Genomic DNA, 563,699 nt, shown 5'->3' on the forward strand with positions numbered 1-563,699 from the left:
GTGTGTGCATCTGAGCCAATGGGGCCGTGGAGACAGCTCAAGGCACCCCCCACCCCTCCTGCAAACCCCTGTCTGGCTGTACTCCTTTTAGATTCAGATGAGCTAGGTTCAAATACCTGCTCCAGTGCCTCAAAGACTGGAGGCTGGTTTCCTCTCCTGTGTTGTGGAATATTAAAGATGTGTTAGACTCCTTTATGCTGTGGAATATTTGTTTAATGATGCAAAGATGTGGTGCATTCTTTTATGGTGCATTTGTTTAACTCTGTGAAGCTGTGTTACTTTGCCTGTCTAAAACACCTGATTGGTCTAATAAAGAGCTGAATGGCCAATAGCGAGGATAGGCGGGGCTGGCAGGCAGAGAGAATAACAAGGAGAAGGAAAGAGGACATCAGGGGTCAGCCACCCAGCTACACAGCAAGCTGTGGAGTAAGAAGGAAAGAAAGGTATAGAGAATAGAGAAAGGGAAAAGCCCAGAGGCAAAATGTAGATGGGATCATTTAAGTTAAGAAAGGCTGGCAAGAAACAAGCCAAACTAAGCCCGGGGATTCATAAGTAAGAATAAGTCTCCATGTGATTATTTGGGAGCTGAGTAACGGGTCCCCAAAGAGTAAAGAGTAAAAAAACAAAAAACAAAAACACTCTTGAGCTGCAGTCTCTTCATCTGTGAAATGGGAGCAGGCCTGACTACCTCCCATGGTCTGTGAGGAGGTGGTGGCTCTGTTTGGCTCTCTCTATGGGGCTGCTGGGTAGGGGCTGCTGGGTAGGAGCTGCCTGACATCAGTCTTCTGGATTCCAAACGTCCACTCATCACCCCTCTTCTCCTGGACTTCTCTCTTGCTTCAAGACAAGAAAAGAGTCTGAAGAATTTCTTTCCTACTCCACCTGTCAGAGAGGGCTGCTATCCACACGCCAGACTCACTGTAGTCCAGGGATGGGTGAGCTCAGTGTCCCCATGCTTTACTGATTGCCAAGAGCGTCTGTGGATCCCGCTCAGCCCATGCTCTCTCTCCCAGGGCAGAGGGCCCCAAGGACCAGAAAGGGAAATTCTCTCCTCTGGGTTCCCAGCTGGGAAATGTAGAGCCCCTGCTGGAGACTAGGGGGCTCAGGACAGGAAAGGACCTGAAGACATGCCACCTCCAGAAGCGCAAAGTGAGAGATTTGATCACCGAAGGAACTCATGGGACGGGCCCTCTCCTTGCTGAACACGGATGAATGCTCATTGTGCATGTTATGCTGAAATTGTTTTGAAACAGACAAACCTTGCGTCCCACGCCTGTGTGAGTATCTTGAGGGGATAGGTGCTGCGGCTGGGTGAGAACTTGGGAGCTGCCTCGAGAGTGACCACAGGCAGGGCCCGGGGTTCAGATCAACACCCTTTTATCAGTGGAGTGTTGCCCAAGTCATTGCTCTTCAAAGGCTGACTAACCCCTGGCCTCCTGTGGGGACTGAGTAAGGACCAGAGTGTCAATCTGCCCAGGGTGCATGTCATCTTATAACCCAGCTTGTGAGCTCTGAGGAGATGAGAGGATTCAGAGGCAAGACTTAGAGGATCCCAAAGGCTGCTGTAAAGTGACGGGAGACACCCTGGGACTGATAAGGGAAGAGGCTGAGGCAGGAATGGTAGGTAACTCAGCAGGGTCAGAAAAACATGGAAACCCCACTAAACTGAACTTTCAATAGTGAAGTCTTTTTTCCTAGAAAAATAAAGGAAGGAAGGAAGGAAGGAAGGAAGGAAGGAAGGAAGGAAGGAAGGAAGGAAGGAAGGAAGAAAGAAAGAAAGAAAGAAAGAAAGAAAGAAAGAAAGAAAGAAAGAAAGAAAGAAAGAAAGAAAGAAAGAAAGAAAGAAAAGGAAGTTAAAGACAAGAAAGAAAAAGAAAGGAAAATGTCTTTCTTGAATTCCCATGTGTATGGCTGCCCTGCCCTCCTGGCTAGGTATCTACACTTGACAGACAAATGGGCACAGCAAGGCTCTCAGGAGGTGCCTCAGGTCTCTCTCCTCCAGGGCAGCAGGGAGAGTCCTCCTTTCCACAGAGCTGAGGCAAGGGGGCAGTGTAGAAAGTCTGGGTCATGCTGAGGTCAGAACCCTGGGGCAGGCAAGGGACAGAAAAAATGGACCACTTATCTACCTGCAGGACAGAGGTCATAAGAGTGGGTGTCCGCCCTCCATCTCTCCCATCTGAGCTGAGGAGTTCAATGTGGACGCCAAGGGCGTCGGGTGGGATGTATTACCTTCTCACACCTGCGGTCAACTTCTACATCCGTGAGAAGTGGCAAGTCCCACTTCACTGCCTGCCTCATGGAACACGACTGTGAGGCCTGTGGGATGGCGTCATCTGTCTGTAAGATGTCACCCCCTCGGCCCCAAATGTCTTGCTAAAGAGTAACCTTTGGGAAGCCGTGGGCGCCTGCCTGCAGGCGTCTTCGTTTTTCTCGCCCCTTCTGGAGGACTTGGCTGGGCTGGGCGGGCACTGCTTACCACATCCTCTTGATCCCCACCCCTTGCCTGGCCTCAGACAGACAGCACAGCCTCTGCTGGTGGCCCTGTGCTTCAGGCGACTGCAGCTGTCTGCCCACTTCTGTAGTGTGCCTGACAGCCGCTTGCCTGTCTGACCACAGGTCTGTCCATCCCTGGGGCGGCCAACTGGCCCCAGCCCCACCCCCAGCCCAGCCCCAGCCATGCCCAGGCTCTATCTGGCTATCTGGCTGTCCCAGCTCTGCTGACTCTCTCTATGTAAGCCCTGCCTAGCTGCCCGGCTGGCCCTCAGCCCCAGGACTGTCTCCGAGGTGACTCCCTCAGATTCTGGACTTGCACCCGACTGGCCCCCTGCCTACCTTCTGGAACCCACACCTCCCACCATCACACTCTGAGTTCCACTGTGAGTCCCAGACCCAGGAGGCCACCCGATTGCCCCAGCCTGAGGAATGGCTTTCTGAGAAGGACTTGGAAGAAGCAGGTAAGTAGACTCTAGCCCTGGCTCTCTCTGAGCCCATGGTCTTTCTCTGCCTTTTACGTAGTAGCACCGTGCTGGGACTCTGAGCTGTCCTGTGCCTGTGTCACAGCTGGGGCCACAGAGGCACAGAAGTCTCTGCAGTTAGACTGAGCAGAGCCAAGACTGAGGTCCCTTGTTCAGTTGGCTTAGAATGTCTGGGGGCCTGAGTGTGTACTTGCAGGATGATGGAGGGCTGTGGCAGCAGGGGCATGGCTGGTATGATCCCTTGCCTGAGCAAACTAACTGCCTGCAGGAAGTGATAGAAGAGGACAGTGAGATCTGCATGGTAGACAGTCTGCCAGGCAGCTCTGGGGAGTAGGCAGGGGCACTGGGAAGCTTCCAGGGGGCCAGTGGAGGGCATCAGAGATGACCAACCACTGTGCTTTATTACTTAAACTCCATCTAATCCTTTGAGGCAGGTGGGGTGCCTACTTCACAGATAAGGAAACCTAGCACCACAGGGGAAGTATGACTTTCGGCCTGGGACTCGCCAGGATATGGCAAGGTGGGCAGTCCAACCAGGTGGTGCCATCCAAATCCAGGGCATGCATCAGATGATAAGAGGCAACACTTCTTACATGGGGAGGAGAAGGGGGTCCGGAGGTTGTTGGAGGCCTAGCCTGGAAGGATAGAAAAGGAGAAGGCAGAGGGCTTGGGTGGAGAAGCCATAAGAGTTAATGTCTGTACTTAGGACTTGCCAAAGGGACCCTAGCAGGTCCCAGAGGCATTAGAGTGTCATACGCAGCTCCTAAGAGAATGTCTGTGCTCTCTGAGGCAGCCTGGGTGTTAGAGCACATGGTCGCCTTTTGGAGAACCTGGGCAAGTCTCTCTGCTTCTTCCAGCCTCCTGGGTCCTTGTTTTCCCCATCTGTAAAATGGGGAATGAGGTGGCTCTATCTCTGTGAGGCGGTTTATGAGAACTCTAGGACATCAGATGTCAAGACTGTGACTTCAGGCGCTCCCAACCCCAGGTACCCTGACCTGTGGAGGAGGAGGGCTAGATGCTAGGAGCTGGGGAGAGGACAGAAAGGCTAGAACAGCCCTATCCACAGAACTATAGGCACTTGGAGACCTCCCAGAATCCTCAGAGTCCATGCAGCCCATTGCATAGATGGCAATGCTGGGTTCCTGGGGACACACACCTGTCCTTGGGTTAAGAATGATGTGGAGAGTCAGAACAGAAATTGGAACCCAGCCTGTATGACAGGGTCCCACCCCTTGGGAAGACTCACGAACTGGATCACTACTTCCTCAGAGGGCACCTGGCCATGTGATCCCCACAGTGGGGTGTTCTCTACAGTAGCCCTGCCCTAGAGACGCTGTCTAGTCCTCACTGGACCTCACAGAGAGAACGAGAGAACCCCTGCCTGACAGGCAGGGGAGATTGGGCCCTCACCCAAGGCTTCAAACGTCCCCACCTCTAGAGGCCACTTCAGGCGTCTTTGGCCTGAGAGAGGGAGGTGAGAGTTGGCACCATGGGAGGACAGTGTGGAAAGATGGAAGAGAGGCAGGCGTGCTACATGCTCCGGGGGAGTGATTTCCTTACTGGACCAGGGCCAAGCAGCACCAGATAGGCATGAGAAGAAGGGGTATGCTTTCTCCCCAAGCCAGGCTCTGTGCATGCACAGGGGGAGTAGCCATAGCCAGTCAGTGCCCTCAAGACGGGGAGGCCTGCGGGACTCACAGATGGTCAGCCAGGGACAGCAGCTGGTTTTCTTTAAGTACTAGGTGTCCGCTTTGTTGGCGCTGACTAACAAGGGAAGGTTCTTTCTCCATGCAACCTAGTCTGGTTCAAAATTGTGATTCTCCGGCCTCAGCCTCCTGAGGGCTGGCATTACAGGCGTGTGCCTCCTGCTGTACCACATGGTGCTGGTGGTGCTTCAGCACTTGCAAATGAGAAAACCGAGACTCAGAGAGGAAGGGGGGTTTTCAAGGGCCACCCAGGGAGCCACTTGGAGGGACTTTGTCCCATGAAAATGAGACAAAAGCTTCCTCAAGGAAGGTACTCTCACCCTGGCAGCCTTTTCTTCAACTGCTGGTCCAGGGCCCCCAAAACACGAAGTGGGGGGAGCTGGGAGAGGCCCCACCCACAGCCTGCAGCTTGCAGGTGTCAGCCCCTCCTCCCCCACCACTCTGGCCCAGGACGAAGGGACTTTTCAATGACGATTCAAACAGGAGCGCTGAGTAAACTTGGAACTTCTGAAACAACCTGAGAATATTCCCTGGCCGGGGCCCCTGAAGAACATCTGTACCAGGGCCTCAGTCTGCTGTCCCTGCGGTCCCCAGGGAGGGTCAAAACACTAGAACTGTCCCAGGAGGAGGGGCAAATGAACGGTCTGGCTCCCCCCTCAAGCCTCAGCCTTCTTCACTGTGTGACCACAGATGTGGCTCTGGGCCTCTCTGGGACTCTGTTCCTTGATCTGCTAAGTAAGTTTGGTGTGAGGACCAAGACTGGAGTCTCCCCCACCCCAATTCCCTCCAGTGCTTATTAAAAGCTCATGCCTCAGTCAGGCCGCCTCCCTCAGTCAGGCCAGGGTGGGCAACGGAATGGGCAGGTGCTGTCTCGGCCCAGTTCTCTGCTGTAGCGCCAAGTGGCCATGCTTCGAACCAGCCCTTGTCTGTGAGCTGCAGAGAGTGGCTGCACACCTGAGCAAGGCTACAAGAATGCTCAGGTTTGCACAGGTTGTCCAGGCCGGAGGAGGTTCTGGCCCACGGAGACTGTGTATACACAGCCGCCGGAGCAGGTCCTTCCTCATGTTCAGCTGCCACCCACTAAGCCATGGGCCTGATGTTCTCAGCTGCAGCCCAAACCACCACAGTGGGAAAAACAGGCACCAGGAAGCACACAGCTGCAGCCTGCCAGCATCTACTTCCTTGCCTCTTGCTGAAGCCCAGCCGCTGAGCCTGGTCTACCGATGTGCAGAGTTGAGCTCAGACAAAAGGTGACCTGAGAGAGTTAGACCTCTCTTCTGGTCGCGGCCAGCTGGGCTCACTCATCCACTTGCAAACTCTACGGAGCTGAGAACCTGTGGTCCCCGGTGGTCATGTCACTAATCTGAGGACAGTCTTCTCTATCAGACTCTGCGAGCCAGGATGGCTGCCCGGGGTGGGGGAAGGTGCCTCCTGGGGATAGAGACAAAGCTGATGGGAAAACTGAGTCTCCAGGGACTGCTCAGCGGCTGTTCCATCCCATGAACCTCATTCATCCGTTCACTCATTATCAATTCTGGGGATGTTGTGGTAAAGAAATCTGGTGATTTATCCACCTGTGGGACCTGGTGTGCCTAAACAATGATGGGTCATAAGGACAAAACAGAGACCATCACTATCCTGATATTCTGACATCTAGGAAGAGGGCCAGAGCGGACCCACTTCAGATGAAGCAGGCAGTCGTTCTGGAGGGTGACACTGAAGTTGAAATCTGAGGATGAGACTGCAAAGAAGCTGGGCGAGGGAGTCTGAGCCGAGCAATTGCATGTGCAAAGGTCCCGAGACAGGGGATACTGGGGCACTGATGTTCCCATACTACAGAAATGCAGTGACCTTCAGTGTCCGCTCACTGAATTTAAGAAACAGGAACCAGAGAGTCATTTTCCCACTGGAGTGCATAGGCTGCATGATTCCAAACCAAAGAAAGGGATCCCTGTCATTCAGTCATTTATGCAACCTGTGTGGGCACCTGCTTTCTGTGAGGCCGTGCTTAGCCACGGGGGCTCCGCAGGAACGGAGCCCATGTGGTTCCTGCTCGGCTGTTGCTTAGAAGGTGAATGGAAACATCTGGGGCTATGGGCTGTGGTGGAGGGTCAGAACCCAGAGGAAGAAGTGACTCACCCTCTTTGGAGAGATCAAAGAAGCCAGCCATGATATTTGAAGACCCAGTAGGAGGCTGACAGTCAGCTAGGGAACACAGAAAGTTCCAGCGACTGAAAGACCAGGTGTGAAGGGTGGGAGCTAGGCGAAGGGGACCTGTTAGTGACAGGTCCTGGCAGTCTGGTGTGCTTGGAGCCCAGAGGAAGCAGTGGAGGGGCGGAGAGGGGTGGGCGCTAGGTTTTTCTCTGCAGGTCTAGGTGAGACTGTGAAACGATGCAGAGAGAGAGTGAGTTGGAGGATACAGCCAGAGGTCAGGGCCAAAGAAGAGCAGCAGGCAGGTAGGACAGTCCATGCCCGGAGGACCAGAGGCCTCCATCTGGTTCCCCCTTGGGAAGTCCCTGAACAGACACACTTCTCCTTCTGGTGACCTGCTGGCTCTTGTGTATGGCTCTTCTGGGGAGTCCCTCTATGGCCGCTTCATTTCTTCTCTGTCAGGGTAGGGAATAGGACATTTTACTTTCAGAATATTTTCACCTTTCACTTTCAACCCTGTTACTCCCACCTGGTCTATAGTGAGCTAACTATAGTCTGGACGGATCGAGTAGATTCCGTTCCTTGATCATTCGTGGGAGTAGGGCAGGGAAGCAAGGACTCAGGGTCTTCCAGTTCGTGGGAGGTGGGATGCATGCTGTGGATGCACAGGTCTGGTTAGGTCCACATGGGGACATTGCTCCTTGGCATAGCACCTTGAAGAGGAGGTGCTGGGACCCATGTGGCAAGTTTTCAAGACAGCCACATCAACTCACGCCTCCACTCAGTGTAGACCCCAAGAATGCAGAGAAACCATGACAAGGACTGACTGCATGCTCTTCCTGGTGCTCAATCTTTTCTGTTTTGTGTATCAGGTGAGCTGAGCGGTGCACGCACGTCTGGAGGTCACTGTTGAGGGTCTTCCTCCATCACTCGCCACCTTGTTTATTGAGTCAGGGTCCACCATCATTTTAAATGCCAGGCTCCCTCCACCCAAATGCAATGACAGTTTAGTTGACAGTCCAGCGGTCACCAGCTAGTTTATTTGTACCATTGGGCAGTTTGGTTTCCTTGCAGCGACTCCATGTGTTTTTCATTCCATAAGCCTCAGCCTTCTTTAAACGGTTCCACTAGTGTTGGACTAATCTTATCAGTTTCCCCAGGGAACCCTGCTGGAGATGGTGTACATGCTGAGACTTCCTTGAAATCTCTTGCTTGGTGAGCACAGTCTGTTCAGCCCCTTAGTCCTCTTTCCTCTCGTTCATCTTAGCAATTCTGGCATCTTTTGAGCCATTCCTGGGTGACTGCCTTTTTGTTGTTAATGTAAGTTATGCCATTTTGAGTTTTTATTACATTTTACTTATTTATTTGAGGGGGGTGTGACAGGGTGTCCACGGAGGACCAAAGGCACCTTTCAAGAGTCGATTCTCTTCTTCTGCCTTGTGGGTCTGTCTTAGTTAGGGTTTGTTGTGGGGATTCATTACACCACGTTGGGTGCCAGCCGGTTGTGGTGGCAGATGCCAGTAGGATTTGCTGAAGGAGGCAGAGGCAGGAGGATCATGAGTTCCAGGCCAGCCTGGGCTACACATTTAAAAACTGAAAGCATGGTTGAACGGAATGAGTTCCCACAAGAAGGGTTTCTAGCTGGGATGAAACAAAAGCAACTTTTGGGGGAAGGGGTTTATGTTATCTTACAGCCTGTAGTTCATCATCCAGGGAAGTCACGGGCAAGAACTCAAGGCAGGAACCGGGAGGCAGGAACTGAAGCAGAAACCATGGAGGAGTGCTGCTCACTGGCTCGCTCCATCTGCCAGCTGCTGCAACCCTTGCTGGTCATCCCACGGTCCTGACCAGAGGTTCTTACCTGCAGCTGGTCTGCACTTTCACTGATAGTCTCTTCTGAGCTCCCCTTAGGGACTCTGATCCCGCCACACAGTGCCAAGCCTCATTCTCTCCGCGACCCCTTCATGCGTTCAAATCCAGTATCAGCTGGAGAACGCTTACACATTACCAGGTTTGACTGGCAGCATGAAGTTCAGCCTTGGGTGCCTCTGGAACACAGCTTCTGTGTGCTGACTCTCCTAGAAGGTTTCACCTCAAGGATGCTGGTATCTTCATAATCACAGCCAGTGCTTCAACCCCAGCTGACCAGAGCCACAACCTCTTAATTCATAATATCAAAAGGCCCCAGCAGAGGCTTCCACAGGCCTCCATTGTCTGCACTGCTCTCAGAATTATCTTCTGAGTTCCCACAACCCATTAGCTGTGGGCACTCAATGACTTTTCCAGCCCAAAGTTCCAGTCTTTCCACAATCCTCCCAAAAAATATGGTCAGTCCCATCACGGTACTACCCTGGAACCCGGCACCAATCTCTGCCTCACTTGGAGTTTCTATTGCTGGGCTAAAACACCATGACCAAGAGCAACTTGGGGAGGACAGGGTTTATTTCAGCTTATACTTCTCAGGTCACACTCCCCAAATGAGGGGAGCAGGGCAGGAACTCAGGCAGAAGCCATGAAAGAATGCTGCTTACTGGCTTGCTCCTCCCAGCTTGCTCAGTCTGTTTCCTCATACCACCCAGGACCCCCTTGTCCTAGGAGTGAGGCCTCACTGTGGACTCGGCCTACCCACATCAACCATCAATCAAGAAATGCCCTACAGACTTGCCAACAGGCAATCTGAATGGAAGCATTTTCTTAATTGAGACTCGAACCAGATGAAACTAGCTAGTGTCAAGTTGACAAAGACAACAACCAAAAACCCAAACTAGCCAGGGTCAAACTCAAGGATCAAACTCAGACCGTCTGGCTTGGCGGCAAACACCTTTTCCTGTTAAGCCATCCCTGAAATAACGTTATTTTAAAACTTCACATTTCACCTTTGTATATGAAACCGACTTTAAACTGGGTGGTGGCAGTGGCATTTAATTCCAGCATTCAGGAGGCAGAGGCAGGCGGCCTGAAATATGGCATCCTGCTTCAGACTCCTCAAGGTTGGGTTACAGGTGTGAGTCTGCCTAGCTTGCCTTTGCTTTTATGATATTTTTTTGGTTTCTGCCTTTGTCAATCTGGAACGATAAGGTGTGGTACCAAGCAGAGTCCTAGACTTGGGGTTCAGTGTGTGTGTGTGTGTGTGTGTGTGTGTGTGTGTGTGCTTGTGGAAGCCAGAGGTCACCCTTGTTTTCTTCTTCAGTTGCTCTCATTCTGAGGCAATGAACATGGAACTTGCTGATTTAGCTAGACTGGCTGGCAGGCGGGCTCCAGGGATCCTCCTGTCTTGGCACCCCAGCACTGGGATTACACATTGCTTCACTCAGCTTTTACATGGGTGGGGCCTTCAAACCAAGTCCCCATGCTTGGGCAGCAGGCACTTTACTGAATGAACTGCCTGCCACCCCTCCATGCCACTGTTTAAAGTGGACAGCACGGTGCTGCTCTAGAGCGGCAGTGCCAATGGAGCTCTAGCCCTCCTCCATCTTGCTTGGGTGGAAGTTCTAGATCGTCCAGACAACAATGCCCCAGCTCTCCTTTGCAGGCTGCTCCCTGTCTCAGACATGGAGTGGAGCCAGGCAGCATTTGCCTTTCTGTAACTGTTTCTTTCACTTCTTATTGTGTTTTGTCCTTAAGTTTCATCCACATTGCAACACATGACAGGAGTTCCTTCCTTTTTAAAGGCTGAGTAATATTCCATTGTATGCTTAGAACATATTTTGTCTGTGAATAGACTAAGATTGCTTAAGTGCATGCTGCTTATTGTAAATATTGGGGCAGTAAACAGGAGTGTGAAAACACATTATTGAAATGTCACTTTCAATTATTTTGGGTATATACCTTCTATTTCTAGTTTTAGTTAAAATTTTTTTCATCATTGTACAACCCCACCAAATGTACAGAAGTGTTGTGATTTCTCAACATCTTCACCAACACTTGTCATTTTATTTTCTTTTGAGACAGTGGTCATTGTGTCTGGTGTAAGACATGCCTTATTGGGGCTTTGATGTTCACTTCCTGGTGATCAGTGATATTGAGTTGACCTCCATGTGCTTGCTGGCCATCGTAAACTCCTCTGGAGAAACGGCCCTCATCCATTTTAACAGAGCTGTTGGGGATGCTGTTAATGAGTTGCACCCTTTTTTATATTTGGGGTCCTAAGTCCTTGCCTGATGTCTGATTTGGGGGGAGCATTCCTCTCTAGCTGCTTGAGGTTTGTCTATGTTTGCACTGGTGGCCTGTGTTTCATCCTGGGACATTCGTTGTTTTGGGTTTCCAACCATCTTGAGGTCTTTACTGTATGTGGTAAGACAGAGACCAACTTCATCGACACCTGTAGATGTGCCACTTTCCTGGTCATCTCTTTTATTTTCGTGTTTGTTCGTCCCAGGCTGGCCTCAAACTTCCTATGTGTAGCCTAGAATGACTCGCAATTCCCAATGCTCCTATCTCTACCTCCAAAATGCTGGGATTACATTCATGTGTGCAGATTCTTGAAGTCCCGCCCTTTCACCTCTGTGGTTTTGTGACCTCATAGAAGGTCATTTGATCACCTCATGTTGGCTTTTTTGGGGGCTCTCTACTCTTTGCTATTGTACTCTATATCTGTATTTATCCCAATACCAATTATAGTTGTGATTTAAAATTTTTAAGAGATTTATTTATTTTTATTTTATGTGTATGGGTGTTTTGCCTGCATGTATATAGGTGCATGTGAGTGCAGTGCCCCATAGAGTACTGAAGAGGGCATAGGATCCCATGTGACTAGAGTTGCAGCTGGTTGTGAAATGCCATTGGGTGCTAGGAACCGAACCCAGGTCCTGTGGAAGAGCAGTCAGTACTCTTAACCTCTGAGCTATCTCTCCAGCCTATTGATCACTGTAATTTTAAAATACGTTTTTAAACCAAAAAAGTCTCCAACTTTGCTTTCCCAACTGTGGATTGCTTTGGCTACTCAAGACCCTTCAAGATTCCATATGAATTCTAGGGTGGATTTTTCTGTTTCTACAAAAAGAACTATTAGTGTTTTGGTAGAATTTGTTTAACTTTATAGTTATTCTCAGAAATATTGACATCCTAACTATATTGCCTTTCATCCCATGAAGGGATATCTTTTTATTTATTTTTGTCTTTCTTAATTTCTTTCAATAATGTGTTACATTTCTCCAAGTAAAGTATTTTATTGTTTTTGATGCTATTATAAATTGAATTGTTTTACTAATTTTTTAAATTATTTTTAATTATGTATAGGCCTGTGTCTGCATGTGGAGATGTACATGTGAGGGCAGGTGCCTGAGGCATTGGATCCCCTGGAGCTGGAGTTACAGGTGGTTGTGGGCCACCTGATTTGGGGGCTGGGAATGTAGGATCCTCCGGGAAATGTTCTTAGCCACTGAGCCATCTCTCCAGCCCCTTAATTTCCCTTTTGATTATTGTTTGTGTATTGAAAAATGCAACTAATATTTGTGTCTTGATTTTTGTATTCTTCAACCTTGCTGGATTCCTGTATTCAATGTAACATTTTCAATGTGGAATCCTTAGTATTTTCTGTGTATAAGGTCATGTTATCTGCAAACGGAGATACTTGTACCTCTTTCTTCTTAAGTGCCCTTGATTTCTCTTTCCTTCTTCATTGCTCTGGCTAAGACTTCCAGCTGAACAGAAGCGGCAGGAGTGAGCGTTCCCTTGCTTCTGGTGTCAGAGGAAGCTGGGATTTTGTTTGTTTTACTGTGGACTTTCATAGATGCCTGTATCATGTTAAGATGATTTTTATTTGTTTGTGGCATGTCTTGGACTTTCCCAGGTACTCAGTCTTTATACTGTTGCAGTATATTTTTATACTGTTGCACTTAATTTTCTTTCTTTCTCTCTTTCTTTCTTTATTTTGGTTTGTTTTTTGTTTGTTTGTTTTACACAGGGTTTCTCTGTGTAGCCTGTCCTGGAACTTTCTCTGTAGACCAGGATAGCCTCAAACTCATGGAGTTCTATCTGCCTCTGCCTCCAGAGTGCTGGGATTAAAGTTATGTGCCACCACCACCTGGCAGGCACTTGGTTTTCTAATCTTCATGAGGTTTTTGTTGTTGCTGCCTTGCTGTGTTGGATAGGACCATTATCATAATAGACATCCATGGGTCTTTCCCTGTCCTCAGGATGTACATGCTTAATATTTGATTTGGACGTGTTGGCACAACTCTGTAATCTCAGCACTCAAGAGGCTGAGGCAGGAGGATAAGGAGCTTATGTCCCTCTTAGGAACATAGCAAGATTCTGACTCAACAAAACAAAAAGAAAATGTGCTAACTTGGCCATTAAGGACACTGAGAGCAGTGCATACTGTTTCTGTGTGTGTCCTTATCAGAGTAAAGAATAGTCCTCTGTTCCTGAGATCAGGGGATTTTATTTTTTGACAAGCTTTCAAAATCATAAATGGATATCTCAATTCATTAAATATGTTTTCTGAACTTACTGCATAGTCAGACAAAATTTTACTTTCTTCTGCAAGTGGAATAAAATAGATGGCCAAACCTACCCTCCATATTGACATAAATGACATGAAAAAGTATTAACTAAATTTGTATCATTATATCTGAACGTTAGCATTTTGTTTAGAATTTGTACATTTTACTTGTGAAATTTTACTTCCTTTTAACCTAAGTTGTTGACATCATGGTTGGCTTACATTCCAGTATTGAATTTATTAAGAAGTACTGATGTGTTTGGGGTTAAGTCAGTAAAAACAACTGTCTTGTTATTTTCCTCTTTTTGTTTTTTGGGTCCGATCTGTTCTTGTTCCCTTTTTTCTTCTTTTTAGATGTTCCACTCTTGAACATGGTTGTTGCTCTCAGAGAGGCAGGGTGGTGTGTGCCTGCAGTCTCAGCTGCACAGGAGTTGATGTAAAAGGATCACCTGAGCTCAGGAGTTCTGGGCTATCCTGAGCTACATACCAAGCCCTCCCATCTTTGAAAAACATCACTATGTTTTCTATTATCTTGTTTGTTACACTCCTTTATATAAGTTTGGTGCTTATCTGAGAGCCCACAAAAGGATATTTTTGCTAGGTATGTAAGTTTTTGCTAGATACAAATACACACACACACACACACACACACACACACACTTTAAAATTGTATGTTTACACTTAAAATTTACAGCCTTTAAGGTTTTTTTTCTATTGTTTCCTGTCTTCTGTTACTTCTGTGGAAGTCAGCTGTCAGTCACATATGTCCTCTTTGAAGATAAATGATTCTCTCTCTGCAGTACTTTCAGTGTATCTTTGTCTTTAATTTAACTTTATTATTATTATTATCATTATCATTGTTTGTTTTTTGAGACATAGTTTCTCTGTATAGCCCTAGCTATCTTGGAACTTGTGCTGTAGACCAGGATGGCCTCAAACTCAGAGATCTGCCTGCCTCTGCCTCCAGATTAAAGGCATACATCACCATTGCCCATCTTTGTCTTTAATTTTAGATATAGTTTTTCTAGGGCTCAGGATGTAGCACAGTAAGCAGAGTGCTTGCTTAGTAGGCATGAAGCACTAGGTTTGATCCCAGCCCAGTATACACCAGTGTGATAGTGCACAGCTGTAATCCTAGCCCTTGGGAGGTCCACCTTTTGACAGATCAAAAGTTTAGGGTTTTCCACAGGTACATAGCTACAGGATCTTAAGGCCAGCCTGAGCTACATGTACTTGGTCTGAAAAGAGAAAATGGAAGGGGAGGAAGAGAGGAAGCATTTCTGTGATATTCCCAGATGAACTTTTCTTTGCATTTGTCTTCTTTTTGAATCAATAGCTAAGTGTCTTTTGTGAGTGTGGAAAAATTGTTAACCAGTAGCTCTGTTATTCCTTCTGGCTTAGTCTCTTTCTTCTCTTTATTGACTACTGAGTTCCTTGCCTTTCTAACTACTGTGAGGAGACATCTGACAAGAACAATTTAATGGGGGAAGCTTTATTTGGGCTCACAGGTTCGGAGGTATCAGTCTATCATGATGAGGAGGGTACCAAGGAACAGAGTAGTTCATGGCATTGTGGCCAGGAAGAAGAGAAAAGGGACAGTCAGGGAACACAGGAAGGGGGCCAGGGCAAGACAGACCCCCTAAGACAACCCCAGTCACTGACTTCCTCCACCCCACATCTTACTTAGTATTATGTTGCAACAATGCTTCATATCATAAACCCATCAGGGGCTGATCCCTCAATAGCTTAGAACCTCAGGACCCCATCTCCTCTGGAAATGCCTCACAGCACCCGCGAAGGTGTACTTTCTCTGGTGTTTATTGATCTGATCAGGTTGACAGTTAAGGTCATCCTTGGCTGCGTAGCAAGTTCTGTTTTAAAAACTAACCAAGTAAAGGTCCTCAGGAAAAGGGATAAATTAATGCACTCGACAGTAATTCTACTTATGAAAGGTGTGTGTTGTTTTAAAATGAAGGTGGGATCAATACCATAAAGGGATCAGTAAGAATTCCACACTTGATGTCAGAGTGTTGAGCATGAGAATCTGCGCTCCCGGTTCTTGGACAGTGAGTGTGCATGGGTGGCCTGTCTTCCTTAGGATGCTGCAAGCGTGTCTTTTGCGATTTTCTCTGTGTTGAAAAGTTTCTTCCTCCATCTGCTTCCAGCTGAGCAACCTTCAGTTCACAAATCCTCTTCTGATGTTTCTAATCTGTCGTCAAATCCATTTCTTACATGCTTATAAATTTGAGGAGTTTTGAGACTTCCTTTTTAAATATAACAAGTAAAATTCTCCCTCCCTCTCTCTCTCCTTTTCCTCCCCTCCTATCATCAGGGTCTTCACACTTCAAGACCATGCTGTAGAACAGAGAGCTACACCCTCCCACCAAGAACTCTTTTTTATTTTTCTGAGAAAAGGGTCTCACTGTGTAACCTTGGCTGGCCTCAAACTCACAGAGATCCCCCTGCCTCTATCTCCCTGTTGCTGAGATTAAAGGTAGTGCCACCAAGGCAGACCCCAAGAACCCCCCCCCCATACAGGGTTTCTCTGTGTAGCTTTGGAGCCTCTCCTGGAACTCACTCTGTAGACCAGGCTGTCCTTGAACTCACAGAGATCTGCCTGCCTCTGCCTCCTGAGTACTGGGATTAAAGGTGTGTGCCACCACCACCCAGCTCAGGGCAACTGTAGTGATTGTAAAAGCAGTGCCAGACTCTGAATTACTATGCTGTTCTGGTGCCCTGTCCTCTGGCTTACTGGTCATGAGCTCTGCACACAGCTCGCCTTATTGCTTTGACGGAACCCTGAGCACCATGGATGAAGATGTGGAGCCTTTGGAAGAAGCTGAGGCTTTCCTTGGGGGAGCTGACTGAGCTATTCCAGATTCCTGCTTCTCAGCCTTTGCTGGGTGACTGAACACTGACCAGCCCAGGCCCCAATTCTTCCCTCAGCTTGGTAAAACTGCTGGAAACTGCTGTGGCCTCTCAGCCCATCTCCAGGTGCTTTGTGGCAGATTTCTGGCTGCTCATCTTCAGTGATTTACCAAGTCACGGAGGAGGGCAGTGTAGGGCCTTGGGACTCGTTCCTTCTGTCACTTTCCATCTCGCCTGGCTGCCCCACTTCATCTCAGGCTTGCCAGTGGCTCTCTGTGGGGGCATCAGCCTGATACCAGCCCCTCCAGCACCCCCACAGTGGAAGTCCTCTCATGCACATGGTATTTTACACAACTAATATTTGCTTGCACTTACATTGCTTGTCCTTAAATTGCCGTGAGATAGTTTGGACATAGGAAAAGGTCACACAGTGTTGCTGGGCTTTCCCAAACCGTGGGAGACCCTAGAAACACCTCCCCAGCTTCTTCTTTCTGCACATTATTCAAAATGCAGTGTTTCAGGCTGGGCACAGTGGCATGCACCTTCGTTCCCACCCAGGAGGCTGACACAGGCAGAACTCTGCATGTTTGAGGCCAGCCAGGTCTACATAGTTAGTTATAATCCTACCAGGACTGTGTAGTGTGAGCCTGTCTCAAAAAGAGAAAAAAAAAAAGTGATGCTTGTCTTCCCTCCCAGTTCCTTTCTGTCCACTTAAACAGTTCATAGAATTGTTTCCATGTAGCTTGAAGAAGGACAGAGGTGGCATCATCCTTCACACTCTCCTTTTTCTGTACACATTCCATCTCGGTGGTCACCTGCTTTGCTGTGGGTGTGGGCCATGGGAAGTGATTCATTCCCGTGTTTGGCCACCAAAGCCCCACTTGTTTTCTCCATGCCCTGCTAATGAGGACTTAGGTTGTTTCTAGTTCCTCACGATTAAACCTGGCGAGGCTTCTGATAGCTTCTCGGATGCTGGTGAGCATGGGCATGGCGTGGCTGGCTCTTAGGGAAGCCGCCGTCTGCGTTCATTTGGTCACCAAAAAAATACATATATATATATTTTCCAGACTGGTGGTGGTGTCACCTTTCCCTGGTCGTGAATGGCAATCCCTGTGTATCAGACTCTGAGTGGGCCATATGAGCTTTAGCTCCTGGCCGATCTGATAAAGTGTCCGCGGTAAACCCTTGTGGTTTTATTTGCATTTGTCTGCTTGCTGGGAGATTAGGCTCTTGTGTTCTCTGTGGCCCTCCCTTCAGTCTCATTTGCTACCCCAACCTTCTCTACTTCCTTCTGAGTTCCTGAAATGTGGTTAGTTATTAGTTTGCATCATCCAACCCCAGTGTTGGGGCCTGGTAGATAAAACACTCTGATAGGTCTCCCATGCAATTTGCAATCACAACCAACTCCAGCAAAGGCCCTTGACCTCCACTGATAGCAGAGAACACAGAATCCGAGAAGCTAGGTACCTGCCCAAGGACACATAGCCCGGATGTAGCAGATTTCAGGTCCCCTGCAGAAGCTCTTGGACACCTCCTGACTTTCTTGTGAGCCTCATGTGCATCCCAGGAGAGAAGTCAGAACAAAGAGGCCAGAGGGATGAGAAGACCTCTTGGGTGCGGAGAATGTGAGGAGAGACTCATGGGGACACCTTCAGCACTAAGATCCCTGTTCCATTGGTGCAGCGGCTCCTGGCATGTCCTCAGACCACGGAGCAGGGGTGTAAAGGAGCCCTCAAAGCAGAGAGCCAGCACCCCCATTTGGTGCTAGCTATTCTTCAACATTTCTGACACCTTGCCCCTCACTTTTAAAGAAAGACAGAGGTGCTCCCCAGCTCCTGCAGTGTTGGGAAGGTGGCATGGCTGGGTTGTGCTCCCCAGCTCCTGCAGTGTTGGGAAGGTGGCATGGCTGGGTTGTGCTCCCCAGCTCCTGGAGTGTTGGGAAGGTGGCGTGGCTGGGTTGTGCTCCCCAGCTCCTGCAGTGTTGGGAAGGTGGCGTGGCTGGGTTGTGCTCCCCAGCTCCTGCAGTGTTGGGAAGGTGGCGTGGCTGGGTTGTGCTCCCCAGCTCCTGGAGTGTTGGGAAGGTGGCGTGGCTGGGTTGTGCTCCCCAGCTCCTGCAGTGTTGGGAAGGTGGCGTGGCTGGGCTGTGCTCTCCTTCTGTCAGCTGTTTCCTCTCACAGTGGGGGGCTAGCTTTCCAGAGAGCTGGCTGTGGTTTGTTTAAGAAAGTTTAGCCGGGCGGTGGTGGCCCACACCTTTAATCCCAGCACTCAGGAGGCAGAGGCAGGTGGATCTCTGTGAGTTCAAGGCCAGCCTGGTCTACAGAGTGAGTTCCAGGAAAAGACGCAAAGCTACACAGAGAAACCCTGTCCCGAAAAACCAAAAAAAAAAGATTGTTTAAGAAAGTTTTATGTAGGCCCATGAAATGGCTTAACAGGTAAAGGTGCTTAGCTGGACGACCCAAGTTCAATACCTGGGACCCATGTAATGGAGGGAATCAACTCTTTCAGGTTGTCCTCTGACTTCCATATGTATGCTTTGGCATGCTCACGGGCATGTACGTGTGTGTGCATGCTCACAGACAGACAGACAGACAGACACACACACACACACACACACACACACACACACACACACACACACACAACTAATGTCATTAAAACAGAAACATGTAACATCTACCCTAAGCCTGCCGCTGGCTGTTGCATGGTGTTTCACAAACACCAGGTTAATCCCCAAGGGTTCTGAGGGCACGGGACCTTTAATCGTCGGCACTTACAGATGAGGGCCTGGGGCTTAGAATAGTGAAGTCACCTGCATGAGATCACACGGCCCGGGCTTGAACGGAGTCTGTGTCAGCTCCACAGTGCACTCACCCAGCATGCTGCTGCCCACTGCCTCTTGGCTTCACCCTGGTTTACTGTCAGTGGTAATAATGTGCTGTGTTCTTTCGACACAAGTTTATTGGAGTAAAACAGGGACCAGCAAGGTAAAGATAGGAAGTAGAGAACAGTGTCATGGACAGGTGATGAGTGAATGGCAGAAGCTCTAGAACATTCCAGCCCAACTGGATAGAGCAAATGGACCACAAAAGCGTCACGTTAAGGATAGGGAGGGCTGTGGTCCAGGGAGAGGACTCGGCTGGTGCAGCGGCAGCCAGGCAATGGGGCAGGGGGACTTGAGAGAGGGCATTTGTGCTAGTTAGTGTCCATCAACTTGACACAAGCTAGAGTCATTTGGGAAGAAGGAACCCCTATTTGAAGACTGCCTCCATCACACTGGCCTGTAGGCAGCCTGTGGGGCATTTGTTGGTTGATGATGTGGGAGGACTCAGCCCACTGTGGGTAGTGCTATCCCTAGGTCCTGGGTTGTAGAAGAAAGCAGGCTGAGGAAGCCCTAGGGGAGCAAGCAAGTGAGCAGCACCCCTCCATGGCTTCTGCATCAGCTCCTGCCTCCAGGTTCCTGCCCTGACTTCTCTCAGTGCTGGAGGTGACCTGAGAGCTGTAAAAAGAAATAAACCCTTTATTCCCTAGTTGCCCTCAGCGGGAGTGTTTATCACCGCAACAGGGGCAGATGAGAACAATGGGCCATTCAGACAGCTGCTCTCAGCTGTGAGGTTCAGGGGTAAAGAATGTGCCCATTTCAGAGACGGCAACTGAGGCCAGCAGACAGACGGGTCAGAGATCAGCTGGCTGCCAATGCTGGGCCCCTCCTCCACTCTGCGATGCCAGGCCTCTTTGGAAAAAGCAACAAAATTATAACTAACAGTGGAGGATAGGGGTGTTTGGGCTCATGTAAATGGAAGATTCAGATATGGATGGACATCAGATACAACCTGATCATGTTCTTAATGTAGCCCTCCTGCTGTGGCTTGAATCTGAAGTGTCTCCAACAGGCTCATGTGTTTAAATACTTGTTCTATGTTGGAGGGGATGGAGCCTGGCTGGATAAAGGAAGTCTGTCGCCTTTGAAGGTGATACGCAACCTGGTTCCTGCCTTGCTCCCTGTTTCCTGGGCCACCATGATGGGAGCTCCCTTTGCCTCACAATCCTGTCTGATCTTCTCCACCACACCTTCTTGTTGGGACATGCTGAAGCCCTGAAACTGTCAACCAAGGTGCATCTCTAAGAGACACCGAGGTGGCTGCAGGTTTCTGGTAGGTGCCCAGAAAAGCATCAGAGCCAGAGTTCTAAAGAGGAGGCCAGGCTGGCTGCCATGGGCTTCCCTGAGCTTGCGTCTTGCCCTATCTAGTCACGGGGCAGCGCGAATGGGCAAGTGGGTGGTTGGCTTGGCTTGGCTTGCTCTGTGGACCATGCCGAGGGGCTACAGTGGACCGTGCCGAGGGGCTGCAGTTTAGGAAGCATGTTGGCCACCAGTGAGAAGGGCTGCCGGTCCAGGCAGGCAGGGCAGCTGCTGTCCACCAGTGGCTTGTGCTGAGCTGTGGTATGAAGAGGGGGAGAAGAGGCTCTGGACAAAGGGCAGAGGCTTTCTACTTGCCCTGTGGCTGAGATGTGACACAGAGTTCTCCTGTGCTGGGGCTGGCATCATAGATTTGACACTGTAGAGCGGAGCATACTTGGAGCCTCCTGGGGTCAGAGGTCACCTCTTCAGACTGTCACATGAGCATGGCTCTGTTTGGTCTGATGCTGGAACCAAACACCCGAGACTGGGAAGTGAGAAGTTTGTTCAGCGGCGAGTCTGGTGCCTGGGAAGCTCAAGGGAACGTGCACCATCACAGCATGGTGCAGGGCTGTACAGGGGGAGGCACAATTGTGCCAGCGTGGATCTCTTTTCCTTTCTGTCCTCCCTGCCTGTCCTCCCTCACCTTTCTTTTTCAACGCTGGGGGCAGACTCCCATATGTTTAGGCAAATGCTGATCACTGAATTCCATTCCAGTCCATGCTCTGTTTAAAACTCACTAATGCCATGATGGGCCCCACCCTCACGACCTCAGTTAGCCCCAATCTCATTCAAGAGTGATTTGGGTATTAGTTTCTAACACACAGAGTTTGTGGGGACACACAGTCAAACCATACCACAGGACTTGTGAGGGCGGGGGCCACCCAAGCTCACTGTTACTCAAGGCAACAAGTTGAACTGATGTTTTCCAGAATCTTCTATTCCGATATTGATGTTAGGACAATGACAATGATTACAACACTTAGAAGGCTGAAGGCTGAAGCAGGAAGTTTGCAGGATCAAGACCAGCCTGGGTTACATAGTTAAGACTCTGTCTCGAGAGGGAAGGGAAGGGAAGGAGGGGGAAATATATTCTTGTGGAAAAAGTGTGAGACCATGAGCAGTAATTTTTAGACTGGGGTTGGAGTCAAGTGTTTAAGGCCATTTATAGAAAAACACTAAATAAGTAATTTTGAGAGTAAGGCATTTTGGAAGCCCCTTGGGCACACTGTTCTTCTTGGGGTTCTGTTCTAGAAGCTTCCGGACTCTGCTCTAGCTCAGTCAGCTCTGTGGTGTGTCGGAGTGCACATCACCTGGTTGAATTGTTTCAAAGCTCTGGGCGGGCCTTCACTGCTTCATTTTATGAGGCTCAGAGACAGCAAGAGGCTGGCCTAGCACTCACAGCTGGCCGTCTGAACCTTGGTCCTTTACACTGTTTCTTTGATGATGGTCAGGAAGGCCAGTCAGTGCTGCTGGATCTAAGGGAACCCCAGATGAAGCACTGTGTTATTGTGGGGTCAGGGGTGGTGTCTGGGAAAAGCCATAGGTCTGACCTGATCCGTGCATGGACCATCTTCCCTCAAGGACCTGGTCCCAGCTCCATGCTGGAGGAAGTGGCCTGCATGGGGCTCTTGAGCCCGGGCAGGTGGTCCTCCTGGGCTAGCAGTTCCACAGGCGAAGGGCAGGGGGAGCCTGGTGTTGGCCAGCTATGGTTTTCTGCCCACAGTATCATCACTTCCTTGGTTCTGCAAGGGTCTTTGTCCATCTCAGCCAGTCAGGGGCTCCGGACAGCTTTGTTTGGTGGCCTGGCTTTGTTGCCATCAGTGGAGGATAGAGCGGTTCAGGGAGAATACAGACCCTGTGGCCGCCCTGGGGGTGGCTGGCTGCCTGTAGGCTAGCTGGGCCTCCTATTGGAATAAGAAGCCCCACTGTGGGCTAACCCTATCTTTAGTATTCAACGGGGGGTGGGAGAGTGGGGGGGGTGGGGGGGGTGGGGAGGGGTGGTTGTTGTGAGCCTTGGACTGGTTCTTTGGTGTGGCAGGCACAGACCCTAGGTGGGGAGGTTGCTCAGTAGTGCATGGCCACACTGGTTCACTTCACATTCCACACACTTCTCTCGCAGGTCTGGGACACAGCATGCCACAGGGCCTGGCCGCTCCCTTGCTCCTGCTGATCCTCCAGGGAGGTAAGTCTCCACCAATGGCTGCAGGGGCCATGGACCCATGTGATGGGCTCCCACAAAACTGAGCAGGGGCCCACATGGTGTTGTAGGTTCCTGGTCGTGGCTGCAGGCCACTGACCCGCAATCTACAGCCCCTGTCTACTGTCTACTAAAGCTGAATGCTTTGATTGATTAGAACCCAGGGAACCAAAGAGCTCAGTAAACAGAAAGGCTCTCCACCCTCGTGGGAAGGAAGTCCTGCCCTTGGTCTAACCTCCATTCCTCTTTGTGCAAGACTCTCACTGGGGTCATGAACCTTCAGTAGGCTGGAGGAAAAGGAGGTGGGGATAGAAGAGCCAGAACTTTGTTAGCAGTCCCGAGGGAAGGCATCAGAGCTGCAGGTCAAGAGTGCTGTCGAGGGCATTCTCCCCATCAAGAGCCGGGAGATGAGAGGCTGTGCAGGCCACCCAGGGTAAGGGGAACTTGACCTTCTGCCGACTCAGCAACATTTGCTCTGGTTTTTACCGAAATATCCAGTACTTTAAATAGCTCCCAGAGGAACAGGCCGGGCTTTTGATTTCCCTTTCTAATGCCCACGCTCTGCCTGCTCTGGAAACCCCTATAGTGCCTGCACTGGGGACAGGGGGTAAGAGTGGGGGTGGGGTAACAGACCCCTGTCACACACTGAGGCTAGAATGTCCCCTCTGGCTCCTCCTGTGGAGCCTGGCTATGTTGCCATCAGTGGAGGATACAGAGAGAGGTTCAGGGAGAAGGCAGACCCTGTGGCCGCCCTGGGGGTGGCCGGCTGCCTGACTTAGGTCTGACTCAGTCCCATGGCACTAAGACAAAACTATAAGGAGCAGATACGTGGGCAGGGCGATGGCATCTGCGAAGTGCTTGCCATTCTAGCATCAGGATCCGCAGAAGGGACTGGGTGCAGCTGAGCCTATCTAGTATCCCAGCATTGAGGAGATGGAGGCAGATCCCAGGGGAATGTTGGCCAGGCTGCTTAGCCCGACTGGTGAGCTCCAGGTTGGATGGGAGAGCCTGTCTCAAAAAACAAAACCCAAAAACAAAACAAAAACAAAAACAACAACAACAAAAAAACAAGGTTGAGAAAGACCGCGGAAGACCTCTGCCTTCGACTCCCATGTGCACATGCATGTTCACAAACCCACAGACATGGACAAACATGTGTCTTTCACACTCCCAGGGTCAGGCGCTCAGGGCCATGATGCAGAGGCTCTGTGGCTGGTGAAGTTCAGCATCTGCTTCCAGTGTGGTGCGGGGCCTCCTGTTTTTATGGCAGGAGGCAGGATGGGGGGCAGAAAGGGGTTTGGCTCCTCCAGCCACCCATAACACCATTAGACCCCCTTAGGAGCTTGGCCTGGGGACTCCACTACCCTTGGAGACTCCACCTCCTCACACATGCTGTGGCCTAAGCGTTTGAGGGGACACATACATCCTAATTTTAGCAGGGCCCTAGGCACCTGCTGTGCTGCTGTTCATTCATTCACTCACTCATTCATTCATTCACTTTTGAGTTTTTGAGACAAGGTTTCCCTATGTAGTTGTAATCCTCCTGCCTCAGCTTGCTGCTGTATCAAATGACTGCTCTATGTGGCAGCGTATGCGATTCAGGCTTGACCTCCTCACTCGAATGTGGTCATGGAGGCTGGGGATCTGTGTAGCCAGCTTAGGGATAGCAAAGAGGCAATTTTAATCCTGGGGCTGTGGTCACCTAGTGAGATGCAGCTGCATTCTGCACTCTGTAGTAACCTCTGTGGGATGCCTGGGTGGCTGCCATCCAGTCGTGGGGTACTGCCTGGCTTGTTCACTCACTCTGGCCTTGGCAGCCTCCTCTCAGCAGTCCATGGGCTCTGCTCTTTCTGCCCCAGTGGCTTGTCCCCTCCCAAGCTAGGGCTATAGCTCAGGGGTAGTAAGTATTTGTCTAGAGTGCACAAAGTCCTGGGTTCAAGTTCTGGCACTACATACTGTTTCTTTCCTTCCTTCTCTTCCCTTTCCTCCCTCCCTCCCTCCCTCCCTCCCTCCCTCCCTCCCTTTTTACGTCTATGTGCTTTGCCTGTTGCCAAAGAGGACAACTTGCAGGAATCAGTTCTCACCTTTCCCCATGTGAGGTCCAGGGATGTTAGCCTTGGCAGTAAACACCTTTACCCACTGGGCCATCTCACTGGCCTGGTCTCTACAACTTTTGGTAGGAGCTATGTAAGAACTGTGAGAAAGATTCTGGGGCTAGCCTGGGAGAGAGTGTGCTGGGATTCACTAGTAGAGTCTGCCAGGCACATGACCAGGAAGATGCTGGTCCCCAGGGAGGAGAGCTCAGCAGCCCAGGAAAGCCATCTACCCTTGGAGCCTTGATGCTGTCCTCGACAGCCCAGGTCTGGCCTTGGAATCTAGCTTAGAACCCAGAAGCAAAGTCCACTGGTTCAGGGCTTTCATTGGTCAGGAAGCAGAAGGAAGAAGCCGTTGAAAATGGCACATTTCCAGTGTGTGGGGAGAAGATACCGGTGCAGTTTTACAGAGCAAAATTCAAAATGGCTCTGCTCATTTGGCCAAACCCTGAACAAGATTTGGACAACGACTGCATCCCTGTTTCATTGTTTTCTTATGTGTGTACTGGACGTTGAGCATAGTCCCCCTGCCTTGTCCCTTTTCCTGAACCCCCTTAACTATTCCCGTTGCTCCCCTAGACATCTTCCATAGCTACAAACCCCAGAGAGGGGGTGGTATCCAGAATTCTGTATTATTTCAGTTTAATAATTAGGTAGATACGTTTTCTTCCCTTTTGAGACAGGGACTGGCTGTGTAGCCCAGGATCGTCGTGAACTAGCAATCCACCTGCCTCCATTCCACAAATGCTGGGAAGCCAGATGTGCCCCTGCCTCCTGCGCCTGTCATTTGGAAAGTGTAACAAATGGCTGGGGTGGTGGGGGAGAGGCTGAGGGTAGAGGTGACTCTTCCAGCCAGCTCCTGCCGCCCTGGCATTTGTTTTGGTCACAGCTTGGTAGCCACGCTGTCATTGGCCACGACACAGCCAGCTTTACAGGAAGTCAACTGTAGAAGTCTTCCCCACTCTTTCACGGTCCTCACTAAACCCCTCCCCTCGATGAGGCTGGGGGCTCAGACCATGACGCATGCCACTGTCCCTGGCCTCAGGGATCTGTCTGTCCATCAGCCTGTGGGGAGTTCAGAGTGTCCCTACCCTCTGAGGGACAGTGGCCTGGGGACCAAATATGAGGCCCAGTTCCACATTAGAAGAACCTCATCACCATGCCCAGTCTTGACATGCTGGAACTCACACAAGGCATTTCAGGTGACAAGAGTCCCTGTGTTCAGGCTTTCATCCCAGCCTGCGACTCTGCCCAAACTTGTCCTCAGTCTCAGACAGCTTGCCAAGGCCTTCCGACTGTCTCTCACTCAAAAAGGCTTCTCTGCTATCCTCCAGCTTGGGGCTGCCTGGACCTCACCTGCTACACTGACTACCTGTGGACTGTCACCTGTGTCCTGGAGACTTGGAACCTCCACCCCAGCACACTCACTCTCACCTGGTGAGTAGCCATGCCTCCCGGGCTGAGGAACTGCTGGGAGAGGGTGGCAGGCTGGGAGGGAGCCCTGGGCTGAGCTGACCTGTGGCGTGCTCAGCAAGAAGCTTAGCTGCAAACAAGGGCCCGTCCCTCCCACCGGCAAAGGCACCCACCGGGACTGTGAGCTGAGAGCCAGGTCCCCATCCTTTCTGCCCCGTGGGAGTTAAAGAGCCAAAGCATTTACCACCACCCCACCCGACCAGTGTCCCTGGAAGTTCTGTCAGGGCAGAGAATGAAGCTTGCATGCCTCTAAGCACAGACCCGTGGGTGTTCAGTGGCGTTGGACAGAAAGGAGGGAAGGAACTTGCCCAGCCTTCCTACAGGACAGCAGTCTACTCTCTGTCCCCGACAGAGACAGGTTCCGGCCCAAATTCCCATAGCTGAGAGCTGTTGCCCTGAGCCAGGTAGTGAGCGCCTGGTCCTCTGAGGAATGCAAGCTGTGTCTGGACTCAGTGTGCTGGGTACTGCAGGGAGGGGACTGTCCCCAGGAGACCCTCGGCCCTACCTCCAGCCCCTCTCACCCTCATGTTTTGAACTCCTGCCCTGCCCTGGGCACCGAGTTCCACTGTCCCCAGCCATGCATGACTGGTCGCTCTGTCCCTGAAGGCAAGATGAATATGAGGAGCTGCAGGACAAGGAAACCTCTTGCAGCCTGCGTAGGTCGGGCCACAACACCACACACGTGAAGTACACGTGCCACATGCCCTTGTCTGGATTCATGTCGGATGATGTTTTCACCGTCAACATGATGGACCACTCTGGCAACAACTCCCAGGAGTGTGGCAGCTTTGTCCTGGCTGAGAGCAGTGAGTACCCTGAACCCCAAGCTGACGAGGACCCAGGACCCTTCTCTGACCTCAAAGCGAGGAGCTCTTCTCGTGCCCTCAAAATCTACTGTCCTTGGATCGTCCTTTTTTAGATGCACCGCTTTTAGCTAAGGTGTGCTGGTTTGGTAGTGGATTTGGTCTCAGTGCCCAAGAGGAGCATCAGAGGCTTGGAAAGATGTGAGGCGGGGACCCAGCTCAGCCCTCCCTGTCTACCTGACCCTGGACAAGGCATACCTTGTAAAGACCCTTTAAACATGACCTCCTAGGAGTCTGTTCCTAGCAATGAGCACCAGTCAGCTAACATGGAATCCTCCCAGCTAGATGCAAGGGGCCTAAAGTTAGGAGAGCCCCAGGGTGGACCTGGATGCAGCAGTCCCCAGGGGCTGAGCTGGGCAAAGGAGGGATTTGGGGCGGCAGCTTTGGCGCATGGCAGAGGGTGTATCTGTTTATATTTATGCATCTCTATGTGGCATGAGGCCCCTTCTTTTGGAGAGAAATTGAAAACAACCTTGCTTGGGGATTTTTCACACGAAGGCACTAACATTAAATCTTAAGAAACTTCCTTCAGCCCTCTGGATTTCCAGCTTCTGCTTCTTGCTTTTGCTTTTGTTTTTTTCTTTTCTACTAAGAAAGCCCAGAGGTTCTTGGTCTGTATGCCTGTCCCCAGCTGGGCTGGGCAGGGCCTGAGTCCTGGCTCCAGCCTTTAAGCCTGGGAGTGCCCTTTCTTCCCCCACAGTCCCCAGTCCTGAGTCACTGTTGTGATGTTTCACCCAGATCTAGTCCAAGCAACAGGGGCTGTGGCCAGGGAGTGCTTTGTTCAAAGCCACCCGAGGCCTTTGGGGGACGTCAGGAGGGACTCTGCTTCCTGCAGATTCTTACCCTGTTTCATCTTTCTGGGTCTTCCTCCAAGTCAAGCCAGCTCCCCCTTTCAATGTGACCGTGACCTTCTCTGGACGTTACGATATCTCCTGGCGCTCAGATTATGAAGAACCCGCCTCCTATGTGCTGAGGGGCAAGCTACAATATGAGCTGCAGTATCGGAACCTCGGAGACCCCTATGCTGTGGTGAGGTGGCAGGGCTTTGGGGTGGGAGCAGCAGGGGTATCCAGGCGGGTCCCAGCATAGTGAGGCAAGGAACAGGACTTGGCACTCCCTCGCAGCGTGTAGCCTCTCCTACCTCCCCTCACTATGTCTCCGCCTTGACTTCTCCCATGCAGTCCACCCCAGTTACAGCGGGGCAACTTGGGGAACAGTCCACTTGCTTCAAATGTGGGGCTACTTAAGAGGGCACAGCTGGAAGGTTCCAGAACATCCCACTGTTTAGACAGACATTCGGGCCTCTAGAATTATACATCTATTAGAATGGTCCTGGTTGAAGATTTCCATAAAGGGCATCATCTAGAATGTTCCCAGGGAGACTTCTATAGCCATCCATTGACAAGATGGCTTAATTAAGAACTTCCAAAAAGGTACACTGTTGAGGATGTCCTATGTCATCTGAGTCATGGAGCCCAGGGACTCACTGTCTGTGAAGCTTCCGGTTAATGATGTGCAGAAGTGCCCATGGTTACTCCCAGGACATTGTCAGTTTGGGGTGGGTCCACTGGCACAGAGAGGGAGCCCTTTTTCTAGGCAGATCTAGTCAGAATGCATGCTCCCTGTGGTGCCTGCCTGCTGTTACCCCAGGGGAAGTCCTCTGCACCCCATTGATGGCTTGGGGGACCATAGAATATCATGTTTTTTCCATCCTCCCAGAGGCCGGTGACCAAGCTGATCTCAGTGGACTCACATAACGTCTCCCTTCTCCCTGAAGATTTCCACAAAGGCTCTCTCTACCAGCTGCAGGTGCGGGCAGCACCCCAGCCAGGCACTCCATTCAGGGGGACCTGGAGTGAGTGGAGTGACCCTGTCATCTTCCAGACCCAGGCTGAGGGTGAGTGTGACATTGGTGGGAAACCTCACTTCTGGTACTAAATCTTGTCCTGGTGCAGCTTCATCAGCCCTGAGGTTCCCTACATGGCTGGGAGGTATGTGCTCGGTTATTCATCCCCTGATGTAGCCACTCATTGTGAGGGGAGCTGCTGCTTCTGGTGGTATATTTGACTCCCAACCCTGAGGGGTGAGTCATTGCCCCATTTTACAGAAGAGGAAACTAAGGCTCAGAGAGATGACATCACTTGCCTGCGATGAGAATAAAATGCCTGTTATAATCAACTTGACAGAGTAGATAGGTTACTTTAGCTTATGGTTTGGCTCAGGATTGCAAGGCCCTATTGCATTGGGGGAAGTGCAGGACACTGTTTACCTCATGGTAGTCAGGAAGCAAAGACAGAGGAAGGCCTAGGATCCCAATATTCCTTTAGTGTGTCTATAATGACCCAACCTCCTCCCACTAGGCTCTGAGTCCCAAAGGTCCTACCACCTTCCAGTAGCATCCCAGGCTGGGACCATACCTCTGGGCCAGGAGCCTTTTGGGGAGGGGTCGTTCCACAAACCCCAAGGAGAAGGATCAGTTCCAACTTCCTCCCAGCCCTCCACCCCACCCCACCATCCCCAGCACACCCACCCACATACTTCTGGGAGACTTTTCTGTTGGACCCACGGTTTGCTCTCTATGTAGAGCCCAAAGCAGGCTTGGACCCTCACCTCATGCTGCTCCTCATGATCGGCTTGACCCCTGTCCTGATTTTCATGGGTCTGAAGATTCACCTTCCTTGGAGGTAAGCCCGGGAGCTCAGGGAGGCAGGGAAGGGGTCAGCCTGGGCCACAGCCCCTCCAACCAAGACCTATTCTGTCTGGCTTGGAGACTTGGTGAGAGCAGTGATGTGAATGAACAGTGTGCGTGTTCCACGTGCTAGACACTGTAGAGCTCCTGCCCCAGCTCAATGGCTGCATGTGAGCTGGGCACACTGCAGACACCCCACTCTTCATACAGGAAAAACTGAAGAAGCCCAGAGTAGTCAAGCTACTTGCCCAGAGTCTCACAACTGTGAAGCGGCAAGGGTCGGGTAGAAACATTGTGTTCTTTGAGGGGATCTTGACTGCGACTTGTCCAGAGAGTGAAGTTGGAGGCCCAAGGGGTGATCGCTTACCCCTTCCCATCCCTTCATTTCAGCTTAGAGTGGTCTGGGATCTGCTTGACATATGGGGTTTCTGCTCTGCATGGCATGGAGAGGAAGGGGGCCGCTGATTCAAACCAGAACGTACCACCTCGGCACAAGCGCTGAGGCCGGCTGCTCTATGCAGAGGCCTTTGATAAGGGGCAGAGTGGGACTCTGCACACACTCGTGGGGCTCTGTGCACACTCGTGGGGCTCCGCGCACACTCGTGGGGCTCTGCACACACTCGTGGGGCTCAGCACACACTCGTGGGGCTCTGCACACACTCGTGGGGCTCCGCACACACTCGTGGGGCTCTGCACACACTCGTTTCGTTCCCCTTCAGTGAGATGCTCAAAGACAGAGACCGAGAATCTGGAAGGGAGAAACCAGAGTGCCAGTCACAGCTGATGGGGGCAGCCTGGGCTCCTCCCGGCCCCCGCCATGGTAGATGAGGAAGTCAAGGTCCCAGAGGGCAGTGTGTGCCTAGCCCACAATAGATGGCAGAGGCAGGAACTTGAGCATCTGCAGGAAGCTTGGGGGTAGGGTAACTGCTGCTTCCGTTTTACTGATGGGTGGGCAGGAAGGTGCCTGGCAATAGAAGCTGTTGCTTCTGCAGGAGAGAGGCCAGACCTCCTCCTTGCTGCCACAGGGCTTTAATCACCCCTTTCTTTGCAGACTGTGGAAGAAGGTGTGGGCACCAGTGCCCAGCCCCGAGAGTTTCTTCCAGCCCCTGTACAGGGAACACAGCGGGAACTTCAAGGTGAGACACCTTGGCTGCACCCTCTGGATTGTTGGCCCCTTTGGGGGAGCCCCACCCACTCCCACCCTGACCCCAAGACCACGCTGTGAGCCCAGAGTATTCAGGCCCAACCTGACCAGGAGCCAGTCCTCAGTTTCCCTATTCTGCAAGGTGCAGAGCTGGTCTCAGACTTAGATATTGTGATGTATTTCCAGCTTAGAATTCCATGCAAGTGGAAAACTGGGTGACCCCTGGATGCATGAGCTGGGTGCCTGGGGTTTCCTGTAGTGGCCTTGATCTATGGCGGGGAGCAAATCCTACCTGGGAAGGACCTGTCCTACCCCACAATGCATCCCTCTCCCTGCCAAGTACAGCTGCCACTACTGTCATTTCAGAGTATCTGCCCAGCACTGTTGCGCAAACCCAGCAGGGCAGGAGGCATCAGAGAGAGGATATGATGTCAGGATAGGGAACTGCCACCTGCAGCAGCCCCTGGAGGTCAGAGCAGCAGGGCACCCAAGGAACACCTGCTGTGCACCTGGCCTGTGGCTGCCTTTTAACAGTAGCTCCTGCAGTGGGTTCCCAGCAGCCCTGGGTCCAGGAGGAGACCCAGCCAGGCCTTTCAGAGCAGGGCAGGGGTGTGCCCACAGCCCTACCTTACCCCTGAAACTCAGCACTTCTGCCTGCCGGGCCGTGTTGATGTTGCTGTTAGTCTTGTGTGCCACACACTGTCAGCAAACAAGCATTACCTCACTCAGTCCTCAAGACACTGCTGTGGGTGGGGCCATTCCATAGCTGGGGGAAATGAGACACAGAGAGGGCAAGGATCTAGCTCAAGGCCACACAGCTAAGAAATGACTCCAGGTCAGGGATAGTGGACCGTTGTGGTTCTGAGATGTTTTTTCAGGGGACCTTCTCAGAACTGGAATCTTGCTCTACAGGACGATCTCAGTCAGCTCAATGGAGGCTCTCCTATTGACATCAATGTCCTGGCAGGCAAGGGGCAAGAGGGTTCTCAAGGCTGCAGGGCCACTGTCTCAGTCCAGATCCCCTAAAGGCCTTTCCACGTGGCTTGTTACTGATTCACTCCATCCATAAACATTTGGGGTAAATCTGCTGTGTGTCAGGTACAGAGGACACAGCTGTGAGCAGGGCTCACTCCTCCATCTAGTGTGGACACACAGCAGAACTACAGACTTCAGGAAGTGTCAGGAGAAAGGGTTTGGGCTGGGTCACTTAGACCTCAGGACACAGGAACCTGGCGCCAGCACCCAGCCGATCCTAGGCTGGGGCACTGGTTACTAGAGTGAATACGACACTGAAGGCAGTCTGTCCTTACTGCAGGAGGGGACACGGGCCCTGAAAGAGGACAGAATTGGGGCTCCCTGGACAGGGGTTGAGCATGGTCCTATCTCTCTCTCTCTCTCTGCTAGTGTCTTGTTCCTCTGCTCTCCCTGTCTTTGGCTCGTCTCTGTGTCTCAGTGTCCATGTGTCTTTGGCTCTGTCTGTTCACAACCAAGCATCTACCCCAGCCTATGACGATGTTTCTTTCTCCTAGAAATGGGTGGATACCCCTTTCACGGCCTCTAGCCTGGAGCTGGCACCACAGAATCCCACAGCAAACTCAGTCCTACAAGTGCATGATGGACATTCATCATCATACCCAGCCAAGGGAAAGAAGTTCCTGGGGCCACCAGGTCTGGAAGAGCAGCTGGAGTGTGATGGAGTGTCCGAGACTGGCCCCTGGTGCACAGTTCCCTTGGTAGCTGGCCCAGGGCACTCAGCCTACAGTGAGGAGAGAGACCGGCCGTATGGTTTGGTGTCCATTGACACAGTGATTGTGGGGGACGCAGAGTGTCCATGTGCCTGGCCTTGTAGCTGTGGGAATGATGGCTACCCAGCCCTGAACCTGGATGCTGGCCCTAATGCAGAGGACCTGCTCTTGGTCGCAAACAACACTCTTCTGCCCTGTGGCTGTGTCTCAGGTGGTGGCCTCAGGCTGGGAGGTTCCCCAGGCAGTCTCCTGGACAGATTGAGGCTGCCCCTTGCTGAGGAGAGGGACTGGACAGCAGGTCCACCCTGGAGAACTGGGTCTCAAGGAGGGAGCTCTGTGAGTGAAGCAGGCTCCCCCCCTGGCTTGGACATGGACACTTTTGACAGCGGCTTTGCGGGCTCAGACTGTGGCAGCCCCGTGGAGAGCGATGAAGGGCCCCCTCGCAGCTATCTCCGCCAGTGGGTGGTCAGGACCCCTCCACCTGTGGACAGTGGGGCCCAGGGCAGCTAGCATATGAGGGCCAGCTGTAATGAGAAGAGGCCAGGAGGCTGTTGTCTCTGGGAGGGCCTTTGAGCCTGACATTTACAGTGTGAATATGTAGGTATGTGTGTGTGTGTGTTCTTGTGTGGCTTGGGTGTGTGTTAGCACATCCATGTGCGAGAAGTGCCTGTGCATGCCTTGTGTGCACTGTCCTACCTGTGTGTGTCTGCCTGAGCTCACCGTGTGCATGCATGAGTGTAGGTGTCTCTTGGACATAAGCCCCTGACTCCTCCCCTGCAGACTCCCCACAGTCAGTGTCAAGAGACCGGTCCAGATTGCTGCCCCAGGGCACTGTCACCACACCCAACCCTAGCAGGTGCCACTGTCTTCTCTCCTGGGCAGGGGATGGAACGAGCCTCCAGAGCCCATCAGAGTGGGAAGGCTTGGGGGGAACCTAGGGATGTAGCTAAGAATCCCAGTTTGGGTGGCTCCAGGCCATGCAGCCTGGAGAAGCCACTTCTGAACTCTGCTGACTTGGCTTTCCTGGGCATTAGAAATGGCTTGGCTGCCCCGGCTCAGCCCTGTGTAGTTTGCAGGCCCTTACAGCTTCTTGATTTGTGGCTTCTAGGACCAGATGCATGCCCTGAGGTGGGGGAATGGAAAAAGTCAGCCTACACCTCCAGCCTGGGGACCTGTGGAGAGTCCTGCAAAGGGCACTGAGTGGGATTTTGGGCTGTGACATGCACAGCCTGGTCTCTCAGAAACAGTACCACCAACCAAGGTTTTTTTGTTTTGTTTTGTTTTGTTTTTTGTTTGTTTTTTCCTGGCTTCTTATTAAAAAGAAAATTCCTGTAAGTACTCAGAAAATATCAAGTATCAGGCATGGGAAGAGAGTACAGAGCATATTACCCACAGACCCTCTACATGACACCCACAGAGTGCAGGGAACACAAACGAGCCAACAAGAAGCAGCTTTTAGGGGCTGGAGAGATGGCTCAGTGGTCATTGACTGCTCTTCCAGAGGACCCAGGTTCAATTTCCAGCACCCACATGGCAGCTCACAACTGTATGTAACTCCAATTCCAGGAGACCCAAAACCCATGGCAAAACACTAATGCACATTTAAAAAAGAAGGAAGGAAGGAAGGGAAAGAAAGAAAGAAAGGAAGGAAGGGAGGGAGGGAAGGAGGGAGGGAGGGAGGGAGGAAGGAAGGAAGGGGAGAAAGAAAGAAAAAGAAAGAAAGAAAGAAAGAAAGAAAGAAAGAAAGAAAGAAAGAAAGAAAGAAAGAAAGAAAGAAAGAAAGAGAAAGGAAGAAAGAGAAAAGAAAAAGTAGCTTCTGGGCACTCTGTAGCCAGTACTTGCTCTTCCCCTGCCTGTCCTTGGTGCCGGTGCCATGTTTATCCTGGGGACTTAGGGAAGGTCCCCTTGCATCCAGTGATTCCTGCGAGCATGCCGCGTGAGGGAAGTTAGGAAGTACTGGGTGGTATTGGAACAGCTCTCCCTGGACAGCAGGGTAGTATAGGAGCTAGACAGTGCCAAGGTGGTCTTCTCTCCCTCTTTTCTGCCCCCTCCTCTCCCCTCCCTTACCCTTTGTCCTTTTCTTCTTGAATGGTCTGTTCTTCCTGCAAGGGTGCTCACCTGAGATGTGCTGTGGTATTTGCCAAACAAGATAGGGTTGAGGCAGCGGAGAGCCTGATCTGCTCTGGACACTGTAGGACGCCTCCATCCTGGCTGGGATGCCAGGATGTAGCATCTCCCCTCAACGGCCCAGGGAGAAAGGCTGTCTACCTGTCCAGTCTGCAGAGCTGGACTGGAAAGCAGTCAGCCGAAAGCTCCCTCAGACTCATGTGTAAAGCAGGGTAGCTGGTGGAATCACCCAGGGGATGCGTGAATGTCCTCAGTATCTGACTCAGGAATGGAAAGTTCTGGAACACTGGCAGTTTCCACAGTGAGACTGCACCTAGGACCAAGGTGTGTGTGAGGCTTTCGGAGCAGCAAAACCCACAGCTCCTTCCTGCACGTGCTCACAGCCCCACCCTGCTGCACCCACGGCCCCAGACACTTAGACCAAAGTGTGCTGTGGTTTTCACATCCTCTGGGAGCCACAGACTGCAGGTGCTCTTGGCAGCTCTCCAGGGAGCCAGTTCAGCCCCCCAGCAGGGAGAGCCCCTCACCGGGGTGTGGGCAGGAAGAACATTCAGGGCTGCGGGGCTGGCCCTCGCTGGCTCCATTTTTGAAGGGACACCCTGTGAAGAAACATGGATGCAAAGTTGGAGGCAGGAGCTGGACCGCTTAGGATGAGTTAGTAGTGGGTCAACAGGAAGACGGTCAAAGGTGTGAGGAATGACAGCCAGATGGAGAGACAGACACACTGCTCAAGAGGGGGTGGACAGATACCTCTATGAAGCTAGCTGCTCGGTCTGCTCCCAGTTTTATCCCTGCCCTACACACAACAGGTGCTTAATAAAGTTTTAATAAAGCCTGGATTGTAGCTCTCTTATTTCCAGGATCTCAGGCTATGAACTAGATGACTCTAGACACGGTTGGTGAGGGATGTCTTCTGGCTGGGAAGAGCTGGTCAGCTGCTGATGGGCACTGCATGAGGCCTTAGGAAGCCTCACCTAAGACCAGAGTTGCTAGTAAGGTTCTCTGGAAGGATGGGGGCTTCACACCACACTCCACAAGAGTGCACAGTCATTGATGTCCAGGCTTTGCCCGTCTTGGCTTTGAGGGGATGGGGCTATCCCTTGGGCAGGGTGAGCCGGGCCTGTCTGAGATCTGTCACGGAAGAAATCCAAGAGGCAAACCTCTAAGCAAATACCCATGGGGGTCTGCCACTTCCCTAGCTCTGGAGACAGGGTACTAGACTCCTCCCCCTAGACCCTTGGCCCCGCCCCCCAACCCAGACCGCTGTGTATTCAAGGCAGACATGTGACCTGAGCTGCTTCATGCTTTTCTCTGTAGCAGTGCTGGGGCTAGAACCCAGGACCTCACAGATGCCAGGCGGGTCTTCTATGACTGAGCTAGCATCCCTTGTCACCCTTCTACTTTTCCTATTTTGAGTCAGGGTCTACGTTGCCTGGGCTAGTCTTGAAGTCTTGATCCTCCTGGCCCAGCTTCTGACCCCCCAGGCCCTACTGTTCCTCTGGGAACACAGAGCTACCGGGAGGAGCTACGCCTGGAGCTGCCGGGTCGGGGATGGGGGAGCAACAGGAGAGAACAGCTGGCCTGAGGCGCTGAGAGGTAGAACCTGGGAGCTTCTGGATCGAGCCGCGCCTGACTGAGGCACATGAGTGTAGTCAGTAGTCATGGTGCGCTTCACAGGTTCCAGTGTTTGGCCTTCTAGGCATGTCAACATCCCGGCCTCATAGGGTCAGAGAAGATGCAAGCAGAAACAGGAAGTCATCCTGTCTGATGGAGCACTTAACCTGGGAGCCATAGTGCCTCCTAGTCATCTTCCGGTGCCATGGGCATCGGTGGTGACTGAGCTGGCCATCTGTGATGCTCCCTGCCTGAGGACAGGACTGAGTTTCCTGTACCTGTGACAGTATGACATGTGAGCCCCCAATGAACTCTTGTCATTTGATGCTGCTGAGGTGTGACTCTTACACAGCACACCCCACCTTGTCCTGACCCAATGGACCAGCTGACATCTCCCATTTGTGTGTGTAAGCTGGTTTGAGGTGGGTTCCTGTTGCTGGTGGCAGGAAGCGCTCTAGCATCCTAACAACTCACAATGAAAAGACAACTCCCATCCTAAGGACCTCAGGGAGAGGAGAGGAGGGGCCGGGGGCATGGTTCACAGGCACAGTGCTTGTGTGGCATTCAAGCCCTGAGGAAGGGGGATGAAAAGGACCAGGGGCCAGGCAGGGTTGCTTAGAGCTGTTTATGGCCTCACACTGAGCGGGCCTCTGACAGCAGGTGGCTCTCCTCCTCTGCCCTCCCAGATCATCTTGAAAGTCACATTGCCTCTGCCAGGATCCCAGCAACCTCCCCCAGTGTCTCCAGTGCATTCCTACTGTGACGTGGGTCTCCCAGGGTCTCAGGCAGGAAGGAGACAAGGGGAAATAAAACCCACCTCTCCCCCTGAGAACAGAAGCCCCAGGGAAGGACTCCCCAAGTCCACTGAGCCCCCTGCGAGCTGTGTTCCTCTTGGCCTCCCCATTGGATGGAAAGATCCTTGTGTGGGGAGCTGTGCTACCTGGATGTGGCTGACACTCACCAGGCCGCACAGCCCACCGCGGCCCATCCAGCCTGACACACCACAGGAAGCAGGTGGAGGACTCCCAGAGAATGAAGGGGCAGCCGGTGATGAGCTTTGCCTCCTTGTGGCTGCAGCTCTTCCTGCAGGTGCACAGACTGATGACTAGCTGGAGAGGAGCCCTGCTGTCTAGAGCCATCCACGTGCGCAAAGGTGTCAAGGACACGGTCCAGGTTGCATGTCACCTCCGTGTGACAACTAACTGTGGTGGTGGTGGGGCCTTATTCCCAGCTGCAGCACACACCTGCCTGGCTTTGTTCCCCAACACACAGGTTAACAGAACCCACCTTGGACTTTGCTGCCTGCCTGTCCCTATCCGTGGGGCCAGGACTGAAGTTGCTGTGTGTCAGAGCCCAGATGGGGCAGGGTTCAGAACAGACGCTCAGTATGGGAAGGGAATGAACGGAGGGATGGCAGAGGGGAGAAACGGCCCTCACAGGACCTGCAGAAGACATGAAAGGGGGCAGGGTTCCCAGGAAGCTTGTGGAGGCCAGGACTACTCATCTCTGTAACCCCAACCATGTGACAGCCTGAGGTCCTGTCCCCAACAATTTGGAAGTTTCTCTTTCCCTAGGTAGGAACTTTTGTCGTGTGCTCTTCTTCAGTGAGCATGGTGCTGACTCGCCTTCCCTCCGCCACAGGTGCTGTGGAGGGGGCTGAGGCAGGCAGCCTGACGGGAAAACCATCACACCTGCCCTACCCCCAGCTCCTAACTTTGTAGAAGCTGTTTTAACCTTGTGGGCCCTCAGTTTCCTCATACATGAAACAGGCACACAGTCATGTGACGCGAATTCTCTGTAGTGTCCAGAATGGCTGTGTGCTGTTCTCAGTAACACCATTTTTACAGGAAGTCACGCGGGCCCAGGGAGGTTTCGCAGGTTGCTGCTGCCCCCTGCTGCTGAGCAGGAGTCATTGACAGCTTTCCAGCTCTCAGCTGTGGGTGTTGAGGCAGTTGGGGCAGTTGAATTCAGCAAGGCCTGAACTGGCCCCTAACAGCAGGTGGCCTTCCTCCTCTGCCCTCCCAGTTTAATCAGCAAGGCCTGAACTCCAGCCCCGAGTGAATGGGATCACTTTGGGCACTGTGGGATGGTGAGAGATACCCACGCCCTGTATGGCCTCTTCCTGGAGTCTTTGTAACTGGTGGCTTACCATTCCTTCTATTTGAAATCGGAACTTCTCAGCAGCCCAGTAGTTCTCTGGTTTCTAGCTGAAGGCCTCCTTCCTCCTGTCTTCCCCTGGGACTCTGGAGTCCTCTTGACTCAGCAGCCTGCTGTGGTTTCTGGAGATCTTTGTGCAGCATTTGGAAAGGCTGCTGCTACCTAGCTGTTTGGGTGGACAGTCTGAGGGTGGACGGACAGGCAGATGGATGGATGATTGGGTGGGCAGACAGATGCATAAATGGATGACAGATGAAAGGACATGAACTGGTGGCTACAACCAAGAAGTGAGGGGCTTTGGGAACAAGTGTTCAGATAAGCCTTGAATCTGCTTGAGTGTACCCTCAAACCCCACGTCCCCTCCCTAGACACGCTTTCCAAATGGTCCATGTAGGAGGTCTTGGGGAAGACGGGTACTGCCAAGCTGAGTCCATGCTTGGTGCCCTTCAGCTCCCCAGGCCTCCCATCTCAGCCGAGACCTGGATGTACGGCAGAACCTGGCTGCTGGCTTCCAGCTCGCGTGCAGTGTAACAGGCAGGGTCTGCTCCTGAGCCCAGCACCTTCATTGCCTCACGTTTTCCCAGAATGTTACCCAGGTCAGTTTTACACTGTTGCAGCGTGTCTGTGCTCGGCTCTCTGTCTTGGGCCCATCCTCACCTCTTTTCACAGGGGTGTGGCTTATAGTGACCAGGGCAGTGACATGGAGGATGAGACAGGCTGCAAAGCTGGGTGAGGCCACCAAGTGCCCTGCCCTTTAAGTAAGCAGGAAAGGTGGACAGGGAGGGGCCCAGGACTGAGGAGGCTCAGGCCAGCTGTGGTGAGTGGTCTGTGGCTCTCCTGACAGTCATGAGGGCAAGTCTTGCTGCTAAGACTTGCTTGAATTTTTCAAAAAACAAGATGAAAATCTAAATTTTCTTTCTCCCATAAGGTGAAAACTCAAGGTTTTTAACCACTGCCAAGAACAAGTTAAATGTCTTGCTCGAGAACCCGCAGGGACCAGATCCTCCCAGGCAGGGCTAGGAGCTGCTCAAGGACGCCATGCTGCCCTCCCCAGGGCCAATGATTACCTCCCTCTCCAGGAGCCACCAACTTGGGCACCCACACTTGGCTGGGCCACAGCTGGAAAGTAGGGGAATCCCTTGGGGACCAACCATCATTAGGCAAACACATAAAACTAATGCATTTGATCTCACTTTAATTAAAAAATAAATAAATACATGCCAGGGGCTTGTATCTAATGAGAAAAGAGCAAAATAAAACAACAAAACAAACAAAAGCAAAACCTATAGGCCTTGCTTCTGGCAGGAGGGGTCCCCATGAGAGTCAGAGGCCTAGGCTTGGTTCAGCCCAATTGGGATGTCCTACCTAGAGAGGAGCAGACTCTGCTAGGTATCCCTGTGGCGTGCCTCCACAAAGCCCTTCCTCTCTGAGTCTGAATGGTGTCGTGGGTTCCAGGTGACCGAGGGCTTGGCCATCAGCTCTGCTGCCCAAACAATATCCACCCTTGCAGACACTGCTGATGCTGGAGCCTGAGTTCAGAGCAGGACATGGGCCTGCAGGAAGGCTGGGCACCTTGGAAGCAAGAGCCACAGAGTGGAGGGGACTGAAGTCACCTGGCAGCTGCTACAAGCGGGCTAGGCCCACCAGAGATGTAGTAACATCATTGTGAGGGATAGGGCTCTGGGGTAGTCCAGGGCGAGCTACAGAGCATGGGCAGAGGCTCCTCCACTGGCCCGGGGCAGCATCTATAAGTGGATCCACTTATTCCAGTTGACATCGTGGGGGAAGACACGGCCCAGGCGGATGGTACAGTCCAGCGTAGGCTCATAGAAGGTGACGGTGCTCTCGGGGTAGGAGAGTGCCTCAGCCTCACCGGCCTGGCCCAGGCCCTCCACCACAGGCTTGGAGAAGAGTGAGACGACCGCTGGCTTCCTCAGCAGGCGCTTCTGGATACAGCCGAGAGACTCCAGGCCCTGCAGATACAGACACGTGGGGTCACACAGGTGCTGCCCCGCTTGCCTGGGGACCTGGCCTTGTTACGTTTATCAAATCCACACAGCTGTCCCCAGGCAGAAGATGGCCAAACATGGCCTTGAGGGGAGGCAGGACTTAGCAGGAAGGTTTAGGTCAAGATGGGCAGGAGGAAGGATGGCAGGTATGGGTCTCACAGTGACAAGGACCTCTGGAGGACAGACAGGTACTCTTCAGCCACCAAAGGCTTCCCACCACCTGTTGGCCCCACATGAAACTCTGCCTGGAATGACTGCTAGGAAGTTCAGGGAATGTCACACTAGGTGTCCAGTTCCTTGTGTGCTAGGAAGCTGGGGCCCAGGGCACCATGGGAATGGGAGCTCAGGGCAGCCACCAGCCCAGGCTGGGAAGCAGCTGGTTGTGGAAAGTAGTGGTCACATGGTCCTCAGTCTTGTGTAGCATCCCATTTATTTAGGTTCCTGAGGATCTGTGCGCATGTGACCCCAAGTGAGTCTGGAGGACCACAGCAGGGCAGGTAAGACAGAGCAAGGGCAAGTGTTCCCAAGGGACAGGGAGCCTGCTGCAGGGGCGGGCTGCAGCAGGCCGAGGGAGAAGGGGTCAAGAGCCAGGCAGGGCCTCAGTGACAGTAGCAGACCCCTCTGCCAATGGAAGAAGGCACTGAAGGTAAGCTGAGGTGGTGATACCGGGGTGTAGCCTTCCACGGACCTGATCCCCCATGTGCCCCACCCCACAGCTGGGCTCAGCTGCCCTGGGCCCTACCCGGAGCAGCTCAAGCACGGCAACGGGCTGCAGGACCCCCTGGTAGTACTGCAGCAGGCAGCTCTCAGGAACCCCGGGCCTGGACATGATGTGGTACAGCACGGCTTCCATCATCCCTTTGCACACGGGCATATTCAGGCGCCCATCCACACCACGCCAGGGGCGGCCAATGAAGCACACTCTTTCGCAGCCACTGTGAGACGGACAGTGACATCAGAGACTGAGGGGACATGACGGTCACAGACAGGCTACTCTGGCTCAGGGAGGCCCAGGACTTGGCCACTATCTGCCCACGGCTCTCCAGCCTCTACTTGCTCCCTGGCAGGGCAATCTCTGGCTGAGTGCAACTGTAGCCTAGACCAGGGGCTCCTGCCTGCTGGCTCACTCACAGATCTCCCCACACAGCAGCTCTGCCTCTGGCACAAAGCGGACACTAGCCCAGGGTTGATGGGCTGTATGGGGCAGGTCTTGGTAGCTCTGGCAGCCATGGCTGAACCCTGGGGGCACATCCAGGGTACACAGCCTTGGTGGGCTGAGGCCACATACACATGGAGGGAGAAACTTCTGGAGGGTCTCTGTGGGCCCTGACCAGGGAGGGCCACTGCAGGTGCCTCTTCAAGGCAGAAAAAGTGCAGCCCTTCTGATATGCCATCTCTCAGCTACAGGATTGAGCGGCTGCCCTGGGCAGGCAGCTCTGAGTTCTGGTTAATGTGGTCACAGGCTGGGTATGAAGGCCCTCTCCTCATCTAAGATGGGTGTGAGGGTTCTGTGGGCCGTGGGAGGAGGCCCAAGAGAGGACCGATGAAAGTCCTTGGCTGGGAACCTCTGTTCAGGGCAAACTACCCTACCCAGGCTTGCACCCTATGAAGGAGCCTCATCCAGTGATGGACACTAGGCCACTAGCCTGGAAGCTGAGGTCACACTTTCTCCACACTCTGCCCTTCTCTGTCAAAGCCTCCCATTACCTCTCCCATGCTGCTTGGGCCATGTTGCTCTCTGTAAGTCCTGGAAGAGAGGAAAATGTGGCAGACTCTTAGAAGGCAAAGTGGGAGGTCATGTCCCTTGTCCCCATTCAACAGGTACCAAAGTGGATAAGCAGCGACCAGAAAGATAGCCTTCTACCCAGCGTATGGTACTCTAGTGGCTGAGGCCAGTACACCACAGATGTTGCCAGTACGTGGCAAGTGCAGAGCTGATCCTGGCCCAAGGGGACCCTGGTACAGTGAAGTCAGTAAGTACCTCATTTCCCAGCCAGGAGCCTTGACCACAGGGTAGAGTGTGTAATGCTCTCAGGCAACAACAGCTCATGGGAGAAGCAGCAGATCTCAAAGGGAAATCCCCTGCCCCTGGGCAAGGCTCAGATGCTTCTAGGAATAAATGTTCTCTGTCTAGAGAACCTCCCCAGTCACCACAGCAAACCCGGTGCTCCCACCCCCAGGCTCTCGAGGCACGGTCCTGTAAGCACACCCACTGAGGGCAGGGCAGGTTCCCAGTTACAGACAGGGCCAGAGCAGTCAAGCGAGGGACAGAAAATAGGGAGAGGTGTTGAGGTCAGTACCTCGGGGGTCTTCAGAGCCTTCTGGAAGCTGGAACTCACAGCCCAGCTGCTCCAGGCCGGAACCACCAACACTCTCTTGGTTCTCCTGCCTGGGGATCTCTGCACCTGCGTCCTCAGGAGGCGCAAGCAGAGCCAAGGCCTGGGCCTCTATCTGCTCTTCTGCCCCAGGCCTGGGGCTGGCCGCCACTCGGACATCCTGGAGTGTGGGTCTTTTGGCAGGGAGTCTTATGGCCTCCTCAGCATCAGTCTCATGGCTCTCCACAGAGCAGTGGGCACGCTTTTTGGTGCTATGGGAGCTGTCTGGAGGCACTGCTGTCCCCTCAGAGGTGTGGTCTTCGCCGGTAGACCCCTCAGGGAGTCTGGCTTGGGAGTCATCCCCTGAGGCCTTGGTGTCTACATCTGTGTCTCTCAGACGCATTGAATGCAGGAGCCAGGGATGGGCAGAGGCCATGGCCACCAGACGCACAGTGTTGCCTCCAACTTCCATCACTTGTTGCTGCTCCAAGAGGTCCTAGAAAAAGAGACACAGGGTCTGCCTGGGAAGAAGGCCTGGTTTTCACTAGGCAGGTGATGTGTGGATGGCAGCGAGTGTCAAGTATTCTCAGCAAGCAGCAAGCCCAGGTCCAAAGGGACACGCCTGATCCTGCCCTGGAGCTACAAGCTGCATGGGCCTTTGTGGGCTCTCTCTGTACCTACTGCATTACTCATGACATAGCCTGCTGCCCGAAATCACAGAACTACTGCCAATGGATAGGACTCTCTGACTCTCCTGCCTCATGTGTCCTCCTGTGGGTCTTGACAGTCCAGCTCTACAAAGGCGGTCACTGTTTCAATACAATGACAAGACTGCTTGTGCTTAGCTCTCATCTGCCCCCACTGTCCGCTTCTGTGAAGGAAGTGTCCCAGGAATCACCATCACTCCTTTTTCCTATAAACCCTCGAGCCCAGGCCTTGCACCTTGGCCATGTAGCTCTGCCAGGGTGCTGAGGTCAGCAGAAAGTGCCTGGCTTGCAACCCTCTCGTGGTCAGCAGGCTCTTTCTCCACAGCCTGAGAATTTCTGAGGTCTCTCAGTTAGTTCCCAAAGTTACAATAAGTAAGGGTAAGAACACTTTAAACCATGCAAACAGTATCCCCTGTGCCAAGAGCTCCTCAGAGACACATGCCAGCTTCCACTATGGCTGGGTTTCCTGGAGTAGCCCTGGAGGATATAGTCCCAGTCAGCTCCATGTCCTACACAAAAGATCCCAGATGGCAGACTCCACATCAGACCACTGTCTGCATTCTATTCCCAGAAGCTGCTTACAGAGACTAGAATGACATTCTTTAGATCCAAAGGACCAAACAAGTGATGGGAAGTCCAGGGGGTATGGGATGCCTGTGAGCTGGGGGAACAGAAGAGTCAAGGGGGATGTGGCCTATCCCCAGTAGGTCTAGCTGCTACAGGGCTCAGCCAGGTCCTGTGATGGAGTTAGGACTATGTCCTGACTTTTCAGTGAAAGGGAAACCCCACCACCACAGACATGCGCTTCTGCTCGGCAACTGTCGGCCCTGAGCCCACCTGGACATAGTCTGAGAACGTCCTGGTACGCTGGCCCACTATCTTCTCCAGGGCAGGGAACTGTCTGCTCAGCTTCTCCCTGTCAACCCCGAAGCAGTCAGCAGCTGCCACAGTTTGCAGGATCTCCAGGGAAGCAGCCACATCCTCAGGGCTGTAGCCGGACTGTGCCATGTGGTGGGCGAACTCTTCTGGGCAGCAGGTGTGCAGCTGTGGATCCACTAGGCTGGTGAAGGAATCAGGGAGGCAGGATGGCCCCGCCTGGAGCTCTTCCAGAGGTGTGCCTGTGAACCCTGAGACCACGAGGAAAGCAAAATCAGCAAAAACCCCAGCAATCCCTTCGTGGGACCAACACATGTGGAATACTGAGGCAAGATCTGCTCCAGCACCAGGTCACTGCTCCCCAAGGAGTCACGGCTCACCTTCTGGGGTCACACTGGGCCCTGGAAGTCAGACTCTTGGTGCGTGACTACGGCCGGCTGCAGACCCACTGCAGCTGTACTGAGCCACCCCTCCCTAAAGCCCATGTCCCCACCCCAGAACCCTGAGTGCCGACGCCTGGGCCACGTCCATGCAGTCAGGTTTTCGCTCTATCCAGGAGAGCTCCTTTAGCCGAGACAACAACCTATAGGTTGGCATTGTATTTTTGCCTGCTTCAAACTTCAGAAAAACAGAGTTCTGACAGTGGATAAAAAGTGACAGTGACAGCTGGGCCTTTAATCCCAGCACTTGGGAGGCAGAGGCAGGCGGATCTTTGTGAGTTCGAGGCCAGCCTGGTCTACAGAGCGAGTTCCAGGATAAGCTCCAAAGCTACACAGAGAAACCCTGCCTCGAAAAACCAAAATAAATAAATAAAATTAAAAAAAAAAAAGAAGTGACAGCGATAGCAAACACCATGTGCCTTGACCATACAAAGGTCAGCCGGCTGCAAGGGCAGGGCCTTTCCACTCCCATTCTATGGCAGCATGGACAAAAGCTCAAGCTATCTAGCACTCCCTAGAGCTCCTCCACCACGAAGAAGGTGGGTGGTGGCAATGGAGCTGATGTCCCATCTTCCACAGCAGAGGGAGAGCAAAGGGATAAAGGACAAGATTCAACAGAGTCATCATAAACTACGGGACTCAAGGCTCTGGAGGTGTCACAAAGGAGATCAGCTAGGAAGCATGGACAGGCCCGATGAGGTGACTGCTAGCAACAGCAATGCCGCTCTCCACGTCTCCAGCACTGTGTGCCTGGCCAGGGGCCTCAGGTTTCCCCGGAGCTGAACTGTGGCAGGACACTCACTCACCAGTGGGCCCAAGCTGGGTGGGCGCAGGGGTGCTGCGCAGCCGGAACTTCACCTGGCAGGAATTGACCACGATGCTGTCATTGGGGTTCAGGTTGCGCGTACTGACCACTCCTGGCATTGTGTAGTAACCCCGCATCAGCAGGTACTTGGTGTGTGAGGCCTGATGGGCCTTTACTTCCACACCCTGGCGCTTGGCCCCGGAACCTTCATCCAAGTCTTCCTCCTCCTCGTCATCATCCAAGCCTGCATCTTTCCCCAAGCTGCGGAAGAGAAGACAACTAGGTGGCTGGACTCAGACCAAGTCCACCTGCTACACGGCCATCTTTGCCTTCACCGAGTGGCAACAGTTAGCCGTCACAGACACCACTCACTCCAGGTGCCCTCTCCCCACCACCACGTGTCTCTGCTTGAGACAAATCTTTCTCTGTCACCATCCAAACCGCCCCATGAAGGCCCAGCTCAGCTCTGCCACAGTCCAGTACCTGGCTCACATTTCCTTCTCTGCAGCACTCCCCTAGCCCCTTGGAAAGTACCAGCAGGTAACTCACTGGACACTGCCCTGCCGATCCTAGTCACAAATCTCACAGATGCTGGCCCAGCAAGATCACGGAACACCAGTCCCCTCTGCAAAGGTCCCCAAAGATACAAAGCAGCAAAAGTCATGTTTGCTAATGACAAAAATCTGATGGGGGCTGCAAAGATGGCTCAGTCAGTAAAGTGCCCTGCGAGCAAGGGGACCTGAGCTTGGATCCCTACCACCCCCACCAAAGGCTGGGGTGGGGGCATGTCTGTAATCCGAGTGCTAGGGAGGTGGATCACTAGAGCTCACAGGACAGCCAGTCTAGCTGAGCTGAGGAGAAATTTGAGACTGTCTCAAAAAATGAGGAGAGTGGTAAAGGCACCCACTTCTGGCTTCTGCACCTGCATTCACATACGTACACTCCCATGAGCACATGTATATATACCATGTGCACACTCCCACAAGAACATGTATATATACCATGTGCACACTCCCACAAGAACATGTATATATACCATGTGCACACTCCCACAAGAACATGTATATATACCATGTGCATACTCCCACGAGAACATGTACATAGACCATATGCTCAGACCAGATGACTGAGCAGATAACCCTTTCAGTACTACAACAATGAGAAGAAATGACCACTCCTAATGGTTCAAGAATCTGTGTGTCCCCAAACTGTGACCAGAGTCACATGCACATGCTGCTCTGGGCTCTGACCTCTTCATGACCTCACTCTCCACCATGGAGCTGTCCACCACCACAATCTGCTCTGGAATTCTGACATCCACAGAGAGGAGGCCCAGGGAGAAGAGAGCCAGAACTGTCACACAGTATCCTCCAGGGCTATCCAAAGAAAATGCCACCAGGTCACTTGGAGGGTCACTGCTATCCAGGTCCTTGAAGGAAAAATGATCAGGCTGGTCTAGTATGCTGGCAGCCCGGAGTCTGTCGTAGAACTGGAAGGATTCAGTGCAGATGGTGGTGGGAAATCGCCATGTGAAAAGCCTGTAGGCAAAGCAGGAAGGAGATGCTATTGAAAAGCTGCTGTTACAGCCTGTGCTGGCCTGCACCCTTGTGCCCCCCCAGGCACTCATGCCCACTGTGATGGGAAACAGTGCTGCAGACCAGTGTTGTGGGGGCATTTCTTCCCCACTCACCTTGTACATCCAAAGTGGGGCCAGTTCATCTATGCCAAAGGCCTGGCAACGCCTCATGCCAACAGCTGGCAACCCAAGGAGGAGGAACCTCCTTTTGTGACAGTTGATAGGACACGCGTGTCCAATCTTACTGTCTGCAGACGTGCAGGCCAGTTCTCTGACAAAAGCCCAGAGAGCAGGGACCCAAGAAGTGTACCCTACTTGCCGACCACACCCGTACCTTCTGCTGCTTCACCCTCCCCAGATGCAAAGGAGCCCAAGCTCCTCAGGGTGAGGACCTAGGAGACGGAAAGGCCTGGAATGGGGAGAAGCCAAAAGGACTAGTGGTGGAATCATCTAATGTCCAAATGTGGCCCCCGCTGACTGGAGGCTGGCATGACATGCCTGGATGAGGGGCTTCCCCACCCTGCAATCAGAGGCTGGTGGTGCAGAGAGGTTCTGAGGGCACCCTGCCCAGCCCTGCAGGGCACAGGTGGTGCAAAAGGCCCTGAGCTGACTGGGGGAGGGATAAGGCTAGCCCACTAGGCAGCTGCACTGCTCCCTGGATTGCTTACACAACTTGGAACTACCTTTCCTCCACTTGCTTCATGGCAGCACTACCGCATAGGAGACAGGCAGAAAGAGAACCTTCCTGGACCAAGCCCTCTGCTCTTGAGGACACTCACTTGTAGTATGATTGGGAGAGCTGGTAGGACATGGGCACGAAGGGCACAGCACGGTTCTTCTTGGGACCCTGGGAATGGCTGACTCGGCGCCGGTTGACCAGGCTCCTCTTTTGGCATTCCATGAAGGCCCGCACTAGTACAGGCTCCCGGAACTCCCGGTAGAGACGGAAGATCTGTAATAGCACATGGCAGGGTGAGGTGCCTGGCCAGAAGGGGAGCCAGCCATAGCAGCATAGAAACTGCAAGGAGCCACTCACAGGAACCCTGGCTCAGCTGACCAGCCTGAATGTCTCCAAGAGGCTCTCAGGCTGTTGGATAGTACTGACCCTGGGATTTCCTAGTGACAGCGCACAGAGCGTGACAGCTAAGTGACACTCCGAAGCCTTGCTGTGAGGCAGGAGTGAGACCAAGAGAGGAGTAACTTCACTGCTGAGGGGCCAGGTGGTCCCAGGGGTGTGGGCCGCAAGGAGCAGTCTCTTGGAAGAGAGCACCTGAGTGTCACACAACCCTGATTCCTCCAGGCAGTCTGCCTGACAGGTCTGGGTGTGCACAGTCTGACTCCAGGGGGAGACTGTCTGGGGCAGAGAGAACGAGGCTGCAATGCTTTTTCACCTTTCCTCCTTACAGAAGTGCAGTAGAAGCTACAGCCAGCACGGGGGCTTGGCCGTCTACAATTCTGCTCTTGAGAACTTGCTGGGTACATCCTCCAGACACCTGCTGCTGTGTGCCAGATCAAGACAGTGGGGTCACCACTTGGATCCTGAGAGCCTAGGCTGCCACAGGAAAGTATCCTTGTAGCTGTCGGGCATGCCTGCAGTGTCTGCCCATTCCTTCTGTCTTCTGAGAACCTAGACTGTGGGGAACCTAAGGGGTACTGTATGAGCCTTGGGTGTCACTGATGGCCCTGATGTCCTCAGTGCTAGCTCCTGAGAGCCGCAGAAGCACCCTGCCTGCTCTGGGGGATGGGTGCTTAGGTGGTCTTTCTTAGACACTTTCCATCTGAGCCTAGATGTCCCTAAAGATGGAAGCGGAAGTGGAAGGGCAGCTGGTGGCTGCTTACTTTCTTCTCTGGGGCTGAGGAAGCAAGCAGGATGCCGAGGGCTCACAGGCCTGGGCTCCCTGCTGAGCATGAGACGTATCTTTGGCTTTCTTTTTAAACAAGCATGAGCCCAACGAAGAACTGGTATGGCCATGGCTGAAATCTTGGGATTTCTACCTCACTGTATACTCTACTGTAGTTCAGGCTTACACAGGGCTTCATGTTCTCCAGCTGCAGAATGCCCACGAGGCCAAGGGACAGGTGTTACCAATAACCAGGTTCTCATTTGGAACCATGCAGAAGGCCAAAGAGAGTTAAGTGTTGCCAGGAAACAAGTGAGTGTTTGCTGGCACTCTCAGATACGGGGTCCTGGGTGTCCTTGTGGGTGGGAAGAAACTGTACCAGGTGACTTAGAGCAGGACAGATCTAATGACACTTAGAGATTTGCGAAGGCACATCCATTCCTGCTCAATGTCCAGGGCCAAGGTAGTGCTCTGAGGCAAGATATCAAAAGCATCTTCCTGCCAGGCATGGTGGTGCATACTTTTAATCCTAGGACGTGAGAGACAGACCTTTGTGAATTCAAGGCTGGCCTATCTACACAGCGAGTTCTAGACTAGCCAGGGCTACATAGTGAGACCATCTCAAAAAAACAGGCCAGAGAGATGACATAGGTTAAGAGCATTGGCTGCTTTTCCAGAGGACCCAGGTTCAATTCCCAGCACCCACATGATAGCTAATAACTGTCTGCAAATCCAATTCCAGGGGACAAGACTCACTCTTTTGGCCTCTGTGGGCAACACACTCCATGTGATTCACAGATAGACATGCTGGTAAAACACCCATACACAAAAATAAAAATAAGTAAATCTTAAAAAATAGTAAGAAACAACAAAAACAAAAATTAAACATCTTTCTTCAGCAGTTCCACTGGAGCCCTATGGCACAGGCCTTAGGAGGAGGTGTCTGCAGCCCCAGCAAGACATTCACTAGCACAAAGGGGGGCTGTGATGGCTAGTGTCATCAACTTTATGGAATCTAGAATCACCTGGTAGACCTCCAGGTATGCCCACGAGAGATTATATTGATTACAATAATTGAGGTAGGAAGACTGCCCACTATGGGAGGCACCATTCCCTGGCTGTGATGCATGCTGAAAAGTACCTGAGCAGCAAACTCAGCAAGCACTCATTCCCGTTTTTTGACTGTAGATGCAATGTGCCTCAAGCTCTTGCTTCCTTGACCTCTCTTGAGTTGCTTATTAGAATACTTAGAATTAGAATACTTCATTACAGCAACAGGAAAAGACTAGGCAGTGGCTCAGAGCCTGAGTCAGAACCAGAGACAGGGATGCCCAGGCTCACGGGGTCCCACCCCTCAGTAGCTTGGAGTTGGCATGCCAGAGTGCTTGTACAGCATGTAGGAAGCCTTAGGTTTGATTATAGCAGCAATAATACACAAGAATGAAAGGCACTCAAGGTCCCCAAGACCCACAGCTGGGATGGCCAGAGTAAGCATCCACATAGCTCCGGTTCCCTAAGGCCCTAAGGGCCCTGTTGTGCTGAGGAGGCCAGCACCCACCTGGAAGGACTGGCAAGAGTTGGACTGGCTGTTAGAGAGGGACAGTGTGCTCTGGATCAGGTTCTGTAGCACCAGGAAGTGGATGTCCTCCACACTGAAACACAGTAAGTACCAAGACTGCAGGAGGCTGCTGGCCCACAGCAACCTCCTGAGAGGTAAGTGCACACACGAGAAATGCTTAGTTAAGACATTGCAATCCCACAGAAGTGCTGTGAATGCTGACGCAGTCACAAAACCCAAGTAAAAGGCAGTTCCTAGACTTACTAGTTGTTCATGTCTCACAACAACAACAACAAACTGTTCCCAGCTAGATGTTTGCCTATAATCCCAGAGCTAGGAGGCTGAGATGGGAAAGCTGGCCCAGAGCAGGTTTCAGGCCAGTGTGAGAAACAGAGTAAGGTACTGTCTCAACAAACAAAAGTATCTTCCCTTAGAGGGTAAGGGGCAATATGGTGTGTAACCAGCTTTTAAAGCAGCTAGTAAAAGCAAGCTTTTTCTTTCCCTGACTCTAAATGAGAAAAAGGATCATTTTGTACTACTTTATAGTGCTAAAATCCAGATGAATATTTCTTTACAGGATGCGGGGGGGTGGGGGGGTAGGGTGGGGGTGGGGGGGAGGAGACACACACCCAAAACACAACATTTTCTGTTGGGTTGAGCTCACTTAAGAGCAGGCGGGTGACATCTGAGGTTAGGCCGTGGCCAACTTCCTCTGTAAAGGGCCAGACCCCATGGGCTCTAGTAAAACCACTCAGCACAGGAAGGAAACAGTACAGACAGCACATCAAATGAACATGGCTTGTGTTCTAAAGTTATTCACAAAAGCAGGTGGCAGGCTGGATTTGGGCCTAGGTTCCCCATCAAGGCTATAGCTGAGAAATGGAGCTTACCTATTAAGTTCATCCTCCTTCCTGACACGGTCCTTCTCATCTCCAATTGCCAACACTCGGTATCTGCATAGGAGGCAGAAGAGTATGCCAGTGGGGCAGGGTGGCCTTCCACCGAGCTGGCACTTGCTCATGGTGGCCATTCAATGCTGAAGGGCTGAACAAGCCGAACTCAGCACACACAGAAACCACACCAGGTTTCACCCATCAAACAAGTCCATTCTTATGACTTGAGGATTAGGAGAGTAAGGGTCCTCTTACAAAGCATGGTGGGAACACATGGATAGACAGGGACAGAGGGTGTAAAATTGTGGGTTCACTATGAGTAGAAAACAAGCAAAGTGAGGACCGTGGAAAAGAACGCAAAGAAACGGTCTGTGTATGTTTATGGGTGTGGGGTGCATCTGCTTATTTGTAGGTTGCAATACACATATGTGCAAGTGTATGTGTGGAGGTCAGAGGTTGACCCTGAGTATCTTCCTTAATCACTCTGCATTATTTGTTGAGGCAGGGTCTCTCACAGGAGCCTGCAGCTCACCGATTAGCTAGTCTAGCTAGCCAGCTTGCTCAGGGATCCCGTCTCTGCCGCCTGTGCTGTGAGTATAGAAAGGCTGCCATGATCACCTGGCACTTATGTAGGTGCTGGAGGTCTGTCTGAACTCATGGAAACCAAACAGGAAGGTGCTATGAGGCTTAAGGCAGGAAGACAGATAGGCAGAGGGATGAAACTGATGGAAGGCTATGGTGAGGGTGAGGAATGAGTTTTAAGTGATTTATTGTGCTTACTGGTCTTAAATAATAACATACCACATATAACATTATGTATCTTATAAGTATATACCATTATCATCTGTCAACAGGAAATGAGTAAATTGGACCTGATGCTGCACACCTGTACTACAGTATCTGGGAGGATGAGGCAAGAGGATATGAATTCAAGGCCAGCCTGGCTACATGTAAGACCCTGCCTCAAAAAAACAAAACAAAACAAAACAACAACAACAAACAAACAAACACAAACCACCAATAACAAATTGAGGAGGGTTTGCTCTGAGGTACAGCATTTGCCTTTTATGTATAAGGTCCTAGGTTTAATCTCCAGCACTATGGAAGTAAAAATAAATAAATCTTACAAATAAGCAACAATCTTGATGGCAGAAGAACAGAACACTTCCTGTCTTTTCTGTGAGTGAATCTTATGCAACATCACTTTACATGAAATTGAAGTCAATATAAATTGAAGGAACTAACTGTTAAAACCTCAGGTTTAACCAAGTCATTCCTTTGGTTTTCAGAAAAGTAAAGTAAAACCTCAACTCTGCAATGGTAAATTTTACCTAAATTTTATTGACAGAAAAAGTGCCTTTTCAGTAAATTCCACTTTCATCTTATGGGGAGGGCATGGAAGTCTCTTCCATCCTGCCTGGTCCACAGAGCACTTAAGGCCAAAGTCAATGTTATCGGCCACACCTGCAACTCACTTTTCCTCCAAGTGTTTAGAGCTCTGCTTTTACATCCTTAAAACTGTCTTCATTTAGGATTACAAGCAGCTTCTTGTTTGAATGCACATGTGTAGGAACAAACCACAAGCATGGGCACAGACATTGAGATACCATCAAGAGTGAGCATAAACTGCACATCCACGCATGGAAATTAGACAGTGCTTTGCTGCCAAATAAAAACAAAATCCAGAAAACAGCAATGGGTGGGTTTGGTGACTTGTGCCCATAATCCTAAGGACCAAGAGGCTGAGGCAGGAGGAACGCTCAGACTTAGGGACTAGCCTGGACTACATAGATCTGTCCCACCACACACAAAAAAGGGCATTACCATGGAGGTCTCAAAGAGTGGACACTATATTCACTACTAAATGAACCTTGTAGTATGATTCCCAAACGAAACGCTGAGAGCTAAGACAGGAGGAGTGTGTCTCCATGAGGATGGAGGAGGAAGGATCCGTATCTGGATGCTGCTGTGGAAACAGGCCTGGTTCATGCCCCTTCAAACTAGTCTCATACTAGTATGTTCCTCCACACAAGTGGTGAGCCAAAAACCTAATCTGTTATGAGAGCCACTTGGCACAGGCCCTGGCCCTGCTTTGTGACCCTGGCCCAGGGACAGTGGCCTGTGCCTCCCTAGGACTGAAGCTGTGCAGGATGGATGTAGCTGTTCTGACACCTGGCTGTAGCCCTGAGGTAGATCACTGGGGCCTAGAGCCACCCCCTTCCCCCTCCCTTCCTTCCTTCCATCTTATAGTCTCCTAATTAGTAAATCAACAAACTCAGCAAGAAGCACACACAACACAGAGCCTGGATTAGTTAGGTGGGCAGCAGGGACTCAGTGGGAGAAGAAACATAGGTACCAGGACGTGCAGGGCCTCAGGTTACCTGGCATCAGGTGGTCCTTGGAGGGTCAATGCAAGGCCAAGTACAGCCAGGCAGGCACTCACTGTCCAGCTTGCTAATCTCTGCTACCCACCTGCAGAGTGCAAGGCTCTGCCCATTCAGGACAAGACACCTACTTGGCAAAGAGCTCCTGCAGTGTGTTGGGGATCTCAAGATTGGGGTTCCTCAGGCCAGAGCTGAACTTTTCTTTCAGCTTCTCCACAAATTCTTTAAACTCCTTGGCACAAACCTGTAAGATAAGAGCTTAGCTGTTACACCTTCCCATGGGATGGAGGCTGTGCAAGCACTAAGGACACTGAGCAAACTCCTCTGGCAGCCATGGGGTCCAGTGACACTGACAGCTCTCATGCCTGCTCCCCACCTTCCCCAGGCAGAGATGCAAACACGGCCTGCACTGTCCCCACCATGCACATGGACAGGCTGGCTGCCAGGCACACGTTGCTCTATTACCTCTTTTCTCTCAGCTTGGTTTTCCCTGGCTGCCCTGTGTAAGCTGACTTCTCCAACTTCTCCAGCCCCTCATGCTCATGTGGCCCGCTGCCTCATGCAGACCTATCTGAGAAGTCTCCGCTTGGCCTCATACCTTTCCTAGAGCTCAGGCCCAGAGAAGCAGGGTTAAAAGCTTGGGATGCATGCAGTCACAGAAGACTGGCTTCCTCTCTGGACCTGTCACACCTGGCTGCAAACCTGGGCTGTCGCTGTGCTCCAAGGGGGTTGTACCCCTCCCTTTTACTGTGTCCACTCGGCTGCCCCCAGCTTCCCAGTTTCAGGCCAGAGTAGATACCTCTAAAAAGTTCACAGGGGCAGACATGCTTACTGACTGTTTAGTACCCCGTCTTTCTTGTTAGTTAGAGGTGTTCTGGTTTGGTGTGACTGGCCTCTTAGGATTAGCCAGTGTGCCAATCCATTCATGTCACCTCAGCCTCTGTATGAGGGTCCACTGGGAGCTTCTGGAACTCTGTCTAGAGGTTCCATGTTCAAGATGGAGAGCTGAGCTCTGGTGATTACTCTATTTCTCTCTATTCTTCCATGGCAGCATGAACACAGCCCACTACGCTGACTGCTTTGTTTATATGACAGGCAAGGTCTTCAGCCTCACGAGGCTGGATTTGCTTGGTGCGTGCACTTCAGTATTCCTGGCCGTCTTAGACCCCTGTAGGCCCAAGCCGTCCTTCCTCACTTGGAGAAGACTTGTCCCATGTGATGAAGGCCAGGGCATTCTCTACCTGTTTAGGGGCAGACACACCCCTCCCTGGGCTTTCCTACTAACAGGTCTGACATGGGTATAGCAGGGTCTAGAATGGCTGACAGCAGGTCAACACTCTAAGCCAGGGCAGAAGCACCTGGGCCCGCATAGCTACCTCCTTCCTATCAGACACCATCTGGCCCACCTGACGGTAAACCCACACAGCACCTTTCAAAAGTCTCTGCTGCAATTTCTAAAGAGTTGCTTTGTTTTCTTTTTCTTCCTTTCTTTCTTTCCTTCTTCCCTCCCTCCCTCCCTCCCTTTCTTTTTTTTTTTTTTTTTTTTTTTGGAGACAGGGTTTCTCTGTGTAGCTTTGCGCCTTTCCTGGAACTCACTCTGTAGACCAGGCTAGCGTTGCTTTATTTTCTTAACAGGCCCCAAGCTCAACAGCATTTGAAATTACCAAGTCATACACGGTCAACTTTAAAATGGAGGCCTGGAGTCAGGGCCAAGGGTTCTAAGCACGGCCAAGCTGACTGTGTTTGTAGGGTCCTGAGGGCTAGGCAGTTCCTCAATGCCTATCTTCAGAGTGCACCGGGCCCTGCCACTGCATGGGACTTACCTTTGGGTCTTCGTAGTTACCCTTTCGACTCATGAAATCTCCAACGAGTGCCTTATCCTGGTACACCTCTGCCAGGCAGACCCTGTGGGAAGGAAGGTCAGCGCTGTTCAAGTTGCTCCCCCCTCTGCTGGAAGGCTGGGAGCCGATGGCCAGCTCACTGAGAGCTATGATCTACCTAAGCACTGGTGGGACAACTAGCTTTGGGGAATGAGCACCCTGCAGTGAGCTGCACCCAATGCAAGTCAGGCTGGTCAAGGCTCACATTTCCATCTTGGCTTCTATCTTCCATGGGGAGACTGAGGACAACAGCATTCTCCCTCAGCCCTACCCCATCACAGGGATTTGGATAGGACCAACAGAAGTGTGTGTGTGAATTTTAAACTACTGTACACCACCATCTGCTATCAGAGTTCCTGGCCGCAGCACTGCTGTCCCCCTGCCAGCCTGTCCCTTCCTGTGAGGGCAGTGGAACCTGGCTTGCCCAAAGGGAAGCAAAGGAGAAACAAGCCTGTCAAAGGCCCAGCTAGCCAGTCTGCCATCTCTGCTGTCAGGGAACAGAGAGGCCTGGGCTGCGAATGCTGTCCTTGGTTTTCATCACCTGACTTCCAGGTGAGCAAATGACTTCCATCTCCAGTCCACAGGAAGACAGGACCCCAGGGCTGCTGACTCTGGAACCCCCTTTTTTTCCTTGTCCCAGGGCATGCTGGGAGCAGGGAGCCCAAGCCTCAGATCCTCTTCCCTGACAACTCTCTACCATTTTGACACACCTCTTGACATGTGGGCATTTTTCCTTCAGAGAATTCTTTCAGGTAGGAAACAAGAACATTCTATAAATAAGCAAAAGTGGCTTCATACAAGAAAGGCCCTACGCATGCAATGTGGACATGGCCTGGCCGACTGCAGGTGACCAGCAGTGCAGAATCGCTGTGCCCTGGCTAAGCTGAAACTGGTACAGTACAGGACATTCTTCTGTCCCTGCCTCCCACCCCATCCAACTCTTGCACTGGTGGCATGTTGTGGGTACCTCCCAACTCCACAGACTCTCTGGCCTTCCCTCCGTGGTCCCCTGTGGAGGAAACTGTGGAAGAGCCTGAAGGCCTGTAAGGAGACAGTAGATCGGCCCTGCAGCCAAGAAGATGCTTTGTGATTCCTAAGTACCTGCTGTCCCCACAAGGCCTGGGCCTCACCCAGAAGGACTTGGGGACAACCGGTTCTGCCAAGGGGATACAGTGTTCTTTTCCCAAGAATGAGCTCTGTGAAGTTCTTAGGACTGCTCTGATCACAGCAGTGCCAGTCAGTCCCTGCCCTCCACTCACGGGGATACCAGGACAGATGCACAGTGAGCCTCACTCAGCGCCTGCTCCCCAAGGTGATCTGTAAGCTCACGTGCACAGAAGTGCCCAGAACCACACCTGCTCTGGAAGGTCATGTCTGTTTCACCTGCAGACTGCAACACCTGGACAGCCACTGTACTCACCACACTTTACCTGGATTCCACCCACACCCGAGTCTGAACATGACGGGTAAAGGGGTAGAAAAGGAGTTGAAGTGCTGGAATAAGGGCTGGCGCGATCCAGCTGCAAATGTGGCTTACTTGTAGTTCATAAAGGCCTGGGGATTCTTGACTATGTAGCGAGCTCTTCGTCCAACTGAGTGAGATGTCTTATCCAAAGACTCTTCAAAGGTAGCATGTAAAATGTCCCGCACAACCTGCCAGGTGACAAATGGTCCTTTCACCTAGTCCAAACACAGAGTGACAGTTAGTACCTGCAGAACCCATATTCAGGACAGCTAACAGAAAGGATTGGGAATGAGTGTGTCCTAGGAGCCTGTTTCCCCAGGGAGGCTCAGAGCGTTCACCTCATGTTCGCCTACCTACACTGTACCAAGTGAGACCTGGGTACAGAAAAACAGGACAAGTCCTCAACATCGTATGGGATTGTACTTTCTGGCACACACTGAGGGAGGCCCCAGTATCAGGTAAGGTTAAGAGAATGGTAAATGTGCTTCGGGAGTTTTGCTTCTTTCTTTTGGTACTGAAGTAGGGTCCTCTCTGGGCAGTCAGGGCTGGCCTGGAACTCCTGACACCTAGGATCAAAGGTGTGCATCACCTTGGGTAGGTAGAGAGTGTTAAACACTGATACATTCTGTGTTCTCAGAGGCATTCTGTACTGTGTGCCTTATATCACATCATCTTCCAATACATATACTGGAAGAAACAGAAAGAACTAAGATAGCAAACTCAGAACATGTCAGAAAATAATAATACACAGGAAAGGGTTAAAGACAGGTGATTTTCCTAACAATGCTAACAAGATGCCACCAAGTTCTAGAGAGGAGTGGGGGGCAGGTGATGGGGGAGGGGAGGCATTCCTGACCACCAGTGCTGTAATAAAGAGCCATGTGAGAGGTAGCAGACAGAGTTCAGGATGGTACTGGGCACCTCTCCATCTTCCTTAGGGAAAAATAGAGATGGAATTTAGGAAAGGGTGGGGTGCAAGCATTGGAGACAATGGATCAGAACAGGGATGGAAAAAGCAACACAGCCCTAACTGGCTTCTCCTGGTTGGTATGCTGGTGACCAGGACACAGATCAGCCGTAAGAACCACTCTATTTGTTGACATCACTGCCTGCAGTGGCCCTGACCCAGTCGGCATGGAGCTCATATCCTGTTGGCCTCTATAAAGAGCATGGGTTTGCTCATGCCTTGTTGCTCGCCATGCCGGCAGGAAGCACAGAGCCAGGGGTCACGAGGTGCTGTGGGAATGTGAAACACAGGAACTCTGGCTGGGCTGTAGAACCTGTCACCAACAGAAGCATGAAGGGTTTGCTGACTGAAAACAAGGCAGGGAAGATACACTGAGTGTGGAAGACAAATGTGTAGGGCCACGGCCAGGAAATGCCAAGTGTCTTTGCCATAGGGGTACAACTACTCTAGGGCCCAGGGGTACCAAAACTACAGAGCCAAGGTGGAAATCACGGTTCATGGTACTGAACACACCAAGCCACTACAGGCAGACAACACAGAAGGAAGGGCTGGGCAGCAGACAAGAGTGAAATGGCTTGACCTGCTCCACTGCAGCCAGGCAGACGTGCACACGCGTCTAACTGAAGGCTGGGAGAATGTGCAGGCTGGCAGTGCAAGCACACAGGATTCTGGGAAATGCTTTTCTGGGCAGCTGCTGGGAGTGGTAATGAGTCCAGAGCCATAGCTCTCACAGCACAGCAAAGGGCCTCTCCCAGGGGCCGGGGGTAATGGCAAGTACCTTGGTATTGAGGACATTGCTGGCAATTCGGCAGAGCATTAGCAACCCATCCTCCTGCATGGACCAGGAGACACGCAGCCGGGTCATCATCCGGAGGGCATTCTGGTCAGCCTCATCTTGGTAGCGCAGCTTTTTGCTTTTTGCTTCCGGGTGCTCTCCTAGAAACACAAGGGGAGAGGAGAGGGACCTTCAGCAACTGGCTAGAGGCAGCTTTTCTTCCAGAGGGGAAGGGTCCCAACTGCACTGGCAAGAAGTGACCAAGCCTACCAGCTACTAGACAATGCCCAATTCCAAACAAGCAAACCGGGAAGGGCAGTTACCCATTTCTCTGGCTGAATGTCATGGGTTCAGGTTAGGCAGTATGAACATGGCCCTCCCAGCCAGGGAAATGTGACAGTAGACCTACGACCATGGAATCCACTGGTTTTTACCATCCCGAAGCAGCCAGCCTGATAGAAAGATGGAGTGGTCTTTTGAAGACACAGCTAGAGCAGCAGCCTAGAGGGTTGGGGCAGGGTTTTCCAGAAGTTTTGAGCCAGTGTCTAATATATGGTACAGTTTCTCCCATAGCCAGGATCTATGAGTTCAGAAATCAAGGAGTAGACGGGGATAGTTCCACTCACTATCACTCTAGTGACCCACTAGGAAATTTTGGTTCCTCTTCCTGGGACCTTAAGTTTTGGTTCCAGAGTGGGGAGTGCTCCTGCCAGGAGCCGGAACAAACTTCCCGCTGAATGGGAGGCTCATCCTCCCCATTCACTGGCCACTCTGGACTTGTGATGCCAACAAGCCAAGAAAGGAGAACAGTGTTGATCTAGATTACCAAGGGGAAAGTGGACTGCCTCTCCACAATGGAGGTAAAATAGATTATGTCTCGAGTGCTGTGGTTCTCAATCTGTGGACCATGACCCCTTTGGTAAACCTCTTATCTCCAAAAATATTTATATTACAATTCATAACAGTAGTAAAATTACAGCTAAATGAAGTAACAATGAAAATAATTTTATGGTTGGGGTCACCCTGACATGAGGAGCTGTATTAAGGGTCACACTAGGAAGGTTGAGAACCACAGCTTTAGGGTATCTTGGTGCTACCACATCCTGAGGCTAAAGTCAATGGGAAACTACAACAGCCTGATCCAGGCAGGGTGACACAGGGCACAGACCCTTCAGGAATGAAGGTACAGGTCACTCCTCCAGGGAAAGAGCCAAGACCTGCTGAGCTGCTTGCTGAGGGTGGAGGAAATACAGAACCAGTAGTACAAGGAAGCTTGGCCCCTCTGCCTGATTGCTTTCATTTATCAAGGCCATTTCTTCTCCGGGATAAGAGCCTACTTCTTCAGGATTCCAGTGTATACTTTCTGAAGATGAGCTGAGACATCCAGCCTCATGGACTAAGCAACAACTGGATTCATTGGCAGACAGCCATTGTTGGACTAGCTGGACCACAGCCTGTAAGCCACTCTAATAAATCCCCTTTATACGCTCATTCCGTTCCTCTCATCATTTCCAGAACATGTTCAAAGAGTAAGTGGGGTGACCAATAGCAGCCTCTGAGCCCCCCAGTATCTGTGTGCCTGTGACCTCAGGGTGCATGTAGATTCTTAAACACTACAGGGATGGCAAGGCCTATGCTCTAGGGCTGTCTTGAAGACCAAAAACAATAGTATAAAAATTTGTCCTAGGGTCAGCAAGGTAAAAATGGCTCAGCACGTAAAGTGGTTTGGAACAACCTGTATTTCAGAACCCTATGTACATATACATAGGTAAGTGCAAAACTATTACAAGAACAGCACAAAGAGACCTCCTGCAAAGCCCACCTTGAGGCAGACCTTGACTGCCACTTGGTGGAGAAGCCCCTGAAAGCAACAGGAAAGCGTGCCTCTGGGTGTGCCCAGCATCTCTGCCTCCTGAAAGTGAGCCACTCTCTACCACACGCCCCTGCCACGAAGCTCTGCCTCATCAGCCCAGAAACAGACCATGGACCAAACCCCTCACACGGTGAGTCAATATATCCTTCCTCCTGGAAGTGGTTGGCACAGGTATTGTCAGTGACGACAATCACAGCAGCACAGACGCCAGCTATGTAACAGGGAGCAGCTGACTGCACCATCCCAGTCACACTGTGGGAGCACTGGGTCAGGATCCACATACACACCAGCCACTGCACTTTCCCTTCGAGGAATACTGCACTATATCCTGGTCTTTCATGTATCTGGAACAGGCTAAGTTGAGGACTATGTCAAGTGATGGGATGTTTATTATGAATGCCAGCAACACAAACCAATAAAGTAGGTTCCTGCTTAAGCACTTTTCTCTGAAGAATCTGCAGCCATGGTTGATGTTAAAACATACGGCCTACTTAGGGAACAGTCCCCTCGGCTCTCACTTCCATTAGAAGTACAGTTCAGATGAAAAACAAGACGAGAAAGCGCCAAGGAGGGCTGTGCTAGTTCTGAAGGAACAGTGCAGGTTTCAATGATTCCCAGCTTCCTCCTAAATACTTTTCAACAGGACTGAGCTTGGCCAGATGAGCAGAGACAGACACTCAAAGGCAAGCCAAGAGAAAGGATCTTGCTAGGAAGATTTTCCAGGTAGGATGAAATCAGAAGGCGGATAAAGAGAAAGGCTGGCAAAGCACACAGCCAGAGAAAACTGGAGAAATGGTTCATTCTTAGATGGGCTATGGACACAGCAAGTCAGGGCTACAGACTGGGGAAATGGACACTTTGCAGGATGAACCCAGGCCCTGTGGGAGTAATACTGCCATGGGCCATGGACATACAACGATAAGGTCACGAACACCCCCAGGTACCTCTCCTTCTTCGCTTGATCTTTCTGATGATCGGCTCCTTCTTCAGCCGCTTCCGCTTCTGGCTCTTCCCACCACGCACTTTACGGTTCCTGCCAGTGGTAGGTTCTCGGTCCAGTTCAAACTGTTCCTCCTTGTCAGCACAGAGCTCGGTATCAGCTCTCCCCTCTGACCAGAGTGGCAAACGGCCACTGCCTAGAAATAATCAGAGGATACAATTGCTTGGCATAGCCCTTGTAGAGGCCACAGAGGCCAGCAGAATCCACGGTGGTGGTGGTGGCTGGAACTAGCCTCATAGTTGGCACTGTTTAGTGTGGACGCTCAGCACACACACCTCCGGATCCAAGAGGCATTGGGCGCTTAGACAGGAACGTCTGGAGTCTTCCTGTGAGCCCATTCTCGGGGGTGTTGTTCTGAAAGGTAAGCATAGCACTGGGGTGAGCTGTGAACTTCCATGGGTCTCTACAGCCATTCAGTTCCTGCACGTGCCCTCCCTCCTGGAGGCATTATGCCACCAGACTTTCTGTGTGTCTCTAAAAAGGAGCACCCAAACCCATGACAGTGTAAGCCAGAAACCAATGGGAAAGCAAACTCTAGGCCAGTGTCCCCTCTTAGCAACGGTGATGATGGCTCCAGGTGAGGGGTGGAGTGTCCCCAGGAGCCTACCTTTCTGGCTTTGTTGATAATGTAGCTGGTCCAGACCCAGTTGCGCTTCAGGTGTGCATAGAAGCTAGAATCCAGCCCAGCAGCTCCCAGCCCATCTCCGGGGACTAAGCCTTCATCCACAACTTCTCGGCTCCCCCTGAGACAAGGCAAATAGAAAAAGAGCCCCTCCTTGTAAGTTAAGAGCAGGAGAACCTGTGTGTATGTGTGATAGTGTTCACTTTCCGGAGACAGTAATGAGCAGGCAGAAAGAAAGAGCTCGGAGGGCTATAGGCTGGGAAGCTGTTAATTTTCAGAAATCAAGAAGTCTGATTCTCATGTGAAGTTGCCAACTTCTAAATTCTGACATAAATTTCAGAAAAAGTTATGTTTAGAAACATGTCTAGTAGGGCCAGACATTGTCCATGGCAACCAAACTGCTGCCTCTGGCTTCCTGCCTAAGTTGTTAGCCAAGGCTAGGGCCACAAAGGTGGGTGTCACGGCCTTCAGGGGGTGGTACGCACGTGGTGTACTCCAGCATGGCACACTTGCGCTCCAGGTTGTGCTTATCCATGGCGCTCTCCTGCTCCTTCCGCAAGCTGCCTTCTGGGTCACTGCCCTGATCAGGGCAGATCTTCTGTGCACAGGGGCAACGCACCACACCTGGACAACCAAAGCAGGGCTCAGTGACATGTTCCCGGCCAGCTGCTGGCAGCCAGAGGGAGAGTGAGCCATGGTCCCAGGTGAAGCCCTTCTCACAGTGTTATGCAGAGGTAGGGAGAGAACAGAGAGAGGTGAGAGCCACAGCAGGGACTTGTGAGGGTCTCTACTGGTGCAGTCTGTTAAGGACTGGAGGGAAGCAGCAACCAGAGAAAGCCTCTGCCTGGTTGGCTGTCATTCAGGCGCTGGCTTGATGGCCAGTGAGTACAGCAAACTGGGACGCTCCGGCAGCTTTTCTTGGCTAGAATGGTATCTGAGAGACTGTGCTCAGCTTCACTCTACCCTACACATGTATACTGACAGCTTTGGTTTAGAAGATAAGGAACAGAGGCTCAGGGAGACTGCAAAGACTTTGTACAGGGCTACTGTCCATTTGAGTGGACATGTGACACTTAGGTCATTCTTGTCATGTACATATTAAAGGTGGCCACCAATGTATTTGTTAAAAATGCCCTCTCTGAAAGTAAAAAAAGGACCATCATGGGGGTGAGCAATAGAGAAAACAAGCAGGGTACAAGTGGGGGAATGGTAAAAATGGGGGGGGGGGTAACTAGGGCAGGGGAGGGGGATAAATATGGAAGGAGGGTATAATAAAAGTTGTCTGAAAGCCGGGCGGTGGTGGCGCGCGCCTTTAATCCCAGCACTCGGGAGGCAGAGGCAGGCGGATCTCTGTGAGTTCGAGGCCAGCCTGGGCTACCAAGTGAGTTCCAGGAGGGGCGCAAAGCTACACGGAGAAACCCTGTTTCGAAAAACCAAAAAAAAAAAAAAAAGTTGTCTGAAAAAGTTATAAGGAATTATCTAAGAACACCTACCATACATGTTCAGTCTGTATACATATACATATAGTTGAAATGAAAGAATCCTTTCTAGGCTGACAATGCTCCTTCCAAGAGCTATAGACTAACAAAAATCCCAACACCAGGTATGAGAAGCCCTCTTTTGAGGTGTTGGCCAGTGTTGTCCAAGAAACTACTAAAACATTTGAAGCTACTGATGTTGCCCTTGGTTACCTCTCAGAGGTGGAAGGTAAGCCCCTATGGCTGAAGACACCATGTACTTTGGACACAGGACCTAGAGGTCCTGAGCTAGATTTGATCTGAAAGCCTGCCCCCTGAGAACTAGCTTCCATGGTACCAAGAGGCCTCACACAGACGTCCAGCTCTGATGCCTAGGAAGCCCATCAATGACCAGCTGGCACGATAACCCTCCCTAAGGGTGCAGCAGTGGCACACATGCCTTTGCAGGAACCAACAGCTCTCTAACTGGACTTACGACCTGCTCAGCAAGAGGGAAACCATGCCTGGTACTGGGAACCTAGCTAACTACCCAGGGCTAGAAGTCATAGACCCTGGAGGAGAACCTACAAGCACTCCTTACTGACAGAATCCCTAACTACACTCTACCTCTCCATATATAACCACATATGAGTACAGTTCTCATTTCTCATCAAGGAGAATCTCTTTTAAACAAACAGAGAACATTATTGCAAACTACAACCAACCCCAATCAGACCCACTGACAGCACAACTCCTACACTGAGGCTCAGGGATCACTGTCGAAGAGGGGATAGAAAGACTAAGAGCCAGGAGAACAGGAGTTGGCTGGGAGATGAAGCCTCACCAACATGACTGCCTATAAAAGACCTGAACAAGGATGGCACCAATACCCACACTAACGTGGAGGGGGAGGAAAGCTTAGGAGGCCTCCACCCTAAGCAAAGAACAACAGGCAACTAAGGAGTGCTGAGAGGAAGAGAAAGCGTCTTCCTCAAGGAGAGCACCCCAACTTGGTTATCCAATACGAATGATCAGCCTGAGAACACACGCGTGACAGTAACATATAACCGAGCCCATTATATTTATATACTCAGGAATGAATACACACGTGCACACACACATACACCCACACAAGCATGTACTAAACAACAATTAAAGAAAAAGTAGTCATGAATTTGAGAAAGAATAAGAGGTGGGGTACAAGAGAGAGGATGGAGGAAAGGGGGAAAAGATGTAATTATAATCTCAAAAAATAAAAGTATACTAAAAATTACTAAATAAAATTTAAAAACAAACAACAAACCAAATGCCCTCCCTGGACGGGGCCTAGGAAGCAGCACTCTAACCTGCCATCCAGGTGACCTATGCGCACGCTGGATTTCAGACACCCCTACTTCACAGCCCAACTGCGTCCTATGACACAGTGCTTCTCCACATTATTTGGGGCAGAAGCTCCTCAAATGTTTGCTGAGGAAAGGGACAATGGATGTCTCATTAATGACTGCAATAAGCCTGTGTGACATCTCTGCTCACCTAAGAGGGACAAAAAGTGCAACTATCTGGCCCGAGAAGCTGATGCAAATGACATACTGGTTCATAAAATTGTATACAGGCATAAGCTACAAGGGAATTAGAGTGCTTTAGAACCCAGGAAGAGCTCCCTCACTTCTGAATCCCAAAGCATCACTGAAACAGACTGCAGTAAGATCTGCCTGGACGCCTTAAAGCTTCCGAGAGCGAGGGCACACTACAGTGTGGGCATTCGGTAACTCCACCAGCAGCGTCTCTCTCATGTGGAGAGAAAGCTCTGATGGTGACTGTGGGGCTTTGTAGTAGGAGCACCCCCTCCCCCCCAGCCAAGCCCGGGGCTGTTCTTGCCCAGGTACACTGACAGGATATCCACTTCAGAATGGCACTTTACAATACTCTGGAGATGTGCTAAAGAGATCGTGGGAGGAAACAGGATGGGGACAAAATGCTGACCAGGCTTTCTGGGAGATGACACTTCGACAGCCATGACCAGCATAGAAGACAGACATTCAGGGATGAGACTGCTGAGCCCAGCACAGTCGACCCACACAAGTTTCCCACTTGGTCATCAGCACACAGGACTCCCTTTCTGATCTCCTTCTTCTACTCCTAACTCTCAGTCCATCCTCCAAAGGGCAGTGGGGTGTTTCCAAACACAATGTGTGTAAGCATTCCATGGTTTCTTTCTGCTCTCAACTGACCCTGCACTTCCTACAGAGCCCACCAGTCTGCTCCCAACCCTCTTCCACTCTCAGCTGCCATGCTCCCTCCACTGCCTCCCTGACACACTCAAGGCACAAGCCACTTCCCCTGCCTGTGTCTTCTCCAGCCTCGGTGGCCTCAGGATACAGTGCTCAGCTCAGCAGTGGTCTCCTTAGGTGACTCTGAGCCCTGTGTGTCCCGACAGCTCTTATCACACTCTGGGTCTCTCTTGAGCTCCTCCTCCCTAGAACACAAGTGGCCTGAGGACAGGGAACTGATGACCTGGATGATGCTGCATAAATACCAACTCGTGCAGCTCTTGCGCAGATCAAATGCTTGGGCTTGGATGGGGCAGGGGCTTCCCATTTCAAGGAGCCCCAGGGACACTCTGACTTAAGGAGTGGTCTGAATGACGATGGACTCCATGGCCCCCAGGCTCTCTTCTCTTCATGGCTCCGCATCCATGATCACACCAAAGGGAAAAGCAGCAAGGGGCCCAGCAAGCCAGGATACCTAGTGGGGTGTTGAGGCAGATACACTGCAGGTCAAACCAGTAGCTTTCCACATCCTGCATAGAGTCCAAGACATAGAGACGTCTCTCGAAAGGTCGGCTGCTGTGGGCCAGGTTGTAATGTGGATCACAGATGGTGGTGTCGACAATGACTGCGTTCTTCTTCAGGAAAACGAAGACCTGCAGGAGAGGCCCGTCAGGAGATGAGGCACACAAGCATCAGCACCATGACGCCTGGGGTGGGTTGACAATCAGGCCCGCCTCACTGGGCTGGAAGGCACTACCTGGTCTTTATCCTGGAACTTCTCTGTGGGTCCAAACTGCAGCAGCCCCATGTAGCACAGCCGCTGTAGGTTCTCCACCACCGAGAAAACGTACCGCCTAGAAGAGAGGGCACCTGGTCCCCACCACACACTGCACAGAGCTCCGAGGCCAGAAGAAGGGGTGAGCTGCTGCTCTTCTACCCAGTCAGTCCCCCAGGACCCTGAGGTCCACAGTCACCTTGGGGCTTAATTTGGAAAGTAAACACAACAAGGGGACAGACCCAAACACTCCAGTAGCTGCAGCTCTTTAGCAGTAACTTTTACTTATTAAAATCAAGTAATAAATGTACCAGCTCACGTCTTTGGTGAATCAACTACCGAGAATCTTGAGGCTGTGGAGCCTGCAGACCAAGCCTTTTCTCTTCCCAGGATTGAGTGAACATGAGACCCCACCTTCTGGGATTTATTCTCACCTCTTATACAGGAGCTGCTGTCGGATGTGCCTGGGGAGGAAGCGGATCAGTGTGTGCTTCTTCAGAGGGTCATTTAGAAAATCCTCCAGGTTGTCCACCTACAGAGGCATCTGCAGGTTCAGTTCAGCCACAAGGCTCCCGAGAAAGCACTTAACACTATGACCTCCCCATCTCCAGCTTGGGTCTCTGTATCTCCCCTCCCAGCTGACCCAGCACACAGCAGAGGGCAACAATACATGCTGGGCCTGCAAGGAGGCACACAGCTGCTAAAACCCTTCCAGGAGGCAAGAGGAGCGCTCTCAGCAGGGAAGGATGACTGCTGATCCCGAGCCCAGTGATTTTGCCTAAGGGGAAGTTTCTGGAGGTGTCCACTCACACACCCACCATAACTGCATCAACATTTCATCTGCCAAAGCAAGAACTGGAACCTCAATGCCCCAAGTAGAAAACATTACTTAAATTGTGTCAGTGGAGAGGACATATGAGTATAATCGCAATTTAGTACACACACACACACACACACACCCCTAGAAGAAAATATACCAAAAACATGAGCAGTGAATGACTCTGAGGGATAAGGTTTGAGTTTCTACTCGCTCCTTCTGGACCAAGCTTCTAAAGTGTTTGCTGTTACAGCACACTCATTTATCTTCTGACCTAGCCAATGATAAGCATCCTCAAGTACATATAACTACCCACCCACCCAGCTGATTCCCTCACTTCTAATCTAATCTATGCAGAATAACAAATATTTAAAATGGTTTCCTTTGACTGACCATCTTGCTGCCAACCCATTATCCACTCATCCTTCTCCTCATCCATCACTTGGGCAAACTGGGTCACGTGAGTATGGGCTTCCAGTCCCGCTAGCCCCACATATGACATGGCCCAGTCACAGGTACCTTGTAGCTCACTTGAACAACTTGAACAAAGATGGAGAGGGGCAGGCAGAGAAGAATGTCACTGACGAGAGCCCAGCCAAAGCCAAAGTCCCTGTGGATTGGGATGGGAGGGACGTAGCGCATCCACGAGATTTCATCCACATATACTAGGAAAAAGTCAAGAGTCATCTCCAAGCAGACGGCATGTTCAGGAGAAAGCTGTCTCTCTCTGCCTTCTCCTAGTGCAGGCCTGTGGCTCTCACTTATTTCTGTCTCCCCTTAGACCCCCAGGTGCAGGCCTGTGGCTCTCACTTATTTCTGTCTCCCCTTACACCCCGACCTCCACCCCCAGGTGCAGGCCGGTGGCTCTCACCTATCTCTGTGGAGAGCTCCATTTCTGCCTCCCAGGAGCCGCTTTCTGTGCTGTCTTTGGCTTCCGAGGTGCCCCAGTCATCTCCCGAGGCGGGCTGGGCCCCTGGCCTGCTGGGCTCCTGCTTCCCTGCTTTCCTTTCACTGTGGTAAGTGGGCTGCTCCCCGGTGTGGCCAGCAGGATGCCCGTAGACCAGGTACCACAGGAACAGGTGCATCACCCGAAGGCGGGGCATCTTGGGAAGAAACCCTATGGAGCGCCCCAGTCCAGGAACTATAGGGAGAAAGGTGCGGGCAGTGCTTGAGCAACCCCAGACTGTGTCTGGTCCAGTTCATCCTACAGCTACCATGGGCTACACAGGGTCTAGGTGCAGGGAGGTGACTTATCTACCACTGTGCAGACCAAAGCTGTGACTGTGAAGCTGCTCTTTACCTATGACAGGTTTATAATTTTTGAGCGGGGTTATGCCCATTTTTTCATCCGTCTTTTTCACCCGTCCGCTTTCTGACTTTAAAGATGTGTTCGGTTCAGAGTCTGCTGATCCACTCGGGACCTCTGGCTCACGGCTTTCCTCTTCTGCCTCCTCTTGGGGTGCTGGAGTCTGTGGAACTTTAACCCTGCAGGCCAAACGTGCAGGGTTATATGTTGGAAGCAAAGACAAGACCTATCTCCCAGGCCTGGGGTTTCAGACTCAACTGATCACGGGTCCAGGCAGATGGCACAAGTGAACAGTGTCTAAAACATGGAGGTAATAATGGGGGCCCTCAGAGGTACTCACCAGCAAGAAGGGAAAGGAGCCCAGTGTGCTAGTCTCCTGACACTACACAGATGCCAGCAACCAGGAACATCAAAAAAGCTCGCGGCAAATGGTCAGAAACTGTGACCAACCACTGAGATTCTACCTCCAGGGTGGCCCTCTGCCCACCAGGAACCTAGCCACCTAAAAACTTGCTCCCTCACTGGTGTGCATTCAGCTACTTAGGGTAAGGTGAGCGAGACCTCAGGAAAGCAAGTGCAGTGACTTAGGCCATGATGAGACTGCGCTTCCTACACAGAAGCAGCAATGGGAGGTGCTCCGATTGGCTACACTTCCCGGATGGACAAGCATTAGGGCAGGTGGTGTGGGTCCGTGGGAAAGTGTTGGCCTAGCATATGCAAGGCCTTGGTCCCGTCTCCAGCACCATCCAAAGAAAAGGAAAATGATAAATTAGAGTGAAGAATACTTAAAGTTCAGAACTGGATGCCTCTGGCCAGCAAACCCAGGATCTCATGCAGGTGCACACAAAGCCTTTGGGATGCTGCTCTGCTGGCTGCAGGCTATAACACAGACCTGGGCAGTTTAACTGTGAGTTCTTCCACTTGCCTGTTTGCTGTGCTTGAGTTGGAGATCCGGAAGCGAACCTGCTCAATGGCACTTCTCACAAGAGGGTCATTCTGGTCCATGGATGGGTGCACGACCAGATCCACCTGTAGGGAGAGTTTGGGGTATCCCAGAGGGTAGGGCAGGTTTGAACTGAGGTTCCATAGCAGGATTTCCAACACACTCACAATTCAGAGAGGCAAAAGACAGTTTGCTGTTTCACCCGCAGGAGTCAGACCTCCTTTGGGGACCATGCCACCAAGTCTTGGACCCTAAGTCATTGGTCCTGCAGCTTCCCTGTCCAGGCTGTCACAGCTCACCAGCTCTTCTGATAGCTGGAGCAGCTCCCCACACCTGCTCCACTGAGATTCCGGACTGCACATTAATCAGGAGAGGCGAGCGTGGCAGAAGAGCAGTCTCTTGGCTGTGTGTTGCTAGGACCCTGGCAGTGCACCTCTGAATGACTGGCAGAGGATGTAGGGCTGCTTTGTGATTACCTCTCCCTGGGAATCCAGGCAGAATGGTTACAGTGGTTACTGTTTCTTAAGCTACAGGGCTAAAATCCCGGAAGTGAGTAGCAGGTGTGTACGGAGTCAGGACATTAACTTCAGTACTGGCAGAAGTGGCACAGGTCAGGGAGCAAGACAGGCCATGAATGATGAGACATGATGGACTGGGTACCCCAGGAGAAGCCTGTGCTGTCAGTGCAGAGTGAAGGGCAGCAGCTGTGTGGGGCTGGGACAGGCAGCAGCCCCACCCCACGTCCCAGCTCAACATACTTGCTGGTAAAAAGAAAACCCCACGCCCACCTCTACACTGCATCCACCTATACTACTGACTTCTTTGTGAGACCCAAATGGGAGCCAGTTAGGCAACCTCTCAGAGAAATGACAAGTACTGAGAGATGGCGGCTCCTACTGGCCCCGTTGTCCCAGGCCAGCAGCTAATTCTTCAACAGCCTCAGCTGAAGACTCCATTTCCACTTCTGTGACTGTGTGACCCTAAATACCGACCTGACATCCTCATCCCTCCCCCAGGCTTTGACTGTCACTAGCCCTCTAGACTAGCACTAGAGAAGTCAATCCTGAGGCCAGATAGTCTCCTCAGGCCCCAACTAGGGGAGGGTTTGTTGCCCTCAACAGCAACACCCAGGAAGTCCAACAGAGTAGCTTCTGGAAAACCTGCTGAAGTCATGGATGTCCCTGCTGATGGGGCCTCAATATGTCCTTCAGTGAGACAGGCTGCCACATGACTGTCTGCCACTTCTCAAGTGGATTCATAACAGGCAGTTGTGGAGGAAGGAGCTAGGTCAAGGGGACTTGATGGCTTTATTTTGAAGTGACTTCAGCAGATATAAAAGCCCACGAGTCCCGTCGATATGCAACAGCAAACTATTTCTTAAGTCATTTTTTGGTACTGCTTTCTATAGCTCAATAAAATAAGACACGTGAAAGCAGAAATGACCTTGCCCACTTACGAGGGAAACAAAGTATCAAAGCAGGGCTCCTTTACAGCCGAGATGGAAAATCCAGTCAGGAATTAAGGGGCTGTGAAGACAGCCCCATTGCTTTCAGCCTCATGTCCAGCTGTGCCATCCCAATTACTCTGACCCTGAAAAATTGATGCTGTAAAATGTGTGCAAAGCTGCTGAGCTACAGTTACTATGGCAACAGCTCCCATCACAGTACTACAGAATAGACTGGCCCCACAGACTGGCCACCTCCCTTCCAATGTCTTTGTGGAGAAAGTTCTTGCATTGCTAACACTGTCCTGCTTAACAGGCTCTCCAGGCTGGGCCAATGCACTCCTCTAGTGCTCAGGTGGTTGCTCCCAGCAGCCACAGGAAGTTGGTAAGAGCCTTGCCCTCCAGATTAAGAGGTGTAATGTGATGTCCCAATCACTAACAGCAAAGGATCAATCCAGATGCCACAATGACAAGGGACACTGGGCCAGAATGTTTCCCACAGCACGAGGCTGGCTCTGTGGGCATCCGGAGAGGCCCAAGAGATTACCTTCTTCTTGATGCCATCCTGAATGACCGTAGTCCGATACAATCTCAAGAGACCCTCCTCAGACAGGTTCCGAACCAAGCGGATAATGGACTTCTTACAGCACTTGGTGGAGACACCCTCTTGCTTTTCCTGGTCCATGATCATCTTCTGAATCCTGGAAATCAGAGAAGAACACATTCCCACTTCAACACAGAGGCATAGAGGAACCACAACAGGTCTGTCTGGCACAGGGAAACTCTGCAGGAGCTCTTCACACCTACATATGGGGGCCTCTTGGAACACGAAATACCATCTTTCTTGAGTAAACAAATTAGCGGAAGACAGGCCACTACCCACAGCAGCTCTACAGCACTAGAAATCACGTGATCTGACAATAAACAGGAACAAGGGGGGGGAAACAGTGCTAGGAAGGAGACCTGTCTTCCCCAGGTCTGCATGCTTCCTGTTCCTTGGTCTGAACTCTTCTTCACTCTTCCATCTTCTGATTCACTGTGACATTTCTAGATCATTAACCACAGAAGAGGAAGGCCAATGTGGACATCAGGACACCCAGACAAACTCCTCAGGGCACAGAAGGGACCAAGGTGAAGATGTATCTAAGGTGGCCTCTGCCCTCACAGTCAGCCTGAGACAGAGTGAAGAACCCACATCTGTGACTGCAGGGTGAGGCCCTTCAGCCCAATGGTTCCCCCACTGGTCTCAGAGCCCTGAAGGTGCTGCCCCAGAGTGGTAGCCTCAAGAGCTGCACAGAGCAGACCAGCAGCTTAGCTCCTCTTCCTCCTGTGCCTCTTCCGCACCACTGCCGGAGGTGTCTTCGTTTCCCTTCCCTCTAACAATTCCCCAGTGTCAGGGTTTGACTCAGCCATGTTGCCTATAACTCATGGGTTCAAAGGCTGGGACCCAGAAGATGGTGATCCTGGGAGGTTCTGGAAGGTGAGGTCTGGCCACTGGAGACAGACCTTGCCCTCTCTCTGCCTCTTGGCTGTCATGAGGTGAAGAAGCTCTCTGGCTACAGTCTTGTCACTACACACATGGAGCCGGGAGACCATGGAGAACCCAGGAACCCAAATAAATCCTCACTCAAGTTACTCCCTCACAAACCTGTCAGAGCTACCGGTAAGGAGAAAAGTCAGCACGGGCTCTGTGACATCTAGCATTTTAATTCACAAGATCTACCTTTCCCAATGACAGGTACCAAATCTACATCCTACTGACCACAACGGGACACCATAAAATGCACATGGGAACCAGGCAGCAGCTCCAAGGCCTTTCAGTCCCTTCTGTGGCTGGTTAGAGGGGTAGTCACAGACAGACACCAGCACACTCACGTGAACAGGCTCTCAATCAGTCGGAGGTTGGTGACAGCTTCTATGATCAGATTCCTGCGCTTCAGCAGCCGGTATGTTTTGTGAGGCTTGTCCTGGCCTGGGCCATGCCGTCCGGCTTTCTGGGAGCCACCACTTTCCTACGTCAGAAACCCAAGAGCAGGGGTCAGAAGAGTAGGACCAGACAGACACCATTCCTGAGGGGCACACTCCCCTTTCAAGGAAGTCAAGTCCTGTTACTCAAGGAGAGTCCACCAGGCCTGCACCCTCATTACTGCTCTAGTGCCCCCCAAGAGGAAAGCAGGGCTGGAGAGGCACACAGAAGGAATGTGCAAGTGCATGCGCGCTGGGACAAGGCTTCTGACTCTACAACCAGGATGGGAAGTGAAAAGGAAGGGGGACAGGAGTCTGTGCTTCTCCCCTCACCCTGACCAAGGGCCCGCTTCATTCTTTCTTTTTTCTCTTTAAGGTTTATTTATTAAGTGTATGCGTGTGTCGGCTGCATATGTACAATGCCCACGGAGGCCAGAAGAAGGGGTAGAATCCTCTGGAGCTAGAATTGCAGGCAGTTGTAAGCTGCCCACTATAGGTGCTGTGAAATGAACCCAGGACTTTTGGAAGAACAGCAAGGACTTTTAACTGCTGACTCATCTTTTCACCCATAACTTTCAATTTTTTAAAAGATCTTATCAATTTTTATTTTATGTCTGAGTGTTTGCATTCCTGTATGTCTGTGCACCACATGTACGCAGTACCAAAGGAGGTCAGAAGAGGACATTAGATCCCCTGCGACTGGAGCCACAGACGGCTGGAAGCTGCCACAGGAGTACTAAGATTCAAATCTAAGTTCTCTGCCAAGAGCAGCCAGTACTCTTAACAATGAACCATTTCTCCACCCCTCACGGCACCTCACTTCCATTCTTCAAGTCTTCCTATCTTCTAGGAGCTTAACATGCAGTGGGGTCTTTACAGCACATGCGGTAAGGCCTGACTATGAATCCGGAATGGAAAAAGAATACCTGTTGACATCATGCGGTAGCCACAGGCATGTTTGGCTGGAGGGCTATGGCTTGGAGCAGTACTTTTGGGGAATGGGAATACATCCCAGGAAGCTACAAGTTGATGCTGGGGTGACAGTATGAGAACAGCTGAGCCTAGATGGCTCCCTTGCCTACCACAGGCGCTCCAGGCCAGGCAGGGTTCTCTCATATTTAGGGAGGGAAGTCTCGAGGATTTCTGAAAAGTCCTAAGAGTGGCAGCCTATTGTCTGTCATGTTTCAGAGCAACATTCTAGAAGAAACCATCCCGAGTAACTGGAGGCTGGAGAAGCAGAGCTGGGCTCTGCCAAAAACCTCCAGAGAGCCATGGATATAGAATGAAGTGGGTTTTTATCAGAAAAAGCAGTGGTAGGAGAGAACACAGAACTCTGGCCTGGGAGGAAGGCCTGCTGTATCAGGATTAGAGGACCTAAAAAGAAGGTCTCAGCAGGCATCTGGCAACAGTAGAGTGTGGACAGAGTCTAGACTACCATCACCCAGTGCCTGTCAATTCTGCACTAGGGCTGTGCTCAAGGCACAGGCTGCTGCTATTCCAGCACAGGAGAACGGAAGCTGACAAGGTCCCCATCCTGTCCTCCTCTCGGCAGCCCAGTTTTCCACCCCATGACATTGCCTTTCATCCTCACAGACCAGACTCCACATTTCTCCTCTTGGGCTGTCAAGTCTGAATAACAGCAGCAAGAGCCAACTGGCCACAGATCCGGTCCACACCAGGAACCAGATCCTCTACTCTGTTTCCAAAGCAATGGCAGAATCTGAGGCATCTTCAGGCGACAAGGGACATGGCATGGTGAAAAGTAACTGAATCATGTAATAAGCAGGGGTTTCCTGTAACAACTGTCCTTTGTTTTTTTATTTTTGGTTTTTCGAGACAAGGTTTCTTTGTGTAACAGCCTTGGCTGTCCTCGAACTCAGAGATCCACCTGCCTCTGCCTTCCAAGTGCTGGGATTAACGGCATTTGCCACCACCGCCCAGCCTGTAATACACTTATGGAAAAGTATGGGTTTGACTCTGTGGTGTCAATGGTACTTGGACAGGTGACATCTAGCCAGAAGGTACTGGTACAATTTTTTTTTTCTTTCCATTTTATACCAAGTGATACTGGCCTTGCGTTGAAAGCAGGCTCTCAACTTTGGTTGTGGCCATTCTAAGTTACATGACATTGCTTCAAGGATGTCTTGAAGCTAAGGGCATGGCTCAGTGGCACAACACTTGCCTAGCATGCAAAAAGCCCTGGGCTCTACCTCCAGCCCCAAAATATAAAGAAAAATTTAAATGCAATTTAACTAAACACAGTGGCACCCGTCTGTAGTCTCAAGTACCAGGAGGCTGAGGCAGGAGTACTGCTTAAGCTTAGGAGCTGGAGGACAGCTGGGCAACAGTGAGGTCCTACCTCAAAATAACAACAACAAAGCATGCTGCCCTCCACCTACTCAAGGCCATCAACACATCTCTTCTGACGTGTGATAATCTAAAAGGTCCAAGCACTACCAACTGTCTTCTAAGAGGCAATACTGACTATGTAAATCAACCACACCAACTCTCCCCTCTGAACTCAAGTGAAAAGACCACCTTGTCAGAGGTGATGGGAGTTCTGGGCCCAGCATGGGGCAGAGGCAGCAAATGACACTCTGTCACTCCCTGTGGAGCTAGTCACCACTTGGCCCACAGCCTGTGCCTAGCAGGTGACATTCTTATTGCTATCGCCTGTTCCTGTCCCTGGGATTCAAGCCCAGCACCAGAAGACTGGAGTCCACCTGCCCTAAGTCCCTATGGCCACTACTGACCTTGGGGTTATCGAGGCGGACCTCCTCAATCACAGCGATGTCTCCACTGTGACTCTCCATGTTGTTAGGGTCAAAGGATGTGTTGAGCTCAGAGGAGCTGCTGGTGTTCAGGCCTTCCCTACCAGCCGAGCTTCGGCGGGCTCTTCCCTCAGCGCCGCCATGGGAGGCAGCCTTCGGCTTCTTCAGTGGGTGCAGGTTTAGGACTTTCCACCCACCTGTAATGAGAGTGGGCACAGCTGGTCAGGAGAAAACAAGAAAAGGCTTCTCTGCTTGACAGCCAGGGCAGGCTAGTCCGGGGGACTTCCTCAGGCTTTGTATCTAGGGATACAAAGCTGAACATGAAATTCACAAGTCTATCACCTGCCCACCTTCCATACATGTTTTAAAACAGGATTAAGCCATCCAAGGTAATGTACACTTGCAATCCCAGCACTCAGGAGGCTGAGGCAGGAAGGAGGCGTTCAAAGTGGGTTGCAGTGAAGTCCAGTCTCAAACGAGAAAACAATTCACTAGGTTGTAAAAACTCAACTGGGAGAACATTAGACAGAACATCCCTGCCTCCATAGTAGGTTCTATAAACTAAACCCTGAGTGGTTCTTGAATGGACTGAGGGGAGGAATGAAGCTCACGGAACTCTGCCTCTTTAATAGTAAAACATGCTGTAAGAAAGGTGTTACTCAAGGAGACTACAAGTAACCAGGGCGGGGCACATAACATGACTGTCCTCTCCACACCTACAGTAATGGTGTGAAAAGGACGCTTCTGGGCCCCAAAGCAGGATAGCACTTAGGGGATCTCCAGGATGGCTAAGCTGAACAACTGCTTCCTGACGCTTGGCCCTGCTGGCCCATACTCATCAAGCAGTCCTCACCCTTGGCTGGAGTGGAGTGATGAGGCTGAGAGCCAGCATTCCCTGAGGCTCTTGACTGGCCCCGGGACCCTCGGCCCTTCCGCTTGCCACTGCAGCTGCTCTCCTCCTCACTTTCTGAGTCAGAGAGGAAGGCCTCTTCACCCTCGGGCATGAGGGACTCATCCTGCACTGAGGCTAGGCTCACAGTGGTCAGCAGCTCTCCTCGGGCCTTTTCGCGTGCATATTGGCGGCTCAGGTCACTCTCCTCCGCAAACACGCAGGAAATGTACTTGGTGGTCCGCTGCCGGCCTTCATCTTCCATGAATCCCTAGGGTAATCACATGTGTTAGCGCATTCCAGGGGGTGTTGATGCCTATAGGTGTGCCAGTGGTTCCTGTCTCATAATGCCTTCCTGTCAGGACCTGCCATGTTAGGCCTACACATGATCTGGACTGTGTCTGTTCTCTGAAGCTAGAAGCCCCTTGGAGACAGGGCCTTGATTTGTTCTTACCATGCACCCTCCGTGCCTGACACTAGACCTGGCTCATAAACAATCAGGAATCAGCTTGTGCTGGTTACACAGAACCCAGGGGCCCATACGCTGCAAACAGCCACAGCCTTGGAGACCTGTGGTTTGGTTTATGGCTAATCCATGATCATCTTGCCTTCTAAAATGGGAAAGGGCTTGTCCCACGGCCTGTAGTGGGAGAAAAGTAAAGATCTTCTATGCATCCCTTCACATGCAAGGGATGATGCCAAGGCCCCAGTTATACTTAGCTTAACTAATAAAACCCTGTCTATGGCAAAATGTCCACAGTAGCCCACCAGAGGGTCTGGATAAGTATCCTCTAAAACCTGTGAGCCGAAGTTTAGTTCCCAGGGTGGTACTATTGGGAAGTGGCAGACCCTTGAGGAGGTGGGAGTCTAACAGGAAGTCCCTGGTCACAGGAGAGTGCTCCCAAAGGAGTGTGCCTCCCCCCACCTCCCACCTGACCATTTTGTCTTCCGTCTGACTCAGGAGATGAGTTTACTCTACCAACACGTTCCTGTGATGAGGCTCCTGCTGTCTCATTAGAGGTCCAAAGCAGTGAGAACCACTTGATTTTGGATTAGATCTCTAGAACAGGCCTAACAACCCTCCTCTGTATAATGAACTGCCTCAGCTACTTCACTCCAGTTACAGGGAGCTAACTAACACCAGCCTCAGGAGCCGACACAGCTGTGAATTACAAAAGGGGACACCAGGCCTACAGTCAGCTGCTGTGATGTTTCCAGGTGCCGCACGTCCCACCGGAGAGGCCCGGCAGCTCATTAGACACTAGCCAGCTCCAGCCGACTGTCCTCACCCAGGAGTGAGCTGCAAGGGCAGCTGCAGGAATGTCACTCCAGCGCTTCCATTTGAAGAAGCAGAACCAGACAATGCTCCGCGAGGGGAAGGCCTAGCATGTTAGCCCCATCTAGGTACTACCTCACGGACAGTTAGGCACCTGCTTCTCTGATGTATAATCTCACTGGCACTGAGATGAGGCACTGTAGGATGACAGGATGTTACCTTGACAACCTTGAACCTCTGAAGGAGCCGACACAGCATTCTCGCTTCCAGCTTTCCCACGTTCATAGCAACTCGGATCTCAGCCTGGGAAATTCCTTTCGTGCCTCTGCGCTCAACTGTGAACAACACCATATTGAACCCCACCGCTGCACAGGGCAGCTGTTCCCAGCCACTTCCCTGCTCCCTCGCTAAGCCAGACACAGAAAGCACTTCCTCCTCTCCTCCAAGGAGGGATCCACCGCTGCAGGCTGAACAGCACTCCGTGACCCCGAGAACACCAGCAGCTCATGTTGTGTCTGCTCTCGGGTTCTCCATGCTGAAACACTGAAGGGAACAGTGGCTATATTCAAATGGAGGAGGACCTATTAAGGTCTCAAACTTACCTCCATCACTCCCCCCTCCGCCCCCCACAAGACAGGGTTTCTCTGTGTAGTTTTGGTTCCTGCTCTGGATCTCACTCTGTGGACCAGGCTGACCTCGAACTCACAGAGATCCACCTGCCTCCTGAGTGCTGGGATTAAAGGCGTGTGCCGCTGTCGCCTGGTCAATTTTTTTTTTCTTTTTTGATGCTTTTTGAAAGGGTCAGTTTCATTTATCTGAGTAAGTTCATTTGTAAGGGAAAGCTAATTTCCTGCTGCGGCTTAAAAGTAATCCAGGACAGGCACCAAAATTACACAGGAAAACCCTGTTTCGAACCCCCCCCCCAAAAAAAAGCATCAAAATAACTTTTTTTTTGCTACCCTTGAACAGGTGATCATCTTGTCTTGGCTCCCAGGTACATGTGTGCCTATGTCTAGGTCCCGAAAACTTTCTCTCTGAATGTGCATTTTCTATGCTCCTGTGGAGACCAACAACTGTTCCTTTTCTCACAGCCAGGCCAGCAGGAAGGGGGGGAACAAATGATGGCAGCAGCTCCACAGAGAACCAGGAGAAGTTGCTGCCCGTTTTTGGCACCGTACAGTCTGCCGTTTCTGCCCTGCAGCTCATGCCCGCTACTCAGCATCGGCATGGACCCGCCTTTCACAGGCCCTCCCTTTCTAAATGCTCTGGACTGAACACTGCAGGGAGGAACTTGGTTGGAGGCTGCTACATGAACTGGAGGCAGATGATGGCAAAGCTCTTTGTCCGGAAAACACTGCCCTTTCTTTTTAATGTGTCCACACACTTGAGGCTGCCAGGCAAAAATCAATCAGGATGCAGGCTTTCTACATCAGCCACACACAAAGATGACCAGAATGAGAGGAGATGGCTGAGACGGTCCCCTCTACTCAACAGTGGGGACAAGAGGTCTATAGTCAGCGTCATGAGGAAGCAATCTGGGCCACCTGAGAACTGTCAATCAACTAGCCTTCAGAAAGCCTGGGAGATCAGCCAGCATGACCTGCTGGTGGAGGCTAAGATGGAACCACTTCAGAAGGCAATCGTGGCTCCAGAACCTGCATAACAGAACAGCACAGAGGTTGAGTTCTGTCACTTCCTCCCTGGAGCAGCACCAGGGTAGAGGCCTCCACTTTGCAGACAGTTCTTGTTCTCCATTGGGCTGGTCTAGAAGCAGCATGTGGTGCCCTCCACAGGTCTGCTAACCCTCTGCTTTTCTAACTTCTGCAGCAGCACAGGCCACCACCAGGAACAGCAAATACCAGCGCCTAACCTGAACTCATCAGCCCCTAGAGCTACAATAAAGATTCTTGTCTTTAAAAACTGCCTGCTCTTGGGTGCTTTGTTATAGTATAAGAAAACAGACTAAGAACCGCTAGCTAAGCTTCCTGAGTGTTTCTGTGGGGGGCACTGTTGTAGGTCATTTACTCCTCCACCTTTTACCTGAGAATGTGCTCACATGGGTTTTATCTCAACGTGATGATTAACTTTAAGTAGATTTAATGGTCAAACACTATTCTTGGAATGGGTCCATGAGGGTATTTATTTCTGGAGGAAAGCAGCCTATGAATAGTTAAAGGGTGACATGGGGGAAGATATGCCCAAATATGGGTGACATCATATCATCAACTAGGCGCCCCGTGAGAACAAACCAAAACAAACCAGAACAGAAGGCAGAGGCAATGACGACTCACTTCTCTCTCCACTTCCTACCTCCCTGGGTCAGGAGCAGCCCCTCCTCTGGCTCTGGATCATGAAAATCCATGGGTTCTCTAGTGGTTCCCCTGGGTCTTCCACTTGTGCCAGCTATGGTAGGCCTCAATGTCCACGTCACATGAAACAATCCCCTGATAAACCCTCATAGACACGGTTACCCTCAGTCTATTGGTGCATCTCTAGAGAACTCTGTTGTCCAAACACACCCCATTTCACAGACAGGGGAAACAAGGCTCAAAGGCCTAGTTAAAGTCATTTATCAAGGAAGCAGCAAGGCTCCACCCTGAACCTGATCCAAAGCCGAAGCTTGGAGAGAAGCCTGCAGCCTCCTAGGCTTTATGTACTGGAGCCCCATTTCCCACCTGGGGAGCACATTTCCTACTCCAGTGCTCACACAAAGGCAAGTGTGTGAACAGGACTCACTGAGCTCGTAGGTCTGTGTGAGCATGTCTCGCTCAAAAACGATGTCCACAGGAGGCACACCCTTAGAGATGACCTCCTCATCGTCATCATCGTCATGGTCGTCCTCCATCTTCCGCTTGAACTCCTTCAGTAGCTTAAGGCACCGAACCATGACATCAGTCCCTAGGAAGAGGGCACACATTAGCAGACAGCAGGCACAGGGCCTCATGGGAGAGCAGTAGATGACATCCTGAAAGGTCACAGATGACCTGGTATCACAGCACGTTTCTTCCCTATGTGGTGTGTTTGCAAAGTCTAAAACTACTAATCTTGGGGCTGGAGAGATGGCTTGGTGGTTAAGAACACTTGCTCTTACAGAGGACCTGGGCTCGGTTTCTGACATCAAAAGCGCTTAACTGCCTGGATCTAGCTCCAGCTGCAGGGCATCCAATGATCTTCTAGTCTCCAGGGAATCTACACACTTGTGGCACATGTCCACACATACACATGATTAAAGTGAAAATTAATATAAACAAAATGAATATAAATTTAGAAAAAAACAAACAAACAAAAATACCCGCTACCCTTAGGGACAAGACTATTGTGTCTTGTTAACTTTAGAGCAGAAGAAATATGTGTAAAAGGAGCAGAGAGGCACACTGACAGCCTCCCTGGAGGACATGGCCTATCCCTTCAAACAATATTCCGGGACCCACATTTGGGATCTGAAGAAATGAAGAACAATTTTTCTTTAAATTCAACAAGAGGCCCTTCTGGAACTCTGAGGGTGGGAACTTAGCTTACAAAAATAACTCAAAAAGAGGCCAAGGCAAACAGGACAAACGGGTCTGAGCTAGCACCCTTTATGATGCTAGCCCCAGTGATAAGTATAGACAAGGTGGGGCCCAGCTGCAACATAAGCCATGCTCTGGGCTCTGAGGGAAATTTGCATCTAAATTCAGATAGCCTACTGCAACCTAGCATATCAGGGAAAACCCCACATTTATGCCCAATGAAAAGGACAACAAAGAAGGTAAACAATGAAGATGCCTGGTACAGACATGTGCCAACTCACTGATCCCTTATGCATACGGGAACTGAAGCATGGAAGGGTTGGGTCACCAGCCCAAGCTCCCACTGCCTTGCCAATGACAGGAGCAAGCTACTCTGTCAGATTTCTTCAAGTAAAAGGAAAGAGTCAAGGGTGAGCAGGGCAAATGCCATGTGAGTTCAGAGTGACACCCACCCTAGTGAATGAACTCTGGGAAATTTATCAGTAAGCCCTAGCACAACTGGAGGAGGTGACAGCCTTCGGTGACTGCAAAGAGGCCTGACCCAAATCCGGAAGCCGGAGGGTGGTGGGGAACAACACCCTGATAGGTAGGAAGCCTCCTCTGCCAGCTCTACTCTTTGACTAAGTGATATGTTCTCTCTGTGCCACAGTTTCCTCAGCTGTAAAACCGAGAAAAGAATAGCATCGGGGGAGCCAGATGGATCAGTGGACAGAGGTGCTTGTATGCAGGCCTGATGATTTGAGCTTGAGCCTCAGATTTCCTGTCCAAGTGGTAAAACATGCCTACAGTGACAGAAGATAGGAGGCTGTGGGAAGATGGAAGTCCACGGCCATTCTGGGCTGCAGTAGCAAGGCTTTTTCTCAAAGAAAAACAGTCTTCCTAACCGATGCCCGCTCAGGAGACACTCACTGCTGCTTCTCTCCTTACTATCACCCTTGAAGGGCACAGCTGCTGAGGGCCCAACAGCACACCCAGCTGGATTGCTGGGACCTTAATTTCAATCAGATTCCACAAACATTTCTTCTGTGCTGTGTCCTGAACAGACACACACCAGACAGGTTTCCTCCACTGTAAAAAGAGACACAATGAGTCTGGGCAAGGCAGCTGGAGGACACTGGGCTTGCCGTGACACAGCCCAGGCTGACAATCTGGTTCTGCCTACCACAGGGAAGCCCCTTTTCTCTCTGAGCCTCGAGTTTCTCAGCCCTCAAGCAGAGCTAATTCTAAATGCATCTTAAATGGACTGAGCACTTTGTGGGGGAGGCTTGGAGATGAGTTAGGAGGTAGGGCGGAACAGATGTCTACCCACTGCATGGGACAATGAAGGATGAATGGGGTGGTCTGATCTGGCCATGGAGGACAGGCATTGAGGCAGTGAGGTAAAGAAGGGGAAGAAATGAAGACTGCACTCAACAGCAAGGCAGGCTGCAGAGGGATGTCTGTATGCCAGGCAAGTGACGTTGTGTTTATTTTGTAAGCAAGCTGTTTGGGGCTGTGGCGAATGTGGCCAGTGGCTTGATGGGAGGCCAGCAGGGAGTAGGATCTACAGACGCTGGGGCCCTGGCACCTCTCTTCAGCACAGGCCCAGGCTCACACACTTCCCTTTCCTCACGAACCCTGCTCAGCCTCTTAACAGTGATGGCATAAGGGACTGAGAGACCAATCATTGCGGACTCTGTCCACTCATTCTCTGCTCAAATCCCTGCACCAGCACCACCCCTCCTGATGACCTGAGCAATAAGCCACGCTCCCCATTTTCTTGGCAACGAAGAAAAAGAATAAAGAGATTAGGAATATTAGAGAAAAAGTAACTCAGAACAGTGCCTAGCATATTATCTGGATACTCCTTCCCCTGCAAGGCTGATCCCCAAATGAGACAATAGTAGTACTGTCTTGTCTGGTTTCCTCTTTTAAAAGGCCAGGACAAGCCCAAGGACAGGCTCTTCTTACTGCCCAAGGAAACAAGAGTACTAGTAACAACACACACGGGAGCTTAACAAAGGTTTAGAAACTATCACTGTTGTTAGGTTAGAATTTCAGAGTCACCATCAAATACCCAGTGCAAATATCACCTCCCCAAATATTTGGTCTGAGTTAGCACCGGGCACAATTAGGTCCCCTCGGTCCTAAAGTATAGAGGAGTGTGGGAAAGGCTGCTGGAGCTGCGGTGCTGAAAACATCACCAGGAAGCCCCTGAGGGCCTGGAGCCTGGCACTGCTCAGGAAGCTAACATGATTCAGTTGAGGCATGTTCCAGCCATGTTCACAGCCTCTACCTGCCCTGTTACCAGGCTGGCCATCTGATATAGGCAGCTATGCGACCATGAAGTGTCCAGGCTCAATCTCCATCCCAAGCAATCAGCTGGCTGTACCCTAGGAAGGGACACAGGCAAAGCCCTCCTTCCACACAGGGCCAGCCAATGGTGCAGAAAGTGCTGTTTGCCACCATCACTGTTGACACCAGCCCCCGCATTCCCGCTGAGCCCTACATAGCTGCCACCTCTGGAGAAGGGACAAGGGCCGCTCCAAGAGGCACTGCCCTAGCCCCTATGCAAGTGACTCAAGTCTAGGTGTTTACACCCTGGTAAAGGTCAGCCCTCACCCAAGTTTTCCCTTTAATAGCTTCTGCCATATTAAAATGTCCCTGCTTCTTTTATGTACATTAATTATTGACAGTGTTACTTTTAATTCTTATAGCTGGTGTCCTTTAATCACTTTTATTTAAATAAAACTGCTTCCTTTTAAACCGTTTTCATCATCTTCGAAATACATCACTAGAGTTCTAGCTTTTAAAACATGTGACAGCTCTGACTCTTTGTTTTCATGTTTATGCTTACTTTTTATCCTGTTTTTCTGGTCTTTATTCTTTTCTTATTCTTCTTGGCTTTGATTCTTTAGGCCTGAATATTTATTTTATTGCATTTTTTTATTTCTTTATATGGTTCATTTCTCTCCTAGGTTGTATACTTTAATCCCACTATAATTTTGTTAATATCCCCTTTCTTAATGGTCATGATTTACTTTGCTGTACCGTGTTATATTTCTTTTTTTTTTTTTTGGTTTTTCGAGACAGGGTTTCTCTGAGTAGCTTTGCGCCTTTCCTAGAACTCACTTGGTAGCCCAGGCTGGCCTTGAACTCACAGAGATCCGCCTGCCTCTGCCTCCCGAGTGCTGGGATTAAAGGTGTGCGCCACCACCGCCCGGCCCGTGTTATATTTCTTGATTTAGGTTTTACTTATTTCAAATTTAACAGCTTGAATGAGATTTAATTCATATATTGTATAATCTACCCCTTCAGTGGGTACAAGTCACAGCCCATGTATTAAATACTAGCCAACTTTAGAAAAGTTTTAATCATCTCCACTCCTATACCCGAGCTGTCTTCAAAGCATTCACAGTTCACTTCCAGATTGTCCCACTGGACTTTCCTACAGGTGGAGTCACATGAAAGGCCACCGTGGCGGCCGCTCTTTCTTCACCTGTCTTACCGAGAACCAACTGAGCCACCACACAGGGGCTTCTGGGTGCTGCTGACCAACTCACTGACCTGCATGCCCTCTGTGCCACGTCTGCCACTGTCTGAGTTCTGTTGCTGTGCAGCAGGGTTTGAAAGTAAAATGAGTTCAGCTTTCTGGGTTCCTTGCACTTAGATAGAGATTTCAGAATCAGACCCTCAACGCCCACAAGTCCGGAATCAGACATGGACTGTGCTGAATCAGATCAATCAGGGGAGTCTTACGATGTTAGCTGGCTTGATCCATTTCTGTTTACATAGACCTTAAATTTCAGCAGTGTTTTGTAGTTTTCACAGTAACTGATCTGCACATATTTTGTTAAATTTGTTCCAAGTTACTGCAAACAGAATTGCTTTCTCAGTTCAACTTTTAGATTCTCCACTTTAAGTATTGAAACCCAGGAGTGGGGATGCATATTGAGGTTAGTGTCTGCGGAACTGTTTATTTCTTAAGAGTCACAAGGACATCAGATCAGGAGGAGGACTCAATCCCAATCCCTGTCAGAAGTGGAAGTGAGCTGACTACCTTAGTCATCATCCCAGATCATGCAGAGGTGTTCTGCCAAGTGCTTCCAACTGTGATCCTGTTGGAAGGGATTGCCAAATTCACTTCTCTCTTTTTCCTTCATTTTCTCAGCACAATTTAATAAACACATGGTGTTTTAAATACTTGAGGAAAATAATTTTGTAAATCAGAGCAGTTCTGGGCAGCTGCTTTCGTTACAAAGTTTATTTTGCTTTTGCCAAATAGATATGGCAAAGTGTGAGTATAAAATATGCCTAAATCCAAACTGTTTAAGGGGTTTAAAAACAATTCATATATACCCAGACATGCCTATACATTTACATGAAGTAATACGTCATCTTTATTTATTACTTAAACCTCTCTATTCCATAATGCTTTGGAAGAAAGATTTTATGTGAATTTTTTAACAGAACTTGATAAAGCTCCAGGCATAAACCCCTGAAAACTGTATTCAGCTCTGGTTTCCTGCACAAGAAAAGCAGCGGAAGTGGTGCTTGATTAAATTAAATCTTCAAACATGTACCAAGCACTCACTGGCTCCAAGCTGATTTACCCAGGCACTAGGAACACAAAGCATGCAAAGGGTGTGGCCAGCTCCTCACAGAACTCAGGACCCAGCACAAGGTCACTCAGACAAGCAAATGAACCAGGGCCATGAGACAGAGGGAAAGGCTGGCTGTGAGCCCAGGTTGCAAACAAACCCAAGCAGCAGAGATGAGAGACCACATAGGTACCATGGCTAAGAACAACCTCTAGCAATCAAGATGGGCTTGGTGTGCACATGACACAGTCTAAATGTCCTGACTGATCAGCCTGGGTGTCAACTCTTATCATTAACTGTATTCTGAGTCACACTGACCACTCTGGGAAGTCCTGTCCTCCCAGGACAGGCTTAAGGTGATACCCTGTAGACAGACACATCTGAAGGTGATGACAGACCATACATACAGATTGATTGTGCTATGTAGCAGCAGGCAGGTATCACTGGTGAGTAGGGAGGTGGGCCCATTTGCCTGTCAATCACTATGAAGGAAATGTACTACTATTTGCTTTCCCTTTGCACATAAGCTGAAGTCAGACTTCCCAGGTTTAAAAAAAAAAAAAAAAAAAAAAAATCCATGTTTTAAATTCCAGAAACCAACTCAATGAAAACAAATGCTGCAGGCTAAACAAAACATACCTCTAGCCAGGCTTGATGATACACACCACAAACAGGAAGCAGTAGAAGATCTGGATGAGTTCTAGACCACCAGGGGCAAGAGTAAAACAGTCTCAAACAAAAAAACTCCCCTAGATCTATCCTACCTGCCACGAAGCTGTGGCCCTACTCAGAGCCCAGCAATCCCTGTGAGCACCGTGGCACCTTAGAGGTAGGTGCTATTACTCTTGTAATCCAGCTGAGGGAAGCTGGGACAGAGAAGTCAAGGGAAAATGATAAGCATGACTGCCTGACTTCAAAAGCACATTTGGCCAGGTATGTTAACACGTGCCTTTAATCCTAGCACTGGGAGGCAGAGGCACTGTGAATTCTAGGCCAGCCTGGTCTACAGAGCCAGTTCCAGGACAGCCCTGTCTTGAAAAACAAAAGCCCATTTGGATAGCTGTTAGTGTCAAGTGGTTACTTTGAATTTGCCGGAACCTCTGCCTGGAAGAAAGCTCTTGCCACAGTGGCCTGCATGGCAACACAAAGTCTTCCTTCATGGTTCTTCACTGAAGAAAACATCAAATTATTTAACATTCTTCTTCCAACATCCCAGAATGCTGAAACGTACCTCTGTCCACCTGGCCTACACTTGCCAGATCTCATCAGGGCTCCCCTTCACGAGTCCTGGCTTCCTAGTCCCCATGTTTCCTGCATCTTGGTTTACTGTTACTTTCTAGTTCCCAGGACATGTAGAATGTGGACGTGTGGAACTAGTCCCCTCCTCAGTCCTCACTCATGGCAAAACTAAAGAAAGGACTCTAGGCTAAATGGCCAATTCCTTCGGAATATTAGAAAGCCATTTAGTGTGTGTGGGGGGGAGGGGTGCAGGCATGGTGTGCAATGGAGTCCATGTGGTGGAGGTCAGAGGACAAGCTTTTGGAGGTCAGTTCTTCCTTGTTTTTGAGGCAAAGTCTGTGGTTATTTCTGAGGCTGCACTTTGTGCTGGGCTGCCCTGTGTGAGCTTCAAGCCAATTCTGTCTGCCTTCCATTTTACTGTGGGAGTGTTGGGCCTAGGATTACAGATGCCAGCCACCACACCTGGTTTTTTTTAATCAGAGTTTTGGGATCAACCTCAGATTATCAGGTGTAGTGGTTTTAATGAGAAATGTCCCCCACAGTCTCAGCCATTTGAGTACTGGTTCCCAGCTGGGAGTGCTGTTGGAAGGAAGGTTTCAGCCATGCAGCCTTGCTGGAGAAGTATGTCCTTGGGGGTAGGCTTTGAGAGAGAGAGCATGCCCTCTGCTTCATGCTTGTGGTTGAGCTGTGAGCACTCAGCTCCCTATTCCTGCCACTGTACCTGCTATTGCTGCCATCCTCCTGGCCATCCCAGACTCTAACCCTCTGGAACCATAAGCCAAATAAACTCTTCCTTCTATAAGTTGCCTTGATCATGGTGTTTTATTTATCACAGTGGCAGAAAAGTAAGTAATACATCAGGGATGCAAGGTAAGTGCTTCTACCCACAGATCCATACTGCTAGCCCCTTCCTACAGAATTCTGACAGCTCTGATCCAATGCTGTCCTTGCTTTAGTCCACTGGGAAATGTAGGGTTTCCTGGAGAAGTCTTACAGTGTTTATGTTCACTATGCTAGAAACATGACAGTTCCTTCAGATCTCAAAAGGTTCCATTTTTGACTTTCCCACAGCCCAATCCTCTGCATGTCTCTGTGTCCTTCTGTTCTCCGTGCTATGGTTTGGAAAAATGTCCTCAAAGGCCCATTGTTAAGGGCCTGGCTGGCAATCTGTGCTGCTACAGAGTGATGGAACAGTTAAGAGGTGGGGTCTACTAGGAGGAGAGTGGGTACCAGCAGCACAGCAGTACCCACTTTCAGGAGACATGGGACTCTTGGCCCCTCCTGCCCCGCTTTTAGTTTCAACTCGGCATTCTGTTTTCTTTAAGATCTTTCTCGGCACCTTTCTCTTACACTCTCTCATTGCACTTAGCTGCCAACAACCCTTCCCTTCCATTCCCCCATCTTCACAGCTCCTTGTTCTGCTTCCATGAACACAGCACCTGTTTCTTTCTGAGGATTAAATTTTATTGTACTTTTCAAGGTTTCTGTTTCCCTGAATTCTATTAGGCTTCGTTTCCCTCAACAATGTGCTTGCTTTAGGATGCTGCCTGGAGACCAGAGTTTCCGAAGGAGGAGGGAAGGGAAAAGCTAGATCATCTGGACTCCAGTGAAGGGTGAGCTGTCAGATGTGTTGGAAACGTGACGAGCTGTTTTCCTTAGCTAGAAAACTCCAGCATTCAGTACGCAGAGGACTTTGCTCTTGAACTGGTCACTTTCTTCAGAACAGAAGCCTCTAGTCCTGGGCCTAGGTTCTAAGTCTGTCTGTCAGTGTTCTAGAGGCTGGATAGTCCTAAGAGCTCATGTTCCCTTTTAGAATCGGTACTGGAGGGCTGGAGCGCAGCTCAGTGGTACAGGGCTAACCTAGCACATACAAGCCCCATGTCCTATCTCCAGTCCCTCTGCTGTTTTCAGAGGCTATGGCTGGAGACCCTGAAGCCTGCCTAAACCAGCAGAGATAAGCATTCCCGACCCACATTCTTTCCCTAGTTCTCACCTGCAGCATGTCACTGTGGAAGTGGTGCAAGTCTAGAAAACTATGGAAGAATGTTACCAAATGAGACGAACTAGCAACTGTTAGGAATCACATCTCTTGTTAACTACATTCTCCATTGCCAGCACTCCACCTTGTCCCAGGCCTGTTCTCATGCCCATGCATCTAGAAGTCCTCCAGGCTCCTGACATATGAGACACAGAGGGAAGTGAGGTGTGATGCTCCTCACGTAGACTGTCAGCCCGCCCAGTCTCAGCCCCATCCATGCTGTCCTTTCAAAGGCACCTGGAATCTTTGATTTCCAGTTCAGAGGTGTCAGCTCCTAGCTGCCATCCATCATGGGTATTTGGCTTTCCCAGTCTGCTCTGCTTATTACTACATCTCCAGCAGTTTTGAGCACCAAGTGTTGCTGAGAACCCCTGCCTACTTGTGCTTGTGAAAGTTTCTTTTTATGAACTTTTATGTGCATGACTCTTTTGCATACACGTGTATGTGTGCATAGTATGGGTGCTCTCAGAGGCCAGAAGCCATCAGATTCCCCTGATCTGAAGTTACGTACGTACATGGTGAAAGCCCCAGTTGGGGTGCTGGGAATTGAACCCGGGTCCTCTGAAAGAGCAGCCAGTGCTCCTAACCACTGAGCCATCTCTCCAGCCTCTAGCTTAAGCTTCTTTACAGTCTACCACTGTCAAATATTGACTGCTTAACTTTTGTGTACGTGGGGGAGGTGTCAATTTATGTGTGGGTATGCGTGCATAGAGGTCAGAAGTCTGTATCGGGTCTAAGTCGGTTGTTCTCTACCTTAATTCTTTGAAACTGTGTCTCTCACTGAACCTAGAGCTCTCCAGTTAGGCTAGCCAGTCAGCAAGCCTCATGGATCCACTTATCTTCACCTCACACCCCTCATACTTGGATTACAGCAAACTCAGCTTTTACCTGGGTTCTGGAGGACCTGAACTCAGATTTTTTTTTTTATGATTATTTATTTTTATGTGCATTGGTGTTTTGCTTACATGTATGTCTGTGTGAGGGGTGTCCGATTCCCTGGAACTGGAGTTACAGATAGCTGTGAGCTGCCATGTGGGTGCTGGGAATTGAACCCAAGTCCTCTGGAAGAGGAGCCAGTGCTCTTAACCGCTGAGCCATCTTTCCAGCAGCTCCCATGAACTCAGATTCTTATGTTTGTTCGGCAAACACTTTACCTACTGAGTCATCTCCCAACCCCACTTAGCACCTTTGAGCATTCTTACATGTAAGATGCTGATGCTAAGACCCACCTTGTAGGGACACAAGAGGATGTGCAGTGTGAAGCAGGCAGTCATGTGTGCTGCACACACAGCAGTGGTATCACAGTTAAATCTCTGTCCTTAGTAACCTTTTGCTGAGACAGTGTAATGGTTTCTCCGGCATTTGCGGCAAAAGCACAGCACAGTGACACAGTACATACTGCTTGATAATCAATGACCACGTTACTGGTTTACATAGAACTACTGTAATTTTAGAACACATTCTTTCTACTTGAAGAAAATGTTTATTTCAAGTAAGCAGTATGCCTGCATAACCAGCCAACCTTGAACACCTTGTCCTGACTGTCTGATGACACCTAGAGGCCACACCAAGTGGCTGACCCTCGTCATCTATGTGTGAGTCCATGCTGTGCTGTTCACACCTGGAACACATCTTCATGACTGTACTTCAAAACAGGACTGGGGAAACAGCTCAGTGATAGAGCCTTTTCCCCAGCATGTACAACACTCTAGGTTCAGAGGTTCAGTACCCAACAAAAAAAGGAACGGAACGAATGAACGAAAGAATGAAGAAGGGCTTGGTGTAGGAGGGAAGGCGGGGAGGCAGCCTCCCAGGAGTCTGCGCAGGGCTGCTGGAGTTCAGTGAGCACTTGTCAGGTCCTTTAGATGAAAGGCACTCAGCAATAAAGAACTGAATAGAGTGTGACTTTCACACTCCTAGGCAGTGTCCCCGAAGATGACAGCAGGGAAATACAGCCGGACACAGGCGCTGTTCTTACCTTTCTTGGTCTTACAGGGACCACACTCAGGGTGAATCTCCTGCAAGGGAAGGGACACCACCTTGGCCAGCCCAGCATTCAACATGTACTGGTACAGACGCTTGAATGTCCTTTCACACAGCCCCTGCAAAACACAAACCCACGGTACTCCTAAGCGAGACCCTGGGAATCCCAGCGTGGAGGAAACACAGCAGTGTTCAGGATGGGAATTAGCACTGACAGTGTATGAAGAAATGCTGCAGGAACTAATGAGACTGCCACACTGCATTCAGGGAGGTGAACAAGGTTTGGAGCACAGAGTAACTGCTGTGGAGACAAGAGGGGAAAGAGATGTACACGGAGACCCTGGAAGGGTAGACAGGGTGGGGTGAGACAGGTGGAAACAGAGATAAGAGGAGGATTTCCACCAGACACTTTCCATACTGTATTTTTTTAATTCAAGTGTGTGCATGGATTATTAACAAACACAGATAGTCCTCCCAAGGCAGTGGAGCGAAAAAGAAAACAATTTTAAACTTATCTCAGGAGCCAAAAAAAGAGATGGTTCAGTGATTAAAGGTACTTGCTACCAAGCCCAACAACCTGAGTTCCACCCCCAGGCCCCACATAGTAAATGAGAGAACCAACTCCAGCAAGGTACCATTTGACACAGCCTCTCAGGCATCAGCCAGGGAGAGGTGACCAAAAACCTCTGTAGACAGCAGGGCATGTGGTCCCCAAAGGGCTGTAGGTCTACACTCCTTGGCAGACCCTTGCACAGCACAGCTGGAGGGCAGCTGCTGTCTGTCACATGGGTGCCACTTTTCTCTGATGGCTGCTGACAACAAAGTTTTAAAAAATCCATACTGTATAAAATGTCCTGCCCCCCAGCCAATCAACTCCTGACCCTTGTTGCCACTTGGATGTATAATCCCTGGGCAAACAGGGTATGAACTGGCTAAGATAAGGTGCTCATGACTCAGTGCTGCTCTGAATCTTAAGGACTGCTGCACACACTGGGGCAGAGACAGCATATGCCTATGGGTCTCACACATCTGCAGCCCACTCAAAGGAACCAGCACTTTCACCGCTGGGCTACAGAACATATGGTTAGCCAAGAAATCCAGATGAATCCCATCTGGCTCCTTCAAACATGCTGGCTTGTACGTGGTGCCTGTCATTAATCTAGCTGAGCCTGCCAGTGGGAAAGAGCCTTTGGAAACTCATCCATCAAACCCTAGCCCAGGAATAATGGTGCTGAGCTCTGGACCATCCAGAATGAAGATGATGTGGTCCTGCATTCAGGGGACCTTCACATTCCGCCCAGCAGAAAGATCAGCAGGAGCCCAGCCAAGGACAGTCCCCACTTTAGCTACAGGCTAATTTAGTTGGCTCTCCTTGGACTCTACTGCCAGCTGCAGACTAGACCACTCCAGAGAACACAGAAAGCCTTCGTGTTCCATAAATCTCAGGCTCAGGTTCACAGAGTACCGCCCCCTCACCCACACGGTTCCTCTTTCCTCCTCTGCCCTTGGCTCACAGAACACACAGCAGCCCAATCCTTCTCACCACCAGCCCACTGTCACATTCCTGTCCACCTGCGTATTGGCCACTCAAATCAACACCCGTGTTGCATCCTCAGACCTTATGCCAGGCCTCTTACATCCTAGCTGGGCCACTCACCACTGTGCCACTTTCAAAATACATTCCAAATCCAAGGCCCAGTGACAGCCTTCTGGCCAGGATCCAGCCTGTGCCCTCCTTCTCTCAGGGGCTCATGCTCCCACTGTTTCCTTCTTCCTGGGCTTCTCCATGTGGCCACTGACACAGGCGCTTCCTGAGGTTGAAGCTTAGACTCTAGTCTAAGCCAGGCTGGCTCTCAAGACCTCCCTCATCTTCCCTCACCTTCAGCCACCACTATCTAATCCTTGCTGGCCTCTGAAAGCCCTGTCTCTGTTGGGGAAGTCTGCCCACTGTAAACTGCGGTGAAGCTGTGCACGCTGCCTAGGCCCACATCTCCCACTCTGCTTTCATCACGAGCTCTCCCAACTACACGGCCCCGTGAGAGGACCACCTGCCATCCTCACCCACTTCTGTGACTTTGGAGTTTGACCCAGCTCTGACTAAAAACACTCACTGAACCACGTGCTCAGAGATAACCAGTGAGGCCACAGTGCTGACCCGAGCAAGATTAGCCTGCTTCCTGTCCCAAGGGAGGGATACAGCAGTGTCCCAGTCCCTAGTGAATACACAGGGACCGAGAACAGAAAGGAACAAAGGAACAACCACTGGCTTTCCTCAGCCTGTAGCAATTTTCCTCACTTCCATTTAAATCTCCTGAAAGGTTTTTTTTTTCAACCTTCCTTTGATTTCCTATTTTTTGATTAACTGATACAGAGAAATACATTCTGATCCCAAACTGCAGGGCATCTGGGATGGCAAAGGCATTGATTCTCCCAGTATCTGGGAGGTAACAGGAAGTAGAGGAACTTGGCAGGGCTGGTCATCTCTAGCTGGCTACCATCATGAGCACCTATGGGGCAAGGTTTGCCTAAGCTTTCAAACTCAAATTTCTATCTGAAATCTCAAGGTGAAAGAACAAAGAAGTCAGGCGACTTTGAGGCCCCTCTGAGGAGATGGGGATGCAATGGATGTCATGATGGAAAGAGGCCCACTCCCTGGAAACGATGAAATCAAAGTCTAGAACAGCACAGGGTGACTCTTGTCTACTGTCCTGACGTATGTAATCATAAGCACCACTGAGCCATCCCTTCGGGGACTAATGACTGCACCAAAAACTCCAGATTCTGACGGGCAGCTTCCAGCTCTGTGGTTTTTAACCTCCAGGCAGTCTCTTCTCCATGCCCAATACTGGCTCTTGGCTACCGTTCCACCCAGAAGCATCCCCTGGCAGCCAGGCAGCGTCGCCACCATGAGCCTGCCTCCTTTCACACTCACCCCTCCACAGCTGCTACTCCTGAGCCTAAGACACAACAGGTCAGCAATTGCTTTTTTCTTCCTGTTACCTCAGCATAAAACCACTGGGAGTAAAATTACAAGTTTCATGATGAAAGGAAATCTAAATGTCAAAATTTACCATCCCACATGAACTCTGATGGCGGGTCTGAGAGCAAACCCCAGAGGAAATGAAGTAAGAATTTCAAATAAAAACAGCATTTTCTCACTGTGCAAAAGAAAGGAAAAGACCAGGGCTGGGGATATAGCTCAGTGGTAAAATGCTGAGCAAGTTTTAATGTTCGATTCCCAGCACTGCAAAAATAAAAAAGAAAGGAAAAGGCCATTTGCTGAGCCCCGGGAGGGGTGGCAAGTCTTCAGTGCACCTTTCAAAGCTCCCCAGATGGTGTGTAGCTTGCAGCTGCCTACCCAGCCCCGCCTCATGGGCTTACCAGTTCCTCCCTCAGCTTTCCCAGAGTCTCAATCTGGTTGCTCCGTGTGCTCAGCATCATAGACAGCTTCTCCATGAGGATGTCATACTTGCTCCTCCTGTAAGAGACACCAGCAAGTCACCTGCTGGAGCCTAGTACTGCAGACCAGCTGATCTTTAGAGATGACAATTCGAAACCAGACCCCAGGGCAGAAACATCATGCAAGGATTCTGCAAAACTCCTTAGCGTTGAATAACACTTTAAAGGTAAGGGGGCGTCTCAAGTTCTGTCTTGAAGAGGAGTGGGGGTTATTTCATGAGGAAGGCTTTTCCGAAATCCAGGCCCAAGACTAGAAGCATCTTTGTGTCTCTGCTGTTCCCTTCACTCCATCAAGCCTCTCCTGTTTCCCCTTCTGGCTCCCCTTCCCCCCGAGTGCGACTGACCCACTGCCCACCTCCCCTGTAACAGGAAGCTGGTGCTCTGCAGCCTATGTGTGAGAAGGGTGGGAGGAGGGCAGGGAGGAGCCATTCTGCCAGTTCAGCTAGCCATAGGCAGCTTGGCTTGACTCCTTGTTGGGTTGTATTTTCCCTTTCTTTTCTGTCTTTAGAAAGCCTCTGCCAAGCTTTCTAAATAAGCAGGACATACTGTCATCAGAAACAAAAATAAAATACCTCTCTGAAAAGTTTAGCTTTTGGCCTTTAGGAATCTTAAAAGTACAACGCAATTAGTTAGAACACGTAAGCAGTCAGATCTTTTGTTTTCTACAAACCGCACCTGTCCACGTGAAAGCGGTTCAGAAGCAGGAGGATGGAGTGTTGCTGGGCTCCAGTAGGTAGTCGGATCACATGGGACTGCATTGTAATGAGCCCGTTCTTGTTGAGAATTTTCCTGTGATAATGAAGCTTCCCAGCGTCCACCCTGCAGAAGAGAGAGTGTCATCCAGTTTGTTTTACTGGTAGCTTTACCCTCACAATGTAGTTTCTCACTCGCACATAAATACCCCCCCCCACACACACACACACTGTCTAGCCTGTTAGCTTACAAGAAAAGTCACAAGAGGCAATGGCCTAGAATAAAAAGCCCTTGCACTTGGGGTGCATATAATGGCCTTATAATTTCAAGTGGAGACACTAGGCTGGCTCTTACTTGAAAGCGGTGGTGTGAAGGTCTCGCTGCAGTTCTCCTTGCCACCTGGACCGGCCTAAGCGCTCCAAAATGCAGTAGGAAAAATCAGGAAGCTTCAGGTCAGGATCCCCCTCCATTCCTATTAAGGCCCGGTAGCGCATGTCCTGGGAGGCCACAATAATGAGCTTCTTACCCCACCTGCAAGTCACAACCACATGCAGAATCAATGCAACTGTAAGGAAACCAAAGCACAAGAAAGCAGGGTCTTTTGTTGTTTCTGCTTATTCTGAGACATTCACAGCACCCCAGGTCCGCTTCACAAGTTCAGAGTCAGAACTTCTGTAAGCTGGACAGATCAGCTGCCAAGATACATCCACATTCCTCACCACCACAGCACCCTGACTGAAGATCCACGAGGGCCTCCTTCTTGACACAGCCCCCAAGTTACTGCCTGGCTGTGGTTCTCATGGACCTTTAGATAATTCCTGATTTCATCCTTAACATCACAGTTCAGCTATCAACTCCTTAGGCTTCCAGAAGATGCTAACCCCACCCCAACCATGCCCAGATTCTTCAGAGTACTCAGTACTCCTCTAACAGCCTCTGTAACACTGTCTCCTTTATTTAGTACTGTCATTGCAGGCAGGTTGTGAGCCGTTCACCTGGTGTGAACCCAGTAACAGAGGCACACTAGGACACAAGTTGGTGATGGAACTGACCATGTGGCTTCTATGTCCTAGACTGTTTTTGAGGGAGAAAGGTGGAGGATTTGGACCTTTGGGCAGAAAAGCCATTGAGTACTCTGAGTTAAATGGGCTGTTGTGGGAACCTGGAAGACAATGCTAACAGCAATTCAGACAATAGAGGCCTGGCTTGTGAAATTTCAGAGGGAGCAAAGACTATCAGGACCATTCATGTAATATTTTGGATTAGGAATTCATGGAAGTAAAACCTTGGATTTACTGGGACAACAGATGCTGGCTAACTGGGGCTGAGAAGTCAGCTGTGATTTGTAAGTAAAAGAAAAAAATCACTTAGGCAAAATCTTTTGGGGAGTTTTCTTCAGAGCAAACACACAGAAGTGGTCCAGAGGGGTCCAAGGCTGCATCCCAAGCTGGAAGCTGAACCTCAGTGTGTAAGTATCCAACATCGTACTGGTTTTGAAGGCATGAAGGGGTCATGGAGAGCATTGAGGCTTTGCACTGTGTGGCAGGGTCAGTCTCTTTAAAGAGAGGCCCAGAGAGGCCACTGGTGAAGTTGTAGCCTCAGCTGCACTGGAAAGCCCAGGACTCAGAGGTCACAGTCTTAAGTTGTCACTACATGACACAGCTGGAATCTCTGAAAGGAAGACCATTGGTGAAGGTGCAGTCTTAATGCAATGGATAGATTCCCCACCACACTGGAGACGCAAGGACTATGAGACAACCACCATTGACAGTGGCAGGAGTGGAGTGTGCCTGGTCTGAATCTAGAAGTCACATGTGCTGCAGGGAGAGCTGGACTGCCCTAGGCCTTTGGAGCCCAGAAGATCATGAGCAGCAGACACTGAGCTTTGTACACTGTTACATTTTGATTTTGCTTTGATATGTTTGTAACTGTGCCTTAGTTCTTCTCTTTTGAAATAAGAAAGGATGTAACTTCCTTTGGATTTTACAGAATCACAGTTAAGAGACTCTGATCATCCCCCCCCCACCCCCCACAGGGTTTCTCTGTGTAACTTTGTGCCTTTCCTGGAACTCACTTTGTATACCAGGCTGGCCTCAAACTCAAAGATCCGCCTGCCTCTGCCTGAGTGCTGGGATTAAAGGCATGCACCACCACTGCCCAGCGACTCTGAATTTTTAAAAGAGAACTTGGACTGCTAATCACCAGAATTTTTTTTTTTCCCCTCGAGACAGGGTTTCTCTGTGTAGTTTTGGTGCCTGTCTTGGATCTCGCTCTGTAGACCAGGCTGGCCTCAAACTCACAGAGATCAGCCTGGCTCTGCCTCCTGAGTGCACATCTGGTTGGATTTTTTTTTTTAAACTTTCTTTTTATTTATTCTTTGTCTTTCACATCATGTCTCTTGATCCCACCCATCCCCCCCACCAGAATAAAACAAAGTGAAATGTAAGAGAAAAAAGGAAATAAAAAAAGAAAGGAAAAAATCTCATCATAGAAGCTGTAGAGTGACAGTGAGTCACGCAGTAAACCCCTTTATCCATACATTTTTACATGTAGGCGTTCATCGCAAAGTACCATTGGTCTGGTTCAAGGACCCTGGTCTCTGCAACATCATCAAAGCTGAGCCCTCCCTGGGACTTCTCCAGGACATCCTGTTGCCCCCCTGTGTTGTAGAGATTCTGCAGCCCTGGGTCTACAGGACTGACCCCACCCCACTCCCATGCTCCAGTAGATCACAGATGGAGTGATGTTGGGGTGGGTCAACATGTTACCCTGGTTTGGGGCCTGGGTAGTTGCAGGACTGGCCAGCCAGCCAGCTCTGCCCTGTCTTTACCATCAGGGTGAGCTCTCCAGCACTGCCCTGGCTAGGTCACCCTTGCAGTGACGAGCAAGGGGCAGGGCTAGTTCTCTGCTTTCACATCCTCAGGGTTGGTTCTCCCCTACCTACACCTTCAGGGGCAGCTCTACTGTGGTGTAGGGGCCACTCTCCTGAGTGTTGCAGCTGATGAGGGGCAAGGCCAGCTCTTCCACCTACCTCAGGCGTTGAATCACTGGAATTTTTAAAGGACATTAGGACTTTTAAAATTTGGACTATATATTATATTGTGATATTAACATGAGATCATGGGATAAACAAGAAAGGAAAGATCATGAATTAATAGTGTTATGGTTATGTGTCAAGTTGAAAGGGGGTCAACTTGACACAAACTAGAGTCATCTGGAAAGAGAGACCTCAACTGAAGAACTGTCTTCATGAGACTAGCCTGTGGGTATGTCTGTGGTACATCTTGATTAATGATGATGTAGAAAGGCCCAGCCTGCTGTGAGCAGCCCTGGCCAGGTGGTCCTGGTTATATAAGAAAGCAAACTGGATGAACGAGCTGGCTTTCTGGACCCCATTACCTACGGTCAGACAACCTGCTCACCCCTGATAAAGCGGGAGGGGCTTGGTCCTGCCTCAACTGAATGTACCAGGCTTAGCTGTCCCCCCATGGGAGAACTTACCCTCTTGTAGGAGGGGATGAAGGGCTGGGGGTGGAAAGGTGGGGAGGGGAGGGAGTGGGAGGAGGGATGAAAGGGAGATCTGTGGTTGATATGTAAAATGAATAAAAGAAAAAAGAAAAAAAGCAAACTGAATTGCAAAAGACCTAGGATTGGTTTCCAGCAACCATACAGACGCACAACCATCTGAAACTCCAGTTCCCGGGGATCTGATGCCTTCTTCTGACCTCTGTGGGCACCAACTACACATGTAGTACATACACATAAGGCAAAACACTCATATACATAATATTTAAATAAAGCAAACTGAGCACCCCCTAGGAGCAAGCCAGCATGCAGTGTTCCTCCATGGTCTCTGCTTTAGTTCCTGCCTCCAGGTTCCTGCCTTGTTTTCCATCAATACTAGACTGTGATTGGGAAGTGTAAGCCAAATAAATCCTTTCTCCCCAAAAGCTCACGGTGCTTCTCCTAATAGAGAAGTAAAACACCTGGGAAGGATGTGGCACTCTTAATTTTCCTTTTGAAGATTTACTTATTTTATGTATATAGATCTTTTGTCTGCATGTACATCTGCACATCAAAAGAGGGCACTGGATACCAGGAGACTAGTTTTAGGTGGTGTGAGCCATTTAAGTGCTGGGAATTGAACTCAGGACCTCTGGAAGTGCAGACAATGCTCTTAACTGCTGAGCCATCTCTCTCTCCAGCCCCAACACTTAATTCTCAAAACAATGTGTGCAGAGCAAGGCTCCATAGGTACCTGTAAAAGAAGGACTACCTTGTGAGCCACACCAGTAAGCCTCAGGGCTGAGAACGCCATGTGGGCAAAGAAGCAGGGGTCTGATTTTTTGACTCCACTACTGAAACATGAGATCTTCCCACCACTGGATGTGCTATGAACAATAATGTCCTCAGGAGACCCAAAGACTTTCTAGCAAGGCCCTTCAAGACAGCTCAAGCACAGTACTGTGAGGGCTGGAGAAAAACAGCTCAGTGGTTAAAAAGCTCTTGCTGCTCTCACAGAAGACCTACGTTTTGAGTTCCCAGACCCCACCTGTAACTCCAGAGGGTCTGATGCTCCCGTCTGTCCTCCATCACGCTTCATGCTGGGGCCTCTGGGTCCAGAGTGTGATGTTTAACTTTTAATTTCAAGTGTCAATTTGACAGGGGTAATTAGTACCCAACACATTACTGAAGCACACCTGAGTGTGTCTGTGAGCTCTTTTCTAGAGGATTACCTGAGTGGGGAAGACTTGCCTTGAACAATATGGGATGCATCATCCCCAGGCTAGTGTCCTGAACAAAAAGGAAATGAGAAGAAAGCCAGCTGAGGACCAGCATCCATCTGTTTCATGATTCGTCAAGATGTGCACAGTTTCATGCTCCTGCCATGCCTTTCTGAACATGAGGAACTAAGTGTACCCTCTCAATCCATGACAAAACAAATCCTTCCTAAGTTGTTTTCTGCCAGGTCCTCTGTCACTGCCGTGAAAAAAAGCAGCTAACACACTGTGTATCATCACACTCCAGCTAAACCTCACTGCCTCCTTGCCTACCATTGAAGACTGAGCTGCTCTGTTCACGCTCTGGCCCAGCTGCAGGGAGACCCAGCCCACACTCACAGCTTGGCTCCATGTGACTGAGCTGAGATGGAGGACTGCCCTCTCCCAGATTTACAGAAAGCACGGCTTCCCGTCCCTTCCCTCTAGAGCCACTGCACTCTGTTCCGTTCTACTGTTTACTAACATCTGTCCTTGAGGTCTTAGCAGCCCAAGTGTTCTGCTCAGCCACAGTTTTCCATGCTCCTGTACCTGCCAGATGATTTCACTTCTCTAAGTAAACAACAAAAAAAGAGGTTGTATTTGTACCATGTGAGATCTAACACGTTCGACGTCTATACAGTCTGTCCTTAAAGACTTAGACCTAAGCCATTTTTCCCTCAAAGCAGGCTCATAAGAGAAACTACAAGATGCCAGCTGGGTAAAAGACTGCAAACAGAGAAACAAGCTTGCTGCTTATTCAATCTTGTTCAATTTTCATCCTTCATTACCATTAGGCCAACAGCCTGTGTTAAGGACTGACTGCCATACCACCTGGATGTGCCTGATCTCGTCTGCATTAAGAACTGCCCAGCTGCTGATCCCAAGATTCCTGCTACTGCACATCTGTGGACTGTGACTACCACTCTGGTGTCTGATGCCGGGCAGAGTGTAAGGAGCCAGGACACCACGATAAATAATAAAAGAATCTACCTTCAAAGAGCTCACAGGGAAAAGCCAGAAAAGGAACAGTCACATCAGGGGCTCTAACTCCAGAGCTTCTGAAAGGCATCTGTGTGGTCAGCAATGAGTGCACACAGCAGTCCCAGAACCCTCTGAGGCCAGCAGGGAGGTGGAAGGGAGAAGGGCAAGGAAGCAGACCCTGCCCAGGGGCAGGGCAGGCTTGCTCTAGAAGGCCGAGGGTGGCATGGCTGGAGTATGGTACATGTCATCAACTAGACAGCTAAGGGAAGCTAACAAGGTCAACATGGCTGGAAACCCCAATTTGATAACACAGCTCCAAACCCAACAGCTAGCAGTGCACTGCCAAGTACTGACTGTGCCGAGCACACGTGAGACCTGAGAGGCTCACTGGTGAGCACAGTGAAGAGACTCTGCTATTGCTGAGCCAATGGTCTCCTGGTAAGAAAGAATGCTGCCAATGAACACTTAAAGTAACTCTGGCCCAATTTAATGGCTTCTGCTAGCTCTACCTGTGACCTTCCCACACATGGTCAAATTCTGGAGACCCAAATGCCCGAACTGTTCATTGTGCCACTCTCTCCTCACCAGACCACCAGAGTTATCTGATGGTGCCTGGGCAACCAAGACACTTGGTGAGGGATGCAGCTGAAGCTGGGGTGGGGTGCTGGTGTGAGGGCAGAACATTCTAAGCACAGGAACAGCACACACCTTTCCTTTCAGAAACAAGGGGGACCGGCAGCTCCCACTTGAAGCACAGGGAAAACAGGAACATGAGGGTGACTAGGTGAGAGAGAGAGAGCAGGGACAACGTCACAAGGGGCCTCTGGGCCACAGTAAACACAACAGGTGGCAAATAAGAACAAGCCCGCTGGTGTGAAAATGAGTGGCCGGTACCCAGCTCATCTGAAGGGGACTGTGGCCTATGCTGCCTTTAAAAACTGGCCTTTCATATAGCTAAATCTTGTGGGGCCCCCCCTCACCCCCGAAGAGATACTGGAAATTCACGTTTCTAGATGTTAGAGATGAAGTAATCTCTAAAATAAATACAACCTCAATCTGAGCAAACAAATCTGTAGATGATGTGGCTAGTTCAAAACCCTGACCCCAAGCAGTGGGAAAACCATCCATCCATCTCATTTCATCTTATGAAAGACCTCCCATCAGTATAGAAGGTGGAGGAGAGTCTGAGCCAATGGGGTGAGAGACTTCTGGATTACTGGAGACCAATGGACAAAGATAAGGCAGCAGGACATGACAGACAACCGAGTGCACGTGTCACAGAGAGAAGGGGTCTAGAAGAGACAGCCTGGTTCATGAGCATGCCTCAACAGGACAAGGAAATGAGAGTGAGAAATACAACTGTGGTGAGGGAAACAACAGCCACAGAGTCTGAGGGACTCATTACTGAAATACCTCATGAGACATGTGCGAGCAGCCAATCCTTGACAGGGCAGGAGGGGCAGGGGAGTCCCCCAAAAGCTGGTGAGCCTCAGTGAGGAAAACAGGAGACTGCAGGGAGCCCTGGGGCCAAAGCTTCTAGGACCTCCAAAGTTCCCCCTCAGGGGTTACGGACTTGCTGGTTAGGACCTTGGGAGGGACAGTGTTAGGCCAGAGCCAGATCTGCATGGAGCAGAGGCATAAGAGGGAGGGGAAGATGGATACCCAGAGAACCCCGTGTCTCTTCCAAAAAGCTCGCTCTAAGACAGACCCCATGGATGAAGAAAAGTGGTAGTCACCAGGTAGGTGAGCCTGTCAGTGTGCTCAGGAAAAAGCCCCAGAATGTGAGCAGAAGTGAAAAATCCAGAGAAAGAGCAAACAGACAAGTGGGAGAAAGGAAGAGGCACGGAGGCTGGGCCTACGGGAGGGGAAGGAGAAAAACATATCTAGACCGCAGCCTTGGATACTGCAACCAGGGAGAGACCAACCTTATGGCCTCAGATAAAGAGGAGAGGGCAGTGTGCAAGATCCCAGAGTTCATAAAGGCAGCTTCTCCCTGACCTGGACACAGGAAGGAGGTGGACCAGGGTGGAGCACTTCAGAAAAATGGCAGTCTGGACCGGTCAGCTGTGGAGGAATGGGATAGTGACTGAGAACTCGTAAAGGGAAGGCAGGGCGTGCAGGGCAGAGGCTGGCTACCCCCAGCTCCAACTGTTCTAGGGCTGTGGACACAAAGGACAGAAGTCAGGACCACTGAACTCAAAAGCCAGGCGGTGTGAAGGTGTGAAGGCCTAGGAAGCCCTGGCAGACATTGAGAAGATGTACCAGATGCTGCATCTGATTGCAGAGCACCCAGAACCAAGGGACGGCTGAGAATGTGAGTCAATTACCTGCTGAAGGCCTCTACCATCGTACAACGAGGCTGCAAACACTTGGTCCTGATCTGACTGGTAATGTCCTTCCTCTCCTTAAAGTATCGGCAGGAGCCCTGGATGCCATCCTTATTCTCTAAGATCATGTGAATGGGGTAGACGTCCTCCAAAGTGACCGGGTCCCTTCTGGACTCCAGAATTCCAGTTTCCAAGTCAATTTCTTCATATCTAGGGAGGAAAACACATACATGAAGATCTAACAAAGCTTCATCAATAACATGCACCTGGCATCTCCCACCAACTCCCTGCAGAGACCAGAGGGAAGAAGAGATGAGAGATGCTCAGTCGAATCGCTCACAAGCACAGTCTTTTTCTTTTTGAGACAATACAACCGTGCAGCCTGAACTGGCCTTGAATTTTTGATCCTTCTGCCTCAGCTTCCTGAGTGCTAGGATTACACACAGGCACCACCATGCCTGCCGCTAATCTTGACAAGCAGGTTTTTTCTTTCTTTCATTCTGAGACAGGGACTCATGTATCCTAAGCAAGGATATACAGCCAAGAATGACCTCGAAGTCCTGATCCTCCTGCTTCACCCTCCAACATGCTGGAATTACAGGTGTAATTCCACCATACCTGCTTTGTACAGTTCTAAGGCTCAAACCAACTGAGCTACACCTCTAGCCCAGGTTCTTATCTCTCTGTCACAGAGAACAAGACCTTCCTAGGATCCCAACCCACCCAGCCCCGGAGACCTGATCCAGTCTCCTGGCCAGAGCATTTGCTTTCCCTCCAGATCTAGTTCCTGGTCTTTAAATGCCCCCTGACCCCCGCACCACCCCCAACCCCCGAACCACCCCCAGCCCCCGTTTGTCCTCCTCGGACAGCTTTCTCCCTTTAGTCATCTCTCCAGTTCCCTTATCCATTTTTATGGTTTCAATAGTTGCTCTAATTCCACCCAAGCCTGTTTCCCTGCCTCCCCTCAAGTCCCTGGAGCCTAGTACACCCTCTCAGCTGCCTCTTATCAGCCAGCATCTTAAAGTTGCATTCTTGAAGCTGGTAAACTAAGGTAAGGTATTGTTTGCCTTTGGAACCTGGCTGGCACCCTTCTCTATCGCAGCTGAGGCGCCACATATATACTTTAAAACTTTTTTTTAAAACCCTTGTCCTTTCTGTAAACTTTGTCCTATTTAACTCTCAATTTTCAGGTCTTCCAGGGCATACTGTGGCCTGTTTTCTCCTCCACCCACACTTTATAATCTTGGTTGAAGGCAGTGTCCTCCATCCAGCCTTGAAATGTAGGTGTAGCTTAGGGAGGTGTCCAATCACAACACAGTCCTAGGGATGATCTCTTAATTACCAAGTGCAAGGAATGACTCACAAAGGTCTAGCCTAGTCCCTCCCTCTGGCTGCTTTACCCACCCGATTCTATTTACTAAACAGTCTTCTCTTAGACTCAAAGGAGACTCACAATACAGTTAGCACCTCCCTCAGACTCAACACTGTTCTTCTGTGTCCACCATTCAGCGAAGGGGATTAGTGTTCATTCAGGTGTCTCAGCAACAGACACAGAGTACGTGGACCTCCATTTCCGTCTTTCCACACTCCACATCACCAGTCACCAAATATCTACACTGTCTTCCTAAACATGTCTTTTTATGTTTTTTACATGGGTTCTCACCATGTAGCCAGAGCTGGTCTTGAATTCAGATCCTCCTGCCCGAGTCTGCTGGAATCACAGGCATGTGGCACACTATACCTGGCTACCTGGTATGTCTTGATCCCATGTTCTCTTTATTCCCATCCCCACCATGACAAACCAGTCTCTGAGAGGCTATGGCTGGGACTCTCAGTTGCACTCAGCCACTAGTCTTACTGGGTGACTTTCTATTGTCTTTATGGTAAAGGACGGCTTCTTCAAGTGGATTAAATAATCACAGGCTCCCTCTCAGTCAAATCTGGTTAAGGGCAGAGAGGACCCTGGCCCCAGATTTCCTGGATTCGATCGAGTTCTGAAATCTTTTTTACTAGTTGATGACCCTGACCACTTAACCCCCTGGAGCCTCCTTTCCTCTTCACAATACACACCTCTTGAGGGTGTTGTAGAACTTTCTGCACCTTGTGACTACCTCAGTCACACCCCACGATAAGCACGTGCAAGTGGCACTATTACTCCCCCTTCTTCCCAGCTCACACTCCAGGCACACGGAGCCTCCCTTCTGTTAGGCTGTCCTACTTGGTGTTGTCTGTTCACTCTTTGCCAAGTGGCTGCCTAAATCATAACCTTTAAGTCTTGTCTGGGAACCTCCTCTGACCTGCATAAAGAGTCCCGACTTGCCAGGCACGGTGGGGCATGCCTGCAATCCAAGTGCCAGGGTGCAGAGGCAGGAGGGTATGATGCCAGACTGGACTATATCGTCAGCCATTTCTTTCTTTCTTTTTTTTTTCCGAGACAGGGTTTCTCTGTGTAGCTTTGCGCCTTTCCTGGGACTCACTTGGTAGCCCAGGCTGGCCTCGAACTCACAGAGATCCGCCTGCCTCTGCCTCCAGAGTGCTGGGATTAAAGGCGTGCGCCACCACCGCCCAGCCAATTTCTTAATGTTAACATTGAAGAGGGGTGGGCTGAGGCTAAAGGTGTTCTCAGTGGTAGAACTCTTGTTTAGAACATGCAAGGGGCTGGATTATCTATTCCTGGAGAAGGACAGAAGGTAAAAGTGCACTTAGCAACTCCTGAATCCTGTGCCCATCCCTTAACCTCTCTGGGGTCAGTTTCCTCCTCTGAAAAACGAAAAGACAACAGCGTCTTGCCTACAGGTCACCGTACCGATCTGAGTTCTGTGGCTTCCAGAACTGGGTCTGGGACCAGAACCCACTTAAGGCAAGAGCCCAACACGCCTCAGCTATTCGTTCACGGCTATGTTTGGTGCTGTGCAGACCTCTACTTTGCCTTAGCTTTCCGAACGAACGCTCCCTAAAGGTCCCGGAAAGATCCTCACCTGGTTCCACTTTCCAACCACTTTCCTGCTCCGGTTCGACCACCCAACTTAAAGGAACTCTCTGACTCTCTGAACACACTGGGAAACAATTCGGTCTCAGTGGTTGCCCCCTCCCCCAGCTCATCACTCTTGGGCCTGCCAGGGCGCAGGGAGCCCAGGTTAGCCCGCCCCCCGCGCCCCTCCCCCACGTCCCGCGGTCCCGGGCAGGCGCTCTGCACCGCTGCACCCCGTCTCCTCATGGCTCTCAGCCCCCACCCCACCCTGGTGGCTGACCGGTCTTGGAGCTGCAGATCGGGTCGCTCTCGCGGCTCCTCGTAAAAACTGATGCCCGGGTGCGTGGCTAGGGCCCGCCACAGAAACTCCTGCGTGTAGGGCTCCAGTATCAGGGGAAAGGGAGGCGAGCGGGACTCCAGGCGACTCCACAGCGCGGGCAGACACAGGCCGTCGAGCCCCTCCAGGGCCACCTCGTCCAACAACGACTCGAGGGCGTCCATGGCCGCTTCAGTTAGCAGCGCCCGGGGCGCCTGCGCACCTCGCCGCCGAGGTCCGGGCCTCGCGCGCCTGCGCACAGCGATCGGGCCGCCTGGGGAAGGGGGGCCGGTCGCCCAGCGCTGAGGGGAAGTCCCAGCGCTCCGTCGTGACGTCACGAGGTCCGGAGGCGGGCTCAATGGACGCAGCTTCTTCGCCATTGGTCCGGAACCTCGTAGTAACCAGGGGAACTGCAAACAGTGTCAGGGCCGCTTCCGGTTCGGGCTCCCGGAACCGCCGCCTCTAGGGATGGACGGTTAGTGTCCGTGGGCCCCGCCGGGAGGTCGGGCGGCTGTCCCCTCATCCCTCGGAGGCGTCTCGGGGCAGAATGCCAGGCCGCAGGGCCTCCGGCCCAAGATGGTGCCTGGTGGTGTGGGATGGGGACCGCGGCTGGGGAGTGATCCTGTAGGAAGTCCTCTCAGACCACGGGAGTGGGGACAGGGAAGAGATTGGCGCTGGGGAGAACTGAGGAGGATCGCGGGGGTCCTGGGATGGGCACTGGGCATGTGGAAATTGGTTGGAGGTAAGCGTGCCCTCTGGGAGTATGTCAGCTACTGGCGTCAGGAGTGGACGGAAACTTGGGAATACTTTATGTGCTTTGGTGTTTGTGGTTGGTAACTCGTGTTAACTCGGTACTTAACTATTCGGAGCCAGGGCCTCTTCAACTACTGACAACGGCACGTTTCACAGCATTCCTTTTGGGATCGTCATTCGTTTTACAGACAAGGGAACCTAGGCCAGGAGGGCAAGCAACTTGCCTGCTCAAAGTCAGATAGCTAATAAGAGGCAGCGTACGACTCCTGGGCACCGTATCTGAAGTATGGGAGTTTGACATTTGAAGAGGGTTTTAGAAGCATTTCATTCCAGAGCTTGCCAGTGCACACGTCTACAGGGGCTAGTTTGGTGGGCTGTGATAGAAAACCAGTTTCCAATCTGTAAAGAAGCTGTTGCTCAGATCTAGTCAAATGTCTTCAGGAGCAAGTCTCAGACTGTGACAGCCAGCCAGCTTTAAGACCGGAGACAGCCTGGTTAGAATCACTATGGGTGCTCACAAGCCACCTGGGAATTAGCTATTCTGATATCCAGCTTTTTCAGATGGGGACACTAATGTCTGAAGAGACTGGAATGGTCTATGCTCTTCTGGGGAATTTGCATTTCTTTGATAGCCAGTGGATGCAGTATGGAGAGACATGCTACTATTGAATGTATTGTATGTGCCTAAAAGATGTCTTTGCCCTTTGTACTTGAGGCATTATTTATTTATTTATTTTTTAAAAAGGTGTTTTAGGGGGCTGAAGAGATGGCTCAGAGGTTAAAAGCACTGGCTGTTCTTCCAGAGGACTGGGTTCAATTCCCAGCACCCACATGGCAGACCCACATGGCAGTTCTTAACTGTCTGTAGCTCCAGTTTCAGATGATCTGACACCTTCACACATTTCATGAGTGCACATGAAATGAAAATAAATAACTTTTTAAAAAAATGTGTTTTGGCTGGGTGGTGGTGGTGGTATGGCACACCTTTTTAATTCCAGCACTTGGGCGGCAGAGGCAGGTGGATCTCTGTGAATTTAAGGCTAACCTGGTCTACAAAATGAGTTCCAGGTCAGCCAGGACAGTTACACAGAGAAACCTTGTCTTGAAAAACAAACAAACAAATACGTTTCACCGGTTTGCCCTGAGGGGAGATCCAAGTAGTGCTGCTATAGAACGGTTCTTAAACCTTAAACCTTTTAGGCCTGAATACCTTGGGCAGTGGTGGTTCATGCCTTTAATCCTTTAATCCCAGCACTCTGAGTTCAAGAATCTCTAAGTTCGAGGCCAGCCTGGTTTATAGAGTGAGTTCCCAGACAGCCAGGGCTACACATAGAGAAATACAAACAAACAAACAAAAACCCAAAAAAGACCTTTGCTAGCATGTATTATATCTGCTATGTTGCCATCATTTTGTATAAATACAAACTTTCAAAATATCAAGTCACTTAGAATTTACATCAAGCCGGGCGGTGGTGGCGCACGCCTTTAATCCCAGCACTTGGGAGGCAGAGGCAGGCGGATCTCTGTGAGTTCGAGGCCAGCCTGGGCTACCAAGTGAGTTCCAGGAAAGGCGCAAAGCTACATAGAGAAACCCTGTCTCGAAAAACCAAAAAAAAAAAAGAATTTACATCAAGCCAGGAATGGTGGTATGTGCCATTCCCCCCAGTACTCAGGAGGTCTCTGTGAATTCAAGAGTGCCCTGGTCGACATAGTGAGCTCCAGGTCAGCCAAAGCTACATAGGGAGACCCTGACTCAAAACAACAACAACAACAAAAAAAAAAATAGACTTTTACTCCTGAACTTAAATATTTTTAATGAAAATAGTTACATGTTCCCTTCCCCAAAATTGTAAAAGAATTGTATTGCTTTACATTTCCTCTCTCCCTTGTTGTTTTGTTTTGAGACAGGGTCTTATGTAGCTCAGGCTAGTTTCCACCTTGCTATGTAGACAAGGATGAACCTGAGCTCTCCTGATCCTCTTGCCTCAGCCTCCGAGTACTAGGATTACATGCAAATGCCACCATGCTATTTAACTCTCTTTCTCTTTTTCTTTTCTTTCATTTTTTTTAGGATTAGGGATTAAACTCTGACCTCACTTCTGCTAAGCAACTTCCCCTCAGCTGAGCTATGTACCAAGTGGGTCTCCCATTCCTTTAAAAAAATCTCAGTAAGTTTCACGGACTAGCCTTGAACTCTGTAGTCAAAGCAGACCTTGAACTTTTGAACCTCCTTCGTCAGTCTCTTGAAAATTAAAGGCATGAGAAACTATGCATGGCTTATTTTACATTTTCTCAAATCTCCATGTCCAGCTTAATAGAAAAAACAGCTAAGCCAGATGCACATAGGGGCTGCATGTCTGTTATCCCAGCACTTGGGAGGCTGAAGCAGGATCATGACCTAAGGCAAGTTTGACTTACATAGTGATACTTTGTCTCAAAGAGTCAAAAGGAGGCTGCTGAACTCTTACTTCTGCCATAGGATCCTAACTTCTACCAATAATTATGCTATTTTGGCTAATGAATATGAATAGATAGCCTCACACATATATAAGTGGATGGGAAGTGGAATATCTTTACCTTTTGAGATAACTGTAGACACTTTGGCACTACATCAAAGCTAGCGAGCGACAGTTTCTAAAAGGTCAACTACAATGTGGTTAGTGAACTTGGGACTCATATAATAAATTCCATTGGTCTGTCTTGCCCTTTGATCTATGGGCTGTTTTCTCCATATCCAGTTTTATAGTTTTAGCTATTGGTTACTTGGAAACTGCTGGCTAAGTAACATGTAAATCCTCCAAACGGTGACATTAGAAATGACCCATTATCAAAAAAAAAAAAAAAAAATGACATTAGGAGACAAAAGTGGTGTTTCACACCTGTAATCCTAGCACTTGGGAGCCAGAGACAGGAAAAGCCCAAGTTTGAGGCCATTCTGTTTTACAGAGTAAGAGTGTCCCAAAAAGCTAAGGAAAATGAGTCATATTATGACTGTCGTCATCTGCTCTGTTTTGTAAGAAAGAGATTAAGTCCTGGGAACTGCAGAAGCGGTGGAGGAACCTCGCCACTTGCTTTCCCTTGAAAACTTGATTTTATCACTGGCAAAAAATATTGTCAGTTGTTTCCCTGGTGACAGGCTCGCTTCATTTGTGTCTGAGAAAATATCTGCCAGATCCCCAAATCTGAAGAGCCATAATTAGTGTCTTGTTCATACAAGTAAAAATGATTTTCCACACAAAATACTGTTAGTTCATTTGGCAACTTCCACCATTTCCCGGTGTGTCTGGGAAGAACTATTGTTCTTGACTTGTAGCAGAGTTACTTGATGCATGCTTCCCATTTCTTCACCTGAAATATTAAAATGATACATATGGGCTGAGGGTTAGAAAATTAATATTTACTGTCTTACCAGGCTGGTTTTCTCTTTGTGTGTGTGTGTGTGTGTGTGTGTGTGTGTGTGTGTGTGTGTGTGTGTGTGTGTATGTGGTTTTGTTTTGTTGTTGTTGTTGTTATTGTTGTTTTTGAGACAGGGTCTCATTTTGTAGCTCTGGCTGTCCTGGAACTCAGTATGTGGACCAGGCTGGCCTCAGATTCACAGAGATCCACCTGCCTCTACCTCCTAAGTGCTGGGATTAAAAGTGTGCACAACTCTGCCCAGCTAACCGGGCTGTTCTTAAGTGAAGATTATTCTACTTTTGTTTGCTTGTGTCACAAAGTACACAGCAGTAAAGAATACAACAGCTGTTTGTACCATTTGAAACCACGGCCTAGATTCAGGCTAAAAGCATTTTTGCCCATCTTTGTTTTGCCTCATCAATCAGAACTCAACACAGGAGAAGTTGTAGAACTACGATGGAAGTCACTTTGCATTCATAGGCCCCCCTGTTGCCCAGGATCTGTGGACACACTTTGAGATGTATTGTTGCAGGATGTTTTGAGAAGTGACTTGGTCACTTCTGCTCCCTCAGCACCTCTGCACTCCTAGAGCATGATTATAGCCACAGAGGAATCTATGCTTTTTCAGCTAGGTTGCATGAGGAATGCTTTACTCTAGGAAGGTATTTACCTTAAGGTTAGTTTTAACCTTCAGAAAATCCTGTTTTCCATTCTAAATTTTAATTAGAGGGCCTGTGTGCCATAGCATGCTTGTGGAGGTCACCATGTGCGTCAGGGTCCAACTCAAGTCATTAGACTTGGTGACAAGTGCCTTTACCAGCTGAGCAATCTCACTGGTCCCTCCATTCTAATTTTTTTTTTTTTTTTTTTTTTTGGTTTTTCGAGACAGGGTTTCTCTGCGTAGCTTTGCGCCTTTCCTGGAGCTCACTTGGTAGCCCAGGCTGGCCTCGAACTCACAGAGATCCGCCTGGCTCTGCCTCCCGAGTGCTGGGATTAAAGGCGTGCGCCACCACCGCCCGGCTCCATTCTAATTTTTTAAAACTTTGATTTATATACTATTTTTCTTTTGATTTTTGAGACACTCACTATGTAGCTGTGGCTAGCCTGGAACTCACTGTATTGACCAGGTTGGTTTCAAGCTCTGTTTCCCAGGTGCTGGGATTAAGGTGTGTGCTACTGTCCCTGGCACATTTACATCTAATCTTTATATATGTCTGATCTGTGGTTAAAGAACAGCATGCTGTAAGTGAATTGTGATTTTAGCCAACTAGGTAAGCCAATGGCCTTACTAGAAAACAGTTGCTTTCTAAGCTCATAGTTTAAGTGTCTAGCAAGTCTCACCGAGCTGGGCTGGACTTTATTCTGCAGTTTGCTGTGCCTGCTTTACTCTGACCCGTTGGTTTGACTGACGCTATTCCATCTCTGCGTTGCAGTGTGTGTGATGCTCCTAGATTTGGTCTAAGTAGCCCTGGATTGCCATCTCAGCTGTGCCGTCTCTGAACCTATTTCCCTGTCCATGAGATGGATAAGACGGTAAAATATTTCTAGGCCAGGTGTGGTGGTGCACACTATAATACCAGCACTTGGGAGGCTGAGACAATAGGATTGTGAGTTCAAGGCCAGCCTAGGCCTATAGCGCGCGCACACACACACACACACACACACACACACACACACACACACACACACACCTCCTGTCTCAAACAAGGAAAACAAAGAGAAGAAAGTATTTGTAGTGGTAGCTGATGGTATTGGTACCTGCAGATGGACAGACTTCTTACAAACTGCTACTGAAAAGAACAGGCATTCTCTTCCTGTTTCCCTTTCTCCTTCTCTACCCAAGACTAGATCTCTTGTAGCCCAGGCTGACCTAGAACTAGATTTGTAAGGGAGGATGACCTTGAACTCCTGATATACCAGCAGTCTAACACGGGAGTGTACTCTTTGCTTAAAAAGAATTTTGTGTTTGCTATTTTTTTATGCTCATGAAGGTAATTGGCCATGTAAGCATCCTCTGCCTATGAAAATGTTCGCCTTTGTATTAAAGCCTAATTTTCTCCAGTGAGATGGTTAAAGAAAAAACAATTGTACTCAGTCTTTGGGGGACATGATAATTAGAGAAAAGCTCACCACATCAGTGCCATTGGAAAGGATTTTAAAGTTGGTTCATTTGTCTTTGCCGCCCTAGAAGCAAATATTCAACATTTCCCCTGTTGATACCAACCGTTTGCTTAGCAAACTTCCTCAAAGATTAATAATGTCAAGCTGAAATTTTGCCTGGCTTGTCTAGATGATCCCAAACTGCAGAACAGGTAGCAATGACCCCTGAGGCTTTGCTGGGAGCACACTGCCAGTCACCTAGATAGGAGTTCGGACCTTGTCCCGTGCATACCGGGCTCCTAGGGCTGTTTCTGTTTCTCTTACTACTTAAACCAAGCTTGAGATAACCAGAAGATTGGTCTTCAGCTGGCAAAATAAATATGTGCCTTATGTGCCACGTGTCTGCTCTTTTCTTCTTTGCTTCTTGCTTCCTCCAGGTGCTTTTCTCTTGTATCCAGCAACTACTCCACCCTATCAGTTTAGCTTCCAGGAACTTGGCTCATGTGTTCAGCTTGTTTTTATGGCATTTAGGTAGTGATTCAACATATCAGTGTGTTTGTGCAGCAGGTTCTAGAGATGGCAAAATAAATAAAATTGCATTCTGGTGAGGGGTGTGGGATTCATTATACAATTCCCCCCCCCCCCCATATAGCATAGACTGGCCTTGAATTTGCTGTGTAGTGAGGATGACTTTGAACTCAACCCACCAAGTGCTGAGATTAAAGATACATTTCACTTTTCTTAGCTTTGCTCCCATTTTCAGATTTTTTTTTTCTTTTTCCTGGGGCTCAGGATGCTGCTTAGTGGAAAATGATTGCCTAGCTTGTGCTGGATACTGTATTCCTTCTCTGGTACCACAAAAAAGGAAATAAAAAAAAACCCAAAAAACAGATAAATTTTCTGTAAAGGTGATTTAAAAAAAGATGTTGATCTTTTCGTGTGTGTGTGTGTGTGTGTGTGTGTGTGTGTGTGTGTGTGTGTGTGTGTGTGACATGCCATAGTACATGTGTAGAGTCAGGACAACTTAGGGGGTCAATTCTCTCCTACCATGTGGGTCTCGAAAATGAAAGTCAGGTCATCAGGTTTGATAGTAAGTGCCTTTACCCACTGAGTCATCTCACTGGACCCATGTTCAGTCTTAAAAGGAGAGGTAGGGATGAAGAGATGGCCCCTTGGCTAACAAAGCACTTGTTGCTCTTCCAGAGTGTCTTAGTTAGGGTTTCTATTGCTGTGAAGAGACACCATGACCATGATAACTCTTATAAAGGAAAACATTTAATTGGGGTGGCTCACTTACAGTTTAGAGGTTCAGTCCATTATCATCATGGCAGGAGGCAAGGCAGCATGCAGGCAGACATAGTGCTGGAGAGGGAGCTGAGAGTTCCTACATCTTGACCTGCAGGCAACTGGGTATGGCTGAGTACATATTTGAGACCTCAGAGCCTGCCTCCACAGTGATACACTTCCTCCAACAAAACCACACATACTTCAACAAGGCCACACCTCCTAATAGTGCCACTCCCTATGAACTTATGAGGACCAATTACATTAAAACCACCACATTCTGCTCCCTGGCCCCCATAAGTTTATAACCATATCATGATGCAAAATGCATTTAGTTCATCTTCAAAAGTCCCCGTAGTCTATCACAGTCTTAATAATGTTTCAAAGTTCAAAGTCTCTTCAGAAATTGTTGCAGTCTCTTAACTATATTCCCTGTAAAACAAAAATAAAAAAGATGACATCCTTCTAACATAATTGCACAGGATATACATTACTGTCCCAAGGACATAGGGAAGGGGACATAGGTGGTTTCAAGGAAAATGGTCCCCAAAGGGAGTGGCACTATTAGGAGGTGTGGCCTTGATGGAGTAGGTGTGGTCTTTTTTGAGGAAGCAGGTCACTGTCCATGGAGGCAGGCTCTGAGGTCTCATATGTATACTCAAGCCATGCTCAGTGTCTCAGACCACTTCCTGTTGCCTACAAAATGTAGAACTCTGAGCTCCTTCTCCAGCACCATATCTGCCTGCCATGCTGATAATGGACTAAACTTCTGAAACTGTAAGCCACCCAATTAAATGTTTTCCTTTGTAAGAGTTGCTGTGGTCATGGTGTTTCTTCATAGCAATAGAAACCCTGACTAAGACACTGAGGGAGTTTGGTTCCCAGCACCTATGTTGGGTAAGTCACCTCCCATGACTCCAACTCCAGGGGATCTGACACCCTCTGCCAGCACCTGCAAATACATAGCATGCATAGACATGTATGTGTGTGTGTGTGTATGTGTGTATTAAAAGATTAAGAAAAATAACTAAGAGATGCAGCAAGCCTGGGGACATTACTCAGCTGGTAAACTGCTTTCCTTGTAAGTGTGAAAGTCTAGGTTTAATTCTCCCAAACCCACATAAAATGCTGGGCATTTGGGTGTGTCCGTAGTCCCAGTACTGGGGAAATGGTGAGCTCCATCAGGGAGAGATCCTGTCTGAAAAAGAGGTGGATGGGGCGGCTGCCAAGCCTGGCAACCTGAGTTTGATCCCTCGGACCCAGACTCTAGAAAGTCGTCCTTTAACCTCCACATATAAATATACAAATGCATGCACAAAATAAATACAAATTTTGTAAGAAAAAAAGATGAATAGCTCTTGAGGAAAGATACTTGAGATTTTCCTCTGGCCTGCACACACTCGTGCACATACATGTACCCACACACACAAACAGGCACACACAAGAAGCAAAAGATGAACTCTGCACATCAAAAGCTGCAGAGTAAGCCGGGCAGTGGTGGCGCACGCCTTTAATCCCAGCACTCGGGAGGCAGAGCCAAGCATATCTTTGTGAGTTCAAGGCCAGCCTGGTCTACAGAGCAAGATCCAGGAAAGGCGCAAAGCTACACAGAGAAACCCTGTCTCGGGGTGTGTGGGGGGGGGGGAGCTGCAGAGTAGTCTGGTGGAGTCATTCTACAGACACACTTATTTGGCTCATAATGTTTTTATGTGTTAGCACTGATTTTCAGCATTGAAAAAATAGGGAGATTTCTCGTGAACAGCTAATTAGATGTTTTGAAATATCAAGAGACTGATAATACTGGACTGGGATTTTGCATGGGATTACTCTCTCAAGTAGAGGTACCCTGAGAGGGAGGTGTCCTTTCCAGTGCCCTTGTGCCTCTCACCTGCCTGAGCCCTTGGCCTCTAAAGTCTCAGAGTTCACGGGTGGCTGTGAACACCTTCAGAGGTCCCTGTGAACTGTTGTGTTTATATCATGCTATACATAGTACCTGAGAAAACGTAAGATAGTTTCTGCCCCGCTGAACTCACAGGCTAGTGAGAAAGCTATAAAAATGGGTGCAGCAGTCCAGCATGGGAATCTAGGAGAAAACATTTGTAAAGATCACTTCCTCCCCAAAGCATTTTGCCCACTGCCTGCTTTTTTAAATAAAGTTTTGTTGGAACATAGCTATGCCCAGTCCTATCCATATCATGTATGGTGGCTCTCATGCTGCAGTGGCAGAGCTGAGTGGTTTTGGCTACTTAACTGTCTGGCCCTGTCCAGAGTCAGTTTGCCAACTGCTGCCATAGAGGATCCAATCTTATTTAATTTCTGGATAGTTCAATATGCCATTGTGATTGTGCTTATCTTAATCACAGAAGTCTGCAGAGCTACAACTTATCTAAATAGTCTGCACCATCGAGTGTCATCACTGGCACCCACAGCTCAGCCTCCTCACGAGGCTGGGGAAGATGAGCTAATGAGATAGCCTCCACTGTGGAGCTAGCTTTCTGCTGCTCAGCTCAACTGCCTTTGGGCTCACAGGGGATGGCCCTGTGACTGTGCCTTTGTTCCCAAGTAGGAGAGAGCTGGAGAGGAGGATCAATGAGCTACTTCTAAGCACTTTAAGAATGAGGAAATAAGACTGCCAGGGAGCATGGTGTCACACACAATCCCAGGACATGGAAAACTGAGGCAGGAGGGTCTTGAGTTCCCAGCCAGCCTGGGATACATAGCCAAATCCATCCCAAAAAGCAAAACAAGAAACTATGAACTCCCAATGTCTTGTGGGTTTCTGGAAAGCCTGGCCCTCTGCAAGTGACCTATGGGTGTGCTACCTTTATTTGGAGAATTTCTCTAGAAAAGCAGTCCTGCTCAGTGCCAACTCTTATCTTGAGACACTCACTCCTGCCCAGAAGTTTTATACTGGGCCGTTTGGGCTCATAGCTATATTTTCTCAATTCAAAATTGTGATTTCACATAAATCCCTGGATGTTCCATTCTCATAAGGGGCTTTGGCTATACTGAGCCTGCTTTGTTACCTAGGCCCAGTCCTTCAGTAATGAACAGCGGCTCCCCATTGACCTTGGATGTGTGCTAATGGTTTGGCCCCCTTCTGGATGGTGGCGCCAGTCTACAGGAACGCACATGTGGCATCATACATACTGGCCTTCCCTTTAGGTACCTGAGATTTCACCCGAGCCACCATGGTCAGCTCTCCACTCCTGAGCATGTCACATTCTTTCCCAGCTTTCTGCTTTCCCTGTGATGCATTCCTGACCAGCTGTACCTTTTCAGGTCACTCCCACCAGACTGTGGTGATAGGCTCTGGCATGCAGAAGTACCTCTTCCTGTCTAGGAGGCTTCCACCACACTGTAGCAGGACTGGCCTCATGCCCTTTTCCCTGTGGAAGTGGAGACCCACTATTCTGTTGTATGCTGAGGCCTGGCAAACAAGTGTTTACTGGATTGACATTGTAACTAGGGAGAGATTAGCCTATTTGTCCCTTGGAGAATTTCTGGCTCATCTCCATTAAGCAGACTCACAGCTAAGTCTCCAAACATTTTTCATTCCTTTTTCTCTAATGATCAAATTTGGCTTCACCAGCCCAGGCTTGATACCATCCATACCTTGGCCAACCTCCCTTTGCTGTGACCTGAAGCCTCCTTCAGGTCCCTTGCTTTTCATCTAGCGTCCTGTCTCCAGTTCTCACCCCAGTGAAGTTGTGTTCACTCCTAACAACAGTCTTGCCATGGAGCCCACTGCTACCTTGAAACCCTTAAGTAACAGATTCTCTAGCAATGTAGTATATATGTATGTGTGTGTTTCCTCATCAAAGAAAACAAAGTCCTTTAGGTACATCGTAAGTTAAAAATCACAGGTTTTAGCTGGAAGAGACTTAACAACTCTATTCCAGAGTTCTGCTTTAGGGGCCTTAAATTGTCTTAGTGCTCAGAAGATTCCAGGGGTCAAAAACTGTGCGGTCTGCAAGGCGAGGTAATAGATGTGATATAAATGACTGCTGTGGCCAAGGTTTCTATTGCAGCTGCTCCATCAGTGCCTTGTGACTCCCAAGCCCACTTGGCATACTCAGAAATACTCATTGTCATGAAGATCTGCCTGTTAGTTTCTCAGAGCATGTGATTTCCTCAGTCTATAAAAAAGAAAGCTGAGCATGGTATTGTCCAGCTTGACGTGGTGGTAGACATCTCTAATACCAGTGCATGGAAGGTAGAAGCAGAAGAATCAGGAGTTCAAGGCTAGCCTGGGTTGCATGAAACCCTGTTTAGAAAATTAACAAAACAAAACAAGCCACAAGAATTAGTCACACACACATGCGCACAAAACCCATACTGACAATATCTCCCCATTAGGGCATTGTGCAAAGCCCCAAGGCAGAGAATCTGGCATGTGAAGTGTATTTGTGTTAGCTTCATTGGTGATGATGTTACTCTCTAGATCATTGGTTCTGACACAGGAGCCTTTGCATTTCTGAAACTTTGCTGGAGGCACCAACCCCCTAGACTTTGGACTTGACCTCAGCTGCAGGGAGACAACCAGGAAAGGCAGGAGTGGGAATGGGAGGGCACTGTACCATCTGGCAGCTCCAGCTCTGCCAGGCAGGCAGGATGACAGGCCTTGCACCGCCAGATCTTTTAGTTTTTCACAAGAGTACAGAACTTGAGACTTTTAGATGTGAATTCTCCCAAGTTTTAGCTGTTGGCTAAAACTAGACGAACATCTGTGCCCAGATTGAGCTACTGAGTGATTCTTGGATCTAGCCTCGTCACTGTTATTTATCAGATGTGAAAGCTTACTTAAGGCCCAGGGGAGGTGAGAGCCTGATAATGGTGACTTCCGGGGTGGGGGCAGTATTTAGCTAGGTCCCTTTCAGCCGGTCTCCCACCACTCTCCCCGTATCTCTATTTGTGAACTCTGCCTCTGCTTCTTTTGTTTTAAGCCTGTAGAAACAAGCTATGAAAACCCATGAAAGAGGGTCAGGCCTCCCCTCCCTTTATGGATGCTTCATTACCCATCATGCTTCTGTAGAGGAGGAAGTAGGGTCAAGCTTGTGGATTGGACTGGGGTATGTGTGCAAAGTCTAACTTTAAAAAAAAAAAGCTAGCAGCCGGGCGTGGTGGCGCACGCCTTTAATCCCAGCACTCGGGAGGCAGAGGCAGGCAGATCTCTGTGAGTTCGAGGCCAGCCTCGTCTACAGAGTGAGTTCCAGGAAAGGCGCAAAGCTACACAGAGAAACCCTGTCTCAGAAAAACAAAACAAAAACAGACAAACAAAAAAAACCAAACAAACAAAAAGAAAGAAAAAGAAAAAAAATCTAGCCTCTCCATTTGTAGAGATTGAGAGGGATGCTGGGCATTCGGCAGATGTTCAGTAAAGCCACACAACTGCAACCTCGGCTGTTTGGGTGGCTGGAGCAGGACAGTTGTCATTCTAAAACCAGCTGGACTTTATAAAGAAACCCTGTATCCAAAGACTAAACCAAACCAAACCAAAGTCCCCCAAAAGGGTCTGTCTGGGGAAGGCGTGCACCTTTTCATCAGGGTTCTTTAGGTGTTCCTGTACTGTTCAAGGCAGTTGTGGGCCGTCTTGTCTTGTGTGGTGAGCCCAGAGGTGGAAGGGGTCAGATAGGTTGTGGAATAAGAATGGATGTAGTAACTTCTGTGACCCATGTAGAGGTAGACCAGAATGCATTTCAGCCTGGGAAGCCTGTTTTCACAGAAGCCACTGGTTATGTTATAGAAGTGTAGCTTTTCCTCACCTTACACATTTCCCAGTGGTCCTCAATGGAGTATCAAGCACATTTAATTGCATTCTGTTTCACCACATCAGAAAGTGATGGGGGTGGGCAGGGAGATTGGGAAAGTGTCAGATCCAGAAAGCACTTCTCATAGATGATCATGGCCCTGCTGGCATTGTCCATTCATTCTAGAAACATCTGCTGATGCTGACTACAGTCTAGGAACCATTCCAGGTGTGGAGAATTGAGTTTTCATAAAGCCCTACAGGAGCCTTGGTGGAAGAGACAGACCATGAGCACATAAGCAAAGGGGAGCTGAGCATGATGATGCACGCCTTCTGTCCTACCACTCAGGAGGCAGAGACAGGCAGAGCTCTGTGAGTTCAAGGCAGTCTAGTCTACTTAGCAAGTTCAGGCCACCTAGGGCTACATGGTTGAGACCCTGTCTCAAAAAAGCAAACAGAGAGTGTTTGTGGGAGATTATGGTAGGAGGCCTGAGGGTGAGTTCACTAGAGGAGCTGTATCCCTTTGAGTTGTAAGCTAATAGGTAAGGAGGAGCTGAATAAGGCTCAGAGGATGAATGACCCAGATCTAGGGAATGGAGAGGGCCAAGGAGGAGTCTGGGATGTAAGGGGCAGAGTAAAGATGGATAAGATGGCAGGAGTGAGAGCTTGGGGACTCGAGATGCCTCAGGCCAGGGCCATGTGGAGTCTGTGCAGCCAGAGCATGGTTTGAGTTGTCTGCTACACACAAGGAACAGAAAGTAAGCTGGTGGGACAATGGTCTCTTTAAAAGTGTCTACTGTGTAAGCCGGCTGTGGTGGCACACGCCTTTAATCTCAGCATTTGGGAGCAGAGGCAGGTGGATCTCAGTGAGCTTGAGGCCAGCCTGGGCTACAGAGTGAGATCAGGACAGCCAGGACTGTTACACAGAGAAAACCTGTCTCGGAAAAAAAAAACAAAAAGAAAAAAAAAATATTTACTGTTTTCTGTCTGTGATGCTGAGGCTGGAACCCAGGGCCTTGTGCCTGTTAAACAAGGGCTCTACCTCTGAGCTTCTGTTGTTGTTTGTAGATTTTATTACATTTGTGTGTGTGTGTGTGTGTGTGTGTGTGTGTGTGTGTGTGTGTGTGTGTGTGTATGAAGGTCAGAGGATAAGTTGTAGGAGTTATTCTCTTTCTACAGTAGGTGTGCTTGTGTGTGTACGTGTGTGTACATGGCGGTTAGAGGGTAAGGTGTGAGAGTCATTTTCTTTCTACCATGTGGGTCCCGGGGTTAGAACTCATGTCTTCAAGTTTGGCAGAAAGTTCCTTTCCTGCTGAGCTACCTTGCTGGCCCTGAGCTTCTACTTAGCTGCCATTGGAAAATCTGAGCAAGACTGGAGGAGGCTCTAGCTGGGTGTGATGGCCAACACTTGGATTGTGAGTTTGAGGTTAGCGTGGGCTACAGTGTGAGACCCCTACATGGAGAAGGGGTCGGGGGGAGTTCAGAATCTAGAAGAAGAGCCAGGGGCTAGAAGAAGGACAGTGAAGAAGACTGAGTAAGTTTGGGGTGTGTTTGGGAGCCAGAGTTCCACAGAACAAGCCCAGACCCTGAATCTCAGTAGATGTGGGCAGAGGAATATAAACCTCTCCATTTATAGGTTGTTTATGCATACTCTTTCTTGTCCCTGACAGTGGCCTTCAGTGGAGTTGTGACTGATGAGACCCCTGGACAGGTGGACCCTGCCACCCAGGGCTGGCAGTCTTAGCCACCGTGCTGCCTTGTCCTGATCTCAGACATCTGGGTATGAGGCTGCAAGCCAGTGTGAAGAATGCTGTGCTGGTTATAAATAACCACTTCTAGCTGCCAGCTGCGATTTGGGTTTGGAAAAGAGAGGAGGGTCTTAGCATGACTTGTTTATCTCAGGTAATTTGGCAATAAACTGGGCCCTGGGAATTCCAGTTACAGAGAAAATGCCAAGGACGAGTGACAGAAATATGGTTTCAGGCTTTGAGAGTGGAGTGTCGCTTAAAGGCCCAGCCCCACCTGGGGCACATGGGGAACAAAGGGAGCCTTTACCTGGCTCCTGCTCTTGCTTAGTGGGTTTCTGGCAGATCCTTTTAAGTTTCTTCAGAAGGGGCTCATGGACTTAGAGGTAATGAAATGTCCCTTGTTGTCTAGAGGCTCCTGGTCTGGGCCCCCAGTGGTGAAGTGCATGGGTGATTGAGGCCTCTGGGTAGTATTCAGGTATAACCTCTGCTCCCTCCCTTTTCTTCTGAACCCACCCTAGATTACAGCACCTAGTGTGATGGGAACACTGTGGGAAGCAGTTTGTGCTGTGTTTAGGAAACAAGGAGAAGAAAAGCACTGCATGTTGTAAAGGTGCTTCCCCCAAATATCTTCTATTGCCTCTTAATTGGATCTGCACACATGGGCCTATGGATAAGAGGGGCTGACTGCTACCGGGAAAGAAGTGGTTTTCCAGTTTCCTGCCTAGTTACTGTTGTATTGCCGGGAGAGATACCATGACCACGGCAACTCGTAAAAGAAAGCATTTAATTGGAGGCTTGCTTACAGTTTCAGAGGGTCAGTCCATGGTCATCACGGCAGAAAACATGGCAACAGGCAGGCATGGGATTCACAACTTACAGCTTGATCCACAAGAAGCAGAGAGGAGGGAGAGAGACAGAGACAGAGCGAGACAGCCTGGTGTGGGCTCTTGGATCCTCCAAATCTACCACCAGTGACGCACTTCCTCCTGCAAGGCCACACCTGTTCATCCTTCTCAAACAGTGCCATTCCCTAGTGACTAAGCATTCAAATATATGAGCCTTCAGGGGCCATTCTAGTTCAAACCACCACAGTTACCTATTAGGTTGGAAAATGGAGACCTGTTTTGAATTTTTAGAAATCATTTATCAGGCCAGTGGGATAACTCAGTGGGTAGAGATGATTTCCCAAGTTTGACCCCTGGGACCCATAGGGTGAAAGGAGAGAACCAACTCCCACAGGTTGTCCTCTGACTTCAGCATTAGCCACCCCTCCCCCCAAACCTGCAAAATAAATGTCATAAAAATAATACGTCAACATTTAAAAATCAAAAGCCTTCTTGGAACACTGATTTAACAGTTTCTCTGGAAAAATCCAAACTGACAAAACAAGCCAGATATGGTGGTACCTACCAGTAATCTCAGTGCTCGGGAGGCTGGGCCAGGAGGATTGCCCAGAGTTCAAGGTCAGCCTGGGTTACAGAGTCTTCAACAACAAAAATCCAAAATAGCTAGCAAGAGAAGGCCCATATTCCTCCCTAGAAACCAGTGTTGGAGTTGAGCACCCTGTGAAGTTGGACAGCTGCTCTCCACACTGTCCCAGCCCTGCCTCACTGCCGCCTTATCTGCTCAACTCTGACGGGTGTTTACGGTGCAGTAGGTGGAAGCCAGAATCAGGGTTCAGAGGCACACAGGAAGGTGAAGTGGGCAGATGGTGCATGGAGCGTGGGTAGACATGACACTGGGTCTTGAGGGCTATGCTGGCACCACACTTGCCCCATTTCCTTCCCTTCTCCAAGACCTTGGGCAAGTTTTACTTCTTTGGCCCAGAGCTTGTGATTGAAAGTAAAGAATCCCAAGAACCTTCGTGATGGGAGAGTTGGTGCTAGTGAAACATCTCCAGCTGCCATGGGACAGGTCTTGACTGGCCTTCTTTAGTCTTTCCCCTTTTCCCTTCCTTATCCTCTCTAGCCAGGCCATAAAACCTTTGCCCTCAAATTAGTGCGAGGTCACCATAGGCTTAGCTAAGAAACCGTGGTGAATGTATTTTGTCATCACTTCATTCTTCTCTCCCTGCATTCCAGAGTGATCTCTTGAGAGATCTGTCCTTCTACAGAAGCTGTGCTGTTCTTTCAACAAGCTTCCAGGCACGAGGCTCATGGAACTGCTCCATGTCCTCAGCAGACTGCCTTCAAGCCCTCGCAGGCTTCCCATGGGAAAGCCTTTAGCACTTCTCATACGCTATATTTCCCTAAATCTTTATTTTTGTTTCAGTTTTTCTTGTGTATGTGTGGTGTGCCTGTGTGTGTATGCATGTGTGCATTTGTGTGGGTACAATGTGTGTGTGTGTGTGGAGGGGGGGCATTAGTTGCTTGTGTTTGTGGAGGCCCAAGGTTGATATTGAGGATCATCCTGGCTCTTCTACCTTATTCAGTGAGGCTGGGTCTCTCGGTTAAGCCCAGAGCTTGCTGATATAGCTGATCTCACTAGCCAGCTTGTTCTGGGGATCCTCATCTCTACCTTCTGAGGCTGGAATTAGAATCAGCCTTCCATTCTCACCTGGCACTTATGCAGGCTCTGGGAACCCAAAACCATTCAACCATTGACCCATCTCCCCAGACCACCCTTCCTTTCTTTTCTTTCTTTCCTTCCTTCCTTCCTTAAAGCAAAGGCTCTCTCTCCTTTTAAAGGATTTACTTACTTTTATTTTATTAGTGTTTTGCCTGCATGGATGTCTGTGCACCACATACATGTAGTGCCCCTGGAAGCCAGAAGAGGGCAGACCTGGAGTTACATTACAGACAGTCGGGTGCAGCAAACTGAATCTCAGTCCTTTCTGAGAGCAGCCAGTGCTGAGCCATCTCTCCAGCCCCTGTAGCCTATTAGATGTAAGAGTAGACCTTAGAAGAGGAAAGAGGAAATCATCTAGAATTCTAGTTACTTATTTTCAGGACTGGGCATTGAACTCAGGGCCTTATGCATACTAGGCAAAGGCTCTCTACGCCTCAGCTCCAACCTGCTTTCAGTATTTGACCTCTGCTTTTCATCCTGTGGCCTGCCATGCTAGTCCACCGATGCAGGTGCCTCAGAGGCCAGAAGCGGGCATCAAAGCCCCTGGAGCTTGCCTTCCAGTCAGTTGTAAGTGCCCGACATGGGTGCTGGGAAGCAAATGCAGGTCCTCTGTAAGAACCCCATGAGCTCTCAAACATTGAGCCATCTCTCCAGCCCCTCATCGGAGAAATTATGATACCATGGATACCTCATTCATGCTTGTGGAAGTTGTGGACTTCACAGCAAATTTCTGGGAAAGATGTTGCCAGCTTCAAGGGAAAATGGCCTTTGTGCTTCTGAGCATGTTGCTAACATGCTTTCCAAAGGAACTAAGCCATTTTGTGTTCTACTCAGCAAGGCCTTTCTTAGATCCTTTAAATTTTTCTCAGGCTGTTGGGTGGAAGGAATAATATTAATGTAAATTAAATTGCATAAACACACACAAAGTGCAACACGAACTCTTATACTTAGACAACAGAACAAATAAGTTGTTCTCAATGGTCACGAGGTAGAAGCACCATCATTCTCCTGGGACAAACAAGTCCTTTGTTCTAGTTCCTCGTAATGGAATCTGTGGCCCAGGCTTTCTGTGCCTGTGGGATTTGCACGAGTCACCTTTTTTCTCCAAAGCCCAGAAGGGAGAATGGAATGCCAGGCCTGCCCCTTCATGCTTGGCATTTGCTCCAGATCTTCTCAGGAAGCCATCTGGTGGGAAGGGAGTGCCAGCTTCACCAGGGAGCCATTTGCTTCTAATCTCCTTATTAATTGCTCTGGGAGCCTGAGACAGATTAAATGCTGCATCACAGAATGACTGCTTCTCTCGAGCACCTCCCCAGCACTTTGCTGTACTGTCTTTGTTCTAAGACTAGGCTTAATGACCTGGCTGAGGGACAGTGACACTTAGTGGTTAAGACAGTCTACCTCTGGGCTGCTCTACTTACCAGCTTCCTGATGTCGAGCCAGTGTCCCAACCTCTTCGGGTCTCATGATCTCATCTGACATTGAGTAATAGCGGTGTCTATTTCTAGGGGGCTGCGCATTGATACATGTTCCCAGCTTGGAGCCCAGTGCCTGGCACATGCTAAGCCCTGGTCACAGGTGCAACCCATGGTGATGGTGATCATGGTGCCAGTGATAGCAATGGTGACAACAGTTAAGTGCACACTTTTATGACAATGAGTAAACCTTTCAGTCACTCACCTGCAGTTTACCTCTCCTTACTTTATTGGTTTATACCAATGAGAATAATAGCATTCCTCTAAAGCAAGAATTACTCAATCCTCAGCACCAATAAAGTACTAATATAAAAAAAGCAAGCCTTTGGTCAAATCTGGCCTGCTGCCTGCTTTTGTAAATAAAGATTTATGGAAACAGTAATGCTGTTTAATTGCCTATTACCCATGGCTATTTTTGCTCTATAGTGGCCAAATATCAGTGCCAGAGACCTTGTAGTCTTATGACCTTAGGTATTATACAGCCAATAATACTTACTGTGTGGCCTTTACTTATCCCTGGTTAACAAAAGTGGTAGTGGGGGTTCAGGAAGGTACCTCCAAATAGAAGCTAGCTGCAGACAGGGGCTGACTAGCATGGTAGAGCTGTAGCAGCCAGGAGCTGACCTGTGAATGCAGAACTCTGCTCTTGCCTGTATCCCCACCTCTTTCCCCTTCCTGACAAGAGGAAAATAGAGGGAGCAGCTGAATAGGGGTAGTTTAATGAGGGACACCGTGAAGATAGATTTGCATGTGTATTTTTATCTTGTACTATATTTCCATATGCACCAGATTTTACACACATGCATTAGTCTGCAGTGGTGGGTCTAAAAAGCTGTGTCCTGTACTGTACATTATGAGTGGCTTAAGCTCATTTTCAAGGGTAATTTTGACATGATTTTCCTCTTACCTGATGACTTCCGATGAAGACATGACTCCCTCTAAATGGTAGTGGTGAATATTATCTACATCTAGAACAAAGTAAAACTGAAGTGTCAGATCCTAACCACTGACAATAAATCCTAAGTGCAGATAAAGCCCTTCTCCAGCCATAAATGGAGGGAACGTGTTCTATTTACAAAAGCTCAGCGGGTTCACGTCTCTTTTCATTTCCCCAGGCACACATCTGTCCTCCAGAGTGAAGCACACACATAGCATTTACATCTGGCCTTATTTATTGCTCTGGAGCTGATGCAGGCAGGTCACCTTGCAAAGTGCAGAGAAACACCCCTTTCATTTTGCAGGCGGTGTATATTGATATTAATGTCACCTTCTTCCACTTCTCTCTCTTGATTGTTGTAAGGATAAATGAGCTACAAGTAGGAAGACACATCGAGATGCCAGATGCAGCAGGCAGGTGCAGTGGAATCTGAGTACATTCTTTCTGTTTTTGCCAAGAAGTGGTCATCATGGTGCTCCCTGCAGGAGAGAGAGGCTTCTGGGTGTGAGGACCCAGCCAGCTTCTAGGGAGGTTAGATACAGATGCTCCTAATTAGAGTGCATTATCTTCATTGGAAGATAAGCAAATTATTTTCCAATTTAATGAATAAAGATACTTCTAATTAACTCCAGTAGAGAGATGTACCTTCAAGTTTTAAAGTAGTTAAAGTCTGTGTGACCTGCCTTCAAGTTTTGTTTTAACTGTGTTGAAATTTTGTTTTGTTTTATTTGTATGTGCTTGTGGTGTGGTGGTGGAACACAAGACCTTATAAATGCTAGACAGACTCTGCTCCCATTAGGCCATTCCCCAGCCCATAATGGAATTTTAGGAGAGGAAAAGCAAACCCAGTCATCATTTGGACTAACTTGCCTTCATTTCATTTTATTCATTTCTTAGTACATGGCTCTAGCTGGCCTCAAACCCACAGCAATCTGCCTACCTCTACCTTCCACGTGCTGAGATTAAAGGCATGCACCACCACATCCAGTTTGTACACAATCCAGGAGGCAGCTATGCCCCAGAGAGCCTTGGACTTAGCAAAAGTTCCAGATTGCTCTGTGCTCTCCCAGAGCAGAGCCTCAGTTGGTGTGACTGGTAAAGGAAGGACCTTGCTAGACTTAGCCTGCTCGTTGGCCCCTAACTGCCCTCCTGCTCCCAGCCTTGCCCTGGGCCAGCACTGTCACCACTGTGGCTGTATCCTAGTTTTGACATCCCTGGCCTTGAGCCCATGTTGTTGCTCAAAAACCCGGAGCGAGCCAGATATTGAGGTAAATGCTGAAAGATCAGAGAGACAAAGGAACAAGCCACAGCTACTTCTCACCTCTGACTGAAAGCCTCTGAGTCCTCCACTGAAAGGAGTCCAGCCGAAAAGGGCTTCTAGCTCCTGTCTCCTCACACCTTATATGCCTTTCTCTGCCCAGCCATTTCACTTCCTTCCTAGTGCTGGGATTAAAGGTGGGTGTGCTTCCCAAATACTGGTAGCAAAGGCATGAGATCTCAAGTACTGGGATTAAAGGTGTGTGCCACTACTGTGTGGCTCTGTTTCTCTCCTAGACTGAGTCAATCTCATATAGTCTAGGGTGGCTTTGAACTCACAGAGATCCAGACAGATCTCTGCCTCCCAAGTGCTAGGATTAGAAGTGTGTGCCACCACTGCTTAGCATGTATGTTTAATCTAGTGGCTTGTTCTGTTCTCTGGTCTTCAGGCAAATTTTATTAAGGTACAAACTATATCACCACACCATGTAGTCTCTTTGAGCTCAGACCCATCTGGGTCTGCTTTGTGTGGGCAGACCAGACTACTTGTCATATCATCTTCTCTGGCCAGCCCAAGGAACTGCTTGGAGTCCACAAGCTGACAGCCAGAGCAGGTGTGGTCAATGGCTTCTGGAGTGTTCTCTCTAGGTCCTGTCCCAGAACATTGAGTTTCATGAGACCATGATTAAATTAGTCCAATAACTATATCTCCTGGCTCTTAGACCCTAGTCTCTTTTTGGTTGACTTGATTTGGTTGATACTAATGCTCCAAATATAAATTAGTAAACTGTGTGTGTTGGGGGGTCGGGGGGGGGAGGAGGATAGGTGCCTATGAAGACCAGAAGAGGGCTCTGAATCCCTGGAGCTAGAGTTACAGGTGGTTGTGGACTGCCTGATATGGGTGCTGGGAATTGAACTTGGGTCCTGCAAGAGAAGTATGTGCTCCTAGCCATTGAAACATCTCTCCAGCCCATAAACTTTATTTTTTAAAGCAAGTTTATATTCACAGCAAAAATAAGCAGAAAGTACAGAATTCCTATATAACTCCATCCCCATATAAAACCACCCTCATACTCATTTTTGTGATACTGGGGATGAAATCCAGGGCCTTGCTCAGCACAAGCCTTCCCCACCATGGACACTCCGTGTCCCAGTACCTTATTATAGGCTCTTTAAAATCACTGAATCCTAAGTAGTTCGTTGTCTTGAGGTGGAAGGAAAACATACACTGTCAGGAAAGCTGAAGGGGGTTGTCTGTGGATCAGAAAGCATGCTGAAGTTTCATATTGGTCCCTCCTGTCCTGACATTGCATCTGTCTGTCCCAGGGCAGGTGATCCAGGGCAATGCACAGCATCAAAGCTCACAAACAGGATTAGCCCCACTTTGCCCCTCTCTTTGAGTATCAAAAACAACTTCAAGTTCCTGGGGCTGAGATTCTGCTGGGCTGTTTCTGGGCAGGATGCCATCCCTGGTGTGACAGTGTACTGAGATTCAGAGCATGGTGTTACATATGGCTCCAAGGGTCTAGCCCTGTGAACTCAGGAAAAGAGAGAAGATTGGATTAAAGGGTCATTGTAAGCAGAGCAGAGGTGTTACCTGGTTTCTGTTACTGGAACCAATTCCTGAAAATATCAGTTTATACAGGAAATGTTCGTTTATGCCCGCACAGTTTGGGAGGTTTTAGTCATGCTCTCTTGGCCCATTGGTTTTGGACCTGTGCAGCAGCAGCAGCATGGTGGGAACATTTGGAGGATGGTACTCACCTCATGGTGGCCAGGAAGCAAAGAGAGGAGGAGGAAGGGCCGGGTTCCCAATAAGACTTAACTTCCCTCCACTGGTCCTTACTTTCAAAAGGTTTGCCACCTTCCAATAACCCCATAAGCTGGGACCAAGACATGTGGCATCTTGGTCACTTTTCTTGGTGCTGGGACAGAATACCTGAAAACAACAACTTAAGGAAGGCAGGGTTTAACTTTGGCCCGTGGTTTTGTGGTTCAGTGTGTCAGGAGAGGCATGGGAACAGGGGTGGCTTTGTCTAGCAGCATTCTTCGATGAGGCCTTGGCTGTTCACACGCATGTACCAGGAAACAGAGAACACGGGCGGACCCAGGGGTGGCTCTAACTTTCAAGGCCAACCCCCTGCTTCTTCCAGCCAGGTCCTACATCCTAAAAACTTAAAGCATGACATATGGACATCCAAGACTCAACTTTAGCAGCAGGTAACATGAAAACCATCGAAAACAAACCCCTTTTGTCTGAGCCTTGTCCCCATCTCCTCCCTCTCACTCCACGGTCACTGAGCCTGTTGCCTCTGCCTTCTGAGAGCTCTTACCTAATAGGACCTGTGGTTGTGGCAGTCACACAGAGCCCCATGGGAGTCAAGTGGGGCAGTTTAGTAGACACACTGACAAGAAACGATGACTTCTGTTGTAGATTTCAATACCAAGGCAGTCTGTTAGGAGCTCTTCTAGTGGACATTCCCATCACAGGTGTGAAAACATGCTTTTGGAAAGTGCGTTTGCAGGAGATGATGCCTCCTGACATTACGCATACCTTCAAATGCAGGTCTAAGGCTTTCAGAGAAAAGCAACGATTCTCTCTGAAATCGCCCATTATGTGAAGAAGCACATGTGATTACTGCTAATTCACTTCTGCACGTCACCTGAGCTGTGAGTCTAGGGTTTGCTGCAGCGCCTCAGAATGCACCCACCTAAGTTTATGACTATGCAGACAGCAGAAGGCATTTTTATGGAAGGCGTTTTATGTAATTCCAAACAATTTAATAGAAATGTAATTCGACAGGGAAAACTACAGTCCCTTGGCCCTTTCAGAGTGCAGATAATGGCCCAGATTAAAGGGCTGGAGGTTTGTTCATTATAGTCAAATACTGTGAGTGTGTGAATTACCATTTTCCTTGCCGTTGGTCCATTTCAAAAGTGTGCCATTTTCCCATTATAATAACAGGCTACATTTTCTTAGAATCATCTCATTATGATTGGTCCTGTCTTTCTAGTTTGCAAATAAAAAGCTTTTGTGGTGATAAACTGGTTGTTCCCAAGCAGCCTTAATCTCTGCTTCTGCTTTTGAACTGCTACAGGTCAGGCCCTGCGGAAGGTGGAGAGAAGTCGGTCCTGCTCTCGAGAGAGAAAGGAGGTAACTGCATCCACTGCTGTTTGCAAGAGCCTGGAGATGGGAGGGTGTGAACAGGCATTCTGTGACCTCCTTCTCCTTTCTCTTGAAGAAGAAGGTTTCCAGCCCAAATCCTAGGCCAAGTGAGAGCTGGCAGCTAGACACGTCGACCCATTGTCATTTGTAATGATCTTTCACTGAGCACATTGACCAGTATGGCGTAATGCTAACTCCGGATTTCAGCGGCTTGGAACAAGAGCCATGAGTCTGTGAGTCAGCAGTCTGGCCTTCCTTGAGAGTCTTGCTGACAGGCCAGGCTCCCCTGCTCTCAGCTAGGGCTCGCTTGTGTCTGCAGGGCTTGCTGGGTGCTAGTCAAGGTGCCTTGTTCTCTACATGCTGTCTCCATCTCCGGCCATGGAGTGCCCAGGGTCTAAGGAGGGGCACCAGCTGCAAGAGCTCCTGAGTCTTGGGTTTCCAAAGAGTACAGAGTCACGGTCATCTTTTCTAAGAATTTAAAGGGTTGTTGTCTTTCAACCTCATCTGGGTCTAGGAGCTTCCAAACAAGCCATAAGGCAGGATAGGTTACAGTGTGGGGAAAATAAACAGAAAGAAAGGGGGGTAGAGGGGGGATTGGCTTTTTCTTTTCTTTTCTCTCCTGAGACATGAAGTCTCAGCCCAGATTGTCAAATAGTCTATCTAGAACTTGCAATAGAGCCCAGGCTGGCCTTGTACTAGAGACCCTCCTACTCCTCTTTTTTTTTTTGTTTTAAATTTATTTTTTTATTATGTATAGTGTTCTGTCTGCATGTATGTCTACAGGCCAGAAGAGGGCATCAGATCTCATTACAGATGGATGTGAGCCACCACATGGTTGCTGAAAATTGAACTCAGGACATTTGGGAGAGCAGCCAGTGCTCTTAACCTCTGAGCCATGTCTCCAGCCCTCTCCTACTCCTCTTAAGTTCTGGACTTACAGGTGTGTTCCACCACACCCAGGACCAGGCCTCACTTCTTGTCTTTTTGGTTGTGAGCCTAGCCTTTAATGGTTAAGCCATCTCTCCAGCCAGGGACTCACTTTGACACAGTACTTGACCATTCTTGAAAGCTGCGCCACTGAGCCTGTTTGCTCAGGACCTCGGCACTGGGACTGAGGATAGTGTGACAACAGTTGCTATGTGTGCTGTGTACTTAGAAGAGCAGTGCCCCAGGACCTTTGCTCTCCAGCGTGAGAAACATCATAAGGTAGAGAAAGTGGAGAGAAGAGCAGCAACCAAGTCTCCTAACCTGTCTGCAGAATCAAGAAAGGCTCTGTTGGGCTTGAGAATCAGTCAGCAGGTTAAACATATGCCCCGATCTTCCAGAGAACCAGAGTTGGGTTCCCAGCATCCACATAGGCTGGCTCACAACCACCTGTAACTCCAGTTCCAGATCTGACACTCTCTCCTGGCCTCCACAGATGCCTGCACTCATATGTGCATACCCACACAGGCACACACATACACATAGTTAGAAATAAAATTAATCTTAAGAAAAAAAGAAAGGTGGATAGGCCTATAATCTCCCCTCTTTGAAGGTCGAGGAAGGATGATTTGAAGTTCAAGGTCAGTCTAGCATGTATAGCAAGACCTTGTCTAAGGAAACATGAAAGGAAAGAAGTCTTTGTGGAAAAGATGATAGACAGGCTCCTCTTAAAGAATAAGCAGGAGTTTTTTAGTCCAAGGAAACAACATGGTCAAAGTCAGAGAGACATGCATAAGGAAAACACAAGACCTTTAAAGCTCAGGTGGGCAGGAAGTGGCATAAGGACCACATGTTACCATAGGGCTCTTTGATCAAGTCCTGTGTTCCTGGCGGCCGGGGGGTGGGGGGGGGCTGTATTTGATGGAATAAATCGAGCTTCCTGTTCTTTCTCCCCCTGTCCTCTCTTAGCAACAGAACCTCTTAATTGCTACTTTCCCAGCATCTCCATTGTGCCAATTGCCTGAGAGCATTTCAGATCATTTCTCTTCTCAAAAGTGCTTGAAGTGAAAAACAAAACACAAGGCTGTTTATCTCAACGCCCAGGTTGAATTCTGAAAGATGTTTAAGATGGCTTCAGGCCCTCTAAAAGAGAGGGTGACGGTTGACTGTCTCAACAGGCTTCCAGTTTGGTTTGAAAAACAAAGAACAAAGCTAATAGCGCATTGCTGGACTTTTTCCCTGGTCCCCGGAACTTGGCCTCCCCAACCCTGCCTCTCTGTTCCCGTCCCCTCACTAGTCGGTGGCACTGTGTGCATTATGCAGACTGCCAGCCGTAGATCAATCCGTGTCACCATGAAAGGTAAGGCAAAGATAAGCTGTCTCTTTGTCAGAGCTGCTTGGAACAAGCAGCTGGGGACGGACAGGTGACATGTTCTTTCTCCAGTGAAGTTAGTTCTGTGGGCCACTCCCTCCCCAGAGGGTGGAAATGCCATTTCCACCTGGGTCAAATGAGGACTGTGCCTTCCTTGTGTGGGGTCACAGGCTTGCCAGTGAGGGGTGTGGGGGTCCCCATGAGCTTGCCAGGCCACATTCAACCTAAAGTAGTGCTGTGTTTGGCTCCTGCCCTATTGAAGTTCTCTCTCTCCTATCTCTCTCCCCCTTTTTCTTCTTTCCCCTAAGTATGTGTGTGGTATGCATGTGTTTGAGTCTATGCAGGTACATGTGTGTGGAGGCCCGAAGTTGAAGTTGAGTGTATTACTCGATTACTATTGGTCTTCACTTTACGTAAAGACAGGCTCTCTCCCTGAACTCTGACTTTGCCTATTTCATCTAGTCTAGCTAGCCAGCTTGCCACAGGGATCCTGTCTCTGCCTCCCAGGTATTGGTATTATACAGGTGGTTGCCACCCCTGTCGGGTTTTGTTGTTGTTGTTGTTTTGTTTTGTTTTGTTTCCAAGACAGGGTTACTCTGTGTAGCTTTGGAGCCTGTCCTGGAACTCACTCTGTAGACCAGGTTGGCCTCGAACTCACAGAAATCCACCTGCCTCTGCCTCCGGAGTACTGGGATTAAAGGCATGCGCTACCACCCCCCAACCCCCTGTCAGGTTTTGTGTTGGTTCTGGGAATCTGAATTCTTGTCCTTGCACTTGTGAGGCAAATGCTTTATTCACTCACTGAGCCATCTCTCCAGTGCCCGAACCTGTGATCGTCCAGCCTCTGCCTCCAGTGCTGGGTTTACAAGGTTATGTCATCACACCTGGCCTGTCTGGGAGTTTTGAGCTCTTCTGCTAGGTCTCTTCAGACTGGTTAGTCAAGCTCTAGGTGTGGATCCAGACACCTGAATTTATTAACCAATAGCAGTGCCCACGTGCAGATGAGGATGAGAATGGGTTTCTAGAGCATGAGGCAGCCCTGCCTGCTAATCCCCCATGTACTGTGCACAGCCTGCCTGGTACCCAGCCCCTCAGCCACCACTGACTCCAGATGCCACAGACAGAGATCCAGAGGGAGAATGATAAACAGCACAGAATACCCACATAGGCCTCTAGGCCCCAGAGGAAGGACAGGCTTCTTGGAAGAGGCGGGCTGAGCTGAGGTGCTGGAAAGGCCACATTTGGTTCGGAAATGTCCCTTGATGGCTGCTCTGCAGCAGCAAATACTCTCAGTTCAGTTGGTAAAAATATTCTTGGCCTCACCTCTAACGAGTATTCACGATTCCTGCCTGTAGAGATTATGTAGTTTATGGCCTCTGGTCATGAATTATTAATGATTTTGAAATTGTGGCCATTGTAGTTTACTCAAAAATCATTAGGAAGCAAATTTGTCATACGGTGCTTTTTTAAAAAGCTCGAGAAAAATCCCAGGGGAAAGAGACGTTTTTATTCACCATCTAACCTAACCCTCCCATCTCACAGTGGGCACACTGCTGACTAGGGCACATGGTGATGGGGACATGTCCTCCTGCTGCGCAGGACCCCTGCAGCTCTAAGAATTAGGGCCTCAGTGTACACTGAGGGCCACAGTGTAGGTTTCAGAGTCACATAGATGTCACAGCTGAGCAGGTGGCCTCTAGTCCCTTGAGCCCTCTGACTTTATTTGGCAATGCCATCCAGGAAGAGCTAGTATGCAGTGCAGCTACCTAGTTCAATTCCAGCAGCCTTTGCTCCATAGTGTCCCATGGATGTTTGGCTATCTATTGTGTTTATGTCAACAGGGAGAAAGCCCACAGTTACACTTCCTCTAGGGGTCTCCCTGGCACAGGCTGGGCTTTGGGTAGACTCTAGCCTTCCTACTTCCTGGATGGGTATCCCAGTAAGTGAGCCCTATTTAGGTTACCTCCTGAGCCTCCGCTCTTAACCACTCCATGAGCCTCTTGTGATAATGGACTGCCATCTTTTGCAGTTGATTGGAGATTCTAAAAACCACTCATCTGTAAGCTCACTTTGTAAAGGACTGTAAAAGCCATTTAACTCTCCCATTTAGAAACCTTAAGCTTGCCTGCTTGTGCATGCGTGCGCACTCTCACACACCATTCCTCTAGGTGCAAGATTAAAGGGGCCTCTCTCATTTCCCAGGCAGAGTCGGAGAGAACTGGATCTCAGGAACTAACCCCATCTGTCAACTCAGTGTGCCCCCAAGAGCAGGTTCACACTCCCTCTCCTTGCTCTCTTGATGCTTTTGGAATCACTTTTCCCTGTCTGGGAGCCCCATTCAGAGGCGGGGCAGGAGATGGGTGGGATAAAATCAGCTGTCCAATCAATATTTGGGAGAAGGGGCTGGGGATGTGGCTCCATGACAAAGCACTTACCTAGTATGTCTGAGGCCTCAATTTTAATCCTTAGCACAGCAATAACAAAAGGAATAGTTGAAGGTTTACTATGCTCCTGATAGTGGTCCTCAGTTCCCTTTTCAAGAGACAACCACGAATGTGTTCTTCTAACTTAGTAGTCATAGGTGCCCTGTTCCCACCCACCTACTTTCTCCTTGGTGGTTTTGTGTGCAGATGGGGCTATGTGTGCATTTGTGTGCATGTGCCTGCGTGCCAGATGATATCATGAGTGATGCTCCTCAGGTGCTGTGCTGTTCATCTTTTTTGTTTGTTTGTTTTGAGATGGTCTCGCATTGTCCTGGAATCTACCAAGTAGGCCAGAGAGCACCAGAGATCTACCTGTCACCTGCCCAGCACTGAGACTGCAAATCTGTGCTACCATAGCTGATTTTCTAATAAAAAAAAAAAAAAAAAACCATCAGTTTAGGGATTGAACTCAGGTCCCTGGGCTTGCAAGGCAAACTCTATACTAATTGAACTATCTCCCCAGTGAAAATGGGTGCATAAAGAAACCAGAATAGCCTCTCCATGGGTGAAAAGGGAAAAGGTTTATTTCAAATTGCCAAGGCTGTCTCCCAGGAAAGCGAAGAGAAGCAATAAGAGAAAGATTTCCAGGTTTAAATGGGAAGAGGAATAAGGGGGCTTGTAAGCTGGGTGGAGCTTGGGGGAGTCTGGAGACTAGTATTGACCTTGACAAGTTAATAGACACCACAGTTAGAAGTTCATGGAAGAGCCACATGTTCCTCTTGCCAGAGAAAAGGAGAATGATAACGTTTTTTAGCAAGCAGGAACTTTCTTTAAGTTCCTGAGGGAATAGGGGCCTTTGTTTAAATGATGACTTTTCTTGGGGGGATCAGATACCCAGCCTTATTTAACACAGTAGTGTGTGATTTAGTCTGGCTTCTCCTGTTGTGTTTTTGTTTGCTTGTTTGTTCATTTTTAGGGGAGGAAAGGGTTTATTTCAGGTTACACTTCCAGGTAGCAGTGCATCAATGAGGAATGACTTTCTTCTTTTAAGCTGTGGTGCTGTGGATCACTCCCAAGACATCCAGCATCTGCACTAGGTCCCAACCCCAACAGGTCTCTCTCTCCTTCCCTCCCTCTCTTCCATATCCCTTCTCTCTCCCTCCTCTCTCCTTCCTCCTCACTCCTAACCAGTCTTGGAAGACATCCTGTAGCAGGACGTGTAGACTGCCTTTGTTCTTTTTACGATGCCCTTCTCTTTCACCACGGATGTACTAGAACATGATCCTTTATTTGGAAACTTTGAGATAAATGTGTTTCATCTCCTTATGTCTGGAAAGTAACGCCATCCCAGTAGGTCCTGCAGAAGTGCCCATGATGCAGCACGTTCACCTATGCACAGCACATCATGAGTAGCATACCAAGTGGAGTCAATACAGGCTGCAATTGCATGTCAGCTCAGATTGAATTCGGGTGCTAATTCATAACGTGAGTGTGCTACTAATTCCTGGTAATGACTGCCTAGGCTATTAATGGTCTCTTACTATAATAAAAGTATTTTAAGGGATAATCTAGAGCAGGGACTTAATACACATGTGCTAAAGCAGCCAAAGGTGAACTCCTTAGACTAGAACAATTGTATCAAAGGGTATGTGCTTTATTGAAACAACATTTCCAGTCCGTCTGCTAATAGTGCATGAAAAGGGCAGCGTTCTTTTTTTTTTCTTCTTTTTATTAAGAGATTTTCTATTCGTTTTACATATCAACCACAGAGTCCCCTGTCTTCCCTCCTCCCACCCCCCAGCCTTTCCCCCAACCTACCCCCATTCCCACTTCCTCCAGGGCAAGGTCTCCCCTGGGGAGTCAGCAGAGCCTGGTACATTCAGTTGAGGCAGGTCCAAGCCCCTCCTCCCTGCACCAAGGCTGAGCAAAGTGTCTCAGCATAGGCCCCAGGCTCCAAAAAGCTGGCTCATGCAACTAAAGATAGGTCCCAGTCTCACTGCCTGGAGGCCCCCTAAACAGTTCAAGCTAAACAACTTTCTTACTTATCCAGAAGTCCTGGTCCAGTTCCAGCTATTGGTCCACAGTTCATGTGTCTCCACTAGTTTGACTAGTTGTCTCTGTACTCTTTCCAGTCATGGTCTCGATAAGGACAGCGTTCTTGATTGCTGACCAGAGTCAAGTGTGGCTGGCTTTGGCAGCACTGCCTCATCCAGCCCTTGATGGGCCACCCCAAGCTTCTCCAGGCTACTTGTCTCCTTGTGGATGGCAACAGGACAGTTTGCTTGAGAAGGACTTGCAGGCATGTCTAGAAGCTCACTTTTGGGAGCCATCTCTTAGCTCTTAGCTCAGTGAGAGTAGCAAGTCTTCTCGTAGGATCCCAGTGCCACCAACCGTCCAGCAACACACACCTCCTTCCTTCTCGGATTTAATTCTTAGCATCCTTGCAACTTGGTCTTCTGGGTGACTAAGAGCTGTCCGTCCTCTCTCATGCATGTAAGATCTTGTCTTTGGGGGTCGGGGGAGTGTTTATACTAGGGTTGAGGCCCAGGGAGAGAGTGCTTGCCTTGCATGTGCATGCCTCCTGGTTTGATCAGTAGCACAAAAGGAAGAGGAGGAGGAGGAGGAGGAGGAGGAGGAGGAGGAGGAGGAGGAGGAGGAGGAAGAAAACACTTGAAAGGGAAAAGAAGGAGTGAGCAAGGAGAGTGCCCGCTGTGTCACTAGAGCCTGCTGTGATAGTGGCCTCTCCAAATGCTCACTCTGGCAGGAAGGAAACCTTTGAGTTCTGATTTCTGGGCCGAGAAGAATGAAATCCCATTTTGGATTCAACTGCCAAATGCATTCCCAGTGTGAAATTAGCATTGTCCATCTTTCTGCACTGTGAGGTCCTGGTCTCTGCAGATTTTGAGAAATTGGCCAGCAGTGGCCCTTGGGACTTTAAACAGGGCAAGCAAGTCATGCAGCAAGGTAGGAAGCCTGTGACCACTGCAGGAGGGGCTCAGGGTTCTAGGTTCACTCTGTCGCTCAAGTAATTCAGCCTCTTTGACTCCACAGCTCCCTCTCTAGGGTAGGGATGATACAGAATTGGTACCATAGGGTTGATATGTATTCTGTAGGGTCCAGGGGATGAAGTGCTTTAAGCCATGTCTGTACATCCCCAGATCTCCATAGATGTTGAAGATTATAGTTTAGGGCTTACAGGGGGAAGGAGCATGTTTGGAAGGCAAATGCCCTCAAAGCCAAGATGCCGGGCTGGCCGGATGGTTAAAGGCACTTATTGCTAATCATGATGACCTGAGTTCAATCTCTGAAACCCATATGGTAGAAAGAGAGGATGGACTACCACAGTTTTCCCCGTGACCTATACACACTCCCACCCTCCCCCCACACAAATAATTGTGGAAAATTGTTTCAAAGCCAAAAGATAGAGTAGAAGTCTTTCTGGGAGAGAGATGAGCCCAGTGTTTGTTACCATGTACCACCAGAGAGCAGCCATAATCCTTCCTGTAGGATTTGCCTTACCTCTGAACCCCCAGATGCCCTGAGACCCCTGGGAGCTGCAGAGATATATCTAAAAACCCAGCCTCCCAAACCCTAGTTGAACAAGGGCAAGGCCAAGACTCATGTGCCAAGCAGCAGAGAGAATCAATTTCTGATAAAATGCCAGGAAGGAGATTGACATGTATAAAACCTTTCTGGTATCAGCTAAGCTCCTAGAAGAAGATTAAACTCTAGGAAAAAACCCCTCAGAGAGCTGCAATTTCTGAGCAGAAAGAGTCTGTTTTGGATAAGCAATGTGCCCTTGTACAGAGCATCATCAAAGTCTCCTCTATCCTCAGATCTGAGGCATGAAATTGCCTGTAACGCTTGCCTCCTCCCTCCCCTTGGAAAAAGCAGTGTGTGGAATAGAGAATGTTATTAGAAATGAGAATGGTACCATCTAAGGAAAGGTGGCACCTGCAAGTGCCTCAGGAAAGATGGCTCCAGGATGGAAGCAGCTTTTACCCCTGAGTGGGCAACAGCCGCATGGCCCTGGTCCTGCTGGCACCCCTGATGTGAGGACACTTGCTTCCCCGTCTGTGCTGTTACACTCTGGTCATCTAGGTCTGACAAAAGCAGTGGCTTCAACCTTACTAGGATTCATAGTCTGTGTTGCCCTGGGCCCTGCGTGAGTAATAGAAGTCCTTACACTAGCTTCATTGAAAAAGGGGAAATTGCAGCCTCACATTGCTGAAAACTTCAGAAGTAGGCAACATCAGTGTCTGGGTTAGGGTTTCTGTTGCTGTGATGAGACATCATGACAAAAAGCAACTTGGAGTGGAGAGGGTTTACTTCCCTTACTCTTCCACATCACAGTTCATCACTGAAGGCAGTCAGGGCAGGAACTCAAGTGGGGCAGGAACCTGGAGGCAGGAGCTGATGCAGAACTCATGGTGCTGCTTACTAGCTTGCTCCTTGTGGCTTGCCCGGCCTGCTTTCTTACAGCACCCAGGGCCACCAGCCCAAGGGTGGTACCACCTACAGTGGGCTGGGCCCTTCCACATCAAACATCAATAAAAAATTTGACCTCAGGCTTTCCCACAGGCCAATCTAGTTGGGGCATTTTTTCAAATGTGATTTCCTCTTTCTAAAGGACTCTAGCTTTTGTCAAGTTGCTGTAAAACTAGCCAGCATAATCAGGTATAGCTGCATCCAAGTGTTCAGACTCAGTTCCTCTGGACACCTCCTTTTCCTATGGCAATCCCTCTTCATGCATACAATTCCCTGTCTGTAGCAAGGTGGCTGCCAGCTACCCTAGGCTCACTGCATAAAGGCCAGTAAGTCTGTGCCAAGGGCTGGAATCAGAGAGCCTGGCAATGAGTTCTGGCTCCTCCATTGCTCAGGAAGCTTGGACACCATGGAGCCTTAGTTGTTTCATATGTAAGATGGTGATGGAAGCGGTACCAGCCAAACTGGGAACCAGGAACAGTACCTGACTTACTGTAGCCCTGAGAAAGTGGAGGGTGCTGCTTTCCCTCACCTTACCCTCCTCCTTCCTGCCAGTGCCTTCACTGTCAGCAGTTCTGGCGGTCTGGGAGTCAGCCAAGTCGAGTGCCCAGACTGAGACCCATCAGCCAGGTCACAAACGAGGAGTGAGGAGTCCCACGTTTACATAGTTAGAAAGGGATAACTTCCCAAAAGGAAATCAGTTTAGTATCACAGAAGACCAGAAAAAATATAGTGGGCAGGAAAAAGCCATCAAGCACATGGTCACTTTGCAACAGGAGTAATAGAGCTGACAGACACCAAGTGACGTCTCCACTCACTGTACTCAGCAGTGTTGTCCTGCTCTTCCATGTGGGAAGTCAGGTAGCCTAGCAGGTGTAGAGCCAAGCCAGTGTGCTACATTGTGCTGCCAGAGAAAGAGGTGCCAGCAGGAGGCCTTTTAGGGCACATTCTTAGCATCTGTCTCTGTATGTAGAATGGTGCTCAGCAGGCCTTCCTCTCCTAGTGATGCATGGGAGGTGGGAGAAACACCAGGCCCAGCCCAACTCTGGCCACAAGCTGGCTCTCTTCCATGCCACCTTTTCTCCTTTCCCCCTGACCTTATTGTAGGCTCATAGCTGCAATAAGGACCCTGGCCTGTATCCACTGTCTGGACAGGTCAGAGGGCAGAGGTGGCAATGGCCAGATGGCGTAAGACTCAGATGTTTTTGATCTCATACCTCTCCCAACCAAAGGAGTAGTTAACCGCAGTGGGTTCTGATCAGAGGCCATTAAAGTCATTGTGTATCTCCCCATCACACAGTCTCTACAGAAGTTGCTTCCAGGGACCCCATGGATATGAGAAGCTCAGGCTGTGTTTGGCATTTGTGTGCAACCTACACATTGTAGACTTACGTCATCTCTAGATGGCTTACAATCTCCAGTGCTGTGTGAATGTTCTGGAAGCAACTGTCAGGCTGTATTAAGGGTCTCTGTATGGAACTAGTCTCAGGCTGCAGTCATCTGAGAGGAGGAAGCTATGGTTGATACTCTCTATAAACAGTCAACATTTGTACTCTGGACAGCCTTTGCCATTCTCCTGAGCCTGACCTGAGGAAGACCTTGCCATTTTCATGGGTCTGAGGTATTGGGCTCTTTGAGATGGGCATGTTCATATCAACAGTACACACCCAGTCAGGAATTCATCTGCTTCCCCCAATAGAGAAATCTAACACTTCTAAGACAGCATCCTCAGGCCACTCATGTCTGACTGATGGAAAGAGTTGGCATGGCAGAGCAATCCAGGTCAGGGTCTGGGTGGGTCACACGGCCAAGGTTTGCATCCCAGCCGTACCACTTAATAGCTATGCCATCTCTGGATGTTTATAACCTCTCTGTGCCTCAGTTTCTTTCTCTACAGAATGGAGGTGCCATTTACCTCCTTGTGGAGTTGTAGAGATAATTGAGGGGATAATATATGTAGAGTTCTCAAAACAGAATCTGCAAACTCTGTGTTTTCAGTTTCTTTCTTCTGACCTAACTCTCTATTGACTGGCATCAGTGGAGTTGGAACAGGAGAAGTGGGCATACTGAGGACACCTGTAGAAGCCTGCACCATCTACATACATTTTTAGTCTTTTTCTAAGATTCTTTTGTTTGGTTGGTTGGTTTTGGTTTTTTAGTTTTTCAAGACAGGGTTTCTCTGTGTAGCCCTGGTTGTCCTGGAACTAGCTTTATAGCCCAGGCTGGCCTTGAACTCGAAGAGATCCTGCCTCTGCCTCCTGAGTGCTGAGATTAAAGGCGTGTGCCACCACTACTGGCTCAAGATTCTTAAACTAATGAATGCTGATTGTAGAGAAACATATATAAAACTATAAAAATGACTCTATTTTACTACCTAATCAATCTTGTTTTAAAATATTTTTAATTATGTTCATTTATTTGTATGTCTTATTATTTATGTCTTCATGCATGTTCATGCCATGGGGCACATGTGGAGGTCTGAGGACACCATTGCAGGAGGTGGTTTTCTCCATCTACCATATGTGAATCCAGTAGATCCAAACCCAGTTCCTTAAGCTTGGTAGCAGGCATCTTTGTCCACCAAGCCATCTTGTCAGCCTCGATCTTACTTGTTTTTGTATTTTCTTCAAGCATTTTCCCTACAGGATTACAAATACTTAAGAACTTTTTGGACCATCTCATCATTTAATTAGAGATAGTTGGAAAATGTCTATCTTCCATTATACACCCTAATTTAAAAATTTTGTATTTTATGTTGTTATATATATGGGTGTTTATACACCATGTGTATCCCTGGTACCCAAAGAAGACAGAAAAGGGCATCAAATCCCCTGAAACTGGAGTTATAGATGGTTGTGAGCTGCCATGTGGGTGCTGGGAATTGAACCCAGGTCTTCTGCACAAGCAGCAAGTGCTCTTAACTGCTGAGCCATCTCTCTCCCTCCAGCCTTAACCATTTTACTGATTGAAGTATAATTTATGTATAATGAAATAGACATCCCTTCTATGAACTTTTGTGTAAATGCACCCATATTCGCACTACCTACATCAAAATAGAGAACACACCTAGTGCCCAGAAGACTTCTTCATGAACCTTCTCAGCTAACATTTCTCCAAAGTAACCATGACCTGGACAATTTTGCCTGTTTGAACATCATATAAGACAAATCACAATGTATGTAATTTTTATGTCTGGTTTTTCTTTTAAATGTATCTATAAAGTTCATCTCTCTCTCTCTCTCTCTCTCTTCTCTCTCTCTCTCTCTCTCTCTCTCTGTCTTTCTCTCTCTCTCTCTCTGTGTGTGTATTTTATGTACTAGAAGTTTATTCCTTACCATTGTGAAGTAGACCTTCAGTTTTTCTTAGATAATTCAAGTTGCAAAGTAATTAGAATAGAATGTCATTACTAAAAATGTGTCCTTTGTATATTACCTAAATATACCCCCTGGTGCTGAGGAGGTGTCCCAGTGGGTAAGAGAGCTTGCTGTACAAGTATGAGGACTTGAGTTTGAGCCCCCAACACCCATGTAAATGTTCACATGTGTTATAACCTAAGCATTGTGGGGAGAGACGAGCAGATCCGGAGGACTGTTTGGACATCTAGCCTCACTGAAGTGTTGACTTGAGGTTCAGTGAGAGACTCTGCCTGAAGGGAAAGTGGTTTAAGACACCTGGCATCCTCTGCCCCCCACCCCCACCCCCATGCATATACTCCCTACCACATCCAGTGTACTCCTCATCTCATTCTCTTTCTAACTATTAGCAGTTTGATCAACTAGTTTTTTTTCTTTTCTTTTCTTTTTGAGATAGAATTTCACTCTGTTGCTCAAGATAACCTTGAACTCACTATGTGCCCCAAACCTACTTCAGCCTTTGAAGTGCTAGGTTGTACATATATACCAACACACCTGGCTCAGATGTTCATCTTTCCAGAGCTTCGTTTGTTTAAGTGTTTCTTTATTGTTCAGTCAAAAGTATATTTGGTCGCAAATAACAGAAAATCCAATTAAGAATGCCCTAAACCAGGCATTACCAACCTTTGTTTTTTTAAAAGGGCCAGAAAATAAACATTTTAATGTTTATGTTTATGTGCATATATAGTCTGTGTTACTCTTTTTTTTTTTTTTTTTTTTTTTTGGACAGGGTTTCTTTACATAAACCTGGCTGTCCTGGAACTCACTCTGTAGATCAGACTGGCCTCAAACTCAAAGAGATCTGCCTACCTCTGCCTCTCAAGTGCTAGAATTAAAGGTATGTGCCACCACACCCCTCAGTTACTCAATTCTGTCACTAAATACAAAGCAGCCTTAATGAGTGTGACTGTGTTCCAATACAACTTTATTTATAAAAATATGTGGCTGGCCAGTTTTAATCTGATTGACATTTGCAGGCCTTTAGCCTAAATAATAGGATTCACTTGGCTTTTGTGGTAAAACTGCCAATAGCCTTATGAGAAAAACTTAATTTTCACTTCTAACAAGAAACTATAAAAGCTCATCTGATTCAAACCTCCCCCTTTATCCTTCTGGTCATAATAAATATTGTTATTGGGTTGTTTTGCTTCTTATTAATTAATTTATTTATTGACTTCTTTCCAGAAAGGGTCTCACAACTTAGGATCCTTCTGTCTTGGCCTTAAATTACCAGAAAAACAAACAGGACAGTTATGTGCCATTGGATATAGCTTAAGTATGTCATAAGGGTTCTGTTTACATCACTATGTTTTTCTCTGGTTATTTTTCATGATTATTAAATTGGCCCCTCATCTTCCTGTTGTTTTCCTGGACGTTGGATGATTGTAAATATGTACCTTGATTGCCTGTCTTTTCTCTAGATCTCACCATCTTATTTTTTGAGACAGGGTCTCTCACTGAACCTGAAGCTCGTCGTCGTTAGCTATTTAGCTAATGAGCTCCAAGGATCCATATGTTTTTGCACTCCCTATCCCAGTACTGGGCTTGCAGCCCTGCACAGCCATGGCTGGTTTTTACATTTGTGCTAGGAATCGGAATTCAGGTCCTTCTGCTGTGCAGCAGGTACTTGGTGTCTGAGCCATCCCCCAGCCCCCGTGCTGTTGACTTCAAGCCCTGTCTTCTTTCTTCCCTGTGTGCTTTCCTTCAGTCCTGCTTCCCCTCCCAGTGCCTCTCCTCGTCTGGGGTCTTTCCCTTCCCAGTGCAATCTATCTCTAACCTTCCTCAGTTCATCTCTAACCTGTCAAAATTGTCCTGAACTGATATTCCATCACCCATTTCTTTTGTTTGTCATCCTCAGACTTTATGAACAGCCTCTAACAGCCATTGACAAAATTATGGCCTGGGATGGGACCAAGGACAAAGTCCCATGGCATGCCACCCTTCCTAGGAAGAGTAATTTAGATGGCTAGATAAGATGATTAATTTGTCCAGTTCCTGTAATAGTATGTCCTCGTGGCTTGATTATGATAATATTAGCAGCCACATGGTGGGTGTTATTTACCATGGCTAGGCACTGAGGTAAGTGTTTTCCATGTAATGCTGGTATTTCTTACGGTACTTTTGCTAAGTATTGTGTTACTCAGGACTTGGATTAAAAAATAATAATAACACTATCTGGAGGTGCAAAAGGGGACTGGGCACGACAATGCAAGGCTCTGAAGAGGGGTGGCTCTCAGAAGCCCAGAGCAGGGTGTGTGAGGTCATGAGCAGATGGACTGCAGGCTCCCAGGACACCATCTCTCTGCAGCTCTTATTTTGATAGCTCAGTCTTACTGCAGCCTTCTTCATGCTTGGGGCCAGCCAGCTTTCTGGCTTACTTTCTTATCTCTCATTTTCCCTTTTTCTCTTGAGACAAGGTCTTGCCATCTAGACCTCACTGGTACTTACTCTGTAGCCCAGATGGACCTTAAACTCATCTAATCCTCCTGCCTCATCCTTCCAAGTGCTGGGATTACAGGAAGGCACCACCGTGACTAACTTAGCTTTCCTGATTTCTTAGTTCATTTGGCAGAAAATTCAGTGACTTCTAAATTCGTTTACTCCTTTCATGAGAGTAGCCAGGCTCTAATCCCAGCACCCAGGAGGCACAGGCAGGAAGATCAGGGCTACATATTGATGGAGGGAGGGAATAAAGCAAGGAGGGAGGGAGGGAGGGAGGGAGGGAGGGAGGGAGGGAGGGAGGGAGAGAGAGAGAGAGAGAGAGAGAGAGAGAGAGAGAGAGAGAGAGAGAGAGAGAGAGAATATCAGCTTCTTAGGCCTTCTAATCTAAACTTCCCAGGATTATTGGCTCACTCTGGTGTCTGTTGCTCCTGGGCCACCCACAGCCAGCAACATGGTCACAGGTCCTGACCTGGCTTCCAGGAATCTTAGGCTGTGACCTTGTGACTGACAGGACAGGGTGAGTCCACAGTCCAGCTGTTTGTTTTAGTTTGACAAATGAAAGGTCCTCAGGCTAGCTGTGGTGTCAGGGAGGGCTAACCAATACCTGAGGCCTGTGACATCAGCCCCTGTCATTTGTGCTCAGTGGGAGCCATGGTCATTTCTTTCTGGAGCTTGCTTGGCACCTTGTCTTTGCGGAAGTCTCAGGACTTCCAGTGTCATGGAGGCACTGATGTAAAATTCCCATCCTAGACCTTGGAGTCGGTGAGGCTAGGCTCCAGCTCACACTCTGCCTCCCCGCTTCTACAACTGGAAAACAGAGAGAATAACAATGGCTGCTTTACAGTTGGGATGATCCGGTGACCTAACGCATGCAAAGCCCTTGGCAAATCCTCCGCCCATCACAGAGCAATGGACCCTATTAACCATGCCATGGTGGGGAAAAGGCCCGGGTCCAGGGAAGAAAGCTTTGGCCTGCAGCACGGGGACCTCAGAAAGAGATGTCACTGAAGCAGCATTAGTGGGTGGAAAGGGGGATCAGGAGAACAGATTCAGCCCAGCTGTAAGCAAGAGCTCAGGGGCCACAAGCAGTCAGTCCTCTGTTGAAGAGAGGACAGCACACAGGGTTGATGTGGCCACTTATGTGGTCTGGGCTTCATAGTGAAGATCGTCCATTCATTCATCCATCCATCCATTCATTCATTCATTCATTACCAAATGTATGTGCTGAGTGCCCGCTATGTGCTAGGCACTCGTCTAGGAAACAGATGTATTCTTGGATATATGCCCTCATGATTGGAGGCAGACTCTGAGCAATAAATAAAATATGAAGGGCATCAGAAAAAACAAAGTGGGGTGGAAGCAACATGGAGTGCAGAAGTTGTTAGGTCAGGCCTTGAGGAAGTCCCAATTGAAGAATGAGCTTAGAGGAAGGAAGTGATAAACCAAAAGGTCTCTGGGAAACAAGAGAACTGCAGAGGGAACAGAATGGGCTAGAGCAGTGGACCCAGGTGAGCCACTGTGGGGTCCCAGCCACTGTGGTGGCTGTTTGGGGGCAGCATTGGTGGGTGCTGGGAAGGGGTTGGTGGCTGTGTTGTTGGGTAGGTATAGGTGGGAGAGAATAAGATGAGAGGAAATGGAAGGAGTGGAAGTCTTGAGCAGTCAACTAAAGGTGGGAGAGGTTTCGAGGGAATGGCAGGAGGTGGCCCGGAGCAGGGTATGGGCGTCTCCATCTTACCATTGCAGAGGGCACAGCAATGGTACTCTGCAGGCTATCTGAACAGAAGAGCCACTGACCCTATTTACTTATTTACTTATTTTGGAGGAGAGAGGGTGATTTGACTTGTTATTCAAATACTGCATGAAACTAGCTAGCCTCCTTACGGATAAAAACTCACTGTTCACCAGGCTGAAATGCTGATCACTTTTCCCATCCTTCCCTAACCCCTCCTGGAGTAACTGTTGCCACTGAAACCTGGCATGTGTTCTTCTAGACTTTTCTCCATGTGTGTGCAGGGCTGAGTGGCCCACAAAGTAGGTGTAGCATTTGTGGTGGTCTGGACTTGGTGTTTAGCATGGACAGTGTCCCTCTGAAAGCACTGTTTTATAGTGTGTGCTGCAAGTTGTGATTTGTCCTCACTGCCTGAATGAACTCTGCTTCAAACCTATCCTAGGTGGCTTTTGGCTCATGTTTTTGAACAGATTATAAAAGGGCAAAATATTTGCTGAATTTTTAAAAAGATAACTTTCATCTAAAAACAGGGCATGGTGGCTCATAACCGTAATCCCCGCACTTGAGAAGCTGAAGCAAAAGCTAGCCTGGGCTACATCGTGAGTTCTAGGCCAACTCGGGGCCACAGAGGGAAACCCTGTCTCAAAAATCAAACAAACAAAGAGGACTAACAGGGACAGACATACTGCAGAGAAAGTTTAGCTGTCCCCTCTGGAGGACATCAGGGTGTTTTCACCTAGCCTTTGGTACTTTTTCCTAGGGTACCTGAGTCTTTTTCAGTTGGTTTCTGGGGAATAGAAAGGCCCAGTCCCAGCAGATCAAGCAATATAGGGTTTTGTTTTTCCTATTTCAATGGATTCTACTCCTTTGTTCCTTGAGTGCCTGTGTGAGCTGCCAGGGGTACAGCAAAGGACTCACTCATCTGGTTGAGAGCAGGCTCTTATAAAGACCTTGTTCCTTCCTGTTAGATGGAGTGAACAGGAGGTCCAGAGGTCATGAAGGTGCTGGGCTGCTCCCACCCATAAGCTTATGTTCCTTGCAGGATAAACACTACCTTGGGGCCAGACAGACCCTGAGTCCTTCCTTTCTGAAGGCAGAGCAGCCTGCAAGCCTGACTTCTTTCCTGCCAGCTTCTGCCATTCCTAGACTGCCTCTCCAGCTTGCAGCCACCCCTTTGGTAACAGGCCAGTAGCACGTTAGGAAGCACTATTTTGATTAGAGCAGGCCAACTACCCTGTCACCAGTTCCCTTATCCCCTGCTGATGTTCCACATCCTGCCTTCTGGTACCAACCTGATAGATACCATTCTATGCTGCCACTGTGACAACAACACTTTCAAGGGTTGGTGCACAGCCTCAGGCTGTGATTGTCACTCTCCAGGCTGCCTGATTTGAAGGTGCGATGGCAGTCCCTTTCTGAGAGGCAGACTCAATCCTACCCCAGCTGCTTTCCATGAGATAGTCTGCCCAGTCGCTTCCTGTGTGAAAAGGAAAGTTGGCATCTTAAAAAAATTATGTCGGCTGAGGAGATGACTTCGTGGGAAAAGTGCAAATTTGAGGACCAGTGTTTGAATCTCCACCACACATGTAAAAATCAGGCATGTGGTGTGCTTCTGTAACCCCGGTGCCCAAGGGTGCAGAGACAGGAGGTTCCCTGGGACTTGCTTGCCAGTCAGTCTAGCTGAAATGGTGAGCTTCATGTTTCAAAAACGAAGGTAGACACATACCTTTAACACCACTATTCATGAGGCAAAGGCAGGCGGATCTCTGTGAGTTCAAGTCCAGCCTGATCTATATAGAGAGCTCCAGGCCAGCTAAGGTTACATAGTGATACCCTATCTCAAAAGAAAACAAAAACCTATGGTGGAGAATGATTCTTCCACTTTTAAGATTCTACCTCTGGAGGGAACTGTCAATTTTGGAGACTCTCCAGTTCCTTCCTTTCCTCCTGTAACACCAGCTCCAGGGGGTCTCACAGCACTGACTTCCTTGACACCTGCCTTCATGTGTACATGCCCACCCAGGAACACACACGCGCACACACACACACACACACACACACACACACACACACACACACCAACAGCAGAACCGTAGCCACCCCTCTCAGTGTGCACAGCCAGCTTCTTCCTGTCAGCCTGCTGCCATTTTTAAGCAGGCCTCACAGCCCACGGTCCTGCTTCCCGCAAGCCCGGCCCCTCAAATATCAAATGTAGATCCAGGAACTGGGGCCTTTGTGATATACACCTCCATGGCAACTATATTTCAGATTAAAAATTGGAGACCATGGTCTGAGGAGTTAATTGCATTTTAGGGACTTATGAGTGGACATTTGAATCTGGGTCATTGTGGGAAATCCTGGCTAAATCAGGATTAACCATGAAATGCACTGGAGGGCAGCCTTTGATGTAATAAGTCTCGGGCCTGTCCTAGGAGCCTCAAGGTCAAGGAGGAATCACAAACTATCTTAGGACCCCAAGTTTGATAACATCCCCTCCCACTTCTGTTCCTAGGCCTTGGTCAGAAAAGTCCCTTCCACCTCCTGCAGGCCTCTAACACCTGTCTGAGTGTAGGATAACCTCTGCCTGCACCCAGTACCCCCAAGGCTTCCTAACACTCCTACCCTCTACTCAGGCAAGCCCTCTATGGCTTCCTCTTAGGTTGGTATTAAGGGCAATTGTCCTTGCTTTGGTCACATGGTCCTTGTAGTCTGCTACTCTCAGTCCTGTGACATACTTTGCAACTTTGTCCTCATGGTGGCAGGCCCTTGGGTGCCCCTGTTCCTTCTAAGTGTTCTTGCTCACCTGTGGTCTTGGTCTGGATTGTTAAGACCCTCTTCTCCACACATACCAACTAGCCCGCTCAGACACAGCTTTCACCAGCAAGAAGCTCCTTAGACCCCCATATAGTCACCTCTCCTTTCCAAGTCACTGGTAATGTTGTCTCACATTGATGCATGCATTGGTGTGTGGATGTGGGAAGTAGATTGTCTGTCTTCCCTGACAGACAACCAGTTCCATAAAGGAAGTTCCTAATTTGCAGGCAGGTCAGCGGACAAAGAAGGGAAAGACTGACCTGCCACATTTATAGTCTCGGATAGGTATTACTTCATATGAAAGCTGGTGCTATCTTTTTTTGGAGTGTTTTGTGCTTCTAGGGCTCAAACCACAGACTTCCCACGTGGTAAGCTATTGTCTACCACTGAATTACTTGTCTAGCCCTTCTTAGTTTATTTTGAGGTAAGGTCTTGTTACATTGCCCAGGCTGGACTCAAACTCATGATACCTCTGCCTCAGCCTCCAGAGTAGCTGGGATTTGGGTGCCAATGATTGGTTTTGAGCCTAAATCTAGTGTGGGTCCCCAGGTCCTAGTGCTTTCCCCTAGATGTGCACAAGATCTTGGCACCTGCCATTGGTTAACCATAGTCTTCAAGCATGCTTCCATGTCAGAAGGCCAGGGCTCTCACTGTCTCTGTGGTCAAATAGCATGTTCTGACCATGTTCCATCCCTGCTCCAAGATGGACCCCAGGGTCTCTTCACATTGTGCTTTCACATGCACTGTTCTTTCCTGCATGCCCTTCCACCCCACTTTCCTCACCTAGTGAGTTCCTTTTGGACTCAGTGCCATGGGCTCCCACCAAACCACCATAGGCAATGCCAGGCTCTGCATTCTGCTTACTGCTGCATGGCACAAGCACCTTGTGTTACTACCACATTGCATGGGAGCAATTGTTCCTGTTTCCACCTCTCAGATCTCTGCAAACAGGCTTTTATCTTATCTTCCTCTCTTTCCTCTTCTTCCTCCTCCTTCCTTCCTTTCCACAAATACTCTGTCAGCTCCTTGTATATGCCAGGAACCAGCAGCCCACACTGAAAGATAGAGCGCTGAGCCTGTGAGGACCACCTCTGTCCTTGGAGTTGGGCATCCATAAGGTGAAGCCATAGGAGAATGAACAGATATTTAGAATGAGAACCACCAGGCTGGAAGGATGGGGTGGGTCAAAAGACTGGGGTCATAGGAAACAGCCTAGAAGAGCTGCTCACCAAGCAAGCTCACACTTCCTGTGGAGGGCATTCTAGGTAGGAGAGGCAGCAAGGGCAGCAGTCTGGAGAGTAGAGCAGACTTCCCTGAAAAATGGCCAGAAGGATATATGGCTCATGGGTGTAGTGGGAAGATGGAATGAGGCCCACGGAGAGTGCTGGCAGCACATGACTGGCATTAATCTCTGTCTCCAGCCTGATGCCTGGCTGGAAGAGAAGCACGGGCAACAGTGGTAGGGTTAATAGGAATGCCCTCCCCCATTTCTCCTTGCTTTAAGGTCTGGTGGTGGCCCCCAGGGTGGGCTAGGAGTGCTCAAGATTGTCTTCTGATAGAGTCCCTGACTGGGAAAGTATTGGGGTGCCGGCAAGGCAGGTGGAGACTAAGATGGGAGTCTAGAGAGGGACATTGCCACCCTGGTCATCTTTCTTCCCCATCAGGCCAAGGGAGCATTCCAGCAGGACTCCAAAGCTTTAGGACGTGAACTATAAAAGCATCACTATAAAAGTCTCACTGGAATGTCAGTGCAGGGATGCAAAAGTAGCCCTCCTTCCTTGGCAGTCAAAGGCTGTGTTCAGTGCAAGCCTGAGTTCCCTCCCTCCCTCCAGAGCACTGCTGGGAACTTTGGCCTCAACTGCAGGTCCTTACCAACTCAGGACTGGGTGCCAGAATGTCAAGTCTGTCAAACCCTCCAACAGCTTCCTGGCCACCTCAGCATAAGGTCCTGGGCTTCCTCGTGAGCTTCATGGAGGCCTGAGTCTGGCTTCTTCTGGTCTGGCCACCTGCTGTTACCTACCCTACCTGTCTCACTGGCCCTTGTCATGTTCCTGTCTGACAGCATCTGCATCCCACCACCTAGATGCCTACTTTTCCAGAGACCTTCAGTGTCAACTTCTTATAGGTCATCTCACCAAAGAGGCTTTCTTTCTTAAAAAACATTTAAATTTTTTAAATTTTTATTTTATAGTATGTGTCTGTGTGAGGGACTTGTGCACCAAAGTGTAGTGTCCTTCAGGACCAGTAGAGGGCATTGGATTCCCCTGGGGCCAGAGTTACAAGTAGTTGTGAACTGCCTGATATGGATGCAAAGAATGGAACTTGGGTGCTCTGGAAGAGAGTGTGCTGTCTAACCACTGAGCCACCTCTCCAGCCTCCGAAGAGGCCTTCTTGAGCCACTTGCAGAAACAGCCCTCCTGCCTGCCGGCACTCCTGCTCACTGCCTCCCCCTCTGAACTGTGAGCCCCAACTGCTGCTGCTCTATCCCAACACCTTAGATGCACACCAGGCCAAAGTAGGTTCTTGTAGAATATTGAAGAATGCGTGGATTTGTGAATGGGAGTTAGCTCCACCCTGCATGGGCAGGGCGTTGGTGTGTGAGTGGGGTGTCTTGCCTAGAGGGTCCGGTTTAAGCAGGTCTGTATTTATACCCACAGTTGCCTTCTGTTTATGGGGTGCTTATATTTTCCACTTACAGCTCTGATAGAAGATTCCCTTTAAAATAAACTCACTGAAGGTTTTTAAATCCTCTGCCTTCACCAGACTAGAAGGTAATTTATAATCCATGTGACAATTTTACAAGAGAACTTTTCTGAGACTAAAAAAAATAAATAAATAAACATGAATTTTTTTCTATCAGATGTGGGTTGAAAATGATTCCTCAGATGGCTATAGGGAAGATTTTCCCCCCCATAAAAATACAGTATCCTGAGGTATGGAGTCCTGGAGGAAACCCCGGATTCCAGATCTGCGTGGATACTGTAACTCCTGAGCCAAGTGTGAAATCTCCAGGTCCGGTTAACAGGTAGCTGTGATGCATAGCTGGGAGGCAATGGCAGCCTGAGTTAGTCCAACACCTTTGTTTGCTTGCCCTGAGGAGTCTGTAGGAGACGGCAGGAGAAACCTTGTTTTCTTCTTGTTGTTCTGTTTCATACCACCTTTAGGGGGCAGTCTCAGCTGCTGCTTTAAGTTTCATTGCTATGCTTCTGTTTGTGCTGCAGGCATATTGGATATAGAGGATTTTTGAGAATAAGAGCCTGTCCAGTGGGTTAGTAAATGTGAAACATAGGCTTAGAGTTTTGACATTCAACTAATATGCGTGGAGAGCTCAGCACCCAACATTAGCCCATGACAGAATCTCCAGGAAAATAGAGAAGTTGGACCTGGGTGGGTTTTGAAGGAAGAATAGGAGTTGTGTATTATAAGATGCACGTAGTCATCCTTATTATGGGCATATGGACATTAAGAACATTTATCATATCTGGGCGGTGGTGGTGCACACCTTTAATCACAACACTCGGGAGGCAGAGGCAGGTAGATCTCCAAGTTCGAGGCCTGCCTGGTCACAAGTTCGAGGACAGCCAGGGCTACACAGAAAAACCATCTTGAGAAACAAAACAAAAGAATATTTATCATAAACCTCAAGGTATGTCTTAGTACTAGTGTGCTTGGCTAACATGTAGGAGGCCCTAGGCTTGGCTACCAGCATCACCAAAAACCCAAAGCAAAGCAAAGCAACCCAAAAAGCATTCATTAAAGTATTGCTTAATCATCTACTGAATGCTCCTCTGAACCCTCCAACATGGCACAGGCTTTGGAAAAGCATTAGCTTTTCTGCCGTCCTGTCCAGAATGAAGATCTAAGCTGTATTTCCACAGTGCAAACTGGCTTGAGTAAAGAGAGGAGTGTAGCTGGGCATGGTGACGCATGCCTGGAACGTCAGCTGTCAGGCAGAGCTAAGAGGGTTGCCAGTCAAGGCCCGTCATGGGTCACAGAGAAAGTTCTAGGTCATCATGGGTTATAGAGCATGAGCCCATCTCACAAAAGGAAGGGAGGGAAAGGAGAAAGGGAGGGAAGAGAGAAGGGGGGAAACAAGGAGGAAGAGAGAGAAGGAGAAGGAAGAAGAGGAGGGTGCCACATTCTTTCTTTTATTAACAAAAATGAAAGCTACCTGAAGTGGTAGAGCGGCAGTTCTAGGAGCCAGGATATGAAGAGTTCTGTACATTAGGTCCGGGACCGCTCTGGTCTCAGGCATCCACTGGTGTGTGGGAATTTATCCCCATGGGTAGAGGGCACCAACCGTATGCTGTTGTTTGAGCCTGACAGACTAGAGGTGACGAGAGAGGAGAGGGGCTTTGACGAGTCTCTAAGAACTGGGGCCTGGCCTCACCCTCCGAGGCCCTTCTGCTCTCCTTTGCTGTTGCATTTGTACGTTTTGTAATGATTCTCTGTCTCTCTTTTGGGCTCTGGATGCCTTGAGAGCCAGTGCAGGTTGTGGACTCTTCCCAGAAGAGTCCTTTGTGTGGGTGTTCCCAGAAGCCCCTGCAGGGATCTGACTGGTGTATGGCTGTCGAATGGTTGCAGTGCAATGTCCCAGTGGCACAGTGGCAAGGGGTACCATTCACATGGTTCACATGATACATGCTGTGAACGGAGCCTGTGCAGTGTAGCCCCTGTGTGGCAAGTTATTATCAGTATATCCACAGGCTGGGCTTCCATTAAACCGTGGTTATGGGGCTGTGGGTAAAAAGCTCTTGCCTCACAAGCCCGGAGACCTGAGTTCAACCCTCAAAGCCTGCTTAAAGGTGGATGGAGAGAATCAACTCTATATAGTTCTTCTCTGACCTCAATGCATGTGCTGTGGCATGTGTGCCCTCCCCACACACATCATGCACACAGACACAATAATAAATTTAAACCCCTAAAGTGTATATAAGGGTGCCAGCCCCATAGCAAGTACCCCACAAATGTTGGTTGAAAGTAGAGAGGATGAACTTGACCCTTTCTAGTTCCATTCCATTGTTGCTGGCTTACATATTCACCCCTTCACTTTAAAAATAAGGAAATAAAACTGCTGTGTGAAGTATGCATCTAAGTTGTCTGCCTTCGGTTTCTCTAACAGAGTACCTGAAACCGGGTAACTTAGAAAGAAATGGAGCTTATGTGGCTCTGGGTTCTGGAGGCTGGGAAGTCCAGGGCATGGCAGCAACTTCAGGCAAGGAGCACCATAACATAATGGAAGGCGGAAGGTCGAGCAAGTGAGCACGTGGAAACAGAAACAAATAGACCAGGCCGCCTGCTTCTGTAACAGCCCAGTCTCACAATAGTGATTCGGTCTCACAGGAGCTCATTCACGCATTGCTTGAGTGATACCAATCCCTCCACAAGGTGGAGCTCTTGTGGGCTGTACACTTCATAAGCCCATCCCCTCACCACCATTGCTGTGGAAAGCAAATTCCAATCAAATATCAGAAGGGACAGACCACATCGGAGCCATAGCAACCTCTGTTCTGCAGGCAGCATTGATTTGGAACCAGGCCTAGACTCCAAGGCCCAGGCTCCGAGACGGTCAGACTTTCAGGCCAGGGTCTACTGAATGGTTTGGGGGAAAGCTGAGGTGGAGGGTCTCGCTTATTCAAGTATGACCCGCAGCTTGGTTAGAGACCTACAGGGCCTCCCAGCCATCCCAAATCAGAGCTACCCTGTCGCCACAATCTCCAAGTGACCAGCATTTGAGAAGTGGGGGCTGGAAGAAGGGAAGCTGGCTGGATGACCTTGTCTATGCCTCTTGGGTGGTACCTGTCTCGTGGTGGAAGAGAACAGATACATTCTGGAGAGGGTCTGAGGTAAAAGCCCATGCATCCTGGCATACACTTATATCTCTTTGAAGTCTGGATTTCTTCTAAAAATGCCACAGAATGTTTCATTCAGTAACATAATGTATCAATGGTCTCTTTAATATTTCAAAATGGTTATGTAATTTGCTATGGAGTCAGTGGTGTTTTGGAATATGTACGGGATGAATTTCCTTGTTTCTTAAATAGGGTGATAATAACTACCCCAAGAAGGGCTACAGAGACCAAAAGAGAAGGCTAGCTGTAGTAACTCTTCCCCAGAGTCAGGATGCTACAAGGCTCTCTCTCAGTGCTAAGGTCTTCTGTGCTTTCCTGCATGCAGGGAGGAGCCAGGCTCAGTCCCAGGGGCATGAGGAACCTCTTGAGGCAGCTCGGAAAGCCAGAGAGATCTACCAGTTTTAAAATTTTCTTCTAATTTCATAATGTCCCCTTTGTACTATTGCTCACTGGCCAGGCAGCCAGGTTAGCTAGAATGAAGCTCAGGTGAAACTCAGGTTTGAGGGGCTGGAGATATGGCTTGGAGTTATTGCCTAGTGTAGGGTCTTGCTTGTTTAAATGTAGTCCCCGGGCATCAGCTGGGAGCTGGTTAGGGAAGCCCACAGGGCCTTCCCTTCCTCCTGAGAGAATCTCAGGGTCCCAAGGTGACGTGTGTTCACACCATCACTTGAGAGGCAGGAGGCTGGGAGAAATAAGGCTTGCTGGATAAAAGGAAAACTATGGGTGACAGGGGAAGAGGCAAGAAGATGGCAGCGACCTGGGGTTTGCAGGACATGGGGGGAGAAAGGGGATTCGGCCGTTAGCATAGTCTGTGAGCGGCTGCTGTGTTTCCATCCCAGGGGCCCCAGTGCCTGGTGACGGGAGAGGTGGAGATGGAGAGGGAAGTAAACAGTTGTTTAACGTTGTCCGTAGCTCAAGGTGGAGGAGGAAGGTTGGTTAGAGAAGGCCCAGGCAGAGAGCTGTACAGGAAGGGGTCTTAGGCCTGTGGATGCCAAGGGAGAGCCAAGGGAGGACAGAGAGGAAGCAGTGGGCGCCCCTGGCTGGGCATCCAGCAAGCGTGGAGATAGGGGCGAGTGCACAGATGCTCCTCTACTCACCCAGTGTTACATCCCAACAAGCATGGTACAAACTGGAAATACCTTAAGCTGAAAAATGCGCAAAGAGCCAGGTGTGATGGTGCATGTCTCTAATCCCAGCACATAGGCTGAGACTTGCAGGACTGCTGCAAGTTCAAGGCCAGACTGGACTATGTCATGAGATCCAGGCTAGCCTGGACTATGAAGTGAGTCTCATCACATATGCATGCATGCAAACATACATACATACATACATCTGCTTGGGCTTTCTCTAGCCAACCTTCCTCTTTTGCTCTCAGTTATAGATACTAAGCATTTATCTGCCTCTCCCTCCATATATATATATATAGGTTGTTATTTGTATGTTTAGTATATATTAATAATACTGTAATAAAATATCTAAGCCAAGCAAGGTGGCACACACCTGTAATCTCACTACTTAGGAGGTTGAGGCAAGAGGGTAACAAGTGCAGAGTCTGCTGGGGCTGTCATCTCCAAAAAACAAACTATACGATTGTTGTAGGCTGAGTTCTGATAGTATATCAGATTATATGGCACAGTGCTTAACAGCCATTTGGACACAGAGGACAGAATGTTGTGTGAAGCTTCAAGGCAACACATGAACTGACAAATGAATTGTCCAGATACTCCTTCGGACATGGGTGGGTCCAGGTCTCAGAGTGAGTGTTAGGAATCTGTTTCTCTCCATCACTTGACTCTGCTGTTTTTGCTACTGTTATTCTCAGGCTTCCCCAGACAGACCTGGACCCCCAAAGGAAGGAACAGCTCCTTCCTGGGAGTATCAGCAAAGTCCCAAGGTTGACTTGTCTTGTTCCCCCCAAATCATGACTCCCTGTGGCTGAGCAAAGCAGGTGGTGATTGTGCTTCCAAGCCAAGGCAGTGTGACCCTGGGGGCCCAGAAGAACTGCCACAAGCACCTAAGGGAGCTGCTGAATTGAAAGACATAGCTGAGAGGCTACCAGAAGGCAACACAGGGCTTTGTTGCCAGAAAAAGAGCTACAGAACCCGCTCTGTGATGACCAGGTTGTTTCTGATCACTGGGGATTCCTCTTGCAGGGAGAGGAAAACCTAAGGTCCTTTTTCAGCAGTTTGGGGTGATCTGGTAATGATGGACTGAAAAGGCTGAGTAGTGTGCATTGAGGAAACATCTTAGATGTCAAGTTTGATTTTTGTTTTTGTTTGTTTTATTTTTGAGACAGCATCTCATTATGTAGCTCTGGCTGTTCTGGAAGATGCCAAGTCTTGTCAGAGTCCTGGACTTCATAGGGCGGGGGGGTGGGGGGGCAGTAAGGAGGCTAGAGAGCCAGCCTTCTTTCACAGATTGGTAAAGCTGTGTGTACTTGGGGCCCATTGGGCTACCATACAATCCCTGGAGCTCTGGGTCGCCAGAGTGATGCACCAAGGGGAGCTGGGCCCTCGTCAAGGTCGGCCTTCCAGCTCAGCCAGCCTCCTGCAGGATATGTGCAGCGCCCAGCTTCAATAAAAGCGTCCCTGCATTTTCCTCTCACACCGCTCTGTTTCTTCCTTTCAGGGTTATACTAAGGACATGGTGACAGACTTTGATGAGAAACATGATGAGTATTTAATATTGCTTCAGCAGAGAAACCGGTAAGAGCAAGCCACCTGACGGCAACCCTTGTTATTAACCAAATAAAAATTGATTTAGACTTATTAATAGCACAGGACACAGGAACGGGCACAGAGTCCACCTCCATGCAGAGGCTGGGGTTATCACCTGCACTTGCAGCTCCACCCCTTTCCCCCGAGCCCCCATCCCATCCAGTGCTTTAGTTGCATCTTTGACCCATAGCAAACTGTGGGCTGTGCAGGTACCACTTCTTGTCTCATGATGGAGAGGTGGGGGCAGAGGTGTAACAGACCCCTTGCAAGTCACCTGGAAATGGTAGGCTGCACCTCTTGGGCATCAACTTGCCCTGGAAAACTGAGTTTGTGGAAAGGTAAAAGTCATTTAAAGTTGGGGAGGGGCTATTGGGTTCTTGTGCTGGTTTTTACAGAAGCTCACACTACTACAGTGTGTAGTGGTCAAGGTCATAGCAACCTGGTGTGATCTGAAGGCCTCTCTCTGTTTCTTTGCAAGATCAAGCAAGTTTGATTTTAGTTCATTGTGGTTTACATTCAGACCTGAACCTTCATATGAGCTGTATATCCCTACTTAGAGCCTAGGAGTTGCCCAGTGTTAAGAAGCTGGAACAGGTGGATACCTGTAACTTTCCTCTCCACACTGCACAGCGCTGCCATGGGTATTTGTAGAAACACAGGTGGAGGAGGGGCAGAGAGCCTCTATGCGGGCAGAGAAATAAGGATCTAGATTTGTGTTTTATGGTATTGGTAATGAATTCAAGTCAAACCACAAGCCAAATAGAATTCTGCAGAACCACTAACCAGATCTGCCTGGGATGGAAAGACCCAGCAAAGGCAGGAATTTGTGTTATTGGAGGGTCTGTGTTATGGGAGTAGACTTGTATTGCAGGTAAGTGGTCCGAAAGATGTCAGCTCAAATCCTGTTCAACCCTTGTCTGGCTGTCTGGATACCTGTTGGTTTGGGGGTGCCCTGGTGATGCTGCTGGGGGTGTATGGGATAACCTCATGCATTATAGTGTAGTATCTCTACCCATTATAGAATTTCATTAAGATCCCTGTCTCTGAGCTGAGGATGTGGCTCAGTTGGTAAGATCTTTGCCTAGCCTGTATGAAACCTTGGGTTCTGTCTTCAGCACTGTATAAAGCTGGGTATAGTGCAACATGCCAGTAATCTTAGCACTTGGGAGGTAGAGGCAGAATGATCTAAAGCTCAAAGTCATCCTTGGCTACATAGTGAGTTCAAGGCCAGCCTGGACTACAGAGACCTTGGTTATATATACATCCCTGTATCTATGACAACAAGGCTCACTTTCATTTTCAAATATGCCCAGTGAGTTGGCAGTTCCAGAAGTGCTAAGTGGTGCCCTCTATGCCCAACCACTTAGCAGAACTTTCCCAGCCTCCCAGGGGCAGGCAGCTCAAGTGAGAACAGCAGATAGCTCCTGCTGATTAGACCCCCATGGGTGTTTATCCTGACATTTATACCAGGGGGTTGGATGTTTTTATTCAGTCTCTGGCAGGCTGGATGTTGCCACTGAACACCTGGGTGATGGTTTAATCATCTCAGGTGCTCATCTGGGGAGAGAATGTCTTAGCTCCTTATGAGCAGATTGTTTCTCATTAATCGGGGATCAATAAGTGTTATCGCAGAGGTGCTGGCTGACAGCATAGATGGGAATTTCACAGATGAGGTTGCAGCATGGTGACAATTAAAAATATATCGCAATCGAGTTGCTGTGAATGGTGGGGGTGGGTATCACTGGATGCAGGCAATGAGAAGAAGCTGGAAAGGAACCCTCACCAGAGACTTGTGAAGAAGGGGATGTCCTGAATAGTGGTTAGGTTGGCTTCAAGGCACCTTTTCTAAAGTGCCAGCTACATACTGGGTGTCATAGTCCACTATCTTATCATAGGCCAACCAGACAGGCAGGTGGAGTGATTGAACCCTTTTGACAGACAGGGAGTAGTCCCAGTGTAGTGAACAGGAAGTGGTGGGACCGGATTATACTTTATTTACGATTATTTCGACATTCTCATAGTGATCAAAAGTACCAAAACCTGCCAGGCCTGCCAGTGGCCCCAAGTATACTAAGAAAGGAGATGGTGGGGCAAAGCTGTGGCTTACTTGGTGGTCAGCTTGTGTGCCTGGCATGATGGTGGAGGCCAAGGACTGACCTGGCCCTCAGGAGTGAACCCCAGGCTGCTTAGCTGGGTGCTGAGCCCCTTAGAAGGTGCAGTATCAGCAGAGATCTGCTCAGGATGTATCTGCCCCCAGGATACTTATAGCCACGAGCCTTGTATTTTGGGAGTGCTTTCCATGTGCCTAGCCTCACCTAGGAAAGGAACTATTGTATGAAGAAGACAGACTGTGTTAATATTTTCATTTTGTTTTGGTATTTTTAATTTAAGATTTATTTATGGGAAGCGTGTACATCATAGGGTGAATGTGGAAATCAGAACTTGTGGAAATCTCTCCTTTCACCATGTAGCTTTGGGGAATTGAACTTACGTCTTCAGTGTGGCAGCAAGCACCTTCACCAGCTGAGCCATCTCAGCACCCCACAGTTATTAGTTAGCAGCTGATTAGTTTGGTTGTAAAGATAAAAAGCAAAAACAAAAAAACCCAGGGTTAAATGGACTTCTTAACTAGGAAACTGTTGACTTCCGGAGTGAAGAACTCAATCACGGGGTGGGGTACTGGGGTACTGCTGAGTGGCAGTTCGCTCACCTAGCATGCACAAGGCCCTGGGTTCCACCACCACCATGGCACTCTGACTTCAAGCAGAGCCAGTTCCAGGTGCATAACTTACGTCATCAAAACTCTTTCCACTTGGATCTCCTCCTGGGGCAGCAGGTCCATCTCCCTTGAGGCCATGTTCTGGATGTTTCCCTCAACCACCTTTCTCAGGGACCAAATAACACAATTGCCAGACTCTCGGATCTGGTAAAAATCTACGCCCCCTCCCGCTCCCCACACCGCAGCGCCCTTTGCTGCCAGCTCTCTGGACGTGAGCCTGATCTTCCCAGTCAGTCCTTGTCACTCAGCCCTCTGATCATGCTGCTTGATGTTGCTCAGATCTGCTCAGGTGTGATTACATCTCCAGTACGACTGAGGGGCTAGAATCACCAAGAAGGTGCTAGGGCGCCGGGCGGTGGTGGCGCACGCCTTTAATCCCAGCACTCGGGAGGCAGAGCCAGGCGGATCTCTGCGAGTTCGAGGCCAGCCTGGGCTACCAAGTGAGCTCCAGGAAAGGCGCAAAGCTACACAGAGAAACCCTGTCTCGAGAAAAAAAAAAAAAAAAGAAGGTGCTAGGGCAAAGCAAAGCTGCCATATCACGTGAACCTCCTCCCTGGCCCTCCCTAGCCCTGCCTGCAGCACGTAACCACTCTCTGCTTCTGGACAATCATGGTGGCTTCATGCTCACCTTAGCACTGCCAGGGAGTTCATCCAGGGAGAGGGTGGGGCAATAGACACGTCACCTGTTCTGTTCCTCTGCCCACCAGCTCTCCTCACCTTTCAAATACAGCTCTGGGAGTTCCTTCAGGAACAATACCTTTCCCCACTCACTTCATGTGGCTTGGGTGGGAGTGACTCCATAGTCCAATTTCTTGGGTGGCCAAGGACTAGAGCACCTCACCAGAACAAACTGATTAGCGGGGGTGGGTGGGGTGGGAGGTGTGGAAATGGAGCTTAAGCCAGGCCCTAAGGAGCCCTCCTCAGGAAGGCTGTGCGGGAAGCATTAGGAAAGAAATGCTCTCTTCCCAAAGTAGCATGTGGGTGGGGCCCTGCCATGACAGGACAGCAGTGGGCAGGCTCAGCTGTGGACAGTCGGGGACCCTACACTCTAGACAGCCTTATGCAAACAGCTATCCATTTTAAGGAAGCATCGTTTGGTGGTGCCACCTGAATGTCACTGCGTTCATCTGCAGCAGGGGAGTTTCTTTACCCATTCTTTTCACAGTGTGAGCAATTATCTCCTAATTTATCAGTTTCATACATCCACATTCTCATAAATCATCCTGCTTAAGTAAGGGCCCACATGCAGTGCCAGCCCCAGATCCAGGGCCGCGGGACAATGTTTTAACTGTGTTGCTGGGACCCAGGGCAGTCTCTGGAGGGAAGTCAGGACATGTTCTCCACCTGGCAGGTCAGTTTCCTAGCGGGCCCTGAGCCTGCTCACTCCTCGGAGCACTCTTGAGTTCTGTGCTCCCAGGAGTGTGTAGATCATCCCTGTGTGTAGATCATCACTTAGCGACTTGTGTTTTCCTTCTGTTCTATGTTGTTGCCCAACAATCAGGCACATTGCAGGCTTCCAAGGCTGGCAAGAGATAAGCAGTCTGTAATCTGTGTTCCTGCCATCTTTGTTGAAAAGATTGATATGTCAGCTGCCGAAAAAATGGTTGGGAAGTAAACAGAGACGGCACCCATAATGCCACCATCTTCCTCCACAACTGACGTCGTTTTTATATTTATCATCTTCTGCTCAAGGCCCACAAACCCAGTTTTTCCCTTCCAATTCTGCACTTACTACATGCATACTGTTCTGTTTTGATCAATTTTTAAAGTTAGTGTACAATGGAATTGATTCCATCATGGCATCTTTATACAGAGATACCCCTCCCTCCCATTTACTGTTTTGTGTGTGTGCAAGTGTATGTTTGTGCACATGTGTGTGTACATATGGAAGCCAGAGGTCAGCCTCAGGTGTCATTCCCCAGGGGCTGTTCTCCTTGGTCTGGGCTTGCCTTGCTAATCAGGCTACGGTGCTAGGATGTCAAGTGTGTGCCACCACACCTGGCTTTTTTTTTTAGATCTGGGTGCTTGAGCTCAGTCTTTATGCTTGGTGGGAGAGCACTTCACTGAGTGCCGCCCACCCCGACCCTGTGAGGAGACCACAAGTATGTTCCGTGCAGCATAATCTCCCAACCTCCACTCCCTAGCATCGGGTGCTGGCTCCTGTTCAGGATTTGTTGGTCTCAATACTAACCTTTTTCGTGCCCAGAGTTACTGCTTGGGAATTGCTGGAATGTACTTTCTGGGAAAGGATCAACTATGCAGCATCATCTGTGTTTTCCTCTTCCTCCTGAGAAGGGGCTGTGAGTTGTCAGCAGTGTCTGAGTTTGCCATACTGTCTCACAAGGGGTGACACGTCTGTTTTAATGATGACTCTGTAGTGACAGTACCCAAAGTTTGCATCTCGAGCCTCCCACATAGCAGCTGGGTGACCTTGGGCAGGTTATTACCCTCTCTGTGTCTCACTTTCCTTATCTATGGAGAGGGATAATAAAGTAATCATGAAAAGGAATGTCTTCCTCAGTTGGTGTTATTCTTGTGTTCTGTCTGTGATTGGCAGCTCACTGGAACATGTTTCTCAGCATTCCCATGCAATTGCAGCCGTCCTCAGATATACAAGGGCAGCAAAATCTTAGGTGCTTGACACACTTTGAAGAGGCAAAGCCAGGAAGCTTCTGGTCTTCTCATCGTCTTTCCTATATGGCTGTTGAGGGGCAGTAAGCACCTTGGTTTGCAGTTCTGTGCTTTTCTTGGTGGTTTTGCTGTTTCAGGTGGCTCCGGATTTGTGTGTGTGTGTGTGTGTGTGTGTGTGTGTGTGTGTGTGTGTGTGTGTGTGTGGTGTGTGTGCTCACGTGTGGAATCCAGAGGATAACCTCTGCTTTTGATCCTTGAGTACCCCACTTTGTTTCCGAGACCAAGCCCCTTGCTACGCTGATTGGCTAGATGAGGCCTGTCCCCTCCTCCTCAGCACTGGTTACCATGCCTGGCTTTGTTTGTTGCTCTGTCTTTTGAGACAAGTTCTCACTATGTAGCTTGGCTGGCCTGGAATTCAGAGATGCCTCTGCCTCCTGAGTGCTGAGTCTGGGGCTCAAACTCAGGTCTTCATACTTGCAGGGCAAGCACTGTACCAGCTGAGCTGTCCCCGGCCAGGTGTCTTTACTTTTATTGTTTGTTTCTGTTGAGACAGGACTTCACATTCTAGCCCAGGTTAGCCTCAAACTCATTACAACCCTCTTGCTCCCAGTGAGGAGATTACAGGTATAACTACCATGCCTGCCAGGAAGGTGTCTTTAAACACAAGCACAAGCAAGATGATTGGCGGACCAGCTGATGAAATGCTGTGACCAGAGCTGGCAGGGACCCTAACTATTCGCCACTAAGAGCTATGGATCAGCACAGGGTAGTTCTTTATTCATGGTGGCTTTCAGGAGCATGACCTGAATCCACTGTCTGTGTTGAGAGTCGAGTTTGGCATACAGTGATGGTTATTATTAGTCCAAAACTTTTAGTATAGCCTCAGGCAGATTCTTCAGACAAGGGCAGAAAGCAGCGTCATTCTTTGCCAAAATATCACAAGAATGGTCTCTAGTTCAGTTGCTAATATTGTTCTCCTCTGAAACCTTTGCTAACTTGGCTGAAGAGATGGCTCAGCATTTATGAGAACTGGCTGCTCATCCAGAGGACCTGGGTTCAATTCCTGGCACCCCTATAGAGGCTCACAACTGTCTGTAATTCCAGTTCTAGGGGACCCAACACTCTCTTCTGACCTCCATAGGCACCAGACACACATGTGGTGTACAGACATACTTGTAGGCAAAATACCCATACACATAAAATAATTATTTAAAAATTTTATCAACTTGCTAAGTGCTTGATCACCTAAGGGGAAGCCCGTTTGTTGACTTGAGAATCTAATTACCATGGTGTATAAAGGTGTTTGTAAAGACTGAGAATCTAGCACCCCATAGCCATGGCTCTGGAAGGGCTAATGAAGACTGCACACTGTGACAGTGTCATGTCAGCAATGAGTTAGGGACTGTCATAGTTACTTTTAAATTGATGTGACAAAACCTTGACCAAGGCAACTTTATAAAAGAAAGCACTTAATTGGGCTTACAGTTTCAGAGGGATAAGAGTCCATATCCATCATGGCAGGGAGCAGGGCAGCAGGCAGTCAGGCATGGCACAGGCGCAGCAGCTGAGCGCTCACACCCTGATCTACAGACAGAAAACAGAGAAGCACTCTAGAAATGGCAGGAGTCTTTTGAAACAAGAAATCCCACCCCCAGTGACACACCTCCCTCAATAAGGCTGCACCTCCCAGTCCTTCTCAAACCATCTATCACCTGGGGACCAAGTATTCAAACATATGAGCCTGTGGGGGGACTGGGGATCATTCTCATTCAAACCACCACATTCCATTCCCTGGCCCCTGTAGCCTCATAACCATGTCATAATGCCAAATGTATTTAGTTCAATTTCAAAAGTCCCCATAGTCTTACACAGTATAAACACAATTTAAAAGTCCAGAAAGTCACCAGGCGGTGGTGGCACACACCTTTAATCCCAGCACTCAGGAGGCAGAGGCAGGCTCTGTGAATTTGAGGCCAGCCTGGTCTACAAAACAAGTTCCAGTACAGCCAGAGCTGTTACACAGTGAAGCCTTGTCTTGAAAAACAACAAGAACAACAACAACAACAAAAGTCAGCTTGGTGTGGTGGTACACACTTTAATTCCTAGCACTTAGGAGGCAGAGGCAGGCAGATTTCTGAAGCCAGCCTAGTCTACATAGGGAGTTCCAGGATAGCCAGGACTACACAGAGAAACCCTGTTCTGAAAGACATAATGCAGAACAAGTCTAAAAAGTCTCTTCTAAGACTCAAGGCAGTTTCTTAATTGTAGCCCCTTACAAAATCAAAAAGCAGATTGCATGCTTCCTACCCACAATGACACAGAATATACATTATGACTCCAAAACGGAGGAATAGGGGCATAATGAGGAAATACTGGACCAAAGCAAGACTGAAATGCAGGAAGGAAAACTCCAAATCCTCTAACTCCTTGTGTGATGTCAAAGAACTTAGATGGCGTCACCCTTCCAGCTTTGCTGACTGCAGCACACTGCTTTTCCTTGGGTTGGTTCCACTGTGTGCAGCTTCTCCTGGCAGACATCCCACAGCTCTGGCATCTTCAACATCCTGGGATCTCCAACGAACCCCGGCTTCACTTTCATGCTTCATAAAATGACCTTTCTGGTCTCTATGTAGGGACTCCCCTGCCACATGCCTTGCCTTGGCAGCTCTTTTAACCACAGAGGAAGAGACCACAACCTCTTTTCTCTGGTATCTTTCATGACTCTAAAGCCAGAACCATGTGGTAGACACTGCCAAATTCTGCTGCCTGCTTGGGATGGATCCTGACACCTCCTTTAATCGTATTTGCATAAGCTTTCTTTTGTAGGTGCTTTTAGGTAGAGGAAATCCCTTGGACCTTTTCCTTTTAAAAATTACAGGATTAGCTAGGTGGGTTTTTGCCCTGAGGGCAGCACTTCCTTTATCCATTTTTCCATCAGTCCTTGCCTCATCTCTTTCAGCAAATGCCTTGGCTCCCACATTAAATTTCCTGGGGTTCTTGTTCTCCTCAAACTGTACATTTTGTATTTTCTTTTGCCCTGCTTGCTCTTTTTCATTGCTGCATAAGAGTGATCACTAGTAACCATGTGGCAGAATCGATATCAGGCTGTCCTGAAGTCTCCTCTGCCAACAAAATTAGTCCAAAACTTTTCAGTGTAGCCTCAGGCAGATTCTTAGGACAAGAGCAGAAAGCAGCCTCATTCTTTGCCAAAATATCAGAAGAATGGTCTCTGGTTCAATTGCTAATACTGCTCTCCTCTGAAACCTTGAGCTGGGCCCCACAGTCCACATTTCACTCAGCACTACTGTCTTCCAAGCTCCTACTAGAATGGCCCATTAAGCTCTGCTTACAGCGTTCAACTGCTTTCCTATTCCCAAGTCCCCAAATCTTCCACATTCCTCCAAAACCAGCATGATTGAGCCTTTCACAGCAATAGCCCATTCCCAGATTCTAGCTTCGATTTTAGTTACTCTTTAATGCTGTAGTAAAACACCATGAGCAAGGCAACTTATAAAAGAAACTGTTTAATTGGGATTACAGTGCCCTAAGAATCCTTTTACCATCATGGTAGGAGCATGGCAGCAGGCAGGCAGGCACGGCATGGAGCAGCAGCTGAGAACTTACCCCATACATGAAGCAGAGAAGGGGGTGTGGTGGGAGGCTTTTGAAACCTCAAAGTCTGCCTGCAGTTACACACTTCTCCAACAAGGCCAAGCTTCCTAATCCTTCCCAAACAGTTCTACCAACTGAGGCCCAAGTATCCAAATATACGAGCCTATGGGGGCCATTCTCATTCAAACCATCACAGAGACATTATCATCACTTTGCCAAAGTAGTTCACAGCTGGCTTTGGGGACATTGAGGTCAGACACTGCTAAGATCTAGGCAGGCAATCTTTTTTCTTCTAGGCTATTAAAGCATTTGAAGGCCAAGGATCCTGTGCAGCTGAGGCTGGAGCACTTGGAACAAGGTTTCTCTGTCTATGTCAATGGGGCCAATTCAGAGCTGAAGACATCCCCACGGAAAGCTGTGCACACAGACTTCTCCAGAAGTGCCTCACAGGCTGAGGGGTCACAAGGTGAGTGTAGACCCTTCCAGGCCAGGCAGCAGTGTTTTTAGTTGAAAATTAAGGGGTGGGATATAGCTCAGTGTTAGAACACTTGCCTGGCATAAACAAAACACTGCAAAAGAAAATGAATTAAGGAGATAAGTTAGAGACTTCGGAAATACCCTGTATGTATGAGCTCACCAGCAAATGCATTAACTGTACCCACCTGTCCAGAAAGATAGCCCAAGAACAAGGGAGATGAATGAACACGCTTGAAGGTGCTAGGGATGGAGTCCAGGGCCTCACGTGTGCTCAGTAACCACTCTAAGCTTAAATCCATTTTTATTCCTTTTCAAACTAGACGTGGCCTCCACGCCCCAAACCAAAGGCAGCTAGAGCAAGAAAGTTCTAGTTTTTATATTACCTGAGGCTCTAATGTCCATGATTTTAAGGGCTATTTTAAATAATACCTGATATGCACATATTAACTTTAATACTTAACACCTATGAAATATTTTATTCCACCATTCATTTTTACATTTAGTTAATCCAGCCTTCATGCTTTAAAGGGATTTCATGTGTCCACTGAGAGCCTGAGAGTATGATGGAAAAGTTCCCCACCTAGTCTACCCTGTAGGTGAACTGCAAAATGATTTGGTATTGAATGGATAGAATAGTTGAACAGGTGGGACCAGGCTTCAGATTGGCTGTGTTACTCTGAAGAATCTACTTGGTCTCTCTGTATTATTGTAAGTCATTGCTTTGCAGGTATGCGAAGCTTCCAAGCCATTATATCCTGGGAAGAGAAAAACAACAACAAAGGGACAAGAGGAGACAGTGATCTCCCCAAATATTCCCCTAAGAGAGCAACTGTAGTATTTTAAACACAGTTTCCCAGGAGCTTTGTAGGCCCTGGGGCTAAGAAGGAATGGCTTGGCTCTTCTAGCTTTTATTGTGGGCATGCTGCTAGTTGGTGGAATTACAGAAATCAGGGTTATCTGAACTTGGGACTGTAGCAGTATATTCATTCATTCCTCAGATAATGTCTCCATCCACTCTCTTTTACACATGGCGGCCTGCTGTAGGAACTACACCTTACGTCTATGTTTTGGTGATGGCTCTTTGTGTCTGCAGAGCTACCCGATAGGATATTAGACATTTCACTTTACAGAATGGATATCTGCGACTCTTACACTTTGCTTTCTGCTGGGCATTGGCTTGCTTGCAGCTTGCTTCAATAGGACGATGTATCCATCCTATGCATGGCCTTGGGCAGCTGGACTGGATTGCAGATGTAGGCCATCAGTGTGAACTTGTTTTCCATGTCTCACCAGCCCCTTCTCTGTCTCTGTTGCAGATTATGGGCGAAGAACGCTGTTCAGAGAAGCCGAAGAAGTCTTAAGACGAAGCTCGAGGACAGCACCGGGAAAGGTCCAGCGCCGAGGATGGCACCAGGTCTGGAAATCGGAGCAGAGCCAGGACCATGGCTCTGGCACTTGATTAGGATGAGGAGCGGGCCTGTGGAGTATTTAAGCCCCTATGGGTTTGGTGGCTATAGGGCACCCTGTCTGCCTGGACTGGTTTCTGGGGTTCCTGCCCTGCTGCGGAGACCCCCAGAGCCCACAGGGAGTGCAGTAAGAGCAGACTCAGGCTCATTTATCCACTTGCTTTTTATTGAATACCTACTATGTGCCAGTCTTGGCCAGAGATAATGCAAGTGATCAGGACAGAGCCCTACCTGGTGAACTGAGGTGTCCTTTGAGGTGGCTGCTGATGTTGCTGAAACATAACCATCGTTTCTGAGTCCTGCCCCTGAGTCCCAGCACTGCCCCAGCTACACAGGACCTCTCTGCTTTGCACTCACAGCACACCCAGAGCCTGGCTTTGTACGTTGTCTACTCTTATTAGGGAGCAGAGGAGGCAGATGCTTAGAAAAACTCAGGGACCTGCCCAAGGTTATGGCTAAGAAGTGCCAGAATCATGACTTAGAACCACATCTTCAGCTCTGAGTTCTATATTCTTGCCCAACTAGACTTTGCTGTGGCCCCTTACTAGCTTCTCTTGGGGATGGTTCTGGCTCTCTATGGAGGTTCCTAATGTACCCAAGTGTCACTCTATGATATGTGTGTACTGAGGCTGAATCATGAGGTTTTAGCTCCTGTTGTATCTTTTGTATTCAGATGGCCTCAAGGACCATATACAACACAGACTGGGAGGCTTAGGCAGAGGCTCATTGTCATTATTAATCTGGGTCTGGGGGAAATTGGGCATTGTGTTTCACAGTAGACTGCAGTAAAGGTTTTCATGTGCTTGCCACCTAGCATGTCTTCATAGCAATCCAATTGGTTGATGTGTGTCCTCATGGTGCTGCTCTAGAAATTGAGGCCCAGAAAGCCAAAAGCACTAGTCCTGGGTCACCTGACCCCTAAGTGAAGAAGCTGGGTTGGGGTATGGAATGGGCCTGTTGCTGCAGATGCCTTGGTCTTCATACCAATGTTTATTGGAAACAGTTGTGCCTGCTTTAGCTGGGGTCTGAAGAGCAGGCCCCCAGGACACCAGCCTGGGCGCTTGTGTCTGTCCCCAGCCATGAATGTTAATTTCTTGTTAATGAGGCCTTTCTTGCCTGCCTCACTCCACACAGCTCTTCTGCTTGTTTGGAGTGCTTCCTATTATCACAAGCCATATTTGTGTCTTAGACTGTGACTTAATGGCTGGCCCCAGAGTCTGTCCAATTTAAAAGACTTGGCCTAAGATTAATTAGCATCCCTCCCATCTCTCCTGTGGCTCCCCACTTCACAAGACTTAATCAGGGCTAATTTCCCCTTGCCTCCCAAAGCCGCTCTGCTATAATTGCCCTTCTGCACTGCAGCAGTCAGGGGTCACTCAGTGCCTAACAAAAGGGACGGCTGTTTGAGTAGAAAGCTGGCCAGGCTGGGAGTGGTGTGCACATAGTCCTGGGGCTGGCAAGCTGGCCCAGATTGGAGGGGGGCCTCTGGCCCACATTGCACAGCTGCCTGCCCTGGCCTTCCCAGGACAGCTGGGAGAGAGGGGGCAGCCTCAGGGATGCCAAGACAGATCGTGTTCTGTGGCATGACCAGTGTGGGATGGAGTTGGAAAGCCTGTTGCCTCCAGGACAGTGCTCAGAAGTAACAGCGACCTACCCCTCTCTTCCCCTCCTTGCATCTGTTCTCCCTGTCTGAGGCAATGTGATTGGCTGGGCCTCCTTTGCACATAGACCCTGAGCCATGAGGAGCTTCAGTGACAGGCCGCTGATACCACCCTCAGCGTCCCAGTACCGTGGCAGAGCAGAAGTCATGTCATCATGTACATTATGTACTGTTGGTTCTACCGTACTTCCTCTCCCCACCTGGCTCTTCAGGGTGTTTGAACTTGTAGCTCCTGGGAGTGGAAGAGAATGGGATCTGGGATGCTTCTTTGGTGTATGTTTTGGAGCTGGTAATGGACCTCACTGAGCTTTCCCTTTATTATTGTCACAACCTCTTGGGACTGTTAGGAAGGCGTGTGTGGTGTCACAGGTGGGCTATGAGCAGTGCACTTCTTCGGCTAGGTGCCCCGGTGGCAGGCGAGGAGGCTGTGAGGAGGTTAGGCTTGCAGCCCCTGGTTATGCCACTCATCCTCTTGGTGTCTGCCTTTTCATCTAGAAGATGTCCATAAAGGATACCTGCCTTGGAAGGTAGCTGATGAGGACCCCCAGCTAGTGTCTGTGGGGCTTCCTGCCGTGCCTGGCACAGAGGTGGTGAATCAATAGTGTTGGTCACTGTTGGGATTGATGGAGGGGTTGAGGGTTTCTCAGTCTGGAGGTTTCCAGGCTCTTCAGTCTCACTTTTCTATTTATGTCTTTATTTTATTTGCGGGGGGGGGGGGGGGGGGGGGAGTGTATATGAGCAGAGGCCAGAAGGCATCGGCTGTTCTCCTCTGTCACCTTTGAGTATCCCTTTGAGGCAGAATCTCTCTTTTTTTTTTTTTTTTTTTTTTTTTGGTTTTTTCGAGACAGGGTTTCTCTGTGTAGCTTTGCGCCTTTCCTGGAGCTCACTTGGTAGCCCAGGCTGGCCTCGAACTCACAAAGATCCGCCTGCCTCTGCCTCCCGAGTGCTGGGATTAAAGGCGTGCGCCACCACGCCCGGCGCAGAATCTCTCTTTAAATGAACCCAGGATTTGCATTTTCTTAGCTAGGCTGGAACATAGCAAGTACTAGACATCCTCCTGTCTCTGCCCTCTCAGAGCTGGAGGATGCTAACACCTTTCCACCACAGTCTACTGTGCCTTTGCTCAGGAGGCCCTTCATGTTCCATGGTGCTGGCATCCAAACTCCAGTCCTCATGACGCTCAGCAATCTCTCTTGACTGCTGAGTTGTCTCTTCTGCTGCCTCATTCTCATGTCTGACCTCACTTCCTCTGCTCAGTCCTGGTCATTTCTGGAGCACCTTGAAGTTTTGGATCCTTAGTGCTGGGTTGTTAGCTGCAAGCGCAGCAGGCCAGCCCTGCTGCCCTGGAACTCAGGAGATAGGAGTAGGGGACAGGCCAAGCCAGCAGTGACCAAGAGTAAGTGGCAAGTACTATGAAGAAGAGCCATGCGTGCAGGAGGGACAGTGGCAGGCAGCAGAGGTACCCAGGGGCCCTGGAGCAGACCTGAGTGTGAGGATTAGTGGTCTCCTTGGAAAGACGCAGGGGAGCGTGATGGAAAGGTGAGCCGTGGTCAGTGCATGGTGGTGGAGAGGAGGAGCTGGGGACCTGGGTCACGGTTGCATGGCCGATCGCACAGGCTGAGGAGTCTTCATGGCAGACTGAGTGGAAGGGCTCTGGGAAGCACCAAGATGGGAGAAGCGGCCTTTGGAAATCTCTTGGCTGCTGTGTGCAGAGAGGACCATCCTGTCCACCCCCACAACTCAGGGCTTGCAGGATCTCCGAGGCTGTGTTCCTGAATCCACACAGCTCTTCTCTGCCCCTTCCCACAGCCCCACTCTGTAGCCTATCCTCTGCCTTCACTGACCCATTGTACCCCTCCAGGTCATTTCTCACTTCTGGACTGGTTGAAACTTGTAAGAGAAATTATTTGAGTGTCTCAGCTCATCTGTGTTACTCAGGCTGTGGCCTGTGGTAGTTGTGGTACTTGGACTGTGGTAGTTGGACTGTGGTAGTTGGACTGTGGTAGTTGGACTGTGGTAGTTGGCCTCGGTGTGGTGCTGCCTGCTGCCTGAGTGGGCTGTATGACTCAAGGTCACCTGTTGCTACTCCTGCCTGGCCTTGAACAGCCTGGCGGTGGGGTATGATTACAATTTATGGTCTAGGATTCTGGAGTTGGGCAGTGTATAGCCTTGGTATGTCACTACAATGTTGTTATTGTCACCAGGATGAGAAGCTCATTGACATGCTCTGGATTGACATCCTCTGGCCCTAAGAAATGGAGTTAAGTGGAAAGTATCTCCAAGGTAGAAAGTGCCAGAGACAGGTCTTTGGGTCCACAGAAGAGAGAGGGGACAGTCTCTGACCTCATATTTCTGGAGTTTTAAAAAAATTTTTTTTTGAGACAGGGTTTCTCTGTGTAGTTTTGGTGCCTATCCTGGATCTTGCTCTGTAAACTCAAACTCACAGAGATCCACCTGGCTCTGTGTCCCAAGTGCTGGGATTAAAGGCGTGCACCACACTACCTGGCTGAGTTTCAAAATTTTAATTCTTTTTTTTTTTTTTTTGGTTTTTTGAGACAGGGTTTCTCTGTGTAGCTTTGCGCCTTTCCTGGAACTCACTTGGTAGCCCAGGCTGGCCTCGAACTCACAGAGATCCGCCTGCCTCTGCCTCCCGAGTGCTGGGATTAAAGGCGTGCGCCACCACCGCCCGGCTTAATTCTTTATTTACTTTTAAAAAGTTTTGAAGTGGGGTCTCTTATAGCCTATGCTGGCCTTGAACTCACTATGTAGTTGAGGCTACCCTTGAAGTCTTGATCCTCTTTATGCACCTCCCTCACGCCGGGATTACAGGTTTGAGAGTCGATGCCCTAGCTGCTTCCATCTTTTGGCTGGGCTCCTCTGTCTTTGGGGATAGCCAGGTGGAAGCTGGTGGTTAAGGTGGCAGGGTCCCAAGTAGCCAAGTAGCCAGTTCTTAAAAGCTACCCTGCCAGGAATGGGACCATGACCCTGTCCCAGTCTCACGGTTTCTTTTATACTGCAGGGCCCACCACAAAGGGCCAGTGGGGTCACAGTATCACTTCTGCTGGCCATGGCCTGGTGAACAAGGACTTGGTTATCACAGTGTAGTCTTAGCCTTGTTGACAGCAGCAAACGGCACCTCCCAAGCTGCTGTTCTCTGCTCCTGGGCTTCCTCACTTCTCATGTCCCTGTCCCAGTTTGACAGTCTCACCTCTTCCTGCAGGGTTGAATTCCATTCTTTTGGCCCAGACCAGCAAGTGGTAAGCACTTTGCTCCTAGCTACCGAAACAGAAGGGGCTTTCCCAGGACTACAGGTCTAAAGCTCATTTAGCCAGGAGGCTATAGAACCACCCATGATGCTCCTGTCCTTGGGGATAACCAGAGGGAGGCAGGTAGTTAAGGTAACAATGTCCCCAGTGGCCAATTCTTAAAAGCCACCCCACCAAAAATGGGACCATGGCCCCGTCCCAGTTTCAGGGTTTCTCTTGTACTACAGAGCCCACCATAAAGGGCCCGTGGGGGTCACACCATCGCTGTTGCTGGTCATGGCCTGGTCAGTAGTGGGGCTTGGGGCCTCTGAAGGTTGACTGGATGAATGCAGCAAGCTCCCAAGCCACCACCTTTCCTGTGGAGCAGCCTGCAGGTGATACCCTGGCATCATCCCTGCTGGCCGTTCCCTTGCTGCTTCTGGGCCTTAGATCTCTCTGCCGCCATCAGTGGATTAAGATTTATGGCTTCCTCAGCCTTGTAATACTTGGGTAGACAGTGGCCTAATCAACAGAGCCGCCGTTTACCAAAATGCTGTCAGCTTTGATAAACGTCACTGGCTCTCGGCATTAAATCGGTAGTGAAGGGATTGGCCTTCCGGTGATTTACTGTGGGCTAGACTCTCAGGAAAGGTCTCCATAGCAGGTTTGCTGTGGGATGAAAGTGGCCTTGGCTGCCCCTCACTGCAACATCTGCTTCCTGGGTCGCTTCAGCCGTATGAGCATCTTGAGTATAGCTCACCTCTAGGTTGGGAAGCTGGATCCCTTTGCTACCTTCTGACTCCTGACCATGTCAAGAGCTGACAAACCTAGGAAGAGCTGATCAGAGACCAGCTCCGCACCCCAGCCTGCTTTGGGGGATCGGCAGAACCCTTCTACCTCTAGAGGGTGCCATTAACATATTGCACAACTGGTACAAGCATGCAGGGCATCCCCTGTGCTTGCTCTTTTTGTGCTTGACAGTACACTTCAATGCACCCTCTTAGAACACTTTATGAGGAGGTGCAGAAGACACACAAATAACTCCGGGCATGAACTGGGTGGAGTGTGGGCTGAGCTTGAAGTGAGCAGCTTTGGGAGGTTTGTGTGGAGAGGCTTTTAAATCCTCCTCCAGCATAGGTACTGCAAAGGTCTGCCAGGGTCTGGGTTTGCAAGTAGGCAGGAAGGAGCAGCCACTTACAAACACCCACTCCTGGTAAAGCCGCATGCCAATCGGGGAGCCAACCCAGAGCGTCATCATCCCTCCATGCAAGGTGGAAGGTGGGAGACCAGGAGCATGCGTGTGGCTGGGGCTGGAATCTGCCAGCCTTGGTGTGGGTGGGGCCATCCCCCAGGTTGTGGGCAGAGGAGGCTCCCCAGGCTAGGGCGGGAGAGCAGGCCAGATGGCGGCTATTTATTACCCTCTGGGCACCCACTCAGTGTTGTGAGCACTTTCTGGACCACAGAGTTAATTTCAGCACTGTTGCTTCATCACCTGCAGTGTTCACTGTGGTGCTGAGTGGACTCAGGGGCGGGCACTGGTGTGTGGAACTTGGTGCAGTGAGAGCTTCGCGAGGGCCTGCTGACTAAAGGCCTTGGGGCTGACCACAAAGCTCTGTTTGAATATTGGATATCACTGGGAGGCTCTGCTGTGCTGAGCTGCTGGGGAGGAGGCTGGGAAGTTGCTGAAGGTCTGTGATCCTGGTTCCTTGCTGGGTGTAGAGCTCCTATGGATGCGCCAACCCGGAGCCGGCCAAGCTGCACCTTCCACTGTCACTTGCCAGCTTCCTTTCAGGCAGACCTCAATCTCCTACCTTTCAGGAGATTTTCCTGTGCCTCAGGGTGTCAAGATAGCCCCTAGCAGCTCCTTCCTTACATACTGTCCCTGAGTCTCGCGTCTCTCCTGTTCCTGGGAACTATCACTTAGTATGGTGGGCAGGAGAGGAAAGTGGTATCTGCAGCTCTGGCTTAGGTCACATGTTCCATCTTACCCTGGTGGAGGAACTCAGTTCTACCAGAGCCACCAGGATCAGTGGTTGACAGGAGTTCCCAAGAAAGAACTAAGGTGCTTTCTCCAGAGGCAAAGGACAGGACAGACAGGCAGGGTGTGTCCAGGCTCGTTTGGATTTCTAGAAAAGAGGGGAGGCAAAGGTTAATATTACAGGTTCACAGGCAGCATTCAGCAGTAGCAAAGCCCTGGTCCAAGCCCTCCCCTTTCTAGAGAAAGGACCAGAAGGCTCTAAAGGGTCTTGGTGACTGGTGATTCTGGCTACCCCTTCTGACCTAAGTCTGGTCAGCCACTTTGTTTTCTCCCATCTTCTCCTGGCCAATAGGTCCCAGTGTTAGGGTGTTGCTGGGTGGCCCAGGAGAAGAGCGTAGCATGCCTTCCTTGGCCTGGAGAGAAGAACGAAGTAGTGAAGTCTAGAAGGAAGCCATCCACAGCTAGTGCTAGCCCTGGGCTTTGAGTGAAGTGGGAAGGGGATACAATGAGGATGTGTGGAGAACCATCCCAAGGCATTAAGAGTGGCCTGATGGTCCTTCTTGTTCTCTGCTGGGACATCTTCCTCGCTCCCATAGACAGTTGCCTGTTCCGTCCTCACTCTTGAGCCACACATGGACTGAAGGCAGGGAGGCAAACAAGCCCGCGGAGACACAGGAAGGGGCTTCTGTGGGCTCAGCTGGACTGGCTCAACAGTCACATGTGATAGAATGTGCAGGGATTAGAGTGGGAGCCTTGCATGCTGGGTGTATCAAGTAAGGTCTGGGTTTGCTAAGAGTGGCTTGAATGATGTGACAACAGATGCCACCTGTCAGCTGACTGAGTCCTTTTGTTCTACTCAGATGGGAACCATGAGGAAGTGGGGAGCAGCTCCTAGTACTGGCAGTCTTGGGCCCAAGGGAGAACTAAGGTGCTTCTCCAGAAGGCAAAGGACAGGACAGACAGGCAGGCTTACAGGCTGGACTGACAGACTCAGAGCCCTGACAGTCAGAGACAGCCCTAGGTGCTCGGGTTTGAGGTCCCCTCTTCTGAGTACCAGTTGCCAGTAGTCAGGCACTCAGAAGCTAGTGAGGTCCTGAGCTCTATGCCGTCAGGCAGCAGCATGTGCTGAAGCTCTGCAGCCAGCCACTGTGGGAGGCTCAGTAGCTACCGTGGCTAGTGGTATAACTCTCAAGACCATGAGCTTTGGGGGTTAGCAGCTTCCAGAAACCAAGGCCTGCGGCATCTTTTGTGCCTTCCACAGCCTTGGCTCACAGCCTGCTCTTTCTTCTCCATACCACACTGTCCTCAGTCATCTCCCCCACCCCCTCTCTGCCCCACCCACTCTCTGGAACTCTAGCTGCTTTTTTTTGCCACTGGCTGCAGCTGCCACCGCCTCTGCTGGTCCTCTTTGTGTCACCAATTCAGCCCACTCTGCACAGGATAAAAACCACAAGTGGTAAAAGCTTTCTGTGTGGTCTGATGGTGCAACATCTGGGGGCAGCAGAGGAGCGTCTCCTTGTAACTCCGAATGCTAGCTGAGCTGGGCACGGGGCACTCCCATCACTCCCTATGGCTCCTGCCTTTTGTTGTTCATATGGGCCCTTTGGTCCTTCTTAGCTGCCCAAGGGTGGGCTGTGTGTGTGTGTGGGTGGGGGTGGGTATGCACACCTGCGACATGAGCACAGGGGAAGAGCGGGCAATAGAATTCTGGAGTGGTCTATAGCCACCAACACCTGGTACAGGTGTTTGTTCCTCAAAGAAAGATGCAAAGAATGCTTGAAGGAAGGGAGGCTGCAGCAGGGGCAGCTTGTGTAGTCCAAAAGCTCTTCAAGCTTCCTGTACATTTCCCTTAAGCATACCTATAGTGTGTCAGCTAGGCTTTCCCAAACACAGAGTCAGGTAGTTCACAAGGCTCTTTGGGAAAAGGTGAACACCTATAAAAATTGTACTGAAAAATAATCATTAAAATTCTGAAAGTTTCTACTACACACTTTGCAAATATAAGGGAGAAACAGCAGAGTAGTTTGACCCTGTGAAGCCGGAGCCGCTGAGCTAGGCACAGTGGCCAGTAGTAACTCCAGTGCTCGGAGGCTGAGGCAGGGGTTTGAGGAGAGCCTAGACTAAAGAGACCTGGTCTTTAAAAAAAACAATCAAAATCCTGTCCTGCTCAGGGACAGTACCCTTTAAGTCCCATTCTTGTGGGCAGCTGTCCTTGAGCAGAATGGTATCTGTTCTCATTTCAACACTGAATTTCTGTGTCCAGAAATCCGTGCAGATCAGAACTGAAGCTGGCCCTCGGCTCCACATTGAACCTCCTCTGGATTGTTCAGAAGATTTTGAGTCACCTAAGGATGTGACTGGCAAGGCCAAGGATACCACTGTGGATCCCACACAGGTAGGGACTGTCTTCAGCCTGCACTCGGGGCTCCCACAAAACGAGGTCTCATGCAGTGCTCTTTCCAACACCTACTTTGACCATTATTCTTCCCACAAACTCACACATTAAAAAAAAAAGTGTGTGTGTGTGTGTGTGTGTGTGTGTGTAAGAGAGACAGACAGACAGGGAGAGGGAGAGAGAGAGGGAGAGGGAGAGGGAGAGGGAGAGAGATATGCAGTGAAGCACATGTGGAGGTAAAAGGACAACTTTGGGGAGTCAGTCCTCTCCTACTGTGGGATCCTGGGATTGAACTCAGGTCATCAGGCTTGTGCAGCAAGCACTTTTACCTGCTGAGCCATCTTGCTGCCCTTATCTCACACATTTTGTTACATATTTTGACACATAGAGCGTGGGCCACACATCTGTGTTCCTGGGTAGGTCAGCTAGCATCCAATCACTCTAAATGGAGAAGGGGCTGAGAGGGGAGGCCAGTGTAGCAGGCTTCCTTTTGGGCCACCAATCTGCTCTCAAATCATGACTCTGAGACTTAATGTTAATTATGAATGCTTGGCCTTAGCTTGGGTTCATTTCTTGTTAGCTCTTATAACTTAATTTAATCTGTTTCTCTTCACCTACATTTTGCCTCAAGGCTTTTACTGTTCTTTCATTCTGTATGTCCTACTCCATGCCTTGCTGGCTGGCAGTTGCCTGGCTGCCTGACCCGGGCGTCTCCCTCTTTTTCTCCTCATTCTCTCCTTCTCTCCCCCTACTTATTCTCTCTGCCAAACAGCCCCACCTATCCTTCTTAGCTTAGCTATTGGCTGTTCAGCTTTTTATTAGACCAATCAAGTGCCTTAGGCAGGCAAGGTGAAACAGCAACACATCTTTACATAGTTAAACAAATGCAGCATAAACAAAAGCAACACACCTTTCCATAATTAAACAAATGCAACACATCTTTACATAGTTATAGTAACATTCTGCAACATAAACAAATGTAACACATCTTTACATAGTTAAAGTAATATTCCTCAACATGTCAGGCCTGACAGAAAAGAGTAACTTAGCTGGGGAGTATTCCTGAAAAAGGACAGAATGCTACAAAAGAATCTGAAGGGGCTGAGGTCAGGCAGAGAGTGACACCCCATCTGCCTGTATGTGTGTACCTAGGCCTGTGAGGCATTCTATATCTCAGTGACCCCAGGCAGCAGACCACCCGTGGAGCACTCAGAGGCTTGGGTATCTGCAGCTTACAGCCATGTTTGTACCACAGCTGATGGGGGTTAATGCATACTTGCTGTCCCTTCTTCAGACCACCATCCCACTCCCAGTAATAGTATGTCCCAGGCTTTCCTGCCACAAGTGTTTCCTGACAGTGCATTCTTGAGCCTTGGCTTATATTCTTAGCACCATAGACACAGAGATCAACAAAGCACATGGAGTGTCTGTTTTTAACCAATTAATGTTCCAGGCAAGATAGAAATAGGAAGAATGAAATAAGATAATTTCAGGTATCACCAGGTTCACTGGAAGAAACAGAAGAGGGAACTGGGCATGGTGGTGCACATTTATAATTGCACTGTTCAGAGAAAGAGCAGGAAGGCCCTGAGCAAGGGCAGCCTGGGCTACATAGGGAAACCTTTTCTAAAATAATCATAACAAAAGTAAATGAAATCAGAAGAGGGAGATGGACAGCATGATGTTGGCTGGACAGGAGCACATAGGCAGGCAGCAGTGTGAAGAGTATCCCAGGCAGGAACTGCCTGTGCAGTTGGCAGGAGGCTGGGCTTCAAGGAGTTCAAGGAGCATGATGCCAACACTGTGAGTAGGAGAGCATGGAGTGAGTGGAGACATTGAATAAGGAGACAGCAGGGTGGACTAGGAGGTGCATAGTGGGCCTTGGCTGGAGAGTGGGAATGGGATTGGAAAGTGGAAGTTGTTCTAAGGCAGTGGTTCTCAACCTATGAATCATGACCCCTTTGCGGGATGAAGGACCCTTTCACTGGGGTCACATATCAGATATCCTACATATCAGATATTTACATTACAGTTCACAACAGTAGCAAAACTACAGTTATGAAATAGCAATGAAAATAATTTTATGATTGGGGGTCACCACAACATGAGGAACTGTATTTATTAAAGGGTTGCAACACTAGGAAGGTTGAGAACCACTGTTCTAAGGGGACAAGCTTTATAATTAAAATGAATGACTACGGGGGCTGGAGAGATGGCTCAGTGGTTAAGAGCACTGACTGCTCTTCCAGAGGTCCTGAGGTCAATTCCCAGCAACCACATGGTGGCTCACAACCATCTACGATGAGAGCCTGCAGGCAAAACATGCAGTCAGAATACTGTGTACATAATAAATAAATATTTAAAAAGGAAAAAAAATGCATGAATACATATTCTCTCCATGTTACATAGAAACAAAATTCTGAGGAGATCTCAGGTGAAAGTCAAGCTGCTCAGCTGTGGGCCCTGCCTGAAGATTCATAGCTCCACCCAGGGCCTTCACCTTCACCTTCTGTGACTTCTGTTGTTGAATTCGAGTGGCAGAAAGAGAAAGGATCTGGTGTGGGAGGACTGTCCAGGAGCCCACTTGACCTCTGTTCTGTGTTTGCGGTTCCTTATTTGCTCAAAAGGGAGACACAGGGAAGGAGCTGGGACCCTGCTTCCTCCCGTGCTGTTGGACACTTGCACACATTGCACGCATGGAGTTGTTTTCTTTTTCTTTCTTCTAATATTTGTGTGTGTGTGTGTGTGTGTGTGTGTGTGTGTGTATACACGTGTGTGCATGTGTACATGTGTGCGTGCTGAGGCTCATATGGGAGGTCAGAAGTCAACCTTAATGGACTCGGTTCTCTTTTCCCCTTTACGTGGGTTCTGGGTGGTGAACTCAGGTCACCAGACTTGCACAGCTAGCGCCTTTACCCATGGAGCCTTCTCCAGCGTTTCTTCTCATCTCCCCCTTCTCCTCCGTTTTTAATGTAGTCCCAGCTAGCCTCAAATCCAAGATCCTTCTGCTGGAACCACCACACCTGGCTCACCATTCGCTTTTGAATCCACCAACAGTCCCCTGCTTGGGAACAGTCTGTACAAAAGAAACCTTCATTTTCTTTCAGCTGGATCCTCGCCATGTTCAGTCTGTTATAATCTACCCCCACACCATGTCCCAGAGTGCTGTGTGCCCTGTGAGCTGGAGACCATAGTTGTTTGCCCATGGGGAAGCACCTGGCACCTTCTGTTAAATGGATACCTTGTTCCTCTTTGGCAAGCTCCAGCACCCTGCACACTGGACAGCAGATCCCTCCCAGGCTTCTCCTGCCCTCAGCATCAGCAGCATTCCTCAGTGCACATGCTCAGTTGCAGCCCCTGCTTCTCTGCCAGCACTTCATGTTCCCCACTGTGAGCACCTGATTATATTTCTTTCTTGCCTTTCCCCCGACATCTTGAGAGGGCTCTCCTTAAGGCTTCACAGTCAATTTCCCCTTGGAGTTATTTCCCTGCGAAAGGAGAGAGAGAGAAACAGTGGTGTACTTGCCTGCCACCGCAGAAAGAAGCATTGAGAGATGCCATCTGCACAGGGACAGAGAAACTCAGGGCCTGGCTAAATATACCCAGCTTGGCACGAAGCAAGGGAGGCCTGAGCTGGAGCAGAAGGAACCCTCCTCTTCATAGAGGTTTTGCACCTCACCTTTGCTGTTGGAACATGCCAGCCTTTTGCCTTCCATCACATCCTGTGAACTCCAGTTTCTTGGTAGCTTTGAGTTCACAGCCTGGAATGGTGGAGGCGTGCTTCGTCAGCCCCCAGTGCTGCCTTACATGGTACTGTGGGAAGATTGAATTAGCAGTTGACACTGATGTAATCAGGAGATTCCGTGTGGTTATCTGAATTGGGGATTTCATTACTTTAAGAACAATCAGATGTTGGTTTTTGTTTTGTTTGGTTTGGGTTGGTTTGATTTTCTGAGACAAGGTTTCTCTGTGTAGCCCTGGCTGTCCTGGAAGTCACTTTGTAGACCAAGCTAGCCTCAAATTCACAGAGATCTACCTGCCTTTGCCTCCCCAGTGTTGGGATTAAAGGTGTGTGCCACCACAGCCCACCCCATAATAAAAAAAAAAGTAAAACCCAAATATAAAAGCATATAGTGTGTCAGGAGGTGATGGTGCTTGTAGAAACAGCAGAGCAGAGTTTCTGTTAAATACTAAGGCATGGCCTCTGATGAGGCAGTAATGAAGTGGGACCCTCAGGAGTGTGAGGGAGTGAGCCTGTGGAGCAGTGTCCCAGGCGAAGGGGGCAGAGAATGCCAAGGCCTGCAGTGAGGAGGGAGGGAGGAAGTAGGGGAGGCTTGAAAGAGCAGCTGTGAGTCAGGATGGTAGGTCTAGGGGACTGTGATAGAGACGGGATTTTCCTTAGGTTGGACAAGCTGCCTTCGCAGGGTTCTGAGCAGTTTTCCAATTCTGACAAGCAGAGGATAACTTTCTAGAGAGTTCAAGCCCAGTGCCTGGACCCATGGTATGTGTGCTGCCGTGGGTGACTCAGTCTCCATTTGAGGAGGTGGCTTCTTTAGGAATCAAGAATGAACCCAAAATGTCTAATAATAGACAGAAAGTTAAAGTTTAAATTTAAAATTTTTATTTATTATTATTTGTGTTGGGGGAGCACATGAGTGCTACTGTACACACATGTAGAGGTCAGAGGACAGCTTTGAGGAGTCAGTTCTCTCCTTCAGCTGTGGGGTCTAAGGACTGAACACAGGTGGTCTGGCTTGCACCAGGCCATTGAGCCATCTCTCCACCCCAAAAGTCTCTTTAGAACCCTGCTGTTCTGTGCATGCCTGTCCAGATTGCATATAGATGGCCTGCCCATTGTATGGGGGTGGGAGTGACTCTCATTCTCGGGAGAGACACTTCCCAATTTAGTGATCATCAGACCTTGTTATAATAGCCACATGAAGGAATAATCACTGGGACAGCTTCCAGAAGGCCTTCACGGCTTTTCTTTCCATTGCGTGTGTGTTAGTGTCATTTCTGTTGCTATGATAAAGTACCCTGACAAAGAGCAGTTTAAGGGAGAGAGGGTTGTTTTAGCTTAGAATTTTGGGTTACAGACTGTCATAGCAGGGATGTCAAGGTGGCAGGAACTTGAAGCAGCAAGTCTCATTACATTCACAATCGAGAGCAGAGGGCAATGAATTCCTGCATGTTAGTACTCAGCTGTCTTTTTCCACCTTACACAGTTGACAATCTCCTGCCTAGGGAATGGTGCTACCCACATGAGTAGTTCTTCCCATTTCAATTAATGCAGTCAAGACATGTCCACAGGCCAGCTTGATCTAGACACTAGATCGTTGAGATACTCCCCAGGTGATTCTAGGTTGTGTCCACATCACAGTAAGGTAGAGATTTTACACTCACAGTTATAGCCTAGTGTCTATAACTTCCTTATTACTTCCGCATGCTGACATCTAAAGGCTGCTGTTGGCCAGGCATCCCCAGAGGAGCCTGCCCCGCCACATCAGAAGCTATAGCAGGTCCCTTCAACAGTGAGACTTAAAAAGTGAGGGCTGGCCTGCAGGGAAGATATGTTGCATGGGTATTTCTGTTGGGAACTCTAGATAATACAACCTTTGAGCAAGTACCTTCTTTTGTTTATTTTTATTTATTAGTTTTTGGTGGTATGCAGCGATGAACAAAGGCCCTGCATATGTTAGACAAACACCTTCCTGAGCTATATTCCCAGCCCCTTTTTCTTTTTTTTTTTTTTTTTTTTTTTTTTTTTTTTTGGTTTTTCGAGACAGGGTTTCTCTATGTAGCTTTGCGCCTTTCCTGGAACTCACTTGGTAGCCCAAGCTGGCCTCGAACTCACAGAGATCCGCCTGGCTCTGCCTCCCGAGTGCTGGGATTAAAGGCGTGCGCCACCACCGCCCGGCCCCAGCCCCTTTTTCACATTTTAAATTTTAAGACAAGGCCTTGACAGGTTGGCTTTGAACTCACTCTGTAGCCGAGCAGGCCTTTGCCTTGCAATTCTCCTGCCTCAGTCTTCCAAGTAGCTAGGCTTGTCTCCCATACTTTTTTATTGCTGATCTAGCATAAGTGGGGTTTGTCATCCATCCTATTTGATACCCCCACATTTTTAACTCCATAATGCAGCATGGCTCTCTTTCCACACTGGTAACTTACTCACCCAGTAGCTTAGAGCACTGCTTGCGGAGTAATGGCTTGGCCACCACGTATTGGCTGTGTCTTCAGTGGTTTTGACAGATGGAAAGCGTGTGCTCAGATCAGCTGTGGGAGTGAGAGCAGAAGGTAGTGGTTAGGAGAGGCGGGGGGGGGGGGGGGGGGGGGGGGGAGCAGCAGAAGAGAGAGACCCCCACACATTCAGACAGAGGTGCTGGTGCTGTGCAGGATCTCTGTGCTTAGGCCTTGGCTGCCAGTTCTCCCACCAGCTCCGAGCCCTGTCCTTTGATTTCTCCCTTCTGCACACAGGGACATCCCAATGCTCCCTGCAGCACGGACAAAGACAGGATTCTCTTGATGATTCATGATGCAGGGGTAAGATGGACTTTGAGCATTCACAGCTGAGCTCCTGAGTGAGTCTGGAAATGACCCAGATGAGTGGCAGGACTGCATTAGCATAAAAGCCTCCATGTGGAGGGGCTTCAGCAGGTGGAGTGCTTGCTGCACAAGCGTGAGGCTTTGAGTTCAGGTCCCCGGCGCCCAGGTGGAAAGCGAGGTGTGGCGTGCTCGTTTGTAACCCCAGTGCTGAAGATGAGGATAAGTCACGAGGCTTTCTCACCCAGTAAGCCAGCCACCTCAGTGAGCTTCAGGATCAGTGGGAGACACTGTCGAAAGAAAAATGAGAGATGCCGGGCTGTGGTGCCGCTTGCCTTTAATCCCAGCACTCGGAAAGCAGAGGCAGGTGGATCTCTGTGAGTTCAAGGCCAGCCTGGTCGACAGAGCATGATCCAGGACAGCCAGGACTGTTTCACAGAGAAACCCTGTCTCTCGGAAAAAAAGGAGACCGTGACCGAGGAAGACACCCAGTGTCAATCTCTGACTTCTACCTACATACATACACACACACCACACCTTTGGTGCACCCATCAAACATCTAAAATGACACCTGAGAAGTTTGAGCTCAGGGTGGATAAGGGTGCTCATACTGCATAAGCACTAAGCAGCACACTGGTTGAGGCTGTAACAGCCATTACACAGTCTATGAGCCGAGTGCTAGGTGTTTGAAGAAACTGAGGAACAGAGAGACCTGTACTGGATGCCAGGGCCCCGAGACTCTTTTTTGCCTGTGGAGGTGCAGTCAGGCCAGGAACTGCACAGGGCTGGTTCTGCTCCAGAAGGTGCCACGCTGTTGTGGCTGTTATTGATGTGAGCCCGGGAGCCAGGCGTGCAGCAGGGCCACCCATCAGTGCTGCTTCATGGCACTTTCCACAGTGACAGAGAGGGTTCCTCTTAGCAGAATCTCTCCCTGGCGAGTGCACAGCTGGGAATGGCAGTGAGAAATGCCAAAGCCAAAGGAGGACCAACAGCCCGAATGGAGGGCTGGATGGAGGGATGAATGGAGGGATGGATGGAGGGATGAATGGAGGGATGGATGGAGGGCTGCATGGAGGGATGGATGGAGGGATGAATGGAGGGCTGGATGGAGGGATGAATGGAGGGATGGATGGAGGGCTGGATGGAGGGATGAATGGAGGGATGGATGGAGGGCTGCATGGAGGGCTGCATGGAGGGCTGCATGGAGGGCTGGATGGAGGGATGAATGGAGGGATGGATGGAGGGCTGCATGGAGGGCTGCATGGAGAGCTGCTCTGCGAGGGTCTGTACAGAGTCCTGAAAAACCGTCAGAGGCGCGAGAGACAAGGGAAGGCGAGAAACGCCCCAGGTTAACGAAAGGACCTGCACCACACTGTGTGCAGGGAGATCCTGGGCCTGGGAGGGACCCCTGAGTTTGGGGAGAAATTCAGTAATTGCCAAATTTGAGGAATAATAGATGATATATATGTCATAATATTGGATTGATGTTAAATTTCCTGAGTTTGATTTTTTTTTTTTTTAAACTGTGGTCTTCTCAGAAAACATCCTTTTTTCCTTTTTTTTTTTTTTTTACTTTTTTAAATAAATATTTATTTATTTCCATTTTATGTGTATGGGTATTTTGCCTGCATGTATGACTGCACCATGCATGCTTTGTGCCTGTGAGGCTAGAAGAGGGTTGTTGGATTCCCTGGAACTGGAGTTAAATAGTCGTGAGCATGTGAGCCACTGTGTGGGTGCTTGGAATGGAACCCAGGTCCTCTGGAAGAGTAACCAGTGCTCTTAACCACTGAGCCTTTTCTCCAGCCCCTGAGAAAACATTCTTATTCCTTGAAGACATGTGTAGAATGTAGAAGACAGAAGAGAGGGTCACAGTGTTACAAAGGCAACAAAGTAAAGCCTGCACTTAATGTGGGTGGCAGATAACAGTTGGTGAATGTAGGAGGAAGATATCTGGGTGCCCATTATACTAATTTGATAAATTGTAGATTTTACGTTTTTCAAAATAAGTTTTAAAAAATTAAACAGCTAGGGCTGGGAAGATTGCTCAGTGGGTAGCGCACTTGCCATACAAGTATTGAGGACCTGAGTTAGAATTCCCAGAACAAATATAAAGCCAGTTGAGGAAGCCAGGGCTCCTACTGGGATGGAGGCAGACACGGGAGACTCCCAGAAGCTCCTCACTTAGCCTAGCTACAGTCTCAAACAGGTGTGAGGCAATGACCCAAGGTTGCCCTCTACCTAGCCCTCCATATCCATACTGTGGCAAAAACCATCACCCACCCCACCCCCAACACACACACACACACACACACACACACACACACACACACACACACACACACACACACACACGCCGGCTTACTCTGCTTTGTCAGAACCAAGTCCCAATGAAGGATGATGGAAGTAAGAAGACAGACAGGAGCACAGTGGCATCCCATCCAAGTCCTTCTTGTCCCCATTGTGATGTCCGCTATTGTCCTGAAATGGGGGGCAAAGGGGGGTCACTGAAGGGAGTGCCTGAATTCCTCCCCAGTGAGATGCAAAGTCTACAGTTAGTTCCAAATCAAGAGTAAACAATGAGCAAAGCCACTGGTTCCCTGGGCCTGCCCACTGAGATGGGTTCTGATCCTGGCTTGGGCTCAGATCCCCTTTCCGCAGCCTCCGACAAGGCTGTAATTGCAGCACTCCTGGAGAGCACACTTCTAAGGAGACAGTATGATGTGTACAGGTCATGATGATAGTGATTAAAAACTCTGTTGGGGCTTAATTTGTAAGATAACAGAATTTGCATGCAGGGCATAGCCCAGGATCTCCTGGTGCTTGGGAACTGAGCCTACAGATCAGAATCCACCTCAAAAGGAAGGAGTGTTCTTTGAGATACTCTGTGGCACAGATATGGCAATTATAAAAGACAAAAATATTTAAAACCATAGTTAAAAGGCTGAAAATTGTCAACATTTAAAACTTATTTACATTTGTTATTTACTTATTTGGTGTGTGTGTGTGTGTGTGTGTGTGTGTGTGTGTGTGTGTGTGTGTGTGTGTGTCTAATGAGGACAACTTTGGGGAATTGGTTCTGTCCTTCTGCCTGGTGTGTTCTGGGGATTAAACTCAGGTCAAGTTTGTGCCACAAGTGCCTTTACCCACTGGGCCATCTCATTGATCTCAAATTGTCAACTTTTTTTCCCCTCTAAAAATTTATTTTAAATTATGTATATGTACGTGAGCCTGTTTGTAGGTATGTGCACGTGAGTACAGGTACCCATGGAGCCTAGAGGCATTTGCTCACCCCAAAGCCGGAGGTACAGGCCTTTGAGTTCAGGGAGCCAAACTCATATCTTCTGGAAGTAGTACATGCTCTTAACCACTGAGCTATCTCTCCAGTCTCTAAAATGATCAACTCTTAAGAGAAACCAAGGCACAAGGAAAGACAGAAGTGCAAATAGGTTATATTAGTCAGGGTTATTATTGCTGTAGTGAAACACCATGACCCAAAGCAACTTGGGGAGGAAAGGGTTTATTTGGCTTATGTATAGAGTCACAGTTCATTGAGGGGATGCCAAGGCCGGAACTCAAACCAGGTGGGAACTCAGAGGCAGGAGTTGATGCAGAGACCATGGAGGAGTACTGCTTACTGGCTTGCTCCCCCACCCCCATCCTCTGCTTGCTCAGCCTGCTTTCCTACAGAACCCACTGACAACCACCAGCCCAGGGGTGGCCCCACCCACACTGGGCTGGATCCAGCACACATCAATCACTAATAAGAAAATGCCCTATAGGTCTGCCCTATAGCCAGATTTTATGGAGGAACTTTCTCAACTGAGGTTTCCTCCTCTCAGATGACCTTAGCTTATGTCCTTGGACATGAAACTAGCCAGTACATGGGTTGAGCAATAATGCCAAGGTCTTAGAGATTTCAAAGCGGTTTCATGTACTTGTTTGTTAGGATAGGATATGACTCTATAGCCCGACTGCCTTCAAACTTCAGCCTTCAGAGCACCGGGATGACCTGTGTGTCTGTGCTGGATAGTCTGTGTCAACGTGACACAAGCTAAAGTCATCTGAGAGGAGGGAGCCTCGATTAAGAAAATGCCTCCGTAAGATCTGGCTGTAGGCAGGCCTGTAGACATTTTCTTAATGTCTCAAATTAGTTATTGATAGGGGAGAGCCCAGCCCAAGGTGAATGGTACCATCCCTAGGCTGCTGGTTATCCTGGCTTCTATAAGAAAGGAGGCTGAGCAAGCCAGTAAGCAGCATTCCTCCATGGCTTCTGCATCAGTTCGTGCCTCCATGTTTCTGCCCAGTTTGAGTTCCTGACTTGACTGTCATCTGGAAGTGTAAGCTGAAATAAACCCTTTCCTCCCCAAGTTGCCTCATGGTGTTTCATCATAGCAACAGAAACCTTAACTAAAACAGTGTCCTACCACCACCTAGCTTTAGTAAGTCTTAAAGATGGAACCTCTAGCCGGGAGGGAGATTATGTCTCGGTTCTGATTGGTCCAGCCAGGTTGGCAAGCTGTTTTTATAAGAGGGATATGAAAAACTTGTCCCCAAAAGATTTGTGTGTGTGTGTGTGTGTGTGTGTGTGTGTGTGTGTGTGTGTGTGTGTGTGTGTGTACAGGGGTGAGGGTGTTTTTCATGAAGAGCCCAAAAGAACAGAAGGTGCTCGATCCCCTGGAACTGGAGTTATATAGGTAGTTATGAGCTGCTATGTGGATGCTGGGAACCGAACCTCAGTCCTCTGCAAGAGCGTAAATACTCTTAACTGCTAAACCATCTCTCCAGCTCCTGGAATCTGATAATTTAAAGAATATACACAAGTGAGTTTTCAGAGCGGGGTGGGGAAAGGGAAAACAAGGTAGTTCTTGGGAGAGGGTGGGAGTGGAGGCGTGACTGTGGTGACTCTCAGTGAGACAGGAATGTTGTACTTGATGAAAACTCCATGTTGAACATAAGTATAAGATGTAGCAGTTCTTGGCTTGGCGGACTTCAGTGTGGTCGGAGAAGGAAGCTTGGCTTGTACAAGGTCAAAGCTGAGTTAAACATAATGGGTTGTGGTGCTGATGGTAAGGCACATGCTTAGCACACGAGGCCTGAGTTCAGTGACAGCCCAAAATAATTGTCTTCACATAAAATGATTCACTTTTGTTGTTTGGCCTTCTGAGACAGGCTAGCATTGAACTTAAGATCCATCTGTCTCAGCCTCCACGTGCTAGGATAATAGATACATCTTGTTTTCTGCACTTCTGTCACATTCAAAAACATAATTCAGCTGGGCAGTGGTGGTGCACACCTTTAATCCCAGCACTCGGGAGGCAGAGGCAGGTGGAGTGCTGAGTTAGAGGGTCAGCCTGGTCTTCAAAACAGATGCCAGGACTGTTACACAGAGAAACCCTATCTCAAAAAAGCACAAAATAAAACAAACAAAAACCATACATCAGACCAGAAGGCGGGGTGGGGGTGGTGGGGGGTGGACAAAGCCAACAAGATAGAGTTGGGTAGGAAAGACCTGATTAGTTAAGACCTGAAAAAGAAGTGCTGAAATCCAGCTGAGGAGGAGGAGCCACAGCCATGGGTGGGCAGAGCAGCCTCAGCGCCCCAGGCCTTCCGCTGCGACCATCACTGTTGTTGTTTGGCTCTTAATTGGAAGACTTGTGTTTTCCGAAAATGCACATCAAACTTTCCCTGGTCTGTCTCTACTCCATGTTGGGTGTTGTGACAGTTCAGCTGCGTCTCCTGTTTCCTGAGGCCCAACAGCACACGATGGAGCCGCACCAAGCCCAGGAGAGTAGACCTGCTGTAAACCTTTTTACAGCCTTGTAAACGGGGCCTTGGCTGAGTCACCTTCTCTGGAGCCCCATTTCCTTTTCCAACAGGAAGGAATGGATTAAGTATTCCCTCTTCCTGCCGTCTCTGAACTTGAGGCTCCTAGGTTGTAGAAGAACACCTCATATTCCAAACTTTATGTCAGCAGAGAAGGCATGCTATTCAGGGCTGCTCACCCTGGCGGTCGTCCTATAGGTCACTGGCGGGTAGACACCCCCCACTCCCAGACCCCAGCTCTGTCTTGTTGCCCAGTACGCTTCTGGACTTCATTGGGTTTTGATTTTTTCAAACAGAGCCTCACCATGTAACTCTGGCTGTCCTGGAACTCACTGTGTAGACCAGGCTGGCCTCCAACTCAGAGGTCGGTCCTCCTGCCCATCCTCCTGAGGGCTGAGATTAAAGGTGTGTGCATGCCCAGCTGTGTTTTTGGACCTTAGAAAACTGCCTGGCCCAGTTAGTATGCAAACAAGTCTTTGCTAAGCAAGGGAATTGAATAATTGAGTGATTGGGTCAGTGAGAGGAAGAAGGGTACGGCACAAGTGTTCACGAGGCACACTGCCACATCGCCACATCACCTTGGTGTAATTTGGGGGTGATATTTTCTAAGCCCTGAACAAGGACACCTAAAATGGTAAAGAGGGGGCAGCAAATGGCCCAGCAGTAGAGGCAACTGCCAGAGTGTGAGTCCTCGGGCCTAAATGGTAGAGGGCAAGAACTGACTCATGCATTGTTGTTCTTTGACCTCCACACACATGCCAGGCTATGTGTGCATCCCTCACTCCCACATGTACACAGATGGGTGAATGAATGTAATGAACTTTGTTTCAAAAACTTGAAAGGAATTTTTGTCCTACTTAGCGTAGAGTAGACAGTGGGGAATTGGGATAGGTGTTCTAAATTTAAAGTCTATTAAATCATGTGACTCTAAATCAAGGCATGGAAGAAGTAGGGGGACTGCCGAGGACGGCCATAGTTAGCCATCACCATAAAATGTGAGGCCCTATGGAGTTAAACTTTCTCGGTTTTTAACTGAAGCCAGGTAGCTGATGAGAGGTATGTTTAATTTTGTAAAATTTTTATTTTTATGTATATGGGTGTTTTGCCCGCATGTTATTATATCTGTGCAACACATATGTGCAGCACCCTCAGAGACCAGAAGAGGGTATTGGATCCCCTGGAACTGGAGTTCTAGACAATTGTGAGCAGCCATGTGGGTGCTGGGAATTGAACCCAGGGTCCTCTGAAAGAGCAGCCAATGCTCTTAATCACTGAGTCACTGCTCCAACCCCAGATACCTTCCATTTTTAATGTTGATAATTAATTCATAATTTCCCATACTCCAAACAAAACATAGCTACTGGCCAAATTTGGCCCCTGCAACACCAACTTCTAACTTCCAGTTTAGACTGAAAACTTGATAGTCTGGTGAAAGAGGAGGACTTTCTCCTTCCGACTAGCACTAGAATTAGCCTCTGTGCTACCCAGGACCATTAAGGCAGCCAGAGATGCCCAGCCAGCCAGCTCAGAATGAAGCACAGACTGGCCCTTAGTAGGCCATGAGCCAGTGGGGCAGCCGCAGGAGGCCAGCAGAGCAGGGCTGGTGCAGTGCTGAGCATGAATGATGCATGCACATGCACACAATGCTGAGCAGGCACTAATGGAGCATCCAGAAGGGGCCACGTGGCCACCCAGCACCCCATACAGGCTTATGCAAATGAAGCTGCCAGATGGAATGTGGCTCACTAAAGCAGCTTTTCCAATTTACCAACAATAAAGAGTGACCTCCCAGTCAATAATAGTATAAATGGTCTGGCTTATGCCTCACATGTATAGCCTATTTAGAATTTCTTAAGTATTTTGCATTCTTTTCTGTCATTTTATGTAACTGTTAATGCATAAGTGCTTTCTCACTAAGAAGATTCAAACAATCTAGAAGTAAGCCTGAAAAGGCTCTCTGCTTTTAGCTGGATTGAGTTGGATTGAGCCCTGTGTACCCCACTCAGGCATCTCGTTGTTTGCTCATTTTTTTCTATTTCATGTCATTTTAGCCTTTACTTCTTCCTTCCCTAAACATTTTGGTTTATTTGGTTGTTCAAGCTCCCTGACCGTACTCCTGTTACCCACAAGTTCGTTGTTCACCCACCCTCAGCCTTGTCTCAGCCACTGCTCTGCTGCTGTGAAGCATCACCGTGACTGGGCCAACTCTAATGAAGGAAAGCCTTTAACTGGGGGCTAACCACAGTTTCAGAGGGTTGCTCCATTATCATCACGGCAGGGAGCGTGGCGGCATGCACTGGAGGCACTGGAGCAGTAGCTGAGAGCAACATTCCGGTCCACAGGCTAAGAGAGAGTGTGACCCTGGGCCAGGCTTGGGCTTTTGAAAACCCAAGTGTGCCAGTGACACACTTCAGCTACTGCAACAAGGCCACACTTTCCAATCCTTCTCAAACAGTGCTACTCCCTGGTGACTAAGCATTCAAATCTATGAGCCTGTGGGGGCCATTCTCATTCAAACCACCACAGCCCTGGTTTCTAGGTAAACAGGTTGAGTTACCCCCTAAGCAAAGCTCTGTCTTCACCCCACACACCTCACCATAGTGCTGCTGCTGTCATTTGTTTCTGAAAAACTTAGGGTTTTACAGGAGTGTTCCTCTTCTCAATTTTAAATGTTTCCTAGACATTCTGAGTAAGTAGATTTTATTTTTCTAATTTTGCCTTTCATGTTAATCTCTAATTGGCTGCATTAGTGTCCTGGTTTGGAAGTTACTGGGGTCTGATTTATAGCCACCAATTCATATATATCAAATATCAAATATCCTCTTTGATATTTCAAAAGAATAACTATTCTCTTTTTGGTGTAAAGTTCTCAATATATCTATTAAATTCAATCATGTTATGTGGTGATTTGAATGAAAATGTTCCCCATAGGCTCACGTATTTGAACACTTGGTCCCAGTTGGTGGCACTGTCTGGGAAGACTGTTGAAGGAAGTATGTCACTAGAGTTGGGCTTTGAGAGTTTAAAGACTTGTGTGATTCCTAGTGTCTTCTCTCTCTCTGTCTCTCTGTCTCTTTCTCTGTCTCTGTCTCTGTCTCTCTGTCTTTCTCTCTCTCTCTTTCTCTGCTTCATGTTAGTGGTCAAGATGTGAGCTCTCAGCTAGCTGTTCCAGCTGCTTTGCTACTGGCTGCCATACCTCTGCCGCAATGGTCATGAACTCTTCTTATTCCTCTGGAACCTTAACCCAAATAAACCTTTCCTATAGAAGTTGTCTTGGTCATGGTGCTTTCTCACAGCAATAGAAAATGATTACTGCAGATTGTCAATAGTGTCATTTAACTTGCTAAGTCTTCAAAGTCTAGTCTTCAACTGCCCACATCAGAACATCCAGACTGTTATTCAAAATGTGAGCTCTGAGCCTGCTCCCCAAAACCAAGTAAAAAGCTCGGTGTCACCACTAGGGAGGCAGAGGCAAGGAGATCTGTGAGGCTTCCTGGCCAGCCAGGCTAATCAGTGAGCTGGCTCCAGGTTCAGTGAGAGAGCCTGCTCAGAGGGAAGGTGGAGAGTGATTAAGGAAGATGCTCAGAACTGACCCCAGACCTACCCACCTGCACATGTGCACACAAGTCCACATATCCTCTCCCCACTTCCCCCATCTCATCTCACATGCCTAGAGATTCAGAGTACAATCTGGAGGAGGATGAAGTTTGTTCGTGGTGCTGAGGTTGGACTTGGGGCCTCAAGCACACAAGGCAAGCAAGCACTCTACTGCTCAGCTGCAGCCCCAGCCCAGCATTTGCATCTTGAATAAACCTTCCTAGGAATGCTCATTAACCAGCTCCTGCCATAAGTCTCTGCTGTTGGTTTGTTTCATCAGGCTGATTTTCATGGATGTGTCCATTTTCTTACATCTCTTTAGCTTTGCCTTGTCTGTTAAATTCTTATCTTTTTGTCTATGGTGGTGTCAAGATGATTCTTCATGGAGTGGACCTTTTTTCTATATGAATACATCAGTGTCAGTGTCTTTGCCCATTAAAGGTCAGTAAGAGGACTTGAGAGATGGCTCATTAGTTAAGAGCATTGACTGCTCTTGTAGAAGACCTGGGCTCAATTACCAACACCCACATGGCAGCTCACAACTGTCTGTAACTCCAGTCCCAGGGGATCTAATGCCACCTTCTGGCTTCCACAGGCACTGCATACATGTGGTGCACAGACATATATGCAGGCAAACACCCATATATTTAAACATTTAAAAATGAAGAAAACCAGAGTAGTTGAGGCTGCTCCATCTTAGTGTTTATCCTCTAGATCTTGATTTGGACAATATTATCTAGACCTCTCCACCCAGTAGATTTTGTGTGGTGCTTTTCTTTTGGTCTTTGGGGCACTGTATTCTTATGAAGTCACTTGGCATGATTTCTAGCATACTTAATTAGTCACCCTTTGGTGCTCTTCCTGACTTAATTTATCTTTCTAGAAATGTTAATGGTGAAATTAAAAGTTGTAAGATTGCTTGCTGCTTCTTTTTCATGGTTGAGTTCCCCATACGTCTCTGTGGGGATGACAGTCTCCCAGCTTCTGAAGTCGGCTTCTGCCTCTCCTGTCGATCTCTCTTTTCTTGGGTAATAGTTCTTTCTTAAATTAAATTAATCCAGTTTGGTGCCTGTCTTACAAAGGGCTGAGTCACCAGAGTGTCTGTCCCTTCTTGGTTGTCCTGTTACTTTTTCCTGTGCTATTTGGTGCCTCCTGACATCAGGGGAGGGGAACAGGGCATGAGATTGGCTACAACATGCTCTTTATAAGCTGGGGACCTTGGCTTCTCCTCCAAATGGCGAACTCCCTGTCGAATTTGGATCGGTTTCTTTTTGGAGTGTGCTCTGCTGTCCTGCCCTTAAGTCCACAAGTTGACTTCACATGCACTCTACACAGACAGACAGACAGACAGACAGACACACACACACACACGCACGCACGCACGCACGCACGCACACATACATGCATGCACGCACTACAGAGTGGGCCCTAAAGTTGGGATAAAAGTCATGTGCGATGAGCAGTTTGTGACTTGAGAGCCCCTTGGCTGTGGGGAAAGGTCTCTAATCAAATGGCTGTCTTGTTGCCCAATCTCGAGTCCCATGAGAACAGGAGCTTCATCTATCCTGTCCATCTCTTCCTTGCCTTTATCAGCTGTGTCTACTTATGAGAGACAGATATTTTCAGCAAAAATAGTAATTTTTTTATTTGTTTATTTATTTGTATGTGGATGTGCACATGTGTGGAGGGCAAAGGAAAACTTTATAGGAATGGGCTCTTCTTACCATGTGGTTCTGGGAATTGACCTCATTAGGTCATCAGACTAGTACAAGCATCTTTGCCCTTTGAGCCATCTGTCTGGCCCCAATTCTTAATTTTAAAAGTTATATTTCTGTATGTAGGTATGTGTATGTGCACTCATGCATGCGCACTTGTGCGTTCTTGTGCTATATGCTACAGTGGAGGTCAGAGATAATGTGTGCAAATTATTTCTCTCCTTCTACCATGTGGGGTCTGGGGATCAAAGTCATCAGGCTTGGTGGCGATTACTTTTGCCTACTGAGTCACCTCACTGACCCAAAAAATACTTCTTAAATAAATGAATGAATAAAAATGACAACCAATCAATCAACCAACCAGTGCAAGATAAAAAGTCTTTTGGGCCCAGGAGGTTTGTGTGAATGAACTTAGACCCACTTCATTCTGCTTTCTAAAGATGGTCCAGGGAGTAACGCTCCATCCACTAATGCTCAACATGTGCTGTCTTAGCCTTAGAAAAGACTTAAGGGAGGCTCATGGATTCAGAAGTGTCATTCCACCAAAGCAGAGTGGACTGGCTTAGTTGGTGGCAGCACGAAAGGCTGTGCACATGGAAACAGACTAGGAAGCGAAAGTGCTGAAGCCAGGGCCAGGCTACCAAGCCCTCCCAAAGCTTCTACCGATTCTCCAAGTAGCATCAACTAGGGACCAAGGGCTCAAGTCACAGTCTTGTGTGAGACATTTCACATCCAAACCATAACATACTTGAAGACAGGTACTAGCTCCTTGCAGCTTTGTGTCAAAGGTCACCAGTTCCCTGCTGATCAATGACAGTGGTCACCCAGCACACCCAGTTCTTCTGGAGACATCTGCTGAGTTGGTACCCTAGCCTTGGACTCAGCCAGTCATTATCTGAACACTGGCTCTGCCGTTACCAGCTGTGTGACCCTGGGCTTGTCCTTCATCCCACTGAGCCAAAATGATGCCATTCACTGCAGCAGGGTGTCAGAGAGCTGAAATGAGGCACAGAGAGTTTAGCTAGTGCCTGGTGTGGCTGTTACTGATGCCATGGATATTGTCATTGTGAGACCTTGGCATTTGATAGTCACCCAGTTTTACTCTTAGCCCAGAGGAGAGAGAAGGCTTGTGGACAGATCCTGGACTCCTGGCCATTAAACTATGGCTACATTTAATAGTGGTTTCTATAGCCATGCCTCCCATCTTCAGCATCCAGTCCCTTACCCCTCCTAGCTACCATGGGAGGGCGTTTTTTGTGCTCGGTTATGAGCTCAGTTCCTGTGATGTCTGCACCCTGGCCTCCACATGGAAGACTTTGGTTCCTGAACTTAGCATTTGAAACACTGAACACTGAAATTGAATATAATCAAGTTTTAAAGCGAAGTATAAAGTGTGTTTTCCCAGAGAAGATTCTGGGTGACAGCTTCAAAGCCCCTTATAGATCCCACAGCAGGGCACCGCTTTGAAGTGCCGGCAGATTGGCTTTCAAAGTCACCATCCCAGCCAAGGTCCCACTCTGCGCAGATGGAAAGGTTCTGAACGGTTCTTTCTAGAGAGAATGCTGCTTCTTAGCTCAGCTCCCCTTGCTTCTGGAACATATGGTTTCAGATCACATGAGCATCTCAGGTTTCTCGGGTCACTCACCTCCTGCAGGCAAATGGAGTCTTTTTCTTAGTGAAAAAAGTACAGCCAAGTAGAATCTAGGCGCACTCTCTTTCTCTCCTCTGTGTGTGTGTTTATATACTTGTAAATACTGTTTGTTCTCTACATTTACATTGACTTATGGAAGAAAAAGAAAGCAGGTTGAATCAGGGATTCTTGAAATTCACTTTCTTTGTCATGAGAAATACTAGTTCATAAACGATCCATAAGCTTAATAAATGATGAACAGACATTGAGCCTTGGGAATTACCATTTGCTTTACTTTCTGCTAGCTCCCTCAGCATACTGTGTGTTCCAGTGAGGGCAGAGGTCTTGTCTCCTTGTTTCTACTGTGACTAGCCATCAGCACAGCAACCCAGCAAGCATGGGCACATGCTTGGTAAGACTCTGATTCATAAAACCAAGAGCTGGGACTGTAGCTCAGTGGTGGAGTACTAACCTGCCAGGTGCACAGTCCTGGGTTTTATCCCCAATGTTTAAACACACACACACACACACACACACACACACACACACACACACACACACTCACACTCACACTACAGAGTGGGCCCTAAAGTTAAGGCACAAGCAATGTGCTATGAAGAAACACACACACACACACACACACACACACACACACACACACACACACACACACTACAGAGTGGGCCCAAAAGTTAAGGCACAAGCAATGTGCTATGAACAGTTTGTGACCTGGAAGCTATTGGGCGGCCGGGGATCTCTTAGGAATGGCTCTCTTCCTTATTGATGGAGAGCTACCTCATTATGTTCCTGTTGGTGGGCCATGTTGAATGTACTAGAATCAGTCTTTTCTCTGGGTTTCCTAGAAGGAATAAGAACTGGGGGCTAAGCAAAATTTCCACTTCTGCCACTTAATCACTGTGAGAAGTTATACAAGCTGAAGGGCTCTGTTCTTTAGAGATTCCCATAAATACAGGGCTACAGTCACCTGCCTGGAACTGGCAGTGGATGGAGCTTCACTCTGCTTTGGATATCAGTGGGGACAGAGTGGGATTTCAAGGACAGTGGTAGGACTCACTCTCCTGTTGGCTCCCATTTCTTCATTGTAAAAGTAACTGGAGTTGGACCGTGGTGGCTCATGCCTTCAATCTCAGCACTCAGGAGGCAGAGGCAGGCCGATCTCTGAGTTTGAGGCTAGCCTGGTTTGCAGAGCTAGTTCCAGGACAGCCAGGGCTGTTACACAGAGAAACACTGTCTCAAAAAATAAAATAAAATAACTGGGCCAAAATATAGGGGTTCCTGAACAAAGAATGCTTTTCCTAGGAACTTAAGCTTACCCCCTTGAGAGTTTTTACCAAGTTCAAGTGATCACGGGGCTTCAGGTTTTTTGTCTGACCGGGTTATTGTGAAAATCAAATGAGAAGGACCTGAGTGTTGTACAGAGCTCAGAGCATTATTTTGCTGTAAAAGACTGAGTTGAAGCTAATGCTGCCATTTAACAGCAGGCCACCCAGGAACTCATGTTTCCCTGGAGAGAAAGAGTAAATCTGTTGACCTCCAACTGCCCACCACAGCCAGACTTTGATGACATGAGCTAGGACCTCAGCGTGTAGCTCCCACGAGCTCTGCACAGAGCTCTGCGTGGCATTATCTTTTGGACACCAGTGGTGAAGGTGTGCTTGCTCCAACACAGGACTTTTTGACCTCAACACTGTGGACACTGCGACCAGATCATTCTTTGAAGTCAACGTTGTCCGCTGCCTTCCAGCAAGTCCAGCAGCATCGTTGCTGGCTCTCACCTACTAGCTGTCAGGAGCACTCTCTCAATACATGTTGTGATTAAAATGGCTCTAGTCACTGCCAAGAGTACTCTTGTTAGGGAAAACTATGCCCAGTTCAGACCACGGCTTTATTATCACAGTGCAGTGTATCAGGGACATGGTAAGTCAAATGATGGAGGTCAAAGTGTGGCTCAGAGGAGTAAATTAATTTGGTAAGGGTCCTGTCATTGATGTCACCTCCTCTAAGGTGTGTCGGTGTGTCCCGTCCCTGCTAAGTCACCATCCGGGCTTCCATGTAATTTACTCATTCAGCGAGTATTTATCAAGCTCCACTGTGCTCCAGACAGTAGTGCAGTTGCTAAGTAACCAGCCCGGTGCTGATACAGGGTGGGACAGTAGGAGAAGGAACTGGAAAAGACACAAATTCATATTGTGCTCCTGCTGCTGCTGCTGCTGCTGCAGCTTCCCTTTGCCTTAGCAGCTTTCCTGACAGTGCTGGGAGTCAGGGATTCCGACTCACTGTCATCAGCCTGAACTCAAGGTGTTAGCAGGCCTGTGTTTCTTCTGCAGGCTCCAGGAAAGAATCTGGGTCCTAGAGGCGCCTGCTTTGCGTGGCCCCATCCTCCCCATCCAGAGCCACCACCCTAGCATCTCCTCTCCTTCCTGATGTCTGCTTCCATTCTTAGATCTTGCTGATGTTGCTCTTCCTGTGTCTCTATGATTGCCCCATAATTCCCTCAGGCCTGCCTTGGTGATCTCAGCAAATCCTTACTTTCGTCTGGGAAGGTCCTTTGCCATAGAAGGGCACATGTTGACAGGTCCCAGGGAACATTTTGGGAACTTTTATTAAGTCTACTATTATCTGTTCTCTGCCCCTCCCCCCCCCCCGCCCCCGTCAACAAGATTCACACCTATTTTACCTGTGGAACATCAGGCATAGGCACTGAGACAAGAGGAAGACGAACCCTCCGACTCAAGCAATTTCAAGAGTCCAGGCCTGGGAGTAATTCTCTGTGTCTGCCCTCCACCCTCTCAGCCCCGGGCACAGTCCTCAGGGCCTTGCTTCCTCAGGGAAGACGACATGTGTTTGCGGATGAGTCTCTCTCGTAGACAGAGCACTCTGAGAGCCTTTTTTCATTTGGTCTTTCATGCTCCTGTTCCATTCCAGCTTGAGTGTTTCTGGCAGCTGGACATTCTCAGAAACCACATGGGTTACTATGGGTGTCTGTAGGATTCCCTCCATTAGATGCTCCTTTTCCTACCTAGTCTTTCCTGGATAATCCTCTCTCTGCTAAGGTGGCCCAAGGAATCCACAAACCACAGGGGAGATCTCGCCATTCCCTTGGTTTTCTCTCCAGGACATGCTTTCCTGACAGCCGGGGCTCCTAGTGTTAGCTGCTTCTACTAGCTGAGAAGAAAATGAGCCCTTGGTTCCCCTCCCCTGGCAGTTCTTCCCTCAGCTCTGTCTCCTGCCTCTTGCCTTTTGCTCAGCAGCTAGAGAAAAGCAGACCTTCAACTTATCACTTAGCAATCTGTCCAGATTTTAATTACCCAGGTTCAACACTGACAAGCTCTGTGTGCTATGGAACCCCAGGACATAGTTGCCTCAGAATTTTCTACAGGGCAGGATCCCTTTCTTCCAGCTGATTGTCCCTCATTTCCAGAGCCCATGCCAAGGGCAGCTCTCACATCCAGGTTTCCATCATCAGTCAGTTTGAGTTTTCCCACTTATTTTAAATACACATGCAATAAATTTTAATGATAATAACGGACTAACCTCTGAAAGCAAATCCCAACTGAATGTTTCCTCTTACAAGAGCTGCCTTGGTCATCGTGTCTCTTCACAGCAATAGGACAGTGATGAGACAGTACCAGAAGCGCCGCTCCTTCATGTCCCTCTGACCTTTGTTTTACCATCTTCCAAGCAACACCAGCACCTTGGCTGAGATGCTGCTGGGCATTGGGTGGAGTCATTCTTTGGTTCAGAATGTCTGTTTTCACACAAGTCCTTACCTTTCATGTCTCCTGGGCTCTCTGCAGGAGCTGAGAAAAGGTCTGGGACTCAGCACAAACCTCCAGACGCAGGAGGATGGCTCCAGTGACGAGTACGACTCTATTGAGGAAGACGTCCTCTCTGAGACCGAGACTGAGGACCTCATACTGCCGGGCCATACCAGCAATGAGTTTCCTCTTCCCAGCCAGGACACAGTACAGAAGGATGTCCCCAAGGACAAGGAGCTGGAAGGCCGGCCTCCCCAGGGCATAGACACCCTTGTGGTGATGGAGTTTAACCCAGCTTTTAAAAGTGAGCTCTTCTCATGAGCTTTTTTTGGCCTCGAGTGTCTCTGTATCTAGTCCTAGGACTCAGTGTTCCACTGTGTTTGGAAACTCAGCTCGAGTGAATTCCACACCAGGGGAAAACAGCTGGGCCCTGTGTGCTGAGAGGGAAAGGCACCCAGTGGCTTCCAAAGACCATGGGCCTTCCCATGGGAACCTTCTCCGGTGTATTGTGGAAACTTTAGTGGCATTTGCATTTCACTGGCTGATGCAGAAGGGACTAGTTATTGCCTTGGATAACTGTAAAGGCCAGGGCTGGGGTAGGGTCATTGCCCTGCCCTCCCCTCCCCTCCCCTCTCCTCCCCTCCCCTCCCCTCCCCTCCCCTCCCCTCCCGACTGCCCTCTACTTCTCTTTTCTTCTGCCCTCTTTCCCCCTCTCCTCTCTCCTATTGCTCCCCCTCTTCTGTCAGATTTCCCTTGGGTTAGTTCCACTCTGAGGCAGCTTTCAGGCAATCAGAGGCACAGTTGCCTTCACAGGAGACATGGGCCTTATAGGTCACTAGGAAGTCAGCTTCTCTTTCCCGAAAGTCCTAGGTTTGGCCCTCAAATCACAGTAGCAAGTCTACCACAGGTCACTGCCATCTCAGAGCTAATCTCTTGGGCTGACCATAGGACTGAGGGATGTGGTTGCCTCCACCCATTCACGTGCAGGAGAGGTATGGCTAAGGAGAACCGGAGGGAGTAAGAAGGAAGCCAGGCAGGCGGAAACAGCTGCTGTCCACCTGAGGAGGTTTTTCAGAAAACAGCCTTGGAGAGCTGAGGGAACACTGCTGGGGCAGGGCTGGAGTGGGGGGACACCTGCCTGAAGGTGACCTCTGACAGTTACAGCAAGATGCTAGTGGGGTGCGGTTGGGCTGCTGGAGCAGGAGTTGTCGGGCAGCCTTCCCAACAGAGGTAGTGCTGGTCTGGCGCTGGACCAGCAGGCACAGGGGCTCCAAGGGGGCGAGGCTTGGTGTGCAGAAGCACAGGAAAAAGGTCAGTGTGGCCGGAACCCACTGAGTGTGAGCAGGGAGTGACAGTGAACACCTTATGCTTGGATGGTCTCCTCCTAGGCTTGCTTGTTTCTCAGGCCATGATGTCCCCAAGTACAGGGACCAAACACTGTCCCTGCCTTTGGAGTCTTGAGGTGTTTTTTCATCTGCCCTTGGTCCCCCTCCCTACAATTGTCCTGTGTGTGACTTTCATGTCAAGTTCGGACATGCTAGTTATACATTTTCCCATATACATAAGATACAGAAATGTGTTCAGGGCTGGGCCTGGGGCTCAGAGTGGAACCCTTGCCTACCATGCCTGACACCCTGGTCCTGGATTCTATCCCCAGCACCACATATACACAAGTTCATAAAGACCACCTGCCACCTGGCATCATAAGTCACCTGTGTGCCCCTAGTGCGAAGGGCTTTTTTGGAAACATTGCTCTGAAGAGGGTAGGTTTGGCAGCAGTCTGAACCTCTAGCCAGGACGGGCATCAGCTCCCAAGCCTTCATCAAGCCTTTGCATGTGCTGTTCCCACATCTGGTGGCCCTTGTAATATGCTAGTTACCCACAAGATCTCTCTCCATCATCACCATGTGTACCTTTGCCAGCCTGTCCTCTGGCTGCATGCTTCGTGACTTCTGTCTGCATCCTGTTTTCTCATCTCTTCAGCCGTCCTTTTCTCCAGCTAGACTATGAGCCCCTGAGGACTGCGAATGCATTTTACCATGCCCCTTCATCTCCAAGATGCCCTTGCTGGCACCATTACTTGCACCAATTAAAGCCAGCGCCTCATTGGCTTGCCAACCACCCTAACTTTCTGAGCAATTGCCTCACCGTGGTTGCTGTCTCTGTGTGTGCACACACTGTTAGTAAAGGCCTCTACTGTCTGGAAATGTTAGACACTGAAACCTGTGTCTGTTCCAAAGCATCTCATTTATTTATCATTGCTGTCTACAGATTCCCATAATCCCCTACCAGCAAGGTTCCTGGTACAGAAGAGTTCGATAAATATTTGTTGAGTGAATAAGTGAGCAAATGATAAACAAATGTCTGAGAGGAATGCCCTGTTCTCCCTATGCTCAGTGGCTGACAGAATCCGTTGTTTCCCCACAGGTAACAAAATGGAGAGGGTTTTATCTGCTAAGCGGAAGGACAATGCTGAAGTCTTCATCCCCAGCAAACCAGAGTCAGTCCTGAATCCACAGCCTCCCCCTGTGTTCCCAGATCAGGAGAAGGCCTGCTCCAGTAAGAGTTGGGGGCCTTGAATGAGTTGGGGGTGTGGTGAGGTGGATACTCCCAGTGGGCACCACGATGAAGGTCTTGCTTCTTCCTTACCCTCCTTGGAGGGCTGAACTGACCTTGAGTCACTTGCTACAGTTTTTTTCTAGTGCTCATTAAAGTGTTACTATTATTAATATTATTTAAATTACTTTTTCCAGTAATTTAAATTACTGGGTGTGGAACCTATATTTCATTTCCTGTTCCTGTGATAAAGTATCCAGACAAAACAACTTAGGGGGAGGGGCTTATTTAGCTCACAGCTCTAGGTTATGGTCCCATTGTGGCAGGGAACTCAAGGCAGGAATTTGAAGCAGCTAGTCACATCATAGTCAAAAGCAGAGAACAAATGCATGCATGCTTGCACTCAGCTTGCTTTCTCCTTTTTTATACAGTCTAGAACCCAAACCCAGGGAAGGGTGCCACCCGCTTCTAGGCTGGGTCTTCACATATCAATTAACATAATCAAGATAATCACTCACAGACATGCCCAGCCTGACCTAGACTGTCCCTCATTGAGGACGACTGTCAGATTGACAATTAAAAGGAAGCATCATAGAACCCAAGACCTCATACTTCCCCAACCACAGTCCATACCCCAGCCCTGACAGATGTTAATGCTGCTCATAGTTAATATGAACACCTTTAAAAGATAAACCATATTTAAACTAAAGTCATTGTGCACACTGAATTCGTTTGCAGGGCTCCCTGAACAAAGTGCCACCCACAGTTGCTTACACAAGGCAAGGTGTTGACAGGGACATCCTCCACAGGTGCAGGGAAGGTTGCTTCAGGCTCCCTGCCATCTTCTGTAGCTCTGTGGCTGTGACAGAATGACCCATGCTCACGACACTCTCCCGTATGTGTCTCTGTGTCCACACTTAGCAGTTCTGTAGACGCCAGTCACGGTGCTTCCACCTTCTGGCCACATTTTAGCTGCTTCATTTGCAGAGACCCTTTTTCCTAAGGAAGACGCATCCATATACACTGGGACTAGGACTCAGTGGGTGTGTGTCTGTGTGTATGTGTGTATGTTGCTGGTGACTAAACCCAGGGTCTTGCACATAATAGGCAAGTGCCACTGAGCCACACTACCAACCCATCAATATCTTCTCAGGAGATATGATTCAAGATTCAACTCAGCTGTCACTTTGACAGAGCCTAATTAACAAATTAACTAATTCATAATAGCTTTCCCTCTCAAGTTTAGCCATGGTTTAACAGATTGAGGAGATGGAGATGAGGGAAAGGGGAAATGATAGCAGGAAGTGAGAAGGAGCCCAGGGATGGATGATAGGTGCCTGGAGGTGAACATGGTCCTGGTTCCATGGCAAAGAAACACACAAACACACAGGAATCCACATATCACCAAGTCGTCTATAGGAAATCTGATTATCCACGGTTTCTGGGAATTGTTCCATAGATGCTGTTTGAGATGGAGCCCTCACTTTGAACAGCTTCTCAGTATTAAAGGTGGTTTTGTGACAGGCTGTTCAGTACCTGGCTCCTCTAGCAACCAAATATCTCAAGTTTGATAGATGAGGTGAAAGTGGAAAGCTGGCCTTGTCACCACAGTGTCCTAGGTACAGTTGGATCACAGTGGCCAAAGCTGTCTTCAGAAGCCAGCAGACTGATGAGCAGGCCAGCCATAGATGGCTTTGCAGACAGTGCCACAGTGTATGCAGCATCTCTCAGTAGACCCCAAGAATCTCACTCTAGGATGAGGAATCGTGGTCTCAGATGAAGCACTTGGCTTTGTTGTGGGGTATAGGTTACAGGGCAAGTGTATTTCAAACCATAGAACTAGGCAGAGAGAGCTGGAACGTTCACACCACTAAAGGTACAAGGAACCAAAGACATGCTGAGAGGACACTGAAGCCAGCACCCCATTCTCCCGCAGAACCTGAGGGTGGGCTGCTCCTGCGTGTTACCCGCGTTTGGGTGGGTGGTTGTGGTTTGGGTGTGTAAAAGACTTCTCACGGTTTCCCTCGCAAACGAGCCTTCCACTGTTACTGTCGTCTCTCGTCTCTTGTGCCGTCTTAGAGCTGCTCGGTCTCTTTTGGCTAGTGTTTATGACCTGTATCTTTATTTCATTCTTTTCCTTTCAAACTTCCTACATCTCTGTATTAAGGTTTGCTTTTTTGTAAGCAGGATGCAATTGGTTTTTATTTTTATCCTCCAACAATCTGTGTGTTTTAATGGGAGCACTTAGTCCATTTACATTTAATGTAATTGCTGATATATTTGCATTTAAACCTGCAATCTTATTATCTGTTTTTTATTTGCTTTGCCTGTTTCATATCCCTCTTTCTTCCCTCTCTTGCCTTCTTTTGAGCCAATTGCCTTGTATTATTCCTCTTTCCCTTCTCTATTAGATTGTTAGTTATACATTCTTTTATTCTTTTACTCATTACTAGAGATTGCAATGTGCATTCTTGACTTATTAGCATCTACTTTAAATTAGCACATTTACCGCTTCTAATTCAGCAGAAAGACCTCCAGCTCTAAATGTTTGTTCCCCTCCCATTTTAAATGCTATTGGTATTAATTTTAACTCCTTGCAGGTTTTAAATCTCATTAGGCATTGTTTTTGTTGTTCTATGCAGTCAGTAGTAAGTTTGAGGCATCTGCACTGTTGACCTTTCCACACCCCTCCCCCTGGCTGTTTCCAGGTCACTCACACTAGGACTGCCCTTCCCTTGAGTCTATCACAAGCCATGCTCAGCTTCCAGCCTGTAGTAGCTCTTCTCAGCATCATGAACACCTTGAGCAGGAGGCCTCTCAGGTGTGTTCGCCTCTGCCTGCCTGCTCCTGGCCCTGTACTATTTACTTCACAGTCCCTTCCTTCCCCATAGGGACATGCCTTCACATCAATTCCTTTTGACAAACCAACTTCTGTAATGCTCAGGCCAGGTTTTCTAATTTTGCTTCAGTGAACGGTGGTTACATTAATTAGTCTGCCATTCTAGGATGGTAACCCATTGCCTGTACTCTCTACAGCTTTGTTTCTCCTCTTACCCCCTTGTCTTTGGCCAAGCCCATCCCACTGAGCTTGTGTCCATTAAACACACATTTAACATGGAGCACCGTTCTCCTCGCTCCGTGTCACGGTACCTGCTTCTCACTCCTGGCCTGTATTGCTCCAGTGTCTATCTGTAAGCTTTCTAAAACTCATGGAATCTCTTCACAGAGACCTCTTGTCTTCTGGAAGGTGGGTGAAAATTTGCCTCTGGTGCAGGAAGTTTACTGTCCCTTTTTCAGGATCTAGGGAAGTGATATGTAGGAGACACTTTTCCCAGATAAGCCACCAGCTGCAGAAATACAGTAACACCATCAGCGTGAGTCGAGTTAGAGGATGCTGACAGCCCTGTAGTTAGTGTTCCTGTCCAAACACCTGCAGCACAAGTACCATATGTCAAAGTCCAGAGTCTCATAAAATTCCAGTCAGTCCTCATTAACAGCGAGTGATAAAAATTCATACTGTCTGGGTATGCTAGTACACACCTGCAACCTTAGTACCTGAGAAATGGAGGCAAGAGGATCAGGTGTTCAAGGTCAGACCCAGCTACATAGTGAGTTTGAGACTAGCCTGGGCTACATGATATTCTATCTCAAAAAGAAGAAAAAAAATCAAACAGACTTAAGTAACAAAGGGTATTAATTGAAGGTTCACCATAGACACAAAAAGCCCACATCTGTGGGTGGGGTCTTAGGCCTGTGAGGTCCAGGTGCTCACACTGTTATCAGAAAGGCATTTCTTCTGAACTTAGGTGTATTTTCCTCAGATCAAGTGGTTGTCAAACTTGGACTTGTCTCAGAATGGTTGAGCCCAGTCCCTACTATCTGACTCAGTGGATCTAAACACCTAAGCATTTGTTCCCAAGAGTTCTTGGGTGCCTCTGAGGTTGCTGGTGAAGAAACTCACTGTGGGAACCACTTCTCATTCACAAGCAGGCAGGCATTTTACTGGTGGCCAGAGATAGCCCAGGGACTCCAGGCTCCCTTTTTCTCTGCTCTGCAAGCCTGAAGGGTGGGGGAAAGAATGCTCCTTTCCTAATAATCACAGTGTGAGTTCGAGTCCTGTGTTTCCTGGCCCAGGCTGCAGCCTCTGTGGACAGGGAGAAATGATCAGGCCTACCCAGTCTGAGAAGCGTGCAGAAAGGGTGCTTCTCTGAATGACACCATGGGTGCTGTGAAGGTCCTGTGTGAGGACAGCAGAAGCAGCTGCATGCTCCTGCCACAGGGGAGCCAGCACACAGGCCATTGTGCTGAAGCAGCTGTGGCTGCAGCCCTGTTCTGACAGAGATGACTTAAGGAAAGCAGGATTTAATTTGGCTCAAGGTCTCAGAAGGTTTATTCCCTGGTCACTTGGATTGTGTTTCCTGGTCTGTCCTAAGGGAGAACATCATGGTGGCCAGAGTGTGCCAGGGAACAACTTCTTCATGGTAGACAGGCAGTAGAGGAAAACGGAATACAGGAAGAGGCCAGTGCAAAGTTTAGGCCCCAGGGATGTGTCTCTAAGAATCTACCCCATTCAACTAGGCCCTACCCCTAATGCCATCATATTTCTATCAAGAAATAATCTGTTCATTGGTTAGAACTCTAAAGGTCTAGACTTGCTGGGAAACCCTCACAGACACGTAGAGGCGTGTTTCACTAATCTCCCAGACAGTTCTTAAGCTAATCAAGGTGGACGATTAAGATTAAGCATCATATGCTTACACAAGAAAATGCATGTCACTGGGTCTATCTGGTAAAACTCAGATCACCAGCTGTTCCTGGTATTTTGGTTCTTAGAGCAGTGTATTAATAAGGGTTCTCTAGAGCACTGGTTCTCAATCTGTGGATCACGATGCCTTTGGGGTCACATGACCCTTTCACAGGGCTTATATATCAGATAAATCAGATATTTACATTAAAATTCTTAACAGTAGCAAAATGTAATGGTCTGAATAGGGAATGTCCTGTTGGTCACATTTGTAGAATGATTGGTCTGCAACTGGTGGTACTGTTTTGAGAGGTTCTGGAGACTGGCAAGCAGGACCCAGCTGAAGGAAGTAGGTCTCTGGGGACATGCCTAGACAGAAACCTTGCCATGGCCCTTTCCTCCCTCCCTGCTCCTCACCTGCCATGAGGTTGACAGCTCCCTTCTCCCTGTCCTGCCGCCAGGGTGCTCTCTCTGCCTTCTGAGGGCCTGGAATCGGCAGGCCGAGGGCAGTGGGTGGAAGCGCCGAGGTCTTCCCTCCTCTTGTTTCCATAAAGTAACCATTTGATCATGACAATGAGGGAGTGGACTAATCCAGCATCTCTCTGCAGTTCTTTAAAAGAAACAGTGGAACTCCCATAGCATGTAGCCCACCCACGTTTCACTGTTGCAGATTTCACTGTGGGTTGCTGGTTTGTGATCAGTACAATGGGTGCTTACTGATCTCACATTTCATCTTTGCCACTGCAGTGGGTTCCTGGGTGACCCTCTAAGACCCTGGAATGGAGTCAGAGGCAGTTTTGCTGGGGTTCTGAATTAGAGCTTGTTAAGGCGCAGCTGGGAGAGAGGCGGGTCACCTTGTGGTAGGTTCTTTGTGATGTGTTGGATTCATGGCTAATCTCCTGGACAACACGCCTTTAGTTTTTAGCTAAGAGAAGAAAGCCAAGCAGCAGGGAAGCAAAGGGAATGGAGTTACTGGAAGAGGGATGGTTCTCCATCCAAAAAGAGCAGTTTGGGATAAATTAAAATGTGCAATTTGGCTTTTGCTAGTGGCTCAGATTTACAGAGTGAATAAATCCACTATTCCCTGGACCCGGTGTGAGAATAAATTCACCATCGTGTGACATTCAGGCCAGTGCTGGTGCAAGTGAGAGATGAGGGCGTCAAAAAGAGTTAAAAGGTGGTTGCGGTGGGGGGGAGCACACAGAAAGGTGGTGGCCATCAGCAGTGTGACTTGGAGGTCTCCGTATCCGGGGAAGGCAGCAGCGGAACAGCATGGGTGGTAGAACCGCAGAGCCAACTATTCCTAACGGTGACAACTTCATACCCACCTTCTTAGCATAAGACTGCTAGAAGGGCACCAACAGCACCCATGGTCGCGCTATGGGAGAGTGTGCCAAAGCCGTCACGTGGACAGAACTGGCCCCTTTCCCACAAAAGTCAAGCATTGTGCTGGGTGGTTGAGGCTACTGTGCCCCTTGTCCTGGAGGCCATGCTGTGGACTTCCCAGCTGTCTCTGGGCCACTGTTCCAGTGCAGCCCCAGAACTCGGAGTCCAATGTCTACAAACTAGCAGTCAAAAGCCAAGGGTCACCATGCAGCTCTTTGGGCACTGATTTTTGAGGGTTGTGGGCAGGGGAGAGGTGGGTATAGTTAAGGACTGTCAGTGTTTTGGAGTCTGCTGTCCTGGCCAGCCTCCTGTCAACTGGACATTTTCTGATGCTCTTTGAGCTCTGTACATGGTCCTAGCTCCTTATGCACAAGACCATCTGGAGGGTCTGCAGCAGGTGTGGGCTTTTCAGCTGCACTTTACTAGCTAGAGATTGTATGCCATTCATAAACACTGAGATTTACAGGGTTTGAGACTGAGTTTTCCCCACCCATTCATTTGACAGAAGTTAGAATGCCAGAGACAGACATGCAGCAGTAAACAAGATAGGGATGGCCTCAAAGAGTAACTAAGGCCCATGGGGTCCCTCAGGAACCCAGCTGCAAGCTCCCTAGACGTCTATCGACCATTTTTAACCTTGCTACCCCATTCCAGCCCCCTGATCATTCTTCAGCATGACAAGCTCGGCCTTCCTTAGGGCCTTAGCACCTGCCACTCCTTGGTCTGCAGCAGCCTCCTGGTGTTGGTAGTCATGGACTTATTGCCTCCAGCCTCCTCTCAGATGTCCTCTTCCCTGACTTCATCTTGAGTGATAGATATGTCCGCTTCCATCATGTCCAGCCTTTTCCTCTGTGCCTACTCCATATCTGTCCCAGCCCTGTGACTGTAAGGCCAGGGAAGGCTGTCCCACCTGCTGCCATTCCCTTGCACCCAGAGCAGTGTCTCCTTCAACTAGGAAAGGCCACAGTATGGTGCAGGTCAGGAGCCTGCCACTCTGCACCCCTCACCAGGCTGGGAGCCCATTCCTGCCTCAGCCACCCTGGAATCAGAGTGAGTTTGTGGTTAGTATCTCCAGCAGAGAAGTCCAACCACTGCCTCCAGCTTCCTCCTTCCTTGTTTCCTGGCTCATGGCCGTTTTAGGTACACAAGCCCTTCTGTACCAAGTGTGGTCCTCACCACCCTCTTACCCACCTGGATTCCCATAACGTTAAGGATTCCACATTCCAGCCATATGTATGTATATGTACAGGTACATGTATGTATGTATGTATATGTATATATAATTTATCTCCGTGAGGAGCACAGTCCCTGTGGAGAATGCTGACTGGCATTAAGAAACACACCTATTCCAGGCACGTGACTTGGCAGGCAGCATCATTGCCCAGTGCCTGCCTCAGGTCCCAGGCATTTGCAGTGACTCTGACAAATACCTGAAAGGAACATTTGAGAAGCAGGGAGGCTTTTTGTCCACATCTTCAAAGGTTTCAGTCCCTGCTCTCTTGGCTTCATTGGATGGCCCCTCTTTAAGGTGGGACAGCATGGCAGAAAGGGTGGAGTAGAGCAGAGCTGCTGACCTCATGGTGACCAGGGTCCAGGCACAGTAGCAGATACATGTAATCCTCTGGGAGGCTGAGGAGTGTGACAAGTTCTGGGCCAGCTTGGGTTGTATGGTGAGACCTTGTCTCAACAAACAAATCAAGATAGGGCTCAAAGATGAGATACACCTTTCAAAGGCTCTCCCTAGCAACCTACTTCTCCACCTTCCTCAGTGGCACTTCCCGAGTCCATTCAGATTTTTCATAGAGGGCTGGCAAGATGGCTCCGCAGGTGAGGGAGCCTGATGCCAACCCTGACAACCTGAATCCAATCCCCAGCCCCACATGGTGGAAGGAGAGAACCAAATTGTCCTCCACAGTGGACATCATCTCTACAGTGCACACACACACACACACACACACACACACACACACACACACACACACATACACACACTACACACACGTATGCCCATACATACATAAGTCATTCAGTCACTATGTAAATAATTAAAATAAAGAAAAATGTAAAATAAAATCTGTTGGAATATGTTCATGATCTGACCCCTGGGGATGCCCTCATGAACACTCACTCTCTGGGTGCTTCTCAGTGCAGTCCCATCCACAGTCAAGGTCAGTAGCACACTGGCTATCCTGGAAACCAGCCCAGGGAGCTGCATGTCTGGGGACCTGGGAACACAGGGCCACTGAGGAGGGCAGGTATCGTTGTATTCACCATGCAGTAATTGAACAGTATAGAGCTGATCTAGGGTGTAATACATGGTGGTCACCTTGGGGTAGTGAGGATTGCCGTCTCCTCAGACATCACCATTTCTGTGGCAGGAACCTTTAAGTTCTCCTCAAACTCTGGAAATGTCTGGTTAACTGCTGTGGACTGAATCACCCCACTGTGCCATGAAACATTAGAGCCAGTCCCCAGATCTTACTGTACCTCATCCTCATTACCCAGCCTCTTTGTATCTTCTCTGTATTCTCTTGTCCCCTGGCAACCGCTAGGGACTTTTCTCCTCAATTCCGTGTTGCTGTGTGGTTTCGTCCCTGCTAGCGAATGAGAATGTGATACTTCTTGCTGTGCCTGGCTTATGTCACTTAACAGAGCACCCTCTGGTTCCATCCACGGTCCTGCAAATGACAGGAGCCCAACCTCGTTACCACCGAGTGCTCCTCCACTGCATGCGTACGGCATATTCAAAAGATTAGTCGGCCACAAACACCTCGGTTGACTTAACTTTCTCCAATTGTACTGCAATAAACATGGATAGTCGGGTAATTAGTATTCTCTCTCTCTCTCTCTCTCTCTCTCTCACACACACACACACACACACACACACACACACACACACACACGCACACACACACAGACAGCCATTGGTTGACTTAACTTTCTCCAATTGTACTGCAATAAACATGGATAGTCGGGTAATTAGTATTCTCTCTCTCTCTCTCTCTCTCTCTCTCTCTCTCTCTCTCACACACACACACACACACACACACACACACACACACACACACACACAGCCATTCTAACTGAGGTCCATAGCTTTTGATCTGCATTTGCTTAGTGTTTAGGTGTGGTTGATCGTTTGTTACATACTTGTTAGCCCTTTGACGAGTCTTTTTTAAAGTAGATTTTGATGTTCTCTTTTTTTTCCCCCTGAGGTTGTCTTTTATTACTTTTAATTCTGTGTGAGTATGTGCACATGAGTTCAGGTGCCCATAGAGGCTCTGGCCTGAAGCTAAAGTTACAGGTGGTTGAGAGCCACCTGATTCGGTGGCTGGGAATTGGGTGAGGTCCCCAGGTTGAGCAGTACGTGCTTTTAATCACTGAGTCATTTCTCCAGCCCTGTCGATTCTTTTAGAAGCATTTATTCAGGTCTTCAGCCATTTGTTTTGTTGTGGGGGTGGTTTTTGTTTAGTTGTGTGAGACCAGGCACCTTAACACTTTGGCTCCTAGGCTTAAACAATCCTCCACCTCAGCCTTCTAAACTGTACCTCCACACCTAGTTTATGTCCCATTTTTAAAAAAAAATATTTATTTTTATTTATATGTGTCTGTCAGTGTCTGCCTGTCTGTCTGTGCATGTGTTCCTATGTCCATAGAGGCCAGAAGAAGGTGTGAAGGTGTCATTTCTCTTGGAGCTTGAGTTACAGATGGTTTTGAGGTACCTAGTATGGTTACTGGGAACTGAACTCGGATCCTCTGGAAGAGCAGCAGTCACTCTTAACCACTGAACCATCTCTCCAGTCCCAAGTCCAATTTTTCAGCATTTTAATCAGCATTTTACTTATTTTTTGTATGTGTGTGTTTATGCATGTGGGTGTATGATTTTGTGTGTGCACATTGCACATGTGTATGCATGCTTGTGGAAGCCAGGGTACAGTAGCCTTGGTTGTCATATTATTCCTCATGTCCTGTTTTGAGTCAGGGTCTCTCATTGGCCTTCATCTCCCAAGCAGGGTAGGCCGGCTGGCCAGCAAGCCCCAGGGATCCACAAGTCTCTACCCCCCAGCGCTGGGTTTGCAATCTGGTACCACCTGGTCATTTTTTCATGTGGACTCCAGGAATGGAACTTGGGTCCTTGTGCTTTTACATGACAAGCATTTAGCTGATTGAGCCATGAATTTAAAGGAATTTTTTTTTGTTTGCTTGTTTTTGTTGTTGTTGTTTTGGTTTGGTTTGGTTGGTTGGTTGTTTTGGTGATGGGAATGATATTGTCTCTGAAGGTTGCTTTGGTCAGTGTGGATGTTTTACCAATAAGAGTTCTTCCAGCCGTGAGCATCTAGCGCCACCCTCACGCTCATTCAGATACAGTGTTCTGATGAGAGCGTGGCAGGAGAATTGAGGGCCCAGGCAAGAAGCTAATCAGCATCGCCCAGTGTCTGCAAAGGGCAGGAGTGTAGAAGGGCACTTTTCCTCAGCAAGTTTGTACCCGGTCACAGCTGCCCTGGTGTCCATGAGGGGCTGCTTTCTGTCTCCTTTGCCAGTCATCAAAACAGTGACTGGCACAGCCTTTGTTATCTAGAGGGGCTTATAGTGTGTATAGGGTGTAGGGGTTATATACAAACATGGTGCCTTTTATGTGAGAAACTTGAGCATCCTGGGATCTTGGTACCTGTGGTCTTCTGGAATCAATCCCCTGTGGATCAGGGAGACTGAGGAATGACTCTCTTTGTTTATTCCTTAAACTCTTGGTAATAAGTTATAGAGAGCGTTCCCCTTTGCACTCAACACTGCAGCATGGATTTCCTAAGCACAAGCATGTTAGTTGTATAATACCACCGTCCACTCATAAACTTTGGAGTATTTAGCATTAGTATAAAACTGTTATCTAAGCCACAGGCTGTATTCAGATTTCTTTCCTCGCCACAATAACAGCTTTCCCCTATTTCTTTGTGTATACGTACATGTGTGCATGCCCATGCAGGTGCATGTGGTGGCCAGAGGTTAGCACTGGGTATCTTCCTCCATAGCATCGCTACCTTAGTTTTTGAAGTAGGGTCTCTCACTAAACCTGGAACTCACCATTTCAGCTAGACTGGCAAGCCAGCAAGCCTATTAGAATCCTTTTGTTTCCATTCCTAGAATTGGGGTAGATCTTACATGACTTTGCCCAGCTTTTTACATGGCTGGGATATGAACTCAGGTGTTCAGGTGTGTGTGTGTGTGTGTGTGTGTGTGTGTGTGTGTGTGTGTGTGTGTGTGTACGCACATGAGTGTTTTACTGGCCCCAGTCCTGAGGTGTCCATTGCAGCTGCTTATTGTGCCTGCCTGGGTACTTGTAATCTGGAACAGTTCTCCAGGCTTTCATCATCCCTCAAGACCTTGACATTTTTAAGGGGGCTGGCCAGTTCTTTTACAGAGTGTCCCTCAGTAAGAGCTATTGAATTTCGAGCTGTTTTCTGAGAACACAAGCTGAAGAACATCTCTGCTTTCTTTCTACAGGACCTGGCAGCCGGAGAGACAGACCCTTGTCAGCAACCCGAAAAGCACATGCAGCCGAGGATCGAGAGGAAGATGCCTCGGCCGTGCTGAAAGCCATCCAAGTGGAAAATGCAGCTCTGCAACAGGTGTTTCTCGGCCAAGAGCCTGAGCTAGCCAGCCCTCCACAGCAGGTACGAGCACTTGTGTGTGTGGGGGGGGGGCGGGGGTGGGTGGGTAAGGAGGGCCTGGGGCACACAAGGCCAGGCAAGCCCTCTCTGACCACAGACTCTGCATTTCGCCTATTTATGGACAGCTGCTCTCCACCTGTCCAGGGTCCCGCTTCAGCCACCATTTTGCAGCTTCTGGGTTATTTCTGACAGCCAAGCACTAACCTGTGAATCACTGATCATTTTCCTGCAAATTTGGGATGGCTTAGGCCTATGCTACAAGATGCCAGGCCAGCGTGTGGCTGAATAGGCAGTAAACTGTGGCTCTCCTGAAGCTGGTCCCAGAACATGAGCCACAGGGTCCCTGTTGTTCCCCCGGCCTACTTTCCTCACTTGGGTAACTGCTCAGACCTCCAGGAACAACTTAGAACAACCTCCAGGAACAACTGTCAATGGTGGGGTGGAGCAGAGGCCTTGGAAGCTGCAGCCTTACATACTCCTCAGTATTCGCAGTCTCTGGCTCTGCTGCTGAGACCCTTAGCCTGTCCCACTTGAGGCTCATGGTGACCCCACAATAGGCAGTGTCCTCTGCCTGGATTATAGATGTGGTCAACTGGGGCTACATCTTTGTAAGGTCAGCCTGGCTGCCAGCTCACATTCTTGTCCATGCTGCTCTGTGCTCTCCGTCTGGAGGTGGTTCTTCTGGTTGGTGAGAAGAACCTTTGGCATATCTTCCCAGAGGTTTTGCCCAGTCTGTTGGGGAAGTGTGGAAAGGGCCCTGCTTCTCTGCCTTCCTTGTCTGGGAGGAATGCACAGTAATGGCTTCATCCCTACATACATCATCTGATGTGGTCTTTGCAGGATACCGAGGAACCACTAGCAAAATCATGGCCCAGTCTGCTGAAGGCCAAGGAGGACAACCCAGAGGTCAGTGTGAGGCTGAGCTCAACCAAGTTGGACATGCATATAACACCCTCACCTCGCAAACACACAGCCTTGAAAATCCCCAGCCATTTCCCTTCCACGGTCCCAGGAGCTCCTCTCTGCAACCTGAGCACTGGCCTTCTACCCATTTCACAGCTGTGCAAGTTGGAACTTGAGTGGCTTGGCCAAATTTGCAAATTGAAGCTGGAGCCCAGCCAGGCCTGGTGACCCACTTCCTCCTTCCATTTCTGTTTCTCAATGAGATAGCACCAAAGTAGATCTTAGTGTTGAGAATAAAAAAGTTCTGTCTATCTGTCCAGGCCAGTCAGGCATCTCATAAAGGATGTGAATTAATAAAGCACCCAGGAAATGTCTTCATCACATTCAGGTGCTCCCAGTGTTCTGGATACAGAGGTGGCCCAGATAGTCTACCTATGGCTGCAAGGAGCTTGTAGGTACATCAGTGGAGCCTATAGACAGATGGGGACAGAGTGCCCGGGAGTGAGCCATGCTTGTTCTGACAAGTGGAAGGTGAGCCGGCAACAGCTGGAGGTGACCATGAGCTAGCTACGTTAAGGACCAGAAAGAAGCCCAGTGTTGTGTGTGGGGTGGGCGACATGCAAAGGGTGCCAGCACCCCAGAGTCCCCAATTGAGTTTCTTTCTTTCCTAATTGCCTGTGCCCTACTAGATAGGCCATCTTGGGAACTAGCCAGTCAGCATTTCTGACTGCCTTGGGATCCAGGGTTCCTGAGTAGCCTGACCCCTGACCCTCACAAGGTTCTAACTACGACAGTCACCTGTAGACAGACATCCCATCCCATTCCATTTTAGATGGTAGAGGAGAAAGAAGGAAACAGATCATCTCACGTGAGTGTGTGTGGGGTCCAGTCTCTTAGGAGGAAACTGAGCCCAGGTGAGTTGAGTGATGAGTAGTGAGGTGACAGTTGTTCAGTAGCTCATGGAAGGGTTATTTCCCAGAGCCTCCCTGGTCAGAAGGATCTGAGAATACAGGATTCTAAGCTGATCCTCCCCAGGCTGGCGCTGTCATCTTTGTGCCCCCATAGCTACGTGGTGGGACCAGGTACCTGAAAAGCCGTGCCTTTGACTGCTGTCCTGTGAGGTGTCGGGCTGCAGGCTTCCACTGGATATCTGTCTAACCAGCTTTCCTGCCTTCTGCCCTCAGCTGCTTGCCGTCACTCCAGTGACCACCAATCCTGAGCTGTTCGGGGCAGCAGGGGGAGCCAACGGCAGCAGCCAAGCCATGGACAGAATGGGCCCTTTGGGAAGCAGCAGGTACTCTCCAAGCAGATGCAGAACCCAATCCAGAAGGCCCGCAGCGGTGCAGCCTCGAGGGTCTCACCAGCCTTGGGTTTTCTTGTTGCAGTAGTCATTTTTGCTTAGCTTTGACTACAGTACTGAGCAGAAACAACCAAGAGCTTAAGGGGTGCACAGTTCAGGAAGTGTCAGTTCGTCGTGGTTGGGAGGTTGTGGCAGGGGAGAGAAGTTCCTGCCATAACAGCCAAGACAGAGACAGTTACAGGAAGGAGCCAGGCAAGATAACAACTTCAAGGACATTCCCCCAGTGACCCCCACCTCTCACTTTTCACCACCTTCCAGAATGCCATGATATCAGAAACTCCTCAGTGGGTAAAACTATCTATTGGGTCAGAGCCCTTGTGATCAAATCCTGTCTAGCAATGCCACTCTGTTTCTCAGATGTTCGCAATCCTGTCTAGTGACGATGGAGACCTGCTGTCCCACTATGTTATTCCAGAGTGTCTTGACTAGCACTTTAGAGTTGTACCTTCCCCTCCCCTCACCCCCCCCCCCAGCCCCAGAGCACAGCACTGAGCACCCTCCCCTCACCCCTCACCCCCAGAGCACAGCACTGAGCACCCTCCCCTCACCCCCAACCCCAGAGCACAGCACTGAGCACCCTCCCCTCACCCCTCACCCCCAGAGCACAGCACTGAGCACCCTCCCCTCACCCCCAGAGCACAGCACTGAGCACCCTCCCCTCACCCCCAACCCCAGAGCACAGCACTGAGCACCCTCCCCTCACCCCACCCCCAGAGCACAGCACTGAGCACCCCCCTTCACCCCCCCACCCCCAGAGCACAGCACTGAGCACCCTCTCCTCACCCCCAGAGCACAGCACTGAGCACCTCCCCTCACCCCCAGAGCACAGCACTGAGCACCCTCCCCTCCCCTCACCCCCAGAGCACAGCACTGAGCACCCTCCCCTCCCCTCACCCCCAGAGCACAGCACTGAGCACCCCCCTTATCCCCCAGAGCACAGCACTGAGCACCCCCCCTCACCCCTCACCCCCAGAGCACAGCACTGAGCACCTCCCCTCACCCCCTCACCCCCAGAGCACAGCACTGAGCACCCTCCCCTCACCCCTCACCCCCAGAGCACAGCACTGAGCACCCTCCCTCACCCCTCACCCCCAGCCTCAGAGCACAGCACTGAGCACCTCCCCTCACCCCCCTCACCCCCAGAGCACAGCACTGAGCACCCTCCCCTCACCCCCACCCCCAGAGCACAGCACTGAGCACCCTCCCCTCACCCCTCACCCCCAGAGCACAGCACTGAGCACCCTCCCCTCCCCTCACCCCCAGAGCACAGCACTGAGCACCCTCCCCTCACCCCCCCTCACCCCCAGCCCCAGAGCACAGCATTGATATGCTTTCTTTCATGCAAGTGGCCCCTGGCTTGTTCATTTTGTTCTGCACCTAAACTGGCTTAATCTGGCTCAGGTTTTCACCGGAGCACCCCACATAGCTTAGGAGAGAGCCTGTCCCCAAACTGACTTGTCACAAAGGTGCCTCAAAGCATCAGCCCCTGAGACTCCTTTTCTTTGTTGAAGTATGTTCAGTGCAGCATTCTGTCCCTTAGCATGTAGCATAGGCCCTGAAATTGGCAAGTGCTACTAGCAAAATAGACTCACTTCTGATCTTCAGGGAAAATTGATCCCCAAAGAAACACACCGCTGTAGCCTACAGTGCCACACGTCTTGGCACATAGGCATACTCCCAGGGCCATTATGCAGGACTGTGCATGTTGCAGACTGTACAAAGTACCTGGCTGAGGAGCAGGAAGGGACTGCCGTGAAGCCTGAATGTTGGTCACTAAGTGCCGTGACCTGAGGTGTCATCAGGCCAGGAAGTGGGCAAGGCTATTGAAACTGTTGCACAGAGTGGGGGGTGCCAGCCAAGCCATGTGCCCTCCAAGTCTGAGTCCATCCCCCAGGGAGCTCCTGTTCGCAGTGTGTTGAAAGACTGGATGGCTCAAGGCACAGCTCTCCATTCCTGCATATTTGCAGACCCCAGATGGAAGCGGCTCCACTTCACCGCAGCCATAAATCAGAGCTCCCTCGGTTTCCAGCCGCAGGGCTGGTCTGCATCTGACAGCTCGGCAGCAGGCAGCACTAGCCAGAGGCCACCTTCTCCATCCCTGGAATCCTCTGCTTTGGGGCTCTGCACATGTGGGTGCACACCAGCTAGAGCAAAGGGTGGGTCTCTAAGCCTAGGCTTGGCAATTTCTGTAAAGGGCCTGCTGGGAAATCCTGCGGGCTTGGCAGTTGGAGGTTTTGTTATTTGTTGTTGGTTTTAACAATGCTTAAAACACATAAAAGCCACTCTTAGCTGCCAGGTTATATAAAACAGGCCGTGGGCTTGGCAGCTCTTAGTAAGGCTGACTCCTTGCCCTGTCTGTGATCAAGTTCGTAGTCAGCTGGAGAGGTCAGCTGGCTTCTCCACCTGGGCTCTGATTTCATTACTAATTGTCCAGCTGTTTACAAAAGGAGAGGAAACCTGTATATGCCCTTGGGCTCTGTGCAAGGTGCAGTCAAGCTTCTCAAGTGGATGCTAAAGGCTCTGTGGTCCCTTCCATGGGGTTGTTCTCTTGTGTGTATTGTTTGTTATTGCCTCTTTGCTAAAACAAAATCCCATTTCAGACAACAGCATAAGTTTCTGGGAGTCCTGCAGACCATGGAAAGTGACACTAGCCATCTCAGCCAGGTGGTTGTGCCAACAGAGAAGCCAGTACTGGACCCAGAGGTGAGAGCCTATACTCATGGAGACAGTCCCTACCAATGTCACCCTGAAAGCCGAGGAGAAGGCCCCTTGGAGCACTCAGTTCTGGTTGGTGGGGATGACTCTGATGACGATCATCTCAACATCTCTCTGCCGAGTCATACACACGATGGAGCAATAGAGGCAAAAGAAGAAAGGTGTAGGCCAGAAGTTCCTGGAAAAGAAGCAGAAATAGCCCATAAGCCCACAGGAAAATATCCAGAGTGGCCCACAGTTAAGAACTGAAAATTAAGTTTGGTGGATGTGGTGACAATGTCTGTAATTGGTAGGCTGAGGAAGGAGGATTTTTAGTTAGAGGCCACTTGGACTATATAACAAACAACCAGAAGGAGAGAAAATACAAAACATAAAACGTTAGGACTGGAGATAAGCTTTGAAGGTGAAGGTGCTTGTTGTCCAGCCTGGTGAACAAGGGGAGACCTGACTCCTGAAAGCTGAGCTGTCTTGACCTCCACCTGAGCTCACACATGCAGCGCGCACACACACACACACACACACACACACACACACACACACACACACACACACACATCCATACAGTGAATAAGTAAATGTAAAAATGTAGTCATATAAAGTTAGCTGCAGATACTGGTAGGCATCTCCCAATGCAGTGTGGCTGGAGTGGCTGGGAGCAAGATAGCAGGCTGTCACATGGAGCCAGTCATCCGGATTCCATGAGCTCCACAGGATGGTGAAGATGTGCCACTCAATGCCTGGCACAGGATAGGAGGAACCCATAAATACCTGTTTCAAAGTCTATCTTTGAGAAACATCAAAGCTCCTGGCCCACCCCCATCCCCAGAATGGAACAGCTGCCTCTTGAGCTGGGAAGATTCACAATGTGTTGTAACTTGGGCCACATTAGTAAGAACCCATATGGATTAAATTGCTGTATAGGAGACAGAAAATCCAGGGCAGTGTGACTTCCACAACAAAGAGAAACAAATTATAGGCACTTGGCACTGAAAACACTGAGGGTAGCCTGGTGGCCACTACACCCTGCAGCTCGCTAAATCTCTCCACTCCTCGGTCTCCATGGAGTCATTTGCACCCGAGCCTCATCCCAGTGCTGGCCCCACCCCTGCTCCCTCTTGGAAGCCTCCAGCACTGCCTGTGAGAAGAGCTTGTCTGCACTAGCCTGAGTTTGGTCAGCAAATCCCTCCTTCCTGGTGGCCCAGGGGACAGCACACACTGATTGCTTAGGAAAGGGCCAGTCTCACTGCACCATAACCTTACGACAGAGGAAGAATAAGTGATAGGTGGCTAAGCTCGAAGAAACCAAGTGGTCTGTGAGAGGGGCAGTGAGCGGCAGGGACCAGGGCCTTCCTAGTCAGTACTCCCTCAGCCTGTGTCCAGCTGGGATACTGACACATGGAGACACTTCTCAGTTCAGACTCCAGCCTCTGCATTTGGAATCTCCATTCAGGAACTGTGTGTTTCAGATTGCGTTGGGCAGGAGATCCCCAGTCCTTTGCAGACAGTTTTCCTCCCATCTAGTTCCCTCCCTCCCTCCCTCCCTCCCTCCCAGCAACAAACTCACTTGGTCCCAGCATGCATCAGGCTCAGGAGCCTGCCAACCTCAGAATCAGGCAGGCCAGTCCTGCAAGCCTGGGACTCAGGCCCAGGGCAGTCAAGGACCTGGCTAGGGCCTACATGCTAGAGAAGGATGAGGAAACTCTGCATTCTTACAGTTCAACCAATCCAAGCTGGTGCTGTGTTCCTGCCAGGAGCTCCAAGCTGACCTGTCCTCACACCACCCCCACGCCCATCTCCATTCCCATTCTCATCGTGTGGCAATCAGCTTGTCCAAACCCATGCTGGGAGCGCTCGCACATCTCACTGGCTATTAATTAAAAAAATAAGTGGGGAACAGTTGCTGTTCATTTACACGGCTTCCTGCTCACAGAACCGTTGCAGATACTGATGCTAATTAACAGAGGGCACGTGCACACAGGGAAATGCACCATTTCGTGAGTGGCTGATCCGTGGTGACCAGCACTGCAGTTGGGCCCTGAGGGCCTCTAGGAAGCCATGGCACAGGGTTGCTGTTTATTGATGGCATTCACACACGCTCCAAGACCAGACAGCCTCCCTAGGAAGGAGGGAGGCTTGAAATCAGGGAAGGAGAGCCAGGGAACCGAGCCTATTTCACCCTAATCACATGTGGGTGTCGGGGGAGGGATGTCGGTGTGTGTGTGAGGGAGGGGGGGTCTTGCTTAACCTCCAGACTAGGATGGTGGCATCCTGCTTTCCCCGCCAGGCTGGGAATGTCAAATGACTGACCAAGACAGGGGGACTTTGGCCCATGCCGTCAGACTACACGCGGTGCATACACTGGCAGCTTAAACAGCAGACTGGTCTTTTTCATAGCTGCAAAGACAGCAGTCCAAGGTCAAGGTGCAGCTAGTGGATTTCTCCTTACCTTGCAAGTGCTGGCTTCCTCACTGGTCTTTTTCTCTGTGTGTCCTGGTGTTAGTCCCTGTGGCTCCAGACTTCCTCTTTTTCTAAGGCCTCCAGGCAGATGAGAAAGTGCCCTCCCCAGCGGCCTCATTTGATTTAATCATCTCTTAAAGGCTCTGACTGCAAATGGTCACATCCTGGGACAATGGGTTTGGGGGACTCCAGCACAGCCCAGGCCACCTGCTGACTTCAGATGTTACAGCATGCTCCTGAGCCACACCCAACCCAATCCCTACGTTTTAGTTATGACTTTAAGGTTTTGATGTTTTATTTATTACTAATATTATTAGTTTGTGTGTGTGTGTGTGTGAGTGTATGTGTGTGTGTGAGTGTGTGTGAGTGTATGTGTGTGTGTGTGTGTGAGAGAGAGTGTATGTGTGTGTGTGTGTTTGTGTGTGTGTGTGTGTGTGTGTCTATACATAGACGTGCCATAGAGTCTATGTATAGGTTAGAAAACAACTTAGAGAGTCAGTTCTCCCTTTCCACCATGGGTTCTGAGGGGCAGACTCGGGTTGTCAAATTTGGCAGCAAATACCTTTACCCATTGAACTATCTTTCCAGTCCACTCCCGATGTTTTACATACCTTACAAACAGGAGTCTTGCCAGCCTCGTAATAGCCACAATGGACAGGTGCTGTGAGGTACCATGGGGCTGAATGCTGTATGAAGGCCCTGGGGGCACAGAACAATGGCAGTACTAAGTTCAGGCTTGCTGCCCTGTGGTATTTTTTTTCTTAGGAAAAGTGGAGAGCGAGAGCAGATGAGATTGAAGATGCCATCTATGTGACCATGGAAATCCTGTCTAACTGGGGCAATGCATCATGGGTGGGTCTCACGGAAGTCCAGTTCTTTGACCTGAACAATATCAAGCTGTATGTCTCACCTCACGATGTGGACATCCGGAACGCAGTGTTGCCAGGAGAGCTGGGCTGCCTTGTCAACAGGGACTTAGTGGTAAGTGAAGGGGCCTGGGTTTGCTGTGTGTTCTCTGTCCACAATGAGGATGCAGTCTCGGGTTGGGGAAGCATGCTGTCACCAGCCCTAGGCATTCTCTGTAGCTAAGTGAGGAGAAGCCCATGGGTGTCTCTCCCTGAGGTCTTGCCTGCTGTGACCACTAAACACAGATCACCAGCGGTCACAGGGGCTAGTACCTTCGTTTATTTTGTAGATGAAAAAACTAAAACTAAGGCTTGGAGATGGGCATGCACATGGCCAAGGTCACACACAGGAAAGTGGTGAGACCAAGTTCATGAGCTGCAGCCTGGCCTACACACTGTGTCCACACCTCAGGGTGCTGCTTCTTGAGGCCATGGGTCCATACCCAACAGACATTGAATATTTTTTCTTTTAGATAGCTAATAGAGGTTAGTTTCATAAGCAATTATATTTTCCCCTGTTACCATCTTTTTGCTGTTTTTCTATGGTTTTTGAGACAGGCTCTTACTGCATTGCCTGGGACATTGTCCTTGAACTCACTACAAAGCCTAGAGTAACTGAACCAACAGTTCTCCTTCTGCTTTCCTGGTTCTGGTGTTAGAGGTACATGCCACCATGCCTTGCTTCCTCCCGTCACATTCAAGTTAGCTGCACTGAGCAGAACAGCCAGCCACATGGCTTTCCTGTGCCGTGTCTGGCACCATTTCTGATTGCCTTGGAAGAGCTTGCAGAACCGAGAGCAGAGCAGGGGATGAGGCAGGTGTCCGGTGCTCTTCAGTGTCTCTTAAAGTCCTGTCACATACCTGGATGATGGACTCCACTGTGCTGGTTGGTTGGTTGTCAACTTGTCATAAGCTTGGGTCATCTGGGAAGAGGAGCCTCAGTTGAGAAAACGCCTCCATCATATTGGCCTGTGGGCACGTCTGTGGGCATCTTCTTGATTAATGGTTACTGTCATCACCTTGGGCAAGTAGTCCTAGGCTGTATAAGAAAGCAGGCTGAGGAGGCCATGAAACACACTGGTAAGCAGCATTCCTCCATGGTCTCTGCTTGAATTCTGCTTAGTTCCTGCCCTGACTTTCCACAAAGATGGACTATGATCAGGACTTGTAAGCCAAATATACCCTTTCTCCTCCAAGATAGGTTTGGTCAGTGTTATATCACAGCAACAGAAACCTAACTAGGCCATCCACTCAAAATTAATGTTGTTCTTTAAGGTACTGAAAATGAAAATATCGGAGCACCCCATGAGCAATAGAAAGCATCCCTGGGATCCCCAGGGATAGTTCTGATAGTAGCTGTGCCTCGCTCTACTTCCTGGGGCTGCTGAGCTTGGCTAGTGGGTGACTTCATAGTTTTGGTTTTTTGGGGAGCAGGGACTGAAGTTGGGATACAGTTCAGCTGTGTCACCTGGGCTGCTGGATCTCGAGATCCTTCTGTGGGTGGGCTGGACCCCCTCATTTCTTCCATAGTCTTCCACGACTGGGTGACTAGAAAGCCCTGTCTCATACACATCCAATGGCACTGGCTTGTCCAACCACAGCCTGATATTTTGTCTCACTTGACCTTCATGTGAACCTTGCCCGAACTGTCCTCATTTCATCAATGAGCAAACGAGACCTCAAGGGTCTGAGGGACCTGAAGCTGGCAGGGTACCACTGACATCCGAGCAAAGAAGTACCTTTAAAAAGAGCAGATTTGAAGGAGAAGTTGCTTCATTATAGGGAATTGGGGGTGTGTTGGTAGACTCTGGGAAAAACTCCCTTCCTAGGTCAGGAGTGGTGAGGATACCTGCCTGGGCTACATAGTGAGACCCTGTCTTAAACACCCAGATGGGCTGAGGAGATGGCTTAGGTGGTAAGTGCTTGCCAGCTCTAGGGAGGCAGATAAGTTGGTCCTTGGAGCTCACTGACTTGCCAGCCTGGCCAAATTAGTGAGCTCTAGGGTCAGCAAGACCCTGTCACAAAATATAAGGTGGACAGCAAGTAAGGAAGGCATCTGATGTTGACCTCTGGCCTACAGAGAGAGAGGGGGTGGGGAGGGAGGGAGGGGGAGAGAGAGAGAGAGAGAGAGAGAGAGAGAGAGAGAGAGAGAGAGAGAGAGAGAGAGAGAGAACAAGAAAAGCAGAAACAAAAAAGGGAAGAGCTATCCTTCCTTCTCTGTCCATCCTCTATCGCTGGCCCCTTCGTTCTGTGCCCACCCTCCCTCTTGTCCCTTCTGTGTCCACTCTGTTCATCCCTGCCCCTTCTGTGTATACCCTTTCCATCCCTGGCCCATGGTGTTGTGATGTCTCCACATTTACATATCCAGCCCTGTAGATTCTTGATCTTTTCTACCAACTTCTCTCACCTTGAGTCTTGTTCCCTCAAGGACTTCTTTGCTTAGCTACCCACACCCAGTGCTTACAGCCTTTGAAATTAGGGATTTCCCAAGTCAATAGTTATTTCCACTAAATTTATTTTCCATTGTATTCCATAAAAACTGTTAAGAACTAGGTAGTGCATACTTTTTTTTTTTTTGGTTTTTCGAGACAGGGTTTCTTTGTGTAGCTTTGCGCCTTTCCTGGAACTCGCTTTGGAGACCAGGCTGGCCTCGAACTCACAGAGATCCACCTGGCTCTGCCTCCCGAGTGATGGGATTAAAGGCGTGCGCCACCACTGCCCGGCTAGTGCATACTTTTTATCCTAAGGGCTACTCTCTCAGCTAGCTGCTTTCACACTTACCCACGAATCTTGTGTCTCTGCTTCCCAGTGGATCTGACAGTGGACCTTTTTCATCTCCCCAGTCCTTCTCAGGTCCCAAAGCCTGCGAAAATGGGCTTCATTTCATATTTTCTCTTCCTGTTCTCCATTCTCTGTGAGTCAGGGCTCTCTAGGGGAACAGAACCCATGGAATGTATATTACAAAGGGATTTATTTATTAGATTAACTTACACAATGGGTGCAGGTGGAGGGAGCCCAGCAGAGGCTAAGGGCATTAGAGAGGCAAAGACCCCAGTAGCTGCTTAGTCCACGCAGCTGGATGCCCCAGTAGTCCCAGCTGGGTATTGAGGGCCTGAAGGATTCCTAGAGAGCCACAGGTCTCCCTTCAGCCATGTTGGAAGGCTGCAGAAGCTGTCTTCAGTGAAGGAGGGAGGCAGCTTCAGAACAGACACTCAACGAGAGCAGTAGTCAGCTAATGGGGGAAGCAGGCGGGATGGCCTTCTCCTCAGATCTCATTATGTCTGGCCCCCACTTCAGGAGGGGCTTTCCCTTTAGCTAGTCCTTCCTGGAAGTACCCTTACAGGAAAAAAACAACAACAACAAATAACAGTTGCCTCTTGTCACCTGGGCAACTGGGTGGATAGGGCCCACAGTACCCTGTCTGCCCCCGACTCCTTTCTCTAGTAGTCTATCTCCATCATCTCCACATCTCTGGGCATGCTGATCCAGATCACCTGCATTTAGATTTCACTCGAGCATCCCTTTCTCATCAAGGCTCTCCTGCCCACAGTGTGGAGAGCCCTGTCCCCTCCTGCCCAGTCACTGTTGTCTTTGTTATCCTCCTCAGAGCATGCCTTACTAGAATAAATGCTCCTGTACCTGAGCTTATCAGCCTCCCCTACTTAACTGATTAGCGCTTGTCTGTCCTTGGTCACATCATATCTCTGATACATAAAATCATGTGCTGCATAGTTTTAAACTTTTTATTTGGAGACAATTATAGACCCACAGAAAGCTGTAAAAATGATACAGAAAAAAAGACCATCAATAGAAAAAAAAGTCAATGGAACCAAAGTTGGTTCTTTGAAACGATCAACAAAATCAAGAACCTTTAGCTAGACTAATAAAGGAAGAAGCAAAGATTTCAATGAATATAAAGGGAATGAAGGTGTGGTGGTATTTTGACAAAAAAGAGAGAGAGAGAGAGAGAGAGAGAGAGAGAGAGAGAGAGAGAGAGAGAGAGAGAGAGAAATGTGGTGATATATTGTTTGTAATCTAGGAAATAAAGCTTGCCTGAAGATCAGAGGACAGAACAAGCCACTAGATTAAACATAGAGGCCAGGCAGTGGTGGCGCACACCTTTAATCTTAGCACTCAGGCGGCAGAGGCAGAGATCTGTCTGGATTTTTGTGAGTTCAAGGCCACACTGGGCTACATGAAATTAATCCAGGCTAAAATAGAAACAGAGCCAGGCAGTGGTGGCACACATTTTTAACTTCAGCACTTGGGATTACACACCTTTAATCCCAGCACTAGGAAGGGTGAGACAGGAAGCCATATGGCTAGGCAGAGAAAGGAATATAAGGCCAGAGGAGACCAGAACTCTGGCTCTTGCAGGCTGAGGAGGAGGTGGTGGCTGTGATTTGCTTTGCTTCTCTGATCTTCAGGCAAATTTTATTTGTTCAAAATATCACCACATGAATGGAGTATAACTACTGACCTTACAGAAATAAGGATTATAAGACTGTATGCCAACAAATAAGATAACCTACTTGAACTGTATAACTGCCAAGGAGAGCAAATTATCAAAACTGACTCAAGACGAAATGAAAAATTTAAACAGACCAATCCCAAGAAAAGAAAGAAATTGAGCTGATTATCAAAAACCCCACAAGGGAAGCCTGGGGTGAGATGGTGCCACTGGTGAATCCTGGCAGATATTTAAAGAATGAGCCTTTGACAGTCCCTTCAATCTTGTAAAACATAGAAGAGAAGGGAGCAGTCCCAATGGATTTCTAAGGCCATCTTGCTGAAACAAAGCAAAACATTGTCACAGAAAAGTACACACCAGCACTCAACACGTACTTTTTGAAACCTCAAATGAAGGCCACAGTGGGACCCAGTCATACCCTCTGGGATGACCAGAACAAATGACAAGTACTGCTGAAAGCCAGTAGACCAGCCACTGTGGGAAACAGCATAGCAATTCTCCAGAAAGTTCCACTCCTGGGTGTATAACCAAGAGATGTGCTCATCAGAAAAGCAAAAACAGCAACAACAACAAACAAACAAAAACAACAACAACAAAAACCAATGCAAACTCAACAGAAGATGGAAACAATCCCAAACACAGACTGATAGACAAGTAATGAAAAGATGATGTTAGACATACAATATACTGATACCCAGCCATGAAAAGGAATGAAGTGTTGGTACAGGCTACAACATGCATGCATGGACCTTGAAAGCTAAGTATGAGAAGGCCACATAGTGAATGATTCCGTTTATGGGAAACACAGCCTAAGCAGATAAACAGACACAGGAACAGGCCAGGCATGGGAGTGGGTGCAGGGCTCCTTCAGTGAGAAGTAAAATATGCTGGGCAAAGATGGTGGTGCTTGTTGTAGCCTGTAAATATGCTGGGAAATCATAGATTGCACACTTGAAAATGGTGAACTTTGTAGTATATGAGTTATATCTCAAAGCAAAAAGGACACACAGAGTTGCCATGTGTTATTGCTCAGTTTTCCCCAAAGATAACAGAATTGGCCACTGTACTCATAGACAGTCCTCCTATAGTGGTGTGTGTGTGCGTGCGTGTGTGCGTGCATGCGTGCGTGCGTGTGTGCGTGCGTGCGTGCGTGCGTGCGTGCGTGCGTGCGTGTGTGTGTGTGTGTGTGTGTGTGTGTGTGTGTGTGCGTGCGTTTCTATACCATTTTGTCATGCGTGGCTTTATGGGATTACCAGCCCATGAAGACACAGCACAACTCCATCCCCCAGCCCATCCTAGCACCTAGAGCCACTTGTCTATTCTAATCTTTAGACTGTCATTCCAAGAATGCTGTAACGGAAGTAGTGGTCCAACTCAGTGGCAGATAGCTTGTCTAGCATGTGTGGCCCTGAATTTGATCCCCAACACCAAAAAACGAAAACAGAAAAGCTGTCCAAATGGCACATAAACACAATACAATCTGAAGACATTTGGAGGCTGGCTGGTTCCCAAGCAGAGTGCCCTTGACATCCTTCCAAAATGTTGGCTATTTTGTCATTAGTAGCTTATTCCTTTGGAAACTACTAGTTTCTTAACACAGTGTTACTTCTGAGGCAGCTGGCATTTCTCTGCCTGTGCGTGGATCTGTGTTTAATCAATGCTGGGACAGAAAAGCACCTTTGGTTTTTGTAGTTAGTCCCCACATAGGTTTTCTGGGTCTTCGTGTGTCTAGCCCAAGCTGAAGAGGGGTATTAAAGCCCCTAGAAACAGCCTTCAGCCCATGCTGGTGTGGGGATCATTGTGCCCCGTGGTTAGAATCTTTTTGAGATATGTCCACACTGACTCCCTGTCTCTCTGACGGTCTTTTACTCCAAGTGCTGGCAGGAATGGCTAGCTTATTCACATACCCTTCACGAGCAGTCTGCCTCCCCTCCCTGCCTAGGTTTCTAACACTGTCTACACACTTGCCCAGGGCTTTTTGCCTCAGGGTCTGCTACTAGAAGAATGTGAGTCGGAGTAGAACTTAGCCATGCTCCGTCTGGCCCCATCAACACCTATAATAAATGCTTATGATAATCACTGAGACAGAAGAACCCCCACTCCGCCATATGGGCTATGGGCATCCTAAGGCAGACCAGAGGCCAAGTTGCACCTTCACCTTCCATCCACAAGGAGGCCCAGCAGTCTGCTCGCCCTAGGGTTCCAGAGGGCCTCATGCTGCACTGTAACAGTAGCAGGAGGCTGCCATGATCCTTGTCCTGCCCCTTCCTTCCTGCCTGTGATGTGGGGAAGGTGCTATAGATGCTCTGCCTGCTGGCCTGGCTCTGGGGTGTACCAGGATGTGCTGGTCAGTCTCTGGCTTCCCACACAGATTCTGTCTGAAGGGGAAACAGCAGAGGACCTGGCACTAATGAGCCCGTGAGTTCTCCTCAGGTTAATGCACTCGGCTTTCAAATGACACAGTGCCCCTTGGTTCTCCTGCCATTCCTCCTGCTGACGGAAGTGAGAAGGGAAATCACTTCCTGTCCCCTCTCTGCCAGTGTCAGGCCACCACAGAGGGAGGGGTGAGCTTACCCGCTGGATTTTGAGATGAGCGTTCTTGACCCAACACAGCTGCTAGGAACACAGAGTTCTAGACAACCAAGGTGCTTCCAGAGTAAGTCAGCATCCCTTGAACCCACATTTCCTAGCAAAGACTGCCTCTTCCCTGCTGAAAGCACCCACTATTGTCCAAAGACAAGCCCCAGCTGTTCTTGTAGCTGGAGCCAGGCTTCAGAACCCCAGAGTCACTAGCCCTCATCCCCTGCTTCCAGCAATAGGCACATCCTTGGTGACAAGAGTCCTTAAGATGCTCTTAGGTACCAGGTGATGCCTGTTTGGAGTACAATATATTCCAAAGCCAAGATGGCTGTGGGGCCAGGCAGGACCTAAGAGGATGTGAGGGTAGAACATTGATGTGATGTGAGGGGTGTGTAGTGATTGGTGGGCACTGAGGTACTGAGAGTGGCAGCCTGGCTTCAGGCAAATACTGGGCTCCAAGCCTGACTAAGTGCCAAACATTCTAAGTGGTTGGAGAATCCAGAAATCAGGCTCTGAGGGGTAAGCCGCCCCATTTTTCTGGCAACAAATTGGTGCTTACTTTTCCTTTCCGACATCTGAAGCACACAGATGTTTTTTTTAATTATATGCAAGGTAGTCTCTTCTGTAAAGCTGCAACCCTAGCATATATGATAGGAGACCCATGTCACTTAGCCACTAGGTCAGCGCTGGGCCAAGGAGCTGTACCTGACGCTGGGATTCAGGAAGGAGGGAGACGAGGGGTTCCTCTTACAGAGCACTGCTGAACTGCCGTGACAGGACACAGAGACAGTCTCCACTCACCTCTGCTACTACAGGCAGTCAGAGCTGCCTGGAGGAGAGGCAAGGTCACAGGAGGATGGGAATGAGGAACCACGTGACGTATTGTTGGACTTCCCAGGGTGAAAAGGGCAGCAAGCATGGTCCAGGCAGTGCCCACCAGCTGCCAGTGCTGTGTATTTGGGAATAGCGCTGGCTGGATTGTTTTCTTCTGTTTTAATTGCATTCTTTGTGTGTGGTTTCAGAGGAATAATTCTTAAGAGTTGGTTCCCTCCTTCCAACTTGTGGTCCCAGGAATCAGACTCGGGTTGTTAGCCTTGGCAGCAGGTGTCTTTACCCACTGAGCCATCTTGCCAGCCCAGCTGCAGCTTTGGTTCCCAGAGAGTGTAGAAATATCATAGGGTGTGACTGGAGCAGAAAGTCCCCTGATTGGGCTTTACCCATTGGCCACCAAAGCTCTCCCTCAGGAAATGATGCTGGTGAGGATGCAGATTTCGGCAAGCACCTGGCTCTGGTGCCCTGTGTCTTCACGGGCAGTCTTGGCAACACCCTGGCCGCCTCCTGCCTCGTGAAGGAAATGCAAGCAGAAGCCCCCTGCACTTAGAAACCCTGAAAGGAGCAGTGGCTCCATGCTATGGCCCTGTTCCAGCACATGGCTCCGAAATTTCTTTTTCTCCTCTCTTCTCAAATTTGAAAAATTCTACAGGGTTTGACAAAAGAAAATCAGAGGCTCTGCTTGCCAGGTTAATCAAGCAGTGCCAGCAGAGACTCTCTCTGGGCCTCCTGGCATCCCTCCCCACCCCCAGTGCCCTCCTCAAAGCCCATTAAGCTGATTAAAATAAAGCCCACTGCATTTTGAGTTCCATCTGGCCGGCAGCTTTTTGCAGGGACAGGGCTATTGGTGCTATGAAGCGCAACTGGAGAGGGATGAGAGCAGAGGGCAGCACTCACGATGGAGAGACGGTGGCCCCGCCCAGCCCTTGCATGTCTGCTGGCTTTAATTAGCCAGAGTCACTGGCCTCTTGCTCTGGAGACAGGCAGAAATATCCCTTACAGTTCCCATCTTTTGGCCTTTCAGAGCAAGAAGGACCCCCCAGTGTGGACCTGCCCCTTCCACCCTCCACTTCAGCTCTATTTTATTATCCACAACATGCGACAGCTTCGTGACTTCGGTCTGGCCAAGATCAAGGTTCGGAATTACTGGACAGCAGATGGGGTAAGTGGCAGCCCTGCCTCCTCACAGCTCACTTGGTGGTGCCCACACTGGCAGTGTGCCAGTGGCCCGATTCCTGAGTTCAGAATGAGTCCAACGAGAGCCTCCGTGACAGCCACCAGGAGCAGAACTTACAGCTCCTAAGGTTTAGGAAGTGGCGGTGGTAATACTCTGTCATGTGAGTCTGAGAAGAAGAGCCTGTGGACTCAGACTCTAGGCCCGTCCATTTAGCCACTGCAGCTAGGTGTTACTCTGCAGGGACCAAGCTTGGAGAGCTTGCTGGGAAGCAGACTCTTTTCTCCTTCCCTCCCTCCCTCCCTCCCTCCTTCCCTCCCTCCCTGCCTCCTTCCCTCCCTCTCTCCCTCCCTCCCTCTCTCTCTCTCTCCCTCCCTCCCTCTCTCTCTCTCTCTCTCTTTTGTTTTTGAGACAGGGTCTTTCCATGTAGCCTTGGCTGTCCTAGAACTCTATAGACCAGGCTGGCATCAAACCCATAGAGATTCTTCTGCCTCTGCCTCCTGAGTGCTGGGCTAAAGGCGTGTGCCGCCATGCATGGCAGAAAGTAGATTCTTTTTTTTTGGTGGGGGGGGGGGTAGTTGAGACAGGGTTTCTCTGTGTAGCTTTGGAGCCTGTCCTGTAACTTATTCTGTAGCCCAGGCTGGCCTCAAACTCACGGAGATCCACCTGCCTCTGCCTCCCAAGTGCTGGAATTAAAGGTGTGGACCACCACTGCCCGGGCAGAAAGTAGATTCTTATTTGGTAGTTTGTTAGGTGGGACAGGGATTCTGTGTGTCAGACCTGGCTCTCGGGGGTATAGAACTAGCTCTACATGGCTAGCTTTCACTGTGGCTGCGGGCCCGTTCCAGAGTCCTTGCTCTGTCCCCTACACTGTCCTCTTGTCCCCATCCTTCCCTCTCCAGCGTGTTCATGTGTTGATTTGCTTTAGTTCTTCACCCATGTGGGCACAGCAGGCGCTGTCAATCTCTTGATATGTCCTGAGGAGACTGGTGCAAAAGACACAAACTGCCCTGGGGGCCACCTTGCTGAGCCGCTGGCAGACAAGATGTAGACAAATCATGCAGTGTGCTGGAGCCCTGGGCAAGGTGGAGCCCCCACGGGGGAAGGGAAGTGAGAACAGGAGGCCACACTTCCCGGCACACAGAGGATGGCACAGAGTGAGTGAGGAAGGGCAGGGCACTGCCATCTGGCCTTCTTGCCCTCTTCAGGAGACATGGGGTCAGGAGTGGCCAGGCCTCATGCAAGAGCTGAGGGACTAGCACGGAAGACACGGTGAGTGGGAGCTGTCTTTCCAACCTCCATCTTGCTAAAGACACTAGGGAACTGTGGGCTCTGTGGCCATCTGTAAACCTATAGCCAGAGGCACAGCTTCTGTGAATGGCCTCCATGGAGGAGACCTGGGCCTTCTTGGCACTTTGAACCATTCCCCTGAGCTTGGGAACTGGCGTAGGGATGGTTTTATTTGTTCCTTCTTTTGCTTGTTTACTTATTGAGACAGGGCCTTATTATGTAGTTCAGGATGGCCTAGAATTTACCCTGTAGCCAAATCTGTCCTTGAACTTTTAATCCTCCTGCCTTAGCCCTCTAGTCTGTCTCCAGCAGCCTCTAGCTTCTATCCAACTCTTCTGCTGCTTCAAACCCTTGGACCCAGAGGCTCAAGGTCAAACCTCTGGTGTGACATCTGAGCTTCCTTTTGTGCCAGTCTCAGCCTCCCCCAGCAATGCCTCCCCTTGCTCATGCCAGCCTCCCGAGTGCTGGCTGCTGTGGCCACAGCCTTGTGCCTGCCCACCTCCCCATGTCACTCAGCTCCAGACGCTTGCCCTGCAGATTCCTCAGGCCATGCTTTCTCCAGGGATCGGCCTCTGCCCTTGAGCCACTTCTGGGCCTCATGAGCCTTCCCTGTCCTCCTCTGAAGGTTGTGGGCTCCAAGACGGTAGGGCCAGAGGTCTCCACCACTCATCTGTGCCAAGGAGATGAGCAGGTGATAGATGGGTGAGTAAAATAACCAGTGGGTGAGTTCACATTGCTGTAGTTCATGAGCAGTTCTGCTGCCCTTTCTTACATCCAGGTGAGGCGCCTGAGGTTGAGAGGGTGGAAGCAAAGCTGGCAGTCCTCCAGAGGAGCCCTTAACACCTCCCCCTCTCCTGCCCTCCTCCTTCCTTCCCACCCTACCCTTGTCCTTCTTTCCTCTAGTTTTTCCCACAACCAGCACCCACCAATTGCTGGTAGGCCTGAGAGCCATGAGGTGGGCACAGTCCTTCTGGCTCTGTTCATGGGCCCTACTGCTCAGACCAACAGAAAACTCCCTTTGCTTTCTGCCTTTTGAAGTCTTTCTTTGTTAATAAATTCCTCAAGTTTAAATTTGAGAAAAACAATTATCTGGAGTATGTGAGAAAAGTCCTAATGACCTGTGACCTGTGAGTTCCCTTCCTCCCTGGCCATCTCTTAAGTGCTCAGAGCCGCCCACTTCAGGATCTCAGGTTTGCTGGAACTTCAAGTGTTCCTCACACCTTGTTCTAGAATGGGAAGTGAGATGCTGCAGCCTGGCCAAGCCCATGCCCCATGGCTCAGCATGGTCATTAAGCATGAATTTGGAGCACATTTTATACACTGGACCACAATGCTGAGAAGCTGTGTGCCTCAGCCAAGACAGGCACTTATTTACCTGTACTCAGCCTTCCTGGGACATGCAGAATACAGAAAGGGCTCAGGGCCCTCTGAGTCAGGGGAGCGTCGGAGGCTTACTGTGGGTGGGCAAGTGTGGGTTCCGACACTCAGGGTGGAGCACGGAGTGGCACCGTAGAACACTGCTTACACGACATACAACCATCTGTTGCCAGAACTTACCGGGGGCAGAAAAACACAAACAAATGCAGCTGTGGCTTGGTCGATTTAATATTCTCCAGAGAACTCTATTGCTGTGTGTTTTGGAGGAGATAAAATGAGAGTTTATAGGGAATATAACTTGGCCCGCAGACACGGCTTGTTAATGCAATGTTTTGTGTATGGGAGGTGAGGAAGGAAAGGTAAGTGGGGAGCGAGGCTTACTTGGAATGGAGGAGAGTCCTAGAGCAGGGTTCATTTTGATTGGCATGTGCTGCCTGTTACCTCCTCGGGTGAACATTTCCAGGCTCCTCTCCCTAACTAGGTTGCATTGTGAGTGTTAGCTGCCCTGAGAAGAGGGACTTGGTAAGGGCAGTAAGAACAGGAGGCCACACTTCGCGGTATAGAGAGGATGGCACAGCCATGTATGCTGTGACAGATGTCATCGGTCCACTGGGTGAGGCCTATGAGAGGCACGCATGTGTGAGAATGAGTCACTGAACATGGGAACCATCTTGTGGCTGGTGACAGTACTCCCTGGCTTGATGTTGAAGAAGCTGAGTCTGGAATGGTAAGACCCCACACAGCAGATGGACGGGGGTCTCTTTCGTCAGCTGATTGGAAGTGGATGCCTGGAGTGCTGCCCTGAGAACCTTCCCTCTGGTTCATCGGGATTGATTGGCTGTCTGCTTAGGGTAGGAGAATAGGATAACATGTCTGCTACATCTTTTTATGTTTCATACACATGGAAGACTTACCCAGCCGGAAGGTACAAGGGACTGGGCTGGTTGGGGGGCATGAGGGTCACATGGGTTTCCTTTATAAAGTGACAGCTATGGCAGGGAGGGAACCATCAGTCTCTCTAGTAGATGATTGCCTGTCTGCTGTGGTTTGGAAACAGACAGGCTCCATCTGATAGGAAGCCATTCAGACACTTCCTGGGATGGTTTGACTCTGGAAAGTCACCTATAGGCTCATGTTTTGAATGCCTGTTTCCCAGTGCGAGGGATAGGTTTTAGGGACTTGGGGACCCTTTAGGAAGAGAGACCTGGCTGATAGAAGTAGGTCACTTAGGGACAGAACCTTGAAGATTAGCCCAGCCATAGCCCAGACCCTGCTTCGCATCTGCTGTAGTGAACTCTGCCATACTTTCCTCACTGTAGTGAACTGAGCCCTCTGAACCTGTAAGCAAAATAAACTTCTCCTTCCATAAGTGGTTTCTGTCAGGGATTGTTGTAGTGATGAGAAAAGTCATGCACTGCTCTTGGAAGGGGCTGTGTTTTTCTCACGGGCCCTGTGCTGGCTCTCAGGAGAGGGCTGCTATAAAGAGAGCAAGCTCTCTGAGCTCTGTGGCTTTCTGTCCTTGATGTGATCTCCCACACACTCCTGTTGTGATGCTGTCAGTGTTGAGACCTCCACCAAAGCTGAGCTGATGCCAGTACCTTGCCCTTGAACCTCCAGAACTGTGAGTTAATAAACCTCTTTTCTTGATAAAGTTACAGCCTCAGGTATTTTGGTATCCTGACAGAAAACAGGCAAATGAACCATCCAGCTCTCCACTGGCTCCCCGTGTGCTGTCTGTTTTCTTTTATAACAATCTTGAGTTGTCTGTGCTTTCCTTGTGAGCAGGAACACTGTCACCACCCTCACCATTGATACCAAGTGCAAGAGTCATCTCCAGCCCATACATCACAGGAAGTGACATGAAGAACTGCATTTCAAAGTTTAAATTGCCTTGTGCATAGCCCTGTGCAAGGCTGGTATGTGTGCAATAGGCTGCACTGCCCCGGTGCCCACACTGCAGGGAACAAATAGACACAGCCCCGTGTGCATAGCCCTGCACCTTCTGGAGGGTAAAGGAAGGTCAAGCAAGGATACAAGTGAGTGCAGGATTTCAGGCAGTGTGCAGTGTTTTGAAGACAATGAACTAGGGAAATTTCCTGGCTGCTGGTTGATTGCTGTGACAAAACACCATGGCCAAGGCAACTTATAAAAGGAAGTGTTTCATAGATAAAAGGAAGTGTTTCATAGGGCTTATGGTTTCAGACAGAATCCAGGATGGCAGAGCAAAGGCATGGGGGCAGGTGTGTCTGAGAGCTCACATCTTGAGCCACAACCAGGAGGCAGAAAGACATACTGGAAATGGCTCCAGTCTTTTGAAACCTCAAAGCCTGCCCCCAGTGACATACCTCCTCCAACAAGGACATATCTCCTTATCCTTTCCAAACAGTTCCACCAACTGAGAACCAAGTATTCAAACATCTGAGCCTGTGAGGGCCATTCCCATTCCAACTACCACAGGGAGTGAGGGAGAGGAGGAGGAGTCATGGGCAGAATGTTCCTGGTAGGGACATAGCAAGAACAAAGTCCCCAAGGGCAGGAACATGCTTAGCAGCTCTTAGGACAGAAGCCACATGGATGGGCCTGATGGACGCAGAAATTCAAGAGGAAGCCCTAAGAGGAGGCAGAGCCAGGTGGTGTGGCCCGGAATGGTAGGGCCTTATTAAGAGAACAGGAGAGAGAAGTCAGAGTAGGAGCCCCTGTTAGAACCTGCCCACCAGGGGGCAGTCTACAAAGCCTTAGTCTGATGATGCCATCTTCAGATCCATGGGCTTACTGTCATAAATGTTCTTCACTGAATGCATGTAGAATGCTCAGATGAGTCCTGGGCTTTCTACCTCCATGCAGATACCAGCCTTAGAATCACTGGAATGTTCTGAACAGGAGACAATCTGACCAAAGGATCTAAAAGGCCACCCTGGCTGCTGTCTGAGGGATGCTGAGGGCAGGGGGACCCAGGTAAGGGCCTCCAGGCCCAGTCTAGCTAGGGACAGCATGGCTTAGGCATGGGTGCCTATGCTTGGGTATACCTGTTTCCTCCCGTGATGACAGACGCGTTGGCAGCTGTTTGTCTGGAAGGGATTCAAATAGTGCCAGTGTGGAGACTGTTGAGTGTCAACCCAAGAGCATCCCACCCTGCCACTCCTGTTCTATCCCAGAGCCTTTGGATGTGAGCCCTAGCTATGGCCCCTTTCATTCATGAACACTTCAGTGCCTCTGGACACTCAAGTTTGTGTTCCTTTCTTATAACCCCAATCATGGGGCCTGACAGTAATTATTGTTTTGCTCTAATCACCATTCTGTATTTAAACAGCCCAAACTGTCTCAAAATGTTTTGTTTTTTAACATTTGGTGTGGGTTCTGATCACAGCTAACATTGAGTCAGCTGAGGCAGGAGGCCTGGTGGCATTAAGCAAAATACTTGGTGGCTGGGGCTGACCATCAGCATAAGGCTGCAGTGGTGACCCTCAGAGGCTAGGCCTAGGCCAAGCTTTCCGAGTAGGGCAGGTACAAACTCAGGATGGCGGCTGAGGCCCCATGCTCTTGGCCAAGATCAGAGGGCGCGTGGCAGGGCAGCAGTGTGGCAGGACAGCTGCGTGGCGGGACAGCTCAGTGGCAGGATAGCTGCGTGGCGGGGCAGCTGCGTGGCGGGACAGCTGTGTGGCAGGACAGCTGCGTGGTGGGACAGCTGCGTGGCGGGACAGCTCAGTGGCAGGACAGCTGTGTGGCAGGACAGCTGTGTGACAGGACATCAGTGTGGCAGGGCAGCTGTGTGACAGGACATCAGTGTGGCGGGACAGCTCGGTGGCAGGACATCAGTGTGGCAGGGCAGCTCAGTGACAGGGCAGCTGTGTGGCAGGACAGCAATGTGGCAGGGCAGCTGCGTGGCAGGACAGCAGTGTGGCAGGACAGCTCAGTGGCAGGACAGCAGTGTGGCAGGGCAGTTCGGTGGTAGGGCAAATCAGTCTGAGTCTGTGGATAGTGAGTGGATAGGAGCAGGGCTATAATGTCAGCTGACTATTTTCTCAGGAAAGCTTAGAGATGGCCACTTGCCCAGCTGGCTGCTCATGGGGCTAGATCCACTGTCCATATAAAGAGAGCATGGGGGAGGGGGATCCAAGGGTCACTCCAGCAGGGGGACACCAGGAAGATGGAAAGGTACCCATGAAAGGTCCTTCTCTGAGTTCAGGGCAGTCCCATGCTATGGCATTACTCTTTAGTTCCTGGACCTGTTACTGAGCCTGCCTGCCTGCCTGCCTGCCTGCCTGGTTGCTTTCTTTCCCACCCCTCTCACCCTGAGTGTTCTGTACCCCGGCCCAGCCTGCCCTGAGCCAGGCCTGCCTGCCCACCAACCACAGCATCTTGACCTCTCTTCCAGTGTCTGGCTCTCCCATCCTGTCCTGCCCCAGTCCTTTTGTCCCTCTGTGATCACCTGAGCTGTGGCCACCTCAACTGCAGTCCTACCATTTATTTCCCAAGCTTGCCTCCTTTTCCCTCACTTCCTTCCTCTTCTATCTGCTACCCCACTGCCTCCGTCTCTCTTGAGAAAAGCGAGTGTCCTCATGACAAAGATGTGTTGCTTTGGTCATCCTCCCTGAGGGACATGTGAAAGAGCGTTGAGTCCCCTCCCTAATAGAGCCAGAGCTATGGCGGCTTATGAGCAGGAGCTTGAAGGAAGGAGCAAATGTAGGCCTCAGGACAGAGGCCCACATCCTGGTGGGCACAGGGTACACAGATGATTAGCAGAGGGGCAGGAAGCCAAGTAGCAAGTCTGAGAGCCCAGAGCAAAGCCCTCAACAACTGGCATCAAGAGGAGAGATGACGTCAGAAGGGCTAGAGACTTCCTGGAGGAGGCTGTGCAGAGCCTGTCCTGAGACCGGATGGGCCACTCTGGATACAGCAGCTTGCTCTCCAGAGTCTCCAAAGTCTGGTAGAACAAAGTGAATGCAGCAATATAGGAAGCAGACCCCACACCCCCTCCAAGTGTCCCAGAGCCTCTAGTTGCTTCCTCTTCTAGAACATTCTTTGGGTGCAGATAGGGAGGAGACTGGCTCACATTCTCTGTGCAGTGGGTCTGGTGTATGGATACCTCCAGCCTGGCACAAATGAAGTCCACTGTGGCTAAGTGGCCACCCAAGGCACAGTTTGCTTTCCCAGACCTGCCTTGATGTTTAGACTCAGCCAGTTCTGTATCCAACTGCTTTGCTGGATAGGCTGGCCATGCTGAAGTTGGTAGTCACCTCTGGGGACAGTGACTTTAGAGCCCTGCACCCCTCAGCTCTGCCTCAGGGAAGCCACATGACCACTCTCCCTTGCTGAGTAGTAAGTGTATTCATTAGAAGGGGTGGGGCAGTTATCCAGCCAGGCTAGGGAGGAGAGTGGCCTTGGCAAGATAATTCAGTTATCTAGGCTGCAATGATATGTATAATGTGTTAAATGTGAATTATCATCTCACCGTGTCTGGTTCTTAAGAACTAGAGAGAAAAACCATAAGGGAAAATGAGCGCTGGGAATGGGACTATGTAGCAGTCATGGGACTTCAGAGTGTCACTTGAGAAAGCATCACTACAAGTACCACCACATCTCTCATTAAACAAAGAAGGGAAGCAGGAGAGTATACTTACACACAAGTGCACACTCACAAATGGTTATAGGTGAGTCATTTGGAAGGATGGGATTTTTGAACGCACTGGATTCTGGGGTAAAGAAGGAAGAGCCTCAACTGAAGCAAGGGGCAGAGCCAAGTCTTCCAGCAGGAAAAGATTTTCCCCAGATCTATAAAGGCATCCTTTTTCTAGAGCTTTGCTGAGGGGATGCTGAGGGGTACCTACCTGCAAGCCCCCAGCCCCAAGGCTCTGTGGTGCAGTTGTGGACCTCCATCCAGCTTCCTAGTACAATCCTTGAGGTCTGATGATGTTTATATGGCCACCTACATAGCAACAGCCTTGCCTACCTGCAGGTTCCCATCCCAGATTTCAACCAGTAGTATAAAAAATATTCAGGAAAAAAAATCTCTATCGAATATATCTTTTTTCTTATTCTTCCCTAAACAATGTAGCATAACAATTTCCATAACATTTACATTGCATTAGGCTTTATAAGTCATTTAGAGATGGTTTGAAGGAAGCAGGAGAGTGTACATAGGTTATATGCAAATTTGTGATGTTTTATACACAGGACTGCAGCATGAGACAATGCTGTTATCCACGGGGACCCTGCAGTAAATCCCCCACAGATGCTGAGTGGTGGTTGTAGGTAGAACAAAGTCTGGAAGGATGTGTGTGTACATGCACACCCACTGCAAGGTTCCAGGACCATTACCTCTAGGGAGCAGGAGATGGTATGTGGGGACTTAATTAAGAAAGTGGGGGCCCAGAGTTCCACCCACACGGGTAGTTCAGTCTGTGCTGGCGATAGCCAGAACTGAGCTCTAGCTAGACATACAGAGAGGAGGGAGAGTTCTGATGCCTTCATATGGGGTGTCTGGGACTGTGGGACAGTGCAGACTTTTGTTTCTGTTTCCTACCCAGATATCCCACACCAAATCTGCCCACAGGCACAGTAGTTTTTGCTGGAAACATCAGAGATGCAAGCTGCAGGCCAGGCAGGGCCCTCCCTCCCCAATGGCCACAACCAGCTCTTGAACACCCCCGCCTCCCCCAGAGCTCACTGTTTCCTTACCTCCCTTATGTCCCTTACGTGCCTTCCTCTGCCACAGTCATAATTCTTGAGGGCTCGACATCTATGGCCAGTGGGGCTCTCAACTGCTTGTGTAAGACATGTTTGGGGGGCCAGACATCCCATTAGAAAAGCTAGGTTGCCTGTCCACCACTGTCTGGATGGGAAGCCCATCTGCACTCCACCACCTCTTTAAATGACTGTTTCTGTCTCCCAGATGTTTCCATGGTGGTAATTTTCAGAACTGCCCATTGAAAGCTGCCAGTGCCATCCTCCTCCACGAGCTGTGTTCTGATTAATTCACAGCACACGCTTGCTCTGTGCCTCCTCTAAACAGAGCGCACATCCATATAAACATGTAAAAGCGCACTTTGAACATCGACTTTTCTGACAGCCAGCAAATAGTAGCCTGCCATCCTGCAATTGGATGATTGAAGCTGAGTTCCTGTGGTGGGATACAGGTTTGATGGCTCTCCTTCTGCATTGCTCTGCAAACCTGTCCATGGTGATCTAGGAATTTAGTTAGAGCACGCAGATTTAGTTTACAGGGAGGCTAGGGCATGGAGAATGAGGGCTCTGGGGCCTCAGAAGCCATACTTGGTCAAACACAGATCAGAAGCCAAAGATGGGCAGGAGTGGCCTGGGAGGAAAAGCCACAAGCTGCCATCTTTCTTGTTCTTTGGTCTTAGGAGAATGTCCAGATTAGTCATGTGTCAGTTCCCTCATGATGGCTGTGATCCTACCATGTGCTGTATCCTCAGGCAATTGTGGAGGACTTCTGCTGTCTTGGCAATTCACTTTGGTTAGGAGAGATAAATTAGCAGCAAAGCAGGCATGGAGGTGAAGGCTTGCAATCCCAGCACTTGAATGCTATATCTCAATTCTGGGACCCTATCTGCAGTGAAATAGGCCCCTTAGTCAGCTCTGGTGGAGCACACCTTTAATCCCTCACTGGAGAGGCAGAGGCAGACAGATCTCTATAAGCTTGAGACTGGCCTGGTCTACATTGTGAATACATCAATAGTGGCCTAGGCTACATAGGGAGACTCTCTCTCCAAACAAATAAAACAAAACAAAAACCTTCCCCTAACCCTCCAGAAATGCTGATGAGAGAGACCATTTCAGAGACTGAGGAACTCGAGAGCATCAGGGTGTAGAGGGGAATGGGTGGAGTGCTCTTTAGAGCCTGGTGTCAGGGAGTCTCTGAAGGCAAGAAGGAAGTGTGCTGTGGCATGAAGGAGCAGTATATGGAGGCCGGCAAACCAGGACCTGGGACTACTATGTTTAGTTGGGGTTGACAGCATGGAGTCACTGGATGGTTTAGGCAGGAGGCTGCTGAGCTCTGACTGAAGTTGTTTTTAAGCGAGTCTGGCTGCTATGTGGGAAATGAAGTGTGTGTGCAGGGTGACAGTGCAGAGCAGGCGCAGAGAGACCAATTAGTTGATCTGGTGTCTCTGGAGAGATAGCAGTGGTCTATACTGGGGCAGCAGTGTCTGTGGAAGATGAAGTCAGATTGGAGAGGAGAGAAGGAAGGCACTCCTGACAGGCTGGACGTGGCGGGGCCGGGGACAGGGTCATCAGAGGGACTGCCTAGGATTTGGGAAGCTGACTGAGCAGGGGAGAGGTTCAGCTTGGGGAATATGATGGAGAACTCTGTTGGGAACTGTGACTCCAGCACCTAGAAGCCAGGGCAGACGGAACCCATGTTCAAGGCTAGCCTAGGCTACATGCCTAAGTGTTTTGTTTGTCTGTTATTGGTTTTCTTTTTTAAGTATTTGATGGATCTGAGGCACATAAAGGTTGAGATTCCCAAGAGGAGAGGGGTAGGAGAGGCATCCATCCCTTAGGGGCCAATCGAGAGGTCAGGACCAGAGAGTCAGGAAATGGGCATCCTCGAACCAGAGAGACATTGAGAGCCTTGGGCCATAGTGAGTACAAGACACTCAGAAAGCTAGCCTTGGACCTAGGGCAGCCTAGTCACTGAGGCCAAGCTGAGCTGGTGGGGATTGCAGGAGTGGAGATAAGCCAAGGAGGCGGGGCAGAGGAGTAGCCAGCTAGGCAGAAGCCAAATAACACAGGCACATCATCACTGGAAGCCCAGCCATGGACATCATGAAGGAGGAGGAGGAGGAGCTGCCTATTCGTCCTGCTGAGCCAACCATGACAGGGGAGTGAGAGATCCCGTGACTTTGGACATGGGCCAGCCCTGTAAACCACTGTCATAGCTGAGGGAAGGGCTCTGCTGTGATCACCCAGACAGCAGAGGGAAGCCATTGTTCTGGCTGTGGGTGCCTTGGCACAGTGGACTCTACACTGAGTTGGGAGAGGAACCTGATGGAAATGACAGTGACTGATTTCACTGTAGAGGTAATGGCAACTTGTGGGGCGCCTCTGTAGATAGAATACTCAGGAATCAAAGGAAGAAAAACACAGGCTCTCATACTCCGGCTGCATCTCAGTTAGGCTAAGTGAGAGAAGCCAGATGCAAAGGGTGCACGTTGTAAGCTCTATGTCAAAATTCTAGAAAATGTGAGTGTCAGTTTATAAAAAGGGGGCTGTTGAGGCAGCTCACAGGATGAAAACACTTGCTATCAAGCCTGCTGACTTGAGTTCCATTCCTAGATACACATAGTGGAAGGAGAGAACTGTCTCCCCCAAGTTGTCCTCGGACAACGCATGCGTGCATACACACACACACACACACACACACACACACACACACACACACACACACGTAAAAATCTGTAGTGATGAGAGAAGGTGGGTGGTTGTCTGGGGAAGGAGAGGGATTTCAAAGTGTGAAGAGGACCTTGGGGTGATGAGCACATCCTAAGTGTGGAGATTGTTTCAGGGAGATGTACATGTTAAGACTTACCGAGTAGTGTGAAGAAGTATTAACTGTTTGATGTATGCATTATATTCCTTGATAAAGCCTGGGAAGAGTTCCACCACAGAGACCGGGGCTGTAACCAGTAGCTGGGGAGGGGTGATCTTACTTTAAGCATGAACAGATAGGCGTCAGATACATGCATGACACAAGGCCATGTGTTTGGGTTATGAGGAAGCAGGGACCTTTCTTTGAAGGTCACTATATGTCATGCTGTCCTGCATTCTCCACTTCCTTGTGCTATGGAAACATCTAGAAAATTTGGTCGTAGGGCAAAGATTCCCTCAAAACTGCCATTATCAAGGCTGTGGCCTTGGTACCTGTTCCACATCCTCTGGGTCTTTCCCTGACTGCAGCTGCAGCTGCAGTGAGTAGATCCCTGGCATGCTGGCATTGCTGCATCTGAGCTGCTTGCTGGGCTGTCTGCTGAGCAAACATGCCCGGCTTGTGATGTGTGAGAGCATTGTTGCCCCAGGGGCCACATTCAGCAAGCAGTGCACAAATGGACTACTTCTGTCTTTGGGGGGCATTTCCATGGTATGTGCCATGGACTCATTGAAGAGTCCCAGCAAGGTGGAACCCCAACTGCCCCCAGCAGTGAAGAGCTCAGGCACCTGGGGGCTTCTTCCTACCCTGTGTTACTTTCCCCACTTCCTGTCTACAGCCAGTCCTTGTCGTGGGCTCTGCTTTCAAGATACTCAATATGAGACACTCCAGGAGTCCCGGGAGCCTGCATTTAACATGCACAACAGGTCTCCTTGATGCAGAAGCCTCAGAAACCACACTTTATTTTAGTTTCCTGAAAATACACATTTATTTTGTGTGTGGGTATGTGGGTGTGTGGGTTTTTCATTTTGGTTTTTTGTTTTGTTTTGTTTTTTGTTTGTTTGTTTGTTTTTGAGACAGAGTCTCCCTTTGTAGCGCATGCTGGCCTCAAACTCACTATGTCCTGGGGCCCTGAAAGTGCTAGGATGACAGGCATATACCCCTACACCCAGCTGGAGCCAGTCTTTAAAGAATGCTGCTACCAGCTGTGAAAAGCCGGAAAGGGTGTCCCAGGGGAGTGGTGGGGCATCTTTGCTCCTGTAGGAGATGAACTCTGGTAGCAAGTGAACCAGGTTGAAGCAGCAAGAGACCAGGAAGCCGCGAGACCAATTAGTGGGCCATTACCAGTGTCCTGACAGGAGTGATGAAAGCCAAGACAGCAGCGAGGCTGCCTCTTTGAGAAAGGGCTTTGATTCCCAGAGTGTGGACGCTTTGCGGAGAGAGGAAGGGGGAGTCCGTTTCACAGCTGCTGGCTCAGCTCTCGAGTGCTCACATTTCTAGCATTACATTTCTGTTTGGGGGCATCTTCACTTCCACAGTTTGACACATCAGTCTGATGACACACGTTTTCCTTTGTTCTGTTTTGTGCATTCAGGATCTTGATATTGGTGCCAAGAACGTGAAACTCTATGTCAACAAAAGCCTCATCTTTGATGGCGTGTTAGACAAAGGAGGAGGCCAAGCCCCTTTTGATTGTACCATCCCTGTTGACCTTCAGAGCGAGAAGAATGAGAGCCCAGAGAAGGCCCTGAGTGCTGGCTGGGAAGAAAGCAAAGGTGCCCTTCGGATGGCTGGCATAAATGGGGTCCAGGAGCTTGGGCACAGCTGCTCACAGCCAGCTGAAGCCTTGGTGGATATGACAGTTTCCTCACAAGGAGATTTCCTTGGTGAAAGGGTGAATTCTACTCATTGCCCGAAGGACAGTTTGTCCAAGTTACAGGAAGATGTCAGAGTGTTGGCAGCCCCTGCCTCAATGGGTGATGGGCCTAGTGTTCCCTCCTCTTCCTCTCTTGGGAAATATCCTCCTCTGGAAGAGGAGCCCTCTTTGCTCCAACAGCTGGAAAACCTCAAAAGCAAGAGAATCCCTGAACCTGCTGGGAAAACTCCACACTGGTTACAGCCTTCTCTAGCAGAGGTGGGCAAGAAACAGGCAGGCAGGAAGCCCAAACCCCCCTGGCTCAGTCCGGAAAAGGATCTGGAACAGAAGAGTAGGCTTCCATTGGATGATGTCATTGGTGATGATCTTGGAGAGGTGGAGGCCAGGGAAAAAGGCCCTCGACGTGAGCAAGGGAGGACTAACAGCTGGAGTGTCATCACTGAAGAGAGACCCCAGAGGGTATCCTCCAAAGCCTGTGGTAACGACTTAGACATCTTTAGCCAGCCTCCCACCAGGGATCGCCCTGCTAGTGGGAGGAGGGCCCTGAAGAAGGATGCCAGCGGTAGCCATGGTGATGACCAGCCAGCCAGCAAAGGTAAGCCTCAAGAAGCTTCAGTTGGCACGAAGCCATTTGTTTCCCTGGACCCTGGTTTCCTTATCTATAAAGCAAGGGGGCTTTTCTCAAGTAGGAGTCACATATCCACTGTCTCAGCCGGAGGGGTGGTACAAATGAGGGATAACTGGGCACTCTGCATGTTAAACTCCTGGATGTGATTGTCACTGGCACCAGCATCTATCTGTCCCTTGGCCCATTTTTGTTGCCATGCATGGTTTTTCCAACCTGGACTTTATTCTTCACCTCTGATAAAGACATTAGTCCCTAGTAACTTACCTGACTCTGTTAGAAGACAACCCCAGGATGATGCTGAACACAGCAGGCACTAGCCTGGGTATAGAAAGAACTTCTGGACATTGTAGGGTGGTGGCCAGAGGGTCCAAGGCCATTGGAAGGAGGCAGCCACCCCTCCACAGTCTTGTTGTTGGCCTTCAGGAATGCGTGGTTAGTATGCCAGTCTCCTTTTGTCAGTACAAACTAGAGTAGATAAAGCCTTGCTTTATAGGGTTAACAACTGATGGTGATTATTTTGAAACCACTAGGGGTGTGTGTGTGTGTGTGTGTGTGTGTGTGTGTGTGTGTGTGTGTGAAGAAGAAATCATGGGGTTTCATGGCTCAAGCCTATAATCCCAGCTACTCCAGAGGCTAAGGCAGGAGAGTTACAAGTCCAAGGCCTACCTAGGCTATAGAGTGAGTTCAAGGCCAGCCTGGTCAACTCAGTGATACTTTGTCTCAAAACAAAGAGGTAGAAGGGCTAGACTGTAGCTCAGTGATGCAGGGCCCTGGGCTCATCCCCAGGATTGAAAATAAAACAGAAGCCAGAGTTCAGTTGAAACCATCATAGTCTTTGCGGTGGGTTATCTATAAGGACATTCTGAATGTATAATGGGGTTCAGGGTGTGCTCTGCATGACCATCCTGAGTAAGGAGGGGACTATGGGGGCATTCTGTATCCATCTGTATGAGGGCACCAGAGTGACCGTCCCTGTGTTGTGGAGTACCTTATAGTGAAGTCATCTGCATAAATCTGGCTGTTTGCCTCTCTCTGCTGAGCTTCAGTGTCTTCATCTATGAGACAGGGTTGGCACGCCTCTGTTGGAGATGTGAGGAACAAACAAGACAGTGGCTTCAGTGAAGCAACAGGGCCTGGCACCTGGGGAGTGTTCAGCGAGCAGTGAGTGAGACATCAGCTTGTGTCACGTACCACCTCACAGACCTACTGAGCCTCAGTGTTAACTGCTTCCACCCTGTCCCCACAAAGCCTCTACCGAGCGTCCCTTTCCTCATCTGTGACGGATTTGAGCTGCACCACAGAGATTCTAGATGGTCACTTGAGATTTGTGGGCTGTGTTTGGCAGGTACCTGGCAGAGAAGCATGCCAGGCAGATGGTCTCTGCTCCTGTCCCCTTCCCCAGCCTGTCACCTGTTCTCTGATTCTGCCTCTTGTTGGTGTGGCCGCAGGGATCCCTGCTTGTCCTTGGTGAATCATCTCTGTTGACTGTGACAGTGTCTGCTTGGACCCTCATGTGTCACGTCAGACTCTGAGGGCTAACTCACCTAACCACTGACTGCCCTCTGCATCTTTGCCGATGCCCACCTCACATTTAGACTCAGGAATCCTCAGAGGGGCATGGTGGGACTAAGCCTGGATCCTCTCCACTCAGGGCACTGAGGCAGGAGTATCACCAGCTCTGACTGGCCCCTGCTACACAGAAAGACCCTGCCTCAAAAAACACATTAAAATGGTCAGAGGTGTGTGGGGGGCGGTAAGTAAAGTACTTGAAGATCTGAGTTGGATCCCCAAAACCCACCTAATTCCAGCTCTGAGGAGGCAGAGACAGTAGGATCCCTTGCTAGCCAGCTAGTCTAGCCAAATAACGATATCCAGACTAGCGAGAGACTTGTCTCAATGCAGGTGGACATCCTGAAGATGACCAAGGGTTGCCCTCCGGCTTCCACAGACATGTGGATCTATGTATACATGCACACACATACACACACACTGAAGGAAACAACATAGAAAGAGAAGCCTTCTGAATATGAAAGCCTGGCTCAAGTGACATGCTGTGGGGCAGGACAGTGGTGACAAGCAGCTGCAGGGCCTGGGTCCCTGTGTGCTTGCTCTTTGCCAAGGTCTGGTCCAACCTTAATGATTCTGAACCCTCTTGACAGCCCCATCTTACAGATAAAAAAGTGAAGTTTCAGTAGCTTCCCCGGGTTTTCCTTTCCCACAGCCAGTGGGGCTAGTATAGAATCTGAACTATAGTGGTTCAGCCCTACCATCCGTGCTTGCAGCCAGTACTCCTGGGGCTGATTAGCATAGCTGCCAGCACTCACTGAATGGTCAGCCAGGCTCTAAGCAGACGAGGAGCTGCGGGGAGTTCTTGGTGACAGGCAACAGTCCAACTGTCCAACTTCAGAGGCCTCGATCTCACTTTAGTTTCTTGCCAGACATTTCCCTGCTTGGCTCAGTGACACATTAAGAATCGAGCCCTTGAGATTTAATGCTTGTTAGCTGGTTTTGCTAACGAGGAAAGTTGTCTAGAAATCGTGTTATTACCCATCACCCAATGCCAAAGCCCATGTCTGAGCCTCCAAGAAGCATGCTGGCTGAGTCCACCAGAATGCTAGTGGGGTGAGTAAGCTCACATGGCTTCAGAGCCCTGTCCTTACCATGGGGACTCCACCACTGTGTCTTCAGTGTGGCTCAGCAGGGAACCAGATTTTACTATACCACCATCTGCATTCTGGAAGTGCGGTTCCTTGGCCACCAATAGATGGGGTCTCATCAGCCTTTACTGTGAGCAGTGAAGAGGAGTAGGGTACTCAGAGAACCTAGGGTACTCTGACACCAAAGGCTAATAGCATCCTCTCCCTGTCCCCTCGGCTGTCCTCACAAGTCCACCAGGCCTCCATTTCCTCACTAGTTTGTTCCCAGGCAGCCAAAGGCCTCTCAGACCCGAGTGACTGAGTGTTGGCTCTGGTCCCTACAGCCAGTTCCAGACTCCTAGGGGGCCTGATTGGTGGACTTGGGTCAGGTGTCCAGCCCTTGCCCAATCAGCAATAGCTGAAGCAGGTTCACTGGAAGAAAGGCAGCTCTTGTATTTGCCCTGTCCATTCTTGTTTCTTGTGTTAGTAACCACTGATGCAGATGTGAGGGCAGTTTATAAATGCCCAGCTTCATAGCTGACTACACACAGGAGGAGTCTTCGGCATCTTGAATCCTGTCATGTCATCATCAGGGGTCCTTCTGGACACATAGACTGCAGATGGATGCCATTGCTTTCAGCTGCCCATCTGGGTTTAGGATTGGGGCTGGGGACATGGCTTAAAGAGACAGTGTTTGTTTAAAGTGTGCAAAGGCTGTGGGTTTCATCCTTAGTACCACAAAAAAGAAAAAAAGAAACTTCTTGTCTAGCAGATTTAGAATAGGATTGTCAGCAGTGGCAGGCCAAGCCTTAGCTTAGTCCCAAGCAGTAGACAGAGCATGTTCCCAGCAGACAGACAGACACAGGGAGACACATGGATGTCCAGCTGTCATCACACCCGAGAGGGCCAGGAGAAAGTCTACACCTCTCCTTTTAGAACCGAGTATGAGACTCAGAGTGGAGTCTGGAAGAAGGACTCAGAAGGAATGCCAAGTCCCTGCTCCCTGGCAGAGGCACGCCAGCCAAGTTCCTGATGTGTGGAGCTTAGTGTCTCCTGGCGTGCTCGCGGGCCAACCCGCCATTGCTTCAGTCAGAGGAATTCAGATCTCAGAGACCCAAGTGATGACAGCCCATGCTAGAGCTCCTTCTGTCACTTGTCACACCAGCCCCGGAGGAGAGAATGTGGGACTTCTGGGCTCTTTATTGGAGGCAGATAGGAAGAAGGGACAGGGCATGCATGGGAGAACCCACAGGTGACAGCCTCCAGAATGAAGGGGGTGGGGGGAGCAAGAAGCTGGTGTCGACAGGCTTCCTGTCCCAGCAAACACTTCTTAGGTATTTCTAGCAGCTCTTGCTATCTGTGTGTGGTACTAGGGCACAGCAGGGAGCAAGGATGAGGTGGCAGGGGCCACGGGAAGGCAGTGACCATCTGGAGGAAGAGCGAGCTCTCCCAGCAGAGGGCACAGAAGGGCAAAGCCCCGCTGAAGAAGACTCCTGATACATCCTTGGACAGACATCTGGTGGGTCAGAGCAGAATGGCAGTGACGCCAAGGGAGGCGGAGGTTGTAGAACTAAGAAAAAGCCACGTCATAGCCCCCGTAGACAGGAGCAGGGTTTACTCTTGGCGTAAGAAATGATCATGACAATGAGAGTGGTATGTGACAAACCGCTGTAGGCTCTTGGCTTAGGGTGTTGAAGTGACCAGACCATGTAGAGACGGCATGAGGTGTGAGGAATACATAGGAAGTGTGCGCTGCGACAGGAAGCCTGTTAACACCAGCTTCTTGTTTTCAGTCCCCCATGTCAGTCTGGAGGCTGTCACCTGTGGGTTCTCCTGTGCCTGCCCTGTCCCCTTCTTCCTATCTGCCACCAGCAAGGAACCCAGTGGTCTGGTGACTTGGATTGAGGGACCCTGCAGAAGTGGCTGTAAGGGGGTCCGGGGGACCCACAGAGGCTGAGAGTGGTGGCTGGGTTAGCACAACGCCAGATGGAACCGAAGATCAAGTCTCAGCTACTCCTGGACTTTGAACAAGAGGGTGGCACTACTGTGATAAGAAGCTGTGGGTAGGCTGGGTGTTGTGGGCATACCTGTGCTCCTGAAATTCTGGAGGCTGGGGCAGGAAGAGCACACGTTAGAGGCCAGCCTGAGCTATGTAGTGAGACCCCATCTCAAAAAAAGGAAGGAAGGGAGAAAGAAAGATAGATAGAAGGAAAGGAAGAGAGAGAGGGGGGAAGGAAGGAAGGAAAGAAGGAAGGAAGGAAGGAAGGAAGGAGGGAGGGAGGGAGGGAGGGAGGGAGGGAGGGAGGGAAGGAAGGAAGGAAGGAAGGAAGGAAGGAAGGAAGGAAGGAAGGAAGGAAGGAAGGAAGGAAGGAAGGAAGGAAGGAAAAGAAAAGCTAGCTACCTCTCTGGGCCAGGGAGATAGAAAGCTGCAGTGGTGTATCTCCTAAACCACTGGGAGAGGGACTGTCAAATTCAAGAGCTTTGTCTGGGATGTCATGCATAAAGTAAAGACTGACAGAAGACTGAGAAGTCTGTCTCTTGTGGAAAGTCACGTCAGTGGGGAGTTCTGAGAACCATAGGTGTCTTAGGCATCCAAAGTGCAAAAGCCACCAGGGAGGGGTCTGCTCTTGGGAACGGGTGGATGCAGGAACTCAGATAAGGCCATCAGGGTTTCTCTGTATCTTTTGGCTCCTGCTCCCAAGTTGGCAGCATTTTTAGGCAGGTTGCCCACTGTGTAGTCAAATGGGCCCTCACAATTCTACCCTGTATCCCATCAGTCTGGCTCAGGCAGGGGAATGAGAGCTCCCTTAGCTTCAGTGTGGGGGTCCTACAAGTGGGATGATCTCCAGAAAGCTGAGGCTTGTTCCCCAAAGAAGGAAGGCTGCGTTTGGGGTGGGGTTGAAAGGCTGCTATTACCAGGAAGCAGGGTGTCTGCACAGGAAAGGGGAGGACAGGGCATGATGGGGGTAAGCCACAGGACCTGGTACCCTCCCTTTTCTAGGCAGCAGAGATTTATGCGTGTCTGCAGGCAGAGCGAGCAGCAGGAAGCACTGGAGGAAGCGGTGTTGGAAGATTCTAGAGAGAGGAGATAATTGATGGTACCAAGCCCCCAGCAAGCAGGCAGGAAGTGGAGTGCAGGCACTGCCCAGTATGAAAGCAACATAGAATGGCAGTGCCGTGTGCCACTGTATTCAGAATGACACCTTTGGGCGGTAATTGGCTGTGCTTGGCTGCCAGGATGGGCCACTACAGTGTTCACACTGGGCTCGTAGATTCTGAGAGGTGGCTTCAGAGCATCCCTCGGAGGACTGCTCTGTGTCCTCATGCTCAGGACTCAGGCTTTGTCCCATACGTGGGAGAAAACAACTGTCTTACCATTTAATACACTTGGCGAAGGTGACTGCCTTGAACTTGTGATCCTTCTGCCTTCAGACAAGTGTTGGGCTATGCAGATGTAACATTTATTCTTGAACATTCTTCCTGCTGTTAAATAATGCCTTGTAGTGCTGTCAGAGTCACATGACTGGGCCAGCCTCCATTGCAGCCCACACTGTGACCAGCTCAGACCCTGTGGGCCATGATGTGTCCCTGGCTAGGTGAGTTTCAAAGTGGGATAACTTCTAGTAGTTTCCAACACTAAAACAGCCTTCCTGGGTCCCTTCCTGTCATCATGGTACCTGAGGCAGACAACTTTCAAGGAGAATGGATTTATTGTGGCTCACAGTTTCAGAGGCTCCAGGCCTGAACTATTTGGCCATGTTGCTTTGCACCTGCAGTGAGGCAGCCCATGGTGGTGGCAGCATGTGGTGATGGAGCTGCTCACCTCGTGGTAGCTGGAAAGCAAAGAAAGGAAGAACATAGACTAACATCCCAGAGTCCCCTTCAGGTACATGGCCCCACCTCCTACAGGCCCCACCCCCTCCCAGTCGTGCCACAGTCTGGAGGACAAGCCTACAACATATCAGCCTTCAAGATTAGAATATTCAAGGTTCTAACTGTAGCCCTTCTCCTGATTTGTATAATAGTTGTACTCCTAGAAAGTTCAAAGCCTATTTAAAATACTTCTTGTCTTTTTCTGAAATGAGAGTCTAGCCTCCAAGGCCAACACTGAAGACCATGTGGGACAGAAAGCCATGCTCCACCCAGACCACTCTGGAAGCCTTGACCCACAGATGTCACAAGGGCAGGCCTCTCAGGCCATGCCAGCCAAGGCAGCTAAGAGCCACTGCATGAGGCAGTTTCCAGGGTATGGCACTAACAAGGTCCTAGCCCCTCCTTGTTCTCTCTTTCAGAAGACACCCATGCCACCGGGACACTGCCTTGGTTGCAGTGGTATGGCGAGAAGGAACACGCACTGCATGCATCATGGGACTCCCTCACTGCCTTTGACCGTGCCCACCGGGGCCGCATCTCTGCCCTGGAGCCACAGGGGGACATCCTAGATGAGTTCCTGAAGCAGCAGAGGAGCAGTCGGTATGAGGAACCCCCAGCCCCTTGCAGAAAGGAGGAGCCGGAGCCCTCCATAGAGACAGATGGTGACAGTGACTTTAAAATCCCAGTCCTCCCTTATGGACAGCACTTGGTCATTGACATCAAGTCTACATGGGGAGACAGACACTACGTTGGCCTTAATGGCATAGAGATATTCAGCTCCACAGGGGAGCCAGTACAGATCTCCAGCATTACAGCGGATCCCCCTGACATCAATATTTTACCAGCTTACGGGAAAGACCCACGTGTAGTTTCCAACCTCATCGATGGGGTGAACAGGACCCAGGATGACATGCATGTCTGGCTGGCCCCCTTCACACCAGGCATGACCCACTCCATCTCCATCGAGTTCACACACCCTTGCCAAGTTGCCCTGATTAGGATTTGGAATTACAATAAGTCTCGAATACACTCCTTCCGTGGTGTGAAGGACATCACCATGCTATTGGATATGCAGTGCATCTTTGAAGGAGAAATTGCCAAAGCCTCAGGAACCCTCATGGGAGGTACGGTATATCTGTGGGGATATTCTAGAAGTCCTTGTTTGCTGCTCACTGAGATATTGAGGGGAATCCCATGAGCTAGCCCAGGATAGATAAAGTCCTCTTCACAGACATGGTGCACCCCTCACCTCCTCCAGCATGGGTGGGCCAGAGCTGGGCTCCTAACACTAAGTGTCTGTCCAGGGACCAGGATCCTAAACTGGCTTTTCTGCAAGTTGGAGTCATGAATTGTAGCATCTTTCTTGCCTTAAGTCAGAGGGGTAGGGTGTTTAGGGAGCCCATGGACCAGCCAGTCACTGGAGCCCAACTCCCATGTTTGGGAGCAGAATACCCATACCTTCTAGGGGAGGTGCTTTATAAAAGGGCCTACAGGAAGCCAGGCAGTGTATAACTGTAGTCCCAGCACTAGGGCTATGCGTGGATGATAAAATCACCCTGAGACTACCCACTACCCCATACACACTGTTTGAAATCCCACTTCTCCAAAGTCTCCAGCCCGTGTAGGCTGTAGACTGAGTTCATGGGCAGTCTGGGTCTCTTAGCAAGGCTGTCTCAAGATTTAAAGCAAGCAGATTCTGTAGCTATAGGTCAGTCGTAGATCTTTTACGTAGCATGTGCAAGTCCCTGGGGCCGCATCCCCAGCACTGCAGAAATGGGCTAAAGGGTCTAGGTTGGACATCTAGTGCCTCTCACCAGGGACTTGTTTGGTGACAGATGACAAGGATTCTCATTCCATCCCAGCAATAGATCATTGTGGCTCTCAGCTTGGTGAAATGTGGGGACTGAGCTGTTGGCTCATACCTGGAACGGTCAGCTGCTTGTGGTCATAGAGTGTTGGGACACCAGAACAAGTTCTGGATGGCAGACCACTGAGGCCTGGGGCCAGCTGAACCTTCTCTCTTCTTGGTGATTTGCCCAGCCCCTGAGCACTTTGGAGACACTATCCTTTTCACCACGGATGAGGACATCCTGGAGGCCATATTCTGCTTGGATGAGACATTTGACCTGGATGCTGAGAGCCTGTGTGGCTTTCAGCCTGAAGAGGCACTAAGGAGGCCTAGCACTGCGGACAGTGAAGGTCAGGACGAGCGGCCTTTCACACAGGCTGGCTTGAATGCCCAGGACCAGGTAGGGTTGGAGTGGGGCTGGAGTGCCCCTAAGTGGATTCCCTTGGTTGTTCAGGGCAAGGTCTCAGCATGCAGCACAGTCTGGCCTTGAACCCATTGTCTTCCTGCCTCAGCTTCCCAAGTTATAGGACAGCTCCTAAGCGGACTGCTGCTCCTAACTCAGCAGGAAGGGAGAGTAAAACAGATAGATATCCTTTACCCTGCTGAGGCTGCGGCCTTGACGGTCCTCATTTTTCTATTTCATTTTCTATTCAGTATTTCATGTTTCATTCTCTAATTATCTATTTTTTTTTTAAACCAAAGTGAAGTAAGGATTCAAATTTTCATCAAAGCCAGGAAATACAGGCTGGATGCTGGGATCAGTGCTGTGTGTGTGTGTGTGTGTGTGTGTGTGTGTGTGTGTGTGTGTGTGTGTGTGTGTAATATAGAGGTTGGCAGCCCTGTGAGGAGATGGGTGTGCTTGAGACGGCTTCTGATCACTCACCATTGTGAGTAGAATAGACATGCCTGCAGGAGGCAGCCTTGCAATTGAAACAATGGCCAAAGCTGAGCCTGTTCATACAGGCCTGGAAGCCAGCCATTCACAGGTCCAAGGCAAGTCAGGTATAGAATGAATTCAAGACTGGCCTGTTCAAGTTAGAGAAACTCTGTCTGAAAAAGTGCAAAGAAGGTTGTAGATGTCATTTGTCAGAAAAGTACTTGCCTGGCATGCTTTAGGCCCAGGTTCTACCCCTAGAACCATTATAAACATAAAACAGTGAGCATAACTATGGATGCCTGAGCACATGACCTAACCCAAGCTCACTAGTGATATAGGCTTTGCAAGCCCGGGCCCATGATGATCCTTAAGTAGGGACTGTTGTATTCCTGCTGAGGGCATGGATTAAGTGCCTTAACTGAGGGTATATTGTGAAGGTACCAAAGCCAGAATCTGAATGCATAATGCTGAAAAAAAAATGGGCAAGAGTGAGCCCATGTCAGGGTCCACTGATGAAAATGGAGAGGTCCCAGGGTCTCAGGGGAGGGTCTTGTAATGTAGAAAAAGAGGTGTGAGAAGAAGATGGGACAAGCAGAAGCCCCAGGAGACAGGCTGGCCCACAGAAGTGTGTGAGGAAAGCAGTGGCTGGCATGAAGACCACCTCCCAGTGCTGTGGGGCCAGGCAGCAGGGCCAGGCAGGCATGGGGTAAGAGGGCAGTGAGTGGGAGCCTGAGAAGGGCCTGCAACTCTGCCCGGACAGCTCATCACCCACTGCTGCTTGTCCTCTTTGCAAGAGAAGCCAGAAATCTGGGCTTTAAACTATCTCAATTTAAAAGAGGCAATTAATTGAAATGTCCCAAACCTTCCTAAGCATGGCATAGTCTGTCCTTGACCCACGGGTCTCCAGAGAGTTGATCCTAAAGTCTTTTATCTGCCAGTGGTTCCCAAATGTCAAGGCCCAGGGGGACCTGCTAATGGACCTGATCTGCAAGGCCGGAGGGGTCACTTGGTCCTAGGGAAGGCAAACATCTTGCTTCCTTTTGCCCTACACCATTCCTGTCTGAAGCACTGAAGGCTTCTTTGCCCAGGAGAATTAGTATTAAATAAAAAGTAATTAATCTTATATGGAGACTTCAAGCAGAGTGCAGCAGCCCACCGTGACCTGTCAGTAGACAGTACTGTTCGTTCTGGTTGCCCATGGGCGTCAACTGGGAACTCTAACGATACAGGCTCTGAGTTCACCCCTTAGATGCCAGTTCTAAACAGCCACGGAGAGGGCCCACTTGCTATGGTTTAAGGCTCCTTTCTCCCCTTTTCCTCCCTCCCTCCTTTCAACCTCTTTTCTGTCTATCTCCCTCCCCTCCGCTTTCTTCCTCCTCTCTCCCTGTCTCCCTTCCCTCCTCCACCATTCTTCTTCCTCTTCCTTTCCTTGCCCGTCTCTTCTCCCCACGTCTCTGCCTCTTCCCTATTTCCCTCCCCTTTTCTCCTTCACTGTCCATCCTTCCTGCTCTCTTCCTCCATCTTTCCTCCTCCCTTCTTCCCTCCCTCCCTGACTCCTTGTCTCACTCCTCCGAGTCCCTCCATCTCCCCATCTTCCTCCTCCCCATCCTCCATCCTTTTCTCCCTTCTTCCTTCCCTTTCACTCAACAAGCATGTGGTCCACGAGAGACAGAGAGAAAGTCTGAATACCCTGGTGTAGCATCCCCCCTCAGCTGCCAGGAAGAGCTGTGGTAGGGATGTAGTCCCAGGCTCTAGACACCCCATACCTCATCATAGTCATAGGAAGACAAGGCATTCTCAAACAGACCCAGGGATTTCCTGGGCACGGAGTGGGCAGTGAATCTGGTAAAGGAACAAATGAGTACCACTAAAACCTCTCTTCTTCTCCCTATTTCTCACCAACCATCCTGCAGGTACCAGGGCTAGAGCTACAAGCCAGTCCCCCTGTCTCTGAAGTCACCACACCAGAGCCAGGCATCTTCTACGGGCTATGTGAGTACCTGTCCCAGGTGCCTGGCAGGGGCCTCTTTGCACTTTGCACTAGCAGAGGGGCACTGTGGCATTTTGTACCCAGGCCATCTCTATGCTCCCTGGGGATCTGGATATAGGAGCCTGGTGGCCCCAGGCTGCTACAGCCTCAGGGGGTGGAGCTGTTCCGGATCTTAGCAATAGCTCAGCTTTACACAAAGCAAAGCAGGGTGTGTGTGTGTGTGTGTGTGTGTGTGTGTGTGTGTGTGTGTGTGTGTGTGTTTGTGGTGAGGGGTTCACAAGACCCAAAGTCCAGGTTCTCTGGAACCATGACTTTAGGCAGATGATGAAGTGTTGCTGATTTCACACATTGAAACACACGAGGTTGCAGCAGCCAGCATGCCTCCCTGAGTAGATCTCGTCCGGACTCCCGGGCCTGTCCTCTTCCTTTCAGACAGTTCCTCTGAGTTCACTCACATCCATGTCAGTCCTTCATTATCTAGGGAAGCTGAAGCCAGGGTCATGGCTGTCTGCGATCCCCCTTCCTCCCCCAGGGCCCTGTTAACAGGCTCTCTGCATGCTCCGGCTGCCTGGCTTCCTGCTCTTTCTTGCCCTACCTGCTGCTGGCTCACTTGCTTTCAGTTCCTCTCCTAAAGACAAGAGCTGTGACCCTACCCTGCTTCTTCAGAAGCAGCCTCACATCTCCTGTTCCCAGTTTGCCCTGGCTAGGCCCCTCCCTCACCACTTTAGTGGGCCGCAGGCTCTCATGATCTCCTGGGTCTGAGTGCCTCTTCTGGCTCCCCGCCTGCCCAGTCCATGTGATCTGAGTGTGGGGTCTCTAAGGTAGCTCTGAGGGAGGATGACCGGAACCTTCCTTCCCCACGCTGAGGTGGCAAAGGTGGCCTCAGCAGCTAGATGGGAAGCACAGAAGCTACGGTGGCGACTGCTGATGTCCTGAGTTGAGGGAGTGCTTAGTCTTCATGTCCCTATGTCCTCATGTCAGAGGCTGCATCCAGGGAGGCTGGGGCTTTCTGAAGATAGGCAGTAACTCAGGAAGTGAGTGGGGCTGTGGCCTGTGGCCCAGGTAGTCTCCTGTCCTGGGGCAAGGGTCTGGGTGGTGCCTAGTGCACACTGCACCTCTACCTGCTGGCTCTTCTGCCACCCTTTCCCCCAAATACCTTCCCATTGTCCTCCATGAGAACCCTCCCCTGTCCCTTGCCCACCCAAAAGGAAAAAAATGGTCTCTTAGACAGAAAGAAGGTGGCTTATTTTGAATTGTTACAGTTCTTTCTATCCCGGGTCACTAAATTACTCTAGACTAACGGACTAAAGAGCTTGAGAGGCAAGGACAGGAACACCTGAATTCAAGGCTAGCCTGTGTTCTAAGGGGAGATCGTGCCTGAATAAATGAATAAACAAACAAATAAATAAAGGGACAGGGAGATGGCTCATTTGACATATAAGCTAGAAGACCCTAGTAAATTCAGTTCCCAGCCCCCACATAGAGCCAGGCATGGCAGTGTACACTGTAATCCCAGTGTTGATAAGATGGAACCAAATGAAACTCTGGGGCTCTCTGACCACCAGTCTATCCTACTTGGTGTGCCCCAGGACCCAGTGAGGAAGAACGACACCCAAGGTTGTCCCCTGGCTCCCACATGCACTCATACCCTAATATACAGGAACACGCGCACACATGCGCACACACGGACACGCACACGCACATGCGCACACGCGCACACAAGAACAATGGAAATTGAATTCAAGCTGAATTCAGTAAAAGAAAATTTATTGGTTTATGCACCTAGAAGTTAGGGTCACTAGTTTCTTAGGCAACTGGATGGAGGCAGGGAAATGACACCATGGAGACTTGCTGTGTCTGTTTTTCTACCCTGTTTGCTTCCTGTTCTTCTTCATGGGTGCCATGCACCAGGGGCTCATGGGAGGGCCATGCACCAGGGCCTTGTGCTCACATCCACCCATTACTAGCAACCCCAGAGTAGACGCGACTTCTATTACCCAGCAGGTACAGCTCCAGAATTAAGTCTTTGAGTCAAGCTTGTGTCTCAGGCCTGTCCATAAATCAATTATGTGGCTCACCATGGTGGAGATGGACAGGTAGGAGATATGAACACCATATCTGGCCAGACTTAGGTTGTTGGCTGTCCTGGTAGCCTGGTTAAGAGTGGCCAGCTGCCCAGACAACCTGGCTGAGCCAGGACCTCTCCCTGGAAGAGGAAGACAGGTGAGGGTGCTGCCAGGCAGAAGGCACCACTGTCCTGTCTGCCTGCTAATTTATCCCAAAGGCTGTTTACCAATGTCCTTTGCACTGAACCAACCCAGTCTTTCTCAGAAACGCCACTGCAGTGGCTAGGGAGGTTGGCCCTGGAATAGAACCCTGTGACTTTTGAACTTTGTACCGGCTAGGAAAACGTTAGGCCTCTCCACCTAGAGCTCCAGGATTCCTACATCTCTTCTCTCTAACCCCCATCCCATCCCATCTTCCACCTGCTCAGCAGCATGTGCAAGTAGAATACACTTTAATACAGCAGTCCTGGGGCAGGGAAGGGGGGCAGCAGTGGGTGAACGTGGCCAATCCTCTTGCTTTGAAAGGGAATCTATGACTTGCTAATTTGCAGATGACACTCATTTGGGAAGTTTTGCAAATATCAGCCACGATGAATAGGGAAGAAGTCGAGAGGGCCAGAGCATGAGAGAAATAACAAAATTAATTTCCATTTGTATAAATACTAATTGATGCACGCGAGGAAAATGAATATGGAGCATGGATATCAGCTCACAAGGAGAGCCGTTGCATTCAGAGCCCTGGATCAATGCGATCAGGTGCCTCTTGCCAGACACAAAGGGACTGCAGGCATGGGAAAGGCTCGTTACCAGGGGGAGGTGGCATTTCTGCCTCTCCCTGTCCCTCCCTTCACAGTTTACTCCCTCCTCCACCTCCGGGCCTTCTCCATCCCAGATACTCCCCACCTCACCCTGTCATCTGGATCAATCCCTTCTTGTCCTTCTATGCTCAAACCATTCGGCTCCATTGCCTCCTACACAGACCTTGACCCTGTCCCCTGCTGCCCTCTCCCACTGTGAACACCCTCGACGAGGTCACTCTCAGCACCAGTGTCTTCCCTGCCTGGCTCCCTTTACAGTCTTGCTGGAGTCCTTCCAAGACACAGTTCGGCCCCCACCACCGTCCTGCTGCCATGTATAGGCCACCATGGTGGTGCACACCTGCCATCCCAGTACTCAGGAGGCCAAGCCTGGAGGATCGCTGGTTCCGAGGCCATTCTAGATCACAAAGAGAGATCTTATCTCAGCAAAGCAAACAGAAAAAGTAACCTGTTGTAACTTCCCGTTGCTATGTCATGAACATCTCAGCTTCCACGTGGGATTGAGCCCTGCCTCCTTTTCTAGTCTTACTCCTCTCCTCCCTTGGCCAGCTGCTTTCACATGTAGGCCCAACTTGTTTTCTCAGTCTAGAATGTTCTTTAGAAGTGCAGCATAGCATGCCTCTTCCTGCATGCAGGTCCCAGCCCAGATGCCACCTCCCCTCCCTAAACACCCTGTTCCTACTCTGCCACACTCCACCTCATCCCATCCTTCTGATTGGGCATGCAGCGGTGTACAGCTGTGGTACGCAGCATTTGCCAGGTGTCTATTGACTGCTGAATGAGCACTGCTCATGCTGAGACTCACTCTTATTTCCCTCACATCTCTACTTCTAAAACCACACTTGGTGCATACAGACAATCAGTGAGTATTCGTTTATCATCCACTATAAATTAGGGGAGACATATCCACTGACCACCCACCTACTTTTCTATCAATCAGAGGTTTCAAAACAAAATTTGATTAAGCATCTATTTGTTGGACACTGCTGTTCCAGCTCTGAGGATAGAACAGTCAGTGCTGGCCTCAGGAAATCAACAAGTGCACTAATGCAGACTACCTCTTGAGGTTAGGATGAAAGCAAGTGGAACAAGGGCAGGAGAGTGGGGGGAACTGTCAGGAGATCGCCGAGAGATGCCATTTGAATATGGCCAGTAGAAGGACTCTGTCAATCAGCTTTTGCTGCAGAACAAGTCCACAGTGGAGCGCCTGGATGCAGTGCTCTGTAGCCGTCAGTGCTGGCAGTTCTGAGCCATTCAGGTGTTCTCCCTTGGCCTGCTCATGCCTCTGAACAGCCAGCACGTGGACCAGCAACTGCGTGCATGTGCTGCTACTGGCCAGAGCAACAGGTGACTGAGCTGCCTCGGCATCAGTGCAGGGCAGAAAGAGGAGGCAGCCTCCTGTGCACACATTCCACTCGGCAGCCCAGACGCAGAGTGGAGAAGCTGGCCCACCTCTGTGCGAAAGTGGCAGGGCCACAGGCCAGAGGGGCAGCCAGCTTGAGTTGCTCCATACCCTGGAGGGTATGTGAACGTAACGAGCAGTCTGCTCAGGCTGACTTTGGCACCACAGAGAGGAAGTTTGAAGGCTGAGTCACAAAAAGGATGCTGGGAAATGACAGAGCACAGGACAAGATGTCGAGTTCAGGGAGGTGAGAGGTTGCAGCCTGGCCCCCAGGGTGTCCTGGAAGTTTGCTGGGCTCACAGATCCTCCTGTAAGAAATATGGAGCACCTCATGACCCAGGCTTTCTGCCAGATCCACCTACCATGCTGTCATTCAGAAGCCCAAAGAGCTGAACTTCGGAACTCAGGCAGGTGTTAAAACGGGTCAGATACCTCCATGGTTGGATTGCCCCTGAACTTGGCCCTGCTCTATTGGGAAAGGAGGAACTCCAGCCAAGAATATGACAGGGTGACAGGGTGTGACCCAGAGACCCAGAGAAGGGGACCTTTCTGGGCAGTGGAATGAGTCACCTGGCATCAGTGTCCCAGGGCCACAGGAGGTCTCCTGATGTGGTCTCTGGTGAAGTAGGGTGAAAGTTGAGGGGGAAAGATGGGGTCAGCAGCCACTTCCCTTACCCTGAATGCAGTGAGGCCTCCTAGGAGGAGTCCATGTGCATAAAATGTCCAATTCTGGTGTGACTGTCTCAGTTAGTCACTGTCAGGCTTTCATTGGCACTGAGCCTCCACTATATGCCAGGCACTGTGCCAGTATGTGGGTACATAATAGTCTAGAAAAACAAGTGGGGTCATTTCCTTAAGGAGTCAGCACCTGGCAGGTCACGTGGGCATTTACTAAGTAGTGGCCTCCAGAGTTTGGTAGAGGAAGTATACAGAGACATGATGGGCTGTGAGCACAGTGCAGAGACCAGGAACCGCATGTGCAAGGGCCTTGCGGCAGAAGAAAGGCCTAGAGAAACGAACAACTGGAAGATCATCTGGGTAGAAGCAAGGGGGCGTTAGAAGTCAGGAGAGGAACACTGCAGTGTGAAACAGCATGAGGGAGCTCACAGGGCACAAAGCCATGTGTGGGTTTCCTGCCTGCTATGTCCTGAGTAGGCAGTGGTCTGGGCCTGAAGACTCCTGAGAGAGAAGGTCCATGAGGGGAGAGTGGAGAGGCTGAGGGCAGCTCTTTTCTGGCTCCAGAGCCTCTGGTGGTGACCGGCTGCTTTCTTTCCCTCCCAGGCCTCCGGCTGAACTTCACGGCCTCCTGGGGGGACCTGCACTACATAGGGCTGACTGGCCTGGAAGTCGTGGGCAAGGATGGCCAGGCCCTGCCCATCCACCCGCACCAGCTCTCTGCCTCTCCCAGGGACCTAAACGACCTGCCAGAGTACACTGACGACTCCCGGACCCTGGACAAGTAAGTAGGAGAAGCTTGGCTGTGGCAGTCGGGCTCAAGGGACATGCTCTGTGTTCCAGGCATCAGGCACACATGAGACACTGCCTGGGAAGGTATGCAGCCAAAAGAAGCAGAGGTGGCCCTTTGTACATGGGACCCCTGTGGAGGGGCAGGCAGCTTGCAAAGTTGGGCTGGTGTGGCTCAGATCCTACATGCGGGGGCATCACACTGCCATCAGCTAGGGCCTTCTCGCTCAGCCATAGTTGTCAGCCTTGGTGTGACCCACTCTGCTTTGCACATGCCTGCCTAGGCCTCTCCCCTCTGTAAACTGGAAAGTGAAAAGAAAGTCTCTGCAGGCGGCTATGGCCGCTCTGCTTCCTACACATTCTGGATACCAAGACCAGGCTGAATGGACAAGCTTTTTATAGCATCCATCCACAGATACCTGTCACTCGTAGACTGGCACTTCACCTCCTGCTCTGGACAGCTATCTTAGGGTTTCTATTGCTGCAAAGAAACACTATGACCAAAAAGGAAGTTGGGGAGGAAAGGGTTTATTCAGCTTATACTTCCAAATTTCTGTTTATCATCAAAGGAAGTCAGGACAGGAACTCAATCAGGGCAGGAACCTGGAGGCAGGAGCTGATGCAGAAGCCATAGAGGGGTGCTGCTAACTGGCTTGTTCCTCCTGACTTGTTCAGTCTGCCTTCTTATAGAACCCAGAACCACCAGCCCATACTATGGGCTGGGCTCTCCCCCATTGATCACTAATTAAGAAAATGCCTCACAGCTGGATCTCATGGAGGCATTTCCTCAGCTGAGGCTCCTTCCTCTCTGATGACACACAAACCCAGCCAATACGACAGCTATGTGAATTAACTAAGAGTCAAGGAGCGCTTGAGGGATGGGAGTTCAAATCTCTTTAAGCTTCCAGACCTCACAGCTGTGACAGTGAGGTCAACATAACCAGAAGTGCAGAGGCCATTTTGGAATGTTAAGTGCCAGGCACTGGGCTGTTAGGAGATTGCAGGTGTCCATCCATGAAAGCGACAAACAGACTAAGAATCATTAATGTTGTCCCTGTGTATAGAGGAGGAAGCTGATGTCAGGAAGTGGCCCCAGGTACCCAGACTGGTTAAATGGAGTCATGATTTGAACACAAGCCACAGGATACTCCAGCCTGGGATACACTTACCTGCTGAGTTAGGCGTCTCCTGTGCCTCAGTTCCTCCATCCATAGAACTGTAGAAATAATCCTCCCGATTACAGGTTGGGAGCAGGGTGGTTGCATTGCAGCCCCCACCCTGGCTCTGTCCTCTTTGTCCTTTTATGGTGGCCCTTCACTGTGGACTTCTCCCTTCCTGGCATTGACTGCTTGGGGCCACCCTGGCTGTAGATCCTGATAGGTTAGCTGGAGGACCTAGACCTGAGCCTACAAGCTGCTCCTGGCCAGCAGCAGGAGAAACTCACACCTGCCCAGAGTGTCCATCCCTGTCACCCAGTTCTAACCCACAGAAATCCTGACAGCCTCCTGCCCAATCGTAACGTCATCTTGAAACACTTCAGTGCATATCTCTAATCAGGAAGTATTTGAAAATGCAAGCACACTCTCAATGTCCTTGTCACACCTACATCTGTGAGTAGGGGTCCAGGTAGCCATGTATGCCATTGGCGGAGAAGCCCTCAAGCTTCAGGGGACTTCTTTTTCTCATTGTCTCATTTCCCTTCATTCATTTTTATTTTTTAGGTTAGACTACAAAGCAACACGTTTCATTAAGGCAACTTCACACACACACACACACACACACACACACACACACACACACACACACATCATTACACTTGTTCTTACTCGTCCCCTCCCCCACCATCCTTCCCTGTCCCCTCTCCAGTTAGCTTCCTTTCTTCTCCCAGCTAAGCCACTTCTGCCGCCCTGTTTTCAGTGTCCCATTATGCTTCTATCCCCATCTTAAGATCTCTCCCTTCCTCCAGCAAATCCCTTTCTAGTTTTTTGATATAAATGCACGGGTACCCCCCATATGTAATGTAAGGTTTAGGCTCCATAGCCGAGAAAACACACAGCATTTGTCTTAGTCTGGCCTGTTTCTCTTAACATTCCTAGTTGTGACTTTTCCCCTGCATATGCCATGATGGTCACATTTTTCTTTATGGATGCACAAAATTCCACTGCATGTATGCACCGGGTTACTTTACCCATTCATCTATGATGGACATCTAGACTCAATCCATTTCCTGCCCATATATGCTGCAGCAGTAAACATGAATATGCAAGTATTTCTTGGTATGCTGACTTTTGGTCCTTTGGGTATATACCCGGGAGACTTACAGCTTGGTCATATGGTAGGTCTATTTTCAGGGTTTTGAGAGACCTCTATAGTGATTTCTGTGACTCCTAACAGCAGGAATGAGGGGCCTTCTTTACCCACATTCTCCCCAGCAATGGTTGTCATTTGTTTTCTTTGTGGGGTGAGATGGATTCTCAAAGCAGTTTTCCCTGGTCGTTAGGGATGCTGAATGTTTTTTCAAATATTTATTGGCCATTTGTATCTCTTCTCTTGAGAATTATCTACTCACTTCATTAGCCCATTTATTGATTGGATGACTTGGGTTTAGGGTGTTTGATTTTTGTTATTTATGTATGTTGATATTAATCCTGTCTTATATGTAACTGATAAACATTTTTCCCATTCTATAAGTTCTCTTTACTCTGGAAGAGTGCCGCCCCCCCCCCCCCCCCCCCGACTCATAGTACTATTTTCTAAGACAGGGTCTCTCAGTGTGTACCAACCAGACTTCAAGTTCAAGATCTCCTGCTTCAGGTCCAAGTGCTGGGATTACAGAAGCATGTTACCCACTCATCTCCTCTGGTGTTTGTTTGTTTACTTGTTTGTATATTTTTCTTTTATTGAAAACAGATTTTTTTTTCAACTAGGTGTGGTAGTACATGTCTTTAATCTCAGCACTCCAGAGGCAGATCTCTGAGTTCGAGGCCAGCTTGGTCTACAGAGTGAGTTCCAGGACAGCCAGGGCTACAGAGAGAAACCTTTCTTGACAAACAAAAACAAGAAAAGATTTTTTTCATTCAATACATTCTGTTTATGGTTCCCCTCCCCCAACTCCTCTGAGTTCCTCCCCACCTCCTTTCCAATCCGGATCCACACCCTTTTTGTCTCTCCTTAGAAAACAAATAGGGATCTAAAGAATAATAATAAAATAATAAAACAAAACAAACAAATAGGAACAGGACAAAACAAAACAAACAGAAGAGCCAAAGAAAAGCATAAGAATGTCATGTAGACACAGAGCCATACGCATTCACACACAGGAATTCTATAAAGACAACTGGAAGCCATAACATATACACAAAGGACCTGCAAGGTTTAAAAAACAAACAAACAAAAACCCGACCCTAACAAAACATGAGCCAGAGAACCTCCAAAGATGCCACTGAGTTTGTTTTCTATTGGCCATCTACTGCTGGGCATGAGTGTTGGTCATCTACTGCTGGGCATGGGTGCTGGCCATCTACTGCTGGGCATGGGTGCTGGCCATCCACTGCTGGGCATGGGTGCTGGCCATCTACTGCTGGGCATGGGTGCTGGCCATCTACTGCTGGGCATGGGTGCTGGCCATCCACTGCTGGGCATGGGTGCTGGCCATCTACTGCTAAGCATGGGTGCTGGCCATCTACTGCTGGGCATGGGTGCTGGCCATCCTCTGCTGGGCATGGGTGCTGGCCATCCACTGTTGGGCATGGGGGCTGTCCTTAAGCCATCTCTTCTGATTTTATCCTTGCTGATGGTCTCAGATTCTGGGAGTGCCTGTGCCCATTTATGTATTTGTTTGCAATATTTATTTTCATTTGTTTGAAGTTCTAGGGATGGAACCCAGAGCCTTTGGCATGGAGGACAAGCATTTACTACCCAGTGCCCACCCTCCTCAGCCTTCTGATATGACAGGATGGCCCAGGCTCTTCTTGTCCCTCTTGCCCCAACCTGGCCTCCACCATATCCCTGCAATGACAGGGTCCTAGTGGTAGCCATAGTGTTTAGAGACCCCAATCTAGCATGAAGGAGGCTTGTTACAACTGGGTGTCTCAGGACAGAACCAGGTGACTGCCCAGGAGGAGGCTTCTTTTGCTACCAGCCTCTCTGCCATCCATCTTTAGTGTCCCCTCTCCCAAAAGCCTGCGACAGTCTTTCTGGCAGCCAGTCTCCAAGACGGAGGTAATTGCTTTGGAAGGAAACAGCAGTCCGCAGCAGCCAGCTTCCTTCACAAACAGCAGGGTTGGCCTGCTGAATTTCCTCAGTTTTAACATGCCAGCAATTGTAAGACACACCATCCATCAATTTAATAACAGCCTTTTAGAGCACAGGAGAGAGAACGCTGTACCTCCGTGGATGAACACTTAGATTTATTCTAAACCTCAAACTATCAAACAGTAAGGGGAAAAGTTGATTTTAGATAAAGGAATTGTGTCCACAGCCTGAGTTACTCACAGGACAGTGGCCCCCAAGGGTCTAAAGGTGGTGTGTGGCGGGGCTGATTGTCTCTGCGGCCAGGTCTTCAAGTGACCATGCCACACAGAGGACAAAGGTTGGGTCCAAACTGAAGAGACTGAGGCAGGGACAGATGCAGTGGGGCTGAGGTAACTGATTAAGCCCTGCTGCTGGCTGGGGTTTCCCTGGGGCACTTAGACCTGGGGCTAAGTTGGCTCAAGCAGGTTGGCTCAACACAAGCATGGAGCCACCTGCCTCTTCTGGCTCTAGTCCCTGGCCCAGGTCTGCCTGTTTCCCTCGTGTTTTGGAGACCTCACCAAGAGAGATGGGATGCACTTCCCTCAACTGTACCTCTACATCTTTCAGAACACTGGGACAATAGAGAGAAAGTCCATCTCCCACCCCAGGGCACCCCTTCTGAGCACTGACGCCAAGGTCATGACCTCATTCCCAGCGTGAGTTGGTCCCTGCTGCCTGTGGTCTGCCTGCCTGGCCACACCACATCTCATGAGTGTCGTTTTTCCTGTTAACCATGGCACATCCTAGGGTACCTGCGTCACAGCTGTGATGAGCTTATTTCTACGGCCAGCCTTCCTGACGTGAGGAATAGTAACCATTAGCACAAGTTTCCCACCCTGGGGTCCCTGGGCTGAGGGATTCCCAAGGGGGACACACCTGTCTGTTAGCCTGGTGAGGATGAGTGCCTCTCAGCACCTTGATGAGCATAAACTGTTTTCACTGCTTCTGAAGAATCATTGCTTGACTTCACTGTTCACCCACCTCCCAAGACACGGGTGGGTGAGGAAAGCGGACCTTCTGGAGACCTCCCACCATTTTGCTGATCTGTCCCCGTTGCCTGCAGGTTAATTGATGGCATGAACATCACCACTGAGGATGAGCACATGTGGCTGATCCCCTTTTCCCCTGGGTTGGACCATGTGGTTAGGATCCACTTTGACAGAGCCCAAAGCATTGCTGGCCTGCGCCTCTGGAACTACAATAAATCTCCCGAGGACACCTACCGAGGGGTAAGCTGGGCAGAGCGGAGTCCACTGTCAGGGAGGCAGCATGATGAATGGCTGGTGTGGGTGCAAGAGAGGAGCATAAATCCTCCAGAACCTTCCAAATGGGGGCGGGGGGGTGACATCCAGGGAGAGAACAAGCTGTGTTTCCTTTTGCACACAGCAGACCTAGCCCACAGCCCAGGGCAGCCTGGGGAACTGCAGGGAGGGCTTGCCTCTTCTGTGACTGTGGGTCCCCTTCCCACACAGTCCAGGCTTTACTGTCGTCTCTGGGCCTGCTGTCCATTGAGCACTGGGGAGGGTGTTGTGAGGCAGGCTTGTGTGCCTTCCTCATCTCATCAGGTTCCCACCCTGCCTCCTTTAAGTGCCCCGCCTCTCAGGGTTCTAAGGAAGGCTGGGAAAGGGTTGCCACTCTCTTGGGAACTACACAGCTAGAGTCTGCTCTCAGTCTGTCAAGCATGGAAACCACATTCTCTTTCAATGCTGGTGGAAAGGCAGAGATGGCAGGTAGCCTCGGAATGCTTGTAGCCTTCGCAGTTTGCTGGTGGACCCCAGCAGCACAGCTAGAAAACTCCTGCCTGGACAGTGTGTGTGTGTGTGTGTGTGTGTGTGTGTGTGTGTGTGTGTGTGTGTGTGTGCGCGCGCGCGCGCGCGCAAGCTTTCAGTGAGCACAGTGCCATTACCTGTCAGAGGGACCAGCTGGGTCTCTGTTATGTACCCAGAAAGATGGAGGTTGTACACCTCTCCCAGGTGGGAAGGGAGATGAAGGGAGGCTGGAGGTCTGTACAGCACTAGAGGCAGAGGTGCTCCTGAGCTAGTGCCCTTGACCATCTCACCGTACTGCCACAGGCTACTGCCACTGCTGTCTGGGGTCCCCCACCAAGTCCCTTTCCTCCCCTGGGACTGAGACACATGGATAGGAAGCACAGGTAAGCATCCTTTGGGCAGGGGCCTTACTCCGGGTATCTTGTGCCCGCCCTAGCATTGTGTCTAAAATGGAACATGACTGTCCCTGGAACTCAGGCCAGGCCAGATGTCCTGGCGTGGTAGAAAAGCCATCCACTGTCTTAGGCCTCAGGCAAGCTGTGTCTCCTTTGCTAGGTCAAAATTGCCCATGTGTCCCTGGACGGCTTGTGCGTGTCTCCTGCAGAAGGCTTTCTTATCCGAAAAGGACCTGGCAACTGCCACTTTGATTTTGCACAAGAAATCCTCTTTGGGGACTACCTGCAGACCCGGCTGTCACCAGCACCCACCAGGAGGTGAGGGAGTGTGGGCTGGCCCACCAGTGTCCTCTGTGTGTGCACCCTCAGGCTGGAGCTGCAGCTACATGTGTTCTCTAGAAACGACTCCTCCTCCCCAGCCCCAGTCCAGAAAAAGAGCAGGTGGGAAACTCTCATTTGGGTTTGCCAGGATGTCCTGGCCCAAGTCTCCAGCATCAAAGTGTAAACCGAGTAAGTTTTACCCATTTACAGCTCCCAGTGTCTGAGCACCAAAGGCCACAAGAGAGAAATAAAAGAGCTCCCTTCCCCAGTGGCAAAACTGTATTAGTATCCTTGTGCAGCATAGCGCAAGGAGGGAATAGAGAAGCTGGAGGGGAGGGCGGTGTCATAGTTGTCTCTAGCCCTGGCCAGCCTAGAACTCACTATGTAGATTAGGCTGGCCCTGAACTCACAGAGATCTTCCTGTCTCTTAGAATCTGCATTTGGAAGCTGGAATTTTATACCTATTTCACAGAGTGGAAACTGAGACCTGGACTGGGGATCGTGAAGCCAGCAGTGCTCAGGGCTTCCCCTCTGTTTCTTTTCTCTTCTGCGTCCCCATCCTGTCTACATTCCAGGGCCTTTGCTATGCCCAGCTTGACTGCTGTGGGAGGCCTCCTCCCACCTGTATTCATCCAAATGGCCTGTCACACTCCAGCACCCTGCCCCATCAGCAGCACCTAGCCCTCAGCTAGCAGACTGCTCCTGTAGGAGAGCAGGGGTGTGGTTGAGAGAGTGACCCCAGAGGCACATCCCACTCAAGCACCCGCCAGCTGTGTGGCTTTCCCAAGTGGCTTCCCCACTCTGTCCAGGTGTCTGCATCCACGTGTCCCCACCTCTGGGCTACTCTGTGGATTGTGAGGGTCTGTAACAGAAAGGAGCTGGGTCCCCCACTGCTGCCCACACATGCATCCCCTGGGCAAAGGGGAGCTCACACAGGAGCCCCTGCACTGCTGTATCTGCAGTCCATGGCTGAGGAGTGTCTCTCGATGCCCTGGAACAGAAGGGCTCATGGTGCTGTTTCAATCTCTTTCCAGGCTGGATTCTAAGAGCCTGGAGCGAGCCAGCATGGACTACGAGGCCCCACTCATGCCCTGTGGCTGTATCCTTCTCCTAGGCTGCTGGAGTGCTACACATTCAGTGTAGCTAGCTAAGATAAGGAAGGCAGCCCTCAGACGGAGTCACAGCAGCATGGGTCCCATCGCCTCCTGAAAGACGGTTGTGGAGGTGGCACAAAGGACCCAGCTGAGAGGGGCTGGAAAAGAGACAGGTGACCCAGGGACCTGGCAGGGAGAAGGCAGGGGCAGAGGCAGCAAGAGCCCTCCTTCCTAGTGCCACCTCATTGTATCAGCCCTGGGAGCAGGCTGCAATGGCAGCCCCACTTCCCAGCCATGAAAACTAATCACAGGAGCCAGGCATGCTGGAGGCAGGAGGATAATGAGTACTAGACCATCCTGTACTGCACAGTGAGATGCTGTCTCTTTAAAAAAGAGAAAAAGGAAAGCCAAAAGCTAAAAACAAAAGAAGCAATCAGAGAGGTCAACTAACTTGCCCTGATCTCTCGGAGGTGTCTAGATCCAGAAGGAAGCAGTGCCTTTGCCTGTGGCTGCCTGGGACGTGCCTGGGCTCTCAGATCCTCTTCCACTCCTGCTCCTAGAAACTGGCACTGGGAAGATCAAATCAAGGGTGGGCAGGTATCGCCTTGTGCATATGGACCTTGTCAATAGGAGTCATTCTGCTGAAGCCAGATCTGAGGCTGTTTCCCCACCCACCCCTAACATGCTTATTCCCATGAACTTGAAAGACACAGAGGAGGGAAGAGATTTCTCGTTCTAATCATTTTATAACCAGGGAAACTGAGGCATAAGACAGGAGTGTCCCACCCAGCACCATCTGCCCACCTTGTCTGTCCTAGGACTATTCCTTCCTGTCCACTCCCAGGGCAGGTAGTGTGGCAAATGTGATGCTGTGTTCCTTTTGACAGAAAACCGTCTCTGGGAGAGAGACTCTTCCGTCGACAAACAAGAAGAGCCCCTGTCACCTCCACCACCCTGTGGCCTCCTTCTCTCTTCCTTAACCACAGCCGCAGTCATTTTCCAGTTCCAGCTGCTGTCCAGCTGGGGTGACCCCTACTACATCGGCCTCACAGGGCTGGAGCTGTACGATGAGCATGGCGAGAGGATCCCGTTGTCCCAGAACAGTATCCTTTCCGCTGGGAGACGGGTACAGGGTCCCAAGTCTGTCATTCTAGCACTCAGGAGGTGGAGGCAGGAGGATTTTTGCCTGTGAGCGGCCAGCATGATTTTGAGGGCAGCCTGAACTACATAGCAAGGCCCTATTTCAAAAGAGCAGATGATAGTCAGACATGGTGGTGCACACCTTTAATCCTAGCACTCAAGAGGCAGAGACAGGCAGATAGCTGTGAGTTTGAGCCAGTCTGAGCTGCCTTGTCACAAAACAAAATGAAAGACCTGATGCTGGTGGTGATGGTGGTGATGGTGGTGATGATGGTGATGGTGACTGATGATGGTGGTGGTGGTGATGATAATGATGGTTGTGGTGATGTTAATTATGGTAGTTATGATAATGTGGTGGTGGTGGGTGATGGTTATGACGATATAGTATGATGCCACTGGACCCTTAGAGCTGCTCTTAGCCATGCTTGCCAAGGCCACTATAACTGGTTCTCTGCAGACCAGAGTCCCATGGTTGAGAGTGCGAGGAGATCCCTGCCAAGCACAGGCCCTTCTCAGAGGGCGTAGACACCTGGTGTTCTAAAAAGCCTCTGACAGTCTTTAGGAGAACTCAGTGGGAGAGGAGTGTATCATGGGGGACCCTTTGTTCATGGTGTGCCCATGCTGGAGCTGTTGATGGTCCGGGAGTTCTGAAAGATTTCCGTTTGGTCATAGACATTTTTAGTGCAATAGCAGCCTCTAGGACTTCCCTTGAGAAGCGCCAATGCCAGGCCCTTGGTCACGTGGAGTCACAGTGACTAAACCTCACGGACGCCTGTTCAGTTTACCCCAGCGCTGACTCCTGAAGCTCTAGTTGTCTATCAGCCCCCCAGACTCAGTGCTTCCCGAGGGCTTCCTGTGTGCCAGGCACTGCAGGAATGCGCCCCATGTACCCACAGAAATCCTGTGGACAGAATATTCTGGGGTCCTCATTGTCCAGGGGAGGAGCTGGAGACCTGTTTACCTGAGGTCACACAGCCCAGCTGTAAAGCTGTGAATTCCGCATCCTCCAGGTCAGGAAATGCCAGCACAGCCCCAAAGCTTGTCCTGTGTCTGCCTGGGGCCCTGGGTGTCTCTGGAGTTATTGTCCTCCTCATGACTTAGAGAATGGCTCCTGGCTCTGTATGCTCCACTAATGTCACCAAGAGTGCTCATAGCCAGTGCCCTCTGACTTCTCCTGCCCATCTCAGAGCATAGAAGTTTTCGGCCCCTGTCCCAGCTGAGGTGGCCGGATAAGTGGTGCCCAGTGGCTCACCTGAGATTTCCTGACAGAGATTTCCTCTGTCACAGTGATAGAACTGGACCCCGATTCTGCACACGCACATTGAGGTCCCTGCTCTAATCAGCTCTTGTTAGGCCAGGGTGGCAGACCGGACAAGGCTGTGACCTGCCAGAGTCACCTGCCTGCCCACGTGGGTGTGACCTGCGCTTCAGAGCAGTGGCAGCACTATAATCCCTATCTGTGCTTCAGCAAACCCCTCACTTCCAGCCTTCCCACCTGTGGTCCCTGACTTTAAACTTGACCCCTTAGCCCCACACAGAGTCCCTTCCCCTTGGCCACAACCCCACTTTCTTAGAAAATAGAATGCATCTATTTTCACTGTCATTTCCCAGCCTGCAAAAGTGTAGGACGCCAGCCTGGTATCTCCTGAGACACAGGGTTGACAGCCTGACAGCCACCTTGGGGGTGACTCATTGTGCACAGCATATGAGTTTGGGTTACGACAGCTTAACCTACCCCTCAGATATCGCTGCCTTCCCGGACAGTGTGAATGCACTGGAGGGTGTATGCGGGGACGTGCGAACCCCCGACAAGCTTATCGACCAAGTCAACAACACCAGTGATGGCAGGCACATGTGGCTGGCCCCCATCCTGCCTGGCCTGGTGGGTACCTGGCCCTGGGGTTGGAGGGGCACTTGCCCCTGTGCCCAGTAAAAGTTGAAACAGTTGGGATCCATCAGAGAGGTGCCAGCTGTGGCTACCAGCTCCGGTGTAGCCCTTCCAGGCTCACGGTTCCTTCTATGACTCCATGGACTTTAGTCAAAAAGGTGCCAGAGGTGTGAGGAGCCCCAGGGACCCTGAAGTCAGGGTCCCTGCACAGTTGCTGGAGGGCAGGACCAACCGGCCTCGTGTGCATCTCTCTGCCTCTTTTGGTCAAGGCCCTCTGCAGCCCGCTGCAGCCTGGCATCTTCCCCATTTCCCCTCCTTTGCCTGTTTCTGTGCCTTAGATCACTGCCTATGGCCACAGCATGGCCACCTTGCCCTCGCTCTGGCCCCAGTCAGCAAGTCAGTCATTCTTACCACTGACTGCCTTTCCCAGCTCTCAACCCCTGCAGTGAGCCTGGTCCATCATCTCAGAGAGGGAGGAAGGTCCAGGAGAGGGTATAGGCCATCAGCACCCTCCACCTCAGGGTCAGAGCCTGTCAGCAGAATGTGGTGGGATCTGGGGTCCCTTTCCCACTCCTGTAACTGAGTATAAGATAGGCATTTTCCACACAGAGGAGGAAACAACTCGCAAAGACCACAGGGCCAACCTGTGCAAAGGGGTACACACAGCCCCTGTACCCCTTAGACCCCAGCCAAAAGCAGGAGTTCATTGCCCACCTCTGGCCACTGTCACTCTCCTAGTGGGAATCTCAGGGTCTGAGCAGGACACTCCCCCCCCCCCAGCCATCACTGTCTCCAGGTCATTGTGAGCTGCAAGCAGTCTCACCTCACACTCAGTTCTTTGGTTGGCCTTCCAGGTGAGGAGGGAAGCTTTGTGCTGCTGAGCCTTTTCGTGCTGATCTGGGGCTGAGCACTAGCCATTTGGTATCCCCAGCAGACATGGGCTGGGAGAAACCATGGTGCTGGAGTGCACAGGACTCTGGCTTTTCCTCTGTAACTCTGGGAAAGGATAAATGGGTCAGGACCATGCACATTGTTTGGTGGGGAGACGCTCCTGGCCTCTGCAGGTGGGGACCATCCTGGACATGACCTGAGAAACAGAAGGCCAGGCTGCTCTCAGTTCTGGACCAGTATTTAAATGAGGGCCACAGCAGCAGGAGGCAGCAGGCCCTCCCAGAGCCAGCTCAGCAGTTTGTTCCAAACGCAACCACACGTGACTTGACTCAAAATGGGCTCTGAGGAGAAGAGGCATGGAACTTGAGACTTCCCACATGGGGAGTGCCGCCACTGGCACCTGGGCCAGCTTCCTGCCCTGGTGCTCTGGGCCTCGCCCACAGCTCTGTTTCCAAACACAGCTGCTTTAATTAGCTTTGCTCTCTGACAGGTGAACCGGGTGTATGTCATTTTCGATCTGCCCACCACTGTGTCAATGATCAAACTGTGGAATTACACGAAAACACCTCAACGAGGGGTGAAGGAGTTTGGCGTGAGTCCTCACTGGCTGGTGTGGGAGATCACTGTGCTCTCTGGGAATCAGACTGTGGGCAATTACCATTTGCTGCGGTTTGGTGTCTGTCTTCAGTTGCAACTTTGGAAATGCCTGGTCCTCGGAGCAGGGAAACCTGCCACCGAGCCGTGAATTCAGAACAGTTTTGAAATAATCCAAAGCAAGCCCTGAACTTGGCCCTGGACTTGATGTTGCTTTCAGGGCTCCCTCTAGAACCACACAGCTTTGGGAGGCAATTGGGTGGCCAGGTGGAGAGACCGAAGCCCCGGGGGCCGGAGGTTGAGTCTGCCTCCGTCTCTACACTTGGTCACCCCATGTTGTGACACTGAAGCCCCAGCTTCCAAAGCTGCAGCCCAAGGGGACAGCACGTGCCCTTCATGCCAGTGTGGGGAGGCCTACGGTCAACACAGTCTTCATGAGCTTGGGACAACAGAGGGGCACACTGCTGGGGGTGGGGCAAATGTGGGAGGGAGCGGGGCCCCATTCCTGTTCTCTCTCTCAGTTGCTGGTGGATGACTTGCTGGTGTACAATGGCATTCTTGCCATGGTGAGCCACCTAGTTGGGGGCATCCTGCCCACATGTGAGCCTACCGTGCCCCACCACACCATCCTCTTTGCCGAGGACACTGACTTCTGTCACCAGGAGAAACACACCATCAGGTACACCCCTAATGAGCCCTAATGAGGATGGATGGCAGGGACCTGGCCTGGAGGCTGATGGCCTTCTGTCTGCTCCTCCTGCAGTAAGCCAGAGGAAGACCAAGACATACAGATGATGAATGAAAACCAGGTCATCACTACCTCAAGGAGGAAGCCAGGCACTGCTGACCCAGGTAGGTGGCACGTCTGTGTCCTGCACATCCCTGTCAGAGGCTTGGTCTGGGTAGAGGAGGAGCAGGCATCAGGGTCTACTGGCCTTGCCTTGCCTTCACAGCACCTCTTTCCATCTGGGAGCCTGTCCCAGAGTGAGAAGCAGATTCTGGCTGCAGGCCTCCCCTGTGGCCAGGAGGGGAGGGCAAGGCACACTGGGAAACCAGGAAAGGACACCAAGAGGACTCCCTGGGACAGGTGGCATTTGAGCTAGGTGCTAAAGGATGTCTGGTAACATAGACAAAGGCCTTATGGGTTCCATGGTAAAGCCTACTCCATGCATGCATGGGCTAGGGCATGAAGGATGCCCAGAACTCAGTCTAGCCAGGTCTCCCCCTACCTGAATGGCAAGCCAGGTATATGACTGCTCTCGAGGACAGTGTAACTCATTCCTCCTGTGTCCTGCTTCCACAGCCTTACGCCCCAAAACCTGCATACGTGAAAAGGAGACCTCAAGGCGTTGGCGATGCTGACTGGAACAGGAGGGAGAGCCTCTCCAGGCTGGCTAGGCTCTATCACCAGCCCTGAACAGACCCGTGTTCCTCATACTTCAGGGTTGGCCAGCTGGGACCCCAAGGGCTGGAAGAGCATGGAGGAACAAGGGACTTTAATCACGGCCTTGGGAGCTATAGGGGTCAGAGGAAAGAGTCAAGAACAGGGTAGCTGCCCCCTGCCACACTAGGCTGCTTCTGGGAACCAGGAATACTTGGTTCCTCTCTGTCCTCTCCCGTGAGGTCCATAAGAGCAGGGCCTGTGGCACCCCAGTCCTAGGGAGCCCCTGACTCAGGCCCAGAACTCAGTACGTGACCATGGGGCCCATGCCCCTCGCTGCACAGCCCTGCTCACCAAGGGCAACAGATGCTGAAAGACCCACGGTGTCACAGCTCCTCATCTGTCCAGTGCCTCCGGAGGCCGATGGGGCTAGTCCTAGGTGACCTCTGACCTCTGCCCTGCTAAGGAGAGGAAGTGAGCTACAGTGAGTGCTGGAACTGCCCTCAGCCCCTGCCTCTCCTCCCATCACACACACGCACACGCACACGCACACACACGCACGCACATGCACGCACACACACACACACACACACACACACACACACACACACACACACACACGTCAAGAGTTGAAGGGCCTGGGCTCAGGCTTGCCCCTTCTCCCTACAGCCCAGAGCCCCATGCCTGTGTGTACATCTATAGAACAAGCTCAGATCAGGGACCTAATCAGTCTCCCAGTAGTGGGTAATTTCTGGTTCCAAATATTAATCTGTTGTTTTCCTGGCTCGGGGCCCAGCGGGGCCGGTGCCATGGTATCGAACTCAGTACATTCTGACGCTACCAAGAATCACAAAGGCCTCTGAGCGGCAACACCCAGCAGCTGTGCAGCTGTTTTCATTCGGAGCCAGCTGATGTGGAGAAAGGATTGCCTCTCTGATGAGAATCCATCATCTCTGTAGCCTCCAGCGGCCTCTGGCTCCTCCACTCACTCCCAGATGAGCCGCATGCCTCCCAGGAGGGCCATCACACCAGCTCTTAGGAGGAACCCAGCTTCTTCTAGTCCTCAGGGTAGGCACAGGATTTTTCTGGAACACCCAAGACTGACCTTGGTGTGCTCCCTGCAGACCTTTGGTGGGTGTTTATAAGTGTATTCCATGCAATCTCAGAGGGAAGGCACTGGTACAAGCATTAACTCTCAAATAAATGTCTATTTTTTATTACAAAATCAATAAAAGATGTTATTAAGAATAGAGTGTGGTACACCGGATGGGGTCAGCTAGAGGGAGCCTTTGTTGCCTCCAGCCCTAAGCCAGGGTCGATCTGAGGCTTACTGAAAACTCACGCATGTGCCTGTCTGAGCTTTGCTCCCTCACTGCCTTCAGGTGGGGACATGGCCCTGAACCCACTTTCTCTGTGGAGTCCACCTGCCACACCAGGAAACGGTGCATACATTACATACCGGCCACTAACCATTTAATCCATGCTATGTATAGAGGGGCTGGGACACAGAGGCTGTGTAGCCTTCCTAAGACATGCAACTTGGGAAGCAGCTATTAATGGGTGCATACGTCCTCAAGTGACTACAGGAGAGCAGGGGTGACCTCCCTAGAGGGGTCTGACTACGGGGCTTCATCGGGGGCCGCTTCAGATTCCTGAGTCGTCCTTACACCTGCTGCCCTTACCCACCTCCTTCAGAAGAGGTATTGCTGGTTCTTGGCATCAAGAGTCAGTTGCCCTTGGACAGGAAGAGGGAGACCAACATCTAAACCCAGGCAGCTACAGTTCTCTAGAAAGCCTCCTACCCCAACTGTGGTGCTGGTGAGGAGCATGGGCTCTCACCTACACACACACACACACACACACACACACACACACACACACACACACACACACACACTGTGGTACTCGTAAGAAGCATGGCCTCTGTCCTGTGGGGCAGACTCTGGCCAGGCTGTCCCCCTGGTTCCTTAGACCCTGCTTGGCCCAGATCCTGCCTCAGGTGGGAATGTACAGAGCAGCCTCATCTGGTGATGGGGCCAGTGAGGGTGTCCACACAGTGGCAGCCCAGACCCAGACCAGGTGAGTGAGGCTGGGTAGAGAAATGGCCTAGGATGGTGCTCTTCAGATGTCCCCGTGGCCCCTTTGTTCTGCTGGCTTTCATCTTCTTCACAGCCAGGCGATCAAGGCAGGGTGCACATGTGAAGGACGGGTCTGGGGCAGCAGTGTTCACAAGGAGGCCCCAGCCCTGAGGACCTGCTACAGGCTGAGGAGTTTGTATAGGCCTGCATGCTCCCTAGCGCCCAGGGCTGTCTCCTGCATTGCAGCTCTTGCATGTTTGGTCTCTAGGCCTCTCTGGAAACTGCTCGGCTCACGGCCCCAGCATAAGGGCAGCTCTTGGCAGCCTTATTTCATAATAACAGCAACAAAACCAAGGGTCACCAGCATACTTGAGGCCCTCTGCAGGCGAATGGGCCTGTGGGTGCTGGACACTGGTCCTCATTTCCTGTAGGTGCCCTTCTCCCAGCACACTGCATGCCACGTGATGGTTCTGGGGCCCGAAGACCTGGGTTCAAGTGCGGGTTCCACCATCCTCTGTTCCCCAACCCAAAGCACCTTCCCCTGAGCACCCCCTGGCCATGTTACCTCAATGGAGTCTAGGCCCAGCCCCAGGCTCCCCTACCCAGACTGCACAGCAGTGGTACCTCCTTCCAGGAGTTGTCACAGCATCCAGAGCTTGGGTCTCACAGTGCACTCCTCCCAGGAGACACTTAGCTAAGTCTCCTAGTGACCATCATTTGATGATGCACAGGCTTGAGAGCAGGATGCCTAGACCTGGTGCTGGATGACATTGGCAGGAACTCTTTCCCAGGGCAACAAGCCACCCTTCTGCCTGCCCGAGTTCCAGGATGTGCTCGGCCTCAGTTGACTGCTCCACAAGTGTCTCAGAGTCATTGACTGGACAGAGCACTATGCCCACCCTCCACGCTTACCCCTGTGCCTTGTGGCAGGATGGTCCCCTTTCTACCAGTTCTGAGACTCTTCACCTAGTTTGGTCCCTTCCCAACAGAGGGAAGGGAAAGGGGACTCACCCCAGGTGGCCCTGTAACCAGCTTGGCCTCTCCCTGCCTCAGACCTTTTACTTCCTACCTCTTCCTGGTCCCCCAGCCTGGCTCGGCCCACAGCCATCAGCAGGCCACGGTCCTCCAGGAAAGCAAAGGTGATAGTGTGGGAGCACGGTGAAGAGTAGTCCAATAAGGACTGGCCAGGGGGCAGGAGCTGTGTTCCTTGCACGTTTCCACTTGGCCCGCCTCACCCTGTGGCTTTCTTGTGTGGGGTCACATGGGTAACCTCCTGCAGTGTTCTGTTTCTCCATCTTGTTTCCCTGTGGCAGCGCCGTGTGCGGCTGTGTTCTGTGCATGCACCTCCTCTGGTCCTCTGGTGATTCGTTTTTTCAGGTGGGGCCAGCCGCAAGTCTGAGACAGGGCAGGCGTCACACCCAGGCCTGTCCAAGTGCACGTCAGGATGCTGTCTGCAGCCCTTGCGTCCTTGCAGCGGTGGCTCCTGCCAGCCTTGTCCTCAGGCCTGGCAGCAAAGGCCCATGAATCAAGCTGACATTTCCATTACCTGGGAGATGAGTGTGTGACCGGGTCCAGGTGCTGTGGCGGGGGTGGGGTGGCAGGGTGGCCACTCATCAAGACCACAAACCAGGGAAGAAATGGAGACTGGGGCCCGCCCATCAGCTTTGGCCAGGGAAAGACTGCCATGGGTCCCTCTGCGCATGGACAGTGGAGTTAACAGACATGTGCGAGGGCATCAGGGAGCCTGCAGGCTGCAAGGAGGCCCAGGATGAGTGCTTAGTGTGTGTGTGGGGGGGGGGGGAGCGGAGGGTGTCATGTACCCAGACCTAGGCATGGATGCTGTGCACTCCCTAGCATGGTGTCTGTGAACTGTCAGCCTGGCCAAGGTCAGCTACGGAAGCTCAGCGGCCAGACGTGGTCCAGACTTGGGAAGGGTAATAGGCATCCACCAGCTCAGGCTGTGAAGCAAGGATGTTAAGCCCATTCAGACTAGCCCTCTGCTTCCCTTCCTGGACTCTGGGTGGTTTGTAGCCTCTCCCAGGTTTCAGACCAGATGGCACCTTCTGGTTGTTGCTCCAGGAGGGACACACAGTGCTGTTTACTCCCAGCAGGAAGACAGCCCTTAAGAAGGTGACTGTGAGACCCGTGGCATCACTAGCCCGGAACTGCTTCCTTCTACCTAGACAGCAGTCTTCCTGCAGTACTAGGAGACAGCTGGGCTCCAGCCGCTTCCCAGAAGGACCTGAAGCCTCATGGCTCCGTGTCCATCCTCCCTTCCTTCCCTCCTGACGATGGCCCCCATTCCAGTCACCCACATACCATAATCACAGACCACTTGCATGATTATTTATTTAGTATTTTTCTTTAAGCCAACTTTTTTTTACTGAAATGCCTATTGTGGTTCATTCTAAGCTGCAATGCTTGGCACGTGTATGGACACGCCCGTACAGTTTTCTAATACACATTTACATAAACACAGCTATTAAAATAGATGACAGATTTGAAACTAAAATCATTTCCTGGGCCTCCTCGGGCCCATGACCAACTTCACAAAGCCCTGGATGACCATCAAGACCGACAAAGTTCCTGGTGGTGGGCCCAGATTCCAGACCAATGACCTTGCTCGGGACCCATCACTGTGACTCCCACTTGCACAAGGCCAATGCCGCAGCTCCCTGTGCTAGCCTTCTGGGGCCTTCATAACTGTGTAGGAGTCTGCCCAGGCCAACTTCGTCTCCGCCACAGCCCCCCATACCAACTGTGAATGCAAAGTGAATGCAAAGTCGAAGAATAACCGAGCACAGACATGCATGTACACAGAAGTGTGGGGTCCACCCTTCGCCCCCAGGTGCCCAGCCTGACACAGGACAGAGACCTGAAGCTCAAATCCTTTTTCCTGCATCCTCACCCCATGCCAGTCCCTCCTCTTGGCCCCTGAGTTGGCCACCTGACTCTCCACAAGCCTCTTTCCTCAGCCACAGCACTCTCCTCTCACTCAGGGCCCTGCAAGGACACGGGAGTCCTGCCTTAGTCATCTGCTCTAGCCCAGAGCTGGGGTGACTTCCTAGACTGGCCATCTTGGCCAGTCCCACCCTGCACAGAGCACCCAGCTGTCCCAGGATAAACTATGGGTCCCTTGTGAAGCTTTGAGTCCTCTCTCCTGCCTCTTCCACCCTCACAGCCCTCCTTTTCCTTCACGCTTGTCATTTGGACCATTGGAAAGCCCTCTCGTGTCCTGTGCTTCCCTCCACAACCTGACACCAGCAAGATGGCTTGGGTGTCATTTCCTTGATCACCTACCCTTCGGGTGGTCTCCAACAGGCACTGCCTCAGCCCCATGGCCCCAACTCCCCTTGTTGACATCATGGCAGGGTGCTTCCAATGATCTAGACTCTGCCCCCCTGTGCTCACAGGCACCAATCTGTGTCACCCTCCAGCAGCTGTAAGAGGTAGATACAATGAAGACTCCCATCTGCAGGATAAGGCCATGGGGGCTGAGGAGACAGGACCCGATGCTAGGCAGTCTGACTCCAGGGCAGGTACCACACCCAGCATGCATGCACTGAACTGTCATCTCCCATTTCATCACTTGTCTACTTCTCTGGAAGCTTCAGCATCCCATCTCAAGGGCCTACCACAGTGTGTGGCACACAGTAGGGGTACAATAGAAGACACCTGTTTCCAGACAGATGATTGGATAGCTAGATGATGAAGATGGCCAGTGAATTGGTGGATAATTGACAAGAGAAATGGCAATGGTGGAAAATGGATAGTTGAATCATGGGTGAATGGATAATTGAAGACAGATATATGGATGATGTATTCATGGTTAGTGGATGGATGGACAGATGGATGGATGCTGGATGGGTGAGTAGGATGGATGGTTGGATGGGTGATGAGTAGATGCATGCTGCTAAATGAATGAATGAGTAGATAGATGAATCCTGAATATATAGTGGATAGGATGGATGTTAGCTAAATGGGTGATGATCCATGGATGGGTGGTGGTTAAATCATAGATGGATGACAGGTGACTGGATGATGAATGATGGATCATGTATGGATGGTGGGTGGACGGATGAGTGGGTGGGTGGGTAGATGATGGTGAGTGAATGTTGGCTAAATGGATGGGTGGTAGGTGGATGGGTAACAGGTGGATAAATGAAGAAGACCACATTCTACCTTGCTCTGCCAATCTCTAGAAATCCTTCAGGGCAGGATGAGGCCTCTTAGGAGATTTAACCAGGAGTGAGTGTGGTTTAAATTCACTCTCCCACATGACAACTCTAATCTCAAGCAAGAAACTTCCCTCTCTGGACCCCAAGCTCTCATGGTCAAGACAGAAATTATTTTTCCTCAGGCAGCTGAGTCAGAAGTTTTATGTCAAGTGGCCCTAGACACAGGGTAAAGGGTCCCCAGGGTCAGGGTGGTACCACATTGCTGAGGTTCCTGAACACAGTGCTTCCTCCAGCTCCTAGTCTGTTCCTCCTGCCATGCTCAGGACCCTGGCAGCTCTGCCCACCTGTCTCCATCCTGACCTCCCCCAGGCCAGGCTGGACTCTAGCTCATTGATGGATGACTGACCCTGACCTTGGTGGCCGGGCCTCACACCTCCAGGGCAGGATAATGATGGGGAAGCCAGCCCACACATAGCAAGAGAACAGGTTCAACAAGCATTTATTGAGCCCCTGCTGTGTGCCTGCTGTATGACCCCCCGCAGAGGCAGCCACTGCCTCCCCTTCAATCAGCCCTGCTCCCTGTCCCCACAGGGCCCTGCCCCTTTGGGCACCTGCTTGGCTTTGTGTCCTACTGTGGGTATCCAGCATTCAGTGGTCAATGCCCATGTCCTTCCTGACTTCCCAGCTGGGTGGGGCTCCTAAGTGTGGTGGTGGCTGCTGCTGTCTCCAAGTCTTTGTGCAGCCTGGACAGTCCCTCAGGCCTGCCTGACCCGTCTCTGGGGCCCCAAGACCCAGGCAGCGGTGGCAGTCTAGGCCTGGTGTCTCCGTGACAGGAGAGCTGAGTCCACAGCACACAGACCAGGCTTCCATGTCCTGTGGGAGGGGTGGTGCCAGTGATGGCAGGAAGGCAGGGGCTGGCTGGGGTCACATCACACCCAGTGCCCCAGGACCCAGCACTGACGGTTCAGCTCTGCCGCCTCGTGAGCTGAGCTCCGTGGCCAGGAGTCTCCCATGTGTGGCTGGTGCCCTGCAAGAGACAAGGCAGAAGTTGCTGACAGTGGCCTTCTTCCATCCGTACCACGTTGGCCTCTGGCCCAGCCCCAGCGTCCATCTGCTCCTGTCAGCCCACCACACTGCACTATCCACCACCATCCACTGACTCACCAGCACATGGAACCCCAGCCAGTGCTAGCTGCCAGTCACCAAATCAACCCAGCAGTGTCCCACCAGCCCACTCACACACAGCCCACCCACCCAAACTCACACGTGCCCCTCCCACCCAGCAGCCCCCTGCAGCCCATAATCCTCTTCCACTCCACTGCATACCTACCAGTCCTCTTTCCACACCCACATCTGCCTGTAATCTAGACATTGAGGCGCTAACCCTTGCACTCACTGGCACACCCACCAACAGTCTACCATCTTGTCTGCCTTACCCATGTGTGTCTATACATAGACTCGACAGTGCATATCAGAGTGACCTCCCACCCCTACCATCTAGTCACTTCCTTCAACCTTCCCTTCAACCCAGCAGATTCACTGAGTCCTCCCTCCTCATTTACCACCCATCCATCCACCCACCCATCCATCCATCCACCCACACATCCATCCACCCATCCATCTATCCACCCACCCATCTATCCATCCATCCATCCACCCACCCACACATCCATCCACCCATCCATCTATCCACCCACCCATCCATCCACCTACCCACCCATCCACCCATCCATCCACCCATCCATCCCTCCACCCATCCTTCTATCCACCCACCCATCCATCCATCCACCCATCCATCCCTCCACCCATCCTTCTATCCACCCACCCATCCATCCATCCACCCATCCATCCATCCATCCATCCATCCATCCATCCATCCATCTACCTACCCATCCATCCACCCACCCATCCTTCCACCCATCCATTCATCCATCCATCCACCCACGCATCCATCCTTCCACCCATCCATCCATCCATCCCAGCCCCTTGCTCTACATCTCACACCTTTCCACCCAACCTCATTGCAACGCTCCTCGTGAGCCTGGAGGAACCTCAGAAGGAACATGGGCCAGAAGGCATTAGGGGTGGGTGATTCCACACCCCCTAGATTTTATGCCCCACCCCAACAGTGAGTATGCATCGGTAAGCCCAAGTTGACCCCGAGTACACTGTCCCCACCCAACACCCGCCACTGCTCTGCTTTTAGAGACCTGGCAAGCTGAAGGACATAAGACCCCTCCTCATCCTACGCTCTCCCCCTGTGCTAGATTAGTTCTTGGACCTACCCACATCTTCCCTCAGGGGCCTCTTCAAAGTTTCTCTGATATGCACAAGCCATCCCTGTCACTCGTTGAAGACCACTGTCAAGTGACCTGGCACCTGCTGTCCAGTGGAGTCCTCCAGACCAAGCTCAAACTGGCCCCTTATAGGGGGCTTGCCCTGACATCCTCCCCTGCCTATCAGGCCAACATGCTGTCCCCATATTATCTAAGAGAGGGCAGAGACACATCACAGACCAGCAGCTGGGTCAGTGAGGCAGCCATATGGAGCCAGGCAGGCCAGTGCTCCCTGATTCCAGCCATCTCCATCAAGAATCGCTGCGCTTTCCACCCTGAGCTCCAGCACAGCAGGCATCCTTCAGGGTCAGACGGCTCTTGGGGAGAACCCATCAGGATGAGAGTCTGCGCAGATACTTGCATACCTCTGATACTTGCATACCTCTCAGGACAGAGAGCTCACTGCTCCTCCATCCCCTGGCACTGGCCATGAAGAGCTGCTATCTGGATGCAGCAGTTGGGAGGGGCGCGAGGAGGTTCTCATTTTGTTCTTTTGCCTTTCCTCCCCTTCTGTTTTTAATATTCCTTAATGTTAGTGTTTTGTACATTTTGCTGTGTTTTTAAAGGAGTGAAAAACATTTTGCAAACATTCTGGAATCATTTGGCCTTGGGGAAGGAACATTTGTTTTGGCCCCAGCTAACGAAACAGTTGCAGTCTTTGGATGAGCTTGTTGCCAACATAAAGGTGTTTGGGTTTTTTGTTTGTTTGTTTGTTTGTTTGTTTTTTCCTCTCTCTTTTAATGAGAAGCAAATATTTGGTGCATAGAAAGGTTGGACTGTTTTTCTCAATGAGTATTAAAAATGACTGTAGCTGCTCTCACGGGAGCCAGCAGGCAGAACGGCAAATGGGAACGGAGGAAGTGGTTGTGTGGTTTTTAAGGAAGAGCAGGCCGAACCCACCTCACTCCTAGAGATAAAATGAGGCTTTCTGACCCCTCACTCTGTGTGGTCACCCCACCATGGACTGGGGCTCCCCTCATTCTCTCGCCTTCCAGGAGGTGCTCAGGGCCCAGAGCCATTGATGTTGTGTCTCATCAGCCCTGCAAAGCCCTCCCCCCCCCCCCCCCCCCCGCCTCCCTTCTCTCCTTCTCTCCTGGTCCCTTCACTTTGAGGGCATCATCAGCCAGAAGGCCTTGTGCTGGGATTTGGGAATCCCAGCTCAGCTCTGCTTCTAGACCCAAGACCCTGTCACAAGTGGGTGATGGGGAAAGAAGCAGCCTGCTGCACTCCAGCCAATATCCCCACAGGAGATCTGGGGTTCAGATCTTCCAGAAGGTTCAGAGACACTGAAATTTCTGATTTCAAAAATAAAACTCTCTGTCTTTAAATGATGACAATTAGCATGTTTAAAATATTTTCAGTGATACTATGGGCCACAAAGCCTGACTTGACCCAAGGGGGGGCTGTCTGTGCTGCCTGGCTGTTTTCTAGCCTGACTTTGTCCTATCGTTTCCCAAGCCTTGTCCTCCAGATGGAAATGCCCTCTGGTGTGTCACTGGACACTCTATCCCCACCCCGATCTGGTCTTTCCTGTACTCTCTCTCCTGGGAAACACTGAAGGGCCCCTGGGTGAAGGCCCCTCCCTGCTCCTGCTCCCATCCCTACCCCTGCCCTTCAGTGCATCTTACCTGGGGTGGGGCCATCTATATACCCAGATGGGAGCCCATAACCTGCTGGCCTTTGGCCTGGTCCAAACAAGTCCTAAGCTGACATTTTCTTTAAAAATGAAGCCAAGAAGAGGGGGTGGGGGCTTCTAAGCTTGAGGGTGCTCTCCTCCACCATGCTATCTGACATGTGTGTGTGTGAGACACAGCAGTTCTCTGTCCAGCCCCTCCTCTGATGCGGGCTAAGGGGATAAAACTATACTTAGGTCTGATGGTCAAAGGTTCAAATCCATACTCTATCAGACTCAAGCTACATGACATGTGTGTATGTGTGTGCGTGTTTAATTGTAGGTGAACATGTTCAAATGTGCATGTATGTGTGTGTGCACATGCTCAATCATGTGTGCTGTGTGAGGGTACACGTGCATATGTATTCATGTGTAGAGGGGGTGCAGGTGTGGATGGGTGCACAAGCCTGAATGTGCTTGTGTGAATGTGTGTGTTAATGTGTGGGTGCACATGCTCGAATGTGTGTGTGTGTTCATGTGTGTGTGTGCACATGTTTGAATGTGTATATATGTGTGTGTGTTGTGCTTATGTGTGGGTGCACATGCATTCACCCTCATTTTTGTGGATGCCAGAGTTGAAGGTCAAGTATCTTGCCTCACTTACTCTCTCTGCCACTTTCTGAGACAGTCTTTCACAGAGTCTGGAGCTCACCAGTTCCAGACTGACATCCAGTGAGTCCAGAGCTTTTCCTCTCTCCCCTGCCCCCAGTGCTGGGTCCGCAAGCACACCCCCACACCTGCCTGGCTTTTTTCAAGAGTACGGGACATCTGTCTTGGGTCTTATGATATGGCAAGTGCTTTGCCAACTGAGTCACTCTCGGCCCCATCTCTTGCCTTGGTTTTTCAAGACAGGGTTTCTCTGTGTAGCCCTGGCTGTCCTGAACTTACTGTGTAGACCAGGCTGGCCTCGAACTCACAGAGATCTACCTGCCTTGCCTCCTGAGTGCTGGGATCAAAGGTGTGCGCCACCGCTGCCCGGCTCCCCAAGCACATTTTAAAAGCTGTGTGGCTTTTGACAGGCAGCTTCACCTCTCTGAGCCTGAGCAGATAGATGTGGGATGAGACAGGAGTGAGAAGGCCCAGCGGGCCCCTGCGCTGAAGCCCTAAAGTTCCTGGTCTCTGGACGGTGTGCAGATAACGAAGTTCAAGTATTCGATAGGACTGGTTTCTCTTCTCAGATGGGGAAACATAGGTTTACAGCTGGAAAGAAATTGGCTTAGGCCCCCTGGGAGGTTGGTAGCACGGAGTTTTAATTTCCCCTTAGACCCTAACCCCACCCTAAGCTTAACAGAGTCTTTGATGTGTACAAGGCTCTGGAAACATGATATTCATTACTTTTTATTTTCTTTGTTATTGTTCATTTGTTTCTGAGACAGGGTCTCACTGTGTTGAGAGGCTAGCCTCAGCCTTATGACCCTCCCGCCACAACCTCCTGTGTATTGGGTTACAAGCCTGCTCCATCACACCCAGACCCTTTCTTTTAAATTGATATCAAAACATGAACACACACGTCATCTGGCCTGCTCCAACCTAAGCACACAATCTCTCTGTGCCACACCCTGTTTTTATCTTTCCTGAGGGCACAAAGGTCTATTGGCCTGCCCCAGCACCAGTTCAAGGGATTAGCCTACACCTGCAATTACGGAATGGGTTCATCAGGGTGGGAGACCCTTCAAGACCAAGAATGTCAATGCTGCTGTAAATGTGTTCAAGGAAAAATTGGGGTGCTCAACAGGGAACTGATTCTCTTGACCCAGAATCACTTTGTCACTGGTAAAAGGAGGGTAGGAGACTGCAAAGGTGGGCCAGTGGTTGATGTAGTGGATCTCAGCTGCCTGAATTAGGGGAGGACCTGGGGCCTTTGGGAGGCGGGCCGCTGTGTGTGTGTGTGTGTGTGTGTGTGTGTGTGTGTGTCAGTGGGGGGTGGCTAGAATGTGTAACCCTCACCGTCCACGGTTCTGAAACCCACCTTCTAGGCCTCAAGGTCCCACTCTAGTCTCTGGTACCTCAAACAACATCAGCCCCCAGCAGGGCTGAGGGTGGGGCTCAGTTGGCAGAGTGCTTGCTGAGTTCAACCCCCAACACCGTGTCCACTGGATATGGCGACACACATCTATAATTCCATCTCTCTGGAGGTAGAAGCAGGAGGATCAGAAGTTCAAGGATATCCCTGGCTGCATAGAGAGTTTGAGGCCATCCCAAGCTACATGAGATCCTTGTAAAGGAAAGAGAAAGATGGAGAGAGAGAGAGAAAGACAGAATATATAGGGGGTGATGGAGAAAGGAATTAGGCTAATGTCAAGGCACCTGGCTTTGGTGACCCAGCAGCTAGAGACACTGTCATGCTCTAAATGACCCAGCATCAGTGTGTCCCCTGACTCTCCACATACCTCTACCATGAGGAGGCTTCAGATGCACTATGGCATTGACAATATGGGTCCCCATTTCCTCCTTGTCTCTTCTTTTAGGCTGCATGTCAGAGCAGGACAAAGGCCAGCTCTGCTGGCATGCAGAGTGGCCTCCCAGCCACTGGCCCCATGCTGATGGTACAGGTCTGCTGAATGACTAAGGGTCAGGACAAAGAACAGGCTTTCATGGACCCATGAGAGAGAGGGGAGCCATGGTCTGTGAAGGGTGTTCAGCCTGCTTTGCCTGGGGCCCTGTGCCTCTGAACATCACTGACCCTGGTCTCTTCCTCACACCTGGGATCAGGCTGAGTCTATTTAGTGCATCGTCCCCAGAACCACCAATTCCTTGGATCTTTTATTAAGCATGTCCCCAGTCAGACAGGCTGCTGAATCACACATATGAGAACCACTCCCTGCCTTCCAGATGCTCACAGGGAGGGGACAGAGACAGGCATGGGTATGAGAGCTGTCCCTGTCATCTGGAACCAGCTCTTATGATCTACACCCTGTAAGGCAGGTACTGGCTGTTGCTGTAACCATTCATAGCTGAGGGACCAAGGCTCCCCGGGGGAAGTAATTTGTCCAGGGTGTCAGCACTGGGGTTTGAACTTGAGCAGTCTCACCTAAACCCTGGACTCCCAAGCACCATGAAATCTTGATTGTCATGCACTGGACTGAGAGATGCCTAGGAGATCAGGGTGCCTGTGGGTGTGTTTCCAGGACCATTAGACCAGGGCTCTGAACTAATGCATCCAGTTAATTCACTGATGAATTAAAATCTGCATAAACTATTAGGAAGGGTAAACCTGGGGAAGGTGGAGCCTGCTTGAAGAAAGTGGGTCACTGGGGCGAGCCCTGTACTATTTCTACTTTCTGGCCATGGAAAGGAACAACTTTTCTCCCCTGTGCTGGTCTACATGATGTCCTGCCTTACCTAGGCTCACAGCAACAGAGCCAAGTGAACATGGATTGACACCTCAGAAACCGTGAGCCAGATCAGTCTTCCTCCTTCAAGCTGCTTCTGTAAGGTGTTTTGTCACAGAAATGGAAACCTAACATGTCCTCCCTTCTGCTCTCACAGCACGTGGAGATATGCACAGCTCTCCATGAGGGGACACTGGGTAGTCGTGGACATTCCCAGACACTGCGACTGGATTTTACAAGAGCTCCAGATTCCGCTGCAATTTGTTTACCGCCCTGTTGGAGGGCAGGGACAGATCACTTCAGGCAGAAGTAACAAGGTGGAAAATAGATTCTCGGCAGGCTGGGAAGCTTTTAGAAGGTGTGAGTGCCCCGCCATCTCGTCATTGGGGGAAGTCAAGCAACACACGGCAACAGAGAGAAGGGGTGACTGGACCAGGTGCTAGGCCCACTCATCCTGTCCCTGAGGCTTCAGGAGTCTGTCATAAGACATACCATGCTTTACAAGCATGGGTCCCACACATCTCAAACCAAGGAATGGACTCTCCAGGGAAACGTACAGATTGTTCTGTTTGCTTGGCTTCTGAGACATAGTGAAACACTATGTCACCCAGACTGGCCTCGAACTTGTAAACCTTCTGCCTTAGCTATACTTGGCTTACAGGCACGGGCTACCTTGCCCTGCAGCAACCTGTGTTTTAATAAGAGTCCCAAAGAGCTTCTTAGCAGCAGGCATGACTAGAATACTGTTGCCTCGGACCAAAAACCAGACAAATAAAAAAGCATCAGCATTGGATAGAGTTTAGAGTTTGTCAGGCCTGTGACCTGGGCCAAGTGACAGTCCCTAGAGCCAAGTTCCTTTGCTGCAAGACAGAATGCTTCTGACTCCGCAGGGACCAAGTAGGGTAAGTCACTACCAGAATTGCAGGAAGACCTACTGTGTGGATACGATGCACTACCACTGTGGGTACAGCAACAGGGTCCTGTGCTGGCAATCTCCACACTCTGGTGGGGAGAGAGTGGAAATGAGCAAGTTAGCCATGGGGCCAGAGAGAGGGAGTGAGCAGCAGGCAAGAGGAACGAGGCCCCCGGGGAGTGCTGTGCCATGGAAGGACCCAGGGGAGGGCAGGGGTCCAGAGCTGGGGAGACGAGTTCAGGCTCATGTCTCATGAAGATGGGTGAAGGAGATTGGTCCTAGAGGCAACAATCTCCACCTTCAGGTTGCTGAGTAGCCCAGCTTGTGACCAAGGCAGGCTGCTGCAAACAAGAACCGCCCTGAACTGGATCTGTCACAGTGCACCCCAGAGGCACAGGTAAGACTTATGGCGGGAGCACACCCACACACCTGTCATCCCAGTCCAGGTGGTGGAGGCAGGAAGATCTCTAGTTTGGGGCCAGCCTGGGCTACATCGTGAGATTCTGCCTCAAAACAAAATGCAGAACCCCAGCTTGAACCCAGATCACTCTTTTTTTATTTTTATTTTTTTAAGATTTATTTATTTATTATGTATACAGTGTTCTGCCTGCATGTTTTGCCTGTAGGCCAGAAGAGGGTATCAGATCTCATTATAGATGGTTGTGAGCCACCATGTAGTTGCTGGGAATTGACCTTTGGAAGAACAGCCAGTGCTCTTAACTGCTGGGCCATCTCTCCAGCCCCCAGATCACTCTTTATTCAACTTTCCACCCCAGCGTGATACCAGCTGGGACCCCTGACCTCCAGATGGCAGGGTCTCAGATGTCCTCAGGCTGCTTGCCCGTCTGTGCCCAGCAAATTGGCCTTGATATTTATTTTGAAAATATGATCTGGTCTGATTCCATTTTAATAACGGCAGCGACTCTGGAAGTGTTCTATTGAATTTGATTTTGATCTAATCAAAATGCCAAGTTGCTCTGGGCCCACAAAAAGTCTTCCTTAAAATTCGCTCTGCTGTTCTGAGGGCAGCTGTAGCCGAAGCCCATCTAGACAGAGTTCCCACAAGCTGCCTCTGTGCTCAGAGAGCGACGAGCTCTGGCAGAGCCCTGCCTTACAGACACACCTGACAAGTCAAAAGCTTGTCCCAGGCATCGGACTTGACAGGAGCCATGAGCTGAAAACCCCAATCGCCCCAGAGGACAATGCAGATGCCCAGATCCGATGGCAGCATCGCTTCCATCCAATGTCACACCCGATGTGCTCCTGAGGTAGCTGGTGGCACTGCCAAGCCCCAAAGGCAGGTTTCAAAGGCAGCCTCTCCCCAGGAGCCGGCGGGGGGGGGGGGGCGGGGGGAAGGTGGCAGAATCTGTATCATGGAAGGACCGAGGAAAAAGCAGCAACTTTGGCAGTAGTTAGGAGAATGGAAAGAAAGTTTATATAACTCTTCATGTTAGATTAGCTGCTCTGGGAGGAAGTGGTGGGAGACAGGCAGAGGTGCAGAGGCAGCGAGTGAGCACCGACTGTATGCTACTCACCGATCTGGGCACTTGGGCTCTAGACACAGACACGGTGTTTCTCGGAGAGATGCAAGAAATGGGAGCCACATGCATAATAAAACGTTAAGTCAGAGAAGGACAAATGCTGGGAAGAAAAGAGCGTGGGATGGGAGAGCACCTGGGAAACTAGTCCACAGACCACGAGGCCAAGTGAGCCACACAGAGCTTTAGAGGGAGAGCACAGGTATCAATTACCAAGGCCTCAAGAAGGGACCGGGTTTAGCATGTGTAGCTGCTGCCTCAAGCGGCAAGGGGGAAGGCAGAGAGGAAGGTGATGAGGTGGGGGCCCTGGGCTAGGAGCTGGAGCCCACAGTAACCATGCCAGGCTGGGTTTCATCACAAACCGAATGGAGTGAGGTCTCTGCTCAGCAAAGTTGCCTGGCAATTCTCCCTTCTCACGTCCTCTGGATCAACCCTCGAAGAGCTAGCAGGCAGGAGCTTTGCAGAGCGCACACAGCAAGTGGTTAATAATGTGGCTCCCTGACACCCTCCTCCCCCAGGCCTCCTGCCGGCAAGCTGTCCCCGGCAGGATCTGAGCAGCTGCTTCATAAGGAAATATTGCAAAACTCGCCCAGGCGGTTCCAAAATATTTTCTGGGCAGCAGCCCCACAGTTGCTAAGGGGCCGGGTTCTGGGGACTGGCTGCTTCTCTGGTCTGTTAGCACTCTACTCTTGCTGGGCCCCCATCCTCAGGACCCAGCCTGGGGAGACGGGTCCACACAGACAGCTCCTCCACACTACAGAGCCTGCATGTCCTCTGATACTGCCTGATAGGATGATGTTGGATAAGCCCAGTCTCTGGTTTGCTGAGACAGGGTCTCAGCTGTCTAGGCTGGCTTTGAACTTAAGACCGTTCTGCCTTGGCCTATGAATACTGGGATGACAGGAATGTTCCACCATGCCTGGCTAGAGCTATTTTTAGCCTCCCTAGGATTCCTTATCCTGTGTGCCATGAGGTTGAACTGACTCAGTGAGTGAGAGAGATCATCCTCTCTAGCCCCTGTGCTGTACCCTAGATAAGATGCCATACTCTGATGTCACGGGTGACATCAGCAGGGACCCCACCATGGCTCTTGCCACACTATGCCGTCACAGTATGGGTCTTGCTGTCCTACAGGTGTGAAAACTTGTTAAGGAGGCTGTGCAGCAGTGGTGGTGCGTGCCTTTAATCCCAGCACTCAGGAGGCAGAGCCAGAGCCAGGCGGATTTCTGTGAGTTCGAGGCCAGCCTGGGCTACAGAGCGAGATCCAGGACAGGTACCAAAACTATACAGAGAAACCCTGTCTCAAAAAACCAAACCAAAGCAAAACAAAAAACAAAAACAAACAAACAAAAAAACTTAAGGTCCCACAGTTGGCCTTGCTTGTCTCTGTTTCTGGAGCCCACAGAAGCTCATGAGTAGTGGATGAATGAGTGGATGAATAAATAAGAGAGTAAATGAATGAATGTGTAAAGGAACAAGTGAATGCCTTTCATGCATCATAGAAACAGCCTCTTCAGGTAAACTGATTCCTTCCTTGCTTTGCCATGGGTACCCATCCTCTGTACTTGGTGGTCCCCAGGAGCCCCAGGAGCACAGCCATCTCTACTAACGGCCCTGATGGAGGACACCCGGACAGAGATGCTTGGGCACAGAGGCTTTGTGAAACCAGGGTGGAGAAAGCCTTCCCCCACTCATGCCTCGGAGCCCTGGGGCACAGCTCCCTGCACCGACCCTTCTCCACAAGTGATCTCGCAGTCCCTCAGTGCTAGCTGTCCAGTTCTCCTCCCTGCTGGGGTCTGTGATCTCCTTCCATCCAGCCTCCACCTCAGGGATGCCCATCCCACAGCCCTCAGACTCAACACCTGCAAGGCCTCGAGTCTTCCAGCCAAACTCTTCCCTTGGCAGCCACACACACCTTTGAAGGCTCCTACAGAAGTTCTGTGCAACCCCGAGGACCCTCCCTCCCGGCCCTTGCTCTAACGTGTGTGGTCATGGGGCACACCTGCCAAGTGCAGTCAGCTAGTTCATGGTTCCACACTCTGGAAGTCCCCTCCAATGACATGTAGAGCTCTTGTCACAGCTGAGGTATGACCGGGCCTGTGTCACTGTCCTGATGTCCTCTGCTAGAACCAATGAGTTGCCTCTTCCTTGAGTCTCATCCCCATTCCAACGTGTGATGTTGGCATCCCCTAAGCAAAGCAGTTCTGTGGATGCAGCTTTATTATTGTCATTGTGAGTGTGTGTATGTGTATGAGTATGCATGTGAGTGTGCAAATGTGTGTAAGAGTGTGTGAATATGTGTGTGTATGTGTCTGAGTGTGAATGTGTATGTGTGTAGGAGTGTGTGAATGTGTGAGTGTGTATGAGTTTGAATGTGTATGTGTGTGAGTGTGTGTGTGTTAAAGAGAGAAAGAGAGGTGTGTCAGGGTCTGATCCCAGAGAGGCCCAGTCTGAGCCACCCTGACAACGCCATCAAAAAGTTCTCAAATCCTGCTTCTCTGTGGCCACATTCAGACCACTACCATGTCCTCTAGGAAAAAGGGACTTACCCAGCCTCCAAGATGGCCTGCCTGCAGTTAGCACCATCCTCTACCTCTGACCCTGAGCTCACTCCAGAGGAATGTGCATGGAGAGAGAGGCAAGAGACAAAGGTAGAAAGGTCAACAGAGACCTCCAACAGATGAGGCAGACAGTGGATCCAACAGAAGGTAGAGAGATGATAGATAATGGGTGGAGAGATAGATAAGAGGTGACCCGATGGATGGATGGATGGATGGATGGATGGATGGATGGATGGATGGATGGATGGATGGATGGACAGGTAGGTAGGTACATAGATAGATAGATAGATAGATAGATAGATAGATAGATAGATAGATAGATAGATACATAGATAGATAGATAGATAGATAGATAGATAGATAGATAGATAGATAGATAGACAGACACATAGATGATAGATAGATAGGTAGATAGATAGATAGATAGATAGATAGATAGATAGATAGATAGATAGATAGACAGATACATATATACATAGAGACAGATGATGTGAATGAGGAAAGCACTGAGGGTCGAGGACTCAGGCTTCAGACTCAGCTCCCAGCATTCCTGGCCTTCAAGCATAGTGACTCGGGTAGAGATGGAAGCCTCCCAAGCATCTTAAAAGATCTAGGGGGTATATGCTGACTAGCAAGGCTGTGTGACCTGGGGCAAGTTACTGTACCTCTCTGAGGTTTAATTTGCTCATCTGCTAATCTTCCTGCCAGTGGGAGTTAGGGGTCAGCAGGGTCATGAGATGAGGCCTGAAAAACACCCATGTGGAGATGGAACAGGCAGAGAAAAGTAGCTCACTGAGATGTAACCGCCTCACCTGCCATCTTCAGCAGCTCCTTCTTTTCTGATGTGAGAAAGGCCCTCAGCTCTGCCTTCCTTTGATGGCTGGAGCTGACACTTGTTCTCATGGCTTCCCTGCATTCTTCCTAATATGTCCATCAGAGTGAGGCAGATGAAATGAATGCACTCGAAGCCCCCAAGCAAATCCATCCTCTCCTTACCTCCGTAGATCCAGCCTAGGGCTAATCTCAAAGGCTATTGGTGAAGTCAGGCCAGGCCTGGAGCTGCCAGCCTCAGCTTAGTCTGTGGTGTGTGTCTAGGGAAGGATGCTTGTGCAGGGGTCCCAGCTCCCTGTCAGCCCAGTAAGCACTTACGGGTGGGGTATCTCTCATGGCGGCAGGCAAGACGGAAGTCTTCCTCTTCACTCACATCCCCCTTCTCAATCCTGGAAAGAAACAAGAAAATCTCAAAGCTGGAATGGGAGGGCAGGCAGAGCTGCAGGCATCCAGGGCCTGAGGAGCACAGTGCCCACTTCAACACAGCTTTCCCCCGGTACCCACAAACCTTTACCCAGGCCCTGAGATGATGGGTGCCACTTTCCCATTTATGGATAAGAAACTGAGGCATTCAGGGGGCAACAGAGACACAAAGCGATTGGAGAACATCTACGTGGCCAGGGCAAGCACACACACACACACACACACACACACACACACACACACACACACACACACAGGGGAGAGGGAAGGGGGAGGGAGGGAATGAGGGAGGAAGAGGGCACACCACACACATAGGTAAATAAAATCAAGTCCTGACAGTAGGCTGGTTGTGTCAGCCCCTGGCTGAGCTCAGGGGGTCTCAACTTGGCTATTGCTGGAAGTTACCCACTAGGAATTTTAAACCCCATGTGGGCTAGCCTCACACTCTCTCTGTGTTTCCCCTCTCACTCCTTCCTTTCTCCTACAGTGCCAGGTCCTGGGCTTTAGTTCTTGAAACAACTACAGAGGCACATTCATGGTTGCTATTATGAGCATAGTGGGGACCACATGTGGGAGGCTGCTATCACTAATACAGCAATGACTGCCCCTGCACCCACCAAACACATAAGGAAAATGAGGTCACACACACAGGGTCACACTGCCTTGTCACGGATGAACTGAGCTCCACAGTTCCCCCCACCCCAGTGTCCCAGGTCTCCAGATGTCCAGAGCCTCTCTTGGCCCCTGTGTTTTCCTGATGGAAGTAGACACTCAGCTCCAGAAGACAGCAGAAGGGTGGTCAAGCCCTCACCCAGACCCACTTCAGGGCTAAACCCTCCCCTTTAAGGCACAAGCTCTGCCACAGCCCTGCAAAGCCTGCAGATATGGGACTTCACTGGAGAACCTTCCAGAACTGACTCTGTGAGAGGAAACCAGCTCTTTATAGAATGGCCACACAGGAGGTTGAGGCAGAGAGATCATGAGTTTGAAAGCAAGACACCGTCTCAACGAAGGTTAAGAGAGGGAAAAAGCAAAGTAAAAAACCATGGCGCTGAGGCCCAGCAGGCTAGGCCTTGGCTCCCAGGTTGTCAGGTCAAGTGTCACCTCGGCCTCCAAGCCTCCGTTGTCCCCACACAGTAGCTTCCAACCCTGGCTGCCTCTGGCCACAACATGCTCCCCACTTCTGCCCCCGCAAAGGGACATCAAGCTCTTGTTTGAAAATGGCTGTAAATGTGAAGGTGACCCATCTTTGATGTGGGTAGAAATTTCCTGGGAAATACATTATGTTGTGTTCACCCTTTAAAGGATGGCGGGAGCTACCTCAAGAGACCCAGACGGCGCTCTGAAGAACTGACAGGGTCTTGGTGGAACCTGCACTCTGATGGGTGGCAGGTGGGACCGGACACCTTGGATGTGACGCATGCACCCTCCTGGGCCTCAGGTTCTCCTGAGTTGTGGCTCCACCCTGTTCTGGTTCCTCTCTGACCCCTCATCCGGTGAGCAGGCGTATACTACCTGTTGCTTAGGGCTCTGGCCACCACTGGACAAATTCATCAATCGGTGCAGAACTGCCATCACGGCTTGCCCTCATAATTGCCATAGTCCCATCGGCAGCGGCAGCAAGCTCCGTGTCACTGTGAAGCTCAAGGAACAGAGAGGTACTCCTTTGCCACATCGGTCCGTGCACCCCCCTTCCATCCCAGTTAGCTCTCTTGGTTGCCTCAAGATTCTTGGGTTTGTTTGTTTGCTTTGTTGTGAGACAAGGTCTCATTATGTAGCCTGGTGTTGAACTTCAGGTCCTCCTGCCTTGGTCCTCCTGAGTGCTGGGATGCCAGGCCTGCTCTGCCTTGCCTGACTTGACAGTCATGTTTTGAAGGAAGCAGAAGACTTTGAATTGCCAAGGCTCTGGTCCAGGGTCAGTGGTTGCGGCACAGCCTCCTGACCCAGAAGCCACTGAGCTGCTCTACCTGGGCCCAACGGCAGTCAGAGCCGAAGCTGAGAGCAGTATTCAGAAAGTGAGGGTGGCCCCACAGAGGTGCCCTGAACACCCACGTTTGGCTCCCTGAAGGGAAGAAGAGCCTGGAGCATAGGGGACCTCTGTGGGCTGAGTCTTCTTGTGTGGCTAGATGGGCGGGGACCCATCATCAGCTTGAACATGAGAACTCCCTTGTGTTCTCTATTGCACAGTGTCCCATCAGCGCCACCCTCAAAGCCAGCGTCCCTTCCCTGACCCTAGACCAGCTGTTTCCAGCCACTGCCTCCATCTGACTCTCCATGCGTCCTGACCTTTCTCTGAGAAAGGCTTCTTTCCTCCCCGTTCTCAGTACGCCAGGAACTTTTACGGAGTCACCCCTGCGCATGCACACCAGATGGGTTTGAACTTCCCAGCTACGTCAGCTGGAAGAGCCTTCACTGGCCGCCATTTCTGTGCGGTCACTCTGAAGGTGTTGGCAGACAGCACTGGTCTACAGGCTACACTTTGAGTAGCCCCCGCCTGTCTGCTGGCCCTTGCTGGCCACATCACCTTCTGGGATCCTGAGAGTGGCTATCTGCTCTGTTTCGCAGCCCCATGTTTCCCAAATTTAAAGGGCAAAGATGTCAACTGAAGACATGATGATTATGCAGATTCTGAGAGGCCGGTCTTGGGAGTAGGGCTAGATTATGCTTTTCTCACGGGCTCCATGGCAGCCCATACTGTGGGTCACAGATGCCAGTTGGGTCTCAGAACATCTGCTGAGCCTGGGTCTCCCAGCTTTCCCATAGTGTAGGACCTGCAGGAGGGACGTTGCAGTGTGGTGCAGGACTCTCCCCAATATTTTCTCTCCCCAGCTGGTTGGTCCTAGAAGAAGCTCAGGGGTTCAGGAAGTGGCCATTTCTTCCAGCTGTTGCTTCCGGATGTTCCTCGCACCCTTCCTCCATTGTTTCCCACCCTAAGGACTACCCTGTGCTCTATCTTCCCTTCCAATGCTGCTGTGGATCAGCAGTGTCAATGACGTCATCCTTGGAGTGGTTTGAGGGTGTTGCGGTCTCCTGGGCATCATCCCTAAATCCTGGGGTCACACTCCTCCCAGGAATAGCAACTTCAGAGGACACAGCCTGGAGCAGTGCCCTGCAAGGAGTCCCTGGGAAGTCCCTTCAAAGCCTCCTCAAAGATAGATGGGAAGACAGAGCCGAGACTCAGAAGTCACAGATCCGGGAGACAGCCTCAGAGGACAAAGAACACATTGATTTTTAATGATCAATTTAGAAAGGAATGAAGGATAGAATTAAAAGGAATAAAAGAAATAAATGACCCATAGATAGTAACTTAAGATTCCGTAACATTCCACCAAAAGGGCAGTTGCAAGAAAGGGGGAAATCGATGGGTTTTGAAAAGATGTTATTTTCTACACCCTGTCCCCTTTTCTTTTGCATGATAGCATCATTTGGAATATAACAGGAAAGAGCAGTTCCCCACAGTGTTCACGATCTGGCCTGGTCTTTAGGGGTGGTTAAATTTGTCTCCATTTCTGCCAAGAGCCCTGCAGACACCTTGTGAATGGCAAGAGTAGAAATCACTCCCTGGAAATACACGAAGTCTCCAGCATTAGTCCCGTGGGAACACCAACCCTCCACCCCACTGTTGAAGTCTCCCCAGGCTTCCTCCCATCACAAGGCCCCAAGGACAGTGTGATAACCTCCTGATTTGTAGCAGAAGACCCTTCCACCACCCTGAGGCGTGCCCCCGTGGGGAAGGGGCACAGCGGGCAGTCATCAAGCCAGGGTGCCTGTGGTATGATCATGTGCTCCTGCTTGAATGCCCAGAGTGCAAGCAGGACAGAGACACTGGAGGAGGAAAAGAGTCAGGCAGAACACATGGGACATTCCAATGGTGTCCTGGGGGACCCCAGAAGTCTCACTAGTGCTCCAGAGGGAAAGGTGAGTCTGTTATCCTGATCACATCACAGTGCTGCAGAGCAATGGCTGCTGGGAGAATGGATTCCAGAGTCAAAAACTGGCCAGGAATAGGTGAGGGGGTTCCTGGATTCACCCAGGGGAGTGTGAGGTGACTCGACTTCGCCTGAGTGACCGAGGGTGGAGGTGGGAGGAAGCTATTCCCGACTCATCTACCAAGGTACCCTGAGACCCCACTGGGTCCTGAAGCCCAGGGCTGTGCCAAATCCTATACAATAGACTGTTTTCCCTCTGCACACACCCACGGAAAAAGTTAATTCATAAATCAGGCACCGTGAGAGATTAACAATAAGATCTGGTAATAAAACAGTAAAAACTTTTATTATTTCAAGACATAATCTCACTACATAGCCCAGGCTAGCCTTGAACTCATAATCTTCCTGCCCCAAGTGTTGGGATTATAAATTTGTGCCTAGCTAAAATAAAAAGACGCTTAGAACAACAAGAAGTAAGACATAAAGAAAAGCTATTTAAAACTTGGTCCAGGTCTTTAATTCCAGCACTCAGGAGGTAGAGGCAGGTGGATCTCTGTGTGTCCAAGCTAGCCTGGTCTATATAGAGAGTTCCAGGCTGCAAAGTGGGATGCTGGCAGGGGGTATTTAAAACTTACGGTTTGCTGGATCTGTCTCTTCCCATGTGTTTCTGTGGGTCCCTGAAGCTGCAGAAGGGACATGCAGTTAAAGGAGGATCTGGTGGCTTAGTCACCAGCAAATGGAACTGTTTGAGAAGGAGCCGAAGGATTGGAAGATGTGTCCTTGTTGGAGGAAGTTGTCACTGGGGGTGGGATCGGAGGTTTCAAAAGGCTGACACCAGGCTCAGTGCCTCTCTCTGTCTGCTGCCTGTGGCTCAGGATGTGGCTCTGGGTCACTGCTCTAGTGCCATGCTCCTCCCGTGCTCCCGGCCATGACAGTAATGGACTAAGCCTGAGACTGTAAGCAAGCCCCAGTGAAATGCTTTCTTTTATAAGCATCGTCTTGGTCATGGTGTCTCTCCACAGCAATAGAAAGAGCAGTGAGTGACTAAGAGACCTAGTGTGGGGAGAATTCACTGTCTTGGGGTGAAGAAGAGCTGTAGGACCAGGGTCTCATCAGAACTTGACCATTCCAGCCAGGTGGTGGGGGTGCACACCTTTAACCCCAGCACTCGGGAGGCAGAGGCAGGCGGATCTCTGTGAGTTGGAGGTGAGCCTGGTCTACAGAGTGAGTTCCAGGACAGCCGGGGCTACTCAGAAAAACTCTGTTTCAAAATAACTTAGAAAAAAAAAATAGAACTTGACTATTCCAGGCTTTCACCAGCTGAGACACCTACGGAAAGAAACGTGCAGCCAGGACAGAGAGAGCAGACTGGACTGGGTTTGGAGAGGAAGTACGGTGAGTGAGTTTGGCCATGTTGATGGAACTTCAAGAAGCCGGAGTAGGAAGTACAGCGGAACAAGGAGTAGGCTTCTGAGATGTGGGGGTGTCCTCGGCCATGTGTCACTGAGGAGAGAAGAGGGGGGCTGAGCCTGGCCTGGTAAAGCCGGGAGAAGGCTGGGAAACAAGAAGACAGTACCCAGTGTCCATGCTCTGGTCTGACCTTTGTGCGTGGTCAGCTTTGCCACACTGCTGCGTTTCAAAGACACAAATACCTTGCAAATGGAAAGGGTAGAAATCGCTCCCCCAAAAAACGTTAGGAAGAGTCGGAGGGGACTGTGGAGTGGGGTTGGCTGAAGGAAGGGCTACAGAACCAGAGCAGCAGATCTCTGAAGCCAGGACTGGACAACCATGCTAGAGTGTGTGCACTGGCTGCTGAGAGCGCCTTAGTGGGTCGAGGAGGGCCTGGGAGGCAGATGGGTGTGGGTAGTGTCGTGAGTGGGAAGTGCGAACGGGAGAGAAGCCTTCCATGCGTCCCGGGAGCAGGCAGAAGAGGGGACTGTGGTGGTGGGGGCGGACTCAGCACACCCTCTGGGACCGCTGAGATGTGTGGTCACTGGGCAGGCAGAGGTACCCTGCACCCCCCAGGAATGACAGTGTCCAGCAGATCTCTGCTGTGCAGGGCAACTTGCTTTGTGACTATCTGGGGAACTCCGTGAGAGCTGGCTTCGGGGAAAGGGCTTTGCAACTGTTTCTGCTCCACGTGACACACAGAGAAAGGAGACTTACTCAGTGTGGCCACATTGGGAAGAGGAGCTAACACAGAAAAACAGTGACCCACACACACCCTAAAAATGTCCATCTTTGAGGCCCTGGCATGAGGTTTGGCTTAAACAGAAGATGAGAGGTATGCATAACTAAGCAGTCCTGGTCAAGTTGTGGTCTGTCCACCCATCACTGACCCATCATTGCCTGGGCTCTGGTCTGGTCTGGTCTGGTCGCAAGGTGCTTGATAAGTCCTCAGTGCCCTGTGAAATCTCTCCTAGAAGACCAGCTGCTCCCTGGCTGCACCAGGCTTCAGCATGGGATGCCCAGGAAATTCCAATTCCTTAGGGCCCCTTGTCTCAGTGAAAGGAGAGACACAGCGTCTCTCTTCCGAGTCCTCAGTCTTCTGCTGGGATGGTTGGTTACAGGAAGAGAAAACACTCAGCTTGCGGGATATCACATGCCTCTTCCACAGGAGGGAGTATTATTCCCCCTGCACAGAGGGGGGTCTCAGAAGTGAGCAGTGAGCCAGAGAAGATACTCCTGTTCAATTTGCAGCTCCTGTCACCCAGTGACCAGGCTGGGAGGTAGGACACATCCACTTTCCAGCCAGACAGCGGGACGCACCAAATGTGAAGCAACTTGGTGGGGGAACTTGTGACTGGGAAATGCAGGGTCATTCCATTTATTTTCATATAATATATGTGTATGTGTGTACACGTGTATGTCTACATATGTACACATGTATACATATATATGTGAAATATGAAAAAATATATATTTTGAGACAGGGTCTCACTATGCAGACTAGACTGGCCTTGAACTTATAGAGTTCTGCCTGCCTCTGCTTCCCAAATGCTGGGACTAGACTAAGACATCTGCCATCACACCCAGCTCTCTCTTTTTAAAATTTACTTATTCTTCTTTTTAGACAGAGTCTCACTAAGTTGCACTTGAACTTACTCTGTAGCCCAGGAAGGCTTTGAACTTGCCATATTCACCCTCAGGAGTATCTGAGTTTACAATCTGTGCCACCCAGCCCAGCTTGCAGACTCAATTCAAAGTCTGATTCCACAAGGACTCAGGACTCAACACAGGCGCAGAGCTAGAAGGGCGTTTGCTCTAGGAAACCCCAGCTGACCTGCTTCTAATTAACAAGACTTGCGTTTGCAGAGCCCTTGTGGCTCCAGGTGCTGGGACAGGCTGGGAAGCAAGAGCCAGCTTCCTTCAGAGGGAAAGGCTGATGCACAGGCAGTGAGCACGTGCTGTGCTGTGAGTCATCAGGAGGGGGGAGCAGGGGGCAGGAGGCCACCTCGAGTGGGAGCTCTGGGTCTCTTGCTCCCCACAGGCTACTACACCCACAGGGAGGCAGGGTGCTTGTTCAACATGGCTGACTTCTCTCCAGGGTCCAAACCCAACGGGTCTTATTTTCTCTCACACGCTGTTAAACTAAATCGGAGCATTTAAGTATTCAAGAGAACCCTGATCTGCAAATATTTGCCCACCTCCAGCAGCTCCCACCCACTCCCCAGGAGGCCAATTAAGACTTCCTCCTTGGGGACAGCAGACAGCCTGCTGGTGGGACTGCTGAATTCCAGAGGCTTCCCAGGCCTGGTGTGCACCACTCCCAGCTACCAGTGATCAGGGGGCTGGATCAGCCCCTCTGCTGGCATACCAACCCCATCCTGTGAGAATGATATGTGTTAACATGTACACACACACACACACACACACACACACACACACACACACACCACAATGTTTCAAAGCCCCCAGCCATTCAGAACCTGCCTAACAGCCCCTCACACTTTTGAAGGAAAGAACATTCCAAAAGGACCTGGGTGGCACTGGGGGCAAAGTAGGAAGGGACAGCCCACGCCCATGTGCCCAGGGCAGCAGCTTCTCCCCAGACCTCAGGAGGATAGATGGAGTGGAACACAGGCTCCTCTCCTAAGGATGCAATCGGGGTACCAGGAGCCAGCACCGTGCTATGACTGCCGTCCTACCAGATGATCACACTTCCCAACCTGCATGCACCTGCCTGCCTCCCACACTGTGGCTCCTCTACCTGGAGACCCCTCACCACCCCTCTCCGCTCTGTACCTGCCACACATTCATCATCAGGCCCAAGATTAAATGCCATGGTGACTATGTGGCCTGGGATGGCACTAGCCAGCTGCATGGCCTTGGACAAATCACTGAATATCTCTGTGCCTCAACTTGGCATCTGTAGAATGGGATGACATTTTTTACCCACACCTCCTAGAGATGAGGTGGGAATCAATGGAGTCACATTTGGGGTGTTTAGGGTGTATGGGTCAGGTTGAGCTGTGACAAAATCATCAGTGATCCATCTGAAGCACTTTCCTGCCTCCATCACAGGGGGTTGCTGCACTTGGAGGCCCAACAAGGCCATTAGGAGAGGGAACAGGGATACACACACACACACACACACACACACACACACACACACACACACACACACACACACACACACCAGCCTTTGCATGTTTTGCATGCCAGGCCCTGAACCCAGGATATGACAGGGGAACAAAACATCATCATTCCCAGATGCCAAGCGCTCTAGATTCTTCCTTCGTGTGCAGAAGACACAAGCCCAGAGTTGTTTGGTGCCTAGAGCCAGGTCACGCAGAAGTAAAGAAACAAATCTGCCCATGACACCCTCTGCTTCCCATCAGTCTTCCTCCTGTGTGTCTCACTGCCAGGGGCTTCCAGTCCTGCTCTCAGCCGCCCTGCCCTGCCCTGCAAAAGCCAAGCAACAAAGCCATGTGCTCTGAGCTGCTTGTAGGCAAAGAGCAGGAAAAAAAAAAAGAAGAAGAAGAAAATAGAACAGAGCAGCAGAGCTGAAACACTCTCCTCGGAGGGAAGGGAAATCAAATTTGATGAACCTCTGCATAATGTTAAGTTATGAATGTGCAAAGTGATATTCTGCACATATGCTGCACTCATCGTGGGCCTGAGCAATCCGGGGCTGCGGGAACTGTGGCTTGATGAGAAGCTGCTGCCTGGCTGAGGTGCACATGGTCTGAGCTGCTCCCTCAGCAATGCAGGGTGCAAGCCCCAGGTGGATCCTATGGAAGTGTAGCAAGCAGTCTCGGTGTTAATGGGGCACCGGGGGCCTTAAGTCCTTCACCACAGCTCGAAGCACGGAGTGCTGCCCCCTTCCAGTCCTGGCTAACTGATGCCTGGGCTGGGACAAGCTCCTGACCGTGCTGGGAATGAACGGCCTCCTCCCTCCCAGGACACTGTGTCTGCAGACAACGAGGCTGGAGCTAAATGCCAGGCAAAAGAGAGGGAGGCAGCATCCAGGCTTCTCAAAGATCACCGGATCACCAGGAAAGCACCCCACGAGTTCCTACTAGGTTTCTGGAACAATCCTGGGGGTTCAGGTACTGTGAGTGGCACCAGGTGATACTAGCCCCAGCATAGGTATGTGGGGCACACATGCAGAGAAGTGACCAGAAAGAGGGGTGAGCTGATGTGCACCCCAAATGGAGCACCAGAGTATAAAGCTCTGGGATGAGGAAGTCTCAGAGCACCCATGGGAGAAAGGATGAGGCAGAGGAAAGGTCTGGAATAATCAGAGAGGGGCCTGCCCTCCACTCCATGTGGTATACATGTTCTGCCTGAAAGAACCTCATTGCCCAGCCTTTCCCCCTCTGGTCCTCTGCATACCCAGAGGGCATTCCCCTGGGGCGACCCAGCTCCACCCACTGAAAGTACTGCTTTTTACCTCATCCTTCCCTCCCCCCTCCCCCTGCACTCAAGGACCGGATACCGGGCTCACCTAGAAGGTGGTTGCAAGAAACACAAGAAGAGAAAGGGCACAAGAAGGGAGAGATCAGGAAAGGTGTGCTCATGGGCGGGCTCCCACTCAGGGCTCACGTTCCACTGAGAGCAAGCCAGGTGCAGTTCCTCCTATGGGGAGGGGGGCAGGCCTTTGTCCACCACTGCTGACAGCCTCCTGGACACCATGCCCTTGGGAAGGCTGACTCCTGAGTCACAAAGAGTCCCACCTACCTGCAGCAAGAGCCCCACTCCCACCCCCAGACACACACGTCTGTGAGCACTGGGCAGACACGCCCATGGTTAGAGAACACCTGTGTGGACACAAGCAGGTGCCTGGGTTTGATGTTAAGTCTGCTCCTTCCCACTGAGCAGCCTGATCCTCAGGGATGTGGCCAGCCTGAAAAGGTTTAAACTTTGAGCTGCAGACCTGGGCCCATTTCCTCCATTACTGTGTGGTTTTAAATAAGTGTCTTTACATCTCTGAGTCTCGTCTATCAAATGAAGCAAACGATGCTCACTGGAAGGTCACAAGCATGCTGTTAGATGTCTAGACACAGGACCTGGCACAGCTACGTGAGGCAGCCATTGCTGGCTGGCTCTGTCTAGGCCTCCACTCAGGGGAAGGTGGTGTGGGTGGTGGTGAAGCTCAGTGGGGGGGGGGTGATGTTAGCATGCATGAGACCTTGGATTCCACCCCCAGCACTGGGGGAAAACAGAAGCACCCAGGGAAAGCACTGAGAGTGGAGACCCCAGGCCCAGATCTGTCCTTCTTAGACTCCCACAGCAGAGGAGCTCAGGCAGGATGGGCTGGCGTGGCCAGGACGGGAGGCAGAGTATCTCTGCCTTTGCCTCTGCTGTTATCAGCCACTGCCAGCCTAGGAGGTGGACAGAGGAGGGCAGCACTGGCCGTGAGGGTGGGGCCTGCTTCCTGGGCATGCAGGAGGCGGCAGTGAGGGCAGGGCCTTTCATGGCCCAGAGGAGATTCCGGCAGCTAAAGGTAGGCAAGGCGGCATTAGATAGTAGCCAGCCCACAGGAGTGACTTTGGATGGAGCTAGGACAGAAGAGGAAAGAAGAAGGTGGACTCAGAACCACTGAACTGAGGCTGGATAGAGGACACCCAAAATACCAGGGTTCCCCCAGCTGATGCTCTGAGGGCCTTCAGAAGAACAGTTAAGAGGAGTCCAGCATAACGGGGTCTCCAACTTTAAAAATCCTGACATCCATCCTCCACCCACACGCCTACTTATCATGCCATGTATTATTACCCCTTCCATAGATCTATCCATCTAACTCATCTACCCATTTGCCTATCTACATATCCACCTACCTGATTATCCATCCATCCATCCAATCACCTAATAATCCAATCACTCAATTATCCATCTATTCATCCAACAACTTACCGATCCGTCTATCCATCCATTCTCCCATTCACCTGTGTATCTATTCAACACTTACCTATCTATTCATCCATCTGCTCATCTGTCATCTCATCTACCCACTCATTCACTTATCTGTCCATATACTCATTCATCCACCCATCCATCTGCTACCATCTACTCATTTACATACTTATCCAGATTTTAACCATTCAACTGCCAATCTACCCACCCAAGCATTCAGCTATCATCCATCCATCCATCCATCCATCCATTATCCATCCATCCATCCATCCATCCATCCATCCATCCATCCATCCATCTTTCCATCCATCCATCCATCCATCCATCCATCCATCCACCCATCCATCTGTCCATCAACCCATTCACTTATCTATCTAGACACCCATCCACTATTTGTTGTCACCCATGTTGTTCCCAGATCCTTTTTGAAAACATAGGTGATTGAGTTTTGTCCTTGACCTTGAGAAGTCACCAGCTTCTGGTGACCAGCACCAACACTACTACTGGATCCTTTCGCACAGCACCGTTACAGGGCCCAAGAAGGAAGTCATCATGGTTCAGCCTTCTTCTGATCATAGCTGAAGTCACCCAGGACTTAAACAGTTACCACTCACATGTTGTTCCTTTTTGGCTATACCATAATTTGATCACATAAGTCCCAAGCAATCATTTTTTTAAAGATGTATTTATTTATTATGTATAGTGCTCTGCCTGCATGTGTCCCTGCACACCAGATCTCATTTCAGATGGTTATGAGCCACCATGTGGTTGTTGGGAACTGAACTCAGGACCTCTGGAGGATCAGCTTAACCTCTTAACCTCTGAGCCATCTCTCTAACCCAGTCCTAAGCAATCTTATGCCCACAAAACATTTGATGTCCCAGAAACCCAGAAGTCCATACTCTCTCTTACCCAGCCTGTCCCAGATCCAAGATCATGTCAGTCAGACCATTTGCTCCAGTCTTGAATGGGGTCTTTGGGCTACTGAGGTCAGGCCCTGGCCTTCAGAATCCTAGCACTAACCAGATGTGAGCATGTATACACTGACCTCTCCCGGAAGTACTTGATGGCCTCAGGGTCTATGAAGGTCGGCTCCTCCCGGTAACCCTGCTCAAAGACTTTGCGCTTGTGCCGGAACTCAATGACTGTCTTGGTGTAGGAGTTGAGCGTAGTGACAGACGCCGCCATGCAGCAGGTAAACGAACCCCAGGCCAAGCTGCCAAGAGACCAGGAGAGAGATGCCACAGTGAGGGTGGGCAGGGACAAGGAGCCTCATCCACGCACCATTTGTCTACCTATCACAGCTACAGGCCCTAAGACTTGTTCCCACTCCACTATAATCCAGGAGAATGACGGTGGTCTTCACGTTGTGACAAAGACACATTATTGTGAGAGCAAGGAGAGGGAATCAGGGGCAGTTATCCAGAATACAGTGATGACCATGCTGGTCCTGGTAAGATGAAGAAGTCCTGGCCAGAGAAGAACATTCTGGGAAGAGGGACCAGTACAAAGCTATGAGGACATGAGGCAGCAGGATACACACACACACACACACACACACACACACACACACACACACACACACTGTGGGAGGCAGGGATGCTGGAGTGGGGGTGACTGAAGATACTGAAGTTGATGCTGGAGAAGGAGGTGGGGCCTGTTTAGCTTGAGGGTTAAGTTGCCTTTGCTCTCATGCCCCTGGAAAATATACTTGACCTCAGTGCCATGCACTCCACACAGCCAGTCTTGTGGACAGCATGGCCGTTGCAGGAATTAACACGCCAGACTAGTGGCTGGCACATGGAGGCACTCAGGAAAGGCTCGCTGTCACTGCTGTCTCACCGGGACAGGCACTCCTGCTTCTTTATGACTCAGTCTACCAGCTCTCCCTCTGGGAGATGAAGTTCTGACTGCTGCTCAGCTGTCCACTGTTATCTTCCCTCCTGTAGCTGGGCTGCTTGGCTGCTCTACCTGAGGAGTGCACCCCAAAGCCAGAGAACCTACCCTAACTGCAGCCTTACTTTGCAGAAGTGGCCTCCTGCCTGATTCCTCTGACCTGGACTGTACACACCCGTTTAGTGTCAGGCGTCGGGGGAACCCTCCTGGCTCCAGTTCCCACCGGCCTGGTTTCCATCCAGGCTGCTGATCTCTTCTGGTCTCATTTCATGGGCTCCTTCCACAGTACCTGAGAGCTGCAGGTTTTCCCTGCCTACAGCCTACCTGTAGCTCTCTGAACATTGTCACCCCTAGGTCCCTGTTATCAGGGCAGCCCTGCCTCCCTCTTGACAACAGCCTCAGCAAACCCCAGAAAGGAAAGGTCTGTAGATTTGGCCTTTCTCAAATGGATCTTCAATAATCACCTCTTTCCGCTCATGCCTAACCCATTAATAGATTCCTCACACTTTTTGGAGCTAATTTAGATCTTCTAGAAGCCTGGGGTGTCTATAATGGACATTTTTAAGGTGTCAGCCTCTCCAAGAACTTCCATGGCCATTAAAGTATTCAATGTGTTACACACACACACACACACACACACACACACACACGGGGGTGGGGGTGGGGGGGAGACACAGAGACAGAGGGAGGAAGGAAGGGAGGGAGGGAGAGAAGAAGAGAGGGAGAAACAGAGTGGAGAAAGAGAGAGAGATTATAGATGACTGTGGCCAAAGCTGATCCAATCAAGTGCTCTTTCCTAAGCAATGGAGCTGAAATGCCAGCTTAGTCTGGGATGTCTCATGATGGAAACGTACAACCGGAGGTTTAAGAATGAAGACACATGTTTGGAGAATTTTGGAGTGTTAGTTTGGCCTGCCCAGTGTCCATTCCTGCTTCTGATAACAGTACTTCTATACTCTCAGGCCACATAGGTTAGGTGGATCTGGCCTGCCTTCAACCCCTAGGGATGAGCACCTGACTAGGCCTGGCCAATCAAAGTGTTGCTTCCTGTTGCTTCAGCCCTTAGCTTAAGGATGGCCCACGGCCCGAGGTCTGGATCAGGAGATACCATCTCAGAACTTTGGTTGGAGCTATGGAGACGAGATCATATCTCTCCTGGGCTGCTGAGCTGGTGAGCTGTCTGCCAGAAACTGCCGGGGACCATCTTGCCACCACCCAACCCGAGATTTAAGGTGACCCAGGAGAAAGCAGAGGCATTAAGGAGCCAATGCTATTGTCCTTGAACCTGTCGCTCATGGGAACCCAGATCCTTTTCTTTGGATTTTCCCCCATCAGCCAACTCCTATTAGCTTTCTGCCACTGGCAACAGAAGCCCTAATTTACTTATCCATGTAAACACATTCTTTTGCCTAAGTTAGTTTTGAGGTAAATTTTTAGTCCTTACATCCAGAAATACTAACTTTAACTAAGCCTTTACTCCCAGCCAAAGGATAAAGCAGAAAGTGTGCAGGCAGAGATCTGAGCAAAGCAAGAAGGCTGAAGGGCGAGAGCCCAGTCTGTAGGAATGATGCCTAGGCTGGGGATGGTGCCTAGGTCACCGGGATTGTCCTGGCTAGTTTACTGTCAGCTTGACACAAGTTAGAGTTACCTGAGAAGGGGGAACCACAATTGAGGAAGTGCCTCTGTAAGACTGTCACACAGGCAAGCCTGTGGGTACATTTTCTTAATCATTGATTGATGTGGCAGTACCACCCCTGCAAAGTGGTCCTGGGTGCTATAAGAAGGCTGAGCAATCCATGAGGAGTGAACCAGTAAACAGCACTCCACCATGGCTTATTCCTTCCTCCAGTTCGAGCTCTGCTTGAGTTCCTGTCCTGACTTCTCCTAGTGATGAGCTGTTTCCTGGAAGAGTAAGATGAACTAAACCCTTTCCTCCCAGTTTGCTCTTGGTCATACATAGTGCTTTATCACAGCAGTGATCCAAAGCTATAGGGATGGAGCCTAGGATGTAGGGTGGAGACTAAGATGTAGGGATGGAGCCTAGGATGTAGGGATGGAGCCTAGGATGTAGGGATGGAGCCTAGGATGTAGGGATGGGACCTAGGATGTAGGGATGGGACCTAGGATGTAGGGATGGAGCCTAGGATGTAGGGATGGGGCCTAGGATGTAGGGATGGGGCCTTGGATGTAGGGATGGGGCCTAGGATGTAGGGATGGGGCCTAGGATGTAGCCTAGGATGTAGGGATGGGACCTAGGATGTAGGGATGGGGCCTAGGATGTAGGGATGGGGCCTAGGATGTAGGGATGGGGCCTAGGATGTAGGGATGGGGCCTAGGGTGTGGGGATGGGGCCTAGGGTGTGGGGATAGAACAGAGGCTGCAGGGATGGCACAGAGACAAACAGAAACTGCTGGGCAGACACAAAAGCAGGATGATCTGTAGACCATGTCCACACCCCACCTACTGTTCATGCAGCACCTTCAATCACAGGAAGTGCTACCCTGGACTAGCTCAGCATTGCACATCCCAGCCACCACCCAGGAGCCTGGGACTCTCTACTGTCCAAGCGTTTCACAGGCTCCCAGGCCAGCTGTTTACTTCTCGCCTCCGGTGTCACCTTCTCAGCCCCCACTCATTGTCTCTAATAAGCCTCAGTCCTCATCACACCATATAATTTTCTTGGATCCTTTCCCCCCTTTAATTATCCTTTGATTTTAAATTAATTAAAAAATGTATGATACTTATAGATTCGAATTAAACCATAATACATACAGAGAGATGGGAGGAGTTAAATTGTCTTTAGTCAGTTTCCCCCAATATTAGAAAATGAGTGCAACTGTGGTACAGTATCAGGACCAGGCTGCTCCCTAGTCACAGCGCACAGTGGATCCCTTCTTTTGCTGTTTTAGAGTTACATACACTTTCTCCTGACCTCCTCTGGTCCTTGGCGACCACCAATCTGTTCTTCATTTCTAGAATCCTGCCATTTCCAGAATTTGATATAGGTGGGAACATATACCATGCGTGTCTGGGCTGGCTTTTTTCACTTAGCACAGTTCTCTGGGGGGAGTGACTCCAGTTGTATCCATCAATAGTTTTCTTGGTATTGCTGAGAATGTGTGTGTCTCCACACCCCACCCGCATTTGCTTGGGTCACTATTTGTTATTTTAGCTGGTCTAAGAGCCATATAGTTCTAGCTCATCATGACTTTAATGTGCATTTCCTAACAGCTAAAGGTGTCGAACTTTTCATTTGCTTGTTTGCGATCTGCACACTTTCTTGCCTGTTCACTTTTTAGTTGGGAGGTTTTGTTGTTCTTGCTGTCTTCTTTGTTTTCAGAGTTCAGCTCTTTATGTGTACTGGGTGGGCTAGCTGCTTTTCTGTTACTGTGATAAAACACCAAGACCAAAGGCAACTCAAGGAAGAGAGAGTTTATTTGGGCTCATGGTTTCGGAGGGTTGAGTCCATCAAGGCAGTGTGAGGGCATGACAGTAGCAGGCCTGGAGGCTGGAGCAGGAAGCTGAGAACTCATACCCTCAATGGTAGCACAATCAGAAAAGAGGAACTGTAGGGTGAGAATATACAACCTGAAAGCCTGCCCCCAGGAAGCAAGGCTGTACCACCTTAACCCCCAAACAGCACCACCAACTGGGAGCCAAGAGTTCAAATACCTGTGCCTATGGGCGGCATTTCTCTTTCAAAACACCCTTCAGAGTTAGCCCCGTATCAGATGTGTGGTTTAAAGATACTCTCTTGCAGTGTGGCACGTCTCGACAGCTTCACAGAACAAGGGTTTCACGTTGAGGAAATCTGATTGGTTGATTTTTCCTTTTATGCTTTTGATATGAAATCTAAACATGTTTGCTGAGCCTTCGTTCCCAAAGGTTTTCCTCCTATATTTTCCTAAAACTTTTATAATATTACATCTTCTGCTTAGGCCTGTGATTTGTTTTAATGCATTTAGATGAAGGTTGTTTTTCTGTTATGGGTGTCCAATAACTCCAGCACCATTTGTGGAAAAGCTTGTCCTCACTCCACTGAACTGATTAGTGCCTTTGTCAAAAATTAGGTGGGCGAGTTCTTGGGTCTGTTGCTGAGTCCCTTTGTCTTGTCCTATTGATGGATGTGTCTACACCCCCCATACACGCGCGCACACACACTCACACACACACACACACACACACACACACACACTCTAATATCAGTATAGGTTACTATAACTGTAATAGGTCTTGAAATTGGGTAAAATGAGTCACCCTACTTTCTCCTTTAAATTTTTTTTTAGCTATTCTATCTCTTTTGCATTTCCATTTCCATTTTAAAATATCCTATCCATATGTATAAGTCTTACTAAAATTTTGACAAGAGTCATATTAAACCTGTATTCCACTTTGAGAAGTGCTATGGACCTCATGTTGAGTGTTTTGATTCATGAACATAGTCTACTTATTAGGATCAGTGATTTCTTTCATTGGTGTTTTTCAGTTTTTAGCATATGAGTTCTAGAAATGCTTTATTGGTCTAAAGCCTATGCATTTAATTTTCTTTCTAGTATAAATATCATTATGTTTTTATCTTGTGTCCAAATTTTTTGTTGCAAGTTTATAGAAATAAAACTGACTCTGTGTTTTCTTCTTATAACCTAAGGCTGTGCTTAATTCGCCGATCCAGTGTGAGAAGTTTTTGACAGGTTTCTTGGCTATTTCTGCATAGACAATCATTATCTGTATATTCCTTTCTGATCTGTATGGCTTTTATTGCCTTTTATACCTAATTGTGCTACCAGAACTTCCAGTTGAGCAACAGTGGTGTTTTCAACATCACAGAGAAAATGCCCTTCAACATCATTTCAACGCTTATCTACAGGTGCTTATCAGTTTTTGTTGTCAGGTTGAAATTCCCCATTCATCTTTATTTTCTGGGAGAATCTCTAAGAACATGAACTAGCTCAGGGGCTTTTTCCCTATCAGTTGATATGATCGTGTGATGTTCCTCCTTTGCCTGCTAATGTGATAGATGGCACTGACTGAGTTTCAACTCCTTCATCACTGAGTAACTCTCCTCAATACGGTATATGCATCCTCTCTCATATTCCAGACCCCTGCTTGTTATTCTTTTGTGAAGGATTTTTAAAACTATATTCAAGATTGCTATTAGTCTTACTTCTCTCTCTCTCTCTCTCTCTCTCTCTCTCTCTCTCTCTCTCTCTCTCTCTCTCTTTTGTTTTTGTTTTTGTTTTTCGAGACAGGGTTTCTCTGTGTAGTTTTGGTGCCTTCCTGGATCTCACTCTGTAGACCAGGCTGGCCTCAAACTCGCTGAGATCCGCCTGGCTCTGCCTCCTGAGTGCTGGGATTAAAGGTGTGCACCACGCTGCCTGGCCTTACTTCTTTGGCACTGTCTTTGTCTGGTTTTAATATCAGAATAACACTAACCTCATAAAACAAATTGCTAAATGGTCTCTCGTCTTCTATTATCTGACAGAAAATAGGTATTAATTCTTATTTAAATATTTGGCAAGATATCCCAGTAAGATCATGTGGCCCTAGAGATTTCTTTTTGAGCATTTAAAAGCTATTATTTCAATGTTCTTAGTGGTTACTAGAATGTCCAAACTGGAATATCCCATTATTTCCTGCTGGATGGGAAGTACCAGTCTGTGCTTTTTACAAGAACTTCCTTGTCCCATCCAGTTGTCAAGTTCACATGTACCATGGCCTTGCCATATTCTGAAGTCCTCAGGGTCTGTCATGGCTGTGTACTATGATCTTGCCATGTTCTGATGTTCTCAGGGTCTGTCATGGCTGTGTACTATGATCTTGCCATGTTCTGAAGTTCTCAGGGTCTGTCGTGGCTGTACCTCATTTTAGTTGTGAAAACATTAAGGGTCTGTCAATTTTATTCGTCATATTTTCTAAAAAGCAGAATTTTTTTTTTTTTTTTTTGCTGTTGTTCATTTTCAGTTCTGTTGATTTCTGTTCTTCCTTTTGCTTGTTTTGGAACTATTTTGCTCCTTTTTTAAAAAACAATTTTGGAGTAAAAACTTTCACAACTGGTTTAAAACACTTTCCCTTTTTTAAAAAAAGATTCATGTGTTAATTCGTGTGTGTGCCTGTGTTAGTGTGCATGACCGCATGTGCACATGTGTGCAGTACTCGGGCATGTGTGTACAGAGAGGCCAGAAGGCATCAAGTGTCTCCCTCGCTCTCTCTCTTTGCCTATTCCTGTGAGGCAGAGCCTCTCCCTGAACATGTGGCCTGTATTTTCATGGCTCGTTTGGAAGCTCCAGTGATCTTACTGTCTCTGCCCCACTCAGAGCTGGGGTTACATATGTAGGAGGTAGGATCTGAACTCTGGTCCTTATGACTGGGCAGCAAGCACTCTTAACCACTGAGCTGCCCCTCCCGTCCCCCTCTTCCTCTTTGATAAGGAAACAGTTAGCGTTGTTCTTTATCCTCTCGGTGATACTTTGGCTCCACAATGTTTGAAATGTATTTTAATTTTTTTCACTTCAACGTACTTTAAAGTTTTCCTTGAGGCCCCTCCTGTGGCTCAGGGACTGTTGAGAAGTGTGTTCTTTAGATTACAAGTGGTTCCTGATTTTCTTCTATCTTTGATTTCTCTGTGGCCAAAAAACACATTTTATTTGGTTTCTTTTTCTCCTTATTATTTTGGTTTTTTGTTTGTTTGTTTGGGTTTTTTTGTTTTGTTTTTTTCGAGATAGGGTTTCTCTGTGTAGCTTTGGTGCCTGTCTTGGAACTCACTCTGTAGACCAGGCTGGCCTTGAACTCACAATGTTCCACCTGCCTCTGCCTCCCGAGTGCTGTGATTAAAGGCGTGTGCCACCACCACTTGGCTTCCCTATTTTTTTTTAACACTTGGAGTTTGTTAATGGTCCAGGATGTAGTCTGTCTTGGCATGCTGCTTTAACAATGCACATTCAACTGTCGTTGGATGGGATGGTCTATAAACATTCCTGGATGTTTGTTTGAGATGGTCTTAACCTGCAGCCCTAGCTGACCGGCCCCTGACCATGTAGCTCAGGTTGGCTTAAAACTCACATTGATCCTTCTGCCTTAGCCTCGCCAAATTCTGGGATTACAGTGGTAAGCCATCATGTCTGGCTCATTTGGGGGCATTTCTGCTGAGATCCTGGGGTCTGGTTTGATCCTTCTGCTTCAGCTGACTTCCTTTGATCACGTTGTGGCATGGAAAATGAGAGCCCCACCCGGAAACTAGCAAGTAGGTGTAAGATTCAAAGTTTCCCACTAGGCCACCACTGCCGTTCAAGGTGGTAAGGGTTCCTGACTTCTGCTGGGCAGGGGTTGACCTTCCTGTTGCTCATCACACCTCGATACTGACATGACCTGGCAGAGACGAACAAGAGTGTGTCATCCGGCTCCTTGTGGCCTTCTATGGCTCCATGGGGAGGGTGGTTTCATCACCATTGGGTAAGCTGGCAAAATCCCTGGATCCCCACTGATGCCTCCAAGGGGTTTGCATGGGGTGTTTGTCATACCTGCAAGAGTCCTTAGTCCACACATCCACGTGGTCTCCCCGGCACTGAGTGGGAGGCCTTGCTGCCGACCTGAGAGTGGGGCTCCCTATTCTGCTACCACTCAGCACCTGAGGAAGCTGGGGGCCTCGGTCAGGTCTGCTAAGGTAGCATCTCAGCTCCATCTGTGCTGCCCAGAGTGGGGAACCACAGGGATTTCCTGGGTGGGGGCAGCGGTGTGACTAGAGCAGGGACATGTTGCCTTTAAGTGTTCATCTCCATTAGCAGCTGATGAGAATTAGTGTTAATTGTCTGACAGGACCTGAAATCACCTAGGAGACAGCCTCTAGGCGTACCTGTGAGGCATCCATTATTCAGTTTCTGGACATGGCGGTGAGGAACTATGTTGATAAGTCACTTGAGGCGAGAAGACCCAGCCGTTGGTGACGGTACCCTTCCCTGGGCTCTAGTCCTGGGCAGCAGGGAAGGGAGAGAGTGAGCCAAGCGAGAATTCGAGCACTCCTCACTCTCAACTTCCCGACTGTGGGTGTGATGTGACCAGATGCTTCCATCTCCGGCTGCCTCCACCTCCCAGGAGGGACTGCCTGGAGCTGTGAGCTGAAATAAACCCTTTCTTCCTGGAGTGCTTTTGGCCAGTTTATCACAGTGACAGGAGAAGTGACCAGAATGGTGACCCTTCCTGACCCTTGGCTGTCATTCTGTCTGCGCCTTCTGACATGGCTGTGTTGTCCACTCCATCAGCTCCAACTCTGGGATCTGCGCACGAGGAGGGCACATCTGAGTGCTACTCCTCCGTCTAGTCTCCTGGCTTCTCTCCACCTTCCAGCATCTTCCAGGTCTGTTTACTGTGGCCCATCCAAGGACTGAGCTGTGTAGATCAGGGCAGTGGGAGACACATCCTCTCTGACTTCCTAGAAGTCCTGCTTTGTGTGGGTTACCCCTCCCCTCACACACCCAAATGCTCCGTCTGCTTCACTGCTATGCCATGTCACCTAGAACAGTGCGTGGCACACAGCAGGTACTCAAGAAATAAATTGTGGAATGGATAAACAAATGAGTTAACACAGAGAATAAAAACTGGTTAAAAGCAGATAAGAAGACACTGTTCCCTGGTGTGCTGGGGTGGGGCTCAGACTACATCCCACCAGCTCTGATCTTCCAGGCCCTCTTCCCCAGACTCCCAGGGTACCTGCACATAGCACAGCTTGAAGTCTCTGGGCCTGGAAACTTCTAGTGTCTGCATCACACTGCTGAGCTGGTGCAGGGAAGTATAGGGGTGGCTGGCTTGGGGTCACAGCTAAGAGCACAGTGGACACTTGGGGACAAGAGAGAGGGTGGTGTGGCAGGAGAGCGTGGCTTTCCACCTCCTCTGTCCCCTGGGAGTCACAGAGGCATGCTGGAGAGTAGATCTGAAGGCACCCATCTGCCACTTGGCAATGGACCCCAGGCCCTGCATGGAGGGGGGGATAATAACAGAGCATCAAGGGGGATCCCACAGACAGCTGCATACTGAGGGCACGGGTTCACTGTAGGGACAGGGCACAAATGCCTAACCCAGGCCACCCTCTGAGCCAAGGAGCATTGGGAGCAAAATGACTGTAGGCTCTAGGGGCCTCCAAGGACACCTGTGGGCAGTGCAGTCTGTTAGCTGTCCTGATCTTAGAGAAAAGGAGGCCAGAGTTTCTGCTGACCACAGCCTCTGGAAAGAGCACCAGCCAACCCAGCAGAACTCCCACAGTGGCCTTGGGGCCCTCAGGCAATCCTAGAGTACTGCAGCAGAGGTACCTGCTGGGACCAGCCTGCAGAATGGGGGTCCAGTAGTCCTCAGCAAGGAAACAGCCCGGAGGGCCCAGCCCCCATGACGTCAGGGAGATGGGGAGGAAGGAAGAGCACCAGTGAGGGTCCCTTATCCCAGGGGACAGGGGGCTTGGTGCAGAGGGTCACCTCCAGGACAGGAGACAAGCTTTTCAGGGACCCAACTCACTCTTCTCCTGTGTGGCCTGGGCTGAACTATTTAGCCCCTCGGGGACTTTTAGGTGTGTGTGTGTGTGTGTGTGTGTGTGTGTGTGTGTGTGTGTGTGTGTGTGTGTGTGTGTGTGTTTGAGACAGGATCTCCTATGTAGCCCAGGCTGGACTCAAATTCATAATCCTCCTGGCATCACCTAGGATTCCAAGAATGTGCCACTAGGGCTGGCTGTTCTCATCTACACTAGGGCTGTTCTGGTCTACACTGGGGCTGTTCTGGTCTACACTGGGGCTGTTCTGTTCTACACTAGGGTTGTTCTGGTCTACACTCGTGCTGGCTGTTCTGGTCTACACTAGGGCTGTTCTGGTCTACACTGGGGCTGTTCTGGTCTACACTAGGGCTGTTCTGGTCTACACTAGGGCTGTTCTGGTCTACACTAGGGCTGTTCTGGTCTACACTAGGGCTGTTCTGTTCTACACTAGGGCTGTTCTGGTCTACACTAGGGCTGTTCTCATCTAAACTAGGGCTGTTCTGTTCTACACTAGGGCTGTTCTGGTCTACACTAGGGCTGTTCTCATCTACACTAGGGCTGTTCTGGTCTACACTAGGGCTGTTCTGGTCTACACTAGGCTGTTCTGGTCTACACTAGGGCTGTTCTGGTCTACACTGGGGCTGACTGTTCTCATCTACACTAGGGCTGTTCTGTTCTACACTAGGGTTGTTCTGGTCTACACTCGTGCTGGCTGTTCTGGTCTACACTAGGGCTGTTCTGGTCTACACTGGGGCTGTTCTGGTCTACACTAGGGCTGTTCTGGTCTACACTGGGGCTGTTCTGGTCTACACTAGGGCTGACTGTTCTCATCTACACTAGGCTGTTCTGGTCTACACTGGGGCTGTTCTGGTCTACACTCGTGTTGGCTGTTCTGGTCTACACTGGGGCTGTTCTGGTCTACACTGGGGCTCTTCTGGTCTACACTAGGGCTGTTCTCATCTACACTAGGGCTGTTCTGGTCTACACTAGGCTGTTCTGGTCTACACTGGGGCTGTTCTGGTCTACACTGGGGCTCTTCTGGTCTACACTAGGGCTGGCTGTTCTCATCTACACTAGGGCTGTTCTGGTCTACACTAGGCTGTTCTGGTCTACACTAGGGCTGTTCTGGTCTATACTGGGGCTGTTCTGGTCTACACTAGGGCTGTTCTCATCTACACTAGGACTGTTCTGGTCTACACTAGGCTGTTCTGGTCTACACTAGGGCTGTTCTGGTCTATACTGGGGCTGTTCTGGTCTACACTAGGGCTGTTCTCATCTACACTAGGGCTGTTCTGGTCTACACTAGGGCTGTTCTGGTCTATACTGGGGCTGTTCTGGTCTACACTAGGGCTGTTCTGGTCTACACTAGGGCTGTTCTGGTCTATACTGGGGCTGTTCTGGTCTACACTAGGGCTGGCTGTTCTGGTCTACACTAGGGCTGTTCTGGTCTACACTAGGACTGTTCTGGTCTACACTAGGGCTGTTCTGGTCTACACTAGGGCTGGCTGTTCTGGTCTACACTAGGGCTGTTCTCATCTACACTAGGGCTGTTCTCATCTACACTAGGGCTGTTCTCATCTACACTAGGACTGTTCTGGTCTACACTAGGCTGTTCTGGTCTACACTGGGGCTGTTCTGGTCTACACTAGGGCTGTTCTCATCTACACTAGGGCTGTTCTCATCTACACTAGGGCTGTTCTCATCTACACTAGGGCTGTTCTGGTCTACACTAGGCTGTTCTGGTCTACACTAGGCTGTTCTGGTCTACACTAGGGCTGTTCTGGTCTACACTGGGGCTGTTCTGGTCTACACTAGGGCTGTTCTGGTCTACACTAGGGCTGTTCTGGTCTACACTCGTGTTGGCTGTTCTGGTCTACACTGGGGCTGTTCTGGTCTACACTAGGGCTGGCTGTTCTCATCTACAGTCTTCAGAGAGACTGCTTGGATGGGATTTGCTCCATGTGTTTTGCTAAGTCAAGAAGCCCTCTCTCCCCAGCATTTTGATCAAGAGCAGAACAGAAGGAAAATGTTTGTTCAGGACGACATCTGTACTCTCTTGGCCCTCCCAGCAGGGTCAGGCAAGTGAGGAGGCAATAGTTTATGGTGGTGACTGGAGAGAACTGGACAGCAGAGGTCAGTCACTGTTTGTCCTGCCTGAGCCACGATGTCACCCAACATGGATGGTTAGGCACAGGCCAGACAGGTCTTCCAACAGGCCACACGCCGGAAACCTGCACTGCCACGTGGGAGCCTAAGCTCTGCAGATGTTAGAAAACTACCAGTTTAGGTTCGGGCCCAGCAAACCTTCCACAGGCCGAGTGGTGTTTCAGGCAGCAGGCAGTCTCTGAGGCTAACCATGGGACTCCCCAGGGCCCCACACTCCACGCTGTCGCTAATGTTCTGATCCCAGAAGTGGGGCCAGCGACTCCTTGGGAGGCAAAGGCAGGCTGAGGCAGCCACTCACCAAGTCTTGTCCGGAGCTATTGGCCCACACAGCTCTCACTCTACCCAGCCTTTACTCCCAGCTGGACACCCACCACTGTCTTGCCTGGCATGTTCTGGGTGGGCTAAGGAGAGCCGAGACAGCCTAGGGAAGAGCATCTTGGAGTACTCCCCCAGATGTGGGCAGGTGGACATCAGGTTATGTAACACTGAATGTTGGTGGCTGGGGTATCCTCCATGACCACTGTTGTTCACAGAACATCTGCCTTGTATGGATACTAGAAGCTGGCCTCGCCCACACCAACACGCCCGTCAAGTCTGAGTGACTACCTCAGCCTGGGTGGCCCCAGAGCACAGCCTTACTTCTTTGCTTCTGTCTACGAGAGCTGCTACCAAGGGCCACAGCCCCTGCACCTGGCCTTGGACCACAGAGTGCCGCATAGTGACACAGGACCTCACACACAAAGCCTTCGGTTTCCACCTGGGTCACTTGAAATGCTGATCATGGGACACTGTCCCTGGGGACCGGCCACCATGCACAAGAAGCTGCTCTGGCCACCACCCACTGCTAGCAAGCTAGGACCAACCTGCAAAGCCATATGAGGTAATGCAGTTTTCCTTGAACCCAGTAGCTGTTAGGTGATGTACTCTATCCATCAACAGAGAATGAATGGGCTGCCACCCCTGAAGCAGAAGTGGCAGTCTCTATTGTACAACTGACAATGCTGAGACACACAGGGGTAAGGGACTTGTCCATCAGCTTTGAACTTGACCTCACCCTAAGACCTGTCTATCACCCTCAGCATTGCCACAGTCTCCTGCTGGGCTGCTCAAGATGCAATTTGAGACTGGGGTGCACCACACACATAACCACGGGGACCTTCAACTGCAGCACGGGTGTCCACCAGAGAATGCTCACCAGCCTTGAATGCTCACCATCCCTGGGTCCTCAGCCCCATACTTCCTGATGGGCCTCAGGCTGGAGGCTGGGGCTTCCTCCCTCAACACTGGTCTCTCACGTCCTGCCTGGAGTGAGCCAGGGAGGCTTGGGCGAGAATTTTAACAAATGGCCTCGCATATACGAAGCGAAAGAGATGGCCTCCTTTGGCTTCAGTGGACGAGGAATGAGAAATGGGGCTATCTGTCCTGCAGTTCTCTGTGACAAGGAGGGATGTGTCAGCCTTAATCCAGGCCTCATGGTGGGCGGCTTTAATAAGTCCTGTGGAATCTGGTGCTATGTGGGAGGCAGTGTGGGGAAAGGAGCCAGGCCGAAGGGAAACACAAGTCCCATGGCCAAAACCAGCAGGCTCAGCGTGGGAGCCCAGTGCGGCAGCGGGAGCCAGGGGCTGCTGAGTGGCCTGGGGTGCAGTCAAATCCCAGTGCTGCACGAAAGCTGTGTGACCCAGGGCAAGCAGCCTACCCTTTCTGAGCCTTGGTTCCCACATAGGCAATAGGAGGTCACTGTTCATGTTAAACCCTGGGTGGTAGCCATCTAAGAAGTCTGTGGAGTGCTGCAGGTTTGGAGAACCATACCTAGAACACCTGTCGCTCATCACCGTGAGCACCAAACCGCTGGACTCCATTCCTTTCTGCTGCCAGGGCTGCGCTCCTCAGTCAGGTTTCTTGAGTTCCCCCCAGTCTCCCTGAAGTATTGACCCAGAACCCTGTTAGGACCCATGGGACCTGAGCCACCACTGCTGCAACTCCAGCACTGTGGAGAAAGGCCACAGACTAGCCACTGTGTGTCCAGAGCCACAGCGCTCAGGAAATAAGCTGAATAACCCAGCCAACGTGTGTCCCCAGCCACCAGGGCAAGGCCTGTGTCCTTGTGAATCTCTCCACTCCCTGTGGAAGGGATGCTCTGGACCATGTGACTCGGGTACAACCCTTCAGATCCTTCTCATTTCCCCAGGATTTAAATCATTGGCTCATGAATGATCACATAAGCCAACGAAACCACTCCCACCCCCACTTCCTACCCCTGCCCCACCCCCCACCCTTCCCCTTTTTGGTTGCAGTACATTTGTAAGGTGTTCTGGAGTGGTGCTTGGCAACCATCTTTATCACCACTGTGGAGGAAAGCTGCCTGAGACTGAAGCCATGAGAGACTGAGGAAGGGAGAGAGAAAGACTGGGTCCCCGAGGAACTCACTGGATCTGGATCCAGCTGTGCCTGAAGCAGACATTACAGGGATCACCCAGCATGCAGTCCACCTAGACACCTTGGGACTCATTCCTAGCTCCAGAGGTTGGCCTGCTTGAGCTGAAACACTACCCTCAAGCCACTCCCCAGTTGCATGACCATTCAGGAGAAAGAAAAGGACATGTGTCCATCAGAGGGACATTCAGGACCTCAGCCTACGCTGGAGAAGGAGGCCTCATCTCTGCATGTGAAGGACACACTGGCCATGGGGGAATTTGCTTACCACCACTGAGCCCCAGGGTCTCTTTGTTCAGATTGAAGGGGCAGGATTTTGTCACAACCCAGAGTCCCAGATGGTTATGTGTGCCCACTCCCACCCCCACCCCTCACCCCTGTCCCATACACCACCCACACCCTGGGTTAAATCAATGAATAAGCACCCTTGTTCTTGTAAGCATGGGTTTCTGCCATTCACAAGCCAAAGGATCCTGACACACTCCTTTGTGTACCCAGCATGACTCAGATTCTGATACCTGAAGGTCAAAGGTCACTTACCAGAAAGACCACCCATAGTCCCAGGAATGAGGTCTCCAGTCTTCAGGGCCAAGGCTCACAGTGACCTGGAACACCTGTGTGTACATCATGTGCGCGACCATTCCCAGGAGGCCTGTGGAGCAGAGCAGGTGTCAGGATCCAGGGAAGGACCTCATCCCCATGTCAAGGACACCCGCCCCCCAGCCACTTGCCAGCCGGCCTGTTAGTATTGAGAGTGCATGGACCCCATGGAAGGAACATTAATTATTGGGAGCAGAGGCTGAGAGGCTGTGGGGTGGTCCAGAGGATCTAGGGCAGCCCTGCGGAAGTTTAAGCAAAGCAAGCAGGTATATGTTAGAAACCAGTTCCTGAAAGGGGCCACAAGTAAACATTTGAGGCTGGGGGCCAGGTGGTCTCTGTTAAAACTATTTAACTCATCCAACTGGCTATGGGTGACATGTTAACTTAGAGTTTCCCCAATAAAACTTTTTTATTACAAAGCAGCCAATGGACTGGTTTCAGCCTGCACTCAGGCTTGCTGACACCTGTGTTAGAAAGACCTCGTGGAAGGAGTGGCCTCCAATGTTCAACCTGTGGGTCTCTGACCCTTTTCTCAGGGCTCCTAAGACCACCAGCAAACACAGAGATTTACATTACGATTCATAGCAGTAGTAACATCACAGTTATAAAGTAGCAATGAAAATAATTTTATGGCTGGGGGGTCACCACAACATGAAGAACTGTATTAAAGGGTCACAGCATTAGGAAGGTTGGGAACCACTGTTGCAGAGGGTTATAAAATCAACTTCACAGGTTTCTTTTTAACACAACCAGTATTTTGAAAAGAATGGGATGATGTGTGTGTGTGTGTGTGTGTGTGTGTGTGTGTGTGTGTGTGTGAATCTTAAATGCCCCCCATGGAATGTCCCCACTGTCTCACGTTTTGAACACTTGTTCCTGCTGCAGCAGGGGGTGCTTTTATGGAAACTATGGACACCGTAGGAAGTGGGGCCAACCGAAGGTGGTAGGTCACAGGGTGGACCCATTATCCCCGCCTCTTGACCTGTCTTGTTCTCGCCTCTTGGTCCACCATGACCTGAGCAGCCACTGCCATACACCTGCTGCCAAGAAAGAGCCACACAGCCTGCCTCCCCCACCACGGTGGACTTGAACCACAAGCCAGAGTAAACCTTTTTGCTTAGGTTGCTCCTGCCAGGTGGTGTGGTTACAGTGACACACGAGGAACCCACGACACAGCCAATGCAGCTGGAGGAAATGTTCCGTGGACTGTTTAGCTCTGAGCGTGTGCAGCGTTGTGACGTGGGGGTAACTCACTAGTTGAAGAAGTGTGAGCTGGAGGACTATGGGGATGGGCACTAACACACTTTCTCTGTGTGGTTTGGGGCTAAGCCCATGACCTCTCTGAATCTCCAGTCTTTCCGTCATCCTCAAGCTGAGGATCGTGGCATGTGTGGGGAATCTCAAGGGACCCAAGATAGGGCAGCCTTGGTATCGGATGCCCACCGGGCACTAATCTTTACAGCCACTGGGATCATTACTAAACAGAGCACATCTCTTGGGGATCGGGCTATAGACTGTCATCTAAGGCCTCCTGTGTGGCCAACCCTAAGATATGGGAGTGTCTCAAGCAAGAAGGTAAATGTACATAGGTCGCATAGTTACATTTTATTATGCTGAGGGTCATCACGCTAGGTTCACACTTGAGTTCCTAACTATGGTCCTAAGCCTATCTCCCCAAGGCTACTCGCCTGTGCAATGTATCTTAGCTGAAGGTCAGGTCCAGTCTCTAACAGAAGTCTCTGATTTGAGGGTCAGGATCTTGGGGGTAGACTCTCCAGCAGCAGGGCAGATCAAGGTGGGGGTCTCTCCAAATGTGCAGAGCAGAGCCTTGCTCTTGGTCTCTCATATGCTGTCCAGTGGGTGTCATGGGGTCTAGGACTGAGTCTGGTTATCTTGAATGAGTGAAGTCACTAAGTTCTGGTTATCGGGTGCAGCCGTGGGTGTCGTGGGGATCCTGACTAAGCTGTGTTTACATGTCTAAAGGTCATTTTCACTATGCTTATTACAGGGAGACAGTCCTGATGAGAAGAAGAAAGGAGACCAACATGTTACAGCTCTCAGGAAATACCCATCATGGAGGGAAGTCAAGGCTGGAGTCCAGGGCAGGAACCTGGAGGCAGGAGCTGATGCAGACAGAGGTCATAAATGAGTGTTGCTTACTGGCTTGTTCCTCATGGCTTGTTCAGCCTACTTTCTTATAGCACCCAGGACCACCTCCCGAGGGGTGGCACCTCCTACAGTAAGCTGGACCCACCCATATCAACCATCAGTCAAGAAAAGAACCCGAAGACTTGCCTATAGGCCAATCAGATGGGGGCATTTTCTCAGTCAAGGCTCCCTCTTCCCAGATGACTCTAACTTGTGTCAAGTTAAAAACAAAACCCAAAACACTAACCAGGACAGGTTCAGATGTAGATTCGCTTGAGTTTTGTTGGTGGTGTTGTGTGGTTTGTTTTATGTTGTTCTGGTTTTTGTTGTTTTTGTTGTTGTTGGCCTAAACCTTATCTTATAGATGAGCGTAGCCTTGAATTTAACAGCCATATGCTCCTGAGTTCCTGAGTTCTGAGATCACCACCACACACTGAGCTTCCAAATATTCTTTGAAAAACTTTTCTTGGCGTTTGTTGTATCCAAGCATTTACGATCAACTATGTATGCATGTATGTGTCCAGATGTGCGTGGGGGTGGGGGGAGAGGCCAACACCGGGCATCTTCTATTGCTCTCCACCTAATGGAGTCTGGAGCTCACCAATTGCCAAGACTAGCCGGCCAGTGAACCCGACCCAGATCCTTCCTAGCAGTGGGATTGGGGGTGCACCACCTCACCCAGCTTTTTATATGAGCTCTGGTGATCTGCACCCAGGTGCTCACCCTTGCCCGGCAGTCACTTTACTAACAGCCATCTTCCCAGGGCTCCAGACGGTCTCAAAGCCAGGCCTCTTCCCACGCTGCCTAGACGGCAGCTGTGCCCCCCCCCCTCACTGCCTCTGTCATGCCTGGCCCTGCCGCTAAAGAGAAGGCAAGAAAGAAGTGGTGATGAGCCGGGCAGTGGTGGCGCACGCCTTTAATCCCAGCACTCGGGAGGCAGAGGCAGGTGGATCTCTGTGAGTTCGAGGCCAGCCTGGTCTACCAAGTGAGTTCCAGGAAAGGCGCAAAGCTACACAGAGAAACCCTGTCTCGAAAAACCAAAAAAAAAAAAAAAAAAAAGAAGAAGAAGTGGTGATGAGAAACCGTGGTGAGGGCAGATGAAGTAAAGGAGATGAGGAGATGGGAGGAGCTGATGCCTCGTGCTTCGCCGTGTGGAGGTAAACGCCTAGCAACTCCAAATAGAAGGAGGGTAGAAAGGAACGGGAAGTCCTATTTGTACCATTTACCCCGTCCACAGCCAACCTTGAGCTCCCAAGGTGAAGTCCCAGGAGCGGAGCAGAGGCGAGGAGTACACCGTGGCCCTGTGAGCTGAGCCACAGCCCTCACCCCAGCCTTCCACACGGGACCCCAGGGCAGGGCTCTGAGACAGAGGGTTCCAGGCTGTTGTAGGTCTCCGGCCAAGGGCAGGTGACGAGGAGCAGGCAGCTCCCTGCAATGCTCCTCCCAGGCCTTACCAACGCTTGATGCTGTGAGGTACTAAAGAGCTAACCCTCCCACGGCCACGCTGTGTGCTATTGTCCCTTAGTGCCGCTGAGCTGGGCGTTGCTCTTTATGAACTGTTCCTGCTTCCTCCTCTTTGAGCATGTGTGGCCGCATCCTTCCTCAGTCTTGTGTGTGTGTGTGTGTGTGTGTGTGTGTGTGTGTGTGTGTGTGTGTGTGTTGTATGTCTGTGGTGTCTGTATGTGTGTATGTATGTGTGTGTATATGTGGTGTGTGTGTGATAGGGTGTGTATATGTGTGGTAGGGTATAGAATGTGTGGTGCGTGTGAATCTATGTGTGATGTGTGTAGTGTCTGTGTGTGTATGTAGTGTATGGTGTGTGTGTGTAGTGTGTGGTGTGTGTATGTAGTGTGGTAGGTGTATGTATGTATTGTGGGTATGTGTATGTGGTGTGTGTGGTGTATGCGTGTGTGGTGTGTATACTATGTGGTATGTATGTGTGTACGGTCTGTGCAATGTGTGATATGTGGGCACACGTGTGCAGGTTCTCCTGGAGGTTGAGGAGGACGTTGGGTGTCCTGGTTTACCGATCTCTACTTTATTCCTTTTGAGACATGGTCTGTTATTGAACTTGGAGCTGAGCTGGTGGCCAGCAAGTCCCAGCAGCTCTTCTGCGTCTGTCCCCCATCAGAACTGGTCACAGTTGTGTGCAGCCCTGGGTTCTGGATTTCAGAGCTTAAGTCCTTATACTGGCTCATCAGGTGCTGTCCTCACTCACACATCTCTCCAGCCTCGCCCATGTGCATCTTCTAAACCTATTTCCTTAGGGAGCTGGGGAATGCTCAGTGGATCGAATTTGTGCTGCAGGTTAGTGTGAGGACCTGCATCCAGGTCCCACATAAAGCTAGCCAAGTCCAGCTCTGGGGTATGGGTGGAGAGAGATGATCCCTGAAACTCATTGGCCAGCTGGCCTGGCTGTTCAGTGAGGGACCCTGCCTCAAAAAAGAAAGGAGACCAACAGAGGAAGACAGAGACATCAACCTTGGATCTCCATGTGACATTCATACATGTAAACACCCCATGTGAACACATACATCTGACATACACACACTGTACTCATTACACCACATACATACACTACACCCCCACACAAATCCCACACACTATACCCCCCCACATACAACACACAAACACCACACACACCACACATGCCATACTACACCATGCACATATCACACACACACCACACACATACTCTCGCACATATACTATACATACTCATACATAACACACACACACAGACACACATGCACGCACACATGCACACATACACATACTGTACATACTCACACACCACACACACACACACATACACCACGCACATACACACTCACACCATATACCACACACACACAATCTCTCTATGGCATGCTAGAGGTTCTTTATGTACCCAGACTACTAATCCTGGCTGTTGCATGGACGGCAAAGCTGACTGCTTGTCTCCTCTGCATCTTTCTTTTTCAGTAACAGATTTTGTTTTCCTGAGAAGTTTGATTGGCAGGCAGAGTGCTCATAGCCTCTCCCCACCCTCAGTTCAGTAGTCAATTTCTTTCCTCCTGTGGAGGAGCCAAAGTCTGAGCACTGCTCTTCACCAAAACTCTCGGTGAGTCCCATGACTGCTGTTTGTACAGCACACCCACGGCCGGCATCTCTGTAGCGATATGTGTCCACCATTCAGCGCCATCCAAAAGAGTTTTAAGTCTCAAGCTCTCCTGGTTCCACCTGCTCACCGTCCTCTCCACGCCTGCTAAGTTGGCTGCAGCCTTTCATCTGTTTCCTGTCTCCACAGTCCTGTGGTAATGTTGGAGTCGGATAGTGGGTCACCAAGCACTAAGCATTTCCGGTCCCTCCAAGTCCTCTCATGGCTGGAATGCCCATTTGTTTTCATTTCTGAAGAAATGTCCAAGGTCTGGGCAGACCACAGTTCATTTGTTCCTTAGTCTACAGGCAGGCATCCTGGTTGCTCCCAGGTTTTGGCAATTATGGATAAAGCTGCTTTTGCCTTACATTTCTGCAGCTCACTGGGTCATTGATCAGCCTTTCCTGGCTTTGCTTCTTGTGACTACCTAGCACACTCTCTCGTATTTTCCCAGCATGCTTACAGAAGTTTGTCAGTCCATCCAGACTCTAGAGTTTAGCTATTACAAGGTGTGAGGTAAGGATCTGACTTCATTTTCTCAGTGACTGGCTTATTGCTTTGAACCCTGACAGATGGCTCCTTCTTTCTCCACTGGTTTTAAATGATTCTTTTATGCAGGTTGAGAATACCAAAAATCCAAAAATTCAAAATGCTCTAAAATCACAAACTTCTTCAGTGCTGACAAGCAGCAGGCTTACCCCTGACTTCTTGTGACAAGTCACAGTCAAAACACAGGTGTGAACATCACATAAAAATTACCTCCTGGCTGTGTCTGAGCTGTAGATAAAGCAAGAATGAACTTCCTGTTTAACCTTGGTCCCTCCCAAGACACCTCATTTGCATATGCAAATAACTCAAACCTGAAAAATATATTCTGAATTTTTCTGATCCCCAGCATTTCATATGAGGGATGCTCCCCCTCAGTATTCCAAGTCTCCTAATATACACAGCTCTATTTCCCATCTCACCTGTGTTCTGAACTACCAATCAAGATATCCCCTACTCACACTGTGTCAACACCACACTACACCTTTTTTTTTTGGTCTTGTTTTGTTTGTCTTTTGAGACAGAGTTTCTCTATGTAGCAGCCCTGGCTGTCCTGGAATTCACTCTGTAAACCAGGCTAGCCTTGAACTCACAGAGATCTGCCTGCCCCTGCCTTCTGAGTGCTGGGAATAAAGACCACCATGTCTGGCCATACCACACTTTTTTTTTTTAATTTTATTTTATTTTACAATACAATTCAGTTCTACATATCAGCCACGGATTCCCTTGTTCTCCCCCCTCCCGCCCCCTCCCTTCCCCCCAGCCCACCCCCCATTTCCATCTCCTCCAGGGCAAAGCCTCCCCCGAGGACTGAGATCAACCTGGTAGACTCAGTCCAGGCAGGTCCAGTCCCCTCCTCCCAGGCCAAGCCTAGCGACCCTGCATAAGTCCCAGATTTCAAACAGCCAACTCATGCAATGAGCACAGGACCCGGTCCCAGTGCCTGGATGCCTCCCAAACAGATCAAGCCAATCAACTGTCTCACCCATTCAGAGGGCCTGACCCAGTTGGGGGCCCCTCAGCCATTGGTTCATAGTTCATGTGTTTCCATTCGTTTGGTTATTTATTCCTGTGCTTTATCCAACCTTGGTTTCAACAATTCTCGCTCATATAAACCCTCTTCTTTCTCGCTAACTAGACTCCTGGAGCTCCACCCGGGGAATAAAGGCATGTGCCACCATGTCTGGCCATACCACACTTTTTTGTTGTTATTTTGTTTTTTAAGACAGGATTTCTCTGTGTAGTTTTGGTGCCTGTCCTGGATCTTGCTCTGTAGACCAGGCTGGCCTTGAACTCACAGAGATCCACCTGTCTCTGCCTCCTGAGTGCTGGGATTAAAGGCATGAACCACCACTGCCCGGCGTAAACCATACCACACTTTTTAAATCATTCCACTTTACTATAGAAACCATGACCTGGAAGGACAAGGCTTTCCCCTGTGTTTCTGCCCAGTGCTCATTTGCTCTGATATTGCTGTCCTCTCAGAAGCCCCGCCCCCTGGGTGAGCCTCCCCACCTCCTGCCTGCCCCAGCCTGGTCCTGTAGTAGAATATTATTTTAAGGTGTGTTACTTTTGTTTTGGTTGTATTTGTTTAACTCTGTGAAGCTGTGTTACTGTGCCTGTCTAAAACACCTGATGGTCTAATAAAGAACTGAACGGCCAATAGTGAGGCAGGAGAGAGAAATAGGCAGAGCTGGCTGGCAGGATACATAGAAGGAGAAATCGAGGAGGAGAGGAAAAGAAAGGAGATCTAGAAAAGAGAGAGAGAGAAGGAGGAGGACCCAGGGGCCAGCCACACAGCCACACAGCCACACAGCAAGCCACGGAGTAAGAGTAAGATTTACAGAAGTAAGAGAACGGAAAAAGTCCAGAGGCAAAAGGTAGATGGGATAATTTAAGTTAAGGAAAGCTGGCAAGACATAAGCCAAGCTAAGACCAGGCTTATAATTAAGAATAAGCCTCCACGTGTGGTTTATTTGGGATCTGGGTGCTGGGCTCCCCTAAAGAGTAAAAGAGCAAAAACAAACAACGACATGGTCCAGTCCCTTCCCCAAGGCTGTATCTTGCCTTTGCTAGAAGGCTCTAAGTGTCACTGGGACAATCAGGAGTGTGGTTTCCTCCTTTGTGAAATGAGTCCAGCAGGTAAAAGCCCTTTCTGTACAGGCCTGACGACCACAGTGGAAGGAGAGAATTGACTCCCGAGAGTTGTCCTCTGACCAGCTCCCCCCTCACGGGCTACCCCACCCCCTGCACACATACGAATAATAAGTAAAATATACATTAACGGTGTTAACAGTGGGAAGCTTCCATGAACATTTTGACGGAAGGAAAACATTAGCAAGAACAGTTACAGAGTGGTTGTGAAATGTCCCACAGAAGGCTCACATGTTCTGGGCCTGGTCCCCAGCTGGTGGCTATGACTCCTTCCTGCGCCTCCTTCACCAGAGAAGCTCTCACCACCATGATGCTCTGCCCAAGAACATGGGCCAACTGATTACATTCTGAACCCTCCGAGACTGTGAGCTGAAACAGACCCTGCCCCCTGAGGTTTTGGTGTCAGATATTTCACCATGACTGCAAGGCAGCTTCAGGAGCTGGCAAACCTGACCTCGGTTAGGGCAGAGGAGGCAAGGCCACATAACATCTAATACAGGATCTGCCAGCAATGCGCCAAAGCTAGACCCAGCTACCAGTAGAGTGATTCATTCCCCCAAGTCTTGGCTTAGAACAATGGTTCTCAACGTGGGGGTTAAATGATCCTTTCACAGGAATTTCCTAAGACCACCAGAAAACATGGATATTTACATTATGATTCATAACAGTAGCAAAATTACAATTACGAAGTAGAAATGAAAATAATTTTATGGTTGGGGTCACCACAACATGAGGAACTATTATTGAAGGGTCGCAGCACTAAGGAGACTGAGAACCACTGGCCTAGAACAACATTGATCCCTAAATTGAATTCCACTTATCCCTAAATGGGAAGGGCCTCACTTTAAGAAAGCTCAATACATGAAAATTGTGCATCTCTCAAAGACACGGTGGAACTCTCTGCCTTTTCAAGATTCTGCTTTGAAAACCAGACCCATGGCCGTGCATGCTAGGGGATCAGTCCACCATTGAGCCTCAAGTCTAGCCAATTTACCTTTTAAAGAACACTGCAGTTAGTTACTGGTCACGGGGTAAAGTGGGACGGTTAAGGGGAAGGGAAAAGAGAGGAGGCCGGGTAAGAGGTTGAGTTGGGCTACTTGGTCCCAACCTGGAGGCAGTTCTGGGCAAGGGTTGAAACCTAGAGTCACAGTTTATGTGTGTCCCACCAAAGCTTGTCATATGTTGGAAACATAACCTGTAAATTTGGATCTAATGGTATTTGGAGGTGTAACTTTGGGGTGATTAGGATTAGATGATATGTTGGTCTATAGCAGAAGGAGACTCAAACTGCCTCACTTGCTCTGTGTCAACACTCGATGGCTCCACCAGGTGCCGGGGCACCACCAGACCTGACACGCTGATGCAGAGTGGATGCCGGTGTCATGCTCTCAGGCTTCCCAGCTCCAGAACCATGTACTCAATAAACTTCTGTTCTGTATCAATGTCTAGTCTCAAGCATTTTGTTTCAGCAACAGAAAAAGATAAAGTTTTATGTCCATAATATTTGCTGGTGGCTGGACGTGGGTGGCAAGGCTGTCTTAAAGTCCAGGCTGGCCTTTGGTTTGAGTGTTGGACAGATGGTGATGCATGTGTTGAGACAGAAAAGCCCAAGGGAAGAAGGGAAGAGGTCTGGGTGGGTGAAATCCTTTGGGGCCATATTCTCTTGAAATGCTTATTTCCCATCTTTGTGGATATTGAGCAAGCAGTTAGTGTACAAGTCTGCAGTTGGGAGCTGTCGAGCTGGAAACAGATGTGCACAGCATCAGCACAGAAGAAGAAATGAGGGGGCAGCTTGGGAGAGATGGTAGAGAGAATGGGAGAGCAGAGGAGAGGCGTGGGGCTCAGCAGAGGGGGCGGGACCAGCCGAGGAAGCGAAACTGGGGACAGGGATGGGAAGAAAACTGGGGCAGCCTGGAATCAGGGGGAAGACACCCAAGGGAGAGAGTAGATATCAGCTGAAAGATGATGAAATAGGGAAGTGACCCTTGGGCTAGCCAACCGGAGATCATAGGTGACCTTGACGGGCTCCCTCTGGAGTATAGTGGTGGGGGTGGGTGCTCAGCTAGCATGGATTGAGAAAAATTGGAGCAGAAATGATAGAGGAGGCTCTGAGCCTAGTGTCTCGGAGTGGCAGGCTGGGGGTGATGATGGGAAGGGGTCAGGTAGGAGATGGAACTTCTGGACAGATCAGGTAATAGCAGGGGGTGGGGTGGGGTGTGTGCACCTGGTGAAGGCTAGCATTAGCTCAACCCGAGAAGCAAAAGAAAAAGTAAGCCGGTGAGAGAAGGTTCTAGAACCCAGTGGCTGGCTGGCAACCCGGATGCTCCACCAAGGGTGTAAGAGAAAGAGAACTTGAGTAAGATTTGAATTGAGTGGTGGTGTGTGCTTTTCCTGGGACAACCATTTCTAGCTGCCCAGACTGGACACAGTGACAGACCTAAGAAATGGCTTCCACCCAAGTCCTGTTTACTTGAGTAAACAGTCCAGGAGTGTGGGTGACTCTTGCAGCTAGACCACCGAGAAGCCCACATGGCATGGATGATGACCTTCTGATGTCACATGATGACATCTGTTTCCGGGTCAACCCTCTACTCACAGCCATACTCCTTCAAATCTTGCACCTCCTCAGGTCCTGTGTAGCCAGCCCAGGCTTATATAAATGGGTGGCAGAAAGGTAGCTGGGATCTTGGGTGGGGATGTCATGACCCTCTTCCTTCTATGAGGAAACACAGGCCAGACCTTGTGAAATTCTCCTGCAGGTACTCACAGAGCTCCGACTGAGCTCCATGACAAGCAGATCCGTGACTCTCCTCACCGCCGCTGAGCAAGGGCGAGTTAAGGTCACTAAGTGTGAGTGAGCCTAGGCAGGCACACAGGGGCACCAGAGGCTTGAGGGTTGAAGAGACGTGAAATCGTCATTCCAGAGAGTAGAAAAGTGCAGACAAGCTGAAGTGTCCGCTGTTTCGCAGACTTTGGGTCCCGTGCTCATGAGTAAAAGCCAGCCCAGGAAGCAAGGCTGGGGGATGCCTGTGGAGAGAACGGTTAACCTGGCCATTCAGGGCTTGCCACATGGCATTTTCCAAATCATGGTTTGTCCCACTGCTGGGGGACAAGGACTGCTTCCTAGTCTCCCTGAGGTCTGGCAGATCAGGACCCAGGTTACCTACTCTGAAGACACACTCTTCGATCTGGAGAAGACACCTGCATCCGATGAGGTCTTGGAGCAGCGGCAGCGACCCAGTTTCCAGGCCGTAGCTACTCCTGGCCTGGCTCTCTTCTGCAGTACTGAGTGCTTTGTATGATTGCCATGCTCCATTTAATGGCACGATCGTGGAGGTGGCTGACTAATTAGCTTATAATAAGGTTTGTTATTAAAGATGTTATTAAAGTCTCGGTTATTACAGAGAACACTTGGGGAGCATTCATGTCTAAATAAATATTCTTGCATGCATTGAAAGTTGATCTAGAGCTGCTAGCGGTCCTGGAGTCACATCAGGGACTTGAGAACCAGGAAGAGCAGTTGGGGACACACCACGAGCTGGAAGCTGATACAACAGGGCAGGAATGGGGTAATGGCAAGCCCTGCTGGGAAGCCTGGAATGACATGCAGTCTCACTGAACCTGTACTGAGCGCCTGCTGGCTGCTAGACTTTGCTTTTTCTTTCATTTTTTTTTTGTGATGGGAAATTAACTTTATTCATAGGCTGCCTCGAGTGCATTGCCAGACAGGTCATCTTGAGATGAGTGAACTGAGAGGCCACAGATGAAATTAAAACGCTCAAATCACATGCTTATGGAGTCAATAATGCGGCTGAAGGAGGGGGCTGGGAAGACTTAGGTGCTTAGGGGAAGTGCACGTTTCCCCGGATGGAAGGAATCCTGAGGACCATCTCCAAACACATACAGAGGTTCTGCCGGGTTCCGGTGGCCAGCAGAAGCCTGCACTGTGGGAGGGACACCAGTAGGATTTTACCATCTCTGTGACTAGCCTGCGTCTCACCTCTGCCCTGCCAAGAAGCTGTGACTTTCAGGGGACAGTGACTCCCCAGCGTACACCAGGATTCACTTCCAGCCTGGGTTCCTCCTTCTCTGTAACATGACCAACTTGATTTTTTTTCTGTTCTAAATGACTCCTTCAGCTGGGACAGAGCTCAGGGTTAGCCTGGAGTGAAGGCTGTCACTGGTGTCTGGTTCTCTGTTGTCAGGGCTAAGCTCAGCCTAATCTGTCCTGGTCAGCATGGAGCAGGTAGAAGGGACAGGCCACTGCAGGGAAACTGCTCACTCCCCCCCCCTTTACTTCCTGCCCCCTCACTTGCCTATTCTCCTCTCCCCAATGCCTCTCCAGAAGCCAAGGCTGGCCCCAAATCCTGATCCTCCCCACTCTGTCTCTAAAGCTGAGATCTGTAGCACGAATCCTAGTTGGTCTTAATAATAAAAACCCAGAGTCAGATATCAGGGTGAAAGCTGAAAGATCAGAGCAGCAGAGCAGCCAGCCACGAGAGCTCTTACCTCTACTGAATCCTCAGCCTGAAAGACAGTGAGCTCCTGTCTCCTCCCGCCTTATATTCCTCTCTCTACCCAGCTATATCACTTCCTGTCTCCACCTCCCTAGTGCTGGGATTAAAGGCGTAAGATCCCAAGGGCTGGAATCAAAGGTGTGTACCACCACTGCCTGGCTCTATTTCTCTTTTAGAGTGGATGAATCTTGTGTAGTCCAGGGTGGCCTTGAACTCACAGAGATCCACCTGCCTCTGCCTCCCGAGTGCTGTGATTAAAAGTGTGGGCCACCACTGCCTGACCTCAGTGGCTAACTATTGGCTTAGCTCCACACTCTGGTCTTCAGGCAAGCTGTATTTGTTAGAACACAAACAAAATATCACCACAGGGATCTCAGGTTGCTACACCTGGCAAAAATGAATGATCCCTCATAAGGCAAATCCACATGGCAGCTGCCTCTTCCGCCCACCCCCCTGTGTTTTCAAGACTGAGTTTCACTCGGTAGCCTAGGATGGCCTCAGCTTCCCAGGTACTAGGCTTACAGGCATGACCCACCACACTGAGCAGTGTGCATCTTGACATTCCTCCACTCTGTCAGCTCAAAGTCCTCGGGGCTGAAGCGCCAGGCCTTCTCTCTGGGCAGGAGGCATGTGCCTAGGGATAGATGTATAGACTTGCCTCCCAATAGGATGCAAAGTTCTGTGTGTCAAGGCAATGAGAACAGGAGGTCCGGGGGTGTAGGGTGGGAAGGCCCTGGAGTAGGTACCCTCCAGGCTGAGGGTCTGAAAGAGGCAGGGAAAAGAAGTGTGGCAGGCCCTAGACCATAGCTTCCTGTCAAACTGGAGCTGAGATGGGGCTCGGGTAGGGCATGGCAGAGCTGAGAGGCCCTGGAGGACCAGCAAGAACCCCTTAAGGAAAGTCTGAAGTCATCTAGGGAGTTTGGACTTGATCCTGAGATGGTATGGGCAAAGAAGGGGGTATCACATTCCTACCGCAAGACACACTTGGGGGTCGTTTGTTTGGTCAGTGGTAGGACCCAGAGCTTCACGCATGGCCTCACACTCTACCATTGAGCTACACCCCAAGTCCAGCCCTGCTTCCGAAAAGCCCTCTGGCTGTGTACTAGGGAAGGGACTAGAGAGAAACAGCAGGCTGGAAGTCAGGGAGAAGGGCTTCTGTCCTCTCAGGGAGTCGGGCCTTGGGGAGCTGAGAAGTAGGTGATGCAAAAAGCTGTCTGGCTCCCAGACAGATGCACCCCTCAAGCTCTCAGAGCTGGGGTGCAGCAACAGGGAGGGCCAGAGCAACCAAAAGGAACTGAGGGTGGGGTAGTGGCTGGGACCAGTGCAGACAGACAGCACCAGTGTCCTCCCTGTTAGAGCACCGAGACCCATGCGTGGGTTCAGAGGGGCTGTGGAAAAGGCTGCTTCTCCACACGAACCTGAGAAACCCAGACACCATCCCAGCAGGGATCAATGTCTGGGGCTGATGCCCTTCTTGGGGTTGGGGGACAACAGGGCCGGGTAGACGGCACTGCAGACCATCCCCATGCCTGCGCTGACAATGTTTAAAGCCGCCCAGACCTATTTTTACAGAATGGGCTATTTTTAGCCTCTCTGTGGAGAACCCGCAGCCTCTCCTGGTAGCATATTTCAGAGTTGAGAAAGTTCCTTCTTACATATAACCTAAATCTTTCCAGCTCCAATTTGAGCTAATTTCTCGCTCTGCCCTCTGAGGACGAGGGCGCGAGCTGGCTGGCATCCTCTCCAGAGTGTGGTAATTAACGGGGCGCCCTCCACCCAGCCCGCTCTGCAGAGACCATAGGCTTTCTCTGCCCTTCTACAAAGGTCTAATCTCAGACCACTTGAGTCATTAGCTCTGTTCTTGTGTGGATCCTGCCTTTTAAAGTGAAGTGGCCCAAATCATAGGTGGCATTTAACAGGGACCTCCCAATGTCACACAGTGGGTTTCCTGGGCTCCCAGCCGTCCGTGTACTCCGTCTACCCTGTTCAGCCTGAGGCTATGGAGAAGCTCAGGCCATACAGGTGAGGTCCACAGGGGTCCTGTGGGCCTTGGGTGACCAAGGGCAAATGTGTAGGGGGTGATTGTTAATATTAACAAATATGCCCCCCTCCCAGTATCCCCTGGCAGCCCATGCCCTCCTCACTGGGCAGCTAGCGATGAAACATTCATGGCCTCGGGGCTCAGCTGCAGGAGAGGCAGCAAGCAAGAGGCAAATTGTGGCTTTGGGGATTTCAGAAGCCTGCATCGAGGAAACAGGACAGGAGGAATACATAATCAAGCAGCTTCCCCCTCCACCACCCGGACCAGGTAAAGGGGAGGCAAGGCGGAGGGGGTGGGGAGGGAGGAGACAGAAGCAAAGGGGGAGGGGAAAGAGAGCAGAAACTAACACTGGGAGGAGAAGGATGGATGGGAGGAGGGAGAGGACGGAGGACAAGGGCTAAGTCGAAGAAGGGGAGGAGGGAGGAGAAGAAGGGAGGGAGGCATGGGGAGGAGGAGGAGGAAAAGCAAAGGAGACGGAGGAGGGGAAGAAGAGGACAGGGAGGCAGGCAAGGAGGAGGTGTGGGGAGGGAGTGACAGAGAAGAGCAGGGGAGACGAGAATGAGTTCCAAGAGAATGTGAAGTGAGGTAGACCCACCAGGCTCTCTGAAAGGCCTGGCCTCCCTTCAGGTACCTCCATGACATCCCTCCCCCAGTCAGCCCCCAGACACACATTCCCCAGTCAGCACCTCTTCCCTCTGGTCTGTTCTTAGATGTCTGTCCCAGGAACTCACTGGCCACAGCCATGGCCTCTAGCTGCCTTCAGGGGGGATGGCCTCTGGCCCTTGTTGTGAGACCTGTGACCTCGGGGCTGTGATGACTTTCCACACAAGCACCTCCCAGGGGCTCTCAGATATTATGCATGGTTCTAAGAGGCTCCCCAGTCCAAAGGCCAGGGCTCAGAGGATGGTCCTGCCAGGTCTCAGTGCCCTGGGCTCTCTGCCTGCCCTACAGGTCTAGAAGATCTGGGGGCTGGAGGATCAAAGGAATTACTGCAGGAGTCGGGACTTCTGTGAGAGGGAAGATGGGCACTGTTACCAGTCACCTCCATGCCAGGAGAGAGCAGGGCAGTGGCAATGCTTGGGAAGTGAGGTCTTGTCTGCAAGGCTGCATCTTCCTCTGCTGAGAGGGTCCCCTGGCCAGGTGGTCCTGCACACATGTCAGTTTGGAAAGCCAAATGCCAAAGGGGCTTGGGGGAGGCATGTACCCAGCAGGCATGCTGAGTCCCAGAGCAGACGCCATGCCCCTGAGGCCAGCTTCATTCACTCCCTCATTCCACACCTAACTCATAAGAACCTGCCCTGACCTCAGCACTGTGCCCAGAGCACTGAGGGCTGGAGAAAGATGAACTAGACAGAGTCCTGCCCACTGGGAGCCTCTGTTCTAGTGAGGAACAGCAGGCTGTGGGAGGTAAGAACCACCAAGAGGAGGGCTGGAGATATGGCTCAGTGGTTAAGGGCACTGGCGGCTCTTACAGAAGACCAGGGTCCCAGCACCCATGTGGTAGCTCACAACCATCATAACTCCAGCCCGAGGGGATCAGACACCCTCTTCTGCCCTTTCTGGGATTCAGGCATACACGTGGTACACATGCATACATTGAGGCAAAACACTCATACACATAAAATAAAATAAATGAATCTAAAAGAAATGTTTTTAGGAAGAACCATCAAGGGCCTGGGTATTAGGAACAGGGACCCAGGAGTTCTGGGTTCTGGAAGCCAGGAAATCTTCTCCAGGGTGGATGTTCCCGCAGAGCCTGGAGGCTGAAGCCCTAAGCTGGTCAGTACTGTCCCAAGCATGTGCACATCTGCTTGGAGCCAGCTGATTATGGATGGAGCTATGGAAACCTCGGCACTACACACATTTAATGATGGATAACCGTTGGCTGTGGGGCTGTCCTACATACTGCAGGCTGTTCTGTGATACCCGTAGGCACTCTCCGTTAGATGCAGGGGTGTCAACACGTGAATACACACACGCAAAAGCACATGCATACAACACACATACACACACTGCAGGTATGACAGTCAGTGTCTACAGACATTGCTGAATGTCCTGGAGGAGGACAGGAAGGGAACACAATCGTCCACAGGGCAGTCTCCCCATGTCACCTGCAACACCGGTTCCCAGTGACCACGGTTGATATCCTTGTCTTCCCTCTCCTGCCAGTGGCACTGCCTGTTGATTTCCCATAGTGACCTGGGGCTTCCTTTCTGAGTAAATCTCAGTTACATAGAAATTGAGTGACTTACACAAAGATGCTAAGTCAATAAAAGCGAGTTTGGCCTGTGGCAATGGTGGCAGTCCCGTTGTGGGGGAGGGGAGTGTTTGGGGAAGAGGGGATGCGGGGCACTCCAGAAGCTAGGGCTGCGGCAGCCCTCTAGGAATCCGGAGGCATGCTCTGGAAGTATGACCTGCAGGTGACAAGGCTGGGCAAGTCGAGGCGGAGCCCCCAGAGGGCAAACCTCCTCGCTGGGAAGTTCCTTCAGCTTCTTTTGGCTGGGCACCAGAGGAAGGGATTGGCTTGACTTCGCAGACCATGGAGGGCTGAGCCTGAACACTTGAACTCACCCCTGCCATCCCAGCACCTGGGAGGCAGAGGCAGGAGACTCTTGAGTTTGAGATCAGCCTGGGCTGGGCAGCAAGACTATGTCTCCAAAACAAAAACAGAATAAGAGAATGCAGGCTGCTGGAAATGCCTCCTAGCAGGCACAGGGGCTCTGGGACCTGTGTGAGACCCTGCACAGTCTCCCCCCCCCCCCCCCCCGGCTCTCTCTCTCTCTCTCTCTGTCTCTCTATCTGCCACCCTGGCCAGTGCTGCTCCTCTCTTGCCTGTCCCTGTTCTTCCTCTCTGAATGTCCCTTTGATTCTCTCTCTGATTTCTTTCCTCTCTCTAGCTCCCGCCCCATGTCAGTCTCCCCCACCCTACAAGCCATCCAGCTCATCTGTCCACAAGATAAACAAGCCAAAGATTGTTCCCATTTGCAGCTCAGCACTGTAGCTTCTCCCGTTCTCCCATTTTGCCCGGGAGAATGCTACACACACACAGACAAGCCCACAACATGTTGAGGACTGATACATCATCAGCCCTGCCCACTGCAGCCCAGCCTCCCTCCCAACCCTCCCATCCCTCTGTCCCTGGCATCAGCTGAATATCATGTCCTGGTCTGAGCTTCTGCTCAGGAAACTGCCCGCACATGAGGAAAACCAGGGGACAGGCTCCTTACTGTCTTGCTGCACACCCCCAGAGAGCCTAAGATAATAGCCTCAATTCTCAAGCACATTACAGTTTGCAAAATACTCCAACCATCCTGCACTGTTCTGGCCTTGGCCCAGGCAAACCAAGATGGTCACAGGCTGCTGGACAGGTAAAAGTAAAGCTTAGAGGGGAAAACACCCCACTCGGGGCAATGCATTAAAAGGAATGGTGTATCTGAGCAGAGGCCTGTTCAACCTGGAGTCCAGATGTTTTCCCACTCCATCACAGCCCAGCCATTCACTTTTCCAGTCAACCAGTCTCAAGCACTAACCATGTCCCAGGGGACAGTTCAGACCCCCCCACCCCCAGGACTATCAACGTTTTGCAGTGTCACATAGGCAGTTTGTGACTTGGCTCTATCCAGAGTTGGGGGCCCAGGAGACAGAGCCCTTTTTTTCTAGGCAAGACATCTTCTGTCCTGTGTCATATTCTACCAACTGCTACCTCCCCAACGGCAAACAGTGGGCTAGCCTGTGCTCACTTCTTGTCTCAAGATAGCTACTGGGGACTTTGCAGCTTCTGAAAAAGCAGGCTGCATAGGCTATGGACGAGGAGAGTTGTCCCTGAGTGGAGAGTTTCCATCAAGGGACATGTCCTTCTCAGGGCTCTTGGACTCCCTGGCCATCTGCAGCAGTATAGCGGGCATCTATGTGAAGGAATGAGGTGGGGTGAAGGAAGGCAGGCCCAAGGAGACAAACAGCTTCTCAGGGGGAATGACCAGGTGGAGGTGGAGCGAAGGGACAGGAAGGACCCTTACACAGCCAACACAGGGCACAGTCCCCCTGTAGAGGGGACTTTGGCGATGGCTATAAAGGTGACATTGCTTCCTTAGAGTTAGCAGGCCCAGCTCTCGGCACATGCCCTGAGATACACTTCATCACAGACAGATATGTAGTCAAGGACATCTATTATAGCAGGGGATGGAGACCCCTAAAAGTCCACCATGAGAGTCTGACTAAGCTATGACAATGGAGATGTATATAGTCACCCTTGACCTTAGCTCTCGCCCCTCTATCCTCCTTGTTACCCCTAGACTGCCCGAGGCATATGTCTGCCTCAGGACCTTTGCACCTACTGTCCTTACTCCTAGAGAGGTTCTTCCCTGAACTCCACCACTTGCTGCTTGCCTCTGGCTCAGGCTTCTCTGCATGGCATGGCTAAGGCATTGGAGGTTGTGTTCCATGAATTTCGGAAAAGCTAAGGGTAGACTAGGCCATGCTAATGATATTCTTGAGCCCAGGGAAACCAACATCCCAGGGAACTTGACTGCCTCCAAGGTGACTCAAACCAGAGGGGTGGTGTTCTGGCTACTTTTATGTCAACTTGACATAAGCTAGAGCCATCTGAGAGGAGAGAACCCCAATTGAGAAAATGCCTCCATAAGACAGGGCTGTAGGGAAACCTGTAGGACATTTGCTTAACTAGTGATTGACGTGGAGGGCCTAGTCCCCTGTGGGTAGGGATATCCCAAACTGGTAGTCCAAGTGTCTAAAAGAATGTACATGAACACACATAAAAACACATACTCGTGTATACACACATGCACATACCCATGTGCTCACACATACAAGGAAGAATGGTACACAGCTTTGGAAAACTGAGTAAGCTGGGTTCAGATCTCAACACATTTGTTATTGTTCTTTGAGTTTCTGACAATGATATATTGTTCTCCAGGGGTTTGTCTGGGGCGGGGGTAATATAATTCTCTACATACTTAGTAATTCTAGCTTACCAATTGCTTTCTTTGAGTCATCTGTTTCTCTGTTTCTGAGCCTGTTAAAGACCTCTGACTACAACTGTGGGATTATCTATTTCTTCATGAGGTTCAGCCGGTTATTGTTTTGAGTTGTATCTAACTGTCATCATTATTTTATGGAGCTAGGGTATCATGATAAGCAATGGCTTGGCACTTTGAAGCCTGTGTTGCCAGGGAGTTTCATAACTATAATGAATAAATGCTTCCTCGGTTTGTTATTCTTTTTATATCTGCCATTTCCTTCCTTGACTCTTATGATTTGGGGGGGGGTCTTAAATTCTATTAGTCAGATAAGGAAATTGTCTGTCCAGATCACTTTGATCCCTGTTTTCCAGGTGTGCCCTTACCCATTCTTCTCTCATCTACATGTCTACCTCTCTTAGAGCATACCTCTTGTACTGTTGAATCTGGCTTGTTTTTATTCCATAACCCAAGAGCTCTTCCTCTTAGCTGCTGAATTTAACCCAGTTACATTTAATATAATTCAGATTTCTTTGTACAGCTTCAGCACTTGCTGATTGGGCCACCACCTATATCTCAGAGGCACAGGCTGACCCAAGAAAGCCCTAGGCAGCTCACAGGAACCTTGTTGTTTTAATATGATGATCAGAAAGTCCAAACTCTTTATAGTGTGGCAGTGGAACAGAGCCAGAAGCCCAGGAAGTTTCTGTGGCTCCACGAAGACCCTCCTAACTGCCCCTCACCAAGGACTTGTGGTAAGCCATGTGGCCCTGTTAGAATTGTCATGGTCACAGGTGAGGACACAGGTGCAGCTAAGGTGAGAGAAGCTACAATAACTCAAGACACTGAAGGCATGTGAGCCGCACACACCGGTACATCATGAGTTGGGTGTTGGAATAACGAGGAGGGAAGCCTGTGTCTCCTGAAGCTTCGGGAAAGTTTTCTTCTTACAGTGACCCCACCAGCTCCAAGCTCACCACTGCTAATCCCAACAGAGCATCACAGATATCCCACCACTTAACACTCCATGTTTACCCCTGAATCAAGTATGATGGAGTTGGAGCTGGGATGCTTGGATTGGCCAGGCTATGGGACAGGGATGGGATGGGATCAACATGGCCCAACACTGGAGAACAAGTGTCCAAGGGACAGCCTCCACCAATTTAAAGAAAGCAGAAAGGTGAAGCAGAAATCCACTGGAAACATTGCAATCTTATCATACTCAGAGACCCTACTGTACCCCCCAAGCCCCACCTATAACCGCCTTTTCCTGCAGTTCTCAGCCATGCCTTCGAAAGCCAAGGTCATCAGCTGGACCGAATCTTCTCAGGAGCAGCTGCCATCCCTCCCGTCTGCCACCTGCAGCCACCAGCAAGCAATGCATCATGAGATGAAATTACACGGTGACCTTCAGAAAACTACCACTCTGCCCCAGATCAAATAAGTCTCAGCTGCATGGACCTCAAGTTAATCCCAAGCCAGAAAAAAATAAAAATAAAAATAAATCTCAAAAGGCTCTGGCAGCAAAGATGAAGACCACAAGGCCCTGTGGATGGCTCCCAGGAAAGCTCTCAACCCCTGCCTATGAGGCTAGGACCCAGCTCTGCACTCTAGGGCAAGGCCCTCCCTCCCTGGGTGGCTGTACACTAGCCACAGGAAGGACCCACCCACATGCACAGGCAGCCACGTAGTCCAGTGATCTTCTCAACTGATATGCTCAGAGAGGCTGGCTCTCAGTGGTTCACGAGATGCCAGAGACACAGAGGGAACCTAACAGTCAGCACCATGGGCTCAGCAGCTGCTGTATGCATTCCTGGGCCTCCTCAAACCTGGGTCCAGCTCTGCTGCCTGATGCTGGGGGCTGAAACGGTATGCCACCTACATAAATACCTGGGCTCCTAACCATGGTGAGCTTTGGTCCCAGAGTCCTCCTTGCTTCCTCCCAAACTTGATTTTAGTGGCCCTGTGCTGTGGGACCTTAGGCTCCTGGCGTAACTGTCCGCTGGCTCTGGCCTGGACCACCATGTCTTTCTGAACTGAACTCATGGGCACTGGGAACCAGCCTCGACTCTCCTCCTGGTCACCTTGTTTAGGGGTTCCTATACCCGCACAGCCTGGGAGCATCTTCTGGCTGCCCTGTCCATGTGACCAGGAACCCAGGAGCCTTTCAAGCCTTGGGGGATGCAGCAGCTGCTGCACAGGGGTGAGGAAGATGGGGAGTGGGAGGGTGTGGAGTGGAGGCAGCCACACTGGGATGGTGTTGGTAACAGGGCTTAGCACCATGTCTGTCTCTCAGCCTGAGAACCTCCATGTTTCTCTTCAGGTTTTCTCTATGACACTCTCTGTAGGTCTCTCTGTCTCTGTGTCTCTGTCCTGTCACATAGGGATACCTCCATCCTTCTCTGTGACTGGTGGTCTCTGACCCTACCCATCGTGTGAATCAGAGGCCATGCCACTAGGCTCCGGGCACTCTGTAGTGGACACCCTGGGCTTCATGAAGCCACCATCCTGATGACCACAGAGTGATCACTGGACTATTTCAGTTGGTAGAAAGTGTCCAGTGCATACCCCAAGAGTGACTCGGGGTCCTAATGGAGCTCACGCCGTCCCCTTCAGAGTGTAAGGGATGCAGGGACAAAGACTCAACGTGGTGGGAGGGAGAGGTGGGATAAACGCCAAGGTGGGGCAGCGTGCAAGCTCAGGGTGGACCCTTGGGGCTCTGGGTCTGGTCGCCTTAGCATGCTAGCTGATCTCTTTGAACTCACTTTTCCTCGTCTCTAAAAAAGGGGGGTCGTGCCCAAAAGACTGGGTGCATTGGTGGGGAGATAGGAGATGGGAGTCCTGGAGTTAATTGGGTCCTTCCTGGGTCAGGCACGGGCAGTGTGAACTCTTCTGGACACACTGGAGTACGGCCTTCACGTTGTGTTTAAGGATTCCAGAAGCTTGACTTTTTCTCCTGCCATGGGGTTTTGACCTCAGTTTCTCTACTGGCTCCCTGCTTAAGCCCTTCCTCTAGACCTGATCCTAGACAGATTTCTGACCATGCAGAAGAAGGTAGATAAGACCTAGAACTGATGCCTGGGGCTCCCAGGCCTGTCCCAGACTTCTGGCACATTGCCTCTGGGCTCCCAGCATCCTTTGCACCACAGGTCCTTTAAGTCTATTAAAACTGATAGAAACCAGCCGTTCCACCAGCTCGGGTTTTACTTTCCGTTTTTATTAAACTTGTTAAAATTCTTACCTCCTCCAATCCCCTGAAAGGCCAGCTTCTCTCTGGCCCTGTGCCTGGGGCCAGGCTCATCTGTATGAACGGGCTGGTGGCCTGCACAGTCCCTGGCTCACAGGAGTGTGTAAAGGATATGGCAGAATTTGAATCACAGAAGACCAGCAGCTGCCTGTCCTGCAGACCGGCTTCTCATGCTTCCAGGCTGCCCCAGCCAGCAGTGCCTGGCTCCCCTCTAGAACCTTCAGACCCCACGGGGGCTGTAGCATGCTTGGAACCCTCTGCCTCATTCCCTGAACCAACACGCAACATCATCTAAATGCCAGGCATGGGGACAGCCACAGGAGCCTTGGCACGGCTGTTCCCCGAGGCTAATGAGGAGAAGGACGTAACTCGAAGTAAAATCAATCATTACATATACAGAAATAGAAACACGTGCGGTCGCGATTGAAGCTGGCAGCCGGAGGGCTGAATCCAACCCGCAGGTGTTGGTGAAAGCCAGGAGAATGGATGAGGCTTTTGGCCAACACTTAAAAACTGGAGGATTTCCATTAAAATATGGGCATTTTGGCTTCTCTTGTAAGAGTCAGAAATGTTGGCCTCACTGGGTTTCCATCTTCCTGGCGGCGGTGGCTGTGGCCTGAGTGTATATCCTGATCAAATTCACTTGCCACGATGCTGGAAGTTAGGCATCCGCAGGTAGCTCTTGGGAAGTGATTAGGTCATGGTGGGGTGGAAGCCTCACACTGGAATTAATGCCCTTCTGAGACTAGATGGCAGGGAGCCGTGCAGTTCTGCCAAGCCGCGGGGATGTAGCTAGAAGGTGCACTTTATAAGCCAGGAAGCCCTCAGCGGGCATCCAAGCTGCCAGTGCCATGATCCTGCACTTTCTCAGCCTCGGGAGCCCAGTTTATGGTCTTTTCATTCTAGATCCCGTCAACTCAGGCAACACTCACCCCTTGAGCTGTGTGAGCTGCCCTGTAGCGGAGGCTCAGATGGAGCTGAGGGAAGATGGAGAATTTGATAGAAGGCATACCGTGGTGCCACCAGCTCCTTGGCCACTGTCCTTGGCTGTCATCCTGCAATATCCCAGCATATTCACATGCCCGCGTTTCCTTCCAGGATGCTGATAGCATTTAAGCTCCACCACGAAGGGAGAAGCATAGCCCCATGTAGCTTGGCCATCCCAACGGCTTCAAAAAGGAAGTGAGCTTGGAACCGCGAGTGTGTGAGTGAAATGGCCTGTTTACCTGGGGGTAGTGAAAGAGGCTACCTGCTTCCAGGAGCTCTGCCTCAGGGGAGTCCCAACCTCTATCCATCTCCCTGCTCTTACCCTAGAAAGCTAAGAACACGCATCTGGGTGAGGAACTGCCATTTGGACAAAGGACCACACCAAGGAGGCCCCTCGGGGTTGCAGGGGAAAGGGGCTTGGGGGAGGGTCTAGGGCTCACTTTTTTTTTTTCAGAACACTAGGGATGGATCCCAGGGCCTTGCACACACAGGACGAGCATTCCACCGCCGAATTGCTTCCTCTGGCCTCCTTTTATATGTTTACAGTTTTTATTGTGAGACAGGGTCTTTCAAGGGTCAGGCAGACCCTGACCCTGACCCTGCCTTCTCAGAAGCTGGGAAGATGGGCCTTGTCTCGAGACTCACTTTGCATGGCAGTGGGAGAGATGGGCCTATGTGGCTGTGCCCTGCCTGTCTGCCTCACACTTCCTTTCCTCCATCACTCCTTCTGTCCCTCTCTGTCCTTCTGTCTCCCTCCACACAGGTGTGTCCCTCTGTTGTAGTGGGCCCGTCTCTTTCCTGCTTAGGCCTTCCCTTTCTTTTTTTTTCTGGCTCCCCTCCATCCACGCCCTGCAGAGACCTAAAAGAGAGTGTTGTTTCCCATTGTTATTTCTGCCTCCAGCCTCACAGTCCAGGAGCTGGGCAGGTGTTTCTACACCTGGACCATACACCCAGACCCATCACATCCCCTCTCCACGTCTCTCATGCCTCTTCTCCAGCCCGCAGAATCTCCCTGCGCAGGGGTGGGGGGTGGGGGTGGGGTGAGCTACAGCAGAGGAGGGAGGGATGGGCTGAGGAGAGACCCATCAGGCAACATGGAGCCAAGAGAGCACCAAGAGATGGGAAGTGGTGTTGAGAGGACCACAAAAGGCTGCGTCCATGCCAATGAGCTCGGGTTTTAGTCTACCAAAGGAGTAAATATCCACGAGAATAATAGATCCCAGACAGTTAAATGAGGCCAAGGGCAAACTCGATTCGGTAGACAGTGACATCTCTTAAGGGACTAGAACTTGAGTAACACAGAGAGTTGGCTATACATTTGATAAATACCTACCTTCAGTCAGACAGTCAGGTAGAGATAGTTCACTTCACCTGTGGGCCCCACCAGGGGGCACAGTGACAGGAGATGGCCAGGTATGGGTTTGTATTTTCCCACATTTCTTCTTTTCCTTTTGTTTTTTGTTCAACAGGCTCTGGACTCTCACCACTCCCCACCTACCACAGGGTAAAGGAGGAAGCAAAACCTATTGACAAAATGCTTTCTGCTTACTTCCCATCTTCAAAGCCTGAATTTATTGAGCAGATTCTCCTGGGGTGAGTTCTAACCTGGGGAGACATGGAAAAGAGGTAGGTGTGACCTTCAGGGCAGGGAACTGGGCTAAGGGTCTGGGGTGATTTCTCCTTGGCTAGTACAATGGGTTAAAAGCATGTGACCCAGCAGTTCCTCTCCTAGGCTTATGATCAAGAGGAACAAAATGTATGTTCACAGAAACGCTTGCTGACAGTGTCCTTAGCATGATTATTCCAGCAGTCCAAAGGTGGAAAGAGCCCAGAGTCCTCCACCTGAGGAGTCTATAGAGAAAAGGTGGTATGTCCATGCAGTGAGTGCGTATGCAGCAACAGAAAGGAATACGATTCTAGCATCCTGCTGCAAGATGGATAAATCTCAAACAGATCGCACCAAGTGAAAGAAGGCAGTCATAAAAGGCAATATACCACATGACCCATATCTATGAAATGTCAAGGAGAGGCTAGATTATGGGGTGAAAAAGTGAGTAATGGCCACCCAGGGTTGGAAACGGAGAGTAACTGTTCCTGGGTTTGAGATTTATTTAAGGTTAATGGAACTGTTTTTAAATTAGACTATCATGATGCCTACTAAAAATTACTTAAAAATTCCATACTTTACATGGGAAAAGATTACGATATGTAAATTACACCTTAATAAAGTTGTTTTTAAAACATTTTTATAATTAAAAGTAAGGAGATTCTTCCATAAAAAACCTAGATTTTGGCTTTCCTTGAATGCCATGTACACTTCTCCATGGTAACCACGAGCTGTGGGACATGCGTCCCCAAGTTTACCCTGGCCACTGCACTGCCTGCTGAGGTACACCTGGGTGGCTTCGTTAACATGTGTCACTCCTAGGGGACGCTTGCGCACTGGACAGGAGCCTCAATCAGAGTGGTAAGACCACAGGTGGCAAGGTTCCCAGTCCCATTCTCCCTCCCCATGTCTGTCCCCAGCAGCAATGTGCCCAGGACGAGAAAGGCCAATGTGGATGCAGGTGGAGGCTCCACCCAGTACTGAGGCGTGTGTGCCGTGAAGCTAGTGTTGCTGACAGAGTATGTGTCTCACTTTTCTCAGCTGTAAAATAGCAACGTCCTAGCACCTGACTAGCAAACAGTAAGAGCAAACAAATGTAAACTACCGACTCCAGACATAATTTTAGACAGGGCCTTGCTATGTAGTGCAAGCTGGCCTAGAGCTCACTATATAGCCCAGGTTGGCCTTGAACTCACAATCTCCCTGCTTTGGCTTCCTGGATGCTGTTATTAAAGGTGTAAGCCATCGTACCAGGTTGACTCTAATATCTCGCCCTGCATTTTACAATTCCCAGAAGTTCCAAAACCTGGGAGATTTTTCTAGAACTCATTTGGCCATAGAAATGACTTGGCTTGAACTCATAGACAGCACTGCTGGCCACAGGGCATGCCCTGTTACCATGTGGAAATGTGGGCATGTGAGTCCAGTGTGCTGCCAGGCTGCCTCAGTGTGCTCTGGAACGGGCAGTCTATGTATTATGTTACCTTCCAACTCCAAAAAGTGCTGAATTCTAGAACATTCTAGTCCCCAGAAAACTGGGAACTGTGGCCCGTATGAGGAAGAGGATTATGACCAAGGCTAAACTCTGTTCTGCTTTGCCTGATATCACGTAAGACTATAAAACTATGGTGAGGCACCAAGGACAGTTTTTAGGGGAAAGGGCCTGAACATTTCCGAAGTTGAATCTTCTGCCACCCTTGGGGTATGGATGCTTAGAGTCAGAATTAAGATCCCAGGCAGAAGCAGATGTGTGCTGCCCCTGTACACCTTAGTTCAGAGATGAAAGCAGCCATGGTCATGTCTGGAGGACTGTATGTATGGAGAACTTGGCTGGGACCACAATCTCAGGGCACAGAGGGGCCAGAAGCGGTCACTGCAGAGGCAAAGCCTGAAACATCTCACACTCAAAGGGGGTCTTGGATGTCCAGGCCTAACAATGCCTCTTCCTGTAGACCCTTGTGTCAAATAGGGGAGCTGTCTTGGCCCCCCTCCCTCTAATGCTATTGGTCTTGGTTTCCCCAACCAAGGCACAGCTGAGAACAGGTACCAGCCTGGCCGCCCATTAGACGCTTGTTAGGAAATAAACAATTTGACTGGGCTTTGACCCCAGAGGGGGAAGAGTTGCTCTAAATCCTCAGAACTCCCTCTGTATTAGGAATGTCTGTTACTCAGGAGCCCCTTCCACTGTGCATGGGCTTATGCTGATGAGATGAAGTGACTTGGTCTGGTCCCAGAACAGTTTGAGGGGTGGGGCTTTAACCAAGCCTGGCAGGAGAGAGACAGGCAACCAACGATGCCTAAGAACTCTAGACACGGAACATGGTGAACTTCTCACTACATGATCTTCGGTTAGAACAGTCCAGAAAGGACTGAAGCATCCACGTGGTTTGCACCAGAACTGCACTGGTTAGTGCCACACACTTGGTCTTCGTGTGACTTTCTGTGGCATCCCCCAGCAGCCCCCAAGTCAGGCCACAGGCCCCCTGCAGCTTCAGGTTACCTGGGGGCTCCTTCCTCAAACACTTGGTCTCTTGGATGAGAGATGATGGGAATCTCAGAGTGCAGGAGGGACCCTAGGCCACTACTGGATGGGGGCTAGCGAATAACGACCCTTTGGAGAAACCTTTGAGCAAGCACTTCTGGCTGGGCTCTGACACCTCCTAGGAACCCAGTGGCTAGCAGTGATCACCTTTTCTTGCTTTGCTCCTCCTGACCAGCTTCTTCACACTTCTGGCACACTCCCTGGGATTGCCTCCTTCCCCTGAGCATCATGGGATTGCCTCCTTCCCCCAAGCATCCTGGGATTGCCTTCCAAAGAAACCTCAGTGTAGGGTCTATGCTAAGGCTAGTGTATGAAATGAGCCTTATAGGCTCACATGTTGAGCACTTGATCCCCCAGCTGGTGGTGCCATTTTGGAAGGTTCTAGAAACTTTAGGAGGAAGGGCTACATAATCCTTAAGGATTGTACATTGCCCTGAACTCCTCTATATCTTGCTCTCTGCTTCCTGGCCTCCATGAGGTGAGCAGCTCTGCTCCCATGTTGCCCTGTCTAACCCCAGGTCTGGAAGCAGAAGAGCCAGCTGATCCATGCTGGACCCTCGGGCACTATGATCCAAAACAAGCTTTAAGCTACTTCTCTGGGGTATTTTGTCACAGTAACGTAAAGTCTGATTAACCCTCGGAAAGCTGGTGCCGGAGAAGTAAGGTCACCGCTGTGACCGCCTGACATGTGCTTGGGAATTTCTTGCCTTTGGATTACAGAAGTTTGGAATTGGCAGATTCAGGCTAGAGCAGCCCTAGAACCTGGCTGTGAGCTTAGTTTAGTGATGAATTCTGGTGGGAGCTCAGAGGACCAGGACAGAGGTGGGAATGCAGACAAGCAATGCTGTTGAACTTTCATTCAGAAACAAACATTTTCTTGGGAACTGGACTAGATGCCAGTCATGTTGCATTGTGGCAAAGAACTTGTCAACATTTTTCCATGCCTGAGCCTCTGTGGAAAGCTAAGTCAAAAGGCAACGGACTAAGTAATCCAGTGGGGGGGAGGGTGGATTTTAAGGCAGCCTGGCATTCAGAATGTGGCTCTAAAGAAGCTCATAGTGATTATTAGGAACAAAGGGCAGAGCAGGCAAATTAGTAAGGCTCTTTGTTTGGTCTGAAAAGGATCACACTTAATGCTGTTGACATGAAAGATGGTTGTTAAAGAGAATGGCGTCATCAAAAAAAAAAAAAATCTATGAAAGTATTGAGCAGTGAGTATGATCCAAGCATGGTGCGTGTGTGTGTGTGTGTGTGTGTGTGTGTGTGTGTGTGTGTGTGTGTGTGTGTGTAAATGGCCTAAAGAAACACAGACTTTGTACAGTTTGATACGTGCTGATAGAAAAGGCAGGTGCTTTGTGCCTGGACAGTAGGAAGGGTATCTTGTGGACATCTTGGAAACTGGCAAGACTCTACCCACTTTCAGGGGATAAAAGTGAAAACACATCTAGAAGACTATCCCTTAAGGAGAACGCATTGCAAAGCTGTACCCTATTCTCAGATCAGGACCCAGGCACTCAGCTGCCAACCCAAGGTGCCCTGGCTGCTTTTCAAGTGCTGACAGACCCTGGCTTCATCCACACAATGCAAGTTTTGCAGGCATACATAACGTAAGAGTTGCAGGAACATGCAGGCTTCCACCCAGATTTCAGAGGATGGCCCAGAAGGACAGACATTGTTCGGCTGAGCCAGATTCCCTGAAGGTAGCCCTGAGAGAATGATTCATGAAACTATAGGGGTTGGGGGGAGGGGAGGGTTGCGGGGAGGAGCGGCAAATGGAGACCCCAGGAAGCTGGAGATGCCAGAAGCATGTAGGGTCAGCTGAGGAGAACAAAACACAGCAGCCCAGGAGAGAAGCTAAGTGGACTACAGCCAGCATGGCGGTGGGGGTGCTGGTGCTGCCCAGGTCTTCAGAGATTGCATCGTGCCACCACGTGTCCCAGGTGCCAAACCCAGAGCTACAGGAATCAGCATTTGGGCTGCTGGGTTTCAGCCCTTCGTTGGGCCAATTGTTGCCTCCATTTTCCTATCCCTCCTGTTTTGGAACAGGATTGTGTACTCTGATGTATGGACTCTCGAGTGTGTGACTAGTTCTTTATGGCTCACTTTGTTGGGTTTTAAAACTCTTACCCCAAGCTAATAGTTCTCCTTGAGTCTCAGAGGAGACTTGAGACTTCAACTTTTGAACAATGCTGGAACTGTTAACACTTCGGGGACTCTTGGATGTAGAACAAATGCATCTTGCATTATGAGATGGCCACAAATCCTCAGGACCAAGTGTGGGATGTTATGGTTTGCACATCAACTGTCCCCCAGGCTTATATTCACCTGGGGAGTTGCTGGAAACTTCAGAATAGGGCCTGACTGGGGGAAGTAGGTCAGTGTGGGTGTGTTCCTGGAGGCTGTATCTTGCCCTGGACTCCCCCCCCCTCACTTTTTCTCTTACCCTTTCTGTCTCTCTGTGTGTCTCTGTCTCTGTCTGTCTGTCCCTCTGTGTCTGTCTGTCTCTCTTTCTCATTCCTGGCCACCATGATGAGATTAGCCCTGCTACAGCATGCCCTTCCTCCATGATGCTCTGCCTTACACAGGACAGAAACAATGGAACCAGCCAGACCATAGCCAGAACCTTCTGGAAACAAGAACCAAAACGCATCTTTCTCTGTTAAATTATATCTCCCTGGTATTTTGTCTTAGGGATGAAAATGTTCACAGTTCTTAGTGAAAGAACTGCTTATTCCAAGGACCCCGAGTCCCTTGTCTCCACCTCAGAGCCTCTGCCAGCCCTGTGACTTAACAACCCATCTGGACTTGTTGTCAGCTAGTTCTCTTGAGCTCACCATTGCCCAGACCCTGCTTGGTCTGTGTGCTAAGCCCACAGCATGGAGGAAACTCCAGGAGCAGGCCTTTCTACTTCCGGGACTTCCATGAGTCTGGAGTCCCATGACTAGACTTCTGTCCACACTGACAGAATTGGAGAATGACTGCCAATGCAGGCAACACTCTAAGGACCGGGACACGGCTGTCCCGAGGCTTGGCCAGCCCATGCTTCCAGTCACTGAACAGACTGATTCCTGTCACCACCCTCTCCTCCTTCATCACTTCGATTAGGTTCTCGTCACCAAAAGAATCTTAGTAATATGCAAATATTCATTTATAAGACTTGGACCCTCTGCATTGTTATGGTTTAAATCTTCGATGTCCTTCTCAGGCTTATGTTTTAAGTGCTTGGCTCCCAGCGTGGGGCATGATTTTGAAGGCCGTGGAAACTTTAAGGGGTGGGGATTGGCTGGAAGAAGTAGGTCACTAGGGGCCTGGGAGGGTTGTACCACTTCTGCTTCCTGGGCCATCATGATGTGAACAACTACTGCCACATACTCCTGTTACCATGGACAGAGCAACTCCACCCTGCCTTCTCCACTATGACGGACTGAAATCCCTTGGAAACTGAGCCAAAATGAGCCTTCAGCACATGAGCGCTTGTCAGAGCTTGTCACAGTGACAGGAAAGTCACTAACACAGCATTGCCCCCCTCTTTCTCCTCCTCCCCCTCTCTCTTTTTGAGGCAGGGTCTCACTATGTAGTCCAGATATGCCTCAACCTCATGAGTCTTCTGCCCCAGCCTCCTGAGTGCTGGGACATGCCATGAGCCACCTCATGTGACACCCTCTGCAATTGTGAGCCCCAAAAATCAACCTAACTACTTGGCCTCTGGGGATGTGGGCAAGAGACCCCATGAACTACAGAAGGTGAGGGCCTAGCAGTGAGGGTCATGGGTGGCGGTTCTCACAGCATGCATTTTGATGGTAAGGTAGAGAGTGGAATTAGGCTCCCAGGGAACTCATCCTGTCTGTGGCAGGCTACAGAAGGAACTAAAGCCGCCACAAACCCACCAATCACCAAAGTAGAGTAAGCTGCAAAACCACAGAACAGAGGGAAGAATGAATGGGAGGGCCTCACCCAGGGAGGGTGGGGACTGGGCATGGCACTCCTACCCAGCCTCCTACAGCCATGGGAAGACACACTTGCCAGTCACAGGTGGGGGTGGGCTCATAGTTAGTCCCACAGACCAGGGGTGAGATGAAGGATTTGCCGATGAATTAGAACAGAACCCGAGAGCAATCTAGCCCCCAGGTGCCATGATGGGTAGAGGGTAGCCACTCTTTGCTTCCCACCTAGTTCCTCAGGCTAGGGGTGTCTGCAATGTAGGGGGGAACCCTCGACATCCAGAATTTAAACCCCCTTGCTTGGTGGTATCCATACCTCTCCCTTTCCCTGGGGCCCTGTACTGGGACTCACAGCTCGCCTTTAAAATATTACCCAAACCCTAGTTTTCAAGTCCTTGTTAAATTTTTATTTTATCCCTAAAGTTCCTTTTTTCATTATGTAACAAAATAGGCTGTTGCTGAATTCACACAGCTGGTTATTTCCAGGGAAACGGACAGGTGTCTCTTCATGCCACGTGGATCTTACTGAAAGCCCACAGTGAGCTGGGACGTGAAGGAATTTTCCAAATGGTTTGTTTTCCTAGATCAGCTGCATTTTCTCCAGGAGCTGGAGGAGAGCAGACATTGTCCTGCCTGCTCACAGCCTTTCTGGGGCTAAGGCTCTATTCCCGGGAGGACAGAGGAGGTTCCAACACCCCTCAGCTGACCCACAGGGTGGGGGAAGAGCCACCAGTGTGGAACTAGTCCCCCTTAGTCCCCAAAGCACCAGAAACCCTGTGGCCCACTTTGGGGTCTCCACATGGTTTCCATTGGCGTTGAGCTCTGTTCCTTCATGAATGCAGGATTGAAATGTCTTTTTATTGCTTTATTTTATTTTCAGACAGGGGCTATCTATGTAGCCCAGAACTTTCAAACTTCTTGTCCCAGGGATTACAGATGCTTAACACTATCCCTGGCTCTTTGGTTGACTTTTAATTGTATAAATATAAATACCACACAATCTGGAACATTCTTACAAGTTTGTTATTTTTTTTGAAAATGTTAAAATTTTAATTAAAATAATTCATACACTTTTGTGACACTGTGAATGGAACCAGGCTATGCATGAGCTGTCAACTAATGAGCTATGACCTCCGTTTAGTGTTTTTATTTTAAGTGATATACAGTAATTGTACATATTTGGGGGTGGTGCGACATTCCATCACAGGCATGTGGTGTGTTGATTAGGATAGTTGACATATCCATCTGCGATGTGTCAACCTGATAAACTTTAGAATTACCATGGAAACAAACCTCCGAATGGGCCTATGAGGGTGTTCCCAGAAAGGTTTAGCAGAGCATGGTGACACCTCCCACCCCGCATATGGGCGGCACCATTCCCTGGGCTGGAGTGAAAAGGGAAAAGAGAAAGAGAATTCATCTTTTGCTTTCTGATTGTGGATGCAGTGACCAGCTGCCTCATGCTCCTGCCTCCGTGTCTTCCCCATCAGGGCAGGCTGCACCTTTGCACTGTGAGCCAAAATAAACCTTCCTTCCCTAAGTGGCTTTTCTCAGGTGTTTGTCACAGTCACAAGAAAAACAACGACTGATAGACATCACCTCCAACATTTAGCTGTTCTCTGTGTTGGACCCATTCAAAATCTCCTCCTCCTCTTCCACACTTTTCTCTTCCTCCTCCTCTTTTCCTTCAGGCAGGATCTTGCTATGTAACCCATAGACAATTATTGTCAACCATAACCACCTTTCTATACAATAAGACATGACTCCTCCCTCTAACTACACTCATTTAGTTATTTATTATATTAATCTTCTCTTCTGATTTAAGCAGTTGGACTCAGAGCACTTTGTGAGTCCCTAACAAGTGTGGCACACCTCAGGCCCCCCAAGTTCACAGTGGAGCATTGGGACAATGTTGTCATTCTAGTCCTCAGGACCACCTGTACAATCACTACTATTCCACACCAGATAGTCACCTGGGCCTGACACCCTTCACTGAGGATCCCAGATGAGTGCCTGGGCCAGGCCCCATCCAGAGAAGGCATCTCAAGGACAGCTAGAAATATTGATGATGGTGGCAGCCTGAGGACCCAGGCTAAGCCTCGCTCTGGACAGCTCAGTACGGCAGGCACCAGGCTCAATAGCTCTCTAGCTAGGGCTGCAGACAAGCTGGCTTCCTAGCTGTGCAGTGGAAACAACAGTCTGGTCCTCGCCACCATACTATGAGGAGTGATGGAGTGAGCCCATGGCAGGCTGGCCCCACTGCAGCCCCCACTGCATGGTGCCACTGTTAGAGACACAGATGTGCAGATACTTTGGCTAAAGACGTTATGAGAGGACAGCTCAACCCTGAACACAGAACGCCTTACAGACATCACCTTGGTGTGTATTACAGAAACCATACTTTGGATTTTGAATTAGTATCTTTTTCCTGCCTGGTGCCGTGCAGCTGGATCCTTGCAACTGGTCTCTAGCTCATAATTCTCCTGCCTCAGCTTCTTGAATAATGGAGTCCCAGGAACGTGATACCATGCCTAGCTAATGGTGGAAGATTTCATTCAACAAACCCAGCCAGATTCTCATTAAACCAGACTAAGCAGGCCAAGGATAGAGCTCAAGGTCACAACTGGTTCACACGAAGACTCAGAGGGGCCTGAGTCACACTGGGCCACAGGAGTCTGTCTCCCCCATAATGCTGCCATCATGACCAACTATAATCAGTGGGCTAATTTTCATAATTGCTAATTAACCCTAATAACTAGTTTGCATAAGAGCTGCCTGGCTCTGCTTTCTCCTCTACCAGAGGAATATTTTCACCTTGGGCTCATCTGGTTCAGCAGATGGCAGGGTCCAACACACCCCAGGAGTTAGCACTGGCCTCTGTCCAGCCTGGACTGCCCCTCTTCCTGGACTGCAGTAGCGCCCCCACCCACCCAGGGGAACCCACTGACATCCCTCCAAGGTCCTCAAGGAGTCACCCCAAACCAGCTTCCTGTGTCTTTTCATCAGTAGGTTGGACACCAGTCTTTCTTACAATAGCCCTGCCTGGCTCAGCTATCCCCGTCTCCCGAGCGTCTCCTTCTCTCTGCCACCTGATAGTTGGGTCTTCGCTGCTTCACCTGGCTGCTATTAACTTCTGAGTTTCTGCTTTCTGCAGATTAATTGAAAAAAGAAAAGTCTTTGTCCTCCTACCTGTTCACACCCACAGTAGGACTCTGTGAAAGCAGTACAGACCCTTTAAAGCCAGCGGAAAGTGGCTTAATTCCAGTGCCACAATTGGCCAGCTACGCCACCCAGCGCAGGTCAATTAACCTCCCTGGGCCCTGGCTTGTTCAGATGTCTGGAGTTATAGAGACAGCCAGTTTCTCTAGCGGCTCTAGCAGTGGGCTCCCTACTGGGAGGAAGCGCCTTTCTATTTTTTATTTTTTGATGGGCAGAAGCCGAGACGAGCCTCTGGAAGAAGCTAAGGAGAATGGAGATGGCTGCTGTGTTAGCTGCCTTCCCTCATTGCTGTGATTCCTGACGGAAGCACCTTAAAGAAGGAAGGGCCTGCTTTTGGCTCACAGGTCCAGGGTACACTCCATCACGGCTGCGGGAGCGCAAGGCAGCATCAGCATCAGAAGGCAGGGGGAGACATGTGATGCTCAGCTGGCTTTTTCCTTTTCATGCAGCCTGCCAGCCCAGCCCGTGGAATGGTGTTACCCAAGCTGAAGATGGGTCCTCCTCCTCCATTAGCCCAATCTAGACCTCCCTCACAGACATGCTCAGACGCTTGCCTCTAAATCCCGTCCAGTTGACAATATAACCATCATGGCGGCTTTGGCTGACAACTGACGCGTACTTGTTTGGACCGAAGAAGGTAGAGAGGAGAACAGGAGGCTTTGGGGCAGTGGGAAGGGTGCCTGGATGAGGGGCAGAGGGGAAAAAAGGAAGAGAAAGGAGGTTGCTAGCCAGAATGAGGAGCACAGCCAGCCCCCGCCAGCACTCTGACCACCTCCCTCTTGGATCCCCGCTGTCTCCTTAGTCACCCCACGGCTCAGCCTGTCTAAAGTCAAGGGCCAGCTCTGGACCTCTGCATGACTGGGTCAGAGGCTCCCTGGCCGTCTGGACCCCTCCGCACAACGATTCTTTCAGCTGTGTAAAATGAACGCACATGATTACAGAGGGAACCAATCGAGGGGAATACATTTAGCAAAGCACTGGGACTCTTCGTGTGGGAACATGCACACTGTTTTGTGAGCATGTTAAACAAGATTTGGTGGATGCCTAATAGGCGCCCTGCTCCAGAGGCTGCACGTCAGAACACCTGCGGCAGCTGCTGTGGGATGCGGAAAGGATGGGCGCTGCAGGTCACTGCATCCCAGCGTCCGCCCCATCATCTCGGTGCAGGGAAATGACGAGTGACATTTACAAGCTGCAGAAATAAGGGTGTAAATGGTTTTCCAAACCGGGTCCCAGACTCTGAATTTGTGGACTCCAAGCCTGATCTCGCCTTTCTGCCATTCCCTAATAGCTGCTCCTCCACTGTCTCAAAGTCCTAGGGGCCTCACCTTCTTCATGGAGGGGTGCCTGTTCTAATCTCCTGCATCTACTATTTCTCACCTCAATCTCCACAGCAGCCTCCCTGTCTCTATTCCCGGTCTCTCTGGGACTCTCCACCCACCCCCACCCAACCCCTGGCCCTTCATACATGCTAGGCAAGCTACAGCCCCAGGTCCCTTTTTAATCTTTTATTTTAAAAGAGTCTCACTATGTTACCCAAACTGGCCTTGAACTCAGTCTGTAGTCCAGGCTAGTCTTGCTACTTGTGATCCTCCTGTCTCAGCTTCCACAACCGTTGGGGTGACAGGCCTATACCCAGCTCCCTGCTGCCAGTCTGCTTGGTTCCCTCCGGGCTCCACCCTGAACTCAGAACTCATCATCCCCAGTGCAAACCTGACCCTGTCGCTCCCTTATCCCCTCGCTTTGAACTGCTCGCTGACTCCCTGTTGCCTGCAGGATGAACTTGGGAGGCCTCTGCAAGGTCCTCACCAGCTCTGCAGCCTCCTCTCAGTACCTTTCTCCTCCTGCCTCTCTCTGCCTTCCTGCCACTCTGGATATCTGAAGTCCCAGGCTTACAGCTCCTCACAAGCCCTTTGCCTGTGCTGGTCCCCCTCTGAGTTGTCTGTCAAGGAAACATAGTCTGGTTCCCAAGTCCTGCCACACATGGCTCCTCCACACCTCAGTTCTGCATCACACTCCCTGGGTAGGTGTGGCTAGCCCTCCTGCCTGGGACAGAGAAGTGCCCAGGCCACGTTACGGTAACTTCCCATCTTTCTTCAACACAGCAAACTTCACAAGAGCAAGTCCTGTTCCTTCACTTCCCCCTAGACCCAGGCCAGTGGCTAGAGCCCAACAGACCTTCAGCAGATGTTGACTGAATAAATGAATAAAAGACGAAAGTGAAGGGCAGAAGAGGTCTCAGTCGAGAGCAGCAGGGAACTGGATGGAGCCAGATGCTGCGCTAGTCTATAGCTAAACCCTTCTCCTCTGCATGGAATTCCCCAGGTCCTCACGGTGCATTTGATCTGGGGAGCAGGCTGTAACTTGTTGAGTTCGGCTCTCTGTTCTTTGAGAAATCCCTCTGCTTTCTATACATACCTCAATTAGAGGCGATTACGTCTCTTGTCAAAGGCAGCTTTTCCAGTGCTCGAAGAATGGGATTGTCGGGTTTATAGAAATTCCATTTACACGTGGCGTTTTAAGGACAGTTGTCTCACAGAGGCCAGCCGGCCTGGCTGGCCAGCCCCAGGGACAATGACAGCACTCTTCTAGAGCCCTCTGCTCAGCACTCTGGGACTTGGATCTGGAGACACCACGCATCTGGGGCCCAGGGTCTTTTCTTGGTGTGCCTTCTCCATCTCTCTGAGTCCAATGGGGGCAGGGGAGGCTTCTTCCTCACCATCTCCACAGGGAGGCTCAAGGGGGAGGAAGTCCTCATTTCAAATGGACTCCCCCTTTGTCCGTCCCCCTCTCTCCTTCCTTCCGCCTTTCTTCTTTTCCTGGCCCCCATGGCTAGGGATGGAACTTGGGTCTTCATGCATGCTAAGCAAGTGCTCCGCCACTAAGCAGCAAATCAGTCAGAAGGGATCCTTCTTCGTAGCCCTGTGAGAGCCCCCTCCATACCCCCCTTCCTATCACCTCCCTGCCTCATGCCCAAATCCAACACACATTCCAGCTGCACCTCACACTCATGCTGACACCACGTGGCTGGCCCTAGGTGTGTGTGATTGTCACTATAAAGCAAGAACGTTGTGCCCAGCATGCTGTGGACATTTATAAATGGTAGGTCTGGGCTGGGAGGAGAGGCAACAGCCTGTGCTCTTCCATCCTCACAGAGGATGCCCCCAGGCTCTGGAGCACAGCATCCCCTGTTGCTGAGCCAGGGGAGATGAGCAGTTGCCCTCTGGTGCTGCTCTCCACGCTCCTTACCTGAGAGCACCGTGAAGACGGCAGCGAAGGCGTTGAGCTTGAGTCCGTCTATGACGCTGCTGGAGTGGAGGAGCTCAAGACACATGAGGCTGAAGCCGACCACCAGCAGAAGGATGTAGAGCACCTCGGAGACCACCGACAGCCACAGCACCCCTGGAGAACGAGGCAGGAGCAGGTGAGCAATGGTCCACCCCACCCGGCCAGCACCACCCACTGAGGACAGCAGGTCACTGCAAACCCAAGCTCAGCTCTAGGTTTCTCTGGGCTGTGGCACCCTGAGGGACCAGTGTGGGGTGAGGCTCACACTGCAGGTACAGAGCCGAGCCATATGAGGTGCCTTTCCTGGGCCCCTTCATCTCAGCCCCGAGGGTCACCCTACCCCAGACTCTACATGGGCAAATTCTCTATTGCTAAGTCCATTGGGGGGAGGTTCTCTGTTACCTGAGTGACAAGCATCCCTAATCCCATTACCTGACCTCAGACCTTGCTTATGTCTTTACCTGCCCGACCTTGCCTATGCCTTTACCTGCCCACACTCTCCCTTGTGCCCTGCCTTTTTCTAGAAACCACCACTGCCAGGTTCATGGCTTTGGCCTGTGGTTCTCCCAGGAGTGGCCATGCTCTGCTGTGAGCCTGCTCTCCTGGACACAGATGATTGATCTAATTTGATCATTGGCCTAGAGATGACCTGTCACTGATCTTCTCTAGGGAAAGACCACCTGATTCCAGAGGATGCTACTCTTCCATGCTTCTAGTGGTTTGGTATCTCTTGGGTTGCCACAGCTTCTTTTCCCGTATTGGCCCGTCTTGGGCTGCTAACACTGCTACCCAGTTTAGGGATGGCTGCCGTCTTCCTGTCCCACACTGTCACTCCCTCCTCTTCCTGGCTGCTTGTCACTTGCACAGCACCTGCTTTCTCCCGGTCCCTGTAGTTTCTTTGCAGACCCCCATCCCGGTACCATGTCTTAAGCATGCAGTTCATATCTCGCCAGTCCAAGCTTCTTGCCACCCAGCTCAGGAGCTCAGGAAGGAACTCTGTGCCTCAGTTTCTTCTTCTATAAAGTGGGGGTAATACTAAGAGCCATGGTGCCAGCACTAGGGGAGAAATAGTTTCTTAGTATTGTGTTAGACCCTAGCTAGCCCAAATGAGGGACCAGGTCACTCACTGATCTGCTGATGCTGTTATGTGGAAGGAACATGCTGACTTGTGGGAAGGGAAGCCCAGGCGCTTCTGACTGAGGTCAACACTAAAGATGGAGTCAGTGGGGAGAAATGAACTTGTGGGTCCATGGAACGGGGCGAAGAATAAATGGTAGAAAATGGAGACTCACTCAACATGAATTCCCATCCAAGCCACACGGATGTGTTAGACGATTGTGAGTCAAGCCTGGCAGGTTAGAGCTGGCCACAAGATGGCTACAAGAGCCGGTGGAAAAGAAAAACCTGGCTCAAGGTTGGGAAGATGAGGACAGTCAGCTGTCAACTTGACACCATCTAGAACCACCTGGGAAGAGACTCTCAATGAGGAATTGCTTGAATTGGGTTGGACTGTGGATGTGCCTAGGAGGGATTTTTCTTAGTTATGTCCATTGATGTGAGAAGAGCAGCCTAAAAGTGGGTGGTACCATTCCTTGGCTTTGGGCTCTGGATGGTATGAGTAGAGAGAGTGAGCTGAGCAGTCAGCATGCATGTGTTCATTGTCTCTTTGTGCCTAACTGTGCACGTGACCAGCTGCCTTCTGTCCCTGCCACTAAGGATGGCACAGCAGGCTTCTGAAGGGGCTGGCTGTTCTGTCTGTCTTTGCCCAGGAACCTCTCAGGACCCAAGGGGCTTGAGATCAAATCCAGGCTGTTTCACTGGCCATCAGGGGCCCACTCAGAACCTCAGTGATCTCTTCTGTGGAATGGGTGTCTGGGAGGAGGACCCAAGGAGGTGACTATTTCCCAGAGCAGTAGTCATTGCAGTCCTTTAGGAAGGAAATGTCCTCAAGAGACATGAGTAGAAGATGTGGGGATGCAGAAAGGACAGGAGGGTAGGTGCTCAGTGGAAGGATCGACTTGGGCTGTCTGACCTGTAGTGGCACCATTGAGAAGCAATATCTCAGAGCTGTGTCAACCAGGGCCTTACAGCAGTCCTCATTGGTCAACTTGGCTGAGGGCACAGAGGGAAATGCAAGTTCTGATGGATGGACAGAAAGGCTCCAGGTGCCCCCAAAGCCCTCTAGAGGCACCAGGAGATTAGTGGGACCTCACCACCCCTTATAGCTGGGTCTGTAATGAATGCCTGTTGTCCACTTTTAATATGAATGTTGTTGCTATTCTTAGCATGACAATTACAATTTCTGTTATTATTAATTTGCTTGTGTTCCGTAGATAAGGTCTTCCTAGATAGCCCAGGCCAGCCTAGCACTCGGATCCCCCTTCCATAGTGCTGAAATTACAGTGGTGTGCCACTGTGCCCAGCCTGTGATTATGCTTAGCTCCTTTGGGTTACATGGGTGGAGCCTCCATGCAAATGCTTCAGAGCCCAGTGAGACGATAAAGAGCTGGATCGAGCCAGTCACCCCAGCCTAGCTCTGGGGTACAGGTGCCAGGTTCTCCACCTTCAACAGCCCAGCCTCATGCCCCAGACCCAGGTGTGCTCCCTGCTGGCATTTTGTCTGAGAGCCTAGTGATGTCCTGGTTACCAGTACCCACTCTGCCCCCAAGGAACCACCTCACTCTCAAGAGGCAAATAAGAGTCCCCTGAGGCAGTGACTGAGATGTAGATGGCACAGTTCTATTTCCTCACAAAGATCGAAACATTGAGTTGAACCAAAGAATGAAGAAGTGGTTTTATTCCCATTATTCAAAAGTCCTCATTACCTCCATCCAAAGCATCCTTAGTGGTACTAGTAATGTATTCTTAAAATCTGCCTAACACTTCTCAATTTGAGGTGTAGGGTGGGGATTGGGGTCCCATGCAGTCTAGGCTGGCCTCCAACTTGCTATGGAGCCCAGGCTGGGCTTGAACTCCTGATCCTCCTGCCTCTGTAACCCAAATGCTTGGATTACAGGCATGTAACCACCATGCCTAATTTTATGTGGTGCTAGAAACTGAACCCAGGGATTCATGCTGGGCAAGTACTCTACCAGCTGCATCACATCCCAAGCCCTACTTGTCAATCTTTAAAAGGAGGGTGAGCCTCTGTCCCAGCATGCTTTGTGTAGTTACTTCCTGTGCTGGTGATTCTCTATGGATTTCTGTGCATAAGCCCCACCTCCTCCATCTGTGCCCACCCAGACATCTTCCTTCGTCTCTGCCCAGGCCTGTACCCAAAGACCTGAGCCGCCCGGACTTATGGCTCAGCCCTAAGGGGTAGTGAAACACTGGCGTCTGCCTGCTCCGCCCCTGCCCAGAACTGCCTGTGCTGGGTTCTGCCTTCTTGGCTTTAAGCACCCCCTCTTCCAGACTAGGGTAGCACTGTTTTTGGGGGACATTAGAGCCCTTCCACTCCACAAAGGCAACTGCTCTGTGTCATCTGAACAACTCACTGCCCTCCCCAGGCCCCTCCCATCAGAGTGACTCCTATGCCATTGGGAGGATCCCCACCCCTCAAGGACCCTCCCTCCCTGGCTCATCTTTTTGTGGGGGTCAGTCCTGGTCTTCCATCGGATCTAGATCCAAGTCAATGGCCCCAGGAGCATGTTGACCAGCTATTCAGAGCCACTGGGTGAAGGGGGCTCGGACCCCACCTGACACCATGGGACTCTGGGAGCTGTGTACTGTAAACTTCTGCCACCAGTGTGGAAATCAGCAATGGAGACATTGAAAAAAAGAAAGAAAGAAAAGAAAAAGAAAACAAAACCAGAATGACCATGTGACCCAGTTAGGCCACTCATGAGTCTAACTCTGCATGTCACAGAGACACCCGCCCACCAGCGTGTATTGCTCCTCTAGTCTCAGTGGATAAATATAGAGCCAGCAGATGAGCAGATAAGGAAAAGCGGAGTATTATCCAGCCATAAAGAAAGAATGAAATGATGTCATTTTTAGGGAAATACACAGAACTGGAGTCATCATGATAAGTGAAATAAGCCAGACTCAGAAAGGCAAATCACATTTTTCTTCTCATTATCAGAATCCATATTTAAATTAAGTAGAAGGGAGACTGTGGAGGGTGCCAGCAGGGGAGGGAAGAAAAGATAAGGGGGAAATGGATGGAAATACATTATTTACATGTGTGAACGTCACAGTGAAATCATTTTTTTTTTTTACAAATAATATACACTAATTAACACACAGAGGAAAGGAAGACCCTGACAGAGGGACCTGTTTTGACTTTAATGGGGCTGCTGGAGATGGAGATACATGCCCAGAGTCAGACACTCCTGTCTTCCTTTTAAACATACACGTGGAAAAGAGAGCTGACTTTGGAAAACATAAGCCAGTGCTGTGATGGCAAGTGTAGGTGTCTGGAGGGCACAGAGCAGACAGTGGGAATAATAGGGTGGTGGGAGACAGGGTGCCCACTGGTGATCAGGAAAGAAGGGAGCAGTGGCCTCCCGAAGAGCTGGTGCCTTGGTGGTGGGGGAGGGGCCTGTAATCAAAGACAGGCTGGGGCCAGTCTCCCAACTTGTCGCTAATGGCTAGATTTGCAGGAGAGAATGGGTGACCTTGTGGGGCAGAAGAAATGGAAAGATTTCTCATCAGGTGGGGCCGAGCTGACAGTTAATCCTGTTAGCTGCACTTTTTGCCTTTTTAAAAAACAGCTTGGCGAGGTCAACTCTGACCCGCCATTGATGGGATTGATGGGTTTGCAGGAATGATTTCCATTCCTTGCAGTCCCTCCCCAGCCCAGAGCCAGCCTGGGAGACACCTGGGGGAATCAAGTCTCGGCCTCTGGTGACCTTGAATGGAGGTCACTTCGACCCCTCACTGCCCTCATTTGAGAAGTGGGCATGGTAGACATGGAGCCGGAATGTCAGACAGTGCATAAGTCCCTGTGGATCCCATGGGCTTGATGCTGAATGCCCCTCTGTGTGTGTGTGTGCGTTCGCGTGTGCGTTCGCGTGTGCGTGTGCGTGCGTGCGTGTGTGTGTGTGTGTGTGTGTGTGTGTGTGTGTGTGTGTGTGAAAGTTAAGTAGGACCATTGCTGGTGAACAAATATAATTATCAACAATTATAGTCAGAGAAGGAGGGGATACCTCCCACGAACTGCGTGGGCATAACACGCACCCATCACATACCTAGCCACGCAGGCTGGTCAAGGAAGCGTGACCTCTTGATGGGAGGAGATGCCACAAAAGACGTGTTTTGACAGTAGACATGTTTTTAAGTAGAGTTCACACCACATCACATTGAAAGTCAAGCACAGTGGCTAGGGTATGGTGGCTCACACCTCTAACCCCAGTACTTGGGCTCAGGGAGGCACGAGTTCAAGGTCATCCTAGGCTATATACCTAGGTTCAAGCCTAGCTTGAGATGCACAAGACTCTATCTAAAATGTAATTAATTAGTTAATTAATAATGAAAAGCAGGGGGTAGGGAGAAGGCTTAATGAGTAAAAGTGATTGCGTGAGGACTTGAGTTTGAACCCCTGGCATCCACATAAAAAGCTGAGCACAATGGTACATATCCGGAACTCCAGCATTGGAGGCCAGAGGCAGGTCCATTCTGGGGACTTGCTGGCCAACCTAGCCAGAAGGGTGAGCTCCAGGTGTCTCAAAAAAAGTAAAGAGAAGGTGGAGAGCAACAGAGGAAGATGCTCACCAGACTCCTTTCACTCTGTGTTTGCATGCGTGAGTGCTGGTACCTGTATCCCCAAGAACGCCATACACAGGAAAATGTAAACAGTAGGTATGTAATCACCCTCATAGGCACCACACACACACACACACAGAGAGAGAGAGAGAGAGAGAGAGAGAGAGAGAGAGAGAGAGAGAGAGAGAGAGAGAGAACAGAATAGCAGATAGGTAAGCACCCTCACAGGCACCACACACATGGAAAGTAAAGACTGTAAACGTATTTAGTGACTATCGTTACCAAGTACGACACACTACATGTAAGTGGATATTCTCTGCCTCTAGGTGACCGTCAGTGTGCTGGATTTGTTGGGGTCATCATCACCACAAGCAGAAGAGTGAGGTGTGTGACATTAGGACTGTGACAGGAATTTTCAGTTCAACTGTGTTCTCATGGGACCAGTGCTGTGTATGTGACCATCCATCATTGCACAGGTCGATGGAGCCCAGCAAGGTCCCCTGGAGGGGAGGGGAGGAGCCCAAGATTGGACCAGTAGCCATGACCATGTGGAGCCACAGTTTCTGTATCACGCCTGAAAACCAGGTCATAATTATAATCAACACGAAGGCAGCGACGTGCCGATGGAGGAGTCTGCTCTACCAGAGAGCCTGGGCAGGTGACACATCCCTATAGAATCCCACTGTTCCCTCCTGAAAGTGGGGTCTCTGCACCCTCTTCCCGGCCCTCTGTAAGGACTGGTGAGTCAAATGCTAGCACCTCTCTGTCTGCACACGCTACATGAAGCCTTAGCTCTCCCTGCTGTGATTCTCAGTGTGCCTGGTGTGACGTCACCCGGGGGACCCCCAAAGCCTGGGACAACAGCCCTAGACAGGCAAAGCCCTTAAGGAGATCTAAGGGGAGTTGTTTCAAAGACACAGGATACACAGGAAACCAAGATGTGATGGTGTTCCAAGGGGGGGGGGATCCTTTTCCTCAAAATAAATAAATAAAAAAGAATCCATCGGTTTAATACATTGGATCAATAAGTCACGCCACAGTGGCTGTGGGCTGAGATCGGCAGCATGCCCTGACGCCAAGCATGTTAAATCATGTAAATGACACAAGCCAGTCTGCCTGGGCTGGGAACAGCTCCGTGACAGCTGCTGCTTATGAAATGTCACTGTGGGGGGGATCAGTGACCAGAAGGTGTGGGCTGCCAGGAAAAGGCCGGAAGCCTCACAGAAGCAAGAGGGAGATGTCTGGAGGCACAGAGCCCCCAGCCTGCCTGCAAATGAGAGGCTTCCTGGCCACAGCCAAGCTGGACTGTGCTATCTCAGAGCAAGGCAGAGGCAGAGCCAGGCTGGCGGCTCCCTACACCCCCTGAGCTGTTTTCTGTCAGCTCATAACGGGAACACTAGGGTAGGGGCACTCTGTCAGCAGCCAAGGGACAGAAGTTTGGAGGAAAAGGGTATCTCGAAGGGAAAACTGCAGAGAGACCAAGGGACCTGGCCCCGAGGCAGGGCTCCCCGGTTCATCTGATGCTGGGGGCTTCTGTTTCCTCCTTGGGAAAGCCAGGGCATTCTCATACAAGATGCCAGCAGACAGATTCCAACCAGCAGAGATGTCTTGTTTGGCCCACACAATATTTTTAAAAATATCCACACTCATTGTCAACATTTAAAAATAGGAAGTGCCTCGTCAAACTCCAGTTTTCTGAAGTTCATTTGCAAATGGGGTGGGTGTGGCATAATGGGCCCGAACCTCCACAGGGCCACAGAGGCTGTGCCGAGATGAGCCAGGGCTACCTCCAAACAGAGCTCTGACAGGAGGCACAGACACCACCTGGCCCCTCAGCCCTTCATGGTTCCTCCCTGAGTTTACAGCCCACCGACAGGGTCTAAGGCCCTTTCCGTCCCTGACACAACAGGGACATGGATTTTTTTTTTTTCTTTTTCTGTTTGGCTGGTTATCCTTGAACACCAGATCTCTCGAGACAGCCCAGGCTGTCTTGAATCTGTGAACTTCCTGCTTCAGCCTCTGAAGCCCTATGACTGCAAGTGTACCCCCACTCCAGACTGTGGCTACAGGACTTCAAGGCTCTGGGTGAATGAAATGAGGCAGAAAAACAGGGTCTCAAGAGCATCAAGAAAGTACCACCCAGGGCTGGGGTTGGGGCTCAGCTGTGGAGAGAACTTGCCCAGCATGAGCAAGGCCCTGGATTCCATCTCCAGCACCATGAAGTTTCCAGAAAGCCGTCCAGCCCTTGTGGCAGACACTTGGACTTTACACTATGGACTTCATCTGTAGATAAATCCCATGCTGTTTTAATCCACCAGGGTCCTTCAAAGTCACCTCCTCCAGGACACCCCTCCTGCCCACTACCTCAGCATGGTCCCATGGAGAGCCCTGCATAGAGAAAGTGTCTTGAGCCTTCTTCTTGGTGTATCCTATAGGGGAAGAGCCTGAACGAGGATCAAGGCTCATGCAACTGACTTTGACCTTCCCTGACCTCTTTGAGCCTCAGTACATAGGAGGTCTTCAGGAGTCCCCTTCCCCCTCTCAGCAACGACCACTGAACAGAGGCTGGGTTGTCTCTGACAAAGCTCTCCTTCCTCAGAGCTCAGAGGCCACAGCCCCTGTCAATTCTAAACCATCTCGGGCAGACGTGCCCTTTAGAAAGGGCTCGGCTGGAAGCTGAGGACAGTCGCAGAACATCTGAGACATGTCATAGTGACCTTGGCTTCAGCACCAGATGACAGCAATCGCTCATCCTCTTCAGGCCCCGGATGCTGACTTTGGGAACACACCACTGCCTCACATGCTGAGGTTGGGGACTGGGGAGGGAGGAGGCTGGAGACCACAGGGCCAAGGCTGAGCTCTGGCCCACAGGCAGGCCTGCAGTCACCTCTCAGGTCAGCCCTGGCTGAGATGCCTGCCTCCCAGCCTCCCTTTTCTGTCTACTGTGTAGGCAGAGGGACAGAGGCAGGCAGAGACGTTCCAAGGAGTCCTGAGGGCAGGCCTTTGGGCTTGTGGGGCCCTGTGCTCCCCCACTCTTCCTGCTCCCCCTTTCCTTTTGTTCTTTTATCCCCCCCCCCTTCCTCTTTTCAGCTACCTATGTTAGTCTTAAATTTCTAATTCAATGCCATGGCCATATTGTTAAAGAATCAAGATTCTTTTTGAGACTCTGCCAGGCCAGGGCCACATGCCCACGGGTAGACAGTGGCCAGGGCTGAGGCAGACAGCGAGAGAGGCAGCCCACGGTGTGGACCGACAGGCCATTCTGAGCGGCAGCTGGAAGAGGCTCTGTGAGAGAGGACAAGCAGGTGTGCACAGACAGTGATGGAGGTCAGAGGCACTCAGGGAGCTGGGGGGATGAGGCCAGCAGGGCATGATGGGAAACTCCCTGTACCTCCTGGACACCAGGCGCTCCCATGCCACCTGCTGCAGGTCTAGAGTTGGGTGGCTGTTACAGGGGTGGGGGAATGGAAATCTTCCCTTGTCCTGGTCGGTGTTTGTTTTTGTCAACTTGACATAAGCCAGAGTTATCTGGGAAGAGAAAACTCGATGGTGAAAATCTCTCCATCAGATTTGCATTTTCTTGATTAATATTTGACGTGGGAGGGCCCCCTGGGCCCAGTCTGCTGTGGGTGGTTACCCCTGGGCAGGTAGTCCTGGGCTGAGCAAGCCACAGGGAACAACCAGTAACCAGTGTCCCTCCAAGGCCTCGGCATCAGTTCCTGCCTCCAGGTCCCCGCCCTGACTCCCCTCGATGGTGTGCTGTAATGTGGAAGTGTGAGCCAGATAAACCCTTCCCTCCCCAAGCTGCTTTTGGCCATGGTGTTCTTCACAGCAATAGAGACCCTAACTAGGACATCCTGCAAACCCAGCTCTATGCCTACTTGCTGTGAGGTCTGCAAAAGTGACCCCATCTCCCTGAGCACCGCAGTAGAGACTCAACGAGACACATGAACAGGTAAACTCAATGGCTATTGTTGGACCTAGAATCTGCTCACTGCCTCCTTTTCCAGAGGAGAACATAGAGGCTGGAAGAGGGGGTGGGGTGGAGAAAACTCAAGTCTCTGGTTCAGGAGACCAGGTAGAGTGGGCAGCAGAGGGATATACAGGCTTCCTAGTGTGCATGGCCCACATGGCCAAGTCTCTAAGAGGATATACAACTCTATAGGTTTCGTCAGTCTTTCCCACCCTTCATGATGGAGGGCCTCCAGCAGCTGAGATGAGGACCTTGGCCTCCTGAAGAGCTACCACTGTCTTCTCCCTGACCACTCTATCCTCTCCTCCACCCTTGCTTGCTCCCTCTGGTCATGGTGGCCTCCCTGATGCCCCTTCAAGGCAACAAGCCTGTTCTCCCCTTAAGGCCACCAACTTGATGCTCCTGCGACTCTAAATGCTCTTCCCAGGGTCTGCAGTGACCTAAATATTGTCTGTGTCCCCAAGTGCTCTTGTGTTCAAATGTGATACCCACTTCCTATCATACCTAAATGCCATAGTCAACAATGTCTCCCTGACCCTGACCTCACTGCTTAAAATTGCCAACAGCAATTTAAGTCCCCGATATGTCTAACCACGTTCAGCATCACAGTGGGCCAGTGGCTGACGGTCATGCAGGTCAGCATCGCATGTGGGTGCAGCATGGGCCCTGGGATGACACTTTACAACCCTCATGGACTCAGAACCTGATCATAAGGGAGCCCGTTCCTTTCTATCCCATCACAGATAAGAAAGACCTTCCCTGATAGAGGGTTGGGAGGCCTGGACAACACCAGAAGAGCTGTGGGACTCCAGTGCCTAACAAGACACTCTGCTGGGCCACACAGGGAGGAGGACACTCTTCAAGCTGGTCTGTAAGGCATAGGCAGAAGATTGACAAGCTGCCCAGACCTCCACAGTGTACGCTCTCAGGCCACTCCAGCTAGGGTGGCTCTTTGACAGCTGGGTTTCACTGGGTGGCCAAGCTCATCTAGGCCGCTGTCCTCCCTCTCTGCCTCCCCAGTGCTTGGATGACAGGCACGATCACCATGCCTCACTGCTAGACTGAGATTATTCTGGCTAGATTGGGATTATTCTGGCCCAGGGGACATTGCCCTGGAGAGAAAACATTACCACTGTGTGCGTGTGTGTCTGTGTGTGTGTGTGTGTGTGTGTGTGTGTGTGTGTGTCTGTGTGTGTGTCTGTGTGTGTGTCTGTGTGTGTGTGTGTCAGGGGGAGGGGGATCCTGTCTGGTCTGTCAGCCACTCTGTGTCAACCCTGGGAGGAGACAGCATCTTTCATCCTGCCCTCTCCCTGACACCCCCACCTGGACCACGGGATCCTGGCTTTATCACTCTGGCAGAGGAGTTTAAAAATATCCAGACTCCCTAGCTTAGAGTCTGCTCTCTCATCTGGAGGCACCCACAAAGCTTTTGCCAATAAAAACGGCATTTTCCTTTGGTGTTTATAAAGATCAAAGTCCCAGGGAATAAGCAGGCTGGCGGCCTTTGAGAACAGCGGCTTCCCAGCGCCTGAGGTTTGAGGTTTCAAAAAAAAGGAAGTTTTTTAAGGAGGCCCAAAAGGTTAGGTTTCCAGACAGTTCACAAAAGAGGGAGCCAATCCAGTTAAGATCAGATGGAAAAATAGATCCGACCTCAGTAGTAATAAAATTTAGATTAAAATCCCACGAGGCAGCTCTTGTGAAGCAGGCCTATTAAGCAAAGATTTTTAAAGATGAACTCTAGGAGGCGGAGAAGAGAAAGCGGCCTTCCCTCAAAGAAGCATTTATTTCTCCAGTTTCCCAGGTCCTCTGCAGAATTTACACTGCTTGGCTCAGGACCGGGCACATGACTAAAGCTGAGCCTGTCAGGGCCCAAATTGAAGCTTTTCGGGAACATTTGGCTCCCCTTCCCACTGGGGTTGCTAAACTGGGAAGGGGGAGCTGAAGCTGTGGTGGGCACCTCTGTCCTCACAGAACCTGCCCTGGGGAAGCCGGTGCAAGCAAAGGCTGACCACAAGCACGAGGTCAGAGCACCTGGATGCAGCTGTGCCTGAAGGAGCCTCTGCATAAACCCTTGTGCAGGCTGCTGGCCGAGTCCTCTACAGCCCGAGGAGCCTTTGTTGGCCTTTGCCGTCTCCGCGAGGATATCCATCACAGCCCAGGAATGTCTGCTTACTGGTCAGTCTGCCTCAGGGGAGCATCTCCACACCTCTGTCTGACATTGCTAGGCACAGCGCTGACCAAGTCACCAGGGAAGACAGAAAAAGCCAGGTAGCTGGGGGGGGGGGGGCGGTCTTAATGGAGGGGCTGCCCTGTCAGTCCCAGAAGCCACAGACTGTGATCCAAGCAATTAACCTTTCTGGGGAAGCCAAGGCCAATTATGTCCCAGGGGTGTCTGGGCATCTGTGAGGCTGACCAAATGCCTCAGCCTGTCTTGGTTCTTACAGGCTGAACACGGCGCCATCATCTCCCGCAGCACATGCTGCTGCCTGGTTTGCCAGCCCCTTCCACTGGCTCTTCCCTCTTCCCTGCTGCACACACTGTCCTCAGTGACCTCTGCACTTCAGTCTTCCCTGTACCCTCCTGTCCAGCACCTCCAAACTTCCTGTGCTGGAGACTGCAATCGTATTCACACGTTCTGCACCCTCCATTCAGGCCCAAGACCCCACCTTTGGGGTCTCAGCCCTATGACTTATCTCAGCTAGGACATTAATGGGATAGGAACACCTTGCAAAACGGATGTAGTGCTGATCACTGATGACTTTATCTCCATCTAGGACAAGCCAAGGCTAGCCCATTGGTGGCTGAGTGACTCTTTAGAGTTAGTCTATAAACCTAAGAACAAGCCAGCAAAAGTCTCTGGCCAACTTTGGCAGAAGCTTTAGCCGGACAGACTCAGCCTTGCATACCTCTGAGGGGTGTGGTTGCTACGTGGCATGATTGTGTCTGTAGATAGCTGATACATCTTCTAGGTGTCCCAGTTCCCTCCAGCGTTCCCAGGTACTCTTCAGCCTGCCGTGCCTTTCCTGTCTCAGCTGTGATCAGTGCCACAGCCCATGTGGCTACAACGTAACACGGGAGAGTGGATCAGTTAGAAAAAGCAGAGGCTTATTTCTTATGACTTTGGAGGTTGAAGTCCGAGATCAAGGGGCTGGCATGGAGTGAGACCTTCTCCCTACATTACCCCATTTGGAAATGGAGGGAGGGGAGGGTGTGGCCTCACCACAGAACTAAAGTCTTTGGACTAATCACCTCCCCAGAGCCCCTCCTCCCAGCTCTGTCCCAAGCTTCAGAGTTTCTGGAGAGACAAAAGCATTCCAGTCAGGGCTCCTGCACTCTCTCTCAACAAGGCTTCAATCCCCTCTTTCCACCCCACCACCACGGCTTCCAGCTCACTAGTCTATGCCCTCATGGTGTCTGTGTGTCGAATTGGGCTGCTCCAGAGTGTGGCAGTATCCCAGTCGAAACTCAGCTCTGAGGATTTGGGGCTCATCCTCTAACTCCTGGTTTCCTCACCTGAACGTGGAGGCGATAATCATATCCCCTGCCTGGTGTCATTGGAGGAACTTCACTGCATTCTACCATGCCCTGTGTATCTAACCTGCAAGGACTTGCCTCCTGGTGAGATCTGGCCTCCAAGGCTAGCCCCTTACCTCCATTACCTGTGTTAAGCATAGTCACCAGCCTGGTGACTGGCATCTGAGGGTGAACTAACATTCACGTCCTTCCATCCACTCCCCCCCCCCCAACACACACATCCTGTCCTGTGCATTTTAATACCAGGACTAAAGTAATACGGAGGGAAATGAATGGTGCCCTCCAGGGGAAATACTGGTGCCAAAAGTTAGCATAGCCATCCCTTGGTGTCCACAAGGCTGGGCTCCAGGTTCCCTGGGACACCAAAATTCAACGAACACAGGTACATCCTCTCACCCACATGAGCACTTGGGGCGTCTGGCGTATGGACAGGAAGGTACTTCCATGCTGCATTCCCAGAGAATAATGACGAGGAGTTTGGTTGTTGGGATATATATTGAGATAAGGTCTCACTGTGCAGCCCAGACAGCCCTTGAACTCACATCCTTCCTGCCTCAGCCTATGATTATGGGTATGCATCTCAAGTTCTGGAAAATTTTTGTGCTACAGTTGGCTGAAGGTGCGGGGGCTGTGTTTATGCGCACCGCCAGCATCACTATGCTGTTTTCATCCCTGGTGGATTGCAGCTGACATAATGTCACCAAACCCTTAGCTCCCTGTGTGCGGCTGTGGTCCTCGTTATCCAGTGGGGAGCACCGGGCCCTGACAGTTCATGGGCTTCCTCACACGACTAATGAACAGCAGAAGCAGGTTCTGAATCCAGCCGCTTGGTCCCAGCGTTCTTAAGTCCCAGGCCGAAGGGCATTTGCTGGGCTGACATGCTGCTGCAGACCGACCCATACACGTGCTTCCTAAGCACAGGCAGGCTCGTACACATTCAATCAGCTGCACAGTGGGACCAGGCCTCAGTCTCCTCAGACCTGCCAGTCCATGTCCTGAGTCCTTCAGGCAAGAACAATGTATGGACATGACCCACTTGCCCACAATGGCTGCCTGACTCCACCCCCACCGGCCTGCAGACTCAACCCAGCCACTGTTAGTTAGCCCTTTCTCTCCTCACTCCAGGCTGCTCCCCTTGCTGCTGGGAGGTACTACACTCATTCCCCTGCCTCAGCCTTCATATGGCTGTTCCTGAAGCACTGAGTGTCTTCCTACAGCATCTGTATCCTCCACTGCCCCCTGCTCTTTTGCTCAATGTCACCTTTCTGTGAGGCCCACTTGCTGTGTGGGCCTGTGATGGAAATGGGGAGGAGTGGATCTGGGGGAGAGGGGAGATTTGGGGGTGCTGGGGAGAGTAGAGGGAGAGGAAACTGCAGTTGGGATGTAATGTGTGACAGAAGAATTTAAAAAAGAAAAGAAAATGCACCCCCTCCACAAGCCTAGGGAGTGGCACTATTAAGGGGGTGTGGCCTTGTTGGACTAGGTGTGGCTTGTTGGATGAAGTGTGTCACTGGGGGTGGGCTTTGAGCTTTCAGAAGCTCAAGCCAGGCCTAGTGACTCACTCTCCTTTCCTGCTGCCTGTGGATCCAGACAGAACTCTCAGCCCCTCTCCAGCACCATGTCTGCCTGTACTCTGCCATGCTTCCTGCCATGATGATAATGGACTAAACCTCTGAACTATATGCCAGACCCAATTAAATGTTTCCCTTTATAATAGTTGCCATGGTCTGTAACTGAATGTTTTCCTGTGCCCACCCGGCTCCCGTGTCCTTGTGGTCCCACAGCTGCTCAGACCCAAATGCACACACAGAGGCTTATGCTATTTACAAATGATATGGCCTAATGGCTGAGGCTACTCACTAGCTAGCTCTTACATCTTAAACTAACCCATTTTTGTAAATCTATACTTTGCCACATGGCTTGTGGCTTACTGGTACTTTGCATCTCGCTTTTTCTGGCGGTGGCTAGCAGTGTCCTCCCGCTCTCTTTTCTCTTCCTGTCTATCTGTTTGGATTTCCTGCCTGCCTCTAAGCTGCCTTGCCATAGGCCAAACAGCTTTATTTATCAACCAGTCAGAGCAACACATATTCACAGCATACAGAGAGACATCCATAGTACTTCTCCTTTTCTTTTTTTTCAAAAAGGAAGGTTTTAACTTTAACATAGTACAATTACATACAATAGAACAGTTATCAAGCAAGAATCACAGTTACAATATCCAGTCCATTTATATTTGACAAATTCAAAGAAAATATTTTATTTATCCTATATTTGTGAGTCTAAAATTTTATATCTAATTTATCTTTTATCATAACCAAGGAAAAGTGTAACTATCTAGTCTTCAACTACATCAAAGACCTTAGAAGGATAAGGTCATAGTGTCTCATCACAATAGAAACCCTAACTAATATAGGGCCCAAGCTGGGGATATGTCAATCTCCACAAATCCCATGAAGGTCAAACTCCCACCTCTGTTTTGCCTCCCATGCGCCTACCCAAGCTCCCAGCATGCCTCGGGGCTAAGCCATGCCAGCTAAGACCAGCACCGATGGTCAGTCTGGTCTTTATGCCTCAGAGGACACTGAGTTTCAAGGGGTGCGTGGTACAGTCAGAGATGTCACTGAGAGGGGAAGCTGCCTGTATCTGAGTGCAGCAGGTGTGGGTATGAATGCAGAGTAACCTGTGGGAGGGCCGGGGACTGGCACAGCCACTCAGACCCCATCTAGCTTTGCCTCGTGTTGTTAAATGTGCCCGTTCCCTAGGCTCAACAGCCTAGCCTCTGCTGTGGGACGTTCTGTATGTCCTGTGGGAGCCCTTCTTGGGTTCTTTGTGGCGTTACCCAGCAGGTCCGCATAGAGGATGATTAGGACCATGGGCCTGAGTGCAGGTGTCTGAGATGGTCTGCACTTAGCTGTGCTGGGGGATGGTCTGTATGTCAAGTTGTTCTGATTGATCAATAAATAAAACCTGATCGGCTGTGGCTAGGCAGGAAGGATAGGCGGGACTAACAGAGAGGAGAAATAAAAGGACAGGAAGGCAGAAGGACTGACTGCCAGCCACCGCCATGACCAGCAGCATGTGAAGTCGCCGGGAAGCCACCAGCCACGTGGCAAGGTATAGATTTATGGAAATGGATTAATTTAAGATAAAAGAACAGTTAGCAAGAAGCTTGCCACGGCCATACAGTTTGTAAGCAATATAAGTCTCTGTGTTTACTTGGTTGGGTCTGAGCGGCTGTGGGACTGGCGGGTGACAGAGATTTGTCCTGACTGTGGGCAAGGCGGAAAACTCTAGCTACAAGCCTCAGTCAGGTAACATGAACTAAAAGACAAACAACAACAAAAATACCCCAGGCAAATACCAATGGGCAAACACCAATCTAGGCATATCTAGACCAGCATAGTGGTAGCTTGGGATACTAGGAGACACAAAAGTCAACAAACAGATGGTGGCCAGGGGCATCAATATGGAGAAATTTTCCTAAGAAAATCATGTAGATACATCATGGAATCACTCCTGAGCCATGCATGTTCCAGTCTATCCAGAGTTCAATCAGAAGGGAGACTACGCAGGGTGCTTACTGAAATGAGGATGAAGATGAGATACAGAAGTTAGGGTGAGCGCTCCTAGGAAGGAAGTGGGTGAAGTTGGGGACCCGGGGCCTCCCAGCTAAGATCGATGGCTTGCTTGCTGCCTAAATTGGTGATTCACTCATCTTTATGGCTGGTACTCAAGACTGAGTCTTATGAATATTCTTTTGTACCTATTCCAATATTTAATAAAGATCATTTCTTGAAGGCAAACAATGTAGGTGGGCTGCTGCAGGAACTGGCAGTGGGCGTGGGGAAAGCACAGCCTGAAATCGGTTGCCTCCTGTTGTGCAAATAAAGTTTTATCGGAACACAGCAATTGCTTTGCATACTGGCTGCAGCTGCTTCAGAGACCGGGGTGGGGGGAGGACTAAAAGATTCCAGCAAAGACTGTGGTACCTATCTCTACTGTCCAGAGAAAACACAGGCAAAATGAACAATGGTAGAAAAAAAAAATGTTTCCCAGCCTTGAACGAGAGCAAAGAGCCAAACTCACAGGCTGAACTAAATTATTTTTCTACACCTTTTTGAGGTCTAGGGATCAAATCCAGGGCCTTTTGGAAAGCAGCCAGGCACTCTGCCATTGAGCTACATCCCTAGCCCTATTGGGTTACTGTTTTGAGATGGGGTCTTGATCCGTAGTCTCTGCTGGCCTTGAATCCCAATCCACCCGCCTCAGCCTCCTGAGCAGGTGGAACAGGGAACAGAAGCCTGCAGCACCCCCAGATTCTATGTGTTATTTAAGTTTAAAAGTAGCACACATGTGCACTGGTTGGTGTCTGTCAACTTGACACTAACTAGAGTCACCTGGGAGGTGGGAACCTCAGCTGAGGTGTGCCTCCCTCAGATTGGTCTGTGGGCAAGTCTGGGGGGGCATCTTCTTGATTGTTGATTGATGTGGAAGGGCCCAGCCCCCTGCAGGAGGGGCCACCCCTGGGCAAGTGGGCCTGAGAAATATAAGAAAGGTAGACGGACATGAGCGAGCCCGTAAGCGGCGTCCCAAATGGTTCCGGCCTCTGCTCTCGCTTGAGTTCCTGCCCTGACTTCCCTCCGTGATAGACTGTGATCTGGATGTGTGAGTCAAATAAACCCTTTCTTCTCCAAGTTGCTTCTGGTCATGAAGTTTATATAACAATAGAAAGCAAACTAATATAACACTCATGGTGAAAAACCTGGAAAGAAAATCCACAAGCACGGAAAAACACAAAACGGACTTCCTCATCAGGCCCCCACTGCCACTGCTGGTAGCTGTGGGACCTGCTTCCTCCCAGTGTCCAGGGGCCATGCCCCACCCCCACCCTCAGATTCAGAGATGCTGATGATGCAGCCTGTACCCTGTCTCTTTTCCTTAATATCATCTCAGGGCATTTTTATGTGTCACTTAATTACATTCCATTTTTGCTATGATAAATAATGATGCAATTAGTGGCCGCGTACACACGTCTCGGTTGACACTATGAAATATCATAGAGTCGTCCAAAATGAATTTTTGAAGGCATCTTAATGATATAAAGGCTGTCACAACTGCATTATTGATTCCCACAGAACGCCCTGAAACAATATGAATGGCCTGGCCATGGGGAATAGTGTGAACTTGATGCAGGAGCAAACAGACTGTTCTGTAGCCATTAAGCCCGATGATCAGGAGTGAGGAGATGTTCATCTCTCTGAGTCTCCATTCCCTCACCTACTGAGGGCCAGGCCTCCCAGAGCTCCTTGGGGAGGATTTGTGGGGAGTTGCTGGGGATGGGAGCTAGGGCTTCCTGCGTGCTAGGCAAGTGCCCTGAGCTGCACCCCAGGCCAAGAGGAATTTTGAAAGCAGTTGAGCAGAAATGGGCCTGGTGTTGGGGCAGTGTTGTGTCGGCTGGCTGCTATTACAAGGCCAGCAGCAGCAGCAGCAGCAGCAGCAGCAGCAGCAGCAGCAGCACAAACAACAGTATATGCACGGAAGGGAATAAGTCTTTAACTATTTAAGTATACCAGGCCCACTGCCCTGCTCCTACCAGCTAAACATTTGGACAATTGTTTCTGGCCACACCCATCTTGGCATGAAAATCCCAGTCACCAGGGGCAGCTGACAAGCCTTAAGCCATTCACAAGTGGGTGCTCAGTGTCTCCAACAGCTCTATGATCATTGAAGGACCTTGGTTCCCAAGGGGCGTGGAACAGAATTGCAATCAAGGAAGGTTCTGGGAACTGCAGACCACACAGACCTTGATCAGTGCTGAAGAGAAGACCAAGCTGAAAGGGGGACAATTGTGGGGAGGGGACTCAAGAGCAGGGCACATGCCACACCCCCACTCCTAGAAGATGTGTCTATGCCCATGGGCACCATATTGGATTAGAAATTTTCCCTGGAAATGGGAGGGGGCAGTGGGTCAGCAGGGCAAGGCAACCTGATGATTCCAGATGTGTGTGTGTGTGTGTGTGTGTGTGTGTGTGTGTGTGAGAGAGAGAGAGAGAGAGAGAGAGAGAGAGAGAGAGAGAGAGAGAGAGAGCTTTCCATTTTTGTTGCAAAAAAAATATTTGAAAGCACTGAGAGGTGGTGACGCACACCTTTAATCCCAGCACTCAGGAGGCAGAGGCAGGCCCATCTCTATGTAGACCACGCCAGCCTGGTCTACAGAGCAAGTTCCAGGACAGCCAGAGCTACACAGAGAACTCCTGTGTTGGAAAAGAAAGAAAGGAAGGAAGGGAGGGAGGGAGGGAGGGAGGGAGGGAGGGAGGAAGGAAGGAAGGAAGGAAGGAAAAAGGAAGAAAGGAAGGAAGGAAAAAGGAAGAAAGGAAGGAAGGAAGGAAGGAAGGAAGAAAGAAAGAAAGAAAGAAAGAAAGAAAGAAAGAAAGAAAGAAAGAAAGAAAGAAAGAAAGAAAGAAAGAAAGAAAGAAAGAAAGAAAGAAAGAAGGAAAGAAGGAAGGAAGGAAGGAAGGAAAGAAAGAAAGAAAGAAAGAAAGAAAGAAAGAAAGAAAGAAAGAAAGAAAGAAAGAAAGAAAGAAAGAAAGAAAGAAAGAAAGAAAGAAATATTTAAAAGCGGAGAGAGAGCCCCTCACAGTAGGTGGCTTTGGGGGCCACACATAAAGACTGGTCCTCTATGACAGCCTGCTTCCTGGGCCCAGGCCCCAAGTGCTCACCATTCACTCCATAGTACTCACTGAGTGTCTGCTGAGTGCAGGTGCTGTGTGCAGGGTGCTGCTTAGAGTACTGAGCACGGGGCTGAACGACACCTGAGCTCACTCCCTGAGGACACTAAAAATCAGCAAGCTGTTAAAAGTTCACTTTTTAGCCATTCACTAGGCGGGGGCCCCCAGCCAAGTAGCTCAAGTTCTTTACAACGCAGAGTGCCTGCGTCCTTGGCTGCAGTGACAGGACCACCACAGGACAGCTGCCACTGTCCACTCTGCAGGAATGTGTCCTTGGCTGGACTGCAAGGTCATGCTTGCTCGCTCTGACTCCTCATGCAGCTGTGGAGAAGGGAGGCTGGAATCTGCTCTGGGGAGACAGTGGCCCCCTCCTCGCCGCCTGCAAGGATGTACTTCCTGCTCTCCTTACATCCTCTTTTCCTGACAGCAGAGCTCTAACAGAAAACCAAAGACTCCCATCCATCCCTGTCCCTGTCCCTGGTTTCCAGAGAGCCCCATGGAGACACCTGGAAAGGTGAGTGTCTCCCTCACAGGCCTTGACAGCCAGTGAGGTTGCAGATGCCGGCAGTGCTTAGGTACGTAATGTTCTGTCAGGGCTGCATAAGCACCCATCGTTACTAAGCAAAATTAAGTTTTCAGTGCAAGAAAGGGGCTCGTCTCTTAGGGTCGCCCAGGGACCAAGTCTAAAGGGTGACATTGGGCTGCAGCCTGAACAAGAAGGAAAAGTCAGCCAAGAGAAACATTTCTGAGAGAAACCCCCTGTCAGCAAGTGCAAGGGTCCTGGGGTAGAAGCTGCTGTGGCTGGACAGACAGACAGCTTAAGATAGAAACACATCTATTGTATGCTTCCAGTCTGTAACAGAAGCTAGTGTGGCTGGACAGACAGACAGTTTAAATGAAGGTCCATTTCAACTTAATTTCCATTTGCAGCAAACTGCTCTGACTGCTGGGTTGAGGACAGACTTGCTGGTTTGAAGAGCCTTTCAGCGGCAAGGTGTTTGCAAGAGAAATTCTGGAAACCTCCAAAACTGAACTTAATGTAGTCCAGAGTGCATGGGAACCCCAGTCCAGAGCGAGTGGTGAGCTGTCATCCAAGGTCCTGCACTCAAGAAAGGGGCATGTGCTGGGGTGGGGGTGAAAGCAGGAGTAGCCTGGAGGCACAAGCTGGGGCTGGGACAATGACAGGATTGAAGACCCAGAAAGAGAAAAGTATTCCAGACAGAGGAGACAAAATGTCCAGAGACAGGAGATGGGCTGGAGACAGTAAGGGAGCCGGATGATCCCAGAGCCTAGAAGGTCCTAATCCAAACCAGAGAGAGCTGGCTCCAGACTGGGCAGTCCTTGAGGCTATGGAAGACTCTGGACTCTCCTCGAAGGCAGAAAAGAAACATCAACAGAGCTCTGGAAGCATGCATAACCGATCCCTTCTGTTGCCTGCTGAATGTAAGATGGATAGCTGGCCTGTTTAAAACACAAATGACAGAAAACACAACCCGGACAGGCTTCAATATAGAATAAGCTGCCAGTTGAAAGTATAAAGACAGATCTAGAGCTTCGACACAGCTGGATCCAGGACTCTGTCCTCTAGCTGTGGCTTTACCATCTACCATGTAACTTGGGTCCCAGGCTGCATGCAGAGGCAAGAAAATCGCTGAGGGCCAAGGCAGTTCTCAGGGGCAAATAGCCTCTGGTCCGCAGCAAATGTCTCACTGCGGCTGACACTGAGCTCAGAACTGGTGTCACCAAAGGCCATGTTGGGAGAAGTGTACCAAACGAGGTGCCAGGGTGCTGTGGTTTGAATGTGATCCGTCTCCCACAGGTTCATGTGGTTGGACATTCGGTCCCCACCTGGTGATGTAACTCTCCCACCACTGTGCCTTCTCTGCCATGAGGGACTGTATCCTCAGGAACTGTGAGCTGGAATAAACCCTGAAACTGCTTTCCATCTGCTTCTTTGTCACAGCAGCAAGAAAAACGACACCCAAGATACACAGGTTGCAGGCTTCCCATGCCCGGACCATATCCCCACCTCCAAATCCAATGGGCACCATCCTTTTGATTTTTAGATGGGGTCTCGTTGTGGTTGTTAAGATTGTTATTGAACTCACTGCATAGTCCAGGCTGCCCTCAAGCTTTCTACATTCCTGCCTTAGTTTTCCCAGTGTTAGAATAGTACAAGCCACCATGCCCAGCCACCATCCTGACATCACCTGACTTCTGACTGGGTCTGGCTACATCTAACCCAATCACTCTGGCTTGGGGGGCGGGTGTGCTATGGGCTTTTGTGGCCACTGGCATGGGTCTCCTGCTTCATTCTTGATCCTGAAGCAGAGGTCTGGACACAGGAATGGATACTCGGGGCAAGACTGGAGAGTGGGGACCAGAAGAAGGGATGCTACAGAAACATACCTTTCTGTAAAATATTAGGAGGCTGTGTGGGGATCTAATGGAAGAAGAATGGACCTAAAAAGCTCTGTAGATTGGGGAGGCTTGTGTAGGTTCTTGGATTGTTGGACATTTTTATTCTTGGTCTGGTGCTTCGAGCTGCCAACACATCACACTAAACCACCCTGCAGCATTATAGCAGCACTATGGGACCTGTGTGCTCCAGGTGAACCAGTCACTGGTTCCTTTTCTTTACCCAGGGCAGACATTGCTAATCAACCATGACCCCCATCCCACAGAGTTCACAAAGTCTCCTCACAATCTCCCCCACCCATCCACCAGACGCTGTCTAGGCAACCACTACCAATTGGTCAGGAGATAGATGAAAGAGTTCATCTTTGTTGTCCTTTGAACTAGTCCAAGTCCATCATGACCAGAGTCGAAGCAGGCCCAATGAGGATTTCAACTCATATTTCATTCAGCAAGCTGTCAGCAGAGCCTAGGGATGCCCTGAGCCTTCCAGCCCTCCACTAAACCTAGATGACTCAATGTGGAGAAATAAGTCAGGGAACAAAGAAAGTTCCGGAACTGGGGATGCCCAGGAGGGGACGGCTTCCCACTATTGCTCGAATGAAGTCTACCTCCTTACTGTAGACTCCAAGGCCATCTACCACTCAGCAGCCCCTGCGTTCCTCACCAGCCCCTCGGGTATGCTTCACTCTGACCATCTGCTTCCGTCCCTCAGCCCACCTCACAGTCCTTTCAGGGCATCAGAAGGTGACAAGGACACACACCAGCAGCTCCTGGCAGGCATCCCTCCAGCCCGTGTGCCCAGAAGAAGGACAATGTCACATCTCTGTAGCCGTGCAAAAACCACAAACCACCCGATGCCTGGTGCCCATCACAGCAGCAGGAAGATGGGAGGTCCACTCAGATCCTGTTCCCTGGAGGTGGAACCCCCTTACCCAATCTATCAATAGTCATAGAAAGAAGGGGTGCCCCTGGGAGAAATGACAGCGCACTAGGAAAGGGAGGTAGGGTTGTGATAAGACATCAGATCATTCTATTCTCACGCAGAAGGAGAAGCATGGGATGAAAGATGTTTAGACACATCCGCATCTTTCCACCGGCAAAGAAAAAGGGTTCAGGGATGAACGGTTCGTTCCATCTCTCCTGGTGGGGATCTGTCTCACACCTACACACTAAACAGCATATTTGGAGGTGACTGAAACCCTGCATATGGTGGTGCACACCTGTCATTCCGGCACTCAGGAGGTGGAGGCAGGAGGATTGTGAGTTCATCTACTCTCAACAACAAATGAGGGGGTAGTCCTGGGAGTTGGCTGGGGAATCCAGCCTGTGGAGGAACAGCATGGCCTCTCTGGATGGCCTCTCTGAGGCATCCTTGAGACTCCCACACGTCTTCTCACACGGTCATGGTGCTTCAAGAATGTAATGGAAATTAGCATTTATTTTTACATCGATTGCTTTATTTTTGCACACTCACATACACCTGACACCTAAGGCAGTCAGAAGACAACCTGTGTGAGTCAGCTGTCTCCTTCTACCACTTGGGATCTAACTCAGGTTCTCAGGCTTAGCAGCAAGCGCCGCTGAGCTAGTTCCTCAAGCCCCAAGAAACAACTCTTGCTGTCTTATCTGAAGCTCTCCCTACGCCCCCTTTCCCAGAAGTCACAGCTCTCTCCAAATGCCTAACACATTCAGCCTTTATCACTAGGTCAGTTAGCAAAGTGTCTGCTAACAGTGCAGGATGAGGGGGACAGGCTTCTGTGTGTGCCCTCACCCTAGCCCACAGACTTTGGGGGTTCTAATGTATCAGCCCGAGGTCAAAGTGATCCCTACCTGAGTGTATGCTGTCTGAGGCCAGGCTGACTTAATTAACATGAGCAGAGTCTTGAAGTCATTATTTAACCATGGGAAGTTTCCAGGATCCTTGGGAGACAGTCACCCCTCCAGGAGAGCGCCTTCCTGCTGGCTGCCTCCCTGTCTGCACAACTCACTCTCTCTCTCATCATCTTCTTGTTGAGAGTGTTTTCCCCATTGGCTCTCTGATCTTGCAAAATGGGACCACGGTATGCTTTGCTCAAACAAATGCTAAACAGCCCAAGGAGCAAGCGTGGGCCGGCCACTGGGTACAGCCACCAAGCAGGGAAGTTGCTGTTCATCACAGCATGCTCCTGTCACCCTCCCAGCCAGAAGCCTACAGGAGCCCTGTGATGGGCTGAAAGGCCCTCGGGGAACCTGTAATTAAATCCCAGAAGATTGCCAGCTCTCCCGCTGGCGAGAGGAGAAAAGAGCCAGGCACAGCAGGCAGGCACATCCAGACAGTGACAGCCAAGGCGGACAGAGGCTGTCCTGGCTGCAGTGGTCTACCAGGCGGTGTGAGGAGCTGAGCTGAGGAGCCTGGAGGCTTCATCTCAGGAAGTGAGGGGGAGGAAGCAGGTGATTTTTTTAAACTCGAATCTGTCTGAGAAAGGCTAGAGACTCCTAGATTCTTGACAGGTGGAAAGAAATCCACCCTGGCCCTACCTTGTTCTAAAATTCTATGACCCATCAATCTACCTGGTGAGCAGCGTATGCTGTGACCAGAGGGGGCTTGCAAAGGCTATATCCTACTGTGCCATTCTTGGCTCCCAGCTCAGGCTGATAGCCACTGGCAGACACACGCAGACATCCTGACAGCCCAAGTGTTAAAATGCTTTCCCACCTGGTCACACAATAAGCAGCTGTTTTCTTCACACCTCCTCCTAGCTGTCCATCCCGCCTCGCCTCCTCTCCAAGATGGACGTTTCCCTTCCAGGGCTGGGCCCAGCAGCATGGCCAGCATTGGTTTCGTGACTTAGAGCTGTGTTGTTAGATTGTCAAGCACTTTTCAGTGACCCAAGCCTTTCATCTAGAACTTTGAGCATCACTTTTCTGGCTTTTTCCAGGTCCTGTTTCTTGCAAAACAACCACTACCTTTTTTATTTATGTTTTTTGTTTGTTTGTTTTGAGACAGGGTTTCATGATGTAAGCCAGACTCACCTAGAACTCAGGATCCTGTTGCCTTAGCTCCTCGGAGTTAGATTTACAGGCACAAGCCACCATGACCACCCCACCCCCCACCATTCCTGAAGCAAGATATGTGATGTACACTCCCCCTTCCTGGTTCTTTCTATCTTTTCTCCCAAACTCCTACTCATCCTTCAAAAGCTTTTTCAGTCATGCTCCAGTTCATAAAACTTGGCTTTCTGCACAGTGAATGAACTGGCTCTTCCTGAACAGTGAATGAACTGGCTCAAGGGCTTGGATTGGTCCTCAGTGTGACCAGAAAACTGCCTGGGTTTGCCTTTCTTACTGCTGTTTCAAGTCCCTGTTGTAATGATGTATCTTGGGCAATACTCTCCGCAGATCATACCTATTGCTTGTCATTTGGGACAGTGGCAGGCGATCAGGACAGAAACTGAGGCACACAGTGTCATCATTTCTAATGTCTCAAGCCAACCACAAAAGCCAACCAGGGAGATTCTCCCACCTCCTTGGTTCCACATGCTTCCCAATCAGCTGCACTGGTGAACAGGACATGATCAACACATCCATCACAGCTCATCTACTTGTCCTTGCTATGGCCAGGCCCATCTGTACCACCCGATCCATCATCTGTCCCTCCTGCCTGAAATGACTTATCTCTCTCTCTCCTCTGTCCTACCCTCATTCCTCCATCTCTCTAGTGGCCACAAGAATGTCAAAACTGTGGTTCTCTCCTCTTCATCATGCCCCTGTCTCCAAGCACCTCACTGTTCAAGGTATCTAATTCAATGGATACATTGTATTCTCTTTCTCCAACAATCGTCCCCAATATGCATGTAACTATTTTTTGTGTTACATACCTTTGACCAAATACATTGCATTAATCTTACTTCTTTTGTTTTGTTTGTTTGCTTGTTTTTGAGACAAAGTTTCTCTGTATATCCTTGGCTGTCCTAAAATTCACTCTATAGACCAGGCTGGCCTCAAACTCACAGAGATCCACCTGCCTCTGCCTCACAAGTGCTGGGATGAAAGGCGTGCACCACCACCGCCTGGCTTAATCTTACTTCTTGACCTAAAATGTCCCGATTAAATTCTAATAGAGCCACAGCTGGCCAGTACCACCAGTCACCTTTGTAGGACGTCAGTACTTTGTGATGCAGAACCTGTCTGTATCCCCCAGTGCCTCTGGCTCTCCCTCTCTCCCCTGTTCTTGGTGCATTCCTTCTCCTGCAACTGCGATTTCAGCACTGCACAATGGATAGCTCCCCAGTGCCATTTGCCCAGGGGTCTGAGAAGAGCTATGGGCCTTGTTCAAGTCTACAGTGGAGCCATGTAGTCTCCTGCCTTTGAATCACTAGGATGCTTTAGGTTGCAGGTTACAGAAGCCGCTGGATCAAACCCCTTAGCCCATAGTCCCAGAATTATCTTTTTTTGCATGTATGTGATACTAAAAATGGAACCTAGAGCCTCATGCATGGAAGGCAAATGCCCTACCCATGAACTATAGGTGCAGTCTGTTTTTTTTTCTTTTCATTAAAAAATTGAGATAGGGTCTTATTAAATTGACCAGGATAGCCTTGATCTCACAATCCTCCTGTCTTAGCTTCCTAAACATTAGGCTTTCAAGCATGCACCGCCATGCCTGGACAGGGGATTTTCTTACTAACACGCAAAAACCCTTGGAGGTCAGTCCCTGGGATAGATTCATTTAGCCGCTCCATGGCATCATTACAGATAGGGACCTTCACTACATTCTGAGAGTGACCAGTGATGAGCGCTCTTTTTTTGCCTTTGTGCTGGTAGATGTCTGAAGTACCCTGAGCTGAGGTGGGGGTGTAGCTGATTCTGTGTTTCCTCCTAGGAGCAGAAAATCTTCCACAGGCTCTCATAGCACTAGGCACCACCTACGTGCAAGCCAATCCCTGTCCAGGGACAGGATAGTCAAACAGGATTTTGACCAGTGAGGACTAGGTTTTCAGCTGGGGACTGGGCTCACATTCCCTGACTGTGGGCAGCTGGGTGAGAAAACAATAACAACAACAACAACATCACCTTCTGGAGGGAAAGCAGAGTAGGCAGATGGAAGAGCAGCCTCCAGCACCGCCTCGTTTCCAGGTTAGAAATCTCACTCAAATTCACCTTGGAGGAGCAATGAATTCCAACCATGGGAATTTAATTTGCTAAAGAAGACAACCCTGACCTGGGCTCTCCAGGGTGTGTGACTGTACACAGTGGGAGGGGCATTTCAGATGGAGATCAGCAGGAGCCATATGAGCAGTGCATTATGGGGCATATCCCAGGAAAGATGGGGGTCCCTGGAAATGGCAGTGTCACAGGGAAGAAGTGAGGAAGGGTGGAAAGTGAAGTCAGATTGGAGCCAAACTCATGGAAGGGGACAAACGCTGGCTGAAGGAGCCAACTCTGGAATCTGTGGGCCACAGAAAACTGGAGAATGTTTCAGAGAAGAAAGGACACAGGAAACCTGAGCTTTGCTGAGAGAATCCTAGATCTTCCCATGTGAACATGGGAAGGGTAGTGCTCTAGAGATTAGAGTGTGTTACGGTTTGAGTCTGAAGTGTCCCTCATAGGCTCTGGAATGATCGGCCCCTAGCTGGTGGCACTATTCAGGGAAGCTGCAGGGCTCTCAGGAGGTGAGTTCTGGATGGTGTATGTAAGGTCAGTAGGAGTGGGCCTTTGAAAGTTATACCTGCCCCTGGCTCCTGACTTACTAGATGCTTCCTGGTTCACCATGATGTAAACAGTCATCAGCTCTCCCTCCCATACCTAGAAAGGAGTGGGTTCCTCAGATCTTCCCCAAATATGAGGGAAAGAAAGCCATGTGGACTGAGCCAGAGCCGACTACTTCCTCCCTCAAGAGGTTTCTGTGAGATGTACTGTTACAGGAACACAGATGTAACTAGTGTAGTATGGTTAATGCGCACGTGCACATTATACACACACACACACACACACACACACACACACACACACAGAGAAAGAGAGAGAGAGAGAGAGAGAGAGAGAGAGAGAGAGGGAGGGAGGGAGAGGGAGAGGGAGAGGGAGAGGTAAAGGCTGGGGGGAGGTGGGAGGGAACTGGTTAGGACCACACCACATCATCAATGTGGGTTCCTCCCATAGCAATGCTCAAGGGAAGGAAGAAGCCATTCCCAGTGCAGGAGCCAGGCTTCACTGGGCAGCTGGGTGTCTTCACCTCAGGACAGGACTGACACTGACCAGGGGGACAGAGACAGTGTGAGGCAAAAGAGAGAAGATGGGAACTGCTAAGAGCAGGGCCCGGCTTGGGACATGTGGAGAGAACCAGGCTTCTGGGCCAGATGCCACAGTTCTCAGAGTGACAGCACAGAGCCCAGGAGCATCGGTTTGAAATGCATTCACCGCAACATCAGAGGGAAGGGACCCCACAAACTGAAGTGCAGGTTCAGTTTGGAGTGCGCTGGGGACTGTCTAGACAGCAGCATGCTGAAGAGACCGTCTAGACAGTAGCAGCCTTTCAGGTGGATTTTCTTTTAACTCTGCAGGAGAGAGTGATAGAGGGCAGAGTGAGACAACCCTCACCTGCAGTCAGCACCCAGTCTGCAAGGAGACACACTGGACATGGTGCAGAGAGGAAACATCTGCCTCTGAGGACCACAGGCACCTGACCACAGGCTGACCCGGCCCTAGCTCTGCTCAGGGAGGGTACCTATCTATTCCTACTTGAGTCCATTTGCCCCTGCACAAATATCTGCAAAGCACCTGCTGTGTACCAGACACTGAGTGAGAGATGGAGTCAAGGTCAGAACAGCCATGGCCCCTGCTCTTGAAGAGCTCAAGGTCGGTCTGATGACAAACATGGATGGGAGCTCCAGGTTTATAAAGTGCTTTGACATGAAGTCCCAGCAACCAGTGGAAAGGAGCCCTTTGTAGCTAGAGGCATTAGCGTTGATCCCAAAGGTCTGCTGGGATGGAGGCATTTAATTCCACAGATAATTATCACAGCAACTGAGAAGTGGTGATGAGCAATGCCCACATGTCTCACAAGAGAAAACTGAGGCTCAGAGAAAGTGCTCAGAGTGTGAGGCCGGGATCCAAGCTCTTGACATTGGCACAGAGGTGGTCCACCCCTTCTCCTTCTTTTCCCACTTACACCATTATGGTAGTATCCTAGGAAACCTGCCATAACTCCTCATACCTTAGCCATCTGCTCTCCACACAGCAGCTAGAACCATTTGAAAATGGCAACATGACCTTATCCTTACCCACGGAGTCCTTCATGGTTTCCTGTGCTCTTCAGATAAAGACCCCACATCATGGGCTCTGAGCCTTCCTGCCTATGATTCCACACCCACCTTCCTGGTCCCCTTCTCCCAAATACCCCATGCCATCCTTTGCATGGTCTGTTCCCTTCCTGGACACCTTCTCAGCTTCATGTCCTCTAATCTCACACCCTAGTTGGCTTATATTCTTGCCTCTATCCTCTGCGCAGACAGTCCCCTGGGATAGTCTTCCTGGCTTCCCAGTCTAGGCAGGCTTCACCTGGAATACCCAGGCATCCTTCATCCTCCACCTTCCAGTGAGTCCAACCAGGCCACACATTGGAGCTCCCTAGGCAATGTTATAGAATGCTGGTGCCCAAGCCTGGGGCTAACTCCAGCCAGGTGGAAGCCTGGGTGGTGAGGGTGGGTAGCTGATTGCGACCCAGACCCTACTCCAGAACGCAGCTGCCCTGTATGCCAGAGCCTGTGTGCTTTTTGTGCTATGAAGTCATTTCTAGGGTTGTCTTATTCAGGATGGCCACTCCTACTGCAGGCTAGAAGGTCCAGGAGACTGGCGATTGCCCCACTGCACCTCCTATAGTGACCAAGAGTGCCAGCACCAAACGAAGATGCCCTCTGTGATTAGGGCTTATGTACATGGTCGCTCACAAAACCCCCACCACGTGGCTTGTGGCTTGAATCGGCAGTGCCCGCCACAGGCTCCTGTTTTGATGGTTGGTTCCAGCAGGTGTTTAGGGTGGCTGTGCGCCCTGTAGGAAGTGGGTCCCGGCTGGAGGAAGTAGGTCACTCCAGGCCTTTGAAGGTTCTATGTGGCCCTTGGTTCTGGTCTTGCCTGCGCTTATCTGGTCAGCTGTGATATGAACTGCCTCTACCACACACTCCCACCTCTACAAACCCAACTGCCCCACCCCATCCTACCCTCCATGATGAATGGAACCTTCTGAAACCATGGACCAAAATAGATTATGTCCTTCCAAAATCACTTCTGTCGGGTCTTGTCACAGCAGCACAAATGTGGCTGATACCCTCGGGAAGGTCTACTGTCCCCTTTAGGTAGATGAGGAAACTAAAACTTGGGAATTCAGAAGGAAGCGAGTCTTAGGGAGTGGAGCCCAACCCCATCCCTGAATCTAGGACTTGCCTGTCGGAACACTCCCTAACTGCCTAGCTCTCTAGTGTGCTGTAAAAGGCATCCACTCAAATGCCTTGTGAAACGTAAGACTCTGAAGTGTCAGATTTGGTGATCTCTGGCCTGCAAGCTCCCCTAACGGCTCCCAGTCCTGTCCTAAGGCAAGAAAAATCTGTATGAGTTTTGAGAAGCCCAAAGCAAGCTGCAGTCACTCTGTCTGAGGCCTCATGGCCTCACACCAGGAAAGGTCTCTAATTAGATTCCATTCAGTGGCTGTCAGCTTCCTGCGGACACTGTGCTGATGGCGGCTGCATGGTGAGTGGCTGGGTCAGAGGGTCACTGCACAGGCTGGCTCCCCAGGGCCCAGAAGCCAAGCATTTAACCGGAGTGGCTTTGACGTGGGTCAGGAGCTCAGTCTGCTAGTCCAGTCCCAGCTTCTGGCTGCATCAGAGCTGGCCACGGGTGGCCGTCAGCTGCAGTTTTCATCCTCCCCAGCTCCCCTCCTCACCAGCTCATCACAACAGTGAAGGCAGGATTTCTGAGGGACCCGTGGAGGTCTGCGGCTCTCCTGTAAGAGCGTGGCATACTCTTGCGGGCCGCAGAAATATATCATAAGAACTCAGCTGGTTATGGCAAAGTCACTACCTGGAGGGATCATGGAATTCCTCCAGAGGAAGCCAAATCCCAAGGAGTTTTTGGTGTTACTTGGCTTGTTATATATCAGCTGTATTCTGTTATGAAAATCATGTGTGCCTTCATAGCTTTCCCAATTGACTTTTCCCTAAGAAGGACTAACAGTGTAGACTGAGCACTCTCTGGACATACACATTCCAGGTAATTTGGAGAACAGCCTCAGGGAAAGGCTTTCTCTGGAATCAGATATCTCCCTTGGCCACTTTCAAGGACTACAGGGAACACCACCCAGGTGGGCGCCCATTGTTAGTCTCAGGTGGACTAACAATGATAACAACCCACAGGCGAGTCTCCTGACTTAAGGTAAATTCCACAAGGGGACACCGCCTAGGTCAGGTAGACATTAAGTAATAGCTTTACACAATTTAGCTCAGACCCCTCCTTTCTTACAGCCTTACTAACTTTATAGACTTCTAACTACTTACCTAACCACTTCTAGGAATTTTTAGATAACCTTCTGTGCTAACAGCTATGCTCAGCCAGAACTCCCAGTTCAAGTCTCCCTGTAATTATTCTTATCACCCCTCCATTTGACCCTGGAAGCCTGGCTTTGCACTGCTAAGGAAATACTGCTTGTAAGTGTATATATATCAGAACTCCCAGGGCAAGAGAGAAAGAGAAGAGAGAAGAGAATGGAAGAACGAGATGGGTAAGAACTTGAGAGGAACAAACTGAGATGGGGAAGAAGTAGATTGAAGGGCTACAGGAGAGTACTAGAGGAACGAGATGGAAGATGAGGAAGAGCCAGATGAGAGAGAAGGAGACGGGAGAGGAGATGATATGGGAAGGAACAAGATGGATGAGAACCTAGAAGGGGCAGAACTAGATGAAGGAATTAAGATAGAACATAGAGGGGACAGTAGATAAATATAGAGAGAAATCAGGCAAGAAAGGAGCTAGACATGAGAACAGAACTGAAGCTGTGTATAAAGGATGTTATGCCAGAGGAATTAAAGCGAATGGATCAAAGAACTCTGAGTGCGTAGACTGATTTACCGACCCTAAAGATTCTCTGCTGGTTGATAGAGCCTTCTGCGGACCCTGGGAGGGGACTATCAAGGGGCTGGACCCCCATAGTCCTCGTGAGCATACAACCAGGCACAGTGCCTTGCTGTAATTCCAGCACTCGGGATGCAGGAAGATCATGAGTTTTAGGCCATAGTTCTAGGGCTACATAGAGTTCTAGACCACCCTGTGCTATATAGCGAGTTCCAGGATAACCAGCCAGACCTCATCTCCAACAGAAAAGGACAAAGAACTAGCTGAGCTGAGGCTCTGGCAGCAGGCTTAGCCTGGCATGGGTGAGGTTCTTTATGCCCAGCCTTTCAAACCAACAAAATAGAGAGCGTGTCCTATTTCCTACGCAGATCCACCAGGGCTGTTGCTCAGGATGCAGGCTGGGTGTGTCTCAGCCCAGACCTCCAACTGCTGCTCGGTGCCTGTGTTTCTCTGACGTCTCTGCTGTCAGAGCAGACTCAAGAGCCACCGCACTGGTGGATAGACAGGGTGCCAGGAAGAAACTCCTAGTCTGACAGGAGGCTAGCCCTTGGACTTTTCCCTTCTGCAGCTACAACTGACAGTTCTCCTCAGAGAGCCCCTCCCCTACCTAGCCCCTGTGGTTGGGGACTGGCCTTACTCCCAACCCGAGGGAGGTCACAGAAACTGGCCTGGCCAATCAGGGTTTTGAACGCCTCCATGATGGTGATGGGTTCAGCACAGCCCAAGTCAAGCAATGAGCCTCAGCCACGGGAACGTCTGTGGGTACCTTTCCCCTGGGGTTGCTATGCGTGTGCTCTCCAGAGGTCCTGACCTCCTGGAGACAGCTTCCCTGAGAAGCAAGCCAGAGCAGAAGACCCACAAGGACCGGGACTGAAAAGAGATACATCCCAGGGAGCGCTGGGTCCTGGACGCAGTCACGGCTGAGGTGACTTACATTTACTTGAGCCCATGTATTGTTTCCCTTTCAAACCACCAGAGCTGGTTCTGTGTGTGCAACTTGACTGACGGGCTAGGGAGGTGACACAACCGGTACAGAGCCTGCTGCACAAGCGCGAGGACTCAAGTTCGTATCCCCGGCCCCCACTTAAACAGTCGGGCAGTTCAGTGTGCATCTGCAACCCCGGCGCTGGGAGAAGGGAAGACAGGCAGATCCCTACAGCTCATTGGCCAGGCAACCTCACCAAGTCCATGAGTTCCGGGTTGAGTGAGACCCTGTCTCAAAAAATAAAGTCAAGTACCTGATAGGGTAGCACACACTTCAATCCCAGCAGTCGGGAGGAAGAGGCAAGTGGATACCTGTGAGCTCAAGGCTAGCCTGGTCTACATAGGGAATTCTAGGCCATCTAGGATTATGCAGTAAGATCTTGTCATGATGCATAAGAAGGGAAGGAAGGAAGGAAGGAAGGAAGGAAGGAAGGAAGGAAGGAAGGAAGGAAGGAAGGAAGGAAGGAAGGAAGGAAAGAAGGTAGGAAGAAAGGAAGGAAGGAAGGATGAAAGAAGAGAGCAATAGAGGTAGATGCCCAATGTTAACCTCTGGCCTCTATATGTACTGTGGACATGTACATCCACACTCACACAGGAACACATACATACACCACACACACACACGCACACTCACACTCACACGCACACGCACATGCACACACACAATCACATGCACACGCACACAGTCTTGACTGAAGATGTGGTTGCTGTTTATCTGTCCCATGTGGTGAGGGGAGACTGAGGGCAGATTCTTGTCACATGTCCCAGGGCCCCAGGGCCCCAGGGCCCCAGTGCACAGTAAGAGGATGAAAAGGGGCTGGGCAAGGTGGCCCCCTGCCCTCCTCCAGCACACTGTGCCTCCTCCAGCACACCCCTGCCCTCCTCCAGCACACCCCTGCCCTCCTCCAGCACACCCCTGCCCTCCTCCAGCACACTCCTGCCTCCTCCAGCACACCCCTGCCTCCTCCAGCACACCCCTGCCTCCTCCAGCACACCCCTGCCCTCCTCCAGCACACCCCTGCCACCATCAACTCTCCCACTCACGGGTACTGTAGCCCCCATAATATCTTTCAAAGACACTCTGTGATTAGCTGTGCCCAAGGTCTGTAGGACTTCCTGGGGATACCGGTCAGAGAGCTGAGTGTGGTCCATTGCTGCTTCTCAGGGGGTGCTGGGACATGTACCTCTGAGACTGATGGCTTCCTCGTGTGTGTGTGTGCGTGTGCGTGTGCGTGTGCGTGTGCGTGTGTGTGTGTGTGTGTGTGTGTGTGTGTGTGTGTGTGTGTGTCCAGTGTCTTTCTCTGCTGCTTTCCACCTTACTTTTTGAGACAGGGTCCTCACTGAACTTAGGACTTGCCTATTTGGCTAGTCTGGCTGGCCGGTGGGCTCCAGGGATCTGGAGGTCAGGTGCTACTCTAACTGGTTCCTCCGTGGTGCCATGCTGGACCACATGGCTGCCCTCTGACCCCATTTATAAGCTCACCCAGGAGACACCAACATGGTAGAGACCTTCTGAGCACCTGTGTTTCTACTGGACCCTCTCTGCTTCCTCTCCTGATTGGCACCTACACGAGGGAATGCTTCTGATGTGTAATAGTCTGTCACGGTTCATGCTATGGTTTGAGTATGACGTGTCCCCGTAGCCTCGTGGATTAGGGCTTGTTTGTTAGCCGGTGGGCTTTGAAGAAGTAGCTAGGTCTCAGGACTTGTGATATGATGTCATTACTAAGAAGTTGTTAAACACAAGGAAGCAGAGCCATGTTGGAAGAAGTAGGCCAAGAGGATGTGTCCTTGGGGACTAAACTGAATTCTGGCCCCTTCCTAGACCATCCTTCTTACCTACAGAGGAGTAAAGAGCAGCCCCCCCCCCCACTGCCACAATGTTCTACCCAAGCACATGCAGCCGAGTAGTCATGGACTGAGCCCTTTGAAGCCGTGAGCGAAAAGAATGCCATCCCTCGCCTTCCACTCCACACTGCCATTCTCCCAGTGTTTGTTTGTGGCACAAAAGCTGACAACGGTCATTTGTCTGACTCCCCATTCTGGAATGTAGGCTTGGGAAGGCAGGGCAACTGCTCACTGCTGTCTCCTTGGGGCCAGTGTGGGCCAGCTCAAAGCAAGTACCATGCTGTAACCACACAAACTGAATGAATAGAGGAGCCAGACAGGTCTGTCCCCTCTTCATCCCCCAGGAGACGTCAGAGGACCAAGGATTCCATGTGGAGCAGATACTGAGCACACCATGGGCCTGACTCACATGTCCATCTTGCTCTTTTCTTGATCAGCAAGGCAATCTGAGGGAGGCACCGGGAAGGCTTTGTCATCCTTCCCTCCACGCCCTTCATAACAAGGCAAATATGGTTGACTATATCCATGAGTCCAAAATCTGTAGATCCAAACAACCGCATATGGAAAATATATTCTTAAAAGCATCGTGCCCATATCTGAGCATGTGCAGCATGACATTAGCTCACTGGCACTGCCAGCCACCTAGACACAGTTTATTGTGTGCGGGAGCATGTGTGTAGGCTGTGTGCACATGCTGTGCTGATTTATATAAGGTACTGGAGTAGTCTTGGAATTTGTTATGGGAGGGTTCCTATAGCTAACCTCCCCCCCCAGAAGAATCTATCATGTGACAGCTGTGTCTTCATTGGGGTTCTTTGTGGCACCAATCAAGGGCAAGTTTCCCTGGTTAGAGTTGCTAATTAAGGTTAAATAACTAATGCTTGAGGCAAGGCAGACAACTCGGCTTCATCCTTGTTGAATCCCCAACCTGTTTGCAAGCTACTGTGTCTGGATTGCCAGCTGACTCCCTAACCACAGCCCTTCTCCTCAGAGAAAGCACAACGCAAAGGATTCCAGGTGGGAGGACCAGGAGGACTCTGGTGGGAGGATTCCAGATCAGAGGATTCTGGATTGTAGTCCCAGTGCATGGAGAGATTCTCAGGCCCACTACTGATCAGGGAAATGCAGATGAAGGCACGGAGAAGCGCCTTCCTGCCCTGTGCTGATTGGATGGGCACACACAGCTGGAGGAGACCCAACTGGCCCAGGTGTGGGTTTAAAAATGAAACGCAGTCTTGAAGTACATGATGACCTGTAGGTCAACAACAGGATCATACATGACTTCAAGCCTGTGAGATCATGACTCAGACATGGTGGTACACTCCAGGGATCACAGCACTAAGGAGGCAGAGGCGGGAGGGTTGCCACGAGTTCCAAGTCTACCTGGGCCACATAGTGAGACCCCATCCGAGAGAGAGAGGGGAGCTGAAAAATCCACATTCCCTGATGGCATCTGTAGTCACTTGTGTGATGACATTGCTGTCAACAGGCCCATGGCTCAGCCAGTCATATAACTCAGACAAGTGGTGTCTGTGCATTGAACTTGGCCATGACAAGCCTCACACCTCTGGTCTACAGATCTCCTGGTCCCCGATCTATCATTATTTTTGGGAATGCTCCCGAGGCTTGCTCTGAAGAGCACCCATGTTCGTGAGTCTCCTGCAGTTCTTGTTCTCCTGGCCTCTTGTTTTCACTTTTTTCTGCAGTGCCAGGTGGGCCCCAGGGTCTCCCCTGCTAGGCAAGTGTTTCCCGCTGGTCCCCACCCCAGTCTGGAGCCAACCAGCGGTGTGACTTAGTTTTCTCTCGGGCTTGACTTGATCTTGTGCTTCATGCATGGCGGCCCTGGGAGCAGCAGGCCGGGCCAAGTCTGCCCTAGGTGTGTAGTAGGCTACAGAACTGGAGTTCTTGTGATCACGCTCCCTGCCAGTAGCACAGCACACTGCCCACCCAACTCATGCCCGTCCCTGTCTCCATCTAAGGGTGTTCTATGGCATGTGGCAGACAGCCCCACGGCGGAACAACCAGGTGACATTCTCACACAGGTCCAGAGAAGGACCAGCAAAGGAGCTTCCATGTAACAGCAGGGGTGGCAGGGACTCAGAACTTCTTCACTGTCTGCCACTAGAAAGGCAAGATGTCTAGCTACAGCTTCTGGCAGGGGTGGGGCTGGGTGAGACAGCTGTGTGAGCAGGTCACAGACATGGAGCTTGTGGAGAACTGAGAAGCAGAATGATGGCCCGGATCGCTGTTCAGCAAAGTCAGCATTCCCCAGATTTGAGCTGAATGTGCTGTCTGGCTTCAGACATACACACATCCAGAGGCATGCAGTGTTAGAGAATTTCATCATCTTATGCACACTCAAAGGGCACTTACACACACCTATGTAGTGGGGTCACTCACCTGATGTAGCTTTTTTCTTTTTCTTTTTAGGACCAGGTCTCACCATGTAGCCCAGATAAGCATGGAACTTGAAATCCTCCTGCCTCAGCCTCCGAAGTCCAGGGATTACAGATGGCCACCACCAGGCCTGGCTTTTGATGTGGTTTCTTGATACATCAAGAGAGTAGATGCACACAAGCTGTAGGGGGATGCTGTTGGCACCATGACACGGCACACTTTATACTGTGTGTGTGTGTGTGTGTGTGTGTGTGTGTGTGTGTGTGTAGGGTGGGGTCCTTACTAGGTATACTGCCCATGCTTGTCTTGAAATAGTTGTTTTCTTGCCCCAGCCTCCCAAATGCTGAGACTACATATGTACCAAGATTCCTGGCCCTAAAATAGTGTGTGTGTGTGTGTGTCCATCTATCATCTATCCATCCATCCATCCATCTATTGCATGCATGTGTGTGCGCACACACTTACTTATCATGCTATGCACATGGAGGTCAGAGGACAATTTGTGAGTTGATTCTCTCCTTCCACAATGTTGACATAAAAGAATGATGATTTTTTTCATCTCTCCCTAGTCTTATGAGACTATCCATCACTCGTGCTGACCAAACATCTTCACTGAAGCTCCTTCCCTACCCCATTAACACCGGGTCTCTGACATGCATGATGCAGGAAGCATGGACAGAAATGATCCTGTCTAGACCCAGATGAGGCTTCAGAGGCATCGCAGATTTCCACCCATCCCTCTTGTGTTTCTGCCACTGCTCTGGCAGTATTCTCAGGACAGGTACCCCAAAATAATGGGAGACATGTAGGCTAAGCCAGCCAAAACCCTACCCTGGCTCGTGACCATCCATCAACCCTCAGGCACTCACCACAGCAATGAACAGACACAAGCAAGAAAACTCAGCCTTGTTTTTGTACACATATCACTGAGTTTGGGGTAATCCATTACACAACCTTATTGCAGACATCACTGACTGGCACACACACAATTTATCTACATTTAAGCACGTGTAGAAAGCAACCCATGCATCAGAACACCTGCAAACATAAATGTTTCACACAGAATTGGATGCAGCCAGTAAGCAGAGGTGTGATGGACACAGGACTGCATGGATTAGTCAATCCATTGGAAATATATAGGGACAATCAGAGCCTTGGCCCTGATCAGAGTTTTGGCCTCAAGAAAAGCATGTCTATGAAGACCAGGTCCTAGAAATAGCAGCAGGGAGGTACACATTTGGTGCTCAATAAGTAATCAACAGGCCAGTGCCTGTGACCCAGTACAGAGGTCAGAGGACCTTTGACTGGAACCTTCGTCTGAAAAGACACTTGACAGTCTTACCAGGAACCAGAACTTGAATGCCCTGAGGGGCCACTGCCACCCTAGTCTCCCGGTCTGAAGGGACCAGGGGCAGGCTTGAGGTTCGGCACTGGCCAAGTGCCAGCCCGGTCTAAGAACCAGCTGTGTTGTAGGACGAATCCCGTGATTTGAATCCCATGGGCTAATGATGCCAAGCTGAACTAAATTAACGCTTGCTCTCCATCTCAGTCTGTCAACTTCTGCCCTAAAGGAAGGTTGAGGAGAATGCCACAGGAAATAAGTGAAACAGCAAGGCAGTCGTCAGCAGGCAGGAGACAGCACCACATCCCCAAGCCGCGGCCACCTTTCCATCGTGAGGGACACTCCCCTCAACCCAAGCCCAAGCAGGCCTCTGGGGAAGGGAAGAGGGGAGGCTTCAAAGGTGAGGTGTGAAGTTTATTTCCAAGAACAAGAGGGTGTGGAGGAGATGGGGGGGGGGAGGAGATGCCTCCCCGAAAGCTCTGGGCTTGGACGCTGACTCCACGGCTTCATAGCGGTACAAGCATACGCCATGTAGTCAGTCCCTCTGAGCCCCAGTTTTCCTCCCTGCAAAGGAGCTGAAGTTACAGGTGTGCCATGGGCTTGCTGGGAGGATGCAGGGATGGGGAGATGGGGCACGCACAGCAGAGGCACGGAGCATGGGCCTTAGACCATTGCCAAGTGCTGGTGATGCCCAGCATCGTGCGAGGATTTGGCACTGAATGAAACAGGCCCTCGAGGCACTCAAGGTCCTGTGAGGAGAGCAAGGCAGATAACAAGGAGGCACATCAGACAGGACTCTGAGGGAGTCAGAGACAGGAAGAAGTGGGCTGTGATAGGGGACGTTCTAGACAGATGACAGCGGAATTCTGGAAGGAGGACACAGAGGGGGACCGGAAGCACAGGATGTGCTGTGGTGTGTGCCCAGAGAGCAGGGAGAGGCCCACCCCACGACAGTGGCCACTGGGAGGGGCCCACCCCACGACAGTGGCCACTGTGCGAGTCACCGGTGCCTTCCACTCCTTTCCTGGCCGTCTATAGCCTAAGTGATTGTGTTAAGTAATCTTTCTTTCAGATTTACAAATTCCAGAGCATCCAGTGACTTTCAGTATAAGGCTATGTGAGATGGCGATGAACAGAATGTATTTTTCTAAAGACTTAGAGGAATTAGCCCCAGGAGGTCAAGGCTGGTTGGAATATTCTGGCCAAAGTGGTGGTGGCTGGGGGGAGTGGATACAAAGACACGTGTCCTGGAAGACTTCCACCTGCTTATCTTTTCCCGCCCTCTAAGAGGCCTTCGTATGCTGGGTTCCTCCAGATGGTGCTGGGAGGATGGGAATCTGCCCCGTTGTCTCAATATCAGTCCTAAAATAAACCTGATTTTCTTCTCACCAAATCTTGCCTTTCGTGTATGGGGCTTTGAGTAGCACGCAGACTAAGTTTGTCTTCTCCAGCAATGGCCTCGTCAGCAAATATCACCCATCTGCCCCAGAGAGGCTGCTGGGAAAGGCCAGGCCTCTGCTTTACTTCCTCCTCCCCGCTGTGGCCACACACTGACAGGAAAGGGGGAGATTCGGAGCTAACAGTGTGACAAGACTCTGCTTGGGTCTGTATTTCTGATGGATGGTGAGGGATGTCTGGACACTGGCCTGCTTGTCTTCCTATGATTGTGGAATCGAGTCCAGATCTTAAGTGACCACTTGGCATTGGACTCCTCCACATGCACAGAGCCACACTTGATGAACCCAGCCCTCTGCCCCTGCCCAGTTGCCTTCTGGGGCTGCTGTCTCCCACAGATGCCACCTCCTGCCTGGATACCAGTAGATCAGCCTTCGAAGTTCAAATCAGACTGCTCTCCCTTAGCTCCCCTATGGTGTCCTCTGCATGGCTTTGAGGGAGCCCAAGCTCCTTGAGTGACGTTTATAAGATTTATTTTTATCTATGTGTGAGTGTCTATGTGTATGCATGTGCCCATGTGTGCAGGTTCCCACAGAGGGCAGAAGAGGTGGTTGGGTCCCCTGGAGCTGAAGTTACAGGGGATTGTGAGCTCCCAATGTGGGTGTTGGGAACTGCATTCAGGTCTTTTGCAAGAGCTGCAAGTGTGCTTCACCTCTGAGCCATCTCTCCAGCCCCTCTTGGAGTGCCTTTGGATGCTGGCTGCACCCCAGCCCTGCCGACACGTCCCACCTGACTCCTCACTGTTCTCTGTTTCTCATTGTCTAGAGCTGGTAGCTGTTGTAGACAGAACAGCCCACAAGCACCTGTCCTCCTGGACTTCCTTTCCCTGCCCTGTGCGCTCAGCCCACAGGATGCTCTGCAGAGGACACGGTCCACTGAACGTTTGCCTGGCAACTTGATCCCACCCCAAGCACAGTCAGGCGTCACCCTGGTAACTGCACCTGGGTTTGGGGAATCTAAGATCTTCAGCCAATGAATGTTCTCCTCCAAGAACCTCAGCATCCCTGCACAATGGCAGCATGAGGACACAAGTGTCCTGCTGGCCCTCCTCTTGGAGAGTTCCTGCCAACAAAGATGACCATCTTTTCAATGTCCTGGAGGCTAAAAAGGGTGACTCTTGACTTCCCAAGGATCAGAATTCCAGGCTCTGCAAAGGTCTTCCTTGAAGAAAATGTCCCTTAACAAGCATCTGGTGCCCTGGTGGGAACACTTTATAATGCCACAACCCGGCAGGGTGGACCCTGAGGCCATTAGCATCCTGTCAAGACAGACCTGCCATGAGGAGCCTGCTAAAAGGAGTGGGATGTGCCCTTCCCTCATACTCAGAAGCAAATTAACCAGAGGAAGACAAAGCACAGTGTCAGAGGGGTGACCAGAACTGGCAGATCTCCCCAAATTCTGCACTGCCTCTGGCTTCCCCACAGAGAAAGAGCAGTTTGAACTGACAGGACAGGGTGACTCCTGGCAAGGCAAAACCAATCTGAATGAAAGCAAGGTTTTGCTTTCTGCATGAACGCACACACCTGGGTGTGGTGACCCTCCAGGAGATCAATAGGCATCTGTGAATGTGCAGCGAGGACCTCGGGATCAGCGAGGAACAGAGCGCCTGGAAGCAGGGAAGTGTCTAATTCTGATTCTCAGCTCCAATTTCAAAGCGGCAAGCAATGAGAGCCACCATCTAGAGGGTGGCAGCCGGCCCAGTGGTTCTGTGTGGGAGGGGTGGGGAGTGTCCAACCGGGAGTGTGAAGGGTTAATGACCCAACGCCTCAGGCAGACTGAGAAGCTCCCGAAGGAAATCTGACTCAACTGGTGACATCTGTGGAAGCTAAGGAGCTCCGGACACCAAACCTGCTGGCACCTGTCACCTCCAGACTGCAGGGGAACAGACCTGCAGATGGACTCTTCCATCCTCAATGTTCTCCCCCTTTCCATCCTATATAACCCCAAACCCACCATGCTACACTTGCCCAATTTCCATTCCTTGGAGAAACTGCAGCCCTTCGGTTATTCCGATTAAAGAAAGAATTCTGGTTCTGGAATTGTCTGCTTTCTTTTCTTTTCTCATTTCCAGCAATCTCTATTCAAAACAGGGCAGAGGCTTTCCCATGCCCTCCTTCACCCCTGCACTGCCCCCATCCCATGCTCCCAGCTGCAGGGGGTATAGGAAGTGCAGAAAGCCAGCTCTGGGTCCATTTGAGTAGCAGCTCTGGGTTGCAGGAGTCTGGACATTCATACCTACAAGCTACAGGTTTCACCATCTGCCATATAGCTATAGGAAGAGGAGAAGGCCAGAGTAGCCTCTCCCCTGCAGCCCTCCCCTCTGCTCCTCTGGCCTAGAGGACAGGGAGGAGAGTCAGGGATATGACAAGAACTTCCACATATCACCAGACTGTCTCTTGTCTTCACGGGCCCACAGTGAAACTACATTTCCCAATGTTCCTCGTAGCTGAGCACAGTCATATTACTGAGTTATAGCCAATAGGATGAACCCTGTCCACGCCACACTGAGCTGGCCACACTCAGCCTGTTCTCTTTCCACAGCCAAGGGCCCGATGGAGACTCCAGAGGCCAGAAGAAAGAATCAAAGCCACTACAGAGGAGGAGACTGGGCCTGGCTGCATGGGACACCAGTGTGCTCAAGTGAGCAGTCGGTTCCACATGCAGAACCCTGTGGCGCAGGCTAACTTATTACCTCTAAGGCAAAGGAAAATAAGGAGAGCCCCCAAAGCTGTGGAGGGGCTGGTGGAGTGGACCACCACCCTCTCCCAACACACATGTGCTCCGCTCACCCTGACACTCACATGTACCACCTACTGGAAGTCTTAACACAAAGGACCCTCCTTTTTCTCAAAAAAAAAAAAAAAAAAAAAGACAAGGAGAAGCATCACAGGACAGACACAAAGGAATGTTGGCAACAGGCGTCTAGATAATAATCCTGGGCAGCCGTGTGATGCTTCTCGTGGAGCCAAAAAATAGTGCAACTGCTGCCAGAGACTGAGTAGAATTAACAGGGCTTCAGGATTCAATAGATCCATGCAGCTCAAGAGACTGGTACACATGACAGATGAAAAGGGGTGGGGGGGTGGATGGAGGTGGACTTCAGGATTCGATCGATCCATGCAGCTCAAGAGACTGGTACGCATGATAGATGAAAAAGGGGTGGGTGGGTGGATGGAGGTATACATGCATGGATACAAAAGACACATGCATGAGTGAGTGAGTGGATGGACATATACATGCATGGATACAAAAGACACATGGATGAGTGAGTGAGTGGATGGATGTATACATGCATGGATACAAAAGACACATGGATGAGTGAGGAGTGGGTGGATGTATACATGCATGGATACAAAAGACACATGGATGAGTGAGGAGTGGGTGGATGTATACATGCATGGATACAAAAGACACATGCATGAGTGAGTGAGTGGATGGAGGTATTCATGCATGGATACAAAAGACACATGGATGAGTGAGGAGTGGGTGGATGTATACATGCATGGATACATGGATGGATGGGTGGGTGGGTGGGCGGGTGGGTGGGTGGACAGAGGGTAAGTAGATGGGTGAGTGGATGGATTGATGGATACATGGATGCATGCCTGCATATATACATAAGTGGATGGTAGATATACATGGATGGGTAGATACATGGACAGAGGATGGGTAGGTGAGTAGGTAGATGAATGGTAGGTAGATGAGTGAACTGATGGATGAATAAATAGATACATGGGTGGTGGTGGATACATGGGTGGAGGGTGGGTAGATGGATACATAGATGGAGAGCAGGTAGATACATGAGTAGACAGGTGCACGGATGGAGGGTGGGTGGATGGACGAGTGGGTAGAGGAAGGGTGGGTGGATGGACGAGTGGGTGGAGGAAGGGTGGGTGGACAACGAAATAGTTCTGGCTGTGCTTATGGCCACATCCGTCCATGTGGTGGACAGTGTTCTCAGGACTGAAAAGACAGCAATGAGCAAACACAAATCCCTTCCCATTGTTAACTGCAGCCTTTTATTCCAAGTGCCACAGTCAAGACCCCCCACAACCCTGGCAGGCAGACACTGTGTCCATCTCCACAGTACAGACAAGCAAACTGAGGTCCAGTAACAGCTGAAGAATGGAGGTGGCCAGCTTTGAACCCAGGCACCCAGTTTCCATAGCATGTGGCCGCCAGTACAGGTTCTGACTTGTACTAAACAGACAATAGTAAAGCCACGCAGCAGTCCAGCTCTCTCGGCAGCACCTGGCCTATCTGAGCACACATGGCAACATCTGGCTGGAGCAGCGTTGCAGCTGTCCCTAAGGTGTGACACATGTACACTCCAGATCCTCTGGCCCCCGGCGTGAGCTGAGCCCCCATAACTCCTCACCCCCGACTAGGTCTCGTACCCCTTTCCTCTTCCTTTATCCCAGCACTCTGACTGTTACCTGTGGGGGTCTCGATTGTGTCCCTAGAAGTCCCCAGACACCTACTGTGTCAAAAGGAGGGGGCAGAACCCAGCAGTCTGGGAGGAGTCTCTGACAACAGGAGGCTGCCTGTGGCTAGAGCTCATCCAACCCAATCTATGACCATTTCAAGATGACCGCTGAGGTCCTGTGGACCTCTCACAGGAAACAGGAGGACACAGTGGCGGGTGAAGTGTGGAGCCGGGCAGGGCCCCCCAGTACTTCCTTCTCTGTACCCACAGCGTAGAGGCACAGGTGAAAACCTGGGGTTGGTGCGCTTGGTCCAGGAAGAGAACTCAGTAGAACAGAAAGGACACAGGCTCTAAAGCGTGGAGGCAGGCAGGCAGGATGAGTCAACTTCTCCCAGCACAACTCTATACAAATTAGCCCGACGTGGATCAAAGCGCTAAAACCGTGAACCCTAGAAGAGAACCACAGGGGACGCTCCATGATGCTGGATTCAGTGACAAGTCTTGGGAGCGACACCAAGTAAAGAGGCACAAAGGGATTAAACCGACCTTGTCGGAGTTTGTGACCACAGGATGCGGCCTGTGGGTGAGGAACAGACACGGGGTGGGGGAGAAAACCCCAGCTCCAACAGCTGGCTAGGCTAAGGCCTGAATACAAGAGGCTTCGGCCAGGGCAATCTCCAAAGCACCCACTTTCAAGAGAGGACAAGGACCCTGCACTGGTTAATTATTGTTAACTTGATACAAACCCGAGCCACCTGGGAAGAGGGAGGCCCAGGTGAGGAACTGCCTCTCTCAGCTTGGCCTGTGGGACATTTTTGTGATTCGTGACTGATGTGGGAGGACCCCACCTACGGTGGGTGGTAGTATCCTGGGGCAGGTGGTCTGGGGTGTATAAGAAAGCAGACTGAGCAAGCCATGTAAGAAGATTGTAAGTAGCATGCCTCCACAGCCTCTGCTTCAGCTCCTGCCTTCAAGTTCCTGCCCTCTGCACGATGGAGTGTTACCTGCAAACTCTCCTCCCCAGGCTGCTTTTGGTCATGGTGTTTATCACAGCGACAGAAAACAAACTACAAGAAACCCAGAGAAGTATTCTCCAGACTCTGCAAAGATCCAGTCAACATCAGCTCAGCCTCGTCACCTTAGGAAAACACAAACTGAGCCCACACTGAGAAGCTTCAAGGCCAGCAGGGCAGCAGGAGGTGAGGACTGGTCAAGGCCAGAAGGGTGGCAGGAGGTGAGAACTGGTCAAGGCCAGAAGGAGGTGAGAACTGGTCAAGGGCAGCAGGAGGTTAGGACTGGTCAGGGCAGCAGGAGGTGAGGACTGGTCAAGGCCGGCAGGGGGTGAGGACTGGTCAAGGCCAGAAGGGTGGCAGGAGGTGAGGACTGGTCAAGGGCAGCAGGAGGTTAGGACTGGTCAAGGGCAGCAGGAGGTTAGGACTGGTCAGGGCAGCAAGAGGTGAGAACTGGTCAAGGCCAGCAAGAGGTGAGGACTGGTCAAGGCCAGAAGGGTGGCAGGAGGTGAGGATTGGTCAGGGTGGCAGGAGGTGAGGACTGGTCAAGGCCAGCAGGAGGTGAGAACTGGTCAAGGCCAGCAAGAGGTGAGGACTGGTCAAGGCCAGCAGGGTGGCAGGAGGTGAGGACTGGTCAAGGCCAGCAGGGTGGCAGGAGGTGAGGACTGATTTTGACCAGGAGGTAAGGAATTGTAGCACCATTGGGAATGTGGGATGGTCCAGCTGCTCTGGAAGACAGTATGTTGAGTCCTCTACAATTAAACGTTGAATCACTAAATGAGTCAGAAGCTGCAGTTCTGGGTATTAACCACAAAATAAAATGAAATTGAGACTCAAACAGATATTTATATACCTGTGATCAGTGTCACTCTTCTTGACAGCCAAGATTTCCTCAGCGGGTAAATGTGGACTGTGCCGGTGATGGGATATCATCTCACTTTAAGAGGAAATAGGGTAGGGAGTAAGGAGAGCTCTCGTTTCATAAAGGACCTGAGTGGGAGCTCATGCACCCATGCAAAGGCTGGGCATGGTCAGCTAGACTAGCCCAAACAGCAAGCTCTTGGTTCAGTGAAAGACCCTATCTCAAAAAATAAGATGGAGAGTCATTGAGAAAGGCACCATATGCTGAACTACATGAACACATATATATGTTCACACATATATATGCATATATCTCACACACACACAAACACATAAATACACATACACATACACACGAAGACATGTAACTCTGACACATGCCACACCATGGGTGACTCTGGAGGACTTTTTTCTATGAAGAACCAGAGAGTGAACGCAGGCCAGACAGCTTCAGCCACCACTGCTCAGCTCTGACCTTGTAGCACAAAAGCAGCCACAGGCCACACAGAAAGAATGGCCACAGCTGTGTCCCAATAAAACTTTATTTACAAAAAGACTAGGAGCCCCAGCTTACCAGCTGCGACTGTAAAGCGAAGCAAGAGCTCCCTGCAGAAGGCAGTGGGACAGAGGCTTCTGAGAGAGCCTCAAAGCAACATTCCCAGCCTGGGCGTTTTGATTTATGATGGCCTGTCAAGCTCTCTGTGCATGTTTCCCACATCTCTGAGTTGTGCTATTTTCTCCAATTTTGAAAAGGTTTAAACAAATAAATAATAGCTCAGCAAAATTTATTCTACCCACACGAAAAGAAAAAATTTTAAGCTGGCTTCATAGGAGAGAGCTGGAGGGTTGGTACAGTCCACAGTGGTTTACTGTATATTTTAGAGCATCTAGAAGTAACTGCTGGAGGAGCTGAGAACACTAATTACCCAATTTGATAATTACACATTACAGCCACACGTCAAAGCCTGATACCCCATAAATAAGTACAAATATTGTGTCAATTTTAAAGGCACATTATTTGGCGATCAAAAGAAATGAATTGCTGGGCTGGCGAGGTGGCGAGGTGGATAAAGGGCCTGCAACACAGAGGGCCTGAGCGTGACTCCAGCAACCATGTGAAAGGCCTGGCTTGGTGGTGTACACCAGTAACCCCAGTGGGGACAAGAGGTCCTTGCAGCTCACTGGTCAGCTGCTCTACTGAATCCAGGAAACCTGGATTCAGAGACTATGTCTCCAAAAGAAAAAAGAAAAGAAAAGAAAAGCTTAAAGAATGGTGCACACACACGTGTACCTGCACACATATTCCTGCCACACACATGTGCATGCAACACACACACACGAACACATATGTATACACATGCATACACATGCACACAGGGAGGGAGAGAGAGATGGAAGGAGAGAGAGGGGGAGAGAGAGAGAGAGAGAGAGAGAGAGAGAGAGAGAGAGAGAGAGAGAGAGAGAGAGAGAGAACTGATAAACAAGAGCACTGATAACAAAAAAAAAAAAAACCTTTAGAATTGAAAGCAACTGCAGGGGCCACAGATCCACAATGACGGCAGGCACTGGGTGCTGTCTAGTTTGGGGGCGACTGTGGAGGAAGAGGTGCTGAGTGGCAAAGATACTCTAGACTGGATGGCAGTGGACACACTGCTCTGAAGCTGTTGCTAGAATGGACACTTTCCATGGGCAGATTGCCCAGGAGGGCAACAAAACTTCAGTGAAATTATCATCGAAGTGACTTAGAGCAGGCTGGGGATGTGACTAGACATCAGAGTGCTGGCTTGGCAAGCTTAAGGCTCCTCTGTCCCCAGCACCACAAACAACAGAACCTAATGAGTGGGGTGGACAGCCTCCACGCAAGTCCACAGACAGGGAGAGACAAGTGCCAGAGGCGACCAGGCAGAAGCAGCCCAGAGAAGCCGTGCCTCTCTCCAGGCCAGCAGGGCCAGTGCAGCCCAGGACAGAGAGCCAGAGGAGCCTTGCCGGCATCCATCCAGTTGGCCCTGGGGGACAAAGCTAGGTGGATTCTGGCTTCTAGAAATGCCCCCTTGGGAGGCTGTCTAAAGTTTGAGGCTCCAGGGACTGCAGGCATGCGTGGCTCCCTGATGCCACGAGGTCACGAAGCCTGTTGGGCATCTACGCCACATTCAAGCATTGCAATGCCTCCGGGGAGCCCAGCAGATGGCTGCTGATGACGCGGCTGTGGGAGGCAGCAGATGGGATGCTGCAAGAGCAGAGGGTGCCTTGGATTCCCTCAGCTGCTCCAACACGTGGACCCTGACAGCTGTCTGCTTCAAGGCAGGGGCCTCCCAGGCTGTGGGAACGCACAGTGAGCAGCCCAAAGAATTTCCAGAGCCCACAGAGCAGCAGAGGGACCAGAACTGCGTGCGGGTGGGAAGACGTATCTGACGGGGCAAAACCAGCATGAGGCCAAGAGGATCTGTCATTGTGCTGTGTGCCATCAGGCTCCCTGCTCAGCTTCTCTGAGTCAGCTGTCTTACAGCTCTGACATAAACCAGAGAGCTGTGGAGGGAATAAAATGGAGGGTGCGAAAGTGCCTAGGGTGGATGGGATCCTGCGCCACCCTCGGGGGAGTGGCTGAGTGTTAGCTGAGCAGACATAAACACAAACTGGGCTCCTTTGCAGCTAGCCAGGGGGAACAGAACGAAATATTTGTCAGTCTGCTCTTGCATGGATCATCTCATTTGGGCCTCAGAACCCCACAAACTGCATGCTGCGACACCACCATCCCCATCTTACAGAGGGGACGACATGGAGCTATAAGAGATGCCCGGTGTCCTACAGACACTGAGGCAGGGTCAGAATTCGAATCCAGAGCCCATGTTTTTCAACATGGCCCTTAGATGCTGTACAATTAAACCCTAGCTCCGACACCCTGTGGCCCTGAACAGATGCTCTAGCCTCTCTAACCTCAACTTCCCTGTTTCAACTTCTGATGAACAAGAAAAACCGAAACACCTTTGGGGGCTATGATGAGGCTTCAGCAGAATAGCATGCCTGCAGCAGACTGGTATGCAGATAGTGTCTACTGTGTGCCAGGGCTGAGAGAGGGTGCTGCAAAGGGGACCCCATTTCTTAGAGACTGTATGGAGGAAGCAGACTTACTACACGGAGCCGGCGGTGGCAGCCACAGAGCTCCACGGAGGGCCTCAGCTCCTCATCTGGAAAACAGCAGCTGAGCCCACATCCCTGTATTTCTGTCCCATGGGACCCAAGTCCTGGAGGAGTCAGCTGAAATGGGGACAGGTTTACCATGACTTACAGCTTCAGAGGTGTCATGACTTTTCCAGGGGTGACATGAACGAACCTCTGTTAACTCCAGCTAGGGCACCAACAACAGACTAAAGACAGCATCCCACCAGAGCCCAGCTTGGTGAACCAGGGAGGTTACTGGGGTCACTCACACAAGCTGCACCCCCGGAAGCCATACCCCCACGATGCCACACCAGTGTTCCTGTTTGCATGACGACCAGAGGGCTCCTGAGAGTTTTACAACTCTGGAAGTTTCCTGGGGCTTCTGAGTTTTGCTTCCTGAGCCTGAAGGAAGTGCTTCAGCTGGAGGGTATCGCTGAGTGGCTTCCGCTACAGTCTCTTGGCCCCTTGTTTTGGACCTGTGGAGGCACCGTCTATCATGGCAAGAGTACACAGTGGGAAGGCAGCTTCCTTCCTGGTGGGCAGGAAGCAGGGAGATGAGAGAAGGGTCCAGGGTCCCGACATTCCCTTCTGAGGCACAGCCCCAACAACCTAACTGGCTCTCACCAGGCCTGCCCCTGGAGTTTCTTCTAGCTCTGAGAGGTGCCCCAGGCTGAGAGACAAGCCTTTAGCGTGTGACCTTTGGGGGCTTTGTCCCTTTCTCAGAGCGGCAGGCAGAGCAAGAAGGAAACAAAGCAACACACGGGAGGCAGAAGGCTGGGGGGTCACCAGGGCCCCTGCACTCCCCACCCCACCCCCAGCAGTCCCTCCTCGCCCAGCTCACCTCCCTGGCCAGCTTGCCCAGGATTCACTTCACTCTCCCAGAGCAGGAGACATCCTGGTGACACAGGGAATACCCTAGCCCCTGCCCATGTTACCTCAGACAAGATGTCTCCACCTCTCTTAGCCTTGGTTTTCCCAAGCATAGCTTGGTATAGAGATAGCCTCAACTTCTCAGTTAGTTGTATGGGTGGGGCTGGCATTTACTGAAACAGAAATAAGTTGGTGTGCGTGTGCGTGTGTGTGTTTGGGCATGTAGTGGCCAGAGGATGTCAGTCTTCAGACATCATTCACCTTTCTTTGCTCTGTTTTGCTTTTATATTTTGTTTGATTCTTTCAGTTTCCTGGAGCTTGCCAAGCAGGCTAGTCTGGCTGGCTAGTGAGCCTCAGGGATCCTCCATCTCTGCCTCCCCAGTGCTGGGTCTGCAAGCTCATGCTACCCACACCCAGTGTTGTTCCTGGGGGTCCTGGGGCTCAAACTCAGATCCTCACGCTTGTAAAGCAACCGCTTTACTGATGGAGCCATCTCTCAGCCCTATAACCTTTTGTTGTTGTTCTTAAGAGTCATTTTAAAGCATCCTAAGAAAAACATTTCTAAAGCCACGGCTGGGGAACAGTCTAAAACAAACCAAAGCAATGCCCAGAGAGACAGCAAGCAGCGGGGCCTCGGATAGGGACAGCAGGGAGGCGCCCAGCCTGGCAGCTTCAGCTTGGAGCCACACCAGCTGGGTGCTGGGGACTGCAAGACTCACATCTTTGAGCCTGCCCTGTATCTGTGCCTTAGCCAGGCGGTGGGTCCCATAGCTATGTGCTTTTCCGTGAACTCACAGAGCACCTATTAAATACCCATGCGTCTCCATTAGTCAGTTATATGGAGGAAACCACGGTCTGCCCTCTGTGTTCACAAGTCTGTGCCCAGGCTCAGCTACACCAGGGAAATACTTGAAAAGAGATTGTGCCTGGCACAGTGGTGCACCCCTGCCATCTGACCACTCAGGAGGCTGAGGCAGGAGGATCATGAGTTTGAGGCTAGCCTGAGCTATGTAGTGAGATCCTGCCTCAAAAAATAAAATAAGGAAAGGGATCCATACTGAATACAGATTGACTTTTTTCTTATTATTGCCCTAACAAAGCCGACCAGCAGCTATTTCAACCCACTGACATAGTATTTGCATCTCATTTGCATTGTGCCTGGTAGTTCAACCTCTCCGGAATACGCTTCACACTGCACAGGCACCATGGAGGAGCACATAGTACCACGCACATGGCAGATGTCGGACACAAGTGATGTGTCGTCTATATGGGAGATGCGACTGCTACAGATCTGGGGAGGAAGTGAGGTCACTGGGGGTGTGGCCTCAAAGGAGACTTGGGGAGCTTGGTCCAGCCTTCCCTTTGTGTGCTCTGCCACTGAACCCTGACAGATGTGTCACATAAGCCCCAAGCGACAGGGCCAAGGATCAGGGGATGGAGCCTCCCACACGGCGAGCTGATAGAAATCCTGCCTCTTTGTAAGTTACGTCGAGTATTTGTTACCGTGGCAGTGAACTAACACATTCGATAAGATCCAGTTACAAATGTCAGGGCATCCCAAGCAGGGTGGTTCAGTGGTGAACAGCCGGTAGACTTGCAGGCAAATGTTCTCTTAACCGGAGCTGTGGATCCTGGTCCCCTCACGCAAACGTGCGGGATGCGTGCTCCCCAATCCTGTGCCGAGCCCGGGGACCCCAGAGCCGCACAACGATCTCTCAGCAGAGTGTGCAGAGCCCACAGAGGCACTTAGAAATTTAAATCACCGCTGTTTACGCTCAACAGGCTTCTCAGCACAGAGGAAGCATTTCCAATTATAGAACATGAAAGCCGGTCACTGGTCAGGGTTAATACAACGCTCTGCGAGAGAAAGAGCAGGCAAAGCTACCCAGATCCCTAATTACCTGGAAAGGTAATCCTTCGTAATTGGAATTGGAGCAGCTAAAGTAACCATTAGATGTTGTGATCTGGGAGCCGTCCTCCCCCAGGCTGAGGGGCTTTACATGAGTCCGTAATTAGAGATGCTGAACTTTGGGAAAGAAAGGCAGAATTAGAGCTGGGGAGGTGGGGGTGGGGTCGGTGGCCCTGAGGCTCAGCGGCTGCAAGGGAAGGGTGGCTGAGGAGGGAGGAGGCAGAGTACACAGGACGCTGCTCAAAAGTCCTCTAAAATAGAAGGTGAGCCAGTGTTGACCAGAGACTCCTGTGTGACCTTGAGCGAGCACGTATGCCTCTCTGGGCTCTCCCTCCCTTCCATTGCTCAGCTCTTCACCACTGTCTCCTGAGAACCTGCTGCCGTCCGTCCCCACACTGACAGCGCAGTCTGTGTTTTCACAGGCCACTCATCCCACAGAGCTATTTCTCCTGCTGCCCTGAGACCAGACAAGAAACCACTTCTAGACCCTTCCTGTATCGGACACGTCCACCTATCCTCCTGAAGGTCTCTGTCCAGACTGTGGCTCTGACCCCCTCTACAGCAGCAGCTCTCAACCTTCCTGATGCTGTGACCCTTTAATAGTCTCTCATGTTGTGGTGACCCCCAACCATAAAATTATTTTCATTGCTACTTCATAATTTTAATTTTGCTACTGTCACGAATCACAGTGTAAATATCTGATATGCAACCGCCAAGGCGGGGGTCGCGACCCACCGGTTGAGAACCACCTCTCTGGAGGCTGGCTAGGAGAGTCTCCATACTGCCCAGCTCCAACCACATACAGAAAGACAATTGCAGGACCAGGTTGGGTGACAAAGGACAGGACAGGCTGCTCCTGAGCAAGGCGACAGTGTGCCTGCCTGGGGTAGGGGGTGCCTGCCTGGGGTAGGGGGTGCCTGCCTGGGGTAGGGGGTGCCTGCTTGGGGTAGGGGGGTGTCTGCCTGGGGTAGGAGGTAAGATGGGGGTAAAATGGCTCCAGGTAAACGGGCTCTGCTGTGTGCTTGTTTTCAAGGAAGGTTGTTACTATAGAGCCCAGGTGGCAGGGCTGAGGACCGTGCTGGCCAGCAACGACCCCAGGATAGTGCCAATGGCAGTTTGGGCCCCTGTGGAGGTGGTTCCACTCTCCAGCATGTTCTCATCTCCGCATATCCCACTTCTACAACATAATCAATAAAATGCACTAAATTAAGTGAGCAGAAGAATGGTGCTATGTATGATTCAGGGCAGAGCCGTGGAGAGGCTGAAAAACTGGAGGGGCGCGCCGAGACCCGATTCAGCGGTTTCACAGCACTGAGACATGAGACCAGCTAGTCGTGACATTGTTTCCCACAGATTCCCGCCTGGTCCCTGTCAAAGACCCTGGCTTGCTGGCCGCAGGAAGTGGAGAGAGAGAGACAGCTTAAAGCTGCTCAGCCATGAAGGCTGAAGCAGATGCAGGCCGCAGAGGATGGATCCAGGTCCCTAAACAAAAAGGTATCTTCCTGTTCTATGCCCAAGGTCCTTCCCTCTTCCCTTTTTTCATTCAACAAACCTTTACTAAATTCTTTCTGTGTGTCAATAGCGTTTGGCATTCTAGAGTGATAGAGGACAAGACATACTGCCTGTCCTCAGGGAGTGCCAGCCCGGTAAAGAAGTCTCCAAAACAGTGTGATTGGGGCTGACATGACACATCAGTATAGACAGGTGTCTTGGGGAGGTTCAGGGATGGCTTTCCAAAATGAGTCATGCCTATGAAGGGTTTGAGGTATGAATAGATTTTTGCAAGGTCAATAAGATCAGCAAGGCAGAGGCATGAGAAGATGGTGGAGAGTTAGTTAGGCACAGATGTTAGTTGGGAGGCAGGCCTAGCGCCATCACCCACACCCCATGTTGATGTAAGCAGCTGTCAGATGTTCAAGCTCATCATTCTCTTCTAGAGCATTCTGTAGGTGCAGAATGGATTTTAAGCAGTGCAGCCTGGAAAATAAGCAGCCAGCTGAGAGGTCACTATGGAAATCCTGGAGAGAGTGAGGCACAAGGTCCTCTAGAGGAAAGAGGTGTGGCGCTCTTGTCATACAATTAGAGCTGGAAAAAAGTTGCAGGTGGCTATCTCCCAGGCCCGGGAGTGTACTGGCCTCAGAGGGAGAGAGATGTGTGCAGGTCCCCGAGGTTTAGCTGTAATACAGAACAAGGTGCAAAAGCAACTCAGACTGAGCGTCCAGCTGCTTAAATGAAGTCTCCATGTCATGGGAGGGATAGTCTATAGCTATTCACAAAAGGAAGAGAGAGCTTGGGTGCCGCTCAGGAGTAGAAACCGTGCTTTACCATATGCTAGGTCTTGGTTTACCCATAGCACAGAAGGAGGAGGAGGAGGAGGAGGATGTGGGGGAGGAGGGAGATGAGGGGGAGGAGGTGAGAAGTTGTGGGTACTGATTAAAAAAGGGAATTCATGATTCCATATATGTAAAATGTATGGACATCTACATCCACAAGTATGCGTGTGCATGTCTTTGCAAACACTAATAAAGCAATGCAGTATTAGTCAACATCAAAGGGAGCCCATAGGAGTCCTCTGTCTCTAGCATGTGCACCTAGGTGCTACTAAGATTTCTCTAAGTGTGTATATGTAGCACAAATTCTATTTGGTCTTAATAATAAAAACCCAGAGTCAGATATCAGGGTAAATGCTGAAAGATCAGAGAGATAAAGGAGCAAGCCACAGCCACCTCTCACCTTACCAACTCCTCAGCCAAAAAGGGGGCCAAGCTCCTATCTCCTTCTGCCTTATATTCCTCTCTCTGCCCAGCCATATCACTTCCTGTTTCTGCCTCCCTACTGCTGGGATTCAAGGCATGTGTCTCCCAAGTATTGGGATCAAAGGCATGAGATCCCACATGTTGGAAATAAAGGTGTGTGCCACCACTGCCTGGCTTCTATGGTTAATATCAGCTAGCTCTGCACTCTGATCTCCAGGCAAGCTTTATTTGTTAGAACATAAACTAAGTATCTCCGCATGGATAACTGGGACAGAGTTCTGGAAGAAGAGCATTCCAGGAGCAGGGAGCAGCAAGCATGTGCAAAGGCCCTGGGGCACACATCAGCTTGGCTGATCAAAGGAACAGCAAGTATTCTGGAGCTGGAGTGTGATGAGGAAGGGAAGGTGGCAGGAGATGCCATCCTGGGTAGAAGGCCAGGTCACATAAGGCCTATAAAACCATAGCAACAATACTGAGTTTACCCTGAGTAAGATGTGACCCACAGGAAGGATCTGTTATGTGATTTTTGTTTTAAAAAGAAAAGAGCATTCTAAGTTAGGATGAGCCCAGCACACAGGATTTTCAGACAGGAGGATCATGAGTTTGAGGTTAGCCTGGGCCTAAGATGATACACTACACACACACACACACACACACACACACACACACACACACACACACAGGTTGGAGAAATGGCTCAACAGTTAAGAGCACTGACTGTTCTTCCAGGGGACCCAGGTTCAGTTCCCAGCACCTATATGGTAGCTCATAAATGTCTAACTTTGGTCTCCTCAGGCATACATTTGGTATATAGACATAGATGCAAGCAAAACACCCATACACAAGGTTGTAGAAGTAACCATCTTATTCAATAAGAAACACAGAGCCAATACAGAGATGAAAGCCAAGAGGTCAGAGCAACAGCTAAGAGCTAAAAACCTTACCCTTCACTGTCGCTGTTGTCCTACATCTCTGAAAGTGAGCTACTTCCTGTGTGTTTGTCTTTATAAAGACTTTCTGTTCTGCCTTCTCATTGGTTGTAAACTCAACCACATGACCGCCTCGTCACTGCCTGTCTGTACAGACCTCCAGGTCTTCTATGGTTGGTATTGAGATTCAAGGCATGTGTCTCCATGCTGGCTGTATCCTTGAACACACAGAGATTCGCCTAGCTCTGCCTCCCAAGTGCTGGGATTAAAGGCGTGCGCCGCCGCCACCGCCCGGCTTCTGAGATGGCTTGCTATTAGCTCTGACCCCCAGGCAACTTTATTTATTAACATACAAATAAAATCACATTTCAGTACAAATAAAATATCACCATACAAACAAATAAATAAAATTTTAAAAATCATTCTGACACTAGGGTGTAGCTCACTGGTGAGTACCCACTCAGCATGTGTGAGTCCTTGAGTCCACACTCACCATAATTAAGTAAATAAGTAATAAGCTCACTCCCAATGACACACTTCCTCCAACAAGGCCACACCCACTCCAACAAGGCCACACCCACTCCAACAAGGCCACATGTCCTAATAGTGCCACTCACTGGTGACCAAGCATTGGAACACATGAGTCTGCAGAGGCCATTCCTATTCAAACCACCACAATAAATAATAAGACCATGGTGGCCACCAAGAGGCTGAGTAGCCAATAATCTGCCACAGAAACATAAACATGTCTAGAACAGAGGTTAAGGCAAGGAGGGAAATGTCAGCCTGAACTCACACAGAGGCCATGAAGAAGAGGCCCCAGGCTTCCCACAATCCCCTGGATCTGCCTTGGCAGCAGAAGAACCAGACGTCTGAGAACCAGGTTCAATAGAGACAGGGAGATCAGGAATTCAAAGCCAGCCTGACCTACATGAGACCCTGTCTCAAGAGACAAACAGCAGGCAGAAAGTCGACTCAGGGGTACGAGCACTTGCCACCAAGCCTGATGACCTGAGTTCAACCCCCAAGACACACATGGTGGAAAGAGAGAACCAATCCCCACAGATTACTCTCTGACTTACAGACGTGTGCTGAGGTGCGTATGTGCACACATACATGCACACACAATAAATTAAATGTAAGCATTTTTTTAAAAAAAAAAAAAAAAGAAAAAGAAAAGAAAGAAACAAGGAAAGAACCAGATTATAATCCAACCTCCTAACTATGGGAGGTTCCTGTTCCTGTTTCCTCAGCTGTGGGAGGGGCTGTGTGACTCTGTATGTGAAGAACAGGGCCCAGAGAACCCCCCGTGAGGCCCACTGGTGTGTGTTGTCAGGGGGCATTCTGTTACCTTAGCAGATCAGAAGGACTCCAGGAAGGAGGAAGCTGGTGTGGCCCACAGCGTCTAGAAGAAAAGTATGCTTGGGGAGAGAGGGAACTCGCTGGGGCAGACTCCAGGGGAGGGGTGGGGGATGGCTCAGAGAAAGTCATTCATCTCTGCGCCTTGGGCTCCTATTTGAACCGAGTGCAGAAGGAAGATGGGGAGCAGGTAGCTTGACCCAAGAGCACCTGGGGCCTGGGGAGGCAGCTGGGAGAGCCATTCAGCTGCCACAAACTGACCCTGCCACCCAGAGGAAAAGCCAGAGCCTTTGAGAGGCTGTGGGGACAGAAAAGCCTTCTATCACCAAGTGACACAGCCTGCCACATAGTCTCCTCATAAACATTTGATGTATGCCATCCGACGGTCCTCTGTGTGGCCACCAAGCCCTAAAAGTCAAACTGCACCACCGGTAAAACAGATGACATATGCTCTTGGGGCCCTCAGTCCCCATAAAGAGAGCAAGAGAGGCCAGAGACCGCTGGAGGAGCAGGGCCAACATGCCTACCCTGTAAACAGACACAGTATTCCACAGGGCACCACAGGGCCATGCAGGTGCCCTGGAGCATCAATCGCCACAGGCACACAGGGTGTCTACATGCTCACACTGGATGTATCTGCAGAGCTCACCCACCATTCTAAGGGAGGCATGCACACAGAGTCCTGCTCAAACGAGCCCGCACTGGACTCAAGGTCCTATCTCAAAAGCTCTACCTGCCCTTTGATCTGAAATTCTGGTGGTGTAATCCCCCTGGGATGTTTCCCCTTCAGCAGAGGCAGTGAGAGGGGCAGACCCTTCATCTGAGGTTGACAGAGGTCTTGGCTGACATAGAGGGACAACGATTAGTAACCAATCCCCCAGGAGTCACCAGCCCCCTTTGTGAAAACTGCTGGTTCACCACAGTGATTGCTAGTCATCTGTGGTTGAAGCCAGGTCCTGGTGGCTCAACCCAGTACCTCAGGATTGGCCATGAGCACAAACAGGATATGGCTCCAGGGAACCTGAGGAAGCAGAGGAAGCAGTCCCTGCAGCTGGACACTCGCTCAGCTGGGAGAGCTGCCTCCTTTCTGCCAACTGAGGGACACTGAGTTTCTTATCCCTTGTCCCTCAGTCTCCCCATGAGACTTGATGGAGCTTTCCAAGAAAATGGCAAGTCTGTGGGGTAGGATCATCACCCAGCCAAGGTGCCCCTCTTCTGCTGGCCCCCCTCACTTCATCACACCCAGAGACAGACAGTGCTGTGTGACAGGACATCCACCTTCTGGAAGCTTCATGGCTGCAGGACAGACAGCCAGGCTCTGACAAACCACCAGACCAAGGCAGGTTCCCAGGGAGGGCAGAGCCAACTACTTACCTTTCTCTGAAGCTGGGGCCAGGTCAATGAAGCTGCGGCATGTCTCACCTTGGGAAAGAAAAGAAGGGTTTCAGAACAGGAGGACACAGCTTCACAATCTGCCTGACCCCTTCCAAGAGTCCCAGAGGCAGCACCACCCCTAACCGGACCCAGGCAGCTCTTAACCAGGAGTTCAAGCAGTCCTGTTGTGTGCCAGGAACTTGGGTGGGCACCACCAGCTGCCCATCCCTGGCCAAGCCACAGGCATGAGCTCTTCCGCCTCCTGCCCCGCATCTCCTCCTGACCATCATCCTGCCCAGGCTGTGCGTCCTGTTCTCCCAGACTCATCCAGTTCTTTCCTATCCATTCTGTATGCTGATCACATGAAGCAGATGTACACACACACACACACACACACACACACACACACACACACACACACACACACACACGAGAGCTCAAATTCCCACTGTGGACCCAGGAAGGATTCCACTGGCCTATCCAGGCTCCTCTCTAAACCCTTCCTGGCCCAATTCCTCTTGCCTGTTTGGAGCCTCCACAGATCTCTGACAAAGTCACTGAGGGCTCTGGATCCTGAGCTTCCTGGCGGCCACAGGACAATGGCAAGGTCCAGAATGCAGTGGTGGCAGCTGGGGCTAAGGAAGCCAGGACCTGAGCACGGGGGGCCCTTCAGAGGTTGTCTCTCCTCTGATTTGTGTCACTCCTGCCCAAGCTCCATCAGGCCACCCTCGGGTGGACAGCATGCCGGTGCTCAGGCATGCTTGTTTCTACTCTGCTCCTCACCGAGAGGCCAGACCCTTCCTTCACAGATGTAAACAGCAAGGCTCTGAGACGCTGGAGCCACCAGCCTGGGTGGAAGGGCAAAACAGTGCTGCTCAGATTAAGATCAACAATACAAAGAGAGATGTGTTGACAAGCAAGAACATTCTGGAAGGGAGCGATAAGGAGAAAGGGGGCTGAGGAGCTGGCCTAGTGGCAGAGTAACAAGCACACATGAGGACCGGGCTCAAGCTCAGCAACACATCCCCGCAAGAAAGAAAATTGCATTTTTCGTTAGATTTTGAGTAAACTGTTTATAACTTTCTTCAGTGATACACTATTTTCCCAAAAGCTGTAGAGGTAAGTGAGGTGTTCAAATTCAGACCAGACCAGCACACTGATTGGATCTTGGGTTCTTTGCCTTCATGACCTCTTCCCTAGACAGAAAAGAAAACTAACGGAAAATTATATTTCAGTCAGGTGTAGTGGCAGATGCCTATAATCCCAGCGTCTGGGAGGCTGAGCTGCGAGGATCATGAATCTGAAGACAGCCCACACTCTATAGTGAGACCCTGTCTGTCCTAGTTAGGGTTAATACTGCTGTGATAACGCCATGACCAAAAACTACCTGGGGAGGAAAGGGTTTATTTCATTTACACTTCCATGTGACAGTTCATCATCAAAAGCAGTGAGGGCAGGAACTCAGGCAGGCAGGCACCTGGAGCTGATGCAGAGGCCATGGAGGGGTGCTGCTTACTGACTTTCTCCCTGTGGCTTGCTCAGCCTGCTTTCTTATAGAACCCAGGACTGCCAGAACAGGGCAGTACCACCCACAATGGGCTGGGCCCTCCCCCACTGGTCACTAATTAAGAAAATGCCCTACAGCCAGATTTTATGGCGCCATTTTCTCATGAGAGGCTGCCTCCTCTCAAATGACTCCAGCTTGGATCTAGTTGACGTCAAACTAGCCAGCACACTGTCTCAAAAAAATGTGTATTTCACATCCTCATTAGTATAAAGATGAATGTGTTGAGTCTCAAGCACTTTACCCATCTAAAAGAAGTTAAGACATCTGCATGGGCCTGTGGGAATATGGTGGCCCTTGACTTTCTCCTGGGCCTGGAGAGGGCGAGCTCCAGCACCAGCTCTGGCTCCAGCTCCCACCAAGCCTGGCTCCAGGTCACAGTTAAGCTTTATGTGCCAGGGTTTTGCAGTCTCTTCCCTTTAACAATGCTTTGCTTGAAGTGTAACTCACATGGCCCAGGATCACTGTTCTAAGGAAAGTCGATGGTTCTCCATGTGTCCCCAGTATTGTCACAAGTCTTGGTGACAGTCCCTACAATCAATTTTCCACTTTTTCATTGTCCCCAAAAGAAACCCTGTACCTATTAGCAGTCCACCCTCCCTTCCTCCAACCCTCCCAGCCCTAGGCTATGGCTAATCTGTTTTCTGTCTCTAGGTTTTCTCCGGGTGGGATTTCACAGAAATGGTGTCATCCTGTCCGTGGCCTTCCATGACTGGCTTCTCTCTCTTAGCATCATGGTTCTAAGGTGTCTGAGGTGTACCGTGTATCGGCACTTCATTGATTTTTTTTTTTTAGTACAGAATCACACTCCTTTGATTTGCTTTCTGTAGCTTCAGTTACCTGTGGTCAACCATAGCCTCAAAGTAATAAATGGAAAATTCTACAAATAAAAAACTCAGATGCTCTCGTCACACCCCATTCACAGCAGCGTGGTGCGTCCCCACACTCTACTCCTCAGCCCTTTGAGCAATGAATCCACACTGTATACAAACGTCTCTAGTCAGTCCCTCGAGCAGCCTCTTTGTTACCTCATGAACCTCAAAGCATCACAAGGCTTGTGTCTGGGTAACCCTTATTCTACTTACTGAAGGTCCCAAGTGTGAGAATAATGGTGCAAAGAGGCCCCATGCAGAGAACATGGAAGGACAGACGCCTTGGGGACTGTGTGGCAGTGCTGCAGGCCATGAGGGAACCTAGTCCAGATGCAGCTTGCTCTATGGGAGGGTCCCAGCATCCACCGCGTCTTGGACTACGTGTCCGGAAGACAAGGCACACAGCGCTGGCACTGCATTTCAGCTATCCAGTCTCTAGCCCAAAGGCATGGGTGTGTGTTCCTTTTGACTGGCATTTGCTAGTGTTCACGGACAAGGTTTTTGTAGCCAAGTTTTTGTTTCTCTGGGGGCATTCCCTGGGAGTAAAATCATGGGTCATGACCTCAAGGAGACACGGGCTACCTACAAATCAGCTGGGCCATCTGGCCTCCCACCCACAGTGGATGAGGCCTCTAGTTTCCCAACACTGGGAATTGCTTGCCCTTTGTCACTAGAGATGCCCTTGAAGCTGCCTGGATAGATACCTAGTAGATACCTAGATACGAAGAAGCAGATGCTAGGTATAGAAAAATAGATGATACATACATAGATGACAGACAAATGACAGATCAACAGGTCATAGATTATAGGTAGGTGATAGATAGATAGATAGATAGATAGATAGATAGATAGATAGATAGATAGATAGATAGATAGATAGATAGATAGACAGACAGACATAGATAATAGATAAAAGCAGGCAATAGAATAAAGAGTTCAGGCTTTAATGAAGACCCACTTATTGCAATTTTCTTCATCCTGCGTGTTTTGGATCATATCTAAGGATTGCTTAGCCTATTTCATGGAGATTCACCTCTTCACTCTCCAAATCCTGTCCCTTTAATACTTGCACTTGACCATGGGTCTGTGTATGAAGGGGCCTGGCGTTGGCATGCGGGTCCCAGCTATTCTAGCACCACTGCTGAAGATGACTTTCTCAGCACTGGATGGTTGGGCCCATTGACAGAAACCCATCAGGATGAGTGCAGGCTCCATCCTGTATGTGGTTGCTCTTCATGGCTACCATCATGCCAGCACTGTATTGTCTGTGGAGCTTAGTAGTAAGCTTGGACATGAGAAATTCTGAGTTTAAATTTTGTTTCAGCTATTCCAAATTTCTGGCATTTTCACGTGAATTTTAGGACCAACGTGTCAATTTTTTGCAGAAAAGTTAAGTTGGAATTCTGTTCAGGATTGCTTTGAATCTGGAGAGCACCTGGGGCAGAGCAAGCCATGGAGATCAAGCCAGTAAGCAGCACTCCTCCCTGGCCTCTGCATCGGCTCCTGTCTCCAGGTTCCTGTCCTGCTTGAGTTCCTGTCCTGACTTCACTCGATGATGAACAGTGAGGTGGGAGCATAAGCCAAATAAATCCTTTCCTCCCCAAATTGCTTTTGGTCATGGAGTTTCATCGCAGGAATAGTAGCCCTGACTAAGACAGGTAGGTTTAGGAGGTGTGGCCTTGCTGGAGGAAGCATCTCCCTTGGGGGCAGAGGTTGGGGTTTATTCTCTGCTTCCTGCCTGTGGTTTCAAGTGAAGCCCTCAGCTTCTGCTCTAGCGGCCATGGCTATCACTCGCTGCCAGGCCTCCTTGCCATCATGGACTCTTATGCCTGTGGAATTATAAACCCAAATTAACTCTTTCTTCTACAAGTTGCATTGGTTGTGGTATTTTGCCACAGCCACAGAAAGGTATCTAATATGCTGTCTTTTGTCTGTCTGAGGCTGTCTCTTCCCTTTGTGCGGTGGTTTTACCACGGGAAGGCACTCACCCTCTTTTTCATCCCATAACAACCTCCAAGAAGCCCCACTTTAGAAACAAACCGAGGCCCTGAACTTTCTGTAACTCATCCAAGACCACAGGGCCAGCAAGCGATGGACCAGAGTACAAAGCCGGGACTCCAAACTCCAGACTCCAGGCCCTGAAACACCTCAGCCCTGTATTCTCATTGCTATGTCAGTTTCCAGCTGTGGCCAGCTGCTGCCACTGTTGCATTTTGCAGCTGGGTCCTGTAAGGAATCCCCTGGGAATATAACTCTAGGCAGGCAGTGAAATACATGTGGGGATAAATAAATGGTGCTCACACTTTTTATTTCTGTTTCACAAAGCTAAAAATACATGTGAGCAGATATGGTCCGACTCAGCCTCCACTGCCTATGCAGGGCAAAGCTGACGTTTAAGGAATAATCATAGATTTGACGTGAGGAAGACAGGACACTTCCACAACCAAATGCCTAACAGCTGACATCTAAACACAAAAGATACCGTAGCCGCCACAAAGGCGATTAATCACTAGAACATTAATGGGGGAGAGGCTGCCTGGCGCCATATTGATTTGCTGCTTTTACAAGTGGCCCTTACGGCACTAGCATCAATGTGTCAGGTATTATTAAGTTGATATGTTTAATTAAACGGTTATGAGGGATATAAACCAAAGACAAGTGCACTGACCCTTCTGTCACGCACATACATATGAGCCGGAGGCCAGACCCAAGCACTGTTATCTTGCCGTCACCTGATGGCAACATTCTTTCTTGGACCACAAACTGAAGAGGATAGGAAGGGTCCTGAAGGGCATTGGATTTAAGAGGTCTGCATTAGGAAAGAGGTCTCACGCAGAGACTCATTTCCTGGGTCTAAAGGCCCCCAGATGATTCAAATTGTTCATCGAAGGGTGTCAATCACCATCCAACTTGACCTTCTAAGATGGAGAGGACAGCACCTGTCCCCAGGAAGGACAGTCCCTGAAAGTCCCATGGTATCCCCAGAGCTCCCCAAGAAGGTGATGCAGTCCTGCTTCAATGGAAGATGACTCTGTGTTGGCAGGGAGCTGATGCCATAGGAGATGCCAGTTTGGACCTCATGAGCATCACCCTGAAGAGATGGCAAGATCCCTGGGGGAGTACTGGCCCCAGGGAAGGGAAAGAGTCGAGCTCAGCAAGAATCTTTTCCCCACAGAAGAACAGGAGGGTGTCCAAGACCTTGTGGAAATGCTGTGTGACTTAGAGGCTAGAAGGGGTCTTCAGATACAGGAAGGGTGACTTGCTGGCTCCCCTCACAGAGCAGGCACTATGTCTAGAGAAATACACCCATGGGCTCTTGCACACCTAGAAGGGAAAGGGCACATTCACTCCCACAGCCTTAGAGGGTGCTGTTGTGGGATATTTGATTGCACCGTAAAACTCCAAGACTGTCTTAATAAAATTAGCCTGGGATTGGGGGTGGAGCCAGCAACCAGTTGACAAGAATTAGACATAGAGAGGACGGAGGACCCAGGGAGATAGAGAGACGCACAGGAAGGAATAGGGAGGGGCTTAGAGCTTCACGGCCTTTTTTGGTCTGGGGCGTGTGGAGGGATGCACTTGCTGGGTCTCCAGCAAACGGGGGGAAGCTGGCTGCTCCTCCACCACTTCTTCCATCCACGGTTTTCACCCCAGTATCTGACTCCTGGGTCTTTACTGGTAATACAACAACTTGGACAAACCCAAGAGGGGGCCTCCTCACCGTGGCAGTACACCCTCAGAGATCCTCAAGGGGGACACAGCACAGAGCCTGTACCAGTCACCCCACCCATGATGGCAGTGACCAGCAGTGACTGAAGAGACCCTATGGGGATGGATAGTAGGTAGTTTGTTGTCTGGTTGGATGAGAATTGACATACCAGCCATCTGGGTCACTGGGGCCTGGCAGAAAGCAGATGGTGCCATCCCAGGGGTGTACTGTGGCTATTTATAGAATCACGGACAGGGTGAAGACCTAGCAACCAGGAGGCCCTCACGGCCCAGGGTCTGGAGGAGCAGAGTGTGGGCAGATCTGCAAGACATGTTTGTTTGCCTATTTATTGTCTTGGCTGTCTACAGAACACGCCTGTCCTGGACCTTAGAGGTGAATGTGTGGACAGTGTCTGAAACAGCCTGGAGATCATGTGCCTGAACCCACACAGCGTGTTTTCTCTCTCTCATAAAAATTGAAACCAATGTACTAAGCTTATCTAGAAGTGTTTAATTTTGAGTCCTAAAAATATCCTTTTCCTTCCCTGCCCACCCATGTTTATCACAGCAGTATTCACAACAGCGGAGTTCTAGGACCAGACACGAAACCCAGCGACCAGTGAATGGAGAAGGAAGATGTTTTGCTCAGCCATCAAGAATGAAATGCTGTCATTTTCAAGAAAATTGAAAGAACTAGAATTCGTCGTGTTAAGGAAAATAAACCGTATCACAAAGACAAAATTCGTGTTTTCTTTCATGCAAAATCTAGATTTGAAGGGGGGAAAGATGGCCTGAAGCGATGGCCCAGTGGTAAAGGTACTTGCAGCATAAGCTGGGAGACCTGAGTGAGTTCTCGGGGCCTATATGAAGTGGAAAGAGAGAGCTGACTCCACAGGGTTGTCCTCTGACCTCTACACATGCACTGTGGCACACACACCCACACACATCACTGACATACACACAAATTGATAATAATTTAATTTTTTTTTTTTTTTTTTTTTTTTTTTTTTTTTTTGGTTTTTTCGAGACAGGGTTTCTCTGCGTAGCTTTGCGCCTTTCCTGGAGCTCACTTGGTAGCCCAGGCTGGCCTCGAACTCACAGAGATCCGCCTGGCTCTGCCTCCCAAGTGCTGGGATTAAAGGCGTGCGCCACCACCGCCCGGCCTATAATAATTTAATTTTAAAAACACAAAAATAGAATTTGAGAAAAAGAAGGATGATGGGAGCTGAAAGTGACCAAAATATGTCACACATATGTATGAAAATGTCATAACGAAGCCTCTCCCGCCCCAATCCTGTAGAGTACACGCCAATAAAAAGTAAGCAACTTCCCTTAAGTGAGCAATATCAGCCTTTCATCTCTATGCAAGTGTATTCTGCCAAACTTTACTGAAAACCTACTGTGTGCCTGGCATGGTTCTGGGTGCTGGTAACACAATAGTGAGCCAGGAAGACTAAATCCCAGCCCTTATAAACCTCCATTGTGACCCGAAGCCATCTTTGTGCCTCAGCCACCCCTGAGTCTTCTCATCAGAGAACAGCGCCCTGGCACTCCAAAACAAGGCCGCCCCTGATGCTGGACCTCCGCAACCTGGATGTCGCCTGTATTCAACAACCAACAAAGCTTTGTGGACACACCAGTCTTAGTCACTGCTGTGGCCTCACTGCCTGGAACAATTGAGGGTGCTGGAGACATGGCTGTGCAGGAAACCATGGGAGACCCTCCCCCAGCCTGCCTTCGCAGGAACTCTGCAGAGGGGTGCTCTGGCAGATGGGCGGCCAGCATATCGGTAAGCATAGCAAAGATAGGGATAGGAATGGGATGTGTCAGGCGGACTTCAGAGGAAGAGACACACAAGAAATGATGTTGACACTACAGGGGCAGTGGTGGCTCTGAGGGCAGCATACTGTGTCACCAAGCAGAGGACCTGAACACTCTGAGATCATCACAGACACTGTATCTTTTACATTGATTTTGGGTTTGGCTTTTTGAGACAGCTCATTATGTTACCAGGCTGACCTCATGATCCTCTTGGCTTCCTGAGTTCAGGGATCATGGGTATGCAACTGGTACCAGTCCAGTCTTTAAGTGCCATCCTTCACTCTATGAGTTGCCATCTCCCATCTGTCCCTCTGTTCTGGATAGTTTTATGTCAACTTGACACCAGCTAAGAGTCACTAGAGAGGAGGAAGCCTTAATTGAGAAAATGCCCCCACCAGATTGGCTTGTGGGGCAAGCCAATGGTGTACCTTTTTGGTTGGTTACTGATATGGGGTGGGTCCAGCTCACTGTGGACAGTGCCACCCCTGGGCTGGTGGTGCTGGGTGTATCAGAAAGCAGGCTGAGCAAGCCATGAGGAACATCCCAGCAAGCAGCATTCCTCTGTGGCCTCCGTGTCAGCTCCTGTCTCCAGGTTCCTGCCCTGACTTCTCCAGTGATGCACTGTGATGTGGAATTTAGGCTGAAATAAACCCTTTCCTCCCCAAACTGCTTTGGTCACGGTGTTAATCACAGCAATAGAAACCCTAAGACACCCTCTATGTCTTGATCCTTTCTACTCAAAACCTTTACCCCCCTCCATTCTGTGCAGGAGGATCTTACCAGCCTTCAAGATCCAGCTCAAATGTCCTCCAGCTCTGTCACCAGGACCCTACCTTGCTCCCCAACCATCTGCCTCACCATGGGGATTCATACCCCCCAACTCTGAAGGTCCTTGTCTTACAATGATGTCTCACTTTATATCAGTTCCTGACTCAGACCCAGAAGAGCCAGCCCAGACAGGAAGAGGGCTCCCAGGAATCCAGTGAGAACACCACTGGTCAGGGCAATCAACTAGCCTCTACACACTCCCCACCCACCACTGTGGGCTTGTTTTGAAACAAACCCCAGATGCTGGGTCGAAAAAAAGTCTTTTGAAGTCATTCACTAAGACAAATGGAAGCCCAGGGCTCCATTCTCCCAGGACTGCTGGCTTTCTGCACCCAGACTTCCCTCCCTGCTAGGACCCCTGCTCTACTGTCCTCAAGGGCCTGGCTAGAGGACTGGAACCCAAAAGGTGCTTTTCATGCAGCACCTTGAGCTATCAGTAGGCCCATCCCTACTCAGGGATCCAGGGGAGCTAGCCCAGATAGGAAGGAGGTTCCCAGAATCCACTGTGTACACCGCTGGCCAGGATAAAACCGGCTCACTTTGACCTCACATCCAGACTAGGTCCCAGGGCGTCACCCCAATAGGTTGCTCCTGCAATCTAGGACTCACTGAGAAAGAGGCTCCTGTGTGGACTATAGGGGAAGTCAGGGTACCCCAGGTCAACAGGAGGCTGGGCAGATTGAGCCCCCTGGTTAAAAGGGGGCTTCATGCAGTCATGAGTTCAAATCCCAGCTCAGCCACCTGTTAAGCAAGATACACCAGACAAATAATGCTTTTCCAGTCATTCTGTTGGGGAGTTTCCCCCATCCCCAATGGAGGATGATCATTCTAGCCTCCTACCTTGAGAAGAGGCCTAAACGAGGAATAGGTGTGAACAAGATGCTGAGCTTGCTCAGGTTTAAGTCAGGCAACATCTGCAATGGGACTGGCCCCACCCCTGCTGTCATTCATCACGGGTCTCAAGGCTTCCTTCTTGAAAGGAAGATACTCTAAGGAAAGTGGGCTTTGGGTTCACAGTTGTCGTCTCCTTCCTCCGAGCTGTGTAACTTTGGTATGTAGGTCCACCTCTCTGATCCTTTTCCTTGCCTGCCAAGTGGAAATTTTCTAAACACTATGGTCCCCTCCTATGCATAGGCTATACCTTTCAAGATCTCCAGTTGCCTGAAACCACAGAGACCCAGATGCTGTAGACACTGTGTGTCTTTTGGACACAGCAAGAATGGAAGGGCAGTTTTGTGAAGCTGATCTTCCTGCACATGGTCTGTGGTGTTCTGTCTGTAGAGAATGACTAATGGGAGGGGAGTCTATACAGCGTGGATACTCCAGACAAAGTCATGTGGGGCAGAGAGCACCGGGCCTCATTGTACTATTTAGAATGCCTCACAAATTAAAACTTATGAATGATTTACTTCTGAGATTTCCTATTTACTATTTTTTTTTTATTATGTCTGGCCACTGATGGGCAAACCCACAGAAAGTGAATAGGGATTAATAGACCCTCATTGCAGGTTTTGGACTGATTGAAATAGTACAGTGCGAAGCACCAGCCCTGGGTTTGGCTCAGCTTATCAGAGCTATCTTTTATTCCTTCCCCGGGTTTCAGGTAAGACAGGGTTACTCCCACATGGAGAGCCCTGAGCATCCCTGGAAGCCAGAAGCAGGAAGCCGTAATTCTGCATGCTCAGCAGGAGCAGGGGTGGCAGCCTGGCATGGCCACAAGTAGAAACAAGGAAAGCGGCCAGAGACAGATGCCTGGTGCTGGCAGAGACGCGGGGTGCGCTGCGGAGTGGCCAAGTTGCCCTTGGCATGGACACACAGAAGCTCAGGTCCTAGCTGGCAGCAGAGCTTGATGGTTGAGAGAGGGGACGTGGAGAGCCCACCAACCTTGGCTGAGTCTGGGGAGTGTGATTTCATTCGACACCCTGGCAGATGGCGACGCTGAGATTTCTGCAAGGGTGGGAGGCAGGCAGGAGATGGAGGACAGTGGTAACCTTGGCCTCACAAAGTCAGCCAACAAATTACATTTGCTAACATGGAGATGTTTGGTTTGGTTTGGCTTAGGTTTGGGTTGGGTTGGTTTATAAGAGAGGGGGCATCACTATGTAGTACAGAGCCATGAACTCACTGTAACCCAGGCCGGCCTTGAACTTGGATCATTCTTATGTCCATCTCATGAGTGCTCTAAGGACACAAGTGTGCCACATTGCCTGCTCTGTAGCCACACAGTATGCACATCCTTTTTACCAAGCTCTTTTCCAGGTGCTTTACACATGCGACCCACCAGCACACCACCAGCACCTAAGAGGCAGGTGCCATTACCATCCTCCACTCTACAGATGAAGAAACTGAGGCACGGAAAACTTGAATCTAGCATCACACAGCCAGTGGTAGAGGCAGGGGCCAAACCCAAGCAGTAAGGCACAGAGCCTTTGTTCTGGCCACTGTCTTGCACTGTCTCTTAGCAGAGTTGGCTGGATCTAGAGAAACCCATTTGTCCAGTGGGAAGTCTCCAAAGTGGCCTCCACAAATAGTCAGAATAACCGGCAGCTTCCCAGAAGAGACCCAGCTGCAGGGTCTTGGATCAGGCTGGTTCCAAGTTGGACTCTGGTCTTGAGACAGGTCTCCCAAAGAGCCAGAGCCTTGGGCATGCAGCACGGGAACCTTTCTCTAAGCAGGTAATTTCAACTTGCTGGGAGGTCAGAAAGGATCGGAGTGGCCCCCAGTAAATGTGCCAGTAAGTTAAGAGACAATAGGCAAGGGCGAAAGGCCCACGCTGGCCAGATGGAAGGAACAGTGTTGGGGGTGGGGGCAGAGCAGGCCAGCGGGCCCTGCAGGGCGCTTCTCTTCTCATACTAGGCTGGCAGCGGAGCCTTGGCAAGCACTTCGTGGAGTTCTCTGGAGGCCTCTGCCAGTTGAACTGACAGGGCAGCAGATGGCACACACTTATTCGCTGATGATATTTCGATTTATTTATCTCTTACAGATGGTGTCAGGCCTTGATTCCTGGCAGGAGTCCAGACTTGGGACATCTTTCTGGGGATAATGGTCTCTACAAGTGGAGGGCAGACTGAAGACAGAGCCCCTGCTGGCACCCTGACTGGCACCACCGTGGCCTCCAGGCACCTTTGCTCTGGCATTTCAGGAATTGTAAGTAAACCAAGAAGACAGAGTCATTCTACAAGATTTCAGACTTACGGAAGCTAAATTCTTGTTTGTTATTGACATTCCAGCTGGGCATGGTGGTGCATACCTGCCATCATAAGGCCAGAGGATTACATGTTCAAGGCCAACCTGAGCTATATAGCAAGACTCTGGTTCAAAAAACACAAAACAACAAGTATTGTAATACCATAGTGTTAGCACTCCTGGGTCCTGTGTGCTGGTCCTCACTCTGCCGTTTACAGGCTCTGTGGCCCAGGGCAGGCTCTCTGGCTTTTAGTTTCCACCTCTATCTATAAAGGTGCTATGAAAATGCTTGCATTCTGAGAGACATGGGGATAAAGGAATTCTGTGTCCCCAGCCCACCTCCAGGCCAAGCTTTTAGTTTCCACACAGCTATCCATCACCTTGGGTATACGCAGTGTGATAGGCTTGCTACCAATCCACCAGATAATGCTTCCACAGCCAGAAATGGCAGCCAGGCCAGCGAGCCCTGGGTCTAGATGAGGTCTCATGATTGAGCCTTGCTCCTCTAAGTGTGAGTGGTGTATGGCACCTCCCAAGGGGGCTCTTGTACAAAAACCTACCTTCTCCTTCCTCCAGGCAGTGGCAGAGAAACAATGTGGGAGTTGTCTGACCTCCAGGTCACCAGATAGAAGAGAACTGCCTTTTCTCCATAACCTCCACATCAAAGAGTCACTTGAGTGGAAAATCAAGTACCACCTGTGAACAGGGAGACACACACTCTTCCTATAGAAGTCAGTATCACCCTAGACAGAGACAGACTGCTGTCCAGTGAAATGATGCACTCCATGCCCCTGGTGTGTGGCCAGTGCTCAGCAATACTCTGTCCTTATTCCCAGGGTCTCCTGGGAGCTCCCTCCTTTGTCTTCAACACCCCACCCATCTCCCACCCACCCAAATGCAGGTTTAGGAGATAAACTGAAAAGGAGAGGACAGTTGCTGGGTAGCCAGGAGGCCATGGCCTACTTGTGGAACTGCCTCCCTTGAAGAAGTGCTCTCTGGGGTGGGAGAAGGGCTGGGGAACTTCAGGAGCCAATGGCAGAGACTAAGAAGCAGGGAGGGCCTTGAGTGGCTTATGATCTCTCTGTGAGCCAGATGTTTGGCTGCCACTGGGGTTCAAGGCCTCTGCTCCCTCATTAGAAGAATCTCAGGGAAAGCAAAGACATCAAACCTAGTGGGGAGAAAGAACCCCAGTCCGTGTGCACACTGCTGTCATGCCCACGTGCTGGGGCCGTGGGGGGGGGGACCTCATAACCACCTGGAGAAAGGCCAGCAGCATTCTCAATTCATGGATGAGAAGTCTAAAGTGCCAGGAGGTCAGGAGACTCACCCTACAACACAGGGGTGGGAAGACAGGTTGCAGAGCCCCGCTTTTCATCGAGAAACTTGCTGGAAAGATTTGATGCAAGGGCAGAACCCTGTTTGACGCAATCAAAGAATGGCCGGCTCGGACGCCATGCCACTCTGAAGGGCGCTGAGCTCAGCGGTGAAAGGACAGAGGGAACCCTGAGGCGCCTTGTGGAGATGCCATGTTCCAGCAGCTGGTAGAGGACTAGGCCATGTCTGTGCCTTCATGGGTCCCCCCAGGGGCTCACAATATGAGGGTCAACGTCGAATTCCTTCATGGGGCCTGTACTGGATAGTTTATGTCAGCTTGACACAAGCTAGAGTCACTGGAGAGGAAGAAGCTTCAATTGAGAAAAGGCCTCAATGAGATGGGACTATAGGCAAGCCTGTAGGGCATTTTTCTTAATTAATGGTTTATGGAAGAGAGCCCAGCACATTGTGGGCGGAGCTACCCCTAGGTTCTATAAGAAAGCAGGCCTAGCAAGCCAGCAAGCGACACCCCTCCATGGCCTCTGTCTGCATCAGCTGCTGCCTCCAGGTGCCTGCCCTGCTTGACTTCCTGTCCTGATTTCCTTCGGTGATGAACAGTGATACAGAAGTGTAAATTAAATAAACCCTTTCCTCCCCAACTTGCTTTTTGGTCATGGTGTTTCACTGCAGCAATAGAAATCCTGACTCAGACAGAGCCCATTCCGCCTCCAGACTCCCTTCCCCTCCCAACAGGTTACTTCCAGGAGAAAAGTTTGCTTTTATGCAGCCCTCTTTACTGATCCTCTAAGACTTGTTGAGAGAAGAGGGACAGGTGCCAGGAGGGACAGGGGTGGAGGTGGGTGGCCCCATGTGACAGGGATCGTTGAGTTCTCCAGCTAGCATCTGATGCATTGCTTTCATTTTATGCTCACACTCCGTTAGTGCATATACACTCACACACACACACACACACACACACACACACACACACACACACACACTTACTTTTCTATTTTAGGCAAGTCCTACTGGCTTTCTACTTCTAATTGCGACATAAAACCTCCCCTTTAAATTCATTTATGTAAAGAAAATATGAACCAGCATAGAACAAAACCAATCACAGTAGAACATGAGTTTGCTGTTAGGAATAAGTCTATAATGGTGCTATGAAAATGACTGCAGTCTGAGAGACACTGGGATAAAGGAATTCTGTGTCCCCAGCCCCCCTCCAGGCCAAGCTCACGGGGCCTCCACCCTGCACAAAACTAGAAGGCAGTTCACACCGAGGCTTATTCGAACGACGTTTCCCAAAGCCATGCAGTACACAGCCTGTGTGAATGGATACAGCAGCCGTGCAGATTTCCAGAGTAACAAACGTCCCAAGCAAACCAGGGAAGGGAAACGATCTTCCGGCCAGCTGCCCTGACTGGCAGGCAAAGTTCCTCACTCGAAATGATGTTTTCTTCTGCTCATGATTATCTGACAGCATCCCCAGCTCGAGGGGCCATCTGGCAGCCCCAACAGTAAGTATTGCCCAACCCATCCTCAGGAGGGAGAAGAGAGAAGCAGAAACAGGCTCCTCTTGAGAGACGGGAGGCATAAGCCATTGAGGCTCCAGGAGGGTGAATGGCAGGTTCAAGTACAAAGGCGACAGGCACCTGATCTCACACACAAAAGCACTCGAAACTGTGGCACCCATGTGCCAGTCTCGAAGAAGCTAGCTGACATCGAAACCCAGATCCCCAGGAAAGTGAAAAAAAAAAAAAAAAAAAAAAAAACCACCCAAGAATAGAGAGTGTAGAGTGAAAACATCAAGGCTGGCAAGGACTCTACAGTCATGCCATCAAAGGACACAGAAGATGATACAGTTGCTATGACATCCATACAAACATCAGGTGCTTGGAGGCAGGGGAGTACAAGTCACCTGTGGCAAGACTTCAGCGTTTAAAGATGTGTCTATCCCACCCCTCCAATTAGAAAGTTCATTATCACCCAGGCCCACAGTGACAGAGATGGAAAGAGGTCTGAAGTCATGCCTCACTGATGAACACAGGAGTGGACCTCACTTTTCCTCAGGGACCCCAGCACCAATGCGTCTCCAACCCAGAGCCACTGAAAGAAGACTTTCTGCACCCTAGGAAGTAAACACACACACACACACACACACACACACACACACACACACACACACACACACCACTCACCCTCACTATACATACCACCCTAACCCTCATCCATACACTGGTCCACAGCCTCCCCCGACCCCCGACCCCCAACAGCTACAGGGATATGGGCTCACTCTCAGTCTGCATTCTGTCCACGGCTTGTCAGAAGCACCCCGTCCTTGGACTTATTCAGATGCGGGCTCTGAGAAATGTGTATGTCTGTGACCAGAGACACCACTTCCGGGAACTCATCTTACACACAGGCAAAATAACACAACGTCAAGATCACTGGTGGCAGCATTATTTAAATGGTGAAGGACTGTAAGTGACCTAACTTCCCATTAATTAAGAACTTCCATTTGGCTTTTGAAAGGTTCTCACTCATTAAAATGAACAAGGCAATCTTTCTCAGAACATTACCAGGATATCAGTATTCATATCATTTATATTAATTTTATACAGAATATTAATATCACATGGGAAAGTAAGTACCTCACGGTAGTTCCTCAAACAAGTCAGGATGCCCTGCCTCCCGTAGAAGTGTTCACAGTAACTCAGGATGGGGCTGAACTACTTGGCGCGGTGCTGGGACTTAGATGTGACATCCCCCACAGGCTCATGTGCCAAACACAGGCTCCCAGCTGCTGGCATTGTTTCGGAGGGAATACAGAAGATTTAGGAGGCTTGATCTGGCTGGATAAAGTGGGCCCTGGAAGGAGTCTTGCGGGCTATATAGGCCAGGCTCGCTCCCAGCCCCAGCCACTGCATCCAAATCCTCTAGGATGTGAGGGGCTCTGAATACATACTGCACTGCTGTGAGTCTGCCATGCTCTCCCACCCTCAGCCAAAATAAACCCTCCATATTTGAGATGGGGTAGAGGGGCTGGTTCTCTGTACATAGTCCTGGCTGTCCTGGAACTCACCATGTTTACCAGGGTGACCTTGAACTCACAGAGAGTCACCTGCTTCTGCCTTCCAAGGGCTGGGATCAAATGCGTGTGCCGCCATGCCCAACTTAACCCTTCATATATTAAAGCCACAGTAGCCACCAAATTAACTAACATGAGTGGTGAACACTGGCAGCAGTTCCAGGCACCTCAAGCTCTTAGAGGCTCCTCCTGGGCTTCCTGTGCTACCTGGCTCATCCATGCAGAAGCTCAGGGGCTCAAAACATGGCTGCATCACTAACAGCCTCAGTCCAGAAGTGACATACGTCACCTCCTCTTTTGCTCTACTGGCCAGACTAGTCACATGACCAGTCTCAGTGCAAAGGAGGCCGGGATATGCGGAGGAGCACATGGCTCTCAGATGTAGCAATGAAAACATCAGTCACAACAGTCCTCATCCAATGGTTCAGGAGCCAGCCGTATGGAAAAATGGAGGCATGGCCTATGTTCTTTCTGCTAGGTCTGTTGCCCTGGCCACACCAAGCCCAAGTCCTGTTTCTTGCCTACTCACACTAAGTCTGTGTGCTCAAAAACTGAGCCAGAGTGATTACATCTGGGACAATGCTGTGCTTCCCTATGCTGGGACAGAATGCTTGCTCTGGCCAATACCTCCGCGGATAATCCGCAGGGAAATAAGCAGGAGCTGGCGGGGCCTCGTGTCTCACCAAGTCTGCCAACCCCAGTTTATTCGTAAGTGTCTAATGATGACACGAGGCAGATGTTCTGTGCTGATTTCCCCCTGCAGACTATGGCAAGAAGGGAAACCAAATCTATTTTCTTAAGCAAGCATCAGATGAAGCTTGAACAAAACCAATAACTTTCATGACGTTCAGCTTTCGAAGCTTCCCATAGACGCTCGCAGAGTGTCGTTTCGGGGGTTTGCTCGGCAGTTGTTTACTGTCGAGGAAGAAATATTACTGCTTCCCTATCGGAGCGCTTCCCCTCCCCCGCAGCCTCCCCAGCAGCCGCCGCCTTTTACCCTTGTAGTTTAAAATTCTAATAAAAAAGGCCCCAGACCTGACTCTCTGCCCAGTTATCACAGAAACAAGACCCCCCAAAAACCCTAACAATCTGCTCACCAGTGTGGGGTTCGAGCCCAGGGCCCCATGTGGGGAAGCTGCTCTGCCGCTAGCCACACCCCAGGCCTCCATACACTGCAGTTCTTTGCAGCTGGACCTCTTGGAATGAAAAGCAGCGTCTATATGTAGAGACTGTGCAGGGAGAAGCCAGTTATGCAGGGGAGTTATGCAGAGAGTGGATCCCTCAGGATCTTCATGGGTCCTGTGCTGTGTCCCCAGCTCACAGGAACAGACCCTGGTGACTTAGCCCAGTGGAACTCTGGGTTTCCTTCTTGCCCATCAGCACAGACAGGTGAGTCTGGTCCCTCTTCTGGGTTGGAGAGGGGTGTAGCCAATAACAGCTCAGGTCTGTCCCATGTGGGGCTGTGCCCAGCAGACGGTGACATCTAAGAACTGACAACTCTCACTCTCTCTCTCTCTCTCTCTCTCTCTCTCTCTCTCTCTCTCTCTCTCTCTCTCTATGTGTGTGTGTGTGTGTGTGTGTGTGCAGGAGACACTCAAGGCTGCCATCTACAGTGTTCGGCTTGATGGCAGGGCTATCTCTTTACAGTATGGACTATTTTGAAGGACACCTGTCTAACAACATATCTAATAGATACCCTGGGTCCTGAGAGGTGCCAGCAGAAGGCAGCCCAGGCTTCTGGGGACCCTTATCTGCTAGCTAACCCAGAATGGGATGGGGCTCAGACCAGGACCTCCCCAGGCAGAGTCCAATCTTGGGAGCCTAAGCCACAGTCCCTAGCCAGGGACTGTAGCACAAAGGAGAATACTCATGGGGCAGCACCCAGGGCCCATGGGAGAAAGGCTAGACATTAGACACTGGATAGACGGTGCTTCAAGGTGACCCTGGCAGAGCTGAGTTACCTTTGTCCTCCTGTTTGTCACCTACAACTGTCAGCCTGGTCCCCATATCTAATAGATACCCTGGGTCCTGAGAGGTGCCAGCAGAAGGCAGCCCAGGCTTCTGGGGACCCTTATCTGCGTGCCTTCAAAACCAGGGCACGCAGCTCACAGCAGCCAGAGCAGGAAAACTGAAGCTCTTAGCAACAGGTGCAGCTAAGCTCCCAGCAATTGAACTCTGGGCTCCCTTACTTTGTTTTTGTGTTCAATTAAAAAAAAACAAACAAAAACCACCTCACTGAGCACCTACTATGTGCAGGCACTGTGGGAGCATGGAGGACTTGGGAATGAATAAGGCAGGAAACGTACATTCCAGCAGAGCAGACAGACGATAAAACGACAGCTGGAGATGAAAAGGGTGCTCTGAGTGACGCAAGTGCTGTCGAGGAGTGGCAGGGTACCGTGAGAGGTGGTCTGGAAGAGGCAAAGGCAGCCATGCAAAGACCAGGAGGAAAGGCACCGCACATGCTAAGGTCCTGGGGTGGAAATGTGTTCAGAGCGCTGGCAGAACACAGTCCAGAAGTCCACGGGGAGACAGTAGGAGAGGGAGATGGGAAGGCGGAAAGGGTGGGGTCACTGAGGCCTGGAAATAGCTGTGAGGTGGGGTGTTGGGGAAACATGGAGGGGGTGAAGCAAGAAAGCCAGAAGAGCCCAGATCTGTTTGCATTCTGATTGTACTTTTGTTGGTTTTGTGTGCATACATGCCCATACAGTGCCGGGACATCTTTGTGGAGGTCAGAAGACAACTACAGGGATCAGATTTCTCCTTCTACCACACGGGGCCTGAGGATCAAACTCAGGTCAGTCTCTGGCTTGGCCACAAGCACCTTCCTCCACCGAGCCATCTTGTTGGCCCCCATTGCATTCTAAAAGCTCCATCTGGAAGCTGACTGGAGGAGGTGGAGCCACTCAGGCAGCCTTAGCATGGCAGGATTGACGGGGGTGGGGGGTGGGGGGTGGGGGGTGAGAGAGTCCCCTCTCCTTTAACTCAAGGGCTGCAGGGACCGAGAACTGCCTCAGGCCACGGCAGTCTCCTCTGGCCATCTTGGCTTCCAAATCTCTCTCCTCAGTCCCCAGAGCACAAACTTCCTCACCTCCCCCAGCCTCTGCATGTACCCAGCCCTGGGGAATCTTCCCAGGCAATCAGTCCTTCAACTTCCCCAAAGAGGGAAGCCAACTGGTCCAGCTCTACTGGATGGAAAGACCTAGCTGCCCAGAAAACATGGCTGCCATCAGCTGGGCGGGCTGTAGGTGGGAAGCTCTGCAAAGAGGACCAGGCTGGGAGATCCCCTCCAAAGTGTCGCTCCTCACACAGGCCTCCCCAGAGTTCCCTCTGGCAACTATTGACTTCCTTCATTCCCTTCTCAATCATCATCCCCACCCCCCACAGTGGGACCAGAGATCCTTGGAGTTCAGAGGTAGGAAGCATCTCACTGGGGACCCCTAGAAACCCTCCTCAAAGGGGACAGACCAAATCCAAAGATGGAGGCAGGTCTGGAGGGCAGGAAGGTAGCTCTGAAGACCTTGAAACCCAGAATCAGGAGCAGAAAGGCACACTGCTGCCACATCTGAGCTGCCCGTGGTGGTGGTCTATATACTTGGTAGCAGACGGAAGCAGAGCCTAGAGAGTGGCTGGAGGGGCCCAGCTCGGCTTCTCTTGCAGCCTGGGGCTTCCTATCTCAGACAGGCAACTTCTGCACTGCCCTTCCTTATGCTGGTCCCTGAACAACCCACATTGCTGCCAAAGGCCCTAAGAAGAGCCAGGGCTGTTAGGCACAGCCCAACCAGCCTCAGTCTGTAGAAAGTTTAATTACAAAAGGGTCCTGGGAAGGGCATGGAGGAACTAAAAGCCAATATCTGGGTGTTGACAGGGTCTCCGTCTGACAGGTCAGGAAGAGGGATGGAGGGAAAGGGGTAGCCAGACTGCCCTGCTGCCCTGGTGGTGCAGGCTGGCCCCTTGCAAGGACTGTGGGGAAGAATGTGTCCCCGGGCCTTCTCTTCCTCATATGTCCATGTGTTTTTCTCTGCATTGATATTTCCACATCCCCCTACTTTGCAAGGAATAAGGGCCCAGGGAATGACTTCATTGGAACTTGGTGATGCTGTAAAAGGGCTCTCTCCAAATAAGGTCCCATCCTGAAGTGCTGGAGGTTGCGACGGCAGCGTCAGTTTGGTGACACAGTGCTGCTCCTTGCTTGAGTTAACTCTGCTCAGTCTCTTCAGCTGGGTGCTGAGCATAAAGACAGTTTCTCCCTTCGTGTCTGGGGAGCTGCCGGCCGTCCAGCCTGGCATTGCGATTGTTAGTTCGTAGTCTATGTGGCCAGCACAGTAGTGCCCCTCCCCTCTCCACCCTCATCCTCAGAACCTGTGGATGTGACAACATGTGGATGTGACAACGTGACCAAAGGAGCTTTGCTGACATGCAGGTTGCAGACTCTGAGATGGGAGACTAACAAGGGATTGTCCAGGGGGACTTGTAGTTGTGGACCTCAGCCGTGGAGAGATGAAAGGACGGCAGAGAGATCAGAGGCGCAACAGCCACGCTAGTTCTCAACCCACCACTGCTGGGTGTGAGGATGAAGAAGGGAAGTAAGGATCCAAAGGATCGGGGCAATTTCTAAAAGCTGAAAATAGCTTCAGCATACAGCCAGCCAGAAAATGGGGACACAGCTCCCCACACACCTCTAAGGAACTGAATTCTGATGATCAGCGGTGAACAGGAGACTTGTCTCCTTGATCGTCCAAAAAGTAACAGCCTGGCTTTAGCTGGCTAAGCTATGCCATACAATCACGAGTTAGCGTTGTTTAAGGCGATAAGCGTGTGGTCCTTTGTTAAGGCAGCCACAGGAGGCTAATACACTATGAATACCGATCAAGGGGGCGTGGCCTAATGAGCCATACCCTCCAGTTAGAGGCCAAGTGGATGTTAGTGTCCCCTAGAGGCAGCAAGCCTCTCTGTAACCACAGAGAGCCCTTCCCCCGCCCCCAACACATCCGAGATCAAGCTGGGACCCACACACCTGGCCTTGAAGCTGCCACGGTATCTCCAGGCAGAGAGAAAAGCTAGACAGAGTTTGCCTGGTTAGTGGGACACCCCGGGAGGTGAGGGAGCCTCAGAACCCACCCCACACATCCTACACTACTCAAGACAGGACCCTGACTTGGAAGGCTAAGTAATGCTTAGCCTCTGCCAAGATGCCTCATCCTAATCCCCAGAATCTTGGCAGTTCCCATACACGGCAAAGGGGCTTTGCAGATACAGCTGAGGTAAAGGCCCGCAGTCAGGGATTATCCCAGACTATCCAGCCTAGGCAGTGATAGCACAAGAGTCTTCTAAAAGAGAGGAAGAGGGATCAGAGGGAGGAAGAGAAAGAGGAGGCGAATGGGACTTCAGATGAGAATCGCCTCCCACAGGCTTGTGCGTGTGAGCATTTGCACCCGGCTGGCAGCACTATCGGGAGACTGTGGAACCGTTAGGAGATGGAGCCTCACTGAAGGAAGTGGGTTGTGATTGCGAGGAAACAGCCCTAGGCTACAGCCCCGCCCCATTCCAGCCTGAGTTCCCTCTTTATTTCCTAGTCAGCCACTAAGCTGTGAGCGAACCGCCACAGGCTCCTGCCTCCGCAGACACCACCATGGCTTCCCACCGTGACTTAAGAGCTAAGCAAGATCTAAGTTGCTTCTGTCTGCCGGATGCTTCATCCCCAAAACAAGAACAGTAGTAACTAATATGGAGGAAAGGAAGGATCGATGATCAAGAGGAAGGCAATGGAGACACCCTAGATCCTCAAAGTGGGCAGGCTGGGTTTTCAAGAAGGTAGAGGTCCTGAGGCCAGGTGTCCCGAAGCCTCTGAGCTGAGCCTCCAGAAGGAGGCAGGCAGCCTCGCCACACACTTGAGATCCTAACCCAAGGACTAGAAGACAACAGGACTGTGTTGTTTTCATGTCATTGGCTGCAGTAAATTGGGGACCTCGGTGTCTCCACTGTCCCTAGGCCAGAGCACAACTACAGCTTCCTTGGCCTCCCTGCCTGCCTCTGTTTGTTTGTTTTTTTGAGACGAGGTTTCTCTGTGCAGCGCTGGCTGTCCTGGACCTTGCTTTGTAGACCAGGCTGGCCTCGAACTCAGAGATCTGCCTGCGTCTGCCTCCCAAGTGCTGGAATTAAAGGCGTGCGCTACCCCACCTGGGTCCCTGCCTGCCTCGTAATAGCCCTCAAACTGTTCCAACCTCTGGGGAAGTGAATTAGATTGTGTCATCTCCCTGTTGGGCCTCTGAGAACTTCCCATCACAGAGTATAGAGGGCAGGTCTTCGCCATGACCAGAAGGACAAGATGACACATCTTAGCACTCACGGCTCACCTTAAAAAGAACAGTGATCACCAGGTGTGGTGGGACGTGCCTGTGGTCCCAGCACTCAGGAGGCAAAGACAGGAGGATCACCATGAGATCTGGACCAGCCTGAGATACACAGCTCACAAAAAGCATTAGGGCAGCCCGCAGCATCTCTTAGCTGGTAGTCACTTGCTCGCCAAGCCCCACCCACTGAGTCCAGCCCCCAGGATCCACAGTGGGAGAAGAGAACCACTCCTGAAAGCTGTCCTGTGCCCTCCACACAGGTGGAGTTCACAGTTCACAAGGTGTGACAACACCCTGACACAATGTGTACACACACATACACACACACACACACACACACACACACACACACACAGAGAGAGAGAGGGGGGGGGGGATACACACAGAGACATTCACATACATGTATACACACATACAGACTCACACAGAGAGACATGGATATATACAGAGAAAGATAGACACATGCACATACAAATACACAAGCACACATACACAGAGAGAGATCAATTAAAATTTAAAAATTAAATTACAAAATCATTAAAAACAACTTTGAAGAGCCGTGTCCAGAAGCTGGGGTCTGGGTGTCAGTACTGTTAACTCACAGGTACCCTAGCCAGTGCAGCCAAACCTGGGCATAGGAGCCTTGTGTGGGGATGTCCTCCATCCCTTCCCTGTTGTCCTCGATGGCTCCCTATTGTTGTGAAAAAATTCTGACCAACAGCAACGTGGAGAAGAAAGGGTTTATTTCACCTTATAGCTTATAAGTCCAGCACTGAGGGACCTCAGGGCAGGAACTCAAAGCAGGGACCCGGAGGCAGGGGCCATGGAAGCTGCTGCTTACTGGTCTGCTCTCGGTGGCTTGCCCAGCTTGCATTCCTGAACCAGCCAGGCCCACCAGCCCAGGGGTGGTACCACTCTCGGTGGACTGTGAGCTTGCACATCAGTCATAACGTGCCTACAGGCCAATCTGATGGTGGTTTTCTAAACTGAGGTTGCCTTCTCTCAGATGACTCTAGCTTGTACCAAGATGATGGGAAAAAAATCAACCAGCACACGTATCCCTGCCCCTGCCCTGCCCTAGATAACCGTGTCCCACACTCAGCGATGTCTAGGCTCAGTCACTGTTCCTGCTGTCCCTGTGGCCCTAGGGACATCCCTTTGGGGCTCATGCTCTTAGAGAGGACATCCTGATTCCTCATTACCAAGTAACATGGATCCCTCATGCCCTTTCCCTGCAGTGTGACCTTCCAGCCCCCACACCTGACTGGACACCGGGGTTTAGTGGGAGCTCATCATCTGTCTCTCCACTGGACACTGAGTCTCCAGAGTGTGGAGCATGGAGCACAGGCCTGCTCGCCTGCCTTTGCTGAATAAGTAAACAAATACATGGTTGCCATGTGCATTCTAGTCCCCTCAGGTAGGTTGACAAAGCAGCAAGCTGGAGGTGAGTGCTCACACATGGCCATACACACACACACACACACACACACACACACACACACACACGTCACCTCATATACACACTTGTACCTGTGTCCATGCATGTGAACCAAAAGTGTCCACCACCAACTGGGACGGCTTCAGCAAACCGAGAAATGGTTCTGCCTTAAGAATTCGAGGAGGTGCACTCGGGAGGCAGAGGCAGATGGATCTCTGTGAGTTCGCGGCCAGCCTGGTCTACAAAGCAAGTTGCAGAAAGGTGCAAAGCTACACAGAGAAACCCTGTCTCAGGGGAAAAAAAAAAAAGAATTCGAGGAGGGAAGACAGGCACTGGTGGTGTGCACCTTTAACACACTCGGGAGGCAGAGGCAGGCAGGTCTCTGCGTTCAAGGCTAGCCTGGTCTACAGATCGAGTTCCAGGACAGCCAGGACTACACAGAGAAACCCTGTCTAGAAAAAAACGAAAGAGTGAGAGGAAGAAGGACTCCTTGGGAAACCCAGGTGGCAGGGGTGGCACTGACCAGATGACAAACCTGCCACCAAGACCTGCACTGTGTGATGGAACCTCCCACAGATCTTCAGTAAAGTCAGCAAAGTCCTCGGATGCCCCGCAAAGGGATCTGTCACTATGGAAACCCCGGAAGGGACAGCATCCTTTCTTGAAGCTAGCCAGGAGAACCAAGACCCCAGTGGAGAGGGTCAGGAATTGTGACAACAGCTCACAAGTCATCCGCAGGGCCAGGACAAGAGCACCCAGGTCCCCAAGGCTCAGACATCCTGATGGTGCTGTGACTCAGAAAGCCCTCTGTAAACCAGATGTACTCCTGACCTTGAAGAGCTAGCAACCCGGAGCCACTGTCCACCTCAAGCCTTTCCCACTCCAGGAAACCCATGGCCCTCTGGGAAGCAAGCTGTCTGCTCTCCAACCCTAGCTCTCCTCCAGACCCTGTCACTTCCCTGGTTATCAATCTCTGAGTTCCCCTCAGCTCAATAACACCCAGCACTGGGCAGAGCAGCCAAACACCCCTCCTGTTTGCTGCTGGCATCTCTGGATGGAAGCCTGCATCATGGGTAACTCAATGTCCTGTGGGCTCTGACTGAAAACCTACAAGCAACCTGGCCAGTCACAGCCACCTCAGACAGGGTCTGGTCTGCATCACAGGGGAAGGATGACTACCATCAACCTTCAAGCTATGGCCCTGTTGGGAGCCCCACGGCAGGGAGAGAGGGTCCTCCGTTGGGGCCTCAGGACTCATCAGACTGCCTCCCTTCTGGGGACCCCAGGGAGAATGAAGAACAGCCCCACATGACCCAAATGGCCATGTGACAAGGTTGCCTGGTTACCCATGACTCTGGAGGCTGAGGACCTGGGAGCTGCCTTCACTAGGATGGAAGGGAGTCGTTTTTAGCACAATGCTCAGCCCCTCTGCATGTCTAGGCCAGCTCAGCAGCCAAGAGGACAACTCACGTTCCTCAAGGGACAGCACGAGATGCTCGGCTTTAGGCATCAGGGACACAAGCAGGAGAGCTAGGGACTGTGGGGAAGTGGCAAACAGTGTCCCATCCAGGAGGGGCAGCACTGCCCAGCTCCTATTCTGTGGCCCCAGTGTCACAGCGATTTGGGGGTCTCCCTGTATGCTCCCAGTCTAACTTGAGTGCTTTCTTTGCTCCAAATCTCCAGCCCACCTTTTCTTTGGGGGCTGGAATCTGACTGTGATCGTGGCCCTCTTGGACCTGGGGAGAATGAAACATGTCTAGAAGGATCCTGTGTCTCAGAGCAGAGCTCTGATGCCTGACTGGTTGATCTGTTACCCCCAGAGAAGCTTCTGCCTCATCAAAGCACTATAATTTGGGGTACTTGGCTCACCAGCTGAAGTTAGATCAGAATGAACCAGTTAAGGAAAACTTGAAGTCCCGACTGACTGCCTGCAGCCCCAGCCTAAGGCAATGTTCTAAACAGAACTTTCTGGGCCCTGTCATGTCTCTGCTTAAGAAACTTCCGGAGTCCTGTCAGCTCAGACAAGCCCAAATTGCACCCCAAATGGGGCCATCCTAGCCATCCTCGCTTGGGCCTCATCTCTCAGGCTCCCTCACAGTCCCGAGAACTACTCCAAACTGCCTTCCAAGGTCACCGCCTCCTCCAGGCAGCCGCCCCCTCCCCTGGGCTGAGTCAGCCATCCATCCTCTGCCCTCCCACCTCCCCTTAAACATACCCTATTAATACCCTCTGAAGCACGAAGCACGTGGTGACCTGGTTGCATGAAGCTCTGCAAGCCAGCACCCTGGAGGCAAGCAGGCTGAAACCTCAGTGGCCAGACTTACAGGCTGTGTGATCTAGGACCAGTTACTCAGCCTTTCTGAGCTTCAGTTACCTGGACTGTGGACCGGTGCTGGAAATGATTTAACATTTGACAAGCACAAGGTCAACAGCCTGACATTCTGCTTCATGCTAAGCATACAAAAACCTGCCATGGCAGAGCTGACAGCTTCCAAGTGGGGGCTGACCTAAAATAATATAGTATTTTTTTTTAAGTCACTGTTACGCAATGGTGCTAACACACGGGAAGGAGAAATGTCTGCCTGCGTCAAAGGAGACCCTGACTGTCCAGGAGAGGAGTTTGGAGAAGGCCCCTTTGAGGAAGCAACTGTATGAAGAGGTGAGGGGGGATCTATGTAGTGCATGCAAAGGCCCTGAGGCAGAAAGAGCCTCCTCTGGGGATGGAAAAGGATGCTGAGAGTGATGACTAAGGGTAGGTCACTGCATCAGCACATCAGGCATATCCCTGGACACCTACCTAAGCAGCAGGACCATCTTCCAGAGGCTCTGCCCTCTGACCACAATAACCTCTAGGAGAGGGCTCTAGAGAGAGGCCCTTAGGTTGTTAGGATAATTTCTTAAAGGGGTTTTGGGACCTTGTTCTGCTCTCTCCCTCTTCCTCCTTACTCCTGCTTTGTGGTCCGTTTTGCTGGGCCGTGTGTTCCCAAAGCAATGGGACAGCTCCATCTTGAATCTCCACAAACACAAAATAACCTTTTCTAATTTTGAGTGATTGGCCTCAGGTGTTTCGTTACAGAACCAGAAAGCAGAGTGACACAGCCAAAGACACAAACACAAAAACCCCAGATGTCAGGCCAAGGTGTCCGGGCATGGGCTGAGGCCTGGCTGTTGTCCTTAGAGCCACTCTCCCTGCATGGTATTGGAGACACCCAGCCTCCCAGGCAGTACCCCTGACCATCCAAAGCTCTTCCAATGGCTGGAGAATGGATAGTGCAGGTCTTCTTGCTCTCTCTCTCTCTCTCTCTCTCTCTCTCTCTCTCTCTCTCTCTCTCTCTCTCTCTCTCTCCTATACTCCTAGGTGACCCAGCTTTAACTTTGCAGATGATGGGGTGCCCTCAAGGATGCAGAGCAATGACTCAGAAGAAACCTGGGTCTTGGAGTGACTGGCAGGGGGCAGAGCTGCTCCATCAACCAGGGCTGCTTGCTTAGAAAGGGAGTGACTTCTCTGCTCTCCAAGCCTCCATGTTGCAGGGCCTCTTTGTCACAGCAGCATAGCCTCACCCTGATTGAGTTACAAAGGGCCTGAGACAGATACCTGGGAATTTGGAACAAGAAGTAGCCATTTGGTGCTATGGGAACAGAGGAAGGCTTTCTGCAGGAGGCTGGCATCGTACTTGGGCGAGAGGAAGTCTACATCCTGAGCAAATAGAGGTGTATAGATGGGAGGACTACTACACGGATATTAAGAAAATGAGGCAGATCCACATACACAGATCTAGGGCAGTGTCTGGATTGATTGCTGACAGATGCAGGGGAAGTTCAGATTTTTCATTCATGATTCCCCTGTGCTATGGAAGCCTATGGCTGACTCTGGAGAAGAAACAGGGGAAATGCTTACTGGGGAGGGGATGGGGGGAACTAAGCACAAAGGAGGTGGGACTGCCTTTATCATTTATTGTCTTCTGAGGCTGTCCTTTCTTTAGGTAATGCATAGCTACTGTGCTGTAAGAAACCCTTTTTGGATTTCTGGAGGGGCTGTGCACTTCTGTGTGTGAATGGCTGTGTACACAGGTATGCACGCTGTCCTGCTCGGCCCCTGTCCTCACCACACCTGACACATTTGACAGAAGGGGAAGCTGAGGCCCACCCAAGGTGTAGAATCAGAGTGAGTAGAGGGTCCTCTCTCTTCACTCCAGATCTTTGCGCCTGTCCCCAATGCCCACGGCTCTCTCATCTCAGTACAGGGCACAAGCCCAAGGATACTGGAGTTGGTCCCCATCTCCAGACATGATTATTCAGAATGCATAGACAGAACCAGGAGAGTGAAATTGAATGCTGACCTTCAAGGAAAGTCCCCACTATCTTGTAGCAAATTGAAGCAAGTACAGTTTTGATGACTGAGAATGTGAAACTGCTTTTCCCCCTCTTATTAGAAACGGTGACATCAGGAGAACCCAGAGAAGGGCCAAGGAGGACAATGGCACCTTCCTGCAAGGTCCCATGTGGCTCTGGCATAATTGCCTAAGGGTATCCGTATGCCGGTAGTTAACGGCAAATGGAGCAGGGTACTTTCAGAGGTCGGAGGTCGGTCTGCTGGGACACAGGGTCATTCGGAGCAGAACATGCCCAGGACGGAACACTGGTGGGGAATGTGGGCAATGCAAGCATCCAGTCACTGCCAGCTAGAGCTCCAACAGGCACTCAGGCACTCAGCAGATCCCCAAATAAGCAGCTGCACTCAGGGGTGTGCACCCCGGAGCAGGCTGTGTCCCCACAGACCTAGACACACACACACAAAGACACTCAGAACAGATGAGCGGGTAGTGGCAAATGGATCCAAGTGTCCCAGACATCTGTCTCCTGCAGAATAAATGCAGAGCCTGCTTCCTAAATTTATAACAAAAAAACTATACGACATGAAAAGGGCAGCACTGGCCCCATGGACATCAGCAGAACACAAGCTGGCAGCCAGGAAGCAGGTGGCAAGTGGCAAGAACTGCACACTACAGTCAGAGATTCGATGCCTGCTCCAGAAGTGACTAAGCCGCTCTACTGCCTCTCTGGGCAGCGGAGACTCCGCATGCACAGTGAAAACGGCATGGAGTGGCTTGCAGGGTGCAGCTTTGTGCAGAGGCTCAAACACTGCCCCGTGCTCTCCCAAGCTCACTGTTTGTGATATTGTTACCTGGAGTGTCCTTCCGGAATACCCGAGAATGACGAAGGACTACAGAATTAGGGAGGGATGAAATCTAGACAGCCTGAAAGGTGCATTCGACATTTGGAATGATGCTGTCTCAGGCTCGGCTGCAAACTGCCCTACACCAGCCACAGCCTGTTCGTGGGTGGATTTACCTGTTCTCACAGGCAACACTCAAAAGGGGTTCGGAGAGCTTACGCAATCTTACTGAGACCACAGAGTAGGAAAAAGACAATGAGAGGATTTCAACTCAGATGTCTTGCCTGTGCACGAATGTTCTTTCTAAGATGAGGTTTTGCTCTTTAATGAACTGGTGCCCCTGAGTACACCATAAACTGTCCCTACTGTGGGCCTGATGATGACACCTGTCCTCGGGACCCACGGCAGCTACCTCAGGGACAGCCCAGCTCCAGGCCTGGCAGAGATCCTGGAAGAGGAGAGGACTGCCACCTGCATGGAGACCACTGTGAGTGGGGGTGGAGAAGGTGGGACTGGATGAACTTGCCCCTGGCCAATGCTTTTAGCTAAGTAGGGGTGCACCGGGAGCCTCACAGCTCCCCAGTGATAAGACACTGAGAGTGAAGAAAACAAAGAAACAATGCAGGGAGCTACACATGCAAATCCCTGAATAAAAGTCCGTCCCCCACACACACACACACACCAACCACAAAGACAGATACTAGGAAATCAGCTAAGAGCCTGCACAGGCTGCAGGTGGTTGGGGATGGTGAGTATGGCATCCTGGTGGGAAGCGGCTCCTCCACTTGTTGGCCAGTGACCTTTAAAAAGCCCCGAAGCACTGGAGACTCGGTTCCTCACCATCAAGTCTGAGTAAAAGCAGAACACGCCTGCCTCGCACACAGCTACAGACATCGAATGAGGTATCGATTAAGCAGGACCTGGAGCAGTCAGGCACAGCTGTTCAGGTTGCGCGGAGACAAGAACAGGGAGGCGCCACTGAGAGGAGGTTGCCATCAAGTTCATCCACGCCCAGACATGGATTCCTCAATGTCCCAAAGACCCCAGTGCTTCATCGGCTGCAGGAGGACCCAGCACACAGTAGGTGTTCACAACATGGAGCCTCCTAAGCACAGCATCCTGAATACCACCGCTGTGAGAGCACTGCCCTGCAGAGGCAGAGGAAGGGCCAATTCCAGGGTCTGTCAGCAAAGCCGGAATTTGGTCTGCCTGAGACCCCAGGGCCGAGCAGACCAAGAGGATGACAGAGGTTGCAGGAGAATGGGAGTGCTCTGGACCTGCCAAGGAGACACCACATCAACAGGAGAAGGGACAAGAAGGGAGGGGAGGAAGCCCTGGGCCGACACACAGCTAAGCCAGCAGCTGAGCAGCCCTGGTGCCCCCCTAAATGCAAACACCCAAAGAGGTCAGAGCTATTCTGAGAAATGGCCATAAGGAGTAGCTAGGAGCCCCACTCCAGAACACTGGCGGCAAATGCAGCCACAAACCACTCTTTCTGCCTCAGTGTTCCCTGCTCACCCATCTCGCCCTTCCTCCAAGCTTAGCTCACTTCCACACCATCTCCAGAGGTCCCCAGGCCCTGTATCTCTATGCTTGCCCGGAGGGGCTGGCCATCTCTTCAGTCCCCAGCCCATCCCAACCCTCCCCAGACCTCTGTAGCTCTCCCCTGGCCCTTGTAGATATCACATCAATTAATGAACAAAGAGCAAGAGTGCATTCCCCTGCCTCAGACTCTAGGAAGGAAGAGTGACCCCAGCCCCTGCTGTCCTTTTATAATTGGAGATAGCAAGGTCTGAAGTCAGACAACAGCATGTCGGGACAGGAAGGGCTGACAGTTGGGTGTGATATTCCTGTCATCTTGATGGCCCCAGTGACCGCAGCAGGCGTAAAATCTGACCAGCGGTCAAGGCAGAGAAATGCCAAGGCAGTTACTGGGCAGATAATGAGCTAGAAAGAACGTTCCTTGCTATGAAGGGAAGACCTTTGCCATTCCCTAGCCTCGTGCGTGACCCACACAGGGGATCACAAGTCTGCAACTGGATCCTTTTGAAAGAAACTGATCAGAAGCCAAGCACACTGTTCTGGCCCCCAGGCGGCTGGTCTCGGCAGAACCGAACTCCCAGTGTGTTAGGTCTGTCCGAACCGGGGTCCCGCTGTGCCTCTGCTACCTTCACAGCCACAGCTCTCTCCACAGGCGCTAAGTACCAGGAGGCCAGGGACTGGGGCTTGGCAGGTGTCTAGGACTCAGTGCCCGACAGTGGGCTGAGAGAAATCAGGCAGGCGCTTTCAACGACGTCCCAGCTCCCACTCCTGCCCGAGTTTGTTCTTCGATGTAGAGTTTGCTACAGATTGGTGCTACCCCACCCTGGGAGGCCCAGGGCTGACTAGAACGGGAAGCAAGTGGCTAAGAGTCTGGGCATCTGTGGGACCAGACCAGATACAACCCCTAACTGACATGTGTCCTGTGACCAAGGGCAGAGCCTCACCACACCTACCCACGGCATAAGCCACATCCAGTCCCATTTCAACAGTCAAAACAAACATGTGACCGAGCCCAACATCAGTAGAGGCGGGGAAGCACACATGACCTTTGGGGACATTCAGCTGGGATGGGGAGGGAGTGAATGGACCCAGCATCTGTGGATTCGATGAACCTCAGGATCAAAACCATTTCATGGAAAACTGCTCCTGTGCTAAACATGCACAGACTACTTTTCCTGTCACCATTTCCTAAACAGTAGCGGGTAACAACTATTTCCATATCATTTGCATCTCATTACATATTCTAGGTAATCTAGAGATGATTTACAGTATCGGGAAGGTGTGTAGGTTTTATGCAAATACGCCATCATTTTTACACGAGGGACTCGAGCGTCCTCGGATTTTGGCGCCTATGGGGAGTCCTGCCATTCCCTTGGATCCTTGGAACAGCTGTAATTCGAACCCATTATACCATCTGTATCGGTTACTATTGAGTCACTATAACCAAAACACCCAAATGTAACAACTCCAGGGAGGAACGTTTGCCTTGGCTCACACTTTCAGATGGCTGTGTCCATGTGGTAAGGACAGTAACAGAGGGAGCTCAGTCTGTGGCCGAGGGAGGTGAGAGGGGAGGTGAGAGGGGAGGTGAGAGGGGAGCTGTTCCGCACCCCAGTGAGCCAAGAAGCAGAGTGGGGAACTGGAACCTGAGGTGGGAGGAACCTTCAAAGCACCCTGAGGGACATATTTCTGCAGCCAGGAACTAAAGGTGCCACAGTCTTCAAAATGGCAAGGAGGGTTCACACATGAACCTGTGGAGACATTCCAGACAGACCAGGCAGGGAAAGTTGGGCACGGGACACCAGAGGGGCCACACTAACCAGACAGAGCAGCACGGATTGGAGATCTGTGCTGCCAGGCACAGTGGTCGCTGGCCCAGGTGACATCTGTCTAGTGACAATGAGGAACTGAGTTGCAAAGCTGATTTAGTGGTTAATTAGAATTTGATTTGATTTTCATCCACTTATGTTTCAATCTAACGGCCCCATGGGGCTAAAGGCTGCTGTGTGGATGGAACAGGGAGAAGCTGAGAAACAAAAGGACCTGCCAGCTGCTCTCAGACCCTGTGGCCAGGAGAACCTGACACTGCCTTGGACGCCGCAGCTCCTCAAAGCCAGCAGACGCCTGCTTGTGCTTGCATAGCAAAGTGGGGAGGCCAGGACCCACAGCTCCTCTGCAGTCTGTCCTCTCTGGATTCACTCTACCCAAGCAGGGTCCTGGCTCAGCCCTCCACACATCCATCCCACCCTCTTCCAGCATGCCCTGATGTGTTTGGGAGCCCTGTGACCTGGGCTCAAATCCCACCCTCACTTTTACTAATTATGGGGCTTTGGACAAGGAACAGCATTGGCTGCCTCAGTTTCCCTATCTGTCCTATGGTTACGGCCACTGTCTCTTCCTTGTTGGGCTGTGAAGGTCGAGCGAGGCATTCCACGGGAAGCACCTGGAACCTTCTCACAAACGCTCCCGCCGTTGGCTGTTCTGTGCTTTTCACCCCAACCCTGCAGGTGAGTGAGCTAAGACGCCGAAGGTGAGCCGTCTATGAAGCAGCAAAGGCAAAGGTGACACTCGGATGCTGGGATGCAGCTATGTCTTCAGAGTGGAGTCTCTCATCATAGCATCCTTTCATTTGTGGCTTCTAAACCGTCCACGGTAACGATGAGAGTGATGTTAGAAAGACGTGGTACTCATTGTCCACTGAGAGATTTAAATCCCAGCAGCCTTTGGAGACCAAGCTTTTAACTTCCCGAGAAAGCCAAGTGTTCTGTTTCCATCCCTTCCTAACGCTCCTTTGAGCATCTATTACCAGCACGCAGGAAGCCTCGGGTAGGGGCTGGCATGTTGCTGGCGCCTCTCCAGCACCTGCTAATCTCTTTTGAACAAGGAAGAGTCGGCATCAGGCTCAGAACAGACCACACTGTCTAGAAGGGATTAATAGGTCCTGTGGTTAATCTCCACACTCCTCAGCCTAACTAAAGCAGGAGCTGCTTCCCCCTGGAGGTGTTGTGGCTTCCTGTGGCCAACAAAGGATGGACGGAAAACAGAAGCGCTGGCCTCAGGGAGACAGCAGGACCCGCAGTGGTCACCAACAGCCAACCAGCCAGGCTCAGTTTAAGAGGGGGACTGGGCCACCAAGTCTGAGGATTGGAGTTCAACCCACAGGATCCATGTCAAAAAACTGGGCATGGTGACACACACTTGTAATCCGAGCCTGAGGGAGGTGGAAACATTCAGATCCTTGGGCCTCCTGGGACAGCCAGTCTCAGCCTGCACGGCAAGCAGCAGGTCAGTGAGAAACTTTGTCTCAAAAAACACGGTGGGCGGTCCCTGAGGATTGACAGCTGAGGTTGTGCTCTGTCTTCCTCACTTACACGTATGCACCGGCACACACACACACACACACACACACACACACACACACACATACACACACACACACATATACACACACACACACATACACACACATACACACACACACATACACACACACACACACACACACACACACACTCAGGCACCATCCTTCTCTGATACCCCATGAGTCGCGGTGTACCCCTGATGGACAGATGTTCACTCTCAGTGAGCTGCTGAGAGCCTCTGTGGGGTTAAGAGGCTGAAGCCCCTGTGTGAGAACCTTCCCCACCTCCTACAGGACATGGATCTTTGAGCTGCTCTCTGTATTCTCTGGGCCTCAGTTTACCCATCTAAAAAACAGATAACAACATCTACACAAAGATGAGCAGGGAACAGGAAAGAGCGCAGGCCTGAGAGAGCTTGGTGTGAACCACAGGACCCAGGGCGATTCCGCTGGCAGAGCACCTGCCTAGCGATCACAAGGCCCTGGGTGCCGTGCCTGGATGCAAATTCAAAAGAGACCACAGAAGCTGTGATCATGTGGACCTTTTAGTAACAACCTGGAAACCTGAGAGACCACCCAGAAGTCTCAGCAACTATCCTGCCATCCCAGAGAGGCTAATAGAACACGCGGTCCACCTTATTCTGATGTTTCCTTTCCTGCAGCAGACTGTTCACTGTTCACAGATGACCTCATCAGACGGCTTCTCTCAGCTGTGGATGCAGAACAGATCCAAATGGAGCGTCACAGACAGAGGGAGCTTCATACAACCTTGAAGAAGGACCTTCCAGGATGGCCAGCCACACAGAAACATGGAGAAGCTAGTGTGGGAAGGCAGGGTTCCTCATCCCAGCTTCCCAGCCTCCCAGCCTCCCAGCCTCCCAGCCTCACCAACTCAGCATTAAGACCACTGAAGCTGATGCACCCACTGTTGCTGAGGAGGGGAGCAGGTGACCCACGCACCTCATCCCAAGCCGGACATGCAGACATGGGGCTATTGGGAAACCACATGGAGAGCACTGCCATTGGATATAAAACCCACAACCGAGACAGGGCCCTGAAGGCAGAGAGACCATCAGAAGGAGTGGGAAATGGGCCTTATTGCCATCAGATAAGTCCTGAGTCTGAAGCCCTGCCTTCCCCTTCCCCTAGCTTGAACCAATACAGATTCTTTTTGTTTGTGGCAGCCACTTACAACTGGGTAAGTTCCCTAACTCTTGTCTGCAATGCCCTGCAAGCAGCAGGAATTGATGCCTGGGGAACGGGATTGAGCCTGGCCTCTGCGGTCCCACATCTGCACCATGCTGAGACACAAAAATTATGCCTTCCACTCACCTATTAATTTTCCTAAAGCAGGCATCAATGGCTTGAGATGTCTCTAGGTCGTAAGTGGCTGCAGCCACCTGTCTGAGATCTGGCTGGATGGAGAAAGCCTAGCTCCTGGATGGCAAGTTAAGGGATGGTTTCAGCTCGCAAGAGGTGCTGGGGGTGGGGATATGTGTGAGATGTTTTAGCAGACACTGTTTGTGTATGTGGTGTCGCAACATCAGAGCTACTTCCTGAATGCACCCAAAGCTGTCTGACAGAAAGCCTCTCAGTGCAGAAGGCTGCAACTGCTACTCTTATACCGTGAGATCATTGGGTGGAAAACATGCCCTGGGGACAAGGATGCTGGCTCAGTTGGGAAAGTGCCTGCCATGCATGCGTGAGGACCCTGATTGCTATCTCCAACACACATCAAGAGAGCCGAGCACAGTGGTGAATACCTATGTCCCAGGACTGGTGAGGCAGAAACAGGAGATCCCTGGGGCTCACTGGCTGGCCAGCCTAGCCACTAGAGCAGCGGTTCTCAACCTTCCTAATGCTGCTACCCCTTAATACGGTTCCTCATGCGGTGGTGACCCCCACCTTAAAATTATTTCATTGCTACTTTGTAACTGTAATTTTGCTACTGTTATGAATTGTAGTGTAAATATCTGGTATGCAGGATGTCTGATATGCAACTCCCCGCAAAGGGGCTCGTGGTCCACTTGAGAACCACTGCACTAGAAGACCCTGTCACAAAACAAAACACGGTGAAGCTGTTGATGGTGAATAGCTGCTGGGTGGGGAATGCCACTTTGCTTTAGGACTGTGGCCATTGGGTGGTTCCCCAGACTCCAGAGGAGGACCCCACGCCCACATGCATATGGTCCGAACTAACTGGACTTAATGGATTTGTAAATAATAAATAGGGGCTGGAGAGACTGCTCCGTGGTTAAGAGCGTTGGCTGCTCTTCCAGAGGATCCTGGTTCAATTCCCAGGCCCCACATGGCGGGTCACAGATGTCTGTAACTCCAGTTCCAGGGGATCTGACACTCTTACACAAACATAGGTGCAGGTAAAACACCAAAGCACATAAAATATAAATAAATAAATCATTTTTAAAAAAATGACATGGAGTTGGGAGGGAGATGTGATGGGGTGGGGTCCTGAAGGGAATTAGAAGGGGACGTGAGGGTGAACATGATTAAGATACATTATATACACATATGAAATTTTCAGAAATAAGAACAAGATGGACAGAGGCTGAGGCCTGGTGCCTGGGGAACCTCTCACCTCCACACACACACACGACAAGTACATGACCTCCTGAAGCTGCGGGACCCCTCAGAGGAGGGGAGAGAGTGCATGGAGGCGAGAGGAGCCAGCACGCTCTGCAGCACACACACACACCTCTCAGGCAGAGCTGGCTGGCGTCTACGCACGCAGCGAGAAGCCATGAGCCTGTCCCCTTCATTTTGTGCCTATCAGACCCAGACGTTCCTTCTCACTTCAGATCACAAGCAGCCTCCCAGAGGAGGAAACCTCCAGAATTCAAATGCAAACAGCCACGTCACCACTCCAGACTCACAACAGGCCGTCTTTACTTATAAAAATTGGAAAGCTAAAGAATGGAGATAAATGCTCAGAGCTGATGAGGGTCATGGGAGATGAGCAGGCCCGTATCTGCTTCGGGCAACACCCTGAGCCAGGATCTGCAGTCCAGGTCACACCCCTGGTCTTTGGGGCTCATTTTGCCACCTGCCTGACTAGCTGACATTGCTTCTGAGCTTTCTCACGTTTAACAGTCAGGTCTGAATTCAAACACACCCCCTCTCACTAACCCAACAAAGCCCGCTCCCGCCTCTGTCTTCCTTCTCTCAGCAATGGGCACAAAATCCATCCAGTTCCATCTACCTTCCCCACCTTCCAGGCTCAGGCCACTGGCATCCCTGCCCTAAAGCACACTGTCAGGCTTCCTGTTTCCTTGCCTCGACCTAACACTACGCTCTCAGCCCGTATGCTCAGGGGTCAAACAAACCATATCCTGCCACCTCCAGAACGGAAGCCCACAGGTTTGGGATGAAGTCCAAACCTCCATTGCAGCCACCACGGAGCTGCACGGAGCGCCTTCCCAAGCCTGGGACTCCTGTTCTGTTACAGCCCCCATCTGCTCAGGGTTCTTCCTCTCTGCCGGTGGTGGGATCCATTCCCACCCCAGGGCCTTTGCACTTACTGCTCTGCCGCCTGCGCCTTTCTCTTCCCCGCCTTCGGTGACTCACACATTATCTCCTCAGAAAGCCCTTCTTTGTTCTTCCCACACAGGAGAGCTCTGCCCAACATCTACACCCGTGGGTCAGGGGAGTGGGCAGCGCAGCCGCGTTAACCAGAAAGTGGATGAGGAGGTGATCTTAACCCCCGCTGCCGGCAGAGGGGGGAACTTTGGGCTCGGCACTGCTTTGACTTTCAATCTTAGATCAGGGACATACAACTTTTCAAAAATGAGTTCGTCTGTTTGTTGAGATCAGGACTTGCTATAGAGCCCAAGCTGGTCTTGAAGTCACAATCCTCCTGCCTCAGTCTCTCATATGCTAAGATTATAGGCCATCACATCCAGTTCCCAACCCCCCAAAAAAATGTAATTAAGGAAAGGAAGGAGAGAAGAATAAAAGGAGGGAGGAGACAAGAAAAGAGCCGAACTGGGACAGTTTCCTGAAGAAACGGTTCAACAAGGAAAACAGCTCCAGGAAATAATCCTCATGTCATCAGCTACACGGAAATCAAAACCAAATACTATGAACATCGAGCAGCATCGGAGTGACTCAGAAAACAGTGCTCGGTGAGTAGGACGGGGAAGTGCAAAGCCCACTTCTGATGTCGCTGTGAAGACTGAAGAAGCGGGGTGAAACGCTACAACAGAAACTGCTATAAAGAAAGACCATAAAATGGTTTACTAGGGAGCAATCACAGCAATCGAGACCAGAAAATTACTGATGAGTCGTGGTGTCTGGCACTGTCCCAAGAAGTACAGGGCAGTATGGGTACTATCCCAGCTCAGCCTACTCGCCCCCTAGAGAACAGAATATGGAGTCCTGGGCTCCTTGCAGGACCTGGGTGGCCAGGATTCAGGGGGCTCCCAGCTGCAGTCGCCTGCTAGGGTATCCATGGTTGGAGCCATCCCATGCACTGAGCAGCGTTCTGACTTCCACCAAGTTTCCAGACACTGTCCTGCGTCCCCCAGGAGGTGAGAATCCTTCCTAGGCAAGGGACTTGATACCTCTAACTGCCAGTCCACGTCTGTCATCTGGGAGGACAGGACGTGGCTCGTGAAGACACTCTCTCCCACCCCAGGACACACTAGCCTCAGCAACACTTCGCACCTGGGCATTTCAAATAAGTTTTAGAGAGCCTTTCAAATACAAAAAGAGGCAAGCAACCTCCTCCCTGGGACCAGACGGAGCAGCCACTGGAGACTGTCACCTGACACCCACTCATCACTCTGCACATGCTGCACCCCGAAGGCTTCCAGGGGCCACATTCATGAACACAGCATCAGCCAGCACTTCGTATTTAAAACGCATGTGCAGTGAAAGTCCCACTGCCACACTAGATCTGCAGAGTGACCGGGTAATAAATCACTTAAAGTCTCATTCAGAGTTTTCCCAGGACTGCGAATATCAGCGCTAGAATTCGAGATCTCCTCATCTAACCTGAGTCCTACAGATGGGAAGGAAGTCCACCTTCCCGCCCAGGCATGGTGGCCAATCTGCAGGCTCACGGCTGGCAAAGACTGAAACAGAGTTGAGAGTGCGTCTCTTGGTTTACCAGGTCACATCACTGTCACCAGGGCGTGCTCCTCTGGAGTACAGTGCTTGTCAGTATAGGGCTCGCCTGAGTCCACAAAGGACACTGAGATCAAAAGCCACTTGGAACTGGCCAAGGGAGGCTGGAGGAGGTAGCCTGGGGACACAGAAGGCAGCCTAGGAAGGCAATTCTTGAAGCCACTGTGAACTCAGTGACACCTGTCAAATGGCCATCCAGGGGTTGAGGAGACACGGCAGCATGTGTCTGTAACCCCAGAATCCCGAGTCAGAGCCGGGGAGATCCCTGGAACTCACTGGCCAGCCAACCTAGCCAAAGAGAAGAGGTCCAGGCTCAGTGAAAGATCTTGTCTCAAACAAGGTAAAGAGAGACAGAGAAGAGCATCCAGTGTCAACATGCACCTACGTGCACATGTGGGCACGCAGGTGTACACCCATACCACACACACGAGTGGCCATCCGGCTGGCACCACACAGGGAGCACCATGTTGAGAATCCCCCTCCAAAGCCACCCACACACGTCTGACACTCACCAGTCCCCACAATGCCACAGGATCCTTTCTGTCCAATGCTCTGACCCCTGGTCACCTGTCATAGCACGAGCCAGCCAGGGCCCAGCACAGGCCAGCTGCATGGCTCACAGGGTGGGTGGGAAGACCCCAGATCCCTCCCCATTAGGACAACCCTGAGTCAGGCCCCTTGCAGCGTCCCACGGTCTTCCTGAGGGATATTCTATTTCCCTGGGGGACCCGCACAGGGTCCTTGCTGTCCACCTCCAACTCTTCTCCCCAAGAAGTCCTAAACAGGTCCTCACCCTTCAAGGTCACCTCCAGATACCCTCTTCCTCACCATGAGCACCTAGCTCGCCTTGAGCTTCCAGCCACACAATCTCCCCTTTTCTTCTCTCTTTGATGGGAACTCTGGGCACTGACACAGATGCCCCCAGCCACTCCCCTCTACTCTGCCTTTCCTTGGCTCAGAACTCTTGTATCTATAGTCTCAGTGCTAACTACGTGCCCCACACTCGTGAGTCAGGTGTCTGGTCAGACTTCTTAGAAAAGTGTGCCTACCAGAGGGTGAAGTGTGCCTCTGTAGCTCTCTTCACTCTTGGGAGTATAAGCCATCAGTGGATGACTAGAATAGCCATGTTTCCCCTGTGAGTAAGGCTCCTTAGCTCCTCTCACACTCCAGCTCATCCTCATTCCTCATCACCAGGGCCAGATAACACTGACCCCCAAATGCTTAAGTGTGCCCCTGCTGTGGCAGAGGAGAGAGAAGCCCTCGCCTCCCTCTTGCTTTTCATAATGTGTCTAACGTAACCCAAGGTCCCATTCCGGGTTTGGAAACCATTTTTCATCACTGATACAAAGTAACTGGGATGGCCGCAGCCACAGTCTCACCAATGATCTAAAACCCCACATGGATCTTTATTCCCCTTCTCCACCAAGTTCCCAGTGGACCAAAACTCCACTGCGTCTCCCGCTGGCTGCTAGCACACCCTTTAGGTCCCATTTGTTTGCTCTGTGGGTTTGAACACTGCTTTCCACCCAATGTTCCGCTGGCACAAGGGAGCCCCCACCCCCGCCACTCCCCATCTCTCTTCACACACAGACCCATGACTGCTTAGTACCTACACCTTCGATCAGGGTCTGCTTCCTACTGCCGGCCTTGGATGGACCCTGTCAGCACCATGGACGGAGCCCCGCGGCTGCACCACTGTCAGCCTGCTTCACAGCTGTGATGCCCATCTATCCCAGCTGAGCATCGGCCTAAGACTGCAGCTGGGCCTGCATGGGCTCATGCATCTCCCAGCTGAGGTTGTCACTCAAAGGCATAGTTTTGGGATGTCCAATTCCATGGTCTGTTATTAAATATTCAGGCAGAACCCAGAGAAGCGCCCCGCGAACCTAAGGATGTCAGGAACCTGAGGCAGTTTCCTGGCTTCAGACAGGTTTCTATTCTTGTTTCCAATGGGATCTTAGGTCTCTTAAGAAAATAGCAAATCGGGCCACTTTTGAAAGTTCACAGAGCTCCTGCACCATAGTCCTGCAGAGAAAACTGCGTTTGGCTTCCTTTTACAGATGGAGGAAACTGGGGATCCCGGAGGCTAAAGACTTACCTAAGTTCACAGAAAGAGGCAGAGGCAGCCTCAATCCACAGCCCTTGGGTCTAGATCCCATGCTTTCCAGGGTCTACTCACCAGTTGCCTTCTGCCCAAGTCAGAAGCTGTAGGAGCAGGAAATGCAGATGTGTGTGGTACACACATTTGCACTACGGTTGGATTGGCTCCCTGAAAAGGAGGGGGGACATCTGTCTCCATGGCTACACTGAGCCTGAACAAAGCCTCATACAGATTCCCACAGCCCTGACCATAGCCACCTCATCCTACAGCCAATAACCTGAGGACGGCTGCCGACCCCCAGCCTGCCATGCTTCTGGAATCTTCCTTTTGCAGTATTCCCATTATTAAATCCAGCACTTGATAACCACCAACTGTTTTTTTAATTGTTTACCAACTCACATTGGCAGCACCACTGGCTGACAACCCTGCTTTAGTAATCTGCCTCAAATTGAGTTATGGGGTTCCCCCCATAGATCCTCTCACTTAAGGCTCTGCCCTGGCCGTGGGAAGCACTTGGGGATGTGTGTTTACATAGAGGACACTGGGACACAAATGGTTAAAGATTGCTGTGTGGACTCGACCGTAAATCAGCTTGTGGACCACAAAAAGAACATTCTGGATTCTGCTTCTTTTTCTAACCCTGGAAATGGGAGAATAGACGGATTTTACCTAATGGCCAAACCTAGGTGCTGTGCAATCAATCAGTTGTGAAGAAGGGCTCTGAGGCAGTCTCTGGGGTGTGTAGGAAAAAACAATCATCAGGAGAGTGAAGGGCAAGGACACAGGGCGCTGGCCATGCTTTCCTAGGACAGTAGTGTCTCTGTGAAGAAGACTCCATGTAAGTCCAACCAGAAATAAATTTTAAAAGACACTCAGTGATGTCTGCAGATGTTTTGGGCTGTCACAGCTGTGAGTGGGAGCTATAGATATCTAGTTGGTAGAGGACATGGGTGCTCTAGAACCCCGCAAAACACAGGATAGCCCCTCAACAAAGCCTAAGGCAGCTCACTACAGCAGGTGAGAAGTCCTAGGAGAATCCCCACGCACATACAGGTGCACACACACATATGAACACACAAATGCATGCATGCACACATGGATACACCCATCACATGTGAGCATGTGCATATGCACATGAACTCAAATGAATACATACATAAACATACACATGAACATATTCCTGTGCATACAAACATGCCCCCCACATGAACACATGTGTGCACACACAGACATGTGTGTACATGTACATACACACATGAACATGTATGCACCATGGACACACAGACACTGACTGTGCTCATGAACATGTGCATGTGTGTATGAACACACATGAACATGAACATGCATGTGACTACACAGGCACTCAGAGCTCTGTCTTTGGTTCTCAGCAGTCCAGAAGTCAACATGGATATCTGTACATTAATGTGTTCAAAATTAAAACACCTGCTTTTTCTCCTTGTACATCTCCTTCCCCCATTCTCATTCTCAGACACCTGAGGGTCCCAGCTCCTACGCTTCCTTCATCAGCTCATCGAGGCCTCTTGGGTCTTCATGAAGAACAGTTTCTACTCCGCTGCCCTCCTCACACCCATCTCCATGGCTCTGGGTGCTAACCTCTCTTGCCTGGACCACTGCAATCCACACATGTCTGCCTTCAGCTCCCTGATCTCACCCCAGGGCCTTTGCACTGCTGTTCCCTCTTCTTGTCCTCTCTACAAACTTTCTGCTGGGAAGCTCTGTTTGAGCATTTTGGATCCAGAGAAAAATGCCATCACCCAGAGAAGGTAGCTCCTCAGAAACTGCAACCTGTTGCCCCTACTCTGGAGTTTATCTACATTTTTGAGACAAGGTCTCACTCACTATGCAGCCCAGGCTGGCCTCAAACTGGTGACCCTCCTGCCTCAGCCTCCCAAGTGCTGGGATTGCAACTGTGTGTTACACCTGGACGCCTACATTTCTTTCTTCCTTGTGTTTCTGGTTTTTCTAGTTACTTGCTCCTTGTAAGCTCATGTTAGAACACTTGGTCCCTGGTGGGTAGAACTGTTTGGGAAGGATTAGGAGGTGTGGCATTGTTGGAAAAGGTATGTCACTGGGGGCAGACTTTGAGGCCTAGTCTTTTCCTCTTCTGCCAACTTGTGGATTAAGATGTAAGTTCTCAGCTACTGCTCCAGCGCCATGCCTGCCTGTCTGCAGCCATGCTCCCCACCATGATGGTCATGGACTGACCCTCTGAAACTGTAAGCAAGTCCCCAAGCTAGATGTTTTCTTTTGTAAGCTGCCTTTGTCATGCCGTCTTTTCACCTCAATAGAACAGTGACTAAGGCTCTCCCTTACTCAGCTCTGCCTCCAAGGAAAACCAGGAGATTCCTAAGAGCAGACACCTTGGCTTGCTCACCACTGCATCCTTTGTACAAAAAAAGAAAGAAGGAAAACCTGGCACTGCACATACAGCAGTACTCGGAAGTGTCGTGACTACAGTGTCAGGCATGGACACCTTCCAGCTACGGAGAGGAATCCCCAGGAAACAAGAGCCTTGTCTGCTGGGCTCCAGCTGCTTGGATATGCATCAAGACTCGCAGGTGGTTGTGCAGCCAACAGTTGAGGCAAGCTGACTGACCGAGGCATCTCTCAGAAGCAGCTCAGATAGAGCAGCCCCACATCTTCCCACTCAGTGTCACATCCTGGCACACTCTCTGCCTTCCAAGTGTTCTGTAAGGACCTCATAGCAGTAAACATGCCCTGTGTGTCCTAGGGACAGACTGCCAGCCACGATCTAGACAGGGTCCTCAGGACAACCCCCATAGCATTTAGATTTTTAGCTTGTTGTATTGATGGGTAAAATGAGGCATCATTTGGGAGAATGATTTCACACACATTTCCTCACAGGACAGAGCCCCCTGCCACCTGCTGATCATCTGCAGTACCCATGGGACAAAGGTGCTGTGGTGGGGGGATGGAGAGTCTGCCTGGATCCTAGTACTCACGCAGCTGACTATGGACAGGAGGTGAGAGAGCAGAAAGTGAGCGGAAGGGCAGGCTGCAGTTCCAACTCTCCTCTTGTTTCTGAGTCCTGTGCAGTCCCCTGTGCTTTCTCTTTACTAAAATCTACCCTCAGCAGAGGATGGAGCTTCCAGGACAAGCCTGGGGCCCTGCCTGTCCACCTCTTACATCCGATGCGCAGAGACTCAGAAGGCACTTCGGGGTTGCATGCTGCTGGGAAACTGGCCTGTGGTCAGCTGTCTCTTCTAGACAACCAAGGGATTTCCAGAAATCCACTTGTCACTAGAGGTAGCCAAGAAGGACCAAGGAATGCACTGCCCTGTGGTCCCACACTCCTCTACACACTCCACCTCCATTGCACCCACACCTCCGCATTGCTGGGTCCACCCAGGCGACACTCACTCTCTATAGGAAGGGAAGCAAGTTCAAGACCAATGTTCATCCCCATGACCCATCCACTCAGCATCCAGGATGCCCGTGGCTGAGAGTCATGGTATTTTGGGGCTGCTGTACTGGTACCCTGAAGGACAAAGCAAAACCACTGCTGTAGAGAACTGATACATGCTGGGAATTAGAGTTTCACACCATGCATTTCTGTTGAGACAGGACTGCAAACTGCCTCCAGTAGCCGGGAGGCAATCCTTCTCCCACCCTCAACCCCCAGGAGGTGAGATGGAGAGAGCTTACCTGCAGCTGGCAGGCACAGAATGGAAACAAACCCCGAGAAAGCAGGATGCTAACAGAAATTAGTCCTTGAGCAAGACTTAGACGGAAGAAGTGAAGGGAAGGGGGAGGGGAAAGGAGAGACCCACCAGAGGAGCCCATCACCCATTCGTGAATCAAGAGGAGGCCAAAAGACACCCTTTCATATCCAAGGATAAGAAATAAGGAAGCCAGCCGGGCGGTGGTGGCGCACGCCTTTAATCCCAGCACTCGGGAGGCAGAGCCAGGCGGGTCTCTGTGAGTTCGAGGCCAGCCTGGGCTACCAAGTGAGTTCCAGGAAAGGCGCAAAGCTACACAGAGAAACCCTGTCTTGAAAAAAAAAGAAAGAAAGAAAGAAAGAAAGAAAGAAAGAAAGAAAGAAAGAAAGAAAGAAAGAAAGAAAGAAGCCAGGGGAGGTCTGCATGCCAGTGACCTCAGTACTTAAGAGGCAGGGGACTTGGAGTTCAAGACCAGCCTGGGCTACATAGTAAGACCTTGTCTCAAAAAAAGTAAAATAGAACAAAAAGCCAAAAGGAAGGGGGCAAACAGGCACGCTAAACAGCAGCCTGGCACACTCAGGTGGGGAGTGAAAGGCCGGCCTCTGCCGCGCACTCACTGTGAGAAGCGCAAAGTCATTCCTGAAAGCATGTGTTCAGATCCCTACAAAAATATAAATCTGGAGAAGCCTCCGGGGCTTGGGAGATGCGAACAGATTTAGCCCAGGAGAGCTGCCAGGGAGGCGAAACGGGAGCCAATTGAGGAGGGGATGGGCCGGAAAGAGCTAGAAACACACAAAGGGCAGAAAGACACACTCAGAGGAGCAAACGGCGGCTCTGTCCTGTGGACAATCTCTCCAACAGTGCCCAGTGTCAGCGGCACGGAGCTTGGAGACTCAGTGCACCCCCAGAGGACAAATGTGATGAGTCAGACCACAGTTAGGCAGAACCCAGGGACAGAAACAGATTAATTAATTTATTTATTTATAGTTATGCGGTGATATTGTGTGTATACTCTAACAAAAATAAAGCTTGCCTGAGATCAGAGGACAAAGCCAGCCACTACTTAGCCATACAGGCCAGGCAGTGGTGGCGCACACCTTTAATCCCAACACTCGGGAGGCAGAGGCAGGCGGATCTCTGTGAATTCAAGGCCACCCTGGGCTACACAAGGTTGATGCAGTCTAAAAGAAACAGAGCCAGACAGTTTAATCCCAGCACTTGGGAGGTGGAGACAGGAAGCAATATGGCTGGGCAGAGAAATATAAGGCAGGAGGAGAAAGGAGCTCAGTCTTTTCAGCTGGGGAGTTGGTGAGGTGAGAAGTGGCTGTGGCTTGTTCCTTTGTTTCTCTGATCTTTCAGCACTTACCCTGATATCTGGCTCCAGGTTTTTAATTAAGACCAATTAGGATTCACAGCACATATTTATTTTATTATTTATTTATTTGTTTGTCTGTCTGTTTGTTTATTTGTTTGTTTGTTGGTTGGCCTTAGAAGCCAGGGCCTTGCTAGGTAAGCACTCTACCACTGAGCGACATCCTCAGAACTAGTTTTTTCCCTCTTCCTTCTTTCATCCCTCCCTCCCTCCCTCCCTTCCTTTCTTCCTCCATTCCTTCCTTTCTTTCTCCCTTTCATTTGGTTTTTGAGACAGGGTCTCACCATGTAGACCAGGCTGACCTCAAACTCAGAAATCCCCCTGCTTCTGCCTCCTGAGCACTGGGATTACAGGTGTGCACCATTCTCCAACCTACCAGACAAGGGTTTCCCTTCCTTTGGTACGTGTTCTCTGAGCCGGAGCTGGAACTAGAGCCTAGAACCTTCTCTGGCGTTGGTAGAGACATCACCGTACCCACCTTTAGAAAACCAAAAAGAAGTGAAAGCAGAACACAGCACAGAGGAAGCAAGATCCTCAGTCTTCCAGGAGGCCTCACTGCTGGTGTGACAGGAACACACCCTGAGCACAGAGCAAAGAGGGGGGGGGGGCGCACGTCTGTGATCCCAGCACTAGGGAGGCAGAAGCAGAAGGATCTCTGAGTTGGAGACCAGCCTGATCTATCTATACAGAAGGTCCCAGGCCATCAGGGACTACATGGTGAGACCCATCTGAATAAAAGGAGGTGGGAGGAGAGGAGGAGGAGGAGGAAAGAGAAGTGGGAGGCGTTTGAGGCCCAGGGCCAGAGGCTGACGAATGGACTAAACTGTCTGGAACGCAGAACAAGGAGGCCAGAATAAACCTCATTAAAACAGTTAGAGACAAAATGACAGATCTGGAAGACAGGGACCAGCAATCAGGCCGGTCAGTGAGTGTGTTCTGAAAGCGCATGATGGGAAATGGGACAGTGCAAAGCATAAAACCCAGAGTGTCCACAGCAGCAGAAGCTGGAAGGATTTGAGGAACAGGAAGTTCAAGTTACCGGTGGCAGCTAATGAAAAGGAAAGATAGCCTGATGGTTTCCTACACACTTTTCTCAGAATCCCCAATCCACGTTATTGGTGTTAACTTAAGGCGGTGACATAATGTCTGCCTGAGCAGATGTTTCCAACAGAAGTGTTAATAGTTACCACCTGACCTTGGAAACGACCAAGATGTCTTTCCAAAGGTGGAACAAACTGTGACGTGTCCAGACAGTGGGATATTATTTAGCAGTAAATAAATAAGCTATATATAAAAAAATACGTGGAAAGGTTGGGGTTGTGGCTTGGTATATGTGATGGCCTGGGTTCCACTCCCCTCTATAGAAAGGGGAGGAAGAAGGGATGAAGGGGGAGGGGTTAAGGGAGAAAGGAAAGAAAGAAGGAAGAAAGAGAGGAAGGGGTGGAGAGAGGAGGGGAAATGTGGGCAGGGCCTTGTGCATATATTGCTTAACGATAAAAGCTAGCCTGAAAAGGCTCCAGACTGTGTCAACTCTGTGACTTGCTGGAAGATACGAAACCATGGTGACAGTGAAAAGATCACTGGTTGCCAGGGTTGGAGGGGAGATGGAGGAACAAACCAAGCAATGACCTGAGAAGGAACAGCCAGGGCATAGAATGCTGTCATGGTGGTTCTCCAGTCATCCGAGGCCACAGGCGACAGCACCCAGCATAACCCAACATTAACTGTGGCCTGGGTGTTGGCCAGGTGGGGCCATCAACTGTGCCGAATGAACCCTTTTATAGGCAGTAGGGGAGCTGAGCATGTGTCAATCAGGCGGTCTCTAAGCCTTCCACTCAGCTTGCTGTGAACCAAAAGCTGCTCGAAAAAGCGGAGTCTATTAAGTCATCACCGCCATCATCACAGTCAACCCTTTCTGAGCTGATCTATAATCACCAGGATAGTTGTTTTTTTTTTTTTAAAACCATTTGGGGCTGGAGAGATAGATCAGCAGTAAGAGTACTCGTAGTTCGTGAAGAGATCCTGTGTTCCATTCCATACTTGAAACTCTGGACAGACACACACACACACACACGCACGCACACACCATTTTGGGGGTGAGGATGTAATTCAGTTGGTTGAGAGCCTGCCTAACATACACAGTACCACATAAACTGGGTGTGGTAGCACACACCTGTGATCCCACCACTCAGAAAGGTAGAAGCAGACAGATCAGGAGTTCAAGGTCACCTTCCACTACATAGAGAGTTCTGTGTTAGCCTGGACCACAAGACACCTTATCTCAAAAAATAGTATATATACATACATATATACATATTTATGAGGGAACCATACAAGAATTCAGGGAAAGCAAACAGCTAATATCTGCCAAGGAATGAAGCACAGGCTGATGGGCCCCCGAGTCAGTTCATTGATCCTAACGTGCCAGAAAACATGGAATGATGCCAAGTAGATGTAGGGGAGACAGCCACATATGTCTACAGTTGAAGCCTACAGACGCACATGGTGAGCAAGAGCTGGGCGGTGCCAAGCATGAGGGCAAAAGACCTTCTATAGCTCATCTGCCCTCCACATCTCCCCTCTGCAGCACTTCTGCCCTCCACATCCCCCCTCTGCAGCACATCTGCCCTCCACATCCCCCCTCTGCAGCACATCTGCCCTCCACGACCCCCCTCTGCAGCACATCTGCCCTCCACATCCCCCCTCTGCAGAACATCTGCCCTCCACATCACCCCTCTGCAGCACATCTGCCCTCCACATCCCCCCTCTGCAGCACATCTGCCCTCCACGACCCCCCTCTGCAGCACATCTGCCCTCCACATCTCCCTTCTGCAGTACATCAACCCTCCACATCTCCCCTCTGCAGAACATCTACCCTCCACATCTCCCCTCTGCAGCACATCTGCCCTCCACATCTCCCCTCTGCAGTACATCAACCCTCCACATCTCCCCTCTGCAGCACATCTGCCCTCCACATCTCCCCTCTGCAGAACATCTGCCCTCCACATCTCCCCTCTGCAGCACATCAGCCCTCTACATCTCCCCTCTGCAGCACATCTGCCCTCCACATCTCCCCTCTGCAGAACATCTTCCCTCCACATCTCCCCTCTGCAGAACATCTGCCCTCCACATCTCCCCTCTGCAGCACATCAGCCCTCTACATCTCCCCTCTGCAGCACATCTGCCCTCCACATCTCCCCTCTGCAGCACATCTGCCCTCCACGTCCCCCCTCTGCAGCACATCTGCCCTCTACATCTCCCCTCTGCAGCACATCTGCCCTCCACATCTCCCCTCTGCAGCACATCTGCCCTCCATGTCTCCCTTCTACACTTGCTCACAATGGAGCCCTGAGACTATGAGTCAAGATAAATCCCCGCTCCTCTTAAGTTGTTTGTATCAGGCATTTTGCCACAACCATGAAAGGCTGACCCACAGGCCATCTCCCTTCACAGTGTCGCCAGCATCCAGCATAGGCCTGGCACACAGCTAGTGGCCAACATGTCCCATCATGCCATGCATGGAAGCCCACCAATATACAGGTGTACCTAGAGGGAGGCTTCCTAAGAGGACTTGAAACAGGCAATAGAAGCACACTCAGGCACAGAATCACGCTGTAATCATTGTCACAACTATGAACATCAGTATGTTTTTAAGTCATTAACAAAGAAAACAAAACAGAACCCATACAGGCTGCAGAGATGGCCCAGTGGCTAAAAGCACTCGCTGCTCTTTCAGAGGACCCAAGTTCAGGCCCCAGCACCCGTCTTGAGTGGTTCACAACAGCCTGCAGCTCCAGCTCCATGGGGTCTGATGCCCTCTGCTGGCCTACATGGGTACCTGTACACATTTGAGAATACATGTGAATAAAAATAAAATAAATCTATAAAAAAATGTTATTGATAATGGTGTCCTAGCATTGGGGAGTGAGAAGCAACTGTGAGCTCCATGCCAGTTAGGGCGACATAGTAAGACCCCGTCTCCAAAAAAAAAAAAAGTTTAAGGAATTATGAACTGTTAGCATTTGACCAAAAAAGGGAAGGGAGGCCAACAAGATGTCTTGCTGTGTAAACATGGTGATCTGAGTCCAATCCCAGGAAGATATCAAAGGTGAAAGGAGAGAGCCAAGCCCACAGAGTCGTCCTCTGACTGCCACATTTGCTGCACACATACACACACACACACACACACACACACTAATAAATAAATAAAATGTTTAATTAAAAGTGAGACCAAATGGATTTGTGATGGAGTCCGGTGTTCAGTGGTTAAGACCCTCAGATTGTACAAAAGAACGCAGTGTGTCCCTCCCTCGGCCTGGTGGGAAGACGTGGGGAAGTGGAGGCAAAGCAGAGAGTGAGATCTCAAAGGGCTGTGACAAAAGACAGCAGGGCTCCAATATGAAAAACGGAAGTCAGAGGAGAAAGCGCCCACTGGGGAGCACAGCCATTTTATCTGGAGAAAAGATCAATTCCACAATTCCACAACGAAAATATAACTGCCATGAATTTCCTCGTGATGAATAACATAGACTAGGACTCAATAAGAGGCAAACCATCCCAGAGGCAAGCAAGAACTGAGAGCCTTGCTGCAGAGAAAGAGCGGCCCGCTTCATCCAGCTGGTGGAAGACCCAAGGAGCAAAGACAGACAGCAGTGTGTTCATGCACGTGTGTGTGTGTGTGTGTGTGTGTGTGTGTGTGTGTGCATGTGTGTTTTCAAAATCTCACCCACATGTATATATGCAGATGCACACATGCCCAGAAGCCAGAGGAGGGTGTCAGGTGTCCTCTGTCACTTTCTGCCTTATTCCTTTGAGGCAGGATCTCTCTCTGAACTTGGATCTTGTAGTTTGGGGGACTCTTTGACTGCCTGTCTCCACTCTCCTCAATGCTGAGGTCACAGGCACGTGTGGAACCACACCTGGCTTGTCTGGAGAGTGCTAGAGCCCAGTGTTCATTATTGTGCCGCACATACTCTTAACTGCTGAGACACCTCTCAAGCACTGGAGTCTCTAAATAATACTGTGTATGCAGCTGCCTTTAAATACACTTAGGGACTCCACCTGCTGTTTCACATAAAACGTTTACCATCAACACACGTATGCAAATGGATGTGCAGGAAACTGTCCTGCTCACCTTTTCTATAACTCAGTTCATGAAAAAATTAATGACAAAAATGTAGGCAAATAAGAAAAAGCCCTGGGAAATTTGTCAATGCTTTTCTAAATTATGCTTGGATACAGAAGTAACAAAACTAAAACTTCAGAACTTGAGGAACAAAATTGCAACTGTTGAAGTTGTACAAAATCGTTTCAAAGATGCTGCATCTCGGAACCCATGGGATGTGGCCAAAGTGGTGCTCAGAGGCAAACTCCAAGCATTAAAATGCAGCCATCATTCTTAACTATGGAAACGAAATGTTCAGCTTGAAAACATTAACAAAACAAGCCTCGGGAAAGATGGCCAGAGGAAAATAAGCAGGTACCCAAAAGTGTAAGCAAAAGGAACTGAAAAACCCAAGACTCCTGATTCGTTAGGAGAAAGGCAGGGAGGGAGAGTAGGAGCCTAGACTGCCCAACACTTAGGCTTCAAAGAAAGGTGGGGGAACCAGCAAACTGTCGGTGCTGGGCGGCACCTCAGCCACTTTTTGCAAGACAAATCAGGAGAAAAGGAAAGCTCATGCTCACATGAGCTGAAGACAGAAGCTCGTGGAAAAGCTGGTGTTTTCTCTCCATTCTAAAATCTATGTAATATGACTGAAACTCTGGCTGAAAACATAATTTCCTAAGAAAACGCAACTCAGTAAAAGGTGAGTCAAAGAGCAGAAGACAGACAAGCCATGAGAAACGAGTTTATGCTAAGGGGCTATCCCCAGGTAGGCTGCAGTCCCAGCACTGGCAAGGCTAGACCAAAGGGCTGCAAGCTCAGGGCCAGCCTGACACAGTGAGACTGGATTAAAAACAACTAAGCTTCCCCGCTCCAGAACTCCACCCGTCAGAGCATCCCAGAGTCTATCCAAAGCCGCCTCTCTGCTTCCAGAGTCTGTGAGAAATTCCCCCGACACGATGACCTGCCTGTCTCTCCATAGAACTGTAAGTTCCTCCAGGGCCTTGCTTCATCAATTTTACTAAGTATTCCTGGTACCCAGCAGAAGACCTAGATCAGGGTAGCTGCTCGATGGATTGAATGAATGAATGAGTGGATGAATGAGTGAATGGGTGAGAGAGTGAGTGAGTGAATGAAGGAGTAAATACCAAGGGAAACAAAAAAAAAGATCCTCCTGAGAAAGTCTTGTTACAAAGAAGGGTAAGTTTGGGAAGCGTTCATAGGTCAGGAAGAGCTCGGCAGCAGGTAAAGGCTCATATTTGGACAGATGCCCGTGATCCCTCACCAGCAGAGGGAAAATGAAAGCAGGCTGGAAAGCCACGGAGTTTCTGGCTCTTTGGATTAATTCACTGAAGGGGCCCAGTGCCACGATGCCGTGGAAGTCCCTCCACAGATCAGAAACAGAACTGCCATGAAACCCAGCTCCCCCACTCCTGGGGGTAAACAAAGTTTCTGTGTTAGCACACTGCAGAGAAACCTGCACATCCATGGGTGTGTATGTGTAAATGTCGACATGTGTGGTGTGTGTGTGTGTGTGTGTGTGTTAGGTATAGAGATATGTTTGTGCATGTGTAGGCATGTGTGTTCAGGTGTGGACATGTATGCAAGTGGGTATGTGGATGCATGGGTCTATGAGAATGCACTGTGAATGTAAGTAATATGTGTGCTGGTGGGCATGTGAGAACATGGGAGTATGTGTGCATAAATGGAGGCATGTAGATGTATGTATGAGTACACACATGTGTGAAAGCATGTGTGAACATGATGTGTATAGATATTTGTGTACAGATGCTCAAGGGTGCATAGGGGTATGGGTGTGCACATCATATACAAATAGGTTGAGTATGTGCTCATGTACAAGCATGAACATGTGTATATATGTATAGACATGTTTGCAAGTGAATGCCAGTCAGTATGGCATGCATATATGTGCACAAATTCGTTTATGTGTGCATGAATGTGTGTGTGCTGTGCATATGTGTGCATGAGTGTGCCTGTGAACACTGGGGGTGTGCCTGTGCACCTGTGTATGGGGAGCCTGCTAGAGTCTGCCTCCTTTCCTATGTATTTCTAGTCCCGTCCAGTTCTGACTCCCTGTAGTGCTGTCTGTCCCTGTCACAGCCTCCCCTTTATGCTTCCCATCCCTGCCTCAGCCTTGCTCTGTGTCACTCTCAGACTCTGCCTGCACCCCACACCCCCACTGTGTTCCTTCCTTCTCTATGGCACACTGACCCCGGGAAGCCGAAACACAGGACAAGATGCCACAGCACTCTCTCCCAACTCCACCTAAAATCTGCCCCCACTTTGCTTCCAGAAGCCCAGTGGGGTTCCTCATCCTGTGTCCCTGTCCTAGTGAGCTTCCTCTTGCTGTGATAAACACATGACCAAAAGCAACCTGCGGAGGAAAGGCTTTATTCCATCTTACAGCTTAGAGCCCATCAGAAGGGAAGTCAGGGCGGGAACTCAAGGTGGGAACCTCCAGATGGGGCTGAAGCAGAGGCTGTGGAGGAAGACTTCTTACTGGCTTGCTCTCCATGGCTTTCTTGGTTTGCTTTATTATACAATCCAGGAACACCGCCCACATGGGCTAGGCCCTCACATATAAACCATTAAGAAAGAAAGAAATGAAGGAAGAAAGGAAGGGGGGAGAGACAGAGGGAGGGAGGGAAGGAAAGAGGGAGGGAGGGGAAAGGGAAGGGGTGAGGGGAAGGGGAGGACAGGAGGGAGGGGAAGGAATAGACCACTCAACAGCTTTGCCCATAGGCCAATCTGATGGAGGCACTTTCTCGATTGAAGCTCCCTCTTTCCAGCTGACACTAGCTTATGTCAAGTTGACAAAAAACCAACGAGCAGCGTATACCCCCATCAGGAGCCCTGCACTCACAGCCAAGTTCCCCCCAAATGGCAAGCCTGGACAGCAGAAGCAGCCCACCTCCACATCTGGACCACCTTGCCACCATCTGTAACGGAAAGGCAGCAGGGCTGTATTAATCTCTGGACTGTGCAAACCGTTCCTAGACAGATCCTGGCCTCCCACTGTGGCAGACAGAAGGCAGTGAAGAAGCACAGGAAGGAAGTGATACAAATGTCCTCACTGTTGTCCCTGCTTCCCAGAGGAGCAGCAAAACCCCGGCTTCCCCTGACAACCAGGAGGGATTTATGAAAAGCTCTACTCAGGGCTGAGCCTGCCTCCACCAGCGGCCCCACCCAGGCCGTCCCATCCTGGGACCTGAGAACCTGCCCGAGCGATGGCCAGCTCCTACCCACAGAACCCCCCGCTCTGACATCCAGAGAGCCCCAGACCTTAGGACAGTGGGGTCTGTTCTCTACTCTGCAGGTGCTCACTTGAGCACTTTGTGACTAGAGATACAAAATGTCAACTTGCAGCTGGGCATGATGGCACACATCTTTCTGCCCAGCAAAGGCAGGTGGATCTCTGAATTGGAGGCCAACCCGGTCTACATAGCAAGTTCCAGACCAGCCAGGGCTGCACAGTGAGACAATGTGTCAATGAACAAACAATGAACAAGCAACACAAACTATGAAAGTGTCCTTCAGTGAAGTGAGAAGAGCCTGGAGGAGGCTGTGGTTGGTGAGGCTGGGGTGAGACCTCCAAGGCAGTGAACAGAGGAGGGAATGCCAGCTGAGGGACTTGCCCAAGCAAAGGCCCTGAGCCTGGGGAAAGTTAGTGGCACCTGGGACCTTCAGGTCATCAGTGAGCAGAGGTGGGACCGGAGAAGCAGGGTTGGATCAAGAGAGTGTGGAGGCTGCAGGGGGGTCTGGGGCTGGTCAGACAAAAACACCAATGCTACTACTCAGGCAGGAGAGGAATCTTGAACCCAGGTCTGGGGCTCCCCTAAGAAGAGCAGTGGTATCCTCTTTCACATCTGTCCCTGTCACCCAGCAATGGGTATGATTCCCCGCCATGTCCCATAGGCATCATGGAGGCCAGAGGCACAGCACCCTCAAATTTAGTAAACAGCAATCCCAGCCCCTTTGGCGGCTCCAGGTCCCCTAGACTTTTCACGAATGGAGTTATCAAGAGAGGAAAGAGGAAAGGTAAGTCCATGGAACAACAGCACAAAGCAGTCTGGCCTCTCGCCACACACAGGGGGCCTGAGATGATACTTGGTCCCCAACACGTTCAACCGGATCCCACTGGCCCTTGCTGAGTGGCAGCAGTCCAAATCTGTGTCCCCATGGAGGTGGCATCCCAGCAGAAGGGGAAGTCAGAGAAAAGAGAAATGAAGGCGAAATGCCACAGACAAAGCTTTTAGAGCAGTGGGGAATAGAGAGAGACAGAGAAGATGAACAGGAGGTCACCGACTCAACAGAATGTGTGTGCCTTCCCAGACTCTAGGTTTGGCAAGTGCAAGGGCCCTGTGGTAGGAGTGTCTAGGTCTGCTGGAGAACTAGTAAGGAGGCTGGTGTAGTTAGGGCAAAGAGCCCAGAAAGGAGGCTAGAAAGGTCCTGGGGAGGGTCCCCGAGAACCTCACAAGCACTGGATTATCTGGCTAAGCTTCCAGTGGAAGGTACTGGAGGCAACCCAGCTTGGACTGAACAGAACCCCTTTGGCTGTTGGCTGAATAGTTCCCAGGGCAGAAGCCAGGCACAGTCAGACCCAGGAGAGACTCAGTCAGAATTACAGGACGGGGTCAGGCTGAGCTGGCCACAGAAGAGTGGGCAGGCTTGCGGAGGTTCTGACATGAGATGAGATGGGAAGGTCTGCGGGACTTTAGGGCCTGAGCTCTTAAACTGCTGTGTTCATCTGTAGCGTGGTAGAAGGGTGGGTGGGGTGAACTGTAGACACCCCCGTAGGACCCTGGCCCGGTGAACGCAGATCTGCCCCCAAGACCCGGCGGTTCTGTGAACTGCTTCCATTTCCAGATGCTGGCAGCTTGCTAAGACACCACAAGATGCCAAAGTTGGACAGCCCCTTACTGCTGGCCTATGGCTTCTCACACCAGGTTGGACCACAGGAAGGATGTCTACCCAAACCACTGGCTAAATCCAGTGATTCTATCATGAGTCCAAGGGCCGTCCTCCTGCTCTAGCCGAGGAAACTGAGGCTCAGAGAAAACAAACCCCCACCTATGGCCACACAGCAGGTAAGAGGGGAGGAAGGGACTAGAACCAAGACTGATTGGAAGCCTGGAGCCTTGAGAACAGTGCTCTGGCCCCTGCGTCACGCAGCAGAAACCAAGGCCAAATGTTCTTTTCATGCCCAAGCAAAGGAAAGGCCAGAGACACAAGGGAATGGGTGTGACTTCGAACGCCACTCAGCAAGCTGGCAGCAGAGTCTAGGCTCAAGCCCAGGGCTTGTGACTCCCAGTGTAGTGCTCTCCCCAGCGAGACTGGCTGGAGGAGCCTGGGGAGGCCGACTGAAGGGGAGGTGGGGCTTCAAGGCATGTAACGGGGGGAGGGGGGGATGCCCTGGACTTTCTGCTTGGGTTCACGTCCCAGCTTGACCACTTGTCGATAGGTGGCCTTGAGCAAGTCACTGTGCCTCTTAGTGCCCCAGTTGAAGAAGGAGTGACCATAGCCCCTGTTACTATGGGGACGAGAGGAGGTAACACTTGAGGGCTACGGTGCCTTTCAAAGCCTAAATCTACTCCTCACACACTCGCTGTCTAGCCTGTCTAGCAGGACACCCACTCGCTCTTGGGCACTAGCAACCTCTCAGAAGGAGCATCACAAGGGTCCTGATTCATGCCTCCTCCAGGGAGTATGTTGTAGCCCCTGCACTGGAAAGTGTGGGTCACCCCTGCAAGAAGCAGCTTGGGCCTGAAAAAACTGATCCCAAGAGCCAGTGACGTCAACTAATGCACATTGCGCAAAGTTCTGTTGAACATCTGCTGTGTGCTGCCATCCCAAGTGCCATGTAAGGTGACAGAAAACACATAAGAATCAACTTCAGGGGCTGGAGAGATGACTCAGTGGTTAAGAGCACCAGTTGCTCTTCTCAAGGACCTGGGTTCAATTCTCAGCACTTACATGGTGGCTTACAACCATCTGTAACTCCAGTTCCAGGGGACCTGACACCCTCTTCTGGCCTCAACAGGCACCAGGCACTCATGTGGTACAGAGACATACATGCAGACAAAACATGCATATACCTAAAATAAAAATTTAAAAAAAAAAACTCTAGGCATTCACAAGGCACAGAGTGAACAAGAGCTGCTGTCTAATGTGGTCTTAAGGTCAGACCTAGATAAAAAGCATTATGCAGGAAACAAAAGGTAGGGTCCATTTTCATCAGGTGGTTGGGAGTGCCTGAGCAGACCGAAATCATGGAAAATGGTCTTGGGTGGATGTGGGAGAAAAGCACACCAGTTAAGTGTAGACCCAGGGGCTACAAGAGCAGCATTCTGAGTTGCAGTGTAGTAAGTAGTCCAGGCCCTTGGTGAACCTGGGCACCAGGGACTGTGGGAAGGACCTGAGGGATGGGTCATGTCCATGGGCTCAGGCCATGGTGTTCAGTGGCTCAGGCCAGAGAAGCAGAAGCAAGGCTGGTACACGAACTGTTCAGTCCCCCATGCTGTCCCCGAACCCTGGTACCTGAGGTAGAGTAGACTGTTCCCCTCCCCATCTGCAGGGCAGCAAGGGAAGACTCAGGTCAAAGTCACGCAGTAGCAAGAGGAAGAGGCATCCATCCACCATCCCACACAGGGCAGAGGGAGTCTAGAGTCAGACTATAAATCGACAGGCCCAGGGTCTCTGCTTCCACTTCGGGCTTGCCTGCAAGCTCCCGTATCACTCTCAGACCACACCTTCTACCCACCCAGGGGGAACCCCTTTTTCCCTCTCCAGTGCCACTCAGTCAGCCTTGCAGGACCCTGGTGCCATGACCTTGAGTTTCCTGAGATACTCCTATCCTTGGGTCGCATGCACACAGGGCAGAGACCCACGCATCACATAAGCAACAGTCAGCCTAAGTTCCGTGCCTGGGCATGGCCCCACCTCCACGGTCCTCCCAACTCCTCTAAATATCAAATCCAGCAAGAAATCTAATTTGCAGTAAGGGACTGGAGACTGTTCAGGGCCGCTCTCCTCTGACTGCGCACAAGGATGCCCGCCCGTGCCTTCTCTTGGAGGGAGGAGAAGAAGGCTCTTTGTGCAGGGGCCGTTGACTGTGTTGTCTGTTCAGGATGGGCTGCAGTGTCATCTGTGGGAAAGGGGGCCTTAGGAGATGTCCCCACACAGGTGCCCAGGAGAGAGAAAAGAGCAGCAGTGCTGGGGAGCCGGGGTGGGGGGTCTGCTGAGCATCCAGTGAGCCAGTGTGGAGCCCCAAGCTGGAGCCCCACCAGAGTGCACCCAGCTGCACGGTGGGGAGCCAGGCCATACTGGCTGCAGCATCAGGGAGGGATAGCAGGGCAGGGTTTGCTTGGGCCTTGGTGGGATGTTTTTCCCTCTTGGAGGAAAAAAATAAAATAAAATAAAATCATCACAGAACCCAGAAGACAGGTTGTCATGGCAACAAAACTTTGAGGCCAGGTACTTCCTGACACCCTTTGGAGCTCAGTGATGAAGGCAAGATCTGGGGGCTGTGTGTAGCAGCAGCAGCAGCAGCAGCAGCAGCAGCAGCAGCAGGGGGAGACCCATCTGAATGGTCTCCAACCTCCCAAATTTCTCACCAGCAACTATTTGCCAAGCTCAGAGGAAAACAATTCTGACTTTCTGGGAGGAAACCAAGGGAGAGAGGTGGTTGGTTTTTATCCTCCCAGCAGGGCACCCAGGGGCATTTTGACTAACAGAGGTTGGGGGTGAAGGTCCCATGCTGGCCATAAGTGCCCCCGTCTCAGGTCCCCAACTGCACAGCTTCCCTTCTCCATCACATCTCCAGCCACCAAAAAGACAATTCAAGCTCCCTCATCAAAACCCCCCTGAACTTCATCTGAAAAAAAATGAGTCTTCCACAAGTGGCTGCCTGGCCCAGAGGCTAGGATGTAACTACATTCCACAGGTGACAACTTTAGCAGGGCCTGGTGCTCAAAATGCACAGGGACTAACGTTGATTTAAATTTGTTTCCGTTCATAATTTTTAAAGCACAGCAGTGATGCTTGGACATCGAGCATGGAGCAAGGAACGAGCTACAGAGCTTTGGGGCCACAATCTTCGGCAGAGCCATCAGACCATCCACTGAGAGCCCAGATACACTACAGAGGCAGGGATTGGGTGGCTCAGGCTGCCAGGGACAAGGCCCATCGTCCAGGCATTGCAAGGTGGCCTGTCCCTAGGGCAGGGCCTCCCAGGTCTCTGGAGCAGCTGCCTGTGGTTGGAGGAGGATCCATGGCCATCCCCTTCTCACTCTTTGGGCCGTCATGTGTGAAGGTCTATGGAGACCTGAGCCTTGAAGGGTGCAGACGCCTATGGTGCTCCATGGCTGCCGTGTGGGAGGACTGGGCTTGTGGAAGCAGGAAGTTTTAACTAAGAGGCTTTCACGTTAATTTTTAATTTCTCTTTCTTTAAAAAAAAAAAAAATCACACGCCAGATTGAAACCTCAAGTCCTGTTCAAATATCTTGTGTCTTTGGCAAATAGCCAGCATGCTCAGACAAAGTCACAGGAAAAGTTCAGTTGCCCACCCCCACCTTTCCCAAGGCCCAGAAGGCAGCACAGGACCCCTCCAGCCCCGTCAGCCTGAGATCCCACCCAACATTTCTATTTTGCATATCACACTGCAAATATTTATTGGCAATACCCAGAAATGGGGGGGGGGGCGGGTTTAAAGCGCGACACAGCAAAGTCCTAACAAGAGTGACATCTTAAGGGGAATGGGGACAATATGCTCATAACTAAAGACAGGTCCGGGAAATTTCAGGCTAGGCTGAGTGTGATGAAGGTAAGACTAAGCAAAAGCGGAGACAGTGCTTCCAAAAGGGTCCTGCCAGAACAGTAGCTTACTGCGGACGCGCTGTGGAACAGTCCACGGCCAGTACCACCCACCATATGCACAGTCCCCTGACAGGCAGAGGTCCCCTGAGCACTCCAGCCTTGCTGCCCGTATTGGGGGTATTCACTTCAGCCCTGGATGCTTGGGTGTGGGGGACGAAGGGGTTCGGTATACTTTCTGAACAGCCAGCCCACTCCCCAGTTCTGAAGGAGCCTTGTGTTGAACCAAGACTTCCTGGATTCCTAAGCCCCAGTGCCCAGAGCTGTTCCCCGTTTTCCCGCCTGCCTCCCTTCCCTCCCACGGCATCCATTCCCAGGAGGGATGGGATACGGAGGTCTCCCTGGCTTGTGGCAATAGGGGTGCCCATCAGGCTCCCCCTACTCTCTGTTTTCCCCAGCGGTGTCGTAGAGGTTCAGCGCGGCTTGGAGATAGGAGTAGCAGAACCCTTGGGTTCCTGGCTCCGTAGATCTGCGGTGGGAGGGGTCGTTCACAGCAAAGGTCCCCGGCCCCCACTGTCACCTCCAGGGCAGCGACGGGGCGGATGGGAGCGAGGAAGGGGGAGCTCAGGGAAATTACTTCAGGCCGGGGAGGGACCGCGCGCCCTGGGACCCGCAGCCAGGGTGCGCGCGGAGGACCCGAACGCGCTACCTCCCGGCCCGGGACCTGCGGGCGCGCGTCCCGAGGGAGCCCGGCGCCAGCACTCACCGGGGCCACCGAGCTGCTCCTCACACGAGTACCAGATGCCGGTGTGGAAGCGGCGCAGCTGGAAGCGCTCGTCGCCGGCCTCCCAGCTGTAGGGCGCGCCGGCCGGGCTCACCGCGGCAGCGGCGGGGGCAGCTGTGCTGTTGACCGTGGCGTTGGCACCCGAGTTGGGGCAGTTGGCGCCGCCGCCCTGGCCGCAGCCCGGCTTGGGCACCCGTTGCGTGCCCTGGCACCAGTGCGTGGTGAGGAAGGCGGTAGTGGCGAAGAGCAGCGCCAGCAGGTTCAAGGCCACGGCCAGGAGCGCTCGGCCGCGGCGGCTCGTCTTCATGCCTCCCGCGCCGCCCGCAGCTCCGTGCGAAGTTGGCAGCGGCGCCCGCGTCAGCGGCCGCCCCGGGGTTCGGGTGCTTGCGGTCGGCGATGGCGCTCGCGGCGCGGGCCCATGGCCCCCGGCAGAGACGCGGGAAGACGGGGACGCAGGGCGGTCAGGGCTGCGGAGTGGAGCGGACCAGCGCGTCCGGAGCCCGGAGCGCGAGTGCGCCTCGGCGAGCAGCCGCTGGCGCCTGGCAGCGGCCACGGCGCAGGGACGCGCGCCCCTCCGTGGGGAGACACCTGCAGGCGGTCGGCGACACTGTTCAGCGCCCGCCCGCGCTCAGAGAGGGGGCGCGCCACGCTGGGCGCGGGCGGGGGACAGAGCCGTGCAGGAGTGGAGAGGGACAAGTGAGAAATCCCAGGCAAGGCGCTCCCACAGCAGCCCACGGGAATGTGGCCCAAAACTCAAGGCAGTAGAAGGAAGATCTCTCACCCAGACCCATAGCCCCACCAGCTGAGCGACAAGGCAGCGCCTGTGGGTCCCCACAGGGACATGGAGGGCAGGACATTCAGGCTGTGCTCCTTTACTTCTCTGCAAAGACTGAAAGACCCACCCAGAGTTAAGGAGGGTCTGGGGATGCAGGGCCACAGCCTTTGAAAGGCTTGTACCTGGTCACCTTTGATGTCTGAAACCAATCCCCATCCACAGGCTCGCTGTTACCACCCAGGAGGACAGAAAGCTTGCAGAGCGGCAGGCAACCTGCAGAAGGGGCCAAGTGTAGGTAGGATGTGAGAATCAGGCCTTCCCCACCCAGGCGGTCCACCAAGATCCAGAACAAACAGCATGACCCAAGAGACCACAAAAAGGATGACAAGTTGTGGTCACCAGAAAGGGGTGCCTTGAAGGTCCTGTGGATGCTGAATCCTTAAAGCTGGCTGGGCAGGGTTGGTCAAGCATCCTGATTTTGAAGTCGGGTAAGTCTTCGATCAGCTGTGTGACTTTGAGCAAGACATTTGCTCTCTCTGACCCTCAATTTCTGTATCTAAAAGAAAAAGGGAATATATAAAATGTATCTATATAAAAAGGGAAGAACGTCCTCCAGAGCCGGGGTGGGAAGGGCATCTGGCACACAGTAGGCACTCAGTAAATGCTGGCATGGTTAGTAATATCTGGGCCAAGGAGTTGGTGAAACTCAGACCTTTTTAGCATCGCTTTCGAAAACTAGGATTGCTCATCTATGAGCACCCCCATCTCCACCTCTGCTTCAAGATGATAAGCTACACCCTTCACTCTTCCCACTGCATGGGGCACAGTGCCTAGATGCCCAGGGCGTGCAACCATTAATTGCACATTGATTGCAGGAGCTAATTTGAATTCTGCCCAAGCCGAGAATGACTCCAGCCACCCCCAGCTTGCCGAGTGGCAGGCTTTGCAGAATTCAAGGTTAACAGATTACGAATTGCCTTACTCCTGTGGGTGAACCCCACTCACTGCCAGCTGCTGCCACTCTGCCTGGGGGCAGGAGACACTAAAATCATTGTGGGCAACATCTCTGGTAGGAACTGGTATGAGATTGGCCAGGGGAGTGGGGCACTCATTTCTCAGAGCCCCTTCCTGGCACCAAGCAAGGAGTTTCCAAGTATTTTAAGAGGGAGAACTTGTGGGTTGCAATGGTGCATTTCAGTATTGATTAATGTGGATGAAGGGCCACAAGGACTCCACTGCCCTCAACAGGCATGCAGTGTGTGTGGATCTGAGCCTATCCACATTTAAATCCTGGCCTGGAACGTACGCTAATATGACATTTCTTTGGCCTTGAGATTCAGTTAGTGTTCATGTGGCAGGACATGTTCCTTTCAAGCTGGGAACCCTGTCCTGGAGGGTTCAAAGCAAGGAGAGCCCAGAGGAAAAAGTATCAGGGACTACTCTCTCAAGTGACCCCTAGAGGAAGCACAAACCGCTGTGCTGTGACGTCCTGTCTAAGGCACCCAACCTCTCGCTCGCTCGTTGGCTGAGCAGCCTCTGTATGCTCAGCTCAGGGAAGAAGAGAGACGCGAGTGACATTAATAAGACCAGTGCAGACTGCGCAGGGGTGAAGAGCAGGGGGAGGAGGTCGATGTGGGTGGAGCTTGGAGGAAGGTCTCATAGGAAGGTGGCACTGGAGCAAAACCTGGAAGGAAGTGAAGGAAGTGCCAGGCTCTCTGCCAGGGGAAGGAAGTTCCTAGCAAGGGAATGGATGACCAGTGCAGAAGCCAAGGCAGGAGTCTGCATGGCCCTGGGGTGGGGGGAGGGATCACAGCCTGAACAAAGATCAGATAGAGAACAGGAGAGGGAGAGATGATCACAGAGGTCTATGTGGTCATTCTCTGAGTCATGTGGAGTCCTGCAGAGGGTCTGGACCAAATCTAACCGTCAGGAGAAGACCACTCCGGCTGCAAAGTGAACAAAGGTGGAGGCAGGGAGATCAGCTGGGGGTACATAAGTAATCAAAGGCCAAGGAAGCCCTGGGTTTATTTTTGGTTGGTTGGTTTTGGTAACGCTTGGGATGGAACCCCGGGTCATGTCTGCTAGGCAAATGCTGTACCACGAAGCTGCAACCAGTTCCTTTCAGGATGGTTTGAAAAGTAGACCCAACATGATTTGTTCAGTCCCAGCAGGGTGGAGCACAGAATGTAAGGATGATTGACAGGGGCTCATAGGGAAATCCCAAGGTAGAACTGATGGGTGCTCGCTGAGTCTTCCACCAGAGGGAGGGTAGGTAGAGACCCTCAGGAGGAGTTACCTCTCAGGTCTGGTCTATCTTTCTGAAATGCCTCTCCATGCCTAAGCAAGCCCCTTGGATACAATGGACATTCTCATACCATATAATGGCAGAGCTGAAGCCAGGCAGGGTGGCACACCCTGTAACCCCAGAGACTGAGGCGGGAGGATTATGAATTCCAGGGCAGCCTGGGCTACGTAGTGAAACTCTGCTCCTCAGGGGGAAAAGGTAACAGTCATAGCTGCAGTGACCTTGGCCACAGACAGGGGTTGGTACGGGGCTTCAGCCTAGTGCCAGAGCCAAGGCCTGCCGCAAGCCTCCTGTCCCCAGCCCACTTCTGCACCTGCTGCCTGAGGGACCAGCCCTGTCTCACCCTGGCTTGCCCCGCAGGACAGGTTCAAACACCACTGGCTTCTGCTCACATCTCCACTGCCATGACAACACCAGGCTCCTTTGTGGTCCCTGACTGCACATTCATCACGCTGTTCCCGCTGCCTGCAACAGCCTTGCTGTCTCATCCTGTGTCCTTCGTGGTGCCGTCAACCTCCGCTCCTGCCGGCAATGGGTTGTCTCTCCCTAACCCCCCCAGTGTTAGTGACTTACTCTAAAAGATGATGTTTATCTTCAGACTTGTTTCCGTTGGGCCTGGGGCCCTCCAGATCCCCCCGGCTGGCAGCCTGCAGTCCCAATCAGGCCAGAAACATGTTTGGTTTGGCTTGGATGAAGTTGGCACCACAGTATGCCAAGGTTTCCTCATTGGCCACACTCAAGAATCTAAGACTCGCCATTAAAAAAATACAGGTTTCGGCTTCTCATACAAGATGAAATTACCTGCCAACATTGGGCCTGACAGCATTAGACCTCTGTAGAAAGGCCCAAGCAACCATGGGACCCAGCACTCAGGGAACCTGCCAGGCTACAGATGCCTTTGAATGTGAGAATCCAGAAGAAAGACCCAAACAATTGTCTCTCTGTGTTTGTGTGTGTACATGTATGCATATGGGGGTGTGCATGTGTGCATATGCTCATCAGGGTCTCAACATCCAGTGTCATTCCTCGAGTTTTTGAAACAGGGTCTCTCACTAGGGCCTGAGGCTTGGGGCTTAGGCTAGGCTGGCTGACCACCCACCCCCAGGGATCTGCCTGTCTCTTCCTCCTGAGCCCTGGGACTGTAAGTATGTACCGCCACACCCGGGTTTTTAAATGGGTGCCGGGGATTGATCTCAGGTCCTCATGCCTGTGTGGCAAACACTTTACCATAGAGCTGTCTTGCCAGCCCCATCTACCATGTTCAGTACCAATATGATCACCCCTGGGAAGGGAACAGTGGCCGGGAGAGGTTGCAAGGGGCTTTGGGGACTGAAAACTCACAGGCTGTGCAGTTGGGAATTGTACGTTTGTTTTACATGAAACAAAATCTACCAGGAGAAAACTGGTCTCTGTTAACAATGAAAGTGGTACTTTTCGGGAACTACGAACATGCTTTGAAGGGACCTGTTCCCAGGGGACTTGGGTTTCCATTCTTCCTCGGAGTTCAGCTGCTGCCAGCCCGAAGCCTTCCTGATTCCTGATTCCTGAGCCTCTGAGCCTCCAGGCTCTCCTAATTATGGCAAGTGATTAGGTAGTTGCCAATTACTGGGGAGGTTTTTAGACAACCTCATAGTGTCTAAGACAAAGCCCATTCCATCCCCCTGCTCAAGTCGTAAGGCCGGCCACGCCATGTGGGCAGGGTTTCTAGAGGAGGGAGGAGCCTGGAGCTCCGCAATTAAAGCCTTCCCTCCCAGAGGGTGGGGTCTCCAGGGAGAAAGGAACTGGCCTCATTAGACAGCGATGGGCAGAAACTCCTCCTTTGTTGTGGTGGTGTTTGTGGTGCCCAGTATAAAATCCAGGCCCACATACTTGAGGCCAGTGCTCCACCAGCCGCCCCTCAGTTTTCCTCTTTAATACCCTCATGGAGAGCCCTTCTGACTCTTCTGGAAGTTTCTCTCAGTCCTTTCACTATACTAGGGTATCCATGAACAAGACAGGCTGGAAGCTAGGCCTAGTAGCACATGCCTGGCATCCTGGTACCTGGGGGAGCAAGTCAGGTTGGTCATTAGTTCAAGATCACACTGGGCTACATAGTGAGACGCTGCCTCAAAAATATAAAACACAATTGCAAAGACAATAAAAAGGCATCCTGGGGCTGCACCTTTATAGGGCTTCAGTTCGGGGGGGAGGGGGGGAGGAGACAGTAATAAACAAGGCGATGGCTGAGAATGCCATCGTTCCAGATGTGACAGTGGTCGGTCAGAGCAGAGGATAGACAAGAGGGTGTGTGGGACCTCGCTGGCGAGGGACAGTAGACCTGGGACAAGGCAACAGATGTTCCCACTGCAGGCAAACAACTCTGGATGGCAATCCTGCCTCCATCACATCTGGGCTGTACATCTGGACCACTTCCTGGACACCCCACCTCCCTGCCTGCCTCAATTTCTCATCTGTAATCGGCATGGGAAAGAGGACAGTGTGCATTCTTCTTCATTGCCTCCCCCATACCATCAGTCTCAACTCTCAAGGGGTTCTTGTTGTCTGTCTTACAAGTGGGGAAACTGAGGCTTCTTGGTGGTTCCATCCACCATCTGCACAAAGCCTTTGACAGAAAGAAGCATGGAGCACACACAAGGATATGGCTGGTGTTGGGAGAGCTGCTGTCTCGGGGCCTGGACAGGGCGGATGCTTTACTCCAGCAACGGCTCTGGAGCAGATGCATGACATGCCTGTGGCTGTTTCCTGCCCGGACAGAAGGCAGGGTGAGTGGATGCAGGTGACGCTTCTGGGAGATGTGACAGGAGGCTCACATTCTGCCTCATGCCAAGTATTGAAGCCAGCTCTGTGTGAGGAGAGGGAACCTCGAACTCAGAACCCAGCCACGCTTAGAGAAGAGTCTGGAACCCACAGTGCACACACTCCAAACAGCAGCAGCAAGGGTGCTCAGAAAGCCGAGCACCCAGCAGACTGGCCTCGGCTTGGACGTCAGGGGCAGGAGCGGAAGGGCCCACCCCGTGACCAACTATGTGTCAGGCACATCAGCCCAAAGACTGCACTTGCAGTTTTACGGAATTCTCAAGTCCCTAGCACGCTCCGATCTCAACTGGGGAGACAGAGGCTCAAGAAGGAGCAGAGCAAGGGCCAGAGTCCAGGACCACCTTGGGTTCCTCTGGCCTTCCATAACTGACCTCTGCGTCTTCAGATAAGATAAGCATTCAAGTTAAAAACATCACCTCTTAAAATAAGCTTTGGGGTGGCTGGCTCGGCTCCCCCATTTCCTCAGTCCTTCTAGCTGTTGTTTGTTTGTTTGTTTGTTTGTTTGTTTTTAACCCTAGTCATTAGAAGGGACATCCAGGGCCACTGGTGTGAAAGACAGTTTGCTGTGCCTCTGGGACAGCCCTTTCTTTCTGAGCTGGTTTCCAATCATTTTCCCCCCCGCAAGGTGCTTGTTTGCTTCCCTCTGCTGCCTCCTAGGGGTCAAGAGCAGAACTGCCAGCCTTGCTGATCCAAACTCAGTCAAGTCCCCTCAGCACCCATCCATTTCCAAAACTAAAAACTCCCAGGGCTTGGGACAGGGAGTTGATCAAGTGAGGAAGATCAACAACATGGGAGTGGCATCATGTGACATGCTGTGAACACTCTAGAAAGCATACTCAAAAGCAAAAAAAATTTGCAAAACCACAGCAACAGATTTTAAATGTTCATTTCCTCCCAGTGACTTCTTGACTTTCAAGTAATCATTCTGAACTTGGTACTAACAGCACTTTAACTGCACATGCACTGTTATTACTGCATTTATTTATCACGTGTATGCATGTGCCACAGGGTGCCTGCAGAGTTCACCTTTGATCAAGCGTCGGTTCTTGCCTTCGACTATGTGAATCCTAACAACTCTGTAGGGCAGTGGCTTCCGTATTTCCATTTCATTGAGAAGACAGTGAAAAGGGAGTTCAAGGTCAATGGCAGAGCCAGGCTTCAGCCCTGCATGTGCCACTCCTGTCTCAGTAGCCTAGGGAGCCTTGATGTGGTAGCGATCGGCATTAATTGCTTTTCTGGTTGTCATGGCAAAAACAACTAAGGGTTTTTACGCTAATCGCTGTGGTGAAGTCCTGTGATGGCGGCAGGAGCACCAGGCAGCTGGCCACGCTGTACCCACAGGGATGATGGGTGGCAGGCACAGCCAGCTTGTTCTTGTCCACACGCAGCTAGCTCTCTCTTTTTTATTCAGTCTGGAATCCCAGTCCATAGGGTACTTCCTACAGTTTGGCAGCGGGTGGGGACGTCTTTCCACCTTGGTTAACCCCATCTAGAAACTCCCTTGCAGACATGCTCAGAAGTTTATCTCCTAGGTTGTCCTAGATCCTGTCAGGTTGACAAACAGTATTAACCATCACATATCCTTCTGGAACCTCCCCAGGAGCTGTATGAGCAGTCAACCTCATTCTATGTGTTGGGACTTTTTGACCAGAAAAGAAGAGCCATGAATTTAGAAGAGGGCTTCATTAAAACAAGAGAAGTCCTGAAACATGGAGACAGTGTTGAGAGGACCCACATCAGCTGTTCAATGCACAACAGGACAGTCACATCTAGGGACAAGGCTGAGGCAAAGAAGAGGACTCTGAGAAGCTGGCATGACAGAAAGATGGAGAACTCTTGTGCCAAGCTCATCTCACGGGCTAGCTGATTTAGATGTGTCTTACCCCAGAAGGTGAGGGGGGTGCCTCCTGGATGAGGGACAAAGCATGATGGTCCCTCACTGTTAGCCATGAGTGGCTCTGCAGTCCTGCAGATCTCCAGGACAAACAGTGTGATTTTCTCACTGACCTATTTTATGCACCTGCACCCACACATTGAACAGGGGACAGCTGAGAGCGGACAACTGCCTCGGGGTCCTCCTGTGATGGCGGCACCCACGGGAATAAGAATCAGCCTTCCCGCTCAACTTCAACAGGAGGAGCAGGACACCAAGCCAGGGAAGGGACACCACCTCTTCCTGGGTTAAGGACATTACCAAGAAAAAAGCCCAGAGCTGTGGATGTGGCTGTGTGAAGAGCACTTTTCCGGCATGTGTGAGACACCAGGTTTGATCCCCAGAACCATAGAATTAGCGAAGAAAAAACTCAACTTGCAGACCAGCACCCTGGCAGGCAGGCTGACTCAGGTAGGGGCTGGGCTGGGTTGGAACAGAAGGCAGGTGGGCCTGGGCTGCCAATCAACGTGGTTGTACCAAGACTGAGGAATGTTCTGGGTCTGAATGACAGCTGGGTGGTATGTCTCCATGAGGCCTTTCCTAACTACGTAGCAGTGTGTCTGGGGACATAGAGACCTGAGAGAAAGAAGAGCCTGTTCTCATGGCTTTGGAGAATCGTAACAGCTCTTTTATGGCTTTTGTGGCCTTTTATTGTTTGTCCTGGTCCTGCTGCTTCCCTGGAGGGTGGAGAGGGATGACCTCAAAGGAGGCAAGGACAGCGTCATAGTCTGTTTTCTGTTGCTGTAGCAGAAACCCCAACACTGGGGGATTTATAATGAAAAGAGCTCTGAGGGCCATGGAGTGCTGGGTAGAGCAGCCTGTCTCAGGGTTTCTATGGCTGTGAAGAGACACCATGACCACGGCAACTCTTAGAAGGAAAACATTTCATTGAGGTGGCAGCTTACAGTTTCAGAGGTTCAGTCCATTATCATCATGGCGGGGAGCACGGTGGCTGGGAGTGTGGTGGCCTGCAGGCAGGCATGGTGCTGGAGGAGGTGCTGAGACTCCTGACATCCTGACTCACGGGCAGCAGGAAGTTGTCTGTCTCACTGGATGTAGCTTGAGCATGTATGAGACCACCTGTCTCCAGGGTGACACACTTCCTCCAACAAGGCCACACCTACTCCCACAGGCCACTCCCTTTTTTCTTTTAAACCACTACCCATCCCACCTGCCACTGGCCTTGTCTGTGTAGACAGCATGGCACAGCACGTCTGGCTGCAAAACTAGAGCGTGAGAGCAGGCAGGGACTGCCTGGGGTTGAGGCTCAGTCACTTGCCTCCTTGCCTAGTCTGCATGAGGTCCTGGCTTCAGTCCTCAGGACGGCGCGAAACCAGGAGTGGGGGTCCATGCCTGTAACCCCATCACTAAGGAGGTAGGCCAGTGGCTCGCAACCTTCCTGATGCTGCAGCCCTTTAATACAGTTCCTCACGTTGCGGTGACCCCCCAACCATAGAGTTATTTTCATTGATACTCCATAACTGTAATTTTGCTGCTGTTGTGAATCATAGTATATTTTGGGAGATAAAAGTTTGCCAAAGGGGTTGTGACCCACAGGTTGAAAACTGCTGAGGGAGAGGCAAGTGGATCAGAAGTTCAAGGTTAGCCTCACCTACAAAGTAAGTTTAAGCCAGCCTGGGCCGGGCTTAAACAAAAAAAAAAAAAAAAGTGAGCAAGAGAGCGAAAAGTGGCCCAGCTCACCCACTCCCATGAGGAAAGCACTGTTCCATCCACGAGCAGTTTCTACCCGGTCCCATGGCCACTCCCCCACTGTAGGGACCAAGCCTGGGGTGAGTTTTATACTCTTGGCGGACAGTGTCACTGTCTCAGCTCTTAGCCAATGTGGCACTGTGGTTTTTGCCATCGAACTTTCTACATCCACGGTGAGCAGGTCCACTTCCTTGGCTGTGGGCCATGCTTGGACAGTGAGATGAGGTATAAATCCTACTTGGGGACACTGGGCTGTCTGCTAACCCTAGGAAGCCCTGATGAGCTGTGAGGGCTCACCCAGCCAGTCAGGGAGACTGGCTAATAACCCTCCAGGGTTGACAGAAGAAAAGAGTGTGGCTTCCAGGGACTGGAGGCCACGTCACAGGGTGTTCAGGGCACAAAGGCTGATGGAGGCACCCATGTCCTGGTTATGGGGCACCTGTGTCCTGGTTATTTCCCTCAGTGTCTAGACCTGAGCCCCCTCGCCACTACCCAGGCCTAGCATGTCCTTCTCCAGTGGCTTCAGCGCAGCAGGGGCCAGGAAAATGGGAAGAGGTGAACAGGAGGCCTCTCCCCAGCAGAGACCCAACATATCTGTATTTGTATTCTCTTGCTGTAACCAACATCAGAGGCAGATAATTTATAAATTTGTAAAGAAGTTTATTTTGATCAGGAGATAGTGGCACACTCCTTTAATCCCAGCACTCGGGGGGCAGAGACAGGCGGGTCTCTGAGTTCGAGGCCAGCCTGGTCTACAGAGTGAGTTCTAGGAGAGGCTCCAAAGCTACACAGAGAAACTCTGTCTCGAAAAACCAAAACCAAACCAACCAAACAAGAAGGTTTATTTTGGTTCACAGCTCTAGAGGAGCTGGCATCTACTTGGCTTCTGGTGAGGGCCATGTAAGGAAGAAGGGTGAGTAGGTGTGCAGGAGTAGGTGAGTAGGTGTGCAGCTGGAGTGAGAGAGACCCAGAGGAAGGGGCAGCTGGCATTATAACCACCTGGGATTTCTGCTCCACTCCCTGGGGAATTAGTCCGAGGGTGGAGATATGGCTCAGCTGCTGAGTGTGTACAGCTCTTGCAGAGGACCCAAGTTCTCTTGAGGCAACATGAGGCAACTCACAGACTTGTCACCCTGCCATCTTAGAGCAAGCAGGGTGAAGGGTCTGCCTGTACCAGCCCCAAATGTCACATACTCATTTCCAAAGGATCCCCCCACCCCGAACTCTAAAACCAGAGCCATAAAATAAGTCCAAGACTTCCAGAAACCTGCTACCCTTGGAGTTCCAGAAAACAGCTTACCCCACCACATGCCCTGAGGCTGGGAGGTCTGAAAACCCGGCAGCCTGACTTACCTCCTGCCCTGCAGGTTCTGGACCTGATGAAACCAGCACCCCACCCCACCTCCCTATTCTTGACTAGAAAAAAACAAAAAAACAAAAAAACATGATTCTCAGACCTTGCTGACTGTGTTCTCCTGTGCCCTGGACACCGAGCCACAGGGTCCAAGGACACTAACCTCTCAGACCATTAAAAGTCTGCTCTCACTGTTCTCAAGCTGAACTGGGTGTTTTCCTTTTCCTCCACTGACTCATTTCCTACATCTATGGCAGCCCTGCACATGGGCTGGCCCTGCACACTGTGCGGGAGAAAAGGGTTCTGGGTTGTAACCACAGGAAGCAGGAACCATGGGGTGTCTCAGAACAGAGGCCACCCTGGACAGCAGAAATAAATGACACACTCCAGACCTGTCACAACTGATGGATGGCTTCTGCCACTGGCCAGATATCCCAAAATTCATGTATAAAATCTACATCTGCTGGGTACCTAATTTACCTGGTTTTCCCCAGAAGTGATGCTCTCGTGGACTCTGTCTAGAGGCCTAGGCACTAAAACCCCAAACCTAAATGTGCCGCTGCGTGTAGTTGTGGCCCACCTTGGAGGAGCAGTGCCATTTAGTGCTGACTTAGCCCGCTCCGGGGCAGTCTCTCGACACTGTTGATCTAGAAGCTCACATGTATCAAGGACTGGATGCTCCCCAGCCATCCGGCTTGCTCTCTTCAAAGCTGGTTTCTATCCTTTTGTCCTCTGGTTCTATGAAGAGGTCTTGGTGTGATAAGACAGCTGCCTCCATTCCTGACATCACATTCTCCTCCCACACCGCCCAGATGGTTGGTAAATTTCTCTTTCTCAGAAGTCCCAGAAAATGGTTCCCAAAGCTGACTGCCCCCCCCTTGTAAAAACCACATGTGGTGGTCTGAATGAGAATGGCCCTCATAGGTTTATATATTTGAACGTTTGGTTCCCAGTTAGTGGGCCCCTTAGGAAGAACTGGGAGGTGTGGCCTCGTTGGAGGTGGGTCATCTGAGGTGGGTCACTGTAGGTGGGCCTGTAGCCCTTGCCAGGCCCAGTCTCACTCTCTGCGCCTGTGGACCAGGATCTAAGCTCTCATCTACCGCTCCAGCCCCAAGCCTCCCTGCCTGCCGCCATGCTCCTCACATCAGGCCCAGACTCACCCTCTGAAACCGTAAGCAACGCCCCCCCCCCCCCAGTCGATGCTTTCTTTTACATGTTACCTGGTTGTGGTGTCCCCTCACGAGGACACCACATCGCTCCTGAACTGTGTGTGGGGTCAGTTGCCCCTCAATGTCATTCATGGCCAACGTGGAGAGAAGAGGCCTATTATGAGAGCCGAGTAACAAACTTCGCAAAGATTATTTCCCATGAGTCTACAGGTGGGCTGGGGTCTTTCTCCTCCTCTCACCTGGGCTCAACCATGGGCTTCGGTCCTCTGGTGGCTTAGCGGGTCTCCAGGGCCAGCGGGACTCAGGCAGGTAGGAGTTGCTGGCTGATGCACAGGTGCCTCCATTCTCCAGGGAAGCCCTCACCTTACTTCAGTAAGGCAGGGCCAGGGGCGGAGAAGACCAAGGCGCCTGCCAATTCCCTGCAGACCCCCAGCGGAGCCCCTGAGCTGGGGATGACTCTCAGAGCCAGGGTGAGTTCTTGGGACTAGAGGCAATTTCTGCACCAGGGCCTAGGGGTTGAAATTCCATTCCCCCAAAGCTAAATTGAGCCATGAATGTTTTATGAAGGCAAGGATTTGTCCGCACCAGAAAAACAAGGCAGATCCATTGAGAGCAAATCCCTCAGCAGAGGGCTGGCTAAACTCTAACAGGAGAGGCAATGAGATTTACAGAGCTGCTCTGCCTGCTCGGCCCAGTCCCTGTGACAGTGTTGGTGTCAAATACGGGAGTGTCCCCATCCAGCTGGTTATCAGCCCATCTAGCTGTGTGTCCCTCCAGATCTGCCACCTTCCTGTCCCCTGTGACTTCAGACCACAACTCCTGACAGTCCAGCCAGGTCTACCACACGGCCTGGTGGGGCTGGGTCAGAGCAGATGGGGCCACGTGAGACAGCTGGTGACTGGATGCTGTGATTGGTTTTTGTCTGCTCCACAGTCACCACCACACCCTACTGTCTTACTCCAGATACACTCTGCTCACCTCTAATCCTGACCAAGTCCCACGTTCTTGGAGTACCACCACCACCACCCCCCATGTAGATTCAGCCCACTGTGCTCCTGAGTCCCCTACACCCCAGCTCCCTTGCCTCCCCCCTGGCCCTGCACCACTAAGGCCATTTGCCACATCCACTCACCCCACAGCCATGGTGACCACGGCTCCTTTGAAGCCTAGCCGTCAGGCTACTGAGGCTGTGCATACCTGAGCTACTTTTTCAGAACAGGAAACCATCTCCCAAGTGCCAAGTCTGGAGGGTAAGAGATAAGCCTATGGGTCCAGCCTGGAGCAGGCTTCTCTTAACACCTGCCTTGGGGTCAGCCACCTCACCCAGGCCAACTCCAGTCTCTCCAGGCCAAGAATCTGCTGGGGTTGGTAAAGTGCTTGCCTCACATGCACTAAGTGCTGGGTTCCATCCTCAGCACTGAATAAACCAGGTGTGTTGGTACATATCTGTGATCCCAGCACTTGGGAGGTGGACGCTGGAGGATCACTAAATTCAAGGTCATCCTTGAATACACAGTTTGAAGATACTTTAGGATATACCGACCCTAAATGGAGAGAGCAAACCACCGCTACCACCACATTAAGACAACAACAAAGACGCAGGTAGGCCTGCGGCGGGGGCCGGTGGAGGTAGACGGGCCCAGCGGCGGCAGCTGACAGGGATATTCAGACCCAGCGGCAGCCGGCAGAGACATTCAGGCCCAGCAGCGGCCCACAGAAGTAGATGGGCCCAGCGGCGGCCCGCTGAGGTAAACGGGCCTGGCGGCAGCGGCCGACAGGGACATTCAGGCCCGGCAGCAGCCGGCAGAGACATTCAGGCCCAGCGGCGGCCCACAGAGGTAGATAGGCCCGGCGGCAGAGACAAGCAGACGCAGGTAGGCCTGCGGCGGCGGCCCGCGGAGGTAGACGGGCCCAGCAGCGGCCCGCGGAGGTAGACGGGCCCAGCGGCGGCAGCCGACAGAGATATTCAGGCCCGGCGGCAGCCGGCAGAGACATTCAGGCCCAGCGGCGGTCCACAGAGGTAGACAGGCCCGGCGGCGAAGATAAGCAGACGCAGGTAGGCCTGTGGCGGCGGCCTGTGGAGGAAGACGGGCCCAGCGGCAGCCCGCTGAGGTAGACGTGCAGCGGCCGACAGGGACATACAGGCCCGGCGGCGGACCGCAGAGGTAAACAGGCCCAGGGACGGAGACAAGCAGACACAGCTTGGAACAGGGACGCCCCTAACCCCAACATCTGGGGAAGAAGCTATCTCCGTGGGTCAGAACCAGAACGAATCTGAACACTCCGTCTGAGGACAACCCAGGGCCCAGCTGCTGATCCTGTGAAACCCAACAACTTGGAGGTGTTGGTGAGACTACCCTGCTCAGCTGAAACCCATCTGGGAGAGGATTCAGATGCCTACAGTTTAAAGTCTGAAGAAAAAAGATCAGCTGAGGAGTTGACAAATGAACAAAAAGTGACCTGAGAACACAGAAGAAGGCGCTACTCAGACACCAAACCAGATCACCAAAATCATAAGTATATAATTCACCGATCGAAATCAGCTGCCCCTGAAGAAATAGCCCAAAAGCACCAATTTAACCAAGAACCCCTACTAAACCAAGACTAAAAATTAGAACAAGAGAGGCACTCTCAGACACAGACACCACCTGCACCTCACAGAGGAAGAGATGAGTAGGCGCCAGTGCAAAAATACAGGCAACAACATAAAGACCTATATGGCAACATCAGAACCTAGTGATTCTACACCTGCAAGACCTAAACATACCATGACAGAAGAAACAGAAGAAATCAACCCTAAAAATGACATTAAGAAGATGATAGAGGCCCTTAAAGAAGAAATAAAACATTCCCTCAATGAGGAAATAAAAACTTTCCTTAAAGAGGAATTGAAAAACTACCTTAAAGAGGAAATAAAAACTTTCCTTAAAGAGGAAATAAAAAACTCCCTTAAAGAGGAAATAAAAACTTCCCTTAAAGAGGAAATGAAAAACTCCATTAAAGAGGAAATAAAAAACTCCCTTAAAGAAATGGAAGAAAAAACGAACAAAAAATGGGAAGAAATCAAAGAAAGCCAAGAAAAAGCAATTAAACAGATGAAAGAAACATTCCAAGATCTGAAAAATGAATTTGAGACAATAAAGAAAACACATGCTGAGGGAATGCTGGAAATAGAAATCCTGACAAAACGAACAGGAACTACAGAAACAAGCATAACCAACCGATTGCAAGAGATGGAACAGAGAATCTCTGACACTGAAGACACGATAGAGAAAATAGATTCGTCAGTCAAAGAAAACAATAAAGACAAAAAAGTCCTAACACAAAACGTCCAGGAAATTTGGGACACCATGAAAAGACCAAACCTAAGAATAATAGGGATAGAAGAAGGAGAAGAATACCAACTCAAAGGCACAGAAAATATATTCAACAAAATCATAGAAGAAAACTTTCCTAACCTAAAGAAAGAAATACCTATGAAGATACAAGAAGCTTACAGAACACCGAATAGGCTGGATCCAAAAAAAAAGTCCCCTCGCCACATAATAATCAAAACACTAAACACACAGAATAAAGAAAAAATATTAAGAGCTGCAAAGGAAAAGGACCAAGTAACATATAAAGGCAAACCCATCAGAATAACACCAGACTACTCAATAGAGACTATGAAAGATAGAAGATCATGGACAAACCTCATGCAGACACTAAGAGACCATGGATGCCAACCCAGACTATTATACCCAGCAAAACTCTTAATCACCATAGGCGGAGTAAACAAAATATTCCAGGATAAAACCAGATTTAATCAATACCTGTCCACAAACCCAGCCCTACAGAAAGCACTAGAAGGGAAAATTCAACCCAAAGAAGCTAAACACATCCATGAAAAATCAAGCAATAGATAATCCTACACCAACATACACCACAGAAGGACAACACAACACAACCAAAAAAATAACAGGAATTAACAATCACTGGTCATTAATATCCATCAATATCAATGGTCTCAACTCACCTATAAAAAGACACAGACTAACAGAATGGATTAGAAAACAGGACCCATCCATATGCTGCATACAAGAAACACACCTTAACTCCAAAGACAGACACTACCTCCGAGTAAAGGGCTGGGAAAAGGTTTTCCAAGCAAATGGACCTAAGAAACAAGCTGGTGTAGCTATCCTAATATCTAATAAAATAGACTTCAAACTAAAATCAATCAAAAGAGACCAGGATGGACATTACATATTCATCACAGGAAAAATCCACCAAGATGAAGTCTCGATTCTAAACATTTATGCTCCAAATACAAAAGCACCCACATTCATAAAAGAAACACTACTAAAGTTTAAAACGCACATCAAACCCCACACATTAGTAGTGGGAGATTTTAACACACCACTCTCACCAAAAGATAGATCTACCAGACTGAAACTTAACAAAGAAATAAAGGACCTAACAGATGTTATGACTCAAATGGACCTAATAGATATATACAGAATATTCCATCCTAACACAAAAGAATATACCTTCTTCTCAGCACCACATGGAACCTTCTCAAAAATTGACCACATGCTTGGACACAAAACAAATCTCAACAGATACAAAAAAATTGGAATAACCTCCTGTATTTTATCAGACCACCAAGCCTTAAAGTTAGAACTCAATAACAACAAAAATTATAGAAAACCCACAAACTCATGGAAACTGAATAATACCCACCTGAAACATCAATGGGTCAAGGAAGAAATAAAGACAGAAATTAAAGAGTTCCTAGAATTCAATGAAAATGAAAGTACAACATACCCAAACTTATGGGACACTATGAAAGCAGTGCTAAGAGGAAAATTCATAGCTCTAAATGCACACATAAAGAAGATGGAGCAATCCCATACCAATGAATTAACAGCACAACTGAAAGCTCTAGAACAAAAAGAAACAAACTCACCCAGGAGAAATAGACGCCAGGAAATAATCAAATTGAGGGCTGAAATCAACGAAATAGAAAACAAGAGAACAATACAAAAAATCAATGAAACAAAGAGTTGGTTCTTTGAAAAAATCAACAAGATAGACAAACCACTAGCCAAATTAACCAAAAGGCAAAGAGAGAACACCCAAATTCACAAAATCAGAAATGAAAAGGGAGACATAACAACAGACAATGAGGAAATCCAGAGAATCATCAGATCATACTTCAAAAACCTGTACTCCACAAAAATGGAAAACCAGGAAGAAATGGACAATTTTCTGGATAAATACCAAATACCAAAATTAAATCAAGACCAGATAAACCATTTAAATAGACCAATAACCCCTAAAGAAATAGAAACAGTCATCAAAAGTCTCCCAACTAAAAAAAGCCCAGGACCAGATGGTTTCAGTGCAGAATTCTACCTGACTTTCAAAGAAGAACTAATACCAATCCTCTTCAAAGTGTTCCACACAATAGAAACAGAAGGAACACTACCAAACTCTTTTTATGAGGCTACAATTACCCTGATACCCAAACCACACAAAGATGCAACAAAGAAAGAGAACTACAGACCAATCTCCCTCATGAACATTGATGCAAAAATACTCAACAAAATATTGGCAAACCGAATCCAAGAATACATCAAAACAATCATCCATCACGACCAAGTAGGATTCATCCCAGGGATGCAAGGATGGTTCAACATACGGAAATCAGTCAATGTAATACACCATATAAACAAACTGAAAGAAAAAAACCACATGATCATCTCCCTAGATGCTGAAAAAGCCTTTGACAAAATCCAACACCCCTTCATGATAAAGGTCTTAGAAAGAATAGGAATACAAGGAACATTTCTAAACATAATAAAAGCAATTTATAGCAAGCCAACAGCAAACATCAAATTAAATGGAGAGAAACTCAAAGCGATACCACTAAATTCAGGAACAAGACAAGGCTGTCCACTCTCCCCATATTTATTCAATATAGTACTAGAAGTTCTAGCTAGAGCAATAAGACAACAAAAGGAGATCAAAGGGATACAAATTGGCAAGGAAGAAGTCAAACTTTCACTATTTGCAGATGATATGATAGTATACATAAGTGACCCCAAAAACTCTACCAGGGAACTTCTACAGCTGATAAACTCCTTCAGTAAAGTGGCAGGATACAAGATCAACTCAAAAAAATCAGTAGCCCTCCTATACACAAATGATAAAAGGGCTGAGAAAGAAGTCAGAGAAACATCACCCTTTACAATAGCCACAAATAATATAAAATACCTTGGGATAACACTAACTAAACAAGTGAAAGACCTTTTTGATAAGAACTTTAAATCTCTAAAGAAAGAAATTGAAGAAGATATCAGAAAATGGAAGGATCTCCCATGCTCATGGATAGGTAGGATTAACATAGTAAAAATGGCAATCTTACCAAAAGCAATCTACAGATTCAATGCAATCCCCATCAAAATCCCAACACAATTCTTCACAGACTTGGAAAGAAAAATACTCAACTTTATATGGAAAAACAAAAGACCCAGGATAGCTAAAAGAATCCTATACGATAAAGCAACCCTTGGAGGCATCACCATCCCGGACCTCAAACTCTACTATAGAGCTATAGTAATAAAAACAGCTTGGTACTGGTATAAAAACCGACATACGGACCAATGGAATCGAATTGAAGACCCTGACATTAATCCATGCACATATGAACACCTGGTTTTTGACAAAGGAGCCAAAACTATACAATGGAACAAAGAAAGTATCTTCAACAAATGGTGCTGGCATAACTGGATGTCAATATGTAAAAGATTACAAATAGATCCATATCTGTCACCATGCACAAAACTCAAGTCCAAGTGGATCAAAGACCTAAACATAAATCCAGTTACACTAAACTTAATAGAAAAGAAGATAGGAAGCACTCTTGAACGCATTGGCACTGGAGACCATTTCCTAAATAAAACACCGACAGCACAGACCCTGAGCACAACCATTAATAAATGGGACCTCTCAAAACTGAGAAGCTTTTGCAGGGCAAAAGACACAGTCAATAAGACAAAAAGACAGCCAACAGATTGGGAAAAGATCTTCACCAACCCCACATCTGACAGAGGATTGATCTCCACAATATATAAAGAACTCAAGAAACTAGACATCAAAGCACTGAACAGTCCAATTAAAAAATGGGCTAAAGAGCTAAACAGAGAATTCACAAAACAAGAACTACAAATGGCTGAAAGACATTTAAAGAAATGCTCAACATCCTTAATCATCAGAGAAATGCAAATCAAAACGACTCTGAGATACCACCTTACACCTGTTAGAATGGCTAAGATCAAAAACACCAATGACAACCAATGTTGGAGAGGATGTGGAGCAAAGGGAACACTCCTCCACTGTTGGTGGGAATGTAAACTTGTACAACCACTATGGAAATCAGTATGGCGGTTTCTCAGAAAATTAGGAATCAAACTACCTCAAGACCCAGCCATCCCACTCTTGGGCATATACCCAAAGAATGCTGATACATACCATAAAGATACATGCTCAGCTATGTTCATAGCAGCACTATTTGTAATAGCCAGAACCTGGAAACAACCTAGATGCCCATCAACGGAAGAATGGATGAAAAAAATGTGGTACATATACACAATGGAGTACTACTCAGCAGAGAAAAACAATGAAAGCATGAAATTTGCAGGCAAATGGATGGAACTAGAAAATATCATCCTGAGTGAGGTAACCCAAACCCAGAAAGACAGTTATGGTATGTACTCACTCATTGGTGGATTCTAGATATAAAATGAACAATCAGACCACAACCCATAGAACCATAGAGGCTATATATATATAGCATGGAGGTCCGTAGGATGACTGTGGCATATAATAAATTTCAGTTTTACTCAATTATTGAAAAAAAATAGCCAAATGAATGGAAACACATGAACTATGAACCAAAGACTGAGGGGCTCCCAGCTGGATCAGGCCCTCTGAATAGGTGAGACAGTTGATTGGCTTGATCAGTTTGGGAGGCATTTAGGCAGTGGGACCAAGTCCTGTGCTCATTCCATGAGTTGGCTGTTTGAAACCAGGAACTTATGCAGGGACACTTGGCTCAGTCTGGGAGGAAGGGACTGGACCTCCCTGGACTGAGTCTACCAAGTCGATCACAGTCCTCGGGGGAGGACTTGTCCTGGAGGAGATGGGAATGGAGGGTGGGCTGGGGGTAAGGGGAGGGCATGGGAGGGGGGAGAATAGGGGAACCCATGGCTGATATGTAGAACTGAATGGTATTGTAAAATAAAAAATATATATCACAAAAAAAAAAGAAAAAAAGAAAAAAAAAAAAAAGAGAAAAAAAAAAAAAAAAAAAAAAAAAAAAAAAAAAAAGACAACAACAAAAAAGATCGAGTCTCCTGAATCCCGTGGTCACCTTGACTGATGCAGGGTGACCAGAGATAGACCACTGGCTGTGGGTTATACACCCTGAGCTTACAGCAAAACCAGCTATAGTGTACAGGACCATTTTACTGAGCAATGATGGCAGCCAGTAAATACACCTCCCACCTCCTTCAGAGGAACTGTCCTGATTCCAATTTACATTTGATAACTGGGCCTAAGTGACTTGCCTGAGGTCACCAAGACTGGGATTGTGCTACACAGTGGCCACAGCTGGGTGGAGCATCATTTGGAATATCCTGGCTATCATTCCTGCTTGGAATGGCTTTGAGATGGATTGGGGCACTGGCACCATTTCCTAGAGCTGAGGGCCTGGAAAACAACTAAGTCTACACTTGAACTCACATCTGCTGGAGGCTGACTTACAACCAGGCCAGTGTGTGTCCCCAAGCTCCCAAGTGCCTCAGTATCTCCAGAGAGGGGCCTGGAACTTGGAGAGAGAAGACAAGATATGGTCCCAGGAAGCTCTGCCTGCTCCTTGTGCTGGGACCCACCTTACTTGCACAGTGCTCTAGCTGTGGACTTCTGGGGGAACCCAGACATCTTCATGTGACCATTAGTGAGCACATGCCACATATGTGGCTGCCCACCGTATCTTACTAGGCTTGTGTTGAGGATGTGGCTCAATGTTAGTATACTTACTGTGATCACTCCTTCCTGAGGCCAGGCGTCATTTGTTGTCCCTGCCCATACATAGTTCTCGATCTAGTACTGGCCAGGGTCTCCGGAAATGGAGGGTAGCGAGTGAGTGCTGACTTTATGACCCATGCCATTGGTTGAGAGAGGAAATGCAAGGTCAGATGCCCACAGCTGACTTCAAAAGGGAAGTTCAACTCAACTGCAGAAGAGGCCTAGGGACCCCACACTGTGCCAAGTCCTCTCCTTACGACAGTCTGCCTGGGTCAGTTACAAATCACTCTCCGAGTCTGCAAAGAAAGCAGCAGCAGCTAACTGGAAGCCCTGCCATGCACTAGGAAGCCAGGGGCACCTTGTGTACACTGGCTCCATGACTTGAGGGGATGTGGCCCAGCAAGAACAAGATGAAACCTGGTATGGCCAAACTGGAGTCCAAAGGGGCTCCCTGCTTCCTGTTTTTCCTTCAGACAGGCCCAGCCCTGGAACTCCTGCAGCATTAGCAGGGGGGCCCTGCATAAGCATCCGCCAGTGGCACTCCAGCCAGACAAGGAAAGGGCAGGGCGTGTAGTCCCATCCTGGCACAGCCCAGCTCCCTCAAAGGTTGACATCTGTGACTAACAGGCGAGAGCAGATGAACATCTCAGGCCCTTAACTGGGAGGCTGAGGAAACAGACCAGGGAATGCTGGCACAGCACTCAGAATGAGGGCCCAGAAGGACTCAAGCTTAGCTAGAGACTGCCTGTGTGGCCTTGGGCACATCACTCCCCTTCCTAGGCTTCTGTTTCCTCCTCTGTAAGCACTCTGCTCTGTAGGCAGGGGTTCCAGGAAGCAAGCGTCTCCAAAGGCTGACCCCTGGGCCAGTCTCCTGGTAAGGGTGTGGAGCCTTTGGGGAATCCCTGACAGAAGCCTATGGGAGACAGATGAGGAACAAATCTTGCCTCACATGTTGAGTCACTTCTGTCCTTCAGAAGACGGGAGCAAGGTCACCATGACTCACTCTCGGAGTTCAGGAATCAACCCCATCACAGTGCACACGGATTCAAGCAGGGGAGACGGTGTGGGCTGGCAGCCTTACAACATGGGAGCTACACCACCCCAGGCTCCAAGGACGACAACAGTATCCAGCTCTGGTCTCTGCCAGAGGACAGGAGAGCTGTGGATGACAATGGGTCGGAGAGCGGCCCCCCAGTGGTTGTCCTCCAGCTGGAAGAATACCTGTGGGAGGGTAGGAAGAAGATTCATTTCTTTCCTTCTCCTTTGAGACCAGAAGGCTTGGTGATGTGTGTATTTGTGTCAAGGGCCACCGGGAGCAGGCATGGTGGCCTACAACTGTAACCCCAGGACTCAGGAGGCTGAGGCAGGAAGATCACCCAGTTCCAGATCAAAGCCAAAGACCTGAGACTCACCTCTGTCCCCCTTTCTCTGCAAACATGTATTTCCATACTGAAGACAGGAGAAACAGAAACAAGGCTTATTTTTAAAAAGAAAATCTACCCATTTCCGAAATGTCTGCCCACATCACTGAAATCACTGACTTTATAGCTCCCACTCTACTTGAACGGCCCTCCCGTGGGGGCCCACACCTGATTCTGGAGTTAGCTTTCCTAGGCCCATCAACAGCCCCTCCCTCCCCAATTCCAAGGGGCCCGGCCAATTAATTAACAAGCCTTTTAAAGGCAGTTCCAAGTGCTGAGAGGCAGGAAGACAGGAAGAGCCCTTGAGCTGGAGCTTCTTCAGTGAAGAGCTGCACTTGAGCGCCCTCCCTGAGGAGCTGGGGAAGGTGAGGGGCTGCACCAAGGCCGGCTCGTTATGCTGAGGATTAGTCAGAAGGCCCCTCTGCTGCTTCCTGTGGGAGAGCTCTATTTAGGTGAGTCTTCACCACTCAACAGTTTGAGGCCCTAGCTCCAGGCCGAGCACCATGCAGAGGGCTTGGAACACAGGCCACCCCCACCCCACCTCCTCTTAGTGAGAATACCACCAGTGACCCAGGACACAGTGCTGGGGGACAGTGGAATGAGGAGCACCAAGGAGGGTTCGGAAGGCAGAGAGAGGCTTGCACTGGAAAAGGTGACCAGGGCAGAGCAGCTGACACTGTCAGATGAGCCTCAGCGGCCAGAGCACGTTCACCAACATGCTGAATGCACAGCACACTACACAGCCCACCTCCGTCTGCCCCGACGCTCTAGCAGCAAAGAGGAATGATGGCAGGACTCACTGTCTGTTTTGGATGACACCGAGCCAGCTAGGATTTTGTCTCCCATGACCAGACAGACATGTCCTTGTGTCTTCCAACACTGTCCTAGAATTACTACTGAGAATGTCTTTACTTAGGGATAACAAGACTCATTCATGACCCCACCAAAGCTTCTTGGCTCACCATATTATCTTTACCCAGCTTTATCCTGCTTTTCAGCCTAAAGATGCTGTCACCCCTCTGCCTCTCCAACCTCTCTGAGGTCCATTCCACTCTGTGGACCCACTTAGATGTTATCTGCGATGAGTCATGCCCTGGTCCTTGATACATCTGCTCCATCCTCATCCCTTCCCACCACTATTACAATCCTTGAGCAATCTGTCATCTATCAGAGTTCTGTGAAAGTCCCAAGAGCCAACTAGATGCTTCCACTCCTGTCCCTATACACAGGTCCTGAGAGGCAGGGCAAAGCTGAGGCCTGGCTCTTGAAGGTCCACCCGACCCCTAATAGTCTAGGCTACCCACCCACCAAACTCATCAGCTGTCCCCACACCTGTGCTTTTGGTCCATGCAAACATTTAATAAGATTCCAAGTCCCAGGCAAGGGACAAGGTTGGGTGGAGGGCACATGCAAAAATCCTTCTTCAGGGTTCCACAGGCCAGGCTCTGCTGTAAGCAATTCAGACCTGTACCACAGCCTGCAATGCAGGGTCTTGCAGGTTAGAAAGGGAGGGAGGGAGGGAGGGAGGGAGGGAAGAGTCACAGCACCAGCCTGGCTGCTCCTCTGCCCTCTCCTTCCCCTAGGCCAGTCTTGATGACCCACTTCACAGAGTCCTATACATGTCAGCTGCCTCACAGACATGTCATGACACAGATGACACCCGAAGGTGTTCAGATGTACAGAGGACCCCAGTAGGAGTTCCCAATCTCCAAGACCCACAAGTCTGGTTTGCAGTGGCCCAGGAGCCTTCTATGTAGACACCTGCAACTCTAAAGTCTACCTTCTATCCTTCCAATAGAAGCTGGTCCTGCGATAGCAACTCTAAGCCTCAAAGGGTTTGTCCCAGGAATTCTGTGTCAGAACTTACCTGATGGAAACACACCAGGTACACTTCACATAGCTCTGGAAAACAACCAAGAAAAACAGCTCAAAGAGGAAAGACCTCAGGGCTTCAAAGTTCCTGCTCTTGGCCTGCTTCCTTTGGGTCTCTGGGCCTGGGTGAGGCAGAATAGTATGGCTTCAGGTATGCACAGCAGAGCTGCTCACCTCATAGTGACAGAGGCCGAAAGAGGAGAATGGTTGAACTAACTGTCTCCTCCTCCCTCCTCTCACCACATCAGGGCCCCCAGCCTAGGGCCTGGTACCACTATACTGAGGGGTCATAAGGGGTCTCTAAGATAATCCAGTGTGTTTTGAAAATGTCCTGGGCACTTCTCCCTTTATAATCAAGTTGACAGCCATCAAGAACCAGCACAAACACCATGGTGCAGGTTACAGAGACAGTGGGGCCACTAGAAATAAAAACTCCAGATGGCCCGTGAAGGTGGCTGAGAGGTAAAGGCTGCAAGACTGATGGCCTGAGCTCCGACCCCAAGACCCCATAGATGACAAGAAAATCACAACCACTACACAACTGTCCTAAGTTAATCAAATTGAAAAGGCCAACTGGTCAACCTCATAAATTAGATAGATAGATAGATAGATAGATAGATAGATAGATAGATAGATAGATAGATAGATAGATAAATAAATAAATACAACCAACGACTCCACAGAGCTGTCCTCTGATCTCTCTCCACATATATACCATGATATGCATGCACACACATCATACACACTCAGTATTTTTATAAAAAATAAATTATACCAATGGCAATCCCTGTGACAAAGCACCACCTACCGTGACAAGCACGTTTTGTAGAATTTTGATGAGGAATGATCATACTACATTAGTGTATAAAAAGCAATTCATAAAATAGCACAGTTTATAAAACCACCACTGCCCCAATTTCTCAGAAGCTCTGACCTAATACTCACTTATAAGTAAATCTCCCCGGGCAGGTGTATATTTTAACCTGACTCTGACTCATACCAGAGGAACGGAAATTTTTTTGATCTTAGGACCAGGAGTTTCCACACAGGGATGGCAGGGCACGGTCCCAAACTCCCAGACACACCAGAAACCAGTCTCCTCCCACCAGGGCTCACCGCTGTCTCTTTCTACACTGACCCATACAGACCTTGCCCTCTCAGCACCTCAGGTGAAGCCTGTTCCCTGAGGGATAACTCTGACTGGGTATCTCCAGAGGGGATCGACTCTGGAAGGAAGGAGCCAGAGCTTGGGCTTACCACCTGGAGGTGCAGGGTCGGGAGAAAGGGTTATGGGTTTGGCAGCAAGACAGGCTCAGGATGCATGCCTGCCTCTACCACAGGGTCACTGCCATGGAGAACAGCTCCCCAAGCCTTGAGTATGCTTCTTTGGGTAGTTTGAGGAAGACATTATCCAGAAGTCCATAGCAGTTGGGCCCCCTCACTGTTCTCCCAAGACAACAAGGGCCTCAGCACCCCACAGAGGTCCACTGTTGGTCCCATGGTGACCAACTGGATACTGGCTTTAAGGAGCTCAGGTGGAAAGACGCTCCGTAACTAATACTTCTATAACAACAACTTAAGCATTTTATTGATCCATTAAGCTTCTTAGTATCACAATGGAATGATGAGAAAACAAGAACAAAAAAATGCGAGTCTTCACGAATCTCTGACAAAGAGCAGAGACTTCAAGGCAATCGAGGGCAGGAGGCTCGACAGAAACAGTTCTGCTGTCGGACTTCTCCTGGGCTGGCCGGCCGGCCAGGAGGGAGGGGAGGTGGAATGGTGAGAAGGTGGCACTGTTGGAAGCGGTCCTTGGCGATTCGCACTCAGGTCTGATAGACACATGATCTGCATGGACCACGCTGTGGGACCTCTGGGTGCCTTCCTGGCATCCGGCCACATGACCCTCTGTTTGCTCCAAATGCCTGGAAACTCTACCAGTGTCAAATGGACCCCAGGGCTGCTGTGCTGGTGGCAGCAGGAGAGGGCGAAGGCAGGCCGCTTGCTCAGGGCGTGACCATCCACAGAGTGGCCAAGGCTCGTCACAGACTTCCGTGGCACAGGTGCAGGTGGTGTAGGTGGCGGTGGCAGCAGGCACTCCTAGAGCTTCACGGTGCCAGGGGGCAGGCTGTCGTTGCAGAGTCGGTAGTAACGTAGGTCATTTACCAGCCTGTGCACATTCTGGGTGAACGAGGGCAGGTCCTGAAAGGCAGGGCAAAGCTGAGGCCTGGCTCTTGAAGGTCCACCCGACCCTAATAGTCTAGGCTACCCACCCACCAAACTCATCAACTGCTCCCACACCTGTGCTTTTGGTCCATGCAAACATTTAATAAGATTCCAAGTCCCAGGCAAGGGACAAGGTTGGGTGGAGGGCACATGCAAAAATCCTTCTTCAGGGCTCCACAGGCCAGGCTCTGCTGTAAGCAATTCAGACCTGTACCACAGCCCGCAATGCAGGGTCTTGCAGGTTAGATAGGGAGGGAGGGAGGGAGGGAGGGAGGGAGGGAAGAGTCACAGCACCAGCCTGGCTGCTCCTCTGCCCTCTCCTTCCCCTAGGCCACTCTTGATGACCCACATCATAGAGTCCTTCCTGCATGAGTTCCACTAGTCCCTACAAGTTAAATGACATCTGAGCTGAAGAGCACACACTGCCTGGCCCCAGAGCTGTCCTGCTGGGAGCAACAGCAAGTGGGAAGGCACCCAGATGCTGAAATCAGGAGTCCCTCACAGCTCGAACCTTGAGCATTATCATGGTCACTGCTTCCCACATTGCTTAGTGTGGTGTAACTGGGGGTCTGCTGTGCAGGTCCCAATGTGAAGAGAGGCAACAATATACACAATGCTGTCACAGATGTATCTGGCACCCTGCCAAGGTGATCCCCATAAAACTCAGTCACATCAGATAGCTGATAGTTCTATCTCTCTCACTTTCTTCCTTGATGGAACTCAGCTCACACCTCTCCCCATCACCAAAGACCCTGCCTGTCTTGCCTGAGCTGGCTTGGCCAGTGCCTCTGTTGAGCTTTCTCAAAGTGCTCTTAGATCAATCATGCTGCCTACTCTCAACCACACTCAGCTAAGATCCTGTTCCACATCTCTACTTCCAAGTTCAGTAACCACTAAGTCTAGGCCATCTACAAAATGAAGCTAATAGTTAAGTTGCCCTTCAGAAGGTGTCTGGAAGAGCAGGAAGTGCCAGGAACAGCATGCTCAACAAAACAAAACAAAATACACTGTGCAGCCTGTCTTCAACAAAAGACTTCGTGGAAGCAGGGACTGTGCCTGGCAGCAGGTGACTGAGTAGACGACAACATGGAAAGTGTGACTCGTTTCATCCTGAAGAACAGCACAGGGCACAGGGTCTGGTAGTGTCCACCTTGAACCCCAGCACTCAGGAGGCAGAGGCAGGAGGATCTCTATGAGTTTGAGGCCAGCCTGGTCTATACAGTAAGTTTCAGACCAAAGAAAGACCCTGTGCAGAGAGGGAAGGGTTGGATGGCACTTGCATAGAAGAGGTGGAGGAAGGGGGATCACAAATCAAGCCCAGCAAAGGCTACAGTGACCTCATCTCAGAATACCCAAACCAAAGCAAGCCTAAACCGACCAAGCGGCATCTTTTCAATCAGCAGCTCCTAAACACCAAAGAAACTCCCTCAGTGGAGCCAACTATCCATCTTCCATATGCATCCAGGAGTCTACTAAACAACTAGATTTGGAACCTACTGCATTAACTAATACTGATGCCACTGCAAAGTAACCATGAGATATTAGGAGTTGGTCAAGAGAAAACTAAGGAAAAACTACTCAAGTGGCTGAAAGAGAAAAAAGACAGATCTCCCCCAAAAAGGACAATTCTAAGATACAAAAAAGCAAAGCTGTGAGTCCAAGAAAGCTTCCCTAGAGTACATGACAAAAGAAGAGGCAGAATGGCCAGAAACCTGAGCCCGGTATGTATGGCTGCTTCAGCATGTACGGCTGCCCCAGCACAGAAGTAACGAGCACAAAAACAGCAGGAGAGAGAAGTTCTCAATTCTCCACCCAAGGGGACAAGAGGAGCAGTGCTTGTTCCAAAGAAGAAAAAGTTTCCTAAAGAATTTTATTTTGGCAGGGCAGTGGTGGTGCACACCTTTAATCCCAGTACTCTGGAGGCAGAGCCAGGTGGATCACTGTGACTTCGAGGCCAAAGCTACAAAGAGAAACCCTGCCTCAAAAAAAAAAAAAAAAAAAAAAAAAGACAACAAAACAAAGAACTGCATTTTGCAAAGTTCCGAAGATGGCCTACCACACAAAGATCAGGGAGGGCTATAGCCCATGATGCAGAAAGGGGGCACTACAGAGCTTGACAGCCAAGAGCAGCAATGGCTCCAAGTACATCCAGAGTCATCAGCACCCCAGCTGCCCCATCACCCCCAAGTGCTTCCCCTAGGGGTCTCAGTAGCACGAGGGTCCTTTGAGGAGTCTGAGCTGCACCAGTGCTGGGTTGTGAAGAGAGACAGGAAGAGTCCAGCGCAGCCAAGCAACAGGGCCATCTCTGGGGGCCCAAAGCTGTACCAATCTTTTGAGCCTGCCTGAAAGTCAGGGCAGAGGGACAGTATGGTGTCTTGTAGACCACCAAGAGTGCAAGCCCCGTAGGAGGCAGAGATGTGTGTTAATGGGGTGGGAGATGCGGACAAAAGAGTTAAGATAATGTGTTGCCTGCTGGGTCCTGTGACCTCCGTGGCTGAGACAATGAACATGTGAGTTACAGGAGCCAAGTCCCAGAGAAAGAGTGTGCCCTCTACACCCAACCCCAGCATCAAGTTACCTAGGTATTGATGATAACCTACCAGAGGGTATGGTATAACCATGCCAAGACCTAGATGGGCCCCTCACTAATCAAACAGCAGGCTCAAGAACCCACACATGTTCCCTTATAGCTTGGCCTTTTCTCCTCACCCGATCCATCTTGAAATTTCGTCCCAGCACATTTTTCTGATTGGCATCCACACCATCACAGCTGGTCAGGAACTCTGGAAGAAAGGCTGCAAAGAAGCCATCAAAGTCGACGGAAGCCATGTTGTAAATGGCGATGCCAATCTCCTCTTGTAGAAGGTCATGAGACTTATGAACCAGGACCTGGAGCAGCACATTCACAAACTGGAACAGCATAGTGGTCCGGAAGATCTTCTGCAAGCAGAGAAGCAGGAGCATGGGCCAGGAGGCTCACTCAGACTGGGGTCACCCTAGGTTTAGTGTGTTCCCCCAAATATTCCCCAGGCAGACTCAAGGGAGTTAGACTCAGCCCAGAACTCTCAGATGAGGAGGAATACTTCCAGGAGAGAAGGGCACTTACTTTGTGGTATAATTTCTGCTTGGTGTTCAGAGTCTCCAAGTAGAAGAGATTTTGTTTAAACAGGTGGATATCAGGCTGAAGAAAGGACTGTCCAAAAGCCTGGGGAGTAAGACTACTATTTAATAAGCAGCATTTACATTCCCTGAAACCCAATCCTCCAGGGCCTCTATCCTACGTCAGAACCAACACTATGCAGCTCCTCACTGGAGGCTGGGGGAGGGGGGCACCAGTCGCAGCTCTGCCCGGTAGGGCAGACCTCTGCAATGTAACCCTCATGTCTTGGCACCTGTGTCTTCTCATGGGCCTCACTTCTTATTCTGGTCTCACTGACACCTTCTAAAAGAAAACACTAGAATAGTGGTTCTCAACCTGTGTGGGGTCATGACCCCCACAGGATTGCATATTAGATATCTACATTACAATTCATAACAGTAGCAAAATTACAGTTATGAAGTAGCAATGAAAATAATTTTATGGTTGGGGTCACCACAATATGAGGACTGTATTAGAGAGTCACAGTGTTAGGAAGATTGAGAACCACTGCTCTAGAATCTCTTCAAGAGCACATCTTTGAAGCAAGACACCCACACTAGTCAAATCCTTGAGCAATCTGAGTAGACAGCACAGCCTGCCAGCCTGCCTGCCTGCCTGCCTGCCTGCCTGCCTGCCTGCCCAGGCAATCCTCTACAGGGACTCTCATGCTCCTTAGTGCCCGCCCACACCTCACAGGCCTTAAGTCCTCAGAGGTCCTCTCTCAATCACTGCACATGTTGGGCTGAGCACCAGCACATCTGTAAACTGCCTCGGGATGTCTAGGAGGGAAGCTACAATAGCTCAGGAGCAAACTGAAACAACACCCCTGCCTGACACAAAACTCCCCGCTCCAGTACCAAGGGGTCACAGGGACAAGGGAGGCTGGCAGCCTACAGGAAGTGGCTACTCCATCCCAGGGCTGCACAGCTGTGCAAGGAATCTTGTCCTTACAGCTACAGCAGTAGAATCTACTCCTAAACATCAAGCTTTCTGAAGCTAGAATGAAACTCTTTGGCACTGCAGGACTTGAATCAACAGAGCACCATCACCATTAAGGTGTAAGACATTTATTTCCTTGGGCCTGCAATGTCTCCTCACACTAGCTTTATTCAATCCTCTTCCTGTGTTGGCAGCCACTGCTGCTTCTCCATCCCTCTGATGGGTCAGGGGCTGGGCAGAGCCTCTCTCCTGGCTTCTTTCACCTAGCAGAGTGTATGTTCATCTCCACTGTAGTAGAATGTTCTTTACTTCTTTGCCACTGGGTTTACCTATTCACAGCTAGTGAATATTTGGATTGTTTTGGGTCTAGAGCAATCATGAAAACAGACACAAGCATCTGTGTACAGGTTGTGCGAACACATGCTGTCGACTGCTAGGTCATATGCTCAGTCATATATAACATTATAAGGAACTGCCAAACTACGAAACTCTTTCAAAGTAACTTTTATAAGCCCCAAATAAGAGACCAGTCCTCAGTCAAAGAAGTCTACACACACAAAGCTTAGGAGAGCAAACACTAGAACACATTAAGCCGAAGCCCTAACAGGGCAGCATGGTTGGAGCCAGAGCGCCCTTTCCAAATGCAGACTGCTGGGCTCTCCAAAGACTCCTGGCTCACCAAGTATCCTCTAAGCAAGAACCAAGTAGAGCTTGTCACCCTGCCTCAGCCTTCAAGTGTTCCAAGGGCTGGAACTACACATGTCACCACGCCCAACAGATTCCTCCTTACACTGCTCTTAAATGAAGGGAATGGACGTTGAGCACATAACCACTGGTGTCGTGTCCTTGGTGTACACTGTCTTGTTTATCAAACAATTAGTTTGTAAAACTGGCAGTGCTGACCCCACTTTACACATGAAGATATTGAAGCCCCAAGAAACTAACAGGGGCAGAGCTCAGTGTCAGCCTCACACTTGCTGCAGGGCCAGGTTGGAAGAAGTGGGCCACATACCTGAGAAGAACCCAAGGGACATGGGCCAAGGATGCAGGCTCTCAGGACACATTGCAGCTTCCCAGGCAAGCCCTCCACCTTACCTGCATGATGGCACTGAACTGGGGTTCATTCTCCATCTGCTCCTCAGCAATGCCCCTCTGCACGCTAGCCAGGACAGTAGACTTGAAGAAGTACCGCCAGTTGTGATGGAGCGTTCGGAAGAGGAGTTCAAACAGCTCAGCCTTCACGTCAGGTGACGGGCGCTGTAGAGACAGCCACATGGCACTAGACTTTCTTTCATGCAGCTTGGGGGCCTCGTGGCCAGCGTAGGCCACCCCAGAAGTCTAAGAGGCACCAGACAGTAGCTAGTATTCAATGTTCTACCCACACTTCTGCCACTTCCCATGCAGAAGGCCCTGAGTCCTTGGAGGGGGCAGTTCACCCAAGAGTGCTTCAAGAGACACATGAGACAACATTCAGATGAGTGCCAGGAGGCTCTTTCTAATGGATCACTCAGCTTTAAACACTAGGAAGAAGGGACACAGGGGCAAAGACAATGAAAATGGGGATTTTTCTATTCAGGAACTAGCCAGTTGGATTGTTTTTATCTTCCAGGTTGGGTTAATCCCTCTCCCAGGATGGAAACAGTTAGCATGGCTAACATGCTAGCTTTAAGCAACCTGAGAGACTAACAAAAGCAAGATGCCCTAAAAGCAGTGCTGCTCCCCAAGAGAGGCAAGTTTGAAGAGCACTTAGGAACCCGAGAAGTCTAAAGGCCTCCCCGTGGAGGCAACAGGCTGCGCTAATTGCTGCCTGGGTGCGGCTCCTTTTCCTGTAGCCAGCATCAGGATTCTGAGAGAGTAGGGGTCACTCATTGAAGCATGATTTCCTAACTCAAACCCAAATGTCCAAGTTACCAGTGAACACACAAACCACATCATTCCCAACACTGCTGTAGAATTCTGACTGTCACCTACACAGCCATGTGTGTCTCAGGACCCAGTGCCCTCGACTTTGGTTGTGGGGACAGCTACAAGATCAGCTCCTATTTCTCTAACCACTGAGGTAACATTCAAGCTGCATCTGTACTTCCTTTGGGTCTTGAATGTACTTAATGTCTGTCATTTTCCCAGACCACAAAAAGTTCTACTTGAATTGTCACCAAGAACTTGCTTTTAGCAAAAGACCATTTACAGGAGAGGGAGAGAAAGAAAGGTCCTCCGGAAGAGCAGTGCGCACTAACTGCTGAGCCAGCTCTCTGGCTATGAGCTACGAGCATTTAAAAGTCCTAAGTATCCAGAGACGTTTATTCTTTTTATTAAGTATTCATTTATTTTTTTATGTATGTGTGTGCACAATGTGTCCTTTTCTTGGAGGGAGGAGGGACCCCAAAAATCACTTACGCGAGTACTGAAAGAACTCACAAATGAGATCTAAACAGAAGGTGCTTTCCCCCCTCCTTCCCTCCCTGCCCCCCCTACCTCAGCAATGATGGGGTACACCTGCTCCATGCACAGCGCAATAATGCTGGGGAGGAAGGGCTTGAACACCTGGCCAGGCTCCTGCACCACCACTTGTAGGATCTTCAGGAACTTTTCTACCACCCGGCAGCCAGTGCTGCCTTCATGGAGGATGCTCTCAGCCAACTGTTCTCTGCGGGCAAGAGAAAGCCCCCATAACTCACAACTGATTCTTCTGGAACCAGAGGACAAGCGATGCACTTTGCAGCCAGGCTTGCTCCTGGGATCTGAAAGGCCTGGGCAGCAGTGTACGGTTACCTGGTAAACATGTTGAGGAAAGTCTGTATGATCTGCTCTGTGAAAGGCACACCCATCTGTACTCTAAGGCCTCGAAACAAGGTGAGGAAGAAGCTCAGCATCTCATCAGTCACATCTGAACGAAGGACAAACCAATGGTCAACACCATGCCCGCGCACAGGGACTAACGCATCCGTGGCCTCATCAATCTTCCTTACAATCTGCACTGTCATCTCTCTAATGCGTCCCACTGAAGAAATGTCCCCAATACCATCAGAGTCAATGATGGAAAGTGGAAAATGATTAAGAGCCTGCTGAGAACACAGCTCAGCTCCTAGGAATGGCTGCTTGATTGCTCACAGCAGGAAATGCAGTTGTCTCATCTTGAAGCCCAGCGTATTGTCCTGCATCCAGCATGGTCAGCATTCTCACTGAAAATGAACCACTTTGTGCTCACATCCAAGAAATTATCCAACTGGGTCAACACCTGAATGCCCTGGCATTTCTCTCTAAGACCAATCATCCCTGTAGTAGGTCAAGGTTAAGTGGCTAAAAGTAGATAATGATGTAGCACTCAGGTCACACTGCCCTGGGCTACTAAATGAATTTATTGATTCTGGTTAGTGTGGTTTCATATCCAGATCTCGTCTTGCATGGGACATTTTGGTTCTTACGACACATAATGTGCTTACGAGATGCTGTCAGTGCATCTAAGCTACAAAGGCCATGCTTTCTAACACTGACAAGTCCACTGTAAATGCTCTCAGCAGAGCCAGACGGGTACATTCAGAGTGACCGAGCAGTGTTGTTCAGTGACAGCAACACTGACCACGGCTTAAGAACACCACATCAGCTCTGCTCACCTTTCCAGACTCTCCAATGACAGCATACCTTTGCCTTTGTCTATTTGCTTCCCTTCACTGAGCAAAGTCCAGGCTGGCTTGCTCTGACTTGTCATGTTCTACAGCTCTAAATGGGTATTCTGGCCCTTGTGAACACCATCCATCCAGGAGGCAGGCCTCTGAGACAATTCTTACCTGACTGATGGATAAAAGCTGGAAAGAGGGCCAGGGAGACCTGAACAGATTCCTGCAGTGACTGGTAACAGATCTGTCGGGACTTGGTGGATTCCCCAGAGATATTCTCCACAATGTCTTCCAAGACACTGAGTGTCTGGTGAATAATCACTTTGGCTGCAAGTCAAGATGAAGCTGCAGTTAGTTATGTGTTGTCTGAGACACAGCACAATTAGAAAGAACATACACAAGGGACGGAAGAGCCTTGCAGAGGGAACACCAGGAAGACACACAGAAGGAAGTCCTGCTAACCAGTAGAGATTACCCCTATTTCATTATATGACCCCATAAGCACCATGTCTCTCCTCTTCCTTTCTGACCTCCAAGACTCCAGTTGTCTGCCTGTCTGAACACTTGGGCTTATGCCTTCTCCAACTTTACCCACTAGCAACAAATCAAATAGGTGACAGACAGCCTGGGGGTATAGCTCAATTGATAAAGTTCTTACCTAACATGCACAAGGCCCTGAGTTCAACACTCAGCATCACATAAAAAAAAACTGGGTATGCTGGCACTTACCTATAATTCCAGCACTCAGGAGGCAGGAGTAGAAGTTTGAAGCCAGCCTAAGCTCCAAGAGACCCATGCCCACCCCCTCCACAAAAATGATTGGCCAAATAAACACTAATGAGAAGACTGGTGAGACAAATGGTCTGCAGTCTGATGATATATATGATATTGTATATTACTGGCAATGTATTTAACTCTAACAATACACTGACATATGAGTTCACACTGTGATTCTACACAGCACAGGGAAACTGGTGGCAGTGACCAGCCAACATTCAAAGTGAGAGGCCTGCCTGACTGCAGCAGAGAGGTCAGTAGCCAGCTTATAGACTGGGTAGGATTCTAGTCAGGCCCAAAAGACCCATCTTTGTTGGGTTGTTGTGAGGGTCTGAGGCAAGGTTTTAGCAGGGCACCTGGCATACAAAGTCTACGAAGAGAAAGCTGTCACCATTCTCTTGCACGAATGGAGACTGTGACTCAGCCCAAGCCTAGTAGGCTCAACCTTGATGAACTCCATAGACTGGTCCAGACCGAGACTTGGAGAGTCACTATCCGACTAGTATACTCTGGGCTGTTCTGAGCCTCACAAAGCCCACTGGCTCCTGGGGGTGGGCTGGGGTGGGAAGGGTGGTGTTAAAGCTTCAGTCAGAGGAGAGTATGGGAGATAGAAGACATGCTTAGGAAGTGTATAGAGTTGGTTCTGTTCCTCTGGTTTAACTAGCTGCTGAGCTCTGCTTTCCTCATCTGAAACATGGCCAGAAATATCCCCTCATGGGACTGAGGATGGAAGCCAATGACTCACAACAGGCTGATCCCTGAAGACTGGAGACTGTGATGTAAGAAAACAATCAAAAGATACTCACACTACTGATAAGAAGTCACCACAAACTACTGCACACTCAGGGATTTTGACAGGGCTAGGAACCCACGAAGGAGGTACCACAGATGAAAGACAGTGTGGTAGTTTAGATGTATATTTGGCCCCCATAAGCTCATTATGTGTGACCTTGTTGGAGGTGGCTGGATGACACACCTTTAATATGGGCCACACCTTCTGTTAGAAGTATGTCACTGTGGGGTGGGCTTTGAGGTCTTTTTCTTACGCTTCACTCAGTGTGACAGTCAGTCAACTTCCTATGGCCTGCAAGATGCAGAACTCTCAGCTATTTCTCCAGCACCATGCCTGCTTGCATGCTACCATGCTCCCCATCATGATGGACTGAACCTCTGAAATGTAAGCGAACCACCACAATTAAATGTTTCCTTTATAAGAGTTGCCATGGTCATGGTGTCTCTTCACAGCAATAAAAACCTAACTAAGACAGACAAGGTACCAGAAATGAAGGACAGGGTATTGGGGAGTCAAGAGACAAGAAACTGGCCTGTCAAGGAAATTTTAAAAAGGATCAACATTGGCCGGGCGGTGGTGGCGCACGCCTTTAATCCCAGCACTCGGGAGGCAGAGCCAGGCGGATCTCTTGTGAGTTCGAGGCCAGCCTGGGCTACCAAGTGAGCTCTAGGAAAGGCGCAAAACTACGCAGAGAAACCCTGTCTCGAAAAACCAAAAAAAAAAAAAAAAAAAAAAAAGGATCAACATTTATTTACCAAAACATAGAAGAAACTGAAAGCCCTGTAATTGTATGACTGTGGCCTTCCCACAGATAGTACATTATAAACCATGAAAGCCAGGCAGATGGGACATGTCTGTACACTCAGCACATTGGAGGCAGAGGCAGGAATATCAAGAGTTCCAGGACAGTCTGAGTCATAGAGTCTCTACTTCAAATAATATAATAGTAATAATAAATAAGACAAGCCCAAACCACTAAAGACTTTATTGTCAAAAAGCAAGAGACAATGAGAAAAAGTGGTGCAGGCCTAGCTCCAGCCATTCAGACTTCTAACTGCATCCCCTTCTTGGGGGCCTTGGTGGATGCAGCTTTCCCAGACACTGCCTGAAAATCACATGACAGAGAAGTAATGTGATAAGAAGTACACACCATTCTACCTAATTTGGAGGGATAATTAGGTACAACAAAATTAAGGAAAAGTCTACCAAAACCCAAGTCTTGACTCTTAAGAAATGCCAAGGTCATGAGAGACAAAGGCAGGTGCATTTTTTAACTGAAGGGGGTAAAGAGAAACAAAAGCGGAATACAACACAAGACCTGAGCTTTTAGAAAAACCAGACATTTTGGTAACACTGGGAAAACTTGTTACTGTGGCTCAAATGTTACATGTTTTGTCCCACTGCTGGCCAGTGGAAACAGTCTTTGGTTCTAAGACAATGTCAACACCCTGTTATATATATATATATATATACATATAATGTCTAAATATGTATATGTATAAACGTCTGGGTTTTTATTAGAAGTACATTGGAGGAAGAAAACACCATGTGTCAAAGCGAGCAACTGTGAAGCAAGGAGAGAGGTACGCAACTGCTCTTTTCTTTCCTTCCCTGTATTGTGTCTAATATCATACACAGATCTTACTCTTGGGTTCTTGGTGGGCTTTGGTTCTTTATATAGGGTCTCTATGGAGCCCTGGTTGACCTGCAACTCACTATGTAGACCAGGCTAACTGCAAACTCACAGAGCATGATTCTTATTTCAACTACTCTGAAAATTTAAAGTTTTCAAAATATAAAGTTGAGCAAGGAAAGGGAACCCTTTTCCAAACATTCATTAAGAATGAAGGCAACGGAATATGCTTGAAGGTTCCAGAGAAGAGGAAGCCAAAGAAACCACATATACCAGGTTTTAAGGCCAGTGCTTATGCCAGGAACCATACCAGCTAACAGCCTCACCCTCTTATCTGCTCTGAGGTTAAGTCCTGGCCATACAGCTTGTTCTGGCCAGGAACGTGTATCAACCCTCCACCTGCCCTCCTACTGAGAGCTCACACTGGAGTGAAATTCACCAGTCTGTGGCCTTCATTCCTTCCAGTCCTGAGCATGATGTGTGTTCAACATTCAGCAGAAGCAAGGCTTAACTCCTTCCTTTGTGCAAGCCACTACATCAGATAAAATCAGGTTAACAGATATCCTCTCCATCATGAAGCTAAAATGAGAATTTAAAAACTCCTTTCTTCTTGAGGGATACTTTAGGATAAAGCAAGCACCAGACTTCAGAAACTGACATTGGAAAAGCCAGGTTTGATACCAGATATAAAACTAAGGCAAGAGCCTCATATACAGCACATTCCCAAGACACCAGCCACTCCATCTACATGTGTCACTCAAGAATTCTACACAGTAAAAACATGGATACAACCGTAAAGCTAAAATTGTTTTCCATGACACGGACACAACTGAGACGTGGGAGTTCCCTTTCCTTGTTTAAGTTATTCTATTGCAATTTTTAATATAGAGCATGTTGATATTCAAGTTATAGAAACAATCTTTTGGGAGCTGGAAGGGTGGCCCAGTGAGTAAGAGAGCTTGGACCCCCACCCACAGCTACGTAACTTGCTGGGCATGGTGGCACACGCAGCTGTAACCCTGCACTGAAGGGGATGGAGACGGGATCACTGGGCCTTACCGGCCTCTAGTCTGTCTGAAAACATGTGAGCTCTGGTCCAGAGACCTTGACTTAAAGGAAGGAGACATAGTAATAGAGGGCACTCAATGCCTCCTGTCTCTACAAGTGTGCACTTGAGCACACACACCACACTCACACAGCACACGCACTCATCACATACACAAAATGGTTTAAAGAAAAAAACAAAATTCTTTTTAAAGAGAGCACTTAGAGAGCTGGGGGGAGGGGGTGCCATTGCTACATAAGCATGAGACCCTGAGTTCTATCCCCAGAACCCACAGTTTAAAGCTAAATAAGCATGGAGACACACACATGCCCCAGTGATGAGGTCTCGAGACAGGCCGGTACTTGGTGCTCACTGGTCAGCTAACCTAGTCTATGTGGTGAGATCTAAAAAAGCTGTCTCAAAAAAAGAAAGAAAAATGGTGGTTAAAACAGGTTACTGTGAAGCATATCTGATGTGTATTAACAGTGCTCGGAGGCAGAGCCAGAAGATCCCAAGTTCTGGCTCAGCATGGACTATCTAAATTCCAAGTCAGCCTGAGGTAAACAATAAGACCTATCATAAGCAAACTACAAAAAGAACACTCTTTAGTACCATTTGCAATATTTCACAAAGCATCCCGGCTGACATTATTCTATAAGCAACACCATCTAACAGTGTTTCTCTGTGTAGCTTTGCACCTTTCCTTGAACTCACTCTTTAGTCCAGGCTGGCCTCGAACTCACAGAAATCCACCTGCCTCTGCCTCCCGAGTGCTGAGATTAAAGGTGTGAGCCATCACAGCCCAGCCCGTGTTTCATTATTCTTAGTATAAAGGTAAATATTTTTTTAATTTAAAATATTTTTAAAATATTTTGATATTTGTTATTTTCAAAGAAAATTTGATCCTTTTCACATGAACTAGAATTGTTTCATTTTTTTCTCGCTGATGTAAATAATCACACCTCAGTATTACTTGTGAAGACACATGCTCTTCCCAACCCTCTGAAATGTTTCTATTTGGAAAAGCTTAAAGCTGCTCAGCAGACAGTTCTGAAGTACGCTCTCCTGAGAAGAGGGGGACTGCTCTGTTCAGACACACAGTATCTGAACCGGGTTCACAGTCAGCCTCAGGCTTGTGGATGGACAGCACCCACTGGCAGTGTCGTCCACAGATGTCTTCTTCAGGTGTCCAACAGTAAGCTAACAGGAGGAAATGTGTCCGCAGATGTGATAGTTTTCCTACAGAGTAGTCACGGCACTACAAGCAAGCAAAGTCGCCTGAGGAGCTACTTACTGTCACCCAGCGGCACTTTGCTCTGGGGGGCGGCAGCGCTGGGCTTCAGGCTGTGGTAGTCCCGAGAAAGAGCCGAGATGAGGCTGGCATGGTTGACGGAGCGCAGGGGCCACTGCTGCTCACTCTCAGGAAGATTTGGCCACGGAAGGAGCAAGGTGTTAGAGAGTGCACGGCAAACCAAAACCTGCGCCTAGAAGGAACCCAAAGGCATTCATCAGAGGTCAAAGGGCAAGCAAAAGCTGGTAGTCAAGATCGACTCTGCCTCAGGTCCTAGGTGTCCTTCTTATAGCCTGGCCATCGTCCAGCTTTAAGGCACTCAGGCAGGAAAGAGAAACACCGAAGTATCCCCTAGTCTGGATCTCAATATACAAGGTCGGCCTCACTGAGCATAGCTAGTATTCATCCTGCTCAATCTGGCATCTGAAGCCTCACAGAGAGAGAAATCTCACTGGACATAGTCTAGTGTGGCCTTTGATATTGCCTTCTGACCCAGAAGAAACCACTAAGAACAGGCTCACAAGGACACTCTCTTGCCATCACGTGCTCACATTCAGGTCTCTGAAGAACCTGCCTGTAAATTCACCCACCTCACCAACTTCCTACTCCTAGTCTGAGCCTCCCAGGCCACGTCTCAAACCCAGAACGAAAGTGTGTGAGAACGCCAAGCAGACGGCCCGAACCAACGAGAACACAGGCACTCACTGGAGGCAAACGATGGCTCTGTGCATGGACGGGGAGAGCTTTCCCATCTCAATCAGGATGCTGGCTGTGAGTGGGGAAGCCAGTAAGCTGTGTCAGTGCTAGCCATGGAAGCAGTCCATGTAGCTGAGGGGCTTTCAACTTGAATGTAAAAGCAGAAGCAGCCTCTTTTGCCTCAGCTTCCCCAGGGAGAACATCCTACCTTGTCTGCCAGGCGCTGGGCAGAGGCATCGATGATGCTGTTGAACACCTTCTGCACTGCAGGGATGCTGATGAGGAAGACAGGCCGCACAGTGGTGGCCAGTGAGACCAGCAGGTGGCATGCAGACAGCAGCAGTTTGTCTTGGACCTAGAACACAGACATGTGACATGTTGGCTTACTCTATCTTCTGCGGAGACTGCTATTGGAGAAACTTTCCTGAGGCAGTGGAGCTAATGACTGCCAAACTGTACCATTCACTGAGGGAGTCTGCCATGTTTCCTCTGATGACTCCTAACAAGACTAACGTCTTCTATCCCATATCTACAGCTCCTGCCCTCCATCACCATCACTTCTTGTTCCTTCTTCCCAGTCTCTCCTCAACTCATACACATCCATTAAACCACACGGTGTCCTCACTGGCATGCTGTCCAAGTCTTCCCTTCAAACATGGTATTCTTCAATTCCCTGCTCTGGCTCCCCCAGAAGCCAAGGTCTCACTCAGCCCTTTCTTCCTGCATTTTATCGTATCAATCTCTTAGTCTCTCCTATTTCTTTCACCTCATCATGCCTAAAAAACTTGGTTCAAATCACTGGCAGCTTCAAATCCATAAAAGAAAAGTTATTGGAAAGGAGAGGTTAGAAACTGGCCTCAGCCTTGACTGTGTTAAACACACTCTACCGATGAGCCATACCTGCACCTAAGAAAGCTTCCTAGTAAGGGATGAGTAGGATAGTGAAACACCACACCAAAGAGTCACGGTCTGCAGAATAATTTAGGAAGGAGGAATCATGGTAATTTCCTAGAATCACAAAATATTTCTAACCTGTAACACCATAATCTCTACTTATTCTAAGGAAATTATATAACAGAATAAACATATTCTTGAATCTATGTATTTCAGAAGTATTTATTAAAGACAGGGTCTCATGTAGCCCAGACTGGCTTTGACTTGCTATATAGCCGAGATGACCGTGAACTTCTGATCCTACTTCTATCCCTGAATGCTGGGATTAAAGGCATGTACCACCACCACCACCACACGTTTTCAAGCAGTGCTAGGGCCTGAACCCAGGGCTCCATCCACATGAGGCAAGCACTCTACTAATTGAGCTAAATTCCCAGCCCAATTTTACCTGCAAAGGAATCAACCTAAAAGTGGAGCAAGAGCTAGGTAAATTATGGAACATACTCCTTATGGGCATCAAAACTTTTTAAAAATTTATCATTACACACAGCAGGTTTATGGAAGTCAACACAGCTCCATTAGAGCAGAATGCCTGGACGTGCAAAGACAGTAAGAACACCTGATCGCTGAATGCACCTCATGCAAGTTAACAGTCTTCTTGGGCAAGGTCTTACTAGACTCTGTCCATCTTATATAGCTACAACCTTTCCTTAGCAAGGTCTCTTCTGGAACCCCACTAGAGGCCCTCTGGCATTTGTACAAGAGTAGACATAGCCGGGCGGTGGTGGTGCACGCCTTTAGTCCCAGCACTCGGGAGGCAGAGGCAGGTGGATCTCTGTGAGTTCAAGGCCAGCCTGGTCTGCCTTTAGTCCCAGCACTCGGGAGGCAGAGGCAGGTGGATCTCTGTGAGTTCAAGGCCAGCCTGGTCTACAAAGCGAGTTCCAGGAAAGGCGCAAAGTTACACAGAGAAACCCTGTCTTGAAAAACCAAAAAAAGAGTAGACATAAAGGGAGCACCCTTCTGTCAATGAGAAAGTTAAAACCCATCCTCATAAGCAAACAGCACTGGGTAGTATGAAAACTCAAGTTGCTCTGTGCTAGAAATAAACAGCAGTACCTCTAGCTATCTACAAACTCTCTGTAAAAACACAGAAGCATGTCTAGAAGGATTGCCATTAGCCCTGACCATGTTCATCCTGAGAACAATGTTGTTTCAAGGAATGAAATCAAACAACAAAACTTTTTAGTTAACAAAACGGAGCAGGTACTTTCACCATAAGCAAAACCCAAGTCACATTTGAACATGTGTGGACTACAACTGAAAAGGGACATAAGGGCTGGCAAGGTGGCTCTGGGGGAAAGGTCCTTGCCACCACAAACCAGGGCCTAGCAGAGTAGAAAAAGAGAACCAATTTCTATCAAGTGTTCTCTGATCTCCACAGGCATGTCTGGACATTGTTTTGGTTTTATGATAAACAGGACTATGGAGAGGACAAACAGGTACAGCATTTTCTGTCTCACGACCTTGGTGCTGATGAGAGGTGTGATCGCATCCATGGTGGTAGAGATGAGTGTCACAAACTGCTGTGTGTTCTGTCGATGGGCTTCACTGCAATACTGTGCCAACCAATGGGAGTAGGCCTGGAGAGCAGCAAGTGACTGGGCATGCCTGCAGAAAGGAAAGAGTTAGTGATCTGAGGGCCAGGTGAACACAGTGGCATGAAGTTGTTTCTGTAGGGAAGAAGACAAGCAACTCATCCACCGTGCAGGGCATTCCAGGACATGGTGACAGTGTAGAAATCAACCACCTGTATAAGACCAACACTGCTGAGAATACGCAGGGCAGTTCCTAAATACCTACCAGATCTTAATCTTTCTGTGATACACAAGTATATTTAAGAAGATGATGACAAACGTAAGGGGAGACATGCTAACTTAAAAGATAGTAAAAACTAGCTGGGTGGTGGTGGCAGAGGTGGTGGCCCACGCCTTTAATCCCAGCACTCAGGAGGCAGAGGCAGGCGGATCTCTGTGAGTTCGAGGTCAGCCTCCAGGACAGGCACCAAAACTATACAGAGAAACCTTGTCTTGAAAAACAAAACAACAGCAACAACAACAACAAAAAAAAAGTAAAAACTTTACAGTCTTAGCTGCAGACTCCAGTCTAAATGAGTAATGGGTATTATACAGCTCTGACAGAAGATTCCAGAAAGTCTCCCTCCCAGTACCCATCTGCCTGGAGTGTTCAGAGTGTTCTGCCTGGACTTCTGCAAAAGCTGCACTAGATCACATTAACAAAATACAGTTAAAGTTGTGACCCCTGCACTCGAGGCTGGGGTGAGAATAAACACTCTAGGTTCCAAATCAGCCTGAACTACAAAGTGAAACCCTGTTTAAAAGCACAACTAAAAGCAACCAAACAAAAACCCCAAAACATGTCGGGCACAGTGATGAATATCTTTAATCCTAGCTCTTGGAGGAAGAAGCGGGCTTATTTCTGAGTTCAAGGACAGCATGATCTGTATAGCCAGTTCCAGGTCTGTCGAACATAGAAAATCCTAAAAGCTCACTAAGATGATAAACAACAGAGGCAAGGCAGCAGTCTAGTTCAAAACACTGACCACACAGCTATGTACAACTTCTCCTTTTCTGCAGTCACCACTAAGCAACCTGAGTGGATATTCTGATATGACCTACATATATAGTTCCCCATGGTGTGGGCACCATTAAGACCCCTTTTCTTGGTCACTGTGAAACAGATAATTCTTAAAAAAAAAAAAAAAAAAAAAAAGTTTGGCCAAATGGATTATTTTTACTCCAAATAGTATATTCATTGTCATTTTTAATCGCTGATCAAGTCCAAGCACGAACACTCCCTTCAAGCCAGCTCCTGTGTGTTCTTGCATATTCCAGACACATTCAGGAACCACTTCAGCATCATCCTGTCCCAAAACAATACATTTTCTCAAAGGAGTTCCGGTTCCTTTTAGTGGAGAGATTATGTTGTCAGACAGCAAGGCATAGTGTGAGGAGCAGCGTAAGTGCCGCAGCTTCTAGAGCCTGCCTGTGGACATCAGGCCTGTGGACATCGGGAGGGTGTAGACAGACCGCACTCCACACTCAGACAGTGTCAACAGTGCCCCAAGCAGCTCCTGACATGACACAAGAGGAAAGACATCACAGGATGAGCCACCTTGGTGCAAACACATAACAACAGCTTAAACAGTGAAGAAAAAACTGGCCAACTCTGGTCTGTAGGATATTCTTTAAACAGTAAACTCAAGGTCTGGGGCTCCAAAGTGTCTGTCTGTCTCTTCCTTTCTTATTTAACTAGGGGCTACTCTAGATTATGGGAGACAGATTTAAAGTTGAACCATGATTAAACCTTTAGAGAGAGAGAGAGAGTGTGTGTGTGTGTGTGTGTGTGTGTGTGTGTGTGTGTGTGTGTGTGTGTGTGTGTGTGTGTGTACACTAAATATTAGTTTATAACTTTGTAAGTGCGGACAAAGGTGATACAGTTCTAGAGAACGGCCATGTTCCTTATGAGACAGATACCTAAAAGGACTTACAGGTGAAGTAACATGCTATCAAAGTTTATTTTCAACTCACTCAACAACAACAACAACAAAAAGTACCTAAGTGTACAAACACACAGAAAGAAATGCTAAAAAACAAAGGCAAAGATGGCCAAACCAATTCATGACTCCAGGCTAATTAGAGTATTTTATTCTGTGGGGTTTTTCCCTTTCCACTTTTAAACCATATCTACAAATTTTTCAAAATCTGTAACTTTTCAAATAGTTGTTAGGAAAGAAAGGAACTAAGTAGCACAAAATAGGAAAAACTAGAAATTCCTTATAGGCAGCTAGTTTATTTTTCATACTCAGAATCCACTGAGCAGTCCACCTTTTACTGAAGGTCTAGGTATCAAACCTAAGAAGGACAGCAAGTGAGCAAGGTCAGTAATTGGAGTCTGAGCATGTCAATCAACAGAGTGCGCGCACGCGCGCGCACACACACACACACACACACACACACACACACACACACACACCTCAGAGCTCCCCGAGGCAGAAGGGGGGGGGGCTCTCAAGCCCACAAACACCCTGTGCAAGGTATCCAGATAGTGGGCCAACTGGCATCTTGCTTGGGAGCTGGCACACAGCTTTCTCTAGTTCTCAAAGAGGAAAGTAACATGTTTTAAATAGAAAATCCTAGTAAATAAGTCTCTTCCCCCCATTTTTTTTAATTTGCAGCTGAAGAGAACAGCTCTTTTTCGTTTTGTTTTTCTGGAGACAGGGTTTCTCTGTGACCGGGGCTATCCTGACACTCAGCTTTGAAGATCATGCTGGCTTCAAACTCACAGAGATCCACCTGCCTCTGCCTCCAAAAAGCTGGGATGAAAGGCATGCACCACTGCCACTCAGCTGCACATTTTCTATATTAAAAAAAAGTGTATTTTAGGCCTTGCACCCACATACTCCTGTCAGCTGTGGCTGTGGTGTAGAGATCGGCACAAATACTGTGGATATGTGAATGGATATGGCTATTGTGTTCCAATGAAACATGCTGAAACTGCAGGTGGGCACTGGTCTGTACTCAACTCCTGCTAAGCATCACATTTCTATGGCTTTGCCCTGGCCCACTCTACACCTTCTTTTAAGTTTCTATGTGTAAGTCAGACTCTTCTGCTTACGCCTGGACACTTGTTCTATTGCATTAACTGTTATCTGATCTAGGGTAGGGAAAAAGGTCTCTCAACTGTTGCAGCTTGGTCTTCTTACCACTACTTTATAGGTGGAGGAGGTGTGTGTATGTGTGTGTGCCATGGGTCAGGATTTACCAGCCTCTGCTCTAGTCCACAGCAAGCCTCTGGGGCAGTGCAACAGGGATAAGGTCTTATTTATAGTCCCCAAATTCCATCCCTTCCAGGTCATTCTCTCATGCATGTCCCCCATGTACATACTTCATCTGAGTGTCTTGAGTCAAGCATCAAAGTAACTTGACATTCTTATTTAATACACAGACATTTGGGCCCGGTGCCATCCTACCACACTTAAAATCTGGAGGAAGATGTTCGACAGCCCTTTTGTGCTCCACTTGCTTTAGAACATCTATTTTGGTTTGGACTAGTCGCTGGTTTACAGAGCTCCCACAGTCCTTACAATGTCCCCCCAATAAGGACAACTTTTGGTCTTTTGCCCTCAGTTCCTCCAGTATCTTCAGAACAGTCAAAAGTCTTTGGTTACTTTTAACAACCCTTTCCAACACAACTAAGCATATGTTAAGCAAGACAATTTCTGGAAAGTCCCTAGATTGCCAAGGGACCCAGCCACGTGCTTGGTGGGCTGGGTCTCTGTCACACCCCAGCCTCTGGGAAAGGTAAAGGGACTAAAGGTTTCCCCGATGATATAACCAATCACTCATGCCTCCATACTAACCCTGAGGGGACTAGGAGAGCTGGGGAACCTCTGAATCATGGAACACATGCAGGTTTCTGGAGGGGACTGCCCAGAAAAGACAGGGAGGCTCTGAACCCCTCCAATACCATGCTCTGCTCATCTCATCTGGCATTCATCTAACACACCTAGATGTGTCCTGCCAAGTTCGGAGACCCACTACAGCAAACTAATCAAACTTTCAGAGGAAATGTGGGCATCCCAACTTCCAGCTATCAGTCAGAAGTTAATTAGAGGATATTCAGTTTCTGGGGAAGAGCACCCTGCCTCCACAATAAAAGCATCTTGTATAAGATGGTTGTTTTTTGTCTTAATCCACCAACTCAGTGAACAACCTGCCCACAGGGCAAGAGACACACGGTTCAGGAGCTTCCATGCATCCCTGTGTACCTTTCAGCCTCCTCTTCACCATGGTGCTCACTAGTTCCTAACTGCACGGCCACACTGCTGCCTCTTGCAATGCCCACCCCACGGAGCTTCATCCAATTACATTCACCCCAGACGTACATCTGTCTTTCTAGGGTCAGAGTTCAAGAGTGTCCCTGTATCTGTGGCAGTCACTTCATCTGCAGGTAGGGTCAACATCTCTTGAGAAGGCAGTCACCACACTCTACTTACACATCAATGAGGTCAGGTTTCAACACTGATGGCACAGCTGTCTCAATGTTGTACAGTTTTATCTGAGATCCATACAGAGTAACTTTGACCAACCTGTTAACAAAGGAGAAGGTGAGAAAGGACATGAAGCTTGAGAGCCCAAAACAAACAAAATGGACAAGTTGCCAAAGAAAACCCCAAGGTTTCATATAATAAACAAACAAACACACAAACAAAATCTGATCTCCAGTTCTTTCAAAGAAAATAGCCAGAGCTGTGCATTAAGGGTTCATTACAAGAACATTTGCTAAAGCATCACCACTTAGATGTCAAGAAGTCTAGAAACAAGGGCTGGTGAGGTGGCTCAGTGGGTAAAAGGCACTTGCCACCTGGCCTCATCACCAGAGTTTTATCCAGGGGAGCATAGTAGGAGAGAACCGACTCCTGTAAGTTGTCCTTAACCTACACACACACACACACACACACACACACACACACACACACACACACACACACACACACAACAGAGGAAAGATTGAAACAGAGAGTGAAAAACTACTTGTAAAATTTTCTTATTACTACATACTACCACTATTAATTTTAATTAATTAATTTTAATAATCGTGGTAGTATGTAGTAATAAACTTTTAGTTATCTTTTGTTTTAAGCCAAGATGCAAATTTTTTAAAATTTGGTATAAGCTGGGTGTGGTGGCTCACGCCTTTAATTCCCAGCACCTAGGAGACAGAGGCAGGTGGATCTCTATGAATTAGAGGCCAGCCTGGGCTACAGAGTGAGTTCTAGGCCATCCAGTCTACACAGTGGGACACTCTCTCAAACAAAACAAATAAGAAATTTGGTATGCAAGTAACTCAGTTCTTAGGGTTGGTTCTTTGTATGTTACCAGTGATGAGACCAGCACACGAACTATAAAGCATCAGGCTTCCCATACACCTACTCAGCTGTGAACCCAACACGTCCACCTGACCCACCTTCAGTGTCCAAGATGTTTAGGGAGAGGATTGGGCAGCTGAATGAGATGTTTCCCAGCCAACAGCTGCATTTCTCTCCAGGGACCCAAACCATCAACAGCCTAGACCTCTATCACCTGTGGCCCACACGAAAAGGGATGCTGCTGTCTAGTGGAGTCTGCCCCCCCCCCATTTCCGTGCATGACTATGTATGTGCATTATATATCAGTGTGGAGGACAACAACCTTGGTTGTTATTCCTCAGGTACCTTCTACCTTTTTTAGCTTTCTTCCTCCCTGTCTTCTTCTATTGTTTTGGTGGGGAGCAAGCCTCTCACTGGAGTCTACTGCATAGGAGTCTGCCTGTCTCTGTCTCCCCAGAGCTGGGAATAGAAGTGTGTCACTGTGCCTGGGCTTTTTCTGTTTTGTTTTTGTTTTTAAATGTTGTGTTCTGAGGATCAAACTCAGGTCCCTCTTGCAAGGTATCTTCCCAGCCCCATTAGGCCTTTCTTGATGTTCCTTTATCCCATCAGAAAAGACATGGAACTTGATTGTGCCTGGATTTTTCTGAGTCCAATACCATTTTTACAGCTACATAGAAGGTTGCCAATGACTAACAGCTTGGCTTGTGTTTACTGTGTGTTCTGTTTTATTCACCACATTAAGTACCTTATTCAAATCTCACAGTAAACTATAAGAAACCTTTCCCACCGTTTCACAGATGGGGGCCTTAAAGCTCAGTCCATCAAACGGCAATCTGCTCCATAATAACCTATCCGTGGCACAAAAGACAAGAGGATACACAACGGTGCATGCCATCCTCCCATGAAAAGGAGAGCTTAACTCTGAAGAAGGGGCTGCAGGGCACAGCCAGCCTACCTCTCCACGACTGTGAGAGCATCGTTGAACCTTGCAGCAAACACATCCCCAGTGAAGTACTCGGCTAACCGGCCCACAGCCTGCAGCAGGGAGCTCAAGTCTCTCAGTGAGCAGTGCAAGCGCCGGCAGTCATTCTCCGCTGTGATGTTCAGCCTGGGGCCTGGAACACAACATCTCTTAGTTTTCCAGAGAAGAACAAGCTTTAGTTGTAATAAACAACCATTCCAAACAAGCCAAACAGGGTAAACTAATAATGCTCCAGCAATAAAAACCTTTAGTTGCTTCCCAGTACAGATAGATGAGCACATCTAGGGACAGCCTCCACCTACAACTTTATCTATGTTGCTCCAGGGACCCAGGGCAATGATGACAGACAGCCTGGTATATCCCTGACCTCATTCCTTCTGATACTGGTACAGTTATGACATTACCAACCTACACACAAGGACATGCAAATGGGTGAGTCCAGTACATAACATGCCCACCATGGTCCTATGTCCAGGGCAGATCTAGTGCTCTCTGTGAGCTCTGCATTCCATCCCAGGTTTTTGGCCAACACAACAGGGAGAAATGGGCACAGGACTCAGGTACAGTAGACAGTCCCCACTACTTTCTCACTATACCATCAACCCTTCCAAGCTTGTCTCTTCAGCCTTAAAAATGGCGAAGCTACTATCACCTAATTCACTATAGGACAGAGTACATTAAAACCCTACAATCTACAGGGCATGGTTAAATTCTGTGATTATTATGGGTCACAACGAGTTAAAATTTTCTAAGGCTTGAAACTTTCTTACTTTTCAACATATATCCAAACCTAACAAGTATGATGCTAGGATGAATGACAAAATACCCTCAATTGGTCAGGCCTTGTCTTGTGGACCAGTCTCTTCACAGACACCCACAGAACCAGAAGGCAGTCAGGACTCTCAGTCTGGAGAAAGACCAGAGTCTGACAACGTGTTTATCAAACATGGGTGATATCAAGTAGGAAGCCACAGTTAAGGCCCAGGCTAGGGCAGCTGCAATCCCACACTCCCTTAGCACTTTTCAAATCTGTGTCCTCCCAGAGCCACTCCAGGCCTTCACCATCTACCACTTAACCTCCTCCCCTGGTGCTTGCTCTCCTGCCATCTATTGTCTCCTTACTGACTTGAAACCAACAGCTAACATGGCCACTAGTCAGAATAAGTAGTCATCTGCTGCGTGTCTGCACCTTTTTCCTAAACTCAAGTCACCTAAGAATACCCATGCTGTCCCCTAGTGGGCCAAGGCTTGGTCATCGGCAATCTTCCTCCCTGTCACTTCACAACCACCTGAAAGCCTATCCCATTACTGACTCCAGATCTCTCATAGGAGCCACACCCAGTAGCAAAGAACACAGAATGTCTGCGAGGTAGAACCTTTCAACGGAAATGCTACTACATACAGGATTAGACAAGCTTTTAAAGTACTCTTTCCTCACTAAGCCAAGCTACCATGAAGCAGTCTAAAAAGTAGCTTCCTTGCCGGAGAGGTGAAAGGTAGAGGTATACATAGGAGCAATTAAGGTATTCCACTCTGAGAGAATACACAAATCAGAAAACAGCTTTCACATACCAAATAACACAAATTTAAAGCTTTCTATCCTATAAATGCAACAATCTCTTCGGTAAGAAAGCTTTCGTGACTAACTGAAAGTTGATAGGTTACTCAGAGCTAAGGGAAAATCTCAATGAGGAACAGCAGAAGCAAATACAGAACAGATCTGAGGAGAACAGCCAAGGCGGGGTCTCCGTCCACACACAGGAGATGCTGACAGTGAGGGCAAAAGCTGACCTATCAAGAGCATGAGGCACACAGCAGCTGACATGGATGTGTTTTGCCTTGTTTTTTAACAAAGAAGCATTAGCAGGAAGTTCAGCAGTAGCAAATATGCTAACAAAACAGTGCCTGGTGTGAGTGTGTACTGAGGGGTGGGGGTGGTTCCGCTACAAATCACAGTAGACTCGAGTGTCAGAAATAGTCGAATGAAGGGGAAACTGTACCTGGCTCCTCACCACAGCCCACCAAGAAGACTGACAACAGGGCAGGGAGGTCGCTTACACCCATGAGCAGGGAGCCAACACCCATGAGAACCAGGGAACAAACTGGTCAACATTTTCATTTTTTCAAAGAACCTCTGCACTGGAAACTTGGCTTCCAAGCTACTAAGGCATGGAGGAATGCTTCACAATGCGCAAGAAAACTCAAATGAGTTTATTTGGCCTGAGAGGTTTCACTACGAAGTACGCACTGAGAATGAGATAATGACCTAGAAGAGCCAAGTGCTCTGTGAACTGGCGTGGAATGGGCTTCAGCGAGGGCAGGGAGACCTAAGACTGCCCTTCCACGTTAGGAAGCTGGGTATCAGCAATCTCAGAAAAGGATTAGAAACTCATGCAGACATTTACCCAGAGACAACCATCAATCACAGCCAGGCTTGGTGGAGTCATGCCTTAAACCAGCACTCAGTGAGTTCTAGGGTAGCTTGGTCTACATATACATAGCACGTGTGTGGCCTACCAGGGCTACAAAGTGATAAACCACCAACACCAACACAACAAGTCAACTACAACACTGAATCAACCTTATGGGTCAATGGAGGAGGGCAGGCTATGCTCTTTTTAAAAAGATTCTTAGGGCCTAGAGTACAATTCTAATTGCAATGGCCTTCAAAGGGAGACCACCAATTCTGGAACCACCAAGCATTTTGTATCAAATGATCTTCATTAGTGCAAACATGCATGTTCATTTTGCAAAGTGCCTTTTCAAAGTTTATATAAGATGTTCTTAGCCAGGCTACAGAGCCAGAGCCTGTACTTGAGGCATGCCAAGTCCTATCACCCTCCTGGGGACCAATGAATGAGTAATTATAGTCATAGAAACAAACTGTCCCGGGTGGCCAGGGCAGCCTCACAAAGAGGCCTCATCATGAATGGCCAGTTCACCCAGGAGGAAGCTGCTTTCTGGGTAGCTCAGAGCCAGACCAGACAAGAGGCTACAGGCTAGGTCAGTGTGTAGGAAAATGGTGAAGAGCAGTACACAGTGGGATAAACAAGGCAGGGTAGGGGAAGGGTGGAGTGACACACGAACTTAAGGTTATTGGTGTTTTCATCTGGGAAAAATGAATTCCAGTTTATGGCATCTTTCCATCACTCCCCATTATTCCATCTTGCTATTATTACAAACCGGACCATGCAGCCCTGGGTAAATCAACAACTCTGAAGAGCATTATCCTCTTCTGTAAAATAACAATAACTAGTAACAATACTTCTGTCTCCAAGTATGGAGAAGAAAATGGAACGACGCAGTAAACAACTTGGTGCCTGGCATGCAATGAGTGCTCTACAGAGAGGCTGTCATTATTATCACGGCCCTTTGACCAGAATGAATGGAGCTGCCACCCTAGTGAAAGCCCCAGCCATTTTCTTTCCGGCGCACTTGCTGTCTGAAGGAACATAAGGAAGCCCTCCAGGACTTTAGTCTGAGCCCTGATTAGCTTCCCCCACAGCTTCTTTGTAGCAGGAAGTTCTAAAAACTTCAATTCAGAAGTTGAAGAGATGTGAACAGAAGCTGTACAAGGGAAATCACATTATTATAGCAGAGGTGACAGTAATTAACTATTAGTCCAACTTTTTTAATGCTAAACTAAATTTGAAAGTAAAGACCAATTTACCTGACCCCGAAGTAACTACAAATTGCTGTAATCCCAAATAAACTTCTAAATTGTCCTGAAGAACTGGGAACTGAAAACAAAGAGACAAAGTTTAAAACAAAAATCATAAAAGTTTTGATACTATTTTTAACATTAAAGCATTAAGTACCTATGAGGAGAAGGACAGGATCATAAACTTCCCTTTACAGGCACTAAGCACAGCTCCCTTTCAGTACCCTCCCAAGTACTACAGATCAAACCAGAACAACAAAGAAATCAAGGTCAATTTGACTGCTTTAAAAGTCATAGCAAAAGATTCTGGGGCATGACTACTACAGTCCTAAAAGGGCATCAGCCCTACAAGACCTGCAACTTTAAGAGCTAGGTTGTCCATCAAGTCTGAGAAGGTCCCCGATCTTGAAAGAAATATCAGGTATGTCTTATTAATGTGCATGACAAAGAGAAAAGGCAGACGCAATGATTTTCCTTGCTCATTTAGCAAACAGAACTTCATAGTGCTACCTTTCTTTCCCAGGTTGCTATATTCACCATTAAGATAAGACTTTATAAGGCAGGTGTATCTCTGTGAGTTCGAGGCTAGTTTGGTCTACAGAGCAAGTTCTAGGACAGCCAGGGCTACACAGAAAAACCCAGCCTCAAAAAATAAATAAATAAATAAATAAATAAATAAATAAATAAATAAATAAATAAATAAATAAATAAATAAATAACTTAAACTGCCTAAGAAAGGCAGGTAGCAGAGTAAACTGCCACTTCCTGTGAGAGAATGCCAAGTAGTGGCTTACAGCTACGTGCTGAAGCAGACCCCAGGAACTTAGCTTGCCTTTAAGGAGATGGAACCCAGCACATAAATGCCAGAAGAGAGACAGAGCAGTCTGCCCACGGTGGGAATGCACAGGTTAGTCTTCTATCAATGTAATTTCTGCCAGTGACATTTCTGTTGGCCTGGCTGCCTCCAAGACACTAATAAAAGCATTAAGATAATTCTAAAATTCATACTGCATCTAAGACGAAACAGTGCTTCCAGAAGTGGGCATAAAATAGTTCATGAAAATGTTAACAGTACAGGTGGAAGTTGGTTTATGGTAACTAGTCTAGAAATAAACAAACAAAGGCTAGAGCATTAGCTCAGCTGGTAGACTGCTTCACCACACACAAGAGGACCTGAGTTCAATCCCTGGAACCCACATTAAAAAACACACAAATAAAGCTGGGTATGGTGGCACCGCTCTTGTGCTTCCTACTGGGGAGGCAGAGAAAAGAGCATCTCTGTGGCTGGCTGCCAGCATAGCTTACTTGGTGAGTTACAGGCCACAAAGAGATTCTGTCTTAAAAAAACAAAGTAGATGGTGTGTGAGGAACATCACGTGAGGCTAACCTCAACAAACATATAGGTAACAGACAGACAGAAAACACACAAACATATGCATATGAACACACACACACACACACAAGAAAATAATGTATAGATACAGAGCAAGGAAGAAGAAAAAGATGGACAGGTAAGTACAAAAGCCATGTTCTACGGGTCAGGAACCAGTTAGACTCCCCCTTCAAGTGGAGAGTTACCAGAGTTGAGAAGGCGTGTGTGGGAAGAAGCTCCATCACTTTGGCTACCACCTCCAAGCTCTGGCGTAAGTACCGCTGCCACTCTGTCTGCTGCTGTGGGGAGAAAACAAAGGTATCAGCTCTCCAGGACAGGCAGATCCCTGTCCTCTTTACCAGCCTCCCATTAGCCTTAACTCTATTCTCAGATGTTAAATTTAGAGAAAATAGGAAATGGTGGAACCAGGAATTTGGAACTTTAAAAAAGGCCCAGTTAGTTATTTTCTTTTTTTAATATAATTTCATTTCCTAACAAGCTACTTCTTCAGAAAGCAAATAATTCACATAGAATAATTCACTTTTCCTCCCGGGATCAAAGGAGTGTAGAGTTCAGAGTCATATGTGATAAGTCTGAGTGGTTTCTCTATTATCCCACTGATAGGGAGCAGTCATTCTTTACACACACACCTGACTCAATTAGCACCATACAAGGCGTGACTCATAGGCAGCATCAATGTCTCCAGGGACCAGTCTGCAACACAAAACTCTGGTCCCGTGTCAAACCTCCAAAATCAGGAGGCATTTTAACAAGCTGTGCTCGCGGTTCTTAGAAGGTCGATAGGCGAGGAAACCCCTCACTCACTCAGCAGCACAACTCATCCTTCCATATTGTGCTGCCTCATGGAACTGTCACCACAAGTCTGCAAACCAGGCCATTTCTATTGTGGAGATGAGGGAATCAAGGCTCAGAAAAACTCAAAACTACATCTCCTCTGCACCCAAAGTTGCAGGGCCTCAAATCCAAGTCATCTGGTTCTAAGTAAAGTGTCCTTTTTCTTATTTTAAAAATCTACTCTTAAGGTCATGATCATGCCACCAGTCACTCTAATTTTGAGAATGATATTAACATTAGAAAATTTTCAAGTGGTTGATAGTTAGGAGGAAAGGAACACTAGAGTTGTGCCCCTAAGAATATTTTCCTTATTAATGTTGTGCAGACTAGCAGCGATATAATCACAAGGTTCAGTTTAAAACTAACAGCTTCTAGCATATGCCTAACAGACTATCATTCCAGCCTTCTCATTTAAACACTCCTTGAACTATTCCTACCGGCATCCAGCTAGGTAGAGAGACAGTCCAGAGTACAGGACTCATTAAAGCAATTCTCATGCACACCTGGCCTCTCTATATTTCTAGTATAGAAATAAACATAGAGGTAAACTGCCTGTAAAACAATTTTTCAGAAACCAGCAGGAGAGAAATGTCTCTTACATCGTCATCCAGAGTTTCATCATCCAACTCCTCCAGCTGGGCCTGGTTGTATCTGAACTGGATTCGATTCAACACCTCTGTGAGCAAGAGGACCAGGGCATCTTCGTACCTAGGGAGGAGGGAAAGAGTCAACAGCAAGTGAAAGCATACTTTCAGCTTCAGCTTTGGACCAGGCCTCCTAGACTGTAGGAGCAGTACTCACCTTGGACACACTTAAAGCCTGGTGCTTTGTTTCTGAGTTGGCACAGGCATGTATGCGAGAAGAGGTACTGTACTATCCACATCACACTTCTTTGTGATGCACTCTCTTCTATAGTTAAGATGGTTACTAGTTCTTGTGGTTAGTGCTTGCATGGAATATCAATTTCCATCCTTTGACTTCCAATCTATCCTCACTTGAATCTAAAGTGAGTTTCTTGGTAGTTGGATCATGGATTTTCAAATCCATTCTGCCCATCTCTGCTTTTTAACAACAAAATCTAATCCATTATAACTAATGTAATTAGCTATAAATGTATAATATAATTATCAATAAAGTCTGATTTTTGCCATTTTTTCTGTCAAATATATATTTTCTAGAGCAGCATTTTAAGTCCCTTATCTTTTATTTCACTACATATGTTTCAGGTTTTTATCATTCCCTGGGGACTAGAAGCACTGTATGTAAACATCAAAGAATAACACCTTTTGTTGTTTTTCTAGACACGTTTCCCTGGGTAGTCCTGAAGGCCAGGCTGGCCTTGAACTCAGAGATCCACCTGCCTCTACATCTGAGTGCTGGGATTAAAGGTGTGCGCCACCACCTCCAGATTAACACTTTTAATAGCTACGAGAAGTAAAGTGTGAGAAAACTACAATTAAATTGCTCAAGATCAACAAGCAGGCTATTTTGAAGCCAAGACTCCCTAACTCAAGCCTCATGTTCTCTCTACAGATGTCAAGACTACTAGTGGCTTTAAGTCAAACCTAAAACTCAATCTTCAATTAATTTTAAGACCACTTAGAAACTAAAGGGGAAATCCTGACCCTCTGGTTTGTATCTAAAGGTAATTTATTAAAGAAATACCTTAAGCCCCACATCTGGCTACTTTCCACAATAATAACCTAGCACAGAAGTTATTATAGAACACTTGGTATCATGTGGGGAGAAAAAAAAATGATTATTTTCAAGAAAAGATTATGCACCTAAATGCATCCTTTCCTAAGAAGCTTCTAAGACCAGTTAAGACACAGTTCCTACTTGTCAGCCTGTGAGCAGGTGGAGGCTCTATAAAGCCCAAGTCTCCTGAGCCCCCAGGCTGTACCACTGAGATGCTAGAGGAAGACTGCCAGGTAGAGAGAAGGGGGAAGGGCTTCAGCCTTCCCGTGGGCTCGCTCTCCAACATCGTTGACCAGCAACAGCTATCCCACGCCCCTACCCCAACTTCATGACTCACCCCTTCCAACTCAGTCTACAGTCCCAGCACCTATCTCATATGCATACTCGGAGGGCCAAGAGCTCCTAAAGGAATGAATGCTTGAATGCCAGCTTCCTGGGCCTCCTCAGAGCTCCTGGGAAAGGAGGTGTGGCCTACTCATTTAAGACCTGAGCCTTCACCAGCAACATGAAACTTACTTAACCTACTGATCTCCTTCCCCTGACCCTGGCTCAGTGATGGAGCTGCTTCCTGTAGTTACCAACTGTGCTGCCTCCCTCACTGTTTCCCTAGCCTTCTAACACCTATTTAACCAACTGTCTACACTGCAGTCTAGGTTAAAATACGTGTGGTTTCTGTTTTCCTGGTAGTATCCTAACCAGTTTGCTACCCAATCCAAGAGAGCCAAACTTGAAAGAATTAAACCAAGGTCAACTGTAGTCCATCTAGTCTAAGCATTGCCAGCCACAAGATGAAATCTCTGTAGAGAGAGGCTGTAGACTTCTAACAATCCTCCTGGGCTATCACATTTCAGTTATGTGGGTATAACAGCTCATTTCCTACCTATAGGCAGACACTGCCCCTTCTCCACAAGACTGAACCATTGTTTTCAGGTGATTTAACAATATAGCAAATACCAGGCCTAGAACAGAATAGCAACTGAGTAAGTATGGCACAGGAAAGAATACTGGCTGGGGAAATTACTAATAAAATTGACATGGGGAGTGGGGATCACACTTGAGTGGATGTCCCAGGAAGATAATCAACACCCAGGCCTGGGGCTCTTTACCTCCCATTTGCTGTAACATAATCGATAAAGTTGTAGGCATTTTGTTATAAATTGCTCTATCAGATTAAAATACTCTCGCAGAAACAATATCCCTTTCAGACTAGAGCACAGATAGATTTTGCCACTGCTAAATAAACCCCATCAGGAACTGTGCTAAAAGCACCCAAGTAACCGACCTCCCAAAGTGTGTGGCAGGCATGAGAGGTGTGTGCGGATAGCACAGAAACCCTAGCTGCTCTATATCAATTTACCACCACCATCCCGGCCCTGAGTAAGTGAACACTGGCATTGAGGGCAGCTAAAACATTACATTTTCCAGTAGACACAAAGACAGTAAAAGAAATTGCTGACTCAGGTGTACTAGCTCATTTTTATGTCAACTTTACAGGCTAGAGTCATTGGGAAGAAAGAATCTTAACTGAGAAAATGTCCCTACCACATGGGCCTGTAAGAAAAGCCTATGAGCATTTTCTTATTAGTGACCGATATAGTAGAAGCACCAGATGGTGCAGTCTGGGCTCACTCTGGTGGTCATGAGTGCTGGGAATCAAACTCAGGTCCTCCAAAAGAGCAGTCAGTACACTTAACTGCCAAGCCATCTCTTCATCCCCTTAAGAAATTTAAAAGAACTGAAAATCATACAACTATATTCAGATAACAAAACTGAACAGGAAAACACTAACAAGGATATATAGGAAATCTCCAAATATCTGGAGATTAAACAAAGAGATTTAAAGCAAAATTTGGCAATCATTTAAATTAAGTGATATGGTGTATATATTAAACTCTGATAAAGCTGAAATAGTGCTTGGGGGAAATTTATAACATTAAATGTACGTATGTTGTGCTGGGGAGATGGCTCAGCAGTTAAGAGGCCTTGCTGCTCTTGTATAGGACCTAGGTTCAATTACCAACATCCATATGGTAACTAACAACTGTCTGTAACTTCAGTTCCAGAGGATACGATGCTCTTCTGGTCTCCTTGGGCACCAGACATGTATGTGGTGCACATACAAACAGGCCAACACTAATACACACAAAATAAAAACCTTTAAAAGAACATGTATGTGTATAAACGAAGAAAAAACCCTACTAGACACAAACTCAGCTAGATAAAACTAGTCAAATTAAAGCAGCTAGAAAGTAGGTGCCCAATAAATACAAATAAGCAAAATGAGAATATAAGCAAGTCAACACACAGACAATAAACAACTGATACAAAATCCCAGATGGTGCAGTCTGGGCATAAATATCTCCTTGTAGGGGCTAAATAGCTACTGAAACTCTGGTCTCTGTCTTTTTATTAACTGTATACACTGTCGTGTACGACAGCAGCACTTCCTCAGTAAACAGAACGATCCACATTCTCTTAGTCTAATGTAATGACACTCAAATTCCTGTGCTGCTCTGCATTTGCCAGGATTCTTGTGACAAAGGGGTTCACAGGACATGATACAATAACTTAGGTTGCTTCACACACTGACTTCTTCCTCTTCCTGTAAAACCTAAGTTTCTACACAAGGGCCTGACCCCTGGATGAGCCCCAAGAGACACGGGAGAACTGGCAGCGAGCACTTTCTCAGGGGGACCAACTGCCAGCCAAGGCCCCACATGCTGGCTCAGCAGGCCTCCTCCAGTGTGGAGAAGGTACCACCACACCCAGCACAAAGGTGCAAATGGACCCTGAGATCCAGGCTCTCTGTGCTACGATCCTAACTGAAGAGCAGGACAATCAACTCCATCCACAATTCTGCTAAGCAGGCATGATGCAGACATTTATGTTCACACTGGGCCCAAGTCCTGAAGTCCCACCAGCTCTCAGCCAGAAACTTGAACATTCTTACTGAGCAAGGAATATGCACTTTCCAACATGCTCCAGTGTTCAAGCTCCTAGATCCACAAATAAATCTGAGTACATTTGTGCTTCAAAGTCTATAACCTGCAGTGCCACTCTGTTGTAACAAGTGATGCAAAACTCTAAAACCACAAGGGACAGGAAATGAGTGCTGCCTTTGTGACTTAACCACACCTACGTTTCCCATTTGAGACACCAAGAAAACAATTTCTGACTACTTCCTATAGTTTTGAAGTTCCGGCTTAAGCCACAAATGTGATTCCAAACGCATGCCTGTTACCAGATGACAAACATTTGATCACATTTGCATGCTCACAGTTAAAGTAAGTATGGTTATTAGTAGTGACAATGTTCTTTACAGCCACTCCTATAAACAGCTCATCTCTGATATACTAGACAGAACAGTGACTTCCAAACCCTCAAGTCCTTCACTAAAAAGCTTTTACATTCAACATACTTGTAGAGATGTATATAATAAAAGGAATGGCAGAAGCCAAAGTTCAGTGTTCTTTCTTTGTACACCCCAGCTGTACAAATATGTTGGTGCTATCCTTTCTAGTTCACTCCCTCAACCACTAGAGTATTATGCAAGAAAAACAGGTCCTGGGGTAGTTACTATTTAACAGAATCAGACCAGCTTTGAGGATTTCATTTTCTGCTTTGTGCGTGTACACAGACATATTAAAAAATAAATCACGAGGCTGGGGAGATGGCTCAGAAGTTAAGAGTGGTTCTGCTCTTCTAGAGCAGCTGAGTTTGTTCCTAGCACCCACAGGCAGTAGTTTAAAACTCCTTGTAACTCCAGTTTGGGGAACCGACACCCTTTTCTAGCTTCTATGGGTAACTGCACACACAGGGTGTACTGCTCGCTCTTGCAATCTCTCTCTCTCTCTCTCTCACAGGGTGTACTGCTCGCTCTTGCAATCTCTCTCTCTCTCTCTCTCTCTCTCTCTCTCTCACACACACACACACACTAAATGCCAAAAAAAATTAAGTCAAGTGAAGAAATGGTTCAGCTGTTCAGAGCGCTCACTGCTCTTGCAGAGTGAGTGAGTCCAGCTCCCAGCACACACATCAGGTGGCTCACAACTGCATGGAAGTCCAGTCCCAGGGGATCGGACACCTGGCGCACCCACACATACATGCACATACTAAACACACACATGAATAAAAATAGATCTTTAAAAAAATAAAGTTTCATTTAGGAAAAGTAAAACTATCAATGAGAAAAATTCCTAGCACTTAAAAGAGCCTACAGAATTTCTAAGCATGTGTTACCAGATGGCAGGCTGCCACGCAGAAAGGTGGGTAAAAGGCCTTTTGCTCTCCGTGGTCACAGCCAAGTGGCAGCAGCATTTTACATTATTCCTCTTCATCATCATCACTGTGACCATTATGTGTCTATGTTTTAGACACACAACTTCCAATATCCTAACCCTCCTGTAAGACATCCCTTGTGTATAGGAAGAAATGTGACAACCTAGCACCTGACCAAAAGGAATCCTTGAAGCAGAAGAGGAGGCAATTAAACTCTCTATAGCCTACAGTTCTAATCTTAGCAATCTCCTCAGAGTCACACCCTCCACACCTCCTGTTTCCACTGTGCTTTAAAGGGCATTTTCACACTAATCACTTTTCCAGGTCATCCTCAACTGAACTGCAAGATATAAAAGAATATCTACCACTAAACATAGGAGAGTGGGGTATAAGCCCAGAACCAAAGGACTTGCCTGTTTGGCCTATAATAATAATAATAATAATAAAAAAAAAAAAACAAAACACTACAATTGTCAAAGTCAGTAACCTCACCAGACCTACTATTGTGAAATAAGGTTTCTGCTGCATGAACACGCCCTCCACCCATATCTGCATTGAAGCTGATACTAACGCAACTCAGAAGTCCTTCTGCAATCAAAAGATGCTTGCAAACAAAAGAACAAATGTTTAAACTTCCAGTGTCAGTAAAAATCCACAAAACTTTATCAATGAAGAGTTCTAGTACAATCTCTCTGCCCAGAAAAAAAGATCCACCTCCTTCCATGCAGCATTCTCTGGGAAACTCTGGGAAAGGGTGTTCATTACCTCTACCACTATTATGGTTTGAAGTATTCTGCCCTGACCCATACATGGATGATCTACTGTTCAGGGGTGGGGTCTTGAGAGTGATGGCTGGGGGGGGTGGGGGAGGGAACCAATGACCTGGAAGAGTATAGCTTGTCCCTGGCCTCTTCTTCCCTCAGCCATTTCTTGGCCCACCCCTTCCCTGGCCACTCTGATCTGATCAGCCTTGCTCTACCCATATTTCCCACCACTACGCTCTGCCTCACCATGGCCCAGAAACAAAAGAACCGAGTGACCATAGGCGGAAACCTCTGAATCACCAGTCAGAGTAAACCTTTCCTCCATGCAGCAGTTTTTAATCGGGTGTTTTACTGCAGTGACAGCTGACCAGCACAGCTACACTAGCACCGTTTCCTAGCCACTTACACATATCAGACACTCTATATGTTACTTCTTAACAACTCAAAAACTGTCACCATCAACAAAGAAATAAAATCTGCCAGAGCAAATTTCCCTAAACACAACCAATTACAAACTACAGAATAAGCTTTCAGAGCCGGGCTGCTCCAGAGGCCATGTCCTGGTGACCCCCAGAGACTGGTCTCATCCGTACCATGCCCACACAGAAGCTAAAGCCAAACCAGACGCCGCCTGCAGCCTCTCCCAAGTAAGCAGTACAGCACCTGCTTCAGTGAGCTGAAGTCCATCTGCAAGTGCCGTCATGAACTAGTGAGTACACGGACATCAAGAATCAGGTTGGCACAAGAGTCTACTTTTACCATGGAGAACGAAGAGAAGTTGTCGTCTTTGGGCCTACCTGTTCCATGTGGTAGAACGCAGCTGCACAGGAGAATATATAAAACACTATGGCTTACACTGTGAAGAAAAGCTGCCATTTAACCTTTGCTGTGGGTGGATCCTATCACTATTGGATAGCATGCTCAACTCACAAGCTTCCCTCTTCCTTCCTCTGGCCCATGGCATAAGCATTATATTGGACAGAAAAATGCTTTCTTTCTGTCTATAAAGCAAGAAAAACACTTTCCATTTTCTTTATTTAAAAACTATGATTAAGAGCTGGCAGTAGTAGAGGAGACCTTTAATCCCAGCACTCAGGAAGCAAAGGCAGGCAGACCTCTGTGAATTCAAGGCCAGCCTGGTCTACATAGTGAGTTTCAGGACAGCCAGGGCTGAATAGTGAGACACTGTCTAAAAGTAAACAAATAATAAATTATTAAATAAACCGTAATAAAGGGTGGGCATGGTAGCACATGCCATAACTCCCAGAACTGGGAGGCAAGAGCAGGAAGATCTCTGTGAGTGAAGGCCAGTCAGAGATGTCTAGTGAGATCTGTCTCAAAAACCAGAGGAGCAGGAGGAGGAGGAGGAGTTAAGTGACTGCAGTTTTAATGCTGTCACCTTGACAGGATCTAGACTCACCCAAGAGACAAACCTCTCTGTACATGACTGTGAACTTCTCAACTGGGCTAAAGAGGTAGGAGGACCCACCCTAATTGCCATAGACAGAGTTCCAGACGGAATAAAGACAAAGAGCTGAGCACTAGCATTCTCTCTTGCTGGCTGGTCCCCCTCCCCACCTTCCTGTCTCTGGATATAAAGTGACTAGTTAACTGCCCTGGCCCGTGGGCAAGCATGTGCCCACCCCCTTCACCCCTACACACATACACACACACACACACACACACACACACACACACACACACACACACACACACACACCAGGATGGCCTTTTTCTTCACACATTGAGTCAGAATAAATCTTTTGTTTTTGATACTGTTCTATTGCTGTGAGGAGACACGATGACCAAGCCAACTTTTAAAAGAAAGCATGTAAGTGGAGTTTTATAGTTCATGACCATCATGGCAGGAATATCCAGCAGATAGACAGGCACAGTGCTGGAGCGGAGTCTGAGAGCTCACGTGATCATTGGGCCTAGCATGGGCTTCTGAAACCTCAAAACTCACCACCAGTGGCACACCTTCTCTAACAAGGCCACACCCCCCAATCCTTCCTAAACAGTCCACCAATTAGGAACCAAACATTCAAATATACGAGCCTATGGAGGCCATTCACGTTCAAACCACCACATCTTTCCTTCTACAGTCACTCTTGTCGGGTATTTAGTCCTGGCAAGGAGAAAGTTGTCATCAGGTACTTATCTCTGAGGTAGAGGATTTCTAACTAGTGCCCCTTCTGCCTCAGCCTCCTTAAGTGCTAGGACTACCAGTGTGCTCTGTCATGGCCAGCTCTTTTCCTAGCTATTTGTTTCAGAACAACTTACTAATTTAAGAAACTTTGACACACCAGGGCAGTGGTGGTGGCGCACACCTTTAACCTCAGCATTTGGGAGGCAGAGGCAGGCAGATCTCTGAGTTCAATGCCAGCCTGGTCTACAGAGCAAGTTCCAGGACAGTTAGAGCTACACAGAGAAACCCTGTCTTGAAAAACGAGAGAGAGAGAGAGAGAGAGAGAGAGAGAGAGAGAGAGAGAGAGAGAGAGAGAAAAGAAGAAACTTTGATACATCTCAAAGTTTAAGGACATAATGAACCTTGAACTCCTTCACAGCACTTATCAGCTGTGAGGTCAGCCCTGCATCCTATGCTCCAAGCACTCTATACTTCCAGTGGGTTGTTTTAAGGAAATCCCAGGTGTAATATCACTTCATCCAATAAATACTTGTATCTCTAAAACTAGGGCCTTAAAAACAACCACAAAAGCATTATCATACCTAAAAAATTTTCAATGAATGTTACTTTTTAAAAAAGAAAATGCTCAGGTGGCATTACTGCCTGGGCAGCCTCCTTCCCTCCTTCTCCTGAGGAGGCACAGCAGCATGGCTGCCCCTCAGGGCATAAGAGTAACTGGCAACAGTGGCTACCTCTGTTTAGCAGGGTTTTGAAGTTTACCTGTTGAGAACTGCTTCCTTGTCTCCCAGACGACTTTTAATTTTACTTGTCAGATAGTCCAAAAACAGTGTCCAGATATCCAAACAAGAGAAGTAACCTTCATGAGTAGGCTATGATACAAAAGAAATCCAGACAATGAAATTACTTAATGCAACTGTTGTGCTTAGAAACACATACACCAGAACCGCAAAACCAAAGGCCTACATACAGTCCCTTCTTCAGGACCTCCACTAAGGAGGCTGAGTCAGTCTTCACCAGTGGACCCTGTTAAATCTCACCAGACAAGGGCACCATGGGACACCATGTGAGAGAACTGCTCAGGGATTACACAATGTGCCAAGGAACCCCATCTGAGCCTGTGTGGACAGGCTCCCACACACTGCCTACTATGCATCGACTTTTGAAAAAGCAGCTTGCACTCTAGAGGAGAAGTTCAAGGTCATCAACAGAAGCAGGACACAGCTATGTCTTCTCTTCTACAAACTCACAAAAGCAAATGGAAGCCAGAGTGCCTTCGAAGGCAATAGTCCACACATCTGACTATAAGGAAAGCGACAATGGCAGGTCTTTCTACATAGAGGACTGAAAAGGAGCTGTTGAGTCTCACTCCAGGGTAGTATGGCATTTGCAAAGCTCAGGTATCAAACAGGCCAATAGCAAACTCAAACCAGGAGCTGACAGAAACAGCAAGAGAAGAACAAGTCCTTGTGGGCCCTGGTACCTGGCCAGTCGTCCTTGGCAAACTTCTTAAAAACCTTGAGAATCTATTCATGCAAAATCTAGGAGCCATGGTTTTCTTTCCTTCGATTCTGCTAGCTGACCACCTCACCATGCACCATATCTGTGAGAAGGAAGTTCGGTAGTACAGGCCTCTAATTCCAGCTGATCAGGAGGCTAAGGAAGAAGGACCTCAACCTTACTGGGCCAAAAAAGTTTGAGGTCAGCCAGGGCAACTTAACCAGACAGACCCTGTCACAAACGGAAAATGAAAACAGGACTTGGACTGGAGTGGGATTTAGTGCAAGATATTTTCCCTCCATATAAAAGTCCCTGGGTTTGATTCTAGCACACCCTAAATCAGGCATAATGACATACTCCTATAATCCTAGAACTAGGAAGGACCTCAAGGTCAGCCTCCAATACATAGCAAGTTCAAGGACAGCCTGAGGCACACGATCCTTTCTCAAGAAAGAAAACACATCACAAAACAAAAGAAAAAGAAAGGGTTAGGGATGTCATTCATGCCTATTCTAGCATGTGTGAGACCCTAGGTTCCATCCTTGGAACCCAAAAAAGAAAGAAAAGAAAGAACAGGGCTGGAGCTGGCTCAAAGTAAAAGTAATGTCTGTGCACCCTGACCTCCTGAGTTTGATCCTCAGATCCCATGGTGGAAAGAGAACCAATTTTCAAAAGTTGTCCTGTCTTCACATGCATGTTGTGCCATGTGACTGCACACAATCACATAAACACTAACATTATATACATACACACAAACAATAAATATATGAATAAAATTTTTAATTTTTTTAAAGGAAAGAATACATTAGTTTTTCTATCAGATTTAGTTAATTTTTGTCAACTTGATACACATTGGGAAGAGAGAAACTCAACTAAGAAAATGCCTCCAGCAGACCGAGTTTGTGAGCATATCTGGTGGGGCATTTTCTTGATGACTGATGTAGAAGAGCCCAGGTCACTATGGGCAGTGCCACCTCCAGTAAGCAGCTTTCCTCTATGGCTCCTGCTTCTGACTCTGCTGAGTTTCTGCCCCGACTTCCCTCAGTGATGGACTGTGATGGAGACAGGTAAGCCAAATAAACCCTCTCCCCCATGGTGCTTTTGGTCATGTGTTTATCACATCAACAGAACCCTAACTATTTCTGATTCACAAGGAAATCCAGTTTCCAATGACATGTTTTGAAGGAATAACTAATGAATAAATAAATGAAGAAGGACACAGGGAGGGGGTAACCAAACTGAAATCTCAGGCAGGAAAATTATAATTAAAAATCCACTAAGCCTCAAGTAAGGTAAGTTTGCTCTTTCCTGGAATCCCAGTATTTGAGTCTGAGGCAGAATTACCAACAGGTCAAGGTCAGTAGGGACTCACAATGAGGTCTTGTCTTTAAAAAAACAAAAGTAACATATAAAAAAATTAAAATGAGCCACCAGGGGTATAGCTCAGCAGAGCAGGTATCCAACCTATTTATGACTCTGGGTTCCAATCCCAGGACCACAAAGAAACAGGACAATATAAACCATGCAGAATCCATCCAACCTCACAACTAAAAGAAAGCTAAAGGGACACCCATTAAAACCCTAACACCACCCCGGACTGTCTGCCATAACACCATCCCAGAGAACCATGAGGTAAACCAACTATCAAACTACAGGGAAGTAACAGAGTTGGAAGACTGGCCATTGAGGCTGCCTGTCTACCTGCAGTCTTGTCACAGCGCTGGCTTGCTGAGCTTCCTCAAGTAAGTCACCTCTCTGCCTTTTATAATTCGAGAATTCCCACTGGTCCCCTCAAAAGAATATGACTGATCAGATGTACATGGAAATGTTTTTAAAAAGCTACTACAAACAAAAAGGCCAATTTATGGCATTGCACCTATATACATATTATACTCATGAATGTGCAGATACACAGCGAGGGCTAGAAACAAGAGGGCTTCTCCCCCAGCACAGCCGCAAACACCACCCATCACTCCTGCACCTGATAAACCTACTCTAACAGGTCCATGCACTGCCCATACTGTACTGGCCTTTGACATCAGCCATGGAAACAAAGAGGACAGACAGACTGACCTGACTTTTGGAATCACTCCAATTTTCATTACCCTCCCTGATCCATTTATTTAAAGTAACTGTATTCAGATTTACTGTTCTGTTTCTAGGGCTAACTGATCACTCACAGTCCTGCCAGGCTGCTATAACTGATGACACCAGCCGTGCCTTCCAAATGGTTTAGAGTGGTGATTCTTCACTGGCATTGATCTTACAGCAGCCCTGGAAAGTGAACATTTGTTTCTCATATTTTCTAGTTTAGAAAACCACGGCTCAAAAGTGAAGTTGCCTGCCCGAGATGAGAGGACAACCAAGGGACAGAATAAGAACTTCCAGTCCAGAGCCCTTCCCCTGCACGGTGCCACCCAGACATTGCTGTGGGGAAAGGGTAAGGAAACAAGCCAGGCCACGAGGGACCAGGTGAGAAGACAGAGAGGAGGGCTGGAAGGCAGAAATCTCGGGCTCACAGAGTTACCCCAAGAGGTAGAGCAGCCAAGGAGCGTCACAGAGGAGGCAAGTGTCTGGGGAGAAGCAGCCACAGACCGACAGCAGAGCCCAGTCAAAGAGAGACACAGGAAGGGAGAGAAGAGGAGAAGAAGCAAAATGTTGTATGTACAGTCCCAGAACGACCATGACTCTGAGAAAAGACAAAGCTACTGAGCATACTCCTCGCCAGAGTCCACGTGAGAAACCTTTCGCCCTTCACAAACAAGAGGCTGGGATGAAATAAGAGCACACTGCTAGCCCAGAACTGGACCCTGAGTGCTTCACTGGTTTTCTCAACCCCCCCTACACACACACACACACACACACACACACACACACACACACACACACACACTGCACTCTGCCCTCATCTTGAGTACATCGTGTGCTGTATGGTAGTCTCCTCCTTCTGACAACATGATACCATCTCGGAGTAGAGATTAATTTGGCCTGTGCCATAGTTAGGTTTCTTTTGCTATAATAAAACACCATGACCAAAGCAACTTGGAGAGGAAAAGGTTTATTTCAGCTTATAGTTCTTAGATTACCCTCCTCCATCATTGAGGGAAGTCGGGGCAGGAACTGACTGTAGCAAAGGCCATGGAGGAAGGTTGCTTACTGGCTTGTTCCTCCTGGCTAGCTCAGTTCATTTTCTTATACACCCAAGACCACCTAAGCAGGTAGGACTACTCACAATAGGCTATGTCCTACCATATCAATCACCAACCAAGAAAATACCCCACAGGCTTGCATACTATAGACTGATCTTATGGAGGCTGTGTCAAATTGATGAAAACAAACAAACAAACAAACAAACAAAATCTGGCCAGCACAGCCTCGAAGTTGTCACAGTTAGCTTCAGCAGTCAACTTGACACAAACCTAGTCACCTAGGAAAAGGGGAACCTCAAATGAACACTTGCTCAGATCAGCTGGCCTGTGGCTAGGCCTTCGAGGCAATTTCTTAATTACTGATTGATGTAGGAAGGACCAGAGCAATGCCACCCCTAGGCAGCAGGTAAGGCTGGGCTATGTAAGAAAGGTAGCTGAGAAAGCCAATAGCAGTGTTTCTCTGTAGTTTCTGCTTCAGACTCCTGTCTTGAGTTCCCACCTTGGCTTCCTTCAATGAATCTATAACCTATTCTTTCCTATGTTTCCTTTCCTCTCCATGCTGTAGTCACGGTGTTTATCACAGCAACAGAAAGCGAACTAGAACAGTAGCCATGGCTACTAATGAGCAGAACAATATAGTGACAGCCAGGTCTATAGCAATGGAGCTATGGACATTTCCAAGCAGCTAGAGGGGGAAAAAAGTCATAAGACCCTTACCTGGGAGTCTAGCCTTTACTCCCCCTCCCACGCCCCACCCCCACACAGCTGTAAATGATCTCAGAACATGCTAGAGTATACAGGAAGTAAAATGCTAAATGAAAGGGAACCCTATGATGCAGCTTCCATGTGGTCACTATCCATGATGGGGTGGGAGTTTACAGTGATGTAGTTGTTTGAGGGGTTACTCATGCTCCTGTAAAAACCTATTGCCCATAAAACTGTAGTCAAGCTCAGTAAATCCATAGGTTCACCAAACTGACTTTGGTGGGATCATAACTTGTCTGTTGCTGGTGCTCTATCTGGGGTGAACAGACATTTGTTCACGTCTCCCGGGAAAAGTGAATGCTCTGCTCTGCTTCTGCAGTAAGCCAGCCCAGAGCATTTGCCAACTCGGATCCCTCAGCTTGGTGCTCAGCACAGCCCATAGCTCAAGCTCACTCTCCCACAGTGGGTCAGCTTGCATCTAGAAGGAAGGTTCTCATATGGGAGGCCCGGAGAACAAAGCAAGCTGGAGGACAGCGATCTCCAGGTAAGGGAGGGAGGAGGCTTGCTTGCTTCTTGACCACTCCTCTGACTCTTTTCCCAATTGTAAATGACGTATAAATATGTGGAACTGTCACCTTCAGTTCAGTGGGAAACACATACAAGTCTACTAAAAGATGCACACTGGGGATGGCCCTGAATCATCCCCACTCTAGTCCATCTTCTGAGGTAGGGAAATTGAAAGAAATAAAAAAGGGCTGTTGTAGTGGGTAGCTGTTCCAGCTTTGTCCTGGAAGTACCACCCCCATTGAGGCTTCAGTAACTGTCACACCTTCGAGGCGGGGCCGAGACAGGAGCCCTTAAGACCCGAGATCCTGATGTACTGGCTCTCTTGGTTCCTGGATCCTGGACACTGGAGGGAGACTGAGCACAGTTCTCCAGAGAGCATTGCTGGACTGCACTTCACCTCTCCCAGACTCTGCAATCTATCCCTTCACTTGTAAGTTACCCCACAAAATAAACCTCCCTTTTAACTACAGGGAGTTGCCTTAATACTTCCACCAACAGGTTGTGTCAGGGTACAGACTGAACAGAAGTCACCAGAGTTTACACACAGAACTGGGTCCAAGTGAGTTTAAGACATTATTGTTCCTTTTGCCCATATAAGCCTTCTTTTCCAAACTCAGCACTGGCTCTTTATCCCTTCTTCCTGCTCCACTCACCCTACAGTCTCTGACTAACACTCGATCCACTTCCTTCAAAGGCCTCCAAACTTGCTCACCATGCAGCTGCTCTCCTCTCATCTCCTCATCAGCTCTTCTGGGCTCTTCCCATCGGGTCTGGTGCACTCAGCATGTTTTCCTTCTTGCTCTGCACGAGCTGGCCCCTCCACCCTGACCAGTCTTCAGCTTGGGTCCTCCTCTACGGCCTCCTGCTCCATTGTCTGCTCCCAGCAATGGGTCACCTCACTGCTACCTCTGGGTATTCCAGTTTTCACACATCCTGACTCTCTTTGAGAAAGGCTTTTTTCAGATCAAACATTTGCTTTTCATAAAGCACTCCAGCCTAGGCCCTTCCATCTTTTAGCCCCATTAAACTGGAAAGCTAATTTTTTTTTTAAGTCAACTTTTTCATATCAGATGCCTTCATTCCCAGGGATATACTAACAGAAAGAGCTACCTGATTACATCAAAAAGTATGTTCAAGAACATGCCAGGTAGGCTGGTTACTTAAACTATAATCACAGTCCTAGAGAGGCTGAGGCAGAAAGATTTACCAAACATTCAAGGCCATTCTGAGCTATGTAGAAAAATCTTATTGAGAGAGAGAGAGAGAGAGAGAGAGAGAGAGAGAGAGAGAGAGAGAGAGAGAGAGAAGGGAGGGGAGGGGAGGGGAGGGGAGGGGAGGGGAGGGGAGGGAGGGAAGGAAGGAAGGAAGGAAGGAAGGAAGGAAGGAAGGAAGGAAGGAAGGAAGGAAGGAAGGAAGGAAGGAAGGAAGGAAGGAAGGAAGATGGGGATGGGATGGTAGTACACACAACAATACCAGCACTTGGAAGGTGGGGGCAGAAGGTCAAGAGCTCAAGGTCATCCTTAGATCCATAGCAAGTTTAAGGCCAGCCAAAAGCTACATGAGACCCTATCTACTAACAAAACAAAACAAAACAAAGACTGTTTGATTCATGATTCTTGGTTCCCCAAAACCAGAAAGAGCCAAATCAGCAAGATAGATTTTCATTTACTAGAATACAGTGAAGAGGAACAAACCACTGCACACCTCAAGCACAATGTCAAGCAAAAAAGCCAGACCAAACAAATGGACATTATATGCTTTCCTTTAGAGAAACCTTAGAACAAGGCAAACTTAGCCTGCAGTGTTGAGATCAAGCCTGGGCTAATCTAGGGGGGAGGGGGGGGGTGGGGAGGAAGCAGGTGTGCAGGACTTCTAGTGTGATAGCACATACCACTTCTTAACATGGGCGGCTGCTCCAGCAGCTGTGTCCAGTTGGGAAAAACTCAACCTGTACATGTACGGTTGATGTGCTTTTTTGTATGTGTGCTGTGGAGCTTTAAATGAGAATGGCCCCATAGGCTCATATATTTGAATGTTTGTTTCCTAGCTGGTGGACTGTTTAGGAAGGATTAGGTGTGGCCCTTGTTGGAGAAGGTGTGTCACTGAAGGCAGGCTTCAAGGTTTCAGAAGCCCACACCAGGCCTCTCTCTCTCTCTCTCTCTCTCTCTCTCTCTCTCTCTCTCTCTCTCTCCAGCTTGTGAATCATATGTGAGACATCATGGATCGGCCTTTTGAAACGGTAAGCAAGCCCCCGGTTGAACGCTTTCTTTAAAAGTTGTCATGGTCATGGTGTCTCCTCACAGCTATAGAACAGTAACTAAGACATATGCCATACTTAAGTCTATTGTAAAAACACACTAACTAACAGGCAAAAGGAGAGTTTATAAATGTTATAACAGGCAAAAGGAGACTGCAGTGATGGCCACACAATACTCAACTCACTGAACTCTTCGATTACAATAAGGGGATTCCATGGATGTAAAACTATACCTTAACAAAGCCTTTTAGAACCCTGTGTGTGTTTACATAGTAGTAGGTAACTGGGATACAAATTCAGTAAAGACAGTCCTCGGGGGCCTGAGGCAAGAGGATTACCAAAGATACAAGGTCATTCTGGGCTATGTAGTTATGGATCTAGCTCCTAAAATCCAAAAGGAACTCAAAGAACCTCTGTTAAATGGGGACAAAATTGGCTATCACCCAAACTTAACTAGTGAGCCTTTGCTGTGTAGTCTTCTGGAGAGCTTTAGCAGCAGCTGCACAACAGGAAGAAAGCCCTTTTTGTATTTAGGAACACACACACACACACACACACACACACACACACACACGCACGCACGCACGCACGCACGCACGCGCACGCACGCACGCACGCACGCACGCACCCCACAACCACAACAATTAATGGGGGGTATCTAGAATTTGAAAGAGAACAAGGAAGGGTACAGAGGAGGGTTTGGAGGAAAGAAAAGGAAGGGGGAAATGATGTAATTATATTATAATCTCAAAAACAGGGAAGCAATATTTTTAAAGGCCCTAACCTCAGACTGTTCCTCTACCCCACTTGTCTAGCAGAACAGTGGTAAAGACGGGGCTCTAGAATCCAATCCTGGCCCACACAGACTGTTTGTCCCTGAGCACCTTGTCCTCTGTGCCTCAGTCTCTTTCTCTATAAACTGGAGATGCTATGCCACCACAGCAAGAGCTACAACCCTGGGTTCTTAGAAGGCCTGAACGCACGCATCTTCCTGTAGTAAAGACTACTCTAAGTGTTGGGGGGGGGGGGTTTCTAACGAAGGACGCCCTCGTTTAGGAAAGGAAGGCTGGTTTGGGTGCTTTACCTGATGAAATGTGTACTTGAAGAGAAGGGTCAGGAACTCTACCACAGGGAACTGAGAGTAGGACTCGATTCTTCTCAGGTGAACACTCACAAAGAGCCGCAGAAAGTCGGTAAACTTCTCAATGTAGCTGCACAAGACAAGAAGACAAAGGATGACATAAGAAACCTAGCCACCAGTTTCTTAGAAGAAAACTTAACCAAACACTCTCTCAGTTCAGAACTCTACAAACACACATTTCCAGTTAAGAACACCAAGGCCTGCACTAGTTACCCACGACACAGGCAACCCCTCATTCCACTATCACCGAAACACAGCAGAGAAGCAGCTTTCCTCCTCAGACTCTACCCGCCCTGCTGCTACAAACTCAAGCTCACCTGTGTGCCAACGCACTGGTGTGAGCACCCAATTAAAGGAAAGAGGCTGCTGCTAACAGGGGCTGGGGAGGTGACGGTGAATTCACGTCTGGCAAATTTAGAAAGGCAGGTCTTGGCTGGGACTGACATTAAGTTGAAATGCACCAGGCAGAGACAGAGACGAAGTCTATCCAGAGGGGACAACGTCTAGGTCACAATCCTATTTCTGTCCTCCCCCCTGACACCCAGCACTAATGAAGGACTGCACATCTACTCCATTCTGAAATCGACTTTCAAATATAAGGGAGGAAGACTGTAGGAGCTAGACAAGCCTCTATAGATGAGGCTCCAGAAGGTAGTGACCCACCAAGGTCATTCAGCCAGCTCCCAGCAGAGGGCGCTATCACTCACTCTCAGTGCGGTGCCCTTTCTGTTCACTTTGTAGTAGTTGGCCCATAATCCCCAAGCCACTTCACAGCAGTGAGTCAGTTACAAAGGTAAGAGGTTTCTGTTCTTAAACACACAGTACATTATTACTTTCACATTTCAGAAACTGGCATTTTAAGCCCCTCAATATCAGAAAGTGAATAGAAATCAAGATGGACATACCTTCCTAAATCCCATTTCAGAGACCAACAAAAGTAGCTAGGCATACTAGGCTTTGGCTGAATATTAAGTAATGTCTAAAAGCAACACTGAAATCATTAACTGCCAAAAACAGAGCTACATGAAATCATAAAAAGGAAAAAGATAAGCACCCTTAGAAGAACCACACTGGCTCAAACTCCAGTGTCTTCTGCTCCCTCAGGGAGGCCAACGCCTGCGTGGCCTCTAGATGGTTGACTAATACAGTAAGACATTAAAATCAATCCATTGGGGTTTGTTTTTGTTTTTCTGAGACAGGGTCCTGCTATGCAGCTCTAGGTGTCCTGGAACTTACTATGTAGACCAGGCTGGCCTCAACTTTTCGGTGATCCTCATGCCTGACTCTCCTTCCTCTTCCTCCCCTGGGGGTTACAAACATGAGCCACAGGCCCAGGATTAAAACTGGTTGTTCTGAGAAAGCAAAGTACAAAGCACCTTCTTTCTGCCATCTCCAGGGACTCCTTGGGGACACCAAGTCCTCATTTCTTACTCAGCATATGTACTGCTCCATGGTTATACATGGATCTTCAGAGGTAGCAGCCTTAAGGGAGATACACTTGTTACCCATAAAAGAAAAGTCTCAAGTCTATTTTAATCTTCAACCCAAACTGAAAAATGCAAGCTAGGTATGGGGACTCATGCTGTTAATCCTAGAAACTCAGTAAAGCTAGGAGAGGGACGCCACAAGTTCAATGCCAGGTTGAGCTACACAGCAAATCCCAGGCCAACCAGAGTACTGAGACCCTGTCCAGAGAGGAAGGAGGGGTACCCAAATGAGAACAAGGCTTTTCGCTCAGCTGACACTAGAGATGTGCCTGCCTCTCATCTTCCCCTTGCCCATCTGCCTGGTACAGATGCTAACGAACAGTAAAAGTTAGAAAAGGAAAGAAGGAAGAGAAGCCAAGGGCCTGGTTAAGCGGCTCCTAAACAACTGACACGCACTAAATGGCTTATAATTAGTCAGGGATCAAGAGCTGGGAAGCAAGCACACACTGTTTCTGTCACCTTTCTGCTTCCAGGCACCTCTCAGCTCTCACTTCGGATCCAGGACAAGTCAAAACAACACAGTTGATATAGGCAGTTACATACACTTTTATTAACATATGAAGACAAGACGGCCTTTCTTTATCAATGCTAGAAAGGATATGAAACTGTGTGAATTGTGAGGCATTTAAATTCATGTAGGAAGGTACTACTAAATAATGAGGGGAAATGCTACTGGGGGAGGAGAGGCGGCTCAGGTAAAGGCACTTACTGCCAAAGCTGAAGATCCAAGCTTGATCCCAGGGACTCACACGGTAGAAAAGAAAACCAATTCCAGCAATTCTGACCTCTACACACAACATAGCATGTGCCCCCACCCAACCACAAAATAAATAAAGGTAACCAAAAAAAAATTTTATTAGGAAAAGATCCTGTTGGATTATGAGTACTTTGTGACTATAAAAGGCAAATGTCACACAAAGTTTATTTACAATGAACCAAACCAAACTAACCTTCACTCAATTTTTAACCAGACAAACTTAAAGCTCCCCACTTTAAAAGAACGATCCTGACTTGGGGCAGCTGACTTTAGAGCCTACCACACTTCCTCTAACAAAGCAAAGAGCTTCAACTCTGTTATCACTTACTAACAACCACGTTGGAAACGACTACAATGTTAACAGCCTTTTCACAAGGAAGTCTCTAATGACTATGTAATGTCTAATGTAATACACTGACTCTGCTCTGAAGCTTCAACAGCCCATGTGATTGTTACAACTGCATGCTGCCCGCTGCCCTTCACCTTTACATAGCAGTAGGAGTACCGTGTTTAGCAAAGAAGATGCTGAGCTGAGGCTGTGGCCAGTGGCAGGATGACTTGTCTGGCAGGCACAAGGTCCTAGGCCCCGACCTAGCACCACTGGGGTGGAGGGGACTCAGCCTACTTCACTGAGGTCATCTTATTTGTACTCAAGAAAAATAGGCCTGGGGAATTTTAGGTCAAGAGGAGAGTAGCCAAGCAATGCAAGTATGTGCCACTGAACCATACCTACCTGAACATTTCTCCTGTCTTGGATCAACAGCTATCATTTACGTGACACTCACAATACTAACAGCATTCCTATACTCTGCAAGATGTGCACTCAGGAAAAGTCCACTAGTGAAAACCAAAAGCAGTACCAAGTGAGAAGGGTGATGTAACCCTGTACCTCTGCAGCCTGCTTCTGTTCTCGACTATGAAGGAGCCGAACTCTCACTTCTTGCACACATGAGACCTGTAGGCAGACAGTGAGGAAGAGGGACAGAGCATGGACATGGACAGGAGGACAGGAGGTGGATGGAATGGGGAAAGAGACAACAGGCCTACACAATACACCAGCACTTTTCACACTCAATTCATTTCCCTTAACCACCCAAGCCCTTCTAGTTCAGCCTGAACATTCTGGAACACCTACCTTTCTATCTTTATCAGTAGCCCCATATTCTGAAACCAAAGGGGGTTACAGACACCATATGACATGGTGGAACAAGCAGCCAGGCCCTTCTCGGGCACAACTCCCGCCTGTTCTCATTACCTCTCAT

At 49.8% G+C, this 563,699-nt stretch overlaps 5 protein-coding genes across 18 annotated transcripts in view; 2 read left to right on the top strand and 3 right to left on the bottom strand.

Moving 5' to 3' along the window:
• Nucleotides 1-2,667: 2,667 nt before the first annotated feature.
• On the top strand, nt 2,668-34,173 carry Il21r (interleukin 21 receptor). Its single transcript, XM_006980368.4, has 9 exons — nt 2,668-2,954; nt 22,442-22,504; nt 25,947-26,049; nt 26,692-26,891; nt 27,823-27,977; nt 28,668-28,845; nt 29,533-29,632; nt 30,689-30,773; nt 32,311-34,173. Exons 2-9 carry the CDS (start codon nt 22,456-22,458, stop codon nt 33,034-33,036), a joined length of 1,596 nt encoding a protein of 531 aa, XP_006980430.1. The 5' UTR covers nt 2,668-2,954; nt 22,442-22,455; the 3' UTR covers nt 33,037-34,173.
• Nucleotides 34,174-39,602: 5,429 nt separating this feature from the next.
• Nucleotides 39,603-107,499, bottom strand: Gtf3c1 (general transcription factor IIIC subunit 1). Its single transcript, XM_006980369.3, has 37 exons — nt 107,144-107,499; nt 103,893-104,102; nt 96,179-96,355; nt 95,807-95,950; nt 95,054-95,150; nt 91,668-91,791; nt 81,060-81,221; nt 78,543-78,658; nt 77,012-77,318; nt 76,141-76,355; nt 73,298-73,434; nt 71,970-72,123; nt 69,961-70,064; nt 69,030-69,214; nt 68,601-68,870; nt 68,249-68,394; nt 67,347-67,444; nt 66,895-66,991; nt 66,613-66,790; nt 62,896-63,034; nt 62,396-62,531; nt 62,064-62,142; nt 61,733-61,924; nt 58,919-59,076; nt 57,246-57,388; nt 55,652-55,733; nt 53,960-54,072; nt 51,442-51,504; nt 50,552-50,645; nt 47,932-48,104; nt 46,827-47,114; nt 45,578-45,837; nt 44,293-44,582; nt 42,734-43,244; nt 42,141-42,180; nt 41,176-41,368; nt 39,603-40,397 (listed from the first exon to the last, which is right to left on the bottom strand). Exons 1-37 carry the CDS (start codon nt 107,362-107,364, stop codon nt 40,170-40,172), a joined length of 6,324 nt encoding a protein of 2,107 aa, XP_006980431.1. The 5' UTR covers nt 107,365-107,499; the 3' UTR covers nt 39,603-40,169.
• Nucleotides 107,500-107,530: 31 nt separating this feature from the next.
• Katnip (katanin interacting protein) lies at nt 107,531-281,409 on the top strand. Of its 7 annotated transcripts, none has more exons than XM_042283309.2 (28): nt 107,550-107,654; nt 131,545-131,600; nt 159,695-159,771; nt 169,102-169,271; nt 170,599-170,696; nt 179,895-180,026; nt 203,153-203,417; nt 205,541-205,672; nt 217,299-217,468; nt 218,306-218,371; nt 219,553-219,662; nt 222,329-222,431; nt 225,666-225,881; nt 234,712-234,849; nt 248,511-249,387; nt 256,349-257,053; nt 257,970-258,178; nt 260,569-260,647; nt 266,213-266,390; nt 271,752-271,917; nt 273,013-273,170; nt 274,208-274,272; nt 275,260-275,370; nt 277,150-277,289; nt 278,677-278,778; nt 279,302-279,459; nt 279,544-279,632; nt 280,084-281,409. In XM_042283309.2, exons 1-28 carry the CDS (start codon nt 107,648-107,650, stop codon nt 280,140-280,142), a joined length of 4,836 nt encoding a protein of 1,611 aa, XP_042139243.1. In that variant the 5' UTR covers nt 107,550-107,647; the 3' UTR covers nt 280,143-281,409. The 7 variants fall into 7 exon arrangements, with proteins under 7 accessions (XP_042139247.1, XP_042139243.1, XP_076408101.1 ...); XM_076551986.1 differs by having other exon boundaries at nt 107,553-107,654; nt 219,553-219,656; nt 222,326-222,431; XM_042283310.2 differs by lacking the exon at nt 107,550-107,654 and adding an exon at nt 122,340-122,363.
• Nucleotides 281,410-284,568: 3,159 nt separating this feature from the next.
• Gsg1l (GSG1 like) lies at nt 284,569-487,264 on the bottom strand. Of its 2 annotated transcripts, XM_076552022.1 has the most exons (7): nt 486,674-487,264; nt 425,399-425,446; nt 366,227-366,379; nt 327,855-327,966; nt 312,357-312,524; nt 299,919-299,989; nt 284,569-287,444 (listed from the first exon to the last, which is right to left on the bottom strand). In XM_076552022.1, the coding sequence occupies exons 1-7, from the start codon at nt 486,996-486,998 to the stop codon at nt 287,347-287,349; spliced, it is 975 nt and encodes a 324-aa protein (XP_076408137.1). In that variant the 5' UTR covers nt 486,999-487,264; the 3' UTR covers nt 284,569-287,346. The 2 variants fall into 2 exon arrangements, with proteins under 2 accessions (XP_076408137.1, XP_076408136.1); XM_076552021.1 differs by lacking the exon at nt 312,357-312,524 and having other exon boundaries at nt 287,209-287,444; nt 486,674-487,126.
• A 25,416-nt stretch (nt 487,265-512,680) lies between these two features.
• Xpo6 (exportin 6) overlaps nt 512,681-563,699 on the bottom strand; it is a 115,172-nt gene continuing 64,153 nt past the window's right edge. For 4 of the 7 annotated variants that reach the window (XM_076552038.1, XM_076552035.1, XM_076552053.1 and 1 more), the window contains 18 exons: nt 563,693-563,699; nt 560,137-560,263; nt 551,637-551,746; nt 542,588-542,696; nt 541,340-541,432; nt 539,771-539,840; nt 536,074-536,233; nt 534,246-534,338; nt 529,693-529,837; nt 527,484-527,630; nt 526,583-526,772; nt 521,212-521,367; nt 520,196-520,310; nt 519,899-520,070; nt 518,519-518,680; nt 516,452-516,550; nt 516,055-516,285; nt 512,681-513,321 (listed from right to left, as the gene is read on the bottom strand). The exon at nt 563,693-563,699 is cut by the window's right edge and continues 447 nt beyond it. In XM_076552038.1, the coding sequence (XP_076408153.1) occupies nt 513,220-513,321; nt 516,055-516,285; nt 516,452-516,550; nt 518,519-518,680; nt 519,899-520,070; nt 520,196-520,310; nt 521,212-521,367; nt 526,583-526,772; nt 527,484-527,630; nt 529,693-529,837; nt 534,246-534,338; nt 536,074-536,233; nt 539,771-539,840; nt 541,340-541,432; nt 542,588-542,696; nt 551,637-551,746; nt 560,137-560,263; nt 563,693-563,699 (2,288 nt within the window). In that variant the 3' untranslated portion in view covers nt 512,681-513,219. Of the gene's footprint in view, nt 513,322-516,054; nt 516,286-516,451; nt 516,551-518,518; nt 518,681-519,898; nt 520,071-520,195; nt 520,311-521,211; nt 521,368-526,582; nt 526,773-527,483; nt 527,631-529,692; nt 529,838-534,245; nt 534,339-536,073; nt 536,234-539,770; nt 539,841-541,339; nt 541,433-542,587; nt 542,697-551,636; nt 551,747-560,136; nt 560,264-562,139; nt 562,269-563,692 lie in introns of all 7 variants that reach the window. The other 3 variants (XM_076552034.1, XM_076552032.1, XM_076552039.1) reach the window with 1 other exon arrangement.

Source organism: Peromyscus maniculatus, chromosome 1 (assembly GCF_049852395.1).
Source record: "Peromyscus maniculatus bairdii isolate BWxNUB_F1_BW_parent chromosome 1, HU_Pman_BW_mat_3.1, whole genome shotgun sequence".
Taxonomy (NCBI): Eukaryota; Metazoa; Chordata; class Mammalia; order Rodentia; family Cricetidae; genus Peromyscus; species Peromyscus maniculatus.

Coding starts and splice junctions, on each gene's coding strand:
- Il21r (XM_006980368.4), top strand. CDS start 22,456: ATGCCACAGGGCCTGGCCGCTCCCTTGCTCCTGCTGATCCTCCAGGGA. Junction 27,978..28,667: donor TCGGAGACCCCTATGCTGTG/GTGAGGTGGCAG, acceptor CCATCCTCCCAG/AGGCCGGTGACCAAGCTGAT. Junction 28,846..29,532: donor CTTCCAGACCCAGGCTGAGG/GTGAGTGTGACA, acceptor CTCTCTATGTAG/AGCCCAAAGCAGGCTTGGAC.
- Gtf3c1 (XM_006980369.3), bottom strand. CDS start 107,364: ATGGACGCCCTCGAGTCGTTGTTGGACGAGGTGGCCCTGGAGGGGCTC. Junction 67,445..68,248: donor TTGTTCAAGTGAGCTACAAG/GTACCTGTGACT, acceptor ATGCCTCTGTAG/GTGGACAACCTGGAGGATTT. Junction 61,925..62,063: donor AATGCCTCTTGGATCCGGAG/GTGTGTGTGCTG, acceptor GATTATTTCTAG/GCAGTGGCCGTTTGCCACTC.
- Gsg1l (XM_076552022.1), bottom strand. CDS start 486,998: ATGAAGACGAGCCGCCGCGGCCGAGCGCTCCTGGCCGTGGCCTTGAAC. Junction 366,380..425,398: donor GGCCCCAGCTTCAGAGAAAG/GTAAGTAGTTGG, acceptor CTCGTTCTCCAG/GGGTGCTGTGGCTGTCGGTG. Junction 327,967..366,226: donor CGTCTTCACGGTGCTCTCAG/GTAAGGAGCGTG, acceptor TCTGCTCCACAG/GCCTCCTGGGAATGGTCGCG.
- Katnip (XM_042283309.2), top strand. Junction 218,372..219,552: donor CCAAGGAGGACAACCCAGAG/GTCAGTGTGAGG, acceptor TTCTGCCCTCAG/CTGCTTGCCGTCACTCCAGT. Junction 225,882..234,711: donor TTGTCAACAGGGACTTAGTG/GTAAGTGAAGGG, acceptor TTGGCCTTTCAG/AGCAAGAAGGACCCCCCAGT.